The sequence below is a fragment of the Ursus arctos genome, unplaced genomic scaffold (genome assembly GCF_023065955.2).
Source record: "Ursus arctos isolate Adak ecotype North America unplaced genomic scaffold, UrsArc2.0 scaffold_9, whole genome shotgun sequence".
NCBI classification, from domain to species: domain Eukaryota; kingdom Metazoa; phylum Chordata; class Mammalia; order Carnivora; family Ursidae; genus Ursus; species Ursus arctos.
In genome coordinates, this window is record NW_026623111.1 from 80,997,992 (window position 1) to 81,555,027 (window position 557,036).

The 557,036-nt window shown below is 38.9% G+C and overlaps 7 protein-coding genes, 1 long non-coding RNA gene and 1 pseudogene across 58 annotated transcripts; 3 read left to right on the forward strand and 6 right to left on the reverse strand.

Annotated features, from left to right (window-relative positions):
* The first annotated feature begins 22,314 nt into the window (after nt 1-22,314).
* Nucleotides 22,315-133,436, forward strand: NFKB1 (nuclear factor kappa B subunit 1). Of its 8 annotated transcripts, none has more exons than XM_026509645.4 (24): nt 22,322-23,033; nt 45,087-45,132; nt 49,865-49,940; nt 53,766-53,806; nt 57,849-57,947; nt 85,818-85,966; nt 96,248-96,411; nt 98,246-98,404; nt 99,870-99,974; nt 101,985-102,076; nt 103,916-104,054; nt 111,008-111,151; nt 112,516-112,605; nt 114,049-114,234; nt 115,400-115,541; nt 118,857-118,971; nt 123,811-124,012; nt 124,482-124,651; nt 124,991-125,093; nt 127,365-127,489; nt 128,887-128,953; nt 129,273-129,445; nt 130,125-130,305; nt 132,590-133,436. In XM_026509645.4, the coding sequence occupies exons 2-24, from the start codon at nt 45,094-45,096 to the stop codon at nt 132,745-132,747; spliced, it is 2,919 nt and encodes a 972-aa protein (XP_026365430.1). In that variant the 5' UTR covers nt 22,322-23,033; nt 45,087-45,093; the 3' UTR covers nt 132,748-133,436. The 8 variants fall into 8 exon arrangements, with proteins under 8 accessions (XP_057165500.1, XP_057165501.1, XP_026365430.1 ...); XM_026509646.4 differs by having other exon boundaries at nt 22,323-23,033; nt 53,769-53,806; XM_057309517.1 differs by having other exon boundaries at nt 22,315-23,033; nt 130,125-133,436.
* A 15,945-nt stretch (nt 133,437-149,381) lies between these two features.
* MANBA (mannosidase beta) lies at nt 149,382-267,586 on the reverse strand. Of its 4 annotated transcripts, XM_057309604.1 has the most exons (19): nt 267,319-267,405; nt 263,809-263,983; nt 254,012-254,229; nt 252,673-252,767; nt 249,148-249,253; nt 248,157-248,327; nt 242,186-242,309; nt 221,588-221,763; nt 220,568-220,678; nt 196,395-196,546; nt 193,934-194,051; nt 192,335-192,421; nt 189,021-189,188; nt 179,032-179,250; nt 172,015-172,179; nt 158,233-158,377; nt 154,506-154,648; nt 153,386-153,643; nt 149,382-151,060 (listed from the first exon to the last, which is right to left on the reverse strand). In XM_057309604.1, exons 5-19 carry the CDS (start codon nt 249,238-249,240, stop codon nt 150,836-150,838), a joined length of 2,355 nt encoding a protein of 784 aa, XP_057165587.1. In that variant the 5' UTR covers nt 249,241-249,253; nt 252,673-252,767; nt 254,012-254,229; nt 263,809-263,983; nt 267,319-267,405; the 3' UTR covers nt 149,382-150,835. The 4 variants fall into 4 exon arrangements, with proteins under 4 accessions (XP_057165587.1, XP_026365427.1, XP_026365428.1 ...); XM_026509642.3 differs by lacking the exons at nt 254,012-254,229; nt 263,809-263,983 and having other exon boundaries at nt 267,319-267,580; XM_026509643.4 differs by lacking the exons at nt 263,809-263,983; nt 267,319-267,405 and having other exon boundaries at nt 254,012-254,313.
* Nucleotides 267,587-292,069: 24,483 nt separating this feature from the next.
* On the reverse strand, nt 292,070-320,586 carry UBE2D3 (ubiquitin conjugating enzyme E2 D3). Of its 26 annotated transcripts, none has more exons than XM_057309608.1 (10): nt 320,460-320,562; nt 319,009-319,163; nt 306,157-306,220; nt 306,035-306,087; nt 305,458-305,550; nt 299,137-299,214; nt 297,869-297,974; nt 295,573-295,666; nt 295,088-295,137; nt 292,070-293,554 (listed from the first exon to the last, which is right to left on the reverse strand). In XM_057309608.1, the coding sequence occupies exons 2-9, from the start codon at nt 319,030-319,032 to the stop codon at nt 295,089-295,091; spliced, it is 561 nt and encodes a 186-aa protein (XP_057165591.1). In that variant the 5' UTR covers nt 319,033-319,163; nt 320,460-320,562; the 3' UTR covers nt 292,070-293,554; nt 295,088. The 26 variants fall into 26 exon arrangements, with proteins under 26 accessions (XP_057165591.1, XP_057165593.1, XP_057165590.1 ...); XM_057309610.1 differs by lacking the exon at nt 320,460-320,562 and adding an exon at nt 320,250-320,329; XM_057309607.1 differs by lacking the exon at nt 320,460-320,562 and adding an exon at nt 320,188-320,287.
* A 45,912-nt stretch (nt 320,587-366,498) lies between these two features.
* On the forward strand, nt 366,499-385,196 carry CISD2 (CDGSH iron sulfur domain 2). The gene is made up of 3 exons (XM_026509637.4): nt 366,499-370,923; nt 382,397-382,611; nt 384,174-385,196. The coding sequence occupies exons 1-3, from the start codon at nt 370,821-370,823 to the stop codon at nt 384,261-384,263; spliced, it is 408 nt and encodes a 135-aa protein (XP_026365422.1). The 5' UTR covers nt 366,499-370,820; the 3' UTR covers nt 384,264-385,196.
* A 14,864-nt stretch (nt 385,197-400,060) lies between these two features.
* On the reverse strand, nt 400,061-462,761 carry SLC9B1 (solute carrier family 9 member B1). 2 transcript variants are annotated; one of them, XM_057309605.1, is made up of 12 exons: nt 462,615-462,761; nt 443,117-443,186; nt 441,264-441,402; nt 426,977-427,147; nt 425,365-425,507; nt 424,235-424,362; nt 408,189-408,364; nt 404,028-404,134; nt 403,004-403,153; nt 402,313-402,421; nt 401,723-401,859; nt 400,061-400,291 (listed from the first exon to the last, which is right to left on the reverse strand). In XM_057309605.1, exons 2-12 carry the CDS (start codon nt 443,183-443,185, stop codon nt 400,079-400,081), a joined length of 1,542 nt encoding a protein of 513 aa, XP_057165588.1. In that variant the 5' UTR covers nt 443,186; nt 462,615-462,761; the 3' UTR covers nt 400,061-400,078. The 2 variants fall into 2 exon arrangements, with proteins under 2 accessions (XP_057165588.1, XP_044243982.1); XM_044388047.3 differs by lacking the exon at nt 462,615-462,761 and adding an exon at nt 456,813-458,095.
* LOC113263094 (60S ribosomal protein L17-like) lies at nt 427,431-428,022 on the reverse strand (annotated as a pseudogene).
* Nucleotides 462,762-464,536: 1,775 nt separating the features above from the next.
* On the reverse strand, nt 464,537-523,811 carry SLC9B2 (solute carrier family 9 member B2). 12 transcript variants are annotated; one of them, XM_044388043.3, is made up of 15 exons: nt 523,516-523,811; nt 523,205-523,304; nt 518,895-519,099; nt 514,564-514,645; nt 510,596-510,730; nt 509,736-509,916; nt 504,872-505,042; nt 500,889-501,031; nt 499,885-500,012; nt 498,517-498,692; nt 488,989-489,095; nt 485,509-485,658; nt 475,274-475,382; nt 472,408-472,544; nt 464,537-470,129 (listed from the first exon to the last, which is right to left on the reverse strand). In XM_044388043.3, exons 5-15 carry the CDS (start codon nt 510,683-510,685, stop codon nt 469,908-469,910), a joined length of 1,614 nt encoding a protein of 537 aa, XP_044243978.1. In that variant the 5' UTR covers nt 510,686-510,730; nt 514,564-514,645; nt 518,895-519,099; nt 523,205-523,304; nt 523,516-523,811; the 3' UTR covers nt 464,537-469,907. The 12 variants fall into 12 exon arrangements, with proteins under 12 accessions (XP_044243978.1, XP_057165602.1, XP_044243977.1 ...); XM_057309619.1 differs by having other exon boundaries at nt 514,564-514,683; XM_044388042.3 differs by having other exon boundaries at nt 518,895-519,153.
* On the forward strand, nt 470,057-480,663 carry LOC130543219 (uncharacterized). Its single transcript, XR_008958387.1, has 3 exons — nt 470,057-470,145; nt 478,261-478,387; nt 480,501-480,663. It is a non-coding gene; the product is annotated as an uncharacterized LOC130543219 (long non-coding RNA).
* A 9,358-nt stretch (nt 523,812-533,169) lies between the features above and the next one.
* On the reverse strand, nt 533,170-553,860 carry BDH2 (3-hydroxybutyrate dehydrogenase 2). Of its 4 annotated transcripts, none has more exons than XM_048211946.2 (10): nt 553,743-553,860; nt 550,731-550,822; nt 549,761-549,839; nt 547,933-548,029; nt 546,273-546,381; nt 541,175-541,235; nt 540,118-540,231; nt 536,981-537,039; nt 536,336-536,428; nt 533,170-534,289 (listed from the first exon to the last, which is right to left on the reverse strand). In XM_048211946.2, the coding sequence occupies exons 2-10, from the start codon at nt 550,800-550,802 to the stop codon at nt 534,236-534,238; spliced, it is 738 nt and encodes a 245-aa protein (XP_048067903.1). In that variant the 5' UTR covers nt 550,803-550,822; nt 553,743-553,860; the 3' UTR covers nt 533,170-534,235. The 4 variants fall into 4 exon arrangements, with proteins under 4 accessions (XP_048067903.1, XP_048067902.1, XP_057165607.1 ...); XM_048211945.2 differs by having other exon boundaries at nt 550,731-550,871; XM_057309624.1 differs by having other exon boundaries at nt 533,170-536,428; nt 553,743-553,844.
* Nucleotides 553,861-557,036: the final 3,176 nt, after the last annotated feature.

Sequence of the window (557,036 nt, forward strand, 5' to 3'; positions counted from 1 at the left end):
AGTTTAAATAACCCTATAACTATTAACAAAATTGAATTCATAATTTTAACACTTCAAAAAAAGAAATATCCAAGCTCAGAGGATTTCTCCAGAGAATTCTACCAAAAATTGAGAGGAGAATTAACACCAATTCTACCCAATTTTTCCAGCAAACGGAAGAGAAAGGAAGGCTTCTTAACCTATTTTATGAAGTTAGTATTACCCTGATACCAGACAAAAACAGTACAAAAAAGAAAACTATGGATGAATACCTTTCATGAATATAGACATGAAAATTTTAACAAGTAGATTTGGCAATATCTAAAAAGAATTACATACCATTACAAAGTGGGATTTATGTCTGGAATCTAAGTCTGCTTTAATATTTAAAAATCAATCAATATAATCCACCATATAAAAAACTAAAGGAAAAAATCACATGATCATATCAAATGATGCAGCAAAAACTTTTGGCAAAATTCAACACCCGTTCATAATAAAAATAAAAAATAAGAAAAATGGAATGGAGAATTTTTTCCACTTCATAAGCAGCATCCATAAAAAGCCTACAACTACTATCATACTTTATGGTTGAAAATTGAATGCTTTCTTTCTCAGATGGGGAGCAAGAATCCCACTTTCATCACTTTTATTCAATGTAATGCTATAAGTTCTAGCTATTGCAGTAAAGCTAGAAAACAAATAAAAGGCATACAGTCCAAAAAGGAAGAAATAAAACTGTCTCTATTTGCAGGTAAGATTTTTTACATTCAGAATCACAAGGGCCCAAAAAAAGAACTCTGTAACTAATAAGAAAGTCCAGCAAGGTCACAGAATACAAAATATACTAAATAATCAATTGTATTTCTATATACCAGCAATGAATACATAGACACTGAAATTAAAAATATAATACAATTTACAATCACTCAAAAAAAATAAAATATTAGGTGTAAAATAGGTGCATGATGCTTAAAACGACCAACTGGCGATGAAAGAAATCAAAGAGCTAATAAGTAGACACGTTGTATTGGTGGACGGGAAAATTCAACATTGAGTAAAGACGTCAATTCTCCCCACATGAATATAGAACTTTAATATAATTTCTACCAAAATCCTAGCAAAACTTTTAGTACATACAGACAAAATTATTCTAAAATTAAATGGAAATACAAAGAAACTAGAAAAGCAAAAATGAAAGGACAAAATTACTCTAGAAATATATATATGAAAAGACAAAGGAATTGGAATAGTTAAAAGAATTTTGAAAAAAAATCAATTTTTTTTCAGTGGGAGGAACCAATCTACCCAATTTCAAGACATTGTAGAGCTAAATACTCAAGACTTTGAGAAGCTGGCAATGGGATAGACACACACACAGCAATGGAACAGAATAGAGAACCCAGAACTAAACTCAGAGAAATATGCCCCGCTGATCTTTTACAAAGCTGCACAGGCAATTCAAAGCGAAAAGATAGACTTTTCAAACTGTTGTGCTGAAACAATTAGACATCCATAGGCATAAACAAACAAACAAAAGCAAAAAATCTCCTCAGTTAAAAATTAACTCAAAAATGGATCATGAACTTTAAAGTAAAATGTAAAGCATAAAACTTTTTTTTTTTTAAACATAGAAGGAAATCTTTGGGATCCTGACTAGGCAAAGAAGTCCTAGACTTGACACCAAAAGCCTAACCTGTGAAGGAAAAAATGATACTCTGATCTTTATCAAAATTAAAAACATTTGTTCTACAAAGATGTGGTTAAGAGGATGACAAGTCAAGCTGCTGCCTGAGAGAATATGTTTGCAAACCACATGGGCAACAAAGGACAAAGTATCTAAAATATAAACAATCCAGTTAGAAAACAACTTAACTGAAGATGAACAGACAGCAAGTAAGTACATAAAAATATGTTTAAATGTATAAATTAAAACCACAATGAAGCATTATAACACACCCATGAGAATGGGTAAAATAAAAAATAGTGACAGCACTAAATGCAGGTCAGAGTGTGAAGAAACTGGAAGACTCTATTATCACTGGTTGAAATGTGAACTGGTACAGCCATTCCGGAGTGCCGTTAAGCAGTTCCTTAAAAAATTAAACATGTGGGGCGCCTGCTGGCTCAGTCCATAGAGCATGCTACTTTTTTTATAGAGAGAGTGTATGCACACTTGTGCATGTGAGCGGGGGGGAGGGGCAGAAGGAGAGGGAGAGAGAGACTCTCGAGCAGGCTCCACCCTCAGCGCAGAGCCCAACGAGGGGCTCCATCTTATGAACCTGAGATCATACTTGAGCCGAAGCCAGAGTTGGAGGCACAACTGACTAAGACACCCAGGAGCCCCAAACATGTGACTCTTGATCTCAGGGTTGTAAGTTCAAGCTCCACGTTAGGTGTGGAGATTACTTAAAAAGAAAATCTTAAAGAAAAATAAAATTAAAGTTAAAAAAAATTAAACATGCAACTGACATATGACCTAGTAATTACACTCCTGGGGTTTTATATCAGAGAAATGAACATTTACATTCACACAAATACCTACACAAGAATGTTTATAGGAACTTTATTTGCAACAACCAAAAGGTGCAAACAACCCACATGTCTTTCAATGGGTAAATAAGCTGAAGCCTCTATACCACAGAATACCACTCAGCAGTATAAAGGAATGAACTATGACACATATATCTACTCGTATGAATTTCCAGGGAGCTAGACTCCGTGAAAAAACATTTTTCAAGAGGTTACATACTTTATGATTCCATTTATGTAACATCTTTGATGTTACAAAACTACAGAAATTGAGAACAGATCAGTAGTTGCCAGGGGCTAAGAAGAAAGGTATGAAGGAAAGAAGTGGATATTAAAGAACAATAGGAGGGATCCTTTTGGTGATGGAAATGTTCTATTTCTTGACTGTATCAATGGTGACATCTTGGATGTAATATTGCAGTATAGTTTTGCAAGATATAACCATTGGGAAAAACTGGGTAAAAAGGTACACAGGATCTGTGTATTCTTTTTTTTTTTACAACGGCATGTGATTCTACAGTTATCCCAAAATAAAAAGTATAATTTTTTAAAGATTTTATTTGTTTATTTGACAGGGAGAGAGAGACAGCACAACCAGGGGGAGCAGCAGGCAGAGGGAGAAGGAGAGGCAGACTCCCTGCGCACAGCTTGATCCCAGGACCCTGGGATCATGACCTGAGCTGAAGGCAGACACTTAACCCACTGAGCCACCTAGGTGCCCCTAAAAGGTATAATTTTTTAAGATGGATAATAAAGAAATATTATAAACAACTTTATAACTATAAATTGAACAACTTAGATGAAATGGCAAATTCTTTGCAAGACATTAACAACTAAAGAGAAATAGATAACCTGAAGAGTCTCATACGTATTAAAGAAATGGAATTTGTAGGGGTGCCTGGGTGGCTCAGTTGGGTAAGTGTGATACTCTTGATTGTGGCTCAGGTCATGATCTCAAGGTCATGAGATCCAGCCCCATGTTGGGCTCTGCGCTGTGTGTGGAACCTGCTTGGGATTCTCTCTCTACCTCTCCCTCTGCCCCTCCCCCACTTGCTCATGTACACATGTGCTCTCTCTCTCTCAAAAACATAAAGTAAATAAATAGAAATTGAATTCACAGTTTAAACCCTTCTTACAAAGAAAAGTCCAGGTCCAGAAGGCTTCACTGGTAAAGTCTATGAAGCGTTTATGAGGAAAAAAATCAATTCCACACCAATACACAACAAACCAAAGAGGAGAGAACATTTTTCAACTCATTCTAAAGTGCTAACATTACCCTGAAGCCAAAACCAAAGACATTACAAGACAAGACTACTACAGATGGCTATCCATCATGAACATAGATGCCAAAATTCTACACAAAATTTTAGCAAATTGAATTTGATCATATACAAAAAGATGATAAATAATAACAAGTGAGATTCATGCCAGGAATGCATGATTCATTTAACATTCAAAAATCAATGTATTTCAATACATTAATAAACTAAAAAAGAAAAGCCATATGACCATCTCACTCGATGCAGAAGAAAGCATTTGATAAAGTCCAACATCTATATGTGATTAAAAAAAAACACCCTGCAAAGCTGGATTAAAGGGGAACTCCCTACATCTGATGTAGGACACCTATAAAACCTATAGCAAACATCATTTCCTTAAGCTCGAGAAGAAGACAATAATGTCTACTGTCACAACTTCTATTCAGCTATGTTTTCGTTTTTGTTTTTAAAGATTTATTTCTTTATTTGAGAGAGAGAGCGAGCATGAATGGGGTAAGGGGCAGAGGGAGGAGACTAGCAGACAAGCAGACTTGGTGCTGAGCACAGAACCCAACACAGGGCTCAGTGTGGGGCTGTACATGGACCTGGACATGGGTGCTTGATGCAGTGGCTTGGTGGGGGCTCAACCCCAGGACCCTGAGATCAGGACTTGAGCCAAAATCAAGAGTCGGACACTTAACCGACTGAACCACCCAGGTGCCTTTCTATTCGATGTTGTGCTGATGATTCTAGTCAGTACAATCAAGAAAAAAAGTAAATAAAAAGCAACTAGATTAAAAAAAGAAATAAAACTTTTTATTCACAGAGGATATAATCATCTATGTAGAAAATGCAATGAAATCTACCAAAAAAAGAAAAAGAAAAAGAAAAGAAAAGCCCCTACTAGAAGTAAAAAGTGCGTTTATCAAAGTGGTAGAATGCAAAACCAATAAACAAAAATCAATCAATTGTAGTTCTATATGCTGGTAATGAAAAATCGAAATTAAACATTAAGTATTTTAAGTACAGTTTAAATATCATTAAAAATATAAATACTTAGGGGGTGCACCTAGGTGGCTCAGTTGGTTAAGTGACTGACCCTTGATTCTGGCTCAGGTCATGATCTTGGGGACCTGGGACTGAGCCCCAAGTCAGGCTCTGTGCTCAGTGCAGGGTCTGTTTGAGTTTCTCTCTCTCTCTCTCTGTGCTTCTTCCCCCACTTGCACATGCGCGCTCTCTCTCTCTCTCTCAAATAAATAAATAAAATCTTTAAAATATGCACATATGTATATACTTAGGGATAAATCTGACAAAAAATGTGAAAGTTTAAAACACTGAAAACCACAAAACATTGCTGATAAAAAATTAAAGATTCTCTAAATAAATGGAGACATATACCTTATTTATGGGACAGAACACTCATTATTAACATACTGATATTCCCCAAATTGACCTGTAAATTTAATGGGATCCAAAAATCCTAGTATATTAATTGTAGAAAGTGACAAGCTGGTTCTAAAATTCATACAGAAATTCAAAGAACTTAAAAGAGCCAAATACCTTTGAAAAAGTAGAAGAAAGTTGGAAGGCTAGCACTACCTGATTTCAAGATGTATTATAAAGCTGTCGTAGTTAAAGTGTGATATTATCATAAAGACAGAAAAAAGATCAATAGAACAAAATAAAGACTCCAGAAATAGACGCACACATACAGAGACAATTGATTTTTGACAAGTTGTGAAGGCAATTCAGCGGAGAAAAAGTAGTCTTTTCAACAAATGATACTGGAGCAACTGGATACCCATACTTTAATAAAAGAAAAAAGGACTTCAATCCATATTTTGCACCACTATATCCAAAACTTAACTGAAAATGGATCATAGATCTAAATTTAAGCTTCAAATTACCAAAGTTCTAGAAGGAAGTATAGAAAATATTTATGATTTTGAATTAGGCAAAGAGTTCCTGGATACGATGCTGAAATCACAATGCAGTAAAGAAAACCTGATAAATTAGACTTTATCAAAATTTGAACCCTCTGCTCTTCAAAAGAGGAGGAAAACATAAGCTTCACAGACTGGAAGAAGATATTTGCAAATTATTTATTTGATAAAAGAGTTCTACCTAGAATATAAATCTCTCAAATTCAATAATAAGCAAACAAACGACGCACTAAAAATGGACAAAATATTTGAACATACATTTCATCAAATGGCAAATAAGCACATGAAAAGATGCTTGTCATCATTAGACATTAGGGTAATGCGAAGTAAATCACAGGGAGATACCACCATACATACCAGTTAGAGTGACCATCCATACCAAATGTAGCAAGGGTGTGATGGATCTAGAACTCTCATAAACTGCTGGTATGATTGTAAAGGAATATCTTCCTTGGGAGAACAGATTGCTGTTTCTTAAAAAATTATACATATGCTGACCATATGTGCCAGCCATTTCACTCCTGGGCATTTACCCATGAGAAAAGGAAGTTTATGTCTACACAAACATTTATACACAAATGTTTTAGCAACTTTATTTGTATAGCCCCAAACTGCAGACAACCCAAATGTTTATCAACAGACGAATGAATCAATAAGTTGTGGTATATCTATGTAACAGAATCCTACCCAACTCAAAAAGGAATGAACTGCTCATACACAGAACAACATGGATGCATTTCAAGATGATTATGCTGAAGGAAAGAAGCCCAATAAAGGAGAGTGCACACTGAATGATTCCATTTATATAAAACTCTAGGAAATGCCAACTAATCTATAGTGACAGAAAACAGATCAGTTAGGGATGGGGGAGTGAAAATGAGGGAGTACAGAAGGCCATGAAGAGACTTTCAGGCGTGATATATATCGGCATTATCTTGATTGTGGTGATGATTTCATGGTGCATACACATATCAAAACTTATCAAATTGTATGCTTAAAATACGTGTGGCTAATTGTATGTCAATTATAACTCAATAAAGCCATATAAAAAGAGTGTGTGCATGACTCAGTTCTGTCCAGTGAGAATCAAAGAAAAGGTTGCTGAAAGTTTTTGGGAAAATTCTTCTTTGATCTTAAAAAAGCCATAAGAACTCTCTCTCTCTCTTTCTTTCTCTCTCTCCCTCTCGCTGTCTCAGTGTGAAAAAGGGAATGTATGTTGACCATGGCATAGCAGGAAGAAGAAAGCCAGCAAGAAAAAATTGCTAACACGGAGACAGGAAAACAGAAACAAATGCCTCTAAGCGGAAAGGAGCCAAAGTCTCCCTTGGATTGCATTGGATCTGAAGTCGTCTTTATCTAAGGATATCAACTACACAATTTAATAATATTCCATAATTGCTGAATCATTTTGAGTCAGGATTCTATACCTTGTAATGAAAAACATCCTAACCAAGATAAGCATATTCTCATTTGAGAACCACATTAACAATTTACAATATGCATTCAGGATGGAATTTTATTCCTGGCATTTAACTAAATTACATTTTTTAAAAACTGTAGTCTATGTATATCTACTATGTGTTAGGTTTATAGGAGTTGCAATATAGGGAATATCAGATGTTTATACCCTCCCAACATCTCTTTTTCCTTCTTTTAATTATAGCCCTCCAATTTTCCCATAGTAAACAGCCTCTCTGGCACTATTAGTTCATGTCTTTCAGTCGAGAGTCTCTTTGTCACTAAGAGTGGACATACGATTCAAACGGCGTTGTAGGAAGATGGGCAACTGAGCCCAGAGCCCTGAAGCCCCCTCCAACAACCTCAAATACTTCTCCAAACAAGAAAAAAGTTGGAGCAGGTAAGCAGAGGCACCTGGATGGGGCACTTGAGGTCATAGATTCCATGGTCTTCTAAAGGAACGATACACCCTCAATCTCCTTTGTTTGGGGCATGCATAAAGCAAAGGACTGAATTTGAGGGTCCCAGTGAAAGCTAGTCCTTGGAAACATATTAACACCTTCAGGAAAGAGTTACACATGCTTATTTATGTGTTTGTTTGTTTGTTTGTTTGTTGTGGAAGTTGACCTAATGCAGACAGATAATATGGAGGAGATCTGCACTCATGAGAGGAGTTGCTCCTGGCCCCTGAGGCTAAGGAAGAGTCCTCCCTTGCACCCAGGGAGATCTGGAAGAAGAAAGACTTTCTTCCAAAGCCTCAGCTGGATGTTGACTGTTGCCAGTTGCTTCACCACCAGCCCACAACAGCAGAAACTTTCCCCCTTGCAGATTTGCCACTGTATAAGAGACCCTAACTACTTGACCCGTACTTATAGGTCAGTGTATACAAAGTCTGAGGTCTGAACAGGAAATGGAAAATAACTACTTGCCCTAGTAGTACCAACAAGCCAGAGAGGAAAACCAAGATAAACACTTCAAACAGGTGTTTCCCTGAAATAGAACTGTTGGCAGAGTCAGATGAAAACTTTTTTTAAAAGTAATAAAACTACTCAAGAAGATATAACTAAAATTTAAGATATTGACAGTTAAATCTGTGACAGATGCTGTAACTAGAGGGAAAAAACTATCATTTAAAAATATGTAATAGCTTCATGTGTTTCTCACAGTGTACACTTCTTTATTGAAGTAACTAAAATGAAATAATTAATAGAGTAACTGATTAAAATGCCACATTGCATGTTTTAAAAATTAATGCACTGTTGAGGTTTCATGACAGTCAGAAATTCATAGGTTCTCAAAGCTAAAAGCAGAAATGAACAGCTGAGAAATTGCCTGTCTAGGCCTTGTCACTGTGTAAAAAGGAAAAAATTCTCTCCTGGGAATCCATAACCACTCACTTTATATGTGGAAGACAAAAACACTTGAGTAGAGAGTTTAATGTAAAGTGCTCCCAAACTAGGGGCACCTGGGTGGCTCAGTAGATTAAGCGTCTGTCTTTGGCTCAGGTCATGATCCCAGGGTCCTGGGATAGAGGCTAGCATCTTGCTCTCTGCTCAGTGGGGAGTCTACTTCTTCCTTTCTCTCTGTCCCTCCCCCCACTCATTCATGCACATGTTGTCTCTCTCTCTCTCTCTCTCTCTCTCAAATAAATAAAATCTTCTAAAAATAGAAAAACATGTTTTAAAAAGTGTTCCCAAGCTAATAATATACCCAAAGTATAGGCAAGAAGAAACATAAATATTCTTTGGAGTATTCAGTTTCAATCTAAGCTTCAAAAAATTTCCAAAGATACAGTGTCAAGAAATGTAGACAATTTATTATTTTAAACCCAGTTGTTGTAGTAAATAGCAAATAAGATGTAGTTAAAGAGAGAATTGGTGAACTGGAAGATAGATCTAAAAAGAGAGTTAGTAAACTGGAAAATAAATGTGAAGAAATTATTCAGAATGTGCTAGAAACAAAGAGATGTTAAGAGATACTGAGACATAAAAATTACAGTAATAACTTTATAATGGTATTTATAATATTAATAATAGTCAATATGGGAAAACATAATAGACTAGGATTTTTCCAGAATTGTTTGGAGGTATTAAATTCTGATGTCCATAAAGCCCTTTTTAAAAAAAACAACAATAAAATTCAAGTAGGGCATTTAAAGTAGACCACATCTACATTCATCACAAGGAAATCAGAAAATGGAAATAAAAGAAAAAAATCAGAAAAGTAGCAATTAGGCTGATCCAGGCTGACTTTTCTAAAAGCAACAATGAAAATTAAAGAGACTACAATGAAATCTTTAATGTGTGAAGAGAAAGTAACTCCTAATCTAGATTACATTTTCAATGAAATAATTTCTTAAGTACAATGACAACCAAATGACACTAAAAGAAATTCCAAAATATTAAGATTTGCTGCTTAAATATAGCCAGATAACACTTTGAAAAGAAAAAAGTGACTCGAATTGACAGAGTTACTAACTTTGATATGATTATACCTCTATTCCAGAGACTGAAGGGCTGATGTTGCTCTCTTACAAAGTGACATTTGAGCAGAGACCGGAAGCAAGGGAGGGAGTGCACCATATGGAGCATCTCCAAGTGTTTCAAGCATGGAAGACAGCATATGTGTAAGGTCCTGGGGGCTGGGGAAAATGCTTGGTGTGTTCAAGGAGATGCAATGGCATCTTTCCTGGGACAGAGAGAATAACCAGTGGTGTAGTAGGAGATGAGAATCAGAGAACCATCAAACAACCAGATTATGAAGGATCTTTTTAGATCATTGTAAGGATTTGGTATTTGGTATAAGTGATTGAGGACGCCAATGGAAGATTTTGAACTGAGAAGTGACTTGATCTGACCAAGTGGATGAAAAGCTTTAGAAATGATTTAGGCTCAAATCACCCAAAATTATTATTCCATGAAGAGAATAGAGAACCCAGAAATGGACCCTCGGCTCTTTGGGCAACTAATTTTTGACAAAGCAGGAAAAAACATCCAGTGGAAAAAAGATAGTCTCTTCAGTAAATGGTGCTGGAAAAATTGGACAGCTATATGCAAAAGAATGAAACTTGACCACTCTCTCACACCATATGCAAAGATAAACTCTAAATGGATGAAAGACCTCAATGTGAGACAGGAATCCAACAAAATCCTAGAAGAGAGCATAGGCAGCAACCTCTACGACATAGGCCACAGCAACATTTTTCTTGACACATTTCCAAAGGCAAGAGAAACAAAAGATAAAATGAACTTGTGGGACTTCATCAAGATAAAAAGCTTCTGCACAGCCAAGGAAACAGTCAAAAAAACTAAGAGGCAGCCCACGGAATGGGAGAACATATTTGCAAATGATGCTACAGATAAAAGACTGGTATCCAAGATCTACAAAGAATTCTCAAACTCAATACACGAGAAACAAACAAATCATAAAATGGGCAGAAGATATGAACAGACACTTTTCTAATGAAGATATGCAAATGACTAACAGACACATGAAAAAATGTTCAAAATCATTAGCCATCAGGGAAATTCAAATCAAAACCACACTAAGATACCACCTTACGCCAGTTAGAATGGCAAAAATTGACAAGGCAAGAAACATCAATTGTTGGAGAGGATGTGGAGAAAGGGGATCCCTCCTACACTGTTGGTGGGAATGCAAGTTGGTACAGCCACTCTGGAAAACAGTGTGGAGGTCCCTTAAAAAGTTAAAAATTGAGCTACCCTGTGATCCAGCCATTGCACTACTTGGTATTTACCCCAAAGATACAGACGTAGTGAAGAGAAGGGCCATATGCACCCCAATGTTCATAGCAGCATTGTCCACAATAGCTAAATCATGGAAGGAGCTGAGATGCCCTTCAACAGATGACTGGATTAAGAAGTTGTGGTCCATAGATACAATGGAATATTACTCAGCTATCAAAAAGAACGATTTCTCAACATTTGCTGCAACATGGATGGCACTAGAGGAGATAATGCTAAGTGAAATAAGTCAAGCAGAGAAAGGCAATTATCATATGATTTCTCTCATCTATGGAACATAAGAACTAGGAAGATCGGTAGGAGAAGAAAGGGATAAAGAGAGGGGGTAATCAGAGGGGGGAGTGAAGCATGAGAGACTATGGACTCTGAGAAACAAACTGAGGGCTTCAGAGGGGAAGGGGGTGGGGGAATGGAATAGGCTGGTGATGGGTAGTAAGGAGGGCACGTATTGCATGGTGCACTGGGTGTTATACGCAACTAATGAATCATCGAACTTTACATCAAAAACCAGGGATGTACTGTATGGTGACTAATATAATATAATAAAAAATATTTTAAAAAATTATTATTCCATGGACCAATGTAATCTGGTCCTTAGGAGGCTTTTTGCTTCCCTAGTCTGTTGTAAGAATAGTTATTCTCCTCCCTATTCGTAATCTCCATCTAATGGGTTTGTAAAAGGAACTGGATTACTGAGTATTTAAGGTCACACTTGTATAATGGTATTTCTAGGCATTGTACTGTTCTATGCCCCACAAACACCCTTTGTCCCTGTCAGGATGAATTAACCATAGGAGTCTGTGTGCACCACTATAAACTGACCATTAAATTCTTTTTTTATAATAGTGACTTTGGATTTGCATTATGTTCTGTTTACTCTGCTTTTGCTCCTCCAGATCCACTCTCTCTCTCCACTTCTCTCCATCCTGCTTTGTGTCTCCGGCTTCCAATTTAAGTCATCTTAATGGGAAACACTGGAGATGTGTTGGGTAATATATTCTGTTGGCTCCCTCCCTGCCATGGGGTGAGCTGCCCGTGGCCAGTTTCTCAGTGAAGTGCCCAACTCCTTTCTAAAACTCTTCTACAGCTACAAGCTCTCTCTTGATTCTGGGCAACCATTCTCTCTCCTTGTCTTTAAAAGCCTAGGAATGGTAAAGTCTCCCTAGTCTTGTTATCCCTGGCATACTTTGCCATCACTTATTGGTCTCCCTTAACTTTGCCCCACCCCTGTCAATAATTCCTTCATTAAATTCTCCTTCATGACTCTGTTAAGGTACCATCTGCTTTCTGTCCACACTCAGACTGTTGCACAGAGCAAGTTCAACCAGTTGTATTTATCAACTTGGATTTTCTTTATACATTCTGTACTTTTTTATTTTTTGACATTAGGTTTGAAATTTTTACATTTTTTATGTTAAAAATGATAAATATGGACTCGATGATTTGTATGATATATATTATATATAATATATATAATAATATATATATTATAATAACATATAATATATATATATTATATGTATCATACAATTTAGTACAATACAATTCAATACAATGAGCTAAATTTAATGGCCCAGGTACTAGAGAAGCAAATAGGGAGGATCTTCGCCAACTTTGGTGGTTGGAAAAGACTTCACTGAGAGGTCCTCAGTAGGACTTGGCCATTTCACTGCCCATTTCAACTCAGGATCTGTGGGTCTCACTGCATGACAGCCTCGGGACCACTAGCGTTAGCTGCTCCCAGTGTCACTCCAAACTTTCTTCAGGGCTCCCCAGCTTCCACGGATCTAATGGCATCTACCTGCAACTGTGTGAGCACGTGCACACACACACACCACACTCACACACGCAGAAAAGGTTGGCTGGAAGGACTACGTAAGGGCTGTTAAAACAATTTATTTACATGAAATGACTGTAATTTTAAAGCATACTGAATTGAAAGTTTTAAAAAATTGTTGAAACAGTGAAATAGTCAATAGATAAACAGCTTTGTTTGAATTTGCACTTTAACAAGTCCTGATAATGTTTTCTATAGAAGTCTTGCTACCAATATGATGAATGGAGATCTATTATAATGGATATTATTCTTACAATGAGTTCTTATAGATTTCTATAAAAGCTTGTCAGGAGAAATATATAGACAAGGACATAATTATCCTATTAAAGATAAATATATAGAGAGAGAGAGATTATTAGATACATTAAAGATATATATATATATATATTTATATAGGCATCAGACCATCACTTATGAATACATTTGACAGCTAGATATGGAATCTTTCAGGAAATAGAAACCTCCTTTATAAAAACAAGTAATTGGCAGCTGTCTCAACGGGATGCCCATTAGCCAGTCTGATTTCACTCAAACCAGTTTTGTTGGGTTCATGTAGCCTGACCAATCACCCTGGGTTGCTGGGGACTGAGGTGTTCTAGACAAAGTCTTTCTGTACTAGAGCCACAATAGTCCCGGGCAAACTGGAATGAGTCGGTTTTCTAGCTCCGTGTCTTTATGCAAATCAACAGAGGATATCGCTGTTATAAGATGAGTTGTGTCCTGACCAAAATTCTTATGCTGAATTCTTAATCCCCAGTAGTTCAGAATGTGACTGTATTTGGAGATAGAGTTAAAATGAGGTTATTGGAGTCGTCCCTAATCCAATATGACTGGTGTCCTTGTAAGAAAGGGAGATTGGGACACAAACACACTGAGAGACCCGTGTGAAGACACAGGGAGAAGATAGTTATCAATGAACCAAGGAGAGAAACTTCAGAAAGAACCAACACAGGCAACACCTTGTTCATGGACTTATAGCCCCAGAATCATGAGAAAAATTAATTTCTATTGTTTAAGCCACCCAGCCTGTGGTATTTTGTTATGGCGGCCCTAATAAACTAATATACTCCTAATAGCTATTCTTGGTTTCAGTTTAGTGCATTTCAGCTGGTGATTAGAGTCTAATCTCCTCCTAAGCTTCTCTTCTCTTCGCTCTTCCTCTTCACTTCTCAGACAGGAAGACTTGTCCTCCCTAATCCCTTCACCTAGATTGTGACCTCCGCACGTCCCACTTCTCTTTTCTTCTGGCACCTTGCCCCTTCATTAATCCTCCCTCTCTTATGAACTCTACTAACTTATTAAACTATCTTTCAACCCTAACAAAATTCCTTTAACCCTGGCACTTCGTAAATGTCAGTTAAATAAACAAAGAATCACACTAACTTCTCTTTCCTTCCTTCTTCTCCCTCCAAACTCTGAGATTCTTTTGCATTTATTGCCTTCCCTTCTCCATTTTCCACTGACTTTTCAGCCCTCTACGTTCTGGTTCTTGGCTCTCATCATTATACTGAAACAATCCCATAAAGTAACCTAGGACCACAGCCACTGTTATCATCGCCATTTTGAGAATTAATAAAATTCTCTTTTCTTCCAAACAGAGTGAACAGGGTGAGCAGGGTATAGACTGGTTTTTTTCCTTAGCTGCACAACCATCCCCTATAGCCATACTCGGGATTTCATAACATCCAAATTCAACTGTTTTTTCTCATCCTAGCCTTTCAGGAACTGACTTTAGTGTTTGACACTGCCAAGCACTCTGATCCTGGAAACTCTCTCTTGTCTGGTTTTCTAGGCCTTCTTCCTGCCTTTGATGGCACCTCAGGAGTCTTTAAGCAACTCCTGTCCCCATCCCTCCCCCAGCTTGCCCTTGTGCTCCCTGTGCACTGTCTCTCTCTCTTTCTCTCTCTCTCTCTCACACACACACACACAACACACACACACACACACACACACACACACACACACACACACACAGCAATCCCAGCAATAATTATTCCTCAAATTTCAGTCTTTGGTCCTCTTCTCTTCCAACTCTCTTGGGTCACTCATATTGGGTCATGACAATCATCACATCTTCGCAGTTCTTTCTTGATTTAGAGCGCCAACCCTATATCTCTCTGAACATCGGGCTTGAATTTGAGCCATAGTCACTTTCACATGGAGATCTCATCAAGGTTATCATACTTAATATGTCTAAAACCGAGCATATCATATTCCCACAGATTCTTTCTCAGTTGTGATGTTACCATCCCAATCACCCAGACTAAAATCTCAGAGCTGCTTCTCACTCTTCCTCTTACTCATACTGCACATATAATCTATAAACGTGTCCTATTGGCCTTATCTTCTAAAACTCTCTTAAATTCTTCTCGTTTTCATTTCATTGGAAAGATAGTTTAGTGTAGTGGTTAAGAGCATGGATGCTAGAGGCAAATCAACTGGGGTCAAGTCTGGGTTCCCTTTCTACATCCTGGTTATGAAACCTTAGAACAACGATTTGACTTTTCATCCGTAAAAATGGGAGTAATAACAACCTATCTTACACAGTTGTTGGAGAATTAAATAAATTAATATGTGTGTAGCAATTATTAACCATATGTTCGCTCAACTTGTTTCCTCTTCCTAACTACCCAGCCAAACTGTAGTTCCTGGATCCATTGCCCCTAAGAGGGACCATGGAAGGTGAGCAGAAGTATTGTGTTACTTTCAATTAAAGACAGTTAAAAGAAGACTTACATTTCCTGTGCTCTCTCTTCCTTTTCTGAGGCAATATTGGAAGCAACACATAACAGCAGTGAAGTTAGATGATGGAAAGATTCTGAATCGTTGGAGAAGAGCTGCCCAGGGGAGCCAACCAACCACAAGCTTCCGCAGTGAATTTTGTGTGTAAAAGAGAAGTAAATTTTTAAACTTTTATTGTGTTAAATCACTGTTTTTTTTTAAATAGCCACTAGTATTATTTACTCTAAACATCATATAAATACACTAGAAACAATGTCACAAGTAATAAGTACTCAATAAATGATAGTGCTCACTATTTCTACTGCCACTATTTCAGGTTGAATCCAAAACATTTTTCACTTAGATTATGAAAGGATCACATAAAATATCAACTCTTTCTGGCCTGAGTAGTTCATTTATTTAGGATATATTTTGCTATAAAAGTCTTTGTAAAAGAAAGTAATTGTTTTGCCCACTTATATTGTTGATAAATTCCAGAATGACTATTACTTTGTAATCTCCATAAAGAGGAAAACAATAGATATTCCATTCCTTCTTTACTGCCTCAAAGAAAAGTGTAAATGATGCCAGGACTTCTATATGTTCACAAATTACAACTTCTTTCCTACCACCTGCATCTCAGCCTCTCACACGTAGATGTCAATTTGACTTAGATTCAAATCCTGGTTCTCCCACATCCTCTCCTTCCTGAGTCTCTCCATGTATAGGATATGCTTTTATGGCCAATTCTTTGGTGAAACAATATGTACTTCCCCTGTTTCCATCAGGCCCTTAGTTTACATTTTTTAAGAGAATAGTCTTTTTGAACATTTCATTATGATTTATGGGACATATTTTAAGTGCTTTAGAGAGGTGATAGACAAAAAATGTTAGCAGGTGGGTGTCTGGGATTAAATCTAGACCTTTTTTTTTAAGATTTCATTTATTCACTTGAGAGAAAGGGAGAGAGAGAGAGCATGAAGTAGGGTGGGGAGAGGGAGAAGCAGACTCCCGGCTGAGCAGGGAGCCCAACATGGTCCCAATTCCAGGACCCTGAGATCATGACCTAAGCCTAAGGCAGAAGCTTAACCGACTGAACCACACAGGTGCCCCTAAATCTAGATTTTTTTATATTCATTATTACAAATACAATTCTACTTTTAGGAAGTGGAAGTGGAAGTCTTTTTGTTATAAACTGTGTTTTAAAGCCAGACTTCATGACTTTAAGTCTCACCACCACATCCATCTGTTTTCTTTCTCCTCATCAATTCACTATCATATCTTTTTTAAAAAAATATTTACTTATTTATTTGAGAGAGAGAGCACAAGCAGGGGGAGCTGCAGAGGGAAAGGAAGAAGCAGACTCCCCGCTGAGCAGGAAGCCCCCTGCGGGGCTTGATCCCAAGAGCCTGAGATCAGGACCTGAGCCAAAGGCAGACGCTTAATGGACTGAGCCACCCAGGTGCCCCCAATTCACCATCATATCTTATCCACTATCCCAACATCCACTAAATGCTATTTAGTTTTTAGGTTTTTTCCTCTGAGAAACAACAGTATTGATAATAATAACCAACATAAATGTGAGTTTCCTGAGCATCTGGCCTGTATCTCATTTGACCCTTACTATACCAGTACGAGGCGGGTATAATAATCATCATGTCTTACAGGTAAGGAAAAGGAGGCTTAGAATAATGATGTTGCTTTTCCAGGGTCACACAGCGACACAGGGCAGAACAGAAGAGCACAATCAGATACAGCTTCAAATGTGAACTTGGCACCTGATTCCACAGCCCGAGAGCATGATAAGCACCCGGCAATACTGCAGGCATCGTGGGATCTCTCCCCACCTATGCCTGAGTATCTGATACACCTCTGTAAAAACAGTCACCATACTCTGCCTTAGATTATTGCTGCAAGCACTCCTTTGTGTTTTGTGACCTCTTTGAAGGTAGCAGTGGCAGAACATAAATATCCATTTGAACTGATAGAAAAGATGTTAGTATCTCTAAGATCAGTGACATTCTTCTTTTAATATTTTAATTTTTAATTTTATTATCTTTTTAGAATTATGACACTGTTTGTTGTTGTTGTTTTTGTTGTTGTTTTAAGTAAACTCTGTGCCCAGCATGAGGCTCCAACTCACTACTCAGAGATCGAGTCATACGTTCTACCCAATGAGCCAGCCAGGCGTCCTAGTGACATTCTTCTTTTAAATGTATTGTTGTCTCTATTTCAGGGTATCTTCATTGCCAAGGGAATAAAACTCTGGATTCTTTATATAATCTAAAGAGGAAGATGATTTCTTTGCCTTCTCAGATTGGTTTTACTCTTAGTGAAATGATCCATTGTACAATTACTTTTGTCCTGGCTATTCCAGAAGGGGTCATTCTTGTAGTAGAGATTGTATCTTCTTTCTCTTTTGTAACCACTTACACAGGCTAATTGAGTGTCCCTTCAATAAGACTTGCTAACTGTGCAAGCACAACACAGGCGATGGCAAGTTAATGGTGGTGAAACGAAATACTCCACTCTGGGTGTAGGCAGAGATGTTGCGAGAATGAGTGTATTACCCAGTGTATGTCAACGGTGCTGTAAGCCTGTGAGAAAATTAATTTCAAGTCTTTTTTCTTAGGATAAATGTTTACATTGTATAAGCCTTACATTCTTTACCTCCCCTTTTCCTTTACAGCTTTGCGAGCTAAGGTTGTTACATGTATGTTATGTTACATACATACATCTTGGTCGGCTAACTTGGGCAGCTGTAACAAAATACCACAAACTGGGAGGCTTATAAACAACAAAAATTTATATCTCTCGCTGCAGGAGGCTGAAAGTCCAGCACGGTCCGGTGGGGCCTTTTTCCAGGTTGCAGACTTTTCGTTGTGTCCTCACACGACAGAAGGGAGGAGCCAGGTCTCTGGAGTCTCTCTCTCTCTCTCTTTACCAACAGCATACGCACAAATTTAATAATCTCTTCAGTTGTTTGAATGTGATATTTTCTTTTACTACCCCTGGAACTGAAGGATAGGAAGTGGGGGATCTAGCCTTTGTGGTGCTAACGCTGCGTATTTGTAGCCGCTGGCCATTCTTCAGGAATTGGTCTATGTACGCCAAAAGATATGCTTGTAGCACAAAATGTTCCACAAATCATCATAATAACTTCCAAATAATTTGTTGATTTTTTTGACTGGTGTGTGTGTTGTCTGACACAGCTGTCCCAAGTCAAATGATACCCTTTTCGTGCCTCGTTGACATGGAGGAACATGTGAACTCCTCAATGACTTCCCCAACAAATCGATAGTCATTGGATGATGCATAGTCTCCATAGATGGAAGAATAGTCCATGGTGTTCAATTATTTCTGTGTCATTTGCCAGTGTATTAAAGGATATGATAAAGAATAAGAATCAACAGCCAGATGAAGAGATCCCTAGGGCAAGGCATGGGTGACGGGCACAGAGCTTCCATGCTCTTTTCAGACATGCCATTCTTCCCCCACCTCCACGTGTTCACCAACCTGGGAGCTCAGGGAGTCTCTTATAAGGGCACTAATCCAATCATGAGACCTATTCACCTCCCAAAGCCCTCATACTACCTTCACTTTGGGGGTTAGGATTTCAGCGTATGAACTTTCAAACATTCAGGTCATAGCAATACAACACATAAATGTAAGACATTATAGATAGCTATTTTACAGCAAAATGTGTAATATAAGCTATAATGTTATGCTTATTGTGCAAGTGAAGAAACTGAAGTTCATACAAACTATTACTTGGCAAATGTTACACAGATAATTCAAGGTAAAGCCAGGTTTCCACCTCAAGTCTGATTGCAAGTCTAGTGAACCCTTTCCATTTCATCTTCGCTCCCGTAGCCAAGACCTGTGACCAAGCATGTTGAGGTAGCTTCATGACCTGAAGCAAGTTGTACCCTTTACAGAAATACAACTCAGGCCTGTTGTATCACCAAGATGGGTCTTAGAGCTTGCAAAACTCAGACATATGGATCTGCATTTGTGAATCCCTTTCACACACGAAATCATTTCTCATTGTCGATATATGCACTATACAGATCTCGACCTCAAAATTCTCTGGACAGGGATGGCTGGGTGTCTCAGTTGGTTAAGCTTCTGCCTTCAGCTCAGGTCATGATCCCAGGGTCCTGAGATAGAGTCTTGCATGGGGTTCCTTGCTCAGCAGGGAGCCTGCTTCTCCCTCTGTCTGCTGCTCCCTCTGCTTGTGCTCTCTCTCTCTCTGACAAATAAGTAAATAAAATCTTTAAAAAAATATATATATATATATATATATATATATATATATATAGACAAAAAATTCTCTGGACACCATTTCCAATACCCAGCTTCAGGAGAAGGGAAATTTATGTGATTTCAAAGACTGATGAAAAACACAACACAACTTGCCCTTCCATGGTCTTGTTGTGTGAAATTCTACCTTTGGGCATTTTTTCCTCTGTAGTCTGATAATGGCAAATGCCCTTTGACACCTTAGGGTAGATGAATTCGTAAGAAACATTCCTTAAAGGAGGTATGTACAGGATGTAGAAAAACTGTTAGGAAACAAAGCAGGAATATAGGAAAATTAACTGGTGAACCAAAAAGAGCAGATGGGGAACTTTTACAGTTTTGCTTACTGTAAAGCACTGAACTGCGTCCCCCTAAAAGATAATGTTAAAGTCCTAACCCCAGGTCCTTATGAACATGACCTTATTTGGAAATAGGGTCTTTACAGATATACTCAAGTTAAGATGAAGTCATATTAGATTGGGGTGGGCTCTAAATTCAATGACTAGTGTCTTGATAAGAGAAAGGAGAGGGAGATGTGGATATAAAGACAGAGAGGAGACACAGAGCAGAAGGCCATGTGAAGGCAGAGGCAGATTGTGAGTGATGCAGCTAAAAGCCAGGGAATACTAAGGGTTGCGGGAGCCCCCGGAAGCTAGGAAGAGGCAAAGAAAGATTCTTCCCTAGAGCCTTCAATGGGAGCAGGCCAATAACTTGATTTCTGACTTCTGGCCTCCAGAACTGTGAGAGGATAATGTTCTGTTCCTTTAAACCACCTAGCTTTGGTCATTGTTATGGCAGCCTCAGGAAGCTAATTTACCTGCTTAACACCGCATCTTCAATTTTAAGTTTATTCTGTGTGATAATTTTGAATTTGAAATTTGATTTAATCCTTTTTACTAAATAACGCTCTTTAATTTTTGTTCCCAAAATATGTCATGCATATTTCTACTCTTCTAACAATCCTATCTCTCCATCCTTTCATCAATGGGCTACCCCACCCCCACTACCCCACACCCCACACCCCTCCACGAAGTCTGCACATGTTCACATCTGCCCCCTTAAAGAAGAAAACTACTCCCCTAACACTTTCTTGCTTCATGGAAGTTTGCACTCTTTATACTCATGTGAGTGGCAAAAATCATTTTATGTATACTCTATATTCATCTACTAAAATATAATATTGAAAATATTTCTAATAATGTCTCTTTTTAAATAGAAGTATTTTAAAAAGTTATTTATTTGAGAGAGAGATTGTGTATGCATGCGTCCACGCAGGACAGAGAGAAAGGGAGAAGCAGACTCCCCACTGAGCAGGGAGCCAGATGCTAGCCTCAATCCCAGGACCCTGGGATCATGCCCTGAGCTGAAGGCAGTCAGTCGCTTAACCCACCCAGCCACCCAGGCGCCCTTCTAATAATGTCTTATAAATAACGACATGGGGTTTCTAAAAAGTCATTGTCTTTAGTCTTTATAAAATTCCCTGGATTCCAGGTATACAAACAACCTCTGGGGTTAAATGAAATTGCTTTAAGGTAGATTGTTGCTTGATCCCAAAGCCATTGCAGAGACTCACCCCAAACCCAGTCAAATGGATCTCTATTCCTCTGCCAAACACTCCTCTGAGAACCTTGTCATAGCCTTGGGGAGAGGAGGGAAGGAGGAAAGGGGGCTGGGAGAGGGCGTGAAAACAATGGCCAACTTGCTAGGGCAATCAAATGCCATAGCAACACTGCCTGGTGACTGCGTGATTATTAGGGTTTTAAAGTTTAATTTACGCAGTTGTCACGGAACCCAGCTTTACAATGTCTATTTCATCTCAAGGTTTCTTATTCTGGGAGCTATTCTATCCTAAGGTATCCTCAGCCCTTGCCTAGCACCGTGCCTGGCACGTAAAGAAACCCAAAAGCTAGTGAATGGTGGTCACTAGGAGACCTGTCTGCGGGTTCTAATAGTGGTCTCTCCAGAAAAAAAAAAAAAAAAAAAAAAAAAAAAAAAAAGGAACTCCCTTCCTCTGGATCAGAATTCCCTCTATGAGCTGTGGAACAAAACTATTGCTACCACCATCGCTATAATTCTATCCACGGTAATTATCATAAAGGCCTGACAACACCCTACAGATGAAAGTTCTGAATAACTGTCATAACCAGGAGATTTAAGACCTCGCCAAAAACCAGTAGATGTTCAGAATCCACTGGACAGAAATCAGTTATGCTATAGCAATCGCACTTTAATCTGTGGCGAGATTTCCGTGTAAACGAGACAAATTAACGGGAATATACAGATGAGATTTCTTTTTATACACAGCAAGCTTGGCTCCAGGCCGCCCCATCATCCCCTTCAGATGCTTGGGCCTGTCCGTAGGGCTCTGGACCGCCAGACTCCTACAGCCGCTCAGCCTCCGCCTCCGCGCCGCCTGCCTCCCGGGACAATTCGGCCCCGCAGGCGCTTCCAGGGGGGCGTCCCCGTCCGCTCCAGCCCCTGGGGCTTCGGGAGCGCCGGCTGGGAAGCGGGAGCTCCGCAGAGCACCCGGGCGTCCGGGCCGCCGAACGCGCGCCCCTAGCCGTGGGTCCCGTAGCGGCCCCGAGGGGCGGGAGCCGAGCTGGGCGGCGAGGCCGGGCCGGGGGCGCACGGCGCCCCCAGAAGCGCGGGCTTCCCCCACCCCCGGAGGCGACCCCACCTCCCGCCCCCGCTGCGTGCGCGCGGGTGTCCGTCTGTCTGTCTTCTCTCTCGACGTCAGTGGGAATTTCCAGCCAGGAAGTGAGAGAGTGAGCGAGAGAGAAAGAGAGAGAAGTGCACCAGCGAGCCGGGGCAGGAAGAGGAGGTTTCGCCACCGGAGCGGCCCGGCGACGCGCTGACAGCTTCCCCTGCCCTTCCCGTCGATCCGGCCTCTCGCCGCCGCCGCCGCCGCCGCCCTCGGCCTGCGCCCCGCCGCCGGCCCCGCTCCGAGAGCCCAGCGCAGCCCAGGCCGGAGCCGCCGCGGCCGGGAAGGCGGCACTGCCGCGGCCCGGCCACCGCGCGCCCTGCGCTTCCCTCCGCCCGCGCTGCGGACATGGCGCGGCGCTGACTGGCCCGGCTCGGCGAGACCGCGCGCCCGCTCGCCCGGACCCGACCCGACCCGCACCGGACCCGCTCCGGCCCAGGCCGGCCGCTGCTCCTTCCTTCGCCGGCCCGCAGGCCCGCGCCGCCCGGGAGGGGAGCCCACAGGCGCAGGGAGGCCGAGCGCGGACTCGCCGCCAGGGTAAGCCGAACTCGGGCAAGTGGGGGCCACGCCGGGGACGTGTGGCCCGAGTCCCGCCACCTACCCGCCCCGCACCCCCTCTAGCCCAGCTCGGACTTCCTCATTCCTGCGCTAACCGCTGGGCTAGTGCGGACGGAGGACCAGGTTGACAGTAGTTGAGAGGCACATGGGCTCGGAGAGAGGGGCGAAAGGCACATCTGGACTTCGCGGGGGCCGCTTGGCCAGAGGGCCGTGGCTGCCCGGGCCGTCCTTTCTCCTCGCGTCCCAGCGCCAGGCGGGAATGGGGACCAGTGGGGGAACTCTCCCAAACTTTTCTTTTTTTTTAATGTTCACCCCCACCCCCACCCCCTCCTGGCGTGGCTTGAGGGTTGAGGTGCGCTTCGGAGAGGGGAAGGTGGTTGGTGCAGTGCTGAACCAGATTTCACCTAAGGGCGTTCCATGAAATGAAAGCAGAAGTGTATGTCAGTCCTCTTGACTGGGAAAGCCCTCCCCAGCTCCCCCAGACTGAGTAGAACAGCCTCATTCCTTCATCTCCTACTTCAAAAAGAAGCCCCCACTTCTCTCTCTCTCTCTCTCTCTCTCTCACACACACACACACACACACACACACACACACACACACACACACACACACACTGACCAGCCAGGACGTAATATATTCACCTACTATAGGATCCGTATCTTCGTTTTCAAAAAACAAGGAGGGCCTGGTACTGATTCTACAGAGCCTGGCATTTGAGAAAAGAAATTACCTACTTAGAGCACTTTTTAGATACTGATTATGTAAAACATTTGGACAACAGCACCGTGTATCATGCATGACCTCTAAAACAAAAATAATGATATAAACAAAGCCTGTCCTAAATACAAGTTTTCTTATGGTCTATAAAAATAGATACCAATGGAGATGTTTGCCCTGATTTACTGGTCTGTTCTGAAACCTAAATGGGACTTGATGATACAGTACTTGATTATCAAGATTTAAGACCTTTTCGTGGACTTCGTTAAGTACAGTTTTTCAGCATCGCAGCTTATTAAATAACTGTATTTAACTTAAAGATTTTGTTATAAAGCCCATAATCTGAGAAAATGACCATGGTATTACTAAAACATTTAATAACTCCGGTATACAAATGTTCTATACACTGGTGATCTTTGGTAAACACTGACGCTTGGCATCAAGATGTCTAGCGCTTATTTTTCTAGCAAAACATTTCAATAGAATATTCCTGAGTAGTTTAAATTGCATAGTGTTTGTTAAAACGAAAACGGACTCTTGATGTAAATAAAGTTCTTAGCTGAAGTATGTCGTTTTCCTGATTTTAATATTGTGCTTTCTAGAGATGAATCCTTTTACTGTTTGATGCACTAAAGAAATGTAAATAATTCAAAGTAAAGTATTTTTTGAGCTTCTGCGCTTGGGAAGACAGGAAATACAAAGATTTGTTTCCTGTAGCATTTTACATTTATCATGCAATTAAGTTGCTAAGAGGAGTTGAACTTATATCTTAAATGGAAACATGAAATCTCCTGAAATTATTCATCGATATTGATATACCTGCAAGTCCTCAATGCCTTCTGGAGCTCGTTCAGATAAAATGTCTTCCTGGGCCACAGCCTACTGGACAAATGTGAACACAAAGAAAGGCTCATTATGTGTAGATTTCATGCTGGCACAGAAATACTGCTTGCTGTGAATAGTACATCACTTCTAACCTGTTTGAAAGACTTTTTAAAGGAAATACTATAATCCAATTAGGTGTTGGTGGGTTTGACAATTAGGGTTTGAAAATCTATTATCTTTTTTTTTTCAGATTTCAGTTTGATCTTGTGTTCTGCAGCTGGCATTCAGATGGGCTGAGTAAACACCCTGTTTTTCAAACCTAGTTAGTAAATACTAGAGTATGCATACAAAAATAGTTGTTCCCCTTTGTAAGTACTACTTTGATCTTTGCACTTCCTTCTTACTTCTACCTCTTCAACAAGTTCATCTGTGATGACTGTTGCCCTTGGTAAAGGTTTAGTCGGAAATAACTAGAATGTTAGATTTAGTGATCATATTCCTCGTATTTCTCTTGTCATGTTCCTTGGAACAAACTGAAGCTAGTTTAAGAAACTAATATTTAGGCAGGTTTTTTACTACTGCTTTCAGACTTCCAGATAATTGATGAAGTAAGTTACTACGTTCACTTTCAGGGATTGCTCATTGTGGTAGATAGAAGGTCCAGATAAAGACTTGGCGGCTGCAGGAATCTTGGACTATCATTCAATCAGCAAGATTTTTTTTTTTTTTTACCTAATTTATGAGAGGTATTCCCCTGTTCAGAAGAGGTGAAAGTTCTGGCTTCTGGGGGGAAGTGGTTACTTCATAGCCTTCAATTAGTTTGAACTTGGGAGAAGTAAGAACAGTATTGACATTTTAAAATAATAAGTTACAAAAATATGAGTTTCCATATGGATTTTTGATAAAGTACTGAAAATATCTTTTTTTTTCTTCTTCTTCAGAACTTGTTAGTAGATGTGGTCTTCAGAGCATGGAGATGATTACAATAGAAAGTGTATCTGGAAATGCAGACTAGTTTAACCAATAGAGTAAATACTCAGATTATGCTCTTCCAGTCTACAGATTGAACAGGAATCACATTTAGCCGGAATGGATGCATAAGAATTAATGGCTATGCAAATGAGCAGGGCGATTGTTGGTTTTATTGGTTTTCTGTTTATACTATGAATCATCTAAGGTGGCAAGATTGTTACATATTGTAAGAACAGAAAAAGGAAGAGAAGGAAAAAAAGAATTTTAGTGTCATAGGATACTTTAAATATTCTACTCTTACATCTACATTTATGTCTGATTAGAGTTCATTGACAACTGCTTCTTGGTGACCAGTAAACCACATTGAAACAATTTGTGCTGCTTCCTGGGAATTAATTCTCATTTGCACTCTTGCACCTCCCACAAATACTGAACTCCCCTGTAGTGTTCTTAGAGGTGAGCAGGTAAGCCACCAGAAGCATATATACCCCTGTGAGTTGACCCTGTCACTCCTTAGGAGACCTTGAGGATTTTCAAGAACTGGAGGCATTCTAGTTCTGGGAAGGAATGTTTGGACTTGTGGTCCTACAAGTTAGTTTGGCTCCTTGACCTTTTTTTTTTTTTTTTTGAAACAATAAAGATTAATATTTGAAACCACATAATTTGGTAAAGTTAGTAGAGTAACCTAACCGAGACTCTTATCTTTGTAATATTTCATTAATGAGTATCTAGTGCCTCACTGTTAGAAAAAAAATAGCATTGTTTTCATGATGACAAACATGCTTTGTACCTTTGGTCTCTGCTATATTAGAGAAGGTGTTCCTGAGTGCAAATTAATGTGCTGTCTTTCATATTGCGGGTGAGGTTGATAGACCTACCCTTGAAAATCAATTTGTAGTTTAGAAAATAAGTTGTGAAATAATATTCTATTGCCTCACTGCAAATAATTTAAAGCCTAACAGTTTTACATTAAAGTAGGATAAGATGTCATTTGTTAAAAATTACAGAAGTCTCAAGAGTAGATTACAAATGAAAATATTTAATCATAAAAATTATCATTGTATTTTAAATTTTAAAAAGAAATCAATCAGTTATTATTCTCTCCTTAATTTCCTATAGTAACTAATAGACTTAATTGTCAGTAGTACAAGTTTCATCTGCTTTAATTTGTTGCCTATTTTTGAAATTAAAATAATGAAGTGGAGGCTTAATTCCCCATTACAAATTGGATTATTACTTTTTATTTATATTTCACCATTAGGCCAAAATCTTATAACCAGCTTTTATTCTGACCCATACTTTCAATAGGTATTAATGAATTTAAGCTATAGACTCAATTTCTTTTAATGGTGAGAAAAGATTCTTACTGATGGAGCTTTAAATAATATAAAGATTCTATATGGCTCATTCTTTAAAAGCCTAATTATTTTTAAAAATAATAGAAAGGAGAGGGAAAGAGCTATCTGAAAAATCAAAATCCTGTAGTTCCAACTAAAAAGAAATCATGTCAAATTTATACTGACAAAGGCATATCTAACATTCAGCGTTGTGCTTGTTGGTACATAGTGGGTCATCAGTAACTATTTCTTGAGTGAAGGAATGGCATAAGTTTTCTTTTGTTTGTTCAAAAATAGGGCAGCTGTTTTCTGCAAGGAACAAAAATTACACTATTTTGCCTTGCCTTCTGGGAAGAAAGAAACCAAAAACTAGTTCTTGCTTCCTAGATATTATATTCATATCTAAAGAGCACATGAAGTTTACTAGAACAAGGAATTTATTAAAAAGTATCCAGTGCCTTTCAAAAGGAAAGTGTTTCATTCTGAAAGATGAGTTTATGAACTGGAAAAAAAATGGCTTTTAGTTTCCAGTTTTAGAGGCATTTATGAAGCAAGGTAATAAAATAATTGAAATGATAAAAGGTGCTTATGCAAGTAAAAAAATGTCACTTTTTGGCTACGCTACAATTTCTCTGAGCTCCACTGAAACTGTAATTTCAATATTAGTATCTCCAAAAAAGGAAACAATGCTCCAGGCATTGCTTTGTAATCCAAAGTTTGTCAAAGCCTATCTAAATTAAGCAATTAAAAAGTAAAAACAAAATACGTTAAGCCATCCAGAATTAAATACTTATCACCTATAAAAAACGAGGGGAAAAGTTACTAGCTGGTAAACCTCAGGAACAAGCAGGCAGGTAGTAAGGATACTGTATTTTCCACTTTCCTAGTTTAATGATTTTGCAATATCCAGGACCTCATGTCAGAGTTTCGTTGATTATTTTTCACTTGTAGCATTTTCAGAAAACTGTCCTTGAAACTCTAAATTTAACCATGTCTTCTATGTGGACACAATTTATAAAATCTACCATCCAGACTAGAAAAGAACACAATGCAGGCACTCCTAGGCTTTGTGTCCTGACCCCCAGGAGAGTTAGAAGCGTTTTATTGGAAATTGTTGATTTCAATCCACTCTGCTTTGCTGCCCACTTAATTCTGGTTCTGACAGTGACCTCTTTCATACATTCAGGTTTTAAAAATGAATTTTAAAAATTGTTTACAAATATTTCTATGTATAATCATTTCTATTGTTGCCAACAAACTGTGGAAGAAACTAAATGTTTACTTATATAACAAGTACACTGTAATGCTGTCACAGCAGTGTTTGTTAGTTAAAATAATGAGATATAATCCAAGTACTTTGGTAGCTTCCCTGCGAGAAGTCTTAGAGAAGGATAAATTCTGTGTTCCGTTACATAATCAGCTCAGTCTACAGCTTCTAGGCATGAAGAGAAGCATAAACAAAAACACAAAACTATAATGTTATCCTTATCTTTACTGTATTAGGCAAAAATCTATGGACAATTCATACATTCCATACTGGAAAATAAAGCTATGGATTTTTCTTAGTTTTAAGGCTTTTGCTACATGAGTATTTGTTGGTGAGATTTTCTTTTTTCTAACTTGAACTAAAAAAATACAAAACACGCATAAAGTTAAGCACACCTCTATAGAAAGCATTTAACATTAAAAAAATTCAATTGCTATAATGAATTTTGTCAAAGTAGCAGCCATTTAAAAAATTATTTGTTATTATTGTTTATCATGTGATTTGGACTGAACATATTACACTGTTTCAATGTCAGGACATACCTTTCCCTTCCCATACCTTTTTATCTCCAGAAATCAATTCTAACAAAAATCAGGCATGAAAGAAGAAGAATTAAAAGTGATGACAGACTCCCTAATCAGTCTACCTGTTTATTGGTCCTGTGCCCACGCCTGCAATTCATTCAAATAGTGAGAATAAATTACTTGATTGTCTTAGAAGATATGCCTCCTGAGGCAAGAGTTTTAGGAATGGAGAGAATGACTATTTTTTGAGTGTTTTAACATGAATTCTTCATGTTCTGTTGATATTTGAAGAACTTCTTTGTCTGCTAGGTCTTAGGTATTGGTTTATTTTTTAGGATTTAAGTATTTATTGGCATTTGATCATTAAGACTTGGTTTATAAACTTCAGTGTTTTTTTTTCTTTTAAACAGGGGCTGGGTATGGTGGTGAGGTCAAAGGAAAAGAATCCCTTACAATTTATAACATTTTGTATTATGCTCTGTGCATAATACAAGCATCTTTATGATTTATAAAGTTAAAATAGAGATGATACAGAAGGATGGAAGGAGTATGAATGGCTGTTTATATAGAAGAAATTCAAAGTAGAAAGAAACATGAAGAAGGTAAAGAATAAAAATTAAATTAAACTTATTTTTAGTTTTGTTGGGTGTTCAGGAAAGTACTTAAAGGAATACACAAAACCGTTAGTTTATAAAAATTAAAATTGAATATAAAATCTAGGCAGTAGAAAAGATTATTTATTTTTTTAATAGAAGGAGTGGGGGGCAGAGGGGCAAAGGGAGAGGGAAAGAGAATGTGAAGCAGGCTCCATGCCCAGCACAGAGCCCATCATGGGGCTACACCTCACGACCCTGAAATCATGACCTGAGCCAAAATCAAGAGTCAGACGCTTAACCAACTGAGCCACCCAGGTGACCAGAAAAGATTATTTTATAAAATGTATTCACACTGCTAATTTCAAGCCAGCCAGGAAGACTGGGAAAATGCTTTTTGTTGGGATTGATTACGATGAATCAAACACATACCTATTCCCATTTCCCATGCCACATTCATATGATTCACTCATTTATTACGCACTTAACATAGAGTAAGGTGTGTGGTGTGTGTGTGTGTGTGTGTGTGTGTGTGTGTGTGTGTGTGTGTGTGTTAAACCTACGAGCCTTAAAAGTTTGGTCAAAATCAAGGATAATAAAAGCATAGGTAAGGACTTAGTGGGAGTGTTCTCTATAAAATTAGATCTTGAACTTTATTACTAATGTGAATATGAACAAGAAAAATAATCTAGAAAGTGAATCAGAATTCCAAAGAATAAATTCTATGTATCATGGATGACAAGGAAAGTGTCATGAGGAAAAGCGAGAGAGAGATTGAAAAGAACATTTTTATAGGTATTTCACTGTGGATTATACTGTTTTTGATTAATTGAAAACAATGGTTATTTCCCCCTCATTCTGAAAACATTATAGAAGTCAGTTGTGATTAAGCAAACCTTAATACACCTGGAAAATTAAAATCAAAAGCATGGTATTTGACAATTAAATGTATTTGCTTGCTCTCATGCCATAACATTGCATTCGTTTGAGAAAATAGCTTTATGGCTTCTTTTCATGTCTTTACCCAATTTCCCATTTTAGGCATTTAACTAAATTTAATAAGCACACATTAGAACATTTTAATATTTCCTGACTATTTTAAGATTTTATTTATTTGAGAGACAGAGAGCACAAGCAGGGGGAGATGAAGAAGAAGCAGACTCCCCACTGAGGAGGGAGCCTGATGCGGGGCCTGATGCGGGCTCGATCCCAGGCCCCTGGAATCGTGACCTGAGCCGAAGGCAGACACTTAACTGACTGACCCACCCAGGCACCCCTGACTATTTTAAAACATTACCTTAGCAGTCATTTATCCTCAAGTTCTTTTTTATGATGGTCAGGAAAGTATCCCATTTCTCTTAGAAAGTGTGCTGTAACAGCCAAATAGGAATTAGTCCAAGTTGTTTACAAAGGTAGTTCAATCCTGTGTTGAAATAGATGGATGATTCGGGGGGCAGTTGTGCTATATTTACTAAATATTTGTTAAACTGAAGGGATCCAGTCATTCAAGGCAAGCCACAAAAAATAGTAATTTTATTGCCAAGCTGCTGAAGTATCTTCACATCGATATCCCCATCAGTATGCCAGTATCAAATTTATGATCATCCTCATTCACCAAATTGCAATCCTTCCCCCACCCCCCATGCACATTAAGAAATGCAGTTGTTAGCCCACTATGATCCGTTTGGTAGGTTCCCCATGCCAGAAATCTAGGAGCCCATTCTTCATGCATACTCACTTATCTCATCCAGTTACCAAGCTCTGTCAATTCAGCCTCCTCCTCGTCTCCAGAATCCATCCCTTCCTCATTGAATTTCTAGCTTTCATTTTTGCATTGTCTCCTGATTCATTATCTCCTTCTACTCCACCTTTCATTCCAGCATAAAGGTCAGCTTTCTAAAGTGCAAGTCTGATCAAGTCACAATCTTTATATTTCTGAAATGAATCTCTGTTGTCTTCACAAGCTGATTCCTGTACAGCTCACCTCCCACCCTTGCTCCTCACCCATCCCCTATTTCTCAAGTCGTCCACATCAATTTTTGGTTCCTTATCCTCTGTGTTTTCTCACTTTGAATGCCTCTGCATATGCGCTCCCTGTGTGAAGAGTGTCCTTTCCTTCCTAGCCAACTACTCAGCCTTCAGGGGTGGTTCGGGCATCGTCCTTTCTCTCTCTCTCTCCTCTATCCATTCTCCCTGACCTCTCTGTGAAGTTATGTGCTTGCATTCCGTGTTCTCTTGACTTCTTATGTTTTCTAGACAGAAAATATCTTGAGGGTGGGGATTTTATCTTACTTTCTCTTTGCATAGTGCCTGGTAAGTTTGCTAAATGAGTAAGTAAAGAACTAGACAGAATGTCAGCAGATATTGACTAGGTAGCTATTGATTAAGGTTTGTGGCTCCGGGCAAATTAACTTCTCTGGGTTTCATTTTCTCGATGTATAAAAATTAGAAGTTAGACTAGATGACCATTTACATCTAAAATTACTTGTTTTGTTGATGTGATAGTATTATTTGGAAGACTTCAGATTTTCTTGCTGTATTGAGCAAGATCACCGTAAGGGAAATGCATGTGAGAAGGTACAAAGATAATTCTTGACTGTCATTATGATAATATGAGGAACTGTTCATTTTTGGATTATGAGTTATCATTTATGGTCTTAGTCTAGTTTCTTTCTGGCATCAGGTGTTTCTGGGGTTGCATCTTTTTGTTATTAATCAATCTCTACCATAAACTTAAATTCATATTTCTCCAAAGAAATTGAAGACATGCTTGATACAGAAATTGCATATAAAATTCAATATTTTAACTCTAAATGGGCTCAAGTTCTCATTAATTATAACTATAGTTGGAGGAGGAAAAAAGGGAAGTGGTAGTAATGTAAACTCAGTCCTCATGTGTAGAACAAGAGCATAATGTCTAAAATCGACAAATTAAGAAAAAAAGATATAAACATAGTGTTTGCAGATATGAAGAGAACCCCCAGGAAAACTAAAAAGAGAAAATGAGGAGTAGACGAAAGTCAGTCACTCTGAAAAGCAGGATTGGAGATGAGGAGAGGTGGGGTAGGGGAATCTTTACTGTTTTATAGCAGCTCTTCTACCTTTGCATAGTAGGATATGTTTTTTAACCATTAATTCATTTGAATATACATCGGATCCTTTCCATGTGCCAGGTTCTAGGAACTGGGAATACTGAACAAGACAGAAATCCATAATTTCATGGAGCTTAGATCATGTAACGTTTTCACTTTTAAAAATTTTCTCTTTTCATTAGCCTTTTTTAAAATTGAAGAATCACATAAGTAAAAGATCGTATTAATCATGAGAGTACAGCTTTAATGATTTACCTCAAAGTGAATACACTTAGGTGGGGCTCTAGAAAGAACATTACCAGCATCCTGAAAGTCCTATTTCTGACCCTTTATAGTCAGGACCCCTACCCTTCACTCTCATTTAAAAGGTGTCACTAATGACTTCTGGATTATATGCATGTTGACTCCAGGAGCCCACATATAAATTCATCCACATACAATTGAGAATTGACTGAATGAATTCATTACTCCAAGGTGCTAATAATGAGCCTCACACAAGTACGAACCGTGCTATGGTTAAAAGCCCTAAGGTCAGTTCATTTGAGACTTTAATCACTAAACTACGTTTGTAAAAATAGAAAACAAATCACATTTCCATATTAATTTGTCATTTATGAGTTTGAGTATTTAGTTTCTTGCCCAGCATTCAATGTCACTGACAAAGAGACATGGGAGAAAAAAGCATTCACATCAGACCTTATCAGACATGGAAGCGAATGTAGTTCACTTCTTTCTTCCTTTATACATCGACATCTGCATAAATTGAAGGATTTATCCATGTGAGTGGTCAGTGTGGAAATGCCTTCCTAACTAGATTTAAGGACGGGAAGTTCCCTGTATAAGGCCTGATTTTGATGCTTGCAAGTCATCATTTGTGTGTTTGTGTAATTGGAAGATCGCGGTTTTTCTTATTTCTTCAAGGAAACCCTTTTCTCCCTCCAGAGCAATTGTCACTATATCCATAGAACCAATAAGTATTGCTTGTTCATATGATTAATCCTTTTCATTTAAAACATAAAGGATATACTTTTATAGATATGTGAGGATAAGTAAAAATGAAAATCCAAACTGAAGTTGTCATACTCAAATATAAGAGAACTTGTTTTCTCTATATCTGATCAAAGTAATATTAATCTCTAATTCATAATTCTTGAGGTCTACTTCCTCTTCAGTCTCCTCCAAAATGGTGCTCAAGACAAAGCCCAGACATGAAATTAAAATTTGGTTGTACTCCATTTTTTTAATTAAGTCTTAATTTTTTTAGAGCAGTTTCAGGTTCACAACAAAATTGAGGGTAAGGTACAAAGATTTCCCATACACCCCTACCCCTGTGTATGCCTTATTTCCCCACTATCAGCAGCTCCCATCAGAGTGGTACATTTGTGACAGTTGTTGAACCTACATTGACACATTGTAAGCACCCAAAGTCCATACATAGTTTGTGTATGGTTCATTCTTGGTGTTGTGCGTTCTTTCGGTTTGGACAAATGTACAATGACGTGTATCCATCATTATGGTATCATACAAGAGTATTTTCACGGCCCTAAAAGTCCTCTGTGTTCCACCCATTCATCCTTCACCCCCTACCCCCACCATCATACTCTATTTTTAGAGAAGAAATCTATAGTAAATCAAATCCCTTTCTGATACCACCTGAATGAAAGACCTCAAACTTTGTGTGAATGTATTGAATTAGTTTTTATGTGGAAATGGAAGGCAACAATATCTCAGGAATGACTTCAGTTATAACATGTAAGGTTTTATCTAATTTACTGTAATCTTCAGAGAACTTCTCTAGCTATATAAATTTAGATTCACCATACTTCATCTGACTATACTATCAACAAAAATAAATTTTACTTAGAATGGCATCTGCCATTTAATATATATGACACTTGATTATAACATGATTAGAAAATGTCCAGAACATCTTTTTGACCCTATAAATTTCAGTCATTTATGATTAAGAAAACAGGCATAGGCAAAGATTGATACTTATGGAACATATTAGAATGTATTCTGCTCTTTCTAAGAAAATCCCTGTCCTCCATGGGTACAGTGGACATGATACAGCAAGAATTTATGTGCTTCTCTCACACAGGAAAAGAAGTTATATTTACTCTGTTTTATTGATTCTAAGAGGTACTTCTCCCCCCTCCCAGGATTCTCTGGGTATCTTTCTGTTATTGGTTTCTAATTTAATTTTATTGTGTTTAGATAACCTATCTGTATGCTTTCACTTCTTTGAAATTTATTGAGACTTGTTTTATGGTCCAACGTACGGTCTGTCTTGGTGAATGTTCCATGTGCACTTGAAAAGAATGTGTCTTCCACAGTCATTGGAGTGTTCAATACATGCACTTAGTTTTATTAATGACATTGTTCCTACATTTTCTATATCTTTACTGATGTTCTATTGATTTGCTTTCATCAATTACTGAGAAAGGAGGGCTAAAAATGTTGACTATAATTGTAGATATGTTTCTTTAGTTTTGCCACTTTTGCTTCTTGTATTTTGAAGTTCTGTTAATACGCGCATATGCATTAAAATCGTTATTTCTCTGTGATGAATTGACTCTTTTGTTCTTAAGAAATATTTCTCTTTGCCTCTGGTAGTATTTCTTCTCTTGAAGTCTATTGTATCTGATATGTTAGTATAATCTGCTTTTTTATATTTAGTACTTCCATGGTATAACTGTCCTGACTTCCCATCCTGATACTTCTAAACTATATGAATCTTTAATATTAAAGTGCAATTTCTATGAAAAGCATATACTTGGATCTCGCTTTTTTTGTCCAGTCTGACCATCTCTACTTTCTTTTGGTCTGTTTTGTCCATTTCCATTGAATATAATTATTGATATGGTTGGGCTCAAGTTACCATCTTGGCAATTATTATCTACTTGTGCCATCTGTTCTCTATTGGTTTTTTTCCACCTTTCCTGCCATCTTTTGAATAAATTTATTTTTTAAATTCCATTTCATCTCCTTCATTGGCTATATTTTAAACTGTTTACTGAGGGACTGCAATAGGAATCCTTGACTCTACCACAAATTGATACTATAACATTTCATATATAATATAAGAACTTGAGAGTGGTATACTTCCACTTGTCCTTTTCCCTTCCTCTGTGCTATTTTTGTTACAAATTTTACTTCTGCATACGTTATAAACCCCAAAATATATTGTGCTTTTTTAATAGCACACAAGAAAAAAGTCTTATATTTACCCACGTTCTCATCATCTTTGGCATTTTTCATTCTTTCATGTAGATCCAGATTTCTATCTGGCATCATTTCCCTTCAGCATGAAGAACTCTCCTTAACAGGCTGCAGGCCTGCTCAGGATGAATTCTCTCAGCTGTTGTTTATTTGAAAAATATCAATTTCACTTCAATTTTTAAAGGTTATTTTTGCTGAGTATAGAACTGTACACTAATCTTTTTTTTTCCTTTCAGTATTTTCATCATTGTTTCTGATAAGTCAGCCATCATACTTATCATTATCCCCCCCTTGTCCCTGGATGTTTTTAGGATTGTTCTCTTTAGCATTAATTTTTATCAGTTTGGTTGTGATGTGACTAAACATGGTTTTGTCTTTATCCAACATGGGGATCTTTGAGATTCTTGGATCTATGGGTTGATTTTTTTTTTAAACCAAATTTGGAAAAATCTTACCCATTATTTCTTCAAATATTTTTTCTTCTCTCTCCAGGGCTCTAAATGACGCATATATAAGACCACCTGATATCGTCTCATAGGTCACTAAAGGTGTCTTAATTTCTTTCTGCCTTTTTTCTTCAGTTTAGATAGATTTTATTGACTAATATTTAAGTTTATCGATCCTTTCTTCTCGTGTTTAATATGTTGATCAGGTCACCTAATAAAATCCCATTTTGATTTAGAATTTTCCATTAGTTCTTTTTCTTTTTTATTTCCATTTCTCTTGCAAGATTCCCTATCCATTTATTATGTTCATCTCCTCCTTTATATTCTTGGACATATTGCTATTAACAGTTTTAAAGTCATTGGTTGCTAAATCCATAATTTGTGTCATTATTTTCTCTTGAGTCATATTTTCCTACTTTGCATGTCTTGTCCTTTTTATTGTACATTGTGGGTACTACATTGTGGAGAGTACATATTTTTGTCTTCCTTTAAAGAGTGTTAAGTTTTGTTGTAATAGGCAATAAATTTACTGGTGAATCACCTGGTTTTATAAAGTTGAGCTTAGAGTAGCCTTTATTCTAGGGTATTTCCCTTATTCCAGTAGCATGGTCTTTCTGGGGTCACAGCTGAACACTCAGATTGTTCGGTGATGTCTCTTCACCCTGGGTGATTGGAACTTCAATGTTTCTCATAGGGTCCCAAAACTTCTGGAATCTCCATTCAGCTCTTAGATCCCCAGCAGCCATTTTTCTAGTAGGCTTTACAGAATCTTTTCCTGCACTAGTACAGCTTAGTATGTATTCATTAACCAGAGGTGACCCTTATGAAGATTTCTGAGCCTTTTTGTCTGTGTAAATTCCTCATTTCTGATATCCTGCCCAGTGAGATTTCTGTTCTCTGTTTGGACTCTACTTCCTTGTGTCACGGTTTGGAACACAGTCTCAGTCAAAAAGTGAATTTAGAGCTCACCTCAAGTGTTTCCATGTCCAGTGTCTTCCATTATTGCTTCAAATATCTTGTATAGTTTTACAGTTCAGTTGGGCAAGTTCAATAATCATTACTCTGTCATGACTGAAAGTAGGAGTCCACATTTTGACAAATCTGAAATTGCAGTGTTTCCTACTATTAATATAATATCAATTTTTAAAAAGTACTTAGTATTTACTAATTTGGTGATACAAAGAAGCGAAGCTCTTGTATCTACTTTTTAGGCATTTATATCAACTTAAGAAGATGGTAAATATATAAAGTTAAATTGTCGTAGGCCAGTATGTTGCAAAGTGTAAAATCACCAGTGCACCTAAGTGGTATAGCCTTTGTGTGGACTGCATAGCTGTAGGTTACAGAGGAAATACAGGGTTTCTGGGCAGAGGTCAGATTTGAGTAGAGGCTTGAGGTGATATGTAAGTAAGAAAGATGGCATTTCAGGATGCAAGGCTACCATGAACAAAACACAAGGTGGAAATGAGCAAGGCATTTTTGAATGATCAGTCTGTCTATGATAAAAGGTTTTGGTTAGGACGCAGTAATAGATGATGTTTATAATATGATTTAATGTAATAATATAATAAGCTGAGTGGTTGAAGGCTTTTGACCTTATAAAGGAGAATAGTAGGGAGGCTACTACTGACATTCAGAACCAAGGCAGTGAAAGTTCAACTAGGGTACAACAGTGGGAATGGAAAGGGGGAGGCAGATACAATAAATAATACAAGAAAGAAATCAGCAGAAATTGGTTATTGACTGAAAATGTGTGAGATAAGGAGAGGGAAAGGAGAAAAAGGTGACTGAATTTTTGACCCTGAGTACCTGAGACAATGATATACAGGCAGAAATTGGGCAGTCAAGAACAGAGCCATTGCTGCAGGAATGATTAATTTGATTTTAGATATTAGAGAGTTGAAGATATTAAAAGCTTTATAATTTTTTAATGGTATCAGTGCTTAAAGCTAATAACAATGTATTAATACTTACATTTTGAAGTCTTTATAGTACTAATTTTATTCTGTTTACATTATAGCATTTTTGGCTAATGTACTTGTTTTCCTTTGTTTTATTAGGAACTGGATAAGCAAATACAGTAAAAATGAGTACAAAGTGGGTATGGGAGTGGGTTCTGAATAGGACCCTAACAAAGAAAATGTAATAACTGAATTACCAAGATAACTAACCCATACCCTATACACCCTCCATTTCCTGTGACACCTACCATGTTGCATTGCTTTTGCCTGTTTGTCTTCCTACTTACTAAACGGTTGCATTAGTTAGCTTTTGCTTTGTAAAAAATTACCACAAAGCTAATTAAAACACAAACATTTGTTATTTTTCTCACTTTGATGGGCTCTCTAGGTCATCTGGTCTGGACTGGCTCTGCTGATCTCTGAAGTCTTTTGGTTGCTCATCTGATGCTGTTTGGTTTGGGGGGGGGGGGCGTCCAGTAGGACCTCTCTGCTCCACACGATCTCTCATTCTCCAGTGGGCTAGCTCAGGCTTGTTCACATGGCAGCAGTATTCCAAGAGAGCAACAATGGCTGTTGCAAGGCCTCTTGAAGCTGGTGTTTAAAACTCACACTTCTATCTCATGCTATTGGTCAGAGTAAGTTACAGGCCTGCCAAGAGTCAAGGGATGGAGGAGAAATACATTTTACCTTTTGTTGGGTGGAGTTGCAAAGAATGTTTGGTCATTGCATTCAATCTATCACAACTGTGGGCCCTGGGAGTACACTCTCGTATCCTTTGCTGTCTTTGGTAACTAACACATAGGAAGTCTAAATATTTTTTTAATGAATGACTAAATTAATGAAGGGACGAACCCATTCAGGGACTATTTCAATATACCTTAAAGATATACACACTTTTATTGCGCCATTAGTGAGTATGGTGTTTTCTATGGACATATTTTAGAAAGAGAGTCTCTTGATTCTCCTTCTAGCCTTTGTAATTGAACAAAGGAGATACTTAAAACAAAACAAAATGAAAAGCAACTATTGCTGGAGCTACTGTTGTTTGGTATTTTCACCTTCATATTTGGCTGTCCCAAGAAGAACTCGTTTGGGTGCGTTGTCACAGTCCTGTTTGGCTTTTCAGGCTATGCTCTGGGTAGACTAGCTCCAACCTGAACATACAGGAGACCTGGAGCAAAGATACTGGATTAACATGAATAAAATTGTAAGTCAAGGAAAAAAATCACATCTGCCACTTGGGTAAATGAGCAAACCATGGTGTGTGGAGTCAGATTAGCTGGCATTACTCTGTCAACCTCAGCAAAGGACTTACTCTCTGTAAACCTCAGTTTTCTCCTCCGGGACCACATTTCTCAGGAATATTGTGAAAATTAAATGAAATAAGTGAAGCACTATCTATAATTCCTGATTCATGGGAAGTAATCAGTGAACTTTAGTTCTTTGTACGTGTGAACCAAACTACTGTCATAGGATGGCATTCTCAGGGTTTCTCTTTCCTGGCGTTATTGACATGTGGGGTCAGATATTTCTTCGTCGTAACGAGTTGTCCTGTGCGTTATAGGCTGTTTAGCAGCATCTCTGACCGCTACACACTGGATGCCAGTAGGACCATCCACCAGTGTGACAGCTAACAATGTCTCCAGATATTGCCAAATGTCCCTAGTGGCAAAATATGCAGACATTTCATCCAGCAGTAATAAGGATAGAGATAAAGAGGGAATGTGGCAGTGTACCCATGCATGTTGGATAGGGAAAAAAAGTACTTGATTCTTCTCAGAATGCCTCAAACCCTTACTGTCTCTATTACTTTTCCCAAAATCTAACATAAACAGAGTGATTATGCTCTAACAAAATGCTTAACATTTACTCCGTGCCACTGACTATGCTAATAAGCTTTTCATGAGTTACCAATTGAATGTTGCCTATGGATCTGCCGTCTCTATTAGATTGGCATTCCATCGTGAGCAGGGACCTTGTCCCAGCTCCAACCACGATGTAGTTGTGCTTATGAGGGAGCTATTTTCTAGGTTGGTCACATTGGTAGTGTTGCACCCCGATAATGCATTAAGGAGCTGAAAATGGATAGAGCTGTGGAAAACATGGAAAATGAGTTTATACAAATCTAGATGTAGATTACAAATATTGATTTTCTTTCAAAAACTTTTAAAAAACAGCTATTTTGAGAAGAGTAAATCCACCATTAATGTTTCTTTCATCATCACTAACCCGATATATCAGAAGAAAGATAAAAATAAATAGCCCCTTTAAAGTTAAATTTTTTTTATTATATTTTTTTGAAGAGGATTCCAGTAGTGCTTAGAAATTGTTCACCCATTCTGATTTTCTCTTTTTTTCTTTTTTTTTTTTAAAGATTTTATTTATTTATTCGACAGAGATAGAGACAGCCAGCGAGAGAGGGAACACAAGCAGGGGGAGTGGGAGAGGAAGAAGCAGGCTCATAGCAGAAGAGCCTAATGTGGGGCTCGATCCCATAACACCGGGATCACGCCCTGAGCCAAAGGCAGACACTTAACCGCTGTGCCACCCAGGCGCCCCTGATTTTCTCTTTTTTTCTTAAAAATGTGTACTTCTAATTACATAAATGAGTTAGAAAATTAAAACATAGGAATGTATAGCTTAGGGAGTAATAATCTCCATGTCACTATATATGGATCCGAACTATTGTTTTTAACAACTATGTAATATAAAAGGTATAAGTATAACATAATTATAATTAAGTGATCTGCTATCAAAGGACATCTAGATTTTTTCCAGTTTTTTGAGGCAATGCATATCCTTGTATTAATTTTTTTGCATATGTGATCATATTTTAGTACAAATTTCTGAAAGTGGAATTGCAGAGTCAAAAGATAACCTCAGTTGAATGTTTCCCATTGTATGTAGTACACACATGTATATACCTTACATGACACTTCTCCAAAAAGTTCCTCTATCTAGATAAATAGCCTTTATCTATGTCAATTTATTATTTAATAGAGAAATGGTGAAAAGTCACTCTCTTTCCTATAATTTCATCCTCATTGCTATCCAGGATGAGGTATTAAAATTACACCCAAGTGATATCTGCTATAGCTGAATATAGTCTTGAAAATAGAGACACTTCATCTCTCTGATTCTCAACTGCATCCTCTGAATGGCACCTAAAACTGTTTTTTCAAACTGCAGATTGTCACCCATTAGGGGGTCATGAAATCAATGGGTTTGAAAAGGTTGTTGTTTTTCTTTTTAATGAAATCTAATAGAACAAAAAGATCATGTTTCCTTACAGTGGGCCCTGCTCAAAAAATGTGAATATATCTGATCCTAGAAAATTCCTCCACTTTCAAGGAGGGAAGTGGCCTTGGTCTTGCTGCCTTCACTAAGAACTCTCTGTGCTGGCCTTTGATGTCAGTGGTGAGACTGTCACAGGTGTGCAGAAAGTAATCCATTAGGCATTTCAGGTAGAACTCGTCACATATTTAGAACTTAGCCAGTTATAACATTATGCCTCTCATGTGAGAAACACAAACAATTCGCTGGAGAAGCTATTTTTAGTGCTAGCTAGCTACATTTTCTATTTCTCTTTCCACGGTGTGAACATTTTCCTGAAAACCTCACCATTGGGGGAGAGAGATGCAGAGTTTAGGCCCATCTTCTCACTAGTCAACCCAGTATCTTCCTTTCTGTTTCAAGGTCCTTCCTCAAAAGCACAGAACTGTGCGAAGGGAAAGTGAGAGGAAGGGCTCAGGGAGCAGGGGGGCAGGAGGGGCTTTCCCTGGTCTTTCCTAATCTTTCAGTTCCAAAGGCTGAGTTGCTATTTCAGAATTTTGAAATAAAACTTGCTTTTAAAATTAATGCAAATATTACTCAGTGATTCATCCCTTCCAAAGAATTCTTGGTTTCTTTTGACATTTTATTTTTAAATTATGAGTTAACATTGACATCACTCTGAGGGTTACTGTTACCTCAGCTCTTCACGGTGAATTTAACTGCCTCACAAAGCCTGTAAAGTCAGATTTTAATCACCACCTGGGCATCTCTTGGGCCGCTGTTGGGCTTTTAAAACGCTGATCTTTTGGCACACATTTGTGCAGAAAGCACGGGGAGGATGTTGGCAGGAGGACTGTGTTTAATTGGATAGTTTGTCCAGTGCCTATAGTTAGAGATCTTCATTAAAGTTTTAACTACAATAAAGATCATGATAAGAACCCTGTGGCAGTTCTAATAGAGTAATTTTAGTTGAGTTTTAAAAATCAAAGTGAGGGCCACTTTATATTAAATCCAGACATTCAAAGGTCAGGAAACCATCAACAGCTGTATGTACACGTAGCACGCATAGATATTCAAAGTAACAGTGGATTCTGTCAGCTTAAGGAGTCAATGGTCTCCCCTCTGCTTTTGAAGACCCTGGGCTAGGATTATTTGAGAGGACTCAGGTGGTCAGCCCACATTAATGGAAAGCCTAAAGGCAAAAAATTTTTTAAAATGGTCTTAATATCTTTCTTGGAAGTTTGGACTCCTGTGGTGTTCTAAGAATAAGGATTTTCCACATGGAATATTGTAACTGGCATTAGCAAGGCATTTCAGTGTAACACTATTTTACTAGTATTCTTCAAATAATTGAAATTTATGATAATAACTCTTTAATATAGATGTATACCTAAGTACATATAAAAATGCAACTTTACAAAAAGAGTTGTGATTTGTTCTTTGAATAAGCATTTATTAGTCCACTAACCTACTCTAAGCTCAGCAAAATCCTGTTTTCAGGCGTTGATCCCATCAAAACCTCTCGTTTTACAGATGAGGAAACAGAGGCCGTAGTGAGTGTCGTTGTATATCCAGAGTCACACACCCAGCAGTGGAAGAACTCCGGAATGTTTCTGGGCAATTTTCCTTTTTTTTTTTTTTTTTTAGCTACTTCTCTTAATTGATTACAGTTATTTGCCAATCTTCAGTTTTACATTTTAGACTAATATTTCTTTCAAATCTGCAGGGAGTTCTTATTTACAGGACGCACCTTTTTCCCTTCTGCTGAAGTTGGACACTGCTCTGTATCCCACTAGCAATCCTCACGAGGCTCGCTCACTCCTCATCAGGCACAGAGGACTCTGGGAGGAGAGGATTTCATTGGAAACCAGGGTCCTCTTTGGAGGATTTTGTCCTTATTGGAGATGTATTCATTAGGGTAAAAGATAGACTATTTTAATAGAGACACCCAGCAATACGCTAGGTCAAAGAACAAAGAAATTTCTTTCCTTCTCACATCACCACCAGTATTAGCTGCCATTCATCAGTGTCCATGTGGCAGAAGCTAGGTCTTCTTCGTGTCTAGGCTTTATCCAGCAGGGAAGAGGAAAAAAACCCAAAAACGTGGAGGACGTTTGTCAAGGGCCTTAAGCCCAGACCTGGAAGTGGCACACAAATAGTTTTGACGTTCTCCTGGTGAGCATTTTGTCAAGTGGCCATCCCTAATTCTAAGGAAGTGTGGAGTATACTCGAGCTGAGCAATCAGACTTGCAGCTACAGATACGACCGCACAAAAGGAGTGAACAGATCTTGGCGTACAGTTAACATTCTCAGCCCGAGCCCCAAGTGCTTTACAGACTTCATGAAAAAAAAACCAAAAGAAACTTGTCTCAGGAATGTTGTATACCTGAAACTAATGGAAAATCATGTGTCACCTGTATTTCAGTAAAAAATAAAAGAAAAATTTATTTCAGGAAGTAATATTTGCTTTCAGCCTTTTTTGTCCTTTAATCTTTCATGTAAATAGGTATAAAATTTGATCTAGGTAAATTTAAATAAAATCAGCCTATATTTAAAGTAATGATAAGGATATTTCTTAAGTAAGTAAATCCAAAATGGTATGTGATTTTTAGATACTATTTTTATCTGGCCATGTGGTTTCTCACTTTTCTCAGGGGTTCTGGGTAATAGAAGATTGCTAGGGCCTGAAATACATTAATATCTGGCTAGGGTAGATTAAATGTGAGACTATAGCCTTGATAATAAGGGCTCTTACAGTCTTTCTCTACCATTTTTTTTTTAAAGATTTATTTATTTATTTGAGAGAGAGAGCACCTGCATACATGCAAGTGAGGAGAAGGGCAGAGGCAGAGGGAGAAAGAGAATCTCAAGCAGATTCCACTGTGAGCAGAGCCCGATGTAGGGCTCGAGCTCAGGACCCCCAGATCATGACCTGAGCCGAAATCAAGAGTCAGACACTTAACCGACTGAGCCACCCAGGCGCCCTTCTGCACCACTTGGACAAGGGTAGGAAATGGCTTACTGCAGGGGCATGCACTAGAGGGCAGAGCACGGCACATGGGAGCTGTCCTCCCTTAGTGCTGTGCAAAGCACTGACCAGGCCCCTCTGACAGCAGGAGGCCCCTCTCTGAGCTTCTCAACTCAAGCCGTGGGTAGAAAGCTTGAACACAGTTCTAGGACCATCACAGAATTCACAAAAGGTTGGAAAATAATCTACACGAAGAGCTAAGACTAAATCCTTGTAGTCTAGATGGTGACAAATAGAAATGACCGCTAAGAATTCAAGTATGTATGATTTTTGTACAGACGCTGAAGATTGGTTGCACCAAATTCCAGGACACTGTTGTGAGCTTGCCACGGTTTTGGATTGCACATACGTAGTAATTCCTTGATTGTGCAATTTTTCGCCTGGTAGATTTCAATTCCAAAAAGGAACTACTCTTCTAAGGTTGATGTCCCCCCTTCTAAGATCTTTTTTTTTTTTTAAAGATTTTATTTATTTATTCGACAGGATAGAGACAGCCAGCGAGAGAGGGAACACAAGCAGGGGGAGTGGGAGAGGAAGAAGCAGGCTCCTAGCGGAGGAGCCTGACGTGGGGCTCGATCCCAGAACGCCGGGATCACGCCCTGAGCCAAAGGCAGACGCTTAACTGCTGTGCCACCCAGGCGCCCCCCCTTCTAAGATCTTTTAAAAAGGATTATGTTTGGTCTTAGTGGAATAATACAGTTTACTCCTGTATGATGGAATTCTTAAGTGTCATTCCATTCTTATAGTTTTGTTTTGTTTTGTTTTGATACACAGCTCCAGAATGGCAGAAGACGATACGTATTTGGGAGGGCATGAACAAGTAAGTATTATAATCTCACTGATAATTTTTTGTAAATGTATTCATATTTTTAAATATACAGAGGCAGCAGTAGTCGTTGTCAGGAAAACTCTAAAATCGGTAAAACTTTATTTACAATTGTTCTTGAGGTTTCCCTCTCCCTCCATGTGAGGTCAGAGAGGACATGTCATATAAAATGAGGAACTTTATCACACATACTATTGCATAAAAATTATATATGCTGCAGTCAAATGATAACTACCATATTAGTTTCCTAGGGCTACTGTAACCAATGATCACAAACCAGATGGCATAAAAAATCAGAAATATACGCGGCGCCTGGATGGCTCAGTCAGTTAAGCATCCGACTCTTGGTTTTGGCTCAGGTCATGATCTCGGGGTTGTAGGATCAAGCCTATGTCAGGCTCTGTGCTGGGTGTGGAGCCTCTTTGGGATTCTCTCTCTCTCTCCCACTACACCCTCTCGCTCTCTAAAAACAAAGCAAAACAAAAAACAGAAACGGAAATATATTGTCTCACAGTTCTGGAAGCTAGAAATATCAAAACCCAAAATCAAGATGAGGCAGGGCGGGTGACTTCTGGAAGTTCTGAAGGAGAATCCGTCCCCGGCCTCTCTGCGGGCCTGCCGGTGGTTGCCCGCAATCCTCCGTGCCGCTTGGCTTGTAGCCGCATCGCTCCTGCAGACCCGTCTCTTCCCTGGGTGTCTCTCCCGTGTCTCTGTATCCAAATCTCCCTCTCTTTTCTCTCACGAAGTCCCCAGTCATTGGATATAGGGTCTGCCATTCAGTATGACCTCATCTTGACCTGATTACATCTGTGAAGACCTTATTTCTAAGTAAAGTTACGGACACAGGCACTGGGGGGAAACACAAAATATTTACTTAAAACTCATCTAGTGAGGAGGCAAATTAGTGTAGTGAAAAGACCTCTGGCCTTAGAATTCAGATATCTTTATGTGGGTGCCGGCTGCTACTGATCGGCTCTTAAAACTTGAGGAATCCCTTAGCCCCCCACCATCCCGCTTTTCTCATTTGCAAAATAGGAATGCTAGCCGCACACTCACAAGGGTGTTGAAAAGACTGGATGAGCAGTGAATGTGTTTTGGGAACATATAACTGTTCGTTATAATTTTATTTTCGGTTATGAAGGAATACCAGTGTCTCTTTTCCCTTTCTCGCCCAACTTTTTACTTTGAAAAATTTCAGGCCCATAGAAATATTAAATAGTCCAACAGATCTTTGTTGATTATTAATATTTTGCTTCCTCCCCATCCCTCCCTCTCTCTCCCTCTGGCCTTTCCCCTCCCTCTGTGTGTGTGTGTATGTATATATACACACATGCATAATACATGTTTTATATATTTTATATTAGCTGTATATTAAATGAACCGTTTGAAAGTAATTATTAGACCCTAGGGTAATTATAATAACAATATTAAATTTTTAACGTAATGATTTTTAAGAAGTATTTAAAGTACTGAGATTTATTCATTCATCAGCTATTTATTGAGGCATGACTATGTACCAGAACATTGGCTAAGACGGACTACAAAGTGAGTGATACAGCTGCCATTAAAATAGGAGGGACAGAAACATAGTTTCTATTTGGTGATGCATGCTATTGTAGTCGTTTGCACAGAATGAGCCAGAAATGGTGACAGGGGTCGCTCTACTACCTGGAGGGAAGAACAGGTTATGAAGGACTCTGCAGAGAAAGTCAGTGTCAGCTGCAATTTGGAAAATGTAGTTTGCTAGGCTAGACAGGGAGAGGGAACACTACATACCAGGACACCCTGGCCCAAGATTCATAATCAAATCATATTAAAACTTTAGTGGCAACCACCTAAAAAATGGATTTTCCAAATTTACGCATGCAAACAGTCAGGAAAATAAAACCAAAAGTGAAATACTTTTTAAGGGATCTGGTATCACTTCTTCAAATAAAATAGACTTGTGTAGAATTCCCTATTCTTGATAATGTTCTGATTTATTTAGACAGAATGAGTATGCATTGCTCTTCACAGTAAGATGTCCTTTTGAATTTTAGTGTACAAATGGTGATGTGGGATAAATCTAGGAACATTTTCTTTGATTACAGCAGAAAAGATATTTGGCTACTCATATTATCAAAACCCATGTTTTACCTTTCACTTTTAATATGCAATGTCTAACATTTGAGGGCAAACTCTAACCAGCATTAGGGTTGTTCTGCTTGGTTTTAGACCATGCTTTCCTGTCTATACACAGGAAATCTTATCAACAAGAGATGGTCCTTTATGCCACACAAAAGTAAAACCTGCTGAAAACATTCATTTCGAGAGTTTTTCTTATGTGGGCACTTTTGTGATCAGCAGCAACAGGGGTGGGGTAGATCTGATATTTCCATTTTTGAGGCGAGAGGTCCTTGAAGTAGGAGGGTTTTTTTTTTCCTGGTCTCAAGCTTAACGGTATGTATTTCCTGAAGCATACATGTCTTCCGTGAAATATCCCCAGTGTTTTGATGTAGTCCGGAGTTTGCTCTCCAGCTGCGAGTTAATACACAATGCAAGCTGCAGTGCACAACGCGGCTTCTGTCTTCCTCGTCTGAAGTGGAGTGTGTGCCCCGCTCCCAAGACCGGTGCTCTGCCCTCTGCTCAGTTACCTTAGCCACCCGCAGGACCACAGGGACGACATTTTTTTGCTAGGTCATCTCTTCTGTTCTGAGACGGGCGAATACTCTCTGTAAGGTGGGGCCCGTTTTTTTACAATAGCATGTTTTTTGATTCCTATATTTCCTTTCCAGGGAACAATGAATAGCATAGATGAACTTTACTCTTAAGCATTGAAGTGGAGCAGATTTACTGTTCCTCAGTTGAAAATTTGCATACCTCACAACTGGATCTGAAATGTTCTTTATTTAAACACTGTGTTTCTTACTCTTGATTTAACTAGGCATACTAGGCTTGTAGGTTCTAGGAACCTACAATAATATACTAATAAAAAAAGAAGAAGGAGGGGCGCCTGGGTGGCTCAGTCAGTTAAGTGTCTGCCTTCGGCTCAGGCTGTGATCCCAGCATCCTGGGATCGAGTCCAGCATCGGGCTCCCTGCTCAGTGAGGAGTTTACTTCTCCCTCTTCCTCTGCCCTTACCCCCAGCTTGTGCGCTCTTTCTCTAGCTCGCTCTCTCTCAAATAAAAACATTTTTAAAAGAAGGAGTAAATTGTAATGCTGGTTTTTCTTTTTGTTTAATACCAGCTTACTAACCAGCATATCATAAAAAATGGAATAGGGTTGGTTTCTGTGCAGTCCACAGACCTTTCAAACAGATGACTTATTTGGGTTGAAACAAATACTAAGCTCAGAAATATGAATTTCAAGTCCTGAATGAACTAAATGGAAAGGAAATTTTCTCTTGGGATAGGTAATTATAAATAACTTATCAAGATAGACTATAGAATTCAATCAACACATATTGCTTGCCCACTGCGTTAGTTCTCTGTTGCTACTGTAACAAATTACCACGCATTTAGTGACGTAAAACGACACAAATTTATTCTCTTACAGTCTGAAGGTCAGAAGTCTAAACTCCAGGTGTTCGCAGGGCTGCATTCCTTCTGGAGGCTTTCTTTTCCTTGCTTCTTTCTTTCCTTGCTTCTAGAGGTGGCCTGCATTCCTTGGCTTGTGACCCCTTCATCACATCAACAACTTCTTTCCAGTGTCATACCTCCTACCATTCAGTTTAATCTCCTCTATCCCTCTTACTGGGCCCACTTGGATAATTCAGGATTGTCTATGTCCATATGAGACACACAGAGAGAGAGAGAGAGAGACAAAGCACGAGAGAAAGAGAGAGCACAAGTGAGGGGAGCAGCAGGCAGAGGGAGAGGAACAAGCAGACTCCCCACTGAGCAGGGAGGCCAATGCAGGGCTTAATCCCAGGACCCTGAGTTCATGACCTGAGCCGAAATCAGACACTCAACCAGCTTCAACCAGCTGAGCCACCCAGGTGCCCCTCTGTGTCCATATTCTTAATTTAATAACATCTGCAAAATCCTTTCTGCTATATGACATAGCATTTACAGCTTCTGGGGATTAGGATGTAGTTGTCTTTGGGGGGCCATTATCCAACCTATCACACCCACTAAATTCCGGGTATTTTGCATTGTGCTATGTAAGTAAAGGTGAAAAAAAAAAGTGAGGGAGCTCTCTGCTCAGTTATATCTGCTGCTTAGACTGTAAGTTATATTTTTAGTTTATCTGTAAATTGCACCAGGGCTATTGCCTAATTCTTATAGGCCTTGAAGTTGCATGGCTAGAGTAGGAGTTTCTTTATCATCATCAAAGAAATATTTCTAGGATTTCCAAGACTGTATTCTTATGCTCATATTTTTGAGAGTACAGCTTTAAATCATTCATTAAAGAATATTAAGTATCCACTTTGTGATAAATATACACTGGGCCCTAAAGATATACTAATAAGCAAGCTACACCGGTTGTTGGCCTCTGTGGATGTTATAGTTAGGCCACTCTTCTCAGATCCCTTTGTCACATAAACATGGCCCAAACGTGTAAAGTAGACATGAGAATTTCACTAGGTCTCATGAAAATGTTTTTAAAATCCTGATTTGAAATATTTTCGGATTTTTTTTTTGCTTTGGTTTTTGTTCCAATAATTGTTTTAGGTGTTTCAACTTTAAATATTTAATAGAATGTTGGAAAAATAAGGATTGAATTATTCCAATTTTCTTTTTTACAGATGTTTCATTTGGATCCTTTGACTCATACAATATTTAATCCAGAATTATTTCAACCAGAAATGGCACTACCTACAGGTAAGAAAACTCCTCATCCCTGTTGCCCTGTCATTTATTTTGCTTTTGCTTTTTTTTTAAATTCAAGATTTGCTAATAGCATCTTTTAGAAAGTCAGTAGTATGCCTAAAAAGGAAATGGTGATACATGTTTTAAAAACCAACTTTCACTAGACTTGTTGGAACTATATTTGCCTAAACGTGTTCCACCCCACTTACCCACTGTCTGACTTAAACAATTGTTAGTGATATCCTTGAGGATGGCTTGAAAGGAATTTGTTTCTGGTAGCATTTTCCTTTTCGCCGGATCTTATTAGCTATGGGTTCTTTGTAAGTCCTGTTTCCTTTATCCCAGATGCACATGAGGTATTCTCCACTTCTCAGGTCTACTCCCCAGACATTAATTTGAGTGTCTGTTGTGTGCCATCCAGTATGCCAGGCACTGGGGATGCAAAGTTTACAAAAGTTTACAAAAATCATAAAAATCATGTCCCTGGAAAAATCATCTTTTAAAAAAGTTTTTGGCTTCACATTCTGACCAGTTGGATAAAACGTATGATATAATCCTTCCTTCTAACATGACTGTATTGACAAATTGTTGAATCTCATATGAATGATTTAAAAAAGCAGCTCATTTAGTCTCTTTTTATTGATTGATTTGTATGTAAACTTTGTGTGATGGCTGTTTTTATGTGCTCCTCGTATCACCAGTGGGACTTACCATATGCTCCGAGGCAGCGTGAGTAAATTGTGGAAGTTGCGTATAGAACAGAGAGTTCTGTAATTGGGGCACCTGGCTGGCTCAGTCAGTAGAGCATGAGACTCTTGATCTTGGGGTTGTGAGTTCGAGCCCCATGTTGGGTGTAGAGATTGCTTAAAACAAACAAACAGAAAACAACCCAGAGACTTTTGTAATCACCGAAGTGGACATCAGCTATTCTATTTACCATGGACTTGCTTGTCCTCATTGGGAGATTTCATCCAGTTTGTATCATTCTCCCCTAAATTGTTATTGTTACTACGGTACCCACTTTTCATTTTTTAAATCAAAATGTTCTGTGTTTTTTATCTCCATTATGTAGATCTAGGACTTCTTGGGAAGGAAAGAATAAATCTGCTCTATGTTCACCTTCCCTAGCAGAAGCTGTATCGCTGAGGCCTTTCTCTCTTTACGCCACAAAACACATTTTGTAGGCTGCCGTGTGTGAGGTCTTGGGAGTGCTGTCCAATCTGAGCTGTCGGTCAGCTTCCTGTGAACAAGTAAAGATCTTGGTAGCTTCTGTGTTTCCTGTGAACGTTTTATTCTGGGGTTCAAAGTTCTTTCTTAGTATCAGTGCTTTATTGAAAGCTTAAGAACTTGGTTCTGCCCTCAGAAAACATAAACATTTCCATTTAATGTCTTGTAAATGCCAAACAGTACCCTGAGTAGATTCTTTCTTAATGTTTTTACTTCATCAAATTTATGGAGGTTGAAATAAGATTATCCAAAGAAACATCTCAGTAAATATTATGTGGTCAGAGCTTCATGTCGTAGAAATTATTTTGCCATAGGATTAGAAAAACTCTTAAAATCATACCTCAACATCTCATATCCCAGTTATTACCTCATCATTTTTATTGTTACGTTTTTCCCTCTTTGTTGTAGTGGCATAGTCCAATTTTTATGATTCAAGATGTATGGATGTTTTATTCACATCTTAAAGGGGTAGAGAGGTTATATAAAACAATATTACTTGTAATTCTCATACAGACTGTTTTATCTTCTTGAAATCTGAAACTATTAGTTCTACTACTTGTTGAAAACTCTATGTGATATGGTACCACTTTTAGGTCTATAATGTTGTATATACTGTAAGTTAAATTTCTCTACAGAGTGGGCTGTTACTTCAAGGCATAGAAATATGGCCAAAAGAAAATTGGCATTAAAATGAATACATGCATATCAAATCTAATTTTCTAGTTGACTTAACTTTTGAGTGTGTTCCCTAAAAGACAAAAATGGCCCTGTTTCACTAATAAAATTCCCAAACCTTAGAATTTCACATATTTAAAGGAAATTAAGCCATACAGCAAAAATAATAGCAAACCTTCAAGTATTTTTAGAAGAGTTAATAAGTGAGAGACTCGAAGTTTAATGTAAACGTGATCTAACTCTTCTGTATTTTCCATGACATACGAAATTTGCTTTTTTAGAGGCCTCTCTTCTTGATCTAGCATTCTAGAAGGAATGTTTTTATGAGTAGAACTGTTACATTATCACACAAGGTGTATTAGTAGCATGAAAATATTTCTATTTCTAGGCAGTTTTATTTCCTTATCAAAAATTAAATTCTAGCCATTTGGGGGGAATTTTTAGATTGCAGTTTTTTTCCTAAAAGTATTTTAAGGTATCCAGGATAAATTTCATACAGACAAGAGAAGATAATTTTCTTAAAGTAATACTGCATTGGCCAGTCACTACCCATTTTTCCTTTCTTGTGTATGTTTTGCTTCAAATTCAGTCATTTTTCAACGGACTTCCTTATAAATTTCTTGCATAATAACAGGAAATAATTATACCTTTGTTTCCTCCAGTTCTCTAGCCTTATCCTGATTCATCATAACACTGAGAAGATAAAAATAAATTCTCTCTTAAGTTATAGTTTATTTTTTAATTTCAACATGAAGGTTTATATCCTCTCCATAAACTTATTTATCTAAAATAAGATGAACTTATGTTATCTAAAAGAATGACCTTCTGGCTAAGAGACTGTGAAGACTGAAATGAACACAAAAGCATTCCGCTAGAATTTTGTTAGTATCAAACATCTTAATTTACAATCAAATGAGTGAGAAACACCCTGTGTCTCTATTGCAGAGCTGTGGATTATTATACTATTGACATAAAAACCAGCTGGGGAGTGTAGGGACATTCTCCTATTGAACAGCTCGGTTTTATACTAGCAGAGGTTCTGATTTGCCTTTGAATCTTCCCCCAAAGTCAGATATAGTCAGGGTATGGATTAAGCTTCTAGTCTTCTTTATGTTTTATAATAATTGATTGGAATGTAGCTGCTTTAACTAAGTTTTTTTCAGGATTCTATAAAATGCCTGTGCTGTTTTAAAAGAGTTGATATGATAATAGTCAGTATTCGGAAATTGTATACAAACATCAAAAGCTATAAATTAGCAAGAAAAGTCCACCAGACTTTTGGTCTGATAAACCAGATGAAATTTGGGAGGGCAGGGGAAACAGCCTAGCCGGCTGGGGTATGAAGGCAGTACTTGGGGATTCAAATAAGGGAAAAGAACCGAACACTTGGTTCAGGAAAGGCAGGTAGCCTGAGATCACTATCTGTGTGTTTCACACATGTGGCCGCCAGCTCAGTCTCTTCTACTTTCACACTAAGCACATTCTCTTTGAGGAATGGAAGTCAGTGTCTAATGATGTGAAGGCAAAAGGAAATGCCATGGTGCCCAGGAAATGGTTGCTGCTTTTAATTGGTATTTGTGTCATTTTAAAAACGCGTTGCTAGTAGTCAGGATTGTGGAGGCTGTTGACGTCCTCATCCTTGCCAGACGGACATCGCACCTTTTCTCGGATTGTGCAATGTACTATCACCATTCAGCCAATGTTTATTTATCGTGGTTCTCTAAAGGCATAAAACTGTTGTTAAAAATAAATTTACTAGTCAAATGAGGAAGGTAGATTATATCAGTATGGAATTTTAGCTAAAAAAATGAATTTGAAACCTCTATTTAAAACATAATTTCAGGGTTTTTTTTTTTTTACTTGCTTTATATTTTGTAGCAAATTTAAGAAGCCTCACAGTTTCTTTTGCTTTCTGTTTGTTGTTTTTGCTTTTAGCAGATGGTCCATACCTTCAAATATTAGAGCAACCTAAACAGGTAAGAGGCTTAAAGGGATGGGACTTCCTCTTTAAATGTGAGATCCGTAAGTCTCATATTCATATCTCGAGCACTGGATAAAATAATGAGTGAATTTTACGAAGGAAGTAGCTTATCTAGGAGTTCAGCAGCCTGCCACATTATCTGACAATTTCATTTGTCTACTCCATATTTCTCTTGGTCATCTTCCAAATGTCCTGAGCCTCAGTAGTAGTTCTGTAAAACCTAGATGATTATAGATCCTTGCTCTCTCAGTATCTCCACCATCTCTGCTTAGCAGCCACTCCTAGGAAAGGCATAGATCTTTCCATTCCTTTTCGTTTATAAGGAAACAGCCGTACATGCAGATCATATACACTGACTTACACCCATCAATCCTGTCCCTGCACTGGCAGGACTTCTTAGCCTTCCTCCTTTAAAAGGAGGAAGAGGCTTTAGAAGCTCCAGCCTTTTCTGTTTTTTCTTTGGACCATGTGACCTAAGCTATTACAAGTACCAGTGGGGTGTAGGTAACGTTTTAGAATGCACAACTGAGTCCTCTTCCCTCTGGTGTTAGCCTGAGACTCAGCCCCGTTGGAGACAGGAGAGGAGCAGTTTATTTTATCAGGTTCTCCCTCTTACCACTAGATTTTGTTGGGGATGCCTGGGAATTGAAGTGGCTTCCTCTCCATGCCCCGACTCTGTGAATAAATATGTATTGGAAATTGGATGGGACCACTGCTATGAAAGAGGAGGAAAGAGAATCTTCATGCTTTTCTTATAGGGTATAGGGGAGAGCTCAATTATTACAGGATATTTAGAATAGTATAAGTCCCCCACAGAATGAGGGCAAAGTAAGTAAATCTCTGGATGGATATGCTTACCACATTTGTGTGAGACTGGAGATGCGCGTACCTGCTGTCTTGCAGTTATTACCCAAGACCTTTCTTAATGTTTTCAGTAGCTCAGCGGAGTGAGTGTAACACTTCTGCATTGTGTAATATTTAATAAATGCTAACTAGGTCAAGAACTTAAATACAGCATCCATTGTGGTTACTGTAATTGTGACATGTGTTTAGATTTCGGTTAGAATTTAAAGGATAGAGCCATCTTAACGATCATTATAAGGCTGAACTGAGATAAAAGTTTTTGATGTGGAGACAGAATGCCATGTGAGACTTCGGACATTGGTTTGGTAGCTTGCAGTGGCAGACCGACTCCATGAGCTTCCAGCATGACTTGTCTTTGCTTTACCTCCATGTCCAATTCTTTAGCGGTGACTTCTTACAAGAGGTAGCCAGTTTTCTCAAAGACACCCCCCCCCACCGAAGTCTGTGCAGTGGTCTGGCCTCCTGGAAAATTTCCAGGCTTCCAAAATCTGCATTAGCTCATGAAAGCGAGAAATGAAACTAAAGTCTGTGTCTCTGCATACCAGGCAAAGCATGTTTTTCAAATATCTATTTTCATAAGCATAAATAATAAGAATTTTTAAATGCTGTTCCTTATTATGGGTCCAACAGTCATAAGGAAAAATGGACACTTATGATTTAGCTAAAAGGTTATGTAGTTCCAAAATTCAAAATTTAATTCACCATGCGTAGGTGTCTGAAAGCTCACCTGAGTAAAACAATGTGTTTGTTTACCAAGCTGATGTTATTTTGATGTCTGACTCCAGTGAAAGTAAAAAGACGGTATTTAATTCAGGCTTTCTGACCGGATGGATGTAGCCCTTGCCTTTGAGGTTGATGACTCATCGTAAGCAAATGGAGTTACTAAAATGAATGGCTGTGGGTCGACAAACCTCTAATCTCAAAAATTTAGAACCAACCAGAAACACATTCAGACTATACATGTGAAGACATCTTATCTTCCTGAAAAAAAAAAGTCATAAATTTCCATCCTCAGGTTAAAAATTCCTTTGCACAGAAGTTTAGATACTCTTATGCAACCATGAATACTCTCTATTGTTTTACAAACTGTTAGCAAGCTATTAAGACATGTCTCTTGACTCATATTCTATTTGACACGATTCCCAGTAAGATATAAAAGTATATGTGTATATATACTTCCACCTGCCTAAGGGAATTTTGTGATTAAAGATAATGAATTACTGTATTAAAATTTTTAATTAAAAAATTTTTAAATAAAAGTTAGCAAAAGGTTTTTTCTTTGCCACAATTTCCCCCGCCCTGACAGAGATGAGTCATAGCACAGACTACTGATCTTTAGAATATCCAGTTCTGTCGCGTATTATGCAGTGCTAATTATCTAACGCTTTTTAAAAACTGAGGTTGTGTTTAAGTAGATTAGCAGGCAGTAAATCTCTATCTTTATGGTTAGTCAATTCTGGGGGCTCGTGTCACACATGCTGCTGCTTTTTCATGCTTTTAGAAATGTCATTCAATTATTAAAAGTAAGCCAATAGCCTTTGTCTTTAAAAGGTAGAGGGCTGAATTTGTAACTTATTTTTTGGTTTGAATTTGGCGAGAAACAAAACAGAGGACTTGCTCCTAATGACTGACCTCATCTCAGAAGGTTTCCCAGGTATTGGGTTTGAAATCTCCTGAGGAGTCGTATGCAAAAGTTGTTTTGAGTCCCGGTGTACTGAGTTGATCATACACTCTAGATCCCTGTGTGACTGAGGAACTTTCCCACACTAGGGAATTTACTTTGGGCCTTACTCATCCCATGAAATATGCTTTCAGACTGATCCTTTGGAAATCAGAAAGTTCTCAGAAAATATAGGGACAGTTCCAGATTCTTACCAGAGATTTAAATTAGTTCAGGGCCCCAGACCGCTCGGACTATTTTGCAAGACCCTATGATGCATAATGAAATTTAGGGCAATCTAAGGAGGGCAAGAAATTTTACGCTGGCACATGAGCTCCAAGCTGTTAAGACCTTTGCATTTGCCAGGCTTTACAATTGTTAAGAGTCTGCGAGGTAGAAAGCCCCACCAGCAGGTAGTCGTGCACAGAGCTCCTGATGGCCTAGCGCTCTAGCACTGTTGATATGAAATCAGTCCCACTGTAAAAATAAATGAAAGATGAGGATGTTCCTTAAAGTATATAAAGATATTTGAAAAGGATTTGAAAAAAGAAAAGCTGCCTGGTTAAATTTAAACTATAACACTAATACATTTGACTGACAGCTTTATAAAGTTGAGTCTTTCAGGAAAAACATTGAAAGCTCCCTTAATATGAAGCTTCCTTAATATCAGACCCATCTTTATAATATTTCTTGGTTTATTCTTGGTATACAAATATGTACAATTATCACTGTCAGCTTTGTAAATCCTAAAATACTAGAATTGGAACAGGCCTTACAGATGGTCTTGTCTAAGCTTCTCATTTGTATAGATTCAAACAACAACAGCATGGAACTTCGGTGTTTCTCAGCCCACAGGAGTTCGTTCACGTGGTTAAAGGCTTCCAGCTAAGTCTTCACTGACTTACTACAGCTGTGGAATTCGTGGGTTAATAATACTGAAAGGGATTATCTGGTTTGGGATTATTCGGGTTAGTTAATGTATTAAGCTTGAGCTTGATGATATCAATAATCATAAAACCCAGAATCTTCTGAACTGTTCCATAGAGTGTGATCTAAATATATTTAACGGGACATTTCTATATTCCCTCCTGAACCAACCGTAATCAGAGTAGATAAAGGAATTCCTTTAAGTAAGAGTCAAAGAAGCATAGTCGGTAAGTAATATGGCCAAGTTCGGAGCTTGGCAGCAGCAATTCGAGATGAGGAAGCTCTGACTCAAACAAGCTCCAGCACGTCCAGCCGCAGCTCACTCTCCGCATCTGCACAGCAGGAGAGGTCCTGCAGGGTTAGGGACCTGGCTTTGAAGCCACAGCTCAGTACACAGGTATCAATTAACATCTATGTTTATACTAAGATTATGGGAAAAGTGGTTCTCGTTGGCAGTCCTCTTTCACAGTGTATGTTTTTCCTCTCTCACCTAATATCCACAAGAATTAAACATTTGTATATAACTTTGTATATAATTTTCAGTAAGTATTTCTCAAACTTGTTGGCTCTGTATTCACCTTTGCAGAGAGGATTTCGTTTCCGTTATGTATGTGAAGGCCCGTCCCATGGTGGACTCCCCGGTGCATCTAGTGAAAAGAACAAGAAGTCCTACCCTCAGGTCAAAGTAAGTTTGTGGTGTTCTCCTATATGATTCTGGAAGATCTGATTTCCTAAGAGCAAAAGAGAGGAAGCTTTAAGTGAATACCAGCTGCCTTTGCTCCTAAGCTGTTTACATGATTATTATGATTTTTAAGTAGAAATTGTCTCTTAGCAATAGAAGTGACACATTTTAAGATTCTATTAATATTTCCATGTAGTAGAAAGTATTTCAACATTAACCAATTTTTAGTATTTCTCGATCATCTTCAAGTGGTTTTTAGTTGTAGACTTCCTGAAATTTTAATAAGGCTTCCAAAGAGGTGCTTGATTTCAGCCCATCGGGGATCTAGTGCGGAACAGACGACTGGGCGTGTGGATTGTGTGGCATGGTATTAAGAGCAGGAAGTCAGACCCAGGCGCTGGGCGTACCTGTGTGCCTTTGACTAGGTCGCCCAACACTTCTAAGCCTCAGGACCCTGGCGTGTACAATGCAGAAATGTTAATGGTCTGTACCACATAGAGTCTTGTAGAGATGGAATGAGAAAAGGGATATTAGTGTCCCCAGAGAGCCTGCAAGTGCTGGAGGGCCTGTCCTTGAACAACTGTACGGTAACGACACGCTCCGGTCCTCGGAACCTACTGCTTCCTGACGTGCCTGGAGTGCGCTTGGCTGAGCCTTTTACACATCGCCAGGTTCTTTTCCCGTCTGGTAGTTTAATGGAGAATATCGTTCCCGGAGTTAGTTTGAGTTTTTTATTTTCATGACGTGACGCCGTGTTGCATGGGCTGAGTGCTAAGCGTTTTGCAGATAAGCCAGTCGATAATTACAATTTCGCTCTTTGTAAAAGTTTTGTTTGTTCAGTAATTCCAGACGTTGGCAAAAGTTTATCAGCTCAGTTCCCACTAAGGGGTGAGTGCCCCTCAGGGTAGAACACACTTATAGCTGTGGTTGCTGGTTTGTTTTGGGGACTAGGGGAAGGGCAACAGGACAGACCCTCCGTAAAACTGTGATGTGAAGATTTGTCTCTCTTGTTGCCAGCCTTGTGTCAGCCTCCCTCTCCTCCTTCTCCGCTTCTAGCTCCAGGCCTCTCTCATTTCTTATCCCTGTTCCAAGACAGAAGACAAAACACTGTGATGTTATCCTTTAGCTTTTGAGTGAAACTCACCCATGTTATCAGCCCTACCTGCCCTATTTGCATTGGACGTCTCCTAGCGAGGGGCTGTGTGGGATGGGAGATGTTTTTCCCATTCGGGGTCATCAGGTGGGGTAAATACGTGTTTAACTCACAGAAGGAAACCACAGTCTTAAGGTCTCAAGTCCTTTAGAATCTGGGTGTGGAAAGAGGAGCCGCAATTCAACAAGGGAATTAGCATTTATTAAGCACCAAAGAGTTGCCAAGCGCTTTACATTCATAATCTCTTCTAATCCTCATCACAACCTTGGTAGGTAAAAAGTGTAACGTCTATGAGGAGACTGAGGCTCAGACATAGGAAGTCAGTGGCCTTTCTCAAGGATTGCCGGCTCTTCTTCCCACCGCAGACCGTTGCTTGGTGAACTCTCACTTGGAGTGTGTGCGTGCGGGGTGCTGGAGGCAGGGACCTAGGGAACAGGACATGGGAGGACAAGGGTAAAATAAGGAGCAGAGAACTGCAACTCTGAAAAACGAGAGGGAGAGAGGTTCAGGGGGCAAACGGTACTCAGATGTGAGGGAGTCAGATCCAGAACTTTTTTCTTTTCTTCTCTTTTCCTTTTTCTTTTCTTTCTTTCCTTCTTTCCTTCCTTCCTTCTTTCCTCCTTCCTTCCTTCCTTCCTTCCTTCCTTCCTTCCTTCCTTCCTTTCTTTCTTTTCTTTTTTCATTCTTTCTTTCTTTCTTTCTTTCTTACTTTTTTTTTTAGAGAGAGAGAAAGAGAGTGCACGCATGCAAAAAATGAGAGGGAGGGAGAGGGAGAGAGAGAATCCTGGGTAGACTCCATACCCAGCACAGAGCCCCATGTGGGGCTTGATCTCGAGATCCAAGATCATGACCTGAGCTGAAATGAAAAGTCAGACACTCAACCAGCTGAGCCACCCAGGTCCCCTCCAGTGCTTATCTTTTTAACATATGCATCTGTGTATCATATATATAAATATTTTATCTGTTTATGTGTGTGTGTTTACAATAAGGATAATTGGAAGATATGTGTTACCAGCTTTGGTATTGGTTATAATTACTGAAGAAATAACATTAAGAGAAAAACTGGGTATTTTGTCTGGACTGGCTCTATACAAAAAATGTAAATTATGGTGTTTTCATGAACTATTTAGTTGCATTGCTCCAGTCTTTTGTGGCTAAGTAACAATTTTTGATACTAACAAATACATAGCATTACTTTGTTGTAAATTTATTACCTAATAAAAAAACTTTATCCATTTATGCTCAGTCTTCATACATCCTTCTCATATAGGGGCTGCTGCCTCACATTTACAAAATGATTTAGAAATGAAACAGCCTAATGGAGACATTAGATGTTCTTGTCAAATCATAGTTTCTGTATCAAGGAGTTTAATGCTTAGTGGGAAATACAGGTATATAAACAACGAAAAATAAAGAAAGTCAAAATAGAAATGTGTAAGACTGCTCATTATTACACTTGAGCTATGATGTCATTATTTCACCCAAGCCTTTATTCTTTATTCACTAATTCAACATACACTTATTAAGCATTTAATCCAGTTGTAAGAAAAGGAAGAAGAGTTTAGAGAATCTGTTACACACTCTCATTGTCCTTCTAGCCTGTCATTGTTCACTGAGAGTTTAAATGCCTCTGCTGTTCATAGCAGTTAAAGGAAGTCACTTTATTTATCTTGAAAGCTCTTAAATCAGGAGGATGGAGAGGAGGGAGTGAAAGACACAGCCATGAGCTATTTGTCCCAGAGCTCTTCTCCCAATCTCATTTTTAATGGTGATAGTGAAAGGGGACCTTTCGGGTTACAAAGGGATTTTAAATCCCTACTCTCTGTAAAATCAGACAGAGGAAAGAGTTGCTCTCGGTATCTACCTCTTATCAGCAGAATCTGTACAATTGTACATGTCTTCTGTTGTAGTGAACTAAGCACCCGTTCTGGGTGAGCCTGCAAGGGAAGCAGTGGGCCAAATACAGCTATGTCAGGGTTTCTCAGACTCGACACTACTGACGTTTGGGGCCAGAAAACTCTTTGTCGTGGGGGGCTTTCCGGTGCATTGCAAGATATTCAGCGGCAGCCTGGCTTCTACCTGCGAGAAGCCAATAGCCTCTCTACCACCGTGACAACCAAAAATGTCTCTAGATATTGCCAGATGCCCCCTGGGGGGGGCGCAAAATTACCCTGCCTTAGAACCACTGATCTAGACGCAGGGTCGAAACAACCTTAACCTTTCTCCTATGCATACTTTTCTACCATAGAGCTGTAGCACATGGGTTATACGGCATTGCCTAAGTATATTCTTTTACAAACATACACAAGTTTCTCCATTATTAGCAGATACTTATTTTCAAGAGGATGATCACGGTGACTGTATAATTTCTTCTCAGATGTCTGAGCTAACGTATTGGATATTAAAAAGAAAGAAAAGAGAAGAAAAAAGACGTCTTCAGCATTCCATATTCTATGATAACTGCGTATCTAAAAGTTAACATAGGAGTTCTGTTGGCATTCGGTTATGAACTGTTGCAGAAGAGAAAGTGAAAGTGGAAACAGGCTCAGCCCAGGCAGTGAGCCTGCAGAGCAGCTGTGTGTGAGCAGTGGGAGCATCGAGGGAATGGGCCTCACCCTCCCTTCCAGTGTCCAGTGGAGGGAGGTACAACGGGGGGTGCCCCACACTTACCCCAGAATCCATTCCTGCAGGAGCTTCAGAGGGAGGGCCTTTAGATTTGCTGGGAAGAAATGCTATTTCTGAGGTCTACATGTGCTGCATTCTTATTTAAAGTACATGTGTTCAGCTTTAACAGTGAAATATTAGGGGCTCTGCCTTTTTCTCACGTCCAGTCTCTACGGTTCTCCCTCTCCCCTCGGATCTCACTCCCTCTCTTGCCATCACCCCTCTCTTTGAGCGCGTCATTCCCTTGAGAGGCCTCTGAAAGCCTGGTGGTTCCCCGTGCTCTCTCACACACAGGCAACAGCAAAGGGTCGGGGGCCACCCTGAAAGCTACTGGGGTTGACTGTGACTTGGGGGCTGCAGACCCCTAACTACATTTTACAGACTGCGTGAACGTTAAACCTGCTTGGCTTACTCTCTTGCTAATTGTCCAAATATGATACTCAAGTTAAATCATTTTAAAACAACTCTAGGGGGTCTGCCCACTCCTCCTTTTTCTACTGGAATTTTGTCTCATGCCTAAAACCCTGTTTCTCATAAGTTGGGTGTGGGCCAGGCTTAGACCCACTCTTCCCATGTGGAGATTATTTCTAGAACTCGGGCTGCGGGCTACGGGGCCATCTGGCGCTCTGCATGCTTCTTTCAAGTCAGAATCCCGTTCAGATTTCTAGAGCCTTGCTGTGTAAGCCTTCACATTCTTTAAAAAAAAAAAAAAAAAAAAAAAAAACAAAACAAAACCTGTTTTAATTACAAAATACTTCAAGCATACTTCAAGAACATTTAAAAATTGGTATAGCAGACACCAGGTACACCATCTAGATTTAATAGATCGTAACAGTCTACCATGTGCGCTTCTGATCTGTCTCTCTCGCTCTCAAATGAAAGGCAGTTACAGTGCAACCCCACCCATCTATCATTTTTTCCTTCTTCTTGGTAAGTAAACCACTATTCTGAACTTTTGTTCTCTGATATGCTTTAATACTTTTACTACCTAAGTATGCTTCCATAAATATTGGCATTTTCAAGAAAATTAATTTTTACTGGCTTCCACCTTAATTTTCTATTCCATATCGCGGCTCCTTTTCAGGACAAAGGAGAGTTAAAACGAGGCTCCGTTGAAGCGCAGCGTTCGCTTTGATCCTGCTGAATCCTCTTTACCAGCTCGATAAAATTTATTCATTTACAACAACAAAAAGTAACATTAAGAGAAAAACCTAGGGAAAGTAAATATGCAGACTAACCCTTATGTCTTGCCCCTTTTAAAGAAAAGATTTCCCGTCGTTAAACATTTACTCTTCTAGTATACTATCCAATAAAGTTTCTCTTTAAAGTTTCCTCAGTTCTGATTTCATCACGGAGCTCCTAATGGGAGAGGCTGGCAGAAAAGGACAAGTAGCTTCCTCGGGGCCAAGCTTGTCCCTGCCTGTTTTTGACTCAGCAAGGAGTGCCAAGGAAGGCTCCTTTCCCTCTTTTTCCGGAAAGTTATGCATCAGATTTTTTTTATTAATCAAACTGCTTTCCTCTTCACAGAGGTGGAAAGGTGCCAACAGGAGCAGCCCCATGGGGCTTCAGAAACTCAGTGATTCTCTTCCAGAGCGGCAGAAAGTCCCCATCCTCAGCTGCTAGGACAGCCTCCGGCCGACCCCACTCTATGCCAAACAGAAATCAGTGTCCGTGACCTTGCTTCTAAAATACAAATAGCTTACCAGTGGGTATTTTTATTTTCTCTTTAGTTATAAATATCAAATGCAATGGACTACAACTTGAAACACAGCTGATGGGAGCGTAACTATTTTTAATCAAATGTTTTCTGAAAGCTTGTTCTCACATATGTGTTCTTCCCTGAGTGTTTTATGTTGAACAGAAGGCATGTGTTGAAATATGTAGGTCAACAACAGCTTTTGTGTTGTCCCCCCTGCCCACTTGAATTTTTTTTTTTTTTTAAATCTCCACTCTTGGTGCCTCTCACTTAAAAATCCTTAATGTTGAGTTCTGTCAAGGTCAAATAAAGACTGGCTGATCTGCTGTGGCATTCAAGGCTATCACATATCCTTGCATAACCTTTCCTTTGTGTAGACTTGTCTGATCCAGGAGATTTGCCATTTTAAGTATCTAGTTTTAATACGAATTTTGAATAATTTAATCTGACTCAATTTCTAAAAACAACAGCGAGGAAAATCTCCAGTAATCAATTAGGCATGCATATAGAACCTAAGCTCATAGCACTTATTAAAATTTCCATCAACAGCCCTAAGCTGTTTCCTATTTGCATATGTTAATAGGGGACATAACGACATTTCCCTAGGTGCAGAGCCCTGTGCTCTGTATATTGGGGAGAGAGCTTTGTGACCTGGGTCCCTTTTGGTGGTTTCAGAGAACTTTTGGACTTCTGACTTTCTATGCAGAATTTTGTGTAAATGTATGTACCTTTTTTGAAGAAATACTTTTTGTCAGATTTTCAAAGGGAAGGACTCAAACATGGTTAACAATCAATGCTGTAGAGTACGTGTCTCTTTAGGTTTTGACAGCAGCTAATTAAAAGATTGGTGTATATGTATGTCTATAATGTCTTTGTAAATTTTTTCAGTTTTTATTTTTGTACTTTTTAATTTTATTGTTATGTTTTTGCATTTTTTTATCCATTTTAAGTGAGTTGAAATACTTCAGGTTGCCAACACAAAGCTCAGGGCACCCTCCCTTCCCTTTGGTTGGAGGGTGGAAAAGAAGGGAGACTTACTATCAACAGACAAAAAAGGTGACTAGGCTTCACTGCTTTTTCTCTCTTGTCTTTCCATATTGATGCTGATTCAGCATGAAGTTAACCATTAGTGATTGAAGTTAAAAGAGAGAAAATTCATTTGACAAATACTCATTGAGCCCTGTGTGTCCGGTCCTGCTCTAGGCAAGCAGACAAAACTCTCTCCCTTGTGTAACCACAATCTAGACTTCTAGATAATTTTTCTTTCGAGTAAGTTCAGAAGTTTCACATTTGGCCCCTAGAACAAAATATTACCCGGTAGAATATTTTTTAAAATAGCCCTTTAAATTCACTATATGTATTCATCATCTCTATTATGAGCTAGAGAGAGCTGCTTCTTAAGGAAACTTCTAGCAGAGATCATAGCTGTGGAGCTTAACCCTTAAGAGATTATCAGGTGAGGGGCGCCTGGGTGGCACAGCGGTTAAGCGTCTGGCTTTGGCTCAGGGCGTGATCCCGGCGTTCCAGGATGGAGCCCCACATCAGGCTCCTCCGCTGTGGGCCTGCTTCTTCCTCTCCCACTCCCCCTGCTTGTGTTCCCTGTCTCGCTGGCTGTCTTTATCTCTGTCGAATAAATAAATAAAATCTTAAAAAAAAAAAAGAGATTATCAGGTGAACCACACATTGTCTGAATTTTAAGTTTTGTGTTTGTCGGTCTTGGCTTCCTCTGCTGGCCATTCCCATTTTTCTTCCCTCTACTCTTCTTTAAATGCATGATTGTCCTGGGACCATTCTTCACTCTAAAGCAAATCTCTGATGGCTTCTGACCCCTGTGGGCAGAGTCTGAAGATTATATATAGTGTCTCTCTGTTCCAGTCAAGAATTTAGGTCTCATAAAGTCACATACTGGTAATTCTTCTTGATAAGATAAGAATATCTGAGAGTACTACAGCCCTCAAAATATGAAACATCTCCTCCTCCGCAGAGAAGCTGTTTGTCAGCCGGTCAGCAGGTCTAGAGGTGAGATGGTAGACTCCCCTGTAGTCTCAGCCTCCTCTCCTCACCTGCGGGGGGGTGTCCCAGATCAGAAGCCTCTGGCTTATACTTGCTTCCCTGAGGTCTCCTGAGGGTGGGCTGGAAGGTGCATGAAGACTCTCACGACAGTTCCTCTCACCTTGAGGTCCCCATCCACCCAACAGAATGATTGTAAGAATGGATTGTTGTGCTTACTTTCATCATCTCATGTAGGCATCACAACAATCCACTGAGGTAGGTTCTCTGATTCTCATTTGATAAATGAGAAAATCGAAGCCTAGGAAATTTAAGAAGCTTACCCTGAGTCTCACAGTCTTTCTGGAATGGAGTCCAAGATTTCTGTTCAGACAGTATAATTTTTTTTAAAGATTTTATGTATTTATTTGAGAGACAGAAAGAGCAGGAGCAGGGGAGCAGAGGGAGAGGGAGAAGCAGGCTCCCCGCAGAGCAGGGGGCCCGACACAGGGCTCGATCCCAGAACCCTGACATCATGACCTGAACCGAAGGCAGACTTAACTGACTGAGCCACCCAGGCGCCCCCAGACAGTATGATCTAAGAGTCTGCCCTCTTAACCATCATGGGATACTATTTGTTGTTGAAATATTAAGGGTCTGTCTACTCACGGGGGTCCTTTAAATCTATGGTTCTCAGTCATCAGAATCACCCAAGAGTATTCTAACTGCAGAGATGCCTGGGACCTGTTTCACACATGCTAAATCACAGTGGGTCATTTAGCCAATCTGGGATTCTGTAATTCTATGATAATTTCTAAGGACTTATGTCATAAAATGACAAGATATAACAACAGATGAATGAATAGATAAATCATGGTATAACTGAAGAATAAAATATTATGCCGCTGTTTTAAAAAAACAATATGAAGACTGTACAGCATGGAAAACTGCTTATGGGTTAATGTTAAGAAAAAAGCAGGATTCCAAATTAAAAATATAATCACTGAAATGATTTAACTCAGTGAATGGTTAAAATCAAGATTAGAGACAGTCGATTTCAATTATCAAATGGAAAAATAGATCTGAAATAATTTCCTGGAACGTAGCACAGAAAGAGGGAAAACTTGAAAGAAAGGGTGGGATAAAGGGTACAGGAGAGAGAGTAACAGGTGTCTGACTGAAGTCCTAGAAGGAGGTGATGAAGCCGCACGTTTCTGGTTCTACGTTTAGAGGTTCTAGGGCTAGGGTAAGGTCAGGTGTGGCTTATGGACCACAGCTTTAAGTTTTAAAGCATTAGGTCTGAAGTCAGCTAGTTCAGGGCTGGGCGTGATGCTGATTCCTAGTTTTGCCACTAACTAGCAGTGTCGCTCAATGTGGCCGAGCTTCAGTTTCTTCATCTGTAAAGTTGAGATAAATAATACCTACCCCGTAGGATATGCATATAAATTGAGTTATCCAGTGCATGGCACATAGTAAGCACTTAAAAATGATAGTTGCTTTTATTTTATTTTATTTTATTTATGAGAGAGAGAGCATGCATGAGCGGGGGTTCGGGGGAAAGGGGCAGAGGGAGAGAGAGGATCTCAGCACGCTCTACCCAGCACGGAGCCCGACATGGGGCTCGATCTCATGACCCTGAGATCATGACCTGGACCAAAATCAGGAGTCGGACGCTTAACGAATTGAGCCACTGAGGCGCCCCTTTGCTTTTATTTTTATATACCCACACTAATTTAAGTGTTGAGTGACAACTTTGCTGATTGGTTTATGGAATCATGGAGTTACACAAAAGCTTCACCAGTCCACTAATTTATTTTTAGCACAACCTCACTAATTAGTATTGCTTCCACTCTATTTACACCATGTCCTTCCTTCTATCTGGGGCTATTAAAGTAGGAGATTGAAAAGAGATCCTGTGCCAAAAGCTTGCTTGTAGATGTAACACGTGATTTCTTATGAAAATATAGGTAGTCGGAAGCCAGAAAGGAATGTATTAAACTTTTGTTAGGCTCCTTAACTGTGTTCTCGTAGGCACTATGCATGCACAAATGTCATTCTCATGAGTATTATAGTAGTTTCTTAGGGCTGCCATAGCAAATTACCACAAACTGGGTGGTTTAAAGCAACAGAAATTTATTCTCTCACAGTCCTAGAGGCAAGACGTCAAAAATCAAGTTGTCAGCAGGACCGTACTCCGTCTCAGGGCTCCAGGGAAGAATCCTCCCTCCCTCTTTCTAGGTTCTGGTGGTTGGGTGCTGGCTAGCCTTGACACTCCTTGGCTTGTTAGCTGCAGCACTCCACAGTTTCTGCCTTTGTCTTCACATGGCTATCTTCCTTTCGTGTCTGAATCTGCCTGTCCTTTCTCTTATAAAACATCAGTCATTGTGCTTCGGGCCCACCATCATCCAGTATGACCTCATCTTAATTAATTACATCTGCAAAGACCCCATTTCCAAATAAGGTCACATTCTGAAGTGCTGGGTGGACATGAATTTCAGGGGAATACTATTCAACTCATAGGCATATGTTCTGGCATTAAGCTTATAAACTAGTGGTCTTAAAGGATGGGATAAAGACCTTTTTTAGCCCCACTTTGCACTCGGAAAGACATTTACATGTATCCATTGTGTTCCCTTATATATCATTAATATATATTTAGGGAGTAGTAGAAAATCTTTCCAGTTAGAGAATTTTATCTGTATTTTGAATAATTCATTTAAGAAAGTAATTCCTGTGTTATTTCCCCCATTGAGTAGATGTTGGGCCTTCAGTACAGTTGTGTGCCAATAACTGTTTAATAACCAGCTCTCCAGGAGAACAAAGCAAAGCCCTGGTTGTAGTGTTTGTCAGTTTCCTGGATGTAAATACTCCCACCACGGTCAATTTCAAGCTATCAGTGTGAAGTACTGGCTTGCAAAATTTCTGAAAATTTAACCATTGACTCCTGCCTGTGAGCTGGTCAGACCAATTCATCTGTACCACTGCAGGATTTCATAAAGAGAAAGGTATGAAATCATATTCTAGATATTAACCCCAATGAACAATAGTCAGATCAACAGAAGATAATGAATTGCTTCATATAAGGTTCTTTATTTATGCTTTACATAATACCAGGGACTTTGCAGGATCTGAGTAAACCCATTAGTTGCTGAAGTGAAGACACATACAGCAGTTAAATGGAGTGGTGGTCTGGTGAGCAAAATATCATACCTGAAAGCAAAAGCTGGATCTTGCTCGAGATTGTGCCACTTACAGATTATGTGATCTTTTACAAGTCACTTAATCTCTTCAGGCTTTATTTTCCTCATTAATACGAAGACAATAAAAATACCTACTTTGCAAGAAGAGTATTAGGATTAAGTGAAGTAATTGACGTAAAAGCACCTGGCACATCTATAGCATTAAATGTTCACGCAGGACATGTTTTTTTTTTTTTTTTAAGGTTTTATTTATTTATTTGACAGAGAGACAGCCAGCGAGAGAGGGAACACAAGCAGGGGGAGTGGGAGAGGAAGAAGCAGGCTCCCAGTGGAGGAGCCTGATGTGGGGCTCAATCCCAGGATCCTAGGATCGCGCCCTGAGCCGAAGGCAGACGCTCAATGACTGAGCCACCCAGACGCCCCATTAATAAAAAAACGTCATGGAAATATCTGTAACATGATTGTTAGTTCCATGAGGGCAGGAGTTTCTCTTCTGTCTTGTTTACTGCTGTATCTCCAGCACCTGGAATAATACGTACTGGGTGACCAATAATTGTTTGGATAATGAACGAATCATCAACATGCAGGAAATGCTAGAATCAGACTTCCCAAAAGAAGTACTCGTACTATCATAATGTAGCTAGAGAAGAGACACTTAACATGATGTAATAATACTAGGTTTTTACTGAAAGCATCATGTCTTCGACCAGTCTTCAAGGCTTCACTCCAATTGCTCTCTGTCTCGTTCTTCCCATCTCATCAGCCTTCTCTTCCTTTTTCTCCCTCACTGCACCTGACCAAGAATCAGGTGATCCACGTCCTCGTCCCAGTGAGTTGGGATGCTGTAACTTAGACCTTAGCCAAGTCTCCCAACTTTTCTGAGTCAAGATGGGCTTCTTCTGCCTCAGACTCCTCAGTGGACTCCATCCATGGCAAATCTTCCCTACCGAACTAATATCTTCCCCTTCTTAGAAAATGGCAGTTCCGGCCTTCGACTTGCTCAGGCCAAAACCCTTGAGGTTATCCTGAACACCTCTCTTCTTACACCTCACATCTGATCCATCAGGCAGTCTTACTGGTTGTGCCTTCAAAACTTACCCAGGACCTAATCACTTGTCACACCCCGAGTGCTGCCTCCTTGGTACAAGCCACCGTCCTTGTCTTTTTCTTCCAGTGGTTTTAGCATATGGATGATTCTTTACTGAATTATTTATAATTAGCAATTGATGATAAACGTGATTTTCGACTTACATCATTCCTTTTACTTTCTGTTAGTTGAAATTCTGTTTAAAAAATAGAGGCTTTCTCAAAAAAAAAAGAAAAGAAAAGAAAAACAGAGCTTTCTCTCTTCATATTCTTTAAAAAAATTTTTTTTAATATCAGTATGTACTCATTGGTCATTTTGTTAGTCAATGTATTATAAGCCATTCCTGTCGTTTATTTTAATGCTTTAATTGGTCCCAGTCTTGGTCAGTGAGAGTTATTTGTAGATGGTCCTCTGTCCTTTTGATATGTCCCCACTCAATCTTCGAATACTTCCTTATTTCTGAAATAATAGACTGCACTAGGCTCACCTTATACTTTCCCTGTGCCAGCCCTGGAGTCATCCAAGTCTTCAAGAAGCCCTGGTTCCCTCTATTGGAGAAATTTCTTCTAGGCTTTCATTAGACAGAGCTAGAAAATTAACTTTAAAAAAAAATTTTGCGTTCATACTGATACTTCTAATTCCAGTCTAATGCTACAGGCTTCTTCCTTTCCTTCCCCCATTCCATATTTGTATCACCTTCTCCAATAATGAAAGCCCTAGCTGCCAGTGTTATCAGTATATGCACTCATTTTGCTCAGCCCCATAGTACATACAGAACAGCTTTTTTTTTTTTTTTAAGATTTTATTTATTTATTTGACAGAGATTGAGAGAGCGAGAGAGGGAACACAAGCAGGGGGAGTGGGAGAGGAAGAAGCAGGCTTCCTGCTGAGCAAGGGGCTGGATGCGGGGCTCAATGGGGGGCTCGATGGGGGGCTTGATCCCAGGGTCCTGGGATCATGACCTGAGCCGAAGGCAGACGCTTAACGACTGAGCCACCAGACACCCCTACAGAATAGCTTCTAAACTGCTATGCCAATATCAATACAAACTTACTAAACACAGTTCAGACTTTCTTTGCAGTTTTTTTTTTTTTTTGACCTTCAGATATATTCAGGAAAGGATATTCAAAGCAGTGTGTTCAAAAGTATTTTGGATTAAATTTTTATTCTTCTATGTAAGTACAGTATCATTGGGACACGTAGTCAACCTCTTTTGTTTTCAGTTTTAGGAATTTCCCATCCTTATTGATTTCATTTTACTTTTTGAATATCAGTATTATCAATCTCATTATCTATCATTTACATGAAGTTAACTAAGCTCTTTAGAAATCATGGTAAAGTCCAGTTGTTTTATTGTTTTTAAAAATAAGAATATAGGCACAAAAGGAATCAGTGAGAGCCTTGATGTAAGTTGTGTTCTGGATTATTAGTTAAAAACCGGAATCCATTAAACCTAGAACATTGCATGTGTAGGTTTCAAAGGCTGCTTGGCTGTCCCCCCTCCTACAGTCATGTAGCACATGTTTATGTGTCGTGTACCCCACATGCCAGGCAGGGTGCTGAGCTATGCGCCATGGTCACACACATGAATGGGATCATCTCTGCCCCCCAGGGCTACATGGAAACATATATACAGGATGATAATACGGATGTTACCCAGAGTTGCTGGAGAATGCGTCTTCAAGGGTGCTCTGCGGTGCGTGTGTGTAAGCGTGTGTCCTGGGGAAGCCTCAGGGAAAACACAGCCTTACACGAGATCACATTCTGGCTTCCACACTTCCAACCCACCCTCCATCCCCATTTGTGATAGAATCCTCTTGCATTTGATAGGTATATTTCCAAACCAGAGTCTGGCGGGCTGAATATCCATCTCAAGCACCTTGGTAAGAACAAACCACACCAAGTGTGACTCCGTGTCTTGTTTGACAGGTTTCTAGAGTGGCAGCATGGTGAGATCCTGGAGCTTCTGGTTTGGTACTTCAGGCGGTAACAGTATCTCTCATGTTGGTGCTGTCAGCGGAGGAATAGCTCCAGCCTTGGGGACCCTTCCCCAGCCACTTCAGTGTATTTTGTCAATGTCTTCAGTGGAGGCCTTATCACATTTGCAGAAACATGAAGTGATAACAAATAATTTGAGTTCAAATTAGTTTTGGAAAGCTGAGGCAAAGGGCTAAATTCTTTTTTTTTTTTTAAGATTTATTTATTTATTTGAGAGAGAGCGCGAGAGAGAGAGCATGATGGAGGGAGCAAAGGGAGGAGAGAGAAGCGGACTCCCCGCTGAACAGGGAGCAAAGGGCTAAATTCTTAAGCAGTGATATTTAAAGGAGATGAATGTATCCAGAAAACACATTACCACAAATACAGGGTGGGATATGCAGGCAAAGAGATCTAGAAGTTTTAGGTAACAGTGGACTTAACATCACAACAATGTGACGTGACCACCAAACAAGTAATTCCACATTAGGCTGCATTAACAGAAGTAGGGTGTATAAGACCAAGGAGGTGATGGTCTCGCTCCCACCCCTTGTTGAAAGGCCACACCAGGAATACTGTGTATACTGATAGCACCACATACGTAGACAAATAGAAACCAACTTGAGTGTGTTCCGGGCAGAATGGTGACAGAACTCAAACCTTGAAAAGGGAGTAGTCTTTGGACCTGAGATTATTTATAGCCTGGAGAGTTTGGTTGTCATCAAATATTTGAATGTCTGTCATGGGAAAGAAAAGATGAACTCTATCCTATCACAGGAGGATGAAATGAGGAACAGTGAATGGAAACCCCAGGGGAGAGAGGTTTCAGTTGTCAGAGTTGGAGCCGTGTGAGGGTGGAATGTAGAGCCTCAGAATGAATGAAGTCCGTCGTCACTGGACCGGCCCAGAAATAAACTGGAAGACTAGGGCCGGGAAGCTAACGTATGGAAGACCCTTTGCAGTCAGAAAATTTCCGTTTTATTTATGCCTTTTAAAAGATTTTTTGCTTAATAAATTAATAACTTTATAATAAGGGAAATCAGGATTTGGTTATAGGGCAGTTATAATTTTCTGGCAAATCCCTACAAATGGCAGAAATTAATAACTTGCAGAACATTTCATCCAAGCATCCGAGAGTATGATTCATTTTATATACTTTGTGTTTTAGTCATTTTATACTGAACTGAACAATATAAAGTTATCACATTGAAGGGTTTTTTTGCAGGTTTAAAGACCTGCCATTTTTCCAAATTCCTGGCTGACGTTATTTTAGAGCTTGTTAGAAATTTTGGTGTTTCCCCCTTCCTCCTCTTGCTTACATCATAGCATGTAGATGGTACAACATGTTGGTTAACCTCAGTCTGACACTTAGGTCGCGTTTTCTCTTTTGCTCCATCAGTGTCTGGGATGTAAATTAGCCAGTAAAGTGGCAACAAGAAATCAGACAAAGAAAATTTCCCAGTTCTACTCACTCATAGTTCTCCTAATTTAGTAGGGGTTTTCCGCAGGAAATCACGGAAGAAGAGTTGAAATGCTTTATCTTATGTACTTTCTTTCTGAAGAAAGGAACAGTTAATTGTCTTCTTCCCAGAGTGGTCCACATTCTTGTACAGGCAGCTGTATTTACTCTAGTACAAATGAAATTCTACATCAAATGATGTCTCTGAGTACTTTCAGTCCCTGAGAGCCAAATTATTTAATTACTTCTTTAACCAGTGGGTTTCAGTGAAAGTAATAGAATGGGTTTTGTAAGCAAGAAAAATATATCATGAGGATGATTTTATGCCTTTAAGAAGAATAAAATTGGTGATATCTAATCCCAACTAAATTTGAGTATCCAAGTCGGAAAATAATCTTAATTATCTCAAATCATGTTTGGTTCAAAAACAAGGTGTTAAGAGACTTTAAACTGTTTAAAAACAATGTTAGAAAGTTATATTAATAATTTCTTATTTTCAAAGAATAAATCAGAAACCTAAAATTTTTATTTTGGACATACTTCAGTAATACCTTATATGAGGTCTAATCCTTGTAATTCTTTTCATGTAGTTTGTATGGATTAAAAAAACAAAACTTTCGTAGACTAAAATTTCTCCTTCTGACTTTGTTTTGCTTGTCTGTTTTCCCCCCTCCCCCCACTTGTATAATTGACTCATTTCTGACATATCCCCAGAAAAGACCGATTTTTATTATCAGGACTGAACTACCCAGGGCAGGGCCCTCCTTGAATTAACTGAAAATAAACACTGTGGGTACTCAATTTCAGTTTAATGACAAAAGTTGGAATCTGTGCCTAACATAAAGGTTTTCTTTGTCTCTGAATTTTGATTTTCCATGCTATCAGAGGCCCCATTGCAACAGGTAATTTGAGTGTTGATTGTATGTTTTCTCGGTTTGTAATTGTGGTGACATGTTTTTAAAATGTTCACAGTTTTAACATGAAGTTTATCTATTAGGCTCCTTCCAACTCAGAAATTCTGTGATCTTAAACTTTTTTTTACTTCAGTTTGAAAATGTGATCTTTGGGTGTTGTCCTGTGTGTCCTATACCTATGAACAGGAATCATAGAATTTTAGAGCTGGAAGATGTATTAGTCACTGTGCAGTGATTCTACAAACGAAGGCTTCAGGGCCCCAAGACAACAGGTGGCTAATCAAGGATCGGAGCAGTACCTGTGGCTAGAGCTCTGGCTGCTCACGGAAGCACGAAAACTTAGCACTAGAAATTAACCCAGATGTTCTTATCTGAAAATTTGCAGACTTCAGGAGAGCATTCTTTCACACATTTAAGAATTTCGAGGCACAATTTATTCATACTCAACAAACTGTGCTATCGCTGTTGTTTTCTCCAAACCTGGGGTCACACTAGAAAATAAGTTACGGCCCTAGGTGGGTTAAAGATTCGTGAGTTTGCACTCCTGGGGTATTTTTCAGTGACTTAAAAATGTAAACTGCTACTGTGAAGTTCCCACGGAGTTCTTTCCAGGCGGGAGGGTGACAGCGCGCCCCTGGGATGCTGGTGGGGAAAGCCGTCTTGTCTGCAGCTGGGCTGGCAGAGTGTGGCAGGGATGGGGAATGCGAGGTCCACTTCCCTGATCACCCAGGGCCCGTGGCCAAGGCAGTGCTTCTCTCCTCCGGCTCCCACTTCTGTTTTACCTGGAACCAACCTTGATAATTGTTTTCCACCCATCCTACCACCTTGGCCAAGCCCCAGCACAATTGGGAAATTGTTTGTCAGGGTTAAATCCCGCCTGAGAACTCAATTTATAAAAATTAAAGAGATAGCATCTTTGCAGCAGTGTTTCAGTGTTTTTCTCAGGGGAAAAGCTGGGTAAAAGTGGAAAGGGAGCACAAGTGCATCAACAAAATAATCTCCTAAGAAACAAAAATACTGCCAGGGTTCCACTCTAATTTCAAGCCAAGGAGTTAGTAGAGTTAGTAGAATTTCACACCCCTTTTGTTAACACTTTTCAGAAACTCCTCCGGGGCAATCCCTTCTGATAATGTTCCTGAGACAAACCCTGTTACAGGACAGTGACCTCAGGGCAGGATAACCTGGTGGGCCCTGCCGTCAGCCCCCTCTCCGTACTGCTCACTGCTGCCCCACTTTGCTGCTCCTTCCTTCCTCCCTGCAGCCTGGAGCCAAATATTTATTCAGTCATTAGTTCTTTCATTTATTTACTTATTTATTTATTCATTCATTCATTCATTTATAATGAATGCTGAAACCTGAGCTCAAACCAGAGTCATTAATTCGTTTAAGAAGGATTGATTAAATCGGTTTTGTTTCTGTGCTGGGGGTTGGGGAAACGGAAAGAAGAATTAAATGGCGCCTTTGTCCTCAAGGATCAATCAGTTTAATAGAGGAACTAAAATATGCCCTAAAATAGCTGAAAGATGAAAATACTGTTTTTGTTTCGCTCACCACTACCTAATCAGCACCTTAGCTGCCGTGGAGGGATGGCTGAGTAAAGCTGTTTGGGTGTTTTGCTTTGTTTTGTTTTTTTGAATGGGAGAATGGATGGCCTCATGGCTCCACGACAGAGACAAACTTGGAAGAGCCAGCTAATTGGGGTGCTCATGGAAGAGTTGGAGGCAGAGGCTGCATTTTGGCCTGGGTCTTGAGGGAAAGGTAGACATTTGAAAGCAAACCTCTAACTGGAGAAAAGAGCACAAGCAGAAGAATCAGCAGCAAAGCCTCAAAAATAGAAATCCGAGGTTGGATGGGAATAGTGAACGATTCTGCTGGTGTGAAGAGTCCGTGAAAGAGAAAGGCAGGAATAAGGCTAGAGAGGTATGACAGGGCCACATTGTGTAAGGCTCAAGAATTTGGGGGGAAATGGGTGGATTATTATGTAAGTTGTAAGACAAGCATGAGGATCTATACTCAGCACTATAAACTATACTCAGTGCTGTAAATTTGGTAGCAACGTGCTGAGGGACTTTGGAGGGGAAAGGCACAGGGACACCAGGTAGAAGAACTGCACTGAGTCTTCATGAGTTAAACTCCGAGTTGAGGCTGAGATGGATAAAAACTAAGGCAATGAGAACAGAAGAGAGAGACAAATGCCAGAGATTTGAGGACAGTTGCTGAAATTTGGCAACTGATAGAATGGGGAAGACAGCGGAAGAGTCTAAGATGATAGGGAGGATTCCAGTGCAATTGTTTAGAAGGAAGTGGTTTCATCTAACAGTAGAGTAGGTTCCAGAACAAAGGCGATTAATTCGGTCATGGACAGTTCGAGTTATAAAGATGCTATGGCTGGGAAGATACTCTACAGATAGCTGGCAGTGTTACAGATGCTTAAAAGGAAGGTAAACACATGGGTTTTAAATTAAGGAGTTATCTGCTTGGTACTCCCAGACCATTAAATCTGGGAGACAAGATAAGAACATCAAGAGAGTGATCATGGTAAAGATTAGAAGTGGACCAAGGACTAAATCTCTGAAGAAACGTCTCTTTGGGGAGGAAGGAGAGCACCGTCACAGAAGTGCCCAAAAAGTGGGAGGGGAGAATTTCTAGGAGGGAATGGTAAGACAGCCCAGGTTTCTGAGAGGTTAAGTGGAATGAAGAATAAGAAATGGCTAGTGGGTTTGGAAACAGGGAGTCCGATCATGACCTGGAAGCACTTTTTCATTTGGGGGAGAGGGGATTTCTCATTTGCAAAAGGCTTCAGGTTAAGTACAGCATAGGTGATGAGAGCTCTGCCTGCACACTTGGTAAGGAGAAAGAGAACGGCCCTGAAGCCTGTGTGAGTACCTTTTAAGAACCTTCTTCACTGGGTTATTAGGGAAAAGAGGAAATGAAAGAATCATTCTATATTTCTGTATTTCTTGGTGTCGTGCCTGGCCCGTAGGTTTGAATAAATGCTAACCTTTACAGTTGTCATCATTATCAGGAAAGGGATTTTTCAGAATAAGAGAGAAGACTGTATATGTTTTGTGACTAAGAGGAGGGTCCTTATGAGAGGAAGGGAGGAGGGTAATTCAAGGAGGTCTGGAATAAGTAGGCACTAAGGGCAAAAACAGAGTGGTTAACTCTGGAAAAGGGAACAGACCTACCTTTCTCGGAATTAGGGGAGGATATGTGAAGTAACAGGGACATTTTGAGCCTGGGAAACAGTAAGGAGAAGGAGGTTAAACAGATTCGCATGCAATGGTTTCCACCTTCTCAACAAAGTGTGAGGGTATCTCAACTGCAGGTAATCTGCTTAAGGCACAAAGAGACAAGTGAGAATCACTGTCCTTTATTTTGTGCCTGCCATGTATGAGAACTACGCTAGACACTTTAAATGATCTTCCTTAATCCTTGTGAAAATTCAGAATTATGTATTTGCATTCACATTATACGCATGAGAAAGTAAGTCAAAAGAGCTAACTCTCTCCCAGGATCGCACAGCTAGTAATGGGAGGGGCCAGGATTCAGAGGCAGGACTGTCTGACTCCAGAGCCTGATCTCTTTATGGGAAGGGAGCCCAGGGGGAAAAAAAAGAAAAAGGAGCTCCAGTAGATTGAGATCTTGCAGGTGTAGCTGTGCTGTATCATGATGAAGTCCTGCAGGGTGGTTATTCCTGTCAGTCACCAGAGCGAACATCAAAGAAGAGCCCTCTCACATGGGGAGGAAGGGACTGTGGAATTGAGGTGGACCAGAAATGTGAAATCTGGGTCCCTGAGGGCAGTAACAAAGAAAAGAATAGAGATATTTTTGAGTCAGGGACTGAGACTCTTCAGTACTATGGAAGAATGCCTGATGGGCACCAGTTATGGCGGGGAGAGGGAAGGACATGGGGGGGGGGGGTCTTGAACTTTAAGAGGAGAGTTGCTACCTTGGTTTTCCAAGGGAGATGATTTAAGAGTGGGCTTTCCTTCCCTTTCCCACAGCTGCCAGAATTCCTACCACTCAGCAGTTAGAGTCCTCTTACCATTCTGGGGTTCCAGAGCCCCCACCCAGACACCCTTCCACCAACTTAGGCTAATGTCATGCTCTGATGTATTATAATCTTATTCTAATTTAAATAGCCTGTTGAGAGGTTACACCGGGTTGTAGCCTTGTTTTTCTTTTTGAAAAGATAATATAATAAGAGAAAGAATGTAGTTACCTTATTTCCACTTCCTACTTAACTCAGCTCTTTATATTTTAATAAATTGCCTTCCATGGATAACATTTTAATCATAGTTTAATTATTTAATTGTGCATTCACTAAACAATCAATTATCGAATACCCACAATATGACAAACATTATTGCAGCCACCGGGGATTTACCAGGAAAGGAATTTGTGTCCCTACTCTGATAAAGCCCCTATTCTAATCGGGAAGATAGGCAATAATCAATGCAAGTAAAGTGTGTTGTAAATTAAGTAGTAATTAGTAGAAAGAAAAATAAAGGAGGAGAAAGGAGCAAGGAATACAGGGACTGGAGTGGTCAAATTTCGGTAGGGGCAGGGTGAGCCGTGACACCCTCCGCCCCCCCCCCAAAAGAATGGGATTCTGCAAAGCCGGAAGGAAGGCAAGAGAACATGCAGGTATCCAGAGAAAAGAGTGTTCCAGCAGAGGACACAGCAAGTGCAGAAGCTCTCAGGCAGGAGTTGAGCTGGCCAGGTCAGGAACAGCAAGCAGGCTGATGTGACTGCTGGGCGGGGAGCAGTAGGAAACACAATCAAGGAGGAAATGGGAGTGGGGGTGTCAGATCGCCCAGGACTGTTAAGATGGAAGGGCATTGGAGGGTTTGGAGTTGTTTTTCTTTAACTTCTTATCGTGAATATCTTAATCATATATACTTGGAACAATATAACGAGTCCCCTTGTACTAATCATTCAGCTTCAACAGCTTTCACTTTGGGAGGACTTTGAGCAGAGGAGTGACAAGACTTGGCATGAGCTGACTGGAGCAGGATCACTCAGGAGAAAGGGCGGTGGGGAAGTGGGGCAGGCACAGGCAACACTGTTGGGAGACAGATCACCGCGGCTTTCAACCAGGGAGCAGCAGTGGCGGTGGCGAGAAGTGGTCAGAGCTGGGATATTTTTTGAAGGGCTGACTAGATACTATATGCTCTGTTCAAAAAAAAAATTTGAGAATGCATGTCGTGCGGGAAGGAAGGTAAGAGATATATCAGCTTCCCACTACCCTAGACCAAACCCCGATTCCAAAAAACTGGCTTATAAGTGAACACTTGTAACACGATTGATCCATGTTACATTTTGTGTCCTCCCCCTCTTTTCTTTTGCAACTATGGATGGTTGCGCCATACCAAGGGTAAGAATTTATTTGTAATTTACTAATGAGGCAATGATACCTTTTGAGTACAAGTCCCAATAATTCTTGAAGTTAAGAAAAGCGTGTCACTTATTTTCTGAAAGAATCATGATCTATAAGAAGCTATATTCATGTAATAAAATGGAAAATTAAAATTTTTAAATTAAAAACAGAAAAAGAAATGTTAGGTTAAAGTATGACAGAAAACTTGAAGTTTGAAAGCAGAGTTATAGGTAGACAGAGACTTTTCTTCCTCTCTCGGTGTAGGCGGTAACACCCTCTTAGCACACGTTGTTGTACTGATGGCAGAGTTCGCCGTTGTTATCCCGGCCCGACATCTGAGTCATATGTGCTGTTGGTCAGACAAGCAGGACAGTAAACAAGGTAAAGGAATGTGGCTGACTCGATGCGGCCAGGAGCGCTGTTGGAAAAGCAGCCGTGTCATCTGCGGTGAATGGCTCAAAGAGGATATTACTAAGAACACCTCATTTACTTAATTCTGAAGACACAGAATGAATTCCGGGGTCCTCCTTCTCTTGGCTGTCCGACCTGAGGTTATGTCACTTGTTAATCTGTCTGAACGTCTGTCTTCTTATCTACAAAATGCGGATGATAATGGCATCTCTGTCTACCCAAAAGGGTCACGGAGAGACCCAGGCGGAACCGGGCCCTTCATAAATAAAGAGAAGGAAAGAAACCGGTGCCTCCCTGGGACTGCCCATGTGCCTGGCACTGTGTAGTCCTTCAGCAGCCGTCTGAGGTCACATTACTGGCCCATTTTGTAGCTGTGGAGCATGAGGCTCAGAGAGGTTACCTAACATAGGTAAGGCCACAGAGCTAGAAGAAGAAAGAGTTGGCATTTGATCCCAGACTGGGTCAACTTTAAATCCCCTACCTTAAAAAGAAAGAACCCGCTTTACTGAGCGTCTTCCTACCCCGTGCCAGAAACTGTGTTGACATGGTTCTGTCCTATGTCATTTTATAAAGGTTATTCTGTACTTCCTGGGTGTTCAACAAAGAATAAAGAACAGTAAAACCTATTTGTCATCACCGAGAGAAGATATATAATGAAAACTATTATTTTCCTACTTTTTCCTGTTCTCCTCATCTTCCTTCTCCTTATTCTTCAACCCCCTCCCTGTGCCTCCTCCTCTCTTTCTTCTTTGTTTTATAATCTGACATGCAGACTAACAGAGAAGAATCAATGCGTAGTAGAATGGTGTCTGGGGCATGGCTCTTTTAATGAAGGAGACTTGCAAGAGGACAGGTGCACTTCTGCCTCCTCACTAGTAACTCTGAGACCTCCTTTCTCACAACATACACCAACAAAACCAAACAAACAGGTTATTCAGGAATAACTGTCATATCCCAGCCCCCTACTAGGCAAAGGAGAGCTGTACAAGACAGTTCCCTCTGCTGCGGAATGGGGTACCACTACTGACCCCACAGCGCTGACGTGAAGATTGGCTGGGTGAGCACGTTCCCTTCCCTTCCATAAGAACAGTGAGTTAGGAAGGATACATGTACATGCCCTGGGAGTTTAACAAGCAAGAGAGGTAAGCCAATAACCCCTTTAGTTGCCACTTGGTTTTACCATCTTCTTGTTGCAGTAAGTTGCATTTGCTTTTCCTGCCCCAGTCCACTCACATTCCCCCTAAAGGGGACAGTCATGGAGTTTTGTGGGCTAAAGTGGTGAGGAGAGTGCTATGGAAGATGCATATTTAGGTCTTACCTTTGAAGCATGAGTGGTTCTAAATAGGGAAGAGATGGGAGGGACACCCCTGGGGAGATTGGACCCACTTGCAGGGAACCCTGTGAAGCGGTGATGAGTATGGCTGGGGAGACAACGAGGAGGACTGTCACCACAGAGCCATTGAACGCACTGTTCTCAACCCGCTGTCTCCTACCCACCCTTCCCTTGTTACGCTCCTGCCCCTCTTTCAAAGCTCAGCTCTCATTGCTCCCGCAGGAACCTTTCTCTGGCTTCCTGACAGGTCAGAGCCCTATGACGTACATCTTTTGTAAGGGCTTCACAGTTAGGTGTTTATATTTCTCTGTGAGTCTCTTCGAGTACTGTCAGCCCCACTCTTTAATTCCAGTCAGAACAGAGGTTATGTCTGTTTTGCACTCACATTGTATTCCTCATTCCCCGACCTGCTGCAGAGCATGAAACATAGTAGGGGCCTAAGAAATACTCACTGAATAAATGGATATGTTTTGGTTTTCAGTGAAGTAATAGTCTAGATAGGAGAAAGAGTTTATATTTGAGATTGCTAATCCCATTAGGTGTAAGCACTGTAGTCACTCATTTAATCCTTACAAACAATTTGTGAAATCAAGTGCATTTCATTTCATTGTAAAGATGGAGAAATTGGTGTCCAGAGATGTTCACCATCTTTCCCTATTGACCCAGCTATATGATCAATGGCAGCAGAGAGATTTGACCTGGCAGCTTGACGTCAGAGCTCTTGGATTGAATCAGATCGCCCGCTGCTTTAACGGTAGAGGGACAAAGTTAGGTACGCAAGTAAAGTTAGGATAGATTTCTGTTTGAAAATTATGGATTTTTTTTCCCTCTTCCTTCTTGTCAATTATCATCATCATGGTTATCACTTCACAAGAAAAACTAAGCAGAAAAGAACTCCTTCGTGGGTCACGTCATACATTCATGTTGACTCTTCTTCTGCCAGAATGATTTGGTCAAATTTCCTCAGTAAGTAAATCAAAGGTTTCAGGTTCTGATTCCCACAAAATTTTAGACTACTTCTCTTAGTCACCTTTTAAGAACCAGTATGAACTTTGCTAGAGCATGATAGAATAACTTAAAAAAAAAAAAAAAAAAGGAGGTGATTTGACTAAGTTTGGTATTATCTGTGACTCTAGGTTTCTGTTTTTTACTCAAAAAGCAGATCTAGCCTGTGGTCGTCAGTGCTATTGCGTCATAAAGCTCCTGGAAGAAAGGCTTAATTTCATCAAGGAAGCTGAGAAGTCCTGAGCACCTCCAAGAATGATAGCTGTTCCTAGAATAACGTAATTATTACTAGAAAATTAACAAAGCCCAATAAAATATGGCACTCTGGGAAAAAAAACAAAAGCTTAACCCTAGGAATAAAAGTGGCTTTAATTGGTCATTTATTTCAGCCCCTGCCTTTAGACAGGATTTAGAAAAAAAATCATCTCAGGGCAGTTGTATCTCTGGGTAGGGGAGTGTGTTACAATAATCAGTAAGGTAATAGTTAACACTGTGCGTTGCTCTTATTTCCTGGGCAGCGGTCTAAAAACTTGAACATATTTCATCCTCATAACAAACCTGCAAGGCCCTACTTTTCTCCCTATTTTCCAGATGAGGACCCGAACACTGCCCAAGGTCACACAGCTAGTACATGGTGGAACTGTCTCCAAACCTAGCTAGTCCGCCCCTGGAGTCCATGCTCATACAGTGTCTCTCGGTGGCCGATCACTCCCATTTTCACCTTTGTCTCCCTGGCTTGCACTGAAAGCTTAACTCGTATTTTAAGCCCTTAGCATTTAAGAGCCTGCTATGTTCAGACTCTTTCAAAAATAACCCAGCCTTCCTGGCAGATACAGTTGCTTTCTGTAAACTTCATTTTCAAGGGAACCACACTATTCAAAGAAGGAGTGAGGCTGAATAAAAATAACCAAATTCTCTGTAGAACCAATGAATTTCTGGATCCGTAGCAAACAGCTCTCCGGCATGGTGGCACTCTCTGAAGTACGCCCTCCCTAAGTTAGAATTCCATTGTCTTCATCTGCCATACAACCTGAAAATAGTATCATTTTTTTTCCTGTCCCCACACTTCAGCTTTCTTCTTTCAGTCAGTATTTTGGAAAGTCCACAAAACCCAGGGGCGTCCCTGTCGTTGCCCTGTGGTCGATGTAAAAACCAGACGATGCCAGGCTGACCCGAAGCCTTTCAAATGGATCAAACTGCACATTAGTCACTGGCAAAGTTTTCTGGTCCCTTTACCTCAGAGACTACTCAGTTCCTCATTCTTGACACCCTCCGGTCCTGAAGCAATAGCAAGAAAAAGACGTGAGTACTTTCTTGAGGACACCTCCTACTCTTTCCTTCAGTGCTGGTGACTGATTCCTACATAGTGGTGACCTTGAAGGGTCCTGACATCCAAAGGGATTGGGCTTCTAATCGCTAGATCCCTTCTGGTGCTCCGCTTAAGTGAGAGCCTACCTGATTTCACCCAAGCGAAGCGTTTCATCATGCCTTACACTGGTGCATTCCTGTGCTCTGAGCACTTAGGACTGAAATTACATGGTCTATTTAGTGCTTTTCACCGTTCACTGACTGCTAAAGAAGTCCCTGTAGAATATGTCATCATAACAAAGGCTGATTTCACATGTTGACACCAAGGCCCGAAACTGGCATTGGCGATCCAGGGACGGTGCAGGCACAACAAGCAATTTTGGAGCAAACCCAGAACTTTTCATTCCCTGTCCTGCCCTGAAGGGCAAAGGCTTTCTTCTGCCTGTTTTAAAAGGGGAAGCACTAAGTTCGTAATTATTTTTATGCCCAGAAGGCTTTTTTAAGTGCTATACCTGTTCTAGAAATTATTTGTGCTTTGAGGTGGTGGTCAAAACCAATTTAACCCTCAGCGATCTTTGTGATGAGCTTGCTCTGCAAGGACAGGAGGCCACTTCGTGGGAAAGGCCTTCTCCTTGAGAAAGGGGTGTTAGAGGATTTGAAAGCAAACTTTGGTAGCAGCTCTGGGCCAAAGTTCAGGCAAAGACGCCCTAGGGTTTCCAGGGGAGCTATATTGTTGATTAGAAAGGATTCTGTCCTTTGCTCAGGGCAGGAAACCTCTCTCCCCCAAACCCTCTGCCAGACAATGCCAGCTCTAATCAGCTTCTCAACTCTTGCGGTGAGAGATTGGATTGGGAAAAAATCAGTACTGAAAAAAATCCTAACAAAACTCTGCCTCAGTGAAATATGAATCCATTTGATGATATTTATAGTAGAAGTAGACTGGTTGAAGGGGATTCTGTCTTTTTCCAAGAAATTTTATTGGCAAGTGTAGATTCTTCCTCAAATTAATGTCAGAAAGACTTCCATCAAAGATTCGTTGCTAGATGGGATTCCTGTCTACTTTCTTTTCCTTCTAAGCTATGGACTGCTTGTACAGATTAAAATATTTCTAATGATTGTATAGTTGGGAGATCCTGGATTTAGGTCACTCACTTCCTCAAAAAGAGACAAGATGAGCTAAGGAAATAGGATGACCGACTCTTCCCAGTGCTGGCCCCAAAAGCCCTGGAAACCCCCTCAGTCCCAGGCAAACCAGGATGGCTGGTTACCCTTTAAGGAAATGTAGTGTATTTTCAATAGTTTAGCTGAATTTATCACAGAATTCTGACTTATAGGATTCAGGAAAGTAAAAATACGGTCTATTCTGTTACTATGATTTTAGTGTTGGGGCTTTCTCAAGGGAGGAATCTGTGGTCTACTATAGGGGGCTGGAGGACCAACTAGAGGAGAAAGGGTGTCCATGCTGTCTTTGCTTTAAATGCCATTATCTCCATGCTACTTCCTTTTTATGGCTCCTGTCATCATTTTAAAGGTACAACAGTTAAGAAGATAAATTACATTAAATAGAAAAAAATTCAATTTTATAAAACAAGAGCTGAATAGGTGTCAGATCTAAGGATTTGCATGTAGGGAGTGCACTTACTTGAAGAAACTTACTATGACCTGGACATATGTAACTCAGTTATCAGAGCTCATAGCGGAGAGTGCTGCCGAAGGCCGCGGTGTCCTGACAGATCACCACAGGCCAAGTCCATGGGCTTGGGTATCCATGGCCAGCCAGGTCCCTGACAAGACTCTGTCTCCTGCCTAATCTCATGGCAGAGACTTGGGGTTACATTGCTTCTGCTCCCCTTTCTCCTTCCCTTGATTTCCATCAATCCATCAACCCTACTTCCCTTCTCGTGGATCTTTTACCCAGAATTCATTTGTGACTGAAAGTCGTGATGAGGGTACAGATGAAAACGTGTTCTCAGCTAGTAGGAAGGGGGAAGTCCCGTGGCTACACAGCATCCTCTAAGATGTACCGTTCCAACTTGAACAATACATACAACATTATAAGTGGCCTGCTTCCTGGAGTATATCCTCCATGCACAAAACAACCGGCATTAGCCTTTTACTTTATTTCCATCCCGTCATTTGTTCATCACGTATTTTTTAAAAATGGAGCTGTGGTCGTGTATGTACAGGTATGCCTACTTTTGTCTCATACTTTTTACACTTACTGCTTTGTCACAAGCGTTTTTCCGTGTTGTGGTATGGTCAGATGTACTAACTTTTTAAATGTGCTTCTTACATAGATCTGCAACTATGTGGGACCTGCAAAGGTCATTGTCCAGTTGGTCACAAATGGGAAAAACACCCACCTGCATGCACACAGCCTGGTGGGAAAACACTGTGAGGACGGGATCTGCACTGTAACTGCCGGACCCAAGGACATGGTGGTCGGGTAAGTGAGGGTGTGTGATACTGTGGCAGGCAGCAGCAGATTGCATGGCACCGGGATTTTGACTGAGTATGTCCTTTTCATTAGGAACCTTCCCAAGACTCTCAGAGGGCCTTAAAATGAAACTGTGAGCTCTCACTTGGACTCCAAGGAAAAAGATACCTACATGTCTGGGTTTTCTTGAGTTTGCACCATGATTCTGGCCTAATTATTTATAGCACCCCCTTTTAGTCTCAGAAGTGGCCCAATTTGGATGGTAAATTATATGGTCATTTAATCTATGAGGCATTTGTGCAATTTTTAACTGTATCTTCCTTCTGGAAATAAAGATAAGAACCAATTAGAAGAAATGGAATGACGGCAGAAATAAATACCTTATAGATGGGTTTATATTTTTGATGATTCTTTTAATGAACTATTAAGTCTGGATTTATAGGGTGAACATTTTGAGCATAAAAAAAGATAGATAAATATTGTTTTAGTTCTCTGCTATTTAGAAAGTATGCACAGATAAGAAGCCCAGGAATGCAAATTTGTTTTGGCATTCATTAGACTTGAAATGTAAATACAAAGGGACATATTCATTTAAAAGTTAGACAGAACAAGCAATTTTAAGTGAATGAAGTATAATAAAAGAAATTCAGCCCAAAAGGAGTAAGAAACTTTAAATTAATTTTGTTTAATTCTTAAAGAATATCCTTCTAGGGTTTCCTAATACTGGTTTAAACAGCTAATGATAAAATCCCAGTTAATCTGGACTAGTCACTCAAAAGAAAAGAGCTGTTTAAATCAGCTGTAATTAAGTTGATGGTAGCATTTCAGGCTTTGAATTCGATCACGTTTTAAGTTGGTGGTTATTGGGGAGGTTGAGCTTTCGTGTTCCTAGGTATTTCTTTGTTTGACTGTGAAAATATTCAAGTGTGAAAAACCTAGAGAGAGAGCTTTCTTTTAAGTCACTAAAACTGATTCTTTTGATGTTGAAAAAAAAAAGACTCTAGATTGGAGGAAGAAGCTTAAATTGATTTGAAAAATTCAGTTGTGCTTTATATGAACTTGTTTCAACATTCTCTTGAAAGACTGGCCTGTTTCCTGTTGAGTGTCACAGCTGGTTCATCGTCTGTTTTGGAATACTCTTACAGTTCCTGACTGACCCATGAGAGCTTTGAAATGCAGGGTAATTGTCAGAGTTTCAGACTAATTGATCACTTAGTGTTTCTGCGGATTTATCTCGGTAGGCTGCTATCAGTTTGAAGTGTTGGTCCTGTTTAATCTGTGTGATAATCATATCCTTTAGAGGAAATTATAGATGAATTTCCTTACTAATAATATCTGTTATTATAAAACTGCCAGTATGTTGTCTATAATTTGGTGTTTCTGTGGCTTGGCTTAGTAATCTTCTAGGATTTTAGAAGGAGCTAATGGTTATTGGGTTTGAAACCTACAGCGGGAAGAGAAGTTCCCTGTTTCTAACGAAAGGAAGGAAATCCTTTCCTCTCTTGCCTTGGAGCCCCGTAGTTGGGAGAACTCATTCATTCAACAAACATTTTGAGCATCTACACTCCTAAGTTTGATCATGAAGATGTCTCGTCATGGCGCTGTGGGATTTTTGTAACCCCATACAATTCCACTGAGAAATTTGGTCAAGAGGAGGCCACTGAAGAGTTACAACAGGCTCAGTAGACTTTCTTGTTCAGAATGTTCTATGAAACGCTAGTACTCCCTTTATAATTAACCTTTAATTGAGAAACTTTTGCCTACAGTGTTTTCTAAAATATAGTACTTCCTTCATGATTTGTCTCTCTTGTTTTTTGTTTTTTGTTTTTAAGTTTCCGATGTCAGAACCTGTTGCATTTTATTAGAGAGAATATGCTAGTAATCTGGAAACCAGAATTCTCTGGTCATTTCTGTCACTCTCAGCAGTAGGATCAGAGGCAATTTGTATGACTTCTTGAGAACCGTAATTCTTTCCTTTAGAAAATATGAATGTTGGGCTACAGAATTTATCTCCAGGCCCTTGCCTCTCAGAAATTCTAGACTGAGCTAACATTAGCTAATATTATGAAAGAACATGAGCTGACTTGCGATGTGTATATTTATGGAATGTCATCGATTACTATTACTTGGTTCTAACTTGTAGGTAAGAATAGCACCTAGAGAAATTAAGGAAGATAGCCAGAGTTATTCCTTAGACTTGCCAATACTAGAAATGGAACCAAGATAACCTGTCTTCAATAATACAGCTTAGAATAAGAGTATATATTCATGAGCAGGGCACCAATCCAACATATCGAAAAGAATAAAAAAAAAAAATAACTCAGGAGAGATAAATAACTTTTAAATTATCAAAGCCAGAGGGGAGCTGGGGGGGAGGGTGAAATAGGCAAAGGGGATTAAGAGTACACTTATCTTAATGAGCACTGAGTAATGTATGGAACTGTTGAATCACTATATTGTACACCAGAAACTAATACAAAGCTGTATGTTAACTATACTGGAATTAAAATTTAAAAAATAAAAGCAAATTAAAAAAAAAATAAATGAGCAAAACCAAAGAAATACTTCTCTTTGGAGTTCTCAATAAGATTTAGTTTCTATTTTCAAAGATATTTTGTTATCTAGATTAAAATATTCATGTTTTAGATAACATGAGTCACAGCTACAGGTTTGAGTGCCTACATTTGGGAGATTTTGCCTTTAAAATTTTTTTTTACTTAGCTATAATTTTTTACATTTTATTTCTTACTCATTTGTTTAGTTAGTTTTTAGTGCCTGTCCTCATAAAAATAATTTTAGTTCGGTATTTTATTTTTGACCTTGAATATAAACGGTTTGTTTCAACAACATTTTAGTTCTCTGAAATTTTCAATCAGTGGAAACTATCTGTTACTTGACTTTGCTTTAAGCCACCTTCCTCACCAATAATCACCACACCCTCTGTTTCCTGGCAGCCCTGATTTAGAGAGATCTGAAGTTGTTGGGTTTTTTTTAACTAATATTTATGGCATATACCAATTGGTAAGCACTAGAAGTGGATATATAAATACAAAGGAGAAACAAGGCCTCCTTCAATGAGCTAGTGCAAACCATATTAAATTGGTGTTTTTGTAGGTCCAAAAACAATTGATTATTGGCAGTTTCATCATGTTAACCCCGAATACACAAAAAAGATGCTGGCTGGAGAAAATGAACAAAGTATGGACTGAGATTGGAAGTGTCCAACTTCCAAATTTGGGTGTAGATTGTAAGTCAGGGTGCTTTTGAATCTTGTGCCGGCTATAAAGTCAGTGTTTGAGTCCTGAGAGGAAGAAAGGCCAGATAGAGAGGCCCCTTTAGAATCCCAACCTAATGGCATGGGGGTTTGAACCTACCCAGAGGACAGCGGTAGTTCCCAGATGATGATGATAATGATGGAAACATCTGGCACAGTACAGAGGATTTCAAACCTGAATGCTAGTTAAAGTCACCTTTGGTCACTTTATAAAAATACTGAGCCAGGCCTCCTCTCAAAGTTTCTGATCTCATTACTCTTACATAGCATAGAGCAGTGGTTCTCAAATTTTAGGTGCATTGGAACCTCCTGGAGGATTTGCTGAAATACAAACTGCCAAGCCGCACCGTCAGAGTTTCTGATTCAGTAGGTTTGGGATAGGGTTTCAAAATTTGCATTTTAATAAGTTCTCAGGAATCACTGATGCTGCTGATCTGGAGACTACACTTTGCAAACCACTGGTATAGAATATGGCATTTTGAGTAAGACACAAGATTGTAGTCCCAGTCTTATTATTAACTGTGATAGCCATCTTTTTTAAAAAAAATTTTGTCAGGTTTTACTGAAGCAAAGTATAATTTAAATACTGTAATATTTATCCTTTAAAGTGTACAGTTCTATGAGTTTTGGCAAATACTGGAATAAGCACCACAATGCAGGTGTAGAATAGTTCTGTTGCCCCCAGAATCCTGTGTGCCCCTTTGGAGGCAACTCCACCTCCCACTCCAGGCCCCGGCAATTCCTGATCTGTTTTCTACCCCTATAGTTTTGCCTATAGAATGACTTAGAAATGGACTCACGCAACATGTAGCCTTTCTGAGTCTGGCTTCACTCACTTAGCATAACGCATCTGCGATTCGTCCAGCTCGTTCCGAGTATCACCAGCTTACTCCTTTTCATCGCAAAGTCGTGTCGCATTGCGCTGATGCACGTCACGGCGTGTCAGTCCGCCTGCTGAAGAACGTTTAGTTTATTTCCCGTTGTTGATGACAGAACCACTGTTTGTGTGAACTTAGGTTTTCATTTCTTTTGGTCTTAGGTAAATACTGAGGAGTGGAACTGAAGGGATGGATCCTAAGGGTCTATTTGTTTTGAAAAGAGACTCTGCCAAGTTGTTTTCCAAAGTGGCTGTACCAGCTTGCATTCCCGCGTATTAACATTTACGATCCTCAGGCTTTTCAGTTGCGTGCTATTAGTAATATGCCTGCTCTTGTTTTCTTTTACATTTTATTCCAGAAATTTTCAAATATACACAAAAGTAGAAAGAAGACCACAATGAGACCTCACTGTACCCAACACCCGGCTTGACAATTAATTATTACATCTTGATTTAAATATACCCCCTGCCTAGGTATCATTCATTTATTGATATCTGATCGAGTTCCATTCTGTTAAGAGAATACTTGGTATGATTTCAATCCTCTTAAATTTATTGAGACTTGTTTGATGGATCAGAATATGGTGTGCTTGGTAAATGTTCTTTGTGCACTTAGAAAGAATGATTAGTCAGATTGAATGCATGTTCTGTAAATGTCAGTTAGGTCAATTTGTTTGATAGTGTTGTTCAAGTCTTCAATATCCTTACTGACTTTCTCCCTACTTGGTCTGTCAGTTCTTGAGAGAGAGGTGCTGAAATCTCTGAAGGTATTTATAGATACCTAGTTCTTCTCCCAGTTTATGAGATTCTGCTTCTTGTATCGTGAAGCTCTTTTATCAGGCACATAAACATTCAAGATTCTTATGTCTGCTTAATGAATTGATCCCTTTGTCATTATGAGATGACCCTCTTTTATCCCTGGTAATATTTTTTGCTCAAAAATCTACCTCGACTGATACTAATATATAGCTATTTCAGATTTTTTTTAAGAAAAAAAAAAGATTTTATTTATCTATGCAAGAGAGAGAAAGCAAACAGGAGGGGGGTGCGCAAAGGAAGAGGGAGAAGCAGACTCCCCACTGAGCAGGGAGCTCACCCCGGGGCTCGATCCCTGGACCCTGGGATCATGACCTAAGCCAAAGACAGACACTTAACCAACTGAGCCACCCAGGCATCCCCCCAGCATTCTGCTCATTAATGTTAGCGTGGAACATTTTTTTGCCGGTCCTCTTAGTTTTAACCTATTTGTGTCTTTATAGTCAGAGTAAATATGCACTGCAAATAGTTGGGTCTTATTTTTTTTATTCAATTTGACACTCTCTGCCTCTTAATTGAGGTCTTTAAATAATCTATATTTAATCTGATTACTGATAGGGCTGCGTTTCGCTCTACCATCTTGCTATTTGTTTTCTGCTTATCGCATCTGATTTTTGTTCCCCTTTTCCTCTTCTTGCTGTCTTCTTTTAGATTACTTATTTGATATTACTTTATCTTCTTTTTAGTTTATACCTCTTTCTAGTTTTCAGAAACTGTTTTACAGCTTGCTATACTACACACCTTTAATTTGTCACAGTCTACCTTTACGTAGCATTATACTTCCTCGTATATAGTTAATATGAACAGTACCTCCATTTCCCCTGTCTCCGCCCCTGTGCTATTGTGTGCCCTAGTTTACATCCACAGATGGGATAAGTTCCACAATATACTGTTTCTTAAATTTTTGCTTTAAGTGCTCAATTATTTTTTTATTAGTTTCATAGGTAGAATTCAGTGATTCATCAGTTGCATATAACACCCAGTGCTCATTACTTCAAGTGCCCTCCTTAATACCCATCACCCAACTACCCCCCCCAACCCCCCTCGCTTCCAGCAACCCTCAGTTCTCTATAGTTCAGCATCTCTTATGGTTTGCCTCCCTCTCAATTTTTGTCTTATTTTATTTTTCCTTCCCTTTCCCCTATTCATCTGTTTTGTTTCTTAAATTACACATATGAGAGAAATCATATGGTATTTGTCTTTGACTGATTATTTCACTTAGCATAATACCTTTTAGTTCCATCCACATTGCAAACAGTAAGATTTCATTTTTTGATGCCTGAGTAATATTCCATTGTATATATATATACATACCACATCTTCTTTATCCCTTCATCTGTCGATGGATATCTGGGCTCTTTCCCTATTTTGGCTATTGTGGACATGGCTGCTATAAACATTGGGGTGCAGGTGCCCCTTCAAATCACTAAGTTTGTATCCTTTGGGTAAATACCTAGTAGTGCAGTTGCTGGGTCATAGGGTTGTTCCATTTTTAACTTTTCAAGGAAACTCCACACTGTTTTCCAGAGTGGCTGCATGCTCGATTATCTTTTAAAAGAAATTTTAAATAAGGAAAAAAGCATTTATATTTAACCACATATTTATCATTGGCAGTGCTCTTCATTCTGTTTCATAGGTCAAGATTTCTGTCTGGCAGCATTTTCTTCTGCCTGAAGCCCTTCCTTCCCTTTTTCTTCTACTGCTGGTCTGCTGCTAATAAATTCTTCAGTTGTCATACATATTTAAACTCTTTATATTGTCTCTGTGTTAGAAAGATAGTTTTGAAGACTATAGAATTCCAGGTTGACAATGTTCTTTTTTCACATTCTCCAAATGTGCTGCCCCAGGGTCTTTGGCTTGCCTTGTGCCAGCAAGAGACCTGCCGTCATTCTCGTATTTTGTGCCTCTTCACATAGTGTGTCACTTTTTTCTCTGTCAGCTTTTCAAATTTTCTCTTCATTAATTTTAATTTCTCTTTGCTAGTTTGATGCAATTTTATTATGGGCATTAGCATAGGTTTATTCATTTTTTTGTGCTTTGGGGTTCACTAAGATTTTTAGATCTCTGGGTTTAGAATTTTTTATTAAATTTTAAAACATGTCGGCATTATTTTTTCAAAATATTTTTTCCATCCACTCCTCTTTTTCCTCTTCTTCTGAAACACCAATTTCTTGTATGTTTGGCTGTTTGAAATTGTCCCGTATCTCACTGGTGATCTGTTATTTTTAAAACTTGTTCTTTTTCCTGTGTTTCATTTTGAATAGTTCCATTACTGTGTCCTCAAGTTCACTAATCCTTTGGTTTATAGTGTCTAACATACTCCTAATTCCATCTAGTTATTTTTCTTTTCAGCTGTTGCCGTTTTCGTCTCTGTAGGTTTGTTTGGCATCTCTTTTATTTCTTGCATGTACTCCTTAACGTATTAAACCTTTTACCCTCTTAACCATATGGAACATATCTATAATAACTATTTCAATGTATGTGTCTACAAATTTTGTGTTCTGTCTCATTTCTGGATCTGTTTCTATTGATTGGTTTCTATCCCCATTATAAGCTGTATTTTCCTACGTCTTTGTATGCCTGGCAATTTTTGATTGAATGGTGGACATTTTGAATTTTGGATTGTTGCATGCTGGCTTTTTTTTTTTTTTTTTTTTTTGGTATGCCTTTAAATATTTTTGAACATTGGGATAAAATTAAATTTGGGAACAGTCTGATCCTTTTTAGACTTACTTCTTAGCTAAGGAAACCAAAGCAACCTTTAGTCTAGGGTTAATTTGACACTATTACTAAGCCAATAACTTTCTGAATATTCATCCTGATGATTCATGTATTACAAGATTTCTTGAACTATTCCAGCCCCATGTGTGCTCCAAGGAATGTTTTGTCTGCTTATTTCTGGTGTTTTGTTTTTTTTTTTCCCCAGTCTCAGGTTGTTTCCTTACACACATGCTCTGATCAGTACTTAGCTGAAGTCTCAAGGCAGGGCCACTGTACATCTCTGATTATCTCTCTGTGTGTGTTTCTTTCTTCTCTGGTTCTCTGACTGTGAATTCTAGCCTCTTCAGCCTCCCCAAATTTTTAACTCTGTCGCCAAAACTCAGGGAGATTGCCAGGTTCTGTTTAGGTCTCCTTTCTTATGCTGCAGCCTGGAAAGTCTAGGCATTAAACAAGCATTATTGTAGGATTCAACTTAGTTGTTTTTCTTAAGGATCACTGTCCTGTGCTGCCTGTTGTTCAGTGTTGGAAAACCATTTTTTCATGTGTTTTATGTTACTCAAGGTGCAAGGTTCAATCTGGTCCCTGTTACTCCCATGATTATCTGAAATAGAAGATTTGTTTCTGTATTGTTTCATTTATTACCAGAGTAAATAAGTTATTCACATAAGGATGATGCCCTTTTCACAGGGATTAGTTAAAGAATATACATGAAAATTGCTTTCTATATGGCAAAGTGTAAGGTGTTACATAGGTGTTTGTCACTGTCACTGCCTTTATACGGGTAGCTGTGGATGATTTCGTAGGAGTATAGCCTGAAAGGCCAAAAGATGAAGGTGTTGTTTCTAAAAACTGCCTATGCTTCCATGCATATCAGTGTGTCATGTTGCATATTTTTCTGTGCTGTATTAACTCATGCATTCGTTTATTGAACAGACATTTATTAGACACCCGTATTATTAGACACCCATACGTCAAGCACTGTTCTAGGCACTGCAGATCTTTGCCCTCAGGAGCTTACATTCTGTTGGTCTATTTTCTTCTCCATGTGTCTCAGCTCTCCTGCTTTTCTTTTTGAGCGTAGTTGACACACAATGTTACATTAGTTTCAGGTGCACAATATAGTGATTGGACAGATTCATGCATCGTGCTAGTTCATGTCCTACGTTTTCTGTCTCTGTCTGGACATGTTTCTCATTGTGTCTCTGGGCCTCTGTCTAAGAGCTCATCTCGTTCTGCCTTCACCTCCTATATTTTCTTCCTCTAGTTCATCTAATCTTCCCACATTATCTTATTCTTTGTTTCATCCAGTCCAGTTGTCATAATATTTGTCTTCCGTTACTAATTTTTCTTTTTTCTTTCTGGGTAAAAGCCAGAGCAAAAGAAGAGTCTTTGTAAAAGCTGACAAGGCCTTAAAGGATCTGTGAGCCCACTTATCTCTCTGAACTTTTCACTTACTACTCACCTCTTGTTGATTTTCCTCCAGCAACTTTGGCCTCCTTGCCACTGTTGTCTTTTTGAAAACACCAGTTATGGTCCTACCTCGGGGTCTTGGCACTTGCTGTTCCTTCTGCCTTGAATGCTGTTCTTCCATATATCCACATCTTTTCCCTCACTTTCTTCGAGTCTTTGCTCACTTGTCACCTTTTCAATGAGGCCTTTTCTGGCCTCTCCCTATTTTAAAACATCATGTCTTCTACTACTACCTTTCCTTTTCTCCATTCCTACCTCATTTTTCTTGGTAACACTTATTACCTTCTAAATTATACTGTAAAATCTCTTCTTTGGTTACACTAGCATATAAATTCTGCGGAGGGAGGCATTCCCTGGGTGCTGACAAAAGGACCTGGGACAGTGCCTCGCACAAATAAGGAGCTGAACACATACTTGTTGAACAAATGGGTCTCCTCGGTAAAGTCCTTTTTTGTTTGTTGTATTATGTTTCTTGAATATGCTTATTTGTTTCATGTACTTTAAAAAATGAATGACTGGAATAATTTATGTTTTTTCTTAAAATCCCTTAACTTGTTTTATTTAGCTTATTAACGTATTTTCTGAGGAGATGGGACTCCACTGTAGACTTTAAATCCCATCCAGAAACCCATGGATGATCCAAAAGAAAAAAAATCCTTCCAAATATAATATTCCTCTTATTCTTTAAAAAAATTAAATAAGTTAGTACTATATTCAGAATTTTTTAAAAAATCTTTAACAGCTCTCCTAGAAAATACTTCAAAATGAGTCTAGGTAAAACTTCCTTACTAAGACATATATGTGTGTGTACCCCACTCCCTTAATTGTCATTTGAAAGTCTAATAAACCCTGAAAACCAAAAGATTCTGCTGAGTTTGCCACAGACTCATGTGGTGGCAAAACCGAATCCGACCTGATGTGCAGTGGTTTGTAGTCTTTATTATTCCATTTGTGAGTCTACTTTATATGTTTCACTGCAGACATAGTAACGGGTTTGATTATAGTGTGGGCCCCAGCAATTGAGGGCCCCTAGATTCTTTTTAAAAGCCACTTTGCTAAAGTAAAACCAGGCTCTCGTCATTGACAGCCTAACTTTTGGTGGTGGTTGTCACTGTTACTGCTTTTTCTCCAGCTTTGCAAACTTGGGTATACTTCATGTGACAAAGAAAAAAGTATTTGAAACACTGGAAGCACGGATGACAGAGGCATGTACGAAGGGCTACAATCCCGGACTTTTGGTGCACCCTGATCTGGCTTACTTGCAAGCGGAAGGCGGAGGAGACCGGCAGCTCACAGGTGAGCGTCATGCCCTCAGCCTGGGCCTTTGAGATCGGGACCTCCTTTACTTGTGGTGGGTACACTAGATTCTCATCTGTCTGCCCCAGGTTTCTCCTCCTCCCAGACTGGACCTCAAGCTGCTGACACACTTTCCCTGCTCAGAAACCTTTGATGGCATCCTGCTATCTTCTAGAATAAAATCTGTGCCTCCACAGCCTGGTATACAAAGCCCTCAGTCTGGCCCCAGCTACCTTTCCAGCTTTATCTCCAACCCTGCCATGTACCCGCTTCTCCCCATCACTGCCCCTGAACACCTGACGCAGATTCCTACCTTTGTATGTGTCTTCCTCGACCTCAAACACTGCACCCTGCCCTCTTCAGCCTGTCAAAACCAATGCGTGAGTCAACACTTAGTTCCTCTGGTTTAGTTTCCTCCGTTTTACCTGCCCGGCTCACTTTATTAGAAGGAATCCCTTCTGGCTCTTCTGGCACATCGTAAACTACTCCGTTTCTCATAAAAATGCTGTGATTTTATGTTTCCCTACTTTTACTTCTATTTTTTCTTTCAACCCCAATCCCTGTGCTACCACACGTGCCATTTCTGCTTTCACACGTTGGCCATTAGTCTGGTCATCCTGTCATCATCTGATACTCAGGAGACCCAAAACAGATCACTGTTTTTCCACTAACCACATTCTCATGTCCAGACTCGAAACCTTCATGTCACCTTTGAGTGAATCTTCCTTCTTGCTTCCAAAACCTGTGGCCCCACTCCCCTGTGCTCTTTCTTGCGCTCCACTCCTCCCTCCATTTTCCTTGCTCTGCTTCTCTCCGTCCCCACCTCTGAGCCAGTTTACACCCTGGGGCCAGATGGATCTTGCAAAAGCCTATGCTCACCACTACTCAGTATCTCCCTGCTGCCTACAAAATCCAAATTCGTAAGCTGGCCTTTTAGGCCTTTCAAAAGCTTGCCCCTGTCTGCATTTCCAAGGCTCTTTCCCACGACACCCCTTCATGTCAAACTGGATTATTCCATAGAAACACCACAATTTCTCACTTCCTCTCCTTGGCACATTCGTTCTATTCTTGCTGTTCCCTCTTCCTGGAATGCCTTTATTTACTTTCTTCGTATGTTCAAGTTGTACCATCCTTTCGAGACTGAAAACATATGTCTCTTCTGCTCCAAAGCCTCTGGATTCTCCCCTCCTTTGAAATTCCCTGTCTCTTACCTGTGGCGCTTTTACAGTACTCTCCACTTGAATTATCACCTTTGATGATACTATAACTTAAATACAAGCAGCTCCACCAGCACGAAGCTGCATCAGGAGGCGAGGAGGGAGTCAGATGCCCTGGAGTCATTCAGTTTCTCCAGAAAAATTGTTTGAGTACTCCCTATGTGCCAGGCACTGTGCTAGGTGCTGTGGCATGAACATGGTCCCTGTGCACAGGGAGCTTTTGGAAGCCTTAATTTTCACATTTCACAATACAACTGATGCATAATCAGCTTATTGCATTCTATGGCCACACATCTTTTGGGCCCTTAACTGTAACTGTAGGGAGAAAAAGGAGAAGTCAGGGGAACGTAAGAAAGGACAGAGGCAGTCTGATACACGGAGGAGAGTTTTCAGTATCATCCAGAGAAAATGCAGGTCTTCTTTTGATGCCTTTAATTTGGATGACATAAATGAGACACTTTAAATAATTTTATTAGCAATACAAACAGTTTCAAAAGAAAAAGATTTTTGTTTTCAATTCATGTTTTTGTATTTGGGCTTTATAAAGTCATCTTATCTAAAGTGTTCTGGCTTCACTCTTTCCCTGGCCATGAATGCGCTGTGCTGTATGGTCGTAGATCGGGAAAAGGAGATCATCCGCCAGGCAGCTCTTCAGCAGACGAAGGAGATGGACCTCAGCGTGGTGCGGCTCATGTTTACAGCTTTTCTTCCAGACAGCACCGGCAGCTTCACGAGGCGCCTGGAGCCCGTGGTGTCAGACGCCATCTACGACAGCAGTGAGTCCTTGACTTCTAACAGGAGGCAGCTTGATACAGTGTCACGTTGAGACTTTTAACCCAGCCCTGGCAGTTACTTACTAGCTCAGAGTCCCAGGGCAAGCAACTTAGTCACTTGGAGGCTCACATTTATCATCTGCAAAATGGGAATACTAAAATCCTGCTTGAAAGATGTCTAGATTAAAAGCGAATGTTACGAGTCATGCAATAAATATGGTTCTCTTTTCTCCAATGTGCATGCTAGACTTTTATGTGCCATTTGAGGATGGCAGATCTCTTATTATTTATGAATTTATGAATACCAACCATTGTTGGTGCTCCTGGAAAAATACCTCATTATTTTCTGTTGAGGTTCTAAACAGATGTGAATAAAAACAACTGTTATTCTTATCCGTCTTCTTTCTTGCATGTTCTAGCTTTTTTCAAAGTAAGAACTTCAAGTTAACTGAATGAGTGGTCTAGACAGTATATGACTTCAAAATTCTATTTCAGTCTGTAGTTCCTCATACTTTTTAAAAGAGTTTTACAGTGGTCTTCAGCTTTACCCTGCAGATTTCTTGTTTGGTGTGCATGGGATTTATTAAATCAAAGAAGGCTGCAAGCGTGGTTCTTAGGCTCACTGCAAGTTTATAGAGTTCGGTCTAAGGAGGAAACTCCGTGCCCCACGTACAACAACTGACCGATTTCTCTAATTTAAACAAGTTGGAAGGGAAGTGAAAGAGTTATAAAATGATGTATACTTGTATACTAAAGATCACCTTAAAATGCAGCTGTGGGAGCAAAAAAAAAAAAAAAAAAAAAAAAAGGAAGCTTTATACTATTACCACAAGAAACTTTTGCCCCTAACCACACAGAATTCTAATTTAGTCTGGGGAAAAGAACTATAACCTCTCCATTTTTTTCTCTCAGTAAAATAAGAATTTATAAGCAGTTTAAGAAAATTGGGTGCTTTTTCTAAATCTTTAGGACTCTTGTAAACAGTATATCAGTATCTTGGAAATAATTGAAGGTCTTGACCTACATGAAATTCCACAAATCCATTGGCTTGGTACTTCCTGAAACATCAGAAAAGCTCTTTCTCTTTCTGTATGAATCTTTCTTATCGTGTTAGTGGGAGAAATAAATATTGCTCCTTTCTGCCTCATGTGTTTAGGTAGTAATGAAAGATCCATGCTCAAGAAGTGAGGACTTCTGAAAGCTTTTTTATTTGTATCCTTGTTAAAGCAATATAAGCAAAAGCATCTATTTATTTTTTAATTCAAGTATAATTAACATAACAGTATTATATTACTTTCACACATACAACGTATCGATTAAACAATTTTATACGTTGCTTAATGCTCACCACAATAAACTATTTGAACTTTGTTTTGGTTATTGTGCTAAGGGCAGGGTTCCCCATAAAAGATTAGCTTATAAAACTGAGGATAAAGCATGACGTTTGTTGTTTTTCTCCTGTGGACAGAAGCCCCCAATGCGTCCAACTTGAAAATTGTAAGAATGGACAGGACAGCTGGATGCGTAACCGGAGGGGAAGAGATTTATCTTCTCTGTGACAAGGTTCAGAAAGGTAAATATATGCTCTGGTCTCAGAATGTGAAATGTAATTCTGAGTGAGTCTGTCAGTCCCTTTTTAGCAGTAAAGCCAGTAATATGCCTTTTCTGCCATAGAACTATTTAGAAAATTTATACATTTCACCTCTTCCAAATATGTCTGTGGTTTTTTTTTTTAACCCACCTAATTCATTTTAAAACTTTCAATAGAAGTGAAGAGAAATTAAAAAAGTAATGATCAGGCAGTGACATTTCAGTGTTTCTGTACTTTAAACTCTGGTATCTGAACTTAAACTAAAATAAATGAGTAATAGCCCATGCTTCACACACACACACACACACACACACACACACACACACACGTGCCCATGCATACAGAGTAAATAATGTTTTATATAGTGTAAAATTGTTAATTTAGTTTCTCTTATAAGGCTTCGTTGCAACACTGAGAGAGCTTCTCCAAAACTTCCATGTGACACTCTGATGTCGATTATGAAAAAGAGAATAAGGACTATAGGGAAATTCTCACAGCATATTTGTCATAATTTTCACTTTCAGAAAAGGTTCTTGGCATTTACCTTTCATTAGTAATGGTACAAGATTTATAAATTAGCAAAGGTGAAGGAGATTGTGCTGTTTTCTCAAACAACTCGTTTTTAAACTACAGCGATCGTGTGGCATAATAAAGATCTACTCACTACAAAGTGACAAGCATTTTCAAAGTGAGGGTGCCTAACTAAAATTCTAGCTCCTAAATAAAAGAATGATGGCTTTAAAAAAAGAAAGCTCTCATTTATTTGAGGCCAATGGCCTGAGATTTAAAAGTCAGAAAAAAATACAATCCAATTTTAAGGTAAAGGTGTATATATCTTTATCCAAAAAAAGTTTACTCTTTCTCTGCATATCCTGATATTGGCCTTCTTTTAACCCATTCTATCCAGGTAATATGTGTGCATTCAATGAGTAAACACAATCTGAGTACCTTTATTTATAAATGTAATTCTTAATCATTATCATTACACTGGAATGGCTTATTAAGAGAAGTCTTGTACCTGGCTTAAAGAGTCTGAATAACCAGGTCCACTTTAAACCTACCTGAAGGCAAAGGAATTGACCAGAAGATAATGAGATGTTTTATCCAACCCTAATATTTCTAAAATTCTATTTAATTAGAAATATGAACTTAGTTTTCATAAGTCAATAGTGCAGTCCTATAGGAAGGGAAGTGAAGTGAAGCCAGGGAGATGCCAATCTGAGTTATATTGTCATATTTCTGCAGAACTAGAATCCATGACACAAGTGTGAAATTAGGCATTCTTATTCATATTCTTATTTCATCCAAAGGGACTTGGCTGATACAATATTTTTAACAACTTTTCAGTATGGACTGATAAAGTATTATAGGGAAGCAGCATAGTAGAATGTTTATGAGCCTGGAGTCTGTGTTCAACTTCTCCATTTACTAGCTTTTCAACCTTGGATAAGTCACTTAACCTCTCTGGACTCCATTTTCTCTTCTGCAAAATGAGGATATTAAAGTACACCTGCATCACAGAGTTATTGGGAGGATGAAATCAGTTAATGTATACATATAAATCACTTAACATAGTGTCTGCCATAGAGTGTACTTTATATAAGTTAAATATTATTATATAGATCTATATGGAGTTTGAACCACGTTTTCGGATTCTGAATTCCTCAATATCCTTCATGTTCCTCAGGAATGAATCGGGTTAGTGATGGAGAAGTGGGAAGGTCAAAGACTGATTAAGAGAAAAGTCAGATCAAATAGGTAAATCTAGTATTCTCTCAATGTAAATGAAACTCGGGGTCCATTACTGTGGTAACTAGTAAAACGGTAATTTGTGAAAATTTTTAAATGATTCAAAAGTCTATGTCATATTAATTACTTTTTAAAAGTTTAAGTACATACTAGGTAGAAACTTGAACCAGCTGCATTTTTCAGTGTGCTTATAAATATTATTACTCTATGTGAAATTATACGTCTGAATGTGACTGTTTGCAGATGACATCCAGATTCGATTTTACGAAGAGGAGGAAAATGGTGGGATCTGGGAAGGATTTGGAGATTTTTCCCCCACAGATGTTCATAGACAAGTAAGTGGATGATGATGGTGGTGATGACGATTTTACATTTTCTGTCTTGTTGAAATTCAGTACTTGATCTCCATGTATGAAAAAGGAAAAAAATCATAAACACTTATTTAACTTTCATAAAAGAGTACTATTTTTAAGACTTGCAGGTCTTCCAGAAAAGTTTTCTACCACAGAATTATGAGCAAGGCCTTAGACCACTGGCTCTGAGGTCTTGTCATGACATTTCATTCGGGTGTCTCGTCACCTACCCATTAAGGCAATGGCCATCGGGTCCTTTTGTGGAAATATTTTAAGTATTTGTATTAGTCTGTTCAGACTGCCATAACAAAATACCATCAACAGGGTGTATTTAGCAACAGAAATTTATTTCATCACAGTTCTGGAGGCTAAAAGTCCCAGATCAAAGCCTGACAGAGTTGGTTCCTGGTGAGAGCTCTCTCCTCCTGGCCTGCAGACAGCCACCTTCTGGCTGGGTCCTCACAGGGCAGAGAGAGAGCTCTCTGATGTCTCTTCCTATAAGAGTACTAATCCTATCCAGTCGCAACCGTACCCTCATGACCTCATGTAAACTTAATTACTTAAAAGCCCTTTCGCCAAATATAGCCACACTAGGGGTTAGGGCTTCAACATGTGAATTTTGAGGGGACACAGTCAGTCGGTTACAATGCTCTACTGGAGTAATTATGGTGAGACCTGTTAAAGAGATATTCTAATGAAAAGCATTGAAAGGAAGAGTCTTCTACTTGAGGCTGATATTATCATGATAAATCAAGAGTTCCCAGTGACAACTGAGTATATGACTAAGAGATGAAAATGCTGTTTCGCATCCTAATCACTCTGAGTGATTGAGAAATACTATTTTCACCCCCCAAAATTGGAAACAATCCAAATGTCCATCACTAAGTGGCCAGTTAAATGAATTATGGTGAATCTGTGTGAGGAAATATTATGCAGTTATTAAAGAGAATGAGTAATTGATGAACCAATATGGAAGAATCTCACAAGTACAACATTAAAATTTTTTTAAAGATACAAAAGAAAGTGCATTAAAAAAAAGATTGAGTGTTCGTGTTTGTGTAGGCATAAAGAAACTCTGGAAGAATACAAAAGGAATGAATAACGTCACCATGTTTCCCTCTGGGAACAGGCTCACAGTGGGAACTGCCGGATTGGCGTGCCAGGAGAGGTGTATGCAGGTGTATGCATATAGTATATGCCACTGTGTACCTTTCTATATTTTACAAACTCTCGAATATATTACATAGTCAAAAAATCAAACAAGAAACTGTAAAAACATCAGACTGTTGTGGCACTACCAGAAATTAATGAGCAGGCTAGCTTAGAGGTATTACAGAATGCCCTCGATGCCTAGAGCGTTGGCCACCCTCACTTGAAAATACATGTCTCCCTTGCAGGATTTAGCTTCCTCTCCTCGTCAGCTGACCTGCAGGCTGATTGTAGTGCTATATTCTTCACTTTCATTCCACAACCAGTGTTTCTGATGTTGCTGTAAATAATTTTGGAGCATTTTAGGGCTGATTTAGAAGAGAAGAAGGAGTATGCAATGTATTTTACTCACAGAGTTATTTCTAACTGGAAGATACTTGAAATATTAGACAAATTTGCAAAACATTAGCAGAGTCTTCTATTCAATTTCACAGTGGCAGTTTAATCACAATGTATGGCTACAGAATTCTGAGTTTGTAACTTTCTCTAGGATGCTGTATTTTTTAGGATACTGTGTCTAAACATTGGGCATAAAGAATATGTTTAATGAGTTAGCATTGCTGGAAAAAAGATATAGGCCCACCCCAACATTTGGATCTTTGTATCCTGCAGTTCGCCATCGTCTTCAAAACTCCAAAGTATAAAGATGTCAACATCACAAAACCAGCTTCCGTGTTTGTCCAGCTTCGGAGGAAATCTGATCTGGAAACCAGCGAACCCAAACCTTTTCTCTACTACCCTGAAATCAAAGGTAACTCAGTTGTTTACATTCTTGTGCTTATTCCCATAAAAGGACAAAGCTGATTAGAAAAGATCAGTTGATCCTTTGAACCACTTCCTAGGAATTGGTCCCCAGACCCATTGTCCTTATTTTTAGAGAAGAGAGAAGTAACATGCTATTTTGGGGATCATGGAATTAAGTCCAGCCTTTCAAAATAGTGTTATTTTTACCAAGCTTATATGCAATTTAGACATTTGAGAATTGGTCTTTGAATTTGAGAATCAATCATTTGTTGGGGTTCGGGCAGGTGAGATGGAACGATAGGCTTGCTGTTCAGGAGAATTAGTCGCTCCATCAACTGGCCTCCAGCAACAGAATGGGAGACCCAGCCACCATGCAATGCGGAACCATAAAAATGAATAAAGCACCATTCTTTTCCTCACAAAAGACACCCCAAGAAGGGGAGAGAATAGTCTCCTTACATACTTATAATGCGAATTATGATCTCGATAAGCTCCCAAAGGGAAGGATCCATAAACACATACGAGAATGCCAAGAACCCTTGATTTGAAAGAAGCCACCAAGAAGTGAGCATCTTCAAGGTTCTTCAGCCTGGGGTTGTATTTCAGTAGTTGGGTGAGAAACAGGGAAGGAAAGGGTTTCCTAAGCTTAAGACACTTGAGGAGCTGAACGATTAGTGTTTGTTCAGAAAGAAGTGAGCCTTCTGAGCACCAAGGTGGACCACTGAAGACCAAGGCAGTTAAGGAAGGCCAGGGCCAGGCTCAGAAGTGCTGTGATTGGCAGCTGAAGAATTCTGATCGATTCTGGAGAGGGGATTGACCAGGCCTGTTTGGATGTGGAATGATGGCTCTACTTCCTTATGTGAACACTGAGGAGACTATCTGAGCAGCAGACAAGGAGTCCAAAGAGTAGTGCAAGAGTCCAAGTGAGAAAAGGTGAGGTTCATAAAAATAGTGCGAAGAAGGAAAGAAGAAGGTGATGTCGAGAAGACCCAGATGCCGGTTGGGGTAGGAGGTGAAGGAAAATTCAGGAGTCCTAGATGGTTCTAGGAATCCCAGCCTAGGAAGGCTGTTACATGGTTGAGTTGGTGAAAGAATCAAGGAAGCAAAAGTAGCTTTGAGTGGGCAAAGAGGGAGCTTAGTTTAAAACATGTCGTATTTTAGTTACCTCTGGCAAATTTCTAATAAGCTGATCAAAAGGCAGGACTGGAACTCCAGAGGGCAGGGTGGGAAATTCAGCATTGAGAATCCTCTCAGAATGAGCATGATAGGCCCCTCAGTGGGGTAATTGTTAAAAGGTATTTCTTAACCTAGAGTCCACTGTCCCCCAAAGGGTCCAAGGATAGAATGGACTTTAACATAATTAGTTTTTTTTTATAAGCCTATTTTGTATTTTATGTATTGATAACAATGATTCTAAGAAGAGAGCCATAGACTTCACAAGACTGAAAACAGGGTCATGGCACAAACAAAATCAGAAACCCCTGGGTTAGAGGGAAGTGAGACCATAGGGGGAGGTTAATGAAATGATCGTCACGGGGCACGTCCTGACCATCTGAAGCCACAAAGGTGCCATAGTGATGATGCACATGGGTGTTGGATCCTGTGATAGCAACATGTGATGCGGGATTCTTGAAGGGGGCTTCTTTTCCTAGAATTCATGTTGTGGCAGGAGCATTTAGAAGATGATTCCATGCATTCTTATTTCTTTTCAGAGGTTGTGACCAGTCTACCAATGGGTCCAATTTGTAGTGCATTCTGTTACTGTGGTATGAAAACATTGCCAACAGAAGAGCCTTTTTTCCCCTCCACCTAAAATTTCATGCAAAATCCCAGTAGGTACACCTGACGGGCTCTGGTTAAAGTAGAAGTGGGGAGCCGACCCACTCGGCCTTCCCTAGAAGCCCCTTTTCCCTTATTTCTCCACACAGCGAGAGCCTGAGGTCTTCCAAATGCTTCAGTCTGCAGAAAGATGAAAATCACTGCTTTGGACTAAACACTCTTCTTTAATAGACACAGGAGAGAAATATGGCTAATTTGGGGGGACTTTCTGAGGGAAAAAATAGATTTCTTCTCCTAAAATATGCCTTCACATAATGTCAGTTCTTTTCAACACAGAGAATTATGTTTAAAAAGGATGCCCAGATTACCTATACATGTATGTGCCTAGAAACATTCAAAGCTGAACTTAGTTTCTAGGCCACCTGTCTACCTTTTCCAGTGGTATCTATTCATCAGGAGTAAGATTCAGCAGCGGCATGTTCATTCATTCATTCATAATAGGATTTATCAGATTCTGGGGTTAGAGAATAGGGTCTCCTAAAAGTTCAAAATCCCCACCTGGATGCTTCAAGTACTTCCAGACTCTCATTGACTGAAAGCTCCATGTACTACAAACAAATAAGAAGAACCATCTGGAAAAATAAGAGAGGTTGAGCTCCACAGAAAGAATGGCCAACATACATTGTGATTAAGTCATGTGAGATTAGAACTATTTTATTGAAGGTAACAAATTACCTTCTTGATTACAAAATCCCAAGATGAAACAATCGCAAGGAGCAGTCATCACACCAGACATATGACTGGTCCGAAAAGTAGCAGGCCATTAATATAAGAGTAAGTGTGTGAAAATGAATCCAAACTATACAACCTGGGAATCATTGTACATTTCTCAGAAGTCACTGAACACACCTTCCATTGCCCCAGCCCCTGCAGCCATTCCTTGTGTCGTTGCCTAATTTTTATTGTTATTTTTATCAATTATCTATTAATTATGTCTTATCTATTAATTTATGTCTGTTGTCTTCTTCCATCTCCAATAGGAAAAATATTCTTCAGGTCATTGATTTGGTCTTTCATGTTCATTGCTACATTTCCAATATCTAGAACAGTATACGTCATATATTTCATTCAAGCCCCCACGTGGGGCTTGAATTCATGACCCTGAGTTCAAGAGTTGCATGCTCTACTGACTGAACCAGCCAGGCCCCCTTAGTATATGTCATATAGTAGGTGCTGAGATATATCTGAAAGCTGACTTATTTTTTTTATGTTTTTATTTTAGTTGCAGTTAGTTAACATACAGTGTTACGTTAGTTTCCGGCGTACAGTATAGTGATTCAACGTGTCCATGCGTACACCGCCCAGTGCTCATGACAGCAAGTGCCTTCCTTAATCCTCATCACCTGTTTCACCCATCCCCCCCACCTCCCTCTGGTAACCTATCAATTTGTTCTCTATAGTTAAGGGTCTATTTCTTGATTTATCTCTTTCTCTCTTTTTTTTCTCTTTGCTTGTTTGTTCTGTTTCTTAAATTCCACATGAGTGAAATTGTATGATCTCTTTCTCTGACTGACTTGTTTCACTTTGCATAATACTCTCTAGCTCCATCCATGTCATTGCCGATGGCAAGATTTCATTCTCTTTTATGGCTGAGTAATATTCCATATTATATATGATATATAAACACACACGTACACATATATATTATATATGCTATATGCATTATAAGTTAATGCTATATACATTATATAATGTACATACACACACACCGTGCACCTTCTTTATCCAGTCATCAACCGATGGACACTTGGGCTGCTTCCACATCCTGGCTCTTCTAAATATGAAAGCTGACTTATTGATTGACTAACCAAGTTGCCATCCTCATCCAAAAGGCTAGTAATTTGTTGGGTGCCATCAAAAAGTACATCAGACAAAGAAACGTAGCACATATTCCTTTCATTGCATAGAATCATCCAGCCCAGAATTCTGCAGCCTGTACGGTTATTGACATTGTACCTCATAAAAACCTCATGGAGATGGTTAGGGTCAGGGAAGACAGTTAATAACAGAGGGATGATTGAAAATGGAAGAAGATAGTTGAGGAACTGCTGTATGAAAGCAAAAAAAAAAAGACCATGTGATTTTTCAGTCTGAAAAGAGAGAGGTTCAGAACAGACTGAATCATAATCTTTAAATTATGAAAGGAATGCAGACATCTTTACTTAAACACTAGAACCCGAAAAATGAGAATGAGGTACTTTTAAGGCATACAGACAGCAAAAAAGGGTAGAGACTAAAAGTTTACATTTGTGAACTAAACTATTATCATAATCATCGATTATTAGAAGAAACAAAGGGCACCTTGGGGGCTCAGTGGGTTAAACGTCTGACTCTTCATTTCGGCTCAGGTCATGATCTTGAGGTCATGGGATCCAGCCCTGCGTGGGGGTGCACTGCGCTCACCACGGAGTCTGCTTCTGATTCTCTCTCCCTCCCCCTCCTGCTCACTCTCTCTCTGTCTCAAGTAAATGAATAAAATCTTGGGGGAAAAAAAGGAAGCAGCGATATTTTGGAGTGTTTCCCCAAAAATGGCAGCCTAACATAATGGAAAGCTCACTAGACTTTGGAACTGACCCTCACTCTGCCCTGACCTCTGACAAGTCCCTTAATCATCCTAGCTTCTGTTTCCTCCTCTGTAGAAAGAGGGCTGGTAGTGAGTGACCACGCAGGTCCCTTCTAGAACAGGTTGATGTTTCATAGTATAATCAGTGGTGCTGCTGTCAAAGGCAGACCACAAAGATAAATGAGCACAATGGAAAAATCTCCATGTTCGTTTCTGGGGAAATTTAGACTGCAGGTTCTTTTATTTAAAAACCTGTCATAATGAAATTTTACTTATCAGTTTCTTGTTATTGAAATCTTAATGGATATAGAATAGTTAATATTTTTTAAATTGACTCAGAAATTCCCATTTTACAGTGAAATATAACCATTGAACATCTCTGTTTTCTAAGACAAAAGAAGTACAGAGCAAATACCAAATGATCTCTTTGATAGAAAGCATGTCAATAGATAACATTTTTCCCTGAAGATGAATGAGTGGTCTGCTTTCCTCTTGTGTTTCATGTTTCTAATGAACAAACTTCTATGTGACATCAACAGTATATAGGATGAGTAATAAGTATGACTATTACTTGGTTATAGTACAACTGACAGAAAAATTTTATAAATCTGTCCAAAACCTTTGATAAGGACATTTGTAAAGTTTTTCCACTTTGAGACCAACCATTCTTTTCAAGTTGACCCACATTGGCTTTCTTCTTCCTAAGAAGTCTGGATATGATCAGTTTTTAAATGATTATTTTTTTTAAAAGATTTTATTTATTTATCCGACAGAGATAGAGACAGCCAGCGAGAGAGGGAACACAGGCAGGGGGAGTGGGAGAGGAAGAAGCAGGCTCCCAGCGGAGGAGCCTGATGTGGGGCTCGATCCCATAACGCCGGGATCACGCCCTGAGCCGAGGGCAGACGCTTAACCGCTGTGCCACCCTGGCGCCCCTTAAATGATTATTTTTAAGGGTACTTTGCTGTATCCTATTCCACGCTTTAGTCTTCCAGCTGCACTGAGGTGACCGTGAGGTAATCAGTAAGAGCATTCTTTCAAGCCCTGAGATGCCTGGAAAACCACAGAATTAGAAATAAGCGGAGCACTTTCTGAACATGAACACCGACCAAAACTGACATTGAGGAATCAGAAATAGGACAGTTGTTGAGTGTCAGGCTGCTGATTGAAAAAAAGAATACCACACTGGCTGTTTACTTAAACAAAAACCTTCCATCACCTTTTTAGCCTAAAAGAAAGAAGGGAGAAAAAATATATATGGTTGGAAGGCCAGAGAAGAGAAAGAAACAGAAACAGAAAGAAGAAACAAGGACACAATATGGACCACAAAGGCAGTGGGGCTGGTGAGAACAACAGAGAGTGAAAAGCAAAAGAAAAACAACTACACAGGGGATGAGGGAAGACGGTCTAACTAGTGTCTGGACCTGGAGAGTCAACAATCTCAGCGGGCATCACTGTATTGTAGTCAAGTTGTGCTCTTAGACTGTCAGCCTCCCCTTTCTCATCAGTCACCACTGACTACCGATCCTTCTTTCATTGTATTTCTGGGATTCGCCCACTTGCATTATCATGGTGCCCACTAAGGAGCAGCCCCCATCTCCTTCTGTCTGCACTGTCTCTGCCTCTCACTTTGACTCTTCATTTCGTCCTACGCACCAGTGACACAGGTATTTTATGCCGCCCCGTGCACATCATCCCCCAGTTCAGAAACATGCAGTGACTCTCCTGCTGGAAAACCCCTTTAGGTTCACAATCCAGAAGCTCTACAGGGTGGTCCCGATCAGCCTCATTTCTCAAGAATTTCTCATGCTCAGCGTTCACGTCAGCTAAACTGAACCACTGCCGCTCTCAGAAGCACACAGCGTAAATTCTTTCCTTCATTCACTTTCCCTCTGTATCCCATCTCCTGAACAGCCTCTTAATATAAAGTTGATTCTGGGAAGCCTTTCCTGAATTTTCTGGAACAGGAACTTCCTAGAAGTGCCTCCTTGAACTCCTGGAACACTGGTGTGCACCGTAAGTTTAACGTATATAGCAATAGGATGCTCTCTCTCCAGGTCTCCACCCCACCCCCCGCAACCTTAAAATTATAGTGGAGGGTTCTTGACAGCAAAGGCATTATTCATACTTCTCTTTCTCCCTAGCACTTAGCTCGTAGTAGAGGCATTATAAATGGTAGTTGGTTAGTAATCGTTGTTTGTGAATGACCAAATGAAAATGCTCGATATTGGTTTTCTCATTCTGTGTTTTCAGTCTCTTAACCTCCGATGCAAAATCAAGTCTTCCACTAATTTGAATGATGCTGAGGACTTAAAAAACTGTTGTAGAGGGGATTTGGGCGTGTACTGCTCTGTGGTCTCTCTCAGGCTGGTTCTCAGTCTTCGGATCCATTGGAATAAATATAATGCTTCTTGAAATTTGGCGTCTCTTCCTCCTTGGGTGATTTCTGTTTCCCTTTAAGATGTTTAAAAATACCATCAGAATCAATATTCTTTCTGTGGCTAGTAGTGGAATTGAATCAGTCTTTTCTCCTCTGGTTTCTCTTCCCTTAAATACAGATAAAGAGGAAGTGCAGAGGAAACGGCAGAAGCTCATGCCTAATTTCTCAGATAGTTTCGGCGGCGGGAGCGGAGCTGGAGCTGGAGGCGGAGGCATGTTTGGCAGTGGCGGTGGAGGAGGGGGTGCTGGAGGTACGGGGCCAGGTACGCGCTAAGTCTACTCTTTCTAAAGCTTTTCACATGGGAGTGGGTTGAATTTTCCTTTCCTAGATTTCCCAGATTATCTGTGGGTCAAATGGCTGTGACATTATTGACTGCGACATATTAAATTAATTAAAATTTCCCAACAAATTTAATTTTTCAAAGAAATATATGTTCATTTTGCAATATTTAGGTAACACCAAAAACGGTAAGAAGAAAAAAGTCACCCAAGGCCAGTTATCTGAAGAATGTGTCTATTAACGTTTTAGTATATTTCCTTTCTTTCTTTCTTCCTTCCTCCCTCCCTCTCTCCTTTTCTTCCTTCCCTCCCATCCCTCCCTTCCATACTGTCTTGGTTTTCTTTGGAAACACTGGAAAGTTTTCATATTATGTATACTACACTGTAGAAAATCTTAAGATACATAAAATCCTGCCATTGAAGTTTAAGTTCAAATTTTTTTTTCTGTGCAAACGTTATACTGTGTATTTTTTGCATTTTCATGAGTACAGCTGCAGTCCTTATAATCCACAGTATTTAATCTATTTACCTGTATTATTTGTTATCAACACATCATGATTGTATATATGGAGTCATATATGCTGCTTTTCCCTAATGGGTTAAGTAACATAAGCATTTCCCCCGTGGCAATATAAATTTTATGTAAGTATAATGTTTTAAGCATCAGTTTAATGACTCGTAGTATTTCATCAAGTAAATACACCATAGTATTACTTACTTGAATGTGTTTCTTGTTTTTTATTGTTTTTTACTGAATTCCTTTGTCCACATTGCTTTTCTTTTATTCCAGATTGTTTTTGTAAGTTAGATTCTTTGAAGTAAAATTACAGTGTCAGAGACTATGACATCTAATACCAGCTGCTTCCCCCAAAGAGTTCTACATACGAGTTTATGCTTCCACAAAAATGCCTGAGAATGAACAGTGTGGTCATGTTTCCTTTGAGGAGTCAGGATTTTTTCTGTGTTTTGTTGGGTTCAGTTTTTCCCGCCAGAGGTTATTTCAAGGTCCTCCGTGTCAGCAAGTCGGAGTTTGGTTGGTGACCACTCACCATTGGCCTCTCCTCTCCACACAGGAGTGGGTGCCTTTCTCCAGCATGAGCTCCTCCATGCTGCCCCAAGCCTGGGCATTGCCTGCGTTGCCAAAATGTAAACTTGATCAGAGTGGAATTCCGATCATCCCATGATTCCCAACAATGTGTCTTGCTAACTCTCAATGGAAGCACCATGTCGGGCACACTGCCCTCCCACACCAAAGCCTATGCTCACATTAGGGAAGGACACCAAGTTTGCTGAGTCTTTGTAAAGAAAAAAAATCATGAGGTTTCACTTGTTTTGCTTGCCATTTCAGGGTATGGCTTCCCTCACTACGGATTTCCTACATATGGTGGAATTACTTTCCATCCTGGAACCACTAAATCTAATGCCGGGATGAAACATGGTAAGTAATATAGGTTTTTTTAATAGTGAGAAAAGAATAAAAAAAATTAATGTCAAAAAGTTTCTTATCATTACCTATCACAACATTGTCATCTTGAAAAAAAATTGATAAATGCAAATAAACTAAAAAGGTACTTTTCCAAAAAAAAATATTTTTCCCTGTGCTGGGTTTATACTGACATATTGACTTTGTAAGTGGCATGACCAGGGGAAGAAAAGAACATTAAAAAGGGACATATACAGAGACTCGACTATTCAAACATAAAAAAGTCACCAAACCTACCTTTTCTTTCTCTTTTTTTTTTTCCTGAGATACTATACTTTTGCAGACATTTTGAATTTTATAGGGATGGCCTTTCCCTTCAAATGCATCCCCTAATTTGCAGTTGTCACACCCTGGGTTCACAGTTTGTATTGCACGTCCATTCTAGAATACCCACTGAAGAAATAATACAGTGAAGCCTTCCCATGTATGGAATGCCTGGTTTATGTCAGGGGCTGCTACATATTTTAACTGTAATCTTCGTGATTGTTAGGAAAATAGTAGTGTCTCCATTTTACAGACAGAGGACGCCCAGGTTCAGAAGTGTTCATTCCCTCACTGAAGGCACATATCTGTTATCAGCAGAACCAGGGTTTGAGCCAGTTGTGCTCATAAAACCTAGGTGTTCTCAGAGCACCTGTCAGATGGCATGGTCAGACCTGAAAGAGCACAGAAATGGCGCCCCAAGTAGCTCCCACACTAAAGAATGTGACTTGATATCACATCTTAACAACTTGCTTCGTTCATTAGCATCAGGAAAAAAAATAATTCCTCTGCTTTTATTTGAACTTGAAAAATTCCACTTCCCTGGGGCGCCTGGGTGGCTCAGTTGGTTAAGCATCCGACTCTTGATTTCAGCTCAGGTCTTGATCTCAGGGCCGTAAGTTCAAGCCCCATACTGGGCATGGAGCCCAGTTAAAAAAAAAAAAATTCCACTTCCCTGCAATTCACAGAAGAGTTGTATTTCTTTTTCTCTTTTACAAATAAACAGAATGAAATTTAAGTTTTTAGAAGTGTAAATAAAATTTTTTTAAGACCTTTAAAGTTCCTCATCACAAGAAAAAAATTTTATGACTGTGTGCTAATGTTAACTAGAATTATTGTGGTGATCATTTGACATCTAATACAAATATCGAATCATTATACTGTACACCTGAAACTAATGTAATGTCATATGTCAGTTATACCTCAGTAAAAATGTGTCTTTTAGAAGTGAGCATTTAAAATAGCTCCAAAACAAGTTACTTATGATGTGACTATTTTAAAAGGAATTTTAAATTACTGTTTTTCTTTTCTCTTCGCAGTAAACTTGCCTCCCATCTTTATCTGACAATTGAAACAGTAAATTATAACTTAATAGATCTTACTGAGAAAAACCTGATATTTGTGCTTTTATCTTAGGAACCATAAACACCCTATCTAAAAATGATTCTGAAGGTTGTGGCAAGAGTGTGGACAGAGAGGCAGTGAACCTCTCTGGGAAAGTAACTGAACCCACAGAACGAGATAAGGAGTCCAGCTCTGGGGATGATGAGATTACTCTGACGTACACAGTGGGAGTAAAGGAAGAGAATTCTAGGTTTCACGGTAAGTGAGCACACACGTGATTACGTTGATTTGATTGGTGAGGAGATCGGCTGGTTCGAGGGTGGAAACTATTGCCAGAAGACACGTTTGTTTTCTGTTAATCTAAAAATGATACATCAATATGTAGTTCAATGTGCTTTTCAGAGTCCTTTGTGCCTTTTGAAAAACATGTGTCTGATCATTTTATTCACACTGAGATTTCCATTTTCCCCGTGTTGTCTCTGAATATTAAGTGCTGAAGTTAACATATGCGTTCTCCAGTCGTAACTATGTAGTTTTAGGGTATCGTGAGAGATCATCTAATTCCTTTCTATCATCATCTAATTCATTTCTATCACAGGGAATACAGAAAAGTTGCCATAACTTTAATAGTCTCTTCTCAAGACTGTAGCTTGACTGTCATACTGAAGTAGAACTTTGCATGGAAACTAGGCTGTTTCCTTTTACCCCGATGCCCTCTTTGAACATTGGGATTAAGAGGGCCGGTGCACTTCTGGGTGTATTTTGAACCAGTACTCATTAGAGAAAAGGGAAAGGAAAGAAGGCAAATATTTCGACTTTTTGGCCACTTATGATCTCTATCACATATTCTTTTTTTTTTTTTTTTAACACCACTTTAAAAATGCACAAAGCATGGTTAGGTGGGGGATCGTATAAAAACAGGCCACCCATGGTTTTGGCCTACAGGTCTCAATTTGCCTTCCCCTGACCTTCAGGAAGCAAACTTCACAAGAACACCGATGGCCTATGGAGAGTCTGTCTGTCTGTGTTTTTTGACACTGTGTTTAACGGGACAGTTGTTTAAGACTCCAGTGAAGGATTATTTCATCAAGAGATGGATTATTTACAATATAGTAAATCGAATCAACATTATTTAGAGATCGAGTGTCCCCCCCCCCCAAGAAAACAGACATTTCCCAATTTCTTTCCCCTCACAGACCACAGACAGATTTTTCAGGTCAGCCTCTCTATTTGTTAGTAAGCCAATGTCCAGTTGGGCTTTATCTAGTGAACACAATGCAGAAGAACTGAAAGGAGCGTTTGCAGCTACCACGATGTGTGTCGAGGTACCAGAACCCTGCGTTGATGGCTTTGCCCTCACGCCTGCCATGCCTGTAGGGCGAGTGGGGGAGACTCCGCCGTGACTGTGCTCATTGCCTTGCAGATAACCTCTTTCTCCAGAAGGCTATGCAGCTTGCCAAGCGGCATGCCAACGCCCTTTTTGACTACGCGGTGACAGGGGATGTGAAGATGCTGCTGGCTGTCCAACGCCACCTCACTGCAGTGCAGGATGAGAATGGGGACAGGTAAGTCAGGGCTTCTGCAAACAAAAGTTGTTGTACGTACGGAAGAGAGAAAATCACTGTCTGCTTCCTGGCTGGAGATTAAAAGAGTGGTTTAAAGGTATTGGGTGCTGTCACTCGAAGGCTTTCGTGGACAATAATGTGTCAATAAGGTGGAATCCATGATTTGCTCCTCCTGTCCTGTGGCCTCACCTGTTGGGCCCTCGCATACCTCGAGTCCTCAGCTAAGAGTACATCGTGCTGGGCAAGAAATGAAGATGTGTGGGGAACGGTACTTTTTCAAAAACCTTGCTTTATGTATTGGGATAACATGTAGAGTAAAATTTAATAAACAAATATTTCTTTATTGGATCAATAACCTTTGCTTTATTTCCTGAAATGGCATAATAATAAAAGTCGGTCCAACCAAATCCCTCAAGCGCTTGCTCACCGGCTGCACATTTGTGATGGTCACGTACTCAAGAAAAAGCCCAATAAAGACAGCACAGCGACAACAACCAAACAAGAGGCGACTGTCATTCTTTCCCAGTTACTGGTTCCTTGCCTCCTGCCTCTGGTACTGGCTCCCAGTCTGCGACTGAATGAGGCTCCTGTGACTGCTGTAACTCACGCCGTGTGGGAGGCCAGCATTCCAATCACCGTGCGTCCATTTCTGCAGCTATGGAGCTTATATTGGCAAAGCCCCTGGCTTCTTTCTAAAACAGTTCTCTCAGGCCTTTCATTGAGACTTCTAAAATGATCTCAAAAGCCTGTGAGAATAACAGGAGACAACAGCCCTCAGATTCAAGTCAAGTGCCTTATCTAAAACCTTCCTAAAATAGTGTCAACCCTGAGAAATCCTTTTCTGTAGAGGAGTTCTTGAGTGCTGCGTTTTTAAACCTCGGTTTAAAAACTGAATCAAACGCTTTAGGAAAGTGCCAACCTCAGGGTTTCAAACAGAGACCTTTGTTCTCCTTCCTTGCAGCGTAACCAAGGATGTGGTATAACCACTGGCCTTGTTATACAGTACGAGAGGAACCGGTGCAGCCTCCTTTGTGTAATGCTGTGAACAGCAGAATGTTTTTACAGGGGTAGAGAATCCAGTTAGCTTTCAGTAGCGTAGAACCACAAGAGAAAGCAGCCAGTTAAGCAAGACAGAGCAACAGTGTTTCAAGTGACATTTTTACGGACCTACAGAATTGATGAGCTTAAGAAAGAGGAGCACGTGGAAGCTAGCGAGGGACTGCCGGTCTATGAAGGGAGGATTGTGGAGAAGATCCAAGGCGCGTGCATTCGACGGGCGCATGGAGGGGAAGGTGCGGGCATGTGTAAGGATACAAACGGAGGGACCCAGGAGGTGGTCTTCCCTGCCCAAGTGGAACATGAATCCTTAGGGTCCCCTCCTGGGACCCCAAACGTACTCCTGGCACAGGCTCTCAGGGTTTGCCGCAGCTGGAAGGCAGAGAGGGGAGACCCAAGAGGAACCCTCGTGAGAGTGTAGACAAGGGAAAGCTCTTGGTCCTCACACCCCAGGGCTCTTCTTTTCGTTGAACTTGTCACGCTCAGCTAATAATCTGAATCCTGGAGCCATTAGTCATCACAGAAAATACAACAAAGAAAAGAAAAGAACTTCTGGTGTTGGGGAAATTCCCACGAGGGTGTGAGGATTTATGGGGGAGGGGGAATGTACTTCTGCGATGAAATGCTGAGCTGCGCATGGAAATTTTTAGGCAGTTTTGAAATATGACCTTTTTCTTGGTATATGTGCATCATGTCTGCATCAGACTTTGGGCCCTTTTTAGAAGTCTTCTTCCAGCCTCACATTTCAAGAGACAGTAGTGAAACCTCGACATCATTCATTTGCTCTCTTAAGTCATGAAGTCACAAGTTCGTTTTTTAGGCCCCCTTGTGCCAACGTTAGTCCCTCGTAAAATGCACTTGCTCTTGCTAAGAAAGAGGCCTGAGAACAGGACACTTCAGCTGTTTCCACTGCAGAAAATCTAGCCTGTGCCTCAAATCCCAGATGTCCTGCTGCCGTACGATACTTCGGAGTATGTTCTGTATCGCGATCGTCCGTACTGTGGCGTACTCCTTCCCTGAGGGGTTCCTCCGCAGCCCTCCAGAGCACTGTCCATGTGCCCCTTCAGCAGGACAGCTGAGGGGATGCAGAGGGCGCTTTGGAGCCAGATGGACCCGGGCTGCGCTCCCAGCTTCACCGCTAACTAGTTATGTGACGTGGGTTGGGTTCTGTTATACCTGCGAGCCCCAGTTTCATCATCTGAAAAATGAAGATAATGTTACCTGCCTCGTAGGGCTTCTTGTTATGATAAATAAGGTCATATATGTCAACTACTTAGCATGGCCTGGGAAATAGAAGCTCTAAAACCATACTAGCCGCTTTTATTGTTGTTAGTGTTGAGTCATTTCAAAATAATTTCAGTAGTAAGTTTTTTTAACAATTAAAAAATCGTGTCTCTAGGACTGATGCTCGGCACCTGCCAATATTTTTGACCTCATTAGCATAAGCCCTGAGGCTCCTTCTGTCACCCTTATTTTAGTGCCTAAATTGCGTGCCAGGGCTGTAAGGCTGACCCAGGGAGGACCAGGCCTGAGATCACAGGCCGGAGAGCGGGAGAAAGAGAGCTAGAAAACCACAGTTGCGTAACCAAGCAGCAAACTTGAGGGGAGACCATGGGCTCTGCTCAGGAAGTTTGGAGAGGAGGTAGGGTCTGAGCTGGAATATGGAGGATGGAGTAGGCACTGTCCAGGCAGAGAAGAGGAGCAAAGAGGGAATATTTGCAAGGGGGACATGAAATCACGTTGTTCCTTCAGAAGTTTACCTCAAGAGTGTTTTCCCAATAGTTCAAAGCCTGACCCCATTCTCCCCTCTTGGGATCGAGGAAGATCTTTCAGAAGCCACCACACTGTATTTTGGAGGAGGCTGGAAGGCTAGGAGAGGACATTTACGTACATCATCTATACGTCAACGGAAGCTAGGAGAAAGCTAGAGGAGAAAATGCCCAGAAGTGTCGTGCAGAGGCAGAGTCGGGATTTGAGCTTAGGTCTCTCTGCCTCAAGGCCCAGGTGCTTTTGCACCTCAAGGGGTCAAACCAGAATGCCCCCAGAGGCCAGGCAGGCATGGTAAATGGGTGTAGCTGCCTAACTGGGCAATAGAACAATCCCGCCTCAGATTCAAGACACTTGAGAGTCAAGACACTTGGGGGCCAAATAAAGGGGAGTATGAGAACCAGGTTCAGTCTGTAAGTCTGAATTCCTTTCTTGGGAATCTTTTTTTTCACTAACACTTTAGTTGATCCTTGCCACTCTGTTCTGTTCCAGTGTCTTACACTTAGCAATCATCCATCTTCATGCCCAGCTTGTGAGGGATCTACTGGAAGTCACGTCTGGTTTGATTTCTGATGACATCATCAATATGAGAAATGATCTCTACCAGGTAAGCAGAGACGCCAACTGAAGAAAACTCCAGTTTGTGCATGCCTGCATGTGCGAGTGTGCGTGTGTGTCCGTGTTATCTCTAAGAATGTTAACAGTAGCAAAAATACAGTGCTTTGTTTTGTGGCTTATATCCTAAAAGGCTATTACTTGGGAATATTATTTATGATTTAGGATCCTTTAACCTGTGAGTATAATAGAAATCACTCCACAGTGAAATTCAGCATCCTGCTGGGGGAAGGCAAAGTTTAAACTTTAGAAATCTGTCAAAGAGTTGATCCATTTTCTTTTTTTTTCTTTTTCAAATTTATTTATTCTTTTCATTATAATAAGGGTACTCTTTAATCCCATCCCCTATCTCACCCATCCACTCACCCACCTCGCCCCTGGTAGCCACCAGTTTGTTCTCTGTAGTTAAGGGTCTGTTTCTTGGTTTGTCCCTCTTTTTTTTCCCTTTGCTTGTTTGTTTTGTTTCTTAAATTCCACCTAAGAGTGAAATCATATGGTGTTTGTCTTTCTCTGACTTATTTCACTTAGAATTATACTCTCTAGCTCCATCCATGTTGTTGTAATGGCGAGATTTCATTCTTTCTTATGGTTGAATATTATTCCACTGTGTGTGTGTGTGTGTGACTTCTTCTTTGTCCGTTTATCTGTGGATGGACACTTGGGGGGCTTCCATAGTTTGGCTATTGCACATAATGCTGCTAGAAATATAAGGGTACATGTATCCCTTTGAATTCGTGTTTTTGTATTTTGGGGGTAGATACACAGTAGTGGGATTACTGGGTTGTAGGGTAGTTCTAATTTTAATTTTTTGAGGAACCCTCACACTGTTTTCCACAGTGGCTATACCAGTTTGCATTTCCACGAACAGTGCAAGAGGATTCCTTTTTCTCCACATCCTCGTCAACACTTGTTTCTTGTGGTTTTGATTTTAGCCGAATATATCTGACAGGTGTGAGGTGGTATCTCATCGTGGTTTTGATTTGCATTTCCCCGATGATGAGTGATGTTGAGCATCTTTTTTCTTTTTTAAATTGAAATATAATTGACATATGATATTGTGTTAGTTTAAGGACACAGTAATTCGGTATTTGTATATATCACAAAATGATCACCAAAATAAGTGACTTGTCATCCCTCGCCACCTGTAGTTACCAATTTTTTTTCTTGTGATAAGAACTTTTAGATCTACTTTTAGCAACTTTCCAATATGCAGTACAGGAGAACCGAGGGTAAATATGTCACTTCCGTGAAGATGAATACAATCGAAAGAAGTACGTTTGGAAAGCCAGTAAAGTGTAAGAATGTTGAAGTCGGCTGAAGCACAGTTTGACAACACCTAGATTACGTGTATATCAAACAAAAGGTGCTGAAATCCGAACACGGTTGGTTGGGGAGAAAGCGTCTTTCGAAAACAGAAAGACAGCTCAAATCGAGGAGAACAGGGAACGCCAGAGTTTTGCCCGGATTGGGTCTGAACAGGAATTCAGCGGGTTCAAAAGCAACTCTAGAAACCCTGGCACAGAGGTCCTCAGACACGGCAGAGAGAAGGTAGCTGGGACCCGGTGAGGTGCCTGCTGGGCCCGTGCACACTTCAGGTGAGGGAAGGAGATTGGAACTGCCGCTTGGCGGAACCAAAGCCCGGAGGCTGGTGTTGGGAGCCTGAGACCCGGCCCAGCCACTCTGGCCGAGGGGCGCTCTCGCTCCCAGCCGCCTTCGCCCCCCCCCCCCCCCCCCCCCCGCCCTACCCGGCTTAGGCGCCGGTCTCCTGGCCTCGCGCCTTGTCAGCTTTGCCGTTTTCTCCTTCCCTTCCCTCCACCCAAAGTGACTTCCCAGGCGTCCTTGGACGGTGTGCTCACATGCCTGGGCTGAGCAAACCTGTCACTCTAAAAATACGGACCACAATCACATGCAGTTAATTGCACAGTAAAGGTGCCTGTTCCAGTTCTCAGTTGTTAGAGTGGGTGCTGTGAATCATTTTTATCTCCTCGAAGCAAAAGAAGGAAAATATTTACACGTAGCTCTCAGTAGATTTTTATGTGTGAATAGGTGTTTCCTGATAAGGGAAATAGTTGCCCCCTTGATGGAAGGCTTTCGGCTCCTTCCCTGGCCTGGCGGTACTGCTTACTGTCAACGGAAGAACGGAGCTGGGGATTCTTCACTGACTCATAATGTAAAGTAATGAGGGCAAAGTCTAATTTTAGGTAGACATTTAAAGAATGTCTTCAAATTTTCATACCACCTCGGGGGGTGCTGGTATTTGGAGAGTCATCTGGCCCTTAAAGCTTGATTCTCTCAGGCTTTAGGACTGATCGTTCCTCCCAGCCGTCACGAGCGTACAAATAAAACCGGGAACGAACGGGACGCTGTCGCTTCTCGGTCCTCCTTTCAAAGACTGCTTCGCTTCACCACCCGTAGGTCAGATTCAAGGAATTACTTGTTTTTCTGTTTATAAATAGGCCCTGCAAAGGACACCGCACAGCAGGATCAGCCGTGATTTACTGCGTGCTGACCTCCTCACAGTATCATTTGGTTACATGTACAGAGACTCTCTCTGGTGGGCCAGACACAAAAATCCTGAAACCACCACCTTTGACACTTCTTGCCTTTGATGTGGGGACTCTTGGGAGAACACAGGTCCATTTTCCCCAAACTTAGCACCGCCCTCATTCATGGACAAGGATTCCAGGATCCCCTGGTAATGCCTCCTAGGTCTCAAACATGCACCCAGTGGCAACTTCGATTTGAGAGCTAGAAAAGGCTAAAATTTGGACTCATTTATCTCTGTAAAGAGTCTCTGTTAACTATTCTCGATGGAAAGATTATACAGTTCTCAAGTTATTTGGATTATTTGGCAATTGTCTTAGACAACCTCCCAAAATACCATTCACTAATCTTAGTACATTTCTCTGACCATCTGTCATGATCACATCTCTCTCCCCACCCACTCTCTAGAGATACACTCAAAATAATCCCAGTGCATAGAGTTAGGATTCTTCTGAAAATAGTTCTGAAATCTATTGCCTTCCAAGCCCTCTCCTTTTCTTCTCCCCCCACCCTAGATCACCCCTCCAGTGTGTTTGATATGAATTGTTTTATCTGCATACCTTCCTACATAACATTAATGAGGGATTTTGTGCATCTGGGTTTTTTGTTCTTTGTTTTTAATTTTTATAAATATATGTTCATAGTTCTTTAAATTGTACATAAGGAAATACACTGGAAAATCAAAAGTTGCCCTCCCTGGCAGTATGCAAATCCCCCAACCCTACTTCCAAATATAACTATTGCATTTGTAAGTATTTTTCCAGATACGGGCTACATAAACATATACACTTGAAATATGTACAGGTATTTTACCGTACTCTCATACACTGTCCACACTATATTATATAATCTTGGGGTTAAAGGTCTAAAGCCTGAAATCTCATAGAAAACCTTTGGTGGGACGATGTTTAAAAAAAAAAAAAAAAAAAAAGCTTCCCTTACTCATAGTAACAGAATTTGTATAACATGTAAAAAATCATATTAAAACTAGAGATAATTACCGATTTCTGAATGGTATAATATTTTATCATTTCAGATCTTCTTTTTTACAATCTCACTCGCTCTCAGACTTTTTCGTCTCCCCAAATAGCATTTCATCTTAATAAATGCACTTTTTTTTTTAACATATTTCGTTTTTGACAAGAAGGCTTTTGGCTACAGTATCTAAAGTTTTGAGGACATCATTTTATTTCAAGCTGGGGTATAAAAGATGAAAAAAATAAGAGAGAATGGAAATTTGGCCCAAAAGCCTGTCTTGCTTGTGCTGTATGCAGTTATCAGTGGAAGCAAGCCGAAGCCGCAGGAGCACTGCGCGGCCCCTGGGCTGTGGTCGTCCTGCACCAGCCCGGTGGCTTACCCTGTGGCCGCTGCGGTGGCCAGGAATCGCGTACCGAGAGAAAGTTTAGGCAAATTGTCACTAGACAGAATGGATTTCACAGACTCCTGTGAAATAGACTGATTTGTATAAAAATATATCGCTCTTCTGCCAGTGGCCTCAGTTCTTTGAAAGATGCTTTCGCGATTGTGTTTGCCTTGCTCATTTTGAAAACACTCAGTTTGCAAAACAGCTCATTTGCATACGCCGAGGCACTGCTTTGCGGGCAGAGTGACAGATGGACTAGGGGTGCACCTCTTAGGTGTCAGCAGTTCAGCTTGCTTGTTCATCGGAGCCCTCTTACTGAGCCCTCTTACTTATGTCCTGCTTATGACATTTAGAATCCTTTGACACCTGTTCTAAAATGGGGGTGCCCGAGTTCTATGGATTGGTGTCATCAAGGAGCCAGACCACGGAAAAAATATTTTTTATTTCAGCAAACTCATTTTCTCCATCAATACAGAACGACAGCACCTTTGTGAATTGGTTTCTATTGAGTAGTTAGTTCATTTCGACTTCTTCAGTAAAACTATAGCCTTGCTTTGGTTTTGTTAATATGCAGAATTATCAGCTGAAGATAGAGTCCTGCTTGAAATTCAAGGAAACAAAATTTATTAATAGAAGAATTAACGTATCAGCAGTCAGCAGGCTGTAATGAGAAACAAGAAAGTGATTAAGAATTGTAAATATAAAAATAATTATCACGTGGCTCAGTAGCAGTCAGGCATATGTTCTTCATTAGCACAGGACATGGAACAGGGAGTGAGGCATCAATCTGGCGAAGGGAAATGGCTTCGAGGCATGACGCCACCTATTGCCGTGGCCGTGACCAAGCCTGTAGGTTCAAGCCCAGGGGGGTGTCAAGTGTTTGCCACTGACCCGTGCATCTCCTGATGCTTCTCCACTTCCCAGACGCCCTTGCACCTGGCGGTGATCACCAAGCAGGAAGCTGTGGTGGACGACTTGCTGAGGGCCGGGGCCGACCTGAGCCTTCTGGACCGCGCGGGTAACTCTGTGCTGCACCTAGCCGCCAAAGAAGGACAAGATAAGATCCTCAGTATTTTACTCAAGCACAAAAAGGCAGCGCCACTGATGGACCACCCCAATGGGGAAGGTAAGAGCTAACCAGATGTAGTAGATAACCTTCTCCTTCTGCATTCTAAATGACTGGTAGCTACTTGATAAATGTGCATTCTTGGATTTGCACCTAGAAATGCTTCCCTTAGTCACCTGGAGTTTGTCATCTCTCGTGAGAATTTCTGTTGCTCGCCATGACTAATTTCTTTAAAGATGATTTGGAAGTGTTAGTAGGTGGAAAAAGCAGAGGCCTGAACAAACACTGGTCTTGAGGTGTAGAAAGCATCATTTATCCAAAGAATGTTGATTTGCGCTGTCTCCTGAGAACATACGAGGCGACCGTGGGTTCCCATGCAGGACAACACACTTGCAGCACCTTTCCAGGCCCTCTGGAGGAAAGACACTGGATGAGCTGAGACTCGACAGCATTCCCTCCCTAGGGTCCAGTTTTGCTGTCTTGTGAGCAGCCTTCCAGCTCCATGACCGTCCCTGTGCTTGGGCCGCAGGTCTAAACGCCATTCACCTAGCTGTGATGAGCGACAGCATGCCGTGTCTGCTGCTGCTGGTGGCCGCGGGCGCCGACGTCAACGCCCAGGAGCGGAAGTCCGGGCGCACGGCGCTGCACCTGGCAGTGGAGCGTGACAACATCTCCCTGGCTGGCTGCCTGCTCCTGGAGGTGACCAGCGCGTGGATTTGCCTTTGCGTTAGATTCCCAAGGGGGTGTTAGGACCATCTTTTCAAGAACTGATGTCAGTAACAGCATTTCCCCCTACAGTCACTTCTATTTATTCCGTAGCTACTCAAGGCTTTGGGGTGGTCAGCTCTGGGCAGTCCTGACACCATTGGCCCCTTCTCCTAATTGGGGATTTCTGAAGTGGCAGAGCCTGCCCCAAATAGCAACTGGGCTAGTACTAAGACCTTTTATATGACCTAGGGGTCATGCTGACAGGAGAAGTTGGGGACTAAAGGATGAGAGAAGCTTCCACTAACACTTTCCTGTGTGGGCTGGTTTTAGGGTGATGCCCATGTAGACAGTACGACCTATGATGGAACTACAGCCCTGCACATAGCAGCCGGGAGAGGGTCCACCAGGCTGGCGGCTCTTCTCAAGGCAGCAGGTAAGGCAGCCTGGCGGGTAGGGCTGGGAAGTGCTATCAGGAATGCAAACCAACTCTGCGCGAACAGCCCTGTCTCCTTCTTCAAGCCGCAGAGCTACTGCTGAAAGGGACGAGTAAATAAAAATCACACTTGCACGGCCGGAATGGCGCTGTTGGGACTTGTAATCCTGGGCTCCAACCCGATGGTCATGTCAGCCTTGGCTCTCTAATTCATCGGTTTGTTTGGGGTGTTGGTTGTTTAGGCTGACTCCCGTGACAGGAGATGTTCTTAAAGTTGAATTTGATCCCTTAAAGAACTCTGAACAGTACCAGCCTCTGATCATGTCAGTCAGAAGTCTCCAGGAAAAAAAGTTGATTGGTAGAAGACATAATTTTAAAATTTCCTTCAGTGAGAGAGGTCCCTTAGAAGTTGAAATCATAGGAAAAAAAAACAAATGGGCTGTGAATTGAGTACTACCATATGCGAGGAACTAAAAATTGCTAGCATTTGTTGACCTTACTATGTGTCAGGCACTGTGCTAGGCCTGTCAGGCATACTGTCTCATTTCATCTGCAGTAACCCTTAGAGATAAGTATCATTATTATTTTTCTCATCTCACAGCCGAAGAAACAGACTGGAAAGACCTGTGGGACCCAGTCCCGGGGTCCTAGTAAGGGCATAGCTATGAATCACACCTTGTCTATCTGAGCTTCCAGACTCTGTACTCTTTCTGTCCCCCGCTTTGCTCAAGGCTCTGCAGGTGTTACTCCATTTAACTCTCTAGTCCTGTGCAGTACAGAAAATTATTCCTGCTCGCCCTTGGGTCTCTTGCCTTGTATACTTAGAACGCCAACAGATGTTCGATTGAGGGAAGTCTCTCAGACTTTGAGCCATCTGATTCACTTTAGAGAGTATTAAAACTTCCTTAGAAAGTAAATGCTTCATAAAGCCAAGAAAACAGAAGGAGTTAAATACATCTTTAAAAACTGAGTCCAGGAAGATGTACAAACTTTTTCTTTGGGAGCCCCACATACTTCTAAGTGAATAAAATCATATCCAAATAAACAATAGCCTTTTCTTAGTCTCGGTCAAGTCAAACTTTCTTTTGAACAAGAGACTCTGATTATAGTATGAATAGTTTGGGAAGTCACTGGTTATAATTAAGAAATGCCTTCAGACAAGAAGCTACAACCCTTTCAAAAATGCTTTCTCTTGAATTCTTAATACCCCATGAAAGAAGTAGCAAGTAACGGTTTCTCCATGACAAAAGGAAGGCACTCGGATGACAAACGTAGTCCTGAGCTCCCAGTCATGAGGAAGGTCACCTCAGAAACAAACAGCTCAGCTCCTCCAGCATTTTCCAGCCCATAAACCGTTCCTCGTAGTTTCTCTTCCGTTTCCACGGTCAGATGGCACTCACTGCCTTCTAGATCAGGTCAGGGCTGGAAGGTTGAAATAAGAAACAGCATGAAGATCCTTCTCTGACTCTCATTAGGCCCTCTCCTATTATTGAAGTTGGCACAAAGCAAATGATCTCCCAGCAAGATAAAAACAAGTTCTTCCCAGAAGGGTATACTGAACTGACTGCTGTTCGTTAGACATCAGACTAAACACTCTCATAAAAATAGTCTCTAAGCCTCGGAGAGGTAACTCTAGCTCTAATCTCTGAGTTACTTTTGGTGTTTTCTTGCTGCACATTAAGAAACAGACTAGATATTTCCAAGATCAGCCCTAAAATTTTCAATAACTGTATATCGTGGGAGAAGGTTTTTGCGGTGTTTGTTTCAGGATCGGGACCCTGGCAGTGCTGTCTGTACGCAGGAGTAAAAGTGAGCATGTTGTCCCTAGACAGAGAACTTTGCTCTTTTGAGCAAGTGGGAGAAGAGCCTGAGAAATGTGCAGTGGCGAGCACGAACTTGAACATTAAGTTAGGTCCTGAGTCCTGAGGGTGCAGCCCAGCCCCCGTAAATTGCTGCCATTCCTCAGATTAAAGATGCGTCATTCGGTTGAAAACTGAGAGTTAAATGTGAGGGTTGGGGTACTTCCAAGTCTTTTGTCTTTGAAAATGTTCTTGGCTATATAGTGTATCATCAGACCTCTTTACAGTCAAAATAAATTAGAATTTAAAAGAAGTTCTCTGACTCTTTCAGTCATATTATGTTTCACGTAATACAAATTATCTAGGTAATTGCCTCGGGTAGCTGTTGGGCTTTGCCTTTGGGAATCTGACCTCTGCAGGCAGTTGAGAGTCGACGGGACCGGGGTTTACCTAATGCTGTGTGACTTAACAGGCGCAGATCCCCTGGTGGAGAACTTTGAGCCTCTCTATGAGCTGGATGACTCTTGGGACAAAGATGGAGAGGATGAAGGAGTCGTGCCTGGAACCACACCTCTAGATATGGCCACCAACTGGCAGGTGAGTGTGGCTCCCGTCTGTTTGACGGCAGCTCTGGAGGGAGCTAACGAATCAGGAATGTAAGAACAGATGGTCTTCTTGAGTCTCTATTTCCCAAAGCCTTTTCTTGTTGAGAAAGTCTGCTTACCAAGAGACATATTTCTCTTGAAAAGCCTATCCATGAAAGATCTAGGTCAACGGAGTTATGAGTGTGAAAGTGTATGCCTAATCAGATCACAGTTCAGTTGTGAGAGAGGGTTCCGCAAGAGAAAACACAAAATTCACGCGAGAGTTTCCCGTTCTGAGCTCACACCAGAAGGGTTCCTGTCTCCATTTCTGAAGCTAGGAGAAATGTTATGGTTTGCTTAGAACTTTGCAAAGTGATTTCTTTACGTGAAAAGAACCCAGGAGTCTTCTGAGGACTTTAATAACTGTAAACATAGTAAATAGACTTAAACTCTTCCCCCAAACTCAAGTGACCTGAGATCTGAAGATGAAAAGCAGTGAAAAGCTCTTTATGGCCCAGGGAGAAGAGTCAGAGGGAGGACACGGGCAAGCAGACAGATCTCCAGCACAACAAAATCTACTTTCTTAGCGGCAAGCGCTGCTCCATATCCAAAAGCTGCTTGTTTTCCTCTTTGAGGCCCGTGGTATTGAGCTGAATGATCCCGGCAGAGACGACACGGTTCCCCTTTAATGCTGAGCACCTGGCTTTCCCAGAAGCCTCACCACAGAACACACAGAGATAACCCACTTCAGTGACCCCATGTTGTCCTCACCTAAGTCAGCGAGCTCAGAGTGACTGCAGAGCACACAGAAAGGTCTCCACAGCTGTGGAATTTTGTTTTTCCTTTTAACCTCTAAGGCTTTTCTGTCCCCCAAGTTTAAAATGTAGCTGGTGCTGGAAAGAGAACATCAAGCCTTGTGAGCATTACTATACCTCAGTTTGAGCACATTTTTAGATTTCGTTCTCGGAAGCCTTTTCCCAGGGAGGAGGGGGCAGTGAGAGGCACAGCTTGCAGGTTTGCATAAGCTCAGTCCTCACCGGGGCTCTCAGGGACACATAACGTGCCAACGACTCTGGACCAACACATGGCCCATCTGGTGGCCTGGACTGTCTTTGTCCTTCAGAACGACGGTGGCCTGCTCTCTGCAAGGTTAGCTTGGGTCTTCCTACCCACCTCAGAAGCCCCTGTGGAGAACCGCCTCCTGGCCCAGAGCCCTGAGGGCTTTTCTTTCCCCAAAGGTCATTGTCATGATGACTTTGTGGGTCATGGTACTGACTCCTTCCTGTTCCTCCATCTTTGGGGTACTAGGCCCTCCTCAGGAGGACACGATGAGTTCTTATTACAAAGAAACTGATTCCCCTCCTGGCCCCTTTAATGTATAATGTTTCTCCACGGTTTTCTCCCCAACAGGTATTTGATATATTAAATGGGAAGCCATACGAGCCAGAGTTTACATCTGATGATTTATTGGCGCAAGGTGAGCTCTAAAACAGTGTTCCCTCCACACTGTCATTTAAAGGGCTGAGGGAGAAGCAGCATTATCCAGGCTGTACCGTGAAAGGCTCGGTGGCTTATTCCAGAATCGAAAGATCCTGGACGTACGCGAGGGGGGAATATCCATTGTAATCTGCTGGACCACGCGTCGTGCTGTTGGTCAGCGGGGCTGCTGCCGACTCCAAGTAAAGGAGCTTCGGTGCTCCCGCTGGGAGCCAGAGGGCCGCGGCGTGGCCGTCCTCAGTCCCTCCAGAGTGTCCCTGGTCGCTTAGGACAGCTGTGTTTCTTCTTTGTTCCTTCAGGAGACATGAAACAGCTGACTGAGGAGGCAAAGCTGCAGCTCTACAAGTTGCTAGAAATCCCTGATCCAGACAAAAACTGGGCTACTCTGGCACAGAAATTAGGTCTGGGGATACTAAATAATGCCTTCCGGCTGAGTCCTGCTCCTTCTAAAACTCTTATGGACAACTACGAGGTAACCCATCACCTCACATTCGTACTTGACTCTCGTCCGTTAACGTCGCTGACCTGGGCATGGCCCCCTCCCCCCGCCCTTAACTCTGAGGAGGAGAATCAGTCCACGTCCTGGGAGGGTGACCCAGGCCAGGATGGAAACCTGCCTTCGGAAGAAGGTGGTTTTCCGGGCCCTAAGGTGTTCCCTGTTTTCAAATATCTTGAGATTTCCTGCAGAAATTCTAGGTAGAGGGTCAGGGTTGTCACAGAACTTTGACCCCCTGAACCAGCATGGTAGACTGTGATCCCTGCACATTATCCTCCCGTCCCGTGTCAGGACATGGGGTCAGCTTTCTGTGAGGTGAAATCATTGTCTGCGGAAACTTTCCTCGTTAGCTCTGGTTTCTGGGTGGTTCTCAGAGCTTCAGCCTCAGCAGGGATACTGCATGACCTTCACGGCAGGTAGAGTTCCACTCGGCACTTCTCTCCCCCCTGTGCTCTGTGCTTACTGGAAGCCGCTTCTCTGATTTCCTGAGTGGTCTCTGAGCTGACACGGGAAGCTCGGTGCAAAGGCCTATGTCTCTGCAGCCGCTCTTCGCTCTGAGCCCTCCTGGTGGCCACGGTCTCAGGGCGCGTGTCCCTGCGACAGCCTGCCTGCTTACTCCGGGCACGGGCACACATGCTTCCTGTCTTTCTCGCAGGTCTCCGGGGGCACGATAAGAGAGCTGGTGGAGGCCCTAAGACAAATGGGCTATACCGAAGCCATCGAAGTGATCCAGGCGGCCTTCTGCACCCCGGGATCTGTGGCCCCCGGCCCCGGGAAGGCCATACCTCAGACCCTCTCGCTGCCCCTCTCACCTGCCTCCACGAGGTCACCACTAGGTAAGGGAAAAACAGAACAGGCGGCCGGCATAATCTCCTGCTCCCCAGGCTGTGTCTGCAGTGTCTTGGGCTGTGGCTGTCCTCCCCGCCATCGTCCCGTGAGCACCCTGTCCCGCGTGGCTGTCACCCCCTCAGCTCACATGTTCTACCCTCTTTCCTCACCTGACACTGCCGGTCAGTGGGGTGCTGTCCCCAGGAGCAGTCACATTGGCCCATGAGTCACTCGGATTCGTAGTAAGCACTGAAAACAACATGCTGTGGCTGGTTAAGGCCAGTAGTGTTCCTCTCACTTCTTAAATGTGAAAGAGAGAAAGAAACTCACAGTGCAAGGCGTATAGAGCCAGGACTGGCCCCAGACTCTGGATGACACCGCAGTTCCCACCACAGCGCCCTCAGCTCCTCACCTCCGGCCCAGAAGTGGCTTCACCTTCTCCCTGCACCTCCTGCCAGGGTCACTCAGCTGGACAACACGGTGCCCCCAGCACCGACCCTCACCAGCGCCTCTGTCACGCACCTGAAACACGCCACAGAACAGACTCCCAACAGCCCAGTAACCCCTTGTTTCCCTGCAAATGTATTCTCGCACTCTCGCAACAACCACTCGCGCTTTCTCCACCCGGACCCTCCCTCTCTCAGTCCCCACCGAACACACAGCAGCAGCTAGAATTCCCTCGTCCTTGAAAGACCAACAGTTGGCCTTGTTGGGCAGAAGCTCTGCCATCCTCCGGGGGGTTAAGACAGAAGTCCAAGTCTAGCCCATGGACACTTGCTGCTCACAGCTGACACACACGTGGCCGCCAGTCCTTCCTCTGGGACAGCCTCCCTTGTCCATCCACCTTCACTTCTTGCCTCAGGTCCTGCAGCAGCTCCTGGTCAGTCTCCCCGCTTCCGGTCGGCCCCCCTCCCTTCAGTCCACTCTTGACACAACAGGCAATGAGATGCTTTTTCAAAAGCAGTGCTCTGCCGGTACCTGCTGTATACGTCCCGGTTCACTTACCCACTCACCACATCAGTACTGAGCACAGCCCGTGTGCCTAGCACTGTTCGAGGCTTGAAGATGGAGCAGGAAGCAATAAAGGCAACGTTCCTTTCTCCACGCCCTCTCGAAAATCCCTTCCATATGCCTTTCCTCCCGCCCCACTTCCCTGCACCCCCTGTCCCCCAAGCCCTCCGCTCACAAGTCTGATCCCGTCGTAGGACCGAACCTTCTCTTCCCCTTCCCTGCAGAGATCCTCACCTGGTGGCTCCTTGCCCTTCAGTTTCAGCCAAGTGTCACCTTGTCAGGGGCCTTTCTAGGAGAGTCAGGACAGATGTTGCACACTTTGGAAAGGAGTAATGTGTCCACGAGCAAAACAGCCCTCATCTCCTATCTCGTGACCTGATGCTCCTTCCACACAAAGAAATAGGAAAATACTTTTATCTTTAAAATTTGATTTGATCTCTGACTTGTACTTATTTTTAAAATACCTCCTACACATAATAGAAACCCAGTGAATATGGGTGACTGAATGAAGCAAATCAATCAATAAGTCAACCAAATCAGTAACAAGACAATAGCGTGTCACTGCCAGTAAGGTCTTGATATTTTAATATTGGAACTTAATATACAGGAAGATGGCATTTTGATTTGTGTATGTGAGACTTTGTTTCTCTGATCACTTCCTCCGTATAGGAAATAACTCAGCATTGTTCGGGTCTCTAACGACTCTCCTCAGCAAGGAGCATGTGCCCTAATTGTTCATCGCAGACCCTTTCATCATAATCACCTTATCTTTTTTCTGCTACCGGAATGTTTTTGAGGCAATGTATAGCCTTTAATAGCACGTGAGGCCCAGAGAGATATCTCATTTTTAGTTCCACCTTTGGTCACGCATTTATTTTGCCTGGGTTCAGCAATTTCCCCAGCTAGAAAATAGGTAATACAGCGGTTGGAAAAATACACCTGATTTCTAAGAAAAAATGGCCCACTATGAGTTAGGAGAATTCAGAAAGGATTCTGATAAACATGATAGTAAGAAAGAGATGTGAAAACATGTGCCTATTTTGATGTCTTCACAGTGTTCCTGCTGCTCGGGGCTCTCCCTCCCTCCCTCAGCCACCGAGCAGAAGCGACAGGCGGGTGGCCCGGGTGGGGTGCAGTGGCCTGTGGGAGCTGGTCACCAAGAGCTGCCCACGAGCCTTTTAGATCCAGACCCTGAGCCTGGCTGGAGTAGAAGGCGTACGAGAGCCAAGGCTCTGCCTTTTCCCCAGTTGTGCCCCAGTCAACCTGTGCTTCTTCCCCCAGACGAGGTCCGAGACGACAGCATCTGCGACAGCGGCGTGGAGACGTCCTTCCGCAAACTCAGCTTTACAGAGTCTCTGACCAGTGGCAGCTCCTTGCTGACTCTTAACAAAGTGCCCCACGAGTACGGGCAGGAAGGACCCATAGAGGGCAAAATCTAGCCCGCTGGCAGTGTCCCCACACCGTGTAAACCAAAGCTCTGAAATTCCACCATTGTCCGAAAGAAGGAAGGCGAAGTGCATCCGCAGGTGCTCAGAGGAAAACCAGCCTGCCGGACTCTCGGAATTTCATTCAAGGCCTTTTGAAGTTGGCTTCCTTTCTCAGTTCTCACAGGAATGTTACTAGTCCGGGCCACGAACACACAGCCCCGAGCCGTCACCGTGCCGGCCTGCCGCCTCCCCATGGGCAGGCTCGCTTAGTGAGCTTTCCCAGCCGCTTCCCGTTGTCACTGCTGCTGTCCCCTGCTGCGCACCCGCTGGCATTAAAAGGTGGCCCCGTCCCCACCTGGTCTTCTTCCTGGCCGTCCACAGCACTGTCGTGCATTCAGATTAAGGATTAAGAAAAGGGATATTTTTAAATGAAAGTTACATGGTGTACAATTTTTTTAAAAAAGGCTTTATTGCTTTTTCTAATGTGGTTATCTATGTGATTTGAAAAAAGAACATGTAATGTCAATATGTAAACATGGTTACCATCAGTGCTGAAAATGGTCTCTTCCCCCCTTTTCTGCATTTTGCTATTGTAAATATGTTTTTTAGATCAAATACTTTAAAGGAAAAGATGTTGGATTTATAAATGCTATTTTTTATTTTACTTTTATAATAAAAGGAAAAGCAAATTGATGACCTCATTTTGTTTGATCTCCAGAAATACTTTTCTAAGATGACTCCTTGTCATCATGGGATCATTCCAAGCCCAGTTATCACATTCACATTCCCCTTTAGAGTCCAGCTTTTGACCCAGAAATGAACCAAAAAAAGTGATCAAAAGAGCAGTGTTTTAAGCTGAGATGAAAGCTTTGGGTTTGTCGAATCCTCCCTTGGCTCATTTCATTCAGGCTGTACCACCTCACCTCCCAGAGCCACCTCACGCGACACCGGTCCTCCCCACCCCTCAGGGAGCTCTCAGGGCCCTGGCCAAGCACCCAGTCCTGAGGTCTCAGCACACCAGGGGCCTGTGGCCAGCAGCCTTCCAGCAGGAAGCTTGGCTGACTGCTCTTCTCTCAGAGGCTTGAAACAAGGGAAAGGAGACATGAAAAGTGATAGGGCGCCTGGGTAGCGCAGTCGTTAAGCATCTGCCTTCAGCTCAGGGCGTGATCCCGGCATTCTGGGATCGAGCCCCACATCAGGCTCCTCTGCTGGGAGCCTGCTTCTTCCTCTCCCACTCCCCCTGCTGTGTTCCCTCTCTCGCTGGCTGTCTCTCTCTGTCAAATAAATAAATAAAATCTTAAAAAAAAAAAAAATACTAGAAACCATGGATGAATAACCTTGAAATAGAGGAGGCCTTTTTAAGTAAGACTTTTGTTTTCTGATGTAAACAGTTTGGGTTCTTCATTTCACAGTGTGTCCCAAATGAATGAAATATATTTTTTTAATTCTACTTCTATTTTTTATTACATTGCCATTTCTCCACATGCTCCAATCCGTTCTTCCAGTTTTTGAAAGTTGTATCTTTAAAAAAAAACAAAAACAAAAAACCCCACCTTCCTTAATTTTCCAGCAACAAGCCCATGCCAGTGTCCCTCCAGCCGCGCCTCTCTGTGGCAGATGGTCATTTTCCAGCTGGTCTCAACGAGGTCTCCGTCTACAAGATGAACACCCGCCCCCTCCCGCGGGGGAGGGGCCTGTGCTCCTCCCTCGTCAGTGTAGGCCTATGACAAGGGTAGAGTGATGGTAACTGGCTTCCAAGGTTAGGCAGGAAAATACAATGCAGCTTCTCCCCCGGGCCCCGGGTCACTCCTTCTTGGAACCCGGCTACCACGCTCTGGGGCAGCCGAGTGGATACATGGAGAAGCCACGTGTAGGTGTTCGGCCAACAGCTTTCACTGAGGTCACAGCCAGCGCCAGCCCCCCCAGCAGATGTGTGAGGGAGGGAACCCTCGAGGTGATTTTCGTCACTAGCCCTTGAGTCGCACCTGTCTAACCTTGACACTGCTTTGGCGGATGCTGCCCACCTAGGGACGAGCTGTTCAGCCGAGCCCTGCACACATGGCAGATTCACGAGGAAAACCACGGTTGATGGTACGAGTCCTACGTGCAGAGTGTAACCGCTCTCCCGGTCTCTAACCTGACATATCACACCAGAAAGCCACCTGAAAGAGAAGCTGACTCCAGGAGGAACTTCTAAGCCACTCATGCTGAGACTAAAAATAACATTCCCCTTCTTCAGTAGGAAGCCCTGCTTCTCTTCTGTTCCAAAAACTTCCTCTTTCTCCTCCCAGATCTCCATGTGGCCTGAGCCTCTGCATGGTGCTTGAGCAAAAAAGCTATCTGTCTGTGCCTCTGAGGAAGGAGTGTCTTTCATATTGGACCAGCAGATGGGGAGAAGTACCAGGAGAAATGCAGGAGATCAGGTGGAAAGCTACAATGGGCCGGAAATAAACATTCCCAGAAAGCTGGTCTCTCAGCAGGAAGCCATTTAAAAATAGCTTTCTCAGAACTTTGTCATCTTTATTCTGCAGGCATAACCTAGACTTTTTGCAGGATGGGCAGTCTCTGTTGGCAGAAGGAGGCCCTCATCACCCACCTGAGGCCCCTGCAGTAGTCCCACGGGCCAGGGATGTTCCTAGTAACAACATGGAGTGCAGCCTCCCAAGCCAGACCCTCTGTGCCTTAGCAAGAGAAGGAAAAGGAAGGAGCCAGGCAATTTGCACGCAATCCCTTTGCGTTAATTTCTAAATGATAATTGTCAGGACATCCCTTGAGGTACATATTTAACCCCAATTTTACAGTGAGGAATCAGATAATCTGAATATTAACTGATTCACCCCAGATTTAAATCCATGTCTATCAGATCCCACAGGTTACTCTTTAACCGTGTCTGAAGACCTTTGAAGGAAAGAGGTTGTGTTTAAAAGACAAAGAAAACAAATCCATACAATTCTGTACAAGGATGATGGAGTCCTAATGTACCCCAACAAAATACAGAAAGAACCCAGAGTATCACTAACAGGATCTGTTGCTTAAATGTTAACCTGACTTGATTTTCCTTCTAAAACCAGGCTAAAATGCTTAAGTATGAATTATTTGTGGACTGGAGGTTACCAGGGGCATCTCTTTCTCCTTATTGTGCTTTCGGGGGGAATTTTCTTTCTGATTTGTGCCTCCCCAGGTAATGGGCTTGGGGAGACACAGGAGTCAAGAGAAGGTGAAGCCCGAATGCTGTCTATTTTGGGGACCTGGCTGGCTCAGTCAGTAGAGCATGTGACTCTTGATATCAGGGCTGTGAGTTTGAGCCCCACGTTGGACGTAGAGATTACTTCTTTAAAGCTGTTGCTTATTTTCGTAAGCATCACCGAACTTAGAGCCGGGCAGTACCCTGAAGATCACCTAAGTAAATAATCCAGGTTCTCATCTCTTTAAACACCTATAATAGGAAGCATCTGGTCTCTATAAACCTCACAATAGCCTGCTGCTTCATTTAAACACCAATCCCAGAGACTATAAATTCTTGTCCATTGGTTGGGGGAGGCACTAAAGAAGGGCTTGAAATTAAATGGATTCTCTCATTCTCCATTATTGTGGATTCCATTATGTCTACAGTGGCCTGCTTCCATTACCCTGGACAAAAGATGAGTTCTACATACGGCTCAAGCTTCTTAGAATGAGAGGGAGGAAGGGGCTGAACTGCGGTTTTTTCACTTCCATGAACTAGCTTTTCCATCTTGATCTCTCTCTTTCCAAAATGATCATTTCATTGAAATATCACAACAGTCCTCCAGGAATGAAGAGATGTATTCAGTCAGGATTTTTCTGAGCATCTGTTGCGTGCCAGGTGCTACAATAGGAGGTCATCATTCACTAACTCATATTACTTGTTTGAAAACCCTGTGAAGAAAAATTTGTCCCTATTTTACAGATGAGTAAACTAAGGCACACATAAAGCATTTAACCGCAGCATCTCCTGATTACAGTGAGGTGGTTTCGTAAGCCACACTTGCAGCAGGGACAGGGGTGGGTGGGTAGGGTATATCTCTTCCACTTAGTCATGAAAGGATGCTGGCTGACAGTCTCTTCCTCCCACCCGCGGCTCCCAGGGTCCTAGTCAGCTGAGAGGGGAAAGGAGCATGGAGGAGTACGTGTGGGAGTTTTGAACAGGTCACTTCCTCTCACACTGCACTGGAGAAATACTTCAGTCCCATGGCCATGGGACTAAGAGCAGGGAGGCCGTAGGGGTGATTAACTTTTCTTTCCAATATTAGGAGGGGAGGGGTTGACTTTGGTGAACATATCCCAGGCTCTGACACAGATCAAAATTCTTTACCTAACTGAAGGAAGAGCTTGAACCTGAAAGTTCTTTCTAATTCCAACTTGTATGCAAACATTCACTCATGCTGAAAGCCCCCTGCAGCCGTGGTAAATGGCCATTACCAAAAGCAAAACCATTTCCCGGGGCTAAGAATGAAAGATGCACTGTAAGTACAGTCACAGCTCCTCTTCAGGAAATCCTCAGAAATAATCCAGGCTATTAGACCAGGTAGGATGGGGGAGAATTACAGCAAGGGCTTGTCGCCCCTGCACTGACTCAAGGAGGACCCCTGCTCTCCAGCCCCTGGGGTCTATAATTCCTTAAATGCCATACAATAGACCTTAGGCTTGTTGATGCCAAGATTAAGAGTTTTCAAGGGGCCATGGCCCTTGGGATCCCACCCAAAGGAGAAGGGCAAGCAAGTTCACCTTCCTTGTGATCCGCAGAGAACTGGCAGGACCTCGATTCCCAATTCTCGGATGAATGGGAAAGGAGCAGAAGGGGCTTCTTAGGGAAATAATATTCCCCCCAGGCCAGAAGAATAGCAAATGAAACAGAGGGTTCTTCCCCTGGGGTTCTTTCTTAGGACCCAGGAAGCAGGGTTGGTGCTGAGGATGGTCCGATGAAAGCTCTGGGTACACGAAGGGAGCATGTAGGATCAGAGGAGGTTAGGAGTTGATGCTGGCTACTAGACAACCAGGTTGCTGGGACCATTCTCTGGCAATAAAAGATTTTTTTTTTTCATTTCAAAACTGTTGTGCTGTTTCCCCCTCCCTTTCATAAGGCAAGAATCAACAACAAATTATTTTGCTTAGAAATTCAAATGATACTTCTAGTTATGGGTGGTTTTTTTTTTTTTCTTTTACAGGACAGTTTTTTTTCACTTTGTTCAAATGTAGAGGTTCTCTATTGCTCTTGAAATAAATTTCCTTTTGTAGTTTTGGGGAAAAAATCCAAAACCAAAATCATAAACTTTCACCTACACAATATTTTCAAATGTTTACTCTCATAACAATCTGAGAAGTAAAGAGGGAGGGGTTTTAATTCCCTCCATTTTTCACAAAATGGCAAAGCCTCCGACGTCCCTGGAGGTTCCTGGTCTAGTGGAAACAGTGAGGGCTGGACTCGGCCTTCAGTGCTCTTGCTGCCCTCCTCGGCCTGGCGCTGCAGCCCATCCCAGAGCGCATGGCTGCTCCGAAGGGGAAGGTCCCACCGACAGGCCGGGGAGAGGGAAGGGAACGCGGCCAAGTGCAGGCACCGAAGGCTGCCCGAGCCCCGGGGAAGGAGCAACGGACCCCGCGCACGCGTCAGCACGTGGCCCTGGGCACCTGTCCCCGCGAGCAGCACCCCCGCACCCACCACCAGGGGCGGCAGAATCGCGCCGGCTGCCCTCGTCCTACCCCCTGCCCTTCCTTCGGGCCCCCCTCGCCTCCTTTGCTTTAGGGCTCTCAGGAGCTGCTTCTCAGCACTCTGCCCGGTTCTGCGTTTCCTTCCCTCTCCCCTTCCCCAACAATCCCGCCGGGGCCTCCAAACTCTCCCGAGGGCCCCCAAGTTAAGGTGGGATCCCGCCCCCCAGCGGAAGTGCGGCCTGGCCCAGAGAGGGCAAAGGGCCAGCAATCACAGCCCGGGAAGCCTCACCGCAGCTCCTCCCCCAAGTCCCTGCACCCCTCCCGCCCCCACCTGAGACCACCACCCCGCAAGGGACCTGCCCCTCCCCCGCAGGGGCCCGGGCCGCCCGGGCAGTGCTCGCCGGCTCCTGGACCCCAGCAGTCCCCAGGGTGATCTGGGAAGGAAGCCGCCCTTGGGCCCTGACTGCCTCCCTCCCTCGCCCAGGGCACCTCTTGAGTGATGAGCGACATGTGCACGCTTGCATGAGCCAGGGACCGTTTTAGTTCGGAAAGGCAAAGAGACTCCAGATTTCAAGCTTCAAGGAAGAATGTGTGGGCAGTGAGTCACCCACACGCCCACGCGGCCGCCTCCCTCTCCGTCACCAGCAGGTCCTGCCTTTCTTCAGAGGACGCCTTCCCTCGGGTTTCTGTCCCTTCCCACGGCTCCCGGTTCCTGCGCCTTGTAAGAGCTCATCTGACTTCTCACTCACCCATCACCTCTTCTGGAGGCTTTGTGCCAAGTTTTCATGACCCGTAGTGATTAAATTTGGGGTTAAAAATCATAATCCGGGGGCGCCTGGGTAGCACAGCGGTTAAGCGTCTGCCTTCGGTTCAGGGCGTGATCCCGGCGTTCTGGGATCGAGCCCCACGTCAGGCTCCTCCGCTAGGAGTCTGTTTCTTCCTCTCCCACTCCCCCTGCTTGTGTTCCCTCTCTCGCTGGCTGTCTCTATCTCTGTCGAATAAATAAATAAAATCTTTTTAAAAAAATCATAATCCCTCCACCCTCCCTCCCGCCTCCCTGCCTCCCTTCCTCCTTCCACTCTTCCTCCCTCCCTCCCTTCCTTCTCTGTCTGCCTGTCTTCCTCCTCTCACCCCTTCTCTCTCCTTCCTCTTTCTTTTCCTTTCTCTTTCTCTCTCTCTCCCTTTCTTTCTTCCTTTTTCTTTCTCTGACCTCCTTTCTCCCCCCATCCTCCGCAACCCCATCCACTTTCTCTTTCTTTCTTTCCTTGAAGAAAGACATACTTTCTGTGGCACTGGCCTCCACCTCTCTGAGGCAGGGAGGGGTTGGGGGTGCGGGTGGACACCCTGCAGGCTCTCCCCCAGAGTGTCCTCTGCACCCTTCCTCAGGGGAAGCCTCCTGAAAGCCAGGTCCCCTCCGCTGCCACCAGCCCCGTTTCCTGTGCACAGGAGGCCTCTGCTGGAAGAAGCAGAATTTTGCACAATCATGCAACAGCTGGTCTGCCTCTTGCTACTCAACTTTTTTTACTTGAACAAAATTGGAAAGAGGCTTACAAGAAAAGGGAATTAGAAACTTCTTGGGCTTTCTGCCTGAATGTTTTTCCTTCAATTCAGGTCACAGAAGTCTAATGATTATCTTCCCTTAGCACAGAAGACTTAAACTGTTTTTTCTTTTGGCAAGAAAAATGTAAACTCCCCTAGGCCTGATCATTCCAGCCAGGGCGACCTTACTGTGAGAGGAAGAAGCCTCTACGCCAGCATTTTCTGCTCGCCCATCCTAGGCATTGGACATCCTGCCTCTTAATTAATCCTCACAATCCTGTGAGATCCTAATTACTATGAACCCCATCTTAAAGATAAGGAAACAGAGTTGGGGAGCTTAAGTGATTTGTCCAAGTACCATTTGGAGCCAAATTTGCATATTGTTCCAGATTAGAGCCTGAGCTCACAGCCACTGCACCACACCGGGCCTTCCTGTGTGTACACACTCACACACACACACTCACACACACACACACACACACACACACACTCACACAGAGTCTGGATCTTTAACAAGGGAAAATCTAGTCCATTGTATCTGCAGGTTCGATGAGCTAAAAATCTTGTCGCTCAAGCACCAAAAACGTGGATAGGGAAGCACTCCAATCACCCAGCTTGGGCTGGCTTCCTGTGATAAAGCAGCAGGGTTCTTCCTTCACCCTCCTGGGCAAGTCAGGTCTCCACCACCGTCCTTACTAGAGACATCCACATGCAGGCAAGGCCCACCAGGAGGCGCTCGGCTGAGAGAAAACCCAGGCGCCCACACTACCCTCTCCAAGGCCCAGCTCTGTCTGACCTCCAAGCCCATGCCTGCATCTGCTCCAAAGCTCCTGATTTCCATGTAAGAACACCTGCCTATGAATGGGTTAGACAAAGAATGGCTTTCTTTTTTCTTTTCTTTTTTTTTTTTTTAATTTTTTTCTATTATATTCTGTTAGTCACCATACAGTACATCCCTGGTTTCTGATGTAAAGTTCGATGATTCATTAGTTGCGTATAACACCCAGTGCACCATGCAATATGTGCCCTCCTTACTACCCATCACCAGCCTATCCCATTCCCCCATCCCCCTCCCCTCTGAGGCCCTCTGTTTGTTTCTCAGAGTCCATAGTCTCTCATGCTTCATTCCCCCTTCTGATTACCCCCCTTTCTTTAACCCTTTCTTCCCCTACTGATCTTCCTAGTTCTTATGTTCCATAGATGAGAGAAATCATATGAGAAATCAATTGTCTTTCTCTGCTTGACTTATTTCACTTAGCATTATCTCCTCCAGTGCCGTCCATGTTGCAGCAAATGTTGAGAACTCGTTCTTTCTGATAGCTGAGTAATATTCCATTGTATCTATGGACACAACTTCTTAATCGAGTCATCTGTTGAAGGGCATCTCGGTTCCTTTCACGATTTAGCTATTGTGGACAGAGCTGCTATGAACAATGGGGTGCATATGGCCCTTCTCTTCGCTACGTCTGTATCTTTGGGGTAAATACCAAGTAGTGCAATGGCTGGGTCATAGGGTAGATCAATTTTTAACTTTTTAAAGGACCTCCACACTGTTTTCCAGAGTGGCTGTACCAACTTGCATTCCCACCAACAATGTAGGAGGGATCCCCTTTCTCCACATCCTCTCCAACAATTGTTGTTTCTTGCCTTGTCAATTTTTGCCATTCTAACTGGCGTAAGGTGGTATCTCAGTGTGGTTTTGATTTGAATTTCCCTGATGGCTAATGATTTTGAACATTTTTTCATGTGTCTGTTAGCCATTTGTATGTCTTCATTGGAAAAGTGTCTGTTCATATCTTCTGCCCATTTTTTGATTTGTTTCTTTGTTTCTCGCGTATTGAGTTTGAGAAGTTCTTTGTAGATCTTGGATACCAGTCTTTTATCTGTAGTATCATTTGCAAATATATTCTCCCATTCCGTGGGCTGCCTCTTAGTTTTTTTGACTGTTTCCTTGGCTGTGCAGAAGCTTTTTATCTTGATGAAGTCCCACAAATTCATTTTATCTTTTGTTTCTCTTGCCTTTGGAGATGTGTCATGAAAAAGGTTGCTTTGGCCGATGTCGTAGAGGTTGCTGCCTATGTTCTCCTCTAGGATTTTGATGGATTCCTGTCTCACATCGAGGTCTTCATCCATTTGGAGTTTATCTTTGTGTATGGTGTGAGAGAGTGGTCAAGTTTCATTCTTTTGCATGTAGCTGTCCAATTTTCCCAGCACCATTTATTGAAGAGACTGTCTTTTTTCCACGGGATGTTTTTTCCTGCTTTATCAAAGATTAGTTGCCCAAAGAGCCGAGGGTCCATTTCTGGGTTCTCTATTCTGTTCCATTGGCCTATGTGTTTGTTTTTGTGCCAGTACCATGCTGTCTTTGTGATCACAGCTTTGTAGTACAGCTCGAAATCCGGCATTGTGATGCCCCCAGCTTTGTTTTTCCTTTTCAACAGTTCCTTGGTGATTCGGGGCCTTTTCTGGTTCCATACAAATTTAAGGACTGTTTGTTCCAGTTCTTTGAAAAATGTCCTTGGTATTTTGATCGGGATAGCATTGAAAGTGTAGATTGCTCTGGGTAGCATGGACATTTTAACTATGTTAATTCTTCTGATCCATGAGCATGGAATATTTTTCCATCTTTTTGTGTCTTCTTCAATGTCTTTCAAGAGTGATTTATAGTTTCTAGAATATAGGTCCTTTACGTCTCTGGTTAAGTTAATTCCAAGGTAATGTATGGTTTTTGGTGCTATTGTAAATGGGATGGATTCCCTAATTTCTCTTTCTTCAGTCTCGTTATTCGTGTATAGAAATGCAACTGATTTCTGAGCATTGATTTTGTATCCCGCCACATTACTGAATTGCTCTATAACTTCTAATAGTTTGGGAGTGGATTCTTTTGGGTTTTCCATATACAGTATCATGTCATCTGCGAAGAGAGACAGTTTGACTTCTTCTTTGCCGATTTGGATACCTTTTATCCCTTTTTGTTGTCTGATTGCTGTTGCAAGGACTTCTAGTAATATGTTGAATAATAATGGCGAGAGTGGGCATCCTTGTCGTGTTCCTGGTCTTAAAGGAAAGGCTTCCAGCTTTTCCCCATTGAGAATGATATTTGCTGTAGGCTTTTCATAGATGGTTTTTATGAGATTGAGGAATGTACCCTCTATCCCTACACTCTGAAGGGTTTTAATCAGGAAAGGATGCTGTATTTTGTCAAATGCTTTTTCTGCATCTATTGAGAGAATCATATGATTTCTGAATGTTTCCTTCTGGATAAAATCTATGACACTGATTGATTTGTGAATGTTGAACCACGCTTGCATCCCAGGTATGAATCCCACTTGGTCATGATGGATAATACTTTTAATGTACTGTTTGATTCCATTAGCCAGGATCTTGTTAAGGATTTTGGCGTCCATGTTCATTAGGGAAATTGGTCTGTAATTCTCCTTTTTGATGGGGTCTTTGCCTGGTTTGGGGATCAAGGTAATATTGGCCTCATAGAATGAGTTTGGTAGCTTTCCTTCTGTTTCTATTTTTTGAAATAGCTTTAGGAGAATAGGCATTATTTCTTCTTTTAATGTTTGTTAGAATTCCCAGTTTCGGGCCTGGAGTTTTGTTATTTGGAAGGCTGTTTATCACTGACTCCATCTCTTCATAATTAACTGGCCTGTTTAAAAAATCAATTTCTTCCTGTTTCAGTCTTGGTAGTTTATAGGTTTCCAGGAAGGCCTCCATCTCTTCCAGATTGCTTAATTTATTGGCATAAAGCTGTTGATAAAAGTGTCTAATAATCCTTCCAATTTCATTGGTGTTGGTCATGACCTCTCCTTTTTCATTCATAATTTTATTAATTTGGGTCCTTTCTCTATTCTTTTGGATAAGCCTTGCCACTGGTCTGTCAATGTTATTGATTCTCTCAAAGAACCAGCTTCTAGTCCTGTTGATCTGCTCTACTGTACTCCTGGTTTCTAATTCATTGATTTCTGCTCTAATCTTGATCAACTGCTTCCTCATGCGTGGATTAGGACTGTCCCTCTGTTGCTGTTCCAGCTTCTTGAGGTGAGAATATAAAAACCGCATTTTATATTTTTCTATTTTGAGTGAGGCTTGGATGGCTCTGTATTTTCCCCTGAGGACTGCCTTTGCAGTATCCCATAGGTTTTGGACCATTGTGTTTTCATTCTCGTTGGTCTCCATAAATTGTTTAAACTGATTTTTGATTTCCTGGTTTATCGAGTCATTCCTGAGCAGGATGGTTCTTAGTCTCCAAGAAGAGTGGCTTTCTTAATCATTACACGATCAGAGGTAGATCCAGATTTCACATGGAATGTTCCCTTTTTTAAATGTTAACAAGTAATTCAACTTTTCAAATCATTATTTGTGCCAACAAAATTATCTGCTGGCCAAATATGACCTGTGTGACTTGACCCACACTTTCTACAATTGTGCCTTCAGGATGACCAAGTAGGGTGATGAGCTGAAGGCTTTGGGAAGGAATCAAGGTCTGTAGCTCTCCACTTCAGGTGCCACTGCTGGCCCCTCACTCCCAGGGGCAACCCGGGCTGATCCCGTTCCCAAGCACTGCCCAGTGCCTCAGCAAGTTCCTGCTCTGCCCACCAGCCTAGGCTTCCTTTGATGACTGAACACAGAGGAAATGATAATTAGAATAGCTAACATTTGTAGAACAATTATTGCATGCTATCAATATCTAGGCATCATCTAATTCAGTCTTCACTGGTTTTATTATTTTATTACTCCCATTTTTGTGTTTTAAAAGCTTTTATTTATTTATTTATTTATTTACAGAGCATACAAGCAGGTGGCGGGGGGGGGGGGGCGCAGAGGGAAAAGGAGAGAGACAATCCCAAGCAGACTCCACACTGAGTGGGGAGCCCGATGCAGGGCTTGGTCCCACAACCTCAAGATCACTGCCAGATCTGAAACTAAGAGTAGGACACTTGACCAACAGAGACGCCAAGGCGCCCCATATTACTCCCATTTTTTAAAAAAGGATTTTATTTATTTATTTGAGAGAGAGGAGGAGAGAACGAGAGAGAGCACAGGGAAGGGGGAGGGGCAGAGGGAGAGGGAGAAGCAGACTCCCCAGTAAGCAGGGAGCCTGATATGCGGCTGGATCCCAGGACCCTGGGATCACGACCTGAGCCAAAGGCAGATGCTTAACTAACTGAGCTACCCAGGCGCCCCTCCCATTTTTAAAGATAAAGAAATAAAGGCACAGAAAGACTCAGTAAAGTATACGCGATGTCAAACAGCCTACTACAGTGGGTCTGGAACTCAAACTAAGTCTGTCTGATGTCAAAGCCCACACCCTTAACTGCTCTATCAATTAGGATAGTTTTGGTTGTAAAATCAGAACACTGACTACAACTGGATTAAACAAATAGGGCCTTATTTTTCATAAGAAGACCAGAGTTAGATGCCTGCAAGGTTAGCTCAGCAGCTCAACATCTCTGACATCCCCCGGTATCAACAATGTCTCCTCACGCTCACAAAAAGGCTGTGACAGCTCCAAGTATCGGGTCCTCTCACAGCAACTTCTCGACTCCACCCAACAGCAGAGTTCCTCCTCAGGTCTCTTTCTTGACAGGCAGGAAAACCTTCCCACCCCAAACGTTAAGTGTTAACTTGTGTTTCATTCCCCAGAATTAGGTCACATGCCTCACCCTAGACCAATCATTGGCAAAGAATAGAATTAGTACAACCAATTACAATTCAGTCCCTGGGGCTGGACACGAAGTTGCCTCTATTAGCAGAGAAGAGGCTGTATATCCATGGCTGTAGCATGGCCAGCCTGTAATGTCTGCCCCAATCATCGGGAATATGTGAATTGTCTCTCAGGATCCAGTACATTTTACAAAAGCCTAAATAAGTAACAATAACAGAATAAGAACAAGAGGGCTGTTTTCACATGGAAGATGAGCCAGGAAATGAGTACTAGTACTCAACCAGAAATTTCCATGAACCGACATCCCGTTTCCCAGGAACTCGAGGTCACGTCGGTGTTACTGCCCTCCTTTGTACAGCTCGTACTTTGTACTATGCTCATAGCATAAAGTGCCACGAGCTGTTGCTCAATAAATCCTGTGTAAACGCGGACATCTGACTATGGACTAAGCTGCATTAGTGTTGCAAACGTTTTTCTCATGGCAGGAGTCACTCACGCATGTCAGCGGTAGAGGAGAGTGTGATCAAACCTGACACAGCGATGCGGGACCCTTATTTCTGCAAAGTGCATTCACGATTTGGCCCCTATTCAAGGGCTCAGAGATGTCTGGGCAGGTTGCCCAGCCTCAGCTTAACAAGCACCAGCTCAGAGTCCAGCCTAGCTAACTCCCCGGTCTTGTGCTTTTCTTTCCTTATGCCGTAATTACACTGAATGGCTTTTCTCAAAAAAAGACTCTTCTCTCAACTGAAAAACATTTTTTTCATTGGTATTTTATCACAAACTTTCAAAACAACTTTCCTAAAATGTTGAACAAGATGGCCTTAGCTAACATTGCTCACCCCTATCACAAGTCCCTACAGGACTCGTCACCAGCTGAAATGGCCTTATTTGTCTACTTGCTTGTTGTCTGTCTCCCCCCGACACCGCTTAAAAGCATCGAGTTGAACAGAAATCAAAATGGCTGCATTAGGGCTTCAGCAGAACTCGATTTTAAAGTAACCTTTTCCGGGGGGCCTGGGTGGCTCCGTCCGCCGGGCATCCGACTCCTGATGTCAACTCGGGTCATGATCGGCCTGGTGCATAAGCCCCGCATCAGGCTCTGTGCTCTGCATGGAGTCTGCTTGAGATTCTCTCTCCCTCATCCTCTGCCCCTCCCCCTTGCTCACTCGCTCTAAATAAATAAATAAATAAATTCTTTAAATAAAATAAAAATGAAGTCACCTATTTCCTGTCTTCCACAGAACTCTCCTCCTCCCTTCTTAGCCTTTTGTCTCAGGAACGTAGCCCCACCCTGAGAAGGACTAACAAGACTAACAAGGCTGGCAGCACGCACAATTCCTGTTGAAACCAGCTAGATCCAGTATGTCCATATAACCCCCCCGCCCCGGCCCTTCCTGGGGGTGGCGTGGGGGGTGCTTACAGCTTCTGAACCTCGTCGTCTGCTGCAGCCTTCTTTGCCCAGCAAAGCAATAGAACTCTTGTCCCTCTTTATCCCAAACTCTGTCTTTGAGTTGTCTTTTGGCCCTGAAGCACAGAGGTCGGTTTCTGACAACACCCCTACAATGGACAGTCCGTGAGAGCAGAGAGTTGTCTGCCGTTTTTCACTGCAATACCCCAGTGACAAGGACAGTGACTGCTGCTCAGAATGTCCCTCAATAAATGCTTGGTAAATGAACGAATAAATTCTGAAGTGAAACAGCCTTTAGAGTCAGAACACAGATGTGTCTTAATACTGGTTTTGTCGTGACTTTTGGCATCTTGTCCACAATTACTGTGGTTGATACCCTCTGATAAGTCTGTTAGAAAACAAGAATTCTGGGCAGATTTTGAAATGTTTTGAATTTCATGCACAAATAATGCCTACTTGTTTTTCTCCCTAAATCTTACCAAGTTGGGGAATAAGTTTCATATCTGAGAGTCCAAGAGACCATTCTTTCTGTCTCAGGTCCCCGTCACTTTGGGAATGCATGGGAAACTCAGCTTTATTTCTCCTGTGCTCCAGTTCACTTCCATTCCGACAGAGAAAACAATCTTCCTATTTATTTTCCAAGGGACTTCCCATGGTTTGAAAACCTCTCACAATGAAAAGTCAAGTAAGAAAAAAAAAATAAGAGTTACAGTGAATGTGAATGAGAAAATTACCATTTTTATTGTCCTCTTGGTTCTCAAATGAGAAGATGGACTCCTGTGAGCTGACCTCTCTTCATCTCACACTCTCTGGAATGTGCTTTGCCTCCAGCATGGCAGAAGGACCCCATCCTGCTCCTTCCATTCTATTAATGTTCACATAACTACTAGCAGAAAAGTCTTCTCAGAAATCCAAAGCCAAGAGTAAGTACATCAGACTCTAACCCAGTACGTTTGGCAAAATAAACTCTGTTAAAATGGTAGAGATGACGAAACACAGCGACACACAGGAGCTGTGGAGACCGTTTCCAACGTCAGCATTCTCTTACCGAAATCAGGTGTATACGGCACATTTCTCTCCTGGTACCAGTGTTGTCAGCATACATTTGTCTGTTAATTTATTCTTTCTTTACAAATTCATTCTTTTCTGATATCTTTTTCTCCTCTTAAAAATATGTCTGGAGGGGTGCCTGGGCGGCTCAGTTGGTTAAGCAACCAACTCTTGATATCAGCTCAGGTCTTAATCTCAGGGTTGTGAGTTCAAGCCCTGCGCTGGGCTGACTGGGCATGGAGCCCACTTAAAAAAAAAAATGTCTGGAAGACATTTGCCTTTAAATTCACTTTATTTTTTATTCTTACCACAAGTATTAATTGAGCAATGATTATGATGTTAAAAAAGTACAACCGCCATTTACTTAGCATTTATTTTGTTCCAGTTCAGTCGTCACAACTATCTTTGAAGGTTAGAAATTATTACCTCCATTTTACCAATGAGAAAACTAAAGTCCAGCTCAAGCAGTCCCCCAAACTCACAATAACCAAGAAGCCTCAGAACCTGGATTCCAATCCATGTCAGTGTGGCTAGAAGCCCAGCCCTCTCTGGGACAGGAGGGTCACCTCCCAGGATGGTGCTTCCATTTACAGAGCCCTCTGTGTGTGTCAGCACTGGGTCTAGCCCTCTAGCTAAATTTTAAATTTATTCTTCAAGATGAACTTACAAGGACAGTGTATTTATTCCCATTTCACCATAAGAAAACTGAATACAGAAGTGAAATAACTTGATTAAGAGCTAGTAAGGGCAGAATTGTGATATAAATTCTGGTCCATCAATTTCAAACCCCACCTCACAGGGTACCTGGCCTAGAAAATTCTCTAGTTTAATGGAGACAGAATTTTCAACATTGACAAGAAAATTATATATTTATCAAGAAAGAATCTGAGTTGCATCCCCAAGCCCCAAGCTTTCATAAGACTTTTATATATATATTGAAATAACTGAACACATAAGATGAGGAAACGCTTAGATATTGAAGGAAAAGCCTGGATTGCCTGCATTTATTGTCTTTTTAGTCACTGAACCATGGCCTAAAACTTCTCAGGTTTAAAACCAAATCTATATCTAATTAGTCTTGATTTTTAAAGCCAAACTCTCATTGCCATTCCATTCCATAACCAATTACATGATTCTTCCCAGAGAAAACCACTCAAATATCTTAATCTAGATTCTTCAAACTCTCCCAGTCTATCAAGTAGAATAAAAAGTTGGCCCGAGCTAAAGGGAAATTAATGCCCAGCACACTAAAGGACACAACTGAATGTTTATGTAATGATTAAATAAGCCACAGATGAAACATTGTCAATGCAACTTATATAACTTTTATTTTTTTGATACAGTTTTACACTTATGGAAAGGTCGCAAAAGCAGTACGAAAGAATTCCTACGCACCTCCACCCATTAACGTTTTGCCCCATTTGCTTCATTATGAATTTATAAACATGATCATGCATAATAAAATAATTTTATAGTAATTTATAATTAATCAATATTAATAAAAATGGTTTATTTTAAAAATATTTATTTGTCAGAGAGAGAGCACAAGCAGGGGGAGCAGCAGGCAGAGGGAGAAGCAGGCTCCCCACTGAGCAAGGAGTCTGATGCAGGACTAGATCCCAGGACCCTGGGACCATGACCTGAGCTACAGGCAGACACTGACTGAGCCACGCAGGCATCCCAATATAAATGATTAAAACCCAAGCTAAAGGAAATATCACTTTGCTGCCAGGGTCAACAAATATAAATCTAATTCATAGCTTTTGAATTGGAAAGTTCATTGGATTTTGCCCCATCTACAACCCACACAGAATTATGGGTGACAACCTATGTTAGGACACCCAAAAATTTCCAGAGTGACCACAGTGATGTCCATTTCAATGTGAGCTTATTTTTCACTCTAAATGGCCTTTGAAAAAAGAAGCTGTTCTTGTCAAAACAATATTTTTTTGATATTATCCAGGTGTGGGGAGGGCAGAGGGAGAAGGAGAGAGAGAATCCTAAGCAGGCTCCACACCCAGTGCAGAGCCTGACTCAGGGCTTGATCTCATGACCTGAGCCGAAATCAAGAGTCAGATGCTTAACCGACTACGTCACCCAGGTGAATCAGTCGAAACGGTATTTTATGACAAAACCCACACATGAAAAAAAAATCCTACCCAAAAAAGTAATCAAATGGCAACAATCAACGCCCCAAAGTTTCCAACAACAACCAATATGGCTACTATCCAGAAATCTCTTTCTATTGTGACAGCTGAACTTCCATTTCCTCAGAGAATAATAACAAAGCAGCTTCACTTTGATTATTCATTCTTTCTCAAGGCTAACTATGAGAGTCCTACACGAACCTCACAGCCTTCCCCATTGGGCTCCACAGACACTGCAATCGTCATGTTCCTGTGATTCCCCGACAGGACTTTATGAGCGGAGCTCCTTTTCTGGGTAGGCAGAGGTGGTCGGGTTATAACTGGGCCATATGGCACCAGAGCTGGGGGTGGGGGGTGGGGAGGCTAAAGTCACAGGCCTGGCACAGGCTGAAGATCCGGTGCACAGCCCTGCTGGAGGCTATAGCCTGAGTCAACAACCTTCCCCGACGGAAGGCACTGCACAAACTCCTCACGGAGGGGTGGATCAGACGTGGGGCAGCGGGCAGACACATTTCCTAGCTTCTTCATCTTGTCTCTGGTTGTCTTCAGCTCCAGCAGGAGCCTTAGAAAGGTTTTATTCCAGTGTCCGCTGAAAATACAACCTGCAGTCCCTCAGTAAACATCCATCAGGGAAGTCACACGGAAACACTGCTCCAATTCACTCTTGCTGGTGGGTTTCCAAGGGTAAAATAATACAGTCCGCGTCTTTTCAGTCATGAGGAAACCATTGTCACTGAATCTCCCGGGGATGCTTCCTACATCTAACCAAACAAAGGGAGCGACAGCAGAGGTTTCCAGATCAAAAGCAAATGTGTCACCTTGCTGAGAGATGATGGCCTGAAAGAAAAAGATAGATTAAGTGAACGATGAGGGGAGACCTATCTCTTCCAGCCACAGTGCCCATAGAGCATTAACGTGGGCCAACAAGGAGGCAGCTCCTACGGCTTTGGCTCTGCCCCTGCCAAAGTCTTACATGCCACGCACTGCGTCAGATACTAAAACATACATGGAAATTTATTTAAGGCTATGGGAAATTACCAAATTGTAGTTTCCAGCCAAGTATACAAATATGTCGTCTCCAATTATTAAGGAGAATATTTCACAAGAAGCTCAGAGCTTTATATCTTTTACAGTTTTTCTCAGGGGACTGGGAGAGGACCATCTTGGCATAAGGGCTGGGAAGTTTCAATGACTTTCTCAGGATACATGTGGAGCTAGCACCGCCATGGAGCTTGTCTTCTGGAAAGATCCAGCAATCTAGACAGCCACCTGCCAGGCATTTACAAAAGCTCTACCGTTAGAACTTTCTCTCTTTTGTCGCAGAGTACCACAAGGTCACATTATTAGCACTTTTAACACGTGCAAATCGCACACAATAACAGCAAAGGAAAGTGCAATTTAAGCCCTGTCATTCACTAGCTGACTAGCACACGCGAAAGCGAGACGAGCCTGGGCTGTGCCCCAGACGGTAGGGGTTTGTGAGGGTCTCTCGGTGTGAGCCTGCCGCTGAGAGTGATCTGGTATTTAGAGCTGTGCCTTTGACATGAAACGTGCCCACTCGACATGCACACGCGCCACACCGTAGCTCTGACGTTGGACGTGGGGTGGGGCATAAAGAATTTCAAGGCGCAATTTTGACTCTCTGTGATTTTGGCCTTACACATCATGCAGGGTTTGGAGTTATAAACAAGAAAACAGACTTTGGAGGAAACAGCAAAGAAACTTAATAAAACGTCTTAGGTATGTCTGGGAGTTTCAGAGATTCAGGTCTGAAGCTAGATGTTACATGCTCAAATCCTGCCGCCCGGCTGTTCGGTGAAGACCCTGGGCGTGCGCTTCACAGGCTGGCCCCAGCCGGCCTGCAAGGCTGCCAGGGAGGCTGCAGCTACCGTTGCTCCAAGGCCAAAGCTGGAAGGACACTGGTGCCTGCTCCCCCTTGTTGCCTTCTTCCGATCTGAAGTCTCATCTCTATATATGACCGCAGACCCCAGGGTCAAGCCTGTAGCCTGGCTTCAGGGAGGTATGGCAGCACTCCCGGCATCCCACCGGGGAGTGCACACCCACGTGCCTGGCCTATGGTAAGCCTGCAGTAAATGTTAACTATTATTACTATTATTATATCCTTTCAGAAGGGCAAGTCTCACTGAAATCCAAACTTGTCCCAAGGTCATGAAGGCCTGGTTTAGCAAAGAGAAGAAGATTTCAAAATCCTAAGTCTGGAGACTGTAAATGTATCTGCTGCATAGTTTTTTGGTTTTATTGTTGTTGTTTTTCTGGAAAGAAGCTGTGTGAACGTACGCCGCTCCCGTCACAGCTGCTCCGCGTCAGTTGCCACGGATGACTTACATTTCATTATGTGAATATTTCACTATTAATTAGAAAGTTATGTTTTCATTTCAAGGACTGAGTTTTAATATGATTATTTCTAAGTAATTGCAAAAAAAAAAAAAAAAAAAAACCAAAAAACCAAAACCCTGTCACTTAAGCATTTTCAATGAAGTACAAGCCTAAAACAAATTTAACCTTCACTAAACATAGAGAATAAAGCTTTCTAGAGAAACATCCAATCACCATGTGTAGGGGAAAGGGTAGGAAGGGTTTTCAATCAACTAGACAGATTCCACGTTCTCCAGCTGTACAATTTTTACAACACATTCTGGTCATCCCATTTTTTCCTTGGCAATTATAGATTTGGTGATTAAACTACTTTGAAACAATAAACCAAAGAGAATAAAGGGAAAATTTTTAAAATGCATCAACTGTCCTTAACCCTCCAGCTTCCGCCGGGGCTTGCTGGTCACCCCTCTACACAGGTCTGCTCGCTTGCCAGGACAGCACATGACACTTCAGGGATGAAGCAGGAAAGCCCAGGGACAGAGCCCAGAAGGCGCTGCGGGAGCAGTCAGTGGTGACGGCTCCAGCCCACTATGGAGGGCTCAAGGGGTAGCAGGAGTGGCAGGAACCCTAAACTCTGACAAACGCTGAATTAGAAAAAAAAAATCATTTGGTCTTTGCTTCTAGTGGGAAGAGACTAACATTCCCCAGGTCCCAGGTCAACTCAGGACCAAGGAGAAATTCTGCAAAATGCAGGATGCCATGTGCTTGCCCCAGAAGCAGGGCAGCTCTGCAAGGCCACGGGGGCCCCAGGCCCCTGGTACTCACCGTGACGTGTGCCTTGTGGAGCCCCACGCTCTCACTCAGGGAAGACAGGAAGTGATAGTTGGCTGGGCTCACAAGTTGGCTGTCAGTTGAAAGGTAAAAGGAAACCACACAGCTTTGCCGCGTACAATTCCCACAATTCTTCAACAACACAGGCACCGACTCCTTATAGAGGAGAACGGCCGTCCCTGCTTTCAGGACAAAACGCTCGGTCTCAGAGGAGCACTGGGGCTCCAGGGAACTCCACGTGTGGACTCTCACCTGGGGGAAACAAGACAGAGCAAAAACAAACATTCTTGGTCCCTTTTTTTTTGGAGAATAATAGATGAAAGTCAGAGTAGCAGAACTAGTTAAGAGCCTATGAACCCTGGGTTGAACCGCAGCCCCACTAAGTACTAGAGCTTGTAACAGAGCAAGTTACTCCACTCTTCAAAGACTCTGTTTCTTCACATGTAAAATGAGGGTAAGAACTTCACTGGCTGATGTGAGAATTAAATAAAATCATCAATGGAAGACACAGGACCGGGTACAGTGTCATTATTCCATAACCGTGACCTATTTGCAGTGTCCTCCAACCTCAGCCACCAGAGACTCTGTGAGTTTCTACCCTCTCTTTTTGCCTAGCATCGTTTTAAATGCACGTGTATTCTTCCATATACATTCGGAATGCTTTTACAGATTTTCACTTTAACAAACCATTTTTAAGGATTTCTTTCCGTCAAGTTTAGGCTATTTCCAGATTCTTGTGAGGATATAACTTTATATTGTAGTGGCACTTTGCAGTTTATAATTTGTTTTTATCTAATTATTTTATTCACTGCCCACTGAAATCCTTCAAGACAGGCTGATGAGTGAAGACATGATATTCACAGATGAGGAAACTGAATCACCAAGGCCTTAAGCCTTAAGGTCGCGGGATAAATGACAGAGTTTAACCCTGAAGGTACAGGTGTTCTGAGTCCAAGGACAGCCCATTTTCTGCGACAGGCACTAGACACATTTCAATACAAATTAACTTCTCTTTTCTTTTCCCAGAAGGAATATAACCAATAACTAAAGAAATGATCAAAAACGCTCCCCTCTGTCTTAGAGAGAAAAAAAAAAAAAACTCCAAGCAACTTACAGTGAGCTTCACCTCACAGTCAGAGCGAAGGTCTGACACACCATAGATGAAAAACACGTCTTGATCCTCGAAACCCACCGGCAACAGCGGAGCGAAGAAATGCCGAGCAAAGTAATGAAGCATTTTCCACTTTCCTCCATACTCTAAAAATAGGCAAGTTATGAGATGGGCAGGGTCAAGCAGTCAGGGTCACCTCGCCCATGGTCTAGCTATGTCCGACTTGTCATGATTCTAGTGACCGAGCGCAGCAGGGAGATTCAAGGGGGCACGAACCCACGTACGCTGAGGCCTCGCGGCATTCCGGTCTCTACCTCGTGGCGTCCTCACCTCTGGGTGAGGCGGGCATTCACATCCACTTGACAACGAGGCAAGGGAGGCTCGGGCAGTAAATCAAACATGCCACAGGCAGTACGCTGAGCCCACACCTGACTCCTAGGCAGCACTTTCTCAACATAATTCCGCCTTCTGGAGCTCAATGTACCACTACTCCTTTTGACTACATACACATGAAGAAGGACATCGGTAGCACGGCGGTAAAAATGTTACATACATTAGTAACTATAAGAAAATATTACAATTGTATAAGATATTATAAATATTCGTTTATAAGGGTTGGAGGGGCGCCTGGGTGGCTCAATCGGTTAAGTAACTGGCTCTTGATTTCAGCCAAGGTCATGATCTCGGGGTCGTAAGATTAGCCCCGTGTCTCCATGCTCAGCAGCTCAGTGCAGAATCTGCTGGAGATTCTCTCCTTCTCTTTCCCTCTGCCCCTCCCCCCTGTTCACATGCACTCTCTCAAATAAATAAATAAAATCTTTCAAAAATTAAAAAAAACAAGACTTATGGGGAAGATAGTCAATAATATTGTAATAACTTTGTATGGTGACAGATGGTAACTACACTTATTATGGTGAGCATTTTGCAACGTACAGAAATGTTGAATCACTGTATGGTACACCTAAAAGATACATAAACAAAACACTTGGGGGAAAAAAACAATTTAAAAAGTGACAGAGTTATTTAGAACTCAAAGTCTCCTTCATATTACCATAAGCACAAAAGCCTCTGAGCGAAATAAAACAACCATTATCACAAATGCTGCTGGCAAGTGCAGACTCGAGGAGAACATCCAAACAGATGACGATTAATGACAGTTGCTCAGATACAATTAGAAGCTTTTGGGAACCTATGAATTCTGTGCCCTGTTGGCATGTCTAGTATGCTAAACCCCCAAACTAAAAAACATGTCAACGTGTCTCTATTTCAAAAAGCTCTTTCCCACAAAGCACTGCATCACTGAAGAACTTCCAGAGAGATGGTGGGAAGGGGGAGAGGGGGCAGGTGGGGGCCGGGGGTGTGGTGGTGGGGGGTGTCATGTCCAGAATCCACAGTGCAAGCCGCTCGGATGGAGAAATGTGAAGTTCAGACAGAACCAATTTCTTCAGGGTTTCCAAAATTTGAACTCTCAGCAGTTCAACTGCAACTCTTTATATTTCCCCTTAAAAACAACAAGCAGGGAGGGGTGGAGAGACCTTCCATATTAGATCTACAAAATGAACTTGAACTTACAAAGTTGACCTTGAACAACATGGGGTTAGGGCACCAAGCCCTGCGGAGTCAAAAACCCACATGTAACTTTTGACTCCCCCAGAACTTAATTACTAATAGCTTAGTGTTGACCGAGCCTTACCGATAACATAGTGGTCAATGAACACATATTCTGTATGTTATATGTATTATACACTGTATCCCTACAATAAAGCAAGCTGAGGAGAGAAAATGTTACTAAATCAGAAGAAAGACAAAATACATTTACAGTACTGTACTGTCTTTACCCAAAAAATCTGCATCTTCGAGGACCTGCACAGTTCAACCTCCTATTGTTCCAACATCAACTGTATTTGGAAAGTTTTCTCATAAATGGAAGGGGGCTCAGACGTAAGGTGACTTACAGACTCTCCCGTGTGATATCCATTACAGAAGAGACTTCACATGCACGGTTCCAGCTTCACGGCCACACACAGAACACAGGAGGACAGCAATTGAAGCACAAGGTCTCACTGGGACACACACTAGTTACTCATCAGTGACAAAGTATGGCTACCAACAGAACAGCCTGCCTAGCCAGCTAAAGATGCGATGTGATTTCTGGCTTTTCCATTAGCTCTGTACCTGTCCAAGTTTATAAGCCAAGCAAAATAAAATGCTCAGGTGGATTTCTGTATTTGCAAAATAACTAAAAATGAGACTAATTTTCTAAAGGAAATATATAAGAATCTAGGTTCCAAGCAGCTATGATCCCTTTGAAGGATCGCCATTTCAGATGATAAGAGGTGACACCTACCTTCTCCCAACCCCACTGGCACACACTAAAAGCACCAGATTCATTAAACCAACGAAGCAGAGTTAAACAGAGGCTATGAGGCTGCCCAGAGCAGGAGCAGACAGACATAGCATACCTTATCACACCTCCTCCCTGGCACCTGTCTTCTGTAACAGGTGCAAGAAGATGGCAACCCTCTCCACGGAGGCATCATCCTGCAAGACTTTAAAAAACGAATTCTTGCTCTGCCATCATACTCCTGTTCCTGGGTTAACTCACCCTTTCTAAAGAACTCATTAAAATAATCTGCAATACAATCATTTAAGGGAAAATTAACTAAGACTGGGCTCTCCCAGTTCTCGAACCAAATGCTGCTTCGGGAGTCCACGACCTCATCCACACATAAGAAGGCAGGGGCAGGGTCCAAGTGTCTCTGAACAATATCTCTTTGTCCAGTTTTAAGCATCCCAGAAAGGCTACTCTCCCCAGTCTATCCCTGGTTCTCACCCAATACTCGTTACTCTGGTTGGTGTTGATAAAGAGTTTGGTGGGAGAAACTTGGTCGAAACGCCAATTTACCGCAAGAGGTGATTCAGAGCACTAAGCAAAGCGCGCGGGTAATGGGCTCCTTTGGATTTGCTTTCACAGCTAGTTTAAGAACCTCACCAGCAAAGTGGCTTTTTTACTGTACGGCCTTGCCTCATTTTCAGCCCCAAATCCTTGTGTACATTATTAACTGAACTTTGCTTCAAACTACCACTAGTGAACACCAAAGATTATTACTCTTTAATTTTTAAAAATAGAATAATTCAAACTGTGGGCACCATGTCAGTCATCTACCTGTTGTCAGCCTAACAGGTGCAACTGATAAGCCTTCCTACGTGGATTTCTGACTCCACCAGGTATCCCCCAAGAGACAAGTATGGCAAGAATAAAGATGACCTTATGGACCTAGAGGGGAATCCGGGGAAAAGGACATGTTAACACAGTTGGGTCCGGCTTCCACTAGGTTGAATTCTTCTAAATAGTGGAAGAGAGGCTTAAGTAATTGCTTCTTTTAACCTGGACCAAATTCCTCCTAATTAAATTCGAAATTTTAAGCGATAATTATAAGACACGTGGCTGAGATCTTCATGCATAAACCTACCCCCTTCATTAGCCGGCTTTTGTGGCTCTGCACAGCCCAGAAGCCAGACAAGGCTGCCTGGAAGGCTCCCAGAGAGACCAGGAAGGTGGGCGGGGCGGCCGCAGTCCACAGGCTGCGGGAGGAGCCGCCCCTGCACTGCGGTGGGTGGGGGGGCTCTACTCAGACTCATCTGACCCCTCAGGAGCCGGGCTTTCTCCGTGCCTCTCGGCACAGGAGTTGCTTTCTCTCACAGATATGAGGAATGCTCCGGCACTTACCTAGAGACGCCCAGGAGGGAGCCTGCCAGATGTCATTCAGCTGCCAATAAAGCGCGCCCATGGTGTAGCCTTGCCCATCCACTATCTCACTACGGCTGCGGCGGTAGAATTCGGTCTCTGTTTTGACACACTGGGCCTGCATCACCTGATTCAGGGGAAAACATCGAAGCACAAGTATTATTGTTCGGCGTAAGTGTCTAGATCTGAGAAAACTGCAGGCTCGAGGGTGTTTTCTTGAAGCAGGTTGAATAAATGAGGGAATCTGATTAGCATTATGTCTACCATTATTATACTAGCTCTGTAACTAGCCCCTCAGTAGGACAGAAGGGTTGTCTATAACAGCTGATTGGTTTGGGAGTCTTAGTGTCCCGTTTATTATAACAACGGGTGATGGAGGAAATGGGATGGTATGAAAGGTTCCTTGCTAATGATAGTGTAGGCAATGATGGAAAACAGACTATTATTCCAGAGTAAATGGTATATGTAGTCAAATGCTAAACTTTTTTGCAGTGATGGATTTTACAAATATATTCATAGCTACTAAAGAAAAAAGTTTTATTAGAAAAAAATTCTACAGGAAAAATAACTTCATTATGAGTCTGATACTGTCCAAACCCTAACCCCTTTTTTCTGTTCAAACAATTGTTCTTATATCATGACTTTTGATAATGTAAAATTTCTTATGAATGTAATTCCTTTATTATAGCAGAACAGATGGTAAATTGCAGCAACGAGACATGTGAATTTAGTTCCTGTTGAAGAGGCACTAAAGAACTTCACGCAGGGCTCTTAATTATTGGCAACATCATTGAAAAATCACCCCTTTCATTGCTGCTGTTATCACATACTTTCTTAAAAGACTTTATTTTATTTTATTTATTTATTTATTTATTTTTAAAGATTTTATTTATTTATGTGACAGAGAGACAGCCAGCAAGAGAGGGAACAGAGCAGGCGAGTGAGAGAGGAAGAAGCAGGCTCCCAGCAAAGGAGCCCGATGTGGGACTCGATCCCGGAACGCCAGGATCACGCCCTGAGCTGAAGGCAGACGCTTTAACGACTGCGCCACCCAGGCGCCCCAAAAGACTTTATTTTATTTTAGAGAGTGCGAGCCAGAGGGAGGGGCAGAGGGAGGGAGAGAGTCCCAAGCAGACTCTGCACTGAGTGCAGAGCCCGACGCAGAGCTCGATCCCAGCACCCTGAGATCAGGACCCGAGCTGAAACCAAGAGTGGGAAGCCCAACGAACTACACCACCCAGGCTCCCCTGCTATCCCATGCTTTTAACTTAGAGGTTTAGCAGGAGAGGCTCATGAGTCAGAGGTTCTCAGGCTCATTTGGAGAGGTCACCAAGGAGAACCTGCAGAGATGGTCAGAGCTGTAAGGACTCCTCCTTAGAGCGGAGCCTGGATTTTCACAGAGGAAAGAAAAGAAGGATGCAGGTAAGGTTTTCTAGAAGACAAAGCCCAGATGCTTTTCTAAAAGCTGGAAGAGCTCACATAAAGGGAAAACCTTGAAACAGAGTTAAGCTGGCTAGTGAGAAAGTCATAGGTGAAGGTACGACTTACATGAGGCAGTGTCATAAAATTCCAAAAGGGTGAAGCAAGAAAAAATCATGGTCATTCAATAAAGATTTAATAAGCACCTACAGTATGTGTGACATGCTGGTAATGGTCCACCCCTCTCCCAGCAAAAAAGATACAAACCCACCCTCATGGAGCTTATTGGCTTGTGTAGAAGACAGGACTTAATCAAAGAATCACGAAAATAAATGTAAACTTTAAACAGTAATAAGTGCTAAGAAGGAGAGGTGAGCAATGTTAGGAGTGCGGATAGTAGAGGAAATAGGCCTAGCTGAGGAACAGTGATGGGCCTCAAAGAAGAGGAAAGAGAAAAACAGAGAGGGCAGAACCCGGCACTTGGAGAGGACATGTGTGTTAAGCAGAGAATGCACAGGCAAAGAACTGAGAGGCCAAGGCGGCCTGAACACAGAGAGCCAGGAGCAAAGGGAGGGAGGCCAGTGAGATGCAGGGACCAGACCTGGGAAGGTTTTGGTGTGTATCCTAGAGGCAACTGGAAGTCACAGAAAGCTTTTAAGCTCAACAGGTGAAGGGACCAGATTTGCATTCCCAAAGAAGATGCTGCTGACCAAAAGGAGAAACGGAGGCTCTGGGGTGGGGGTGGGGGCTACAGTGGGTTCAGGACGACCATTCAGAAAGCTATGAAAACCATGCCAGCAAGAGATGATATCAGCTGTGAGCAGATAAAGAAATGTCCTCATTCAGGAACCAGACCACAGGGACTGCAGCGATGAGAGCAGCGAATACACTCTAAAGAAAGTACAGATCTCGCAGACGGAGTGGCAGTGGTGCCAACTGAAAATGACCACAGGATACAATCTGCACGTGTTAGTCCAACACTACGTGAGAGGAGATGAAATAGAAAAACAGACCTATGAAATTTGATCTGTCAGTCAAGCCAATCTGCAATTATACTCAGAAATCTCCAGCCAAGTTCCTTGTAAAAAAAACCAATCTTGTCCAAACTAAAAAAAGAGAGAGAGAGAGAGAGAGAGAGAGAGAGATTTATCTACTTCTAGGCCTGGATAGGCAGGCACAGAGAAATTCAGTCCCTTTGTAAGCTTCACATATGTTGAGTTATGGTACAAAATCAGTGTTGTGGAACAACGTCTTGAAAATTCAGTGAGGATGACGCAGCCCCAAAGTGGAAATCTCAGCGGACACAGATTCGAGGGCAGCATCATCCATGCCCACTAGAGATCTTTACCTTTCTCAGCATGGAGAGTAGCCTTCATAGTTGTTTAAAAGAGCTGATCTCTGAACTCACTCGTATCGCCCTGGGCCTCCATATAATACCCCATCAACCAAGCTAAACTTGGCCTATGGGCACAAGATCAAGCCAGCCAGTCTCTGCCGCCACATCACAAACACCCAAGACCCTGAACAAGAAGAAATCTCAGTTCTCATCCAGAGATTCCTGAAAAGCAGCCATTGCTTTACAGACTGTGTGTGGAGTGATCATGAGAGGAGAAGCTGAGGCAGTCCTCATCAGACTGGTGAGTAACAACAGGAGGAGAGGGATCCTAGTCACCAGACAGTCCAGAAGCTGCTGGTCCAGCCCTGACAGGCCAAGCACGGGCATCGAACAGCAACCACCACGGACAATCCATGTGGGGGTGCCAGCCCACAATTCGGGAACTCCCAGTACCTGAAGTACCCCCGAGGTCTGGGCCATTCCTGACATACCAAAGAAGCCAAAGAACCTGCACCATCCTGTTATTACCCCCAGAGACTTGGTTCACTGTCAGCTCATGAGTGGTATGGAAGGAGGGGTGTCATTCGTGAAGTTTTGGACAGGAAGCACTTTCCTTGGGTCCACATTTATAAAGTAGGGTAAACAGAAAAAAAGTAAAAACAGAATTCTGAGGTGGGAACAAAATATCGGTGTATACCAGAGTAGGAAATTCAGTATCTCTTTCAGGCAAAAATGAAAACTTCTAGGACAAAGCCATAACCTATTAAATAGCCATGCTTGTGCTTAGCTGGCTCTAATCCAGAGGACAACCAGATATTTTACTGATGGCCTTGATAGAGGTGACCTGCATTTTCTTTTTCTTCATGTAAGCTTCTTTTCAGGGAAAAAAAAAAAATCTCATAAGCATCGAATTATTTACATTGCTCCAAATTCTTTTCCAATCTGTGTGAACATGCTTTGTAGCATATACGTTTAGTGTTCTGTTCTCACTGAGTTTTCACGTGTACATCCCCATGCCCTGGCACTTGCTAGCATCTCTGTGCTTTAAATGGTTATACAGTTATACCACAGTGTGATTCCTCATTCTCCACTTATTAGGCATTTGAATGGTTTCCAGTTTTTTCTTTCAACGCAAGAGCTAAGAACATTTTATGTTCTTGTGTTGCTTCTTTTGGGAATAATAGATGACAAATGTTAAACTCCTTGCTGCATATTGCTATATTAGGCTCCAGTCAAGAGGCTGCTATCCACTGGTGGCCTCCAGGCTGAACGTTGCCCCACACAGATTTTAACTGGCCCACAGAGATGGGTGGTTTTTTGTTTCTTGGGTTTTTTTTGAGGTGGGTGTTTTTTTGTTTCTTGTTTGGATATTGTTTAATTCTTAAGTCCCGGCCTACATGTTCCGTTTTGTCACAATTCTCAATAATCATCCTCCTATCCATTTAAATTACCCTTCCTAGCCCCCACAAACCTTTGCGTTTTCAATCTGTATTTCAGTTTTGAGAACTACTTGCAAGATATCTTTATTTTTGTATATCTATTCTAACAATCTCTGTAATTTATATCTTTTCTGGTTTAATAGATAAATATTAATAATCTTTTAGAATTTTTAAAACTTAATTTTTTTTCTTTTACATGCATGCAGGATTCCTACCCCTTGCTAGAAATGAAAGGAAAAGGACACTAGGCAAGCCCTAACTAGTAGCCTATCACAGCTGAACTTGTGAAGGAGGATAATCAAGACTCTTGAGCGCTCCGGGCTCTAGAACAGTGCAGCACACTCCACGGACAGATGGTGCCATGCCAATACCATGGACCTGGGTTTACCCAAACCAGTGGGTGCCAGTTAGGGCTAATGAATGACGCCTTTGTTCATAAAAATGCAGAAGGCCACTGCCCACTTTAATTCTTAAAGGGATGTTGTACAATCCCACTTCCACTGGAAAATCTCTGGAACTGCCTCTTTCCCTTTAAAAATCATACCTGTATTTATACACTCATGCATCCTTCCCTAAAGAGGACAATCTTTACATATAAGAAGGATAAATGCTTAGTCATTTCCTAGGCTACTCAGTCCCACTGTTAGCAGACAAATCTTATTTTAGTTTCAAAAAAGTCTATTTTCAGCAGCTTGCTTGATTACACTTATGAAATCAGTCTCCTTGGAGAAACAGATGGTAGGGTAAAAAGAAATTGAACCAGGACACCAAGACCTAGGCTCCAATTCCAGCTTTGCCACTGTGATGGAGATTGCTAGCTGTTTACAAAAGCCCATTATCCCTGTCCTCCAGAGTGACAGAGCTATGGGTGGGCTCCATTCTCCGGAATCATATCCCTTACCCTTGGAACTAGGGGTAGCCATGTGACTAAGCCTTCCAGACAGAATGTAATTTTAATTCTTCATTTACTTAAAATTATCCTGGTGATAAGAATCTTCCAATAAAGCTATGTTTCAACTGATACAATTCATACCATACAATTCACCCTCGTAGCTTCCAATTCGTTGGCTTTTAGTATAATCACAGGTGGTGCACTCTCACTACTACCTAATTCCAGATTGTTATCACCCCAAAAGGAAACACCATATTGTACTGGTTAATAGCAACTCCTTGTTCTCCCCTCTCCTCTGCATCTGGAAACCACTTATCTACTTTCTGTCTCTTTGGATTTGCCTATTGTGGACATTTCCTGTAAGTGGAATGATACAATATATGGCCTTTGTTACTGGCTTCCTTTACTTAGCATAGTTTTCAAGGTGCATTCACGTTGTGGTGTGTATTCATATTCCATTCCTTTTTATTGCTAAATAGTATTTCATTGTATAGATATGCCACATTTTGTTTATCCATTCATGAGCTGATAAACATTTGGATTATTTTAACTTATTGGCTATGAAAAATGCTATGAACATTTGTGCACAAGTTTTTGTGTGAACACATGTTTTCAATATTCTCAGATATATATCTAAAAGTAGAATTTTGGGGTTCTATGGTAACTCTACATTTAACCTTTTGAGAAACTGACTCTTCTACAGCAGTTGCACCATTTTACGTTCCCACTGGCAAGATACGAGGGTTCCAATTTCTCTACATCCTTACTGTGATGGTTAACTTTATGTGTGAACTTGATGGGGCTAAGGGATGCCCAAATGGCTGGTAAAATTATTTCTGAGTGTGTCTGTCAGGATGTTTCTGGTGATTCAGCAGACTAAGTAAAGAAGATCCACCCTCATCAGTGTAGGTGGTCATTATCCAATCAGTTGAGGGCTTGAATAGAACAAAAAGGAAGAGGAAGGCAATTTCTCTCTCTCTTCTTGAGCTGGGACACCCATCTTCTCCTGCCCTCAGACAATGGAGCTCCTAGTTCTAAGGCCTTTGGACTCCCGGACTTACACCAGTGGCCCGTCAGTTCTCAGGCCTTTAAAATCAAATTGTTTTACACCACTGGCTCTTCTGGTTTTCCATCATGTAGATGGTAGATTATAGGACTTCTCAGGCTCCATAACCATGTGAACCAATTCCTATAATAAATCTCATATGTATCTGTATATATAGCCTATTGGTTCTGTTTCTCTGGAGAACTCTGACCAATACACTTATCAATACTTCTTTTCTTCTCTTTTATTCTAGATATTCCAGTAGGTGTAGGTAGTATCTCTTTGTGGGTTTTGATCGCATTTCCCTAATGACTAATGATGTTAAGGATATTTGCATGGTACTTACTGGTCATTTTCTTTGGAGAAATGTTTATTCAAATCTTTGGGCTGTTTTTTAATTGGGGTGTCTTTTTCATTATTGAATTGTAAGAGTTTTAAAATATATTATGGATGTTAGATCCTTATATATACGACTCAAAAATTCCCCCCCATTCTGTGGATTATCTTTTCACTTTTGTGATATATTGGCCTCTGACACACAAAGTTTCTAATTTTGATGAAATTCAATTTATGTATTTTTTCATTGGTTGCTTGTGCATTAGGTGTCATATCTAAGGAACTGTTGCCAAATCAAAATTCACAAAGTTTACACCTATGTTTTCTCCTAAGAGTTTTATGACTTAAGCACTTACATTTAGATCTTTGATTCATTTTAAGTTAATTCTTGTATACAGTGTGAGGTAAGAGTCCAAATTCATTTTTTTTAAACATGTGGATATCCATTTGTTCCAGCACCATTTGTTCAAAACACTTTTCCCATTTTATTGTCTTGGCACCCTTGTAGAAAATCAGTTGACCATAGACTTATGTGTTTATTTCTGGACTCCCAATTCTATTCAATCAATCTATATGTTGGGTCTTAGGTCAAACCACACTATCTTGTACTTAAGTTTTTGAAAGTAGGATGTGTGACATTTCCAAATTTGTTTTCTCCAGATATTTTGACTATTCTGGGTGCCTTGCATTTCTGTATGAATTTTAGGGTCATTTTTGCCATTTCTCTGAAAATTTTAGTAGGAATTTTGATAGGGATTATGTTGAATTTGTGAATCACTTTGGGGAGTCCTGCCATCTTAACAATATTCAGTCTTCCAATCCATGTCTTTCCATTTAATAGCCCCAATAATATTTTGTAATTTTCACAGTACAAGTCCTGCATTTCTTTGGTTAAATATATTCCAAAATATTTTATTCTTGTTGATACTACTATAAATGTTATTATTTAGTTTCATTTTCAAATTGTTCATGCTAAGAATATAGCTGATATTTGTATATTGATTTTATATCCTGCAAAGTTGCTGAATTAACTTATTAGCTCTCACAGATTTTTTAGGTGGATTTTTAAAGTTTTTCTATATATAAGATCACGTCATCTGCAGACAGAGATAGTGTTATTTCTTCCTTTCCAATCTGGATGCCTTTTATTTGATTTCCTTGCCTGTTTTCACTAGAATCTCCAGTACAATGCTGAATAGAAGTGGTAAGAACAGGCATCCTTGTCTTGTTCCTGATCTTAGGGAGAAAACTTTCTGTCTTTCACTATTCAATGTGATATTAGCTATAGGTTCTTCATAGGTGCTCTTATCAGATTGATGAAGTCCCTTTTGTCCTAGCTTGTTGAAATTTTTTTTCACAAAAGGGTATTGTATTTTGTCTAATGTTTTTCCTTCATCTATTGAAATGATGATGTAGTTATTTTCCCTTTATTCTATTAATATGGTGTATTACATTGATTGACTTTCATATGGTTGAACCAATCTTAAATCCTGGGATAAATCCCACTTGATTATAGTTTATAAACCTTTTTATATGCTGCTGGGTTTGGACTGTTAGTATTTTGTTGAAGATTTCTTTCTGTCTATATTCATAGAAGATATTAGTCCTGGTGTGCTTTTCTTACGTGTCTTTGTCTGGTTTTAGAATCAGAATAAAAATGGTTTCACAGAATGAGTTAGGAAGTGTTTTCCCCTCTTCTGTTTTTTGAGAAGAATTTGTGAAAGATGGTGTTAATTCTTCTTTAAAATATTTTTTAGAATTCAATAGTGAAGCCGTCTTTGTAGAAGACAATTCTTTGATTAGTAACTCAATCTCTTTAGTTGTGATAGATCTACTTAGATTTTCTATTTCTTCTTGAGTCAATTTACATTGTCTGTGTCTTTCTATGAATTTGCCATTTCATCTAGGTTAAATGACTTACAGTCATATAATTACTTACAGTATTCTCTAATCACCCTTTTTATTTATTTAAGGTCAACAGTAGTGTTCCCTCTTTCATTCCTGATTTAGTAATTGGAATCTTCTCTCTCTCTTTTTCTTTTCTTGGCCAGTCTAGCTACAGTTTTTTCAATTTTGTTGATCATTTCAAAGAACTAACTTTTTGGTTTTGTTGGTTTTCTCCATTATTCCAATAAGGCCTCTTTTATGTGTCAAATTTCTGATGTCTGCTTTACTGAAGTGCTGCAAATTGATGTTAAAATTCAACCAAACACCTCAGTAGTTATAGAATTTCCCTTATCTCAATTGCGAAAGGATATAATATTGTAGTTTAAAAGGCAGAAATTTGCTCCATTCATTTCCTGAGAACTTGGGAAAAATACTTAACCTTTCTGAGCCTGTTTACTCAAATATAAAATGAAAACAGTAACAGATGTCTGGAGATGTTGTTAGAATTACATGAGAAGATATAAAACACATCTCATGGCTCAGGGCCAGGCATCTGGTAGACACCCAAAGAATGCTGTCTGCTTGACTGCTAAATTATATGTTGCATATAAATATAATATATTAGTAATGTAATGTACTCTATTAAGCATTCCCCTCCTTTACTCATCCCATTCACCTTAAAAGCTCAGCATAGCCTGGATCTTCTATCAAATCTCAGTGCTGCTTACCAAACAAATAACCATTCCAAGGTAGCAAGTATCATGAACACCTGAGTCTACAACATAGTCTGTGGGTTTTTTTGTTCTTGTGATCAAGTTACATGCAACACAGGAAGATGAAATGGACTCCTAAAGAATATGAATCTCTTAAGGACATCCCTAAGCATCTAGCCCTCATTACATGCTTAATAAATATGTGAAGAATAAATGAAGGCACTAGAGGGAGCTATAAGCTAAGGGGTTAGTAAAGGCTGTCAATAGCCCAGCTACCTCTCTAAGCGGCTAGTAAAGAGCCCATACTGGCAGAGCAAATTGATCAAGTTTAGATTATCAAGTTCAGACAGTCCTCAAACTAAGCAGTGAGCCTGTGCAACATGGCTTAAGAGAGTGTGCCTAGCTAAGTAGGCTATTTGGAATACAATATAACAGGATAAGGTAGGAAAATGAAAGGTGAGGCAAGATTACTTTGGAATATTAGAATAATTAAAGTTTTGGGTTTTTTTTTTTTAAGATTTTTATTTATTTATTTATTTATTTATTTATTTGTCAGAAAGAGAGACAGCCAGTGAGAGAGGGAACACAAGCAGGGGGAGTGGGAGAGGAAGAAACAGGCTCCCAGCGGAACAAGGAGCCTGATGCGGGGCTCGATCCCATAAAGCTGGGATCACACCCTGAGCCGGAGGCAGACGCTTAACGACTGAGCCACCCAGGCGCCCCTGGAATATTAGAATAATTAAAGAAGTAAAAACCAAGAAGGATCCTTTTGCTGCTGTAAGATAGGGAGAAGACAGGAAAAGATATAAATGTGAAGAAACATACTGCACAGGTTTCTCAGCCAAGATTTTTCTGAAAGTTGCAAAAAATTGCTTTATAGAACGTCTTAAAAAGTAGTACACATGCAGGTACTCTGTTCTTCAGAATAGTATGACAGACGATGAGAAAAAGAAGAGACAGTGGAAGCAGGAACAGAAAAAAATGGACCAAAGAAAGGTTTTTCTTTCTAATGCACATGTCAAAGATGATTGTTCCAAAATCAAAGTAGCAAGGGGGAAAAGAATGTTTTACTCTAACATTTCCTGTCTATTTCAGTCAAGAAAATTCAACCCTAAAAACAAACAAAACAAATCATAATTCTGATTTTCTTTCCATCTCAGATCCCATCTAGCACGTCAGAAAGTTCTAAGGTAGAACTAACACAAGCCAATTCCAAGCCAATGCCTGATAAGACACCGGTGCTAAATTATCAGGTGAAAGCCATCACCAACAAAAACCAGCAACAAATAAGTCCACTTGTACATCCAACTCCTGACTATGTTACTGATAATGCTAACGAGTTCAGTAATTATTTTTTTCAGTTCTCTGAATGTGGTTTTGAGGAAATAGAATAAAGTAACAGTAATAAAATGAACAGCTGGGAGGAAGGCAGCAAGCATGAAAAACAACAGCTGAAAAGTTTCCTGCGTGTGCACACACACGAATAAGGATCATCCTATTTCATATATCAAAACTGAGACCCTTTTATAGAATATTGGCTATGAGAAGCTAATAATGATGAACTTCAACACTTTAAAAGGGACAGATCTCAACTTTTTATCTTTCAACTTGTGTTCTGTGAGGTAAGTTCATAAACTACACATCACACTGGCAACACTTCCCTAACTGATAAGCTTATGGTTAAAACATTAAAATTTTCTTTATTAGTTTATCGCCTTCTAAAAAAGAGTATTCTTTTGGCTTACAGTTTTCTGCCAGCTTCCATCCAGATTTTCTGTTTTTATATAGGAGAAAACTGATGAGAGTAGGCATGAGTTTAGATTGAAATTGGTATATTTTTAGGTGCTGAGATGTAAAAATTAAAATGGGATCATGTTTAACAAAAACTTCGAGTCTATTTCAGATCAACTCATATGATTGGGATTAGGCTCCTGCCTTCTCTCTCTGAACTTGAAACAAGGGTGGCAAAAACATCAGATAAATAAGCGGTGGCTTTAATATAGTCTTAGGCATGTATGTAGTTCACAGGTTCATGAAATAAAATTGGCAAATAAAGAGAGTAAATGGAAAAATTAAGAAGAAAATATTACCTAAAATTCAGCTTGATAGTTTCTTACAAAGTTAAACATAAATTTACCATTTACCTCAGCAATTTCACGCACGTATTTCAACTCAAAGGAAAGGAAGGTATGTGTACAAAGATTTGTATGCTAAAATTCATAGTATTATTCATAACAGTCAAAAATTGGTAATGATCCAAATGTGCACCAACAGATGAATGGATATATAAAATACGGTATATCCATTACAACAGAATACTATTTAGTAAGAAAGAGGAATGAAGTACAGATATATGCTACAACATGGAAGAACCTCAAAACCCTGATGCTAGGTGAAAGAAGCCAGATGCCAAACATCACACATGGTAGGAGTCCAGTTATATGAAATGCTGAGAAAAGTAAAATCTATACGGACAGAAAGCAGATTAATGTTTACCTGGGGCTGAAGGTGAGAAAGCAGAGTAACTACAAACAGGTGCACGGGATCTTTTGGGGATGTCAGAAACATTCTAAAATTGGATTATGATCACGATTGCATGATTCAATAAATATTCTAAGAACCACTTAATTGTGCACTTAAAATGAGTGAATTTTATGGTATGTCAATTATATCTCAATAGAGCTGTTTTTAAAATAATCCAGGTGCACTTGGGTGGCTTGGATGGTTAAGCATCTGCCTTTGGCTCAGGTCATGATCTCCGGGTCCTGGGATAGAGCTCCATGTTGGGCTCCCAGCTCAGCGGGGAGCCTGCTTTTCCCTCTCTCTACGCCTCTCCCTTTGCTTGTGCTCTCTCTGTCTCTCTCAAATGAATAAATAAAACCTTAAAAAAAATAATCCAGTAAGGTGCATAAGGTAACACGGAGAGATCTTCAATGTACACCTCAGTGAATTTTATCATTTGTATACACCCATGTAACCAGCACCCATATCAAGATATAAAGCTTTTTTAGCACTCCAGAGAGTTTCCTTATACCCATTTCTTTTTTTTTTTTTTTAAGATTTTATTTATTTATTTGACAGAGATAGAGACAGCCAGAGAGAGAGGGAACACAGGCAGGGGGAGTGGGAGAGGAAGAAGCAGGCTCATAGTGGAGAAGCCTGATGTGGGGCTCGATCCCATAATGCCGGGATCACTCCCTGAGCCGAAGGCAGACGCTTAACCGCTATGCCACCCAGGCGCCCCCTTTATACCCATTTCTAACCATAATTCACTATCCCCTCCACAAGAGTGGTTACCACTAATTTGCTCTCCATCATCTTGATTCATTTTGTCTATAACTAAAACTTCAATGTTTCTTTTACTCAACATAATGTTTGTGAGATTTATCCAAGGTGATGCTGATATCAGTAGTTCATTCTTTTGTATTGCTATGGAATATTCCATTACATAAATATACCACAGCTTATAAATTCTACTGTTAAAGAACAACTAGGCTGTTTCCAGTTTGGGGCTATAATGAATAAAGCTGGTATGAACATTATTTTAGATGTCTGTTGGCAGACATATGCACTCATTTTTCCTGGGTACATAACTTGGAGTAGAAATGCTGATTCAAAGAGGAAGCAAATGTTTAGCTTGGATAGAAACTGCCATAAGATTTTCCAAAGTGGTTAAACAAATTTCTATTCCTACTAACAATGTCTACAAGTTCCAGCTGTCGCACATCCTCACCAACAGTTGGCACTGTCAATCTATGTAATTTTAGCCATTGTGCTAAAATGACATTGTGTACCTTGTAGTGTAGGGGTACGATTTTAGTATGATTTTAATTTGCGTTTCCTTAATTGAAAATGAAATTGAACACATTTTCACATATTTACTGAACACTGCATATCTTCTTTGCTGAAGTGCCTGTTCAAGGTTTTTGTCCATTTTTTAATAGGTTATATCCTTTTCTTATTACTTTATAGAAGTTCTTTATTTTGAATACAAATCTTTTATCAGATATATGTATTGCAGATACTGTTGCCCAATGTGTGGCTTGTCTTTTCTCTCTCTTAATGGTGTCTTAATTTACAAAAGTCCATAATTTTAATGAAGTCCAATTTATCATTATTTTCTTTCATAGTTTGTGTTTTTTTATGTCCTGTTTAAGAAATCTTTGCCAAGGTTATGAAAATGTTACCTTTCACAGTTGATTCCTTGATCACTGATCAAATTAATTTTTGTATATGGAGTCAAAGTTCATTCATTTTCCTATAAAGATACTGTCCATTGGTAAAACTATCCTTTCCCACAGGATTGCAGTGGCATCATGGTCATCAATCAAGTGACTATATTATACATAAGGCTGTTTTTGGACTCTATTGTGTTCCATTGTTCCATTTTATCCTTGGGAAAGCTCTTGTCTTAATTACTGACACTTCATAGAGATCATGAGCTAGGGAACATTTTAATGCACAATTTGTTGTAGAACATTGTGAGATGTTTGTTCTTTGTAAGAGGGACAAATGGCAAAAATGAACTATTTCAAGTATTACCTGTCATCATTTATCTATTTTGAAGAAGATAAACTCCTCAGTCAGTGAAATAAAAACCTGAATATTTTTTCACTACATAAGGTTTATTACAAAGTCTCCATGATCCCTCATGTCAACTGCGGAACCTCCTGAGCTTCAGAATGAGAATGCCTTACCTGAGTAAGGTAAATGGTATCTTTGAATGTCTGTAATGGATCTGTGCTTTCCGGGAATTTGAAGTGAAATCCAATCTGATGCAGCATTTCATTATTACCATTTGCATGATGTTGTCGATGAAGTGAAAATTTGCTGTTGTAAGACCAGTCCTCTTGAGATGAAACCTTTCGAGTAAAGAATAAGAGGTACAAATTGGGGAGTCAGGAGTGAAACTACTTTTCCACACACTTCTGACAAGCTCAAAAAGTACTCTGCATACGGGAAAGAGCTCAAGGTTTGCTCTGCGACTCTAATTTTGCAGATGGTAGATGTTTTTGCCATCATACTTGTTATTGGTGAAAAAGTAGCCCTGTGCAAAGTTGAATCACAAAACCAGGATTTGGCAACTATCCCTTCCCTTTCTCACACCTAGAAAGTTACACTTTGGCATTTCTATCAAAAGTCTTATCTTCTTAAAACATTATTCCTGTTTTTAGAGAGCATTCATCGTGCTTATTTTTAAATGTCATTTTATCTATTCAAGTAAATAAACTGTCAAAAAAGGATAATGGACTGAAATCAGTATTCTGTTAAAACTGTAAATTCTTTAACAGGAATAAAATATGACTATTAAGACAGTAAATGCTTAGCACTTGCTCATTTGTTTCTCAATTACTACTAAATATATTTGATACATACAGATATTTAATTTTGACATAGTTGAAGACACAAACCAAACAATGATACTCCTTTCCCTAATAGTAACTTTTTTTAAAGCCAGGCACAATTTATGCGATCTTTCTGTCATCTCTTTGAGAAGCTATCATCAGGTTAAAGCAAAAAAAAAAAAAAACAAATACAAATACACACATACGTTAGTAGTGTACCTTTTACAGAAAAATAGACGATTCTGGCTTCCAGGCCTATGATTTAATGCCCTGCTAGCATTTGAGAAAGATATAAGACACCTGCTGTCTATACCTGAAAACACCAGTTTAATCCAGGTTATAAAAAGACTTTGAAACACAGTCTACCCAACCCTCAAAAATCCCTGAAAATTAAAAATATTATTCCCTGTTCATAAGACATGACTTATAACTCCCTATACTCATGCAATGCACAGAGCAATCACCTTAAAAGGAAAAAATTATTCTTCAGGAATTTATTTATACTAACACGTAAGTAGTGTACATTACCCATGTTTGATGTGGAAGTTTTTCCACATTATATGTATGTATTTTCCAAAACTGTTATCACCAGACAGTTTAGAGAACACTAATTACTTCAATTACTTATTTAAAAGAGGTCTTAGTATTTACAGTCGTTTTGTACACACTGCAGATGTACACACCTTAACTAACAGGCTTCCCTTCCTTCAACGCTTCTTCCTTTTTAAAGCCTGAAACACATCTTTAGGCTTCTCAGCCCTGATCGGTAATGATATGAATGCATCCCATAACTGGTAAAACCTGCCCTTCTGTTCTGCGGAAAGCTTTCTAACTTCTGATAGCCATGGTTTGAGAGTCTTATAAATTTCAGCTGTAACAATGTTATCAGAAGGAATCCAGATAAGGCCCTAATTGTTTTAAGAATATTACACCTCACTTAATCCTCAGGACAACTCTACCAGTCGGTATTATTACCACTCTATTTTAGAGACGAGGCACAGAAAGATTCAGTAATTTGTCCAGGATCCTAAGCTAGTTGGCACAGTCTAGCTCCAGCCTCTAGTTCTTTAAACCTAGATGCCTCTGAAGAAAATAAAACTTTCATACAAATCCTATGGCTAGAATGGACTGTATTAACAATAATAATAGCTTACATTTTATTGCATTTTATTGTCGCTATGCGTCAAGAACTGTGCTAAGTGCTTCAGTGTGTAAATTAACTTAATCTTTACACACCACATGCACACATGCGTATCTGCATGTGCACACACACACACACACACACACACACTCTTTCTCTCCATCTCTCTCTCCCTCCCCACCCCAGAGGTATTTTACTCCTACCAAACCCAATCTACAGATGAGGACCAAAATTCAAAAAGATTAAATAATTTGTCCAAGGCAATAGAGTTAGTGTATGGCAGTTCTAGCATTAAAATCCAGATCTGTTTATTCCATAGCCCAAGCTTTTAATTACTGGGCAATATTGATAATGGACTATTGCAAATATGATTATTTTATAAAGAAGTAATGCATCCCAAACTAGAAAGGGACATTTTAATATTTTTTGTTAAATACATGAAAAAAAAACACTCTAACTAAAAACCTAAGTTTTATGTAAAGTTATTCTTTTGGTTTCTTTTATTTTCCCGATTACCTAGTTCAAATCCTCAACTAAGCAATGTAGCTCAAAAAAGAGGTAATGGTTAAATCAAGGTTCATAATGAACAGAACTTAGAGAACTTAGCTTCACCTTCCCCTATTTTAAAACACAGTGTTTGGTATCTTTGAACATCATCAGGCATTTCACAAAAACATGGCAACTGCATTATTGTCAGAAGGTAAACAGAAATGCTAATGGATTTAAGAAAAAGGTTTAGCAATTTGTTAACACCCACCCTCCAGAAATGTAGTGAAATGAAAATGGTTCAGCTTCTGGTGTTAGATAATAAGTTTGAATCCAGATATGCTACTTGCTATCTGGGGTAATGATGGAACTCTCACTCTCTAGTACCTTGATTTCCTTCCAGACTTCAGTCAAAGGGTTGGGGGAGGGAGTAGATTATTGTTAAATGAAACAATGGGTCTCTGGTAAAGAGCATCTGCTCAGTAAATATTTTTGCTTCTTTCATTCCTTCCCTCCCATTCTAACACCTGTTCCCACCTGAGTCAGGATACTCAATTCCATCCTCCTCCATTCTGAAACAATAGTATTCCTAAAAAAATCACCTCATAACATGGGAGTAATAAAAAAAAAAAGGAGGGGGGCTAGATCTAAGGTTATGACATTACTTATTAAAATTAAAAATACAGGGGCGCCTGGGTGGCTCAGTGGTTAAGCATCTGCCTTTGGCTCAGGTCGAGTCCCATGTCAGGCTCCCTGCTCAACAGGGAGTCTGCTTCTCCCTTTCCCTCTGACCCTGCTCATGCTCTCTCTCTCTCACTCTCCCAAAACTAAAAATACAATATAACTGCATTGTGTGGAAGCAAATATAGTTTGGTTCAGGTGGTAAAATTGAGGAAGATTTTGAAATTGTCTTAAAATTTTTTTGTGGTTACTTTACACAAGTAATAGGGGAGGAAACAAAAACTACAAGTACATGATTATCTTTTGTAACTTTTTTTAAAGTTCTTATTTATTTAAGAGAGAGAGTGCACGCACATATGAGTGGGGTAGGGGAAGAGGGAGACAGAGAGAGAATTTCAAGCAGACTCTGTGCTGAGCGCAGAGCCCAATGCAGGGCTTGGGCCCACGACCTGAGATCATGACCTGAGATCATGACCTGAGCCGGAATCAAGAGTTGGACACTTAACTGACTGAGCCACGCAGGGCCCCCCAGGTACATGATTATTTCAGTAGATGCAGAAAAAGAGCATCTGACAAAATCCAACACCCTTTTATGATATAGCACTCAACCAACTAGGAATAAAAGGGAATTTCCTCAACCTGATAAAAGGCATCTATGAAAACCCTACAGTTAACATCTTACTAAAGAATAAAAGACTAAAGGCTTTCTCCCTAAGTAAAGCAATGAAACAAAGACGTCTGTTCTCACCATTTCTATTCTACATTGTACTGGAGGTTCTAGCCAGGGCAATTAGCCAAGAAAAGTTAATAGAAGGCATCCACATTGAAAAGGAAGAGGTAGAACCAATTCTATCTGCAGATGACATGCTCTTAAATATAGAAAAATAGAAAGGATTCACAAAAACTATTAAAGCTAATAAATAAGTTCTGCAAGGTTGCAGAATATATGTTCGATCTGCAAAAATCAACTGTCTCTTTATGTACTAGTAAGGAACAATGTGAAAATAAATTAAGAAAGTAATTCCATTTACAAAAAGACTTAGGAATAAATTTAACCAAAGAAGTATGAACTTCATACAATGAAACTACAAAATCGTGAAAGAAGACGTCACATGTTCATGGATCAGGACACTCTGTATTGTTAAGATGGCAATACTTTGCAAACTAATCTGATTCAACACAATCCCTATCAAAATCCAAGTGGACTTCTTTGCAGAAACTGGCAAGGTGATCCTAAAATTGATATGTAAACAGAAGGCACCCAGAACCGTCAAAACAATCTCGAAAAGAAGAACAAAGTTGGTGGACTCACACTTCCTGCTTTCGAAACTAACTACAAAGCTAAAGTAATGATGACCGTGCATACTGGCATAAAATAGAAGGGAGATCAATGGAAACAAACTGAGAATGCAGAAATAAACCCTAACATTTATGGTTAATTGATTTTTACAAAGGGGTCAAGAGAATCAATGGGAGAAAGAATAATGTTTTCAATAAATTATGTTTGGATAACTAGATATCCACATGCAAAAATATGAACCTGGACACCTACCTCACACCACACAGAGTAATTCACTCAAAACAGATCCCAGATCTAAATGTAAGACTGAAACTAGAAGACAACACAGAAGTAAAACTTTGTGAGCTTAGGTTAGAAAATGGTTTCCTAGATACAATAGCAAAAGCACAAGAGATAAAAGAGAAGATTGATAAGGATTTCATCAAAATTTTAAACTTTTGGGGTGCCTGGGCAGCTCAGTCTGTGCCTGCCTCAGGTCCTGATCCCAGGCTCCTTGCTCGAGGGAGCCTGCTTCACCCTCTCCAACTTCCCCTCTCCCTGCTTGTGCTCTCTCTTGCTCTAATGAATAAATACAAAATCTTTTAAAAAATTTAAAACTTTTGTGCTTTAAATGACACCAACAACTAAGTAAAAAGAAAACCTACAAATTAGGAGAAAATATTTGCAAAACATATATCTGATAAAAAACATATCCAGAATATATATATAACTCTTAAAACATTTTTTTAATTTAAATTCAATTTAGTTAACATGTAGTGTATTATTAATTTCAGGGGTAGAATTTATTGATTCATCAGTTGCATATGTATGGAGCCAGTGCTCATTACATCAAGTGCCCTCCTTAATGCCCATCCATCACTCAGTTACCCCATCCCCCCCACCTCCCCTCCAGCAACCTGTTTGTTCCCTATAGTTAAGAGTCCCTTACGGTTTGCCTCCCTCTCTCTTTTTATCTTATTTTATTTTTCTTTCCCTTCACCTATGTTCATCTGTTTTGTTTTTTAAATTTCACATGAGTGAAATCATATGGTATTTGTCTTTCTCTGACTGACATTTCGATAGCATAATATAGTCTAGTTCCATCCATGTCATTGCAAATGCCAAGATTTCATTCTTTTTGATGGCTGAGTAATATTCCATTGTCTGCCTCTGTGTGTGTGTGTGTGTGTGTGTGTGTGTGTGTGTGTATACCCCATCTTCTTTATCCATCTGTTGATGGACATCTGGGTTCTTTCCATATTTTGGCTACTGTAGACACTGCTGCTATAAACATTAGCACAATTCAATAACAAAAAGACAAATAACCCAATTAAAAAAAATAGACATTTCTCTAAGGAAAACATACAAATGGCCAAAAAGCACATGAAAAGCAGCTCAACATCATTAGCCATGAAGGAAATGCAAATTGCCTATAAAGGGAAATTTCCAGGGAACTGTTAAAAAAAAAAAAACTAAAAGGGAATATTTGTGTTGACAAAGATGTAGAGAAATTGGAACCCTCATACATTTCCTGGTGGGAATGTAAAATGGTGCAGTGACCGCAAACTATGGGAAACAGTTTGGCAGTTCCTCGGAATATTAAACATACAGTTACCATACGACCCAGCAATTTTACTCCGAAGTGTATACTTAATAGAACTGAAAACAGACGTTCACCAAAAAAATGTATACAAATGTTCACATCAGCTATTATTATTCACAAGAGCCAAGAAGTGGGAATAACACAACAGACATCAACTGATGAATGGATACACACACGCGGGACATCCGTACGGTGGAATACTACTCCGCAATAACAAGGAATGACAAACTAATACATGACACAACATGGATGAACCTTGAAAACTTTATGCTGAGTGAAAGAAGCCAGCCTAAAAAGATCACATATTTTATGATTCCAATAAATGAAATGTGCAGAAAAGGCAAATATATAGACATACAAAGCAGATTAGTGGTACCTAGAGCTGGGGTGGGAGGGACTGAGAGAGTAGGGAATAATTTGGGTACAGAGTTTCTTTGGGGTGAAGAAAATGCTCTAAAATTAGGTCATGGTGATGGCTGCACAACTCTGTGAATATACTGAAAACCAGTAGAGTGTACATTTTAAATGGGTGGATTGTATGGTCAGTGAATTGTATCTCAAAAAGGCTGTTTAAAAAAGAACACATACAACTCTGAAATTGAATCCATCTCTGAAACTGAATCTGTAAGAAAAAGGAAAGTGAAATGTCAGAGTGAAAATCAAATACACCAACATGAAAGGAAAAAGGAGAAGGAAGGAGGGGAGGAAATAGAAGAGGAAGGAGAGGAGACAAAAGAAAAGAAATAATATGACCTGACAACATTAGATAAAACTTCACTTATCACATTCATTTCTCTTACTGTAGTAAACCACCCAATTCTGAATATCTGTAAATGATAAAACAGTTGTTGGATATACAGAAAGTAGCAAGTGAGAATTACTTTCATGCATGTTAAGAAGTCAGGCTTAAGCAACCACTGGTTCCCATTTAATTTTTAAATGTTAATGAAGGAACATAATTAAAAGCAATATTAAAAAGTTATAATCCTCAAAATGATGACTACAAGAAATTTAGCTCCCCAAACTTTAAAGAAAAAAAGTTCTCTTCTATGACCTTCCTAAATTTTCATTTAAATAATAAACACATTTCATTTGACTTTCTGAACCGCTGTTGAGCAAGTGACATACGTCCATCACCTACCATTCTGAATCACTGGGAAATCAAAATGGCTTGCTTACCTTTTCTAATGTACTGAAGGAAGGCCAGGACTGATATCCATATTCAGACACAAATCGAGCTTTTGGGAAAACTTTCCAATTCCAGCAATCACTGATATAATCATAAAAATGTACATCACCAAAATTATTGTCATATGGGTTGAGAGAGAGCCAGCCTTCTTTAATAGATTCGGCCCCATTTGTAGGGCTGGATATGATAAAAGGACGAGTCTTGTCTTCCTGAGGTCGGAAATAAAAAGATTTAAAAGATATTTTCACCGAGTAAAGTACAAATCATTTACTTTTTTATTAAGTTTTTGTTTTAATTGCAGTATAGCTGACATACAGTGTTAGTTTCAGGTGTACAATATAGTGATTCAACACGTCCATACATCACCCAGTGCTCATCACGACAAGTATCTTCCTTAATCCCCAACACCTCTTTCACCCATCCCCCTTACACACCCCCTACTGGTAATCATCACTTTGTTCTCTATAGTTAAGAGTCATTTCTTGGTTTCTCTCTCTCTCTCTCTTTCTCCTTTTTTTTCCTTCACTCATTTTTTTGTTTCTTAAATTCCACATGAGTGAGATCATATGTGGAGATCATATGGTATTTGTCTTTCTCTGATTGACTTGTATCACTTAGCATTATACTGTCTAGCTCCATCCATATTGGTGCAAATGGCAAGATTCCATTCTTTTTACATCTACGGAACATAAGAACTAGGAAGATCGGTAGGAGAAGAAAGGGATAAAGAAAGGGGGGTAATCAGAAGAGGGAGTGAAGCATGAGAGACTGTGGACTCTGAGAAACCATTATATATACCATATATACCATACATAAACCACACCCACCACAACATCTTTACCCATCTATCACTGGACATGTGGGCTGCTTCCATAATTTGGCTATTGTAAATAATGCTGCTATAAACATAGGGTTGCATATATGCCTTTGAATTAGTGTTTTTATATTTCGGGGGTAGATACCCAGTAGGGTGATTACTGGATAGTAGGGCAGATCTGTTTTTAATCTTCTGAGGAACCTCCATACTGTTCTCCAAAGCAGCTGCACCAGTTTGCATCCCACCAACAGTGCACAAGGGTTCCCTTTTCTCTATATCCTCGCCAACACTTGTTGCTTCTTGTGTTTTTTATTTTAGCCATTCTGACAGGTGTGAGGTGACATCTCACTGTAGTTTTGATCTGCATTTTCCTGATGATGAGTGATGATGAGCATCTTTTCATATGTGTATTGGCCATCTGTGTGTCTTCTTTGGAGAAATGTCTGTTTATGTCAGATCATTTACTTTTAAAAAAAAGAAAAACACTGTCAAGTTTCAGAAATGCCAAGTGGCTCACAGAAAAATAATAGAACCATTAACCTGCATTCAACAAGCACCAGCACCTGCTATTCACCAATCCTTTATATCCTTTTGTAATTAACACTTAGCTTATTCCTCAATACCTGCTCCTAATCTTTTTCAATCATGTCGTGCCTCTACATTACCTTCTACCAACATGGGTAGTGTACAGTCGACTGCAGAACTTATCATCCTCGGCACTACTGACATTTTGAGCTTGATCAATTTTGTGTGTTGGTGACCAGGGAAAGGGAGCGAGGGGAGAGGGAATGTTTAGCAGCATCCTTGGCCTCTACCCCCTAGATGCCAGTAGTACCCACACACACACCAAAAACATGTCTACAGACATTGCCAAATGTGCCCCTGTCTGTTGGGGGACAAAATAGCTTCCACTTAAACACAGGTCCAGCACTTAAGAATTAGTGGCTAAGGTGCAGGATACAAAATTAATATCCAGAAATTGGTAGTATTTCTATACACTAATAACAGAATAGCAGAAAGAGAAATTTTAAAACAACACCATTTACAAATACACCAAAAAGAATAAAATACCTAGGTATAAACTAAACCAAAGAGGTGAAAGACCTCTACTCTGAAAACTATAAAAACACTGATGAAAGAAACTAAAGATGACTCAAAACAAATGGAAAGATATTCTATGTTTGTGGACTGGAAAAATCAATATTGTTTAAATATCCATACTACTCAAAGTAATCCACAGATTCAATGCAATCCCTATCAAAATACCAACAGTATTTTTTACAAAACTAGAACAAATAATACTAAAATTTGTATGGAGCCACAGAAGGCCCCAAATAGCCAAAGCAATCTTGAAAAAGAAAAAAAAAAAAAAAGCTTGGAAATGTCAAAATTCCAGATTTCAAGATATACTACAAAGCGGTAGTAATCAAAATAGTATGGTACTGGCATAAAAATAGATACATAGATCAGTGGAATAGAATAGAGAGCCCAAAAATAAACCACTGATCATATGGTCAGTTAATCTATGACAAAGGAGGCAAGAATATACAATGGGAAAAGACAGTCTCCTCAATGAATGGTGCTGGGAGAACTGGACAGCTACATGCAAAAGAATGAAACTGTATCACTCTCTAACATCATAAACAAAAATAAACTCAAAATGGATTAAAGACCTAAATGTGAGATCCGAAATCATAAAAATCCTAAAAACCATAAAAAAACACAGGCAGTAATTTCTCTGATATCGGCCATAGGATCATTTTTCTTGATATGTCTCTTCACGTAAGAAAAACAAAAGCAAAAATAAACTATTTGGATAACATCAAAGTAAAAAGCTTTTGCACAGCGAAGGAAACCACCAACACACACACAAATGTTATCCAAAATATATAAAGAATATGTACAACTCAACACCAAACAAACCCCAAATAATTCAATTAAAAAATGGGCAGAGGACTTGAACAGACATTTTTCCAAAAAAGACATAAAGATAGCCAATGGACACATGAAAAGATCCTCAACATCACTCATCATCAGGAAAATGCAACTCAAAACTAAAATAAAGTATCATTTTATACCTATGAATGGCTAAAACCAAAAAGACAAGAAACAAGTATTGGTGAGGATATGGAAAAAAGGGAACCCTTGTGCACTGTTACTAGGAATGTAAATTGGTGCAGCCACAGTGGAAAACAGTATGGAAGTGCTTTGAAAAACCAAAAATAGAAATACCATATAATCCAATAATTCTACTACTGGGTATTTACCCAAAGAAAATGAACACACTAATTCAAACAGATATGTGCACTTCTGTGTTTATTGCAACGTTATTTACAACAACCAATATATTGAAGCAATCTAAGTGTCCATCAATAGACAAATGGAAAAGGAAGATGTGGTATATATATAATGGAGTATAGCACAGCCATATATAGATGAGATTGTGTCATCTGAGATGGACCTAGAGAGTACTACGGATGGATGGACCTAGAGGATATTATGGTAAGTGAAATAAGTCAGACTGAGAAACACAAATACTGTATGATTTTACTCACAAGTGGAATCGAAAATAGAAACAAATGAATAAACAAACAAAAAGCAGAATCAGACCTATAAATACACAGAATAAACTGATGGTTGTCAGAGGGGGATGGGTCAGCAGTTGGGCAAAATAGGCAAAGGGGAGTGGGAGATACAGAGTACCAGTTATGGAATAAACAGTTCATGGGAATAAAAGGCAAAGCAGGAGAAAAAAAAGAAAATAATAGAGGTTATTGAGTCAGAATGACTTGAGTTTAAATATCAAATCAGAATCTTATTATTTTTGGACAGGTCTAAGCCTCAATAGTCTCATCTGTAAAATGGGGAAAATAACATCACCTCCTTCATAGGACTACAGTAAATAGTAAAGAACTCATTTATGGAAGACATGGCTAAATGTCCACCAAAATTCATGTTCCCATTTCCATAATACAGAGCTGTTTCTAGGAAGTGACTTTCTAACCTCTTTGCATCACTGTGGGGCCATGTGCCTCATTCTCATCCTCCTGGAATCATAAGCTCTTAACCACTGAGCTGTGAAATGAAAATCCTCAAATATTAAAATCCATTTCTTAAATCCATCAGAGATATGAAAAATGTAATACCAAAAAAAAAGAAAAATGTAATACCAACACTATGAGTAAAAAGATTATAAAATAAATGTTTTATAAATATTAATTAAAGCTTATACCATCACAGGTTGTGTATAGAAAAATTCTTTATGACACATGACTAAGCATATTAGATAAGCTAAAAATCTGAGCCTAGGTTTTTCTTGAATTCTCACTGAAGTTTCTTAACATAAATGAATAGTGCCATGAACTGAACATATTTGGGTGCCAAAATCACATACTATTCTTTTAAATATATCCCTTTTCAAACTGCTTCAGGATATACCCAAATATTTAAAATATCTAATTACAGGTAAAAATTATAAGGACAATCATTATTAAATAAATCACATACTAAACACTAAAGTTTTTTAAAAGTTATATCCTTTGAAGGCATTACTGCAAAAACAAAATAAATGCTGCTTCCTCTCCTGCAAAAAAAGCTAACTTATATTATTATATAATGTGTGTATAATAAATACAAGTATAATATGCCTATTAAAAAAGTAGTGATGAAAGAGAATCACCATAAAGGAAGGGCTCTATGGTGGAGTTGGGAACAAGCTCTTTCCTTTCCCTTTCTCCTTATTTCACATATCAACATATTCGTATATATCAAGTTCTGCTTTTAGCATTTATAATTACAGAATTTTAAATGACACATTAGACCAAATGGACTTAACAGAGATACACAGTACATACCATCCAAAAGCAACAGAATACACATTGTTCTCAGGTGCACATGGAACATTCTCCAAAATAGATCATCTGTTAGGCCATATGTCAAGTCTTAAACATTTTAAGAAGACTGAAATCATTCAAGCATATTTTTGGACCCCACAGGTATGGAACTAGAAATCAATTATAAGAAGAAGGCTGGAAAATTCACAAAAGATGAAGATTAAAGAATATGCTACCGAACAACCAATGGATCAACAAAGAAATCAAAAGAGAAATTGAAAAATACCTTGAGACAAATGAAAATGGAAATACAACACACCAAAATTTATGAGATGCAGCCAAAGCAGTTTAAGAGAAAAGATCATAGAGATAAATGACTATTTCAAGAAATAGGGAAAATGTCAAATAAGAACCCAACTTTTCATCTTAATAAATTAGAAAAAGAAGATGAGCATGGCCCCAAGTTAGTAGAAGGAAGGAAATAACAAACATCAGAGCAGAAATAAATGGAATAGAGACTAAAAAGACAATAGAAAAGATCAATGAAACAAAGAGCTGGTTCTTTAAAATAAATAAAAAATAGGGGTGCCTGGGTGGCACAGTGGTTAAGCGTCTGCCTTCGGCTCAGGGCGTGATCCCGGCATTATGGGATCGAGCCCCACATCAGGCTCCTCCGCTATGAGCCTGCTTCTTCCTCTCCCACTCCCCCTGCTTGTGTTCCCTCTCTCTCTGGCTGTCTCTATCTCTGTCAAATAAATAAATAAAATATTTTTTAAAAATAAAATAAAATAAATAAATTGATAAACCTTTAGCTAGACTTGCCTAGAAAAAAGAAAAAGAGAGAGAGGGACTCAAACAAAATCAGAAGTGAAAAAGATGTTACAACTGATATCTCAGAAATACAAAGAATTGTAAGCAACTATTACGAACAACTATACACCAACAAATTAGACAACCTAGAAGAAATGGATAAATTCTTAAAAACATACAACCTTCCAAGATTGAATAATGAATAAATAGAAAACATGAACAGACCAATTAACTAGTAAGGAGACTGAATCAATAATCAAAAATCTCCCAACAAACAAAAATCCAAGACCAAACATCTTCACTGGTGAATTCTGCCAAACACTCAAAGAAGAATTAATACCAATTCTTCTCAAACTCTTGCAAAGAATAGAAGAGGATGGAAAACTTCCAAGTTCATTTTAAAAGACAGGCATTACCCTGATACCAAAACCAAATAGAGTCACCACAAGAAAATTACAGGCCAGTATCCTTGCTGAACATAGGTGCAAAAATTCCCAACAAAATATTAACAAACTAAACTCTTATAAGCAAAAAAAAAATCACATATCATGATCAAGTGGAATTTATTCCAGGGATGTAAGGCAGGTTCAACACCTATAAACCAATCAACATGATACACCACATTAATAAAATGAAGTATAAAAATCATATGCTCATGTCAATAAATGCAGAAAAAGCATCTGACAAAATTCAGTATCCATTTATTATAAAAACTCTCAACAAAGTGGTTACAGAGGGAACATACCTCAACATAATAAAGGCCATATATGACAAGGCCAGAGCTAACATCATACTCAATGGTGAAAAACTCAAAACTTCTCCTCTAAGATCAGGAACAAGACCAGGATGCCTACTTTCACCACTTTTATTCAACATAGCATTGGAAGTCCTAGTAGAGCAATTAGACAACAGAAAGAAAGAAAAGGCATACAAATTGGAAAGAAAGAAGTAAAGCTGTCACTATTTACAGATGACATGATTATTATATGGAGAAAACTCTAAGGACTTCATAAAAACCTGGTAGCATAAACAAATTCAGTGAAATTGCAGGATACAAAATCAATATACAGAAATCTGTTGCACTTCTATGTACTAATAATTAACTACTAGCAAGAGAAATTAAGAAAACAATCTTATTTACAGCTGCATCAAAAAGAATAAAATATCTAGGAATAAGTTTAACCACGGAAGTGAAAGACTGACATTATTATTGAAAATTATAAGACGCTGAAAATTGTAAGACACTGTTAAAGACACTGAAGAAGACATAAATAAATGAAAAGATATTCTGTACTCATGGTTTGAAAGAATTAATATTGCTAAAATGTCCATACTATTCAAAGCAATCTATGGATTCAGTGCAATCCCTATCAAAACCACAATGCATTTTTCACAAAATAGAATGAATAATCCAAAAATTTTTATGGAGCCACAAAAGACCCTGAATGGTCAAAGCAATATTGAGAAAGAAGAACAAAGCTAGAGGCATCATGCTTTCTGACTTTAAAATATATAACAAAACAAAAGTAATTAAAACATTATGGTATGGCATAAAAACAGACATATAGATCAACAGAATAGAATAGAGACCAAGAAATAAATTCATGTATGTATGGCCAATTAATTTATGACAAAGGAGACAAGAATATACAATGAGGAAAGGACAGTCTCTTCAGTAAATGGCGTTGGAAAAACTGTGGACAGTCACACACTAGGGAATGAAACTAAATAACTACCTTCAACCATGCACAAAAAAGTTAATGCAAAATGGATTAAAGACTTGAATGTAAGATCTGAAACCATAAAACTCCAAAAGAAAACATAGGTAGTAAGCTCCTTGACATTGGTCTTGGCTTGATTTTTTTGGATTTGACACCAAAAACAAAGGCAACAAAAATAAACAAGTGGGACTACATCAAACTAAAAAGGTTCTGCACAGCAAAATAAAAAGGCAACATACTGAATGCGAAGAAATATTTGCAAATCATATGCCTGCTAAGGGGTTAATCTCCAAAATATATAAAGAACTTGTCCAACTCAACAGCAAAAAACAAACAATCCAATTAAGAAATGAGCCAGGGATCTAAACAGACATTTTTTCAAAGAAGACATACAGATAGCCAATAAGTACATGAAAAGGTGCTCAACTAATTATCAGGGAAATGCAAATCAAAACCACAATGAGGTATCACCTGACACCTGTTAGGATGGCTATTATCAAAAAGATAAGAGATAACAAGTGTTGGCAAGGATGTGGAGAAAAGGGAACCCTTGTACATTGTTGATGGGAGTGTAAGTTGGTGTAGTCACTAGGGAAAAAATATGGAGGTTACCTAAAAAATTAAATGTAGAACTACCATATGATCCAGCAATTCCACTTATGGATATTTATCTGAAAAAAATAAAAACACTAACTTAAAGAGATATATGTACCCCCATGTTCACTGCAGCATTATTTATAATAACCAAGATACTGTAATAATCGAAATGTTCACTGGTGATAAATGGATAAAGAAAATGTAGCACACACACACACACACACACACACACACACACAGGAATATGACTCAGCCATAAAAAAATAAAATAAAATCTTGGAGCACCTGGGTGGCTCAATCAGCTGAGCATCCAACTCTTGATTTCGGCTCAGGTCATGATCTCAGGGTCATGGGATCAAGCTCTGCACTGGGCTCTGTGCTGGGCATGGAGCCCCCTTGGAATGCTCTCTCTCCCTCTCCCTCTGCTCCTCCCCACTTGTGATCACTTTCTCTCTCTCTAACAAAAGGGGGGGCATGAAGTCTTGCCATTTGTGACAACACAGATGGACTTTGAGGGCTTTATGCTAAGTGAAGTAAGTCAGAGAAAAGCAAATACTGTATGATCTCACTTATATATGAATCTAAAAACAACAAGAACAAGCTCAGGGAAAGAGAGAACAGACTGGTGGTTGCCAGAGCTGTGAGGTGGGAGGTGGGTGAAATGGGTGAAGGTAGTAAAAAAAAAAAAAGTAAAAGAGTCTCTATGCCTCTTACAAGGAAGGAAGGAAGGAAGGAAGGAAGGAAGGAAGGAAGGAAGGAAGGAAGGAAGGAAGGAAGGAAGGAGGGAGGGAGGGAGGGAAGGAAGGAAGGAAGGAAAAAAGAGAGAAAGAGAGAAAGAAAGAGATAAAGGAGAGAGGGTCGGTGGGAGGGATGGAGGGAGGAGGGAAAATAGGAAGAAAGAAAAACAGAAAAGAAAAGAAATGTCCATAGAACAGTTGAGCCAGCTCTGTGTCTTCTTCTCCCTGTCTATGGAAATCTGGCTGGGGTATTTGCTTCCAGAGGTAATTCCAGACATCCACAATGGACACACACACGCACACACACACACACACACACACAAGAACGGGAGCAACTTCCGCATTCAAACATTATCTGCACTGACAATCCTGGAGTCTCTCAGCCTGCACAACTTCTCTACTTACAGCCTGCTCTACAAAGCATGTCTACTTACACAGAAATCTTTTAAGTTCTATGTGAAATGTTGTGTTCCTAGGAAACATAAACATCCATTGTTCCAGAAGTTGTAAACCCAAATTGGATAATAACTATAGGAGAAATGAAATATATGAAGGAGGAGATAATTTTTGCCCCCACAAAGGCTCTGGGACCAGACTGTTTTATGGGTGAGTTTGTCCCAATAAAACTGATAATCTCTATTTTATTTAAATTGTTCTGAGACATTAAAAACAACAAAAAAAGACTCCTAACTCATTCTGTGCAGTGAGCACAAACACATACACATATACCAAGTGCCACAAGCTGGGTTCTCTGGGCTAAATCTGTCTCACAAATAGTTTTGTTTAGATAGCATTTTTTAAAATACTGAATATAAATGAGACCCAGCAACCACATCCTATTACCACAGTCCCCTCTTCTCTCTTTATGAGACTCATCGACTCTACTTAATCTCTTAAAAAACAAATATGGCTCCTCTAGGCATCTGAGTTTACAATTCTTACCATAGACTGAGTTCACCTGTGAATATAAATTTTGAAATTCTAACCAAAATATTAGGAAATCAAATCTATCACAGAACAAAGCATTATAGCTAAATAGAGTTTATACTAGAACTAGTTTGTCATTAGAAAATTAATTCACAAAATTCAGTATATTAATATATTGAGGAACAAAAAGAAAGAAAGAAAGAAAGAAGTCGCATATCGATAAATCATCTAAAGTAGAAACTCTCAACCTTTGGGGTTCCATAGATGGGCTCCAGAAAGAGTCCATGATAATCTTCAGTTGTAAACAAAATATCGGTGTATGTGTGTGGGGTCCACAGATAAGTTAATTCTCAAAGAAGCTCATAACCCATAAATCCATTCACATCCTGCAGCATTACAATGGACAGTTCTGTATTAAAATGATATTGTTGAAGGCTCCTCCAAACAAGGGCACAAAAATATACTATACCAATATTCAAACTGATCCATATTTAAAACAGGTTCTTAAATTCTGTTGCACGAAAAATCACTACTTACTGCCAAGACAATCTTTCGAATATTTTTCACATACAGCACCACATAGTCTTTGATATAAGTATGCAGTTCCCTGGGGGGTATATTATACCAATTCATCATCAGCGCTGCTTCATTTTCATTATTTCCACCCCATACAATGATGGAGGGATGATATTTCAGTCTCCTGACCTAAAATTTCAGAAAACATAAAACAAGTTTTAAATGGTCAACAAGAAAAAAAAAGCCTCAGAGCTACAATTATTCATAAAATGATAGCCATTGCATTTCTGCACATAAATTCTTATGTACCAGAAAACTCATTAGAAAATGAGGTAACATTACCTGTGGGAATACATTTTAAGAAATCTCTGATTCTTTTTATAAACACTAGATTTGATGAACACTAAGATAAGTGTTTATGAGATAAGGTAAGATAAGGTTCTTCTTCTGTACTGTATAAAACCTGAAGAAAACATAATCCCTTTTATTAAAAAAGAAAAATAAATCAGCCTCATTATTATCTCACTTGCCACAAAAAGGCTCTAAGAAATACAAAAGGCAGGAGACATTACATTACAGAGGAGTTTTTCAAGAACAAGTTGGAGTTTTGTGTGAAGAAACTAATGAGGTAGAACGACCACTTCTGCTGAAAGAGGGACTGAGGTTGTCACGGTGTCCCCTGAGATCGGAAAACCGCAAGGACAACTAGAGGGGGTTTTACAAAGCAAGTGAGTTCCCAGAGATACTCTGTTAAGTCAAAGACAAATACATGGAATATTCTAAAGGAAGAAGGATTAGGGCATCAAGAGGATGTCTCCCGAAGTAACTATCCGTGTCATGTCCTAAGAAATTAACTAAGGTTAAGTAAGTTTCTGAATATATCTGAACATAGAAGAAGAAATTAGAGGATCTGTCTGAAAATCCTGCCAGCCTTAAGAACTGAGCTTGCATAAACTGGGCTCTCTGTGGGCCAGCCCTACATAAAGGTGGAAGGACCCAGTTCCTCTGACACACTGGGAGATGTACTCCAGCAGAAGAGGGCAATTAAATCTCTTGAGAACACAGTGAGTCAATGGTCAAGAGAAACTCCTTTGCAACACATTTTAGCAAAATAACCTTATTGGTACTTATAGGTTCTCTTCCATGTAATGCATGGTTACAGTGATGAATCCCAGCTGATGTTCTCACTGTGGCCTCCAGTCAAGATGCTAAGTATCCCCTACATGAACCAGAGATGCATTAAGAAGGCATTAAAGGGATTCATCTCATTCTTAAAAATTACAGTCTTGTGTTTTCCAAACCGGCCTTATGAATACTATTTCCTTTATTTGCCTCTGTGCGTGCCTAGGTGAGTGAGGGCTGCTACCAACTGGGACTGGCATGTTTACGGTGCCACTGAAAACACAAACACTGAAGAGGCAAAAAGATCCAGTGACTCTGTGCTACACATACCCTTCAAACGGACCTAGACTTTTTGACAAGCTTTACTTTAAAATTTTAACAAAGTCTGCATAAAAAGCTTTCTTCTTTAATAATACATAAAAGAATTGAAGGCACATAGATACCATATTTTATTTATTTGTATGAGAAAAATTTTTTAAAAACTGAAATGTTTGCAACCTACATAACTATAATTAATATTTTTAAGCTCATCCATCCATCCATCCATCCATCCATCCATCCATCTATCCTCCTGATGAATAACCCAGCCAAGTAGCGGGGATACAGAGAGGAACAAGCCCCTAGGCTGCAGGGAGATTACAAACTTGCAGGGGAAACAGAACATTGAACAAGTATTCAAAGTGTGGTATAGGTCACAAAGGGCAAATAATATGATCTAGACTTGCAAATATAGAAAGGTCTTTTTCCCAGAAAAATTCATGCTCAAGGTAAGAGGTGCCAGAAGAATATGAGAGAGGTGGTCCATAGGAGGGGTGAGAGGGAAAGTGTTCAGGGCATAGATGGCACAGGAAGACGGTGCTTGATGGGGCCAGGGAGGCCAGCAAAGACAGCATAGTGCATGGTATCTTTATCTGGAGGGCTCTGAGCAAGAGATGATTCATTTGTACTTCTTAAACCTTTTTTCTTTTAATAAAACAAAGATATAAAAAACAAATTGTGAAATAGTAAATTACTGTAACCCAATCACCCTTGTAACCACCACCTAGATCAAGAAAGGGAACCCCAGACTATGGACTCTGGGAAACAAACTGAGGGCTTCAGAGGGGAGAGGGGTGGGGGAATGGGATAGGCCAGTGATGGGTATTAAGGAGGGCACGTATTGCATGGAGCACTGGGTATTATATGCAAACAATGAATCATGGAACACTACATCCAAAACTAATGATGTACTGTATGGTGATTAACATAACATAATAAAAAATTTAAAAAAAGAAAGGGAACCCCAGAAGCCCTCATGCACCCCTTTCTAATTGCAGTCCTTCCTGCTTCCAACAGTAACCACTATCTTGAGTATTATAGCAATCACTTCCTTGCATTTCTTTTGGTTTTCCATGCAAATGTACTCAGACATTATTATAAGTATGAGATCACAGATTTTAACATGCTTGATGGATTTCAATCCACTGACATTCTTACCCTTATTGAATCTCAAATTGTCCCACTTTTGGTTGGTGAGAGTTTCATCTAAGTCCATTTAACATATCTTTGATAGTTTCCCTGTTATCTGTATGTCAAAATATTCCAGGATCATCTATTATACTTCCTGTCCCAGACCTGGAATCAGCCATTTCTCTAAGAAGCCCTTCTCTTAATGGGAAAAGTTATTTCAATAGAAGGATACACAATACATTAGGTCGTTCTAGTCCTTTGTGGTGGACAGAGCCAGGTTATGATCACTTCCTTGCACTTAGAGAATTATGAATATAAGTGTGTACATATGGAGTACAAGAGAAATCAAGGAGTCAAGAATCACTTTAAATTTTTGATCTGAGCAACGTGAAGACTGGCTTTGCCATTTACAGAGTTGGAGAAACTGCAGGAAAAGCAGGTTCAGAGAAGGCGGTGCAAGTCTGGTTCAGACATGTTACATTTGAGAGGACTACGAAACCTCGGAGCAGGGCATCAAGCAGGCAGCTGGACCAGGGATTCAGCAGAGAAGTCAGACCTGGGGGTAAATCTGAAAGTCGTCAGCATACAGGTGGTGGTAAAGCCATGAGACTGGGTGGGATCACCCAGGAAGTTAATTATCCGACTGTGATTCTCGTGGGATTTAGTAAAGAGAAGAAGAACAACAACAACAAAGAGGAGAGGTTAAAAAAAAGGCAAAATGAAACATAAACATTTTCCTCCTTCTTGGAACGGTAATGACGTACCTGGTGAGCAACTTCTGCTCTCACTGAGTTCATGAAGTCCCGATCAGTTGGATAAAGGGCACAGGCAAACATAAAATCCTGCCACACCTATCAAACCAATAAAACGCAATGAAGTACTTCCACAGGCTTTACTACACAGAACGAAACTCTTCTTGCTGAACTTTGGGAATTATCTTTCAGGCAAATGAAAAAACAAGTTAGCCTGACGAGTGTGATCATTTGAGCACTACTGCGACTGAAGCAGAGGGACAGGCTCTCGCACAGACCTCACAACGTTCCAGAACTGCACAGAACTGCAGGGGAACCCGAGAGGAGAAAATGTTCAGTAGGGAGAAAAGAAAGAGAAGGAAAGGGAATTCAAATAAGGAAACAGTGAGTGTATTGAGGGGAATGTGAAATTCGAAAAGAACCCTCCCCCAGCCCCTCCTCACTGGCAATACTTTAATTTTCACTGGGAATTTGCTATTGAGAGATGGGGTCAGATTGTTTATAAAAGAATTAACTTTTCATGGGCAAAACGATCACTACATGGACATTTTCGTAATGAAACCACATTAAGTTCGTTCTTTCTTTCTTTCTTTCTTTCTTTCTTCCTTCCTTCCTTCCTTTCTCTTTCTTTCTTTTCTTTCTCTCTCTCTCTTTCTTTCTTTCAAGAGACAGAGAGTGTGTGCACGAGCTGGGGGGGCGGATGCAGAGGGAGAGAGAGAATTCCAAGCAGGCTCTGCACGACACAGGGCTCAGTCTCACGACCCTGAGATCATGACCTGAGCCAAAACCAAGAGTCACACACTTAAGTGACTGAGACACCCAGGTGCCCCACGTAAGTTCATTTCTAGAGAGACCGTTATGATGCAGTGGTTAGGAGTACGGGTTCCAAATCAGTCGACCTGAGTCAGAACCTTGGTTCTACCACATACCCACCGTGTGGGTTTGGGCAGGTTATGTCACCTCTCTTCCACGTGTCAGTTTCCTTATTGGTAAAATGGGGATGGAGAACAGCAGTAACTACTTCATAGGATGGGCATGAAGATGAAATAAAATAACAGATGCAGAGCACTGAGAACAATGCCTGGTCCTCAATAAATATTATAGAATATTGTCACATTATCATGACCATCAGCATTATCAATATTATAACTACTCTTCTTCTACAGACTGCTTTATATTTTAGAACTGTAATACCAGAACTAAAAGATTGTATTTTCTGTGCTTAACCCTCACCAATGCAAAACATGCTTGGAGTACTTAATAACAATACTAAGCATAACTTTTCTTCATTGAATTTTATTATTTTTCTTCTCTCTAGGTCTTCTTAGATCTCTTTAAAGTTAAAATTTTAAAATATGTTTATGCATACCCTCATATCGAAAAGAAATTACAAATACAGAATGTCTACCAGTTAAAAATAATTAAATAATTATGATATTCACCATCAACTATGGTTTTGGGTTTGCAAGATGCCATTTATTCCTTTGCAAGAAACGGAACATCAGTCCTGGCTCTGAGAAAAGAAGGAACGAGCCATGACACAGACTCAGAACACAGGAGCTCAAAGTGAGGATATAGTAACATATCAGTAAAATGCTGCCGACTACCCACCATTATTCCTAGTTCATCACAGAGTCTATAGAATTCCTCCTGCTCATATATTCCTCCTCCCCAAACCCGCAGAGTGTTCATGTTAGCATCCACAGCAGACTGCAGAAGGAGCCGTAACCTATAGAAGAAATTTAAAAAACAAATGTTAATTTGAAAATCTGGGGATGTTTGAAAAAAGATTTAAAGAACACATGGTGGGGGCACCGGGGTGGCTCAGTTGGTTACGCGTCTGCCTTTGGCTCAGGTCATGACCTCAGGGTCCTGGGATTGAGTCCCGCATCGGGCTCCCTGCTCAGTGGGGAGTCTGCTTCTCCCTCTGCCTGCCACTCCCCCTGCTTGTGTTCTCTTTCTCTGTCAAATAAATAAAATCTTAAAAAACAAACAAACAAAAAAACCTACACATTGGTTGATAAATACGTTTCAAATCTATGTTAGAAAAACATGTTCTAAAATTATGATGGTTTGGACATAACGCTAGGCGAAGAAAGTGAGACAAAATTATATACACGTTAACTGTAACCACATAAACAAACCTAGAAAAATTGTGGGTTCTATCTTTTCTCTGCCTTCTAAATTCACACCGTTATTATACAGTTTTTGAAAGTAAATTTTTTTTTAAGATTTTGTTTATTTATTTGACAGAGATAGAGACAGCCAGCGAGAGAGGGAACACAAGCAGGGGGAGTGGGAGAGGAAGACGCACGCTCCCAGTGGAGGAGCCTGATGTGGGGCTCGATCCCGGAACGCCAGGATCACTCCCTGAGCCGAAGGCAGACGTTTAACAACTGAGCCACCCAGGCGCCCCTGAAAGTAAATTCTTTTCTTTGTTCTTCTTATAGAAAAAAAAATTTGTAGACCTCAGAAAGTATGAGCTAATTTTATACAGCCATTTCAAATGATAAGACAAAAATCAAAGTTTGCATATTAGTACCTGGCTTACTCTTATCTCCTTTTTTCAATTCCTCCAGTCCAGTACGGACTTTCCTCAATTTACAATGGGATTATATCCCAAGTAGCCCATCGTAAGTTGAAAATATTGTAAGTCGAAAATGCATTTAATACACCTAAGCTGCCGAACCGCCTAGCTTAGCCTTTCCCCGGACTTCGATGTGCTCAGAACACTTACACTAGCCTACAGTTAGGCAAAACCATCTAACACGTAGTCCACTTTACAGTGAAGTATGGATATCTCATGTGATTGATTGACTACCATATTGAAAGTGAAACACAGAACGGGTGTATGGGTATAGAACGGTTGTGAGTGTATCGGCTGTTGCTCGGTACGGTGTGGCTGACTGGGACGCAGCTGCTTCTGCCTCTGCCCAACATCACAACAGATCACTGTACTGCATATCGCTGGCCCAGGAAAAGAGCAACACTCAAAATTCGAAGTATACTTTCTACTGAATGTGTATCATTTTTACACCATGATAATGTCAGAAAAGCATGTCAAACCATCATAAGCAGGCCACCGGCTATGCTTCTTTCTCCAGTAAATTAAGTTTCCTTTCTGATTTTTCCCATTCCTAGTCACATCACCCACAGGAAAATCCAGAAATTTACAGCTACTCTACCCTGCATTTCCAGATCAGAGCCCAGAGAAGAACTGGCCCCGCTGCACTGAACAGTCACTGCCCAAACTGGCCAGATGACAGGAGCAGGAGATGGAAAGGAAAAGAGGCAGCAAATTATCTGTGTCCATGTCTGCAGAATAATTTCACATTCATATGAAATCCAAGACAATATACACAGTTTAAAGTAAAAGCAAATTACTACAACTTCTGGCAAATTCTAAACACCAAATAATATACTACAATGCATATTTATACATACGTAAATAAGTTAAATCTGTTTATTTTCTCTTCACAAAGTTTATTTTTACTATCACAAAGACAGTTTATAATCGCAATCAGGAAATATTATTTTCTTGTAAAGTGCTATTCTCAAAGCTTCAGATAAACACTGTAAATTTTCTTCTAGATTTAAACTGTAAAGCTTTTTTAGTTCCTTTTACTAAGGTAAAAGTAAAAGAATGTACAAATAGCTTAGAGTGAAGAAGGAAATATGAGTTTCCATTTTTTAAAAACAATGCACAGAAATATTTAAGGTATTCTTTGAAAAATTGAAAAAAAACAAGTTTAATCATTTTTTTCAGGGACTAACTATCCAAAATGTGCATTAGTCATTTTCTTGTTCTTCCAGAGGAAATATATAATATTTTTCTAAAAATTGGATGGTTTCAGCAGTCTTAAGTCATTTAGCTGTTAAGACTATCTATAGCTCATGAAAACGGAATATATGATTAAAAATCCTTTCCATTCTAAAGTTTTCATCATCCTAGAATTCTGTCTTACCTCTCAGTTCCTTCCACTGAAACCAAAGAAAGTAAAAATGAGTAACTCTTTAGCTTTGTTGGACTGTTAATAAAAAGAAAAACAAGAAACAAAAAATGATAACTTACAAATCAGAGGTTACTCGATCCTGGAATGAATCTGCTGGTATCCAGTTCGAGCCTTTCAGAAATATGGGCAATCCATTAATTTTGAAGTAGAAACTCAGACCTTGAGATCCTTCAATGGGCTCTTCTATAAGTTCCACTGTCCTAAAATAAACCTATTATGAACAAAATTAAATACTGAATATCCAATTTAAAACATAAACAAAAGAGATTTTTTTAAAGAGGAAAGCAAACTTTTGAGCAATTTACACGAACATAATTTAATGGTAATTTCCTATTTGCTATGAGGCACTTAATGTGGAAGTACACATTTCAGGAAAAAATATATAATAAATTATTGCCAGATTCTTTCATTTTTATTTTTTTTAAAAGATTTTATTTATTTATTCGACAGAGATAGAGACAGCCAGTGAGAGAGGGAACACAAGCAGGGGGAGTGGGAGAGGAAGAAGCAGGCTCATAGCGGAGGAGCCTGATGTGGGGCTCGATCCCGGAACGCCGGGATCACGCCCTGAGCCGAAGGCAGACGCTTAACTGCTGTGCCACCCAGGCGCCCCTGCCAGATTCTTTTAATAGATAAATATAGAAACTATTAAAGAAGAAATATATTCTAGTCTTCCTCATAAAATAGGCATTTGTAATTCCATCAAAAGAAATATATTTGAAGGGCACCTGGGTGGTTCAGTTGGTTAAACATCTGACTCTTGGGTTCCAGTTCAGGTCATGATCTCAGGTTTCTGAGATCAAGCCTCAGGTCAGGCTCAGCATGGAGTCTGCTTGGGATTCTCTTTCCCTCTCCCACTGCCCCTCTCTATCTCAAATAAATAAATAAATAAATAAATAAATAAATAAATCTCTTTTTTTTTTAAAGAAATATATTTGAAGATAACATTTCAAGATTAAAACAAAAACTTATACTGTTTTACAAAAACAGGGGAGAAATCCCACCAGTTAAACTGATGTATCTTGCATAGAAAAACACACTCTCATTTCAGTGTTGTTAACATGTGCCAAAATGTGCATCTTAGAATCAAAGACATATAGCAGAAGGCATTTCACAATTTAACAACTTTCCAATCTTAATAGTACATTAGTGTAAAATCATTTTGTTTAATGGGCAATTTAATCCCAACTACTCATCACATTAAACTCCATGTTTGAGCTCTAGAGATGTGAGTGGTGTTCCAACTGGAAGATGGAATAAGAGTGTATACTCCAATGTTATAATTGCTGGATGAGAAGAAGCTGAGAGCTTTGTCCCTGTGACACTCTAGCCAGGTTTTCCCACAGTTAAGTGGGAGCAGCATGACTCCAGATAGAGAAGATTGATGTTCTTATCCAAATCTTCATTCCTTCCAGCCATAAACTGGCTGTTTCTCATCAAGGAATGAGGAACATGGTTCTACACCAACAAAGCCTAGCCTTGAACCAAGATTATGCTTTTTTTCTCTAATTAAAATAAATAAATGAATTAATCAACTTATTTCATGAAATAAAAGTGCCCACCATTCTTCTACTTTCTCACCTTGCCCTTATTACTCTGACATGACAAAAAGATATGAATTAACTTGATAAGAAGACATAGAATAAGGCTTGGTTGAGGAGGATCCTTGCAAAATGTAAAAAATGTAAAGTGATTTTCACAGATAACTTTGAAAACACCTTCATGGGTAGATTCAAATATCTAGAACAGAAGTTCTTTAAGTATGGCCAGGGACTTCAAGGAATCCCTTGGAATCCTGCAGGAGGTCCTTGTGTTCAAAACTATTTTCGTAGTAAAGCTAAAACATCATTTGCCTTTTTCACTCTCACGCTCTTTTGAATGTGCAGTGGGACTGTCCAGAAGCTACATGACGTGTGATAACGTCAGCACCTTGCTGGCTAACGGAATGCGTGCTTGCACATTCTGCTGTGTTCTACTTCTACGGTAAAGGGTTAGTGTTTAAAGAGGTGTGTTTTTATAGATTAACTCAGTTTGTTCTCAACTTCTACTGTGTTCTTAGTAGTGATGTCTGGTTATTCCTGCTATAATGTCTGTAACCTCACTGTTGTTCAATAAATTCTCCTTTTGAATCTCAAAGTTTCCCTTGCAACCTACACAGAAACACAAAAGCAGGGGCTCCTGGGTGGCTCAGATGGTCAGGCATCTGCCTTCAGCTCAGGTCATGATCTCCAGATCCTGGGATCGATCTCCAGATCCTGGGATCGAGCCCCATGTTCAGCTCCCAGTTCAGCAGGGAGTCTACTTCTCCCTCTGCCTTTTCCCCTGCTTGTGCTCTCTCTGTCCTCTCTCAAATGAATAAATAAAATCTTTATTAAAAAAAAGAGAGAGACATGAAAGGATTAGGTACGTTTTGTTAACTTGTTTCACAGTGGTATTTTTAAGTTTTCAAATGAAAACAAATTTTAATTTTAATTGAAACTCATTTTAGAGTTCAATATTTTATTCTTAAAAATTATTTATAATATGCTTTTTCTTAAGGATCAGTTGCAACTAGAAGACTAACATTTTCAACCTACAACTATACATACTGTCTCCATCTAAAAAATGCTGGGAAAAAATGAAATTGACATATCAGAGTTTTTTTTCTTTTTCTTTTTTTTAAAGTACTCTCCACACCCAACGTGGAGCCCAATGCAGGGCTTGAACTCACAACCCTGAGATCAATACCTAAGCTGACGTCAAGAGTTGAACGCTTAACTGACTGAGGCACCCAAGTGCTGGACATTATCAGAGTTTCTGACTCATGGAAGGGAAAAACCTATACCAAAGAAACTGGGTAAAATTACAAATAAGAAATGAAATTATGATGAAATCCGTATTTCCCTCAACTTTATAACTGTTATAATTTATCTTACTGTGTCTTATGCAATGTAACATTTTAAAAACAATATTTATGTTGTCAGTTAAGTTGTAGTATCATTTTGAGACCAATCATTTTAAGTACAAAGAAAAAAGAACTGAAGATTTTAAACTTAGACAAGATAAGCTCTTTAAAAGGCACATTGTTTATCATGCTGTAATATATTATTTTATATTATAATGCTTTCAAACTAGAAATGAAAAAGCCACTGGAGCATCATACAGAACTGGTTATCATGTTACGCAGCTGGAGAAGCACAAGCACTTTTTTTTTTATGTTCGGTTAGCCTACGTATAGTAAGTACATCATTAGTTTTTGATGTAGTGTTCAACGATTCATTATGAAAAGCACACGTATTAGCTGAGAGAGTTTTACAGCTGACACTGCTGAATGCCTACTGGATAAAAAGTCAGAAAATGAAATCACAGTTGTCACTTTGCAATGATCCAGTAAGTCGTCCAATTAAAGATTTAGCTGCAGCAGGATACTGAGCTGATCTCTCATCTGAAGTATCACAGTTTGCCTGAGAAATGGATGAATCTCCAGAATGGTGGACTTGCTGTTTGCTTATATTTGTCTGTTCATCAGCACAATGAATCATCAAAGATCTCTTTTATGTGACTCTTTGGCAACAAAATACAAGAGATGCTGAACTATTCAAAGTATTGAATAGTTTCTTTGAATCTCCAGGTTAGCAACAACTGTGCTAACATTGGCCTTGATGTTACAGAGGCAGTAGTGGATAACACTCCTGGTGCCTCAGCAAAAATCGAGGCAGTCGATTCGAATGATCTGCACTGTGTTGTCACCGTATCCTTCACCTTCACGCATCAGCAGGGGAAAAAACATCAGTTTCACTTAAGAATGTCCTTGATATCTAACCTGAGTAGACATTATTATAATAGTTTGTGTGATGAAATGATAGAATGGGAAAAACGGATAAAGCCCCACACAATGGATTTCTTGAGGAAAAGCATCTGGGCCACTGCTTGAGTTGTAAACGGAATTAGTCATCTGGTTCTTGAAACTTCATTTTAACTGGAAAACTATGGTTATTCAGACTTGGCTATTTGGCAGACATTTTCTCGGAAATGAATGAAGTGAGCCTTGTCACTTCAAGGAATGTAAGTAAAAGCACTGTGGACAAGGATTAAACTCAACCTTACAGGTAAAAATTAGGATTTAGGAAAACTTGTATCTACTACCATGAGCTTGAGCGCTTCCTAATACTTAAAAGACTTTTCAGATAACGACAGTGTGATATTAACAGATGTGAATGTGATATTATATAATGGAATGTTCCAGTGTTTGGAAACTTTTAGAAATTTCAAGACACCAATATGTTTCAAATAACCAATGCATTATGTTATGATATCACATACAAATAAAAGACCCATTAAGAATGAGTAAATCATGGTAATAAAAGGTACAGCATAGAGCACACAGTCAGTGTTGTTGTAATAACATTGGATGGCGACAGGTGGGAGCAGCACTTGTGGTGGGCATAGCATAAGGTACAGAGTTGTCAAATCACTATGCTGTACACATGAAACTAATGAAACACTGTCAACTGTGTCTCAAAAAAAATAAACAATTTAAAAGATCCACTAAAGATCTTTTAGATCTTAAGATATGCCAACAGATTTTAATGTGAAAGAGTACAAACAGTTCATTAAAATGGCTTCAGATTCCACACTGCAACTAACCTTTAAGAAACTACCACTACTTAAGTTCTTGTGTGGTACCAAAGAATAGCCTCGATTATTTGAAAAGGCTATTAAAGTACTTCTCTCTTTTCCAACTACATATCTATGTCAGATCATTTTTTCTTCATATGATTCAATGAAAACAACATGTTGCAAAGCAGACTGAGTGCAGACGAGAATGCAGAAGCAGACGAGAATCCAGCTGTCTTTCATTAAGCAACACATTAAAGAGATTTGCAAACATGTAAAACAATGTCATTATTCTCACTACATTTTCTGTTTTGTAAATACATCTATTCTTCATAAAATAACTCATATAGTAACATGTCATGGATTTGGTACTGTGATTTGAAATGAGTAAATATGTAGTTCTCAGTTTTAAAATTTACTCACACAAACAAAGGTACACTGGGGTTCTCAATCATTTTTATGAATGTAAAGTCACTGTAAGTCCAAAAAATTTGATAATCACTAATCTAGAAAATAGAACTCATCTATTTCTTTAGACCGGTTAATGCTACAGATAATATTAATGATAAAACTCACCTTTCCCAATTTTTTCTTTTCTGTTCAAATTTTCTTGTGAAAAGACCACTATCCCCATCTTCCACTCTTGAAATAACAATTTTACGGCCCAGGTCAAAGTAAACCCTAAAGCACCCGACAGTCCTCAGAGGTGAAGCAGGAATTACTAGCCGCCTTTCCCTCTGGACATTCTTTGACAGGTTAAAGGCTGGGGGGGTCTATGATTAGTGTCAGTAATTCTCCATGTCCTCTGGGAGTCCTGAGAGGTAACAAACAAGCCTTCTTCTACAACACGTATTTTACTTCAGAGGAAATAATAGGCTTTGAAAGAGGTTTTTTGAAAAGACCCCTGAGTAACACATATTTACATCCAGAGTGAATTATAAGATCAAAACTATTTTAAACAACCCAACAAAATAAATTATTGTCTAAAAGTAGAAAAAATACCTAAGAACCTAAATGTGTAAGCCAAGCAGTTTGAATTTAAAATTTTTTAAATTTCCAAACTTGCCTATAAATTGTTGAAGATTCTATTAGCAACTCAGTAGGTAAATTTTTAAATTAGCTTTATGATTACATTTTTTAAATAGAAGGATTAACTTTCGAAGTACAGAATAGCTGAACACATTTTTTAGACGAGAGTTAGAAATATCTTAACTAAAGGACAGAAGAGGTGTGTGACTGATAATACTGTACTTCTCAAATTTCTTTCTCTGGCAGACCAGATGATGATGTAATGAATCATAGATTCATAAACTGCGTATCACTTCTCAGCTGTTTGTAATCAAATACTAACAAAGCTGTCATAGTTGGGGCGCCTGGGTGGCTCAGTTGGTTGAGCGTCTGACTCTTGGTTTCAGGTCAGGTTATGACCTCATGGTGGTGAGATCGAGCCCCTGGTCAGTCAGTCAGGCTTTGTGCTCAGTGGGGAGTCCACATCTCCCCTTCACCCTCTCCTTCTGCCCTGCTCATGCTCTCTCTCTCAAATAAATATATCTTAAAAAAAAAAAAAAGCTGTCATAGTATCACTAGATACTGGTAATTTTCTTCTTAAAGAGAAAAAAAAAGCCTTATTTCCAAATATTGACAAATGTAACCTGAAATATTTTTCAAATAATTTTCATGGATTTCCAAAATACACCTAAAATCATTTCACCTACATTATGTATTTTTAGAGACAAGCAAACACATTTCTGTCTGCTCTGAAAGTGCTTTAACATGCATAAGCACTGAACACGGGCTGGGTTTCCACAAAGAGCTGTCCTCACGCAGGCCTGTGCAGGATGACACAGGAGAGCCTCTCTGTGGAGCCCTAGAAATGTGCAGGGAGCACAACCAGAAGTTAGCAGACTCAAGTCACCCCAGCAGTTACCTGATGTCTTTGCAGCCAGAGGTGTATTCAGTGTATCTGACAGAATCACTTTTAAACAACCTTCCTCTTCTCTATGACAAAATTATTTTCAGTAATAATAATGAAATGAAATGAATAGTGATAATATCCAGAAAAGAAACGGCAGTCACTTTCCTTTATTTAGCTTTATATGAACAATCACATCATTTTTAAGTAAGATAGAGTAGAAAAAAATACATTAGAGTAGAAAAAAAGGAAAACTAATGGATTTATGTATTTAATTATATTAATGGTTTTGAAAAAAGTAAATAACATTTCCATATATTGGTCATTATGGAAATGAATAATATTTGTTACTTGGAGCCTTAACTTCTAACAACGTCAAGAACTTTGTCAAAATTGATCTTCCTTGTACAGAGAATATTGCCAGATTTGTCAATCTATCCTTGCAGAGTTGATAGAGGAACACCTTTTATTAATTTTAACTTAGAAATGTTTTTTTCAAACGAAGCCCAAAATATATAAGTATTTTGGGAAAGTATTAGACACAAAGGTAAGTCTGATAGAGATTCGTAAAAATCCCATTTCTCATTAAATTCCAAAAAATGCAGTAGTATCCATGCCTTTGTTTCTTTGAGAACCATTCAAAGTGTTTACAAATGCCTCTGGGGTAAAAAATATCCACTTCTCAAGTATCCCTTCTGAAAGAAGCAAAATTAGAGAAAATGGCTGTTAGTGAACACAGACATTATTTGTCCCATTGCTTTAGAACAAGTATCCAGCTCTTGGTGAAAATGACTGGGGTATTCAACACTGCTGTTTTGATTTCTCTGGGCCATGTGAGATTAGCATCTTTTATCATTCCTCCGGACACTCTTCTTCAGAATTTGATTCTTTTTTTCTATGTAAATGTTCATTTCCTTACATTTTGTTGATGCACAGTAAATAGCCTTCACCCAAATTTCTGTGTGTTTATCTTCAAAGAAAAGTTTGAAAGCTTGGTATTTCACTATATATTGTTCAAGGCAGATTCTGGCTATTTGAGAATAAGTTTGTATCTGATTAACTTCAACTAAAATTCTACACCAGGAAAAAAAAAAAGATAATTCAAAAGAGAAAAACTGGAGTACAAAGGACAAAATCTGAGCTGACTCTCATGCATCCACATTCCTTCGGATCACAAAGTACTTCAAAGTGGAGATTAGCTTTTCAAAATTTACTGCGTCCTCGCCTCATAATGAGCATTCCTTCTTGTCTAGGAAAGACTTTCTGTAGCTTTTTCCAACAATGAGGTGAGATTTAAAAGAATGAATAAAATTTTTCCGAAGTTCCAGAAAACATCACACATGAAGAAATGTTTCCCAAAAAGAAAATTCCACAAGGTTCAAAGAATGATTTCCAGAAGACAGAAATAAAATTTGAGATTAATCTCTTCGATTTCTGTATGAACTCTACCGTGAATATTGGCCACATATGTAGCACTCTCCTGTCGCTGACCACAACAGAGGTTTACGAAACAAGCATCCAGTTGTTTCAGGATATCCTCTGTGAGTTCAGCTGCAGTCTTTCCAGAAACATAAGAATGACTTCTTTATATCAACTCTTACTACCTTTTATAATGACAAATCTAACTCGAACATTTGATCTCTACGAAGCATCTGAAGTGCTATCAAAAACAATTCCAAGGTAATTTTTTTATATCTGCCACCACTAAAGCATACATTGGTGTCATGTTTCACTTTCATTCTTTCTTTAGTTTTAGTTTTAAAACAATTAACAATTCCCACAACTACACGGTCAACTAATCTTTGACAAAGCAGGAAAGAACATCCAATGGAAACAAGACAGTCTCTTCAACAAATGGTGCTGGGAAAACTGGACAGCCACATGCAGAAGAATGAAACTGGACCATTTCCCTACACCATACACAAAAATAGACTCAAAATGGATGAAAGACCTAAATGTGAGACAGGAATCCATCAAAATCCTAGAGGAGAACACAGGCAGCAACCTCTCTGACTTCAGCCATAGCAACTTCTTACCAGACATGTTGCTGGGGGCAAGGGAAACAAAAGCAAAAATTAACTGGGATAAAGAAAGGGGGGGGTAAACAGAAGGGGGAATGAAACATGAGAGACTATGGACTCTGAGAAACAAACTGAGGGCCTCAGAGGGGAGGGGGGTGGGGGAATGGGATAGACCGGTGATGGGTAGTAAGGAGGGCACGTATTGCATGGTGCACTGGGTGTTATACACAACTAATGAATCATCGAGCCTTACATCGGAAACTGGGGATGTACTGTATGGTGACTAACATAATGTAATAAAAAATCATTATAAAAAAAATTAACTACTGGGACTTCATCAAGATAAAAAGCTTCTGCACAGCAAAGGAAACAGTCAACAAAACTAAAAGGCAGCCTATGGAATGGGAGAAGATATCTGCAAATGACACATCTGATAAAGGGTTAGTATCCAAAATCTATAAAGAACATTTCAAACTCAACATCCAAAAAACAAATAATCCAGTTAAGAAATAGACAGAAGAGGGGGTGCCTGGGTGGCTCAGTCATTAAGCATCTGCCTTCGGCTCAGGCGTGATCCCAGAGTCCTGGGATTGAGCCCCGCATCGGGCTCCCTGCTCTGCTAGGAGCCTGCTTCTTCCTCTCTCACTCCCCCTGCTTGTGTTCCCTCTCTCAATGGCTGTCTCTCTCTGTGTCAAATAAATAAATAAAATCTTAAAAAAAAAAAAAGAAAGAAAGAAATGGACAGAAGACATAAATAGACGTTTTTCCAAAGAAGACATTCAGATGGCTAACAGACACAGAGAAGATGCTCCACATCACTGGGCATCAGGAAAACACAAATCAAAATCACAATGAGATAACACCTCACAGCAGTCAGAACGGCTAAAAAGAACAACTCGGGAACCAACAGGTGTTGGCAAGGATGTGGAGAAAGGGAAACCCTCTTACACTGTTGGTGGGAATGCAAACTGGTACAGCCACTCTGGAAAACAGTATGGAGGTTCTCAGAAAGTTAAAAATAGAGCTACCCTACAATCCAGCAATTGTACTACTAGGTATTTACCCAGAGGATAAAAAAATGCAGATTTGAAGGGGCATGTGCACCCCAATGTTTATAGCACTATAAACAATAGCCAAATTATGGAAAGAGCCAAAGTGTTCATTGACTGATGAACCGATAAAGAAGATGTGGGGTGTGTGTATATATATATATACCATGAAAAACTACTCAGCCATCAAAAAGAATGAAATTTTGGGGCACCTGGGTGGCTCAGTCGGCTGAGTGTCCAACTCCTATCTTCAGCTCAGGTCATGATCTCAGGGTTGTGGGATCGAGCCCCATGTTGGGCTCTGCACTCTCCTTCTCTCCCTCTCCCTCTGCCCCTCCCCCTGCTTGCATGCTCTGTCTCTCTCTCTCTCTTTCTAAAATAAATAAATAAATCTTTAAAAAAAAAAAGATAAAAGGAAAATTTACTGGATTACAGTGTCCCTCAAAATTCATGTCACTTAGAAAGTCAGAATGTGACATTACCTGGAAATAGGGTCCTTACAATGTAATTAATTATTAAAATGAGGTTTTACTGGATTAGGATGGGCCCTAATCCAAAGGCTGGCATCCTTATAAGAAAAGCAGAGACACACATGGAGAGAGAGGCAGAGATTGGAGTAACCCATCTCTAAGCCAAGAAATGCCAAGGATCAGCCATAACCCAACCACCAGAGGCTGGAAGAGGCAAGGAAGGATCCATCCTGGAGCCTTTAGAAGGAACGTGGCCTGCCAACACCTTGATTTTGGACTTTGAGCCTCCAGGACTATGAGAAAGTAAATTCTTTTTGTTCTAAGCTACTCCGTTAGTTATGGCTGTCCTAAGAAACCTGGGACACACAGAGGGAGACGTACTTCACAATCTCTGTGACCTCTCAGTATTGATCAGAAGTACAGAGTGGTCAGAAATGCACCTTGATTATTCTGAACTCCATATTTTTTGGCTCTGTACTTTTAAGGTCTTTAAAGAGCCAAGAGCAGCACTTACAAAGAAAAAGAAAACAATCTCACTGGCATTGTGCTCTCTTTGTGCCCTGTAGGTACTGCAAAGATAAAGCTGGGAACTTAAGAAATAAAGAACAAAGCAAAATTTGAAAAAAGAAAAAAAGAAGAACAAATCTCCATTATTGTTCTAATTGTAATAGCTAGGGGCAATTTTTTACCTCTTCTGGCTTAGGAACTGTGAAAAATAATTTCTAATTGTGGAATACAAATTATTACATTATTTTGTCTATTTCCCTTCAATAATTTAATTGAAGAATCTTGATGCTAAGTCAAATACAAACAACTACCTTCTGTTGCTTTTAGCAAGATTTACCTTACATAGGGAATGCACGGGAGGGTCTTACAAAATAAGCCGTGCTAAAGAGAAATATCAACTAATTGATTTCCTATTTTTCTAGAAAGGTAAACTATAATGGTCCTTCAAACATACTTATTATATGTCTTTGACACATATTAGGTAGGAATTCAGTATAATCAATTAGTAGGATAAAAATATTCAATTAACCTGGGCAGAAGATGGCAAAACAATGATTAGGAAGGTTTTTTTATCCCATTTACCCAGAGTAGCCTCTCCCACTAAACTTATACACAAAACTTCCTTTTTAAAAGAAAGCGGACTCTACAGGACTTGCATTCTAGGGTCCCTGTGAAATGACCTGTTGGACAGAATTTATAATATCCCAATGCCTATCTTTTATTTTTTCAATTTATTTTTAAATTTCCTATATTTTCTTCATATGACCTCCCTTCAACTTTCAGTATGTGCCTCAAAGATCTCTTTCAACAATAAAAAAATTTTTCAGTCATCAAGATATTCTTCCCTGTTCACAAAGAAATGTAGTCAGCCCTTTCCCTCCTACTAGACCCGGTACATCTCTGCTGCACGGGCTGCATCCAAAATTTGTAACTTCCCCGAGGCCTTTTGTCTGAGTTAACTGTGCTGCTGTCTTGAGGCATAGTAAACAAAGAATAAAAATGCGTATGTCTGGGACGCCTGGGTGGCTCCCTCGGTTAAGCATCTGCCTTTGGCTCAGGTCATGATCTCAGGGTCCTGGGATCGAGTCCTGCATCGGGCTCCTTTCTCAATAGGGAGCCTGCTTCTCCCTCTGCCTGCTGCTGCCCCGCTTGTGGCCACGCTCTCTCAAAAAAATAGATAAAATATTTTTTAAAAATGCGTATGTCTAATATGAACATATGGAAGAGTGGCATGAAAGATATAAAACTGAAGCAAGATGGATTTCAATAAGATAGTTTAAAAATAGGAACAGTTTTACATAGAGCAAGCCCAAGATAACAACAGAACCATCAGGATATGAGAGCAATTGAGGTGAGATAAGGAGGTGCCCGTGACGAGAACCAGAGTCCTGCCACAACAGCTAGTGCGGGGGCCATGTGAGCGTGTGGAGTGAAAGTGAAATACAAGCACTCTGGAAGGCAGGTTAGCATGCTCTCTCAAAGCTGACCTGCATGTGCCCTATGATCCAGTGATTCCATCCCAGCAGAAATGCTGAGCTCCGACTAATCATCAAGAATGTTCATAGTAGCATTACTCAGAATGGCCAAAACTGGAAACTCCCGGGGCGCCTGGGTGGCGCAGTCGTTAAGCGTCTGCCTTCGGCTCAGGGCGTGATCCCGGCGTTCTGGGATCGAGCCCCATGTCAGGCTCCTCCGCTGGGAGCCTGCTTCTTCCTCTCCCGCTCCCCCTGCTTGTGTTCCCTCTCTCGCTGGCTGTCTCTATGTCTGTCAAATAAATAAATAAAATCTTAAAAAAAAAAAAACTGGAAACTACCTAAATTTCAACAGCAGAACGTATAATACATTGAAATATCACACAACAATATAAATAAACAAACCATGCTTATATATGACCACATATTGAAATGCCACAAATATGATGTTGAGACAAGTTAACCGGACACAAAAGGATACAGGCCATGTGGTTCCACGTACATAAAGGTTGAAAGCAGCAAAAGTAAACGATAGTGTTAGAAGGCGGGACAGTGGATCCCTGGGAAGGAGGGAGGCGCAGTGATTGGAGAGGCTCACAAAGGGCAGGGGGAGCTTCTGAGGCGCTAGCAATGCTCTATTTCTCAATCAGGATGACTGTTACATAAATGTCCTTTTTCTAATCATTCATTAAGCATTTCACATATGTTCTGTGTATTTTGCTGTATGTGTGTTATACTTCACAAGAAACGGAAAATAAAAAGAAATTCTAATCTGACAACATGGATGGACCTAGAGGGTATTATGTTAATGGAAATAAATCAGAGAAAGACAAATACCATATGATTTCACTTACGTGTGGTATCTAAAAACCAAACAGACGAATACACAAACAAGAGCAGAAACAGACCCAATTTCTGTTTCAACAAATTGATGGTTGACAGACAGGAAGGGGTGTGAGGATGGGTAAAATGGGTGAAGAGGAGTGGGAGGTATAGGCTTTCCGTTATGGAATAAATAAGCCACGGACATAAAAGGCACAGCAAAGGGAATATAGTGAATGGTACTGTAATAGTGTCGTATGGTGGCAGGAGGTAGCCACACTCATTAGCATAGCATATTAAACAGAGTTGTCCAATTACTATATTGTACACCTGAAACTAATGTAACATTGTGCGTCAACTACACTTCAATTTAAAAAGAGAAAAGAAATCCCAATCTGACACATTTCCACCAAAGAAATAAGACTGGGAGACTCCTGCCAAGACACAGATAAGAATGGCAAATAGTCAAATTCCGTGCTTGCTAAAACACTGGCAAGTCTGAAACCATCTGAAAACATGAAGAAATTTAGAGCTGGCAAGATACTGAATTCCCTGTAAGAACCATCCTGGAAACACAGGTGAATTAGGTATTATCTCTCACTTACAAAATGTGAAATTAATCTATACTTTTAATCTAAATGTCAAAGGCAAATACTGATTCCTGAAACTTGCAGAGAGCTCAGATTTTTACTTCATTCTGGTTTCCTCTTTGGAGCAATCAGAATTGTGGGAGGCACAAGAGATCATCCGATCCAGCCTCTGCCACCCCAGTCTAATGGAGAAATGGAAATAAATTCTCTTCAAAGTTCCCACCGCACATGCATGCTGAGGTGTTCCTCAGGGGCCATCCCAGCGTGCACAACCTTGACTACTACACAGCTGCTCCCTTGGTCTCACATGCTCCACTCTAAGTTCATTTCCTCCTCCACCTCTATCCAATTACAGATGAATGAAAAATTTCATGAATAACAAGTTAAAGCATTAGCAAACGTGTCCTCAGCTCTCTGAGGTAAATTACCTTATTCCTTTATCCTCTTTTTCCTTCAATCACCTTCATGGCTGTCTTCTGAGCCTTCTAATGAGCAGTATACAAAAGTAATTTAAATGTTATAATAAGGTTTTAACAGGCTAACTAAAATAGTACCTTAAGACTCCTACATGACATAGAACTACTGTTCCTATAACATTCTAGAAATAAGAAGACAATTTCAAAAGCCATAGCGGGGAAAGAGACCTAGTTTTGGACCCAAGCCTCACCTCAAAGTTCAAAGTGTTCCTCAAATACAAGGGATTTCATTAGCATGCGTACAAGCAGGGTAAGTGGAGGGTCCAGAAAATAATTTCAAACCACACCACACACCAAGACACCTTGTAAAACAGCACCAAACCACCCTAACATGGCATGATCAGAAATCAGTAGTTTATCCAAAGTGAAGGTATTCCGACACTCAGGTAAAGAGATTCAGTTTTCCACCTCAACTGGGCCCTCGATGCTGCCCCAGAATCCTGTCATTTGCCTTAGCCCCTTCTAGCCTTTTCTCTATAGTAGCTATTTTAAGACTTCACTTTCTCAAATTTCTAACTTGCCCCCCATTCCTCTCAACAAGACATTACATCCTACTGCCAAGGACAGAAAAAAGTTACCTAACCAGAACTCCTTAAACTTTCTTGCTCAGATCCACTTTTTCCTCTTTAGACTCTGCTGAAAAAAGAGCCTGCAATTCCCATAGAAAGAAACTATATCTTATGTAGTCCTAGATATCTTCAAAATTACTTCCATCCTCAAGCTCCATCCGTTCCTCTACGTGCTATCTTTAACCCCTATGACAACAAAAACAGAGCCCCTCGCCCCCACTGCATCCATTCACTAGGGTGGTGATGTCATCCTCCCGACCTTCCCAGAGACTCTGCCCTCTCCAGCACCTCTTCCGTTTTGAACTGTTTTCAGTCTTGCCCTGTCTACTGGCTGCTTCCCATCAGGGTTTTGCTGTAATTGCTCTTCATTCTCCTAATGCTGTTCTTTCTTATGTTGCAACATTTGAACTTCTAGAATAGTTGCAAAGACAGTACGAAGAACTGAATACCCTTCACCCAGAGACCCCAACGAGTTTTGTCAGTTGCCCCAATGACATTGTTTATAGCAGAAAAGATCCGGCACTGCACCGAGCTGTGACATCTCTCTAGTTCCTCAGTCCTTCCTTGACACTTTTTAAGTTACGTAGATTGAAGCACGTTTGAAGGGTTTACCTAATGGAGCTCAATTTGAGATTGCCTGATGCTTCTCCAAGATTAGATCCAGGTTATCTGCTTTGGCAGGACTATCACAGCCGTATTCTTGTTGCAGCTTTTTGGGGGGACACCATGTCACCTTGTCATGTTGGTGGGGATAACCTTAATCACTTAATCAAGACAGTGTCTGCTAGATTTCCCCACTGTATTTTTCCCCCATTATAATTATAAATACTTTGTTGAGAGATGCTTTGAGGCTATATACATATTATTTCATGCCACTTTTACCCTCAGTTTTAGCATCCATTCATATTTCTTCCCTGAATTACTTATAACTACCTATCAAATGATTATTTTTAGTTCCATTATTCCTTCTACATTTATTACTTGATATTCCACTTTAATGAATCACTCTCTTTTCTTTCGTTTACTTGTTAAATGGATTATAACCCTTTACTATCACTCTTTATTTTAATGCTCCAATTTTCTCAGATTTGGCCAGTGGGGGCACATTAAACTGGTTCTAGTGTCCTTTCAACTTATCCCATCATTCTTTTTTTTTTTTTTTAATTTTATTTATTTGACAGAGAGACAGCATGCACACATGAGCGGGGGAAAGGAAGAAAGAGAAAGGAAAAGAGAATCTTAAGGAGACTCTCCGCTGAGCACAGAGCCTGACATGGGGCTTGATCTCACAACCCTGAGATCATGATCTGAGCTGAAATCAAGAGTCCGGCGCTTAGGTGGCACAGTGGTTAAGCGTCTGCCTTCGGCTCAGGGCGTGATCCCGGCGTTCTGGGATCGAGCCCCACATCAGGCTCCTCCACTGGGAGCCTCCTTCTTCCTCTCCCACTCCCCCTGCTTGTGTTCCCTCTCTCGCTGGCTGTCTCTGTCGAATAAATAAATAAAATCTTAAAAAAAAAAAAAAAGAGTCCAGCGCTTAACTAACTGAGCCACCTAGGTCCCCCAACTTATCTGATCATTCTGGAGTACTTTCTTACTTTCTAGTGCAGCAAGATATTCTAAGCTCCAGCCCCAGCATTCAACATTTCTCCAAAGAGCCCTGCTCCCTTTAAGTAGACAGTGTTATTTAAAGACCAAGATCTGGGGCGCCTGGGTGGCTCAGTCATTAAGCGTCTGCCTTCGGCTCAGGGTGTAATCCCAGAGTTCTGGGAGCGAGCCCCGCATCAGGCTCTGCCGCTGGGAGCCTGCTTCTTCCTCTCCCACTCACCCTTCTTGTGTTCCCTCTCTCGCTGGCTGTCTCTCTGTCACATAAATAAATAAAATCTCTAAAAAAAAAATAAAGACCAAGATCTGAACACTAGCTCTGTTCATTGTTACTAGAGTGCCACTATTCTCAGGACCTGTGGGAAAGCCTGGGAAGAGCTAGAAAGTGTGTGTGTGTGTGTGTGTGTGTGTGTGTGTGTGTAAATACACACATGCATTTACATCTGTACAGTTCTATTTTTATCTACATAAGCTGAAAATCATGAGTTCATACTATTAACTCCAATTCCAATCCATTCTAGTTTTCTCTTTTCTTTTTTTTTTAATATTTTATTTATTTATTTATTTATTTGAAAGAGAGAGAGAACATGCTGGGGAGAGGAGGAGAGGGAGAGGAAGAAGCAGACTCCCTGCTGAGCAGGAAGCCCAACATGGGGCTCAATCTGGGACTCTGGGATCAGGACCTGGGCTGAGGGGACGCTCAACTGACTGAGCCCCGCAGGTGCCCCAGTTTTTCTCTTTTCTATATGTAAACCACTTTCCTCCATCCATAAAAAAGCTAGATCTCTCCATCCCACTTACAATAGCACCAAAAACCATACGTTACTTTGTAATTAACTTAACCAGAGACGTAAAGGATCTATATTCTAGAAACTATAAATCACTCTTGAAAGACATTGAAGAAGACACAAAAAGATGGAAAAATATTCCATGCTCATGGATCGGAAGAATTAACATAGTTAAAATGTCCATGCTACCCAGAGCAATCTACACTTTCAATGCTATCCCAATCAAAATACCGAGGACATTTTTCAAAGAACTGGAACAAACAGTCCTTAAATTTGTATGGAACCACAAAAGGCCCCGCATCACCAAGGAACTGTTGAAAAGGAAAAACAAAGCTGGGGGCATCACAATGCCAGATTTCGAGCTGTACTACAAAGCTGTGATTACAAAGACAGCATGGTACTGGCACAAAAACAGACACATAGGCCAATGGAACAGAATAGAGAACCCAGAAATGGACCCTCGGCTCTTTGGGCAACTAATCTTTGATAAAGCAGGAAAAAACATCCCGTGGAAAAAAGACAGTCTCTTCAATAAATGGTGCTGGGAAAATTGGACAGCTACATGCAAAAGAATGAAACTTGACCACTCTCTCACACCATACACAAAGATAAACTCCAAATGGACGAAAGACCTCGATGTGAGACAGGAATCCATCCAAATCCTAGAGGAGAACATAGGCAGCAACCTCTATGACATCGGCCAAAGCAACCTTTTTCATGACACATCTCCAAAGGCAAGAGAAACAAAAGATAAAATGAACTTGTGGGACTTCATCAAGATAAAAAGCTTCTGCACAGCCAAGGAAACAGTCAAAAAAACTAAGAGGCAGCCCACGGAATGGGAGAATATATTTGCAAATGATGCTACAGATAAAAGACTGGTATCCAAGATTTACAAAGAACTTCTCAAACTCAATACGCGAGAAACAAATAAACAAATCATAAAATGGGCAGAAGATATGAACAGACACTTTTCCAATGAAGACATACAAATGGCTAACAGACACATGAAAAAATGTTCAAAATCATTAGCCATCAGGGAAGTTCAAATCAAAACCACACTAAGATACCACCTTACGCAAGTTAGAACAGCAAAAATTGACAAGGCAAGAAACAACAATTGCTGGAGAGGATGTGCAGAAAGGGGATCCCTCCTACATTGTTGGTGGGAATGCAAGTTGGTACAGCCACTCTGGAAAACCGTGTGGAGGTCCCTTAAAAAGTTAAAAATTGAGCTACCCTATGACCCAGCCATTGCACTACTGGGTATTTACCCCAAAGAGACAGACGTAGTGAAGAGAAGGGCCATATGCACCCCAATGTTCATAGCAGCATTGTCCACAATAGCTAAATCGTGGAAGGAGCCGAGATGCCCTTCAACAGATGACTGGATTAAGAGTTGTGGTCCATATATACAATGGAATATTATTCAGCTATCAAAAAGAACGAGTTCTCAACATTTGCTGCAACATGGACGGCACTGGAGGAGATAATGCTAAGTGAAATAAGTCAAGCAGAGAAAGACAACTATCATATGATTTCTCTCATCTATGGAACATAAGAACTAGGATGATCGGTAGGGGAAGAAAGGGATAAAGAAAGGGGGGGTAATCAGAAGGGGGAATGAAGCATGAGAGACTATGGACTCTGAGAAACAAACTGAGGACTTCAGAGGGGAGGGGGTGGGGGAATGGGATAGACCGGTGATGGGTAGTAAGGAGGGCACGTATTGCATGGTGCACTGGGTGTTATATGCAACTAATGAATCATCGAACTTTACATCAGAAACCGGGGATGTACTGTATGGTGACTAACATAATATAATTTAAAAAATTTAAAAAAAAAAAGCTAGATCTCAGTAGTTCAATATATTTACTTATTTGCACAGTCCCCTGCACGAAAGCCAGTCTTCTGACCCCAACTAGCTGTCATTCCCACGTGGCTCAGGGGTGGTTCCCATCAAACATTTCTCGGAGTCATCTATTCTCACTGTCTTCACTTCCTCAACTTTAGCCACTTTTCCACCTAGCGCAGTCTGACTTCCATTCTGGCGGAGTCCGGCAGTCACCCCCTTGTTACCAAATCTAGAAGATCTTTCTCATTCCTTTTCCAACCTGAGTTCCTTGCAGCATCGGACACTCTTTGAACATCCTCTGCTTCTTAAAATACTCTATTCCTCTGGCGTCTGTGACTCCCCAGTCAACTGGTTTTGCCTCTACCTCTTTGGTCATTTATTCTTCAATTCCTCTATGGGCTTTTTTCCTCTCCTTGCTTAATTATTATGCTGCCGGGTTTTGTCCTAGCGCTTCTCTCCATGCAGTCCCTGAGGTAGTTCATCCCCTCCCATGACTACAATTAACTTACTCTTTTGATTTCCACTTCTAATCTTTAATCTAGATCTAATTCCCAAGCTCCAGACCTATATAATGAAATGCCCATCAAATATCATTCCTTAGGTATCTCTTAATCACTCCATACAAAACACATTCAACACAGAAATCATTTCCACCCCATCCTGTCCCTCAAACCTGCTCTTCTTTCTGAGGAATTGAGTTCAAAGAACAGAAATGTAACCTGTTCAGTGGCCCAAACTCAAGCAATTTAAGAACCATTGTTAACCCACCCTACATCGACAAGTATTAACTCCCAAATCTCTCTCAAATCTATTTCCTCAGCAATTCCATAGACTGAGCAATCATCATCTTGTGCCTGGATCACCACCACAGTCTTCTAACTGGCCTCTCATTCTTGTCATTCTTCCACTCTGATCTGCACGATCCTTATAAAACAAATATGATCATGGTTCTCTCCTTAAAACCCTTCATAGACTTCCCACTGCCTTCAGGCAGTCCAGTTCCTTCACATGGCTTACCAGACTCTGCATGAGCTTGCCCCAGCCTACCTTTACGAAACCATCCCTTGTTCTACTTCAAACTCAAACTCAGCCACATTGAAATGACTTTCACCTCCACAGTCACACAATATTCCTTCGAGTCCCTCTGCCTCTTGACTGCATTGCTTGGTCAAATTCTACTTATCCCTTAAAACACAGATATCATCTTGTCTGGTAATCTTCCCAGAATGCTCCTGCTCTGATCCTTCTACAGTACTCTTTATTTCTCTAGAATGCTTACTACACTTTATTGCAATTGCTTGTTTAATCATTTAATTTCCCAACCAAATTGTTAGCCCTACTAAGACCTCAGGAGAAACGGAAACAATGACTTATCCACTGCTCTATCACCAGAGCATAGCAAAGTGGCTGAAACCCAACAGATGTTCCCTAAGTACTTAGTGAATAAAAGAGTCTCAAAAATAATAAACCCCATAGTTGCCACAGACAAAGTGTACACTACACAGATACACATTAACACAAGGCTTGGGAAAATAGAGCTTCTTTCACTCCTCGCCAATTTGAAAAATGGCATCTTTAAATGTAATAAACAATAATGCAACCATACTAGCCTGAATGAAAAGAATTATTTCCCACAAATAGAAAAACACAGAAGTTCTTCTTCCTTTCATGAAAATAACAGACACAACTCAACATGTGAGAGAGCAGACATCTTGTACCAAGAGAGTTAGAATAAGAGTGAATGTTTTGGCCCTTCAGACAAGCTCTAGGATATTCTCCCTATATACACTGTGGACACATACATACACACACACATTCACACACACTCACAATGTCTCAGAAAATACAGAGCATGATTAAACAAAGAAAAAATAGATAATGAGCTTCTAAAGGTATATTTCCATATTTAGCATGGTGTCTGGCCCAAAGGACAGGTAACCCCAAATGTGAGAGACGACACCAGAGTATAACCCCAGCCAACCACAAACACCAAAGGTTGATATTGGGGGAAGGAGGAGACCTATGAAGGGGATTAAGATTGCCACTACTTACTGTACACTATTATAAGCCAGATCCAGGTGACGTCATCTTTACTGTCCCATTTTACATATAAGGAAAGGACACTTGAAGGACTAAATACGTAACCTACAGCTAATGAATACCAAACCATAGTTCTCTCCAATCCTGGGTGCTACACCCCAAACCAGGCAGGACCTAGTCATTGCTTTAGACTAAAGACAAATCTTCCCTTCAATATCCTCTAGCTAAGGTTACCATAAGGTTTATTCACAGATTTAGAGACAAAACAGATGGTTATACCTTCAGGAGGAAACATTTTTATTGTATTTTTTATTTTTTTAGTTTTAGTTTTTTAAAGAATTCTTGTTAATCTAGATGGGTGTGATAAATGTATCATGGTTAATTTTTTCAAAGATTTTATTCATTTATTCATGAGAGACAGACAGAGAGAGGTAGAGGGAGAAGTAGGCTCCCCGCGGGTCAGGGAGTTTGATACGGGACTCAGTGCCAGGACCCTGGGATTATGACCTGGGCCAAAGGCAGAAACTTAACCGACTGAGCCACCCAGGCACCCTGTATCTTTTTTTTTTTTTTTTTGTAATGGTCCCTGACAGATGGAGGAGGGGGGCGAGATTTTTCTAGAGGTACTTTGAGAGCAATACTTTTGAGTACAGGGACTATTTTTCCCCATTGTCCTCTCTAGATAGCTCCAGTTTCAATCTTGACTCAATTTTAGAACTTTTAAAGTGACATGAAAAGGCAGTTTTATGTATAATGACCTATATAAGATGTTTTAATTCTAAAAGCAGGACTCAAGTACACTGCTTTGGAAAAGGGACCCTGAGGCTCACCTATTATTTTGCCTTTCAGAATCAGAGAGGCTTGAGGATACAAGGCATACTGTGAGAGGGGGAACAGATGAAACTGTAAGCTCCATGTCAGAACCTTAGTCCTCTTCTGCCACTAGACTCCCTGAATGATAACAACCAGTCTTATATTCCCCAGGCAGGAGAGTGGAGAATGTCCTCATGGGCAAAGCTAAATACACACACACACACACACACACACACACACACACGATCTCTAGCTACTGACATGTGGGCATCACACCATGATAAAGCTGGGTTTCCACCTGAATAATGAATATTGAAGCTCATATAGGACTTCAAATCTGCATTTTTGTGAGTCAATATTCAGAATGGACACCAAGGATCACCAGACAGTCAAGGAAGATCTCTAATGGGAAAGACAGAGATCAAAACAAATAGAAGAAGTAAAGAAATATGGAAAACAAAACAATGCAGAGAAAACTTCAAAAATACTTACAGTAATAATTAACATTCTCAGAGAAATGAGAAGATACTATAATTATAAAATACAAAAAGGATGCAATTTAAAAATAAAAACCTTTTGGAGAGCCTGGCTGGCTCACTCAGTAGAGCTTACAACTCTTGATCTTGGGGTTGTGAGTTCAAGCCCCACACTGAGTGTGGAGAGTACTTAAAAAAAAAAAAAGGGGGTGCCTGAGTAGCTCAGTTGGTTAGGGGTCTGCCTTCGACTCAGGTTATGATGTCAGGGTCCTGGGATTGAAACCCACGTCAGGCTCCCTGCTCAGCAGGCAGTCTGCTTCTGCCTCTCCTGCCCACCCCTGCTTATACTCTCTTGCATGAGCACTCTCTCTCTCTCAAATAAAATCTTTTTTAAAAAATGTTTAAATTAAATCTTTAAAAACTTAATAAAGTTATAAAAAATAAAAAACTTTTAAGAAACTTTTTAGTTACAACAAAAATAAACTATCTAATTTTAAAAACTGAAGATAAAATCAAGTAAATTTCCCAGAAGACAGAATAAAAAGACAAGATAGAATACAGAAAGGAAAATCTAAGAATATTGCTCAGTCCAGGAGGCCCAATATCTAATCAACAGTTGTACCAAAAAAACAAAACAAAGATAATAAATGAAAAATTATAAAAGATATAATACAAGAAAATTTCCAGATTGAGTTCTAGATTGGAAGAGCCCACAAGGATACCTGGCACAAGAACAACAACCACCAAATCCACTCATTTTCCAATTTTTAAATTTAGATTATCAGAGATAAAGAAATCCTACAAGCTTCCAGAAGCCAACAAAAATATTCCTATACAAGAAAACAAAAATTAGAATATAACTATATTTCAAAACAGAAATACTAAAAGCTAAAAGATAATGAAGGAATGTCTTCAAGATTCTGAAGGAAAATTATTTCCAACCTAGACTTCCATACCCAGCCAAACTATCAAGTAACTGAAGACGGACTTTATGTATTTACACGTCTACAAGTTCTCAAAAGTGCTATCTCCTACACACCCATTCTCAGGAATCTATAGTGTATCAGCAAATGTGGAAAGTCAGATTAAAAAAAAAAAAAGAAGAAGAAACATGGGTCCAAAGAAACAGGGTTCCATGTTTAATCCAGAAGAAAGATGAAGGGAATACCTAGAATTCCTAGAAGAAAAATAAATAAAATTCCAAGAATAATAATAAAAGGAAGTTCCAGGACAACAGTTAAGTAGAAGGTCTAGACAGTAACCAAGCAAAATCAGGGAGATGAAGAAGAGAGAAGTTTTGAGAGATAACAAAAATTAAAAGAATAATAATAGCAACAATACACAATGGAGAGACCACCTAGTGAGTGTGACTAAATTTAAAAGGTATTTCAAGTATGTCAGAGAGTTTGTACTTGATTTAGAGGAAGATAAAAGAAAAACAAAGCAACTGGTAACATGAGGCAATTATTAACTCTAAGGAAAAGAGAAAGTTGCAAAAGAAAGGAAATATGATTTTAGTATACCATGTAATTCAGCTTTGAATAGTATATTCATAATATAATAATGTAAACACTGAGTACTAAGTTAACAAAAATGGCCATTGGACCACATTGGAAGGGCAGAGGGAGGCAAAATATGTATGCTGGGGGCCAAGATGGGTCAACAGAGAGAATCACGCAAGACAGCTATATCCTCATCCTCTAGGTTTGAAGTCAATAGATAATACATCAAACTGAAAAATTAGAAAACAGCAGTAGAAGCAGGTTATTTGGGAAAATGAAGATAAACAGGAGAAATAACTAAAAGTTAAAAATGATTGATCCTGAGGAATAGAAAATAGGAACAGGAAGCATTGGGCTAGATACCTTATTACCTTCTAGTAATATCTGAGCTTTAAAATTATACATACGTACTACTTTGATATAACGTACAATTTAAGAACACAGTAGGAGAATATTTATAAATAAAATAATATGTAAAGTCTGATCCATTTATAAATATAAATACACACAGAGAGCAGCTCTGGAATGCATGTAACTGTTACTAGTGACTGTCTCTGTGTGATGAGGTTACAGGAGTTTTGCTGGTTTCTTCTTTTCCTACAAAGATCTGTTTTGCTATTTTAACAAGAAATATACTTTTTCTTCACGAAGTATTTTAAAGTATTTGCTTACCTTAGCTGATTTTTTAATACTTAAGCCTCCATCCAGTTTAAAAAGAATTGTCATGTTGTATCCAGTCTGGTTTCCATGTCCATGAGGCCACCAAGTTTCTACGGTAACATTCTTTGAAGAAATAATGTAAGTTATTCTAAGTAATCTGTGGCATATCTTCCACAAAATTATACAGTGATTAAGAGCATTATATCAATGCCTCATAGAGTCAAGCACAGAAATTCTAGGTTCCATATTATGCCAAATTATACCAACCCATAGATAATATTTAAAAATCAACATGATAGGTGTTTAGCATGGATTAATATACAAAAAGAGAAAGAACAGAATAACATGGGTTTTCAGAAAAGCAATTATTTCCGTTTTTAACACTGAAATTTACATTTATTCTGTGTTCTTAACATTTAGAATTGGACTTTGAGGTTGACTCTTCTCCCAAGCCCAGAACCAGAAATTGTTTGGGGTCCTCACTTTATCCAAATAGTCACAATGTTGCTTTACTCCATCCTGTTCAGTTCACAATGATCAATTACAGGAATAAAAAAAGAAAAAGAAAAGGGAAAATACAGCCCACTTTTACCCATGAAGGATCATGAGCTTAGAATTAGATTTTTGCATATAAAATAAGCACCAATATTCAAAATAATTTACTGTATTTAATAATCAGTGAAATCAGAAATAATCAGAAATTATACAGAAATAATCACTGTATTTAAATGCAATGCTTAGAATGTATTTGGATTTAGGATACTGCAACAGTGCAAAAAAAATTCGGGTAAAACACACCTGACTTCCTGGGAGAAAAGGAGGCCAAATCACATATTCTCCATTTCCTTATTCTTAAAACTTGGGAATATCATTCCTTAGTTCGTAACACACACAAAACATATGAGAGGTTAAAAGTGAAGGAGAAAATGGAAAAGTACATTTTTCTTTCATTCTCAGTCCCTTCTTTCCAGCCATTTCTTTTGAATAGTATTGCTTTTCATCTAGTGGCTCTAAGGAAGTATCATTATTCACCTTATTAATTTTCACAAATAGCTCAACAGTCCTTTCCCCAGGTTGAAGTTCAATGCTGTGTGTCTGCTGTGTTTGCAGTTTAGGGATGGCTACGATCACTTGGCCAGAAACCGGCTTTGAGCTGACAACATCAAAAGAAGACTCTATTTCAAGACTCCACTCCTGGGTATGGTTATCTAAGGCATAGAGAAAAATAAAAGAAAAGAAACACATATATACATACATATATATGAAATATGCCAAGCATTATTGCTGTACTCCTTAGGATTCATTGAAGAAAAAACTGAAGCAGCTTCTAAACTAATAAGCACTCCACAGATCCTGTCATGACAAAAAGTCCAGCGGAAATTCTCATTTAATCTTTAGAGTTTAATCATTCACTTTGGTTTTTTGTGTTTTTTTAAATCATTCATTGTGAAGAAGAATAACCAAAAGTATATATTTTATATACTTTTGTTACAATCATAAGTCATAAAAACTTTATAAATAGGGCATGAATAGAATATCACAAATGAAAATATAACATAAATTTTCTAAGATTGATACATGCTTGTTCCTTTTTATAAAGCAAAGTAAAAATACAGAGTTTCTAAGCCATTTAATAAGGTATAAACTTAGATGTAGTAGAATTAATCGTGTGAAAAAGCAGAGATATACAGTTGACCCTTGAACAACATGGGTTTGAACTACATGGGTCCATTTATGTGATTTTTTTCAAAAAATATATTGGAAAGTCTTTGGGAGATTTGTGACAATTTGAAAAACTTCATAGTAGAACTACAAAGCTTAGAAATACCAAAGAAAATATAAGAAAAATTCAGGTATTATTGTAAGAGTACAATATATAATACATATACAAAATATGTGTTAGTCAACTCTATGTGTTATTTGTAAGGCTTCTGGTCAACAGCAGTCTGTATTAGTAGTGAAGTTTTGGGGGAGTCAATAGGGCACCTGGCTGGCTCAGTTGGTAGAGCCTGTGACTCTTGATCTTGGGATTGTAAATTCACATCCCACATGGGTGTAGAGATTAACTTAAAAAAAGTTACATGTGAATTTTCAACTGCACAGGGAGTTAGTGCCCCTAATCCCCATGTTGCTCAATGGTCAACCATTTTATTTTAAATGTAGATTATGTAACCAATACATATTTACTGAGAACATTCTGTGTGCCATGTAGTTTGCTAAGTGATGGGAATTACATGGTGACCACGATAAACATGGCCCCTGACCGCATGAGTTAAGAGGCTAACAGGATATAGACCAATACAAAAGTGAAATAATACCGCAATGGGAGAAATATGAGGTTGTCCTGAGAAAACACTCATAGGAAGGAAGGTCACTTAACTTACAGACAGTGAGGGAAGGCCTTTATGACAAAGCAGTATCTAGCTGAGCCCAGAAGAATGCTTTCGCTAAGTTCAAAGGCAGATGAGAAGTATTCTAGGCAGGATGAAAAGCAAAGGTGAAGAGCCGTGAGTGAGGAGAGCAATGCTTTTAACAAAAACTTGAGCAATAATGAAACTGGTAAAGGAGATAAACGTGACGGAGTAAGTAAGCAGGTCCAGCTCATCCTGGCTCGTGTGAGGAGTTTGACAACTTTACCCTAGATCAATGAGGAGCTGCTGGAGATTTTTCATCAAAAAGGAAAACACACGGTGCCTGGGTGGGTAAGCCTCTACTTTCGGCTCAGGTCAAGATTCGGGAGTCCCAGGATCCAGCCCCACGCTGGGCTCCCTACTCAGCAGGGAGTCTGCTGAGGGAGGCTGACCCTCCCCTTTCTCGTGCTCTCTCTCTCTCATTCTCACTGTCTCTCTCAAATAAATAAATCTTTAAAAAAAAAAAAAAAGGAAAACACAATCAGATCTGTGTTTAAAAAAAATTACAAAGGAACCCATCACAATGATAAAGCAGGATAAGAACAGAAGAAGCAGAGAGACATGAAATTTCTATCTGTGCAAAAGGGATAGAAGGTGCCACTTGGAAAATCTTGGAATGGAGAGGAAGAAAAGAAAAAGAAAAGGGAGCATGGCTGAAGAGGAAAGTCACGGGGAGAAAAGAAAGATGAGACAGTTGCCTAAGGAATAACACTTTGGGAATGGAGTCTGTGAATGGGGTAGAATGTTGCAAGAGGGATCTGAAGCAGTGTTTTATATTACGTGTAATATAACCCCTGACTCCATCATCCATTAAACTTAAATCATTTAGTCTCCAGAATAGAATCTGTGTTTGGTTTTGGTTTTAAAATAAGACAGTATGCCAAAGGAGGCTTTGGGCAAGAGCAGAGTGGAAAAGCTGACTCCTATTTTTTAAGTTACACGGGAGAAACCAGGGATGGAGTACCCAAAACGGCTGCCTAGGCAGGATGTCAGGGCCACCAACAAAAGTTCTCTTTCTTTACTGCCACAGGAAGGACACTGCCTGGTGCAGATGTACTTAGCTTTGTATGATCTAGGGCAAGAAACAGGAATTTCCTGCTGAGTGGCTTCTATTTTTCTTTGTGAAAAAGAGATGGGAGAAGGTTATCAGCTGACAAATCTTAGAGACCCTTTTCCTACAAATAAGGAGGGGACTAATAATCATAGCTCTGCTGCAAATGAAGGAAAAGTATATATGCTGATCAATGAGCAAACACTTTAGAACCGGCATTCCTTACAAATGCAGAGCCACAACCAGGACTACGGTACAGACGATCATAGCACGTCTCACTATCTGCGTCCCACATCAACCGAAAGCAGAGACGGATTGGATGCACATGGAAGTAAAACTAATCCTGACTTAAGAACTATTTTATTTTTTAAATGATCCATTCTTTTTTTTAAAGATTTTATTTATGTATCTGAGAGAGAGAGAGAGCACAAGCTTGGGGAAGGGAGGGGCAAAGGGAGAAGCAGATGCCCCGCGAAGCAGGGAGCTGGCCGCAGGACTCAATCCCAGACCCCGAGATCATGACCTGAGCCAAAGGCAGATGCTTAACCGACTGAGCCCCCAGGCACCCCTGAAATGATCCATTCTTCAGAACACTAGCCGATGAGCCTTGAATTAATTTGTTCTGATCCAGCCAATTCTCGAGTTTACCCACCCATAGCCTCCAGTTTTTCTAAGATAAAGTATATCAAGACAACCACACTTTGTTAAAGATAATTTCCTCCTACCGAGTATATACTAATTCTCTCAATTTTTCCTTTACAGAATTTTTATTGTTTTTAAACAGAAGCACACACTATAATCTGATCCAAAGGTATTTATTTTCTAAAATATCCCTAAATCTTTGGCACCTACTTGACCTTTAGCTCCTTATCATATTCCCGCTGGCTTCCTTTACTATCTCTTATTTCAAGGAATAGTAATGGATGACGTTTACCAAGAACTTCCTGTGAGTCAGGCACTGTGTTAGCTTATTTAAGCATCACAACCTTTCGATAAGGTAAATACTATTATCATCGTCCTTGTCTAGATAAGAAAACTGAAATACAGAGGAATTAAGTAGCTTGTACAAGGCCACAGGCTAGTAGTTGTGGAGCTTGGACATGCACCATGACAGTCTGAAACTAGAGGCTGTACACTTAACCTCTAAGTTATGCCAATCGTAATCAAATACTTTCCCCCAGAACCATGTCTTATTGGTGCTCAGAATTTTTACAGCAGAGACGGCATAATGATATAGGGCAGCATTTATTTTAATGATATCAAGTGATGACAGACATCAAATACATCCTTTGGCTGAGTCTTTAATCACAACAGCACAGAGTCATAAAACTTTTGAACTAGCTGTTGACAGATCATCTAGTCTACTTTCCAATAAGTGTTTAATTTCCCCTAGACCACAGGCTGACGAACAATTGGTCTTTGGGCCAAATCTGACCTGCCTCCTGTTTTTTTTATAAATAAAACTTTATTGGAATGCAGCTGCTACGGACTGAATTGTGTTCCCCCCACCTCTGCGAAATTCATATGTGGAAGCCCTAACTCCGCAGTATGATTGTTATCTGGAGGTTAAGTACTTCAGGAGGTAATTAAGTTAAGTGAGGTCGTAAGGGTGAGGCCCTCATCTGATAGGTCTGTGGTCTCACCAGAGGGAGAGATCTACCTCCTTCTTTCCCTCCCTCCCTTCATCTCTTTCTCTCTTTTTTTCTGTCTGCCTTTCTGTCTGTCTGTTTTTCTTTCTTTCCCTCCACCACCCCAAACATGTGAGGACACAGCAAGCAACAGCTATCTGCAAGCCGGGAAGAGAGCAGTCACTACAAACCCATCACCCTGCACCTCGATCTGAGCCTTCCCAGCTTCCAGAACTGTAAGAAATCACTGTCTGTCGTTGAAGCCACCCAGCCTACGGTATTTTTACGGCAGCCCAGCAGGCTACAAAAACAAACACGCTCATCTGTGTATGTGCTGTCTTCAGTTGCCTTTGTGCTACAATGGCTGAGTTGAATAGTTGCAACAAAGGCCATATGGTCCAAAAAGCCTAAAATCTTTACTCTCTGACCCTTTACAGAAAATATTTACTGATCCCCACCCTAAAAAATCTCTCTAATATCTGTAATGAAAAAAACCCTGCCTCACAAAATAGCCGCCTCTTTTTGCTAGTTTTGACTAAAATCTCCTTTTCTTTAATTTCTATGTAAGGATTTTAGTTCTGCCCTACTAATAACCCAAGTTCAAGCTGACCCCTTGGGTGTTTCCTATCACTTCCTCTTCAGTGGAAAATCAGCTGCTTGTAAGAGCCTCTGGCAGGAAGACAATGCAGTTCCCAAAGCTTACTGGCAGTGTCTACTGCTTCTAACAGGGGAAGTTCTAAAGTAAATCAGCAGTCCTCTAGGGCTCATCCAGTCAATCCTTGGGTGCTGCTAACTGAAAAAACTAAGGCTGCAGAATTCAAAAACCAAATACGAACACTTGCAAGTCTATCGTGTCATCAGCAGAGACACTATACCGATATATTTTGTCCTTTCCTCTTCTTCCAAATGGAATACAACCCTTCCTTCCAGAAGTCATGGAGAATTTAAGTAATTTAGTTTCCAAAAGCACACATAGAGTCTTAAATCATCAATAATTTTCCTGGTATTAGCTGGTCACATCTTTTTACTTTTTAAACATATAATCCTGTTTCTAGTTAAGGAGAGCTCCCTCTTATAAATTAAGACCCATTTCTAGAATACAGCTTCCTGCCATACCTCTCCTAGCATTGACAAATTACCCTTTCGTAAAGAATTCTTTCGAAAAGAAAGTAAAGAAAAAATGGGTATTCTTTTTCCAAAACTGGCTTTTCCCAAACCTGGCTACCGTGAACAGCCAAAGTGATCTTGAGAAAGAACAAAGCTGGAGGTATCACAATTCCAGATTTCAAGATACACTACAAAACAATATGACACCGGCACAAAAATAGACACATAGATCAACGGAACAGAAATAAACCCGTGATTATATGGCCAATTAATTTATGACAAAGGAGGCAAGAATACACAATGGGGAAAAGACAGCCTCCTCAATAAATGGTGCTAGGAAAACTGGACAGCTACATGCAGAAGAATGAAACTAGACCATTTCCTTATACTATACTCAAAAATTAAGTCAAAATGGACTAAAGACCTAAATGTGAGACATGAAACGATAAAATTCCTAGAAGAAAACATAGGGGGTAATTTCTGACATCAGCCTAAGCAACATTCTTCTAGATATGTCTCCTAAGGCAAGGGAAATAAAAGCAAAAATGAACAAGTAGGACTATATCAAACTAAAAAGCTGTTGAGCAGCAAAGAAAACCATCAACAAACTAAAACGGCAAGCAACTGAATTCAGGAAGATAGTCACAAATGATACGCCCTATAAGGGGTTAATATCCAAAATACACAAAGAAGATGTACAACTCAACACCAAAAAAAATAATAATAATCCAATTAGAAAATAGGAAGAGGATCTGAACAGACATTTTTCCCAAACAGCAATACAGTTGGCCAACAGACACATGAAAAGTGCTCAGCATCACTCATCGTCAGGGAAACGCAAACCAAAACCACAGTGAGATCCACCTCACATCAGTCAGAACGGCTAGTATCAAAAAGACAAGAAATACCGAGTGTTGGAGAGGATGTGGAGAAAAAGGAACCCTTATGCACTGTCAATGGGAATGTAAACTGGTGAAGTCACTGTGGAAAACCATACGGAAGTTCCTCGAACAGTCGAAAATAGTAATACCATATGATCCAGTAATTCCACTACTGGGTATTTACCCAAAGAAAACAAAAACACTAATTTGAAAAGATAAATGCATTTTTTTACTGCATTTTTACTCCGTGCAGCAGTATTTACAACAGCCAAGATATGGAAGCAACCTAAGTGTCCACTAATGGATAAATGGATAAAGAGGACATAGTGTGTATGTGTGTATGACGGAATTCTATTCAGTCACAAAATACAATGGATCTAGAGGTTTGGGGTTTTTTTGTTTTTAGATTTATTTATTTAATTTTTAGAGAGAGAGAAAGAGAGAGAGAGAGAGAGAGAGCACAAGCTGGGGGAGGGGTAGAGAGAGAAGCAGACTCCTTGCTGAGCAGGGAGCCCCGTGCTGTGGGGTTTGGCCCCAAGATCATGACCTGAGCTGAAACCAAAAGTCAACGCTTAACTGACTGAGCCACCCAGGAACCCCTGGACCTAGAGGTTTTTATGCTAAGTGAAGTATGTCAGACAAGAAAAACAAATACTGTATGACTTCATTTACATGTAAAATCTAAAAAATAAAACAAACGAAAGACAAAAACAGATACATAAATAAACAAACTGATAGTTGCCAGAAGGGCAGTGGTTTGGGGGGAAGGAGGGGTGGGCAAATGGATAAAAGAGAGCAGGAGATACAGGCTTCCTATTATAAAATGAATAAGTCACAGGAGAAAAGGTACAGCATAGAAAATACAGTCAGTGGTACTGTAATAGTGTGGTACAGTGACTAATGGTAGCTCCACTTGTGGTGAGCACAGCCTAACATACAGACTTGTTGAATCACCTGAAACTAATGTAACATTATGTGTCAACTACACTCCAATAAAAAAAATAAGAAATAAAACAAATAAAAATAAATAAAAGATGTAGATTTAAAAAATAACAAATATCTATCACTCCCAGCTCTCCTGCAGTGGAATGCAAATAATTCCAAAAACGGATAAAGTACTGGGGATAGGGATAGCTGAGAAGAAAAATTATTAAATGACTCAAAATCCCCTCCCAGGTCTCCTTCCCAATTATACCAAACTTACATCCTCTCCTCACTCTGACTAATCAACCCCGAGCCCAAACAACACAGGAATTCTATCAAAGCAGGGTAGACAGGCAAGGCTGACCTGCTCTCTCTACAACTTGAGGCCTTCCCTGGCCCAGAGACTCAGGGATGCCCTCGCTGATGGCCTGCTCCCTAGAAGAGACCACGGTCTATAGTTTGTTCCATATTAACCTCAATCAGGCAGGCAACCCAGAGAACGGCAGAGAATGTGGTTCTGGCTACTGACTCATTTTCAGGTTTTTCCAAAACTGATACGGTGAGGTCATTTTAAAAACTAACCCACCAACCGACCACCATGAATCTGACTTGGTTGGAAATTTGTATAAAGAGTACGCAACTGTATAACCAGACTAATGTGTGCTGCTTCCTCATCCAAACAATCTTCAAGATCGTTTCAATTTGTGTAGATGTGGCCAATACATTAACCTTTAAAATCCTCTAAGATATGTCAGTTTGCTCCTTTTATATTCCCATAAGGTCTACTTCTTTGTCAAGATGTGGTCAGGAAAAAAAAAAGAAGAAAGAAAGAAAAGAAAACAGCTTGGGGCACCTGGCTGGCTCAGCTGGTAGAGCATGTGACTCTTGATCTTGGGGTTGTGAGTTCACGCCCCATGTTGCATATAGAGATTACTTAAAAGTAAAGTCTTTAAAAAAAGAAAATAGCTTTATTCAGTTGTCTAAGAGAAAAGTGTAAAAAGACATAGAAGTAGAAAAATAAGAGATGACTGAGTTACTTGAATTCAAATGTGTCCATAACTACCAGAAAGACTCTCAAACTATATCCTAACCCTTGCTTTAACTGATTATAATTAAGCCGCAAGTATCAATGTCTTTATCAGTCAGGTGTCTAGCTTCAAGAAAAACTGAATTCTTCTATAAGTAGAATGTCTTCTACTTACACCCTCGCTAGGTTAAAATGACTGCTATAACTTACAACACAGAAAAAGAACTACGGAATGCTAAAGGCAGAAGAAACTTGGCAATCTCCGCACCACTTTGTAGATGAGGCTCCTGAGGCCCCAGCGACAGAACCTCGCTCGAAAGCTCCTGAGCCAAAGGACAAGTGCCTCGGTTTCCTGACTCTAAGTGTTCACTTGGCATGCATCTCTCACAGAAGCACCTCTCAAAGAGAAAGCCACTGGCAGGCACACACTGAAACTGGTGTATAAACACTGAAGAAAACCTAAAGCAAAGATACTTTTAGGATCCAGGAATCACATTACTGGGTATTTACCCAAAAAATACAAAAACACAAATTCAAAGGGATACATGCATCCCGATGTTTACAGCAGCATTATTGACAACTGCCAACTATGAGAGCAGCCCAAGTGTCCATCAATAGATGAATGAGTAGAGGTGGTATATATACACAATAGAATATTACTCAGCCATAAAAAGAATGAAATCTTGCCATTTGCAACGATGTGATGGAGCTAGAGAGTATAATGCTGAGTGAAATAAGTCAATCAGAGAAAGACAAATACTACATGATTTCACTCATATGTGGAATTTCAGAAACAAACAAATGAGCAAAGGAAAAAAAAGAGAGACAAACCAAGAAACAGAGTGATAGTTACCAGAGGGGAGGTGGGGGGGGGGATAGGGGAAATAGGTGATGGGGATTAAAAAGTACACTTACCATAATGAAAAAAATAAAATAAAATGATAAAAGCAAAGGTACTTTTTGCTTTTCATCCTAAGTCCAAATATCAAATACATTCAACGTGAAACAAAGCACTTGGGGGAAGGGGTGGAATGTAACAATAAAATGTTAGCCTCTTAATGAAAGGGTCTGTGAAAAAGAATGCTGAAATCTACAAATGTAAGGGATGTGTCTGACCCTCTACTAAGTGCATAATTATATGTTGCCACAGTTCCTCCGTTTGTCAAAATACCATCTTTGTAACCTAGACTATCTCACAAGAGCCGGTCAACAGTTATGGGAACATCAAAGAGTACAAATATGTTTCTTGAATAATTACTGTCTGTAAACCTTGACAGACACTATAAATTATATCCCAACCCAAAAAAGCAAGATGTTGAATCTACTTAGAGAAACAAAATATACCCAAAGTTCACAGTTAAGAATACAGGAGGGCTTCAGAGGGGAGAGGGGTGGGGGAATGGGATAGACCGGTGATGGGTAGTAAGGAGGGCACGTATTGCATGGTGCACTGGGTGTTATACACAACTAATGAATCATCGAACTTTACATCAGAAACCAGGGATGTACCGTACGGTGACTAACAGAATATAATAAAAAAAATTAAAAAAAATACTGGGCCACTTGGAATAAGTTAAAATAAATTAATAAAATTACAAAAAAAAAAAAAAAAGAATACAGGATGGTATCCGGGGGGTTAAGAATTAACACGGAGAGGAGGAGTTAAGATGGCGGAGGAGTAGGAGACACCTTTTTCAGCTGGTCCCCTGAGTCGAGCTGGATAGGTACCAGACCAGCCTAAACAACCACGGAACCAGCCTGAGACGCAGGAAGACGCATCTGGATCTCTACAAATGAACATCTCCAGCGCTGAGTATTGAGGTACGAAGCGGGGAGCCATGAAACTGTGCACAGATATCGGAAGATAAACGGAAGGGGGAGGGAGCCGCCGCGTTCGGGCGCCGGGAAGCGGTAGCCACTTGCACGGGGGAGCGGGCGTGGCTCGTGGTCGGCACCCGCAAAACAGCAGACTGAGACCGTGAGCCGGGTGCGCGCGCCACCAGGCATCTCGCGGAACCCCGGAATCCTGGTGCGCTCACTGGATCTAGACTGAGACCGGGAGATCCGGGAGCGCGCGGGGGCGGCTGGCGGCTGGCGGCATTAGAAACACAAAGGACAGAGACGCGCCGGCCCTGGAAGTGAGGGCTGGGACCCCGGGTGTGGGGCGCACATCCCGGGACGCTGCAGGGTTGAGCAGCACCAACAGAAACAGAGTTAAAGTGGCCAGAACATTAGTAGAGAACGGGCCGCAATCCCTCTGTTCTGTGACAGAGGCTGAAATTCGGCCGCTGCTGCTCTGACTCTCAGAAGAGGCACAGCAAACCGCCAGGGAAAGCCGCCAGAGAACAAAAGCCTGGAAATACCGGCTCAGAGAGTGCCCATCCCCATCCCCCCTCGCAGGGGACACTGAGACTCTACCCAAACAGGGCTGCCTGAGTATCGGCGCGGCAGGCCCCTCCCCCAGAACACAGAAGGCAGGCTGAAAAATCAAGAAGCCCACAACCCGAGGCGCCGGGGTGGCACAGTCATTGAGCGCCTGCCTTCGGCTTAGGGCGTGATCCCAGCGTTCCGGAAAGGAGTCCCTCATCGGGCTCCTCCGCTGGGAGCCTGCTTCTTCCTCTCCCACTCCCCTGCTTCTGTTCCCTCTCTCGCTGGTTGGCTGCCACATAAATAAATAAATAAAATCTTTAAAGAAGAAGCCCACATCCCTAAGATCCCTATAAAACAAGGGGCACGGCCTGGGACCCAATCAATAATTTGGGCTCTGGACAACCCCGCAACCTCTCCTCATCAGAATGACAAGAAGGAGAAGCCCCCCCCAGCAAAGAAAAGACAGTGAGACTGTGGCCTCTGCCACAGAAATAATGGATATGGATGTAACCAAATTATCAGAAATGGAATTCAGAGTAACGATGGTCAAAATGATGAGTAGAATTGAAAAAAGTATAAACGAAAAGGTTACTGAGAATATAGAATCCCTAAGGACAGAAATGAGAGCGAATCTGACAGAAATTAAAAATTCTATGGGCCAAATGCAGGCAAAACTAGAGGCTCTGACAGCCAGGGTCGCAGAAGCAGAGGAAAGGGTTAGTGAATTGGAGGATGGGTTAATAGAGGAAAAAATGAAAATAGAAGATGGTCTTAAAAAAATCCACGCCCACGAATGTAGGTTACGGGAGATTACTGACTCAATGAAACGATCCAATGTTAGAATCATCGGCATCCCCGAGGGGGTGGAGAAAAACAGAGGTCTAGAAGAGATATTTGAACAAATTGTAGCTGAAAACTTCCCTAATCTAGCAAGGGAAACAAACATTCGTGTCCAAGAAGCAGAGAGGACCCCTCCCAAGCTCAACCACGACAAACCTACGCCACGTCACTTCATAGTGCATTTCGCAAATATTAGATGCAAGGATACAGTATTGAAAGCGGCCAGGGCAAAGAAATTTCTCACGTACCAAGGCAAAAGCATCAGCATTACGTCAGACCTGTCTACACAGACCTGGAATGAGAGAAAGGGTTGGGGGAGCATATTTAAAGCTCTTTCAGAGAAAAACATGCAGCCAAGGATCCTTTATCCAGCAAGGCTGTCATTCAGAATTGATGGAGAAATAAAGACATTTCAGAATCGCCAGTCACTAACCAATTTTGAAACTACGAAACCAGCCCTACAGGAGATATTACGGGGGGTTCTATAAAAGTAAAAAGGCCCCAAGAGTGATACAGAACAGAAAGTCACAGCCAATACAAACAAAGACTTTACTGGCAACATGGCAACATTAAAATCATATCTCTCAGTAATCAGTCTTAATGTAAATGGTTTGAACCATCCCATAAAACGCCACAGGGTTGCAGATTGGATAAAAAGAAATGACCCATCCATTTGCTGTCTACAAGAGACTCATTTCGAACCCAAAGATGCATTCAGACTGAGAGTAAGGGGATGGAGTACCATCTTTCACGCAAATGGTCCTCAAAAGAAAGCTGGGGTAGCAATTCTCATATCAGATAAATTGGATTTTAAACTACAGACTATAGTTAGAGACGCAGAAGGGCACTATATTATTCTTAAGGGAAGTATTCAACAAGTGGATATGACAATTATAAATATATATGCCCCCAACAGGGGAGCAGCAAGATACACAAGCCAACTCTTATCCAGAATAAAGAGACATATAAATGAAAATACATTAATAGTAGGGGACCTCAACACTCCACTCTCAGAAATAGACAGAACACCCTGGCAAAAACTAAGCAAAGAATCAAAGGCTTTGAATGCCATACTCGACGAGTTGGACCTCATAGATATATATAGAACACTACACCCCAGAACCAAAGAATACTCATTCTATTCTAATGCCCATGGAACATTCTCAAGAATAGACCATGTTCTGGGACACAAAACAGGTCTCAACCGATACCAAAAGATTGAAATTATCCCCTGCATATTCTCAGACCACAACGCTCTGAAATTGGAACTCAACCACAAGGAAAAATTTGGAAGAAACTCAAACACTTGGAGACTAAGAACCATCCTGCTCAGGAATGACTCGATAAACCAGGAAATCAAAAATCAAATTAAACAATTTATGGAGACCAATGAGAATGAAAATACAACAGTCCAAAACCTATGGGATACTGCAAAGGCAGTCCTAAGGGGGAAATACATAGCCATCCAAGCCTCACTCAAAAGAATAGAAAAATCTAAAATACAGTTTTTATATTCTCACCTCAAGAAGCTGGAACAGCAACAGAGGGACAGGCCTAATCCACGCACGAGGAAGCAGTTGACCAAAATTAGAGCTGAAATCAATCAAGCAGAAACCAGAAGTACAGTAGAGCAGATCAACAGGACTAGAAGCTGGTTCTTTGAGAGAATCAATAAAATTGACAGACCACTGGCAAGACTTATCCAAAAGAAAAGAGAAAGGACCCAGATTATTAAAATTATGAATGAAAAAGGAGAGGTCACGACGAGCACCATTGAAATTGGAAGGATTATTAGAAATTTTTATCAACAGCTATATGCCAATAAACTAAGCAATCTGGAAGAGATGGAATCCTTCCTGGAAACCTATAAACTACCAAGATTGAAACCGGAAGAAATTGATTCCTTAAACAGGCCAATTAATTATGAAGAAATTGAGTCAGTGATAAACAACCTTCCAAATAACAAAACTCCAGGCCCGGACGGTTTTCCTGGGGAATTCTACCAAACATTCAAGGAAGAAATAATACCTATTCTCCTAAAGCTATTTCAAAAAATAGAAACAGAAGGAAAGCTACCAAACTCATTCTATGAGGCCAATATTACCTTGATCCCCAAACCAGGCAAAGACCCCCTCAAAAAGGAGAATTACAGACCGATTTCCCTAATGAATATGGACGCCAAAATCCTCAACAAGATACTTGCTAATAGAATCCAACAGTACATTAAAAGGATTATCCATCACGATCAAGTGGGATTCATACCTGGGATGCAAGCGTGGTTCAATATTCGCAAATCAATCAGTGTGATACATCATATCAACAAGAAAAGACTCAGGAACCATATGATCCTCTCAATCGATGCTGAAAAAGCATTTGACAAAATACAGCATCCTTTCCTGATTAAAACCCTTCAGAGTGTAGGAATAGAAGGTACATTTCTCAATCTCATAAAAGCCATGTATGAAAAGCCTACTGCAAATATTATTCTCAATGGAGAAAAGCTGGAAGCCTTTCCCTTAAGATCAGGAACTCGACAAGGATGCCCACTCTCGCCACTATTATTCAACATAGTACTAGAAGTCCTTGCAACAGCAATCAGACAACAAAAAGGGATCAAAGGTATTCAAATTGGCAAAGAAGAAGTCAAAATGTCTCTCTTTGCAGATGACATGATACTCTATATGGAAAACCCAAAAGAAGCCACTCCCAAATTATTAGAAGTTATAGAGCAATTCAGTAACGTGGCAGGATACAAAATAAATGCTCAGAAATCAGTTGCATTTCTATACACGAATAACGAGACCGAAGAGAGAGAAATTAGGGTATCCATCCCATTTACAATAGCACCAAAAACCATACGTTACCTTGGAATTAACCTAACCAGAGACGTAAAGGACCTATATTCTAGAAACTATAAATCACTCTTGAAAGACATTGAGGAAGACATAAAAAGATGGAAAGATATTCCATGCTCATGGATCGGAAGAATTAACATAGTTAAAATGTCCATGCTACCCAGAGCAATCTACACTTTCAATGCTATCCCGATCAAAATACCAAGGACATTTTTCAAAGAACTGGAACAAACAGTCCTTAAATTTGTATGGAAACAGAAAAGGCCCCGAATCTCCAAGGAACTGTTGAAAAGGAAAAACAAAGCTGGGGGCATCACAATGCCGGATTTCGAGCTGTACTACAAAGCTGTGATCACAAAGACAGCATGGTACTGGCACAAAAACAGATACAAAGACCAATGGAACAGAATAGAGAACCCAGAAATGGACCCTCGGCTCTTTGGGCAACTAATCTTTGATAAAGCAGGAAAAAACATCCGGTGGGAAAAAGACAGTCTCTTCAATAAATGGTGCTGGGAAAATTGGACAGCTACATGCAAAAGAATGAAACTTGACCACTATCTCACACCATACACAAAAATAAACTCCAAATGGATGAAAGACCTCAATGTGAGACAGGAATCTATCAAAATTCTAGAGGAGAACATAGGCAACAACCTCTACGACATCGGCCAAAGCAACCTTTTTCATGACACATCCCCAAAGGCAAGAGAAACAAAAGATAAAATGAATTTATGGGACTTCATCAAGATTAAAAGTTTCTGCACAGCCAAGGAAACAGTCAGAAAAACTAAGAGGCAGCCCACGGAATGGGAGAATATATTTGCAAATGACACTACAGATAAAGGACTGGTATCCAAGATCTACAAAGAACTTCTCAAACTCAATACACGAGAAACAAATAAACAAATCAAAAAATGGGCAGAAGATATGAACAGACACTTTTCCAATGAAGACATACAAATGGCTAACAGACACATGAAAAAATGTTCAAAATCATTAGCCATCAAGGAAATTCAAATCAAAACCACACTGAGATACCACCTTACGCCAGTTAGAATGGCAAAAATAGACAAGGCAAGAAACAACAATTGTTGGAGAGGATGTGGAGAAAGGGGATCCCTCCTACATTGTTGGTGGGAATGCAAGTTGGTACAACCACTCTGGAAAACAGTGTGGAGGTCCCTTGAAAAGTTAAAAATTGAGCTACCCTATGATCCAGCCATTGCACTACTGGGTGTTTACCCCAAAGATACAGACGTAGTGAAGAGAAGGGCCATATGCACCCCAATGTTCATAGCAGCAATGTCCACAATAGCTAAATCGTGGAAGGAGCCGAGATGCCCTTCAACAGATGACTGGATTAAGAAGTTGTGGTCCATATATACAATGGAATATTACTCAGCTATCAGAAAGAACGAGTTCTCAACATTTGCTACAACATGGACAGCACTGGAGGAGATAATGCTAAGTGAAATAAGTCAAGCAGAGAAAGACAACTATCATATGATTTCTCTCATCTATGGAACATGAGAACTAGGATGATCAGTAGGGGAAGAAAGGGATAAAGAAAGGGGGGGGTAATCAGAAGGGGGAATGAAACATGAGAGACTATGGACTATGAGAAACAAACTGAGGACTTCAGAGGGGAGGGGGGTGGGGGAATGGGATAGACCGGTGATGGGTAGTAAGGAGGGCACGTATTGCATGGTGCACTGGGTGTTATACACAACTAATGAATCATCGAGCCTTACATCGGAAACCGGGGATGTACTGTATGGTGACTAACATAATATAATTAAAAAATCATTAAAAAAAAAAAAAAAAAGAATTAACACGGAGATGGAAGAACATTGAAGTCAGCATGGCAAGGATCTGCAAAGGATGGCAGGTTGCTTACGTAAGATGAAAAACGATGCTTCATCTCATTGGGGGGGAGCTATTCAAAGAGAGCTGCCTTGATAAACTTCACCCTGCTGAGCAGCTAACAGCTCCTCCGTTTGCTGGCTTGCTTCTTGCGTCTTAATAGGTGAAGGAAAGCTGCAGTGAAGAGGTAGTCCTGTGCACGTGAAGAAACAGCCATGACAACAAGCTGAAATGACCAAGCCACAGAACGTTTCAATTCAAACACAGGATATTTTCCTGTGCTCCTGCTAGAATTACAGGACAGCCTTCAGCAGCTGGTTTTCAAAGAGCTCACAGCTTGCATTAGCCAGAGAGGCAGGCTCACAGTTACAACAGCTGTTTCCCCCTTCTTTACGAGCAGCAAGATCTCCTTGCTTACTCAGCAGGACAAAACCCTCAAAGATGAAACTAAGGCAAAACAGACGCAAAGCAAAATTTCCCCCAACAAAGATAAATTGGTAAATTCCAGAGAAAAAAAAATCTATTCAGGCAACAAGGCAGCTAATCACGGGAGAGATTAGCCAAGCAACGCACCTACCCATTAAAGACATTTTCAAGGGTGAATACTGGTATTTTATGGGTAAAGTAATTCAAAGATGAAAGAAAAAGTGAGTCAAAATGAGTGCATTCAAAAAATGCATCAAACAAGGCATTAAGCAAGATGGACGAATCTTGGGGTGCCTGGGTGGCTCAGTCGTTAAGCGTCTGCCTTTGGCTCAGGGCGTGATCCTGCCCTTCTGGGATCGAGCCCCACATCAGGCTCCTCCGCTGTGAGCCTGCTTCTTCCTCTCCCACTCCCCCTGCTTGTGTTCCCTCTCTTGCTGGCTGTCTCTCTGTCAAATTAATAAATAAAATCTTAAAAAAAAACAAAGATTGACAAATCTTTGCTATATTACAATATTATATTCCCTATAGGCAAAGGGCAGCAATGACCTTCAATACAGGCTTCTGTAGGGCAGGCCAGGGTCTAGCTGAGAACTAAACTAACTCCTCCAACTCAAAGGCTAGGTCTTTGAGAATGAAGGAGGGGGCACTTTAGGCTGAGGCAGCAAGTACATGTGGATAGGCTAGGGGAAGGGAGCATCTCTGGGGTGGTGGGAGTGCCCGAGCACAGGTCAAAGATCCACAGTTCACCTCAGCTCAAGAGGAAGATGCACATACTGAAAAACTTACCTATACTATTTTTTTCGGACTGTAGTAACACAAGACTAAACAATGTAGCATTTCATCGGAACATACTTATCATATATTTGGACTTACTGTGTTTATGGAAGCATATGAGAAGCTCGTAAAACTATGTGATCACCCTTCCCTAATCAATTTTAGGGCATAATGTGAACAATTCACATCAGATTACCAATATGAAAGACCTAGCACGGAGAAGACGATCAATAAATGAATATATGTCTCTCTCTGTCTCTCACACACACATAGCACCACCACCACCGCCACACAGGGCCTGCGGTTTGGGCCAGATGATTTGCTTATAAATGTCTTCATCTTTGGAATCAGAGCATTCACTCCTACCAGCTATCTTCTCCCATCTCTCTTCCCCACATACCTCGGAAACCCAAGTCCAGACAGACTTTCCGCTCCGCTCCCCCGGCAGATGGGGTCATTCTTCCAGCCCCTTCCCAAGAGAAAAGGACAGGAGAATCTTCCTGGGTTTCTACACCCAGTAAAAAGCCTCTGAGCTTCCCTTTTCAATACCAGGGTCAATCTTTCACTGTTCAAAACACTGAAAATGTGGGTTCCCTAGAACAGCTACTGCTATTTATTTTTTATTTATTTATTTAAAGATTTTATTTATTTATTTGACAGAGAGAGCAGGAGAGGGAACACAAGCAAAGGGAGCGTGAGAGGGAGAAGCAGGCTTCCCACCAAGCAGGGAGCCCGATGTGGGGCTCGATCCCAGGACCCTGGGATCATGACCTGAGCCAAAGGAAGACGCTTAACGGCTTAGCCACCCAGGCGTCCCAAGCTACTGCTATTGAAAACCCGATTCGAATATTTCAGTGCTAAGGAGGAATTATTCAAACAGATATTTTCTAACAAGGTTTTAAAGAAAGTCATGTCAATGAATTGGTATCTCTTAATACCTAGATAAACGACAAGAGCCTAAGAGATAACAGGAGTAATTCTTGTTTTCCTTTGACCTCAGTATTTTTTTCAAATATAAACTGGCTTTTATTATCTTAAACATTAAGAATAGGTGAAAATCATTGAGAAAGCTGAGTTTAGGGCAAAATCAAACAAATGACCACAGGATACTGAAAAATAAAAAAGTTTAGAAACCACCATTATAAGGACAGAGAATGTAGAAAACGAAATATCTATCTATATATATGAATTAATATAAATATATATTTGATATATTAAATATAAATTTGATATATTAAATATAAATATATAAGTACATGTGTGAATCTGTACATGTATTACACAGATATATAAAGTAAACTAATTCTTAAGAATTTCAAGTTAATTTTTAAAAAGTCAAAGAGACTTTTTTCTGGCCTACTGCTCACAATTAAATTGGGGAGTTATAGTCAGTCATTTGATCTTCAGTGGTAAACTTACTAATTTTAAATTCAGAAATAAATTGAACATTTGGAAAAGCAATAAGGTTATCTTCTTCTAGCCTCAATGGGGAGAACACAGAAAGTGTCACACATCATATTAAGAATTACTGCTTGATATGCATAGGGCATATCTTCTAAACAGGAAGCATATTTTTCTCTATGTTAAATACAACATATATTGCAGTCACAAAATATCAAAAATGTAGCTGATATGGGGAATTGATTACACTGAATCTAAATTAAATTTTTTGTTTGTTCTTTTGTTTAAGATTTTATTTATTTATTTGAGAGAGAGAGAGCATGAGCAGGGCAGAGAGGGGCAGAGAGGAGCGGAGGGAGAGGGAGAAGCAGGCTTCCCGCTGAGCAAGGAGCCTGATGTGGGGCTCAATCCCAGGACCCTGGGATCATGACCTGAGCCAAAAGCAGACGCTTAACAGACTGAGCCACCCAGGCACCCCTTAATTAAATTTTAAGTATCATTTAAATTGATTTAATTCCAATAAAATTCACATAGTCACTAATGACTAATAAACTGAACTTTATTTTTTTTTATAATGATTTTTTATTATATTATGTTATTCACCATACAGTACATCCCCGGTTTTCGATGTAAGGCTCGATGATTCATTAGTTGAATAAACTGAACTTTAATGACTCATATTCAGGAAGAAATGTTTAGTCTCATTTTCAAAATTTTAAATTAAACTAGAACAGTGTTATTCAAATATTTTCAGGTATCAGGGTATCTAGAATCCATAGCACTTTTTGCAAACTACCTAAAACACTGATAAAACTTCAAAATCAGACCCCTCCATTCCCTAGACTTTATTATACCTGAGGAAAAAATATCGGTGGGAATGGGGAAGAATGAACAATTCTTTGAATTTAGTAGCAAAACTCAGTTCCAGTTACACCTCTGAATAGTTCAGAAGCACTACAGGGCTATGAACAGCCACATTTACACATGCAATTTAAATTGCAACTTTTCATGCCCTTTCCACGCTTAAAAATGCCAGCAGTGCTTAATAACCTCAATTACCAACCAGCTCTGATTTGCTTTTGTCTTCTGCCTTTAGAAAACAGATTTGGCTTGATGGAATAGCACTCTTGGGTCACTAGGGCCTTTAAGATAACAGAACCCTTGTACCTACACACCACATTCTTGCTGATTCCATCCAGTTAGGCCTGCCTGTAACCGGACTGAGCACCGTGAGGTATCATTCAAGATCCCCCTTCACTTGGTTTCTCTCACTTCGCAAATCCTCCCTGATCTTTGGTTTTCGGAACTACTGGGGCTCCCATCCCACAAGCCTATTACAGTCTTGTTTGGTGCGGTAAATTGTTCACATCTCCCATCCCCACCCCAACCAATGTGCAGGCGAGAGTATACATACTCTAGGTCCTTCCTACGCTAAACACACACAGTGTCAGGCAAACAACGCAACAAATATCTGACGGGCTTTTCACTGACTTGTTGACATCAGTGAGATGTCTGAAGCTTTATTCAATGCTCCTTTCTTGTGAATAGCTCCTTTGGCTGACAAAGTAGTATTCTTTACCTTACAAAACTTTCTCTACGCCTTGTTTGCATTCCAGTTTATTTTCAACTCTTACCAAGGCCAGTATGTCACAGCCTTCAGAGGCGTAAACTGTGCAATGATAGAGTCAGCCCAGCGATGTGAGCGAATCAAGAACTCAGCATAGTTGGAGTTCTGAAAGTGAGAACAGAGGCTGCGAAGAGGAGTACAAGGCAGCAGGCCCAATTCTTTTAGAAGGAACACTTAGCTCAGAGAAACCTAGAGCTGCTCTTGCTTTCTTTCTTTTTCTTTTCAAAATATGTTTAAAATTATCTATCTCCTTCCTATTTTATATTGTAAATTTTCATGACAAATCACACTTTGTGTATATTTTTCATGCTGACAAATTTAATGTGCCATAAAATCTTTTAAATGAGTCTCTGAAAAGTTTATATATTCAAATTATAAACCAATTTTATTACATAGAGGAGGCTCAAAAAAGAAAAACAAGAAATCACATCTCTTAGCTTACCATATACAGGGGAAAACATGAAGTAGTTCAGATGGCAAATGTTATAGGCTTCAATTCTGACATCTTTCCAGATGCCCTGGGTAGGAAAGGATGGCCCCCAGTCCCAACTAAAGGAACTCTGCTCCTGTAATTTCAAGAGGAAAAAAGAAGACAGATCCCAATTACCATGAAATTTAAACACTATGAAAAACCTGTTCTTTTAAAATATTACATACATGTATATTAGTTTGCTAAGTCTGTAATAACAAAATACTACAGACTATGTGGCATAAACAACAGAAATTCATTGTCTCACAGTTCTAGAGGCTGGCAAGTCTAAGATCCAGGTGTTGGGAGGTCTGGTTTCCTCTGAAGCCTCCTTCCTGGTCTTATAGCCACCTTCTCACTGGGCCTTCACATAGTCTTTTCTGTGCACACACACACAGACACACATTTCCTCTTCTTATAAGGACATCATTCATACTTGACTATCTCCCACCCTAAAGGTCTCGTTTTAAGCACCTCTTTAAAGACCTTATCTCCAAACAACGTTACATTTTTAGCTCCTGAGGATCAGGATTTCAACATAAAAATTCAGGGGGACACAAAACCCAGTCTATAATAGTGTTCGTGTATATGTGTATGTCCCAAATAGAGCATCTAAAATGGCCTACAGCGACCCCCTCCTGGTACGCACACCCTGTGCAATCCACTCTCCTCGAGTATGGATTAGACCTAATGAATCACTTCTAACCAAGAGAATACAGGAGAGGTGATATCATTTCCAAAATTAAGTTATAAAAAACTGCACCTTCGGTTCTGGGTGCTCTCTCCCACTCTCTCCTGGCCGTTTTGTGGAAGCCAGCTGCCATGTTGTGAGGCCGCTCTGTGGAGAGGCCACGTGAGTAGGTGGGCTTGAACGTCAATCTGAGGCCTACCGATAACCGTGTGAGTGAGCTTAGACACAGACACTTCAGGCCTAGTAGAGCCATGAGATTACCGCAGCCCTGGTCCATACTTGACTGTAACCTCACAACTGGCCTTGAGCCAGGGGCACCTGCCTACACCACACTCAGACTTCTGACTGGCAGAAACTAGGGTAATAAATGTTATTTTAAGCTAGTAAGTTTTGGCATACTTTGTTATACAGCAATACATGAACCTATGCAACATAGTTAAGTCTGGCAGAAATGTTTTAAAAACATAAAATCTGATTATGTACATTGATTCTTCAAAAGCATATGACATTGAAACAACTCAAGGGTCACGCTTTAAACTTCTCCAAAATATCTCTGAACCTACTGTGGTATTTAAATGTAATAACTATAAAGGACATTCTATTTAAGTGTAGTAACTATAAAGAACGAGGAACCATTTAAAAATACAGATAATTAACACGTTGAGGCTATGAGCTCAGCTTTTAAAAAGGAGTAAGCACCACAGGAAGTACTAAGATCCTTCTGAATGGAACATTTGTAGAACAGAGCCTGAGGAATCGGCCAAACTGTTCTCATTTAAGTATTATTTCCGAAGATCTGTATTTATCTGAGATAGAGATAAATTAGTTTCCATTACAGAGAAAAACAAAGAATTAAAACCACTTGAGAGCATTCACATTTGTCTGAATTCACCACTTCAGTATCAGATTCTCATGTGTGGAATGAAAACCATCTTGAGGCTATTTATTAAAGAGTTTGTAAGTTCAGATGTGCAATTCCTTTATTGGAGACAGGGGTTAGGAGGAGGGCGAAAATATTCAGTATCTGATAAGGCAGACTATTTTCCCCACTCTTATTCATACAACTTCTTCAGATAAAAGTTTTTACTTACTCAAAAGAGATTTGTGAAGTGCTTTTTATATTTCAGGCTGGGAGACATCAATGTACAAAATAGACAGTCCTTCCATTTATAGTGCTCACAATATGGCAAGAAATTCAGGTACTGAACAAATCATCACAAATGCACAAGACGTCGACAGGGAACAATATAATGGAGGAGAGGAGGGAGAGGTGTCAAGACAGGTTTCTCTGAATAAAAGTGACTTTTATACGGAGATATGAAGGGGAAGCACCACTTGTCCAGTGTGTTTAGGGGATAAGGAAGTAAAAGCATCCCTTTCAGAAGGAACAGCATATGCAAAGGCCTTGAGGTGCAACAGACTATGACACATTCCAAGAGATGAAGAGGGAACAATGGGAAGAGATGGGGAGAAGACAGGAGAAGTGGGCATGAGCCAGACCAAACTAAGACCTGTTACTTTAGCCTAAAGGCAATGAGAAACTGCTGAAGAGTTTTAAGAAGAGTGCTACAATAATTTTTGTCTGAAAAGAACATCCTGGCTGCTCTATGTTAAATTAACTGGAGGAAGGCAAATAAGGTTGTAGGTTGCAGTTAGGTGGCCAGGGTAATATTTCATGCAAGAAATAATGACAGATTGAACTCAAGCATGATAGTAGAAATAGAGCATGGGAAGATTAAAGAACTATTGAAGAGGTAATGTTCACATGATCAAAATGACTTAGGGATGGATTGGAGCAGGGAAAAGAAAGAAAGGGAGTTATCAAAAATAACTCTTAGGTTTCTGGTTTAAGCAACTATTCCAGATGGCATTCCACTCATTGAGACAGGGAACCCTAGGGGGAAGGTTTAGATCCAAGTGTTGGACATGCTGAGCTTTAGGTCCCTGTGAATCAGGCAAGTGAAGACGCCAAGCAGGCAATGCGGTATAAGGTCTGGAATTGAGGAGAGATCTGGACTGAAGACATAATATTAGAAGTCATTAGAAATTCGACTGGTTATTGAAGAAGTGAAGCTAAATGAGATAGCCTAGAGAAGGTATAAAATGAGAGGAGGAAAGTGTCCGGAACAGAGCAAAGCATGAATAATACAACTTCTAAGAGGGGTAGGTTGATCTGGATAAGGCAACTTAGAAGGAACAGCCAGAGATGTAGGTAGAAAACAAGGGGGATGGTAAAGAAGATTGCTAGGAGGGTAGCTGAAGTGATGTGCCCCACCAACCAGGCTGGACAGAGAAGGAAGCAGAGACAAGTGGGGACTTGTGTTGATAACTCTATGGCACTGACTTCATATAATCAGTTACACACTTAGAAGTCTGTAACTACAGAAATAAGTCTCCAAAATAAATAACACCTCCCTACATTTTGAATCGCTGTACAGCACTTTATAGTATGCAAAATGCATTTACATTATTATTTCACTATATGCTCCTATCAACATAGTCAAGAAGGGAAGGGATTAGCTCCACACATAAATGATGGACTTGCTTAAGATCGTTCTGGTCATAAAGCCAGAATTCAGATCTAAGATTCCTGACTTGCTCTCCAATTCAGGTCTCTTTCTACTGGACCATGTCGGTCTAGCGAGAAATATCAAGATGCAATTCATTGCTCTGGTAAGTTTGCCCCAGGGTTAGTGTTCCACAGACCCTGAGAGCAGAATCTTGGGTCTGATTCCTGATTTCGGTGATGAGGGTTTTGTTCTATCTAGATAACCTGAAAGTGTGTTTTATTTTTTTAAGACTTTTTATTTATTCATTAGAGAGAAAGAGAGAAAGAAAGCGAGCCCAAGCAGGGAGGAGGGTCAGAGGGAGAGGGAGAAGCAGGCTGGATCCCAGAACCCCAGGATCATGACTCAAGCCGAATGCAGACACTTAACCAACTGAGCCACCCAGGTGCCCTGAAAGCGTGTTTTATATGCCACAAACTGAATGGTGGGGTAGAGGAAAACTACTACATGGATATATGCATAACATATATATACTTTTATTGACGACCTGAAAAGTAACATTAGGATCCAGGAAGTCCTCATTTTGATAGAAGATTAAAGATAGAAGAAGAGAGAGGAAAAAGTGCAAACTCTAGTATTCAAACCACTGTGCCATTTGAAGCCACAGGCCAAAAACAAAAGATGAATTTTAAACAGAAGTGTAAGTACACAGTATTCCACAGAACACCTGACTGCTCAGCTACAGACCGTTCCTTTTGGTACTATGAACAAATGGTTACACTGAGACACTGACCCAAATTTAGGTACAACACAAGAGGAGGCATAATTTTGACCTTAGCACTTATATTAAAGAAACATAATTTAATGATAAATCCCTCCAGCCTGAAGAGAGCCACTTAGTTGAAATAATAAGAATTTATCAAACGAGGCTTTAGCTAACAAGTACTGGGAAAATATTCTTAGTATTTTCACAATGAAACCAATGATTACATTTGTTGTTAAAATTAAATGCTGATTTCTAAAAAAACTTAAAATAGAATTACCATATGCTCCAGTATCCCACTTCTTGGTATATATGCGAAAGAGACGAAAGCAGGCTCTCAACGAGATATTGGTATATCCATACGTAGCAACATTATTCACAACAGCCAAAAGGCGGAAGCAACCCAAATGTCTACTGACAGGTGAATGGATAAACAAAATGTGGCAGGTACGTACAATGGAATATTATTCAGACTTAAAAAGGAAGGGAAAGTCAGACACACGCTTACAACATGAAGAACATTGTGCTAAGTGAAATAAGCCAGGCACGACGAGACAAATATGCAGGATTCCACTTATCTGAGGTATCTAGGGTAGCCAAACTCATAGAAACAGAAATAATGGTGGTTTCCAGGGGCTGGGAGGAGGGGAAAATAGGGAGTTGTTTTTTATTTATTTGTTTATTTTTTAACACCTTTATTTGTTCGTGAGAGAGAGAGCGCACAAGCAGAGGGAGAGGCAGGCAGAGGGAGAAGCAGGCTCCCTGCTGAATAGGGAGTCCAATGTGGGGCTCAACCCCAGGATCCAGGGATTGTGACCTGAGCCAAAAGCAGAAACCAACTGAGCCACCCAGATGACCCTGGGAGTTGTTTTATAATGGGTATGCAGTTTCAGTTTTGCAACATGAAAAAGTTCTTGAGATTGGATTCACAACAATGTGAATATACTTAATACTAGTGAACCACACACTTAAAAATGGTAGAGAGAGCAAATTTGGTGCTATGTATGTTTTACCACAATTAAAAATTTTTTAAATAAAAATAAAATAAAAAAATTAATGCCACATAGAATACTAATCTAACCACGTATTGGAATAAACTCAAGTTATTTAGACTCAGATGAAACTCAAAGAAAAATAATCCCCTTGCGGATTTTGTCATTTTTGTTAGATTTTAAGGGAAACTAGCAGTAAAATATAAGAACACATCAGCAAATATACTAATATTTGCAGAAGGCTTCTTAGTAACAAGAATCACTAATACATATAAACCTTACACTCTGGTGAAAAGTTTGATAAACCTAAATGTTAAAAAAACAATACACAGGTGTCTGACTTTGGCTCAGGTTGTGATCTCAGGGTCCTGGGATCGAGCCCCACGTTGGGCTCCCCACTCAGCGAGAAGTTGGCTTGACCCTCTGCCCCTTCCCCGGCTCATGCTCTCCCCTTTCCCTCTCTCAAATAAATAAATAAAATCTTAAAAAAATAATTTGTAAAATTACATTAGCAGTCACCTGTTTTTCTTCCTTTTCTGTTGTTACCTAAGTTCTTTTTTTTTTTTTTTAAGATTTTATTTATTTATTTGACAGAGATAGAGACAGCCAGTGAGAGAGGGAACACAAGCAGGGGGAGTGGAAGAGGAAGAAGCAGGCTCATAGCAGAGGAGCCCGATGTGGGACTCAATCCCAGAATGCCGGGATCACGCCCTGAGCTGAAGGCAAACGCTTAACGACTGAGCCACCCTGGCGCCCCTGTTGTTACCTAAGTTCTAAAGCACGCTTCAGGAAAGAAATCTAGGAAGACAAAGATTCTTCACAAAAATCCATATAATCTTTTGGTTCTGATTTCAGGTTTCTAATCCCATGAAGCAGGCAGGAAAGAGATGCCCAACTTCTGAAATACTATGGGTGTCTTCCAACAAGCATTTCACATGCCAGCATATCCCATCCTCAAGGCTAAAGCCCCCACCCCTTGCAAGACCGTTACCTTTCGAATGAAGTTGACATGGCACTGGCCCCTCTGCACAGGCGGAGGGCAGTCTGGAGGCACGGAGTAGCTCGTGTGAGCTTTGCTCCGCTGGGCAGCATACAACACTGGTGACTGGAAACGCAGCTCAAGGGAGTTCACATCTCTAACCACACTGGTAATATCAAAGCTCTGCATTAAAGGAAAGAACAGATGTGGAAGTAGACTCGTGTGTAAAATTTTAGAGAGAGATATATAAAAACATAGGAAAGATGCATAAAATAATTGAAATCTTTAAGGTTAGCCTTTTTGGGGTAGAAAGCACTTCATTGAAATAGTATAACCTAGCTGCCTGCTTACAGGCACAAGTGAACACATTCTCCTACCCAAAAGCAGACTTCCAGGTTTCCCCTTCCATATGCACTGACAGATGATGGTCCTAGGCAAAGAGAGCAAGTAGAAAATATCTCTAGCCCTGGAATGTCTGCTCTGGCTATTTACATGTGGCCTTGAACTGCCAAGGAATTTCCTAGATGCTTCGTGACAGCCTGACTCTCTGGTATGAACAGCATGTATTTCTAAGTCATAAGTTATTTTTGTTTTGAAAAGTCTACCCTTGAATGGAGATCAGGATGTGATACCTTAATGTAATTATTCCAGAAAGAAAAGGACATTTTCTGTTTTAGTAGTTTGTCAATTGGTGTTTTGCATGAAACTCTGGATCACCAAACAACAGAGAAGGGAATAGCACTTGCTGAACACTCCTCGTGTGCCAAGAACTGTGTCAAACATTTTCTATAATTAGCTTATTAAGGAGTCACAGCAACTCCATAGGGTCTGTGGTGTTTTCATCATTCTACAGTGAGGCAACTGAGAAAGAAAGTGACTTACCCAGTGCAAACAGCTTGTACCCGCCTACATGGACCATTATGCCCTTACCGTTCTTTACTCAGAACAATTAACACACAAACACATACATGTAGGTTTTAATCTGATGTCCCTGTATACTTACATATCTTTTGAACATGTTGCCTGTTCTCCCAATAGGAACACTATTTAGCAGGACTTTTGCAACTGTATCGACGCCCTCAAAAATCAAATTCATTTTTTGCCATTTGCTTAAAAAAGAAAAGATTTTTAAAACAAGATGTATAAAACATTAACTTAGATAAATCTTTTTTTATTAGTTAAAAACGAAAGGAATAAATATTTCATGGAAAATACACTCTTAAAAGGCAGTTTCCAATGAAATTTTCCTAAGTATTTGTTTAATACATTTTTAAAATTTAAATTCAATTAATGAGCATAGAGTGTATTATTAGTCTCGGAGGTAGAGTTCAGTGATTCATAGCTGCACCCAGTGCTCATTACATCACGTGCCCTCCTTAATGCCTGTCACCCAATCACCCCATCCCCTCACCCTCCTCCCCTCCAGCAACTCTCTGTTTGTTTTTGTTTAGAGTCTCTTATGGTTTGTCTCCCTCTCAGGTTTCATCTTGTTTCATTTTCTCCTCTCTTCCCCTATTCTGCCTTGTTTCTTAAATTCTGCATATCAGTGAGATCATATGATAATTGTCTTTCTCTGATTGACTTATTTTGCTTAGAATAATACCCTTGCTATGCTGAGTGATCTAGCTTACCTTTCTTCTTGTATTTCAATTGCCATAAAATCAAGAGCACAGCTTGTAATTTCCAAATGTACTGACTTTTTTCTAGGACTTAACAAAATTCTTATGATAATTAAATAGTAAATATAAAGCATTTTCAGAAAATACTGCATTTACTGACACTATCTAAGAGAACACATTAACTAAGAAGTATCTATGCATTTAATGAATATTATGTGCCCAGCAGTCTGCTAAGCCCTACGAGGAACTAAAACACTCTGAATTTAAGGAATCTGCAATCTAGTTGCCATTCAAGCCTAAAACACAGGAATAAAGAGAAAACTTTCAATCTCTTCTACTTTATAGTATAGTCTTGTTGGACAGACTACAAGTGTTATCAGAGCTTATGTCACAAGGAAAGACCTCAAGAAAGAAACAAGAATCTAAAGATGAATAGAATAAATAAAATGTGGTATACCCATGCAATAAAATATTATTTAGCAATAAAAAGAAATGAAGTACTGGTGAATGTGACAACATGGATGAACTCTGAAAACATTACTATGCTAAGTGAAAGAAGCCAGTCACAAAGGACCACATGTTGTATGGTTCCATTTATGTGAGATTCCCAGAAGAGATAAATCCATAGAAAATGAATCAGTGGTTGCCTAGTGCCGGGATAGGGATGAGAGAATGGGGACTTTGAGAATGGGAAATGACTGCTAATGGGTATGGCTTTCTCTCTGAGGTGCGGATAGTGATGGTGACACAACTCTTTGAATACACTAAAAACTACTGAATTGTGTACTTTAAAAGGGTGAATTGTATGGTTTGTGAATTAGGTCTCAATAGTTTTTTGTTGTTGTTTTAATGAGTAGAAATGTCTAGGTAGGGGTGCCAGTTAAGCGTCTGCCTTCGTTTCAGGTCATAATGTCAGGGTTCTGGGACCAAGCTCCGCATCAGGCTCCCTGCTCAACAGGGGTCTGCTTCTCCCTCTCCCCTTGTTCCTCCCCTGTGCTCATGCTCTCCCTCTTTCTGTCAAATAAATAAATAAAATCTTAAAAAAAAAAAAAAAGATAACAGACTAGTTTCAGGTGTGGAGGTTGTGCTAAAGAGCTGAAGGGAAGAATCTGGTCAAGTCCGCAGGGCAGGAGGGGACACAGGAAGTGGGACAGGAATAAGCAAGATTAAGGAGTATTTTCACAGACAGGCAGAGAAAATTAAACTGGTTTTGTCAATTAAAAGGAAGACACTGTCAGGGAGCCTGGGTGGCTCAGCTGGCTAAGCATCCAACTCTTGATTTTGGCTCAAGTGATGATCTCAGGGTTGTAGGACTGAGGCCTCCCCACACCCACCCCCACCCCGTGGAGCCAGCCTGGGGCTCCTATTGGGCAGGGAGTGTGTCTGAGAGTCTATCCCTCTCCCTTAGCCCCTCCCCCAACTCAAGCTCTCTCTCACGCATGCTCTCTCTCTCCCTAAAATAAGTAAATAAACCTTAAAAAAAAAAGGAAGACGCTGTCATTCTTCTTCTTTTTTAAGATTTTATTTGTTTATTTACTCGTGAGAGAGAGGGAGAATCTCGAGCAGACTCCCCCACTGAGTGTGGAGCAAGAGGCAATGTGGGGCTCAATCTCAAGACCCAGAGATCATGACTTGAGCTGAAACCAAGAGTCAGATGCTTAACCAACTGCAGGTGCCCCGACACTGTCATTCTTTTTTTTTTAATTTTTTATTATGTTATGTTAGTCACCATACAGTACATCATTAGTTTTTGATGTAAAGTTCCATGATTCATTGTTTGCATATAACACCCAGTGCTCCATGCAATACGTGCCCTCCTTAATACCCATCACCACCAACACTGTCATTCTTGAGCAAGAACATCATGGTGAAACCAATATTTTGGAAGATGAATCTAATGTTTGAGGAAGATGAGTCTAATGTTGCCATATACAAGACCAGAGAATAAAAAGACAAAGCAAGAAATTTAGTGATGCGGCTTTGGCCTAATTGCAGACACTCATTAACAACAGCCTAGGCAAATATGGAAACTGGGAAATGAGGAGAAAGGGGCTGAATCAAGAAAAATGATAGGCAGAAATTAACAGGACTCAGAAACAGACCACATAAAGAGATGAAGAAAAGACAGTATAAGCCAAAACACCTTAGGCACAGAAGATCAGCACAATGGTGCTGCACTAAGAGAAACAATAAGGCTGTGAAAATACAAAGTTTAAGTGGGAAAGTCAATTGTTTAAATTTTGGATATGCTGAGTTGAAGATGAAAGAGGATCCCTTACAGAGATATTTTAAGTATTATCTGGAAATAAGAGCCTGAGCACCACAGTCTGGATTTATTTCTCTTTTAAGAGGCTCGTAAATAATTACCCAAAAAAAAGTCATACAAAAGGGACAGAAGATTTTTTTTATATAGCAATAATGGTGGTAGATATAACTGGGTTACTTTCTGCTACATGAAACATACTGAACTGTACTATGCTTTTCCTCGTGGCTTCAGGACATATATAAGGCCAATGCCATGGCCTCGATGGCTGATTAACACCAAACGGAACGAATGCTCTCTCTCTGATCCTACTTGACAAATTATAAATACACACACTCTGTTGATTATTATGGGGTGGGGGGCAGAGAGAAGGAAATGGAAATGAAAGAACTGACTAGGTGTAGGTGACTCCATTATAACCACTGGAAGAATGACTGAGTAAGACATAATTTCATGACCGATGGTCACTGGCACCATTCTTATGTACAAATCAAAACACAAATCAGATGTTCACTTTTATAGGACAAGGCTTTAGTCTCACAACTCTCTGACATGCAACCTAAACAAAAGATTATTGCAGAGAAAGAAAAAGATCAATAATAACAGCTTAATAGAGATGTAGATGTACTTATATACACACACGTACCTAATGTTAAAGGGGATTTTAAATTTCTTGCTGTAAGTCCAGTTATCCAAGGAGATCCATCTGTAGCCAAGGTCATTAAATCTATAGTAAGGATCCTGTTGATAAAAATTACGGTAGATGATTATGTAAAAATAAATAAATTAAATAAACATGACATAAATTATTAACAACAGCTCTTTGTCACCTAAAAATTAGTGAACTCTTGGCCTAGGAGTGTAAGCATTTTACATGCTCACACATCCCATCCATTTAACTTCCAACGAAGTTAACATAGCATTCAGGTAACTAAAAACCACTAAAAAATGTTTTTTTAAAAAGTCCAACAAAATTCCTCAATGAAAGAGCTTTGAGATAGAAATAACATAGTTTCATTATCAATGAGAACATGTATGGAGATTAAGATTACCTGCCCTTGTTAAAACCAAACACAGAACCTCCGAGGTATTAGCAGAGATTAAAAGTCAGAATTTCTGGTGTGTAGCCGTCAGTCTGTTCTTTTTTTTTTTTTTTTTTAAGATTATTTATTTATTTATTTATTTAACAGAGAGAGAGAGCATGCAATGCAGCACGAGCAGGGGGAGCAGCAGAGGGAGAGGGAGAAACAGGCTCCCCACTGAGCAGGGAGCCCACAGGAGCCCCATCCCAGGACCCTGAGATTATGACCTGAGCCAAAGGCAGACACTTAAAAGGATTGAGTCACCCAAGCGCCCTGGCCTTCACTCTCCTATAGCCCTTTTATTCTCATCGTGCTTATTGCTGCCACTATCCCAGCTGGCCTCAAGGCAATGGTTTTCCTCTACTACCCAACCATCAGCAAAACTCCCACCCTTGGATTCACCTAGCACTTCCAAAGTTATTTTTCACCAAGCTTACTAAGTGAGCACAAAAAGGACCTCTACAGAGACTACACAGGAAGCAGAGATACCATCAAACTGACAAACTTCAGGTTGCCCATATTACCCTACCCAGGTTAGCAAACTACAATCCATGGGCCAAATGCAGCTCACTGCCTGTCTCTGTGTGGTCAGTGAGCTAAGAATGGATACGTGTCAATAAATAAAGCTTTACTGGAACACAACCATGCCCATTCCTTTACAAATCATATATGGCAGTTTTCATGCTACAATAGCAGAGCTGAGTAGGTATGACAGAGGCCATATGACCCATGATGCCTAAAATCGTGTCCAGGCCTTTACTGAAAACGGTTGCCAATCTCTGCCCCAGGCAACAGGACTGCTGGGTGTTCACAGATGCTGTTCTCACTGAGTGCCCAGCCCCAGGTCCTTCCTTTCATAATACTTAGAGCTCTTTCTTCTCCTACCCATTTTCCATGCTTTACCTTCCAGATGAGGACACAGTGGTAAGTGAAGCTTTTTGGTCCATCTTTCCGTGAACAACATCACAGCTACAATGAAGGAAACGGTGCAGTCTTCTCCAACTGGGACAGGGCCAAGGATGATTTCCTCAGAGACTGCATCTCCAGATGGAGAAAGAAAAGCCAACTTTGTCTAACTTCCACAGATGACCAAGTTAGGTTGGCAAGGGCCAGCTGGGCACCTGCTCGGAGCACAAGTCAGTAAGAGGCACTGCAGCACGGCTGGGTGTGTATCAACATGGAAAGAATCTATCTGCCAGAAATTGGTCCCAACTAGAAGAAATATTTTATTTTATTTTTTTTTAAGATTTTATTTATTTATTTATTTAACAGAGATAGAGACAGCCAGCGAGAGAGGGAACACAGCAGGGGGAGTGGGAGAGGAAGAAGCAGGCTCACAGTGGAGGAGCCTGATGTGGGGCTCGATCCCATAACGCCAGGATCACGCCCTGAGCCGAAGGCAGACGCTTAACCACTGTGCCACCCAGGCGCCCCAGAAATATTTTATTTTTAAGATTTTATTTATTTTTAGGTAATCTCTACACCCAATGTGGGGCTCGAACTCACAACCCCAAGATCAAGAGTCACATGCTCTATTTACTACGCCAGCCAGGCGCCCCTGGAAGAAGTATTTTAATAAGCTACTAGGGAAGGGTATAGTTAATGAGATTTAGTAACAACTGATAATCACCAAACTGACTTTTAACAGCTGATTAACAGTGAGATTTTATTCTGCTAAGTGGGGTGTGCCAGGCCCAGCCAACTGGTTTCCTTTCCTGCTCTACACACACACACACACACACACACACACACACACACACACACCTCAGCCTCTCTGATGAATAAGCATAGAATAAATATTTAAGGACACAGGTTTAAAGAAGTACCTAATTATTAGACTGTCCATGTGTCTCCACCCAGCCTTATTTATAACTCTATACTGTGGACTTAGTCCAATACAGTTAAAAATAACATGAGAAGGAAGGTGTGAAGGCTGACGCAGTTGCAACAGGTCATCCTGCTAAGCCGTGGGCTGGCTGATGCTCTGGCTTGTGGGGCACAAGTCCCCTTCCCGTCTCCCAGCCCCTTGAAGGAAGCTGCTTGTTGAGTTCAGGAGGGCAAGCTTTGCAGATATATTTTTTCTAGACCAATAGAATTTAGAGGTTAAAATTTTTCTTTTACTTGAAAGAAACCAATCTGAAAAGGCTACATACTACATGACTCCAACTACATGATGCTCTGGAGAAGGCAAAACCATGTTAATAGTAAAAAGGTCAGTGGTTGCAGGGCACCTGGTGGCTCAGTTGGTTGACCATCTGACTCTTGGTTTCAGCTCAGGTCATGATCTCAGGGTTGTGAGATCGAGCCCCACACTGGGCTCTATCTCAGTGGGGGTTCTGCTTGAGAGTCTCTTTTTCCCTCTCCCTCTGCCCACCCCCACTCTCTCTCTCTAATAAATAAGTAAATCTTAAAAAAAAAAAAAAAAGATGAGTGGTTGCCAGGGATTAAGGTAAAGAGGGGTGAATAGGCAGAACACAGAAGATTTTGAAGTCAGTGGAACTCCTCTAAATGATACTTTAATGGTGAATACATGTCACAATAAATTTGTCAAAACCCACAGAATATACAACACCAGGAGTGAACTCTAATATAAATTATATACATACGGTGATAATGATGTGTCAGTGTAGGTTCACTGATGATAACAAATGTACCACTCTGGTGGAGGGATGCTGATAATGGGGGTGCTGTGCATGTGTGTGGAGGGGGGTATATATGGAAACGTCTGTATTTCTCACTCAATTTTGCTGTGGACCCAAAATTACTCCAAAAGATAGAGTCTACAAAAAAATTTCCTCGAAGGGAAAATATCTTACCCTCCCTAAAATAAAGATTGCAGAAGCTTAGATTACATTTATAATAACTATTCCAAATGCTAAGCAACCAACGTAATTTAATTCCAGAGTGGTCTGACCCCCTTTGCTCATATTAAAATTCTGAGTCCTATTTAAAGCTAACAGCCCAGTCTCTCTGCTCCTCGAAGAAAGCTGTTCTTCTGGTCCTTCTGCTTAATTTGTGGTACTCAAACTCACCACCATGTCTTCTGAAGAAGGGAAGATTTTTGTGGGAGGGCTCAACTTCAACCCCAATAAGCAGGCTCTGGAAGACCACTTGAGCAGCTCTGGCCCTATTTCTGAGGTGGTTGTTGTCAAGGGCTTGTGAGACTCAACAATCCTGGGGTTTTAGTTTCATCACCTTCACCAAACCAGAGTGTGTCTCAGATGCCAAGCGAGCCATAAATGGAGAGTCTCTGGATGGTCACCAGATCCACACGGATCACTCTGGCAAGTCGGCCAGGGGAACTGGAGGGGGTGCCTTTGGGGCCCCGGGGCAAGGTTGCAGCCACTCTAGAGGTGGTGGGGACCAGGGCTTTGGGGGTGGCAGATATGAAGACCCAGAGGATATGGATATGGGAGGCCAGAGTGTTTACGACCGCTACACTGGAGGAAGTGACAGAGGCAATTATGACAACGGACATGAGGCATGTGCGTCTACTGCAGCTACGCAGGAATAAAACTTGTGACCCAGGCCAGCCTTCCACACGGTTGTCCCTACGAAGATTTGTAAGGCTACACTGAAACATCTGTTTTAGTGCATCAACTTCCATTTTTGAACCGAACTCCCAAGGTAGCTTGTTAAAGACGATTTAGAAAGCTCCATGTGTTTTTTAAAATTTTTCTCCATTTAAAGACAAATCCTGGGACATTTGTAGAGCCTAGGATTTTTCCTTTTACCACTTTTTTAGTTTGGGCTCTCAGAATTATCGGTTCTGGCAAAAAAAAAAAAAAAAAAAAAGGCCAGAGTGCTTTAAAAAAAATAATAATAATAATGTGCATGTAGGGACATTTTAGAAGCCTGTATACAATGTTTATTAGGAGTGGGAAGCCATTTCCAAATGCAATTATAAGAAATCAAGAACGTGATTAGAGGTTCTTTTTTTTTTTTTTATTCAGGGTCACCACCCTGATCACATAGAAGTTTCTTTAAAATATATGTGAATGTCATTTTTTTTTAATACTGAAAGAAAAGAATATTCTGTTGTGTCTCATTTTGCATTTAGGATGTCCTTCACAGCACTGATTAAAAAGTTGAAAACCGAAAACAAATAAAAAATAAATAAAATGAAGCTTACAGAAGTTCAGTGTTACACCTGATGACTAAGAAGCCATTAAGTCACTGAGTTGTTAAGCAAACCCATGAGCCCTAAAAAACAACAGAAGTATCATCTGTTGTCCAGGATAGGTACTCACATACTCTTATCTTCATAACAAACACATGTGGTAAATACCGTTTACAGAGGAAGAAACGAAAGCTCCAAAAGACTCCACTCCCGAGGTCCCACAGCTCAGCAGGACATCCAGGAACTAAATCAACTCAGTCTAACACAAGGTCTATCCTACAGGGCCTCATTCCACATACACTTACACTTTCATACCAGATGATCACCTGACCCAAGGGGAGAGGTATTATCATTTCCATTTATCAACAAAGAGTCCAAGGCTGGAGCACTGATTCAGACCCAGGGCGTCTGGCTCCAGAGTCCACACACTCCATCATTACCTAATACTGCCATCAATGTCACAAATGCCACCAACAGTTACAATGTCAGTGCTACCTACCAAGCAGGAACCAGGAGATAAACATGCTATATAAAGTCTGTGCTACTTATTTATAATTGGCATTTACCATGCTTGCTGTATCTCAACAAACTATGTGGCATCACACCATACAAACAACATTATCAGTCTCATTTTCTCTGTAAGCTTCTGAACTTCATCTGTTATGATTGCTTACACATACATAAATTCCTTAACCAGGTATAGCTGCCACTCCCCAGTTCTGCTTCAATCCAATGCCTGATTTTATCCCAGACATAATTACTTCAAATAGAGTTAAATAAAGAAAAGGAAGTCTTTGCAGCTGTTTCATACATAGATATTTTCTTGGACACTTAGGCAAAAAAAATACAGTTTAAGAAAACATTTATTCAAAAATGAGCAAAAGTAAACAATATGTTGAGTAAACAATATATTAAGATACACAGATATTTGGTAAAACCTTAATTTGTAAAAAGCAAGAAAATCGGTAATTCAGGATAGTGGTTACCTTAGGGGGAGGCAGGTGATGGGACTGAAATAGGCAAGGTAATTGCAACAATGTTAGCTATGCGCAGGCTCATAAACTTGATGGTAGGTGCATAGGTATTCATTTAATTATTAGACTTTAAAAATCACAAACACACTTGGGCCTATAACTTTCCATGTATCGGATACTATATAATAAAAAGAAAAGAAAAAAATGTTCACGGGAAGCTAAGCTACTCTAACCTACATTGGGGTATTTATGTGTTCCACTCCGAAGAAGCTACTCTCTCCAAACCTCAGTTTGCCCATCGCCAAAAGGAGCCTGAGCTACAATTCTTACTTCAGAAGACGCACAGGTGCATGAGATTCAAGTTCATGAGTCAAAACATTTTGGTTGGCCTTAACATCATTTCTGCCTAAAGTCCTTACACTAGTAAATACTGCTTCATGTCTACCACAGCTCTAGGTAAAGATGGGAACTCCTTGTCTTCTGGCCAAAGAGAATTTAAAAGGGGAATTTAGAAGGAGAAACAAGGTGCTGTTCTTAGCTCACTCCACAGTGCCAGGCTAGAACTCAGGGAAGATCAGCATAAATGACAGGAGAGAGATCCTTGACTAACGTGAAGGGTTACAGGGGCCACAGCTCACACTTGCTCAGGGAGCAAGGTTGGGCAGTTGAACAGATCCACAACCATAGTTCCTGCCTCTGAGACGAAGCTGGGGGAGAGGGGAGCTGACAGGTAAGAGCAGCAGTGGGGAGCAAACTTGTTCAAGTCCCAGCTCGGCCCTAATACCTATGGAGTCCTGTGAAGCTCATACAACACCACTATACTTCTGTTTTCTCAGTTCTAGAACAGGGATAATAATAGTACCTCCCAGGATCAGTATGAAAATCGCAAGAGGTAACAACATGTGGAAAGTGCTTAGAACCATTCACTGCATATAGCAAGCACTCAACAAATGATAGCTGTCGTTACTGTTACAGCTACTGATCTGAGATGACTTCTAGGATATGTCAAGTTAAAGAAAAAAGTCATTACCAAACAATATGCACAGAATATGATCATCTGTGGAGAGAAATGTAGATAAATCTATATGTATATAGACATGTATCACAAGATACACGAATATACACAAGAATCTGGTTGACAGTGTTGTTTCTGTGGAAGGGAACTAGAAAACTAGGAAAGGGGAAGGAAGAGACTTGCTTTCATTATGTGCCACACTTTAAAATTTTTTTTATCATTACAGTTAACAATATGGTCCTCCCAAACCCCACGCAGTCAAAAATCTGCTAATTAACTTTTGACTCTTCAAAATTAACTACTAATAGCCTACTATTGACCAGAAACCTTACCAATAATATAAACAGTCAATTAACATGTTTTGTGTATGTATTATATACTGTATTCCTACAATAAAGTAAGCTAGAAAAAAGAAAATGTTACTAAAGAAATCAGAAGGAAGAGAAAACACATTTATAGTACTGAAAAAAATCTGAGTGTAAGTGGACCCGCACAGCTCAAGGACCAATTGTATATCCTTTACCTATTTCTAAAAGTCATTAAAAGTAGTTGAGCTCTTTTTAAAGAGGAAAACAATAAGCTAGGTTGATAGCAGTACCAAGGACTAGGCGGGGATGGTTATAAGATGCTGTAGGCTAGCCCTACAAGATCCAACAGGAAGCAACATATGTGAGAAGAAACAAGAATGGCATCAATATTCCAGACCTCATTCACTGAGAAAATATTGGTGGTTTTATTAGAAATGGATAAAAGAAGAGAAACTAAAGATTAGGAGAATTGAGAGGAGAGGCATTAGGATATATTGAGTTTCAATACTCCATGAAGACATTCAGGTAGAAGAGTGGAGCAAAATTTCCAGCCACAAATCATGAGGACAGGGTTAAAAATCAAGGTACTGGAGCAGCTCTGGCCCCCAGAGCCACACAGATCTGGCACAGATGGCCGAAACTAAAAGATTTCCAAAAGACAGAGAACAGAGAAGAAGGGACGTGTGGACTGACCCTCAGGAATTGCTTGCGTTTATCAAGAACTTTGAGCAAATGCGATGCTTTTGGTGGTACATTTTGAACAGTCACTGTTTTCACTGGACATCTTTAAATTAAAACAGTAATTTTTCTCTTTGCTTACTATTTATTCTTGCCAACAGGCAATATGGACGTGAAAAGATGTGTGTTGAATCCCTGTCCCATCATTTAATAGATGCAATGATCCTAGGCCATAACCTCTCTGAGCCTCAGTTAGTGTAAGTAACGATAACCTTCTTCACAGGGTTGTGAGGGCAATTATATGACCAGCTGCACCTGAGAGGGTCAAGGAGAGTGCACTGCACATGGAAGACATGAAATCATTATTATACAAAGATGAATTTCATAGTCTAGGTTGACTATGTATACTTACATGTGATAAAGACCAACCAGCTCTTATCTAAAGATTCAACTGTCAGATGTTCCTTTGATTCCCAGTGTTGGGCCATGACAAGCAAACCCTTTTATGCCCTAAACACACCCCACAAGGCATCAAACGGAGGAGGAGGAGGAGGAGGAGGAGGAGGAGGGGGAGGAGGGGGAGGAGGGGGAGGAGGGGGAGGGGGAGGAGGGGGAGGAGGGGGAGGAGGGGGAGGAGGGGGAGGAGGGGGAGGAGGGGGAGGAGGGGGAGGAGGGGGAGGGGGAGGAGGGGGAGGGGGAGGAGGAGGGGGAGGAGGAGGAGGAGGAGGAGGGGAAGGGGGGGAGAAGGGGGAGGAGGAGGGGAAGGGGGGGGAGAAGGGGGAGAAGAAGGGGGAGAAGAAGGCAGTGGTGGCTTAAAAACCTCATGGTTCTCTCTTCCCCAAAACTGAATGACTATTTCTGCTCAAATTTAAACTTCAAATACAGAGTCCTAAGCTAATTTATCTCCTTAATGTCACTCATCGTTTAAGCAAACTACAGATCTTTCAATGATTCCTTTTCTAGAAGCTTTTGAGATCATTTCGCATCATAAAATTATCAAATAAAATCAAATATTCCATTTTTAAGTCTTTTGTAGTAGGTGAGTACAGACACCAGAAAAAGTACCTTCTATTTACGGATAAATTTATATTTGGTCATTTTGGACCATATCATGAGACTTCCCCCTCTGAAACACAACAAAAATATTCATATGGGTGAAAATGGTATTATACTTAGAGATCGATAGTGAAATATGTGAGGATGAAATGATGTGATGTCTAAATAAGGGGAGGCATAGTGAATGGAGGAAGAAACAAAATGAACTGTGTTGAAGCCAGGGTAATGGGTAAACGGGAGTTCATTTCGCTACTCTTTTTTGTGTTTGTTTGAAATTTACCATAACAAAAAGGTCTTAAAAGTATATTTACATGGCAATTGTCTCTTGGCTACTTCAAGAGTACAAAAATATACATTTATCCACACTGGTGCACATATTTTATTAGAATTTATTTATGAGTGATCATCAGCAGATTAGGGCCTCCATGGACAGACTTATGGCTCTTAGGACAGAATGACAGCTCCTAGGACAGAATGATTAAGACTAATTCATCAATCACAGGTAGAGTTACCATGATATAATCTTAACATTTATATTTTACAAATTTACATATCTAAAAAATCTTCTCTGATCATCTGTCCCAATTATATAAGAAGGATATAAGATAGTCATAAAATTTAGAGAAAAAGTCCTAAGAATTTGGTGCCTACCATTTTTTAGTATATGCGTATATTCATATATATATATGTAATATATTTTCTTCCACTTTTAAGTGATTTCAAATATGTGCACATCTTCATAATGGAGTCTATGCAGTTATTAAAAATTATTCTAGACCTATACTTATAGACACAGATACAGAAAGATGTTCACCATATATTTTAAATAAAGAAGTACTTACAATACCATGTCAGGAATTGATTTCATTTTTATATTATTGTATTTGTATATACTTAAAAAATATGGAAAGATACACATAAAAAATTTTACAGTGGTTACTTCTGCTTTGTAGTATGCCCTTGTTCTTTATATTTTATATTTTTGTGCATCAATTTTTTTGTTCAAGAAGCATTAAACATTTATAATTCTTTAAAAAATAATTTTAAGAGGGGGAATAAGAAAATTGTCAGTATGCGAGAATTTCATACATGAAAAAATAATGTTTTATGTCAGTGAACAAAAGAGAAATTGTTAAATTATGGGATATAAAAAACTAACCATCTGAAAAACTCAAATGGATCAATATTTTAAATATGTAAAGGAATTATGAAGATACTTATAAAAGGAAATAACTGTAAATTATTTAATAGGGGAGAAAGGAATTACTTTTAAAGTATAATATCGAAGACAAAAACAATCATTAAAAGAAAAAACCTTACAAGATTTCAATATGTAAAACTTTAAAACAGCTATAAGACAAAATACATCATTAACAAAAGAGACATTTTTTGAAAATACATAACGAGGTCTAACAAATCTGTACTTTAAGATGACTAGCCAACAGAAAAATAAAGAACACAAGCAAGTAACCCCAAATCACCAATAAACATGACATAAACATAAGAAAGATGTTCAGGGGCGCCTGGGTGGCACAGCGGTTAAGCGTCTGCGTTCGGCTCAGGGCGTGATCCCGGCGTTATGGGATCGAGCCCCACATCAGGCTCCTCCACTATGAGCCTGCTTCTTCCTCTCCCACTCCCCCTGCTTGTGTTCCCTCTCTCGCTGGTTGTCTCTCTCTCTGTCAAATAAATAAATAAAATCTTAAAAAAAAAAAAAAAAGAAAGATGTTCAATCTTACTATAAATTGTGTTTGGTTTTGCTTTTTAAAACAATGTCCAAATGGGGCACCTAGGTGGCTCAGTCAGTTGAGCGTCCCACTCTTGATTTTGCCTCAGGTCATGATCTCAGGGTTGTGGGATTGAGCCACCCCCTCCACCAGGCTCCCTGCTCAGCAGGGAGTCTGCTTGAGATTCTCTCTCTCCTTCTCCCTCTGCCACTCCCTCTGCTCACATGTGACTGCACTCTTTCTCTAAAATAAATAAATAAATCTTTTAAATAAATAAATAAATAATGTCCAAATCTAGCACCTAAAATGAGCACTCTGATAAAATGATAACGGGAGTGTAAACTGTTACAGTTTTCATTGAGAAAAACTTAGAACTACATATTAAAAGACTGAAAAAGTGCATACCCTATGAATCAGCAATTGCACTTCTAAGAATTGTCTAAGAAAATCAGGATATACACTAAAATCTAGTTAAAAGGATCTTCATCAAAGAATAGAAAACACTGAGTCAGATAACTATCCAACAGTAAGTGATTGATTATAAATGGTAGCAAATATACACAATGAAATCAAAAAGAGCACTTAAACATGGTTTGTAGAAATACGTTTATCATATGTAAAACTATAAAAAATATTCTTTATAAAAGAGTTGTTAGACTCTATATTTAAATAGTTATCAAAAATGTGTAGAGACAGAAAAGTTCTGAATGGATATAGTATATTTTTAAATTTTAATAGTAGTTATCTCTGAAAGCCAGGTTTCCGAGTTTTCTTCTTCTCACCTATATTTTCTAATTTTGGCACACTGAGAATATCTCTTACCTAAAAAAAAAGAAAAATGTGAGACACTTGGGTGGCTCAGCCAGTTGGGTATCTGCCTCCAGCTCAGGTCATGATCCCAGGGTTCTGGGATCAAGTCCGGCATCCACCTCCAAGCTTGGCGGGGAGCCTGCTTCTCCCTCTGCCTGCCGTTCCCCTGCTTGTGCTCTCTCTCTCTCTGATAAATAAACAAACAAACAAATAAATAAATAAAATCTTTTTAAAATTTTTTTAAAAAGCTTTTCAAACTTACAGCACTGAGGAATTGCACAGGAAAGCTGAGAACATTCTTAACGAGTCCCCTTATCTAAGCACTTAGTGTATCATATGGTGATAGTTAGGTTTTCTGCCTCACAAGAGTGTGACCTCTCACAAGATAGAAACTGAGTCTTACTCATTTTTTTTTGTAATGCATACCTTAGTGTGTGGTATAATAGGCTGAATGAATGAATGAATGATCACCTTTATCAGGGAGCCCAAAGGCTCTCGAAGACACCTCAGATTTAGATTCTGTATGGGAAACACAGTCACCCATGAAACACCCAAGGCTGGCCAGAGGAGCCTCTCAGGAAAGACGAATTCTATTTCACTAACGGCTCAGACCAAAAAATCCTCAAGTTTTCTTTGACCCCTCTTTCTTTCACACCTCACACCCAATCGTCTGACAAATCCAACTGAACAAATCCTGTTAGTTCTACATTTAAAATGTATTCTCAAAAGATTTCTCACCATTTCACCACTACCACCTTGGTCCAAGCAGGAAGTCATCTCCTAACCATTTGAGGGCAACAGTCCTCTACTTAGTGCCCATGCTACCATTCTGTTGCACTGTGGTCTTCACACAGCCAAAATGACCTTCTAACAGGCAGATCCATTTACGCAACTTTATGCTCCAAAGTCCCAATAGCATCCCCACTACATGTAGAATGAAATACAAGGTGTTTCCCATGGCTTACAAACCCCGCACAATCTACCTTAGGGGCCATTCCCCGATGGCTCACAGAGCTCCAGCCACACTGGCCAGCTTACTATTTCTAGAACTTGTCAAACACATTCCCACCTCAAGGGCTCTCCCCTCTCCATTCTTGTCTTTTTTCCCTCGTTGCTGGGAATCCACTTCTTAAAACTGACCTTATCAAAAAGATCTCTGCTTAAAAGTCACTTTATCAAAATGTCTATCTTTAACCACTTTATCCTAATCGCAGTCCTTCCCAACTAGCCTTCTACCCTTGCTTCCTTTAATTGGCTTTATTTCTTTTCCTCTCACCACCTGCCATTATATTATCTATTAATTTGTTTATTGTCTATCTCCTCTGCTAGAATGCCTATAGGGACAAAGAGTTTGTTTTCTTCACCACTCAATTTCAAGCACTCTCCATAGTGCCTGCTATGTTGGAAGTACTGAATAAATACTTACAAGATAATTAGGTGAATGAGTAAGTAAATAACTTTGGCAAGACGTATTTCAAGTTCTCGTGTAAACACGGTATTGGGGCCAGTATCTGCTCTAAACGATAGAATGTTTCCTGAGGCCAACACCAAAAAGGGAAGTTGTGATGAAGCAGGTGGAATAACAGCAGCATAGTACTGAATATTACTGATGTTGCTGATGATAAGCCACAGTTCCCCAACCCCCCAAAGCCTCCCCAACCTCTCATCCCACTACCATTTAAAAACCACATCTACCTTATTGAACTTAGTTTTTCTAGGAATTTCTGAACATATTTAACAAACATTGTAAATTATTTCCATGAGGAAAAGTCACTTTTTTCATGCTCTGAGCAACCCCCTTCTCATTAGCTAGTAACCAAACACTGTTTCTTAATATGTAGCCTTATAACATGGAATGATCATCTGATTTGCTAAAGTCACTAATTATTTCTCATTGCCCTTAATTTTTCAGTAAAATGAGGCAAGGAGAGACCCTGCAAAATAAACACAGGCATTCTCAAAGCATGCGAGAGGGAAGCCACCGGGTACCGAGGTCAGGTGTAGCCTCTGTCACAAGTACTTTGCTAACTTAAAGTAGTTTAAGTACCTAAATTTGAGAATCAGTTATTTTTAAAAATAAACTGGACTATGGTCAGTGTCATTTACAAGATTCACTTCCTTTCTGATAAATATCTCTTGAAAAAAAAGCTAATGCGTACCAGATCAGAAATTTGGCATAACCTTACTGGATGATCCTGTCATTTAACTAAACTGTGAATGATACTCTTCATAGTCAAACACAAGAATATTATAATTTTTCAAAACACCAGCATAAAGGTAGTAAAGTTGAGAACCCAGGTTATGGAATGGAGACAGGCCAGCCTGGGCTAGAGCTCCACTTCTGCCACTTAGTTGCCCTGTGATCTAAATTCTCTAACTTCTGGGGCGCCTGGGTGGCACAGTCGTTAAGCGTCTGCCTTCGGCTCAAGGCGTGATCCCAACGTTCTGGGATTGAGCCCCACATCAGGCTCCTCCGCTAGGAGCCTGCTTCTTCCTCTCCCACTCCCCCTGCTTGTGTTCCCTCTCTCGCTGGCTGTCTCTCTCTCTGTCAAATAAATAAATAAAATCTTTTATAAATAAATAAATAAATTCTCTAACTTCTCTGGGCTCCATAACTCCATATCATCCATAAAACGCGGGTAAGATCTACTCTTGTAGAGATGTTATCAGGGCTGGGACAATGTATTAAGTACATCTTGTCCCAGGCAAGAATGACTAAAGAATGGGGAAGCCACATGCAGCTGGTGGAACAGTGCACAAAAACAGTGGAAGGTGGAAAAGTCTGTTTGCAAACCTCTGCACACAGGCAACCAAATAGGAAACCGTCCTCCACAAGGAGTCTATAAATTGGAGTATCTGTTAAGACACACACACACACACACACACACACACACACACACACACATCACGTGCCCTGAGAGGAAACAGCATCCGTCTTCATATCCTAATCAGCCTTAAAAATTATTTAGCCTTTACGCTAGTCCTAATAATCCTAACCTTACACTCGTATGTCTCATTCTCCTCACCCCAGGAGGGTGGCATCAATCTGACTCCCTGAGGTCTACAAGCGAAAGAGAAAAACTAAGGCATTACTGAATATAGCTAACACTTCGCACAACTATTGTCCCCTGAAGTGTCCATATAGTAAAACAGCAAGCCCTGCCTTATGCTCTGTCGGTGAGAAGTCCTTCTGCACACTCTTCAGCGGAGAACTGTAGCAACAGGAAAACCGCCAGCAGAAGTACTGCGCGCCCCGCACGAACTTCCGCTTGCCAGGATTAGTGATGTCCCAGACGGGGCTGGTCCGTCTCCAGCAAGCCCGGACCCCAGAAGTGCTCTCCGCCAGCAGCAGATGAGCTGCCTCAGCACTGCCCCGCCCCAGACCACAAGACGCAAAGGGAAAGTGAGGGCCAAACCCAGGAACACAGCCTAAGGCTTAGGGGCTGCCAAGCTGTTCCCGGGCGCCTCTCACCACGAGGGGCACGCGGCTGCAGGTTCCGGCGGGCCGGCCGCACACAGTACCTGGATGAGGCCCCGCTTCAACAGGGCGCTGTGCACGCAACCGGGGACCCTCCCCGGCAGCTCCAGCGAGCCATTCCCGCTGTGGATCCTCCAGCTTCCCCGCAGGCTGAGGCTGCGCCCCGAGGCCGCGGGGCCCGCTCGGCACAGGGCTAGCAGGAGAAGCAGGCGGAGGCGCATAGCGAAAGCGGCTGCTGCGCCACGGAGACCAGCGGCCGCGGAAGCACGGGTGCCTCCGCAGAAGCCGGGGCTCTAGCTCTCCGGGTCCGGGCCCCGCCCCCACCCCGCCCCCAGGTCAGCTGAGAGGCTGGGACCGCCCCGGCTCCCCCGCGGCGGCGGGCTGGCGGCGAACGCGGAGCTCTGGGGGACCGGCAGACTTCGGTCCCGGGCCGGCGCCTCTGCGGTCTGGGCGCTTCTCAGCGCTGCGTCCTGCGGCTCCGGTGTCGGAACAGGAGGCGGGAACTGTGCGGGGCGATGGGGACGCACAGATCCCTGGGCAAAGGGGCGCGCAAAGCCTCGGGGAGCTCAAGCACAGACGGTAGGATGACAAGACAGCTAGAGAGGCCCCTAACTGCTTCAGAGAACCGAAACACCGAAACACTCGCCGCCCTCGACTGCCCCAAATTCCCCAGACCCTCATCCACACTGCGGGGGCCTGCCTGGCGGCGGTAACGCTCCCTTCCTGCAGCTCCACAGGTTGGTCTCAGAGCATACTCCCACCCTTCAAAGAGAAAACAGTGACTCATTACCTAATTCGTGGGGTCATTTCGAGGGCTGAGAAAGTCCGTGTACAGCGTGCTGCGTAGGGCCAGGCCCAGAGAAAAACGGCACGTTAGTTTATGTTAGTGGACTAAGACCCTCTGTTTTAAAAAGCCTCATAGAGAAAGCTTCCTGAGATTCCAGAAATTTGCACTAAATACGCAGGCAAATTTAAAATCCTCTGCCGCTCAGTAAGTGAGACTTGAAATGCAAAGTTTCCTGAATGAAAAATGTAGACAGTACACTTTCTTCAGGTTGTTAAAAGCATAAAATGAGTTAACGTATATGGCTGTCCTAACAGCGCAGCGGTACCCAAGAAACAGCGCAGGCTTATTTCAGATTTCATTGTCACGTGGTCTCCTTAAGTCCCATTTTGCAATAGGATGTAACAGTGATCCTAGGAAGGTGACACGGAATTTTACATTGCATAAAATAGATTTATTCCTGTGCTGATGTTATCTCCCTTGTTTCCATATTTAGGAGGAAGCCTGTGAAGAGTTCTCCCCTCATCAAATCCGAGCTTTGTTTTGGCTATTTATAATGACCCGGGAATTGCCTGAATCTGTAGACACAGAACAGTATTTTACTTTTACAGAACCATTATTTTTCACAAGCCTAGCGTCTTGGCTTTAGGGACATTATGGATTATCTAGTCCAAGCCTCTGGTTTTACAGAGTCCAAAGAGGTCAGGTGACCTGCCTGTCATACACTGGCAGACAGGACCAAAATTCTCCAACTCTGGCTTGGTCTCCTTGTGGTAGAGCCTATTGGTATTGAGAAGGCTCTGGATGGCTCAAAACCTTCCTTACTTCAGCAGCATTCTTACTTTTGATAGGAACAAAGCTCTCAATTCAAATAATACGCCATAACTCAATGCATGAAATAGTCGGCCCTGGTCTGTTCAAAACAAATTACAAGACATGACAGCAAGAGTACCAAAGGAATTTTTTCATAAATCTCAGAGATTCCATTAAGCCAAGTCAAAGGAAAACTCATCCCAGCAAGTATATTTGGATTTCTGTGAAGAAATAGTTTAACGGGGTGCCTGGATGGCTCAGTTAAGTGTCTGCCTTCAGCTCAGGTCATGATTTCAGGGTTCTGGGATCAAGTCCCAAATCTGGCTTCTGCTCAGCGGGGATCCTGCTTCTCCCTCTCCAACCCTCTCACCCTCCGCCCCTGCTCATGCACACGATTGCTCGCTCTCTCTCAAATAAATAAATAAATAAATAAATAAAATCCTAAAAAAAAAAAAAGAAAGAAAAGAAAAGAAAGAAAAAGAAATAGTTTAAGGAATCTGTTTTAAGAAAAAAATGAGAATTTTTCACTTATCATTTCTCCTTTCATTCCAGGACACAAACGTGGCATGACTTGGATTGCTTCACCCTGAAATCAGAGAACTTTGAGAAAATCAAACCCCTAGTAAGTATTCTGCCTAAAGTTTGGATTAGCACAGGTAAGTAACATGATGAATTTTCATTTTGTTATAGGATAATTTTTTGTCCATTATTTCCAGGAAGAATAAATCTTATTTTTAGCCATAAAAATTTTTAACTTAAGTAATTTGGTGTCACAATATGAAACACAATTTTAAAAATAGTCACAAGCCCTTAAACTGTATAAATGGATTCTATTTTGATCATCTCATTTGATGTTTTCCAAAATTCAGATTGTTTAGATCAAATGATAGTTTCCTCGTTTAAAAAGACAAAGCTTATAGAAGTTAAATGACATGCAGGGTCAGCATCCTGCTACAGAAGACCACTGAAGCTTTTTGGCTCACATGACAATGCTTCCATCATCTCTAAATATATGAAGTCGGTAAACTGATTAAATTAGGACACCAAGGTATACCCAGGCAAAGGATGTTCCAATCCCATAAGATAATTACATAAATTATAATGAGGGGAAGAAAATTGACTCAGAGTGTCTGCTTAATTATCAAAGCTGGGGACAATAGGCCAGAAGTATCTCCCTAGAAAGTTATACAAAGAACTGTTAAACTCAACAATAAGTTCACAAATAACCTGGCTAAAAAATGTACCAGAGACCTTAGCAGACAAGTCACCTAAGAAGATATACAGATGCAAATAAACTTATGAAAAGATGTTCCACATCATATATCATCAAGGAAATGCAAATTAAAACAACGAGATACTACTACACACCTATTAGAATGACCAAAATCCAAAACACTGACAACACCAAATGTTGACAAGGATGTGGAGCAACAGGAACTCTCATTCATTGTTGATGTGAAGGCAGAATGGTAAGATCACTTTGGAAGATACTTTGGTGGTTTGTTACAGAATTAAATATGCACTTACCTTATGACCCAGCAATCCCAATGTTTGATATTTACCCAAAGGAGTTGAAAACTTAAGTCCATATAAAAATATGCAGTAGTGGGGCACCTGGGTGGCACAGTCGTTAAGTGTCTGCCTTCAGCTCAGGGTCCCCCACATCAGGCTTCTCTGCTGGGAGCCTGCTTCTTCCTCTCCCACTCCCCCTGCTTGTGTTCCCTCTCTCGCTGGCTGTCTCTCTCTCTGTCAAATAAATAAATAAAATCTAAATATATATATATATGCAGGAGCACCTGGGTGACTCAGTCCATTAAGCATCTGGCTCTTCATTTCAGCTCAGGTCATTATCTCAGGGTCATGAGATCAAGGCTGGGCATGGAGCCTGCTTAAGATTCTCTCTCTTTCTCTGCCCCTCCACCCGCTCCCACCGCTTGTGTGTACATGCGTGCATGCTTGCTCTCTGTAAAAAAAAAAAAAATTAAAAAAAAAAATGCATGTGGATGTCTATAGTGGTTTAGTTTTATTTGTAACTGTTAAAACCTGGAAGCAACCAAGATTTCCTTCAGTAAGTGAATGGATAAATAAACTGTGGTATATTTGGATAATGGAGTATTATTCAGTGCTAAAAAGAAACGAACTATGAGCACTGGGTGTTATATGCAACTAATGAATTTTTGAACACTACATCAAAAACTGATGATGTACTATATGTTGGCTAACTGAACATTAAAAAAAAGAAAATAATTTTGGAGACAAGTGAGTCAGAAAAATCTTATGATCAACTAAGATATCATATAACAGTGTATTACTACTTATTATATATAAAATTATGACACAAAAATGGTGTTTGTTATTTTGGTCACATTTCAAAACTAATAAATTAACCTGAAAAATGAAACAAAAAGACCAAAAAACAAAACAAACAAACAAAATGAACTATCAAGCCATGAGAAGACAGGGAGGATACTTAAATGCATATTACGAAGTGAAAGTCGAAGCCAATCTGAAAAGGCTATATAAAATATGATTCCAACTATATGACACTCTGGAAAAAGTAGAACTATGGAGACAGCAAAAAAGACGAGTAGTAAAAAGATGCCAGGGGTTAGGAAGGGATGACTATATGGAGCACAAGGACTTTTAGGGCAGTGAAACTTCTCTCTATAACCATAATGGTGGATATATATCACTATACATTTGTCAAAACCCATAGAATGTACCACACCGTGAGTGAACTGCAATGTCAACTATAGACTTTGGGTGATAACGTAGGTTCATCAGTGGTAACAAATGTACCACTCTAGTGGGGTATGTGATAATGGGGTGGGGGTGTATGTTTAGGAGCAGAGAATGTATGGGAAGTCTCTGTATTTTTCATTCAATTATGCTGTTAACTTAAAATTGCTCTAAAAATAGTCTATTACAAACTGAGGGCTTCAGAGGGGAGGGGGGTGGGGGAATGGGATAGGCTGGTGATGGATAGTATGGAGAGCACGTATTGCATGGTGCACTGGGTGTTATACGCAACTAATGAATCATCGAACTTTACATCAGAAACAAGGGATGTACTGTATGGTGACTAACATAATATAATAAAAAAATAAATAAATAAAAAATAAAAATAAAAATAGGCTATTAAAATATGTATTTCTAGAAATTCCATGGGTCAAAAAGATAAGACTTCCAGTTAATAATTTGTCATGTAAAGATCTTGAAAGTCATCACTGCATCTTAAAAATAAGTAAAAAGCTGAGCTGAAAATCACTAACTCTTCTTAGATCCATCAGAGAACTCAGGTGATGGCAAACAACTACCCCCAAAACTGGAGAGATAGGTCGGTGCAGAGAATCACAGCTTACCAAAGCAGAAACCCATGAGCAGAAAGCTCCTCAGGAACCAGTACTAGGGTAGGAAAACCTAAACTCTAAACAATGAATTGCTGGAGACTGAGAATTAAAAACTCTATAGAGGCCCCATCTTAGGGGGTCACCCATGCTTTTGTGAGTTTTGCTTTCTGGAGCTCAACCAAGTCCTCACACTGAAGATTAGAGAATAATTCCTTGATACTTCAGCAGGAGGAGGGGAAAAGGAACCATTTTGAAATACATCAGACCATTCTGTTCTTTTTAACAAGACCTGTCATCAAGAGAAACTGTTTAAACAACAACCCCTAACCCTTCAGGGTTTTATCAGTGTCTAACCAACCTGGAAGAAGGGAAATACCAACTCGAGCCCTCTCTAGCTATCCTGCCCACCTAAGGAAGTGAAAAAAAATGAGAAGCTCTCATGAAGTTCACAGCTCAGGGCATAAGCTCACTAAAAAACTAAGCCTAATCATAGGACCATAGAAAGCTTCCCCTCTCTTGGGGCACCTGGGTGGCTCAGTCAGTTAAGTGTCTGACTCCTGATTTCAGCCCAGGGTCATGGGATTGAGCCCCATGTCGAGTCCCACAGGGGATCTGCACTCAGCATGGATTCTGCTTGTCTCTCTCCCTCTGCTCCTCCCCCCATCTCTAAAATAAATAAATAAAACCTTTAAAAAAGGAAAGAAAAAAAAAGAAAGCTTCCCCTCTCCCCACATCCTCCTATCATATCACTAAAGGCCTATTTACCACAGTTCCTTTCACCCAGCACACCATGTATGGCTTTCAACAAAAAATTACAATGCAAAAAAACACAATTTAAAGAGGCAGAGCGAGTACTAGAACCAGACTCAGATATGGCAGGGATGTAGGATTATCAGGCCAGGAATTTAAAATAACTGACTATGATTAATATGCTAAGGGTTTTAATGGTTAAATAGCATGATAGAACAAATGGGGAATGTAAGCACAGAGAGTCTAAGAAAGAAATTCTAAGGAAGACTCAAAAAGAAATACTAGAAACCAGAAATATGTAGAAAAATGAAGAATGTCTTAGATGGGCTCATTAATTGACTGGAGATGGTAGTGGAGAAAATCTCTGAACTTGATATGTCAACAGAAACGTCCCAAATCAAAAAGTGAAGAACAAAGACTGCGGGAAAAAATGGAATAGAATATTCAAGGACTGTGGAAGAACTTAAAAAGGTGAAACAAACAGTGTGAATACGAGGAGGAGGACAGAAGCAATATTTGAAGCAATAATGACTGAGAATCTCCCCCAGATTAATATCAGAGGATGAATTACAGATCCAGGAAAGTTAGAGAACACCAATCAGAATAAATGACAGAAACAAAACAAAGAAATATAACTAGGCATATCATATTCAAACTTTAGAAAACCAAAGATAAAGAAAAAATCTTGAAAAAAGCAAGAGGGGGAAAAACATCCTACATTTGGAGGAATAAAAATAAGATTACATCTAATTTCTTTTCAAAAACCATGCAAGCAAGAAGACAGTAGAGTGAAATGTATAGTGTTGAGGGAAAAAAAATCACCATACTGAATCCTGTACCCTGCTAAATTATCCTTCAGAAGTGAAGGAGAAATAAAGATTTCCTTAGACAAACAGAAAACGAGGGAATATGTTGTCAATATAATTGCCTTGCAAGAAATGTAAAAGAAGTTCATCAGAGCAAATGATATCGGTTCAAAAACTTAGATCTACATAAAGAAAGGAAGAGCATTAGAGAAGGAATAAGTGAAGATAAAATTAAAACTTTTATTTTTCTTATTATTAATTGATCTAACAGTAACAGTTCATTCAAAATAGTAACAGTGGGGCGCCTGGGTGGCACAGCGGTTAAGCGTCTGCCTTCGGCTCAGGGCGTGATCCTGGCGTTATGGGATCGAGCCCCACATCAGGCTCTTCTTCTATGAGCCTGCTTCTTCCTCTCCCACTCCCCCTGCTTGTGTTCCCTCTCTCGCTGGCTGTCTCTATCTCTGTCAAATAAATAAATAAAATCTTAAAAAAAAAAAAATAGTAACAGTGACAATGTATTTGATGATTATAGCTTGAATATAAGTAAAAAGATTGACAGTTATGACCCAAGAGACTGGGAGGGAGGAACTAGGAATACTGTGTCATTATAAAGCACTTGCACTACCCATGAAGCAGTATGATGTGTTTTGAACGTGGACTTTGACACTGGAGTTGTAAAAGATATATTGCAAGCCCTAGGGCAACCATTAAAAAAAAGTTTAAAAATAGTAATTCATATGCTAATTCAATAAGGAAAGAAAAGGAAGTAAATAGTGTACAGAATGCGAAGGAAGATATAAAACTATCTTTGTTTACAGATGATATGATTGTCTATGTAGAAAATCTGAAAGAACAACAAAAACCTCTGGGACTAATATGCAATTTTTAGCAAAGTTGCAAGATACAAGGCTAATATACAAAATCTATTATTTTCCTACTTATCAGCTATGAACAATTGGAATTTGAAATAAAAAACACAACACTATTTACATTAACACAACAAAAATGAAACAATAAATATAAATTAACAAAAATTTATAAGATCTATATGGAAATCTACAAAATTCTGATGAAAGCAATCAAAGAAGAACTAAATAAATGGAGAGATACTCTATGTTCATAGATAAGAAGACTCAATATTGTTAAGAAGTCAGTTCTTCCCAACATGATTTATAGATTCAATGGAATCCCAATTAAAATCCCAGCTAGCTATTTTGTGGATTTTGACAAACCGATTCTCAAGCAAAAGGCCCAGAATAGCTAAGACAATATTGAAGAAGGCAAACAAAATTGAACACTGCCTGATCAGGAGCTCAGCTGAGTTGGGAGAGAGCTGAGCGGCCAGGTGTTGAAACAGCCAAGCAAACTTCAACAAGGAGCTAAAATGAAAATAACAGTGAAGACTTTAATCACTTACCGTGATAGTATAAGCCAAAGGCTGAAATAAAGAAGATGCCAAGCCCCCCCCCCCCCGCCCGCTTCATTTCCCCCATAAAACAGCATACCAGTCAAGGGTCAGGCAGATCAGCAGAGAACGTGAGCATTGTCTCACTGTTGAGGGAACCGTGAACAAAAGGCTCTGGCTTCTTTATGGACCCTAGAGGGAGGGAGGAGAGGAAAGGCTAGGAGTAGAAAATTACTGGTTACTGAGGTTTCCCACTTGTGCTGCCCAATAAGGAGATATCAGCAGAGTCAGTTGAACAAGACCTCTGCCCAAGACCTCAGATAAAGAGACCTAGGAATGAAGTTACCGAGGCTGAGAATGTAAATACATGAAGAGCATGAACAGCCAGAGGGACATCAGTCCTTCACAGCAACTCTCTTTAGAGATTATAACACTTGGCTGTATGCCATGTCTGGTATGAGGGGATGACTTTCTCCCACGAGGCCTGTCAGGTAAAGCCTTTGTAATTGCCTATGTTCAGGCCTGAAAGATTACACTTACATCATGAGATCCAATAAATCTGATAGTGCCGGAGATTTATCCATGGAGGATATATAGAGTTTGGGGCAAGCTTCAATAGAAGAGTCATGGTGCAGATCCTTATATTCTAGAACAAAGCTGTGCACTTCACCATAAAGAACTACTCTGAAAAATATGTCCTAGTATGCTACTGGGTCTTAGCAAAGACCAAACATCTGACCATGGTACATTAAAGGCCTATGCAGCATGAACTGAAGATTATCAAATCAACCAAGTCATAAATTGGGGCAGAAGCATCAATGTCCCATTGTATGTAGGAAGTGATATATTCAGACTCAAGCAAAGCACAAAGGACTCAAGTAAACTACATGAATAGGTGGTCTAGCCTTCCATGTCACTTATCTCTGCTGCACTGATGACCTCATGAGGGCTTCCTTATGACCAACTAACAAAGGCCTGATTCACATATAGGCTGGTGCAATGTATACTGGAACTAGCCATAAAAGGAAGGATAGCTGTCAGCCACATTACAGCCCCATTCAGGAATGGCCCTGCATGACATTGGTGAAAGGAAATATTCTCATTACACAGAGTTGTGAGACCTATGTTTGATTTTTCACTTCATGTGAAAGGAGAGGTAGCCTGAGCTACAGTTATATATTGAACATCTGAGCAGAGCCAAAAGTCTTGTTTGGTTGGGGCCTTAAAAATGGGAGTGCCTGGGTTGGCTCAGTTGGTTGAGTGTCCACAATGCTTGATTTCGGCTCATGTCATGACCTCAGGGTTGTAAGATGGAGCCCCATGTTGAGCTTCACGCTCAGCAGGGAGTCTGCTTCTCTCCCTTGTCTTCTGCCCTTCCCCTTGCTTGTGCTCTATCTATCTAAAATAAATAAATAAAGCTCTCTCTTTTTTTTAAAGGGAACCTAAAAGAAATGAGGGTGGAAAATGGGTGACATGGAGGTCTGGGTAGATAATATGTGGATGGACACTGTAGGAGTGGGCACAACACACACAGCTTTGTTGTATCTCACATTAATGCTCGCAAGAGAACATGTACCACAGAGCAGGGTCTTGAAAATCAAGGGCACAGAAATTCCAGTCCTATGGACTTTAGCCAGTCTCTGTGCACCACTCCAGTACTTGACATTGAGTACATGAAGAAAGTGAGCATAGGAGCAAAGATGAAAGCCAAGCACAGACCCAACAACATGGGATTTCTCTCACCAAAGACGATCGTACTTACTGCCTTTGCTGGTTGCCCAACCAGCCAGAAGCAGAGACTGGTGCTGAGTTCTAGATAATGGTACCAGCCAAGCACCTATTGGCAGATTGATTACATTCGACCCCTTCCTCCTTGTTGGAGCCATCAAATTGATTTACTGGAGTTAATACATGTTCTGAAAATGCTCTGCCTTCCCTGACTGCAGTGTCTCCATAGCACCATCCTAAAGTTATAGAGTTCTTTCTTTTGGAATGGTATCCCTATGACATTGCCTTAGAAAATAGACCCACTCAATGTCAAAGGAAATGTGAAGATGGGCTCATGAACTTAAGAATCACTGAGTTTACCAAGTACCCTATCACCCAGGAGCAGCCATCCAAAAAAAAAAATAAAATAAAAATAAAAAAATAAACAGCAAAACAGTGGAAATTTCAGCTTAGGTGTCAGCTAGAGGACAGTATCTTGCAAGGTTGGAGCCCTTTCCTTCAGAATGCAGTATATACACTGATCTCTGGCAGATATATGGTGCTGTGTGTCCCAGAACTAGAAAACTCAGGTATAAGAACCAAGATGCAGAAGTAGCTATTGCCTCTCTCATCATCATTATCAGTGACTCAACGAATGAAATTTGTGTTTCCTATTCCTGAAACTGTTGACTCTGTTGGGTCAGAAGTCTTGATTCCAGGGCTGGGAAAGGTACAGGGTTCCACCCAACTGGAAGTTGTGACTAATATTTTGGAGTCACTTTGGATTCCTCATACTATTGGACAAACAGGTTAAAAAAATAGAGTTAATGTACTGGCTGGGGTAATGAATTCTGATTACAGGTGAACCTAGAGTTGCTACAGCCTAATGAATGCAGGGAGGATTATGTTCGGAACCTTGGGGCGTCAGTGAACATCTCTTACCACTTCCATGCCCAGTGTTAACTGTCAATGGGAAATTACAATAACCGTAACCCAATAGACTCAACCCAGCATGCAACCCACATGGGCCTCAGAAGCCCCAGGACCCAGCCCTAAATCAGTCCCATGGTTATTCTGGCTCCTGTCATCACTTTAAATCTCAGATGAAGCACTATGCCACAGAAGCTAGAATCAGACTTTCCCAGCAGCTGCCCAAAGGTGCTTTCCTACTTTCTCTGACTCACTTCCCTTTTCCTACACTCTCACTATTCTGGGATTGTACCTCCCAAAAAAAAACATTAACAATTAAACTTAGCCTCCATCTCTGTTTGCTAGGAAACTCCAACAAAGACAATCTTCTCTCTCAATTTCTATTCATTAGCTTACTCAATCATTCTAGCTGTCCAATAAAAATTAGACATCCAGAGCTGTTCAATGGAAATATAATGTATGACTGATAAGTAATTTTACAATATCTAGTAATCCCATTTTTAAAAAGTAAAAAGAAGGGCACCTGGCTGGCTCAGTCAGAAGAGCATGTAACTCTTGATCTCTGGGTCATGAGTTCCAGCCCTACATGGGGCGTAGAGATTCCTTAAAAAAAAAAAAGGAAAAGGAAAAGGAAATAGGTGAAATTAACTTTAATACTTTTTATCAAAACCAATATATAAAAAATATCATTTTAACATGTGCAGTATAATTATTGAGATATTTGACATTCTTTTTTAAATATAAGGTTTCAAAATCTGTTGTGAATTTTATACTTACAGCACATCTCAATCTGAATGCTAATTTTTGATCTGTATTCAATATCATACCTTTTACAGTGAAAAAGATTTACATACCCAATTTGTTCTGAAATATCAGGGGACAATTCTCCATGGATATCATATTTCTGAACATCTTGTGAGCAGAGGCACTGGGTACTTTTGTTCTGGGCTATCTTGTAAAGGATGTTTGTATTTCAAACAGCCTTGGAAGAAGAACACCCACCCATGTTTTAGTTTAGGTAGTCAGGCAGACAGCAAATTCTCCCTTGCAATGCCTTTTTGTTCTGTTTAGGCTCTCAGTGGATTAGATGATGCTGAGTCACATCAGGGAGGACAATCTGATTTACATAGCCTACTGATTCAAATGTTAATCTCTTCTGGAAACATCTTCACGGACACACCCAGAAATAATGTTTAACCAGTTATCTGGGCATCTTGTGTCCTAGTCAAGCTGACACAGAAAAGTCAACCATCACAGTGCACAGTTCAGTGAGTTTGGCAAATGTATGTACTTGTGTAATCACTACTCCCATTAAGATACAGCACATTTAATCCTAGGAAGTTTCCTTGTGCTTCTTCCTAATCAACCCCCCCATCCCAGGTAACCACTTTCTGATTTCTATCACCATAGTTTAATTTTGACTCTCTTTAAATGTCATGCAAATGGAATCGTACACTATGTTTTTTTTACTTCTCTTGTTCAATATAATGTTCTTCACATTTATCCATGTCATTCATCCTTATTCCTGAAAAATCTTTTTCTTGGTATAGTATTCTAGGGTGATAGTTATTTTTCCTCAGTGCATTGAAGATAATATTCCACTATCTTCTGTTTCCAAGATGTATTGAGAAATCTTTCATTTTTGCTCTTGAGTCAGTCTACTTATTGTTTCTTTGCAGGTAATCTATTTTACTTGCAGAAGGAGTGGCAACCCTATGTGGATGCCTGGACTGCAGGTGGGATGCACACAGGCTGTGCAGAGGCTTGTAGAAATGGGTTCTGGTGTATGACATTCAAGCTGTGTGTAGGCCATTCAGGATCATTGGTTTCCATGTCAAGGGGGTTGCAAAAAGATTATCACCTTGCCAAGGCTGCAAAGTCACATATGAATTGTGTTCTAGGCCTGTGGACATTTACTGAATGTCTTCGGACCCATACCAGCCAACCACCAATCCACACCAGGAACTGCTAGAGAGCCTTGTTTTCCCCCTGCAATATCCCTCCAATACCCTCTACTGAGAAAGCTTAACATTATGTTCATCTGAAAGGAGAAATGCTTAAAGGAATTCAGGTGTTTATCACAGAGGATACAGGCATACCTCAGAGATATTGTTGATTCGGTTCCAGATCGCCACAAAAAGTTAGTATTGCAATAAAGTGAGTCAGGTTAATTTTCCGGTTTCCCAGTGCGTATAAAAGTTGTGTTTACAGTATGCTGTAGTCTATTAAGTGTGCAACACTGTTATGTCTAAAAAAGCCATGTATATACCTAAATTTAAAAATACTTTATTACTAAAAAATAACCATGATCTGAGCTTTCAGCAAGTCATCATCACTGATCACAGATCACCATAACAAATATAATAATCATGAAAAAAATTGAAATATTGCAAGAACTACCAAACTGTGACACAGAGATACAAAGTAAGCAAATGCTGTTGGAAAAAATGGAACTGATAGACTGGCTCGATGCAAAGTTGCCACAAACTTCAATTTGTAAAAAATACAATATCTGTGAAGCGATAAAATGAGGTATGCTTATATGTTGAAAAGTGCATTTGGAACCTAGAAGCAATAAATTGAACTCAGGCTCCAATTAGAAGAAGTAGACTTACTCATGTTTCTTTCTATATTTCTTAGACTCTTTCTTATTTTACATCCCTCTGTGCTACATTCAGAATTTCTTCATATTTTCCACTGCTCTAGTTCTTTCTTCAGCTGTGTGTACTGGGTATTATACCTATTCTAAGAGTTGAAATTTCAATTACTCTATTTTTTTTCCTGAAAATACTGCTTCCGATTATTTTTCAAATCTGACTTGTCATTTTTATAGTCTCTTGCTCTTTGTATTTCAAACTTCTTTTATTTCTGGCATAATGTTTAAGAGGTAAGGCTCTGGAATTTGATTACCTGGACCTAAATCCCAACATCTGTTATTAGCTGAGTAACCTTGGGTAAATCATTGAGCTTCTTTGTCACTTAGCTTCCTCATCTATACAGCAGAGATAATATAAATATATTAGTTTGTAAATAAGTATATAAATTTGTTGATAATAATGTAGGTATATAAATAATGAATATATGTTTGCTGTGAAAATTAAGAATATATATAAAGAATTCAGAATAGGGATTGGCACCAAAAAAGTATTACATAAGTCTTGGCTACTCTCTATTCTTTATATATAATACATATATATAATTGAGGTAAAATTCACATAACATAAAATAAACCATTTCAAAATGTATAATTCAGTAGCATTTAGTGCATTTACAATGTTGTGCATCGTCACCTCTATCTAGTTCCAATTTATTTATTTTTAAAACATGTTATTTATTTGACAGAGACAGTGAGAGAGGGAACACAGGCAGGGGGAGTGGCAGAGGGAGAAGCAGGCCTCCTGCTGAGCAGGGAGCCCTATGTGGGGCTCGATCCCAGGAGCCTGGGATCATGACCTGAGCTGAAGGCAGACGCCCAACAACTGAGCCACCCAGGCGCCCCTCCAATTTATTTTTATTACTCACAAGAAAAACTCCATAGCCATTAAGCAGTTACTCCCCATTCTCCACCCCTAACCCCCACAACCCTGGCACACGTCAGTCTGGTTTTTGTCTCTATAGATTTAACTATTCTGGATATTCATATAAGTGGAATCATACAATATGTGATTTGTTTGTTTCCCCAAATGTTTATTTTTAAAAACTTTCATTCCACTATAGTTAATGTACGTAGTGTTAAATTAGTTTCAGGTATACAATATAGTGATCCAACGATTCTATACTCAGTACTCATCATGATAAGTGTGCTCTTAATCCCCTTCACCTATTTCACCCATCCCCCCATCCACCTCCCCTCTGGGAACCATCAGTTTGCTCTCCATGGTAAAGAGTCAGCTTTTTGGTTTGTCTCTTTATGGTTGTTGTTTCTTTGTTTTGTTTCTTAAATTCCTTATATGAGTGAAATAATATGGTATTTCTCTTTCTCTGACTAACTTATTTCACCTAGCATTATACTCTTCAGATCCATCCATGTTGTTGCAAATGGCAAGATTTCATGCTCTTTTATTACTGAGTAACGTTCCATTGTATATATACACCACTTCTTTATCCATTCATCAATTGATGGGCACTTAGGCTGTTTCCATACTTCGGCTATTGTAAATAATGCTGCAATAAACATAGAGGTGCATATATCTTTTCAAATTAATGTTTTCATATTCTTTGGGTAAATACCCAGTAGCACAACTGCAGGGTGATAGGGTAGCTCTATTTTTAATTTTTTGAAGAACCTCCAGACTGTCTTCCACAGTGGCTGTACCAGTTTGCATTACTACCAACAGTGCACAGGGTTCCCTTTTCTCCACATCCTTGCCAATAATTATTGTTTCTTTGTTTTTGATTTTAGCCATTCTGAGAGGTGTGAGGTGATATCTCATTGTAGTGTTGCTTTTCATTTTCTTGATGATTAGTGATGTTGAGCATCTTTTCATGTGTCTGTTGGCTATCTATCATCTATCTATCTATCTATCTATCTATCTATCTATCTATCTATCATCTATCTATCTATCATCTATCATCTATCTATCTATGTCTTCTTTGGATAAATGTCTGTTCATGACATCTGCTCATTTTTAAATTCAATTATTTGCTTTTTGGTGTTGAGTTGTATCAGTTCTTTATATATTTTGGACACTAACCCTTTATCAGATATGTCATTTGCAAATGTTTTCTCCCATTCAGTAGGTTGTCTTTTAGTTTTGATTGTGTCCTTCACTATGTAGAGCTTTTTATTTATTTATTTATTTTTTTATTTGGGGGAGAGAGAGGGCAGGGGAGGGACAGAGGGAAAGGAGAGAGAGGGAGAGAATTCCAAGCAGACTCTGTGCTGAGTGCAGAGCCCGAAGTGGGGCTCAGTCCCAGGACCCATGAGATCATGACCAAAGCCAAAATCAAGAGTTGGTCCCTTAACTGACTAAGCCACCCAGGGGCCTAGAAGCTTTTAATTTTGATGTAGTTTCCGAAAGTCTTTTTTTTTTCCCTTGTCTCAGAAGACATATCTAGAAAAATGTTGCTATGGCCCGTATCAGAGAAATTACTGCCTGTGCTCTCTTCTAGGATTTTTATGGTTTCCAGACTCACATTTAGGTCTTTAATCCATTTTGAGTTTATTTTTGTGTATGGTGTAAGAAAGTGGTCCATTGTCATTCTTTGGCATGCAGTTTTCCAGTTTTCCCAACACCATTTATTGAAGATACTGTCTTTTTCCATTGCATATTCTTGCCTCCTTTGTCAAAGATTAATTTACCATTTAATTGTGGGTTTATTTTTGGACTCTCTATTCTGTTCTATTGATCTATTTGTCTGCTTTTGTGCCAGTACCATACTGTTTTGATTAGTACAGCTTTGTAATATAACTTGAAATCTGGAATTGTGATACCTCCACTTTTATCCATCCTCTCTCAAGATTGCTTTGACTATATGTGTTTCCATACAAATTTTAGGATTGTTTGTTTTAGTTCTCTGAAAAATGTTGTTGCTATTTTGATAGGGATTGCATTAAATCTGTGGATTGCTTTGGATAGTATGGGCATTTTAAAAGTATCTGTTCTTCCAATCCATGAGCATGGACTATCTTTCCATTCAATTTCTTTCATCAGTGTTTTATAATTTTTTAGAGTATATGTCTTTCACTTCCTTGATTAAGTTTATTCTAGGTACTTTATTATTTTTGGTGCGATTTAAAATGGGATTGTTTTCTTAATTTCTCTTTCTGCTACTTCATTATTAGTGTATAGAAATGCAACACATTTCTGCATATTGATTTTTGTATCCCATGACCTTACTGAAATCATTTATCAGTTCTAGTAGCTTTTTGGTGGAGTCTTTAGGGTTTTCTATATATAGTATCATGTCATTTGCAAATAGTGAAAGTTTTGCTTCTTCCTTTCCAATAGGGATGCCTTGTATTCCTTTTTCTTGTCTGACTGCTATGGCTAGGACTTATAGTACTATATTAAATAAAAGTGGTAAAAGTGGACATGCTTGTCTTGTTCATGATCTTAGTTGAAAAGCTTTCAGTTTTTCACCATTGAGGATGATGTTAGCTGTGGGTTTTTCATATATGGTCTTTATTATGTTGAAGTATGATCCATTTAAACCTTGTTGAGGATTTTTAGCATAAATGGATGTTGTAGTTTTTCAAATGCTTTTTGTGCATCTACTGAAATGATTATATGGTTTTTATCCTTTCTTTTATTGATGTAATGTATCACATTGATTGATTTGCAAATATTGAACCACCCTTGCATCCCAGGAATAAATCCCACTTGATTGTGGTGAATGATTTTTTTAAATGTATTATTGGATTTTGTTGATGATTTTTGCATCTATGTTTATCAGAGATATTGGCCTATGGTTACTTTTTTTTTTTTTTTTTTTTTTTTTGGTAGTATCTTCATCTGGTTTTGGTGTCAGGGTAATGCTGGCCTCATAGAATGAATTTGGCTGCTTTCTTTCCTCTTCTACTTTTTGGAATAGTTTGAGAAAAATAGATATTAACTCTTTTTTCAATGTTTGGTAGAATTTGACTATGAAGCCATCTGGTCCTGTACTTTCAATTGTTAGAAGTTTTTTGATTATCGATTCAATTTCATTGCTGGTAATCGGTCTGTTCAAATTTTCTATTTCTTCTTGCTTCCGTTTTGGTAGGTTATGTGTTTCTAGGAATTTATCCATTTCTCCTAGGTTGTCCAATTTGTTGGCATATAATTTTTCATAATATTCTCTTATAATTCTTTGTATATCACTCTTTTCTGCCCTGCAAAATTCTGCTGAAAAATCCACTATTAGTCTTATAGGGTTTCCCTTGTATGTAACTATTTTCTTTTTTTCTTGCTGATTTTAAAATTCTCTCAAAAATAGAATAAAATAAAATTCTCTATCATTGCTTTTTGCTATTTATTTACTATGTGTCTTGATGTGGCCCTCCTTGGGTTGATTTTTTGGGGGGCTCTCTGTGCCTCCTGGATCTGGATTCTGTTTCCTTCCCCAGATTCAGTAAGTTTTCAGCTAATATTTCTTCAAATAAATTTTCTTTCCCCTTTTCTCTCTCTCTTCTCCTTCTGGGATCCATGTAATATGGATATTATTAGGCTTGATGATATTGCTAAGTTCCCTCTCTTTTCTTTTCTTTTTCTCTCATGTTCAGCTTGATTGCTTTCCATTACACTTTCCTTCAGGTCACTAGTTCATTCTTCTTCCTCCTCTAGTCCACTATTTATTCCATCTAGTGTATTTTAAATTTCATTTATTGAGTTATTCATCTCTGGTTGATTCTTTTTTTTAATGTTTTCTATCTCTAATGCTGCTATGAACATACATGTACAAACATTTGTTTGAATTTCTGTTTTCCATTATTTGGAGTGTGTAGCTAGGAATGGAATTGCTGGGTCATGTGGTAATTCTGTGTTTAACTTTTTAAGGAAATGCCAACCCGCTTTCCATAGAAGCTACATCATCTTATGTTCCTACCAGCAACGTAAAATGGTTCCAATTTATCCAAATCCTCACAAACACTGATTTTCCATTAAAAAAAAAAAAAAATATATATATATATATATATATATATATATATATATATAGCCATCCTAGTGGATACAAAGTGGTGTCTTATTGTGGTTTTGATTTGCATTTCTCTAATAACTAATGGTGTTGAGCATCTTTTTCATATGTTTGCTGGCCATTTGTAGATCTTTTTCAGAGAAATATTCAAATCCTTTGCCCATTTTTAAATTGGGTTACTTGTCTTTTTGTTGAGTTTGAAAGATTCTTGATATATTCTGCAAACTAGACCCTTGTCAGGTATATGATTTGAAAATATTTTCTCCCATTCTGTAGGTTGTCTTTTCACTTTGATACTGCCTTTGGACATACAGAACTTTACAATATTGGTAAGTCCAACTTATCTATTTTTTATTTCATTGCTTTTGCTTTCGGTATCATTTCTAAGAATTTATTGCCAAATCCAGAGTCATGAAATTTACTCCTCCCAAGAGTTTTATGGCTGTAGATCTTACATTTAGGACTTTGATTCATTTTGAGTTAATTTTTACATGTGATGTGAGGTAGAGGTCCAAATTCATTTTTTTTTTTTTTTTGGCATGTGAATATCCAGTTGTCTAGAACTAATTGTTGAATTAGTTCTATTCTTTCCACATTGAAAGATCTTAGCACCCTTGTTGAAAACCAATTGACCGCAGATGTGTATGGGTTTATTTTTGTATTCTGTGTTCTTTTTCACTGGTCTATATGTTTATCTGTATGCTAGTACCATACTCTTAATTACTGTAACTTTGCAGTATATTTTGAAACAGGAAGTATGAGTCCTCAAATTTTGTTCTTCTTTTTCAAGATTGTTTGGTTCTTTGTGCTCTTTTGCAATTCTCTATGAATTTTAAAATCTTCCATTTCTGCAAAAACAGTCATTAGGATTTTGATAGGGATGGCACTGAATGTGTAGCTGCTTTGAGGGTCATTGCCATCTTCACAATAATAAATCTAATCCACAGACACAAGATGTCTTTCCATGTTAGGACTCCTTTCTTTCAGAAATGTTTTGTAGTTTTCAGTGTGTAAGTTTTATGCTTCCTTGGTTAAATCTATTTCCATTTTATTCTTTTTGATGTTATTGTAAATGGAATTTTTAAAAATTACATTTTCAGATTGTTCATTGCTACATTGTTATAGAACTACAGCCAATTGATTTTTGTGCTTTTTGTACCCTGCAATTATGCTGAATTCCATTTTTAGGTCTAATAATTTTTTAAATTTTTATTCCTTAGGAAGGACTTTCTATATCATGTCATCTGTGAATATAGTTTTACTTCTTTCCAATTTCTGATGACCTGTATTTTTAATATCTGAAATTTTTGCAGGTCACATGGCTCCCACTCATGGTGCTATGTTCCTTTGTATGTATTTTTTTCTGATATGTAACTGTGAGCTATTACTGAGTCCCTGCAGAGTGTTTCTTTCTGCCAGTACTTAGCTGCTCTGATTTGGAACTTTTTAAAAAATTAAATCTTCTAAAAAAATTAAATCTTTTGCTTGATTTTTCTGGGATCACCTATGTAGTAAGATTTGGGGCTGCAAATCTTCAAAAAGGCCAAACTATTACTACAGATTCTGAGAAAATACTCTCCTGCCGCAGAGCACTAAAGTTCAAGATATGCACACTCCTCCCTGTACTTACTAGGGAGGGGCTGCTCTCACTTGACACCGCTCTTTGGGTGCATTCTGGGCTTGGCCAGGGTCACAAAAATTACAGTTCACTTGGTTTTTCAAGTGTTTTTAAGGTGAAAGTTGGGTTTCTGGTTATATTCTGCTTTTTTGGGGCTCCTGGCTTCAATTTGTTTTTGGCTTATGAATATCCTTTCTTGACTGGTTATAGACACATTAAAAAAAAAAGTTTTTCCCAGGACCTTTAGTTGGTTTTTTTACAGGAGAGTTGGTCAGGATAGTCATCCATACCAGTGGAAACTGAACTGTCCATCTGACTGTGATGCTGTTTTTCTTACAGTAGTCAGAGAGCAAAGAAGGTTCCATTCATTACATCAGTCCCCCTTATCTGTGGAGGATACGTTACAAGACCTCCAGTGGATGCCTCAAACTGCTGAAAGTATTGAACCCTCTATATACTATTTATTTTCTTATGCATACATACCTGTGATAGTTTAATTTATAAATTAGGTACAGTAAGATTAACAAAAAGAAACTTTAACAATTTTAACAATATACAGTTGTAAGAGTATAAGAAAAGTTACATGAATGGGTCTTTCTCTCAAAATATCTTATTGTACTGTGCTCACCCTTCTTGTGATAGGAGAGGATAAAATGCCTGCATGATGGGATTAAGTGAGGTAAATGTCAGGTACTTAGGCTACTACTGACCTGACAATTTAACAGGAGGATGATTTGATTCTGGACTACAGTTGACCACAAGTAACTAAGACTGTGGGCGAGGGAAAACTACTGCATTTTTCTATAGTATAGTTTTGTGGGTTTTTTGTACTTCTGGCGTTAAAAATAGAGCAAGGAATATTTTTGGTAAAGTCTACCATTTAGCTCATAATCCTCTTTTATTTTTTTTTTTTAAGATTTTATTTACTTATTTGACAGAGACAGCCAGCGAGAGAGGGAACACAGCAGGGGGAGTGGGAGAGGAAGAAGCAGGCTCCCAGCAGAGGAGCCCGACGTGGGGCTCGATCCCAGAATGCCGGGATCACGCCCTGAGCCAAAGGCAGACGCTTAACGACTGAGCCACCCAGGCGCCCCTCATAATCCTCTTTTAAATATTTGGCCACCTAACAATGTGCCAGGCAGTCATCTAGTCATAGAGGAATATAGTAGAACAAAACAGACAAAATCACTGTTCTAACAGAGCTTACATTCTGGGATAGGGTTGAAGAAGAAACAAACAATAAATATTACATGCAAGGTAGATAACAGTGAATAGGCCATGGCACACTCTACAATGGCAGGGCTGTTGGTATTTCATGAATAGTTGAGAAAAACCACTCTAATTAAAGTTTGACATTTGAACGCTTATAGGGAAGAGGGAGCCATATGGCATCTGAGATAATTCTGGGCAAAGAGAAGAACAAGGGCAGACATCTTAAGGTGAGAAAAGTCCTGCACGTTCAAGTCTCACCAGACGCCTGTGTGACTGAGCTGAGAGAGCTGGAGAGCGGTGGAGCAGAGTATACTCGAGAAGCAGAGATGGTGGGAAAAGTCTACAGCTTCTAGTTCACCTTAGGATTTCAGCTTTTACTCTGAAGGAGATGGAAACGTTTAGGTGTGCAGCGATGACATGATGTGATGGGGTTTATAAGGATTATCCTGGATTATTGTGTGTGGGACAGACTGCTGCAAAGTAAAACGCAGGGAGGACCACTGAGGAGCCTATTGCAATAATCCAAGAGGAGATGGAGCTTTATACTACGGTGGCAGCAGTAAATACAGGGAACACGTAGATTAAGCAAAAATTAAAAGAACTGAAAGGACTGCTGTTCAATTTGGAAGTGAAGTGTGGGAAATCAAGGCTAATGCCGAGGCTTCGGGTCAGTGCAACTCAAAGGAATGTTTCCATTTACTTAGGCCAAGAAGAGGAAGGGGTGTGTGCATCTGTATAGAAATCAAGTAGGTTTTAGACACTTTGAAGGTAGCTTTTAAGTAGCCAGGTGGAAAAATGAGTAAGGAGCTATACAGTTGAGGATAGCTAGGAAGTCAGCAAATGATAATGGTTAACTTCATTCTCTTCAGCAACCAGGGCATGAAACTCCAGTAGTTTGGTCTTACTTGACACTATTCAAATTTAATATGCCAAACAAGGTACTGAGTCAGGAGGCTCACAATAGTATGCACAATGAAAATGAATTATTTCATAAAACCATCCCCAGTACAGGAAAACTTTGAGGGTTCTTAAAAATTTTTAAATTTTATCCAGAAATAGTGTACAATTTGGTTAGCTAACGGACAATGGGATCTAACTAAAATTCCATGTAAAACAGCAATTACTAGACATAGTGTGCCAGAATTAAAAATCATAAAAAATTGTTCAAAATGAGGCAAGAAAGGATCAAATAGTTATAGGATAGCAGGAAAGAATGCAAAATTGTAATTACTGTGGAAACCTAAAGGAAACAATCTTCCTAGTCTTTCTAGAGAACAGCAGTTCTGATCTTTTACAGTTCTTTCGTAACACTCTTTTTGGGGCGTTGGGGGTGCAGAGGTGGTCATGCTTTTAAATACTGTTTCCAAATACCTTTACAATTTATATTACATTGGGGCTGTTGAAAGCTTTAATACCTACTTTTGAGTATGTTCAATATATGCTAAATCCAGTGAACACTGCAAACACCCTAAACAGATTTTACCTTTTCACTCAAAAAACAACAAAACCCCCCCCAAAAAAACCAACTAAGCAATTTGAACGCCACAGAATGAGACCAGTGCTCAAATCCTTGCTCAGCTTTTCAACCAACACTTAGCTGACTTTTGTACCTGGTTACTCTTTAAATACTACTTGGCCATTGGTTGAATTATACATACACAAAGTTAAATTTCATTTGAAGGTCACTGGGTTAGACAAATTAATTGTAGGATGTTAATATGTTAAATGTGTAAAACCACCTACATTATTTGTAATTCAAAGTGCTATCAATGTCATATAAGATTGAAATGTATTTGGGCATTCAACAGAAGTTCTTTTATCCCTATGAAATAGCAAGAGGTGTCAAATAAGTAGCTATATAGGGCTCAAGGACTGTTGCTCTGGGCTCTTAGGTCTAGGAGCAGACTTCAGAATCACCTGGATGGCTTTTTAAAACAGACTACTGGGTTTCTCAAGTTTTCTCAATCAGTAGACCTGGAGTGTGGTCTGGTAATTTCCATTTTAAAGAACTTCCCAAATGATACTGATTTTTACTGGTCTTGGAACCACACTTTGAGAACCAGTCTTAATTCTTTATAGACCATAGTTTTGTAACTATTTTAAGAGGTTCAAAATAGAGCTCACACACAGTATTAAAGTGTGGATTTCATGTTAGCTGGAATTACTGAGACCAAAGTGTCTTTAAGCACAGACTTTAATGGTAACAATTCCTTTAAGCTCAATTAACCTTAGCTATTACAAGTGTTATGCAGATGTCACTATTTAAGACAATATTTAGTGACTTATACTGGTTTCCTCATAAAATAGAAGACAAATTCACTTAAAAGTGTTATCAACAATCATTTAACAGTTTTGTTATGCCAACACAAAACACGGCTAATTTGAGTCACCTCCAAAATCACTAACACAGCATGATCAGTAACGGAAGCATATTTTAACTAAGCCATTAAAAAAAAAAAAAAAAGTGAGTGTTTCACTACCCCTGAGACCACTAGTTAACTGTGGTTCATACTTTAAAAAATTGTGAGTACACCCACACAAGAAAGCAAACTAACAAGCTTTTTAAAAAAATATGGTATCACATTGCAAACTTGCCCAGGAAAAATGAGTCACTTAAAATATAATTTACCATTAACAGGTCGGCTGGACTATAATTCTCATAGATCGAGAAACTCAGTATTAAAAATTTGACTTTACGCATGAAAAGATCTAGGAAATATATAAGAACCAAAATCAGTTTTTAATCCTCTAATATGCATCCAGTCCTACACATGGCATTAGTTATGTGTATGGGGGAAAAGGGCAAATTCTTGGATTCTTTGAAGGTTTCATTGGAGATGATCTCAAGTCCAGTGTCCATACATTCAAAAATGTTGGTTTTCCAGGTACTTTACTGTTCTTTTAAACCTGGAGAAGCCTTTATGGCTTATTCCCTTAGAAGTGACATAAGAAATGTTGTAGAAAGCATCAAATCAAAGATACAGAGAACTGGACACATCTAGTAACTAGTACGACAATCAATGGTTTAAGTCAGCTCTATGAATACGTAAAGGTTGTCTATGGCTTAAAAAAAAAAAAAGATCAACTTGAAAGTCAAATAGGAATTCAGAAGCTCTGACAAACTGTTTATTCACAGCTGGCTTTCAGTGATATGCCTACTAAAGCTATTATTTTGAGAGTATAGAATCAGAACTAATTAGTTTGAAAATAGAGCAACGGAACAGTATTTCTTACCTTATGGAGTGGTAGGCTACTAATTTCTCATTTGTAGTTTGAATTCAAAATAGATTAATAGTATGACATCTATGTTAAGGATTTTTTTAAGTAAAAGATGAAATGAAAAAAATCACTCATTGGAAAATTGTATAGCTGGGTTGGTATTTCTCAATGAAATGCTTAAATTACAGAATTAACAAAGCCAGAACATCTTCGGAAGGCATGCATTTCACTTGCAGTTTAGAGAAAAACTTTAAGTCAATAAACCATGTCCAAACTACGTATTAAAATGTTTATAAAAAAAATCAAGCTTTAACATTTATTTTATATCTAGCTTTCCACATCTGTGTGCAGACAAGGAGTAAGACTGCACATAACTGTAAGCAGTGCAAAGAATGTGAAGTGGAGAAAAGTCACAGATGTGCTAGAAATCAAATACAAGATTTTAAGAAAGCAATGGACAAATAAAAATAACTAGGAAAAAAGTAAAACTATAGGGTCAGGATTAGGAAGGGTGAAGAATGATAATGCCCTTGTTACTACAGAAGTTAAATTAGTGGCACAGATAGCACTTGTCAAACAAAAAATAATCCAATAGCATTGACTTTTATTCATTCATGTTAAGTCACCTGAAATGATATCTGTTGCATTTAAATGCTCATTAATGTAAATGGCTGAACAAATCCATTTCAATGGATATTCAATATCCCACATAGTTAAGTCACTTCAACACAGCCTCATGACAACTCCCACACCAAAACAGTACTTTATTTTGTAAATTTTGACCCATTATTACTCCCATGTTATGGTTTTTTCAGCTGTCAAGTGTACATGGTGAAGAAAAAAATTTAGTTAGATGGGGGTTGCACCTGGAAAATAAATTTCTTAAACTCCATATACATGTTTCAAAACTGCTGGGTCCCAAGTCCATCTATGAACTCCAGGGCTGCCAGTATTATGTGCAGCATACTAAAGCTACACTATCCGAATAGCTTATTAATTCTGCATAAATCAGGTCAATCAATGTGTCAACCTGTAACAGACTGTGCACTTTTAACTGAACATGGCAAAATATTCACTCTTTTGAACTTTACATCATCATTTGATGTCAAACAATGAAGCAAATCCCAACAGTATATACAAAAACAGCTTTGCATTTACAAAAGATTGTTTCCCATACTGATTAATTCAGGCAGCTAACTCATTGGTTTATGCAACTTTATTGAAGAAAAATAAATCAATTACTAGCAGAGCTATTAGTTGATCACTCATCCATTGACAACTTGCATCATTTATTCAGTGCTATATTAAACAGTGTATTGGAAGATAGATTAACTAATAGCTCCAAGCCTCCTAACAATTTAAATGAGAATTACAAAATGTTTGAGACCCTATTTTGGAATACAAAGGGTGTTTGACTTCCAATTTCCATTCTCTGTAGAACAAGAACAGGTCATTCCTTTATTGACATGCATAAAATACATCACATTTTCTGTTCTGCTGATGCTATAAATTCAATACCAATTCTCCAGCCACATCAGTTATGAGCATAAAGTATATCATGTAACCTCAAATCTCTAACAGTGGAAGGCTTAAAAAAAAAACACTGGACGCTAGAATAATGCTGCTTCCTTTGATGCGACAACTGAGCATCCATCTCCCTCCCCCTCAGATGATTTCTTCAGCATGTTAGAGCAGTGAGGAACGGGTTTAGTCTCATAACCAAGTTAGAGTGAAGACATTGGCCACATAATACACATGCTCCATTTTTAAAAAAATTCTGAATCTTGGGCAACTGTTCTCTTGTAACTACTTTACAGTTTCTAAAAGCAGTTATTGTCCAAAGCTGGAAGAACTTAAGTCTTCTCAGATGAGCATGTGAATGAATGGAGGGAGGTAAACAAAAAATAAAATTAAAAAAGATGAGGTCTGATAGGGGAGCAGCCGGATAAGAAAATCAAAAAAGGAACAGTAATTTAAAGTTTATTCCAGCTATAATGCAGGTTATTCTGACTTTAAGGTAGCATCACATGGCATACTTCTGAGTCCATTCCCGAGATATTCTGTTGTACCTGTAAATAAAGAAGATGTTATTTAAAAAGTTAAAGAATTCTTAATACTTAAAAGAAAGATTTCTATTTTACCTCCAGACTCATCATGGAGTCATCTCCCATGGTTATGATTAGAATTAAGCCAATGGGGAGAAAAAGCACTGGTACTCAAAGCAATGTGGGAATGGAAACCTTACGCTTCCAATACAATGTTCCAATACACTGAAAGTATTTTAATAAACACAAGAAGGTGGCACTGAGACTGGGGAGACTAGCAAAAATCAAAGACCTTTTCTCTCCCCTACCAGAGAGTTAAATTTTCTATTAGAAATTCTGTAATTAATATCCATTCCAACAAATTTTAACATTAAAAAAAAATTTTACAGTTCATCATGGACTTATGTCAGAGTATAACATAGATTCTAACATCTACAGAAATTTCCATCAAAGCCAAAATCAAATCTGAATCCTAGACCTTGAGAAATTACTAGAGCTTAGCTAATACCAGAAAATACCTTTGAGATTTAAGCACAAGTAGAAGATTAGACACTGGGGAGGGTGAAAAAAGCAATTTTCAAGAGGGAGGTGGGTGGGACTGGTATGTATGTGTTAATTAGAACACTTATGTGTTACTTTTAGAAAGGGCGGTGATTGGAGCTAACAAGCCCCACTTGAGACCTAAGAAATGGTAACCTCTACTAGGAGTACACTTTAGGGCATCTGTTTAAAAGATCAACAGATAATTCACACACAAGCAAGGTTATTTATTACTGAGGAACATCACTAATATTCACAAATGCTATCAATTTCTCCCTGTATTACATCCATGCCATAGGCTACTTACCAAAAATTATACTGATAACTTTAAGAAATGAATATACATCAAAGGGCACAAGAGAACTTTAGATTTGTATTTCCAGTTAATACTCTGTAAAATATTAACTAGCTTCATTTCAAACCAAGAACTAAACTTGGTTCAACCATTTTTTCTAAACTTTGGCATATAGAAGTTTCTTTCTACCATTCATGGTTACCTCATTTAAGGACACCCTCTCAAAAAGCCAGCACTTTAAAACAAAGGTTTCATTTAGCATACAAGGAGCCACAAAGTATAGCTGATATTAATGCATGCTTGTCAGTAATGAACGTTTAGATGCTTGGAGGCTTTATTAAAATAGTGTTTTCCCCTTACATTATTATTTCTTGGCCAGATTTGAATTAAATCACCACATTCCATATAGTACTGGTATAAAGGTTAAAATAACTACCAAATTTAAAATGTAAATACCATGGTAGTTTGAAAAAAATTCTACTTAAATTTTTAATTTCTTACTAGTGCTATATGTAACTGTTGTGCCATGCAAAAATACTCTCAAGCAATAATGACTACTGGGTATACTTTCACGCTGAACAGAGATCAAGCAGTTAACTGTACAGTTTCAAAAAACTGTCACGTGTTACCTTTTGTTAGTTAATACAGTGCCTTAAAACATGCAGCACTCAAGTGCTGGCAGTACCATGAATAAGCGCACCATAGAGTGCAGATCCTCTTACCCTACAACATAGCGTATTTCTCTGTCCACTCTCTTGCTAACCTATTGTACCTAATTGAACAAGTATACTTAGCATTAATTATAACATACAACAAAGTTATAATGGTGAAGTTGTACATAAAGATAATTCAAGTATTTGAGAAATTTAGACCAAATTTTTGTAACAGTACCAGTATTTGTTTCAAAAACATAATTGGGGTAAAAAAAACTTTGCTTTCTTCCCAAAAACTTAGTGACAAAGCATTTGAACATGTTAGAAAAATAGAACATTTTAGAGGGGCTCTTCACTGTCACATAAACTGAACACTATTAAAAAAAAAAAAAAATCCCATTTCAAAAACTACCTTTCTGTACATTTTAACTATTATCTTACCAGAAATAAATCATCAAGTCTTCTTGGCATTTCCACAACATAAAACAGAGTGTAAGCCTAGCTCATTAAGATAAATCACTCTTTAGAATATTTCCTTAAACCACTATACTTACTTATCTCTGTCTGTTTTATAGATCCGTGCAATCTCTGGCACTAGGGGGTCATCTGGGTTTGGATCACATAGCAGTGAACAAATGGATAAAAGAACTGCAAATAAAAACAAAAAAAAAAGAAAGAAAAAGAAAGAAAAGTCTGTTACCCAGCACTGGGAATTTGGATAAATCAAAGTATATTTAAAAACATGTATTAAAAACCTCAATCCTCAAAAGATTTTTAGTTTGTACCTTAATGTCAATGAGACAAGTCCGTATAGATTTTGCTTCATAGAAGACAAACTCCTAGTAAATAAGGAATGCTAGAAATAGAGATTTGTTGGGATCATAGTTTAGTACTGACTTACTATAAAAAAAACAAGACTGACCAACTCAGGAGTTCTGAGATGTCCAAATGAATCTATATTAGTTCATTAATATCATCTTTAAAAAGTGGCATTAGGATTTAACTGGAGTTTCTTAGTACTTTGGTGGGGGGGGATCTAGCAAAGAATATGCAGAGAACACCTGTGCAGTATTATCCTCAGCTGTTAGGCATGATGAAAAAATCCATTCTTGGGGAGCCAGCTGGCTCAGTCGGGAAAGTGTGTGACTCCTGATCTTGGGGGCTGTGGGTTCAAGCCCCATGTTGAGAGTAGCAATTACTTAAATATTTACAAAGAAAAATCCATTCTCTGCCCAACCCTCGGGTGAGTTTCACAAAAACTCCAACTGCTCTACGGTGTTTTGTCTCCTTGAATTTATAAACTAATAGTACTGGTTAAATAATGTGGAGATCTAGCTTTATTACTAAGTGAGCCTTCTCAACTCTAGTTCTTACCCTGACCTGTTCAGTGTATGAATTTGGAAGATACCAAACATCACAGAACATGTATCTAATTCATTTTGTATGTGTGTTAATGTGCCAGACACTGGAAAGTGTTATAAAATTTTAACATACAAAAGCTTCGAGGGGTTATTAAAATCTTCAAAGATAACATTACCATAAAAGATAGTACTAATGTAATATATTACAGCAAATATAATTTTAAACCCAAAAGGCAGGAGGGCACATATAAAAACTCAACCCACATTTACAGAAACACAGTGTTGAGTTTTATTCCCAACTTGGAACCTAGTACAAGATATTCTTGGTACTGTATCTGTATAGTATCTGTACTGTATCTGGTGTTAAGGGAGCTTGATTTGCAAGGCAACTGGAATGTATCCCAAGAAGGTGAAAAACATCTAAAATTACGTCACACTTGAAGTTACAGCAGCATTCACCAAAACTGATTTTTTTCTTCTGTAAAAGACTGATTTCAAATTCATCGTACAAACATGTATCTGAAACACTGTCTTAATTAACAACGTTAAAAAGCCTCATTTTTTGTACCTAAGGAATGCTACCAAAAACCAAAATTTACTGGAAGGCAAACTTCCTTCCCATTATGTAGTTTTGTGGTAGGTCATTTTCTGGTTGGGGGGGGTGACAAAAGCCACCACAGTCATTCAAAATGGAGAAAGAAGGAGGCACTCCATCTCTATCTGGGATATTCATGTGGACACTGACAACCTATTAGAGATACCCCATAATTGACCCTTATTAGAAGTAGAAGACCAGAATTAATCTAGAGACATTTCCAAGACTATAGTAATTTTAGCCTATTACTAGGTAGGACCAACCTATTAAACACAACACCTAACTAAATTATTTTAAAAGGAAAAAAAAAACTAATAAACACAAGAAAGCAAAATCAGAATCTTCCTATAATGGAAACCAAGATTTAAAAGCTCCATTAAACTTCAGATCTACCATTTTATAAAACGCAGAAGCGAGTTGAGACGTGAGTGGCCTAGGGTTGAAAAATACTACAGAAATCTATTTAAGAAACTTTATTATCTGCAAAAATAATGCCTATACCTTAATTTTGACTTTTTCCCACAAAATCTTTAATCAATACCGCTAAAAGCACAAAATAAAAACTTTTTTTCCCTTCCCCACTTCTTACCAAAACATTGGCATAATATGGAAGTAGGCCCCCAAATGAAACTCCTTTATTTTTTTCAAAGATTTTATTCATTTATCTGACAGCAAGTGAGCACAAGCACACAAGCAGGGGGAGCAGCAGAGGGAGAGAGAAGCAGGCTCTCCACCAAGCAAGAACCCCAAGGGGGGCTCGATTCCAGGACCCCGGGACCATAACCCGAGCCCAAGGCAGACACCCAACAAACTGAGCCACCTAGGCACCCCAATGAAACTCCTTTAATTAGAAAATCAGAGTAGCTCAAGACACTTTCTCTAAAAGTACTTTACCTTTAGAAATAGTTAAAGCAGGAGACCACTGTGATCTTAGAATATCGAGACAAATGCTGCCATTACTGTTAATATTTGGATGATAAATTCTTGTTGTAAATGCAACCTAAAATAAATAAATAAAAACTTTCAGGTATTTTTCCCAGTAAAAATAAGCATCCTAATCTGAAATAGAAGACTTTTAATCAAGGCTTACAATACTGTGTGTCACACACACACACTCTCTCAATAAATGGCTGAAACCTATTTATACACATAAAAGGACTAAAAAATTCCAGAAAATGGTTTGTATATTCTGATCAACATCTTTCAAGGGCTCCCTCTCTTTAATTAAAATGGAAAATGTAAACTTTGGGGCAAAAATTTTACTATCAATGATATGATAGGATATTCTGAAGGTTAACTTTGGCTCTACAACGTCATGAGTATCAAAAAGAGCACTGTGAATGGTAATCGACATTCATTAAAAAAATAAAGGAACTTCAGAACGTAAACCAAATTTATAGACCAGCTCATTTAAGGTATCAAGTTACAAAGGTATGTGTTTTAGTCTGCACTTCCACTGTAATAAAATACAAATCTGAATGATCGACAAAGTGTTTCATCTAAAGTAACTATTATACTACACCTGTAACAGGACTGCAAAGATGGCTGAAGTGCCAATGTTCTGTTCTTTTCTACTGTTATTCATATAGGTTGGCTTTACGTTAATTGCTCTCAAGAGTCAAGGACCCAATGCTTTTAATAACTGTAAACCAGTCACCTCAGTGCATTAAGCAACTCTTAAGTTTTGATAGATTTATTGTTATATATGCAAACACAAACCCCTGAAAGACAGCCCACGTGAACCCCAACAAACATAGCATAGACTGCAACAATATGGGCAAATGCACAGAGAGCTAAATACTTGAAGCCCACTATTACAAAGGTTAATATTACACACCTGTATGAGCATAATAAACGGTGGAAAAAGCTTCCACATAATGTATCAGAGTGTTGCAACATTAAGGATAAGTCAGTTCTTATCTCCATTTACAAAGTCCAAATTCAAGTCTAACTGCTCTCTCAACTAAAGGCTAAAAGTCAGCAAGCATTCTGTATTGGTGACTCAATACATATATATTTAGCCTTAATTATTCTTATTCATAATATATGTACACCCCAATTTAGCCTTACTTATGCAGAACCTTGATTTCTAAGGATATTCTACTCCTCTGAAATAATGCACAGATCTTATACACTAATGGATTTTAGCGGTAAATACTTGCCTTAGGTGGTTTGAAGGGGTAGTCTGTAGGAAAATGAATTGTCAAAAAGAATACACCACCTTGATATGGGCTGTCATTCTGTGAAAAGAAAAATTTGCTTAACTCTGATATTTAAAATATTACTGCTAAATAATCCATGTAACATTTCTATTTTCTAAGCATATCTTTAACATGAACCAAGATTACCTGTTTACGCTGCAATGAAGAGTCAAAATTATTCCACAGTTCAGTTCATATTACTGAAAACTTCACAATCAAAATTTACTACAGGACAATGAACCCTTATTTACTTAGATCCCATTTTATGTAAGTCACCAAAGAACTGAAAAAAATTTACCAGAAACCAAATGTTCTAGATCCTGATTTTTCACAAAGGAAAAGTTTACTTAGCAATAAAGTCTATATACAGTATTATATATCAAACCTGAATTTGAAAATAAGGTCTTATATTTATTTTTTCTAATGCTAGCCATATACACACATATGGGCTTTGTATCTCAACACACCACTCTGGTCACTTGGCAAACCAGAATGTTGGCTACTGCAGGTTAACCTGTAACTACCTTCAACAGGAGAAGCAAAACAAAAACAAAATAGGTTTTTTAACAAAAGTTTAATTCCCAATTGGCTCCTCAAAATTTTCATTTTTTAAAATGTTTATTTAAGTAATCTCTACACCCAACATGGCACTCAAACTCTCAATCCTGAGATCAAAAGTCACATACTCTTCCAAATGAATCAGCCAGGCACGCTTCAAAATTCTCATTTAAAACCATGAAGGTTTTTTTTTTTTTAATTTGAGAGAGAGTACGTGCGCCTCTGCACACGAGCGCGGGAGGGAGGGGCAGAGAATCTTAAGCAGACTCTGCTGAGCGTGGAGCCTGACTTGGGGCTTGATCCCAAAACCCTGAGATCACTATCTGAGCTGAAACCAAGAGCTGGACACTCAACCTACTGTGTCACCCAGATGCCCCAAAACCATGGAAGACTTTTTCCAAAAGCACACTGAATTCTCCACAGCAAATCAATACACAGGATTACTAGATTTGGAAAACAATGTGGAACATTTACTCTTCCACTTCAACAGAAAACAAATTTTCAAAGTTATAACATCACTCTTCTTCCTTTGTTGTTTTGCTTATTATAATCTGAGTAGGAAGAACTCTCTTAATAAATATTATACAATGTTAGTATAACATTTGGGAAACACTACTTGCTAGAATTTTACATTTAATTTAACCAATACCAGGAAAAAGATATCATTGTGTTCCCATTTTATGGATAAATAAAAATGGGACTTGAAGAAATAATTTAGGTATACAAGTGGTGTTAAGAACCAAGACTGAAACCCAGGTCTTATGAAGATCACAGGTCAACATGGACCAGAGAGTGATGACAAAAGACAGTGACCTCATTAAAAACTTCACGGTAAAAGATGAAAACATGAAAACTACTTCTGAATATGCAAAGAGGCCACCTGGCGAGGTCTTTGAAAATTTATAGTAATCCAGTTATTACCAACATCCATTCCTCTCCATTAGAGAGAGTATGTACACAGTGCTAATTTTAAGCCTTTTAATATGCCCATTCTGGATGTCAGAAAAGTAAAAACTTTTCCAGATCTGACACTTTAATACAGCTCATTTAATTCCCAGCCCTCCGTGAAATAGTTAAACAATAGCTGAATTAATCTAACTCAGTTCTTGGGATGCCTGGGTGGCTCAGTCTGTTAAGCATCTGCCTTCGGCTCAGATCATGATCCTGGAGTCCTGGGATAGTGCCCCATGTCAGGCTCCCTGTTCATTGGAGCGCCTGCTTCTCCCTCTGCCCCTTATCACCCTGCTCGTGCTCACTCTAACAGATAAATAAAATCTTAAAAAAAACCAAAAATCTAACTCTGTTCTACAGATCAGGTGTAGGGGACACAGAAAACCATTTATCCTGATGGGCTAACGTTTTGGTGAAGAGACATGCAATGAAATGTTGCAAATATGAAAAATGAACAGGGCATACCTGCAACTTGAAGGAAAAATGTCAATTTACTGATGAAGAACGAAGTTCAAAGAAACTAGTATAATGAAAGAGCTACAATTGGAGTCATTACTCCAAAGTCCTTTTCATATTGTCTACAAAATTTTAATTAAAAAACTAAGATTGCAAAGCAGCATATAAACAACATAGGAAAAAAAATATCAAAGCACAGAACTTGATCTGAATGTATTAAATAACATACCTTTGTTAACAGCTACTTTAACTGGGAATAGCTGTTTCAAATGGCATACTTTTACAAAATAGACTAATACGGAAAATGTTTATACAGTGTATAATGAACCATTTACGGTACTCCTGAACAGAAGTTTTTATAAAACCAAATTACCAAAGTTCTAAGTTTTCATTCCAAGTTTCATACAATCACAAGTACTGTATCTGACTGCTTCTGAGTAAAGGCAATCTAATGAAGATTTAGACAAAGCCAAATTTCATTTCACTTACTCAAAAAAAAAAAAAAAAAACCCAAAGAATTTAGGGATGAAAATATTTCAGTGCTACAATCTAACACCACAGTTCCATCAACTCGAAGAGGAAAAACTGGTAAAACGACCACAAGATCCAGAGGTAACCAAACCAAAGTATGCTATCTAAAAAACTGAAGCTCTGTGTATCAAATTTACTATAAATTGAAAGCAAACAGAAAACAACAAGAGAAAAACAACGAATACTTTTATCAGTAAACTGACTCAAGACTTAGAAATCCAGAATTTATACTGGATCTCTTTAGACACATTCTAACACCCTGGTTTTAACTCCAATCAGTGCAAGTCGCTCCTTCTCAGTGTCTGTACTCCTCCCCTAGGGCAACCATAAAGTGTTGGTATTCCCCCAGATCTATCTTCTGACCCATACTTATTTTGGTAACTCTTGAATTTTTCTCTAGTATAGTTATTAATTCCAGGACATGTATATTCAAATGCCTGTAAATATTTATCTTTGGATGTCTCATGTATCCAAAAACTCAAACCACAAACCAGGAACTCGTAACTGATCAACGTAGTTATTAAAGGTCCTTAAAATCTCTGAAACTGGCTTCTTCTCCTTTATGCTCACTCCACTACCCCCTTCGTTCACGATCTTACCATCTTTTGTTTATATTATGGCAATGGCTTACTTCTGGTATTCCTCCCTGCCTTCACTGGTTCTTCTTCTAATTTATCCCTTACCCTAACGCTGAAGTTGTCCTAAAACACAAGTTACATCTCTGCTTGAAATCTAGCACAGCTTTCAAGATAAAAGTGCAAATTCCTAAGCACACAAGGTGCTTTATGATCTCCTTCCCACCAATATAGCTGGTCTCATCTTCCACCTCTTCTCCTGAATATGCTCTCCTTACTGCACTTAAAATATTTCACATCTCCTTTTTCTCCGGTTATTTATTTCTTCCACTTGAAATATTCTTATCTGTATCTTTATCTTCTTCATCTCTAGGACCATACCTACACTGTAGGGCCCATCTCAAACTTAAATGTCCTTAAAAAGATAATACAGCTTTCCCTTTATTCAGTTCAATATGCTTGCTGCCCTTCTTTTATACCTTTCTATACAACACAATTATTACCCAACATACTTATATAACTTACTTATATTTTCCTCTTCCTCTAGACTACAAAGTTCCTTAAAAAGGTACCGAAGGGAAGAGTTTTCATGCATCATTAACCTTTGCAGGAACTGACATTAATATACTTAAAATAAGTTGACAAATAACCCCTATGGACCAATAAGACAATACCTATGAACCAATTATTTGACCAGATGGTTTCTGCAGCTGATTCTGCTCAGGCTGCCAAAGGTTACGTTATATTATCCAAAAATGGTACTTTTTTCCATGGCTGTATCAGAGATTAGATGGAAGTCAGTGTGGTTCTCTAAATAACTTCAAAATATCTTTCTGCCAGCTACATTTCCAATTAAAGGAAAATCAAGTGTATAAATATCAGATAAGGAGTTAATTTCTCCTAACTGCATCAATTGTTAATGGGAACTGCCCTTAATACAAAAAAAACAGAAACATAAAATCCACCAAAGTTTAAAAACCACATAGCCAGTTTTTATTAGTATTTGTGCTTCCAAAGTATTCTACCTTCAGAAAGCATAAGCCAGTTCAAACACTTATTAGGAAGAAGCATTTTACCTCATAAATTTAATGATCATTTCCAGACTACAGAATGCTAAAATTCAATTCTGTATTAACTCTGTATTAAAACTTAAATTAGAGGCTCCATTCCTTAGTCAGGAACGTATAGTTAACGTGGCACTGCCAATCACTTTTACTGACCTAAGAAGTACTCCAAAGCAAAAGTACTTTTGTCACCATTTATTCTTTCAGCAAATCTGCATATACATGGATTATTGTACCACCAATGGCCCTATGTTTTAGCTCAATCTGCATGTCACATATTAACAAAATTAAGCAATTATTTATCTAATCAAACTGTGATGTTTTATCACAAAAATGCAATCAAAAGCCAAAATAAGAATGAGTTATTTCATTGATGACTCTACAAGTAAGAGTGACTATTAACTATTAGCAAAGTGGCATCTACACAAGTGCTTACTTAAATATAGTTTTTGCTTTTGTTAATCAGGGAATATTCTGATAATCAAGTATTTGTTTTTAAAAGCAGAACTGTCATTAATATACATTAAAAGGCTGCTGAAAAAAATTTACAGGGAATACCCGTAATCTGAAATAGGTATAAAACAAGTGAAAAATGTTTTTTGAAGATAAAAGCAAATCAAGTGAACAACTATAAAAAGGTCAGGCTAAGCAATCTTCTTTTATTCTCTGAAAAATTACTAGTATAAACTACTCACACTTCACTTTCATTTACTCTTAAGTATATTCCTTACCTTTTGGAAAGACAGTTCAACAAACAGTGAAGTCTCAAAGTCCAGGAGAAAAACACACTGGTTGCAAAGAGCTGGTTTATTATGCACACCATCCAATTAGAAGTCTTGATTACCAACTCTTTATAGTGCTTTATTAATACGGACAACTAATTTTTATAAGGAGGTCATCTTAAAAGCATCGTCTGGATCAAAGATGAGCTTTTATTTGGCAGAAATGTTAAGGTATTTTATTGAGTACTCTGCTTTGACAATTGGTGATCTATAATGAGAAAATTCTAGAAATTACAAATGCAAGTGCCTACAGAATCGAGGTAGGCAAAATGAAGTGGACAGGAATAGTGTGAGACACAAACTCCATATAAAAAAGGGAGGTAGCTGCTACTCTATCTCAAGCCATTACTGCTGTGGAATGAAGGTCTAGTCTGGTTTTTTATGCAGATTGTCAACTTTTAAAATGTTCTGTGGACCAAACTGGGTAAAAGTCACACTAAGTTAACTATGTGCATTTAAAATAAATAAATCTCAATTTTGTTACCAAACAAAAGGAAGCATTTTTAAAGCAAAATAAAATTTACAATAGTAAAAACAGTCCTTGTAATTGGAAGTGAACAATTCTTACTTTGAATAGTTTCTTAAATTAGGATAATAAAGACATTTCAAATTAAGAACCTAAATATCCCCCCCACCATCACCAAGTTTAAGTTGATTCACAATCACCTTACCATTAGACCCTAACATTTCATAACTACTCTTAATCATCCCTGCTATGTTTTTCCATAGAATTTCTCCCACTAAGCACTTTATTTACATATCCCAGCTTATCACACTTGTTTTAATTCCCTGTCTCTCCCAGATTTTCAGTTCCCCAAAGAATGAGGGGGACCATGTCTATTGTTTTTTTTTTTTTTTTTAAAGATTTTTATTTATTCATTCGACAGAGAGACAGCCAGCAAGAGAGGGAACACAAGCAAGGGGAGTGGGAGAGGAAAAGCAGGCTCCCAGCGGAGGAGCCCGATGTGGGGCTCGATCCCACAATGCCGGGATCACTCCCTGAGCCAAAGGCAGACGCTCAACGACTAAGCCACCCAGGCGCCCCGACCATGTCTATTCTTAATGGCTGGCACATAGTGTGGAATCATATTGATTGAGATATTAAAAAAAAGATTACAATTATCAAAATAAGAACTATGGAATAAAAATTTACTAACTTTTCCATGAGCCTTTCTCCTTTTAGAATGTCAGACATCTAGCTATTGACTGTTATCTCACCAAGTACATTACTAACACTTATGTTCAGATTAAACCAAAAAAGGGGGGGGGGGTGCAGATTAAGACATACATGTAACTTAGAATAGAAATCCTCAAGTGCCTTCCAAATCAAAAAAATATTAAGTATTGTGCAAGATACAGTCTTACCCAGGTTGTTTTATTGCGCTCTAATTCTGTGAAATTCTTAGATGGTATCCATAATTCTGAATATTCAATTATCCAGCATATACAGTTTCTTATCTACCCAGGATAGAAAGGAATTTTGCTGTATTCAAAATATCACTTTCTACCTAAAAATATTCAAATTTTGTAAAAAACTAAGGTTCTACAAAGAATCAAATAAAACAATACAACAAAAACTTAGACTTTCGGCAGCAACAGGAGTAAGATCTTTGAGTAACACCATGGTAGAGCCAGTAAATTAATTGGCTCTGTATGTAAAGGGAAGCTCTGTGACAATGCTTTTATATTACTATGAAAGACAACAAGGATAAAGTGGAAAAATATTTGATAGGTCAGAGATGCTATATTCTAGGACAGACACATAGCACATATAACAATGACTAATTCATTAAACTGTTATGTCTTTAAAAAACAGTACAACCATGGCAATTCCAAAACAATACTACAATGTAATAAAATAAATGTAAGACTAAGTTAAATTCAACTAGGTCAACGCTGAATTTTTAATTAAAAGCAAAATGTTTTAATTCTTAATACTTACAGGTCCCATAATTGTGGCTTGCCAATGAAACACTACAGAAAAACAAAACAAAACTGTTGTTATCTAAAAATGCACAAGCTTTTTTGAAATTAGCCATTAAAAGCAACTTGAGAGTTACTTACTATCATCCCCAACTGGACCTGCAGAACATTGTGCTGGAGGGTCACGGGCCAAATCGCTAAGTTCCTACACCAAAACAGAAAATGATGGGTTGGTCATGTAACCATAATAAAAAAACATAAGCAAGGAAACAAAGTCAACTGTTTATTTTCACACCATTCTTTAAGGAACATACAATCACAGTTCACAATAATACATTCGAGTAAAAGAGAGAAAGCATAAGTGACCATAGTCCAGATCCAGGGACATAGTAGGCATAGATAGGAAAATTTGTTACACCAACAAAAGCTATCCAAACCAAAAAAGTTATCAGATACTTTCATGGCTTGAGAAGTTAGACAAAGCAGTTCTCAATATTCATGCTGTTTGCTAAACTTTCTGGACATCTCAGAGGCCCCCGTTTCTACTATCTTAAATCCTGTTATTTCTGAACCACACTATCCACAGACCTCATTTTCCACTTGAAAAATCTCTCATGGGGCTAGGTAGGTATCCTTTTTGGTTTGATCTTATTCCTGCAACTCAACCATGTCTTTCATACAATGTTGAGTAAAATTACAACTCTGGAAGAACCTGAAGTTTGCTCATAGTAAAACACGCAGTTTCCAAAATTCCACCTGACCTTGTATTTACAAATATGTACTTAGCTCTTCCATGGCTTGAACGTAACAAATATGGATAATGTAGTAAGAAAATACAGTTGTTTCTTTACTGTTTTTATTTAAGATGATATAACTTTACCTATATATACCTATAAATAAATTTCTATAGGGATTTATAGACCCATGAGATAAAAGTAGGCTTCAAGAAAAAGACAGGGAATACACAAGAAGATAACTAGAGCAAATATTTGCCTCTATGATATGGTCAAAATGCACTTTAGGAAACAGCCAATTGTTCAGGGAGTCATCAATATAGGTTCATCCCATTAAAAAAAAAAAAAAAACCAATGTAGAAGAAATGTCCTTGTGGTAATCATGTCACAAAATATCAGAACATTATGTTGTACATCTAAAACTAAAAACGTTACAGATCAATTGTATTTCAATAAAACTGGGGTGGGGGGTTGCTCTAATACACTCTGCTAACTTGCTTCTGAAAACTCACACCACCTCTGCTTTTAAGATTATCAGAACAGCCAGAGATCCCGGGTCAGTCTTAGGATAATGGAAGATCAGATCATTTCTGCTTGCCTTTGTAAATATACCTTCATATGTTCAGCATATTTAAAAACAGGAGAAAATTCATTCCAACCACTTTTGATCCTGATCAGTAGGAATTACAGAAACTCTTAACTGGAAGTTAAACAAATGGTTAAAAGAAACTATGGCTTTAGCTTAAAAATAAAAACAAACACCCTTACAAAATATCAAATGATTTTGAACCAATTAAGTTTTTGAAAACTATACTTTTTTGAATAAAAATAAGAAATGTACCTGCAACTTGAATTGACTATCCGTCATCAAGCAAATTACTTTTTCATAGGCCAGATTTTTTCATATGGTATTTACATCCCATAATCAGCCACTTTTGTTATAATGGGAATCTACTTTAACTTCATCTCAAGGCATAAAAATTTTAACTGTAGAGAAGAATCAAGTAGTCTAGTCTAACTGATATGAACAGAGAATTCTCCGATGTTCCAGAGCTTATATACCAAGTTCCTTTGTTTAGCCCACCAAAAAAAAGATACTAAAAGTTAACTTACACAGTCGAATTCCCTCTTCCTTCAGGAACACAAGGGTTCAAAAAAACCCAAAACCAAAAAAAACCCACCAAAAAAAAACCCAAACCCCCACAACCCTCCCCACCAAAACACAACTTACCAGTTCTAAACCATGCCCTCTTTTTCCACAAAGATTTACCCCCTAGTTTCTTACAGTGATCTATCCCAAATTATGTACTTATTAGTTTAAATGCCTGAAAAAAGGATCTAGCAGTTATTTTAAAATAAAAACCAACCTAATGATGGTTGATCTAACAAAATACCCAAGTAACCTTGAAGCAACTTCATTATAAATACAATTGCAGGAATCTGTAAAGTTGATCTAGAATACATCAACATCCATTTGAAAATTACATACATTTTAATTACGAAGAACATAAAAGAATATTTCTTATAGAAGAAACAAGTTTTTAGGCACAATATTTATGTATCATTAAGCCTTTATATGCTGGCATTATTACTGTAGAGTGAAGGTCTAACTTCAGCTTTTCCCTCCCATAATTTCAGGATCTTATTCTCAAATATTTTTTTTTAAAGATTTTATTTATTTATTTGACAGAGACAGCAAGAGAGGGAACACAAGCAAGGGGAGTGTGAGAGGGAGAAGCAGGCTTCCCACCGACCAGGGAGCCCGATGCAGGGCTTGATCCCAGGACCCTGGGACCATGACCTGAGCTGAGGGCAGACGCTTAACGGCTGAACCACCCAGGCGCTCCTCAAATAATTTCTAAATGCCTTATTTTCCAAGTTCTCCATGACCAAGACACCTCTGAAGTAATAATCAAAGATCTAAAATTAGGCCAATTACCTTACGTACTAAAATCTACTTTAAATGCAACACTGAAAAAAATGACCTAAGTTATTTTAAGGATCCTTTTAAATCATGTACCAGCACTCACCTCTAAGATAACAAGTAATTCTCATGACATTATTATGCCCATAGCATAAGCAAATGAGATTACAGAATAATATCTCAGCAAGGGAAAAATATGAGAAAGAACACTGACAAGTCATCTTAGATGCTCTTATCCCACCTTTCATGAAAATGTTTTTCCCTTACTCCAAACACATGATTGTAGTGTTTGGTTAAGGGTGGGTGACAATCACCCATTACTCAGACAGGGCTAATCACAGAATTTTGTTTCTTCAACCTGTGATTAGCTCAAAGGGTTGGAAAGTAACCTAAGCCAGGACCTGACCTAATCAAGTCCATCCATCTCTGCCTGGTTTTTCAAACTGAAGCTGAAACACTTCTTCCTTCTCTAAATCAGGAGCTGTAAGGATGTGACCTAGTGCTGTTGGCAGGCATGTGCCCTGAAATTACATGGTGAATACAAAGAAAAAGAGACCATATTGAGCAGCAGAGATAATAAGAGCTGACTTGGCATATACACATGCAATTTTAGTCCCTGAGGTTGTAGCTTGCTCTGGGTTCCTATAGCTATTTTCCTTTGATCGTTAACCACTCTGGTTTCCTTCTAATAAATCCAAGGGGGGGGAAAACCCCAAGAGTGAGGAGACCCATTCTAAGTAGAGAGCTGCTGGGACCCATATAGACTTTATCCCACTGAAGCACAATGGAATGCTCACATTTTGTTTTTTGAAAAACACATAAGAAATGAATCTAAATGAAGCAGTCTTAAAATTAAGCTAGAGGGAGCAGTTATGTCCTGTCTAGCAACTTTTAATCTAATCACAGAAACCAGAGGTTAATTTAAACCCATTTCTAAAATGAAAAGTGCAATAGCTGCTATTAAAATTTCAGCATCAAAACATTTATTCACTTACAGGGAAGACTGCATTTTTGGTATCCTGCAGGTTAGGTTTGAATGATACCAAGATAAAACATGAACGCCTTTCCCAACAGACTGAGCTAATATAAAGTAGGCACAATGCAAAAACAAAAAAATATATTTCAACAACGTAAGTGCTTAAAATAAAGGCATTCAAATGCTTTGTGAATCCTAAAAAGGTAACCACTGACCTTGCCTGGGTTTAAAAACAGTGACAACTGAGCTAGGTCTTGATGGAGATGGATAGGCATTTCAAACAGAGAAACTCACTCAAAGTTTAGGGTATGAAAGAACACAGGCTGTAAAAATTTGCTTGTAGTCCGGCATACCAGAAACACAACAGAAACAGGTAAGGAAGTTGTGCACGTGGCCAGAAAGGTTAACCACGGCTGGATCTTTCATGAGCTTTGAATATGTCCAAGACTATCCCAACGGCAATGGGAACCATGGATAATATATATTTTTTTAAAGTTTTACTTACTTGTTTGAGAGAGCAAGTGGGGGGAGGGGCACAGAGAGGGAACCCTAAATGGGGCTCAATCTCACAACCCATGAGATCATGATCTGAGCTGAAACCAAGAGTCAGATGCTCAACTGAGCCACCGAGGTGCCCTAAACCATGGATGGTTTTTAACCAGGACTAAAACAAATTTGGTTTTTACTATTTTTAAAAACATCCTGGCAAACAGTACACTAGAAGGGATTCTTTTAATTTTTTCACTTACAAGTCATATCCTGAAAGGACCCATGAAATCTGTGTACCCAGCCTGTTAAGTAAAGCTTAACATTTTTACTACATTTATTTAAAAAAAAAAATTGTTGCAGATATAATTGAAGATCCCTCACATACTCCTCAAATTCCATTCCCTTTCCAACAGGAGATAACAGATTATCCCAAATTTAGCCTCCACTATTTCTCCACATTTTTATACATGACTAGATATGTACCTTTTCACATATAGTATTGTTCTGCAGGTCTTCGAACTTCAAGAGATAAAAACTATGAATCTATACATAGACCTATATCTACATCTCTCTTGTTCAGAACATCAGCTCTTACCATTATAACAAGTAAACTGATTACTGACCTTCTATCCCCAAAATACACATATGCCTGCACAAAAATTTTAATTTGTGGGGTTATCCAGACTCATCCCCATAGTGTAGGAATCCCTAATACAATGGACAGAGAAGTAAATAACTACATTAGGAAGCTATAGTAATAATTCAGGTGAGAGAAGAACATGAGAACTAAGTCACTGAGGATGATAAAAGATCTTAAATAATGAACATTTTATCCTTACAGCAATCTTATGGAAATAAGCCTTATTTCTACTTTACATCAGAACCCCTTACAGGGGAAAAATTGCATCAAGTGTAGGACATACTGAACTTTAGTGTATCTACTAGACACTTGAAAATTAGAGGTCTAGGGATAGATGTCAAATGGCTTTTTCAAAAGGGCGTCCTTACATCAAAGATATATTTAAAAAATCTGATATGGCATTTGGCAAACTGAAGAAAAAATGTCAACTGTACCAACCCAACTCTATTCTACTCAAGGTGTATTTTATTTACTGGACTTAAGATCAATTTTCAATGAAGCGCCTATTCAAAGAATTTTCAGAAGTAGTTTCGTCTTTGGTTTTAACCTTATGAAAGGACTTTAAACCCTAAATTTTCAAAGGCTTTAGAGACAAAAACAATTTGTAAAATTATATGAAGAACGAAACTGTTAGCTCTTTGCTTCCCAGTAGAGAGGAAAAGTGGCAAGGACCAAAGAGAATGGCTCATATATAGCACCTGTAAAGTCTTAATACTGCTGACCGTCCCTTTCCCCAAGAACAGCATTTTCTAAAATAGCAAAGAGGTTGGCAGGGAGACTGGCACACACTAGAAGTTGCTAACGGTTCCACTCCAGGTGAAGGCACACGAAAATGGACCAAGGGCATACAAGGACATAAAAAAATATAACCTCACCAAAGTTAGACATCTCTTTGCCATGGTGTGTTCTTCTGGAAGGAATTTTCTTTTTGGATCATCTTCCTCTGAACTGCTTCTCCTGAAACCTTCCTGCACACCTGGCTAGCATGAGAATCCAGGCCTCTTCTGACTTAGAAATATGCTTCTCCTTTCCATTTAAAAGCCTAAACAGACTCATAGGATAAGGAGTCAAGCAGATCTCTCTAAAAGGCAAAAGGTACAGCTTAAGCCACTGAATGTTCTCATCTGGAGGTATACAATTAAACAGTAAGGAGTCTGACCATTCCTTTTCTGGGACTCCTAAGAGAAAGCCTACAGTTTATCTTGAGAAAGATCTGTGCTTTGATCATTATAGCACAGGATCTCTTTGACAGTTGACTGTTAGAAGTAAATCATAAAGGGTGCCCAGGTGGCTCAGTCTGTTGGGCATCTGCCTTCAGCTTGGGTTGTGATCCCAGGGTCCTGCGATGGAGCCCCACCTCAGGCTCCCTGCTCAGCGGGAAGTCTGCTTCTCCCTCTGCCCCTCCCTCTGCTCGTGCTTCCCCCCCCCCCCCCCCCGCCAATAAATGAATAAATAAAATCTTTAAAAAAAAAAGTAGATCATGAAAAGGCTGAGATACTGGCTTAGAAGTCTAAACATACTGCTAATTATTTGCTTCTTGCTTCTCTCACTACATCTTACTCATTTCAAAGAAGTGAAATGACTAACCATAGACAATGAAGAACAGGAAGCCAAGGTATTAAACACAAAGGTATACAGAAATGATAGGGAAGTATAAAAAATGGTCTCTGCCTTTAAAGAACTTATAAACTGGAAATATAAGAACTATTTATGAATAATGGAGCTACACAGCAGCTATGTCAGATCAGTGTACGGTAAGATTTAATGCCTCTAGGAATTACCACTTAAGCATTCTGCTAAACGTATTCTTAATGTGTTAGATTAACATAACCAAAGTCAGCATTTATGAAAACAAAGATGATTACTAAGGTAACGTCAAGTTCACCAGTTCCATCCCTGAGTATGGTAATTATCACCACCATGTTCACGATTGTTTGTTATCTCATATTCCACCATTCATCTTGCACATTATCACACAAAGGTCGTAATTGACAGTAGAAGCATAGATACAATTCCCATATTAACTTTTGGGAAAACATAGGAGTTCATGCCATTACTGAAAGGTAATTTCTTGTATTCTATCACAGAGTCCATTTCTTTAAAAACTTTTGACTTAATGATCTGTATAACTATGTGAATCAGCACTATAAAGGCAGCCCTTGCCTCTTAAAACCTATACTGAGCAACAGAAACTACCACCTTGGGGGCTGGAGGAGATGAGGCCATGAGGTGGGAGGCAAGAAGAGTGCCTTTACAAGAAATTCTGAGGTAAGAATCACCCTCAAGGAACCTTTACAACGGAGCAAAACAGAAAGGTACATATTCAGACCAATGACAGGACAAAATGCAGTACAATTATTTGCCTAATTAGGCCGATGAGAACTGCTCTAATTGTTCTTATAAAGATCAGGTTTACTATGAAGTAAAAAAATTTTCTTATTACATTTAATGTTGTGAAATTTTTATATACCATGTGTAGACACAAATGGTAAGGAAGGAAACAGCAAACATTTCAGAGATGTAACCTTACCGTAAGTTATTTCAGAAAAAGGAAGCCTGGCAAAAATATTTTGGGATCTGAACAATTTTATAGATCTATAGACTTAAGAGAGAAGGAATAGTCGCTTTAAAATCATTTTAGTTTGGAATTTATAATTTCTGAGAAATCCTGAAAGTTTCTTTTACCTTAAGGATTAACAGGCAGGTAGGTGCTACAAACCATGTCTCATTGTATCACTGACAATATATTAATTTCCAGTTTAGTTGTAATTACAGGTGAGACAGTGTGCTTGTTCATCTAGACAAGATACAAAGAATGGGTTGAACGAATAATACTACAATTTTCTTTCTTTAGATCACTACTGAAGTCACTTAAAATTATTCAAAGCTATTCTTTTCTAGGCACTATCTAAATGAGCAAAAACAGAAAGCCAAATTTAGGTTCTCAGATTTGATACATACAAGCATACGAGACATTTCATAGATAGAAAAAAACAAAATTAACAGCAGTCCAGTGGTGGAAAACATCCAATTATACATTAACTTGGAAATGATAATGCTAGGATGAATGTGAACAAGTACTCCATCCTAAAAATGAACAAGTAACCAAGTAGTGATTCACAACTGAAACCTCCAAGGCCAAATATGAAGAACCCAGCTATGAAAAGTTGAAAGTCTGAATGATACAAGATTACGTTGAAAGTATTGTTGGAGATAAACATCAGATGTTTAAGGGAAAGTATAAAACACTTAACTGAATTTTTTCCTTCCCCAAACAAGGCAGAGGGTAGTTTTGAGAATCTACCAAGGTTAACTTGTCTAGTAAGTTATTCACTAAATGCATCTGTTCTTAATTATACTGTTCAATTTTCAAATAAGATCACTGCTGTTGTAGCAAAACCAAATCAAGAACACAAAATTTTCCAGTTAAAGAATGAAAATCCTGTACCTTTGCTAATTTCAAAAGTTTGTTTTGACACTGAGAATTAAGTATAAATAGAAAAACCACCCTAAGATGACAAAATATAGTACAGGTAAAATATTTAGATAAACTATCTTTAATAATAATAACGGGTAAATCTGATACATGAATAAAGGTTACCTTTAATTTCTTTTCAATAGGTGTTTCCCATACTTGATTTCAATTCTTGAAAGGTAAATTGTACAAGGTGATAAACACCTATTCATGTGTTTATATGCTTGTTTCTTCCACTCAAAGCAGAGATTCTCATGGGTAATGACAAGGCTTCCTCATTTTTTATCTCCTGGGACTAGAATACTGTGCTGAACAGAGTAAAACCTCAGTTAAGTATTGATTAAATGATTATCCCTAGGTCTATGGATCTCAGAATTACCTAGGGAACACTTCAAAATGATGCTTGTTCCCAGAGAAAATGATTCCATGAATCTGCTAAGATCCCATATACTATATTAAGATCTCTGCTCAATATCCTGATATATAAATACAACTCATGTCAAAACCCACAAACCATAACATATTCCATAGAATGCAAAAGCCAACCTAAGACTTGAGATTTTAATCTGAAAACTTTTATGTCAGTAGTAGGAACCTAGTATCTTCTTTACTAGAAAGGGATCATTATAGTCAAGAGTCTGGAAAATCTTCAAGAATTGACTGTTATCTTAGACTAACAAGGGGTACTGAATCCTTGAGTTAAACAACATACAACCTAACAGATACCTTATAAGAAGTAGTTTGTCTCCTAGTGCAAGTAAGAGTATTCAATTTTATGTTTGTAGGAATAACGAAAACTAGAATACTGCAGATGAACAGGATGATGACAGCAATGTCAGTCACTCAATAAAATTAAACACCAAGGTCACCATGACCAGCATCCATGAGTCACACAACCGTCCCACAAATTTAGTTGGCTACAGAAGCACCATGAGGATCTTAAAGAAACACCTACAAAACCACGTATCCAGCCTACAGGCTCTTTGGGGACAAGTGTATCTTAAGATACCCCTAGCAATTGGTTGGCACATGGTAGTTCCCACAGTCCTTGAAGAGACTAATCAAAAAGATAATCTGCTTTCAAAACTTAAGGTAGTGAACAGCTTAGTTCACAAATTACCTGTGAGGGAGTAAGAGTAAAGTCAAATCACAGTTATGTAAATGTGAACTGGGAGAGGAGAGCAACAGCTTATTTCAGGTAGTAAGACCAAAATGACATTCATTCACCTGATTAAACAGAAATTGAAATCCTTGGAAATAGTACAACAGCATGGAGTTTAAGAGCTTTAACTCTTGAGGCAGACTATCTCATCTGAATCTCAGTCACTTAACTAGCTGTGTGACTAGATAAGGAATTTAACCTCTCTATGTTTCCTTATGTGTAATATTGAATGATAATGAGCATCTATCTCAAGAGAATTGTGAGGAGTAAATGAGTTGATTCTTATAAAGGGCTTAGAACAGTGCTTGGTACATAATAAATTTTAAGTCCTAGCTATTATTAGCAGTACAGTAATGCAAAAGAAAACCTTTTTGATTACCAAAAACCTAAAGGATGATATAACCGTTAAGACACATTATGGAGCAAGAGTGTCCATGTTCTAACCCCAATTCTGCCATGGTAGGACTCTGGGTGTTTGTTTTTTTTTACCTTTCTGTGCCTCAGGTTTGTAATCTCGAAATGGGGTAACAATTTAATTGTACCTACTTCCTTCAGTTGCTGTAATATTAAATGAGTTAATACAGGTGTCTCAAATAGTTCTGACACACTGCAACGACTCAAAACATTACTCTTCTAGGCTCGGCTCACATATTTTATGTAAAGTTCTTTTTAAACTTCCCAAAAATACAAGCACTGTAGTTATTTTGTTTAATAGGAGTGGTAAAACTGTCTATGGTCCTCAAACACCACTAATCAACTTGGGAGTTCCCATTTTTGATTCCTGTTGTTTAATAAATATCCCTATAAAACCATACTACAGCTTATTAAATAAATAATACAGCAGAAAACCAAGTAAGATTGTTTGATAAGGCTGCCTGGTCTAAGAAATACTCAAAATATTTTAACGCAGCTTTAGGGGAAAAAAAAAAATCCAAAGGCTTGATCAAATGAACTACTAATGGCCAAAAATATCCCAACGATAAGCATTTCAATAGTTATCAACAAGCAATATGGATATCTTAATAATTGGAATTTGGGAGCTTCAGACAGTAAATTCAAAACAAACAGGTATATGACACAAGAAATACCGTACTAACAATAATGCCTACTTGACCTCATATTTCTAGAACAGAGGTCCCTAAAAGAGCCATCTCCCGTTAACTACTCACTAAAATTCTGTTTGGATCTTGGATTTTTTTCCGTTTCATCACGAGATTCTGACATTAACAGCTAAGTACCAAGCCACATGCCTTTCAAAAACTTTCTATAGGTTGAATTAACAGTCCCACATAAACAGTTTCTTCCAATTTGGAAAGTATTATGTCCAGTTTCTGTATTACGCATACCTTCAAAATATTTACAATAGAAGACAATCTGGTATTAATGAAAAGTACTGAACCACGGAAGTTCTTCAATTAAAGTTTCTGAATATTAAAAATAGTGATATTAAATAGCAGTAATAATAATCTGAGTGCCATGCGCCAGGGGCCTGTTCAAAGCCACACATTAACCTCTTTAATCCTAAAATAAACGAACAATATCTAGAAACCTAAATTTGTTTTGCTCACTGCTGCATCCCCGGTGTCTAGAACATACTAGGCACTCAACTATTGCTCACGCATACAAAGTATTCATTTTATAGAGGCATACAAATAACTTGCCCACTCCCAGAACTCTAACTGGAGCATTTCTACCCCAAAGTTCACATTCTTAACTATTATATTGCCTCTCTAGAGCTTTTAAATCATTAAGTGGTGTCACAGCAGCTGGGTATCACCTGTAAAAGAAAAAGAATCAATGAGACCTTCCTTTAAAATGTTCTGTTCCACATGCATAAAAAGCTACGGATTTGAAATTATTCCACATCTTAGTAACCTGAATTCTCATATATAAAAGGTTTTGATTTATACTGAATACTATATTCTTTGTATTAACTATGCTGTAAAATAGGACTATGCTTCTCCAATGTATTACTGGCCTTAGAAGTGGTCAGAGATGCTTAATCCTTTTTAGTTTAAATCGTTAACTCCCAAAAATTTTTTCCTCTCCTTTCCCATTCTCTCAAAAACAAAGATTTAAGTTTATATTTCACATAAACGCACAATGACAATGCAATGATGGACTAAATCAAAATTCAAGATTTCAGCCTCAATACATTGCGCAAAGATCTGAACCATCATCTTTCATAATACCAGTTTGGTCTAATCAACTCCAAAGTTACACGTATTAAATAAAATCAGGCAGCATCAGGTCTACTTAGTAAAGCCAAGTCCTTGCCATTCCTTCCACGTAGAACCCCCTTAAAAAAAAAAGTAACCCATCCGAAGTTTCTAACCGAAGTTTCTAACCCACAACCTCCTCTGTCTCCTAGTTTTAGTAAGGCTGAATTTATTCCATGACATTTTTTTCAAGTTAGCTGTAAATACTCCACCCTCCTCGATTGTGCAAGAACCAAACACACCACACATACACAAGTTACAAAAAAGGGAAATACAGTCTCAGAGTTTGAACATAAAGTCTTGAGCAGGACGTCTTAAGAGCTGTGCACAATCTGATGTGAAAGTTAACATTTAACAAAGAATATTATTTCATATTATTACGAAAAGAGATGCCGGAAAAAGCCTGAACCAGTTAAAGCAGCCGCCATCTTAAAATGCGGGATAGAAGTTAGAGCAAGAAAATGAGACTAAACCACCGGAGGTGGAGGTTCCACTCACCCCCCCACCCGAGCCTCGAAAAATCCTATTTTTTCAACTTCTATCCATAGTTTAGTATCAAACCACATTTTAAGTAGCGAAACAATCTTCTCCGAGAGCGTTATTAAATGAGCTGAGGCAAAAATAGGTACACTGAACCTTCCCTTACTGCCATCACACCCCTATAGTCACCCCTTCCCCCAAAAGAAGGGAGCTTCCAGAAGCCTTTTACATCAGTTCCCAGTGTCCCTCTGATAAATAGCTTCGGGTGAGAAGTCTCAACTACAGAATATAGGAAGTGGTAACACAGTGTCAGCCCATCTCCTCCCAACCCCACGTATTCTTCTATAACCTGCCCAGAGTCGATGAAGTTTGACTAGGCTCATTCACTACCTTCAGCCACCAAGAGACTTCTACACCGACCCCCAATTAAGTTCGGGACCCGCCAGATTCCAACGATCTTCTCCCCTATGAGTTTATGATTCTTCCCCCCTAGAAAACCCAAGAGCCTTGCTCTTACAACTGAAGTTTTTAAGCACCGAGAATAGGGAGCGCCATGACATCTGCTGGAGCGTCTCTCGGCAATTCCGATTCTCAAACAAGACTAACTCTTCTTTAAGAAGCAGAACCGAAGCGCCTGAAATCACTCTCCCCCACCCCTAATTTGCGCCGATTCCACTGAAAGATACTCAACATAACACCTCATTCGCCACAAGTGTTGTTTCTAGCTTTAAGCCTCATTTCTTTAAAGTACATCTGCGTTTCCCATCCCCCAAGAGAAGTGACCCAAGGAGAGACGTTTTCATAATTTTACTTCCTCCCCACCCCCACGCTTTCCTCCGAGACTGAGTCTTCCTTTCCTCCCACGACCCCATTCCCTTCAGCCCCACGGATTACCTTATTAATCCGTTTCAGCGCCATAGTCTGTGCTTTTCGCCTGGCTCCTCACTCTCTCGGTGTGTGCTCAAAGGTCCGGCCAAAACTCTTGATTATCCGGGCGGCAGGGAAGGATTGTCTCTTCGTCTCACACCGGCTCTGCCAGACACAGGCGCCTTTTGCAAAAACGGAGCAGATCAGCACTCGCACAGGCCCCGGAGAGACCCTGATGAATCCAGGTCCCTTAAAACGGTCGCGATCCGGGGTGGGTGGGGTGGCGTGGCAGAGCCACCAACAGCCTCTGTGCCGCGCTTCGGCCCGAAGAGGAGGCGAGGGTGACGGGAAGAGCAGAGGGGCGGCTACAAGTTTGACTTCCCGGCCTCTCGAAAGGAAGAGACCCGGGTGGGAGAGGAAGAGGCGTAGGAGAAAGGGGTGGGTGCGGGGCAGGGTCCGGAGCCCAGCAGAGGAGGAGCCGGGGCCTAGTCGGCGCTATGCCGGCGTCACTAGGGCAAAGAAAGGCTAGGGGGAGGGGGAAACAGGAGACTCCGGACTGACGCCGGGCTTCCTTCGTTTCTGCTCAAAGGTGCGGCCAGGGAGGGAAAGGAAATAATAGAGGAGAGACTTGATGTGTGTTGCTGTTCCCGCAGCTAGAGCTATTCTGTGTCGGCCCCTGACGCCACCGTACACTCCGCCTTCCAGCGCGCTCCCGCACGCGCCCGCCCAGCCACCGCCACCACGCGCCTGTGCTGCCCCTGAGGCTCCGGCTCAGGCGCGAGGACGCGCCCATTCCCCCACCCCCTTAAACAGGAGAGGCCCTGGCCTCCCCAGCCTTCCCACCCTACCCCACCCAACAGGCTGGTCACTCAAGCCACCCCAGGCCTGTATTTCCCCCTCTTACCCGGCCGGCCCACTGGCCGGCCTCCCTTCCCCTAGCCGTCCACACCCACGCGTACAGAGGGGCCGGGGCCTCCCTCAAGCTGCGGCCTCGGCCTCCTCCCCGCGCGGCAGCTGGTGCCTCCCCGGCCCTACGGGGCTCACGCGCACGACACAGCCACAAGATGTCCGCTCTGACGGAACTACTGCCAGCTGCCACGCTCCGCCCCTCCCCCCTCCTCCTGCCTCTTCACCGCCGCGTATCAGTCCGCCAACGCCGCTGTCGCGAGCACAGGACGAATCTAAGGGTGAAGGGGAACGGTTTACTTCCTATATGCAGGGCAGAGTTTATCTGTGCTATCCCCTTTTCCTCCTTTTCGGAACAGCACCTTCTTACTAAACAGATCGGAGATTGGACTGGGAGGGCGGGGGCCGGAGGCGGGTCATGGGCTGGGGGGAAGGGTGGACGAGCGGCGGAAACCCTCAGACTCAGAGAAGCATCGAGAACCGGAAGGAGACCATGGCAGGAAGGTAATGGAAGCGGCAGCTGCGCGGTCGAGACCCACGCCCCTCCCAGCAGCGTCCCCCAATTTCCTCACTTGGTATTGAGGCGGCGGATCTCGCGAGAACCTCGTGGCTGGCTAACAGGAGCTATAGCGCTGCAATGACTTAAGGGCAGTTTTGTGCGCTCTTCCTGATGGGGGCCCGCCCCCAAACCCTCAAATTCTCGCGAGATGCAATAGGCACCGGCTCGAGTTGGGGCGGGCCGTCTCCTGGAAGCACCGCCCCTGAATGCTTATGCCTGTGGGAGGGAGAGGAAATGGAATTCCCCGGAGTGGTTAGAGCGCGCGCCGACACATCCGTCTTTCACGCGCCCAATCAGGAATGTGCGGTGGGAGGTACCACGGTTTAATTACTAGATACCTTTAGTCCTGGTTGATCCGGGCTTTTGAAGTTTTCGGTGAAGCAGGTGAGCGGTATTTACTCTCCTGCTCGTTTGGGCTGGTTAACCAGTGGGAGGAGGCACCCTTCAGAATGGGAACAGTCATTTTAAATAGAGCCGGCGGGCCGCTGCTCTGCGCTCACGTGCGGAAATATAGTGTGTGTGGGTTTTTTTTTTAAAGATTTTATTTATTTACTTGACACAGAGAGAGACAGCCATTGAGAGAGGGAACACAAGCAGGGGGAGTGGGAGAGGAAGAAGCAGGCTCCCAGCGGAGCAGGGAGCCCGATCTGGGGTTCGATCCCAGGACCCTGGGATCAGGCCCTGAGCCGAAGGCAGCCTATAGCGTATTTCTGACCTAAAGGATCAGTACTGAGAAGAGTGGGCCCATATAGCCTTTCCCAGAATTACAGCAGCCTAGAAATCAAATTCAAGTATGAATAAACATGGAGGATGGGAAGTTAGGGACGGGCTATTTATTTGCCTCTCACCCTACGCCAAGATGGAGGTACTGGAATAGGTTTAAAAACTTTTTCTGCCTCTTGCTCTGTTTCGATTTCTAGATTCACAAAGTTGCAAAACTCAAGAGATCAGAGTTTTGGGTCAGAAAAACTTACCACTTAACTGAAATATCGACGGGGTGCAGAAATAGAAGGATAGAATTGGCCTGTTTTAATGTGCCGGGTGTAAAATATGGAGAGGGTGGTTTTGCTCTCTAGTGTATCCTTCAGGCAAAGGGTAGTACAACATTAATTTTTGAAAGGAATAAAGATAACAGCTGACTTGTTTAAAGTTTTCTAGGATTCCTTTCTAACTTAACGAAGTAGATATTTTAAAGAATTAAATAGAAATATAAACTTGTGTTTAAAATATACTTAAAAAGGGGCGCCTGGGTGGCACAGCGGTTAAGCGTCTGCCTTCGGCTCAGGGCGTGATCCCAGCGTTATGGGATCGAGCCCCACATCAGGCTCCTCCGCTATGAGCCTGCTTCTTCCTCTCCCACTCCCCCTGCTTGTGTTCCCTCTCTCGCTGGCTGTCTCTATCTGTGTTAAATAAATAAAATCTTTTAAAAATATATATATATATACTTAAAAAAAAAGAAAAGCAGCAAGTTCTCTCATGTTATGATAAAGTATTACCTAATGACTAAAATAGGTCTGTGATGAATGGGCTAATGTATACTGTTTATGTGACCAGAGTGTGTGTCATAGAGCAGTTAGTGAAACAGTGCTTCTCAAACTAGTATCCATGTGAATCACCTAAGGATTTTGTTCAGAATGCAGTTTTGATTAGTAGGCCTTGGTGGAACATGAGATTTTTACAGTTTTAACAAACTCCCAAGTAATGCAGATTATTCTGGTCAGAAGACAACCCTGTGAGTAGCAGAGCACTAAAGTGCTCATCACATAGCCTATTTTTGTTCTACCAAAATAATCTTTGTTCTCTGTTTAACTGGTCTAATAGAGTAGAAACACAGAATTAGGCAGTTGGGATGGAGGGTGAAATCCAGGTTTGAGTTCTTGGTCTGTTCTCATTTGTGTGATACTGTGTGGTTACTTACCATCTTAGTTTCTTCCAAACTGAACTATACATAATAATTGCTTGCCTTTTTCACAGGATTATGGTATGGTTCAGATGTCATAATGTACGTGAAAGGGTACTGTAGACTACAGTGCTGTGTAAACATAAGATATTAATGTAACCAATCAGACATTAACTGGCCATAATGTGAAACATGTGTAAGAATAATCATAAATATAGGTAATGTTTATTCAACACTTGTCATGTGTCAGGTACGGTACTTATTAACCTCCTTTTACAAATAAAAAAACTGATGCAGAGAGAGATTAAGTTACTATTCCCAGGGTCACAAAGCTAATAAATGGCAGAAGTAGAATTTGAACCCATGCAGTTAACTTCAGGGTATTTAACAAGCGGAGTTACATATTGTCTTTTAACTTAGAAAAAAAAGGAGAGTAGGATGTTTTATATTTCTACTTTCAGTGTCCTCTGAATCTAATTTTGTTTGACTTATTTCTCCCTCTGTTTTGTTCTTTCAGAAGTCAAGGTTACAAGAGTGGTAGAAAACATTCCTACCTACCCAAAGGGAACTCACTATATGCAGAAAGTCCGTAAAGAAAAGTCCCAGATAAGCCAATTTGTATTACCCTAATCTAAACAAGATTCAGTATGAAGGTATAATGGAACATGTTAATGCTCTTAATCAACAAAGCACAGCAGACTGGGACCAATTTGAGGTCAGAGTTCTTAACTTTCGTGCTACAGACCACTTTGGCAGTCTGGTGAAGCCATGAACTCTTCTAAGAATAATGTTTCTAAATGTGTAAAATACAATTCATGGGAACAGTTATAATGTGATAGAAAGTATCTCCTCCCTAGCGGTGATACAGACATAGGTAGAGCTCTTTGTTGCTTACATTCAAAATTGAAGGAAATGCTAAATTTCAGTTAGAGATTAGTGAAAATAAAGATGCTTTTTTTTCCCCCCATCCAAGTTCACATACTCCCTGGATTCTGTCCATGAACTTCATGATAAAAAATTTTGGGTAAAGTCTAGTGGGCTTATTCCTCTTGGTAAGCCTTGAGGGGATTGTGAAATTTTAACATACAGTTATAATTTATATTCATAACAGTACTGATTCATTAAAAAAAAAAGTTTAATTACTACCAGTATACTCTCATTCAGAATGCATGGAATTACACGATAGGTTTAGGAAATAGTTTTATCCCATTCGTTGATCTTTTTTTTTTTTTTTTTTAACTATACCTGTAAACATACCCTATGGAAAACTTACCTATGCAGATGACTCATTCCCCAAGCATTCTGGTAACTTAGGTTTTACTATATCATTCTTATTTATTACATGCAAATAAGATGTGGCAGAAGAACTGCAAGATGAAAATAATAGCCAAAGATGAAATTAAAATACCATATAAAATTTTTAATAAGTTTTAATAATTATTATTTGAAGTACTATGTGTGGGGTCTTTTATTTCATTATCTTATCAAATCTCCATTATATAGATGAAACACTCAAGGTCTTAAAACTACTAACTAGTAGAGTCACGATTTAAACCTAGGCAGTCTTACCTCAAAGCTCACACTCAGCCAGCAAGCTGTTTGATTATTTTTTAGTCCTTTGACTATTAGCCAATATTAATTTGCCTAATAGTACAACAAGTACATATTTGCTGCCTCAATTATTTATGCATTTCTTAGTATTGCATGTAAAATTCCACCCAGTGACTGAAAGGAAATTTCTAAATTCTTCCTTTGCAGCAATATTGGATAAAGTATCCAACATCACCTTTAAATAAGTGGGCGACCATTTGGGGCTAGAAAATTGTTTTGCAGAGATTTTTGTTGCAGTGGAGTTTTGCTTAGAAGATGAAGAAATCTTAGAGGTAAAATTAAAAGGAACATGGCCTAAAAGCATTTTGATGCTTTAGGGCAGTTTAGGATTAGCTGAAAATTTAAAACACTACTTACATATCTAGTGTTAGAACTCACTTTACAGTTGCAAATAAGGTTAAAACTTTCATTCATTTGACTATTTGAATTACAGTGGTTGAAATGGCTATCTGATAAAAAGAAAAGACATGTTTTTTATATTACAGTCTTATAATGGGTTAAAAAGCTTTTATATATAAAAGAAACATTGTCATTCAAAAATTAATACAGATACAAAAATGTTGAAAAGATGAGCTTTAAAAAATCCTTCTTAGTGAATATTGAAGTCTCAGAAACTTTCTAATTATGGTAGATCAGATGTTGCGTGAATTGATGTAAAACACAAGAAAAATACAAAGGATCAAGAAAATTAGTATAAAAGTGGCAATGAAATAAGTAATAACTAATGAAAGTGTGTCAAAGTCCTAATGTTATGTGAATGTATCAGTGAAGCCACTTAATTATAAAAATCCGAGTACCAGGGTTAATTAAAATGTACTTGTGAATGAATAAATATAGTTAACATAGACCGATACATATACTTAGGTTTATTGAGTCTGTATTTTCAGATCTTTGTAACTTTGTCGTGGAATTTTATAACTTGCTAAGGATACTGGTTCTAACACACTGTATTAGTTTAATTAAATTTATTAGTTTAATTAAATTGTAAATGCTGTGGTCCAGATTTTATATTCAGAATCTATGCTTACATTTGCTGCTTGGAATAGGTAATTTAGAACTCAGGTCAACCAAATGTTATTTCATTTTGTTTGCATAAAAGTTAAATTATTCCTTCTGTATACTTTACCAGTTCAGAATCTCATTTTATGATCAAGACAAAATAATGTGGTTTAGGGAACTGTACTTTATTTATGCTAAGAACATCATTTTGACCTTAAATTAAGATGGTTTTTGGTACATAATGAACCATACAGAAATGTTCGAGCTAAAAATAAATTTGAGCATTTTCACATAAAAACATGTATACATGAATGTTCAGAGTAACATTATTCATAATAGCTAAAAGGTGGAAAGAAACAAATGTCCATCAGCTGAAAAATAGATAAATAAAATGTGGTATATCCATATGATGGAATAGCATTAGTTAATAATAAAATACTGACACGTGGATCTTGAAGCTTGAAAATATTCTAAGTGAAAAAACCGAGACATAAAAGCCACATGTTTTATTCCATTTATAGGAAATGGCTAGGAGAGGCAAATCCAGAGAGACAGAAAGGAGATCACTGACTGCCAGGGACTAGGGACAGGGAGAGTGGGGAGTGATTGCTAAATGAGTATGAGGTCTTTTGGGGGGAGTTGATGAAATGTGCTAAAATTAGATAACGATGATGGTTGCAGGACTCTACAGGTACACTAAAACCCCCTGAGTTGTTCACTTGGAAAGAATTTTATGGTATGTGAATTACCTCAGAGTTTAAAAAAAAGCTAATTAGAACCAAATGTGAAATCAACCTGAAGCTTATGACTAAATATTTTCAGTATCTCAACATTCTCAGGTTACTGATGATAAATAAATATGGCATCCTTATAAAATGTGAAAAATTTACAGCCAGCAGTAGGTTTTTCCTTCAATACAAACAGTATAATCCAGATTCGATTTTAATACAATAAGCCTTTGCTATCAGTTTTAATTTGGGGGTATTTTCACCAATCTTATTTAATGAATAAAACATACTGATGAAAGTCAATTTTAAATAGCACTGTATTTCCTTGAAAATAAGAGTTCATAATTATGGCCAGAAATAGAATACATCCAATTACAAATAGTCTATTTTAAATAGATAAAAACTTTTCTTTAAAACTTCGGATGAATTCAAGTTAGGTTGAGAATCATGGATAAATCATCTAGATAAGGATTTTGAGGATTAGGTAGTGTCAAATAAGAAAATAAACAATTTAGTAACAAGTTTGATGTGCTTTATTGAAGGGAAACAATCCATGAATTGGGGGAGCATACTACCTAACAAACAGTAGAACACTCTCAGGGGATTTTGGACAGGAAACAGTTGTACAGAGCATTAGAAGCAGTACGATGGTAGCAGCATGACTGCCTAGGAGGTCCTGTTTTCTAGGGTAAGGTGAACTAGCTACAGCTGAGTTAAACGACTGTGATTGGTGTATGCTAGGTTTCCCCGGCAGATGTTTTCCGTAAGCTCTGCCTGATTTATGTTGAGATTTGTGACCACGTGGGCCAGGCTTCTGAGGTGGCCTCCGTTTTGTGGATCCCAATATACAAATTAACTTTATCAGTACTTAACTAAAAAATAAGTACTTTGAATTAATATTACTTTCCAATAATAAATACAATCTTTGTTGCTTCAATAACAATATAAAAAAATCCAAAGGAAACAGATACTGTAATTTAGACCAGAAATGGATCATTGTTCTACCAATACTGGGTTTGATTATTTAAATATATCTATGTGAGAATTCTTTAGTAAGTTAATAAATTCTTTCATTAAAGAATTGTTAAGAGTGATGGGAATGCTGTACATAGTGGTTCTGAAGGATCTGATCTGTGTAGTATCTAAGTAATTTAATGGAGGCATTAGTTTTGTTTTAATATTTATTTATTAGAGCGTGCACGCGCACAGGGGGCAGAGGGAAAGAAAGAGTTTTAAGGAGACTCCATGCTGATTGCAGAGCCCATGTGGGGCTTAACCCCAGGACCCTGAGATCACGACCTGAGCCGAAACCAAGACTCAGATGCCTCACTCACTGCGCCAGTTTTTAATAACACGCTATTTGGTACCTGTTGATTTTTTTCATTGCACAAAAGCAGTGATTTTAACACATGGCACTAAAGAATGAACGTAAGAAACATTTCACTATGTCTAAAAAAACCTTAACGAATTTGGCTTACTTGGTGTTGAAGAAATGTGACAGTTTCAGAGATGTCCCATTTTCAAAGCATGTTAAATCCCTAAAGTTAACAATTAAATAATAATGAGATTGGTCTTTACCATATATAAACTTGGTAAGAGAACAGTATGATGCAGGTTCTCCATCTTACAAACAGACTCATAAAAAATGGAGAATCTTGGGTACTACAATACTTGAAATTCAACAAAACCCCCTAAGATTTAAGATGTAATTAGTCACAGATTTTTGTGAATTTAGCTTTTCCTTATTTTCCTTCTTTCTATTCTGCAATAATGGAGAGAAGTGGGTTACTCTGGAGCATTTTAGGTATAAGGTTAAATGCCTACTCCTGGTTTGGCTAGGGCTATAATTAGGGACAAAAGATAAGGACATTGGAGACTACATAGAGAGGTGTGCAGAAGTGGGAAGAAAAATGTCAAAGGCAGAACTGTTCTTAAGGAAACAAGGAATAAGGAGGATTTTTTTTTTTTCTTCCTCCACTTGCTCAAGCACTAGAAGATCTACCCTCAGGCATAGAATTCAGGCCATCACCATTATGGTGGTTCAGTTTTACACAACTTGATTGCCATTTTTGTACTTGCTAACTTGAAATTTAGTCACTACAACATTGTTCACGTATGATAGTGCATTCTGCCTTCCAAAACACCTCCTCATTTATGGCTTTTAAAAACATCCATTTATAATATGGGACTGCTTTTAATGTAGGTTGAGGCAAAACCAAGAGACTCATACAGTTTGTCTGTCAACCATATTTGGGTCTAACTAGGCCAAGTGGAAGTTTCTCCCTAAGTGAAGGTTTAGACTGAAGAATGTTAATGTAATAGAGACCTATTGATACAATTACTCCCATCTTCCTAAAAAAATATATTGAATGCCTATTATATGCAAGGCATTGAGCCAGATCCTGAAGATAAATAGATGAAAGACCCAGGTGTCACCTTTAAGAAAGTCTTTTAATTGGGGAGACCATTAAGGATCAGAGTCACCGTAATGTGATGAGGGTAAGTGCATGCATAGAGTAACATTAAGGTAGTAATTTAGCTGGGGCTGCTCAGGGCAAGTTTCTATATGGAAGAGTTGTCTTTAAAGAAATGAAAGAAAGGCATAGCTGGGGGGCAAAAAAAAATAATAAAAGGAGGAAGCTTCCTAGGCAGAGGGAACAACGCAAAGTCTCAGATAACTTGACCTGGTAAGTTTTGGAAACTACAAGTTTGGCAAGTACTTTTGCTGCATTTGGGGAGTGGGGGAGGGCAGAGGGAAGAATGAATGAGAAGAGACAAAACAGTTGAAAGACAAGGCTGGATATATGGAGGGCCTTAACATACCATGGTAGTGAGTTCAGATTTTATTCTGAAGGGTATAGGATGGGAGAGTTGAATTTTAACGTTAAGTTGTGATCAGATTTTAATCACAAGAAGATAACTATGATAGCAGTATGGAAGATGTAACTGAAGTGTGTGTTAGGGTGGAGACTAGAGGCAAAGAGACCACTTGGGATGCTATTGAAATAATCTAGATGAGATGTCATTGTGAGAAAGACCTAAAATAGTTGCAGTATTTGCACTCAGGATCCATAGTACAGTTAGTGTATTGGCTGGGTAGCGTTTACATTAAGGGGAAAAAAAGGGGTTTTGAATCTCCTCCAGTTATTTTTATTAGAATATTATAATAAAATCATATATAAAAAACATTACAATAAGCTATAGCATTGTAATAAAAATAGGTTAAGACCTAACACTTGGTATGAACTCTATACTCTTACCTCTTAAAGAACCTTGAAACTAAAGTTTATAAAATGTAGACAAATATAAACTAATAAAATTAATATCTGTGTGTAATCTATGTGCTACCTAAGTTTTTTTACTTTTCACAAATTTCCTCTTGAAACGTAAATACAGAACTGCCACAATTTAGGTTCTTCTAAATTTGGCATGTCTGTACTAACTGTTATGTTCCATATATGATGACCAGTTTTCTCTACTAGACCTTTAAGAGACCTTTGTTCATTCTTTCACTGATATCATTTGGCTTTCACGTGGCCAGAAAGAAGTGTTTGTTTTTTATTTATTATTTCTGTTCTCATTTGCCTAAGACAGAGTGCTATTACACAGTACCAACAAGATCATAAACCTAAGCACAACACAGGCTCTGGAATCACATGGCAGTGTTTAGTAATAAGTGGCAGTTATGGTGATTTTGACTATGTATTAGAGATTAATGAAATAAATCACGAAATGGGAAAAATCTGGTAAGGAATTCAAAGATTCTAGTTTGAGAAACACTGATGTAGAGGTTACAAAAACCCCTTTGTCACATACCTAAAGTCATATTTGTCTGTATTTGTGACTCTGAGTAGAGTCAAGAAATGCTAGGTAGGTAGGAAAGATAAGTAACTTGATGCTAAAGTGAAAGTAAAGGGGCAGGGAAGGGCTTAGATGCATTTTAAGGTTCATTCCTGTCCTGGAGCTAGGAACATAATATCTAATAGGAAAGTAATTCTGTCTCCAGGTCAACCCACAAAGGGCTATTCTCTAAATCCAACCTCTGTGTTTCATGTTACTATGAGAAAATAGTAACTATGAGAAACTCTGCAGAGTTTCCAGTTGATATAGCAGGAATGATCTCTGTCCATCAGAATGAGGCATCCTACCTTTCTGTTTTGTTAGCGAGAAATTCTCCTACCTTCAAGTAACAGGAATTTATTACTTCCTATAACTTAGGGCAAGAACTCAAGCAGAGCAGGATAATTGAACTGAGGGTAAAATCTTATTGAGTGGTCAGATGAAAGCTTTCGAAAGTTGGAGATTGGTGGCCATGAAATCTGTATATTTAACCTTAGGTGTCACTCACTGTATGGTTTAGGTTGTCTCTGGGACCCCCTTCTTTTCTTTTTTAGTGCCAGATTGGTTTACTCACGTTCCTCTCCCCTGCCATTATCAATTGCTCCCTAACAGAAACCAACAATTTTTTTCTCTCCTGCTAACTAGGCAAGAATATAATCTCTCAGAATACAAAAGAAGAATACAATTCTTTTTTTCCTTGTATTTTTGTTCCTAAGGCAAGTATGTACCCTGTTAAGTTTTCATAAGGGTTTTAATTTCTGGTAATAGGATGTTAGTATTTATATATGATTATAAGCAAGCTGCTGATAGTACAAAGGTCAGCAAGAGAGTAGTTGCAGTGATATAGTGAAAGAACTGTCATTTGATCCTGGTTTCCTTCCTGTCATCACTTCCAAGCCTCCACTCAACAGATCAGACTTCATAGAAAAAAAAAAAAATCACAAGATTCAACCGTACTTTAAAGGAAAATTAGAAATGGTTATTGCAATACTCTTGATAAATTAGTATAAATTCAGTGGCTTAAAACAATAGCTATCTTAGATATTTGGAGGTTGGAAGTCTGAAATGGGTCCTACTGGGTAAAATCAAGGTATAAGCAGGATTGGTTCCTTTCTGGAGGTTCTGGGACAGAATCTCTTTTCTTGCCCTTTCCAGCTTTTAGAGGCTGCTAGCACCGTGGCTGGTGATCCCCTTCCATCTTCAAAGCCAGAAATGGCCGGTTGAGTCTGTCTCACATCACGTCACTCTGACACACTTGCCTGCCTCCTTTCATTTATGAGGATCTTTGTGGTTATATTGGGCCTGCATGGATAATCCAGGAAAATCTACCCATGTGAAGGCCAGATGATTAGTTACCTTAATTCCATCCACAACCTTAATTCCCCCCTGCTATGTAACAATATATTCACAGACTCCCATTCCAGGGAATGGGATGTAGACATCTTTGGTGGGGGTGGAAGATCAGGGGGAGACATTATTCTGGCTACTACAGCTATTTATAATTCCATGGGTACTCTTGAGTCAAGAGCCACTTCTTCCCTTCCCTCCATCAGTTATCATTTTATTCATTCAAAATGTATTTGACTACTCAAAATATCAAGTGTGAAATGGTATAGAAAGTTAAATATATTATGGATTAGAAACTTGTCAACTAAATTTTGTCACTGATGACTCAATTTTACTGAGGTAGTGTTGACAGAATTAAAATTTTAGCACATTGGGGAGTGAATGGAAAGTGAAAAAATGCAGAGCTTGGTCATGATAGGAAGTTTGAAGATAGGGAATTAGCTTAGAGTAACTAAGGAGGGTATTTTTTTTTAGAATGGGAGAGATTCGAGTATATTTATAGTCTAGAGGAAATCGTGAGAGATGAGATACAGAATAGAGATGAATAGATGGAGTCATTTCCTTCACAAGATCTGACTAGGTAAAAAATTGAGTATTTGATTTTGAATAATGGGGAAACATCAGACACTAGAGGGAAGAAGATTAGAAGGGGTAAAAATGGGGGCGCCTGGGTGGCTCAGTCGTTAAGTGTCTGCCTTTGGCTCAGGTCATGATCCCAGGGTCCTGGGATCTAGCCCTGCGTTGGGCTCCCTGCTCGGTGGGAAGCCTGCTTCTCCCTCTCCCACTCCCCCTGTTTGTGTTCCCTCTCTCGCTGCATCTCTCTCTGTCAAATAAATAAAATCTTTTTAAAAAATGGGTAAAAGTGAAGATAACTTTAAGTAGGAAGAGGCAGGAAGTTGACTATTAATACTCAGTTTTTTCAACTTAATTGGAAATCTATTCATCTGTTGATGAATACTCAGGTTGCTTCCATATCTTGGCTATTGTAAATAATGCTACAATAAACAGAGTTGCATAATCTTTTAAAATTAGTGTTTTCATTTTCTTGGGTAAATACCCAGAAGTGGAATTACTGGGTCATATGGTATTTCTGTTTTTAATTCTTGGAGAAATCTCCATACTGTTTTCCATAGTTGTTAACATCAGTTTACATTCCCACCAAGAAAGCATGAGGGTTACGTTTTTTCCACGTCTTTGTCAATGCTTATTATTTCTTGTCTTTTGATACAAGCCATTCTGACCGGTATGAAGTGATAGCTCATTGTGGTTTTGATTTGCATTTCCCTGATGATGAGTGATGTTGAGCATCTTTTCATGTGTCTGTTGGCCATCTGTATGTCTTCTTTGGAAAAATGTCTATTCAGGTCCTCTATTTTTAAATTGTATTATTATTATTATTGTTGTTGTTGTTAGTACTATTATTCTGGTGTTAAGTTATATGAGTTTTTTTTATATGTTTTGGATATTAGCCCCTTAGCAGATATATCATTTATAAATGTCTTCTCCCATTCTATAGGTTGCCTTTTTTGTTGTGTTGGTAGTTTCCTTTGCTGTACAAAAGCTTTTTAGTTTGATGGTAGTACAAATTATTTATTTTTGCTTTTGTTTCCCTTGCCTGAGGAGACATATCCAGGAAAATATTGCTTAAGTACAAGAGTTTACTGCCGATGGTTTCTTTTAGGAGTTTTGTGATTTCAGGTGTTACATTTAGGTGTTTAATCCATTTTGCATTTATTTGTATAGTGTAAGAAAGTGGTCCAGTTGCATTCTTTTGCATTGAGCTATCCAGTTTTCCCAACACCATTAATTGAAGAAACTGTCTTTTCCCCAGTGTATATTCTTGCCTTCTTTGTTGTAGATAATTGGCCATAAAAGTGTAAATTTATTTCTGGGCTGTTCTGCTCTATTGATCTCTGTGTATGTTTTTGTGTCAGTACCATACTGTTTTGATTACTGTATCTTTATAGTACAGTTTGAAATCTGAGATTGTCATACCCCCAGCTTTGTTCTTTCTCAAGATTGATTTGGCTATTTGAGGTCTTTTATCATTACACTCAAATTTAAGAATTATTTGTTCTAGTTCTGTTAAAAGTACTGTTGGTATTTTGATAGGGATTGCATTGAATCTATAGGTTGCTTTGGGTAGTATGGACGTTTTAACAATATTAATTCTTCCAGTCCATAACCACAGAACATCTTTCATTTGTGTCTTCTCCAATTTCTCTCACTGATGTCTTATAGTTTGTAGAGTACAGTTCTTTCACCTCCTTGGTTACATTTATTCCCAGGTAATTCTTTTTTGATGCAGTTGTCAGTGGGATTGTTTTCTTAATTTCTCTTTCTTGTAATTTGTTCTTTGTGTATAGAAATGCAACAGATTTCTGTATATTGGTTCTGTATTTAGCAGATTTACTGAATCCATTCATTAGTTCTAATAGTTCTTGGTGGAGTCTTTAGGGTTTCCCATATATGGTATCATATCTGCAAATAGTCAAATTTCTACTTCTTCCTTACCAGTTGGGATGTCTTTTATTTCTTTTTCTTGTCTGATTGCTGTGGCTAAGATTTCTAGTACTATGTTGAATAAATGTGGTGAGAGTGGAAATCCTTGTCTTAGTTCTGATTTTAGAGGAATGCTTTTATTGTTTCACTACTGAGTATGATGTTAGCTGTGGATTTGTCCTATATGGCCTTTATTATGTTGAAGTACAGTCTTTCTAAGCCCACTTTGCAGAGAGGTTTTATTATGAACAGGTGTTGAGTTTTGTCCAAGGCTTTTTCTGCGTTTTGATCAGATGATTTTTATCCTTCATTTTGTTAATGTGGTGTATCATGTTGGTTGATTTGAAGGTGTTCAACCATCCTTGCATCCCCAAAATAAATCCCATTTGATTGTAGTGAATGATCCTTTTAACATGTTGTTAAATTTGATTTGCTGAATTTTGTTGAGGATTTTTGCATCTATGTTCGTCAGGGATATTGGTCTGTAATTTTCTTTTATTGTAGTGTCTTTGGTTTTGATATCAGGATATCCTGGCTTCACAGAATAAATTTGGAAGCATTCCTTCCTCATCTATTTTTTGGAATAGTTTGAGAAGGGTAGGTATCAGTTCTTTAAATGTTTGGTAGAAGTCACCTGTGAAGCTGTCTGGTCCCATACTCTCGTTTGTTGAGAGTTTTTTATTACTGATTCCATTTTGTTAATAGTAATCCGTCTGTTCAGATCTGATTCCTCTTGATTCAGTCTCTGGAGATTGTATGTTTCTAGGAATTTATCTGTTCTAGGCTGTCCAATTTGTTGGCATGTAATTTTTCACAGTAGTCTCATGATCCTTTATATTTCTGTGGTGTCAGTTGTTAACATCTCCTTTGTTTCTGATATTTTTTTAGAGGGATAGGGGAAGGGCAGAGGGAAGGGGAGAGAGAGAATCTTAAGCAGGCTCCACACCCAGCACAGAGCTGGATGTGGAGCTCAATCATACAACCCTGAGATATGACCTGAGCCAAAATCAAGAGTTGGACACTTAACTGACTGAGCCATCCAAGCTCAATTCTTTCTCTTTTTTACTTGATGAGTCTGGCTAAAGGTTTATCGATTTTATTTTTTCAAAAAACCAGCTCTTTTTTTTATAAGTAATTGATCTATTACCATTACTATATGTTTGCTTTTGCAAGTGGAATTTTTTCCTTTTATAATTTTCTTCTTGTTGTGGCCTTTCCATTTTTGCTTATGGAATTCCCTTTAATATTTCTTGTAAGGCTGGTTTGGTGGTGCTGAACTTTAACTTTTGTTTATCTGGGAAACTCTTTATCTCTCCTTCAATTCTGAATGATAACCTTGCCCAGTATTCTTGGTTGTAGATTTTTTCATTTGAGCACTTTGAATATATCATGCCACTCCCTTCTGGCTTGTAAACTTTCTGTTGACAAATTAGGTGATAGCCTTATAGGGTTTTCCTTGTATGTAACTATTTGCTCTTCTCTAGCCACTTTTAAGATTCTTTATATTTAGTTTTGGATGTTTTATTTATTATATGTCTTGGTGTGGACTGCCTTGGGCTCACTTATTTGGGGCTCTCTGTGTAGCCTAGACCAGGATGTCTATTTTCATTCCCTTAAACTTATGGAGGTTTTTAGCTATTTTCTTAAATAAGTTTTCTGCCCTTTTCTCTTCTCCTTCTGGGACCCCTATAATATGAATGTTAGTATGCTTGATGTTATCCCAGAAGTCCCTTAACCTATTCTTTTTCTTTTTTTTTTTAATTTGTTTTTACTGTTTGGCTTTGGTCCTTTCCATTACCCTGTCTTCCAGATCACTGCTCCATTCTTCTGCATTCTCTAATCTATTGATTTTCTAGTGTATTTTTTTTTAAAAATTTTATTTATTTATTTGACAGAGATAGAGACAGCCAGCAAGAGAGGGAACACAAGCAGGGGGAGTGGGAGAGGAAGAAGCAGGCTCCCAGCGGAGGAGCCTGATGTGGGGCTCGATCCCAGAACGCTGGGATCACGCCCTGAGCCGAAGGCAGATGCTTAAGGACTGAGCCACCCAGGTGCCCCTCTAGTGTATTTTTCATTTCAGCTATTGTGTTCTTCAGCTCTGATTCTTATTTATATTTGCTGTCTTTTTGTTGAAGTTCTCACTGAGCTGTATGCTTCTCTCAAATCTGATTAACATCTTAATGACCATTACCTTGTACTCTTTATCAGATAGATTCCTTATCTCTTTTCATAGTTTTTTTTCTGAGGTTTTGTCTTGTTCTTTTGTTTGGAACATATTCTTCTGTCTCCTGATTTTGTCTGACTCTGTGTTGTTTCTGTATATTAGGTAGGTCAGCTATGTCTCCTAATGTTGAAAGTAATGGCCTTATGTAGAAGGTGTCCCATGGGGCGCAGTAGCACAGTCCTTTGTGGTCATCAGAACCAGGTACTTTCCACAATATCCCATCTGGGCTGCATGCACCTTCCTGTTGTGACTGGGCATGACTGCTGCAGGCATACTGGTGGGCAGATCTGGCCTCCAGCCTAGCTGGCTGCAATGATTAGCCATGACTACTGTGGGCATACTGGTGGGCAGGGCTGGACCCCTGTACTAGCTAAGAGATATGACTGTAGTGGGTGTGATGGTGGATGGCGTCAGTTCCCAGTGTAGCTGGCTGAGTCTTAGCCACAACTGCTGTGGGCATGCTGGTGTGAGGCTAGCACCCCTACCCCCACCCCTGCCCAGGGCAGGAATTGCTCTGGAGGTGCACTGGCCTGGGCCAGGGCTGCCCACCATGTGTGGTGGGGTGAAGGTTGTTTTGGGTAAACACTGGTCAAAACTGAGCCATCCCAGCTGGCTCAGTCGGAGCATGTGACTCTCGATCTTGGGGTTGTGAGTTCCAGCCTCATGTTGGGTATAGAGATTACCCCAATAAAATCTTCAAAACAAAACAGGGTGTTTGCCAGGTGTGGTGCCACTTGGGCTGGACAGGTCTGCAGGGGAATGCCGGGGTAGGGCAAGTGGTATTATCAGGACAGACGGAGAGTATCAGAACTGGCTCCCACAAGTATCTGGCCAGCTAAGCTGAAAGAAGGCAAGAAAAATGGTGCCCACCAGCATTTCCCTGACCCTTCAGCATATACCCTAAAATTAGTAAATTTCCTTCATGTATAACCCAGGTGCTTTTCAAACTGCTGCCTCTGTGTTGGATCTCAGACCGAGTGATATAGTGCTCTGATCCTTTGAGTGGAGTCTTGGTTTCTTATAGCCTTCTGGCTCTCTTGGGGTTAAGGTAAGCCCTGCTGACTTTCAGAGGCAGTTTTATGTGGGTTTATTTCCTTTGTGCAGGTCCCCAGAGCCAGAGGTGCCTGATGTGGGGCTTGATTCTTGCTCCGTAGAGAGGACCTCCATTCCTGTGATATCCCTCCTGCTTGTGGGTTGCTGTGCCAGGGGTTTGGTTCCTGAGTCTCTGCCCTTCCTACCTTCTGAATGTGGGTTTTTCTTTATATCTCTAGCTGTGGAAAAGCTGTTCTGCTAGTCTTCAGGTTGTTTTCAGAGTGACTTGCATTAAATGTAGTTGCAGCCTTGGTGTGTCCCTTGAGGGTTGGTGAGCTCAGAAGCTTTCTACTCTTCCATCTTCCTTGCAATTGGTACCTTTTGTAGTGTCAAATCAAGAGCTTTCCTCAAAAATTAATACTCCCATCTCAAGAAACTCAAATGGCAGAATAAAAGTTTATATGCGACATGGGAGGGAGTACAGAAAGAAGTGAGAGTGGCATTTTAAATTTAATCAAGAGTCATTCAGCAGGTATTTATTGAGCAACTACTATGCATTAGCCTCTGAGCATGGCTTGTGGAAAACGTAGATGATTTTCATACTTTTTCCCCAAGAGTCCTTAGGTCTACAAAACAGGCTGCCTGAGTTAGAGGCTGAAGCCTTGCCCGTTCGGAATCTTTATCACTTTCCTTCTATCTCCAGTCCCATACCCACTCAGGATACCTCAGATGGTTCTGTGAGTATCCCTAGTGTTCACTGAACAGAGTCTGAAAAACCAATGGTCTAATGAATATTAATACCAAAGCCTTATTATAATAGTCATGTTAGGAACAAATAATATGAAATATATTAGAGAGAAGTATAAAGATAGACACTCAGATGAAGAGAATCTGGCCTAACAGAAGACATGTGGTAAAGACATGAGAATTGCAGTTGCTTGACATCTCAATATAAACCAGCAAGTGCTTAGGGCTGCCCAAAGAACCTGCATAGTTTTACTCTGAAAGATGGCAATATGCGGGCCAGAACAAAGCAGTTGCTTTTTCCACATCTCCATTGGTCAGACCACAGTTTTAAAAGTTTCTTTATAGCTTTATTGAAGTACAACTGACATATAATACATTGCATGTATTTAAAATGTACAGTTTGGTAATTTGACATATGTATATACCCTTGAAACAATCACCAAAATCAAGATAATAAACATATGCATCACTACAAGTGTCTGTGTACTCCTTTGTAAACCCTTTCTGTTGTTCCCTCAACCCCTCTCCCCTATATCCACAGGAAGCCACTGATCAGTTTCCTGTCCTATAGACTAGTTTGCATTTTCTACAGTTTTAAATAGAATCAAACAGTATGCCCACTGTGACCTTTTTTACTCAGCATAATTATTTTGAGATTTACCGATGTTGTATCACTCAATAGTTCATTACTTTTTGATTGTTGAGTAGTAGTCTTTATGGGTATGCCACAATTTCCATATCCATTTACCCATCAGTGGACATTCTGGTTGTTTCCAGTTTTTGTCTATAACAAATATTCTTTTTTTTTTTAAGACCCTATTTATTTATTTGACAGAGAGTGAAAGAACACAAGCAAGGGGAACAGCAGAGGGAGAGGGAGAAGCAGGCTCCCCACTGAGCAGGGAGCCCAACTCAGGGCTCAATCCCAGGACCCTGGGATCATGACCTGAGCCGAAGGCAGACACTCAGCTGACTGAGCCACCCAGGCGTCCCTATAACAAATACTCTTGTACAAGTGTTTGTATGGTCATAGGTTTTCATTTCTTTTAGGTAAATAGCTAGGAGTGGAATAGCTGGATTCTTTGATAGATACATGCTTAACATTTTATGAAACTGCCAAGCTGTTTTCCAAGTGGTTGTACCATTTTACATTCTCCCCAGCTGTGTATGAGAATTCCAATTTCTCCTGACTTGCTATGACTTTTCAATCAGCCATTCTAATAGGTATATAGTGGTATATCTCATTGTCATTTTAATTTGCATTTACCTAGTAACTAAAGATATTCAGCATGTTTTCATGTACTGCTTTGCTATCTATATTTCTTCCTTGAAGAAAGGTCTCTATATTTTTCCCATTGTTTATCGAGTTCCTTTTGTTTGTATTTATGTACAGGTGATACAAATTAAACATTTACAGCAGGCTTAGAAGATTTTGAAAAAGTAAAGTCCTAACAAGGTAACATATACATGGAGGAATATGAAAAAGGCACGAGGGACTCAACACATATTGGCTAGTGCCTAAGTTACTTCCAAAACTAAGTGTGCAGGCAGTAATCTGCTAGAGTTGGCTTATGCTGCCTTGTGAGTGCCAATTTAAAAAGTTCTAGAAATTTTGCAGGCTGTTAAACACAGCCGTTATTAAAAATTAATTAAATAAGCTGACAATTATGTTAAAATCCAATATATAAGACTTAATACTACTCAAAATTTACTTCCTCATTTTTACTATTTTTCATGTTTTTGTGGTTATATCTGTTATATCCATATGGTAGAAATACCGTATTATAGTTTATGATAATTAAACATCTCCTCTAGTTCTGTGTTCTGTGATGTCCTGTGGTAGCTTGAAATGAGGGACAGTAGGAGTATTTACCCCCCAGAAGTTACAAACACCACAATCAAAGGCTTTTTTTTTTCTTCCTGGTGAGCTAGTTGTCAAACATTTATCAGCTCACCAGTAATGACAAGGACCTTCAAACTGCACTGACTTACTGTCCATGATGAATAATCGAAGCATTAGTCACATGGAGAACTCACCTTTGTGAAACACTTAATTCCTCAAGAACAGATCGATATTTTTGCTGCAGAATAAAGTTACAAAACCTATTTTCCTTGCTGCTCAGGTTTTGTTTTTTTTTTTTTTTTTTCTCACTTCCAAGTACCCTGGGGTGGACAATGCCAAAGTCTACTGGGTAAGGGAGGATGCCAATACATTATTTCTGTGGTCCCATGTAAAAAATACAAAATGTTTTTTTGAAGTAGAACTAGAAGGGCTGTTAAGTATTGAAAATTGTAATGGGCGAAAAAAAAAAATAGGAAAGGCAAACAGCTCTGTATAACCAAAATTCTATCCATGTAAGAGTAGGGGAAACTAGACTAAAATGAGAGGGAGCAAATGATGATATAAGAGGAATGTTTAGTCTAAACACCCAATCAGCTTTCTAAAGGTGGACGAAGCATTTTTTTTTTTAAGTCTAAACTTACTAAAGATGCTGGATGTTATTAGAAATGTTAAGTTACAGATTCAGTAACATACTACAGCAGTCCAGAGATAATCAAACTACAGGGGACAAGTTCTTAGTGCAAAAGATAGAGCTACTGCTATGGTTGAGTGTACATTACAATTTAATTTTAAAAACAATTAGGAGAAACTAAGCATTTCAAAAGGAAAAGAAACCATCTTAAAGTTCACAGTCCAAATTAAAGGCATATACATTTAAAATATAAAACAAATATACCATGCATATGATTTTCTTTTTCCATTTTTTTTTTTTTAAGATTTGAGAGAGAGAGCATGTGAGTGGGGGGGAGGGCAGAAGGAGAAGGAGAGAGGGAATCCCAAGCAGGCTCCCCCCTGAGCACAGAGCCTGACGAGGGGATCGATCTCAAGACCCTGAGATCATGACCTGAGCTGAAACCAAGAGTTGAATGCTGAACCTACTGAGCCACCCAGGTTCCCTGATCATGCATATGACTTTCAGTAAGATACCTATTATGTCTCACATGAAATTCAAATAGAAGTTAAAGAAAATGTTTGCCTGATTTAGTAAGGTACTAGTAACCTAAAGTATTAATAGTGATAACTGTTTAGAGTGTCACATACTGAAGAATATCAGTTTGGTATTAAATTAGAGGGAACAAATAATCCTTAAACCAGTCAATGCTCATGTAATCACTTTACTAATAAACTGGACACAATTGATGGAACTTTTATCAAATTAGCAGGTATAGGCTTTATTTTTAAAATTAAAAATGAGGAGGAAATACATATTCCCAAAGAGATACCTTCTTTCTCTCAAAACTTAAAATTTTATAAAGGAGACTGAATCATCTCACATGAAAATATCTAAGAATATATGAAACTAATAGATGTAACACAGAACTGCCTGCTGAACATTTCCACAATTAAAAGGAAATAAATCACTGTTTTCTCCCTAACCTTTGTCCTAATCTCCCAAATCAGTTCCTCTCCTGACTGATTTAAGTGACTCTATTTTCTAGTCACCAGGATTCATTTTTTTCTTTCACCCTCCTCATTCCTTACCAGTCTCCGTTTTTACTTCTTTGGATCTTCAAATGCATATTACACCTTAAATTTTATAATATACATTTAAAAAGATTCTTGTCATCATCATATTTGTATAACCACTCTGTGAGTTAAGCAAAAGTTATTAGTGTTTCATCATTCTGCTAAAGGCCTCTAAGGTGATGGGCATGTAAATAAGCAGAATCAGACAGGTTAAATGACTTGCCCAAGTTGACAGGACCAGTAATTACAAGTCCCATGATTCTAATGTCAACGTTCTTTTCATTACACTATGATGCCTGTCATCAACGACTCATATTTGGTCCATTACTATAGATTCCCAGTGGGTTTCTCTGCCTCTATTCCTACTTCTTCAGTCTATTTTGCATGTCACTATCAGATTAAACACAGCTTTTATTAAAAGATACTACAATGAAGAAATTTCCAATGGCTTCCTATTATATAGAGAATACAAATCAGAACTCTATCTCTGCTTTTATACATGAAATCTCTAATCAAACTGGGCTCCTCATGTTCCTTCAAATATACTTGTGGGGCACCTGGCTGGCTCAGTTGGTTAAGTGTCCGTGCTTGGCTCAAGTATTATCTCCAGATCCTGGGGTCGAGCCCCATGTCGGGCTCCCCACTCAAGGGGGAGTCTGCTTCTCCTTCCCCCTCTGCCCCTCCCTACAGCTCATGCTCTGTCTAATAAGTAAATTTTTAAAGTATCTTTTAAATATATCACAACTTTCCTGAGACTATGCCTTTACTTCTAGCAGTGTTTCCTTTCCTGGAGTTACAAATCCCTGAGTAACAGTTATTGTAGGCAACTTGGACATAAATAATGTGTGTGTGTGTGTGTATATGTCTATATATGTGTGTCTATATATGTATGTATATATACACACACATACACACAATTATGTTTATTACATATTTATAGTTTATATGCTAAACATGTACAACTACCTTGTGTGTTTTGATAAGAGGGGGCAGGGGCATCAAGTAAAATTTTTAACATTAAAAATGAGTCTTCGGGTGCTGGGCTGACTCAGTTGGTGGAGCATATAACTCTTTTGATCTCGGGGTTGTGAGTTCAAGCCCCACATTGGGTGTAGAGATTACTTAAAAAATAAAAAAAAATTTTTTTAAATGAGTCCTCTGCAGTTCCAATTCTGGTAATGAAGAACTCGGTGAGTTTTGATCATGCTTTAGCTGAGAACAACGAGAAAAGTGGACCAAGAAAAAGAAAACCACGTTTCTTTAAAGGCACTGAAAAGCTGCCAAGTTGGTGAAGATTATAGGACCAAGATCTAGGAAAGGGAGACATGTTGGAGAGATGCTTGCATATCTGGGGCCCCCTTTCTGCTGGAGGCATCGGTCCCTTCCAAAAGCAACTGAGAAGGTAAACATTTTTTTTGCAAGCTCACAGGCCTAGGAGAGGGGGCAGGGAGGTTGAAAAACTGGAGTTTAGGGGCTCACCAAGGAAGAGATAAACATCTCAGCCTTTCAGTTGAGATCCTGAAGGGCTGCTGCCTCGGAGTCAAAGTGAACTGAAAATAGATCAGAACTGGAAGGGACTGAATCATCTCTGGCCCTAACTGGAGTATAGTGATCTGAGTCTACTAATAGCCCCAGTTGAGCTGCCTAACGGAAGCAAAAGAAATCCTCTCTAGAGGAAAGGAATGCTATCCAGAGCTCCAAAATACTTCTGCAGTATTTTGTATATAATATCCAGCACACACACAAAATAATCAGGTATATGAGAAGGTATGACAAAACCAGAGAAGCAACAGATCATAGAAACAAAATCCACAGGGGTTATGAAACAAAGATTTTAAAATGCTGTTTAAAATGCTCAGGAACTTAAAATATAAGAATAAGAATGTGTGTAAAGAATGGAAACACAAACAAATGGAAATTCTATTGTTGAAAGACCTCCAACAAATTAAAAACCCAGTGGATGGACTTAATAGTCAATTATATAGAGCTGTAGACAAAATTAGGGAACTGGATGAAATTCAGAACAAAATACTCAGATTTACAGAGATTTTAATTTTAACTTTTAATTTTAAAAGTGAAAGAGACGGTATAGAATTTAAAAAATAGTTTAATATAGTTATAATTAAGACCCAGAAGGAGAGGAATGAGAGAATATAACAAAGTGATACCTGAAGAGATGTCTAAAGTAAGTAGAAGGCATCATACCTTGGATTGAAGAAACATTATAAACCTTAAGCAAGAAAAAGGCAAAGAAAACCACACCTAAGCACATCAGAGGAAAACTGCTGAAAACCAAAGAGAAAAATTTTAAACATGCACAGGAAAAGACAGATCCTTTAAATGAATGACATTATGCATGTTATTCAAATGAATGACAGTAAGACCACTGCTTTGAACCCAATGATGCTATCTTTAGCGTACCAAAGGAAAATGGCAACGTAGAATTGACGTTCAAATAATATGACTTTCAAATATTGAGGCAAAATAAAGACATTTTCAAACAAATAGAATTTGTCACCAGCATTTCTGCCTCACAAGAAAGAGTGGACCTTGGATGGAGAGAAATGATCTCAGATGGACGCTCTCAGATTCTGGAAGAGATGAAGAGCAGTGACAAGGAAACATATGTAGGTAAATCTCAATAAATAGTAACTTTACAAAACAATGCTAATATACTGTGATGTTAAAAACACACAGATTTAAAAACATAACAACACAGTAATTGCGAAGAGAAGGTAAATAGACTTACAGTGGTCCAAGGTGTTCCCATTGTCCAGGAAGTGGATAAAGTACTAATATATATTAGGCTTTTAAAAGTCAAGGATATACATTCTAATTTCTAGAGGAATTAAGAATATTAAAAGAACATAAAACCAAAAAGCTAATCAAAAGAAAACAATGAAATTAACAACAACAACAACTTGAACAATCCCCAAGAAAGTAGAGAAAAAAGAATGAGGAACAGGTGAGACAAAAACAGCAGGACGACAGCTTTAAAGCCAATATTATCAGTAATTACATTAAATGCAAACTGATTATCCCAATTCAAAGACAAAGACTTTCTTGGATTTATAAAGGTACACGTTTAACCTGTTTCAAGAGACAAATCTTAAGTAGTAGAATGCAGAAAAGCTTAAAGTAAAAAGATACATCACGCAAAAACTAACAAAGATGGTGTGATTATGCTAAACCCAAGTAGATTTTAAGCAAGAAGCAATGCAAGAGATGAAAAGTTCACCACGGGCACCTGGCCAGGTTGGTTGGTTGGTAGAGCATGGGACTCCTGATGTCAGGGTCATGAGTTCAAGCCCCTTGTTGGGCATGGGAAAAAAAAAGTTCATGTATCCAAGAGTCCTAACAGGAAACAAATGATACACTCAGGATCTTAAAGGTTTACTTACAAAGAGACTAATTACAAATTGTGTGTAGGGTATAAGAGAATTACAAGGATAGGCTCTAAGAGACAGAAAAGGAAAACACTATTCAGAACCAGGAAGGAGAGAGAATTGTGAAGAGTTCACTTTGACAGAGGCAATGACCTCAGGTCAAGGTATACATCCACTTCCAGGTAACCTCTACTGGAGGGAGCCAGAGGGAATAAATATGCTTACCTCACTTTTTTCCTCTATGCAGTCTCCACCTATCACTACAAAATCATCATGGGGTGGTGTCACTCAGTCCTGAAACCATAAACATTAGTCACCCTAGAAGTCTTCATATATGGTATGGGTGAAAAGAAGTTCCAAAGCAGTGTCATAAAACCTGCTCTTTAGCTGCTCGTGAGGCCTAGATTCATAAACATAGTTTCTCTTTCACCATCCATTCTTGGTTTCTCTCACTTTTTGCTTGTACCTCACCTGAATAGGGTTCTTTTTTTTTTTTTTTTTAAGATTTTATTTATTTATTTGAGAGAGAGGGAAGAGGAGCAAGAGAGATAGTGGGGAGAGGAGCAGAGAGAAAGGAAGAGAAAGACTCCTAAGCTGACTCCACGCCGAGCGTGGAGCCTGAGGCAGGACCCAGTCTCACAACCCTGAGATCATGACCTGAGCTGAAATCAAGAGTCAGACACCTAACAGACTAAGCCATCCAGGTGCACCCTGAATAGGATTCTTCACCAGGTGGGGCGCTCCAACATTCATTCTTATGAGTCCTAGTAGAGGTCCTTTTTGGGTTACCCTAGTTTTTTATTGGATTACTGGCTAAAAGAATACAAACAAGCATCTCAGAGAATACCCTTACATTCCGTATATAGTAATATTTATTCCATCGTATAGCAGCCATGCAATTTCCCCATTAAAAGGGATCCCAGAGCACCTGAGTGGTGCAGTCAGTTAAGCGTCTGACTCTTGGTTTTGGCTCAGGTCATGATCTCAGGGTTGTGGGATCGAGCCCCCAGTTAGGCTCCAAGTTCAGTGTGGAGTCTGCTTAGGTTTCTCTCTCCCTCTCTCCCCATCCCCGCTCGTTCACTCTCTTAAATAAATAAATCTTACCAAAAACATAAAGATAAAAGGGATCTCTCAGCCCGCCAGTAGAGTGATCCCCTTCTCTCTTCGTTGGTTAGTGATAGATAAAGCCCAAACCTGCCAGTGACCAGTGTCTGCTTCTAATTCATTGAAACCACTTTCCTAGGAAACATTCATTTCTTCGGTACTAAGCCCTCCAAAACCACTAAGTCCAAAGTTTCAGGGACCAAAAATTCTGTAAGTGCATTATTAGGTGTAATAGAGAACCGAACAAAAGTGCATACATGTGTACAGCACAAGATGTACGCAGGAATGTTCATAGTACGGTCCTTACAACAGCTCCGAATGGAAACATCTCCAGTGGCTATCGACCATGGGTAACGGATAAATCTGGTATATTCATTAAGTGTGGTATCTTGAATGTGGGGCATATTAGTGTGGAAGCTATTAAGTGGCTGCTGATTACAAGTTATTTTCACTTTATGGTAAGTCATGATAAATATATTTGTGTACTTTTCTATATATGTGTTATGCTTCAATTAAAAAGCTTTAAAATAAATGCATGTAATAGCCTTCTTGTGTGTAATATATTCAGTACTTGTACTGAATGCTTTTAAGATATTTTCCTTTGTCTTAGTTTTATCAGTTTGACTCTAACGCGCATTGGTGTGATTTTCATTGTAATTTTCCTACTTGTGGTTCACTAAGCTGTGGGGATCTGTAATTTCATGCTTTCATCAAATTCAGAAAACATGCTGCCAGTATTTTTTAAAAATTAGACATGTATAAAATAAAGGGTCCACTCTCATCTCCACTATGTGTACTTTCTGGGAAAGCTGGCGCTGTCTGTTGGTTACTGGCGTTAAGCATATACTTCATTCTCTAGGTCAGCATCCTAAATTTGCCAGTTATTGTCTCCAGGCTGGCCCCATAAACTGAATCAGTTTTCCAGTTTGTTCTAAGTTCTTGTCCAGCCCGTCAACTCATAAGCCACGAACAATGAACCAGTGTATACCCTTACCTCAGGCCATTGTCTCTTGAAGTTCTTCTCAATGAAAGGATTTCCCTTTACTATTGTGTTTCAGGGCAACTAATGGTGATGGTGTTGTAGAGTGACCACTCGCACCCAGTACTGCCAGTTCACCGTAGATCCTTTTGTGAATTAACAAGACTGGGTGGCTCAGTTGGTTAAGCAGCTGCCTGACTCAGGTCATGATCCCAGGGTCATGGGATAGAGCCCTGCATCAGGCTCTCTGCTCCACAGGGAGCCTGCCTCTCCCTCTGCCTCTCTCTCCCTCTCTTTCTCTGATGAATAAATAAATAAATAAATAAAACTCTTAAAAACAAAACAAAATAAGACTGACATGTTTTTCTCTTTCATTAATTGGCCAGAGGAACTCTTTTGAAGGCAGTTTATCTGGATTGCGGGAGAAGTGCTGAAGGATTAGGGGCCGGTACTACTTGTAGTCTGAGTCACCTGCTCATTCCGTTCAGTTGTGACAGTGTTCCCAGTCTTGTAGGGAGTGGACTGCTGTCGTGCCATCCAGTTGTATGGTTTGGTGAATCACATAACACCAGTTCATGACGGGTAGTTTGATTACTCATGCAGTCCCTTGATGTCCCGTGGTCAGGTGTTCCATCTCTACCAGGTATCACCAGCGAATCAGGAGCTACTTTTCAACAAAAACAAAACAAAACATTGGTGGAGGAAGATAGATCTTTACTCAAAAACCAAGGAATCTGCGTTGTAATTCTCCTATTGGCACTTAGCAGAGGCTTCCTATAACATCTCTACCCCAGGAACTCCCAGTACCACTGGGTCTGCCCCATTATAAGGCTCAATTGGCAAGACAGTTTGCTCTGGGCTCCACCGAAAACTACAGTTACCCAGAAAATAGGTTAGGGGAGGCCACCCAAATGTTCTGTTTTGTTGTCTCCAGAACCCAAAAAGGCCTGCCACACATTTTGCCTTTTTCTTTACTGTGGTGGTGAAAAACACAATAAACTGTCACTTGAATGGATAACCTAACATGTCTCAGGCCATCAGACCCCTAGAAACTTGTGGCAGGTCCTGGAAGTTTTACAGGGTTTTTCTTGCACCTTCTGGCATGCATAGGTCCTACCAAAACATGTAGAGTGCTTACTACTTCCTGCTCATTGGGTTCATTTAACATTCATTCCCAGAATGGACCAGCGCAATTCTACACCACAGTAGGATGAGCAAGGTCCCGTCACACCACAGAGCAGAAAGTTGATACGGCCCTGCGACAAGACAGTAAGGGCTCACTGTTGTCCCTGCGGTTACGTGTGATCTCTTTCTGACTTCCCTTACTAGGGGGCACTTCCAGACCAAAACCTATAGATCATGTCACAGTCTATATTAATTTCCTCCAGTGAAGATCCCACACCTAGAGTAGCGACTCAGTCGGCGTCTCCGCCTGATCAAACTCTGCAGTGACCTGGTCACTCTCTACTACCCATCTGGTGTTTACACTGTCACTCCCTGTGACCCATCTGGTGACCACAAAGGGAATTTCAGTGGCAATGTGATATGAATCGCTATTCCAGCATGGCGGCGCTGATTTCTACGAGTCCCCAGGATGTGGTACGTTTCGTATGTGGTGAGAATGGTAGCAAGCAGTTCTGAACTTCTATGTAGTCCTTCCGACCATAATAGCACCCACTCCATCGGTCAGGAAACCAAAATGAAGATTGCTTCACTTATTAAAATATATCTATTCTTCCTACGTACATCTAGGACTGGAGAAATAACCACAATATGGGTCTCTCTGGACTCACTGTTACCCAGACTCAGGGCAAGACTACATCCATCACTTGACTTTCATAGGCCCCCTATTTTACCCAGTTGTCCAGGACGGGGTTTGGGGTCTCTAAGTATCAGTAGATATTAACAGGCGGTATCTAATAAACCTCAGGAGGACTGGTATTTTCCTTTCTTCAGTAAATGGCCACTAGAGTAGGATTAGGGCAGTGATCCCCTAACTTTTCACAGGATTTACCAGGGGAGCTTTAAAAAATATCAATGCCTGGATCTCACTCCCTGAAATTATGATTTAATTGGTCTGGAGTGTGTTCTTTAGATGTCAGGTGTTCTAAAATACAGACAGGTTTGGGAACCACTGGATTAGGGGAAGGTTCATGGTTATACAACTGTGGCTGCATTGCTGGGTTCGTCTTCAAAGGGACGCAGTCTCTCTCCATCATCAAGGAGTTAGGTCTGTGAACTGGATGGGAGGTTTCAAATTTCACTATGACAACACAAGTTAGTTTGGAATTTTCCCACCTATGTATGTCAAGCAGCACCTTCATGGGCTACTTAAGCCATTTCATTTCTAGGGACTGTGTTATCATTCGGTCATTATCCCCCTTTCCTGCAGGTCAAAACAACCTGATTAACTTCTCTTCTTTGACTTATTATGGTAATTGTGCCCACCATGTCTCTGGTGGTTATATGCCATCCTGTGGCTTCTGCCACTTTGGGATGGTATTATTCTCTTTGAGATCAGGAAACAATTCTACCACAGCATTCATCACCATTGTTCTGACAGAGGACAGCCACTTCCAAGCTCTTTGGGAATGCTGGCGCTCCTATCACCAAAGCATTTCTTAATGACTCGGTGAAAATTGAGAATGTCTACGGAGCCTTTGTATTCCCTCCTCTACAGCATGCCAGGGTATTTCTGGCGTTGTGAAATTGTTATTTCAAATTTCCTTTGTAGGCCACTTATTATTTGTAACCTGTTATTGTGCCCATGCCTCATCCCAGCAAACTATTAATGCCGATAAAGTACATGTTGATTCTCAGGTGGGTACAGTAAGTGTGCCATGACGGAACCTTGTGCTATTCCCCCTTGCTGTAATATCCTTAGAACCCACTCCTGCGTATACTCCTCAGCTTCCTGCTGATCAGACGGCAAGGTCTTCCACTTCTGCGTCGCTCATCTCTTGCCAGAGCAGGCCACGTGCTTCTGTGACGAGGCTGTCTTGAGGTTTAACGGGGAAAACTGCGAAGCGGTGAAGGTAACTTCTGAGAACAGGTCTCAGCTTGGAGCGAGCTGTCCCAAGTGCCATCACTGAAAGCCTCTACGCAGGGAGCTAGTTTCCTCAGAGAGCAAAGGAGGTTCGGAGGATATGCAGCTTCATTCTTGTCTGTCCAAAAGTCCGCCTTCTATGCCTGGGCCCCGCATCTTCCTCACCAACGCTCTACCCTGACAGTAAGAAACCTGGAAGAGCTGAGCATTTAATTGGTACTACGAATCTACCTTATTTGCCTGCTGATTTCAGGAGATGAAGTACTTCTTCAGAGCTGCTGTGGAGGGGTTTTGACTCTCTCCACACATCCTTACTTGTCATAGTTTTTACCTTTTTCTTTTCCTGTGTACATCCTGTTTAGGATCATAAGAGAAGCCTGGTGGAGCCACAGTTTTAAATTACTATGGTCATCACAGTGACACTTTCTCCTCACCTTCATGCTATCCCATGCTATTACAATGGTAATTAGAACAGTACTGTAAGCCATGGATCTCCTGTGGTCCCTTTGTCTACAGCAACGAGGTTATCCCTGTGATTGATTTCACATGTGCGTGTGTACGTGTGTGTATTTAATTCAGTCTCAAAGGGTCCACTTCCTATAACAACTCTGGCACCAATTACTCTATCAGGATTATAAAAAGAAATTGAAGGCACACTCAAAATAATTTAAGAATGAAAAAGATCGGTGAAATATGTTACATTAAAATCAAGAATTTTGTTTTTTCAAAAGAAGCCATGGAGAAAATGAAATGACGAACCATGCTATGGGAAAGGATATTTGGTCAAGAACTCGCATCCAGAATATACAAAGAAGTCCTAAAAATCATTAAGAAAATGACCAACAACCCAACAGATATATGAGCCAGTGATCTGAACAAGCACTTCAAAAAAGAGGCTCTCCAAAGGGCAAATAACATAAAATGGTGCTCAACCTCAGTAATCACCAGGAACATGCAAATTAATGCCCAAATGAAATGCCACTACGCACCCATCAGAATGGCTAATGTTAAAGAGAGTGACGATAGCAAGTGTTGCCCAGGGTGTGGAGAATATGAAACTTTCATATACTGTTGGTGGTCGTGTAAATAACATAAACTTTGGAAAACTGTCATTCTTTATAAAAATGTGCACATGCCTTATGATCAAGGAATTTTAATCCTAAGTATTCTCTCAAAAGAAATGTCTTCCCATGCATACCAAGAGACACATAAGAGAATGTTCATGGCATCATTATGGGTTAATAGCGCCAATGTAGAAACAACCCAAGCATCAACAATAGAATGGCTGTATTTGGTTCATTCATATAATGGAATATAGCAATGAGTATGAACTACTTCTACAAACAATACAGATGAATCTCACATATATATAAAAGATACACTTAATCTCATTTATGGAAGATCGAAAACCAGGCAACATTGGTCTATGGTTAGAAGCTGGGAGAGTGATTACGCTGGGGAGGGGGGGCAGGATAGGCATTGACAGGTTGCCGAAGAGGGTCTCTACGTAAGGGGCAATACTCTCTTTTCTGGGTGGTAGATATCATGGCCTGTTTACGTCATGATAGATACTTCAGGTATTTCTGTAGTACACCATACGTCCTTGCCCCTCTCCATTAACTCAAATACTTCTTCCTCAAGGTCCAGTTCCAATTCCCTATCTTACATGAAGGCAAACCACTCCAGACAGAAGTAATTTATCTTTCTACATGGTTTTTATGTCTCCTGGGAGGTAGTATAACATAGTAGAAATAGTATGGGCTAAAGTGTTTGGGCTTGAATCTGTGAGGCAATCTAAAGTAGGAGAGTGACCTGGTCATATCTGTATCTGTCCACCATCATAAACTTGTTTAACTAATTTTACTTATTTTTAAAAAAATATTTATTTATTGGGGGGGAGGGGCAGAGAGGGAGGGAGAATCCCAAGCAGACTCCCACTGAATGCAGAGCCCAATGTGGGGCTCAATCCCATGGCTCATGAGATCATGACCTGAACTGAGACCAAGAGTCAGATGCTCAACCGAGCCACCCGCACACCCAATTTTACTTATATTCTTTAAATATGTGAGCAAACAGAAAACTTCACATATACATATATCATATGACTGTTACTAAGATTAAACATTTTCACTTTTCAGTCTCAAATCCAAAAGTTTGGTCACATACTCTAATGACAATGCTATACATTCTCAACTGTTCTTTATACAACACCTATGGAGGGAAATTTGGCAGTATCATCCAAATTACAAAAGAAATAACAAATGCTGGTGTGAATGTGGAGAAAAGATAACTTTTATGCACTGTCGGTGGGAATATAAATAGGTACAGCCACTATGGCAAACAGTATGGAGGTTCCCCAAACACTTAAAAATAGAACTACCATATGACCCAGCAATTAAACTTCTGGGTATTTATTCAAAGAAAATGAAAATGCTCCAAAAAATATATGCACCCCCATGTTCACTGCAGCATTATTTACAATAGCCAAGATATGGAAACAACCTAAGCGCACACTGAAAGGTGAATGGATAAGGGAAATGTAGTGTATACGGAATGAATAAGTCATGGAAATTAAAGCCACAGCATAGGAATATAGTCAGTGATATTGTAATAGCATGCTTTGGTGACATCACACTTGTGTGAGCATAGCATAATTTACAAACTTGTCCAATTCTTATGTTGTACACCTGAAACTAATGTAACATTGTGTGTCAACTATACTCAAAAATAGTGAAAAAAAAGAAAAGAGAAATATGCAAAAAAAAAATAAATGATTGAAATTTAGAGGGAAAAAAAGAAAGAAAATGTAGTACACATGAGTATCGTTCAACCATAAGAAAGAATGAAATCTCGCCATCTGCAACAACATAGAGGGACCTCAAGGGCACTATGTTACATGAAATAAGTAAGATTGATAAGGACAAATACCACATGATTTCACTTATATGTGAATGTAAAAACCACCAACCAACCAGCCAAGCTCAGAGATACAGAGAACAAATTGGTGATTGCCAGAGGTAGGGTGGGCAAAATGGGTGAAGGGGGTCAAAAGGTACAAACTTTCAGTTACAAAATAAACAAGTCATGGGGATGGAACGTACAGCATGGTCACTACAATTCATACTACTGTTCATACTACTGTGTTGCATATTTGACAGTTGCGAAGGGAGTAAATCTTTAAAAAAAGTTCTCATCACAAGAAAAAATATTCTGTAACTACACATGGTAACTACACTTGTGGTGATCATTTTGCAATATATACAAATATCAACTCATCATGCTTTACACCTGAAACGAATATAAGGTTTTGTCAATTATAACTCAATTAAAAAAAGAAAAGAACACCACGACAAGTACAGAGAGACTGCAGAAGGGGAAAAGAGAAAAAGAAAAAGAAGAAGAAAAAGAATCTCTAGGAAGATACACAAGAAAATTGTAAGAGTAGTTGTGGGATTGATGGCATTGGCATGGGAAATGGTGGATGGAATATACATGTGGGAAACTTCAACTCAAAACATAAATCTCGATCTATCTATCTAGATACACACACACACCCCCATTTGAATGGATTACCTCCTCAAAAAGAAAGTATTTCCCATAGAGTGAATTGCCTAGTTTCCCGTATGTGATTTTTGCCCACTCAATTGACCTGCCTGAAGCTTTCTCCAACGGTAAAACAGGGCCAGGGTGCACTGCGCAGTACTTGGTGAGCACTTCTATTGGCTGTGTGCCTAGCTCAGTGCCAGTCACACAATCAGCGTTTGATGACGGGTAGTTAAATCAAGAAAACGGTTTGCAAGTCTGTTAAGCCTAATTGGTATCTACTATTTTAATCTGCATGTCCCTGATTTCTCCTGATTCTGAGCATCTTTTCACACTTGGATTTACTCTTTGCTGAGTTCATAGTCTTTGCCCATCCATTTTTCTGTTGAATTGCATGTTTCCTTAATGTGAATTTCTAAGAGCACTTTGTATATTATAGATGTTAAACCTCCTTACGAATATTTTTCTAAATTTATTGCATATCTATTAACCTTAATTATAACTTTTCTATGCAGACTATTTTTTTTATATTGACAATGTCTATCTTTTTTGAGAAGAATGTGTATTCTGCTGTTTTGGGGTGAAGTAGTCTATAAAAGTCAATTAGATCCAGTTGACTGATGGTAATACAAAGTTCAAATATATCCTCACTGATTTTCTGCCTGCTAGATCTATCAATTACTGAAAGAAGGTTTTTGAGATCTCCAACCGTAATAGATTTGTCTATTTTTCTTTGTGGCTCTATCCATTTTTACTTTAGCTAACTATTTTAATGCTTTGCTGTTACATGCACCATTAAAAGTTGTATCTTTTTGGAGAATTGACACCTTTATCAATATGTAATGCTCCTCTCTATCCCTGGTAATTTTTCTTGTTCTGAAGTCTGTTTTGCCTGAAGATAGCAACTATAGCTTTCTTTTGATTAGTATTAGCTAGGTGGGTATTTCTCCATTCTTTTACTGTTAACCTATCTGTATCTTTATATTTAAAGTTGGTTTCTCATGTATGATTCCTGAAACAATGGAGCATTAGTAAGGACTGTGAGCTTTCTCCCTCCAAATCAATCCTGGGTAACTACAGATATAAGGAAGCAAGGACTTGAGAAATAAGATAAGAAACTGAGAAAACCCCAGGAAGGGTTAGGAGTAAGTTTCTACGTGTTGCTCCAGCACTTCCCTCCACTGCTTTGAGTCAGTCAGTGCCTGACAATGATGGCAGCTACAGCTTCCCAGTATAGAATGATACAGAGGGTCTGCTGAAAGGAGTTGCCGATGAAAACGAGTGTGGGGAGGACCAGATACTCTAGAGAATTGAGACATTCACTCCCCTACTCCTTCCCCAAACCTCTAGGGTTTTGGTTGATGATAAGGGCCTTCTCCTAGACTATACACTTTAAGGTAAATCCTCACCAGAGAAGCTGTCAACAATAGCAACAGCTATCTCGCTCCTCTGTGGTACCTGGCGCTCTCTGCTCTCTGATCCTTAAACTTGTGGGAAGGGATAAAAACTAGGGTCTGTCCTTTTTCTCTTCCTCCATATCCGTGATCAGGAAGGGTAGTAGAGGGGTGCCTGGGTGGCTCAGTTTGTTAAGTGTCTGCCTTCGGCTCAGGTCATGATCTCAGGGTCCTGGGATGGAGCCCTGCATCAGGCTCCCTGCTTCTCCCTCTGCCCCTACCCTCCCCTCTACCCCTCCCACCCCTGCTTGGGCTCTAGAGCACTCTCTCTCTCTCAAAAAAAAAAAAATGAAATCTTAAAAAAAGAAAAAAGAAGGGGGTAGTAGAGAACACTAGCTTGTGAACCAAATATCTAGACACCTGAGGAGTATAATCACTATGTAATGCAACAAATTACATAACATACCAACTGAAGCAGAATTACAGGCATACAGATATTTAATTTTAAAAATTGTTTTAGTTTTAGAATTTAAAAAATTTTCAATTAATCATTCAGCAAAATTTTACTGAGCACCTACTAGTGTCAGGCACTGAGGATTCATCAGTGAACAACACAGACAAAAATCTTTATTCTTGTGTATTTTATTTTCTAGTGGTAGGAAATGGCAGGAGGGACAGAGACAAAAACATCAAACAACTATTACCTAAGGAATAAGCCATTTTAGAAAGTAATACTTGCTATAAAGTAGGATAAAGCCAATTGGGATTGCTGAAAAGGGTCACAATTTTAAAATGAAATATTTTAAGCCTAAAATAGGAATCAAGAGGATGCTGAGTGGGAGGTTAGAAATATATAAAGAAGGAAGAAAAAATCATTAAAAAGCCATGGGAGAATATTAGGTATGGAAATGTGAGTTTAAAGAACATCACAGATAAAATAAAATAAAATTTTAAAAAAGAACATAATAGATGGATAAATAGCAGGGTTGATCAGATCTTATGATGCCTTTGAGGTACAGAATGTCTTTATGTAGCTAAAATTTCTAGATTTGTCCCCTTGTGGTTCCTAGTGCTTTCATGTTTGAAAAACATGACATTTAAAACATTTTAAATTACAAAATGATATTTGCACGTGGTAAGACATTCAAACAAAAGAAAAGTAGAAAGTAAAAGACCTCATCAACACTCCCCCATTATCCTTTACACTGAGGTAGTCATTTTTCTATGTATAATCAAATATGTATATATACATGGTTTAAGAAATTTATAAATAGAATACATATTTTCTGCAGCCTGCATTTTCTTTTCCCACATTTGGATCTACTCCAGAGATTGAGGTTTTAAATGACAGTAAGAATTTCTTTTAGGAGGCAGAATTATAGAGATAATGAAAAGATCAGTGGTTAAAAAAAAAAAAAATCAGTGGTTGCCAGGGGCTGGGGAAGAGTAGGGATGAACAATGGAGGAGCACAGGGCATTTTTAGGGCAGCGAAACTATTCTCTATGATCCTATAATGCTGGATACATGACATTATGCATTTGTCAAATCCTATAGAACTGTACAAAACAGAGTGAACCCTAATGTAAACCCTGGACTTTAGTTAATACTAATGTATCAATATTGGTTTATCAATGGTAACAAATATACCACACTAATACAAGATATTAATAATAGGAGAAAATATGTGTGTGTGTGTGTGTGAGAGAGAGAGAGATGTGGGAACTCTGTATTTTCTGCCCAATTTTTCTGCACACATAGAGCTGCTCCAAAAAAAGAAAAAAAAAGCCTATTAAAAAATTTTCATTTAGAAAAACTATTTTGTAAACTATTTTTGTAAAGCTTTGTGTAGGATATTTTAGAGCTGGAAGCTAGAGGTCAAATATTAGGTGGGTTGTTGCTATGGTCCAAGCATAAATTGATTAGTTCTAAGGTACCAAATTAAATCAGTTTGAAAAGATTTGTAATACTGCACCTAAGGAGTCTTAAATGGAATTTACTGTGTTCTTTTGTTTGTTTGAAGTAGGCTCCATGCCCAGCATAGAACCCAACATGGGGCTTGAACTCATAACCCTCAGATGAAAACCTGAGCTGAGATCAAAAGTCGGATGCTTAACTGGCTGAGCCACCCAGGTGCCTTTAGTGGAATTTAAAGTTTGTGATTTAAAGTAGTCTGTCAGAAATACTGTTAATCAGGAGTAGCAAAAAAAAAACCCAAAAACAAACAAAAACCCCAGTATGTTTTTCTTTTTAAAGATTTTATTTATTTGAGAGAGAGAGAGAGAGTGCATGTGCGCAAGAACAGAAGGGGGTAGGGGCAGAGAGAGAGGGAGAAGCAGGGTCCCCGCTGAGCAGGGAGCCCTATATGGGGCTCGATCCCAGAACCCTGGGATCACAACCTGAGCCAAAGGCAGACGCTTAACTGACTGAGCCACCCAGGCATTCCCCCCCGCCCCCCCAAAACCCAATATGCTTAAGAATTATGAGAACAGAAAAGAAATATGGCTGAAAAGATGTGAATAGCCATAACTGACATGTTGAATATTTTTTAAGTTAACAGGGCATGGAGGAATCAGAAAATTATTCATCTACTATACTTGGTGTTGCTTATATTCTTAAATCATTTATCTCCAAGTTTTTGTAACCTAGATATGTCCTTAACAAATCAGTCCTTAACAAGGTGCTTTTAAATAGCATGATTCCATACAAAATTCAGCTATCTCAAATTTATTCTATGTATGACAGTATTATCACAAAGCATTAGTTTCCTGTTTTCTTTACTGCCTAATTCATCACACTTGAAGTAGGCTAGTTCCATAAACTTGGGGTAAATAAGAATCAGTTCTATTATTTTAATGGTATGAAGATTACAGTAAATATAGAATTTCTATGGCAAAAAAGGTGGCTTCCAAAAAAGGAAAAGAAACTTCAAAGGTCTACAGAATCAAGCTTTTTATTATGTATGTATGCATATATCTATGTTTGTATTTACTTAACTGCAATCTTTTTTTAGTCAATGACTGCAAAAGTGGCATCTCAGTATAGTCACTTACCATGGTTTGAGTCACAATTTTTCAACTTTATAATGATGCAAAAGCAATGTGCATTCAGCCAAAACTGTACTTCAAATTTTGAATTAGGATTTTCTTCTGGGCTAGTGGTACGTGATTAGGATACTCCCCTCTAGTGATGCTGGGCAGTCGCAGCAGCCACAGCTCCCAGCCAGCCACGAAATCACCAGCATCAACCACCAATACATGTACAGCTATTCTGCACCAATACAACTAGGCTGTTTTTCACCTTCAATACAGTATTCAATAAACAGGTGACATATTTGTTATGAACTAGCCTTTGTGTTAGATGATCTTGCCCATCTGTAGGCTAATGTAAGTGTTCTAAGCACGTTTAAGGCAGGCTAGACTAAGCTATGATGTTCGTTAGTAGACGTATTAAATATGTTTGCAACTTACAATATTTTCACCTTATGATGGGTTTGTTGGGGCATAACCCCATCGTAAATTGAGGAAGAACTGTATACACTCCTAGAATTATAGAGTAGAAAGGCTTTTTCAAAGCTCACTCTACTCCACCACATGTCTCTAGGAATTTCCTACTAGGCAATTCTACATACTGCTTGTTTTTAGTACCAGGAAGTATTATGGAAAATAAATTTTAAAAGTTTACCATATGTTATTAATTTACCAATACCAGTTTTGTTTCTCTAACTTTGCCTTTATTTCCAGTTTGCTGCATTTCCTCTTAGAACTGTGGGTAAGGCAAGGCAGTTAAAATGTGGTTCCTCATGAAGAAAGGGGAAGTATAATGTGACACCAAACACCAAAATCAAAATCTTTTTACTAAGTTTTGTTTATCCCTTTAAAAATGTCTGAATATCGGGAGGAGTTAAGATGGCGGAGGAGTAGGAGACACCTTTTTCAGCTGGTCCCCCGAGTCGAGCAGGATAGGTACCAGACCAGCCTAAATAACCACGGAACCAGCCTGAGACGCAGGAAGACGCATCTGGATCTCTACAAATGAACATCTCCAGCGCTGAGTATTGAGGTACGAAGCGGGGAGCCATGAAACTGTGCACAGATATCGGAAGATAAACGGAAGGGGTAGGGAGCCGCCATGTTCGGGCGCCGGGAAGCGATAGCCACTTGCACGGGGGAGCGGGCGGGGCTCGTGGACGGCACCCACAAAACAGCAGACTGAGACCGTGAGCCGGGTGTGCGCGCCACCAGGCATCTCGCGGAACACCGGAATCCCGGTGCGCTCACTGGATCCAGACTGAGACCGGGAGATCTGGGAGCGCGCACGGGGCGGCTGGCGGCTGGCGGCATTAGAAACACAAAGGACAGAGATGCGCCGGCCCTGGAAGTGAGGGCTGGGACGCCGGGTGTGGGGCGCACATCCCGGGACGCTGCAGGGTTGAGCAGCACCAACAGTAACAGAGTTAAAGTGGCCAGAACATTAGTAGAGAACGGGCCGCAATCCCTCTGTTCTGTGACAGAGGCTGAAATTCGGCCGGCTGCTCTGACTCTCAGAAGAGGTACAGCAAACCGCCAGGGAAAGCCGCCAGAGAACAAAAGCCTGGAAATACGGGCTCAGGGAGTGCCCATTCCCATCCCCCTCGCAGGGAACACGGAGACTCTACCCAAACAGGGTTGCCTGAGTATCGGCGCGGCAGGCCCCTCCCCCAGAAGGCAGGCTGAAAAATCAAGAAGCCCACAACCCGGGCACCTGGGTGGCGCAGTCATTGAGCGCCTGTCTCCGGCTTAGGGCGTGATCCCGGCGTTCTGGAAAGGAGTCCCTCATCAGGCTCCTCCGCTGGGAGCCTGCTTCTTCCTCTCCCACTCCCCTGCTTCTGTTCCCTCTCTCGCTGGTTGGCTGCCACATAAATAAATAAATAAAATCTTCAAAGAAGAAGCCCACATCCCTAAGATCCCTATAAAACAAGGGGCACGGCCTGGGACCCAGTCAATAATTTGGGCTCTGGAAACCCCGCAACCTCTCTCCATCAGAATGACAAGAAGGAGAAGCCCCCCCCAGCAAAGAAAAGACAGTGAGTCTGTGGCCTCTGCCACAGAAATAATGGATATGGATGTAACCAAATTATCAGAAATGGAATTCAGAGTAACGATGGTCAAAATGATGAGTAGAATTGAAAAAACTATTAACGAAAAGGTTACTGAGAATATAGAATCCCTAAGGACAGAAATGAGAGCGAATCTGACAGAAATTAAAAATTCTATGAGCCAAATGCAGGCAAAACTAGAGGCTCTGACGGCCAGGGTCGCAGAAGCAGAGGAACGGATTAGTGAATTGGAGGATGGGTTAATAGAGGAAAAAATGAAAATAGAAGATGGTCTTAAAAAAATCCACGCCCACGAATGTAGGTTACGGGAGATTACTGACTCAACGAAACGATCCAATGTTAGAATCATCGGCATCCCCGAGGGGGTGGAGAAAAACAGAGGTCTAGAAGAGATATTTGAACAAAGTGTAGCTGAAAACTTCCCTAATCTAGCAAGGGAAACAAACATTCGTGTCCAAGAGGCAGAGAGGACCCCTCCCAAGCTCAACCAGGACAAACCTACGCCACGTCACGTCATAGTGCATTTCGCAAATATTAGATCCAAGGATACAGTATTGAAAGCGGCCAGGGCAAAGACATTTCTCACGTACCAAGGCAAAAGTATCAGAATTACGTCAGACCTGTCTACACAGACCTGGAATGAGAGAAAGGGTTGGGGGAGCATATTTAAAGCTCTTTCAGAGAAAAACATGCAGCCAAGGATCCTTTATCCAGCAAGGCTGTCATTCAGAATTGATGGAGAAATAAAGACATTTCAGAATCGCCAGTCACTAACCAATTTTGTAACCACGAAACCAGCCCTACAGGAGATATTACGGGGGGTTCTATAAAAGTAAAAAGGCCCCAAGAGTGATACAGAACAGAAAGTCACAGCCAATACAAAGACTTTACTGGCAACATGGCAACATTAAAATCATATCTCTCAGTAATCAGTCTTAATGTAAATGGTTTGAACCATCCCATAAAACGCCACAGGGTTGCAGATTGGATAAAAAGAAATGACTCATCCATTTGCTGTCTACAAGAGACTCATTTCAAACCCAAAGATGCATTCAGACTGAGAGTAAGGGGATGGAGTACCATCTTTCACGCAAATGGACCTCAAAAGAAAGCTGGGGTAGCAATTCTCATATCAGATAAATTGGATTTTAAACTACAGACTATAGTTAGAGATGCAGAAGGGCACTATATTATTCTTAAGGGAAGTATTCAACAAGTGGATATGACAATTATAAATATATATGCCCCCAACAGGGGAGCAGCAAGATACACAAGCCAACTCTTAACCAGAATAAAGAGACATATAAATAAAAATACATTAATAGTAGGGGACCTCAACACTCCACTCTCAGAAATAGACAGAACACCCTGGCAAAAACTAAGCAAAGAATCAAAGGCTTTGAATGCCATACTCGACGAGTTGGACCTCATAGATATATATAGAACACTACACCCCAGAACCAAAGAATACTCATTCTATTCTAATGCCCATGGAACATTCTCAAGAATAGACCATATTCTGGGACACAAAACAGGTCTCAACCGATACCAAAAGATTGAAATGATCCCCTGCATATTCTCAGACCACAACGCTCTGAAATTGGAACTCAACCACAAGGAAAAATTTGGAAGAAACTCAAACACTTGGAGACTAAGAACCATCCTGCTCAGGAATGACTCGATAAACCAGGAAATCAAAAATCAAATTAATTTATGGAGACCAATGAGAATGAAAACACAACAGTCCAAAACCTATGGGATACTGCAAAGGCAGTCCTAAGGGGGAAATACATAGCCATCCAAGCCTCACTCAAAAGAATAGAAAAATCTAAAATGCAGTTTTTATATTCTCACCTCAAGAAGCTGGAACACCAACAGAGGGACAGGCCTAATCCACGCACGAGGAAGCAGTTGACCAAAATTAGAGCTGAAATCAATCAAGCAGAAACCAGAAGTACAGTAGAGCAGATCAACAGGACTAGAAGCTGGTTCTTGGAGAGAATCAATAAAGTTGACAGACCACTGGCAAGACTTATCCAAAAGAATAGAGAAAGGACCCAGATTATTAAAATTATGAATGAAAAAGGAGAGGTCACGACGAGCACCATTGAAATTGGAAGGATTATTAGAAATTTTTATCAACAGCTATATGCCAATAAACTAAGGAATCTGGAAGAGATGGAATCCTTCCTGGAAAACTATAAACTACCAAGATTGAAACCGGAAGAAATTGATTTTTTAAACAGGCCAGTTAATTATGAAGAGATGGAGTCAGTGATAAACAGCCTTCCAAATAACAAAACTCCAGGCCCAGACGGTTTTCCTGGGAATTCTAACAAACATTAAAAGAAGAAATAATGCCTATTCTCCTAAAGCTATTTCAAAAAATAGAAACAGAAGGAAAGCTACCAAACTCATTCTATGAGGCCAATATTACCTTGATCCCCAAACCAGGCAAAGACCCCATCAAAAAGGAGAATTACAGACTGATTTCCCTAATGAATATGGACGCCAAAATCCTCAACAAGATACTTGCTAATAGAATCCAACAGTACATTAAAAGGATTATCCATCACGGTCAAGTGGGATTCATACCTGGGATGCAAGCGTGGTTCAATATTCGCAAATCAATCAGCGTGATACATCATATCAACAAGAAAAGACTCAGGAACCTTATGATCCTCTCAATCGATGCCGAAAAAGCATTTGACAAAATACAGCATCCTTTCCTGATTAAAACCCTTCAGAGTGTAGGAATAGAAGGTACATTTCTCAATCTCATAAAAGCCACCTATGAAAAGCCTACTGCAAATATTATTCTCAATGGGGAAAAGCTGGAAGCCTTTCCCTTAAGATCAGGAACTCGACAAGGATGCCCACTCTCGCCACTATTATTCAACATAGTACTAGAAGTCCTTGCAACAGCAATCAGACGACAAAAAGGGATCAAAGGTATTCAAATTGGCAAAGAAGAAGTCAAAATGTCTCTCTTCGCAGATGACATGGTACTCTATATGGAAAACCCAAAAGAAGCCACTCCCAAACTATTAGAAGTTATAGAGCAATTCAGTAACGTGGCGGGATACAAAATAAATGCTCAGAAATCAGTTGCATTTCTATACACGAATAACGAGACCGAAGAAAGAGAAATTAGGGAATCCATCCCATTTACAATAGCACCAAAAACCGTACGTTACCTTGGAATTAACTTAACCAGAGACGTAAAGGACCTATATTCTAGAAACTATAAATCACTCTTGAAAGACATTGAGGAAGACATAAAAAGATGGAAAGATATTCCATGCTCATGGATCGGAAGAATTAACATAGTTAAAATGTCCATGCTACCCAGAGCAATCTACACTTTCAATGCTATCCCGATCAAAATACCAAGGACATTTTTCAAAGAACTGGAACAAACAGTCCTTAAATTTGTATGGAAACAGAAAAGGTCCCGAATCTCCAAGGAACTGTTGAAAAGGAAAAACAAAGCTGGGGGCATCACAATGCCGGATTTCGAGCTGTACTACAAAGCTGTGATCACAAAGACAGCATGGTACTGGCACAAAAACAGACACATAGACCAATGGAACAGAATAGAGAGCCCAGAAATGGACCCTCGGCTCTTGGGGCAACTAATCTTTGATAAAGCAGGAAAAAACTTCCGGTGGGAAAAAGACAGTCTCTTCAATAAATGGTGCTGGGAAAATTGGACAGCTACATGCAAGAGAATGAAACTTGACCACTCTCTCACACCATACACAAAGATAAACTCCAAATGGATGAAAGACCTCGATGTGAGACAGGAATCCATCAAAATTCTAGAGGAGAACATAGGCAACAACCTCTACAACATCGGCCAAAGCAACCTTTTTCATGACACATCTCCAAAGGCAAGAGAAACAAAAGATAAAATGAATTTATGGGACTTCATCAAGATTAAAAGTTTCTGCACAGCCAAGGAAACAGTCAGAAAAACTAAGAGGCAGCCCACGGAATGGGAGAATATATTTGCAAATGACACTACAGATAAAGGACTGGTATCCAAGATCTACAAAGAACTTCTCAAACTCAATACACGAGAAACAAATAAACAAATCAAAAAATGGGCAGAAGATATGAACAGACACTTTTCCAATGAAGACATACAAATGGCTAACAGACACATGAAAAAATGTTCAAAATCATTAGCCATCAAGGAAATTCAAATCAAAACCACACTGAGATACCACCTTACGCCAGTTAGAATGGCAAAAATAGACAAGGCAAGAAACAACAATTGTTGGAGAGGATGTGGAGAAAGGGGATCCCTCCTACATTGTTGGTGGGAATGCAAGTTGGTACAGCCACTCTGGAAAACAGTGTGGAGGTCCCTTAAAAAGTTAAAAATTGAGCTACCCTATGATCCAGCCATTGCATTACTGGGTATTTACCCCAAAGATACAGACGTAGTGAAGAGAAGGGCCATATGCACCCCAATGTTCATAGCAGCAATGTCCACAATAGCTAAATTGTGGAAGGAGCCGAGATGCCCTTCAACAGATGACTGGATTAAGAAGTTGTGGTCCATATATACAATGGAATATTACTCAGCTATCAGAAAGAACGAGTTCTCAACATTTGCTACAACATGGACAGCACTGGAGGAGATAATGCTAAGTGAAATAAGTCAAGCAGAGAAAGAGAACTATCATATGATTTCTCTCATCTATGGAACATAAGAACTAGGATGATCGGTAGGGGAAGAAAGGGATAAAGAAAGGGGGGGTAATCAGAAGGGGGAATGAAACATGAGAGACTATGGACTATGAGAAACAAACTGAGGACTTCAGAGGGGAGGGGGGTGGAGGAATGGGATAGACCGGTGATGGGTAGTAAGGAGGGCACGTATTGCATGGTGCACTGGGTGTTATACACAACTAATGAATCATCGAGCCTTACATCGGAAACCAGGGATGTACTGTATGGTGACTAACATAATATAATAAAAAATCATTAAAAAAAAAAAAGAAATATAAGTATCTTTTATTATAAATATGTATGGTACTTAGGAAAATAAAAATAAAAAATAAAAATGTCTGAATAAACTGATATATTTAAGAAAAAATCTTTTTAAAAATTTGCTTAGTTTCTGATGTAATAATCATTCATTTAACCCCAAACTACAGTCCAGGAGGGTAAGCCTGCAAATAATTTGTTCAGACATACAGGCATACCTAAGAGATATTGTGGGTTCAGTTCCAAACCACCATAATAAAGCAGATATCTCAATAAAGTGAGTCAAATAAGTTTTTTGGCTTCCCAGTGAATATAAATCATGTTTACACTATACTGTAGTCTACTAAACATGCAATAGCATTACGTCTAAAAAAAAAACATTGTACACACCTTAGTTAAAAATCCTTTATTACTGGGGCGCCTGGGTGGCACAGCGGTTAAGCATTTGCTTTCGGCTCAGGGCGTGATTCCGGCGTTCTGGGATCGAGCCCCACATCAGGCTCCTCTGCTATGAGCCTGCTTCTTCCTCTCCCACTCCCCCTGCTTGTGTTCCCTCTCTCGCTGGCTGTCTCTATCCTGTCGAATAAATAAATAAAATCTTTAAAAAAAAAACCCTTTATTACTAAAAATGCTAACCATCATCTGAGCTTTCAGTGAGTTATAATCACTGATTACAGATCACCAAGACAAATAATTAAGTTTGAAAGATCATAAAAATTACCAAAATGTGACAGAGACACAAAGTGAGCAAACGCAGTTGGAAAAATGGTGCCGACAGACTTGCTCTACGCGGGGTTTCCACACCCCTTCAGTGTGTAAAAACGCAGTATCTGTGAAGTGCGGTAAAGCGAAGCACAGTAAGAAAGCCATGCTTGTGTGGGGTGTCCCGGTCATTTCATCTTACTGTTCCAGTCCACCAGTCTGCTATTCCTTTACCTCTCTCATTTGGGGATTCGTATTTCCTTACATGCCCTACTTTTTCTTGATTGAATCCTCATTTAGGTGGTACACATTCTTCATTCGCTTCTTGAGAAACGATGTATGGAGTGTGTATTTTCTGAGACCTTTTAGGTTTGAAAATAACTTTATTCTAGCCTCATAACTGATTAATAGGTTGGCTTCTGTAGAATTCTATGTTAGAATTCATTTTCCCTCAGAATTTTGAAGCACTGCTCTATTATCCTTTTGTTTCCAGAGTTGCTGCTGAGAAGTCCAAAATGTTTACCTCTGTGTGCATCATATGAAACCGGTTTTATTTTCTTGCTATAAACTCTTACAATCTACTCTTCGTCTCTCTACTTGCTATCTTTGTAGAGCGGAGCAAGGGAAGAAGGAGATACACAGACCAAGTCCAGAAATCTGTATGGGGCCCCCTTAACAAGGTCCCCAAGAGCCCCAAGTGATTAGCACTGACACACCGCACTATCATCCCACTGACCACGCAGCCCTACAGCAAGCGCTGTAAGAAACCGAGTGCGGCTACCAGGAACAACATGTGCTAACAGTGAGGTAAAAAAGTAATTACGACAATGAGAGAAGATAACACAACTGTGCACGTGTATGTGCCAGGTAGGGTTAGCTGCTTCGTATGTATTAATCCACTGAATTAGTATAAACAAGACAACCTCAAGAGGTACGTATTATCTCTATTTTTATAGGTCACATAGTTTATTTTGGCAGAGGCAGAATTCTCTTAAGTCTAACCAGTGTATCTCCAAAGTCTATGGTCTTAACTATGATGTTATACTACCATGTAGTAGTAGTTTCTTGTTGTTATATTGCTTTTAAATACCTTTTCTTGATGAAATAAAAAGTTGGCAAACCTATGCTGATTATCTCAATTAAAAAACTTATTGGTTACATCTAAAAACCTGGAGATCACCAGTTTGTGGGGCCAGTAGAGAGCAAAAAATTTGAGAAGATAACTGATGAAGCATGGTCTTGGAGGTATGAGCTCTAGAACACAGGATGCAGAAGACTTGGAGAGCAGGGCAGACGCTAATTATAGGAAGAATTACAGCCACGTTTAGAGATGCTGGTGAGGAGAGCTTATCTGTCAACTAAAATGCAGGGTCATCAAAGCTCAAAAGAAGCCTGGCAGTGACAATCAGAAGGCTTAATAAATAAGTAATATAAAATAGTGAAGATTTAAAGGAATAAAAAAGTAAATAAGTAAATAAAAAGTAAATAAATAAAGTAAATAAATCTAGGAATGGACAGACTAGAAAAAGAGATGGTTTCAACACTAAATATCCTGATAAAGTCAAAGAATAAGTTTGGTAGGAGTAAGGGAATGGAAGACGTATGAACAGATATACAAGGTTGTAGTCAGAAGGTAGTATTTCTGGGGGCGCCTGGGTGCCTCAGTCGTTAAACGTCTGCCTTCGGCTCAGGGCGTGATCCCGGCGTTATGGGATCGAGCCCCACATCAGGCTCTTCCGCTATGAGCCTGCTTCTTTCTCTCCCACTCCCCCTGCTTGTGTTCCCTCTCTCACTGGCTGTCTCTCTCTCTGTCAAATAAATAAAATAAAATCCTTATTTAAAAAAAAAAAAAAAAGGTAGTATTTCTGAATTTAAGATCTCAAAGCCAGAGTAAAGGCTTATTCATTGATGAGGATGATGATACTGATGATAGGAACCATTCATTAAGCACATGAAAACAATTAATTATATCTAGTCATAACAACCATTAACGTCAGCATATGACAGAGGAGAAACTGAGGCCCTAACAAATTTTCAATAAAACTCTTAAGTTTTTTCAATAGATCTTAACAAGATAACTCTAAAATTCATACAGAGTTATCTATAACTGGCATTTCCAAGATAATTTTGAAGAAAATATGTAGATATTAATTGTTGTTAATATCCTTCTGGGTATTAACACTATAAAGCTGTAGCAATTTTAATAATGTGGTAATGTCACGGAAGTCAAACAAACTGACAGAAAAGAATAAACTATCCACAGAGGTGTGGAAATCTGATTTGAGATCAGTGACATAAAAGAAGTTAAAACTATTCAATAAATGCTTCTAGAACAATTGTACCTATATAAATAAAACAAAATTAGATCTATACCTCATGCACAAAAATACCTTGATTAAAATCCTAAATATGATGAATAAGAATTTTAAACTTTTAGTAAAAAGACAGATAAAAATCTTTGTTATTTTGAGGTAGGAAAGGATATCTTAAACAAAATCTCCAGAGTGCAAAATATAATTGAAAAGATAAAAAATCTGACATTAAAACTACATTTCAGTATAAGAAAAGACACCATAAACCAAAGTCAAAAGAAAAGGCTTAGAATGGAAGAAGACAGGCAACCAAAATAACCAACAAGGTATTATTTTCCAGAAAACACAAATCAATGGAATAGATGAGCAAAGCATCAGCAAAATGGGTAAAGATGCACGGAGATGTCCAGGAGGCATTTGGGATTTGCAGTACAAGAGAAATCTGGGCTGGAAATAGAGATCTGGGCTACATGGACTTATTGATCACATTTGAATTCATGGGACTAGACGAGCTTATAGAAGGAAGCCTGTAAAGAAATTAGAGACTTGGGTCGAGCTAGGACACAAAGTAGGCAGAGGATTACTGATCCTCATTCAAATTCTTAACACCAAATAATGATTCCTTAGCTTTATTCACACACCTTGGCCTTTTCTAACCATAAAATATCTTTATGTCTTTTAAAGATGGTGTCTAAATATAAGAAATAAACACTAATAAAACCATGTTTTGTTGGATACCACAACAGAAAGTGGTTAGATAAGCCTATCACTTCTGTGTAGAATATTATTTTCAGCCCCTCTGTTTCATGTACTGCCAAGAAGGCAGGGTTGTGGAAATGAAATGCAAATTTAAAAATATGAATGAAACATTTAAATTTTAAAGTAAAAGAAATCTAAGAAAATATTCCCTATAATACACAGTAAGGATTTTATTGATGGGGTTAGGAACTAACAAATTTTATACATTAATGTAGTTCGTGTAATGCAACTTCTCTAAATTTTAAGAAAGAAAAGAAAAGATATGTGGATAAGACTTCCACTCACTACATTTCTTCTACTTGGAAATAGCAAACCAGCTATCCACATAAACTGCTCAGGAAAGCCATTCACAAAAGAACTACATACTGGGACGCCTGGGTGGCTCAGTCGTTAAGAGTCTGCCTTCCGCTCAGATCATGATCTTGGGGGTAATGATCCCGGGGTCCTGGGATGGAGCTGCACATCGGGCTCCCTGCTCAGCATGAAGCCTGTGTCTCCCTCTCCCACTCCCCCTGCTTGTGGTCCCTTTCTTGCTGTCTCTGTCAAATAAATAAATAAAATCTTAAAAAAAAAAAAAAAAAGAACTACATACTGTATAATTCCTTTTATATGAAGTCCAAGAACATGCAAAGCAAGACCGAATAGTAGTGGTGGTGTTGGTGGCAGGGGGACATGGCTGGAAAGGGCACAAAGAAGCTCTCCGGGTGTTGGATATATATATATCTATATATCTATATATCTATATTTACCTGTGCAGTGGTCACATCAAATTGTACCTCTGGCACTTGAACATTTTATTATGATGTATCTCTTAACTGAAGTATTTATTTTTTAATTCCTTTACAGAGAAACCTTAGAAGCCTGAAGAATCTCACTCAACACAGCTTATTTTGCCCTTGTCAAGACTACAAAGCCTTTCTAACTAAGAAACAAGTATTTAGGGACTATCTCCAAGCCTTTCTTCCCCTGATTTGCTTCACTCCCAACCCACCCCTAGGTCAATCATCTCCCCAAGGGTACTTCCGCGTCTGATCAACAGAGATTAAAGATAACCCCTAAAAGAACAATCCAGAGGACAAGGATATCTTAGAATATCATATTCATAATAAACAAGCTTCAGGGTCCTATTTTCACCAAACCAAAAGTAAGCTCCCAAAAGGAAACTGAAAAGAAATCCTAATGTAAACAACCTTTTGATCATCACTTTGTATATAACCTTCTACATTGCTCTGGTCCATGAACCTGTATCTAAACATTTTCTTCGAATTCCCATTGTAATTTTATTTTGAACAGGGTAAAATGATTTTTAAAAAATGGGTTTATCTAGACTTCAACTAACTCTTACTGACGGTTATTACTATTTTTTTTTAGTGAAAACCCATCACATATAGAGTCCAGAGAACAAAAAGTTACTTTAAAAAAAATGTTTTCCCTTTCTGACTTTAAAATGAAAATACCAGGGGAAAAATAAGGAGGAAAACGTATTTATTACAACTGGCAGTTATATCAAGTCACACAAAATGAAAGATTGCACCATGAGCAGCTCGTTGGTATTGTGTATTACTGGTCAGGTGGATCTCAGAACGGTAAGGAGGCGCCCGTACTGAGACAGCACACCACATACACAACATGAAATCAGCAAGTGCGTTACTTCGGATGTTTCACTTCAGTAAAAATAGGAAGCAAAGTCATGGAAACGTCAAGGAAAGCGCGGTATGGAAGTAAGGCTGTCTCCTTCAATTTTTAAAAAGATACTAATACACATAATTAAATTTAAAGATATTCACGGATACTTTAGCTTGTAGCAGAAATCCTGCAACATAAAAGTCACTTGAAAGGTTTATATTCTTTTACCACTTTCCTAGTTTTGGTTAGCTGAAAAAAAAAAAGATCTGCAGAAAGAACTGAAAGTATCTAAAGAAGGACTACCACGGGTCCCGTCTAAGGAGCAAAACCCCTCGGGGTTGCACCGAACTGCTAGCTTTCAGCAGTTCGTCGTTCGGGTATTTTAACTGTTTTAACACCTGGCTTGTAGGGGTGAGGGAACGGAGTCAGGCGCCGCGGGGCAGCCAAGGAGGGTGCTCTCGGGGAGTATGCGGTCCTAAGGCCAGGGCACCCGGCGATTCCGCGCAGAAGGGCCCGGACGAGAGGCCGAAGGAAACGGCGACGCCCGGAGAGACTCACTTGGAAAGGCGCGCTCCGGTTACAGAGCACTCTCGCGTGCTTTATCTCATCAGGCGCAGCACCCCGTCTCGTGGCCTCCGGCGTCTACAGACGCAAACGGCCCAACGGGACAGCAGCCCCCTTCGGCACCGAGACCCCGCCGAGGCCCTCGCTCACTCCCGCACTCCCGCCGCTCCGCACCTCGCGGCCGCGCGCATCCCCTCGGCGTCCGCGGGGCGCGCACGTCACTCGCCCGCTGCCAATCGGCGCCCAGCGGGTCAACCTCTCCGCCGAGGGCCCCCGGCACCGCCCTCTGCTGCCCGCCGCGGGACCCAGGCCGCGACGCCCGCGGGCCGCTTCCGCTCTCGGCGCAGGCGCGACAGCTCGGCCGGAGAGCGGCGCGGACTGGAGGGAGCGGACGGTGCCGGTGAGGATGGTGCTGGAGAGCGTGGCCCGCATCGTGAAGGTGCAGCTCCCGGCGTATCTGAAGCGGCTCCCAGTCCCCGAGAGCATCGCCGGGTTCGCCCGGCTCACAGGTAATCCCCGCCTTCAGCCAGTCCCCGTCTTTGCAAGTTTCCCCAGGTGGGAGTGGGGGGGGGGGGGTGGTCGAAACCTCCCGGGGCCAAGGGGCGGAGCGGGGCGGGGCTTGGCGAGTGGCGCCTTACCCCGTGACCGTGTGCGCAGAGGGCGGGGGCGCGGACCGGCGCAGCCGCTCTGGAGCGCGAGTGATGCCGGCGCTCGTCCTTGTCCTCGTGGCTCTTCTGCGTCCTTTCGTGATAGGAGACCAGGTTTTTGCAGAGAAAGTGCAAATTGGGTAGCGGGCCCGTATCTTCCATCTCTCATTGCTCACTGCAGTGTGCTTGTTTATGTTAAAGTAAGATCAGTCATCGTTATCTAGGGCGCCGTGAATCAGGCTTTCCCAGCACTCAGCGGGGCTTAACCACCGTGTGTGAGTGTGTGGCGCGGGGAGGGGGGGGCGGGGAGAAACACAGCTGTACACGCAATACGTATACGGCAGTTTACTCGGTAACAACGTTGGAGAATAACCTCACTCCCATAGGGAAGACTTGAACTCCCCCGGGGGTATTTGAGGTCAACTCCGTTACTAAGGGCCTGGAGGTTGTAAAGGTAACTTGAGGAAAGTAAGTTAGCCAGAAGGTATTCAAAAGCTTGTGAGATGGACCAAATGTTACATAATGAAATTTAATGAATATATGTAACATTGTTTTTAAGATCGTTTCTTTACCGAAAAAACAAAAACCCACAATTCAGGATTTCACAGCTAAAGGGCGAAAATTTCCATAATGCAGTCGACACTTGGAAGATTTTGTTGAGTTTTGGGTGTAAGAGTGTAAGTGGGGTATTTGTAAACCAGACTGAGACTGATTAGGATGGTGGGGGTGGGGAACCATATTGATTCGGCAAACTTTGAACTCAGATTCTGAATGTCAGGTAATGAAACATGAATTAAGATAATTTTGAGATAAATAGTGCTGTTTAGCCTGGAGCAGTCTGGAGTTCTATGGTAGCTGACATGAAACATAGCATTTGGAAGGCTTACTGGTGGAAGAAGAATGAGATTTATTCTGTATAGACGAAAAGATAGAACTAGGACCAAATTAGTGAAAATTATTTGTAGATGGGTTTCAGCCCCAACACATAGAAGGCTTCTGTTTGGTTGCTTTTTGTTTTTTTAAGAGACTACTATCCCTAGAAAAGGGATAGTATTAAAAAAAAAAAAAAAGGCAGAGTTAGGTAGTAGGCAGATTAACTAGATGACATTCCAAATCTAGAGATTCTTTGAATTATGGCTTGGTAGGAGGCATGTAATTGAATAGAAAGCATGGTAACTGAATAACATTAAAAGAAACATCTAAACAGCGTAAAAGTAACAAAATGAAAAAATGTTTCAAGTCATGTATTTATAAACACCAAAGTCTTTTGATCCTATTATTCTGATAGATTTTCTGCAGTTATATAAAATTTTGACTTTTTTTCCCCTTTATCATTGCTTTTACTTTAGTACTTTACATATTTTAATATATTCCTCATCTTTTTCTAACAACTGTATAATCCTATTTTAGATTAACATCACAGTAGGCCTAACCATTCCCCTGCAGTTGGAAATTTGGAATGTTTGTGCGTATATATATTTTATTCATAATGTTCTGGTAAGTAGCCCTAGACCAATTATTAGGGTTTTTTTTTTCTCCTTTGAATTGTACCCTTAAATGTATTCACCAGAATGGCAATACCAGGTCAGAAGAATATGATTGTTTTGTGACATTATTTCCCAGTTGCCAACTTTTATTAATAATTTGCCCAAATTAACTGCCAAGTTTTTAACAGGAAAGAAAGAAGCCCCTTACTCCCACCCCAGTTCGTGTAAATGAATTATGTGTGTTCATTCCAGTGGTGTGTGGTTTTATATTAGTTTCAATTTTCTGTAAATAGAGTGTAGTTGGAATGGATAGAAAGTATGTAATTTGATTGAGTAGCTACATTTTAGAAGCATGTTTTTTTCTTTTCTTAAAGATCTCCACTGTCAACAAATATTTAATTCCTATTAAAGGCATTAAGGAAACTCAGCTTAAACCTTTTCTCCCTTAAATCAATAATATATAGTAACTTCCTCTTCAGAGCTGCTAAATATTTAAAGTGAGGACTGATTCTCAGAAATAGTGACAACTCTGATAAATATTTTTAAAACATGTATTTAAGTTCCATTACAATGTATCTATAGTTCTCATTGTGTTGCTTATTTGTTAGGAAACATGTTTGTAATAACTGCTTTATGAAAAAACTGAGATCTCTTTCATACTGGACAATGACAACTTAGCAGTTGAAGAATTTGTTCTGGAGTACTTTGGAAGAGAGCTCCCGCTGACCAGTCTCCTTCAGAGTACACTGTAATAGCCAATTACATTCATCTGTCTTGACTGAGCTATTTTTAGAATCTATACTTAGGCTTTTGTTGAAACAACCTGGAAGATCACTTTTCAGCAAATGTTTAAAATGTCTAGGAGACCAAAAGTGTTTTCATTTTCTATCTGTGAAAATTAGAACAGAGTTACAGCTTACATTATTATTGCCTGTTTTTTCTTCCCTATTTATGTCTAGCGGGTTTTTTTGAAGCAGTTGGCTCTCTCATGATGACTCTGCATTCTTAGTAAACACTTGGAGATCCTTAATCACCATACAGTATTTACAGACAGCCCTTATCTATCAGAAACAACATATCTGTTTTTGTTTAGGTCACATGTGTAACAGTGAGTCTTTTAAGATAAATTTGTATGATTCTGCCTTTTGGAAGTATAGTCTATTCTGATACTCTGACCTTTAAAAAAAGCTTTCCCTGTTATATAAACTTTTAAAATAGAACAACAAAATCTTCCAATTCAAAAGTCAGAAACAGTTTACTTCTCAACTTAAAAGCTTGCTGTGAAACTTTGAATATAGTAGCTCTTCCCTCCTTGACCCTTTTTGCTTCTTTGAAACATAACGGTTTTGTTCCTAAAGATAAAGCAGTGAATCCCAAGAAAGTCGGTATTTTTTTCGGAGTAACACAAACATGTCAGAGCTCACAGCTTTAAAGGCATTAGCTCTGTGTATCCAGAAAGGGCCAATTTTGAATGAAGAATTAATTTAGAAGTGGAAAAGTGTTGAAAACCTATATCCATAAGAAGACTTCTACAGGCATGTTTATAGCAGCCTTATTTATAATAGCCCCAAACTGGAAGCAACCAAAATATCTACCAACACGAGAGGGGATAAGCAAATTATAGTATATTCAGAGTGAAATATTGGTTAGCAATAAAAGGGAATGAATTACTGATCCACTGGATGGATCTCAAAAACTTTATGTTGAGTGAAAGAGCTTTGGTTGTAGATATCAGTGGTGCGAGGATAGACTAGAAAGGGACAGGACAATCCTTTCTTGGGTGATGCGGTATTTTGCATGTTTTTACATTTTCAGTGGAGGCTACCAGGGTATTTTTAATTGTCACAGCTCAGAGCTAAACACTTAAGATCTGTTTATTTTATTGTGTGTAAAATGTACCACAATTTTTTTTTAAGGACATGGAACTAAAGGTGAGTTTTCTCAGTAGGAATATGTAAGAAATTACTAAGTTCAAACTAGAAAGTTGCATTTATTGATATGTAAATAATAGAGATAATTTCTGAAAGATCAAAGAATTTTCTCTTAGACGGTTTTTGAGAATTTGGGAAAATAGTTACATAGTTCCTATAAGTTATAAAAGTTTTTTCCTCCTCCTAGTTAGACCAACTATATTTAAGTCAGTGTAATTAAAGAATTAAAGATTACACTAGCCTTTGTGGAGAACAATTTCAGTCTCATTAAAACATTTTCTGCCATCTAACTACTTTGCAGTACAAAATTTCTCAAGTCATCAGGTATTTATTGAGTAGTTCGTCCAGGAAATGTTCTAGACACCAAAACACTGTTCCATTCATAATAATGAATGGAAAAAAGGTTTTCAAAGTGATCATTAATTTCATTTTATTGGCCTTTGGTCCTGAACAGTCTGTATTAGATTTTAAGTGGTAATAGTAAAACTATCCCTTGAAAATATTTTACTTTCCTCTTTTTACAATTCAGAAATAGAAATCATTTCTTTGTCTTACCTGACAAGAAAATACGTTATTAAATTATCAGCAACCATGTTCCAAACACTATTTTAATAGTATCAGTAAATGCCACCTTTTGAGAAGGCAAAAGTCTGTCCTAATTTCTTAGAATGTAATTCCTCATTGAAATCCATGTGTCTATGTGTGCTTTTACAGATGCTTTTATTGTAGTATTGGTTTATATATTTTGATCAGGAGTGATAGGTAGCCTGTCTTTATAAAAGTTTGAATCTGCCCTGTCTTAAACCGAATTCTGTTTCTCTGAGGAGATACTTTCTTTTAACAGTGTCTAAACTTTCAAAAAAATTTGTTAAAATTGCTTGTTACTCAGGTTGCTTTGAAATGTTCTTTTCTGTGTAGATTTTGTTTCTCTAATGGTACTGGTTCTTTCACTCTACCTTCTTAGTCTGTTGTTTATCTTAGTAGTGGGAAGTAGAATATTACAATACGCATTTAGAGCCCTGCTTGGTATTTTAGTACTAGTGTGATCCGATTTTTTTTTTTTTTAACTTAGGAACAGGTGTTTAAAAAAAACTGGAAACAGGAAAACTTCACTGGTGGAGGAAGAAGGTCTTCCTGAAGTGAAAAATTTGAAATAAAGGGAAAAATTTAAGGAAGTTTAAGCCTTTTACATTCAAATGAGTAAAAGCAAAATGTTGCCTGAGGACCTTTTTAGTGGATTGAATGTTGAGGTCAGCCAGTTCCATGTACTTGACTTAATTATAGCCAAAAATACCTACACCCCACCCTCTCCAGCCCTTGATCTGTCACACTGTTATCTTCTACTCCTGGCTTGTCTACTTCATTGTTTTTCATAGACGCACGGTCTTGCCCTAAATGAAACAGAGCTCTCCCGAGGAGGTCACTTCCCCTGCCTGTAGCTATCTCAGTGCTGTCTTTATCTTTCCTTGTCTTTCTGGGATGAGGGGACGGAGAGAGTTGGCATCTTTTAGGCTCTGCAGAGCAATTTCCACACTGGACTGTTTCACTGTCAAATCCCTAATGTTTTGCTGCTAACTATTGACCTTTAGTCTCCCCCTTATATTCTTTAAGGTTGTTAACACCTTGTGTTTTCCCCTTTCTTTTGCAATGCTACACTGGTCTTTTCCTGCTTAAAATTGCTCTTTTTATGTTCTGTTCTGTTTTGTTTTGTTTTTAAATTAGAGACTAGTATCTCCATCCATCCAGGTAGTGAAACCAGAAGTCTGGGAATCATGAAGGAGCCTCTCTTCCTCCATATTTGATCACTCACCCGATCCTACTGATTTTACTTCCTGAGTTAGTGGTTGTTAAGTTTCAAGGCAAGTGAAGATTGATCACAGACATATTCTATGTTCCCAATGAAAGCATTGGACTATCTCCTCAAAAAATGTGTGCACGCATACAATGATCAGGCAGTTTTAGGGGATCCATTTGTCCACTTTAATGGCCACTGCCTTAATTTAAGTTTGCATGATTTTTTTTCAGGATTATTTCAGTAGATTTCTAACAGATTGTCTTGTCCTCACACTACCCGCCCTCTCTGCTCTTAACTCTGTCTCTCTACCAGTCCATTTACCGTCTGATACCATTATTCCATCTGATTTCATAAATGAATAGCTTTCCATTTACATTAATATTCAGATATATCAATGTTCCCTTTTATGTACAGAGTAGATTATTACCTGCCTGTTGATTTTTTTTTTTTTTTAAGATTTTATTTATTCATTTGACACAGAATGAGAGAGAAAGCACAAGCAGGGGGAGGTGCAGTCAGAGGGAGATGGAAAGGGAGAAGCAGGCTCCCCGTAGGGCAGGGAGCCTGACATGAGGCTTGATCCCAGGACCTGGGATCATGACCTAAGCCGAAGGAAGACGCTTAACCGACTGAGCCACCCACGCTCCCCTCCTTTTGATTTTTATGATCTGGCACCTCATCACCTGTATAGTCCCCCTCCTATTTCATCATCTTCCAGCAGTATTTTGGCACTTACTTTTCATGCACCTCATATCTCTGTGCCTTTGCCTCTGCTCTTTCTTCTGTGTGAAATGTAGCCCCTCCTCCTCTAAGCCTGTGGACTCCTATACTCTTACTCATCTTTCAGAAACCTGGTTAGGTGCCAGATCCTCTCTGTAAAGTCTGCTCATCCCTGCAGAGTTAATCATGTCTTCTGTATTGCTTATTTATAATTGCACATACTATATAGCACTGTAATCCTTTTTGTAGGTCTGTATCCCATACTAGATGAAAAGCTTCTTTGGGGTAGGGATTGTGTCTTGTAATTTTTGTATCTTCACCTGTCATATCACTTAATCTGTCTGTGAGGTTTTATATTTCTTGAGGGTGCTTAATGTTTTTTTCTTAAATATCTTAAATAGAATTTTATCTTTTAACTTAAACTGTTACTATTCATAAACCTTGAACAAAGGCAAACAAGTGCATACCTAATGGGAGTTACCTTAAATACCAGTTTAATGGAGTACAGACTCAATTCAGTTAAAAGTCATTGAAGTCTTGGCTTATGTTAGAGGGTAGGAGTGAGTGAGGAGACCGATATTTCCGTAACTATAGTTTTAGGACAGAGTGCATTAGTAGCTTTCTTTTGCATAGTGCCTGGTAGTTTTTACAGAGGGATTTCCAACTTCATTCATTCATTCCTCCCAACGGTTCTTTGAAGTTGGAAGTTTCTTTACATGTACTCTTCCTTGTGCCTTGAAAGTTTTTTACTTGTTTTTGAGCCCCCAGCTTTTCCTTTAGGTCTTCGCTTGAAGACCTTTTTTCCCTTCCTGTCTCCCTTACCTAAAGTTGAAGTCAGCCTACTGCTTTGCCTGTAGGATAGTCTCTTTCTTTCTTATATCATCCTGTTTGTTTCCTTCATAGCTCTTATTATAGTCTAAAATTGTCTTGCTTACTTATTTGTTTGTTTGTGGTTATCTCCCCCTCTAAAATGTGTACCCTATGAGAGCAGGGACCTTTTTCATCAGCCTGGATCCCCAGCACCTAATGCAATATTTGGGATGTGGTGCGTACTTGCATTATTGAACAAATGAATGAATGATGTTGTTCCGTTTTATAGACAAAAGAAACCTGATTCCGAGTATATGAAAATCTGGATTTATACAACAGATAAACTGAATTCGTTATGTATTGAAATCCTGCTCTTGTGCCAGGCACCGTACTGAGCACTGGATACATAGAGACAAATAAGAAAGCTGCTACCCTTGTATTAGCACATTGTCTCCAAGTCATGGGTACTTTATTATATAGTAAAAAACTAAAAAGGAATTATTTAAGAATAGCAAAGAGATCAGATTTCTTAATCCAGTAATATCTAGTAAGTACTTAAATTGGTGAGAGAACTCAGAAAGAGAGGATTGTACAAGAGCAGACTTTTTAAAGTGATGGAAATAACCTGTATTTTGCTTTAGGTGGTGTTTATAGGTCTATATAGTTGTAAAAATCCATCAAATTTAACACTTAAAGCTCAACAGGCTACACTATAAATTATGACTCAATATAAAATCAAATAAATTGAAACAAGCATTATTTAGGCACTGAGGATACAGTGGTGACCTAGACAAATAAGGTGTGTGCTTTTGTAGATCTTACATTCTGATTGGGGGAGACGATGATGGATGTAGCCATTAAAATGCATGTTTCCAAATGATGCTAAGAAATTGGGAAATTTTCCTGATATAAAGTGAAAAAAGTAAATATGGACTGTATATACAACATGGTCTCAGTTTTAGTTTTTAAGTATTTAAAACATATATTTACAGAGCAAAAAAATTGTGAAATGTTATCAACTCTTGACCAATAGGATTAAAAGTTATTTTTTATACTTTTCTAAATTTTGTAAAATAAATGCTTTTTTTGATAATCCTGAACAATAAAAATAAAAAATAAAATGTACAAAATATACATTATACTCAACAATTAGGAGGTAATAGTTTTCCCCTCAGAATATCTAAAATATCTGCAGTAGCTCAACATATATCAAGCAGGTTCATAGGAAATAGCTATTGTTAAATTTTTTTTAATTTCTTGTTTGATTTTTCTGTATTTCATATTTGCTAAAAAATCAACCTTAATAAATATATTTAAATTGATTTAATTAAGCTGCATAGGCTGTATTATTTTTCTTTATAAAACTTTTCTATAGTTAAATTGAAGTTTATCAAAACTTCAAAAACTTACTTCAAAAAGTAGATTGCACTCAGACTGTTGTATTAATTATTACTTTGTTGTAGGAGATAATAGTACTTTTTATTACCATATTACCACAGAGTAATGTTTTACTGAGGAGTTAAGAGAACAACATATTTTGAAGTAGATTTTTAAAAGTATTGATGCCTTTTATTCTCTGACATTTGTGGACTAGGACAGGAAATGCTAAACTTAGGAATCTAAGTCAAGGTTTTCATCTTTAAATTCCTATTTATTTACTTTTTGACTTTGATTTAACCTCGCATGACTTTTTAATTTTGCAATATACAGAATAATACCTAAAGTTACTCTACATTTAATAGACATTTACTGAATAGCTACTACTTCAGCATATTTTCCTGGGTGTTGGGGTCGATAGTAATGTCAGACATTCATTTTCAAGACCTAGAAGATAAGTGTAAATAAATAATTACAGTACTATGTGGTGAGTGAGAAGGGGACTGACATTTATGCTCTGCATTCAATCATTTAAGTCATTCATAAGACACCTGTGAGGTATCTACTTTGTGCCAGGGAGAGTGGTAGGGACATATGAGTCAGCTTTATAAGCAGATGACAGTGGTGTGATAAAAGAAACATGAAGAAAAAGGGCTTGGAAGTACAGGAGGAAGTGATTGATTTTGCTTTGTGAAATCAAGGAAGACTTTTGGAGAAGGTGGTATTTGACCCTAATCTTAAGGGGTCTACACAAATTTGTCCAGTAGACTAGAAGTAGAAAGACAGAAGGAGTTCCTTATGCAAAGAACACAGGAGGGCAGCTACTAGGTAATAGGTTTGGGTGGCTTCAAGTATGTGAGAGATGGGAGCTGAAGCTGTCAAAGCAGCCATGCCAAGCTGTAGAGCTTTTACTTTATTAAATCAATGATCTCTAGCAGTGCCATCCGAAAAACATGATGGAAATGTTCTCTGGGCTGTCAGCTATAGTAGCCGCTAGTACCATGTCATGGTTGATCTGGTGATACAGAACTAGTTTGTCTTAGAAACTGAATTTTGAATTTTACTTAATTTAAATTTAAAGTTAATAGCTGTATGTGTGTATTAATCATGTTTTTTATTTTCTATATTTATGACGCTTTGACATCTTGGGGGCCAAGAAGAACCTACACCTTCCCAGGAGTAGCTAATTCCTAGAGAGTAACCACCTGCCTGTGACCACACTTTTCATATGCAAACCACCTTTATCTCCTTTATCTCACTCTCACAGACAACGCCAGTATTTCTCCTGCGCTAATCACCCAGGGCTAAGTACTAGACAACTAGGGACTGACTACCCCAGTAGCCCAGAGCCCACAGAAATTATTCCTCCACCTTTTCCAGGAAACCACAGTAAAGATTTGTGCCGGTGCTTTCCTTTTGGCTTCCTCCTGACCAAACCTGGTACTTCCATATGTGGCCCTGTGTGGCGCGGCGTACCCCCTCTTGGGAATTACAAACAATAAACTTTTCTTTCAAGGCAATTGTCTCCTTGTCTGTCATCTTACCATACCTGGTTAAAATAAAATCCCAGGTACAAATCAAAGCAGTGTGGCTAGTGGCTACCCTCTTCAACAACAACTGATCTATAGATGGACCCCTTCTCCCCAGAAACAGTTCTTTTCATTTCCAGAACTTTAATTCATTCAGAGAATCTATATGGGGTGTCTCCACTTTGGTTATGAGAGTAGAACAGCCAACATAACAAGCAAGGTTCTTTTCCTTACAGAGCTTCATTCTGGCGACTAAAAGATTATATCCCCGAAGATTTCACCTATATACTGTTAGCTATAGAAATGTTACTTCAGCAAGTTGAGTTCGCAATATTTTTTCAAAGGAGTTGCTACCAGTCTCCATAATCTATTAATAAAAGTTATTTTATTACATATCTTCCCTGTGCTAGGCACTGTTACAGCTTCTATACATAAAATGTATAAATAGGTCGTCTCACTTAGAGCTCATAACAAACCTTTGGCATGGTGTTGTATCAAAAGTAGTTTCATTTTGGAAGAATTTGTATTAAGCCAGTCTTTTCTTTTAATACTTGAATAGTAAGAACAATTATGTCTGGGAGTAGTTTTACCAAAAGAAGAACAGATAAAATTTAAATGTATTGGATTTGATTCATGGTGACTGACAACAGGTTTTGGATTTATTGTCCCGTGCTAAACCTTATTAAACTGTAGTTTACCCACCTGAAAAATGGGAATAATAATGATACCTACCAAATACAGCTGTTTAACACAGCTTAACAGAGCTAAATAAGATAATATATTTGTACTCTTAGAATAGTCTGTTAACATTCATTAGCATGCCTTGGCACATAATCTTTAGTTTTTCTCTTTTTCTTGACTAAGTTATTTCTACATAGTGCTTAACAAGATACCAGGTGAGCACTCAGTGAAGATTGTCAAAGGATAACATTTTAAGAACAGAAAGGATTCTCTGCAGAGGCTTGGCACTAAGCAACATTTGATGAACGCATGCTGAAATGTTTATCTTGGTTTCCTTATGTGTTTGTCTTCATAGACATAGTGACCATTTTATTTATTCACTTATATTCCCTAAACCCCCCCAAGACAGTACTTTGTAGTCCCGAAGGCATTTAATGAACACTTAGGGAATAAGATGTATCTAATAATGAGAACATTCAGTGTATGATAATTTTAGTTCTTTAAAATAGTAGTTTTTAGACAACATTTCTTAAGTAATCACTATGTCTTCCCAAAAATGTAAGCATTGAAGACATGTTCTGTCTGAAATCCTAAATCAAGAGTAAAATATTCATTTTTGGGTATTCTGTTGTATGATTTTAGACATGGAGGAAATGTTTTCTAAACCTATAAAATATATCACTTTTGTTTGTAATTATGGTGATCATTACTCCTGAAAAACAACCAAAGATAAACGCAAATATACTTAGTGTGAGGATAATGAAATAGGATATTTGACACAGGATCTATTTTTCAAAGTTTTGTGTTCCACTTTTACAGATAAAACAAGGTGGTCTCAGGTAGAGGTGGCTTGATTCTGCTATTTATATGTAGTGTTAGAGATAAGTTCGTTTGGAGATGCACATGAGAAGTAAAGGACAGGTAAAGGGTAAGCTCACGGACGCCCGCGCTGTTGGAGCTCTGTTAACGAGAGGGCCGCACGCTGTTAAATCTGTGCATGTTCAGTTTCAGAATGGCTTCGGTTACTGCCTTTCCTCGGTGTACTTGCTCTCCTTGGCTACCTTGCAATTCGTCCATTCCTCCCGAAGAAAAAACAACAGAAGGATAGCTTGATTAATCTTAAAATACAAAAGGAGAATCCCAAAGTGGTGAATGAAATAAACATTGAAGATCTGTGTCTCACTAAAGCAGCTTACTGTAGGTGTTGGCGTTCTAAGACGGTAAGACGTGCGCTCACACATACTCCAAAACCGTGCAGTTCAAGTTGCTCTGCTTCTGAAATCATCAGTTTCGAGGTTCTGGGAGATGAACGATTTTTCCACAGGGCTCAGTACTGAGCATCTATATTCCTAAATTAAAGTTTGCGTTTTATGATGGATATTGCCTTACATTAGAAAAGTGATGGCCTCAAGGAAGGATAGAAATCTGATGCTTCAAAGCTGATGTCTGCCACTGATAGTTTGACTTTGGTTGGGCAGGTTACTTAATCTTTAGTCTCTGATGTTCACGATTTTTTTTTCCTGATAATATGTCAACATCATAGACATTTTTTAGGACTTAGTGAGATGCTGTATGTACAGTACCTTATATAGAGATGAGCTAATAAATGGCACCTATAATTAAGGATGACTTTTGATGTGGAAATAATGAGTATGGAGTGATAAGTATTATAAGTAGCTGGTGAGATTTGTTTTCTTCTAGTCTATGATCATAGGTTATTTGAAGTTTTAAGTACAGTAGTGTTCATCGCAACATTTTTTGTAATAGCAAGGTTTTGGAAATAATCTAGGTATCTGATAATGGGAATGATTAAAGTATGGTATAATACAAATTATGGGATATTAGGAAGCTATTACAAATCATGTTTTTAAAGACTATTTTAATGACATGAGAGCGTGATGTAATTAATAGGAAAAGCATAGTACAGTATGATCCCAGTTTTGTTTTCTAAAAAAGGAATACACGTAGTAAATGCAGAGGAAAAAGTATATCAAAATCTTGGTATTGTAACTTAGTGAATTTTTTAAGATGCATTTTTAAATTTTTTTCAAAAATTTTATAGTGTGTATGAGTTTTATAATTAGAAAACATGAAATAATGTATTTTGAATTTAAATTGCAATTGACCCTTGAACAACATGGAGGTTGGGGCAACCACCCCCTGCAGAGTCAAATCTGGGTATAATTTTTGACTCCCCCAAAACTTAATAGCCTACTGTTGACTAGAAACCCTACTGATGACATAAACAGTCAGTTAACACATACTTTGTATGTTAGATGTATTAGTACTTTAATCTTACAATGAAGCAAGCTAGAGAAAAAATGTTAGAAAACCATAAGGAAGAAAAAATTCATTTACAGTACTGTACTGTGTATATTGAAAAAAAAATCCATGGTTAAGGGGAGCCACACAGTTCACACCTGTGTTGTTCAAGGGTCAACTGTACATTCTTTTCAAATTTAAATAAATGAAGAGGTGAGCTCTAATTTGGAGTTCCACAGAGAACAAGAGCTTATTCTGATCCCTCTTTAAACGTGTTTGATTGACTCTTGGAATAATTCAAAGCTTTTTATTTAAAAATCTATATCAAGTAAAATATTATTTAAAATTGTTAGATTTGCTGTGATAGTGGAAAGTAGTTTGGTTAGATGTAGAATACACATTACTCAGGAAAGCTGATGATTTTTTTTCACAGTTATATACTTTATAAGAGTATTTCACAAATATTCCTACTTATTAAATCATTTTTAAAGTAACATTTGTAATTCTTTTTCCTTTCTAGTTTCCTGCCTGTGATGGTTCACATAATAAACACAATGAATTGACAGGAGATAATGTGGGTCCACTAATACTGAAGAAGAAAGAAGTATAATAGTAATGAATTAGGATTGAATTTAGTTGTGTGCTGTAAAATCTTATAACAATATTTTTTCATTCTTTGTGTATAGAAGATCTTTATGGTGGTCTTAATTATTGCTACTGGTTGAGTATTTCTGCCAATTTATTTTCTTGCTACACTATTGTTTATATTTGATACTTTGGATATTCAAACAATCATTTGTATAGAAATTAAATTGTACAACCCTTTCCTTCTTACTTCAAAGACTTAGTGTATCTTCCTAAGTAAAACCAACACTCTTGGTTTTAACTGACTGATAAAATTCTGTTTTTGGCAGTGGGTCCAAAGCTCTTCCTTTGAATATCAATATTTTCTATTGAATCTACACTTAAAGTTTTTTCCCTGCATACAATATTAAATATATTCTTTTTCAGTCCCCTTCTGTTTTGATCGTTTGAAGTGATTTTTCCTCTTGGCCTTCCGCACTTCGTTCTTTTCAGATCAGTAAGAAAAATATTGCTCTCAAGAATTACTGGAGTTTTTAAAGAGATAAATGCTTTGCTTTATAAAGACTGTGTCTAGTAAGTGTGACTGTCCCAATTTCAGAAAAGACATGAACTGGATATAGAAAGTTCCAAAAAGGAACAGTTATTTACATTATAAAAAATTCATTTACTTTACAAAAGGCTTGTTTGTGTTTGTTTATGTGTGTGTTTTATAAAAGAATCTTTGAACTGTGACTCAGTGACAGGGTGGGATGGGGTGGCAAGGGTACTTATACTAAACTCCAGAGCTGCTGCAATTTGAAGGCTAATTAGAAATAAACATAAAATATATCTGAATTCATATTAAAATGATAAATCAGTGTTCAAAATTGTATACATTTTTCTCTTTATAACAGTGTAAGCCAATAAAACATAAAATACAAAAATGTTGCAAAATAAACTTACTGGAGAATCTTTAAAACTTTTGTAAATTTTTAGCCCAAGTCTATTTAGTTTTATTGTATATTATTGTTCTTATATTAATAGCTATCCTTAAGTCTGTCTGTTAAAGGTACAATCCTGTCAGTTTACTGTGTCTTTTTTATATGAAAAGAAGGTACGGGAGGCAGACATATTTAATTCTCCCAATAATAATTGAAGCTAATAGCAAGTGTACGTACGAGACCCTGCACTAAGTCCAGTACCTACATTTGTAATTTATTACATGTAATGTCAATAGGTTCTATTGTGTGATCTTTGATCTTGACTCTTGTGACCAACAGCAGGAATTTTAAAGTTAGAGTTAGAAATGTAGTTGCGATTTTGAGAAGTTTTACAAGTTGTATGTACAAACTAGTTAATCTTTCCTCACGTGCGAAGAGGGAGAAATATTACCACCACTGTCACTACGGCTCTGGGTGTTCTTTCTTACAACCTTCCCTTCAATGCTCTTAAGAGGCTTCACAGTCGGATGAAGCAATTATTTTTCCATTGTTGATCACAAGACTTTGGGGAAGATCTTCCTTACCAAAAGTTTGAATATCCATGGTCTGTGGTCATGAAATGCTTTTCTTTAAAATTATTTACTGCAGCACAACAACATATATATTCTAGTGGTTCCCATATTTAAATTTCACAAGAGAAGGTAAAATTTCCTAAAAATATGGAGACTAAAATGAAATTATCAACTTTAAATTTTGTCAACTAAACATATAAAGAATTGAAAACTAATTATCTCATAAAAGATAACTTCAATACCCCAAAAGTATAAGGGCTATACTCTCAGAATCGTTTTTGTTCCCCACATTTTCAATTTTTAAAATATGTTAAAGAGCTGTGTCCAAATATTTTCCTACCTGTGCAGATTTTTCAGAAGCCTGGGGCTGGTAGCAAGCTGTTATTTTAATGACTCCCTTTACGTAAGCATTATTACCAGTTGCTGTCACTTCCTCTTGTAAATTGACAGAATTCTACCATGCCTGCTTTAAAAAATGGGTATCTAATAACTGCTTCTGAATTGTTACAACAGAAGATAATAGCTCTTGAAATACATATCTTGGGTTTCTGGAACCTTTAAGAAACAACTCTATCACTGTCATGTGATTGTTTTGAGGCCTGCTTCTCCTTACCCAGGGAAGTGCTCCTTGCCTTACTCAGCAAATGAGCACCACCATTGCATAAATATCAGCTATCCAAAACTGTTGAGCAGGCTTGAGGTATTAATGACTCATTCGTATGGGTAATTAAGCAAGTTGTATTATGAAAACACCTTACATTTCAGCTTTGAGTTCAATGCCTCATATGATGATTCATTGAATTGCTTTTGTATTTTGTAACCTAATTTGTTAATAAGTTTATGGGAAGCTACTTAAGCCAGTTGCTGATCATAGAGTTCTACCTTCCTTATTGTGATTCCTATAGTTTTCCAATGGAAACATGCTGTCAGACCCTCCTGCAAAGAGTGTTTTAAAACTCTGCTGTTCAATAGGGTTCTTAAATTATGGTGGATGTTTTATTAACTAAGTACCAGAAACATCTAAGAATTGAGTGCCTCAGGTCCCCATCTTCAGAGTCTTCTTATTTTTACTTCACAACTAATTCTGATAAATTTGGTTATCTGGTTTCTGCTCCTAAAAAAAAAAAAGAAAGAAAAGAAAAAAAGAAAAGTCAAAAGAATGGACAGGGTCTTGCCAGTGGCAGGTAAGCAATAAAATGTAACAGCTGATAGCAGGGGAGGGAACCAAACAATAAATTTAATTGAACATTAAAAGTGTCACAGCTTGAGAATTTAACGTAGGAGCCTGCACACCACAGTCCCTGAGCATCTCTGTGATGAGATTACCCAAGTGATGTTTCATTAGGTAGTATATAGTATTTAAGAAGGTAGGCTATGTGTTGTGTTTGGTGATACCAGTTTCCACTGCAAATAGTGATAAGTTTAGCACTTAAAGTGGTATATCCAGGTGGGAAATTTACGCAGAAAATATCTTGACTCATTCTTAAATATTTGGAGGGTTATAAGAAGTTCTTCTATTTAATTGAAACATTTTTCAAGTTTAATGACAGTAATTCATACATAATTTAATTTTTTAAAGTATGAGGAAAACTAAAGGAACAGTGATGTAAGCCACACAAATCATGTTAGAGGACCTCCACCTTTGGGAGGATAAAATATGCTTGTTTGAAAACCACTCAGCGGCAGTTGCGTGACTGCCTGGATTGCTGGCCATGGCGTCCCTTTGCAGCAGAGGCTGGACGGCAGAGGGCTCCCATAACTGTTCTGTTTTGTTCTGTTTTAGCTATGCCGCATCATCTGAAGTTGTGTTTTAGTTCGTCACGGTCGTCTTTTCCTGGAAGCTCGCTTTATTATTATCATGTTCGGATAGTGAATACTTTTATGTTCTGCAGAAATCCAGTTTAGTGGAGTCATGTTATAGCAAGAATTATTTTAATATAAGAAGTAGACAGTCCATATTAATTATTAGCGATTGTATTATGTCATATTAGTTACGGTCTTGAAGGACATTGAAAATCTGTTCAGGGAAGCATATTTATGTTGTTACTCAGAGATGACATCACCCTCTAATTGTCCTTTGGTTTAAATATTTGATTCTTTATTACTCAGCCATCAGAAAGAACGATTACCCAACATTTGCAGCCACATGGACGGGACTGGAGGAGATCATGCTAAGTGAAATAAGTCAAGCAGAGAAAGACAATTATCATATGGTTTCACTCATTTATGGAACATAAGAAATAGCAGGGAGATCTGTAGGAGAAGGAAGGGAAGAATGAAGGGGGAGTAAACAGAAGGGGGAATGAACCACGAGAGACTGGACTCTGGGAAACAAACAGAGGGCTTCAGAGGGGAGGGGGGTGGGGGACTGGGATAAACTGGTGATGGGTGTTGAGGGTACGTATTACATGGAGCACTGGGTGTTGTACTCAAACAATGAATCATGGAATTTACATCAAAAACTAGGGATGTACTGTATGGTGACTAACATAACATAATAAAAAATTAAAAAATACACATTTGATTCTTTGCTTATAAAGAGAGTATATCTGTGACTATTCTCTGGTGTCAAGTTCAATATTTACGGTTGTCAAATAGATCAGCCACGGTGTTAATAAATTCCTGATCTCTCTTAGACGGTTGAAATTTTCCAAAAAGGGGGAAAGGGTAGTAAATTGCGTAATTACAGAGGTGAACCCTGTACTAGTGAGACAATAAAAAATGTCAAGAAATAATTCACTAAATTTTCAAATTTCCTGTAATTTTCCATTAGTATCCGTCATACATTCCTCTGCCTTATCACACTGAAGATAGGAATCCATAACACCCATTCAACAAATTTAATAAGCTCAAAACTCAGAAGTACAGTTTTCGGCTATGTCGAATGATGCCAAGAAGTGAAATAAGATGACGATAGAATGATGTTCATTTTAAAATGCTACATACAACTGTATATGTAACACATTGGAAAACCTAAAGGAAATGGATAATTTCCTAGAAAAACAAATGACTGGAAGTGACCCAAGATGAAATTTAAAATGTTAGTAGATTAATTATCAAATGAGAACATAAAAGTTTTTAAATCCATAATTTAAAAAGTATTTGGGGCGCCTAAGTGGCACAGTCTGTTAAGTGTCCAACTCTTGGTTTTGGCTCAGGTCCTGAGCTCAGAGCCACGAGATCGAGCCCCGAGTGTGGTTCTGTGCTTGGTGTGGAGTCTGTTTGTGATTCTCTGTCCCTACCCCCCATGCGTTGCATATTCTTTCTCTCTCTAAAACAAATAAATCTTAAAAAATAAAAAGTACTAAGACTGCAAGAAAAATTACCCCTAATTTTTTAAATAGGAAAAACTTCCCAACTCATTTCATATAGTTATAGAACACTATGAAAAGCTGATAAACAAACACAAACTCAAAGCAATCTCACTTATACATATCAGTGAAAATTCTAAAAAATGCAGCACAGTTAAAAAAAAAGTTAATATACTGTGGCAAAGAGAATTTTATTCCAAGAATTAAAGAGTATTTTGATGAGTAAATCTAACAATCAAGTACATAAGTGAATTAAAAAATAAAAGATGATCATATCAATAGATCCTGAAAGAACTATTGCTAAGATTCAATACCCATACCTAATCAAGATTCTTCAATAAAATAGAAATTGAAGGAAACTATTTAAATACAATGAAGGTTATTTATGAAAAGCCTTCAAGTATTTAAAATCAAACTCTTTCATTTAAAATCAGGAACTAGCAGGAATGAATGCCTACTGTCGTTATATAATATTAAAAATTATCTTGGAGGATCCAGGGAATGTGACAAGATTAAAAAGTGAAATAATCAGTACAAATATAGGAAAATAGAAAACTCTGTTGATGTAATTATATACCTAGGAAACCACAGAGATTAGGAAAAACAGAATTAGAGAGTTTGTAAGATATTTGGAAACAAGATGAATCTACCGAATTTAATAGCAATAAGCACCTTGAAATGCTAATGGGAAAAATATTTCATTCACAATAGTGAAAAAAATTAATAAAGATAAAATAAGTTTACCAAGAAAGGTAAAAGACCACGGGGGGGGGGAGGGGCGGGCGGGGAACCTATGAATATGTTACTAAAAGCAATTGAATGATATTTTAAACACATGAAAAAAAACTTGCTAGTGTAAAAAATATAAATCTTTTAAAATTAATATATATGGTCACCTGGGTGGGTCAGTTAAGTGTCCAACTCTTGATCTCAGCTTGGGTCTTGATCTCAGGGTTGTGAGTTCAGGTTCCACGTGGGGCTCCACGCTATGCATGGAGCCTACTTAAAAAAATAAAAATAAAATAATACATAAATTTAATAAAATTAACATTAGAATCCCAAGAGTATTTAAAAATTGCATTATCTTAACATTCATATAGAATAGTCAGAAAATTCTACCCAAAAAAAAGACTATTGAGAGGAAATTTGCTCACCAACTACCAGCATATACTATAGACCCATCAGAATCAAGTTAGTTAATATAAGAAAAGCAATTGCATTAAACAAGATTGATAGAAAAGAATTGAGACTCCAGGTATATATGAACATTTAATATATGACAAATGTGTTTCAATTCAAAGAAAACAAAATTGGATTCCCAATTTATGCTAAAGGTTTTGATGTGACACATAAAATGTTTAAAATCATTTAAAGGTAGAGAGTGGGAGCCTGGGGGAGAGGGAGAGAAAATAGACTAATGAGAGGGAAAACCTATGTAGCAAAATTAACTTTTTGTGATAAGGGATAAAGTCAAATATTAATAATATAAATATGGAGAAAATTGCAATGTGGGTTACAAAGAGTTAACATCTATACTAACATGTATTATATAATATATAGTGATAATATGTAATATACCATGAGCACTTACAGGAAAACTGAACACAAAAATATGGGTAAATAATATAAAGACATAACCATAGAAAAGTAAATCCAAATGACCAAAATGTATAAAATTATGTTCAAGGTCACTAGTGATCAAAGAAATGCAAATAAAGCATTAGAGGATTGTCATTTTGTACCCCATTAGATGGCCACATATCAAGAAGAAGAATATCCACTGTTGGTGAGGATTTTGGAGTAGAGGAGCAAGTACCCTTATACATTGCTGATAAGAAATATGGATTGCTACAGATTTTTTGGAAAATAACTTGCTAACTTTTGAGAAAAAATGTCACAGAAATCCTACAAAAATAAAATCAGTATGTATGGAGACGTGTGTATGTTTTTTATTGCAACATTGATTTTTGTGGAAAATACAAATCAGAAGTATATTAATTGATTCAGCATTTCTATGTGGTAGCGATAAAAAGCAAGATGAAGTATGGCATGTTTAATCCCCAAATCCCTTTATATGATAATAAATTTCTGTGTATATACATACACACTTGTATGGATATATACACTCTCAGTTTGGGTCATGTGTGTATATGTATACATATTTGCATATGATTTTATGAGTGTGGAGAAAAATGGGAATGAAATCTTCTAATGAGGATGACATTATTTGTCTGGAGAGGGTTGGTGAATTAAAGATGGGAATTTGGGAAAAAGAGAAAAAAGTACTAAATTCCATGTATGATATCCCATTTTGAATTACATATATTAAACGTGTGTATACACTGTAAGAAAATGTAAGCCAATAATTGGTGCTGATAACATGAAGGTCACTGATGACCTTACCCAGAGCAGTTTTAGTTAAGTGGGACAAAGAATGAAGTAAAATTCCTATTACAGTAGTTTTAATAAGTGGTAAGACACTACAATAAACTGTTTACCAAAATAATGCTAATAAAAATAAACCCAAAAAACGAGTAAAGAAAAGTGATAAAGTAGGGCGCCTGGGTGGCTCAGTTGGTTGAGCGCCTCTTTCAGCTCAGGTCATGATCCTGGAGTCCCCCATCGAGTCTGCTCCGCGGGGGGTCTGCTTCTCCCTCTGGCCCTCCCGCTCTCGTGCTCTCTCGCTCTCTCTCTCATACTCTCTCAAATAAATAATAAAATCTTTTAAAAAAAAGTGATAAAGAGAGTCACCACATGTTACGGCTATGAATGAGGCAAATTGGCCCCTGGGTTGTTTATTCGCTCAAAAGCCCACTGGCACCATATCAAAATTTTATACGTCCGTTTGTTTTAAACATAGCTTAATCAGAGTTTCAGCTATTTAGAGCTTTACTGCTTTACATACCCTATGAAACTATGTCTAAAATCTGCTTGCCACGGATAAAATAAGTCTTGGGTTATAAAGTCCCTAACCTGCTGCTGCTCTTTAGAATTCTCTGACCCAGAGACTCCCGGCCAAGTGCTAGACACGTAAGCCCTCTTTCTGATGCCTTTGTCCCCCAGGAGTTCCCTTGCCGTCCTCCCCTTCTGAATGATGGCCTCCTTGTCTTAAGCCTCTGGATGGTCTGGTGGTGTTGGGGCCTTCCCCAGTAGCAACCTTCAGAGTATCACCCAAATAAAGCTTGTATGTTCTGCTGCCACCTCATGGCCATATTTTCCCTCTGTGATCGGCCTTGAAATGCTCAAACTCACCCCCCTTTCACTAGATAATAATAAAAGTAAAAATTCACAAGGAAGATATACCAATTCTAAAAGTGTAGATACCTAATAATATATCTTCAAAGTAAATAAGGCCAAAATTAATAGAATTATACAGAGTAATTAATAAATTCACAAATATGCAGATTTTAATGCATCATTTTTAGTAATTGACTAAATGGACTTAAACTTAATAAGGCTATATAGATGACCTAGAGCTGTAATCAACAATTAAATAATCCCTATTCTTTTCAAGTAAACTTGAAATATTTACAAAACTTTACTAGATACTAGGCCTAAAGATATCACATTTTAAAATTCATGTATAGACAACAAAGCACTAGTTTTAGAAATCAATAACAAAAGGTTATCCAGGGGTACCTGGGTGGCTCCATCAGTTAAATGAGAGCCTTTGGCTCAGGTCATGATCCCAGGGTCCTGGGATGGAGTCCTGCTTGGGGCTCCCCAGTCAGCAGGGAGCCTGCTTCCCCCTCTCCCTCTGCCCCTTCTCTCTGTCTCTCATAAATTTAAAAATAGATAAATAGATGATACATAGATAGATAGATAGATAGATAGATAGATAGTCCAAAAGAGATACGTAAGTTTTAGAAATTACACAATTCCAAATAATTTATGGAACTAAGAAGTAATTATACTAAAATTAGAACATATTTATATATTTAAAATTGGATGAAGATGAAAAGATTATAGACCAACAAGTGTGCAATATACCTGAATATACTTTAAGGAAAATTTACTAGAAGCAATTCACATTCCTGAGAAGAACAACAACATACCCTATGAAACAAGACTATAGTCTTGTCCAAAGTCTATGTTAGCTTTGCTACCCGCTGTCATAATACAGTCCAAAGGGACCTGGACTGTCTGGACATTCTGTACAATATCACATTTGTTCGTTATATGGATCAGTTAAAACAGACTGGGTGAATAAGAAGTGGCAAGTATGTTTGACATCTGGGACACACGCATCCCTGAGAGTAAGAGAAAACCCTCTGAAGATTAAGGGACCTACCACATGAATAGAGATTTTAAGGGTCCAGTGGTCTGCGGTAGGTTTAAAACAAAGGACAAACGATTGCTTCTTGTATTCCTACTTCCTACCATGAAGAAGGAAGCACAGTGTCTCACAGGCCTCTTGGGGTTCTGGCGGTAGCATAGTCCAAACTCAGGAATACTGCTCTGACACATTTGCTGAGGGACCCAGAAAGCTGCCAGCTTTGACAGGAGCTTAGAGTAAGAAAGAGCTCTGCAGTAGGTCCAAGCCACAGTACAATCAGCCCTACCACTTGGGCCTTACAATCCAGCAGACTCAATCCAGACATTAAAGATACACGCAGTGGGAAAGACATTATGCAGAGTGTAGGGCAAACTGTAATAGAAGGAATTTCAACATAGTCCTATGGGGTTCTCTAGCAAGGCCATGCTATCTGCTGGTAATTATATATCATATTGTATAGTATAATCATACACCTTAATAATACTGGATTCAACTGGCAATGGGTATCGAGTGACCATGTGACTAGAACTTCTCATAATGAGCTTGGTTTTGTTAGACCTACTGAGTCATAAGGATAACTTGGCCCCATAGTAACCCATCATGAGATGGAAGTAGCATGTCAAGGATCAGGCATGAGAAGTACTACAGGGCACACAAGTAAACAGTGTGAGCAGGTGGCCCAGGTTCCCACGTCATCAAAAACCATTTCACCAGCTTCTCTCCCTCACCTTGTCATTCATTTTGCATGCATAGAGAGGTGGCCCAAAGTAAGAATGTACTCATCTATTCCTAGTCAAATGGCTTGCTGATAGGTCAGGGGTTGGAAGGAGAAAGTTTGGAAAATTGAAGACAAATCTGGGAAAGAGGCATATGGATGAAACTGTGGAAATAGACAAGATATGAAGATCTTTGTATCGTATATTAACTCTTGCAGAGGGTATCTGCCACCAACCAAGGCAACAAAGTGATTCAGTCAATTGATGTCAGCCAGCTTCTTTCATTGGCCACCTAAGTGCTGGCACAATTGTGCATAAATGTAGTGGCAGGGAGGAAAGCTATAAAGAAGCCCGAACAGCAGAAGTTCCTTCTGACCAAGGCTGGTGTGGCTATTGCTGCTGCAGAATGTCCCACCTGCCCATTACAGAGAACAACACTGAGGCCTCAATATGGCACCATCCATCAAGGAGACCGTATAGCCACATAGTGGCAAGTTGAGTACATTGAATCCCTCCCATTTAGGGAAGAGAGAAATTATCTTGACTGGAACTGAGACTTATTCTGAGTATGGACTTGCTTTCCCGCTCATAGGGCCTCAAACAGTACCACTATCCAAGGACTAACAGAATGTTTGATCCACAAACATGGGATCCTGGTCATCGGTGCATTGGACCAAGGAAGACACTTTATAGCACAGTAGTTGCAACAGTGGACTCATGACAATGTGAATCAGTGATCCATCAAAAATCATAAAATCATTACAACCAGAACGTGCCAAACTGATAGAGTGATAGAAAAACCTTTGGAAGCCCTTTGAAGTCACAAGGATGGGGCACAGCATACACTCTACATTGATGACCATTATATGGTCCCATGTCTCCAGCAGACAGAGGATCAAGGGTAGAAGAAAGAGTGGCACATTTACCATCATTCACAGTGACTCGCTTGGGAAATTTTTGCTTCTTATCTCTCTCAATGCTGTTCATATATTCACAAATATAAATTCATATATTCAGCTGTATAAACAGAAAAATATTTTGCTTAACAAAAGAAGCACAACTAGCAAAATTAAAAGACAAAAGACAAACTGAAGAAAGTATTTGTAAATTATATCACAGACAATTGACTACTCTCTTCTATGTAAAGTCTTTTTAAAATAGAAAAGAGAAATATCAAAGTCACAGACAAAGGACATGAGCAGATAGTTTACAGAAGAAGAAAGGCAAATGACTTTTAAACCAATGAAAAAGATGCCCACTCACTCAAAGTCAAAGACATATAAAATTTCACTGCAATACTATCTCTCATTTATCAGACTGGAAAAACCCCACAGTTTGAAAATATATGCTTTTGGTGTGACCTAGAAAAGACTCTGCCCAAGCACATACACCTGCCACACACACACACTCGAATAAACACACACGAAATATAAACACGTGTTCATTCATCGTGGAATTCTTTATAGCATCAGAAGATTGGAAGGCACTTTCCTCAGCAGAGGTCTGCTCAAAGTAATGGGACATGGCCAGAATGTAGTACTATTCAGTAGAAAACAGGAACAGGACAATTTCTACATACTGACATGGGACAGAAAAGTGCACATAATATGCTCCATTTGTACAATTGGAGATAATTTTCACCGATAAATATCTATTTGCTTATATTTACTAATATATAAAAAAGAGCAGAAAACAGAAATTAAATAAAAAAGGAAAGTGGGCTAGAATTGTTAAGGGACAGGAAAAGAAGCAAGAGTTTCCAAAAATACCTTTTCATATAGTTTTGACTTTGAAACTACATAAATGTTTTACATATCCAAAATCATACATAAATCTTGTTTAAGTAATAATATTGGTATTACTATTTTGAAATTTTTGAATTTTATAAATTAAAACTAATAAATACTATGTTAATAATATTAGGAACCAAGATATTCAGTGTAAGAGAAAAAAGATAAAGGTAAAAGCCCTATAATGTTACCTTTGAATTAGAAATAGCAACTTGATCTCATGTTTTTCATAGTTTTATTTTTTAAATGATTCAAAAACTATGATAACTTAGGAAACTTTAAAATATTTAGTTATCTTATAGAATTTATGTCCTATAATTGCATTGTTTTATATAACATTTACTTTTTCTCCTCAATCAGCACTGAAGGGATTTTGAGTACATATAATCTGTGCTATGAATTATATTCTGAAATCACCAATAATAGTAATAGTAAAAACAACACTGTTTATATTTTAAAACATGTATTTTATGATTTCTAAAACTTGTACTTTTTAGCAATGTTTACTGACAAGATCTAGATGCGATGATTCTCCAGCCATAGTGAGCATTCCTAACCTTCAGATTTTGGTTTTAACATACCCATTTTCATGGAATGATACCAGTCTTTTGGAGACTAGCTGATTCCAGGTCTGGCGTGGGGAAAATGCATATGAACCTGGGACAGCTTTTTATGCCTGAAAGGAAGAAAGCATTCAAACACTATGGCATCATGTCCAAAGAGTACAGACTCAGTTGTGAAATGTACCCAAGGGCCATATTTGGGACAATTTGAGAATCAAAAAATAAATCGTGCTGGGCTGAAACACACTGCATATTTTAAAAAATCATAAGTTGACATAAAAAGAATACAGGGGAGTCTGGCTCTGGTGATGATATAACAGCTAGTATTAAACTTAATCACCAGCCAGAAACAACTACAATACCTGGATGCACCTCCTTCAGCTTACTATCCCCGCAGCTAGCTATCCTGTAGACTCAGCACCATGTTGCATACTATCCTCCTCACCGAATTGCTCAACTAACACCAAGTCCTTGCTGCACTGTCCAGGGTCCCAGACCTCATCTGTTCCAAAATATGCCTGGTGCTATCTGCCTAGCTGCCCCTAGACTACCATGTAATAGTGAGTTCAGCTTCTTTATAGCTTTCACAAGTCATGTCAACGGTGTGTTGCTAACACAACACAGGCGGTGGGTCCCCCACTGCAGCAGCTGCTGTGGTAGCTCTTCCTGCCGTCAGTGTTCTTCCACAGTATAAATATGCTGTGGGAGTTTGCAATCCTCAACAATGTCTTAATGTAAAGCCACAGATTACCATGCAGCAGCCTGCTGTTAATTGTACAAGGTCAGGAGCCTTTGACTACTTCCTCCTCAAGTACAAAACCAAATTTGGGTAAATGACTGCTTCTTTTTATTCAAGCCGTGCACCCTACTGTTGGTGGTAAAAATCACCCATGTGTTGTGGGAGACATAATTCAGAACCTCTTCATAGGCTCGAATCTCCAGAGTCTCTCTGATCTGAGGTTGCTGAAACCTTGGTGTATTACAAGCCCACCAAGCCAAAAAGGCTGCCCAGGAAGCAATTAACAATGTCCTTGGAGTTCTGTTTAAAATTGATCAGGGACCAATATATACAATGGAATATTACTCAGCTATCAGAAAGAACGAGTTCTCAACATTTGCTACAACATGGACGGGACTGGAGGAGATAATGCTAAGTGAAATAAGTCAAGCAGAGAAAGACAACTATCATATGATTTCTCTCATCTATGGTGTTCATCCTTTCTGATAGCTGAGTAATATTCCATTGTATATATAAACCACATCTTTATCCATTCATTTGTTGAAGGGCATCTTGGCTCCTTCCACACTTTGGCTATTGTGGACATTGCTGCTATGAACATTGGGGTGCATGTGCCCCTAATGAAAGTAATTTTTATAAAAAGTTTTTATATAGAAAATTTTAAATTCAAATTATTTGAATGCCTGCAGCACTACTTAATTTTAAAAGGTAGAGTGTTTTGGTCTAATGAATATATAAATATTAAATACTTAAGAAAAAAATCTATTAATCACAAAAAATGACAATTCCCCCCCCTTTTTTTTTTAAGATTTTATTTATTTATTTGACAGAGATAGAGACAGCCAGCAAGAGAGGGAACACAAGCAGGGGGAGTGGGAGAGGAAGAAGCAGGCTCATAGCGGAGGAGGCTGATGTAGGGCTCGATCCCATCACGCTGGGATCACGCCCTGAGCTGAAGGCAGACGCTTAACCGCCGTGCCACCCAGGCGCCCCAATTTTCCCCTTAATTAAAAAGACATAGTTCCTCATTCTGAAGTGATTTATTGTACCTTTATCTTTTTTTTTTTTTTTAAAGATTTTATTTATTTATTCGACAGAGATAGAGACAGCCAGCGAGAGAGGGAACACAAGCAGGGGGAGTGGGAGAGGAAGAAGCAGGCTCATAGCGGAAGAGCCTGATATGGGGCTCGATCCCATAATGCCGGGATCACGCCCTGAGCCGAAGACAGACGCTTAACCACTGTGCCACCCAGGTGCCCCCTGTACCTTTATCTTTTATTAAGATCAACTTTCTATTTTAAAATCTAATTCTCTTGTAAATGTAAAATACTATTTTGTGAATGTAAATATATTTTCATTTACTTATTAGTATGCACTCATGATTTAAACATTAGTCAAAACACTGGGGCAGTTTAGAATTTGAAATTTTTAGAATTTTAGTACTAGAATTAAAATAGTTGAAAATAGGGGCGCCTGGGTAGCGCAGTGGTTAAGCATCTGCCTTCGGCTCAGGGCGTGATCCCGGCATTCTGGGATCGAGCCCCACATCAGGCTCCTCCACTAAGAGCCTGCTTCTTCCTCTCCCACTCCCCCTGCTTGTGTTCCCTCTCTCGCTGGCTGTCTCTCTCTATCAAATAAATAAATAAAATCTTTAAAAAAAATAGTTGAAAATAAGGCAGAGGATCTATGCTGAGTTGTAAAAATGTAGAAGAAAATGCTACTAGAACAGCAGCTCTTTTATCTCCTCCCAGAGTTATGCAGGTGTGTGTGAACTTTTGACAGTTTTAGTGTTATATTTTGTGAAAGGTCCCAATCTTAACAGGAATATATATATAGTTTTGGTTTCCTTAAATTATAGTTGCTTCACTTTGCAAATTTATGTGTAAACCTTCACATTCTGTGCTGTTTTAGTATTTTACTTATACATAGAAGAGGGAAGAGAGAAACCAAGTAATGTCTAGTTCCTGCATTTGGCTTTTGCTAAAGTCTGAATGATTTCTAAGAAGCCATCCACTAAGGCTTCCAACTTTAAAATAAAGAATCTTCGATGATCGAACTTGACATCGGAAACCGGGGATGTACTGTATGGTGACTAACATAATATAATAAAAAACATTTAAAAAAATAAAATAAAATAAAGAATCTTGACATAAACTGAAACTGCATTTTACTTGTGATTGGTTCTATATAAGCATAGCAGATTTCATCAGCCAGAATTGGAAGGAGATTCTGTGACTAAAGAAAAGAAAAGCTCACATGGACAAGTCTATTAATCATTCATTTCTGCAGGCTGACTTTAATTCTTTATTTTTACTCATTGAAAAATCATGGTTTATTTCCATTTGTGATTTAATTTTATATCTATAAATAAATATTACACACAATGTTTCATTTAAAAACTATTAAACTTGTCATTTTAAGGGTACTGCAGAAGTCAGTCAGTCTAATTTTGGTTCTTCTATTTAACATACCATCCATTCAGAGAGTCACTAAACACAGAATTGAAATCCATTCTGCTGACCCACTTATTCCTGGCATTTTTTACTTTTTCTGATGATCTTTTTAACTGAATCACTAAATTGATGGTGAGTTCTACTTCTCCGGTCTGGAGGCTTAGACTATCTTACCTTTCTGTCATTGGGTTCATTTAATTTTTTATTATACCGAGTATGTAATATGAAAGCAGATTCAGCCTGATGGATTTCTTTAAACTTCCCTAGAGTATGTACAGATGTGTTCTTAAAATACATAAATACTATTGTGCATTCTATTTACATTGTTTTTAGTAACTTAACCTTGGAATAAAAAATCATAGGAAAGCTCTGTAATGAAATCACATATTTATTAAATCCTTAGTTTTATGTACAATCTCCACGTATTTGTATGTTTTAATTTTTCTCTCATGTAAGATAATTTATTAAAAGAAGCAGGCAGGTGATGGCAAATAAACTTTTTAATGAAGTTCTAATTTTGTCAATTCCACATTGATTTTGTTTGGATCATGGCGTGTAAGTACTTTGGGCCCCAGTATGCCAATAATTAGAGCTCCATTTGGAGCTGTGATCAAGATGGCTAAAAATGCTACCGTCATCACATCCTTCGAATATGGTTCCAAGTGGGGTGCGCTGATTCTTGCTGTTTCTAGAGCCAGAGGACCTAATACAGCCTGAATTTAGGGGGTAAAAAGATGAGGCATAAAGAAAAATGTTAAATAGTTGTTAATACATGAGAAAAGTTAATGGCCATGCTAAAACAAACAAAACCTAGCAGTAGGCCATCAGAAAAGAGACAAGCCTTAAAGTGCTGAGGAATTTTCATGAATCACTCATCAATTCTATGTTCTCCCTAGCAAATATATCTGGATGAAAAGTGAAATAGTGACAAATCATCGTGTATGCATTTTGGGGCCAATTTTGTATTTTTATCATCTCCGCTTTCTCCTGTTTAAATGTCTTTTTGGCGTGCTCATATTACTCTCAAAATCTCAGGAGTTCTAGCCAAAGCATGATTTAGCTTATTTACCTTTACCAGGGACTATAAGGTTCTTGGCCGTAATAAGACAACACAGAATACTACGGTTTCTTGTGGTTCTCTAGGGTTTTGTTGCTTATCTTCTCCTAGTTCCTCCTTCTTGGGAGGCAGTGTGTCCAGTAAACTGACAAGAGGTCTGGAATCTATAAAGTGGACATGAGAGATCACGAAGTAACTTGCCTAATGTTATAGGCAAGTAACATGGTATTCAAAACACCTAGGCTGGTCCCATGGACCTGCTTTTCTAACCATAACACATAGAGAATTTTGTTGCGCAAGAACTCACAAACTTCTGTTTTGGAATAACAATGGGAAAAAGAATCTCTGGAAATCAAGACATTATGCTGCCAAGTTAAAAAGTCTAACAATAAGTAGTAATACCTCTTTGTAGGAGCAGAATATCATTGAATCAGAGGGTAAAACTACAAAGTCTCCTCATTCATTCATTCATTCATTCATTCATCATTCATTCTTGTAGGTATGCGATGCTTACTTATTGTGTACCTCCCGCATGCCAGGCACTGTATTAAGTACTAGGGGAAAAATAATGACAGAAGCGGACACTGTTCCTCTCTTTCCCAGATAGTCTGGTGAGGAGATTAAGTCATTACTTAAAATCATGTAAATTAAATGCATAATTAAAAATAATATATGTGTATTCATGTATGGTGGAGTGGGTGACAAGAGTAGGAAAGATATATTTTTAAAAGAATTAATGTGTCTATACTTTAAAAATCATTACATTTATCCCTATAATATTCAGCAAAATGTAAACATTCCAGTATCCAGATATATTCTTCTTTTATATTTTGGGAAAACAGAAAAAAATGTCTCAGAATTTTAGGAAGTACTTGTCATTAAAAATATACTTTTTAACTTCAGAAATTTGCTTTTTTAAAACTGAGATTTTAAAAGATTACATCATTTTCAATGAGCAGTTATGATCAATCGAGTATTTTAAAAGTAAGGCTAATAGCTTACATTTTGTAATTAAAGTAACATTCATTTGGAATTTTAAAAAATCATCAAAATTAAAAATTATTAAAATGACTTAATATGTTCTCACCTGGACTGTAGCTTTGGGCATCCACGATAAAGCAATAAATATTTTCTCCTTAAAACTAAAGCCAGCAAAACACATCAATACAAATGTAAAAGAAATTCGAATTAATAATGCCAAACTCATGGTAGCAACACAAATGCCTACAACAGATAAAAACAAACATAAACAACAAAATATTTGGGAAGTGGTTCTAAATTTATCCCTAGAAAAAGTGCAAGAGAATATCTGATGGTGGAGGTACCATGAAGATAAGGTAGATTACACTTATTTAATTCTGAGCTAATAGACTTTGAACTTTCACTATAAATGAAAGTATTCAAAAGGTGCTCATCGAATGTAATATTTTCTGTCAGAAAAGAATTCCAATCTGCTTTTCCTCAGATCACTCAGGCAAGGTATTCAGGGCTGTCTTTGGTAACAAAGAACATACGCGGTAACAGAAGAGCAAATGTATGTTATTAACTGTAGCAACATGAGTTTCTGAAGAAGATTCTTGTAGCATTCAAGACACATTGTAAACAAAATAAAAATTATTCATAGTTTTCTTAAATATTTCCAAATCTTATATTTTTTGTGCCTGTAATTATTCTTACCAATAGCATTTGATTTAAGAGTTGCAACAGATACTTCTGATCCAACCAAACCAAAAAGAAGGGGTTGAAAAATACACCATGTAGTTTTAATAATTCTTTGGACTCTAACCTATAGAGAAGAATAATATATTTTTAGTTATTGGGTTTATTTGTTGTGACACATAAAAATAATTGCATTTTAGAAATTAAAGTCTCTCAACATTTAATGAACTTATGATATTTTATTTATAGAAGAAATGTTAAAACTTAAAAATTGAGTAGGTTAATTCTTTTACTCAAACACTTAAGTAGAATTTGATTTAAAAAATCTACAAAGCTTATAGCAGAATTATTTACAATAGCCAAGACATGGAAGCAGCCCACGTGTCCATTGACTGATGAATGGATAAAGAACATGTGATGTGTGTGTGTGTATACAAAATATGTGCACACACACACATATGCACACAATGGAATATTATTCAACCATAAAAAAGAATGAAATCTTGTCATTTGCAACAACATAGATGGGGGCAGAGAGTACAGTGCTAAGTGAAATAAATCAAAGAAGGACAAATTTATACACATCCTTGAAGATACAAATTTCTGGAACATCTTCCAACTAGAACAAGAGATTTCCTAAATGTCTATTATAGATGTAAAAAAAATACAGTTATTTTATCTTAAAAAATGATGTATTAAAAATATTCACCTTTTCTGTGGACCAATTTATCCCTGCAACAAAAGTTAACGCTAGTGTGCATAATCCTCCAGCTGCATGTAAACCAATATGATGGCTGCCCAAGACAGCAGTAACACACATACTCAAAATAAGGAAAGCTCTCTTCGCTGGAAGTTTTGTCTAGAATTAGATATTCAGAAATTAATTTACATTTAATATATAATACAATATTTATATCTTTTACCATTTATTATTGACCCTTTGGTATCATGTCTCTATATGTTATATTAAATAATGTCTAAAATTTTTACTTTCTTCCTCACCAAATATTTTAGCAGACTTGGTACCGAGTGAAAAAATTTGTAATTATTAAATTTTATCTTCTGCCACATCTCTGATACTAATGTCAGTAAAATGGCTATAGTACTTTAGCTATAAGTGAAGAAGGAAGAAAAGAGACCCATATAAATTGTAGTTCCTGTAACATAGCCAGTGAATTCTTTAAAAATAAAGTTTTGAATATCTCTTTAGCTGAGACAGCTGTTACAGAGAAATTAAGATGGAAGTTACAGAAATACAAGAGTAATGGCATATCCTTTAGGGGAGGAAAAGGGCTGCGTTTAATAGTGTTGCCTCAGTCAAAGGCAGTGGGAGTACATTTAAGTCAGAAAACATGCAGAGACGAATGGCAATCTATTTCCCAAAAATGTTCAAGGGAAAATTTGAGGGAACAAAGATTAGGGAAAATTGTCAGTGGTCAATAGGCAATTTAATGAATAAAGGGCTGGGTGTGATGGAGAAGGTACTCTGGGTTAAGTACACTTTTCTGATATTCTTATTTGCCAAATCAGGAAGCACAGATTTCAGTCAAGGCCATTGACCTGTATCAATCACAACTGTGCTCCATTTTAAGCAGAGAGTAGCACTAGGGGCTATTTTGGGGAAAGAGAATTAAATATTACACTTAATAGTTCATGGATCTTCCAGAAGTTCAAATTTTTGAAAGAAATGTCTAATACCATACTTCTAAAAAACAGATTAACTTTTTATTTACCTGATCTCCACTTGGAAAATATTGAACAAAAATTCCCAAAACAGCTCCTGCCAGCGCACCAATAAGTATGTCCCGAAAAGAGGCAAGGACATTGTTAAGTACACTCCCTGTAAGGGCACACAGTAAGGGAAACATCTCATACAGCAATAGTTTCACATACCTAACATAGCAGAAGATCAATTCTAGGTGGTTCATAGAGAAAAGCACATATCTTCTACAAAAATATACAAAAATGAGCCTTTAATATTCATATACTTGAAAACATAATGATCTATTTGATAAATTATGTACTCTCAAATAATTTAATAAATACACACAATTCAGAAATGTTCATTGAAAATGTAGGCCAAAAAACAAGGAAGTAATAAGACACAGTGTGCTCCCTTATAAACACAACCTAAAAGACCAGGTGAGGTGGAAGAATGGACAGAGGTCGGAAAAAGGAGCACCTCTGGCATCTTGCACATGTCTGGTAATGTTTCTTCTCTGATATACTGTTATGACAAAGAAACAAATGACTTAAACATAAAATGAAAAATTTAACAACAGAAAAAAAAAAAGATTTACTCCAGGGTCAACCCTAGAAATATTTGAGTCAGCAGTCAACTGAGTTTCCAATATATTTTATGTACCCATATCTGTTGTTTAGAGTAAAAAAATTTTTAAAAAGATCCTACATCACAAAAAAAGTTGTTATGCTATAGGTATTTTAGCTCAATGAGTTGCGTAAATATATATATTTTAGAAATGTTTTTCCATAAAAAAATAATAGAAATGCAGGTTGATAACAGCAAGATGTAGAATGGGAAGCCCCAGAAACTTGATCCCCCAAAGTTGTTAACTTAACAACAATATACAGTCCAAAAGCCTTAATGGAACTCCACAAACCAATTAAGAAGTTGCAGCAAGAGAAAAATGACTCATCATGTACAAGGAAGCTCCTATAAAACTGTCAGAGGATTTCAGAGCAGAAACCTTACAGAGCAGAAGGGGGTATAGGGTATATTCAAAGTGTTGAAAGGGAAAAAACTGCCAATGAAGAATATTATTCTAGAAGATTATCTTTCAAAATGAACGAAAAATTAAGACTTACTCAGATAAACAAAAGCTGAAGGAGTTCATTACCACTGCACCTGCCTTACAAGAAACGTTAAAGGGAGTTCTTCAAGCAGAAGTAAAATGATGTTAGCAACACAAAAGCACAAAATATAAATCTTTGGTAAAGGTAAATACATAGATGAATTCAGAATCCTATAATACTGTAACGGTGGTGAATAAATCACTTTCAATTCTGCTATAGCATTTAAGATAAAGACATAAAAATAACCGTAAGACTGTATTAATAGGGACACCTTGGTGGCTCAGTCAGTTAAGCACCTGCCTTCAGTTCAGGTCATGATTCCAGGTTCCTGGGATCGAGGCCCACATTAGACTCCCTGCTTAGCAGGGAGTCTTCTTCTCCCTCTCCCTCTGCCTGCCGCTCCCCCTGCTTTGTGCTCTGTCTCTTTCTGACAAATAAGTAAATAAAATCTTTTTAAAAAGACCATATTAATAGATATACAACATAAAAAGATATAATTTGTGACATGGATAACAAAGGGAAGAGGGCAAGATGTAAAGGATTAGAATTTTTATATGTGATTGAGATTAAATTATCACTTTAAATTTTTATAACTATAGGGATGGAAAAAGATATTCCATTCAAATGATAACCAAAAGACAGCAGGGTGGTCATACTTATATCAGACAAAATAGAATTTAAGTCAAATACAAATAAGTCACAATAAAGAAGGACATTATATAAGGATAAAAAGGCCAACAGACCCGGAAGATAGGGTTAGGTCTCCTTATCCACCATATTCTAAAATATAGATGTATTGAAGATCTAATATAAAAAATAAAACCTTAAAAGTCCTTAACATTTAAAAAGTATTTTATTTATTTATTTGAGAGTGAGAGAGAGAGAGAGAGAGCATGAGAGGGGGGAGGGGCAGAGGGAGAACCAGACTTCCTGCTGAGTGGGGGTTGGGGGAGGGCTCAACTCCAGGACCCTGGGATCTTGACCTGAGCTAAAGGCAGACGCTTAACTGACTGAGCCACCCAGGCGCCCCAAAAGTCCTCAACATTTTAAGTGACCGTTTACCTAGTCATGAGTCAAGACGATTTTCTATGAATGTGGCTGCTTTCAGTTTTTTACTTTTTCTGTCCTCCACAAATTAGGTTTGATCTCCTGTAGCATGTTCCATAGTACCCTATACTATGTACTATACATCACATTTTGTAAAAATTCCCTGAGAACATGAGCCACATGGTCTTCTCTGCTGTGTAAACAGTATAGAACAGCACTTAAAAGTGTGGATATGGGGTCAGATTGCCAGAGTGCATCTTGGCTTCCCTATTTTTTGGATCTGTGACTTTGAGCAAGTTACTGACCCTCTGTTCCTTGGTTTCCTATTCTGTAAAATGAGTATGGTACTGTTATGTGACTATTAAATGAATGGAAATAGCTATGGAACTTGGAGCAAGTACCAAGCAATTACTCAATAAAAGCTAATATTGTCATTCACTGTTTATCCTCAGTGTTTGGCACAGTTGTTGGCACAATGGAAGAGGGACACAAAAATATTTTTTAAAAGAATTACTGATACTAGTTATGAAGGAAAAGATTGTCAGATTTGACAAGAAAAAATTTGAAAAATCTGAATTGCAAAAAAAAGATAAAGTTAAAAGAAAAATTATAAATGTGGAAAACTATAAGACATAAAACAAAAGGTTATCATTCCTAATTTTACTCAGAATCTTGACAAAAAGAACAAAAGATGAACACACCTATAAGATGAAAGCAAAAGATTTCAAGAAAAGCAATTTATAAAACATTCCAGGATGCCAATGGTCAATAAACACAAACATTTTAAAATACCACTAGTATTCAAAGTACTTCATCTAGAGAGGCCTCATGTTTCACCTATAAAATTAACAAAGATATAAAAGACTAGTAATACCAAGTTTTGAAGAAAGTAAAGAAGTGGCAAGCTTTTACACCTGGTAGGACATGACATTGTGGTAATATATCTGAAAAAACTTATAACTTTTATACTTTCATCTCAACAATTAAACTTTTGAGACTATGAAAATATTAAGATTAAGTACAACTATTTAGCTATAAGACGTTCAACCAAGAATTACTTTAATAGTGAATATTGGAGTAAACTTCAATTTTCAACAGGTTCCATACATAAGTATGGCACAGGCAATAGAAAACTATACAACCATTAGAAATGTCATGGAAAATGTATTTACTGAAAAGAAACATGTTGGTGGTATAGAATTAAGTACAAAACAACTCAGTTTACAAGAAAGGATGGCCAATTCTTATAATTTTATAAGAAAATTGGGAGGAAAGCCAGAGAGAATGGGCGAGAGAGAGGGGGAGAAGAAGTCTGGATTTATATCAACAGTCAGTTATTATTCTTGAGGGCATGTTGCAGTTTATTTTTATCTTTTCCTTTTTTTCCTTCTTATTTATGTCTTATGATTTTAAGAGAAACTATACATACTACTTTTCAACTTAAGAAATATTTTGGTGCTTCAATAATACAGAAGACGGAATTTCAAACATTGCAGATAATTAAAGCATTACAAAATGTGGAAACATTTACTATCACAATTTCTTAGACATTCAAGATCAAATATACCTAGGGATTAAGAATTGCTGCAGATCTTGTCCCACCACAACAAAAAAGGCACATAGTTGTCCACACTCTATATATTTAGGTTGTCTTAATAACAGAGCAACCAGTTATTTATTCTAAAAAGGCACATTTTAGGAATATATATTAAATAACAGTACTAATAATATTGCTGCTTAAAATTTTCTGTTGAAAACTGTGATAAAATTCCAAAGCAACATGAACAGAAAAATGATAATAATATGGGTTACCAGATTAATTACAATATATGGTTATGAAAATAAAATCATGGATGTTAAATAGTGGTTTCTCAATTCATTGAAACTTCTTTCCTGCTCTAGAATGAGGTTTCTATGAAGAATGAAAAGGTGTTACATGTAAAAATTAATGTTAATAAAGAAGCAAAGTCAGAAACCTTGTTTAAAGAACCAGAAAAAAGCTGTGAATACGCCAGTTGCTGTATTTTGTTTACCTGAGGAGAAGACTATACTCAAGCATGTATTGAATCCAGTGATTGCTATGATGTCATCCAAACTGCTAGCGGCTATTAGTAAGGTTGGGATGCCTTTTTTAATGCCATATCCGCTTTCTTGCAAAAGGAGCATGGAAGGGACAACCACAGCAGGCGAGACAGCACCTAGTACAAAACTATTAGAAAGACTTTGAAAACCAATTTTAAAACATCCTTTTAACAAAGTAGTGCTCTATATTAAATTTTACAACAAATACATTAACCTTTACAGATTTACAATAACTTCAAAAGTAAAATTGCTGAGTCAATGTCATTTAATGGTGGTAAAATTTTTCACACATTTTTTACTGTTGGCTAAAAGTTTATAGAGATTTCATTCAAGATGTTGGTTTGGGCACAAATTGCCTCTCCCTTCATCCCTAAATCCTTTGAGATGACGATAAAAAAATAATACAAAACCATAACCTAACTAGGAAAAAAAAAAAAAAAGGAGAATCCTCAATGGATAAGAAACCAAGTATATCCCAGGAAGATTGAAGGAAATTTAAGATTGAAGGAAATCATAAACCAAGTGTGTGTGAATAAACATTGCTACAAAAGATATGGTATACTTCTAAAAAATGCTCCAAGCCCAGGAAGGGTAGATGCTGGGAGCAGGGGAAATCTGAGGAAATCCAATGGGTGACTATTTGGAGCACCGCTGTTAAGAATGGCCGACAAATGTACTCCCCACTCCATTTCTAACTCTTGAACAAGTCAGTAAGGAACAGATGTCCGCCCCAAAGAAGGAACAATGAGTGTGGCCACCTAAGTTACAAAGGCAACTGAGAAAATTCCTGGGGTGGATGATGACACCCATGAGGAATGAGGACATTCCTCTCAGAATGTCTTTTGTTGGTATATCCCATTCAGTACCTTACCTCACCTCTTCCACATTCACTTTATAAAGGCGGAAGTACATATCTTGTGTAGAGATGTTCTCCCACCAGAACCCGTTTACCAGATGAGCCCACACATCCCCCAGATGCTGCTTGTTGGTGCTAACCCCTGACACCTGCAGCTTTCTAACAGTCTTACCCTGCTGAGAAGAGCTTACTTGGGGAAGCTAAGGAGGTTTTCCTCCTACTCCTCCTGCTTCCAGACAGCTCCTGCGAATTACTGACTGATATACAGGGTCTGATAGTTTAGCACCTTTGCCTCTCTGGCTGTATAAACTCTCTGATACAGTTTTTTTCTCAAAATTTCCCTGTGGACTCAAGAAGAACCTAGAATTCTCTGAAAATACTTATTTGCCTAGTCCGATTGTTTCTGAACTTCACAGCACATTGGATTCATCTGGTATATAATTTTCGGTAGCTGCTTCACAAATTATTCCCAAATTTTTACAACAAAGCTTTGTACAGCTTTGTTGCTTTAAACAACAAACACATATTATCACACAATTTTTGGGGGTCAGGAATCTGCGTGTGGCTTAGCTGTATGCTCTGAATCAAGGTCTCTCACAAGGTGGTAGAAGATCTGCTTTAATCACATAGCTGTTGGCAGGCTTTCAATATTTTGCCCAGGGGATTTCTCAACAGGGCTACTCATAATATGGCATCTGGCTTCCCCCAAGACAAATAATCAAAGAAAATGCAAGAGCGTACACACAAGATAGAAGCCATGGTCTCCTCACGACATAAAATGTCTCATGACATTCTATCATTTCTATCCTATTCTGTTCATTAGAAGTAAATCAACAATCCAGCCCATATTCAAGAAGAGGGCATTACACAGAGGTGGAAATATCAGAAAGCAGGGATCACTGGGAGTGATCTTAGAGGCTACCTCGTACTTGGGGACCTTTCAAAATACTGATGCCTGGCTCCCATTCTACGATATACTGATCTGATTTAAGATGCAATTTGACCTGAGTACTGGGATTTTAAACAATTTTTTAAATTGTGGCAAGGAATACATAATATAAACTTTATCCTCTTAGCTGTTTTAAAGTGCACAGTTCAGTAGTGTTAACTATATTCACATTGTTGTATAACAGATTTCTAGAACTTTTTTGTCTTACAAAACTAAAACTCTATATCCATCAAACAACTGCCCTTTCTCCCTCACCCAAGACCCTGGCAACCATCATTCTACTTTCTATTACTATGGTTTTGACTACGTTGGATATATCAATGGAATCATGTAGTATTAGTCCTCGCTTATTTATCCCAGCATAATGTCCTCAAGATTCATCTATGTTATAGAATGTGACAGGATTTCTTTCTTTCTTTCTTCCCTCCCCTCTTCCTCTCCCCCTCCCCCTCCCACTTCTTCTTCTTCTCCTTCTCCTCCTCTTCTCCTTCTCCTCCTCCTCCTCCTCTTCCTTCTTCTTCTTCCTCTTCTTCCTCCTCTTCTCCTCCACCGCCTCCTCCTCCTCCTCCTTCTTCTTCCTCTTCTTCTTCTTCTTTTTTTACAGGTGAATAATATTCCATCCTAAGTATATACCACATTTTCTTCATCCATTCATCTGTTAATGTGGGCTGCTTCCACTTCTTGGCTATTGCAAATAATGTTCCAATAAACATGGATGTGCAAATATTTCTTTTAAATCTTTTGTTCTCGATGTGCCTCAGGTATCCAAAGTGTGCCACTCTTTTTCTGCCAACATTCTGAGTCAGGTGAGACAGAAACCAGTCTCTTGGGTCAAAAAGCCATAATGTAGGACACATGCTCCAGCTTTTTCCTTTCCCTCCTGATGGAGAAGCCGGGAGTTGGGAGTTTTCTCCTGGTTACCCCTTGCTGTGCAGGGAGGGGATGGGGTATGGTGGTTTAATGCGATGGCCTTGCACTTGGATGGGATGCTATAACCTCTCAAGTGGTTTCTGGAGTTCTCACAAAGGTAATCTGTTTCTTATGTTTTTAAGTTAGTGCTGTGAGAGAAGGAGAGCCTGGGGCTTCCTATTCTGCCATCTTGCTGACATTACTCTTCTGATTGTTGGGATTTTTGAAAGCTCCCCAGGTGATTTTAAGGTATAGCAAAGTTTGGGAACCACTGATTTTCCCCATAGTCTATCTAGCTTCCTTCACTCAGAGGTTTCTAATGAGACCTCCCTCAATACATTACTTGCATCAGAATCTTAATCTCAGCCTGAGCTTCTAAGATACCTTGCTTGGTAACATGATTGGACTATTCCCTGCAGGAAGACAAAAGCCACTAGATAAAGTAATCACAAGTTAATGGGAAGATTAAAATACAAAAATGAGCCCCCGTTAAAGTATTGCAAAATATTTAGGGAAATCTATCACTTTGAGGCACCAAGTGGAAAAAATTTATACCTGAGAAAAGAGATATACTAGGAAGAAAGCCACTAAAACATGACTTCAGAATAACTATAAATATCCTCTGAATCATGAAAGTTTACCGCATCTATCCATAACATTTTAATGATAGTTCCAGAAATTAACAATAAATTACCCAAATTTAAAAAAAATGGGTGATATAAACATAGCTAAAGAGTGATTTAATAAGCTAGAGAACTATGCAGAGAAAATTTTTCAGTGTGTACCACAAAAAGGTAAGCACATAGAAAGTATAAAGAAAACGTAATAGGTATGGAGGAGGGAGTTACAAAAGGACATAATTGAAGAGAACTTCGGAGAGGTAAAAGATATAATCAAGACCTGGAAAAAAATACACAATCCTCTGATTGAAACATCACACCAAATATTGAGTAGAACAAATTTTAAAAAGACTCACCTAATGATATTAAGGAGTTGTTGTTAATTTAGTAAGAAAAATGCTGTTACCTTTTAGAAATGCATACTGTAGGATATAGGGGTAAAATACCATCGTGTGTGTAATTTACTTTAGGAATCATTAGGGACTATTAAGTTTAAAATAACGATATTTGGTGTTTGTTATTTTGTTATTATTCCTTTTTAATTTTTTTAAAAAGATTTTGTTTATTTATTCGACAGAGAGAGAGACAGTCAGTGAGAGAGGGAACACAAGCAGGGGCAGTGGGAGAGGAAGAAGCAGGCTCCCAGCAGAGGAGCATGATGCGGGGCTCGATCCCAGAATGCCAGGATCATGCCCTGAGCCGAAGGCAGACGCTCAACAACTGAGCCACCCAGGCACCCCTGTTATTATTCTCTCTACTCTTGTACATGTTTGAAAAATTTCACTAAATAAAAAGACCTATTTGAGACTGCTCTTTTCAAACTTTAATATGAAAATGAATTACATGAGAATCTCATTGAAATACAGATTCGATTTCAAAAGGTCTGGAATGGAGCCCAAGAGTCTGCATTTCTAACTTTTAGGTGATACTAATGTTGCTGTCCAAGGAACAAACTTATAGTAAGAAATTTTTAATTGGAAAAATTCAGAAAACCTAGCTTCTAAAGAGAGAGAGAAAAAAAGATTGGATTAGCCTACCTAGAAAAGGAATTAAAAATTAGTTTGATAAGAGATTCCTCATGGGCAAAACTAATGCAAAGATATAACACTGATACCCTTAAAGTATTGAGGTAAGAATTTTGAATCTAGAATTCAATACCAAGTCACATAGAAGTCATGTTCAGATATTTAAGGATGCAGTTTATTATCCACTGATCAGTTTTAAAAGAACTAGAAGATCAACTCATCAGGAAGAATATTTAGTACAAAAGAAAAGAGTTAAAAAAAAAATAAAAGGGCATAGGCAGCATAATGTAGACATTAAGAATGAAGGCTCTAGCCATAGCCAAAGTTCTGGATATATCTATTTAGTTGTTTGATGTTAGGAAAACCATGTAACATCGTTTTGTCTCCGTTTGTATGCAAAAAAATGGGAATAATAATAGTATCTACTTCACAGAACTTTGTGAGGATTAAATAAATTATCAAGTACTTCACAAAGTGCCTGACACATGGTAAGCACTATACAAATGTATGCTACTACTATAATTATTATGATTATCATCACAACAAATAATGATGAGCCGTGAAAGTCATTGCTAAATCTATAGAAGTTTTCATTGTAAAGAAAACTTAAAAATAATTTCGGAGTAAAATTCTAGGTTATATCAATTGGTAGGGGAATATATGAGGGAGTGAAGGAAAGTGAAAACATGCTATGTATTTAAGTATGCTTTTTCCAAAATTATATGTAATTACTAAGAGAATGAGTTTGTAATTTCTAAATATTAAAGGAATAAACAAAAGAGGAACAAAAAAATGCTGTTAATCCAACAAAAGGTAAGAAAAGTGAAAAAAGAATGAAATTCACATGAATGTATAATATTTTAAAAAGTGAAATAAAAGCAAGGTTAAGTCAAAATTGACCTACAAGGAATTGGTTGGATGGACCTGTTAAGAAAGAGCCTCTTTGAATCTTAAAACTTTAGCTCTGAATTGTTAGTAAGATATACATCTAAGACAAAATGGTACAGAGAAGTTGAAAATTATAAGTATGATAAATAAATTGAATCCATTTCGTAAATGAAAGTTTGGTTTACATTAGAAAATTAATCAACATAATTCACTATAATAAAGGAGAAAATTTGTATCATCTCAATAGAAGCAAAACAAGTATTTAATAAACTTCTACACTCATTTGTAATAAAAACTTAGCAAACTAAGAAAGGAGGTAAATTTCCTTAATCTAATTAAGGGCAGCTACAAAAAACTTATGACAAATATAGAATCAAGACAAAGATGCCTACTATCACCACTTCTAATTAACATTATATTTAAGGGCTTAGTCAGTCCCACAAAGAAAGAAAAACAGATGGTATACTTATTGGAAAGAAAGAAGTAAAGCTGTCATTATCCACAGATGACATAGCTGTACATGTAGAAAAACCAAAGCAACCTACAGATAAATTCGAATTAATGAGCCCAGCAAGGTTGCTGGAGACAAAAGCAATATAGGAAATATTTAAATAATATTTCTAAATACCAGCTACAAATAATAAAAACATAAGCATATATAAGTACTTTCAATAATTACATCAAAACTATTAAATGCCTAGGAATGAATCTAATTAAATATACACAGGCACGCTATGTAAGAAATAAAAACTCCTTGATTAAGAACAATTAGAGAATACCTACATAAATGAGGGCAGGCCATGGGTATGAATTGAATAACTCAGTATTATAAATGTACCAATCATCTCCTAATTGATAAATTCAGTATAATTTCAATCAAAATTTTGGTAAAAATTAACAAAATGATTCTAAATTTTTATGGAAATACAAAGGGTTATGAATAGTGAAGACAATTCAGATATTATAAAAGTTTTGTTCTATAAGATATCAATAATTATAAAGCTGTGGTAATTAACACAGAAGATAAACCAATGGACCACTGGCTAAGAATAAAGAATCCAGAAACAGACCCATACTTATATGGACAGATTATTTATGACAAAGAATACATTACAGAGCAATGGGACTGGAAGAAGTTGTCCTTTAAATCAATGGGACAGGGTCAATTGATATTGAGGGCAGAGAAGAGGGGAGAAAAGAAAACTTGGCCCTATCTCATGCCAAACATAAAAAATCAATTTAAGGTAGATTATGGATTTAAATGTGAAAGGTAAAACAGTAAAATTACTAGACAATATTATAGAGAATATCTTTATGACTTTGGTTAAGGAATGACTTCTTAAACAAAAAGTACCAATAATGAAGAAAAAGAATGACAGACTGGACTACATTAAAATGAAAAATTTCTGCCATTATGGAGTAAAAAGGGTAGTTGTTAAATGGAAAAAGGTATTTGTAACACATTTAACAAAGGTATCCAGAATATGTTAAGAACTCCTACCAATAAATCAGAAAAAAACAACAGTAACCAAAAGCCCATTAGAAATATGGGAAAGAAATTTAACAGGCTCTCTTCAGCCTTATTATAAATCAGGGTAATAGAAATAAAAATTCCAATGAGATACCACAACATACCCATATGAATGGTTCAAATTAAAAAGACTGATGATTCCAAGTGTTGGCAGGAATTGCAATAACAGGAACTCCTACATACTACTGGTGGAAATGTAAATTAGGAATTCTGAAAAATAATTTGACATAATCCAAACTTTTAAACATATAGTTTACCTTATGAACCAACAATTCAACTCCTAGTTATGTACCTATAGAAAACCGTGTACCAAGAGTTATTTACAAGAATGTTTGTAAGAGCATTGGTAACAACAACCCCCAGCTAGGAACAATGCAAGTTCCCACTGACAACAGATTGCACAAATTGGATATTCATACAATGATATATTATGCAAAAAAGAAAGGGAACTATGTTCACACAATAATATGGGTGAATCTCAGATATAATGTTGAGTTTAAGAGCTACACACAAAAGAATATATACTATATGATTTCATTTATATAAAGTACAACTACATGCAAGCTAAATTTTAGTGTTAGAAGTTAGTATAGTGGTTACTTGTGGAGAGGAGGGAGAGAAGTTATTAGGAGAGAGCACAAGGGCACTTCTGGGGTACTGGCAGTGTTTTACTTCTTTATTTGGGTGATGGTTACATGAATATTCACTTTTTAATTATTCAAGGAACTGTACATTCATATACTTTACACTTCTCTGAATGTGAGTTATGCTTTAATGAAAAGTTTAACAATTCAAGGATGGAAAAATTCATTCCAAATAGGTACTCACAACAAAGCAGGAAGAGAAATACTAATATCGGACAAAGTAGAATTCAAGATAGGCAAGGATTAAAATGAGTGAGAAGGATATGTTGGGTGTAGAAATTACTTAAAAATAAAATCTTAAGGGGTGCCTGGGTGGTTCAGTCATTAACTGTCTGCCTTCAGCTCAGGTCATGATCCCAGGGTCCTGGGATCGAGCCCTGTGTCAGGCTCCCTGCTCAGCCGGGAGTCTGCTTCTCCCTCTCCCTGTGCCTGCTGCTCCCCCTGCTGTGTTCTCTCTCTCTCTCTCTCTCTCTCTCTCTCTCTCTCTGTGTTAAATAAATAAATAAAATCTTTAAAAAATCTTAAAAAAGAATAGTAGTAGATGTGCTATTATCTAGATGATAAGAGTACCAGAGGGGTGCCTGGGTGACTCATTCGGTTAAATGGCAGGCTTTCGGCTCAGGTCATGATCTCAGTGGCCTAGGATCCAGCTGTGTAGGGATCTGTGCTCAGTGGGGCGTTTGCTTCAGGATTCTTTCTCCCTCTGCCCCTTCCCCTACTTGGTCACTCTCTCTCTCTAAAATAAATAAATAAATCTTAAAAAAAAAAAAAAAAGAAGAGTGCCACTAGGTGTCATATGCAAACAATGAATCATGGAACACTACATCAAAAACTAATGATGTACTGTATGGTGAATAACATAAAAAAAAAAAATAGTGCCAGAAAGATAAACATATTAAATTAGAGAAGATGGTATATGCAAAGAAACAATGAAAAGTAAATTTCCCTTAATTAAAAACAAAATACCTTAAATCTAAATAAAGGGTCACACAGACAATGGAATAACCCATATCTAAATAATTTACAGTAATATTTAGGAAAATCAAAGACAGAAAAGTCTAAAAACATCCAGACAGAAGGGTTATCTACAAAAGAATAAGAATTAGATTGACATCAGACTTTTCAATAGCAAGGAGATGAAAGGAAAACACAGAACAGTTTTAAAAAGTTTAAGGAAAATAATTGTGGACATTTTCCTTCCTTCTTTCCTTCTTTCTTTCTTCCTAAAATTTTAATTTGTTTTATTTTTTTTAAGTAATCTCTATGCCCAGCATGGGGCTTGAACTCACAACACCAAGATCAAGAGTCACATGTTTTAACAACTGAGCCAGCCAGGTGCTCCCATTTTGGATATTTTAAAATCAGCCCAATAGTCATTCACATATGAAGGTGTCATAATACTGTGAAAATATTCACAAGCATAGAAGGCTTTAAAAGATTTGTCACACAAAGACCCACATTAACAATAATTTTGGTGAGGGGCACCTAGGTGGCGCAGTCGGTTCAGCATCTGTCTTCGGCTCGCTTAGGGCATGATCCCAGGGTCCTGGGATTGAGCTCTGCGTCAGGCTCCCTGTTCAGTGGGGCATCTGCTTCTCTCTCTCCCTCTGCAGTTTCCCCTGCTTGTGCTCTCTCTCTCTTTCTCTCTCTCTCTATGTCAAATAAATAAATAAAATCTTTAAACAAACAAACAATAATTTTGGTGAAAGTACTCAAATGGGAGGAAAATGAATCTAGGAGTTGCTGCAACAGAAATAGAAATTAAGGATAATAAAAAATCTTAGTGACTTCTATACTTACCTTTATTTTAAAAGGAAAGAAAGAAAGAAAACTAAGATAGAAGAAAAGAAAATTTATATCAATTATTTAACTTGCATTAAAATGCTAGATGATATCATCATGAAGGGGTTTCAGGCAGTCATAGCAAAATAATAACATGATATTAAATAAGGCAAAGATAGGTGGGGGTTGGGTGAAGAAAAAATTAAAATAAAATAAGGCAAAGATAGCATAAGAAAATAAGCCACAGTTCAATTTCATTTATGATCCTAAATATGAGCAAATGGAATATATCAGTTTGTTAAAAGAATAAAAATGCTGACCAAGTAGATGAATGCATGGATGGTTCTGCATTAGGACACTGTGTCAGTATAATTCATAACACTATCAGATTGAAAGGGAAAAAAAATGATCATTTTTTTTTTATTAAGAGGCAAACTCTTGACAAACAAGAAATATAGGAAACTTTCCTTAACCTAATAAAGAACATCTACTACCATCCTATAGTAAACATCATATTAACAACAAAGTATTTGAAGAATTCTCATTAAAATTATTTAAAAAATAGAAACATCTCTTTTTTTCATTACTAATATTCACATTGATGTGATATTCAATTGAACACAATAAAATGGAAATAACAGCACAAACGCTGGTAAAGGAAGTGACAGAAGTTTAATTATTTGAAGACAGGATGTTCGTATAAAAATAATAAAGGTATTGATATAAACATTCATCAAGGTGGTCATATACAAAATCAACCTTTAAAAATCAGAAGTAAAACATCCCCTTACTGCTGTAAAAGAATATATGTTCTGCAATTACCCTCCTACTGACAGGACCTAGAAAACCAGACAAAAAATAACAAAAAACTATTTTCAGACATTGGACAACAGACAGTACAAGACTGTTACAAATGAGAAAAGGGAAACAAATTAAACCTCACTAATGTCCAGGTTTTCTGCTTGGGAGCAATTTCAAGGCTGTGGTGGAGGAAAACCAAATAAAGCCCAACAAGCTTGCTGAGTTGAGGAGAAAAGAGTCTAGGAAAGCCAAGGCAGCCCACAAATTTGGACAAGTATAACACCTAAAGAAAGATTACTGAGAAGCAATAAGATAAATAATTTCCAGAGCTCACAGAAGGCTGGGAAAACCTTTGGATTCCCACCAACTAGAGTGGAGATACCTCATCAAACACGTAAGGCATTCATTAGAAACTCAGAAGGGCCACACTTTAGAAGGGAACTAAATTATCCCTACAGTAAAGCTACTCTAGATAATCCTGCCTTCTGGGACAAAGTCTAACATTCTAAAGAAAAATAACAAAATCCAGATTTCAACAATGTAAAACTTACAAAATCTGGCATCTGATCACTAGACATATGAAGGGGCAGGACTGGGGGAAAAATCAGTTAATAGAACACAGATCCACAATTGACAGCAATGAGGGAAACGATAGATCAATATGTTAACACAGCTGTTATAAATATGTTACATACAGAACACATAAATATGTTCCTTAAAAATCTCAAGGAAAACATGAACATAATGGGGAAAAAAGTGGAAGACAGAATAAAGAACCAAGAGAACTTTTGGAAATAAAAAATGGCAGTATCTGGGGCGCCTGGGTAGCGCAGTCGTTAAGCATCTGCCTTTGGCTCAGGGCATAATCCCGGTGTTATGGGATCAAGCCCCACATCAGGCTCCTCCGTTGGGAGCCTGCTTCTTCCTCTCCCACTCCCCCTGCCTGTGTTCCCGCTCTCGCTGGCTGTCTCTGTCAAATAAATAAATAAAATCTTAAAAAAAAAAAGGCAGTATCTGATGGAAACAACCTAAGTATCTGCCAGTGGATGAGTAGATAAAGAAGTTGTGGTATATGTGTTTGGTGTGTGTGTGTGTGTGTGTGTGCGTGTGCATGCGCGCGCACACACACACACACGTATGCAATAGAATATTATTCAACCATAAGAAAGAAATGCTGCCATTTGCAACAACACAGGTGGACCTTGACAGGATTATGCTAAGTGAAATAAGTCAGACAGAGAAAGGCAAATACTGTATGATCTCATTTACATTTGGAATCTAAAAAAGCTGAACTCATAGAAATAAAGTCAAATGGTGGTTACTAGGGTCTGGGGGGTGGGAGAAATGGGGAAATGTTAGTCAATAGAGTATAAACTTCCAATTATAAGATGAGTAAGTTTTGGAGCTGTAATGTACAGCATGGTGATTATAGTTAATGGTACTGTATTATATACTTGAAAGTTGCTAAGGGAGATGGTCTTAAATGTTCTCACCACACACACACACACACACACACACACACACACACACAAAGGTAATTATGTGACAAGATGGAGGCGTTAACCAATGCTATGTTGGTAATCATTTTGCAATATATAAGTGTATCAAATCAACACGTTGTATATCTTAAGCTTACAAAATGTTATATGTGAATTGTATCTCAATGAAGTTGAAAAGAAATGTATGATGGCTTTTGACAAAAAAATGCAATATCTGAATTTTAAAAAATTCAGTAGATAGGATTGAGAGAAGGTTGAACATTGCAGAAGAAAAGATCAATGAACTTGAAGACGTAGCAATAAAATATGTCCAAAATGAAGTGCAAGCAGTATAGATGTCCATCAATAGTTGAATGGATAAAGAAGATGTGGGGTGTGTGTGAGTGTGTGTGTGTGTATATATATATATATATATATATAAGAGAGAGAGAGTTTATATACATATATATACCTCATCGTCTTTATCCATTCATCAGTTGATGGACATCTGGGCTCTTTCCATAATTTGGCTATTGTTGACAATGCTGCTATAAACATTGTGGTGCATGTATTCCTTTGAATTAGTATTTTTTTAATCCTTTGGGTAAATATCTAGTAGTGCAACTGCTGGGTTGTTGGCAGTTCTATTTTTAACTTTTTGAGGAACCTCCATACCGTTTTCCAGAGTGGCTGTACCAGTTTGCATTCCCACCCACAGTGTAAGAGGGTTCCCCTTTCTCTGCATCTTCACCAACATCTGCTGCTTCCTGTGTTGTTAATTTTAGCCATTCTGACAGGTGGGAGGTGATATCTCATTGTGTTTTTTTTTTTTTTAAGATTTTATTTATTTATTCGACAGAGAGAGAGACAGCCAGCGAGAGAGGGAACACAAGCAGGGGGAGTGGGAGAGGAAGAAGCAGACTCATAGCGGAGGAGCCTGATGTGGGGCTCGATCCCATAACGCCAGGATCACGCCCTGAGCCGAAGGCAGACGCTTAACCGCTGTGCCACCCAGGCACCCCTCATTGTGGTTTTGATTTGCATGTCCCTCATGATAAGTGATGTTAAGCATTTTTCATGTGTCTGTTAGCCATCTGTATGTCTTCTTCGGAAAAATGTCTATTCATGTCTTCTGCCCATTTTTTAACTGGATTAGTTGTTTTTTGGGGTGTTGAGTTTTATGAGTTCTTTATATATTTTGGATATCAATCCTTTATCAGATATGTCATTTACAAGTATCTTCTCCCATTCCAAAGGTTGCCTTTTAGTTTTGTTGATTGTTTCCTTTGCTGTGCAGAAGCTTTTTATCTTGATGAAGTCCCAATAGTTTACTTTTGCTTTTGTTTCCCTTGCCTAAAGCTACAACTTTATACCACTACAAATCCACTAAAAAATGATAAAATTGAGTAGACAGACACTTCCAAGTATTGGAGAGGATGTGGATGGCCTACAATTTTATATATTGTTGGTGGGAATATACTATAATACTTTGGAAAACCGTTTGGCACTATGTATGTATGTATGTATGTATGTATGTATGTATTCATATTTACTTATTCTTTTAAAGATTTTATTTTACGTAATCTCTACATGGGCCTTGAACTCACAACCATGAAATCAAGAGTTGCATGCTCTACTGACTGAGCCAGCCAGGCACCCCATTTTTTAAATAAAATTAAACATTATCTTACCATATGATCCAGGAAATCTACTCTTACGTATTTCCCTAAGAAATGAAAACAAATGTCTACGCAAAGATTTGAACGCAAAAGTTCATAGCAGTTTTATTTGTAATGGCTGAACTGGAAACAATCTAAATATCCATCAACAAATGAATAAAGTTGGTGGTATATTCATACAATGAAATACTACTCTGCAATATAATGGAGTGAATAATATAGATGCATCTCAAAAACAACTTGCTGACCAAATGTTAAGCCAGAAACAAAAGAGTACATATAATTGCTTTATTTAAAACTCTAAAAAAATTGAATCTATTGTGACAGACAATAGATTGTGGGTTGCCTGGGGCCCCTGTGGAATTGACTGAGGGGGATTGTCAAGGGAATTTTTGGAAAGGTAATTAAAATATTTGACATCTCAATTGTGCTGGTGGTTACATGGGTATATAAATTTGTCAAAACTCATTGAAATGTTCACTAAAAATGGGTGCTCATTCTATTGTATGTGAACTGTACCACAATCAAATTTATTTTTTAAAAATCAGTAGCTTTCTTATATGTCTGCAAAAACTAATTAGAAAATGTTATGAAAAAATCTATTAATAACATCAATAAAAAACACAAAATACCTAAGAAAAAAACTATGAATTTAACTTAGATCTTTCTAAAAATGATAAACACTGTACAACTTAAGATAACGCCTAAATAATTGGGGAGATGTCTCAATATTATAAAGGTTTCACCTCTCCTCCAAAATAATTTATTAAAATGTTGCTATGCCAATTAAAATATTCTCAGGAGTTTTCACTGAAATTGACAAGCTGATTCTAAAATTCATTTGGGAGAATAAGAGCTTAGAATGAAAAACCAAGTAAATGTAAAAAAGAAGATATTGTTTTTGTAAACGCAAAATGGTTCAAACCTTAGAATAGTGACACAGAAATAGACAAAACAGATTGGAAGAAAACAGAACACAAAGTATAAAAACAAATCTATGGGATTTGTTACATGATAAAACCAACATTTCAGATCAATGGGGACAAGAAAGAAATTTTCTATAAATGGTGTTGAAACAACTACCTATTCATGTGGAAAAGAATGTAGCCAGATCCTCACATGTAATAAGCTCTAACTATTTTAAAAGAATTTTAAAAAATTAACTTTAAAGTAATGAGAATAAAATATAAAAGAATATATTTGTGATCATAAGTTAAAAAGGACCTTTTGAATGACACATAGAAAGGCATTAAACAGAAACAGAAATATTGATAAATTTGATTACATTAAAAACCCTTTGTATAGCAAAAGCAGTTACACTCTGCTTCCCCATGCCCTCATTTTTCTTTTAGATTTTCAAGGTCAAGGAATGGTTTTATGTATTTGCTCTTCTATCTGTTGGAAATAATAAAATACCCTTTTTAGAGAAAAAGAAAGTCACCATAAGCAAAGTTAAATATCTAGTTGTGTACTAGGACAAGATATTTGCAATACCTGTAACAAAACACTGAAATAATCAATAAGAAAGAAAAGAATAACTCAACAGAAAAAAAGAAAAACGGTATGAAGAGGCTAGTATAAAAATACTCAAGCACATTAGTAAATGCATATTCAACAACAATGAAATATCATTTTTCATCACCAGATTGGAAGAAATCATAAAAGTTTGGTAATATCAAGAATTTGCAAGGATGTGAAAGGATAACAATTATTTTCATACCCTGCAGGTGATAGGGCAAATTGGTATGTGTTGAAGGCATTTTGATAGTATCCATCAAAACTAAAAATGCACATAACCTAGGTAACTATCCTAGAAGAACTCACATTTGTGCAAAATGAGACAAATAAAATGTATTTGTTGTAACACTGTAAATAAAATCTGGTCTTATCATACAATGTAACACTATACAACAATTAAACAAATGAACTACATTTTTAAATATGTATAATCTCAAGAATACTGTTGAGTAAAAAAGAGAAAATTGCAAAGAAAGTGATACATTCTTTGATATGATTTATACAATATATATGTACACAGTAGATATATCCCTGGAAAACAGAGTATTATTTTATGTATTTTCATATAAATCATATGGACTGTTAATTTTATAGGTCTAGAATGATAACATAAAACTCATAAAAGTTGTTACTTTGGGTAGGGGTATAGGCACTACGATTTGAAGGCATGTTAAAAGGCTTTTTACTTTTGTATGTAAAGTTCTAATTTTTCAAAAGTAAAATGCATTTGGGTATTACTTTTATAATAAAAATTAATTTTAAAGAATCCACTGAACTTTACTATATATTCAGATGGATAAGTAGAGGCAAAAGGTAAATGCACTGAAAAATGAAAATGAGTTTAGGATCTAGAGAGAGTTATTATAGACTATTATTCTGAGGAATTGGGACATGAAGGGAAATGAACAGTGGGTAAAAATAGATGGGACATTGGATATAGAGAGTGTTTTTGTTATAATATCTATATCTATATAAAGTCTCTCTCACGTATGTATATGATATATACATACAATGTATAAGGAACCATTGGATGGGTTAAAAAGTAGAAATAGATCATAGTATAGGAGCGAAGGAATAAACTGATGAAGTGAATTATCTTGCCCTAAACATTTAGGGACTATGTATGCATGTTTGTTAAGGATATGGTAGATTTAGGACATGGCTCTGCTTCTGACCAACCAATTTTCAAGGTTTTCTACCACTGTGAAAAGAATTTTAATGAGAAATTTGTCTATATAATATTCTGATTATTTTGATAATTTTAAACCAAGCATTCCTAACTGGATATTTTTGTAAAGAAAAATGAGAAAAAGTTACCCCAACAGAAATCCCCATTGCCAGGGAAAATTCATAAGGAAGTGGGAAATAACAGCAGTTGAACATGCCTCCATGAGGCATGGACCAATAGCCAACCTGAAACAAACTCTCTTCAAATGTTTCAAAGCCTGGAATATAAAAATAATCACATTTAGACAAGCTTATAATGGCCAACAAGAAAATTATTTTAAGTATGTCAGATTGGATCATAAACTATTTCACATTTTATAAAATGTTGTATCTAAATTATTTTAAAAGATCCATTTGTCTGTAATTAAATAACTATTTCTACCTTCCTTAATCTTTCTTGTAAATAGTATAATGAAAGTAATCTATAGATTTCCATCAGTTAACTTTTAGAAATGACCTGCTTGATTAATTTAATAATTATAATAGAAAATATCAATGTGCCAAAAGAGAAAATCACGTAAAGAGAGCATAACTCACTAAAAGGGAGAACTTTAAAATTTTTTTCATTGGTTCGATTTTTCTACTGGAGCATACAATAAATTATCACTGCTTTTATGTTCTTTTTTTTTTTAAGATTTATTTATTTATTTGACAGAGAGAGAGAGAGAGAGTGCAGAAGCAGGGGGAGCTGCAGAGGGAGAGGGAGAAGCAGGCTTCCTGATGCAGGGGGCTCCATCCCAGGACCTTGGGATCATGACCTGAGCGGAGGGCAGATGCTCAACCGACTGAGCCACCCAGATGCCCCTGTCTTCATGCTCTTGAGATGTTTCCACTAAACTCATATATTTGCTGTTTGACTACTATTATACTCATGAATAGTCATCTTTTTAAAGCCCAAATAGATTTATGATTCCTAGATATTAATGTTTTAAGAAATATTTTTAAAAGATTAGCTTCTACAATAATGCAAAGGTAATCAGGCACATACTTCTGTGGTGGGGGGAGTCATGAAACAAAAATATTACCAAAATTCTTAACCCTTCTGAGAAACAAAACAAAAGAAAAGCAAAAACAGTTTAGGAGTGGACCTTATCCTTTAACTTAAAAGTAAACAGTTCTCCATAGAAAAGCTGCAGCTCCCAAATACAAATGCCGTACAAGCATTTCTACCAGCCTCTAATATTTAAAATATTTTTTTCAAGATATAATTAGAAATCTACCTGTGGATCGAGTCCAAGCCCAGCTTGTATTAGGATAATGGTAAGGGCAGTGTTTCTTAAAGTTGAAGACCACATGTTATTAACACGGATGTAATTACTGAGGAATGGAACATTCCTGACAGTAAAACCAGCCAGTAACATCCCTTAAAAGAAAGAAAATAAAGCATGTCGGATTCAGTTCATTTTTCTAAGTTAGTAAAGAGAAATGTTTAATTTCTCTTCTTCAAATACACTACGTCTCATTGCTTTGGTGAATGGCAGCTTATATACAAATAGAGGAGGCAGCGTAAGTCAAGGAATGGAGATAAGAACTGACATATCTCAAAAGGCTACAACAAGTAATTCAGTGTTGTTGGAACATAAAGGGCAAGGATGGGAGTGGGAGAATGGGCAGGAAAGGCCAGATAATATAAAGCTACCCCCCTGCAGCCTCCATTCCCACTGCTTTGGTAGAGTAACGCACCATAGGAAAGTTTTAGGAGGAAGTGACATAATGAGTCTTGTATTCTCTATGTGATGGTCTTGATGAATTAGATAGACAAAACTGGAGGAGAGAACAATTAGAAGGCTCTGTCATGCGGTAGGAGAAGAAAGGGAAGAATGAAGGGAGAGGGTAAACAGAAGTGGGAATGAACCACGAGAGACTATGGACTCTGAGAAACAAACTGAGGGTTTCAGAGGGGAAGGGGGGTGGGGGATTGGGCTAGGCTGGTGGTGGGTATTAAGGAGGGCATGTATTGCATGGAGCACTGGGTGTTACACGCAAACAATGAATCATGGAACACTACATCAAAAACTAATGATGTACTGTATGGTGACTAACATAACATAATAAAAAAAAAAAGAAAAGAAAGAAAAGAAGGCTCTGTCATAGTCCACTGAAGAGCTGGGAAACAAATAGCCTAAACTAGGACAAGAGTGGGTTTTGGAGAAAAAAAATTCAATAAATACTTAGCAGGTGCTGAAAGGGTATCGTGGACATAGAAAGGGTCTTAGAAATAGGATGGAGTGATTATCTTTAATGACAGTGTACTGAATATTTGGGTGTATTGAATACTTAGAAGATATGAGACACTGCTAATAGAAGTTCTTCCACTAATTTTCCTCTGTCCAGATGGAGAGTTACATAATGATGGTAATGAAGAAATAGGATATAATACTAGTTAGGCAGATGATGCACCCATGAATGTACATAGTGGAGATACCCAAATAGCTTACTCAAAAACCGTAAAACCTCCTTATGCCCTAATCACTACAGTATTTGAATCTTAAATTGTATTTGAGTTAGGTTATCCACAGAAAAATTCAGTCTTCCCAAATATTTCTTTTTCTACAATATATTTAAAATTTTAAAAAGTCCTATAAAACAATAAAGAAACAGGAATCATATATTGAATATATTTAAATTATTTCAAAAATATATTTCAGAAAAAAATCTCTGTGCTCATGTGTAGAAATAGTTTTATAAATGAGCTATATGCACACATATAAATATATACATAAAGATCATATTACATTGAAATATTTCTAAATTATATCTATTCTGACTAGAGTATGTTCATAATTTACATATAGTTAATAACAAAGAAATAAGAGCTAACTGTACACTTACCAAGAAGAGGTGGAAGGTGAGGCACTGAAGGTATTCTAATGAGTTCCAAAAGTTTCCCCCCAATAATGGCACTATAAAAGATAATTAATAGTCCAAATAAATTTCCACCAGGGAGAACTTCAGGGCCTGAGAATGACCACGCTGCGCACCATACCATAAAAAATGCAACTCCTGAAATATAAAAAAAGCATATATCCATATATCTACATAGACATAGATACATACGTACAAGAGATGAATTCTATTTTATCAAATATCGTATTAATAGTCCTATATAACGAATGATACATAGCATAGACTAATGTTGATTGCTAGCATAATTAAAGAAATATCTGTTTAACATATATTCTAAAGTCTCTATCAATTTATGGGACAAGTTTTTAACAAAGTATTATTATTATTTTTCTGAGAATACTTCAAATATGCTTAATAATACAAGACAACCAATATTCTCTTTTTATTTTTATTTGCATTTATTCTGTGCAGAATTTACTCCCAGGCCATAAGTTTTTGTTTCTTCAGTTTCTTCTGGGATATCTTTTTCTTCTGTGCAACCTCCTCTTCTGGTTTAGGAACAATCAGCTCTTTTTCAGTAAGGATCACCCTGATGTGTCAAGGAGAGCTCAGGTAGGGGTTAATCCGACCATGAGTCCTATAAATTCTGTGCTGCATCTTGGGGGCTTTGTTCACCCAGATGTGCTCAATGACCAGACAATCGACATCTAAGCCCTTAAGTTCAGCATTACTCTCTGAATTTTTACACATGTGCAGTAAAAATTCAGCACTCTTCTTGGGCCACCAACCCTGTGTCCAGCCCCACTGTTTGGCCTGGGCACACCTACCAACTCTATCATGGTAATGAAGGAATGGCACACACTGCTTCCACAAAGTGACGTCTTTCAGATACTTGGTGACTTTTCAAATATGCATACCCTTGATGGCCTGGGGAGCTTCACATGTGTTCTTAAAGTGAATACACAGATTTGAACCTCTTGATTTGCATGATTTTGTAGGGTTTTCTGGGTCAAGTGAATAGTGGACCATTTTCAGAGGTCACCTCAGGCCACTTAGGGGAAGAGCCAAAGTATTATTACTTTAAAAAAATATTTTAAAAGTATATGTGAGTACTTTAAAGTACTAAACTGTTCTCATAATATATGATATTTAAAAAATGTTATGGTAATATTATAAGCTTTACTTCATTTTATATCTTAGAGTAGCTTTTGTTTCTTACATTCCACATGAGTGAAATCATATGGTATTTGTCTTTCTCTGACTGATTTATTTTGCTTAGCATAATACACTCTGGCTCCATCCATGTCATTGCAAATGGCAAGATTTCATTATTTTTGATGGCTGAGTAATATTCAATTATATATCTGTATCTATATATCTATATCTATATATATCACATCTTCCTTATCCATTCATCAGTTGATGGACATTGGGCTCTCTCCATAGTTTGGCTATCATTGATAATGCTGCTGTAAACATCAGGGTGCATGTACCCCTTCAAATCTGTATTTTTGTATGCTTTGGGTAAATATCTAGTAGTGCAATTGCTGGATTTTAGGATAGTTTTATTTTTAACTTTTTGAGGAACCTCCATACTGTTTTCCAGAGTGGCTGCACCAGTTTGCATTCCCATGAACTGTGCAAGAGGGTTCTCTTTTTTCTTCATCCTTGTCAACACCTGTTGTTTCTTGTGTTGTTAATTTTAGCCATTCTGACAGGTGTGAGGTAGTATCTCATTGTGGTTTTGATTTGTACTTCCCTGAGAGGAGCATTTATTTAAAAAAAAAAAAAAGCCAGGGTTTTGTGTAGGACTGGTGAAAGTCTGAGGCCTTCCTGCCTGGGATCACTATCACTCCTTCCCTCATTTTCCCTCACTTACTTCATTTGGGAAAAACTTTAGTTTTACCAGCATGGTGCTAGATTAAAAATCAGCTGCTTTGTTGCCAGAGGAGGTGGAGAAGATTTGATATGGAATGGAGGGAGAAAACCCGTGACTTTGCTGGCTAAAAATGGCAGATTGGTTTCAGAACTGGCAGAAAAAAACATGCAGTGGTGGTAGTTTGAGGTTGCAGTTCAAGTTGATATGAGTAGCAGACAAGCTAAAAATTTAACTAGGAGATCTTAAAGGTTGAGGTAAGTTCTCCACATATCTATGGCTGATTGGGAAAGTATGCAAGTGCAGAGAAGACTCAGACAGTATGGCAAAAAGTAAAAAATAAATAATAATAATAATAATAATAATAATAATAATAATAATAATGTGAGACTTGATTACCAGCAGCAATTTTGAATGCCTTCTTCAACCCACCTACAGATCACTTGGCAGAGGTTGGAAGCCTTATTGGCTTGAACACAATGTCTCCCCTAAATCATTAGGTGACTATTAAGCTGTGCAGACAAAAGAGAAACTCCTAGGAAGACAGGCTAAAAACAAATAAACAAAAACTAAGAGACGTCAGCTGCTGCAAACCATGGGGCAGAATGATTCCACCAATATAAGTACATGCAAATTACCCAAACCACCACCACTGCCACCACCACCACCACCACCTTAAGAAAATAAAACTGAATTCAAAGTTGCTGTAATGTGTAACTAAAATGTTTCATTTTCAACCTCAACTTACTAGACATGCAAAGAAATGGGAAAATATGACCCATATTCAGAAGAAAAAAAGCAGTCAATAGACAATGAGTAAATGAATCCAGGTGTTGGATTTACAAAGTTTTCAAAACAGCCATTTAAAAAATTTTCAAATAATGAAAATGTAACATTTCATTTAATAAAGAATATCAGTAAAGAGATAAAATTTATTTAAAAATGGAAATCTGGAATTGAAATGTACAATTGAAATGAAAAGTTGACAAGAGAGGCTCAACAGCATTTTTAAGCTTGTGAAAGAAAATATCAGTGAACTTGAATATAGATCAACAGAGATTAATTAATCAATCTGAAAAACTAAAGGAAAAATGGAATAAAGAAAAATGAACAGAGCCTCAGACACCTATGGGATACTATCAAGAGTACTAATACCTGCATAACAGAAGCCCCAGGAGGAGAAGGGAAAGATACAAAGGGGCTGAAATATATTTGAAAATATAATGTCTGAAAACCTCCCAAAGTTAATAAAAAAAAAAAACATTAACTTACAGATGTAAGAAGCTCAACAAATCCCAAGTAGAATAAGCACAGGAGATCCACACCTAGAGATATCATCATTATCAAATTGTTAACAACAAAAGACAGAAGGAAAATCTTGGAAGTGGCAAGAAAATGACTCATCATGTACAGGGGAACACTAATGCAATTAAGAGCAGCATTTTCATCAGAAAAAACAAAAGCCAAAAGGCAGTGATATTTCAAAAGTGCAGAAAAAGGGGAACCTGGGTGGCTCAGTCAGTTGAGCATCAGACTCTTGATCTCAGCTCAGGTCTTGATCTCAGGATTGTGAGTTCAATTCCTCCACCCAGTGTGAAGCCTACTTAAAAAAAAAAAAGTGCAGAAAAAAACCTGTCAATCAAGAATTCAATATCTAGTAAGACTATTCTTCAAAGTGAAACTGAAATAAAGATATTCCCAGACAAACAAAAATAGAAAAAATTCACCCCCACTAATGAAATACTAAAGAAAATGTTGTAAGTTGAAAGGAAATGACAAAAGATGGTGATTTGGATCAATAAGAAGCAATAAAGGGCACTGGAAATGGTAAATAAATATCTAAGTATAGATGATTGTGTGTATGTATACATATACATATATATGTATATTTTTTTAAAAAGTTAAGATTATTAAAAGCAATAAGTATAACAAAATAAATAAGTATAAAAGATTGTGTGTGTATATATATGTATATATATATATACACATTCATTTTAAAAAAGCTAAGATTATTAAGAGCAATAAGCATAACAAAATATTGTTGAGTTTACAGCATATAGAGGTCTATTGGCTCAAAGCTGCTATACAACACAGGAATTAAATCAATATTAAACTGAAGTAGATCATGAAAAGTGAAGAAAATTATTATAATCCACGAGAAATCACTAAAACTAAAACCTCTAAAATATAGCTAAAAAATCAACAGGGAAATTGAAATAGTGCACTAACAATATTTGGTTAGCACAAAAGAAGGAGTAAAGAATGAACAGAAAAAACAAAAGACATGACACTTACAGAAAACAAGTAACAAAATGGTAGACATAAGTCCAACTATATGAGTAATTATGTTAAATATGAATGGTCTAAATTCAAAAGGCAAAAATTATCTTACTGGATTTAAAAAAAATAGTAAGATCCAAATACTTGGTGTCTACAAGAAACATACTTTGGATGAAACAGGCTGAATGTAAAAAGAAGAAAAAGACATATTATGCAAACAGTACTCATGTGTCAAAGAAGTAAACATAAGGGGAATTACAACATATCTTAAAGTGAATAAAAATGAAAACACAGCATATCAATATTAGTGGGATGTGATGGGCACACATGGAAATGTATAGCTTTAAAATATTAGAAAGAAAGAATTATCTAAAATTGGCAATAAAAACTTCCACCTTAACAACTTACAAAAAGAGAAGTAAATCAAACCAAAAGTAAGTAGAATGTATGAAATAAAAAAGATTGAAGTGGAAAATAAATAGAAAACAAAAACATTAGAGAAAAACAATGAAATAAAAATTAATTATTTGAGGTCAATAAAATAGATGTCTCTGGCTAGACTGACAAAGGAAAAAGAAGGTACAAATGAAGAAAATCAGGAATTAAAGAGGAAAAATCACCATAGGCTTTAGAGAAATTAAAATAATGCAAAGGAAATATTGTAAACAACTTCAAGCTAAAAATTAGATAACTAGATAAAATAGACAAATTCTGAGAAAGATATAAATTACCAAAACTGATTCAACAAGAAAGGAAAATAGAAATATACGATTAAACAATTCTGCTTCTAAGTATTTATCCAAAGAAAATAAAACCAGTAAGTCAAAAAAATATACGCACCCTCCTCATGTTCACCGCAGCATTATTTACAATAGCCAAGATAGGAAAACAACGTAAGGGAAAACAACGTTAAGTATACATTTAAGGGTGAATGGATAAATTGTGGTATATATAATGGAACATTTTTCAATCATAAAAAAGAAAAAACTTGGGGTGCCTGGCTGGCTCAATTGGTGGAGCATGCGACTCTTGATCTCTTGGAGTTGTGAGTTTGAGCCCCATTCTGGGTGTAGAGATTACTTAAAAATGAAATCTTAAAAAAAAAAGAAAAGAAAAGAAAGGAAAGGAAAAAAAACAAAACAAAAAACTTTTGCCATTTGAGACAACATGGATGGACCTTGAAAGTATTATGCTAAGTGAAGTAAGTCAGACAAAGTAAGACAAATACTGCATGCTCACTTATATATGGAATCTAAAAATCAAGCTTATAGATACAGAGAACAAACTGGTGGTTGCCAGAGGCATGGTTGAGGGGTTGGCAAGATGGGTGAAGGGGGTCAGAAGTTACAAACTTCCAGTTATAAAATAAATAAGTTATTGGGGTGTAATGTACAGCATGGTGACTATAGATACTGTATTATATATTTGAAAGTTGCTAAGAGAGTAGAACTTAAAATTTATCATTACAAGAAAAAAAGGTTTCTATGTATGATGATGGATGTTTACTAGACTTATTGTGGTGATCATTTTGTAATATATACAAACATAGAATCATTATAGTGTGCACCTAAAACTAATATAAGGTTATATGTCAATTATACCTCAATTTAGAAAATTAAAAAAAAAGCCAAATTGAGACATTTTCAGACAAAAGCTGAAAGAATGCTAGAAGACTTATACTACAAAGAACATTACAAGAAGTTCTTTAGACTGAAGGGGAAGAATTCCACATGAAAATTCAGATTGCCAGAAAGAAATGGAGAGAACCAGAGAATGTAAATATGTGGACAAATATGAGACTTTTTTTTAACTTAAAAAAAAGACTTTTGGCTTTTTAAAAGCAAATGTAGAAGTAAGAATATATATATAAATGTAGAAGTAAAAATAAGAATGTAGAAGTAAAAATATATATAAATCTTGCACAGAGGGCCTAGGAGGGATAAATAAAGTCACATTGCTGTAAGGCTCCTTTTTGATGTGAGTGATGACCACAGGATATTTAGGCTTATAGTAAGTCTTATAGTTGGGTAGTGTTAGTTCTCTAGCTTTTAATTTTTCTCCTTTGATACTGCGTTGGCCCTTCTTGGTCTTTTGCCTCTCTATATAAACCTCAGAATGAGTTTGTGGGCATCCACAAAGTAACTTGTTGGGATTTTGATTGGGGTTGTGTTGAATCTATGGATCAAGTTGGAAAGAACTGACATCTTGACAATATTGAGTCTTCCATGAACAAGGAAAATCTGTGCATTGATTTAGTTCTTCTTTTAATTCTGTCACTCGAGTTTTGCAGTTTTCCTCATGTAGATCTTGTACATATTTTGTTAGATTTCTACCTAGGATTTTATTTTTAGGGATACTATCGTAAATAGTGATGTATTTTTAATTTCAAATTCCATTTGTTCGTTGTTGGTTGGTACATATGAATAACTGACTTTTGTATATTAACTTTTTATCCTGCAATCTTGTTATGCTTGCTTATTTGTCCCTGGAGTTTTCTTCTTGATTCTCTTAATTTTCTACACAATCATGTCATTTGTAAACAAGGGCAGCTTTATTTCTTCCTTCCCAATCTGATACGGTTTGTTTTTGCTTTTCTTATTCTATTAGCTAGGACTTATAGTACAATATTGAAAAGGAGTGGTGAGAGAGGGCATCCTTGTCTTATTCCTGATGTTAGGGGGAAAGCTTCTAGTTTCTCACCATTTACTATGATGGTGGCTATAGATTTTTAGTTGATTTATTTTTTTTTTATCGAGTTGAGGAAGTTTCCTTCTGTCTGTAAATTATGATGGATGTTGGATTTTATCACACGTTTTTCCTGCACCTATTATCATTATATGATTTTTCTTCTTTAGCCTGTTCATGTTATGGATTACAATCATTCATTTTCAAATATGAACCAAATTTGCATAACTAGAATAAATCTCCTATGGTTGTAGGATATACAATTCTTTTTATATATTGTTAAGTTTGATTTATTAATATTTTGTTGCAGATTTCTGCTTCTGTGTTTATCAGGGATATTGGTCTGTAGTTTTCTTTTTTGTAATGTCTTTGATTTGGGTATGAGGCTAATGCTGACCTCATAAAATGATTTGGGAACTATCCCTCTGCTTCTATCTTTGGGAAGAGATTGTAGAGAAGCATAATTTCTTTCCTAAATGTTTGGTAAGATTCATCAGTGAAGCCATTTAGGTCTGGTGCTTTTTGTTTTGGGAGGTTATTAATTATTGATTCAATTTATGTAATAGATATATATATACATTTTTTTAAAGATTTTATTTATTTATTCAACAGAGATAGAGACAGCCAGCGAGAGAGGGAACACAAGCGGGGGGAGTGGGAGAGGAAGAAGCAGGCTCATAGCAGAGGAGCCCGATGTGGGGCTCGATCCCATAACGCCGGGATCACGCCCTGAGCCGAAGGTAGACGCTTAACCGCTGTGCCACCCAGGCGCCCCAATAGATATATTTCTATTCAGATTGTCTATTTCTTCTTCTGTATATTTTGGCAGATTGTGTTTTTCAAGGAATTGGTCCATTTCTTCTCGATTATCAAATTTGTGGGCTAAGAGATGTTCACACTATTCCTTTATTATCTTTTTAAGGTCCATGGGATCTGTAGTGATGTCCCCTCTTTAATTTCTGATATTAGTGGATTATGTCTTCTTTGTGTTTTTCTTACCCTAGCTAGAGGCTTACTGAGGGTATCAGTCTTAGGAAAGAACCAGCTTTTGGTTTCATTGATTTTTTGCTATTGTTTTAAATTTCAATGACATCTGCTCTAGTTTTTGCTATTTCTTTTCTTCTGTTTACTTTGGGTTTCATCTGCTCCTTTTTCAGTTTCCTAATGTGGAAGCTTAGAAGATTGATTTTAGATCTTTATTCTTTTCTAAAATGTGCATTCAATGTTATAAATTTTCCTCTAACACTGCTTTCATCACAAATTTTCATAAGTTGTATTTTCATTTTCATTTAGTTCCAAATATTTTAAAATATCACTTGAGGTTTCCATGTATTATTTAGAAATGTATTGTTTAATCTCCAAGTATTCTAGGATTTTCCAGCTGCCTTTCTTTTGAATTTTAGTTTAAATCCTTTATGGTCTGAGGGTATACACTGTATGATTTTTATTCTTTTAGATTTATTTAGGTGTTTTGTCTGTGTATGACAGAATGTGGTCTATCTTAGTGAATGTTCCCTGTGAGCTTGAGAATAATGCATATTATGCTATTGTTAGATGAAGTAGTCTATAAGTGTTCATTATATTCTGTTGATTGATGGTGTTGTTGAGTTCAACTATGTCCTTACTGATTTTCTGCCTGTTGGATCTGTCCTTCTCTGAGAGACCATTGAAGTCTCTAACTATAATTGTGGATTCATATATTTCTTCTTGTAGTTCTTTCAGTTTTTGCTTCATGTGAATTGACACATGGGAACATGTCTGTTGTCAGACACATATACACATTAAGGATTATCATGTCTTCTTGGGAATTGACTCCTTTATCATTATGTAATACCCTCTTTATCCCTGATAATATTCCTTACTCTGAAGTCTGCTGTCTGAAATCAATATTTCATCTTTCTTTTACTAAGTGTTTACATGGTATATCTTTCTTCATCCCTTTACTTGTATGTGTCTTTATATTAAAAGTGGTTTCTTATAGACAACATATAGCTGGATCTAGGGTTTTTAAAAAAATATTTTATTTTTAGGATTAAAAAAATTATTACATTCGATTAGTCAGCATATAGTACATCATTAGTTTTTGACATAGTGTTCAATGATTCATTAGTTGCGTATAACACCCAGTGCTCATCACAACACGTGCCCTACTCATCACCCAGTTACCCCATCCCCTGACCCCCCTCCCTTCTGTAACCCTCAATTTGGTTCCTGGAGTCTAGAGTCTCTCACGGTTTGTCTATGTTTTTTGATACACTGACAATTGGTCTTTACTGGTATATTTAGACCATTGACATTTAAAACTATTATTAATAAAGTTAGATTAATATCCACCATGTTTGTTACTGTTTGCTATTTATTGCCCCTATTCTTTGTTTCTATTTTTTGTCTTTTTACCTTCTGTGGCAATTAACTGATCATTTTATATACTTATATTTTCTCTCCATTCTTAGCATATCAATTATACTTATTTTTTCATTTTCTTTTAGGGGTTGTCCTACAGTTTATAATATACATCTACAACTAATCGAAGTCCACTTTCAAATAACACTACCACTTCATGGGTAGTACAAGTACCTTATAAAAACAAAATATTCTATTCCTAATTCCTTCTTCCTGTTTCTTGTATCACTGCTTTCATTCATTTTACTTATGCATTAGCTATAATCAGTGAATATATTTTTGCTATTATTGTGAACTGTTCTCTGTTCAATTAAAGAATATTAAAAAATGCTTTTGTCTTACCTTCACTTATTCCTTCTCTGATGCTCTTCCTTCTTTATGTAAATCTGGATTTCTGACTTAATTTTTTTCTCTCTGAAGAATTTCTTTTAACATTTTGCAAGGCAGATTTACTGGTTTGATTTTTTTTTTTTAATTTGAGAAAATCTTTATTTCTCTTTCACTTTTTTTTTTTTTTTTTTTTTAATTTGGGGGTGAGGGACAGAGGAAGAAAGAGAGAGAGAATCTTAGGCAGGCTCCATGCCCAGCACAGAGCCTGATGTGAGGCTCAATCTCACAACCCTGAGATCATGACCTCAGATAAAAAATCAGACGCTTAACTGACTGAGCCACCCGGAGCCCCTCTCCTTCATTTTTGAATGATAATTTTGTAGCATACAGAATTTTAGGTTAGTGTGTTTTTGTCTCAACACTTTAAATACTTCATTTCACTCTCTTTTTGCTTACATTGTTTCTGCAGATAAGTCAGATCTAATTTTTACCTTTGCTACCCTATCAGTAAAGTATTTTTCCCCCCTCTGGCTTCTTTCAAGACTTTTAAAAATCTTTGATTTCCTCTAGGTTGAATATGATATACCCAGGTGTAGTATTTTTGTTTGTTTATTTGTTTGTTTTTTGGTATTTATCCTGCTTGGAATTCTCTGAGCTTCCTGGATCTGTGTTTTTTCTATCTGACATTAATTTGGGGGAAGTTCTCAGCAATTATTGCTTCAAATAGTTCTTCTGCTGCTTTTTCTCTTCTGCTACTCCCATTATGTTTTGTAGTTGTCCCACAGTTCTTGTATATTCTGTTCCTTTTTTTCAATCTTTTTTTCCTCTTTACTTTTCAGCATTGGAAGTTTCTATTGACAGATCCACAAGCTCAGAGATTCTTTTGTGAGCTGTATACAGTTTATTAATGAATGCATCAAAGACATTTGTTTCCATTAGTGTTTTTGATTTCTAGCATTTCTTTTTAGTTCTTTCTTAGAACTTCTATCTCTCTGCTTACATTACCCTTCCATTCTTATATGTTTACTTTTCCATTGGAGCCCTTAGTATATTAGTCATAGTTGTTTTAAATTTATAGTCTGATAATTCCAACATACCTGCAATATCTGGGTCTAGTGATGCTTTGTCTCTTCAAACTATTTTTTTGCTTTTTAATACATCTTACATATTTTTGCTTAAAAGTGAATATATCATCCTGGGTAAAAAGACCTTTGGTAATATAGTGGTAAGCTGTGAAGGAAGGGGAAGACTTTCTATAGAGTTCTGAACCAGTCTTTACTGAGCCTGTGCTCCTGGGCTGTGAACCTCACAAGTGCCTTTCAGTTGTTTTTGTTTTTTTTTCCCCTACCCCATTAGGTTTTATAGGATGGCTAGTGGGGGTTATATAGAGGGGGCAAATTTGGGTTATTTCTCTTTTCCCAGGTCAGTTGGTTCCAATAAAATCCCCATACGTTAGGTTCTGATAAAACAGTTTCTCTTGAGGGAAGGTATTTTTAAGAAGAGCAGAAAGCTCTGGTATACTGCATATGATACCTTCTCCCTCCCCCTGCCAGATGGCTCCTGGAGGTAAAACTCACAAAAATGTGTTTCCCACACCATGAGTGGCCTACCGCCCTCAGACTTGTCCACACTAAGTCTCTAGCCAATTTGTCAATTACGGTTTAGGTTTACCTACCCTAGTTCTGGTTCCCACAGAGGTTTTTGCTCTGGTAATTTATGATTCTCTGCATCCACATGCTGTCTCCAATTCTGGGGGCAGTTATTTGCCCTCTACCCTTATTTCTTTGGTGTAACTAAGAAGAGTTGTTAATTTTTCAGTTTGTTTAGCTTTTTATATGTTAAGGTGGAGTGATTATGCTGGACCAGAAATTGGAAGTGTCTGGGATATTTTTTTTGAGCTCTAAAGTTTCAAGACTGCTTACTTCATAACACTGATGATAAGATTTTAATGGAGAAATTCTGGCCCAAAGATTATTTGAAAATCATAGCTGGATGTATAATAAAGCTTTCCTTTAATTTATTTAAAGGAAAAACAACTTTATGAAAATAGTTATAAAGTAACTTTTATTGAAAATAAAGTATCTTTATTGAAAGTAAACTTAAACAAAAAAGGAATAATAGCCTAAAACCTACACCTATTCCCCTAGAATATCCATTTCTTTGGAACTAGGCAAGCTACCACCCGAGTAAAAGACATAAATAGTGTGATTAAAAGTGATGAGACTGATTCCTACATGTAGTTGAGAGTTTAGATTCCCTACTAAATTAATTTATATGCACTATGGGATTGGTGAACTAAATATGATTTATAGAGAAACTGAAGCTGTATCTCCATTATCTAGAATATATGCTATTATCTAGAAAATATGTTTTAAGAGTTTCTTTAGTGCATGTAGAGTGTATGGGTGTGTGTGTGAGAGACAGAGATAAGACACAGACAGACAGATGAATATGGCGACAGAGAGACAGAGACAGAAAAAGAGAATACAAGAATATACACCCCTCCAAGATAGAAACATGGAAGATCCTTTTCCTATAAATTTCTCTAAACTTGAAAAATCAAAAATAACAAAAACAAAGGGGAAAACCAGTTAGGGACCCAAGTATGTTTGTAGTTTCAATACTGGTGTTATAAACTCCTAAATTATTTCCTGAGCAAACTGTAGTTCTCAATCTCAGTGGATAATCTTTGGTGACCAATATATTTTCCTCTCTTCACGGGCCCTGACCCTACTCCTAACAACTGCTGTATAGATAATGCCCACTAAAGACAGTATAGGGCCATGGGAATGTGCATGTAGAATCTATGTGCAGAAATTATATTTACAAAGGAGTTCAATCACCTTACACTGTCAGATGTTCAAGTTCAGCTTTAGAACCTTAAAAATATTGATGTTAATTAAAAAGCAACTTTTACTAAAGGAAAAATCAATTAATAAAATTTGGTTTCAAAAGTTTAAAGTTAGCAAGCAGCAAATAAAGTAAAATTTTAGGGGCGCCTGAGAGCTCAGTCAGATACAAGTGTCCGACTCTTGGTTTCTGCTTAGGTCGTGATCTCAGGGTCACGAGATCAAGTCCCACGTCAGCCTTGGCACTGGGTGCAGAGTCAGCTTGAGATTTTCTCTCCCTTTCCCTCTTCCCCTCCCCCAACTTGTGCATGTGCATGCTCTCTCCCTCTCAATAAATAAAATCTAAAAAAAAAAAGAAAATAAAGTTTTAAAACTTCAGTTACTTATCCTTCATGATACTTTAAACTAATTTTTGTTCTCTATAGGCTCTATACTTCTGGAGGCCAAAATCTCTCTAACTTAAATCGTATAGAATATCTAGGAAAAAATCAAGAAAATCTTTTATTAATATCAGGAGACAACTTATAAATATATGACAATGAGATGCTTTAAAATTTTAATGGTAAAGCAAATTTTATACAATTCTTTACAAGGCAGCAGCTTTTTAAAAATTTGGGTCCTAATTTTATTAAGAACCTTAATATTGTCAGGAGTATAATGTTCTTTCCAGCTGATTTAAAACTAAATATCAGGGGTGCCTGGGTGGCTCAGTTGGGTTCTATCCAACTGATGATTTTGGCTCAGGTCATGAGCTCATGGGTTGTGAGACTGAGCCCCACACTGGGCTCTGGGCTCTGTGGGAAGTCTGCTTGAGATTCTCTCCCTCTGCTCCTCCCTCAACTCACACTCACACTCACTCTTTCTCTCTCTCTCAAAATAAATCTTTAAAAAACTAAATATCAAAAGTAGGCTTTAAATAAAAATCTTTAATCAATGCCCATTCTTTCTCTCTCCCTCCCTCCCTCTCTTCCTTTTTCTTTTCTTTTCCCTTTCTTTTCTTTTTTCTTTCCTTCCTTCCTTCTTTCTTTCCCTTTCTTCATCTCTCCCTCCCTCCCTCCCTTTCTTCTTCTCTCCCTTCCTTCCTTCTTCCCTCCCTTCCTCCTTTCCCTTCCCTTTCCTCCATTCTTTCCCTTCCCTTCCTTCCTTTCCCTTTCCTTCCTTTCCTTTCCCTTCCTTTCCCTCCCTCCCTCCCTTCCTTCCTTCCTTCCTTCCTTCCTTCCTTCCTTCCTCCCTTCCTCCCTCCCTCCCTCCCACCCTCCTGCCCTGCCCTGCCCGGCCTTGCCTTGCCTTGCCTTTCAAGGAGGCTCCACACCCAATGTGGGGCTTGAACTCACAACCCTGAGATCAAGAGTTGGATGCTGTACTGACTGAGTCAGCCAGGCGCTCCTTAATCAATGCTGTTTCTAATCCCCAAGATTTAATGTAAGAAGTCATGAAAAATATTAAAATATGTTAAGCAATCATTATTAGTTTTTGACAGAGTTAAGGAAATATTTCCTCTTTGTCCACATATTGTTTGTAATAAGAGCTGAAGTATACAGCAAATCTACAGATTTAGCAGTGGCTCTGTTGGGTTTGTGTTTCAATATTTATCAAATATAGGAGTGCCTGGGTGGCTCAGTTGGTTAAGCATCTGCCTTTGGCTCTGGTCATGATCCCAGGTCCTAGGATCGCGCCCTGCATTGGGCTTTTTGCTTAGCGGGGAGCCTGCTTTTCCCTCTCCCTCTGCTGCTCCCCCTGCTTGTGCTCTCTCTGTGTCAAATAAATAAATAAATAAAAGCTTTAAAAATATAAATTTATTAAATATATCTCTCATTTTCTCTCCATTTACATTTCTTATTTCACATACCATTTGTAATAAGTTTATTCAATTTTCCTTGTGGAGGACAAGAACACTTCTTTTCCATCTGTGGTTTTGTTTCCTCTGTTTGTGACAAGACAGTTTCCTTAGTTTCTTCATGTTCACTAATACTACTGTCTTTGAGGATCTAAAGTAAAGCAAGGAAATCTTTTAAGAAATATACTTTTCATACAATTTTATGAACGTACGAAACCACCAAATCTCATCATTAAATTCATATTATTACTGTCACCATGGAGAATTACACATATAAAAGAATATTCATGCACTATATCATTAGGTATTTTAGGATGTCACAGGCGTGCACTTTGTGTACTCTTTAAGACTTGAGTCCCTGCTATTTTCATTTGTGATTTATGCATACTGAATAAATGAGCCTATAGTGTAGGCAGAATAATTAAAAGTGTTCCTCTTCAGTCTTACTTCCAAAGATTATTCGATAAAACTTTTTTTAGAATGAAAATACAACTAAGTTGGAAAGGAGGTGAAATATAATTTTACTTGGACTCATTTCATTTGAAAAATTATATAACTGGAAAAAATGAGAAAAACAGATCAAGCTTTCAGAAATTTAAGGTTCATGCTCCCACTATTAATTACAGATAATATCCTTAGGTAGTTCATGGGTTTAGCTACATCTTCTAGGCTTTTAATAGTAGTTAGTCTAATTATGAAACTGCTGATTTAGAAAAAAAAAAAAGACATCTTAGTTGGTGAGAATATTGAGAGGTTTCTCCCGATGTAAACAAAACAAGCCAAAAAATAAAAAAACAAAACAGAGTAGGGTTAACCCTTAAACAGAAATCTTCAAATTTGCCTTATTGTCACCATGGTGTGTGTGTGTGCATGTGCACATGTATGTATGTGTACACGCAGGCCAATACTTTGAGTGCACTGATAATATTTTGAGTGCAGTGGAGAGAGAACACTGCATTGTCACAAGAAATGGTAACAAAGGCTATAGGCACGGACAGATTAAGGAAGTGAAGAGGAAACATTTAATGACTAGAGAGGCAAAGGCACCACAGCAGCTAATGTAAATGAATTATGTAGCTCTTTTAATATCAAACTTCTTTAAATCTGATGATGATTAATTTGTTGGAGTTCTGGTATAGAGAATTTTATGGGAAGTCTGTCACTATACAAAAGGGCCAAGGTAAAGACACAAAGATGAATTTTGATTAGTGTGGATAACAGGTCATATGAGGTAAGACCATATTATTTTATATTTTATTATTTCAGAATTTATAATAAATTGACATAGACTAGGATGAAGTTTTTACAGACAAATAATTTGAATCAATGGTGAATATTTTAAATATTCAAAAGAAGAACTTTTGGGCCCTTAAGAACTATAGAAACCTCTATTTAAAAAAGTAAACAATTTTTTAAAAAGTTACTTTAAAAAGTAAACAATTTATAATTCCAATTATGAGCGATTATTATGCAGTAAAACTAGACCAACAGAAGGTCTATGACATACTCTGTACACTTGGAAAAACAAAAACTTGGTTCTTTTCCAATATATAGCACAACATTTTAATTAATTTCTCTTTACCTCTTGTAGTCTAAATTACTGAGTTTTTCCTAGACATGGCCATATTTCCATTACTCCTGAAATCTGCCCTCTTTACTCCAAAATAATCTTTAGTCACCCCTTTCAATCTTTTCATTCCTTTTGCTCATTTCTTAGGACTTATTTAAATTAGTTATTTTTACATGACCACTTCTCATTTTTTAACCAGACATATAATAGAAACCTAATAAGTAAACTTGAAAAATAAATTTTAAGATCAGATTGATTTTTATGTCATATATACAGAATAGTTTTAGATTTTTACCTGAGGAGTTGTAGATGATGGGGTGTTTTTATCCTCCAGATGTTCATTTTGTGATTCTGTGGTGTACATGCTAATATTTAAAAGAAAAATAACTGGAATAAAATAGTACTATAAATCCATCTGAAATAAACATGGTTAAGTGGGGTTAATTTTTTAATGATTTTTTTATCATAAAGTTGTATCACAGTCAAGTCAGATATCTTTATAGTTAAGATAGCTCCAAATATTCATTGTTAAGTTATGAGGCAAAATCAAGTGCATACGTTTTAAAAACCATTATCACGCAGAATTTAATACTTCTCAGTAGTTCATAATGGTGGGTCATATCTTACAAGTATGTATCAGAAAACTCAGTTCTTTATTTTATGCACTGAAATAATTTCCACCATTGATTTATTCTATCTTCAGTCATATTCCTGTCAGAAGAGAGTCCAAAAATTTTTTGAATTAAATATGATCAACTACATTAATACCTACATCTGTAAGTTACTGATACATACTGTCTTTATATGTGGTCCATTTGAAAGATCCATAGGTCCAACATTTAAACAAAATAAAATAAGTCTTATTTTGAATAAGAATGAACTAGAAAAAAAAAGAACGAAATAGGACCACATCAGAAGAATTAGGTCTGGAAACTTATTTTAAAATATCTATAGTTTCAACCTTCTCTGTGATTTTTGCTGCCTTTGAGTGTAGGATGGGTACCTGCCATAAAAATACCCTTCAATTCTTGAGTTACTATTGAGGACAAAATTAAAAACTTTTAAGTCTGAATTTTTAGGTACTTGATAAGACCAAACCCCACAGTATTTCAAGTATCTATACTTTTTTAAAAAGGCAAGAATATTAATAATGAAAATTTTGAATGAAAAGGATCATTAACATTTGAGTTACCTACCACATATGCTAGGTGCTTTACATATATTGCCTCATTTTAATGAAGTAAAATATTAATGTGCAAAATCCTATAAGGGATCATAACTAATTTGTCATTATAACAGAAAATAACATTTATTTTTAAAATGTGATTAAAAAAATAGATCCCTAAGTCCCTTTAAAGTAAAATTCCATTTTACTGAAAGGGAATATAAAAACTATCTGGTCATTAGAATGACAACCTGTCATTAACTGTTAGACTAGAAGTTAAAAGTGAGTAAGCTCTGTGAACAAGGAGGGTGGGTGAAATCACCTAAGCTGTGTCACGTTCTGAAAGGATAGGCTGAGGGCTAAAACCATTAAAAAATTTGAGCTGTAGTGCATAAGAGCTGTGAGGTCAGGACACAAGTCCATCCACACAATAATTATTGAATGTCTATTCTTCTGGGCTCTGAAGATAAAGCAGAAAACAAACGTAGGTTTCTGCTCTCATGGAGCTTATATTCTTGTTGGGAGGAAGAGGAAGACAGTAAACAGTATTTTCTTTTTTTTTTTTTTTTTTTTAAGATTTTATTTATTTATTTTATCAGAGTAACAGTATGTTCAGATTGTGATTAAGTACTGGAGAAAATAAACCCGGAAGATGTTACATTGATCAAGGTGACATTGAGCTGTGATCTAACTAAAGAGAAACTGTAAGTCATAATTAGGCAGATAGACAAGAACAGGCAAACAAAACACCAAGAATCATACAAGAAACCAGGCAGCGTATTTTAAAATCTACAGCTATGTTGGGGCACCTGGGTGACTCAGTCGGTTGAACCTCCAACTCTTGGTTTTGGCTCAGGTTGTGATCTCAGGGTTGCGAAACTAAGCCCTGAGTTGGGCTCTTGCTCAGTAGAGTCTGCTTAAGATTGTCTCTCCCTCTCCCTCTGCTCCTTCCCCTGCTCCCACTCTATCCCTCTTTCTCTAAAAATCAATGAATAAACTAAAAAAATAAAAATCTACAGCTAGATCATAGTTAGGATAGCAGGACTTGGAATCCAGGCAAGCAGACCATGCAATAGAACTTCAGAACCTAGATAAGGAGTCTGAACAATAAATGTACATGTTTAAGAGAAGTTTGATACTGTGTCAAGTAATATTCATGGCAGCTACTCGATACTCTCTTTGCATATCTGCCAAGAGAGGAATTGGTAGATAGTATGCATGGTAACTAAAAGTAAGGACTATGGAGCTGAGATAGAAATGTATTTTACTCTCCCCTTTATCTTTTAATAACTTTGAGAAGTGATTTATCTCCATAGGCCTCAATTTCCTTACATGTAATGATATAATATTGCTAAATTTATTGGTTATTGTGAGGATTAAATGATATAACAGCTGATACAACTTGGATTATATGAAGTATTTAACATGAATCATTTCCACAACACTATGAGTTATTTGTTATTCTCATTTTACAGATGTTGAAACTGAGACCCACGAAGGATAAGTGGTTTTCCCAAAGCCACACAGCTAGCAAGTGGCATAGCTGGAATTTGAACCAAATACTCTTTAACACTATTTAAATCCTTGTTAAACTTGGTATCATCTTATTCTGGAGATGTTGCATTGTGGATTTAAGTTGCATTTTCATGAAGACTAACATTATTTTCACATATTTATTGGCCATTTGAATATTTTCTTTAGTAAAGTGTTCAAATCTCTTCCCCATTTAAAAAAGTGTATTGGCAGACTTCTATTGATTTTTTTGAGTTCTTTATGGATTCCAGAATCAAATCTTTTATTAGAAATATAGCCAATATTGTCTCCTACTCTGTGGCTTGCCTTTTCACACTGATGATGTCTTTGAATGAACAGAAATTTTTATTTTAATTTAGTCTAATTTATTTTTTCTTTATAATTAGAGCTTTATTGTTTTATACGTCTTTGACAACCCTGAAATCATAAGATATTCTCCTATATATTTTTCTAGAAGCATTAATGTTTTGCCTTTCACACTTAAGTCTATGATCCATCTGGAATTGATTTTTATGTATAGTGTGAGAAGAGATAACAATTCATTTTTTCTCATATCAATATCAAATTGATTCAGCATCATTTATTAAAAAGATCATCCTTGGGGTGCCTGCATGGCTCAGTTGTTAAGCATCTGCCTTCAGCTCAGGTCATGATCCCAGAATCCTGTCGAACCCCAAGTCAGGCTCCCTGCTCCGCGGGGAGCCTGCTTCTCCCTCTCCCACTCCCCCTGCTGTGTTCCCTCTCTCGCTCTCTCTCTGTCAAATAAATAAATAAAATCTTAAAAAAAAAAAAAAGTTCATCCTTTACCCATTGCATTCCAGTGTCACTTTTGTTGTAAGTCAGGTGGCCACATATATGTGAATTTATTTTTGGATTTTCTTCTGTTCCACTGGCCTATTTGTCTATCCTTTGCCAACACTCCACTAGTAGTACTTGTATAATAGGAATTGTTACCTAGTGTTGTAAGTTCTTCAGTTTTGCTCTCCTTAAGAGTAGGATTAACTCTTTGTCTCTTTGTATTTCCACATAAATTTTAGAAAGAGGTTGTCATTCATACACACACTCTCTCTCACTTTCTCTCTCTGGTGGAGTTTTGACTGATATTGCATTGAATCTGCAGGTCAATTTGGGGAGAACTGACATCTTAACAGTATTGAGTCTTAATCTCTGAACATTGTATGTATATCTTCATGTACTTAGATTTTCTTTAGTTTATCTTAGTAATATTTATAGTTTTACTGTGTAGAGGTCTCACATATCTTTCATTAGACTTATTTCTAGGTATTGATGTTTTTTGGGATGTACCAAACAGTACCATTAAAAAAAATTATTATTGTTTTTTTTGCTGGTATACAGAAATACAAGTAATTTTTATTTATTTATTTTATATCTAGGCCTTGATAAATTCACTTTATTCTAATGATTCTTTTGGATTTTCTAAGTACACAAGCACATAGTCAGCAAATATGTTTTATTTCTTCCTTTGTAAATTTAATATATTTTATCTTTTTCTTTCTTTATTGCACTAGTTATAACCTATTTTTACAGTTGTTTTATATTCTTGCTGACCTTGTTATTGTCTGTCCTAGTATTTGTTTTAATATAGATCTGTTGGCAATAAATTCCTTCATTATTTGTTTGCCTTAAATGTCTTTGAAAGGGATTCTCATTGAATACAGAATTCCATATTAGAAGTTATTTTCTTTAAGAATTTTAAAGATATTCCTGGGGCGCCTGGGTGGCACAGCGGTTAGGCGTCTGCCTTCGGCTCAGGGCGTGATCCTGGCGATCTGGGATCGAGCCCCACGTCAGGCTCTTCTGCTGTGAGCCTGCTTCTTCCTCTCCCACTCCCCCTGCTTGTGTTCCCTCTCTCGATGCCTGTCTCTATCTCTGTCAAATAAATAAATAAAAAATCTTTAAAAAAAAAAAAAAAAGAATTTTAAAGATATTCCACTGTATTCTGGCTCCCATAATTTCTGTTGAGACTTTAACTGTCATTCTTACCATGGCTCCTTTGAAGATAATATGTCTCTGGCTGATATTAATCATCATCATTAAAAAATTTTTTTTCACTGTGGTAAAATATATATTATATAACAAAAAAACTTACCATTTTAAAGTATACAGTTCACTGGTATCAAGTATATTCATATTATTAAGCAAGCATCACTGCTGTCATTTCCAGAACTTTATTATCCCAAAGTGAAACTCTGTATTCAATTCCCCATTAAACAACTACCCATTCTCTCTTCTCCTAACTCCCTGGCAACCACATTCTACTTTCCATTTTTATGAATTAAAGTACCCTAAGATACAGGGGAATCATACAGTATTTGTCCTTTTGCATCTGGTTTATTTCACTTAGTATAATTTCTTCAAAATTCATTCATGTTATAACATGTATCAGAATTTCCTTCCCCTTTATGGATAAATAACATCCCATTGTATGTATATACCTCATTTTGTTTATCCATTCATTCATTGATGGATATTTGCGTTTTTTCCACTTTTTGTCTATTATGAATAATGCTGCTAAGAACATGGATGTACAGATACCTGTTTAAGTATCCGCCTTCTATTATTTTGGGTATATACACAGAAGGAAAGCTTCTGGATCATATGGTAATTGTTTCATTTTTAGGGGAACTGTCATACTGTTTTCCACAGTGACTATGGCTATACCATCTTATATTCATACCAGCAATGCACAAGGGTTCCTATTTCTCTACATACTTATCAGCACCTGTTACTTTGTTTTTCATAATAGCCAACCTAATGGGTATGAAATGGTATCTCATTGTGGTTTTCATTTCCATTTTCCTAATGATTATTGAGCATCTTTGAGCCCTTATTGGCAATTTGTATATGTTCTTTAGAAAAATGTCTATTTTAGTCCTTTGCCCAGTTTTTTTTATTTTATTTTATTTACTTATTTGAGAGAGAGTGAGAGCACAGAGGGAGAGGGGGAGAAGCAGACTCACTGCTGAGAAGAGAGCCTGATGCGGGGCTCCACCCCAAGGACCCTGAGATCATAAACCCAGCCGAAGGCAGACACTTAACTGATTGAGCCACCCAGGCGCCCCTTTGCCCAGTTTTTAATTGGGTTATTTATTTTTTGTTTTCAAGTTGTAAGAGTTCTTTATATATTCTGGATATTAATCACTTACCTGATATATTATTTGCAAATATTTTCTCATTCTGTGGTTTGCCTTCTTTCTCTGTCAGTGTTTTTCAACACACAAACGTTTTTAATTTTGATGTAGTCCAATATATCTATTTCTCTTATTGCCTGTGCTTTGGCTATCTAATCAAAGAAATCATTGCCAAATCTAATATTATGAAGCTTTCCCCAATATTTTCTTCTAAGAGTTTCATAGTTTTAGTTCTTACAGTCATAGTCATTTTAACATCTTTGCTAACTGCTAACTAAAAATTCTGGGGCACCTTTGAGTCTGTTCCTATTTTCAATTTTCTATCTTGGCTTGTAGTCATATAATATTGTCTAATAGCTAGCATGGCTAATAATTTTTATTGAAACCCTGACATTGTGTATAAAAATTTATAGTCTCTAGACGAGATCTTCCTCCAGAGAGAAATATTGGACTGGTGGCGGGGGGGGGGGGGGGGGAGTGTTAATTGTTAAGCAAATCAGAGACCAAGCTTGGTTGAGACAGCTTTACAACACTCATTTTACCTCAATTTTCCCCAACTCCTAGCGAATAGTTTTCTAAGAATTTTGCCTTGGATGATATCCTCCCCCCCAAATTAGGCAAATTATGGTGGCCTCACTTGTTTTTCACAGATCAGGATACCTTACCACTTCCCCTTGATTCACTTCTTTTGTCCAGGCTTTACTATCCTAGCATAGCTGAATTAACTTCTCCACGTGACATAGCTATAAATACAGGAGTTGGGTGGGGCCAGAATCAAGCAGTCTGGCTCCAGAGCCTACACTCTTAAAACTCAAGGGCCTATAATATGCCAGACACTGCACCACACATACACTAAATCTTTCACAAGGGTTTAGATTTAGGAAATGGCCATAATAAGTCTATTTTGAAAAAGAAAGAAGAAAAATCTACCACATATTGAACTTTTCAGCTCTTCCATTTTAGAAAAGAAACTATTAAAAATAAGGGCCTTAGAACTTCAAAGTAAAGTATAAATAATGAGGGGCACCTGGGTCGCTCAGTTGGTTAAGCATCTGACTCTTGATTTCAGCTCGGGTCTGGATCTCAGGGTCCTGGCATCAGCCATGTGTCGGGTTCTGCACTCAGTGTGGAGTTCGCTTGAGGATTCTCTTTCTCTCTCTCCCTGCCCCTCCCCCTCTTTGTACTCTCTCTTTAAAATAAGTAAATCTTAAAAAAAATAAAGTACAAATAATAAGTAAGTTATAGAAGGCTAACATCATTTAGAAATAGCTCATTGGAAGTCAACTATAAAAGTGTTAAGATCCCTAGCCATCATTTCATTGCCTGTGATCCAGCCTTCTACATGCCCCTCACCTCCCAACCCCTTTCACTGCGTACTCTGGAACTTCTGCTAGACTATTATCAAACTCTCAGCCTCTTACATTCTCCACCTATTTTCAGAGCATTCTCTCAAATTCTGTGTTCTATCTGAAACCAAGCCCTTCCCTAAAGGACACCATTTCCCCTATAGCTCTTACATACTAGCTGTTTATTTGCTAGCGCTCCTTCTGACACCCTACTGCTATTTCTAAACATTATTTTCCTTGCTTCTTTGAGCTTGTATAACTTGACAATACCACCTCCTACCTCTTCTAGTCACTGTCATTTACTGACCTCATCTTGGTCCCTTTCCATTATTCACCAAAGCCATGATGAGCACCTGACCCCAGATTTGTAATGCTTGTGAGCCTTAAACATAAACTTGGATAACTCATCTACTACCTCAGTTCCTTGGTTCTTTACTTCCTTTCCAATAAAGGAAAGGCCATGCTAGACCCTTCCATCATCTGAAATGTTCTATAATCAACGATTAATTCAAACATCTACTTTTAAAAATACTACTTTATCTTCCTTCAGTTTGCTAGTTCAATTACATTTGCTTCATCCCTTCCATTCTTCAGCCTCATAAGGATGTATAGTGGAATGATACCTTTAGCTCAAGCCTTTAGCCCTTTCCCTCATAACTTCCTTTTGTATTTAATGTGTGATCTATCATCTCCAAAATATTACCAATATCCTATACTTACTTGATATATGGTTATTGTTGTTGCACCTTTCTAGAAAAATCCTGATCCTGCACCAACCCTATTATCCCATTTTTTCATTCACTTTACTGAGCAACTGAATACTGCCATAGAAAGCTACACTAGAGTAACCTGGCATCACTATAAATTCATAACCAACAGCCTCCAGTGGGCCTTTAAAATGTACCAATCCTAACAAATACATTCTCTGTCAATTCACTTTCCCCAAAAACTATCCCAACCCTTTTACACTCTTCTTAAACTGCAGATCCTCCACATATTCCCCTTCATTCTCAGTAGATAACCTTCTCTCCCTTTTCCACATACAAATCTATCTTCCTCTCTTTCTTCTCTCTTCTTACATTAAAGGAAGTGTCCTTCCTTCTATTTAAGGCAATCAGAGCACTTGTATTTTGGAATATATTCGTTCCTATATTCTCAAGAATGTTATACTATAAATGATCCTTCTCTGCCTGTACCAACTACTTCTCCCTTCACACTTCCTTTTAACTAGATCCTTCCCAATGACTTTTAAATGATTCATCTTAAAAGTTTCCCAGAAATCCACATGCCCATTCAGTTTTTGCCCTATCTGTCTCTGTTCCTTTACCAATAACTGTTCCAGAGAGTTGGCAATTCTCAGTCTCTTTTTTCCCATAAACTATTCACCCCTCATTGTTCTCTACTTGAAGATTCTACTTCTTTCACTCCAAAAAATAGTTCTAGCAAAGGTCATAAGTAATCTCCAAGTGATCATATGGCATGATGAAACATCTTTCTTTTGGTGCTTGTTAAACCACTCTCTCATACGCAACCCGCCCCTCATTTTTCTTCTTATTCCTCCCCTGTCTCCTTTACAGGCTCAAACTTATCAATTGCTAAATGCTGGGTATCCTGAAGTTTCCACCATTTCACTGGTTGAGTGCCCTAATAATCCTCACTGGCTTTAGGATAAAGACAAAAATATTTAACACGATTGTCTTAGTTCAGATTACCATTACAAAGTATCACAGACTAGGTGGCTTATACACAGAATTCCTCACAATTTGGAGGTTGCACATCCAAAATCAGGGTCCCAGCAAGTAGGGTTGAAAATCTTCTTCTGGGTTACAGACTGCCAAGTTCTTGTTGTATCCTCACATGGCAAAAAGAGAGGTAGAGAACTCTCTGGGATTGCTTTTATAAGGGTACTAATCCCTTTATAGGGGACCTAACCTCATGGAACTTTCAAAGGTCCCACCTCCTAATACCATCACACTGGGGGTTAAAATTTCAATATATGAATTTTGGGGGGTGGGCACATTCAGTCCATTGCAATGACGTACAGGATTCTGCATGATGTGGTCCCTGGCTCCCTCTCTAGCCTAATTTCATACCATTCCCCAACCATTTTTCCCCCACTCTTAGTCACTCTGATGTTCTTTTAGTTCCTTGAAGTTGCCAGGTTACTTCTGCAGGGCTTAATACTTGCTTTTCTCTCTAATTTGAAACACTCTCCACCACCATTCTCCCCTATATTTGGTTAACTCCTTTTCATCCCTCAGCTCAAGGGCCATATCCTCAGAGAAATATTTATGAAACCACCTCTGTCCCTAGGCTAAGTCAGGTCTAGTTTTTATATGCAGTTATAGAATCTTGATCATTTTCTTCAAGAACATTTATCTCAGTGTGTATCCATTAGAGTGATTGTTCTATGCTCTGAATTAGGCAGTAGACTCCATAATAGCGTCCTACAGGTTCTTGAGGCTATGTTCATTTTATTTTTCAATTTTTTCATTCTGTTCTTCATATCAGACAATTTCTATTTATCAAGTTCACTGATTCTTTCCTCATTCATTTCCATTCTGCTGTTGAGTCTATCCAGTGAATTTTTATTTCAGATATTGTATTTTTTTAGTTCAAAATCTTTTACTTGCTTCTTTACTGTTTCTATTTTTCTGCTGTGAATGTGTATCTTCCCATTCATTATACTTCTCTTTACCACATGAAGCAGTTATAATAGCTCCTTTAATATCGTTGTTTGCTATTCCAATAGCTATGCCATTTTAGGTTAGCATCTATTGATTTTCTTTTCTTATAAGATATTCATTTCCTGGTTCTTTATATGTCAAGTACTTTTGGAGTATTTTCTTGACATTTTGTTGTTTAGACTCTGGGTCTTGTTAAAATCCTCTGAAGAATATTTAAATTTTTGTTTATTTCAGTAGGTAATCAACTTGGTTAGGTGCAGAGCATAAGCTCTCTCTTTCCTTCTGAGGGCCCTGGTTCCAATTCCGTTGTTTTCAAAGCATTTGCTATGCTGTCTTTGGTCTGTCTCATGCATGAACCACTTGGGGGTTAGTCTGTGATTTGGGCAGTGTTTTTCCCCCCATTTAATTAAAACAATTTTTATCTTACTTTAGTTCTTCAAGCCATTGCTATGCTGCTTTAGGCCTGTCTCATGCATGCACAGTTGGAGATGACCCAGGACACTTAGATGGGTTCATATGCAGAACTAAGGAACCTCATTCTCCAGTGTTTTTCCTCTCCTAAATCTGTACCGAGCTTTATCTCTCAAGGTCTTTTTTCCTGGTTTCTCTGGTCAGAAGATGGGGTTTTTCTCTGAGTTGTAGTTGCCCATAATGTCATTAATAGGATTTGCCCTTGGGGAAAAACCACAAAAGGAAAACAACAACGATAACAAGGATTCCTCATGCTCTCTTTAAACTGTAGAGTCCATTTTCCACATCTTCAAGCCATAAAAATAGGGCTTCTATTGCAGTTTTGGCCTCCTGTGCTGTCCTTGCATGGTTTTCTGACTGGAGTCTGTGTACAGGTCAAAGCTGCAAAAGAAATTCAGTCTTGTAGTTTTGACTCTCCTTCACAATCCAATTGCTTTTGTTTACTTTTCAATCTTCAGGTAGTTGCACTTCAAATCTGCCTAGAGTTTTTGATTACGAGCAGTAAAAAAGAGGTCGTAGTGGACTTATTACATCTTGGAGGAAACTGGAAGGCTGTGTGCTCCACGAGAGGAGGGACAATAATCCAGTTTTACACTTGATCTACATGTGGTAGGCACTCAATAAATATTTGTGAAATAAATATGGAGTGAACCGAGAATTTTAAAATGCCAGATACTCAAGATGACAACAAAAACAAAAACATTTCTGCATGTGAACAAGAAAGGGATCTTTTGTAGAAGAGTAAAATATCCCAACACCAAGAATAGGCTTTACAAATACATTAAGAAAAAGGAAGTAAGTTATAGAATGAATAAGGTCCTTAATGATTATGCTGCAAAGACAAACAAGAAATCAACAGTACAAATTAGAAAAAGATTCTGTTTCTATAGAAAAAAATTAAAGAGTGAAAGGTTTGAAGAACTAGGACCCTGGCTAAGGTAAGAGTTCACGATTTTTTAAGATTTTTAAAAAGATTTTTGGTAGAAAAATGGAGGAAGGTATAGAGGGAAATCCAGATACCTGAGTAATGTAGGGATCAGAAGCAGGCTAGGCAGGATATATGAGCCTTAACTCTTTCCCCATTGCCCCCTTCTTTCTTTTTTAATACTATGCCCATCTGCTTTCCTCTTTGCTCTAGATAGCTCCTTCTATTTTCCTCTGGACTTCTCACTTCCCCTGGAGATTGTCTTTTTCTTATATAATCAATTTTTCAAATGCTGATTTCCTTAATACAAATTTTGTAATTTAAAATGCAGATAAACTCATAAAATTTATCTGTCTTTTAATACATTTTTAGGAGTCAATTTCTTGACAGAATAAATCTTGTCAACAGCTCTGTGCAATTATTTAAATAAATTTGATATAAACAAAAGCCTACCTGTATAAGAATTGTGGTAATTCAGGTGTCTAAGGGTTACAGTAACTGTATCCTGTTAGGAGTCCTCTCATTATATATCTGGATAGCTGGTATAATGGAAAGGATGAGGGCTTTGTACTAGTTGCATGATCTTGGGGAAATTATAGTATCTGGTCATCTTTTAATGAGCATAATACTATCTACTTTTCTTACTTTGTGCTCACAGCTAGAGAAAGCAGAACAAAATTTGAGACTAGCTGATCAAATTTGATTTTACTAGACATTAGGGCATGATTTTCATATACTAACAAAAAGAAGACTTTATAGTGGTTTATATTCTAGTATCTTTTATGATCACTTCAGTTTCATTTTTAATTTTATGATATAATTATTTCAATAAGCTTCTTTTAAAAACATATTTATTTATTTGAGAGAGACAGAAAGCAAGTTGGGGGGGAGGGGCAGAGAATCCCAAGCAGACTCCATGCTGAGTGCAGAGCACTATGAGGGGCTCAATCTCACAACCCTGAGGTCATGACCTGAACCCAAACCAAGAGTGGGATGCTTAACGGACTGTGCCATCCAGGTGCCCCTCAATAAACTTCTTAAAAATCCTTTTTGGAATAAGACAGAAATAAATAAATACGTACTACATATCTTGCTATTATGGGGATAAAGTAAGATGTTTGTATGGTTCATAGCAAAAGCTATGGTATTCAACTGATAATTTTATTAGAAATGGGGGATGTTATATTGTTAAACTTTGCTTTTAAAGTAGTGGAAATTTTTGATGGATTTAACAGGTTCTGGTTTTATTAGAATGTCTCTTTGATTGTAAATGTTAATGGACACAGTATGGAATCATAAAGAGTTGGGAAATCTAAGCTTTCTGCTTTTAATCTGCTACATAGTATTGAGTAAATTTCTTGTCACTTCACCTCCCTGTACTTCAGTTCCAAACTTCTAAAATGAGGTAGAAAGGGAGGAGGTTAGATGATCTAAGGTTTTTATCAGTTTTAAGTCTATGCTTCTTTCTATTTACTTATGGACCTACTAAGAAACAGCGTGAGAGAATAGCAACAAATGTTGCTTGGGAACTACCTACACATCTTATATAAATATGTATATATGTATGTATATCACATAATAGAAACAACTTCTTGTCTTTCCTTGGTGTGTGTTCTTGTACTATATACTGTACTTTGGGTTTCTCACTTTGAAGCAATGTTGTGCAACGGCAACATCTAGTGATATCTATCTATCTATCTATCTATCTATCTATCTATCTATCTATCTATCTATCTCACCATCTGGTGATGTAAGTATAAACTATTCTAAGTGAGATTGCAACTTTTTCCTTCCATTGAAAGCAGAACTGGGACTTGAATTCAGGTGTGTTTCAATATGTAGTCCGTGCCCAGAGCCACTATGCATTACTGACGCATAATGCTCATTTGACATATATTTATTAAATGAATGTTAGGTAAAGCATATGCATCACTATCTACGTGTATTGCTTTAGGATCTTTGGAGCCATTGTTATCTTTCAAACAAGGAAGTCTTTTTTGGTGTACATCAAAGATCATCAAGTAAAAACTACAGTATAATCCTTTCTGAACAAATGAATTTGAGAGCTAAATCTACAAAGAGAATATTCTTTATACAGAGCATTCAAATTAGAACAGGACTTTTTGTTTTGTTTTTGTTTTTAAAATAATGACTAGCTGGCATTATTGTTTAATCAGGACAATACAAATCTGGGCTAAACTAGTCTTCCAATTCAAATTGACTTTGCCACTGTTAAAATTCCTACAGTATTTGGTGTTTGTTCTCATTAATCAGATATTATCTTGAATTTTTATTCTTTTCAGGTGCCTAGATCTTATTTCCACAATAAAATGGTAAGGTATTCCAGGGTTCAGAGCATGTTTTATATCTTTCTTGTCTTTCCCTTAGCCCCAGCCACAATGGTTTTTCTCACCAAATAATAAAGTTACCAACAACTTACCCAGAATCCATGGTTTTCCACGAGGCATCAAACTATCATGGCATTCTCTCTAGTGCTCTTGATTCTACATTTCAGTCACATTAAACTGTTAATTATTCTCTCATGCATTTTTGTTTTCTTTGTTTGTAATATTTTACTACTGCCATCTCTTCTTTGTAAATGAAATGTATTGCTTAAGGGTCATTCCAATAGAACTTCCTATAAGGCATAGCACAAAACTAGAAGTCGTCTTTCCTTTTTGAATTCTCACATCACTTTATAACTTGTCCTACCTTTGTTCTAGCTCTCTGGTTGTCCTTTCTTGGTCTTCTTTTTCTCTATCCATCCTTTGAATGTTGGGGTTCCTCAGCATTCTTCCCTATGCCCTCTTCTCTTCTTACTCTATATACATTTAAGAAATTTATTTTATTCTAATGGCTTCAATTATGACCAATATGCTGATGAGTCTGGCTAGAGAATCTCTGTTGAGTTTCTAAGTAGTGTATTTAAGTATTTATTGGATATCTCTACTTCATTGTCTTTACAAAATCTTAAGCTCAATATATGCACAACTGAACTCAAAACCTTCCCCCACTAAATCTATTCTTTCTTCAGTGAATTTCCTATTTCAGAGAATGAAGCCACCATCTACTCTATTGCTGAAATTAGAAACCAAGGAGTCATTCCTTCTTCATTGTTGATATCCAGTGAGTTACTAAATCATGTTAATACAAGTACATAAATAATTGAAAATTTGGTCCACTTCTCTCATTATAAATTGCCACTGCCCAGTCCAGGCCATAAGCACCTTTTCCCATTAGCTCTGTAATGACCTTCCAAGTGTTCTCCCTACCTCCAGTCTTGGGCCTCCACTTGTAATGTCCACAATGCAGCATAATCTAAAATGTAGCATGATTATGGCAACTTCCTGCCTAATATTCCTCAATGGCTTCCCATAGAAAAAAATGTCCAAACTCAAACTCAGCTTACAGAACTCGTTTTAGTAAGGACTAACCTTGTCCCTGCTCATCTCATTTTATACTTGGCTTTTTAAACTTCAGCTGTATTTTAGTTCTTTAAACTTGCCAAGCCTCATATCTCTGAGACTTTATACATTCTGTATACTGTCTTCCAACCCTACACCCCTGTTTTTGCACAACTAGCTCTATATCAGTTTAGAGGTCCTTCCTTTAGAAGTTCCCTTTAGGATGTGTCCTTATCATAGCATCCATCCCTTATCATAGCATTCATGTCACTATTACAATTGCTTGCTTAACTATCATCATTCTGTTATTTGACAAATACTCAATGAGAGCCCACTGTGTAAATGGTACTGTATTCATTCTCCTTTGTACATAGAGTTTAGTCAATACAGGGTATTGTGGAAGCACATATAGTATGTGCTTGGGGGAGGGCCCAAGAACTATTTAGTGACTTGCATTTCTCTAGTAGATTAAATCAGTGGTGATTTCATAATCATTCTGAGTTCTTTGAATTACCTAACACAGTAGATGGTAGGTAATTATCTAATTTCATTAACTGTTGAGTTTTAAACATATAAAAAAAAGTTTTTGAATTGTAAAAGGCCTCTAGCTAGCCATTACTTTCTACCTACCAGTTTTTCTTTGATATCATTTTGGATATAATATAGTATAAAAAGCAAAGAGACAAACTACTATAGTAAAAAAAAAACATGGGACTTATTGTCAGAACACTGTGGTTAATAATTCTGCCACTTACTAGGTATGTGTCCTTGGTCAAGACCCTTAACCTCTCTGAGCCTCAGTTTCCTCATCTGAAAAAGGTAGTTATAAAATCAAATGAGATAAGAGAAAATAAAAGCATAGCACAAAATGTAAAAGGCTACCCTAATGCTGTCTATTATCATTATATATTATTATTATTATCATTATTATTATTATTAGAGTAAATACAGATCAGGTCTCCCTATTACTGGTCATCCCAGCTCTACAGGCAACAGAATTTCCAAATTTCATCCTTCATTTCCACTTTACAAGAGTTAGGGTTTTGCAATTTAATAAACACATATTGATGGAAGTGGTAAAAAAAAAAAAAAAGCCCCCCTGCCCAACACAAAAACAAACCTAAAATTCGACAAGTAAATATTAAGGGGATAAGAGAGAAAAAAACAGCAGCCTATGAAAATCTAGTATTTGGATATATGGATCAAAAAAAAAAAAATCAAGCCACATTTTTTTTTTAATGTTAACTGAAAGGGTAGGTGGCATAAAAGAGTAGTGCTGTGAGCCATTTATCAGTAAATGAGAATATACTGAGCTGGGAAGTCAGGGTATCTGAGTTCAAGAACTCGCCCAGTAACTTACCAGTAAGAACCAGGTAGCCAATCCTCCCAACAGTCTGGTCTTATGACTCCTTGGCTACTATGATCTTTTCCTCCACCCTATCTCAGCTACCCACTCACAAGGTCACGAATCTCAAATGGGCACTTGATCCTGCCCAGCTATGCTACTGTGCTTCTCTAGTACTGCTATAGATTGAATATTTATGTCCCCTCAAAATTCATGTTGAAATCCTAACCCCAAATGTGATGGCATCATGAGGTGGGGGTCTTTGGTATATGAGAGGTCATGAGGACAGAACCCTCAAGAATGGGATTAGTGCCCTTAATAAGAGTTCCTGAGAGCTCCCTAATCCCTTTTGGCTATCTGTGAACCAGGGCTCTCACCAGACACTGAATCTGCCAGCACCTTGGTCCTAGACTTCCCAGCCTCTAGAACTATGAGAAATAAAATTGTTTATAAGCTACCTAGTCTATGCTATTTTGTTAGAGCAGCAGCCTAAACAGACCAAGTCAAGTATGACTACCTTCTGTCCTCTAAAATGACTATTTTATGGCGCATCTGGGTGGCTCAGTCGGTTAGGCGTCTGCCTTCAGCTCAGGTCATGATCCTAGGGTCCTGGGATCGAGCCCCGCATCAGGCTCCTTGCTCCGGGAAGCCTGCTTCTCCCTCTCCCTCTGCCTGCTGCTCCCCCTGCTTGTGTTTTCTTTCTCTCTGTCAAATAAAATAAAAGCTTTAAAAAAATAAAATAATAAAATAAAATGACTATTTTATGCCTTCTTTTCACCCCTTAAGCCTCCTACCCAAACATTCTTCCTTCTCTCTCCTTACTGATCTAGCCTCTGACCTTCTACTTTCTTGAGCAAAAGAGAATCAGTTTCAGGCAGAAACTCTCTCTTGAGATCACTGAATCTATTCATCTATCTGCATCTCTACCTATAGTCACTGCCTTTCTTCCTATTACTATAAATTTTATGTTCATGTTTCTGAGCCAACACTTCTACCTATTCCCTGGATCCCATTCCCTCTTGTTTTCTCAAAGACTTCACTCTTAAAATATACTCATTCTCTCTTATAATTTTTTCTCCTCTACTGTATAATTCCCATTAGCCTAGAAACACACTTCAGTATTTCCATCTTTGAGAATTCTACTTTGACCCCACATATTCCTCTATTACCTATATTTCTTAGCTCTTCTTCATGACATATCTTGCGATATCTATAGTGCTGTGCCTATTTCTTCACATTACATTTTCTCTTTATTGTGCTTGTCAAGGCACGTAACTACTACATGTTGCCAAAATGCAATGGTCAGATCTCTTTATTTTATTTGATTTTTCAGCATGTTTCAATAATACTGGCCATGCTTTGTGTCTTGGCTTAAGTCACCGCATTTTTTGGGTTTTCTTCCTACTTCACTGGCTACTCCTTCTCCATCTCCTTTGCTTGCTTCTTTTCCTCTGCTTTACCTCTAATCATTAGAATGCTCTCTATGAATACACTTTCTCCAGGTAGTTTTTTCTACATGTTGATGATTCTCAACTTTCTGTCTTTGGTTCCTTACATAGAACTCAAGACACAGAACTTACTTTAGATTTCTAATATGAATATCAAACAAGGTGAGTAAAATAAAAACAACCCTCCAACACACATCGCACACACACACACAAACACACACATTTTCTTCTTTAGCCTTTTTCATTTGGTAAATGGCACAACCATCCACTCAAATTCAAGAGAAAAGCCTAGGAGCTTCTCTTTTATTCTCACCCCTATATTTATAACATCACCAAGTCGTAGGTTCTGCCTCCAAATATATCTCATATCCATCCACTTCTTATACCACTCTACCCCAAACTACTCTCATTCCTTCCTGGATCACAACTATCTTCTGCTACTGATCTTCTCTCCCAATCCCTATGATCCATTAACCACATAATAGGCAGAACACATCTTTTTTTCAATGTAAATCAGATTATATTACTCCCTTCCAGAAGAACTCCCTGCTGGTTTATCATCACACTTTAAATGAATTCCAAACTTATTCCATGGGTAGATCCCCACAACCTATTAAAAGCCCTATATGATTTGACTTCTACCTATCTCTTCAAGGTCATATTATACTACTTTATCCATATTCCAGCTACAGCAGTCTTATGGTGTTCCTTGGAAGAGCCAAGCTCTTTCTATTGTAGGATTTTTACAATTGGAGTTTTCTTTAACTGCAATGCTCTGATCCTAAATATTTCTGTAGCTGGCTTTTTTAGATCACTGAGGTCTCAGCACAAATGTTAGCTCTTCAGAGAGCCTTCCTTAACCAATCAATCTAAAGCAACTTCTTCCCCAGTATCTTTCTCACTCATACTGTTTTATTTCTTCACGTCACTTAACATTATCCAAAATTTCCTTGTTCATATCTTGTTTCTTTTTTCACCAAATTTTAAGTTCCATGAGAACAGGAATCTTGCAAGTCTTTCTTACCATTGTATTCAGAATAATGACAAAATAGTAGTTCCCTAGAGATATTTAATGAATGCCTGTTCCTGAGTGGGTCACTTGACCTCTCTCACATTTGCGAACTTAACTAGTGCTAGACTTAGCTCTGGGTCCAGGGGATACAAAGGCGAATAAGGCATGGCTCCTTGAGGATCTCATCCATTCATCCCTTCAACAAATATTTACTGAATGTATATATTATACTAAGTTTCAGGTATTGTTTAATCTGTGTTTAGTTCCCTCCTCAGTAAAATGGAGTTTTGTTAACCAACTCGATCTCACAGAAATGTATAAATGGGATGAATATAAAAATAATGTACAAAATGAGATGTAGCATAAACATGTTATTTATATAGTGCTATTACTGCACTTGCCTCTTTCCTTTTGTCTGGTAATGGGCAGGAGCTCCTGACAAGAGACAGCCGACTGATAAAAACAGCTATATAAATTTTGGTACTCACAGAAGGCAATAAATATGAATGCCCTTTTCATAGGCACATAGTAACTAAACTACCTGGGGTCATGAATTCTTTAGTTGTGATAGTAACAAGTGTTAATTTTCCACAGTGCTGTTGCACAAATAACAATTCTATTTACCCTTATGGAAAATTAGGGAGTACCCAGGTTAATTGCTCCTCTCCTTCGCACCACCTAATTTTTCCTAGGCTCTAGGACACACATAGAGGGGTGTCAGGGACCTGGCACGGGCCTGCAGAGCTCTCACGACTCCTGAATGATGTACTGGACACCTGGTACGTATGCAACTGTCCTTAATCCTTCAAAAGCACTAATCTCAAGGGCTTGTCCACAGAAATAGGCTGGGGACGGGGGAACTGAGAGGAGGGTAAATTAGGGAGGAAAGCTTTCCCGGGATAAGCAACCAATCCTGGAACACACCACCAGTCACAGGAGCATGTTAAGGTTGATTTGCAGATAGTCACCCTTTGTACAACAGTCTGCCCTTAATTAAATTAATTTTGTAGTCAGTCTTGACTGACCTCTTTTTTCTTACTTGTGATTTACCTGTAAGATGAGAGAAACAGAGGAGGAAGGGTAGGAATAAAAAGAGATGTGGGATGAGGGAGTAAAGACGCGTCAGGGGGAGGAGAGAAAAGGGTCTGAGGCTGCTTCCCCAGCTCTGACAAAGGAGCCATGTCCTCCTGAAGCGGGAGAACAAGCGTTCCTCGGGTCCACAGGAAGGGAAAGACCGCGCGAGACGAGGGACCAGTAGTGCCCAAGGGCCTGGAAAGGAAGGGACTTGAGAAAAATGGACCGTACCTACAATTCCTTCAGCATCCCTCGCTACCCCGGGAGCGGCCCTGGCGCCCAGCAACCGCCGCGTACACCACGCGCCGCCCCGGCCGGGAAAGCAGCCAGGACCCGACCTCCGCGCGGGCCGCTGGGGCCAGGCTAATGGCGGCTGGCTCAGCTGACGGTGGCGGGGCGGGGTCTGGGCGGGGCTGGCGGTGGCGGGGCGGGGCTGGCGGCGTCTGGGCGGGGCTGGCGGCGTCTGGGCGGGGCTGGCGGTGACGGGGCGGGGCGGAGCTGGCGGTGACGGGGCGGGGCTGGCGGTGACGGGGCGGGGCTGGTGGCGGCTGCACCTTCAAGCGGCGTAGTGGGCGCTCTGGCCTGCGGAGGTGAGGGTTTTGGGGTTTGCCGGGACCGCCTGGTGTGCTTTCAGTCTATTCGACCCGTTCCTTTCCCCGTCTTTTGTGAATATTGACCTATTGGGTTGTCAAAGTCCAGGGACAGAGTTGACATCACAGGGCCCTTCAGCCAAAAAGCCGCGCCAGGGGGCTGGCTGCACGTGCCAGGAGTGACTTGTCACAACTCATATCATGTTTCGTCTTAAGTCAGCTTAAATATAGTGCAATTGTAAAAGAGAATAGTGTCTGGGGTTAAGACTGGGCTCAAATTTCAGCACTGCCACTCTATAGCTATGGAACGACAGACAAATTACATAGCCTCCCTGAGCTTCCGTTTTCTCTTCTGTAAAGGACGTGGTTGGTGGTGATATGAGACAAATGAATTGTTACATGACAAGTGTCTGGAACGGGGCTTGGTACAAAGTAAACACTCAATGTCCTGTTATTAGTATAAAACCTTTTTCTTTTCACATGAAATCTTATGCGGAGACCTTCATATGAAAGGAAAGCAGAGCTACCCTAGTTGAGTGTGGGCCCCGAGAAGCTTTGGGTTCTTAGACCTAAGGCTCCTCTTATGGAATCTCTATGATTCCTAAAAGAGGAAAAACAATTGTTATTGGATTAAGTCCAAACTTTTTATAAAGACAAACTGCCCTTTTCTAACTTCGCTCCTGATACTCCAAACAACTGCAACTCCTGCACACGTTATATCCCTATGTGTTTTTGCCTATGTGTTTTTTTTTAAGTTTTTATTTATTTATTTATTTATTCATTTATTTATTTATTTATTTATTTATTTTAAGAAAGAGAGAGTGTACGCCCAGGCGTGGGGGGTGCGGGGGTGGCGTTGGGGCAGAGGGAGAAGGAGAGAGAATCCCAGGCAGGCTCCAGGCCCAGCCCAGAGCCCTAGGAGGGACTCCATCCTATGACCCTGAGATCATGACCTCAGCAGAAATCAAGAGTAGGGCGTTCAACGGACTCAGCTACCAGGTGCCCCTAAGGTATTCTATCAAGAGTGTTCTCTTTCCCCTTTTCTTAGTTATCCTTTAAAATCTGACTTAAATTACAACTCTTTCTTGGGTGATCAAATAAAAAAATTCTCCTTCATCTTTAGCATTGTGGAGACATCTCAGCAAGGATTGAAAGTTATTTTCTCCCTTTTTTTAGGAGAGTAGACAAGATTTTTTGTGATTATAGGGTTAGGGAAATGCTTGTTCTCCTGGCAGGCAAGGAGAAAGCAGGGTCTTGGTGGCAGTATGCATGGTAGAGCTGGGAAGGTAGGTTTTTGAGAGGAGTCTGACAGCCTCCAAGACGCTGCTCTGTGCTCCAGATGCAATGAACTACTGGAAAGTTTAGTGCTTTCGGGTCCAGCCAAGGAGGACAGAGGACACACCAACAAGTGGGGTTTTGGAATTCTCATCAGAACAGAGGGCTCAAGCAAGATTTAATTTGGGTTCAGCAACTAAAACCTGTGTTACTTGCTCCTAAAATGGCACAAAACAATTCCCACTGGGTACAAAGAACTACATAAATTATTAATCTAGAAATATGTTCTGAAACATTTCAAAAATAATGTCCATTTATTTAAAGATAACATAAAAATTTAATAATGCTTTAAAAACCATCTAAAAAACATCGATTCCTTTTTTTTCTTTTTCTTTTTTTTTTAAAGATTTTATTTATTTGACAGAGAGACAACCAGCGAGAGAGGGAACACAAGCAGGGGCAGTGGGAGAGGAAGAAACAGGCTTCCCACGGAGGAGCCTGATGCAGGGCTCGATCCCAGAACACCGGGATCACACCCTGAGCCAAAGGCAGACGGTTAACGACTGAGCCACCCAGGCGCCCCCATTGATTCCTTTTCTTGTAAAAACTCAATAGTAACTTAAAAATAATTAAGTTGATTACATTTGCAACCATGTCATTGAAAGGAAAACACTTTTGAGGAACAAGGAGAACCTTATTAATGACAGCATTTTTCACTAAGTTTGACATGAAAATAGCTTAAAAATATTTTCTATATAAATGGTTCTGTACATTGGGAAGCAATAAATTGAAAGGTGCTCAAGTAATGAAAATAGAAACGTGGTCAATGATCTACTTGGTACAATTTAACTGCCAATTTTCGTTTCCAGTCTTACCTGTCACTAATTCTCTTTATCAACCTTAAGTGCCAATTATTTACTATATTCCGGGTTTTACTATTTCAAACTTTTCTAATATGCCCACCCTTGACCCATTTGTTTTCTTCCTCACCTTACTCTCTAATATTAATACATCAATTCAAACTGAAGGTCCAACTGAAGTTTTTCCTCCTTTAAGAAATGTTCCTCATTTAGAACACTTTTGAATTATTCATTTGGATTACAGCTATTTGTACATATCTTATTTCCTTGTAAGATTCTTGAAGGCAAGTATCATGTCTTATTCATATTTGTATTCTCCACAGTGTCAGTTTCCCACTAGAATTGAAGTTCCATTAAGCAGAGCCCTTGAACATCTTGGTCATTGCTGTATTCCTTAGTATTTAGCATAATGCCTCACATAGCAGCATACTAAAAGTGCATTTTGAGTGAGTGGATTTTGAATGAGTCGATTTTAAAACAAGCTCCATGAAGGTAAGGATTTGTCTGTTTTATTCATTGTAAGATGAATATTTGAATATTACCGAGTGAATGAATATTTGGAAGGCTCACTATTCATTATATACAACAAAAGTTCTTCAGTCTGTATATCTTCACAGAAATCAAAGTATTTATGTTGCCTTTCACCTAATTCAGTGGATGATGTGTCTTTCTGAAAATAAGACATCCTCTAGAACTGCAGGAGTAAAATGTAAAAGAATCAAAATAAAATGGATGTTTACATTAAGAGTAGTTTCAGTTTTGTTCCTTGTACTTTTCTGTGTTCTAAATTTTTTTTTAAAGATTTATTTATTTGACAGAGATAGAGACAGCCAGCGAGAGAGGGAACACAAGCAGGGGGAGTGGGAGAGGAAGAAGCAGGCTCATAGCGGAGGAGCCTGATGTGGGGCTCGATCCCATAACGCCAGGATCACGCCCTGAGCTGAAGGCAGACGCTTAACCGCTGTGCCACCCAGGCACCCCTGTGTTCTAAATTTTCTGCAATGAAAATGTCTTATTTTGCAATCAGGAAAAAATAATACTATTTTTAAAGAGTGTTAAGGATGAGATCATTTGCAAAGTGTGGCTGAGGAAATTTTAAGGACACCCAAGTCCAATCAAGGTTATCTGGAGTTAATACCAGAGAGAAAAATATTGGAATGTGAAAATAATTTAGAGCTGAAACCTAATCAGCCTGCTTAAAAAAACCAAAAAACAAAAAAAAAAACCCCAAAACAAAAAACCTCTCAGAGGAGATATGGATGGCACTGACTCTAGGAGAAAAGAACATGGTAGAACAAGTACTTATAGTGATTATTTTAGCAGTGTCCTTGAAGTATGACACCCTCGTGGTGGACTGTTTTCCTCCAAATTCATACGCTGAAGCCCTAATCCCCAATGTGATGTTATGGGGAGATGGGGACTTTGGAGATAATTAGGATTAGATGAGGTCATGAGGGTGGGGTCCTCATGGTGGGATTAGTGTGCTTGTAAGAAAAGATGCAGAGAGCTTACATACTCCCCCTCCCCCACTCATCTCTTTCCCTACCATGTGCGGACACAGCAAGAAGGAGGCCATAAGCAAGCTAGGAAGAGAGCCCTCATCAGAACCTGATCATGCTAGCACCCTCATGTTGGACTTTCATCCTTCAGAACTATGAGAAAATAAATGTCTGTTGTTTAAGTCCCTCTGTCTCTGGTACTTTTCATAGCAGCCCAAGCAGGCTAGACAGAGCAAGGAGACTAAGCTCTGAACTGTTACGTGGCAAGTGGTTTTCTGTACTGGAAGAGGATCCCCTCAGTGATTCAGTCGATAAATATTTATTAAATGCCTACTGTGTTTCATGCCCTGTGCAAAGTACCGAGTATCCAAAGATGACCAAGACAAGGCTCTCATCCCTAAGGAGCTTATTTCATAGGAGACAAGCTTGTGGCTTCTAAGTGCTCTGACAGAAGTATGTGTGGGATACATACATCCCTTTTCCAGGGACTCAGCGGTTAGAGTAATTGTTTCTATCTGTGGTTGGGGTGGGGTAGCTTTGGTTGGCCTGAGTCAACATTCTGTATCAAGTTAACTCTGAGTTCACCAACCAACAGGACAGCTGTGACTCACAATGTGGTGATAAACCTGAGACTTCAACGGTGAGCTCTGCACAGGCCCATACCGGACAGTTACAGAGATTTAGATGGTGGCTGCCCACCGAGGAGAGGGAGGACAGAACTCGCTGCATGTTCTCCAAAATGGAACAGGCTATTGGCAGTGGCTGAATGGCCTCTTCCACCATTTCTACACTGTGAATTTCTACTTCTCATTCTTCTTTGGGGCCTTGACTATTTATAACAACATTCTCATTTACTTATACTAACTGTATTTTGTATAAGTTAACAAGCATTCGGAGCCTGTTACTCAGACAAAAACTACTGGAGAATGCGGGACCTAGTGCTAACTGCAGCACCCCTCTGGGTCACATGACTTTTGCTGTCTAAGTCCTAACCATTCCCCACATCCTAGCCAAGATCCTACTTTCTCTGGAAGTTGTGCTAAACTGCACCACCCCTGGATGAGGTGGGTGCTGCTGTTATGAGCCTCCTGGACTCCCATATTTCCTGCATCATAGCACTTATCATACTCTTTTGAAATCTCTTATTTAGTTGTCTCCTCCATCAGACAGTCATATCCTTAAGGACAGGAATAATAAAAGTTTTGATGATGTGCCCAGGTCATCAAAAGCTTCCACTGAGTATTTGTTGAATGAATCTGGTTTCAGAGCCTGTCAAAGGAGAGGATGAGATGAGCTTTGGGTTTATGTTGCTACCACAAAGGTGCACCTAACCAATTAAGTTCAGTTTGAAATATCTACCTGAATTTTGGTGTAAATTAATCCAATCCAAATACAGAGTATAAACTAGAAGAAAACACAGTCCACAGAGTAATCAAAGTCAGGCTGATGTAAAAATGAAGCTGTTATGGCTTCATATTATGTTAGCTTAATAAAAATTAAGCTGGTTTTGAACAGAGGTGAAAGTCATGGAGAAAGGGCCTGGAACAGTAGTCTAAGGACAAGAGAGGAAAGGATAGGCTTTATGCAGATCAGCTTGGTAGGATCAGATTATTTATAATCTATTCATTTAACACATATTTAATATCTACTTCAAGATTAGACTGAACTTTGGATTCTGGGCTAAAGAGTTTAGATGGGATATGACAAGTAAGTGATAAATGCTTCAGGTATACATACACCATGAGAAAAGCTGTGAACTATATTCAAACATGATTATTCTAGCAACTAGGCAAGAGTTGACCTAGAGTCAAGAAGAACTTAAAGGTGCTACACAAAAGCAGAGATGGTCTGTTGAATATGTGGGATAAAATGCGACATATATAGATAAGCCTTTCTTCTACTATCTTATCCGCAGGCATGCCGCAATGTCTGAAATGCTTGCTACAGAAATCACTCTTTCAGTTTAAGGTACTATCTTTAGAAAGCCTGTCAACATGCAAGATTATGCTACTAAGTGATGGTAGCACTCGATACAATAGTACCTCTGTCTCCCAAATCTGATCTTTCCTTCCTCCTATGAATCTCACTAAAGAAAGCTTAGTGGGAAGCAATACTATCAGACCTCCTCAGAGCTGGGTGTGGCCATCACAGTAGAATGTAAGAGGAGATATGCGGCCAAATTCCACATCACTTAGTCAAAAATAAATTGCTTGCCTTGGATTCACCTCCTTCACTTCTTCCTGAAGTCTAGAAAGGAGACATGGGAGAGATTCATCTTTAACCTATGTCTTAAGCTAGGGCTTAAGACACGTCAGAGCCTCCAGATAGAAGGACATGGGTCTCTGAGCAAACCCATGAACTGAGTAATCATGTCAGCATCAACCAGTCAGCCGGTTTCATGAAAGGGAAATAAATTTCTATTTTAAGTACTATATTTTTTGTTTCTTCATTATAGCAGTTTACCTTACTCTAATTAATATTACATTCATGAGGTTAGCATAGATTTGACAGTTAGCTATCTTTCACCTAGAGAAAAGGAAGAGTCTGAAAATGTGGGTCACAAGAAACAAATAAGAAAGGCCTGAATCTGGACATTCCTTAGGGGAAGGCAAACTCAGATGGGCTGCTAAAATGGGAGACTGTGTTGCCATCTGGGAGGAAGGAGAGGTCTTTTGACATTAGATAGGTGCAAGAGGAAGAACCAATGAAGACACTTCACATACTTGAAAATTGTGGCGGGACCAATCGGTTACAATAATTCACAGAAAGGTAGCAAGAGAGGTATAAATGGAGAAGAGGCAGACTGGCACAGAAAGTGGGGGTAGAAACTGATGAGGGATTGCATTATGGTATTTAAAAATAAAAAAGAAAAGAGGAGCCCAAAACATTTCAAGGCATGAGTGGTCAGGTGACTATGAATCATGAAACTATGACAGTAATAGTAAGTTAGAACAAGTTGTTGGCTAGTAGAACAGGATACTGAACTTGATCTTTTCCATGTTAAATTGTGGTAAGTACATTTTACCAAACAATTTCAGATACATGATGAAGAGGTATTTGAAAAAAAAAAAAGGTCAAGAGATTAGGTTGGAGATGTAGAATATTACCACCCACATGGAAAGAATAATGGCTAAAAATGCTCTTTAAAGAAATAACCACACTTTTGGTTCTATTACATTTAAAGTTTGAACACTACATATCTCAATATGCATCTAGGTAACATAGCTTCTGCTAGTTGGTAAAAGAAGTTTCTGGCAGCGGCTTTCTAATCATTATAATCAGTATTGTCTCTTTTCACCTCTAAACTTGTACAGAGGTCTCTTCCTGAACTTCTTCACCCTTATTTTGATGTTCAGCTTTCTGGAGAAGCCTGGGACCCAGCAAACCAATGAGTAGACTTCCAATTGGGGCTGTGATGATGATGGACAAAAATGCCACTGTCAACACATCCATTCCGTATTCTTCTAACTGTTTCTCTCCATGAGATCTTGCTGTGTCCAAAGCCACAGATCCTATGGCAGCCTACAAAAGTTTAAAGGTAACAATGGAAACATATGACAAGTGCATAGAGAAAAGGTGAATTAGTTCATCATTTGTAAAAACAAATTGCTTGTTCTTTTACTCAGCTAAAAAAGCTCCATAAATCTTCTTTCAAAGTATACTGCAATGAGTTTTGGTTGTCTGAAAACTCTCCCTGCCTGGGGAAAGAATAATAATTCATATGTGCCTATTTGCATAAGGTAGGGCTACAAAAATATCAGTAAAATATATCTCAAAGCACAAGGCAAATTCAGAGTCACGATATTAATTAATTAGAACATGATCCCATATACTAAAGTCCCCCTGAGTAAGGATGAAAGTTACTGGTTATCTCATTCTTTTATCTTTAGTAATTTCAAAGTCAGAAAAAACAAGATGAAAAAATGCAGTGATATTGGAAGATGGTGGAGTTTTAAATGAAAAAAAAAAACATAGGAATATGTACTGCTTTTAAAGCTGAACTAATTGTTAAACATCATGAAACTTGGAAATTCGAGGCACCTTCAAAACTTGAAGTTAATCTTATTAAGTATTTGGTTAATTTTTGCCTCAGGAGTTGGTAAAATACTTTATTTAAGATTTATCTTTTGGAAAGTTTCATGAAAATTTTTGTTTTCTTTTACAGGCAAAATGCAACATTAATGCACATGGGAAAATAGTTAAACAATCTGGTTACTCCCTTATTCCACAGAACACAACAACATTAGCCTCCAGGACAATGAAACAGAAGAGAAAATATCAGTGTGCATGAGACACATGGCAGAGACTACTGATTGCCCACAAATATCTGCATATACTCTTCTATTATAGAACTCTTGAGTTTCAGCTGGTCACATTACTGCACAAATAGAGAGTTTTGCAGCCTTCTTTACAACTAAATGAACATACATTATTCAACATATTCTTGATAATGTTTCCTTATTTTAAATTGGCTTTGATAGCAGGAGAGTGCCATCTTTCAAATTTTAATGTTTAGGAACACATCCTTCATACCAAAGTTACTAGAGTGATTATTTTGCTATTTACCCACTAAAGTTACCAGAGGTAGTGAGGAAACTGAAGACATTCCGAGGGAGAAACTATTCTACTTATTGTACTACATCTCATATTCTTATCATTATGTCTTAGACTTCTTTGAAAGTCTGATGGAAATAAAATTTCTCTGGAATAATGTCGAAGCCCACAGCCACACAAAATCTGGCATATAGTTATACAGCATACATATCCCCCAAAGCTTCCTAAATTTAGAACATCTAATTTTGGGGGTGCCTGGGTGGCTTAGTTGGTTAAGAATCCAATTCTTGATTTTGGCTCAGATCATGATCTCAGGGTCGTGAGATTGAGCGCCAAGTAAGATTCCCTCTTCCCCTGCCCCACTTGCATGCACTCTCTCTCTCAAATAAATAAATCTAAAAAAAAAAAAAAAAAAAAAAGAACATCTGAAACAAATATGTCCATGTTTAAACAATTGCAAAATAATCAGAGACAGTTTAACCTTGTTTGCTATAATTAGTTTTAAAATAAATAAATAATCAGAAATATATTACATTTGCAACAAATAATAATCTATACAGTTCTAATTTAATCAGTAATTAAATTCTACCAAATACATGGTTAATACTTTCAAGCACCTTATCTGTTCATGCCTTATTCATTACAGTGCACAATTTCTGGGTCATGTGATTGATACATTTGACAGAAGGTTCAGCTAGTTTACAAAATTTACCAGCAACCAATAATTTAGGAAATCAGTAAAGCATTTTGTCAGTTGTTTTTCAATAATTTTTCTCCTTTATACATAAAGACTGTGGTCGAGCATAACTGATCATCAATCATATTGACACTGAAGTACTTCCAAATACTAAGATGGGCCATGCTATTTCTTTTTCACTCTCTTCTTGGAAGATATTGAAATGAAAAGAGTTAACAACTATCTCTCTGGGTGATTTAGAGGGCTCTGACTGATAAAAATTCAAACTCTTTCTTCTTGTGACTACTGCTTTGTAGTTAGTGTAGGGATTTACTGGATTTTTAGTTAAATAAAGCTGGTGATCTAGATAAATTTAAATGAGCTATCATATTTAGGAAATCAATATACCCAAAACAAAACTTTTAAAGAATAGATTAGTATAAACCCTTTTCATAAATCAAACTTCGATTACATTTTTTCACCAAATTTGAATAAGCTATCTTATATAAAATTTCATGGTGTCATATAGAAATAGGAGTTAAAATGCTAAGCCAACCTATCCATCATTACCTGGACTGTGGCCTTTGGAAGCCAGGCAAAAGAAATAAATATCTTTTCCTTGATGTTAAAACCAGCAAAACACACCATCAGAAATGTAGTCAAAATTCTTATCAATACTGCAATGCCCAGGATGGCAACACAAAGGCCTGTAAGAAATACTTAATTTTTAGACATAATAAAGCACTTGGGGAGCAACTGAGTCTCATGTTTATTGATTCAAAATACTATCAACTGCAATTATCTAAATATATTAAAAAATTAAGAAAACAAGAATGGTTAGGCATAATTTATCAAAACATCAATAACAAGGATCAAACCATTTGTTTAAAAGAAGGTATTTTTCCTAGATTAAACCAAGAATTAATTAAACATATTTGATATCTATTATAAAGGAGATATGAATGTTCTCTTATGTTTTATAGCAAGAATCAAACTTTCTTCCATATGTTTATTCAACATAATTATTAAATGATAAGTATGCATGACAGGATTTGGACTAGGTACTGGGTGTACAAAAATGTATAATGTGCAGACTTTGCCTCTATGAACTTCAAAGTCAGAGGGAAACAGAAACATTAACACTGAATTAATATACTATAAGGTAAGTGCAGTATAAACATACTGGTAAGAGGTCATAGAAGAGGAAAAAGTTAATATTTTCATCAAAATGATTGAGAATTGTTTACAGAGTATAAACCAAAGGTGGTATTAAAAATATTTACTAGCCAGTATGGAAGCAAATCAGCCAATCAGAACAGAGCTGGCTGGTCACTGACCAATCAGAATACATTGGTAGTCTATACCTGTTTCACCATATTGGTGTATACACTGACTGCCCATTAGCTCGGGTTGACATGTACAGCTACTTCATTCCATCCTTTAGAATCTTTTGCCGATAAAGATCAGTTCACCTTGATTTGTACAATAGGGAGTGTGACTAGGGTACTGAACCTGAGAAAGGCACAGCTAAAGTGACTGCTATGTAATAGGGTGATTTTCTAAAAAGTAACATTTGTTAAGTGTTTACTGTGCACAAGCTTTAAGTGCATTCGTTATCTAATCCTTACAATCCGTGGGGTAATTTTCCTTATTTTACAGTTGAAAAAAATGAAGTTTAAAAAGGATAAATGACTTTCTCAAGTTTAAAACTCTAGTAAAACACCAGTTAGACATCACCAGAGGATTTACTGTGAGTCTGCAATATGGCTTCTTTACAGAAAGCTGTTGTGGCTTTTTATTGAAGGGTATTGCTCCCAGATTGGTAGGTTTTCAAAAGTACTTGTTTCCTGAAGTACAAGAAACAAAAGAGATGATACCATTCCCAGGAGGGAGCATTGAAGGTTTGGGGAGAAGAAGATTTAGAAGTTTTGAACATATCGAGTTTGAAGTTTTGTGAGGTTTACAAGTGGTGATGTCCAATCAGCAATTAGATACATTGATTTAGAGATAAAATTTTAGAATTATGTAGTTTATAATCAAAGCTACTGAATGTAGATGAGCTCAGAAAACTGACATTGAGTGAGAAGCGTAGACGTCTTTGGAAGCACTTTGATGAAGAGCAGCATTTAAGACGCACGTAGTTTCTAAGTGAGGACTCAGAGTGCACTGAAAAATATGAAGTTTCAGAATTCAACGTACAATGTGTTTTAAAGAGGTCAGTAGCATCAAAGGCTGCTGAGTGATCAAGTAAAAAAAAAAAAAGACTGTTAAGTATTCAGTGTCTTTAGCAATATAATCTTGGTGAGAGCAGGGTCGGTTGTGTGGTGATGGGCAGAAGCTGGGCTGAAATGTATTGAAGAGAGTGAGAGTGGAAATGGAAAAGGGAGATATAATTACCTCTTTGGAAAAGTTCAAAAAGGGGAGTAAAGACGAAGTGTGGTAGGTGAGGGGCAAGTTAAGTGGAAAAAGGAGATTTTATATATATAAATTGTGGTAAAATACACATAACAAAATTTACCATCTTAACCATTTTTAAGTGTGCAGTTGAGTACCATTAAGTTGAACACTCACATTTTTGTGCAACTAATCTCCAGGATTTTTTCCTCTTGCAAAAATGACCCATTAAACCACACTTCACTTCCCCTCCCCAAGTCCCTGGCAACCACCATTCTACTTTCTGTTTCTATGATTTGACTACCTGGATACCTCATATAGGTGGAATCACACAGTATTTGTCTTTTGGTGACAAATGTCCTCCAGGTTCATCCACGTTGTAGCATGTATTGGAATGGAAAGACATTATTTTAAGACAGGAGAGATTAGAATTTATTTAAATTCTGAAGAGGAGAAAACTGTGACACAGATATCTGAAGATACATAAGAACAGGGGAAGAATCTATGTGTGAGGTCCAGAAGGAGACAGCGGGAGATGGGATTCCCAGTAAAGATGGAGGAATATGAAATGAGTGGAATGGAAGAAATAACCAGTATATGTGCACAAATAAATGTTTAAGTGCAGTGTTATGAAATCAAAAGTTTTAGCTTTTGAACGTATGAATAAATAAATGAATGAATGAATGAACAAACGAACATTTATGTTCCATGGGTGTATATTATAGAACTGACGAGTTATCTTTACAATTCTGGCCCTTGATCAGAACAAGTCTAATTGAACATTTTTGTCCTTGGAAAAAAAATTTAAGACCTGCATCTTCTGGATAGTAGTTAGCAGTGTTACTTTTCTTCACAAGGAATAATCTTAAAGGTATAAAATTTATGTCTGAGATTGACAAATATTATTTTCTGGCCAACTACTCTAAGAGACTTAGATTATTATTAACTTTTTATATAATTGTGACAATAACTATACCTACTAAAGGTATTTCACTGAATAGAAAAGTTGATTTTAGCAAGTGTACTACTCTGAAATTCTTACCTACAGTTTCTGGTCTGAGAGATGCAATAGATACTTCTGCTCCAATCAGTCCAAAGAGAAGGGGCTGAAAGATGTACCAGGCACCTGCAATAATTTTTTCAACCTCCGCCTAAAAGAAACACACACACACACCCCACACACAGATTTTTATTATATGAAGTTACAAGTACTAAGAATTTTACTAATTTGAAATTTGAGTCAATTTGACTTTATTAGTCAATTAGGCTTTATTTCTCTGACATCTATAAATATGAGGTTAGCTAAAATAGAACAAAAAATTACATAAAGATATTTCTAACACAGTTATTATATGAGGTGCTTTAGAGTTGGTTTGCAAATAGATGTTAATCATAAAGAATCTAATAAAATAATCTTAGGAGGACTTCTACTTCTGAATATATGATATATGTGTGTATATATGTAATACTTAGTATTATCTTATAGTTTAAAATTTTATGTTAATTTTTGTTTAGCAGTATCACTCAGAGATCTTATAATAGTAGTAAATATATCTAGATATACATCTAATTATTGCTATATAGTCATCTGTGGTATGGAATTATCTGTTTATTCAATCATTTCTTTATTGATGGCCCTTTAAGTTGTTTCCAATTTTATCTTTATAAAAAACAGTTTAAGATGACCTCAAATCATGCACAAAAATATAATTCAGGTATAGTAAAGTGCTGTGCTTATTAATTTATTACCCCTTGGCTCCAAATCCACATTTCATTGTTGCTCATCAGAAAATGAACCTGAGCCCTTTAAATATTTCTTCTTTGCTACCTGGCATCACTTGAAATTTTGTCAGTAGAGGGTGCTGAAGAGGTATTACAAGGAAGATGCTCTTCCTGATTTCCTGGACTCCCCCCAGCAGGATCTTATAGCACCCTTGGGTTTTTTTAGTACACGGGTGGCTTCTACAGTGCTGGGCTCCTATAGTGCATGGCAGCCAGCAGCACCCAGTGGCCAGCAGCTGCCCCTAGCTTACTGCAAAGGAGTTTCATAGCCAACTCCCTTGGGCAAAATACCTCCTCATGGACCCTAGAGGGTGAATTTCCTGCAAATGTGAAGTACAGATTTCCAGCAAATTGTCCAAACAGGGCACCATGGGTGTCTTCTCTACCATCCAGTGAACAAAGGTTCTCTACCAAGATCTGGATTCTGAGGCTTGAGGGTGGGAGTAGGTGGGGTGGAGTGGGGTGATATAAGCGGATGGCTCAGTCTCAGCCCTAGTTGTTTACAGCTGCTATTCCTATATTCGTCAGGGGTCTTCTACCTCTCAGAAGCCAATCCCTTGTTATCTGATCCCCTGGTATGGTTAATAATAAGCTTTCCCTCCTTCAATTACTATGTGATTTCCCTTTCCTGATAAGATCCTAACTGATATAAGTACTAACTTTATAACACATTTAGCAAAAAACGTAGAAAAAGATGGATACAATTGACTATAGCAAAAATAGAACATTGTGTGGCAAAAGAAACCATAATCAAACAAAGAACAGCAAGATGACAAACCAGGAGAAAATATCTGCACTGTGTATAACAGAATAAGGAGCAATATCCAAGCAATAAGAAAAAGACAGAACCTAATAGAAAAATGGTAAATGCATACATACAAGTAATTGACAACAGAAGAAACACAAATGGCCAAAAAATATGAGATGCTAAAATTCAGTAATCAGTGAAACACAAATTAAAGTGATATGCCACATTTGCGGGTGCACCATATTAGAAAAATACTAAAAAGTTTATAATGTCAAGTATCTGCGATGTAAGGAAAACTCTCACTAATTGGTAGAACAAATTGATAGTGCTTTTTTTAGAGGGTAACTTAGCAGTGCATGTATTACACTTTTAGACACCATTACAGTATGTAAAAATTTATACTGAACAGATTTTTCCAATCAACTAATAAGAATCTATATTTTTGGACAACACTTTTGCCCTTATAATTACACATCTTTGAGGATCTGGTTTTCCATATCTATTTTCAGCAATTTAACAAAGGAGGATTATATTTTGTCTCTGTTTTCTGTATTTACTTTTATTAACTCTGGTATGTTTATTAGAGTAAAGGTTCTGTTTCTTCTTGGCTTAAAAATGTTGAAAGGCAGAGTGCATATGTGAGGGGGTTGTTCTATTCCTATATCATGCAAAGAGTTACGTTTTCATATCATAAGGAATCAGATAATGACTTGGGTTCAAATTCTGCCATCTGCTAAATGCAAGCCACTTATCTCTCAACATCTTATTTTTTTCTTATCTGTAAAATGAGAGGTGTATATTAAATAACATCCAAGATCCTTTATCATTTAGTGACAATGACTCGTACTACCAAAACTGGGGTCCAGTGACCACCTTTCCATATATCTTCAAATTCTTTTTAATTTAGTTTTTTAGAGTTTACCATAGGTAAGCTCAGACTTTAGTTGGTATCCACAATAGCGAAGAACACAAATTGACCCTATTAATCTTAGATTACTAAGCCTTTATGACTAATTAGTTAAGGGATGGCCTCAAAAATATTTCACATACTCAGAACTCCAATGAAAGCAGATGGCTTAAAAAGTTTTCCCTATCAAATTGTTTTTATTTCTAAACTGTAGACAAAGGCCACCGTTTGTTTTATGATTGTAACACTTTAGTTGAATATCAGACATGGGCATATATACTATAAAACTTAAAAATGGGAGAAGAGTCAAAATGTATCTTCTTAATGCTTTTTCATAACTTCAAAAGTAAAATGAAATGCTTATAAAGAAAATGGAGTCATTGAATAGGCTAAGTGTAAAACAGACCAGGGGAATAAAGATGATGTTGTCCACACTGAATGTTAAGGCTACTTTACACATCCGTTTGCACTAGTAGTAAGAATCTTCAAAAACATAAATCACTTTCAAGGATAGACAAAAGGAGAAAATTAGCAGGAACTGAGGTTCCATCATGACTTCAATATCTATTGAAACTGATACTTCCCTTCTCAGAGAGAAGAGCATTACAAGAGTCAGAAGATTCAAAATATGTCAGAAAAACCATCCCACAACTACAAAGGTCATCAGAAGCAGCACTGGATTTGAAAATGGGGAAAAAAATGACAGAGGCTTTCAAAAAGTGAGTGTATTTGAGGTAAATGTGAAAAAAGATGTTCCTAGTTCTTTCACTGGGTTGTGGGATTACATTGACCTACATAATCCGCTGGGCTGCAGACAATCCTGGCAAAATTATGACAACTGCAGATGAACAGACATTGTGTTTTGGTTTATAACAATCTTTTCTTTATAACCCATATTACAGTTTTAGGAAGAGTAATGTGACTGGAGCTCATCAAAGTTTCCCTTTCCCTGATTTGTCTTTCTGTGCCCATAGCCGATGAGCACTCGCCATAGGCATTAGTCTCCCCCTTGATTTCCCTGTTGCTAAAAGTACTCTTTTATGCCCTACCCCAAATGCTATGGCTCCTTTTCATTATTTATTTTTTTATCCTAACATTTATGAATTTAGAGACTTAATTTAAGTTGCAAAGTGTAGCAATATGTTTTTAATACACTGGGTACGTGTTATTCAAATATGTGTCAAAATACAAAAATGTGCCTTGCACAATAACGCTACAGTTGTATTACAGAGTAGTACACTCTGGAGTCAGGTAAACCTGAGCTTAAATCCCAGTGCCACTTTCTAATTTTGTGACCTTGGATATGTTATTTATGCCTTTCTGATTTATAGTCTGTATAACATGGAAATGGAAATACTTTTTAAATTTTGTGTGTGTGTTTGAAATAAATGAAATAATCCACTTAGTGCCTGCCATAGAACCATACAGACTGGCAATAAAAATTTATTAAAAAATGGGCAGAAGACATGAACAGACATTTTTCTAAAGAAGACATTCAGATGGCCAACAGACACATGAGAAGACGCTCAATGTCACTCAGCATCAGGAAAATACAAATCAAAACTACAATGAGATATCACCTCACACCTGTCAGAACGGCTAAAATTAACAATACAACAGGTGTTGGCAAGGATGTGGAGAAAGGGGAATCCTCTTGCATTGTTGGTGGGAATGCAAACTGGTGCAGCCACTCTGGAGAACAGTTTGAAGGTTCCTCAAAATGTTAAAAATAGAACTACCCTATGACCCAGTAATTGTACTGCTGAATGTTTACCTAAAGGATACAAAAATACTGATTTGAAGGGGCACATGCACCCCAACGTTTATAGCAGCATTATCTAGAATAGCCAAAATTATGGAAGCAGCCCAGATGTCCATTGACTGATGAATGGAAAAGAAGAGGTGGTATATATAAATACAATGGAATATTGCTCAGTTATCAGAAAGAATGGAATCTTGCCATTTGCAATGACCTGGATGGAGCTAGGGGTATCATGCTGAGCTAGATAGAGAAAATAACACATGATTTCACTCATGTGTGGAATTTAAGAAACAAAACACATGAACAAAAGGGAAAATAAAAAGAGAGAGGCAAACCAAGAAACAGACTGTTAACTATAAAGGACAAACTAATAGTTAGTAGACAGAAGAGGGTTTGGGGGATGCTGATGAGGATTAAGAACTGTACTTGTGATGAGCACCAGGTGATATATGGAAGTGCTGAATCACTATATTGTATACCTGAAACTAATATTATGCTGTATGTTAACTAACTGGAATTTAAATAAAATCTTTAAAAATCTAATTACTAGGGGCGCCTGGGTGGCACAGCAGTTAAGCGTCTGCCTTCGGCTCAGGGCGTGATCCCGGCGTTATGGGATTGAGCCCCACGTCAGGCTCCTCCGCTATGAGCCTGCTTCTTCCTCTCCCACTCCCCCTGCTTGTGTTCCCTCTCTCGCTGGCTGTCTCCATCTCTGTCAAATAAATAAATAAAAAATCTTTAAAAAAAAATTAAAATTTCTAATTACCAAATTAAGATTAGATAAAGAAAGATGAAAAAAAGCTATTATTTCCCTTCTCTCTTTTTACCCATTACAGTATAAAATAATGAGTTGATTGTGATTTTTGAGGATTGTAAAAGAGGTAATAACAGAAAAACATTTACCCATAAAGTTCAATTTGAAAAAGCTTACTAATAAGCATTTTTGAGTTTTTTCTGTTGAATAAATGAGAGGAAATAAACTAAAATATTTAGTTTACAGAGCTGTTGGTTTTAGGTGGAGGAATTGCAAATGATTTCTTTCCTTTTTTTTTTTTTTTTTTTCCAAGTAGGCTCCACACCCAGCATGGAGCCCAATGTGGGGTTTGAACTCACCATCCCAAGATCAAGACCCGAGCTAAGATCAAGAGTCAGATGCTCAACCTACTGAACCACCCAGGCTCCCCTCTATCCTTTCCTTCCAGACTTTTTCCCCTTCAAAGTTTAAAAATGATCGTATATCACCTTCATACTCAAAAATAAAATTAGTTTTATTTTACAACTTCCTATCTTTGATAATTTACTCTTCTCATGCTAAAAAAGGTTACCATTAAGAAGTGAATGGACAATTTGCAAAATGCCAATGCCAGGCAAACTTCCCATGTGTTGGACAAGGGGTCACAACTTGAATGTAGCCGCATCCTTCACTAAGGTGAAACGGTGAACTTGGTGTTGGGGCAGACAATAGATCAGAGTGCTTCAAAGAGCAGGGCACAGTTGTCAGCAGCCCAGGAGAGGACCGAAGACAGATAGCAGTGAGTCCACAGAAGGAAGCGAAGGAGGCAGCACAGCCCTTAAGTCCAGAGCTGAGATTAGACAGAAGACTGACCAGAGATAGGTGATAACTCTGCTTCAGCCCCCAAGTAAAGCAAAGCCATAGAAACACAAATATTTTGATAAAAGCAAATGCCTATCTCCCTCGGTCTGCTCTTCCTGCCGCTCCCCCTGCTTGCGCTCTCTCTGTCTCTCTCTGACCGATAAATAAATAATAATTAAGAATCTTCAAAAAAAAAAAAAAAAAGCAAATGCTTACAAGAGAAGAGGGCTGATAAGAGTACCCAATTTATATAGGACGTTTGTTGACTCTATAGCTCTGCTCTTGTCAAATGTTAGGTTATCTGAAATCAAAAAGTAGAATTGAATCATATAGGTGTGGCTAGGAAAGAAAAAGTAGACCTGAAATAAACCTTATAGGCAAACCTCTTGCAAGGCAGCAAACCCAGGTGTACATCTAATGCAAGGAGCAGGTTTCAGAGGGACTTTCTCCTTTCCTTCGAAGCCCAATCCTTCTACACTCACTTTGCCATGGCCTCAATACCCTTCTCTAGACAATGCTCCAGGCAGCCCCCACCATCCCCCTCTCCTCTGAAGCAAGATGATTCAGTTATACTTGTCCTAATTTCCATAATCTATACCAAGAAATAAATAATCTTAATAATCTTGAAAATCAGTAAGAAAAAAACCAAAATAGTCTTTTAAAAATGGACACAAACTTTTGAAAAAACTGGTTAGTAAGCATAGGAAAAGACGATTAGCTTCCCTCATAAGGAAATGCAAATCTGATCAATAGTGAGATACATTTTTCACCTATCAGGTTAGCAAAATATCTGATTTTTAATGATTTCTTCAGAAAAACAGATCCCCGGGAGATAGGAGGAAGATGGTGGTGGAGTAGGAAATCTTAGTTTTGTCTGGTCCCAGGACTTCAGCTAGATAGCTCTCAAATCATCCTGAACACCTGTGAACTCAGAGATCTAAGAAAAGAATTGCTGGAACTCTACAAATAGAAAAGTGACCACTTTCTGCAAGGTAGGAGATGCAGAGAAGTGAATCAGAGGTGATATATCAGAAGATAAACTCCAGGAGGAGGGACCTTCCCAAGGTGGCTACAGGAAAATGATACAGCACGGAGCAGAAACCAGAACTTTTAGAAGCGTGTTGCGGTGAGGGATGTCCCCACCTAAAAGGTGCTCAGGTGGTGAAGTGGGGTGGAATTCTAGGTGGGACAGTCTCAGGATCTCTAGGGTCACAGAAAGAACCACGACCAAGTATGATTTATTCCTGGGCTGCAAGGGTGGTTCAAAGTCCACAAATCAATCAATGTGATATACTACATTAATAAAAGAAAGGACAAGAACCATATGATCCAATCCATAGATCCAGAAAAAAGCATTTGACAAAGTACAGCATTCTTTCTTGATTAAAACTCTCCACAGTGCGGGCGCCTGGGTGGCGCAGTCGTTAAGCGTCTGCCTTCTGCTCATGGCGTGATCCCGGTGTTCTGGGATCGAGCCCCACATCAGGCTCCTCCGCTATGAGCCTGCTTCTTCCTCTTCCACTCCCCCTACTTGTGTTCCCTCTCTCACTGGCTGTCTCTCTGTCAAATAAATAAATAAAATCTTTAAAAAAAAAATCTCCACAGTGTAGGGATAGAGGGAACATACCTCAATATCATAAAAGTCAACTGTGAAAAGCCCACAGCAAATATCATGCTCAAAGGGGAAAAACTGAGAACTTTTCCTCTAAGGTCAGGAACACGTCAGGGATGTCCACTATCACCACTGTTGTTCAACATAGTACTAGAAGTTCTAGCCTCAGCAATCAGACAACAAAAAGAAATAAGAGGTATCCAAATTGGCAAAGAAGAAGTCAAACTCTCAGTCTTTGCAGATGACATGATACTCTATGCAGAAAACACAAAAGACTCCACCCCCAAATAGCTAGAACTCTTATAGGAATTAGGGAAAGTGGCTGGATATGAGATCATTGCACAGAAATCAGAAAGAGAAATTAAGGAGTCGATCCCATTTACAATTGCACCCCAAACCATAAGATACCTAGGAATAAACCTAACCAAAGAAGCAAAGGATCTGTACTCTGAACACTACAGAACACTCACGAAAGAAATTGAGGAAGATACAAAGAAATGGAAAAACGTTCCATGCTCACGGATCGGAAGAACAACTATTGTTAAAATGTCTATGCTATCTAGCAATCTACATATTCAATGCAATCTCTATCAAAATACCATCAACTTTTTTTTCACAGAGCTGGAACAAATAATCCTAAAATTTTTGTGGAATCAGAAAAGACCCCAAACAGCCAAAGGAATGCTGAAAAAGAAAACCAAAACTGGTGGCATCACAATTCTGGACTTCAAGCTGTATTACAAAGCTGTAATCAAGACAGTATGGTACTGACACAAAAACAGACACATAGTCAGTCGAACAGAATCCAGAAATGGACCCTCAACTCTATGGTCAACTAATCTTCAACAAAGCAGGAAAGAATATACAATGGAAAAAAGACAGCCTCTTCAGCAAATAGTGTTGGGAAAATTGGACTGCCACATGCAGAAGATGAAACTGGACCATTTTCTTATACCATATACAAAAATAGACTCAAAATGGATGAAAGAGCTGAGACAAATCCATCAAAATCCTAGAGGAGAACACAGGCAGCTACCTCTGTGACCTCGGCCACAGCAACTTCTTGCTAGACATGTCTCCAAAGGCAAGGGAAACAAAGGCAAAAATGAACTATTGGGACTTCATCAAGATAAAAAGTTTTTGCACAGCAAAGAAACAGTCAACAAAACCAAAAGACAGCTGACAGAATGGGAGAAAATATTTGCAAATCACATATCAGATAAAGGGTTAGTATCCAAAATCTATAAAGAATTTATCAAACTCAACACCCAAAGAACAAATAATCCAATCAAGAAATGGGCAGAAGACATGAACAGACATTTCTCCACAGAAGACATACAAACAGCCAAGAGACACTTGAAAAAATGCACAATATCACTTGGCATCAGGGAAATACTAATCAAAACTACAATGAGATATCACACAGTGATCAGAATGGCTAAAATTAACAAATCAGGAAATGACAAATGTTGGTGAGGATGCAGAGAAAGGGGAGCCCTCTTACACTGTTGGTGGGAATGCAAGCTGGTACAGCCACTCTGGAGAACAGTATGGAGGTTCCTCAAAAAGTTGAAAATAGAACTACCCTACGACCCAGCAATTGCACTACTGGGTATTTACCCTAAGATAGAAATGTAGTGATAAGAAGGGACACCTACATCCCAATGTTTATAGCAGCAATGTCCACAATAGCCAAACTATGGAAAGAACTCAGATGTCCACTGACAGATAAATGGATAAAGAAGATGTAGTATATATACAAAATGGAATATTACACAGCCATCAAAAAGAATGAAATCTTGCCATCTACAATGACATCGATGGAAGTAGAGGGTATTACGCTAAGCAAACTAAGGCAATTAGAGAAAGAATATTATCATATGATCCCACTCATATGTGGAATTTAAGAAAGAAAACAGAAGATCATAGGGTAAGGGAGGGAAAATTAAAACAAGAAGAAATTGGAGAAGGAGACAAACCATAAGAGACTCTTAACCATAGGGAACAAACTGAGAGTTGCTGGAGGGGAGGAGGTGGGGGGATGGGGTAACTGGGTGATGGACAGTAAGCAGGGCATGTGATGTAATGAGCACTGGATATTATACAACACTGATGAATCACTGAACTCTACCTCTGAAATTAATAATATACTGTATGTTAATTAACTGAATTTAAATAAAAAAATTTAAAAAAAAAGAAAAACAGATCACCTTCATGTACTGTTGGTGAAAATATAAATTGGTGCAGTCTTTTAAAAGGGTAAACTGATACTATCAAAAGTATCAATGTGAAATATTCTTTAGTTGGGAATTGTATTTCTAGAAATTTATCATATAGATAAGCTCAAAGTATATTCTATTTTATTGATTTTTTCCCCATTTTCTCACTTCTGAAATTTGGATATCATATCATAATTTAATTGGCAGCATTGTATTTCGTTCTTGGTGGCATGTGAAATAATGATGCTTCTTAGACTTGATAATGTCTTAGAGTTTATAAAATATGGCATATATAGGATATTTTATTGAAATGGTTTTTGTCTTAGCAGAAAACCAGAAATAATCCAAATATTTGTTAGTAGGAAACTGGTTAAATACAGTACAGCATACAATGCAATACTCTGCAGCCCTTACAAAGAATAAGGAAGGCAGCGTGGAAATACGACCATGATATATCTTAAGACATCAAATTATAGATTGGCATATAAGGGGGAAGAGGATGCATGTGTATACACTTGGGCATATATTTACAAATACACAGAAATTAGCTTTTATGATTAAATTATTAATTTGATATTAAGAAAGTATCTGGAAAGAAAAAATTTATCTGATCAGAAAGAACTTAAATGAGAAGAACTTAGAATGAAATTCACCTTTTCGCCGGCCCATCTCAAGCCTGCAAGGAAGGACATGACCAATGTGCACAGACCTCCTGACCCAGGGAAACCAAAATACACGCTGCTGAACACAGCTAGCACGGACAGCCCCAAAACAAGGAATGCTCTCTTCCACACGAGTTTGTCCTTGAGGAGAGAAAAAAGGTTGATTAGATCAATTATTTCATGTAACTGAGTTTTTAATGACTGATTTTTCTATATTCAGAACTCTGTGGGACATAAAAATGTCTGTCTGTGCCCATAAATACACACCGTAACATTTACTTTCTTTTACTTAATAAAAGTAGAGTCAGCACATGTACAGATGCCGGTTCCTCTTTCAGGAACTCTAGTTACCTTCTTCTGCAGTTATCAAAGCAGAATTTCACAAACTGACTTTCATAGCAGCAGAAAAAAGTGCACGGGCTTTGGAGCCAGACAGACCAGAATTAGAATTCCAGGTCTTTTACACTGCCAGCGTGTGGAATGCTCCCATTCCTTAGCTTCTTGAGGCTTTGTTTTCTCCTCCCCGAAAGTTATGTTACAGGGTTTTTGTGAAGGTTAAAGATGTGATATCTCTATTACTTTTAGTCTCTTGACTCTTTAATGTGATGCTTTCTATAGATTTCTATAGACTATAGATTGAGAGTAGTTTTTTGTTGTTTTTAAAGTCTAAGAAATGTGCACCCCTCTCACTTTACTTTTCCCTCATCAGCCTTTTAAACTTCTTAATCACTTTTTTTAAAATTTAAAATTATTTTTGATTTTTTTGATTATAGCTGACACACAATGTTACATTAGTTTCAGGTGTACAACACAGTGATTCACTTCTCTATACGTTAGCCTATGCTTCTGACCAGTGTAGCTACCAGCTGTCACTGTACAATGTTATTACAGCATCACTGACTATATTCCCAGTGCTGTGCCTTTTATTCCCATGACTTATTCCATAACTGAGGGCATGTACCTCTTATTCCTCTTCACCCATTTTGCCCATGCCCCCTCCCCCTCTCCTCTGGCAACCATCATTTTGTTCTCTGTATTTATAGTTCTGATTTTGCTTTTTGTTTATTTATTCATTGGTTTTGTTTTTAGATTCCGCATGTGAGTGAAATCATATGCTATTTGTCTTTCTCAGTCTGACTTATTTCACTTAGCATAGTACCTTCTAGATCCATCCATGTTGTTGCAAATGGCAAGACCTTATCCTTTTTCATGGCCGCTCAGTATTCCATTGTATATATGCCACACCTTCCTTATCCATTTATCTATCAGTGCACACTTACATTGCCTCCATATCTTGGCTATTGTAAATAATGCTGTAGTAAGCATAGGGGTGCATAGTCTTTTCAAATTAATGTTTTCTTTGAGTAAATACCTAGTAGTGGAATTACTGGGTCATTAATTTTTTGAGGAACCTCTATACTCCATAAATACTGCACCAATTTACATTCCCACTATCAGTGCACAAGTGTTCCTTTTTCTCTACATCCTCGCCAACACTTGTTATTTCTCACCTTTTTTATTCTAGCCATTCTGACCGGTGTAAGGTAATGTTTCACTGTGGTTTTCATTTGCATTTCCCTGATGATAAGTAATAATGAGATCTTTTCATGTGTCTATTGTCCATGTGTATGTCTTCTTTGGAAAATATCTATTCAGGTACTCTGCCTGTTTTAAATTGGATTATTTGTTTTTTTTGGTGTTGAGTTGTATAAGTTTTTTATATATTTTGGATATTAAGCCCTATTGGATATATCATTTGCAAATATCTTCACTCATTCAGTAGGTTGTCTTTCAGTTTTGTTGATGGTTTTCTTCATTGTGCAAAAGCTTTTTATTTTGATACAGTTCCAATAGCTTATTTTTGCATTTGTTTCCCTTGCCTTAGGAAACATATGTAGAAAAATGTTGTCATGGTCTAAGCTTCTTGATCACTTTAGAAGTGCTTGCAGGTCTTTAGCTGTGCTTGATTTGGTGGCATGCAGGCTCTGGTGGTGGATTACCAGAGTTCATTCCCAGCTCTGCTGCTTTCCAGCTATGTGAACTTGTTCAACTTCTCCCTAAATTTCAATTTCCTCATCAGTAAAAAGATCATATTAATGGTACTCGCTTCATGAGTCTTATGCGGTTTACAGTAGATTGCATGGATTTATATGATTACACTAGATCAGTGCTTTCCAAAAGAACATTCAGTGATGATGGACATTTCTCTATATGCACCACTGAAATGTTCTCTATCTGCTACAGCCACAGGTAGCTAGCTAGTGGCTGCCATATTGAACGGAGTGGCACTTTACTGTACTTACCACATCATTTTATATAGAGTAAGCAACAAAATGTAAGTCATTGTTTTTCTTTTTATTTTGTTGTATAATTAGAAAATGCCATAGTTTTATACATTCATAAAATCTTTTACAATTTTAGCTGGAGTTCTTCCAAGCACAGTAAAAATTCAAATCAACATACCTTCTAATAATGGAAATATTAATTTTCTTCAAGTTCTACTTTAGTTAAGTTTCTAATTCCATTGAAAATGCCCTGAAATCTCAAAATAATGCCAGTTCTTATAGAAAAAAAAAAAAAAGATTTTCATATGTTTATCTATCCCAAGAGACTTAGGAGAGTAAAAAAAACAAAATAAAAAAAACTCTGTGAATATTAAGAAATCATTGTGTATAATAAAGAACTCTGATCTCCTTGGTAAGAAATATTGGATGATATTATAATGAGATGTTAAGGTATGTATTTGATAGTATTAGAATCTAGGGTATGCTGATACTAAAAAAAAGGGACTCAAAAGCCATTTTATATCTTGATAACCTGAACATTATAAATAATAGTAAAATAAAAAATAAAACAATAGAAAAGGCTTACATATTTGGAATTGATGTTATTTATTTTTAGTGAAATTTAAAGTTTACAAAATATAAACTAGAGAAAAAAATTCTACAGTTGTATTTAAATCTTAAACAGTTGACCCTTAACAACACAGGTTTGAGCTGCATGGGTTCACTTACATGCAAATTTTTTTGATAAATACAGTACTGTAAATGTATTTTCCTTATGATTTTCTTAATAACATTTTCTTTTCTCTAGCTTACTTTATTGTAAGAAAACAGTGTATAACACATACAACATGCAAAATATGTGTTAATCAACTATTTACGTTATCAGAAAGGCTTTCAGTCAACCGTGGGCTATTAGTAGTTGAGTTTTTGGAGAGTCAAAAGTTATACACGGATTTTTGACCATGTAGCGCGTCTGTGCCCCTAATCCCTACATTGTTCAAGGGCCAACTGTATACCTAGGCCTCTTCATAAATCTCATGGATAGCACTGATATGGCAATAAGCAGTTTTAGAGTGAAGAGCCATTTCTAAATTATGTTCTTCACATTGGCTTTCAGGGGACTGTTCCAGAATGTTTTTCTAATTACATTTTAAAGAATGACTTTCCCATAGATTATTTCTTTTACCTGGTCACTGCTTGGAAAGTACTGAATAAAAAATCCAAGAAGAGATCCAACTGCCACACCAATTACCACTTCTAAGACTCCTCTGAGAACATTAAGAACCGTGGAGCCTTAAAAACATATAAAAAGAAAAACTTCAGACAGAACTCTAAATCCATAAATACTTAGACTTCACTTTAGTAATCAATATAAAACATCTAATTACATAGAAGGAAAAGTATACAGATATTTCCTGCTCTCCACATTCTTAAATATATGTGACTTAAAATGTCTTATAAAATGGGCCTATAAGAAAGCTATGCATACTATTGTAGATAAATTTCAAGACAGGCATAAACTACGATTTGTGTACTTTTTTGTTCATTTACTTCAATAAAAGTTTACTTAAAGGGCCTAAGAAATTATGAAAGATAAAATTCATGAATCAGTTAATTTGTTCTACTATACAAGAGGCAAAGGCTGGGTGAGAAGACAGATCTAGTTTTCAAATTGCCATTTAAGAGCCTGATTTTTTTACTAATAATGTATATTGATTTTAGTAGCTCTGATATGTATAGAATACAGTAACTTAAAAATCTGGCAATTAAAATCAAGAATCTTTTTTTTTTTAAAGATTGATTGATTGATTAGCAATTTCTACACTCAACGTAGGGCTCGAACTCACAACCCCAAGATCAGCAGTCACATGCTCTTCCAGCTAAGCCAGTCAGGAGCCCCAAAATCTTTTCTTACTACAATGAGTGTAGGGGACTTATTCTTTCTCAAAAGTTATTTCTTTTTTTTCTTTTTAAAGATTTTATTTATTTGAGATAGAAAGAGAGAGCATAAGCACGAGCAGGGGGTAGGGGGAGAGGGAGAAGCAGGCTCTCTGTTGAGCAGGGAGCCCAATGACGCAGGGGCTCCATCCCAGGACCCTGAGATCATGACCTGAGCCAAAGGCAGATGCTTAACCGACTGAGCCACTCAGGCGTCCCTCAAAAGTTACTTCTAAAAGTAAATCTGAAAACAAATTATGTTTGAAATTGCCCCCAGAAGAGTCTTTGTTTCATAGCTTCTTTAAATATCATAATATAACTCATTGATAATAATATAATAATAGTAAGGGACTTTAACCCCCCACTTACATCAATGGACAGATCATCAAAGCAGAAAATCGACAAGGAAGCAATGACTTTGAATGACACGCTGGATTGGATAGACTAAACAGATATATTCAGAACATCTCATTCTAAAGCAGCAGAATACAGTCTTTTCAAGTGCACATGGGACATCCTCCAGGTCACAAATCAGACCTCAAAAAGTACAAAAAGACTAAGATAATACCATGCATATTTTCTGACCACAACACTGCGAAACTTGAAGTCAACCACAAGAAAAAATTTGGAAAAACCACAAATACATGGAGGGTAAAGAACATCCTAGTAGGGACACCTGGGTGGCTCAGTCGGTTAAGTGTCTGACTCTTGATTTCAGCTCAGGTGATGATCTCAGGGTTGTGAAACTGAGCCCTGTTTTGGCTCCACGCTCAGCATGTAGTCTGCTTGAGATTCTGTATCTCCCTCTCCCTTTGCCCCTCCCCCCTGCTCACTCTCTAAATAAATAAACAAATAAATAAATAAATAAATTTTTTTTAAGATTTTATTTATTTATTCGACAGAGATAGAGACAGCCAGCAAGAGAGGGAACACAAGCAGGGGAGAGGAAGAAGCAGGCTCGTAGCGGAGGAGCCTGATGTGGGGCTCGATCCCATAACGCCGGGATCACGCCCTGAGCCGAAGGCAGACGCTTAACCACTGTGCTACCCAGGCGCCCCTATAAATAAAATATTTTTAAAAAATCCTACTAAGGAGTGAATGGGTCAACCAGGAAATTAAAGAAAAAAATTAAAAAAAATACATGGGAACAAATGGTAATGAAAACACAACACTCCTGGGGCACCTGAGTGGCTCAGTCGTTAAGCGTCTGCCTTTGGCTCAGGGCGTGATCCTGGAGTCCTGGGATCTAGTCCCACATCAGGCTCCTCCGCTGGGAGCCTGCTTCTTCCTCTCCCACTCCCCCTGCCTGTGTTCCCTCTCTTGCTGGTTGTCTCTCTGTCAAATAAATAAAATCTTTAACAAAAAAACAAAACAACAAAAACAACAACAACAAAAACACAACACTCCAAAACCTTGAGGATGCAGCAAAAACATTCATTAAGAGGGGAGTATATTGTAGTACAGGTCTACCTAGAGAAGCAAGAAAAATCTGAAATACACAACCTAATCTTTCACCTAAAGGAGCTAGAAAAAGAACGACAAATGAAGCCTAAAGCCAGAAGAAGGGAAATAATATAGATTAAAGCAGAAATAAATGATATAGAAACAAACAAACAAACAAAAAACCTGGCTCAATGAAAGCAGGAGCTGGTTTTTTGAAAAAATTAATAAAACTGATAAACTCCTAGCCAGACTTATCAACAAAAAAAGAGAAAGGACCCAAATAAATAAAATCACAAATGAGAGAGGGGAGATCACAACCAGCATCACAGAAATACAAATAATTATAAAAGAATATCATGAAAAATTATATACCAAAAATTGGGCAATCTGGAAGAAATGGATAAATTCCTAGAGACATATAAACTACCAAAACTGAAAAAGGAAGAAATAGAAAACTTGAACAGATCAATAACCAGAAAAGAAATTGAATCAGGAATAAAAAATCTCCCAACGAACAAGAGTCCAGGGCCAGATGGCTTCCCAGGGGAATTATAACAGACATTTAAAGAAGACTTAATATGTATTCTTCTCAGACTGGTCCAAAAAGTAGAAATGGAAGGAAAACTTCCAAACTCCTTCTACGAGACCAGCATTACATTGACCCCAAAACCAGACACAGACCACACTAAAAAAAGAGAATTACAGGCCAATATCCCTGATGCAAAATTTCTTAACAAGGTACTAGCAAATTGAATGTAATAGTACATTAAAGGAATCATTCACCACAATTCAGTGGGACTTATTCCTGAGTTGCAAGGGTGGTTCAATATTTGCAAATCAATCAACATGATACACTGCATTAAGAAAAAAAAAGGGTAAGAACCATATGATCCTCTCAATAGATGCAGAAAAAGCATTTGACAAAACACAGCATCTATTCTCGACAAAATGTTCAACAAAATAGGGATAGAAGTAACATACCTCAACATCATAAAGGCCCTGCACAAAAGATCCACAACTAATATCCTCAATGGGAAAAACTGAGAGCTTTTCCTTTACAGGAACAAGACAGGCATGTCCACTCCCAGCACTCATATTTAACATAGTTCTTGCCTCAGCACTCAGAAACCAAAAAGAAGTAAAAGGCATCCACATCAGCAAGGAAGAGGTCCAACTTTCATTATTTGCAGACGACATGATACTCTACGTAGAAAACCCGAAAGACAACCAAAAAATTGTTAGAAGTGATACACACATGCAGTAAAGTTGCAGGATACTAAATCAGTGCACAGAAATCTGTTGCATTTCTACACTCCAAAAATTAAGCAGCAGAAAGAGAAATCAAGGAATCAATCCCATTTACAATTGCACCAAAAACCATAAGATGCTTAGGAATAAGCCTAAGCAAAGAGGTAAAAGATCTGTACTCTGAAAATTATAGAACACTTACGAAAGAAATTGAAGAAGACACAAAGAAATGGAAAAACATTCCAAACTCATGGGTTGGAAGAACAAATATTGTTAAAATATCTATAATACCCAAAGCAATCTACACATTTAATGCAATCCCTATGAAAATACCACCAGCATTTTTCACAGAGCTAGAACAAACAATCCTAAAATTTGTGTGGAACCACTAAAGACCCTGAATAGCCAAAGCAATCCCAAAAAAGCAAAGCAAAGCTAGAGGCATTACAATTCTGGACTTCAGGCTCTATTACAAAGCTATAGTCATCAAAACAGTATGGTACTGGCACAAAAACAGACACAGATCAATGGAACAGAACAGAAAATCCAGAAATTGACCCACAACTATATGGTCAACTAATCTTCGACAAAGCAGGAAAGAATATCTAATGGAAAAAAGACAGTCTCTTCAATAAATGGTGTTGGGAAAACTTGACCACTTTCTTAGACCATACACAAACATAAATTTAAAATGGATGAAGGACCTAAATGTGAGACAAGAAACCATCAGAATCCTAGAAGGCAGCAACCTCTTTAACACTGGCCATAGCAACTTCTTACTAGATATGTCTTCTGAGGCAAGGGAAACAAAAGCAAAAATGAACTATTGGGACTTCATCAAGATAAAAAGCTTCTGCACAGTGAAGCAAATAATCAACAAAACTACAAGGCAATCTTCAGAATGGGAGATAATATTAGCAAATGACATAGCTAATAAAGAGTTAGTATCCAAAATTTATAAAGAACTTATAAAACTTAACAACCCCCCAGTTAAGAAATGCACAGGGGCGCCTGGGTGGTGCAGTCGTTAAGCGTCTGCCTTCGGCTCAGGGCGTGATCCCGGCGTTCCGGGATCGAGCCCCACATCAGGCTCCTCCACTAGGAGCCTGCTTCTTCCTCTCCCACCCCCCCTGCTTGTGTTCCCTCTCTCGCTGGCTGTTTCTAAGAAAGAAATAAATAAATCTTAAAAAAAAAAAAAAAAAAGAAATGCACAGAAGACGTGAATAGACACTTTTCCAAAGAAGACATTCAGATGGCCAACAGACACAGAGAAGATGCTCAATGTCACTCATCATCAGGAAAATACAAATCAAAACTACAAGGAGATATCACCTCACACCTGTCAGAACGGCTCAAATTAACAATACAGCAGGTGTTGGCAAGGATGTGGGGAAAGGGGAACCCTCTTACACTGTTGGTGGGAATGCAAACTGGTGCAGTCACTCTGGAGAACAGTATGGAGGGTCCTCAAAGAGCTAAAAATAAAACTACCATATGACCTAGCAATTGCACTACTGAGTGTTTACCCCAAGGATACAAAAATACTGATTTGAAGGGATACATGCACCCCAATGTTTATAGCAGCATTATCAATAATAGCCAAATCACATACACAGTGGAATATTACCCAGCCATCAAAATGAATGGAATCTTGCCGTCTGCAATGACCTGGATGGAGCTGGAGAGTATCATGCTGAGCTAGATAGTCAGAGACAAATACCACATGATTTCACTCATGTGGAATAAGAAATGAAACACAGGAACATAGGGGTAAAAATGAGAGAGACAAACAAACAGGCTCTAAACTATAGAGAACAAACTGAGGGTTTCTGGAGGGGAGGTGGGCTAGGGATGGGCTAAATGGGTGGTGGGTATTATGGAGGGCACTTGTCATGAACACTGGGTGTTGTATACTAAGTGATGAATCACTAAATTCTACTCCTGAAACTAATATTACACTGCACATTAACATAAAAACTTGACATAAAAAAATCAAGCAAACAAAAAAAGGAAAAAAACAAAACAACAAATATATAGGTAAGCAGAACCTCTATTTTCTTCCATAGCAAACAGAATTTAGAATACTTTAATTAAAAAAACCTGTTAGCACATTGTACGGAAAATTATAATAAATTGTTCAAACACATAAAACCCTTTCTCCCACACTGTTCTAAGAAAAAATGGACTAACTAGTTATGTGGTTTCTTGTTATTGTAGTTTAGGGCAACAGAACATGCCACCCCAAGGTATGCCACTTTGGCATACAGATTATTTTGAGCAGAAGGTAACTGAAAAGAAACAGAATTAAGAAGAGGTGTCTATCTTCCCCTATTTACCTAAAAGGAAGACAAAAATTTTTGAAGTATCTTTCTCCCCTCTACCAGGAAGGGCAGAAGTTAACCACTGAGACAATTTCAGACTCTTTTTTTTAATAATAATATTTTTTTATTATATTATGTTAGACACCATACAGTACATCCCTGGTTTTTGATGTAAAGTTTGGTGATTCATTAGTTGCGTATAACACCCAGTGCACCATGCAATTACTATCCATCACCAGCCTATCCCATTCCCCCATCCCCCTCCCCTCTGAAGCCCTCAGTTTGTTTCTCAGAGTCCATAGTCTCTCATGCTTCATTCCCCCTTCTGATTACCCCCCCTTTCTTTATCCCTTTCTTCTCCTACCGATCTTCCTAGTTCTTATGTTCCATAGATGAGAGAAACCATATGATAATTGTCTTTCTCTGCCTGACTTATTTCACTTAGCATTATCTCCTCCAGTGCCATCCATGTTGCAGCAAATGTTGAGAAATAATTCTTTTTGATAGCTGAGTAATATTCCATTGTATATATGGACCACATCTTCTTAATCAAGTCATCTGTTGAAGGGTATCTCAGCTCCTTCCACGATTTAGCTATTGTGAACAATGCTGCTATGAACATTGGGGTGCATATGGCCCTTCTCTCACACCATACACAGAGATAAACTCTAAATGGATGAAAGACCTCGATGTGAGACAGGAATCCATCAAAATCCCAGAGGAGAGCATAGGCAGCAACCTCTACGACTTCGGCCAAAGCAACCTTTTTCATGACACATCCCCAAAGGCAAGAGAAACAAAAGATAAAATGAACTTGTGGGACTTCATCAAGATAAAAAGCTTCTGCACAGCCAAGGAAACATTCAAAACAACTAAGAGGCAGCCCAAGGAATGGGAGAATATATTTGCAAATGACACTACAGATAAAAGACTGGTATCCAAGATCTACAAAGAACTTCTCAAACTCAGTACACGAGAAACAAATAAATAAATTAAAAAATGGGCAGAAGATATGAACAGACAATTTCAGACTCTTATCAGCCCAAAGACAGCACCAGAGGAATCCGTGTAACAAACTTTGCTAAAAGCAGTCCTAGCTACCATTAGTTTCTCTATTTGCCTTTCCACAATTTGCTGCTTTCAAAAGCTCAAAGTTCTTTTCCTTTGTCTTGAACTTCTTTACAAAATTATTGTTCTTTACCAGGATGCTATGTATATAAGCCCAAATTCTAACCACCCCTTTGAGTCAGTCATCACTGACTTCTCTCCTCTGCAAGCTTGGTGCACAGGCTAACACACTGCTTTTCTCTTGTTAATTTGTCTTTTGTCAGTCTGATTAACAGGGGCCCAGCCAATGGACCTACGGTGGGTAGAGGGGCAACAGTTTTTCCTTCCTGATAGTTTCAGTCATCTCTCTTATTTAAAAAAAATAACTACCTCTGTAGTAATTTTATTTAGCTAGGGCAGCTCTATGTTAGGTAATGGTGCAACTGTCAGAAGCAGCTAGTTGTGATAGTAGCATATGTCTCAAGCAATTACAGTAAATAATTTACTATAAATGTGTAGAAAGCAGCTAATTAGTTTTAGTCTCTGGTATGTAAAGTGGCTTAAGAGAGAAAAAAGACTTCTTGGACCCACCTCTAAAATTTCTGATTCAGTAAGAATGGCAGGGGTTGGGATCCACATTTTAAAGCGGTTCCAGATAGTTCCCACTCAAAACGTCTAAGGACCACACTTAATGGAGCAGGGCAGAGGGAACATAGCATTGTTGGCTAGAAAAATTCTTTTTTTTTTTTTTTTTAAAGATTTTATTTATTTATTCGACAGAGATAGAGACAGCCAGCGAGAGAGGGAACACAAGCAAGGGGAGTGGGAGAGGTAGAAGCAGGCTCATAGCGGAGGAGCCTGATGTGGGGCTCGATCCCAGAACGCCGGGATCACGCCTTGAGCCGAAGGCAGACGCTTAACCGCTGTGCCACCCAGGCGCCCCTGACTAGAAAAATTCTTAAACTATTCATAGCCCATACTCTCCAGATTATGAAAATCCCAGTAAGCCCTCCCTCCACATCCCCCATTTCTCTCCTTCTCCCTTGTGGTTCCAACGCAAACTCTTGTTCTACTGCCTGGTTTCCATTCCCAAAGGCTCTAACTCGAGTTAATTGGTCTGAGGTAGTGCCCACAGGTGAGTATTTTTTAAAAAGCTCCCCAGGTAATTCTACTGTGCAGCTGAGGTTGAGAACCACTGTTTTAAAGATGCAAACAAACAGAAAGTTGAACTCAAACACAGAGTAGGAAAGTGGCTGCCAGGGGCTAGGAGGTAGAGGAAACAGGGAGAGGCTGGTAAAGGGTACAAACTTTCAAGATAAGATGAATGAAGTCTGAGGATCTAATGTTTAACATGGTAACTGCAGTTGACAACACTATATTGGATAATTGAAATTTACTAAGAAAGTAGAACTTAAATGTTCTCAACAACAACAACAAAAGATAAATATGTGAGGTGATGGAAGTGTTACTTAATTCGACAGGAGGATCATTTTGCAATAAAAAAATAAAATAAATAAAGAAGCATACCAGGAAATCAGTGAGAACATAAGTTTGGATAGGTACAGTAGAATGAAAATAAAGACAAGAGTGTAGATTTGACCTAATAGGTAACAGGGAATCCTCATTGGTTCTTGTACCAAAAAGTAACACTATGAGAACCATGTTTTGCTAAGATTAATTTAGTGACTGCATGTAAGGCAACTTCAGGGCAATGGAGAAAAGGTGAGGTTCTAGGTAATCAGCATAAATTGTAAAATGGGAAGACAGCTACAGGGTTACAGAGACTGAGGACACATGACTTTCCAAGAGGATGTGTTCCCACAATAATTGGAAGCTAAATTTAGGCTACAATTACATTTTGTCAATAATATGGAATTGCAAATCTTATCTCTCAATCTTGGACATGGATTAAAAAGAAACTTGTGCTGTACCAAAGGAGAGTAAAAGTGTTGATAGGGGCGCCTGGGTGGCACAGCGGTTAAGCGTCTGCCTTCGGCTCAGGGCGTGATCCTGGCGTTATGGGATCGAGCCCCACATCAGGCTCCTCCGCTATGAGCCTGCTTCTTCCTCTCCCACTCCCCCTGCTTGTGTTCCCTCTCTCGCTGGCTGTCTCTATCTCTGTCGAATAAATACATAATAATCTTAAAAAAAAAAAAAGTGTTGATAATAGTGAGACAAAAGTGCCTTACGCCCTTCTTTTATTACTACTTAACACAAAATAACATCCATATCAGACACTTAGTAAGTACTAATAAGATAGCCATTAAAATCATTGTGGTTATTGTCTATAAAATGTTAAAGAGAAGAAAGCAGAAACCATTCCTGTTTTAGAAGAATGCTGTTCCTTCCGCTTGGACGGCTCTCTAGTCTTTTGTGCTCTTTGAAAAACCTACTCATCTATGTGTAAAGTCTGCAAGACTTAACTTTCCCAGAAGGCTCCATGCAAAAGCTATTCGAATCCTTCCTTAAACTTTGCTCCTCTGGGATCCCCCACTAACGTACTTACCAGACCACTGGAACGGTCCATATCCAGGGGGTGAAGGGAGGAATATAGGAAGCTACCGGTCCCTCCTTAGGTATAGAACTAACTCTTGGAGCTGCTTTCTCTATTTCAGTCTGCCTTATTCAATTATCAAGCAAGTATGCCTCGCTTGTAACATCACAATCTATGTCTTTAGGGCACAAGAGAAGAGCTCATTGTGAACTGACCAGTTTACCTGTGGAAAAGGCCATGCCCAAGCATGTGTTGAAGCCAGTGATAGCCAGAATGTCATCGAAGCTGCCAGCAGCCATGAGTAAGGTCGGGATGCCTTTTTCAACCCCATAGCCTCCTTCCTGCAAAAGGAGCATTGAGGGCACCACGACGGCTGGAGATACAGCACCTAAAACAAAACTAAGTAGGCAGCACTTTCAACAGTTGATAGCAGCTTACTCATTATTATTATTGTTGTGGTAAGTCTAGTAAACTCTACTCTTTTAGAGCTTACGCTTTAGACATCCACTTCTTTCAAATGGCAGTGAAGCACTAAACCAGAAACACACACACACAAGTTCTACAAGCACTTTTCCAAGTGTGGCAACAGACAACCTGTACTGGAACTACTTAGGTTGCCCGAAAATATGTAAGTATGGGTGCTACAGAAGGCCTCATGGCGTTAAGTTCCAGGAATCTGCCTTAAAAACCAACAAACAAAATCAACACATTCATGGTATGAGGGTTGAAAAACACGGCGTGGACTTTTTCAATTGGAACTGACTGATGTTAGCCCTTCTGTCGGGACTTGGTATGTAAAACAGACAACAGATTAGGAGAAGGCCATAACGGCAGTGACCAGTGACAGCGATTGTAACCGCAGAAAATGTTACCTGGTGCTTACTGGGTGCCAAACACTATTTTAAGTCCTTTACATATATTAACTCACATAATCCTCACAACAGTCCTAGAAGGTGGCTACAATCACTACCTTCATTCTGCAAATCAGGAGTTGGAGATGCAGAGAGATTCATAAACTTGCCAAAGGTCACATACTAGACGGTCATGGGCCTGGGATTGGAATTCAGGCAGTACAGCTCCACAGTCTCAACCACGAGAAGTAAGAATTTCTTGCTTCTTGCCTACTTATTAGGACTAAGGTCTTACTAAGTACTTTCACATTTATTTACTTCTCATGGCTCTTAACTATTCGAAGAACTGGCAGCGGGGGGAAGAGATAGCAGAACCACCTGATCATAATTATCTGGTGTCAGAAGGAGAAAAACAGCATTAGGGGTTGATTACTGTTGATGCATTTATTACCCTTTGCACAGACTTTGAGGTGAGCTATGGCATTTCTCTCACAAGCATGGAATCAGGTGTAGGTAAAAGACCATTACTTTTTCAGTAGTTTAAATCATAATCGCTGTAGAAGTTAGACATATACTATATATAGTATATTTTTTAAGCTATAATATTTAGATGATGCTGGAATATCTATGTTGTAATTCTGATATCCTTAAGAAGATCTGTTATGCCTTCTCTTGCATGGAATCAGAGAATGACTTCAACATCCCTGCATTATTTTCATATGACAAAGAAAAATCATTACCCCAGTATAAATCCCCATTGCCATGGTAAACCCATTAGGAAGTGGGCAAGAAGAGCAGACGTGCACGCCTCCACCAGACAAGGACCCATGGATAATCTTACACAAACACCCTTCAACTTCTTCAGGGCCTGAAATATACAAATAGAGATACTAAAATAATCCTATAAAGACAGGAAGAGATTATGACATTAAATACTTTTTCTTCAATATTCAGACCATGTCTGGATTATCATGAATTTTCTAGGTAATGAGTTTTATTTAACAAACATTTCAGTGCTCTAAGTGTTTTGGAGATAGCTTATTTAGTCCTCATAGCAACCTTATAATATAGGTGATATTATTATCCCCATTATTTTTAGATGTCCTCATCTAAAAAGGCACAAGCTAAAGTTGTTTGTCCAAGATCATGAAATTGGTAAATTATGCAGCTAGGTTTGAACTCAGGCAGGGTGTTCTAGAGTCTGTACTCAATAATCCCCAAACTGAGATTGAACACTCTCAGCATTAGCTTTTTAAAAATAATTTGTGGCCCCATAAAGAGGCCAGGGTGAAAATCTTCATCCCCAAGAACATTCATTCCCTCATTCAAAAACGTACATTAGTAATTGCAAGCATACTTGTTAAAGCATACTAGTTAAAGCAAGCATACTTGAGACTCATCCTAGCATCAGTTTCTTGAGCTGGTGTAGTTAGCCTTAAACACCTGCATAAGACTTTGCACACCAAAAATGAAATATTTTCTCTTATGACCATTATTTACAAGGATGACCTATATCTCTGTCAGAGAAAAGCAGAGCCTTTATTCTTAGTGCTGTCCCCTAATTCCACCTCACTCTAAGAAAGAATGCGGGGCATGTTCTGGGAATAGTCAGTCCTGTATGAAATAAACTTCATTCTCTTCTTGAGACCATCACACAAAGTGTCGAAAGCTCAGTGATTCCCAATAGTTGCAGTATTGGAGGAATACAATTGCTGGTCCACAGTGAGAAATTTACACTTCATACCTTTGAGTCAAGTCCGAGGCCCGCGCGGACCAATATGACAGACAGCGCTATGCTTCTCAAAGCGGAAGACCATTTGTGCTTGATCTGTATGTTATCACTGATGACAGGGATATTTCTGAGAAGAAAGCCAGCAAGCAGCATGCCTAGAATGGAGAAGTCAACAACGCTTTAGTTACTATACATATACAGAAAATATTGTTGGCACTTTATTTATTTTTTAGTTCATGTCTCTTTAATATTCTTTTTTTAGAGTTTTTATTTAAATTTCAGTTAGTTAACCTACAGGTGTACGGTATAGTGATTCAACACTTCCATACATCACCTGGTGTCCATTACAAGTGCCCTCCTAATCCCCATCACCCATTTCACCCATCCACCACCCACCTCCCGTCCAGTACCCATCAGTTTGTTCTCTACAGTTAAGAGTTTGTTTTCCTCCATAAGAGACTCTTAATCATAGGAAACAAACCGAAGGTTGCTGAAGGGGAGAGGGGTGCAGGGGTGGGGTAACTGGGTGATGGACACTGCGGAAGGTATGTGATGTAATGAGCACTGGGTGTTATATAAGACTGATGAATCACAGACCCGTACCTCTGAAACCAATAATACATTATAAGTTAATTAATTGAATTTAAATAAAAAAGTCTGTTTTCTGATTTGCCTTCCCCCCATGTTCATCTGTTATGTTTCTTAAATTCCACATAGGAGTGAAATCATATGGTATTTGTCTTTCTCTGACTTACTTCACTTTGCATAATACTCTGTAGCTCTATCCATGTCTTTGTAAATGGCAAGATTTCATTCTTTTTATGGCTGAATAATATTTCATTATTCACACACACACACACACACACATCACATCTTCCTCATCCATTCTTCAGTTTATGGACATTTGGGCTGTTTCCATAATTTGCCTATTGTTGATAGTACTGCTATAATAAACATTGGGATGTATGTATCTCTTCGAATTAGTATTTTTGTATTCTTTGGGTAAATACCTAGTAGTGTAATTTCTGAGTTGTAGGGTAGTTCTATTTTTAGCTTTCTGAGAACCTCCATACTGTTTTCCAGAGTGGCTGTACCAGTTTGCATTCCCACCAACAGTGTAAGAGAGTTTCCTTTTCTCTACATCCTCGGCAACACTTGTTTCTTGTGTTGTTTATTTTAGCCATTCTGACAGGTATTTTTTGGCACGTTAGGTGTGAAAGAGACTACTCTATAATCCCAGGAACCACATCCTTTATGCTTAGTCCCTAGATGAAATAAGGTTAAACTTTTGATAAAAAAATTAAAGTAATATATTAGAGGAGCTTAAAAAAAGGCTTTAATATGCAGATAAAAATGATTAGAATCAGGGGCACTGGGGTGGCTCAGTCAGTTGAACATCTGGCTCTTGGTTTCAGCTCAGGTCATGATCTCAAGGGTTGTGGGATAGAGCCCCGTGTCAGGCTCCACGTTCAGTGGGAGTCAGCTTGAAGATTCTCTCCCTCTGCCCCTACACCCCCACTCTTTCTCTATGATGAATAAATAAATCTTTAAAAAATGATTAGAATCATTAATAATTCCTAAATAACAGGATGCAGTATTTGGATAGAAATGTGGCCAAATGCTAACCATAAAATGTTTTAATACAATGCCCAACTCAGTCACTCTTTTGTGTGCAAATAGCAAACAGCTCCTGAAATTATTTGTTATGTCAGATTACCTGAATTATCAAAAAATACCTGTATGGGTTCTATTTTATCTTCAAGCCAGATAACTTTATACAAAATACATAACTTGCTTTAGAAAGGCTTATAGGTGAGTTATGATGAAATAGACTTTGCTCTGTCACATCAGCTGCTGACTCTCCTTTTATTCAGCCATTCAACATTAACCAAATGCTTTCAGTATTTTATTTTTATTTTCTAAATTTTTAAAAAGATTTTGTTTATTTATTTGAGAGAGAGAGAGCGAGAGAGCATGAGCAAGATGGACGGGCAGAGGGAGAGGGAGAAGCAGGATCCCTGCTTTGTGGGGCTGAATACCAGGACCCGGGATCATGACCTGAGCTGAAGGCAGACGCTTAACCGACCGAGGCACCCAGGTGCCCTGCCTTCGGTATTTTAGACACTATAGTAGGTATTAGAAATATAACAGTGAATAAAAACTTGGTACTTCACATCGACAAGCTTTCGGCCTCTAGGGGAGCAAGTTAAACTGACAACCTTAATGTTATGGAAGCATAAGGAAGTATTGTATGAGCTCAGACTGGAGGAGTGAGTCAGGGACTCAAAGAAGGGAAGAAGGGGCTGGGGAGTTGAGAAGTTTCTGGATGGGTTAATAGCTTCTTCCAAGGTGTGAAGATGAAGTGTGACACAATCTGGGAAGTGTAGGTAGTTGACAGGGACTGAGGGAGTTGAGGAGTTTGTGAGAGAATCGTGCCCTCGCTGATACCACATGCCCCCACAACAGGAAATACTTCTCCGTCAGACACTGTGAGGCTTCCAGCCTCTGTCCTTCCCCAGCAGTATCCTCTTTTCAGCATGTCCTTACAAGCGCTACAAATGAAATGATTAAACAACTTTGCTAATGTTGCAATGTTCTGTATGTAAGCTATGGGAATAGTGGCTAATTACAAGCATAGCTTTTGTGACTTGCTCCAGATACCATTAGGCCAGGAAGCATCACTGCCAGGCATCTCTCATCACTGCCATTTAATCTAGAAGGTCTTTTAAATTCTGAATTCTGCAGTTAGGGCCTTTCCAGAATTTTCTGAAAGTATGAACTAGCCTACAACAGTTCTTTTTAAAAGAATAATAAGGATAGCCCACGCTCATGGTAAATTAAAACACTGCGGACAAGTATAAAGTGACAAGTACATACCTACCCCAACTGCAAACTTCAACCTTCATGCACCAAAGGTTTTCACTCTTAAGGGTTTTCTGTGCCTTTCCAGAAAGTTAATATACCGATTAAAGCATGCTTCTGTACGTGTGTGTGCCTCATTTTTTAATAGTTGCAATAGAATCAGGGTACCTGGGTGGCTTAGTCAGTTGAGCATCTGACTCTTAGTTTTGGCTCGGGTTGTGATTCCAGGGTCGTGGGATCGTGCCCTGAGCCAGGCGTCATGCTCAGGAGGGAGTGTGTTGAGATTCTCTCCCTCTCCCTCTGCCCCTGGCACCACCACCCCCCTTTCTTTCACATAAATGAGTTTCTTAAAAAATAATTGCAATAGTATCTCACTGTTTGGAAGTACTGTAATTTTGGACCAATTAATGGACTTTAAGGAACTTCTCAGATTTTTCATTACAAATAGTGCTGAAATGAGCACAGTTCAAAAGAAATAATAATCTAACAAGAGCTCAAAAATATGTTAAGAGTTTCTTTTGGAGTTTTGTTGGGGGTCATGAGGAAGCATGTTTTTATTCTCCAAATGAATGTGAAAACAACTTCCCTGGGACACTGTTTCCTCTGCCGACGGTCTCGTTGACACGGCCACCTGATATTGTTTGGCAGATGACCCCTCACTCCTTTGTCAATGATATGAGTGACTCACAGTATATTGAGCCCTGTTTTGTAGCATTTGCTGATTTCTGTCTTATAGTTATTTCTACCATGGTTGATGTTAAACTACCAGTGTGATGTCAACGAATGTGCAATTGGGAAGAGCTAGCCAGTGGCACACCATTATATATTAATTCCATAATTTCAAGAGCATTGATAAGGGGAAAATGCAGTAAAATAATTAGGAAGTGATCAATTTTGAGTATCTATTGGTCTTGTTTTTAATTCAAATTATTTAATTGTAAATTTAAATTAAAATTGTAAATTTAATTGAAGTTTTAAAAATTGCTGTGTTTAACTCAAAATTTAACAATTGGCTTTTGGCGCCAGCACAGCAAATACAGAAATATTTTATATGTATTTCCAAAAGCTTTCCAAACTACAATTTTTAAAATACGATTTACTCTTGAAGAAAACGGAAAGTGTTTAGCACTTACCTAGAAGACGAGGCAGTGGAGGCAATGTAGGTAACTTAATAAGCCCCAAAAGTTTACCTCCAATGATGGCACAATAGAATAGGATTATAATTCCAAATAGGTTTCCTCCAGGAAGACATTCAATGCCAGTAATCGACCAAACTACAGCCCAGAGAAGAACCACCATGGTAACTGAAATAAACCAAGAAAACAAATTTCTACCAATAACTTCTCATATGCAGAGTTTAATACAATGTAAAAATTTTTTAAATGTTGAATATACATATAAACATTTATAACCATGTGTAAATTTTAAAAAAACATCATTAATATGAACAACTGGGTAATTTCCAACCATCTTAAAAAATAGGCTATTACCATTGACAGCCTGTCAATAGGCTATTACTATGCCTTTGGATTCACCTTTGGCCCCTCCTAATCCCATCCCCAATCTCCTTTCACACTGCCAGAAGGAACTACTATCTTGATTTTTTTTTTTTTACCATTCCCCTATTTTTCTTTATAATTTTACCATAAATGTTCACTAGTTAATAAAAACAGTAACACTGGCAATCTTTACACTCTTCATAGGAACAGGAGAATACTTGAACAATTACATTCCAGTATTTTTAGTTCTGTCTCGAATTAAACACTGCTGTTTCTTTTCTATAGTCAATGTTTGTTTAGAATTACCCACATACTCAACTATTTTCTATTTTGATCATTATTTCTTATGGCAACTCAACCCTTTTATCTGGGACAATTATTTTGTTGCCTGAAAAATTTCCTTTATTAGAGGCATTTCTATTAGAATGTGAAATATATTTCCTTGTTTGAAAAGCCTGGGTTGTACTAAATTGTACACTGAAAAGACTCCTAGGAAAACGGTTGGGCAGACCACTCAAAACTCAGAACTTGTGACCAAAGTACTGACAAAAACAGTAAGAATCCTAATAAAAGTACCAGCATAGTTAAATCTCCACTGACATTTGCATCTCACAGTCTCTTTTTTTGTGGACTAAATCTTCGGAACCACACTGAACTACTTCAAGAAGAATAGAATCCTGAAAGCATTTGCTTTCAATAGAAAGCAGTTCCATCTACACCTGAGCCAGATTATAGTTTTCTCATCAATCAAATATTTGTTGTTGTTTTAACTGAGGGAAAAGTGTTGGCAGCTACTTTATCTCTACTGTCGGCTTCTTCCACATCCACGTGCGGTTTCATTAGATAGTTTAATGGTGTAGAAAGTTGGAAAGTCTTTGAAGCCCCTAAGCCAGCGACTAACTGCCTGGAGGAGTTCAGCTTCTTAAAAATCCTCATTTTAGTAAGGTTTTATCTTCAACTCTAAGAAACCATATACCTGATCTTTCTTTGTCTCTTTTCATTTTTCAATGCATTTTGCACTCACTTGCTATTGCTTGATGATGCAAAATACACACGTGGCAGGAAAAATTATGTACAAATGCAAATTTTCCTATTCCACTGACACAATTCCTTATTTACCATCATATATAAACTAATATATTTATTAGTTTATATATTTCTCACACGATATTTCTCATGAAGATCTGTGGGTAGTAAATTCTTAGTTTTATTTATCTGGAATTACCTTTATTCTCATTCTTAAAAGATAGTTTTCCAGAGTATACACTTCTATGCTGAGAGTTACCTTCTCCCAGCTGCTCGAAAATACTATTCCTTGGCTTTCTAGCTGTCATTATTGTTTTTAAGTCTCTTTTAGGGAAAACTTCTTCTTTGGCTGTTTTTAAGATCTCTACTTTTTCTTTGGTTTTCTGCAATTTCAGTGTGATATTTTCAATACTTATGCTTAATTTCAGTATGGCTTCCTTTTAGTTTGCTTAGGATTTAAATTTTCCATCAATTCTGGAACATCCTGCCTTTATTTCTTCAAATATTTCCTCTTCGCCCTTCTTCCTGTTCTCTTTTGCTGGAACTGTGATTAAATAAACAGTCACAGTCCTGTCTCCATTTGCCTAACCCCAGTTTTCATATTGTCCATATTTTTTCCATGTGTACTGCCTTGTAGTCTCTTCAGATCTATTTCCTAGATTATTAATCTTCCAATCTTCTTTTCACTTAATCTGCTGCCTAATCTACTGAGTTTTAAATTTCAATTACTGTATTATGTCTTTCTTTTCTAGAAGTTCAATTTGGTACTTATTAAAACCTATTCATATTATAAAGAGTTACTTGTTTTATATTTCCTACTTCCTCTTTAACTTCAGAGATATTGAATATATCTTCTATTTTATTTTCTGATAATGAAAGTTTTGTTCATATTTATAAACAGTTACTTGTTTATTTCCTACCTCTTTAACTTCATAGATATTGAGAATACTTTATTTTATTTTCTGATAATGCAAATTTTTGAAATCTGTTTCCTTGTGTGTGTTGTGATTTTTGTGTTTGTTTGTTTGGTTTTGTTTTTTTGGCAACAGTGAACTCTTCCCTGAAACTTTATCTTTGGGAATTGTTGGAGGTGAATGTGAGTTTTCTCAGATAGGATCGGAATTTGCTCCTGCCACGTGCTTAGAATCTTAACAGTCCGGGACACATTTTTAGAGGAGACCCTTTCTTCCTCCAGGAACACTACAGAACAGACAGATCCGGTTTTGTTGCAGGCTCCCTCTGCAGGGCAGGTTGACCTCAAATTCACCATCACATTGGGCTCGAGCTTCCCCATGTAGGTGAGGGAGGATGATGTCCCCTATGAAACTTCTCCCAAGCTGAGCAGACTCAAGCACAGCCTCCTATACCCTCACGGTTCTCAAAATGAATCTCAAGTTCATGGGTGTTTTGCAGAAGCCTCCAGAGTGAAAGCCAGCTTGAGTGCTTATTTATCTCTCTTAGTCATACTGTTTTTGGTATCTGTCAAGTTCCTGTCTTCTTGACAGATAGCAGGTACATTTAAAAAGACTTAAAATATTGTTTTCAGATGTTTTCATTGACATAAATGATAGGATTGTTCATTGAGTCTCATCTACCATACTGCTGGAGATCAAATCCAATGTCCCATATTTTAACCCTCACAGAATTATTACAGATTTTGTAGGCTATGATGTTATTACAATGAAATAACTAAAGAGCCTTCTGTATTTTCCAGTTGGGTATAGGAACAGAAATTTCTATGTGGTATGGGAGGTGCAATAGGAAAGCAGGAATTGCCAGCTACTAAATTTTACCTTACCATAGCATAAAACCAGTTTTGTACTAAATTCAGAAGGTAGAATTAGTTATTCCACTTCAAGACCACTTTTCTTTTAAACCTCTAATGTTTCTTTCCTTTCTCATATTCAAAATGCAGTTCTAAATACATAGTAAATGTACATTTATAAGGTTTCTCTAAATCACATTTAATTCAGTTAGTAATTTACTTCTCATTTATGATTTTGAAAAATCATATTTTCAGATGTAAGATCAACTTCTTAAGAAAAATACTTTAGTACACTGATGGGACACAGGAAGGAGTACAGGGAAAAAAGAGCAGTCTTGTAAGTCTCAGAAACAGAGGCACACGAAAACAAGTGGAGATGTGTTTATATATCATGACTTCCCATTTCTCAGGCAGCTTTATAGACAATGATCATAGAATTAAAAAAAAATGAGTCTTCAAATCACGTCATTCATTTATACCCTTTCCTTAACGCAATCCCTATCTGTTTTTACTATAAACATTTTCACTAGATATGTGTCATGATTTGAATGGTGAAAGTTTAAAAAAAAAACAATAAAAAGGACAGAATAGGTATTAAATTATCTGTTGCCTTATCAACTGGTATATATTTTGGAACTTACCTAATTTCATTAAAAACATATGTGGAGCCTAGAACATAACATATTACACTTGGCTTCCATTGTCCCAGCTGAGAATGGCGAAAATGTCTTTCAGAGCTCATAAACGAAGTATAACAATAAAGAAGTGAGTCTGATTTTTTAGTAAACACAGCTTTTAGATCAAATGTGTTATATTCTTCAACGGATTTATTTGGGAAGCTATATATATGCTCCAGTGGTGCCATTCCTCAACATAATTTTTGAAATTGTCTTTAAATTTGCCTTTATAGACAATTTTCAAACGCCTTCTCCTTTTCCCTGCTAAACTACATATCCTCCAATGTACAAAATTAATACACTCACACACACACACACACACACACACACACACATTTCCTTTTTGAACAAACAACAGCATTACTGAAACTGAACACCCATCTGTTCACCAAACTGATATTATAATTATGTTTGGCTGCCTCCAAAAACCAAATCCATTCCACAAAGACAATATTTGAATTAGTGTTGAGGTAACCTCCCAAAGAAAAATCCCCCAAATATTTTAGGTAATTGTAGTTGTACTGGGATAAGTTGAATTGGAAACCAGGAGCCTTACTTATAAAATGATGGATTCATTTAAAAGTATGAATTGAGCTGTGTTTGTTCAAACATTTAGTTGCATTATTTATTAATAATTAAAACCAATATTCGTGCAGTGCTTTTCTATCTACAAGTGATTTCTAGTCATTTTTCTCATTGGATTCCTAATGTAATCCTGTGACATTACTGAGATACAAAAAAGGAAAATGTCCTTGATCTCTGCTCTTTTCCTCTTCCTGCTAGCTGGAAAAGAAACTTCCCAACACCGTGGGAAGCCTTGTGTTGAAGATGGTGGAACCTGTCAGATTGGGCCCCTCCATGACTTGAAGAGCAGAATTCACTACCAAGTGAATTGTTGACCCAGTAGTTTTTATGTGTAAGGGAAGTAAACTTCTTTCTGTCCTTTAAACCATATTATTTTGGAATCTCTCATTATAACAATTTTATCTTTTACCCTCTCTTTCTGAATTAATTTTTACCATTTACATACCATTTGTTATTCCTCTATCCAGTAAACCATGTGGAGGACAAGAAAATGTTCGTCTTAGTCTTTGCAAATTATTTGATTCAGCTGGTATTTTTTGTAGCTTTCTTTCACTGCTATTCAGGAGGTTACTTCCTTCTGTTGGTTCTTTGGCATCTGTTGCTTTGGAGCTCATGACTGTTTCCTCCTGTATTTAAAGCAATTTAAGAATCCTTAAAACTGTGTATTTGCTGTACATTTTTATAGTTACTGAGCCATCACATCACAGATCAAATTTCCATTGCTAGAATCAAGGCTAACATTTTATAGTGGAAATGCACAGCTATATTAATAGCTAATGAGTAAATGCTTGGAAACAAGAACCATGTTAGGAGTATTTACCACTGAGTCCCTATTGGTAACATTGTAAATGCTTGAGTCACATAGTACTCCATTTTGTTTTGTAGTACTGGGTTTAAAATTAGCCTATTTAAGATATTATTCAAGGCAATAGTTGGTAAATATATCAAAGTGGTCCAGAAAAAGAGAACTATCTGTGGTGAAAACAAATTCAAATTCATTCATCTACTTGAATTAAGCAATAAAGAGAGAGGGGAGAAACCAGAACCATTCCAGGGTTAGGCTGGGAACACAAAGCATTTCGCAGGCTCTCTATTTGTCCAGCCTCCTATGAGTCACTAGCCACTACTGACTGCCAGGAAAACTGGTAGTCACAACTACTCTACGATTTGGGGGATTAAGAATGGGGAGAATTGTTAACTGAGAGATGGAGAATGAAGAGAACACAATGGTATCATACATCGGAAATATGGTGTCCCTTCCTTAAGGAAATGGTTAGAATGTTCTACATTTGATCATAGCTTTACCTGTGTATCTTGATATGTAGAAGCTGTGTGATCCATTCCTGCAGATGGTTCCAAATCTTCACGTTCAATTACTTTATCTTCATCCCCCATGATTTATAATTAGAAATAAGATGACACAGGGAAGAGGAATGGGATCTGTTTTGAAGGAGAAATAGTATAGATATAGAACAAGTTGGAGATTTACATGAATGAATTAAGCAGCAATTTGAGCAATTTAAATGAATGAATTGCACTTATATTTTCCCTTAGAACTCTGAATGTCTAAAACACTTTAAATTGGGCTATTCTTAACTTTCTTTTTTTCACTTCCTTTTTTAAAAATTTTTATTTATTTATCTGTCAGAGAGAGAGAGAGAGAAAGCACAAGCAGGGGGAGCAGCAGGCAGAGGGCGAAGCAGGCTCTCTGCTGGATATGGGACTCGCCCAGGACCCTGGGTTCATGACCTGAGCCGAAGGCAGACGTTCAACTGACTGGGCCACCCAGGAGTCCCTATTCTTAATTTTCAATTGCTAACCTTTTCTTTGATTACAATATATTATATTAATTCTTATTTACCTTTATCTGTCTTGAAAAAGGACTTGTTAATATTTTTTTATGATTTGTTTCCCACCCTGGTTTCTGAGTCATTCTTCAAATATTCCAAGCAATATTTCTATTAAATTGTTCTCTCTAATGGGCCAACTTGGTGAAACAGGAAAGCTCCAGGCAAATTTTCAATGTTGAAATGAGTCACCGAAAAGAAATTAATGGATTCCATCATTTTCAGAGACACTGGAATCACTAATTCCTGCCTGGTTCATATTTCTAAATTAAAGTGAAAATAATACAACATTGATTGAATAGCCACAATGTCTCAGACACCTCCTTTCTTGAGAGTCATTGTGGGTAATTTGAAGATTATTAAAACATATTTTTTGTTCTCTATAGGCTCACAATATTCCAGGAAAAATAAACTTACATAAAGCAGCAAAAAAACCTGTAGGACAGACCTATAGGCTGACTCCATAAATAACTACTTCTATCTCTTTGCCCTTGGCTTCCCACGCTAGAGGCTAAAAAGCCAAAAACTCCATTTCTTATTCATTTTGGCAGCTCTAGGTGGCCATGTGTCACAGTTCTGTGCAATGAGATATAAGTGAGAGTCCCTGGGGAGGGCTTTCATTCCCAGACAATAAGGCAAGGCTTTTTGAGGATCATACTGTTTACTCTTTGTCCTCTAACATTGCTCTTTCTCCTCCCTAGAATGTAGATATACCATCTGGAAGGTCAGTGGCCATTTCTCAACCATGAGAATAAAAAGCCCTACACTAAGGGGGATAAGTAAGATAGGAGGAGCTGGTTCCTTGATCATATCCTTGATTGCTCCATCAATCTTGGATGCCAAGCTTTGAAGTAATAGTTGAAACGACTGTTAGTCAAGAGTTCTTTTTACTAGTAATCAAACTTACTCCTAATGCAACAAGTATGATGATATTTTAATGGAGGTATGAACTATAAACCCTGGTAGGAGCAAAGAGAAAATTATGTGGGAGAAGGGATAATCTAATTCAACACATTTGCATACCTAATATGTGCCACACACTATACTAGGCCATAAACACAAGGATTAATTAGACAGGACCCTAGCCTCAAGGAATCATTTTCTGTTTAACAAAGTGCCAAGATGTTTGCATTTAATATTCCAAAGAAAATTATATCCTTTCCATTATTACCACCATCATTATCACCACCACCGCTATTTTTCTTCCTTATAAAATTCAATGTTGGCCACAGTGGCATCTCAAAACACCTTCAGTTTGGTTTTCATTATGTATTATATATAACAAATTCATGTACATATAATGATATATGTGTGTATATATGTAGATATGATTTTTAAAATTTATAAACTCATTCCAAAATTTAGACTCATGATGAGAAAGAATGGCATTTTGACAGGAAAAATGTTGGGTTCAGAGAGCTCTTCTCTTAAAATGTATGGAGGTATGGATGCCAGTGGGATAATAAGGGGAAATTTTGCTAGAGCATGGGGTGGGAGGCTGAGAGCAATGGGAAATGAGGCTGGAGGATTAGGATGTCATATCCCAAACCATGGCACTTGGCCTTCACCCCGTGTAGAGAATGACCCTCTCATATAGTAAGTGATGATGTCTGCTGGGTCTGGAGTTGAACAAAGCTGCGTCTGTAGTCTAGTTCCACACATACAAAAGTTCTTAGCCTCCTTGTAACTAATTCCTTACCTATAAAATGGAGATAAGAGTAGTTCCAACCATGCACATAGTAAACATTCAGTAGTGCTGGTTGAGTCACTCAAATCCTTCTCCCTAATATAAATCTCTAAGGTTCTTTTTGCTTTCCTTATAAAGCAGGACAAGATCCCGCCCCCCTCCCCATCCTGAAGAATTTACAACTTAATCCCATTGATTTTCTTTGATGATGCCTTTTACCTCTTTCTTTCAAGGCTGACCTCTTGATAAGGTGGATGTAACACTCATCATTGTCATTTCACCTGTCTCATTACCAGAATTATATAGAAACTCTTGGGCAGTGTCACTAGGATCACCTCCTTTATCCAATTTTCAAAATGAGCCAATTCTGCCATTTATGAAGAAATTTTTAAATAGCCAACAAGTATAAATGATTATTTCTAATAAACTATTGGCTTAAATGAAGCCTTGAGAATTTATTTTATTAGTTATTCTAGTCTCTTTTAATGTAAACAATCAAAATTTGGTATGTTGCCCAGTATATGCTATTTGTGAAAATTTATATAGATTTTTGCATTCCAAAAAAATTCCCTGTTCTCCAATAATCTCCACCATGGATGCCAAAGTACTTATTTGAGATCAGAGAGTTACTGCAGAGAGAAAAGGTAAAATATTTAGTAAACTCAGGAAAACAATTTACAACTGGACAGTTCCGACTGTTCATTCTCTGCTATATTTCCATTCTTAAAAGAACACTTGTATCACCTGTCTCACTTTAGAAACCCACTTAAGTTTAGGAAAATGAAAAAAATGTAACCTTTATTTTAAAGGTTTAAACCACATTCATGACACTTACTGTTCATAGTCATTGAGTCTTGAAATGACAATAGTGTATCCCCTACCAAGAAGACAGTTTTGGCAAAGAAATCAGAAAATATGCAAAAATGACCTTTTAAGGAGTCTAAGATATGTCATGAAATCCATTAAAAAGCAGAAAGTTTATACTCCTTACTTATAGAGAAGCTCTCAAGTACTCACTCAGAGCCCACTAACTCTTACTTTGAAAACAATTCAAATGACTGCTCATCTGGTTTCCAAACCCTCAGAAGATAAGATGTTGTAAGTTAAAAATGTAGGAAGAGATTGTGATAGAGGGAAATTGAGAGCAGCATGAGTGATAGCTGAGAGGAAGGAGATGGAAAGATAGAAATTTAAGGCTATAAAATGTGGGGATAAATATCTTTCCCATATTTGCAGTTTTGGCCCACCAAGCATCTTTCTCTGACTTTTTTGGTACCAGCATACTAATTTTCTTTTGTCTAATCCACATCTCCTCTGTTCTCCATCCATGTAGTTCATGTGAGATTCATGTCCTCCTCACCTTCCCAATCCCCATGCTCTACCAATGCTCTGGAGATGAGGACAGGCCTGACCAATGAGGGAACTTCTTTCCCAGTCACATTGATTGTTTCAGGCATGAGCATGTGATCCATACCTGACCAATGAGAGTCAGCTTTAAGGTATTCGCTGCAACCATTGAGAAAGAGCTTTCTTTCTTTTGGGATTGCTAAGCTCAGATTCACCATTAACAATCCTTGCGACCTACAGAAAAGCCTTCCAAAGGATGAAGTGACCACAGAGCAAAGCAGATGTTTAATATGGAAGACGAGAAAGGGACAGCCTCAAATTAATAACCACATTGTTGATATACCTGGAAGCAGCTCCTTTGCAGTTATAGGTAAGCCAAATAAATTCCTTACCAGTCTGAGTTGGATTTCTGTCACTTGCCACCAAATGAATCCTCAGTAAGAACCTTCATTCATGAATTGCCCTGAAGGATCCCTGTATGATAACAGATGTTTAGGGAGGTGATTTTACATCTTTAAGAAAATGAAAAGAAAAAAAAAAAGATATGCTAATATTTTCTGTTTTAAGAGTCATTAAAGTATATAGAAAGGCTTAGAAATGTAAACAGAATGTTTTAAAAAAATGTGGTATTCAGGGGCGCCTGGGTGGCACAGCGGTTAAGCATCTGCCTTCGGCTCAGGGCGTGATCCCGGCGATCCGGGATCGAGCCCCACATCAGGCTCTTCCACTATGAGCCTGCTTCTTCCTCTCCCACTCCCCCTGCTTGTGTTCCCTCTCTCGCTGGCTGTCTCTATCTCTGTCGAATAAATAAATAAATAAAATCTTTAAAAAAAAAAAATGTGGTATTCAATAAAATAGGTGTTAGTTATCCAGAAGGTTGATTTAAATGAAATGCTTCATTTTCAACAATGCTATTTAAATGAGACAATTGTTTTTTCATTGTGTTTATGAAAGTCTTTTCAAATCTTTCACCGCAGTGAAGCTTCAAGAAAGCTGTTAAACTGAGATGCTTGGGTGTCTTGAATGGAAAAATTAAAAAGTGGGGAAATATGGAGAAACTGGATGGTTTTTAAGATTAGCATTTAGTATTTAAGAATTAGTAACTAAGAATCACAGTTTCACGGAATAATAAATGTTGGAAAAGCCTTTAGAAATTACATGGTTCAGGGGTGCCTGGGTGGCACAGCGGTTAAGCGTCTGCCTTCGGCTCAGGGCGTGATCCCGGCGTTATGGGATCGAGCCCCACATCAGGCTCTTCTGCTATGAGCCTGCTTCTTCCTCTCCCACTCCCCCTGCTTGTGTTCCCTCTCTCGCTGGCTGTCTCTATCTCTGTCGAATAAATAAATAAAATCTTTAAAACAAAAAAAAAGAAATTACGTGGTTCAATCTCTGTAATATTCACATGAGAAAACTAAAGTGTGGAGAAGCTAAAAAACTATTTTCAATTAACACAGCCAGTATCAGCCAAGTCTCATAGTAAAACTGTAAAAATTTGTGAAATGAGAGAATTCTTTAATCTATATCTTTGATTTCATGTCGTTTCTACCAAATCACTGCATTATATTTTTATATTTTTTGCTGTAATATTTTGTTTAAAATCCCACTCATATGTAACCATAATTAATTCTAAGTTTGAAAACACATTCCATAAGAAGTTTGAAAAAACATCCTATAAGAAAATATTTTTATTTTCTAGCTTGTATTATCTTCAGCTTTACTCTCTCCCATTGTTATGACTGTTACAGTTTATTATAAACAAAAAAAAATTTACTAATCCATTTAGGTTATGCAACATTGGTGACAAAATAAATGAAACAAGAACTTTTAATCTGTTCTAATGACAAATATTATTTACATATTCTGAATTATTAATTAATTGGCTAAGTGACAACTTGCCATTTAAATATGCCTTAAGATTCTAAAGATTAGGGGCGCCTGGGTGGCACAGCGGTTAAGCGTCTGCCTTCGGCTCAGGGCGTGATCCCGGCGTTCTGGGATCGAGCCCCACATCAGGCTCCTCCGCTATGAGCCTGCTTCTTCCTCTCCCACTCCCCCTGCTTGTGTTCCCTCTCTCGCTGGCTGTCTCTCTCTGTCAAATAAATAAATAAAATCTTAAAAAAAAAAAAAAGATTCTAAAGATTAAGGAGCTCTCTCTTAATAAAAATTCAGTTAAACTAAAATGCTTTGAGATTTTTGTATATAAAAAATGATACTGAGAAGTAGGAAGGCAAAGCACATTTTAGATAAATACTAAAATGCCTAGAAACAGAAGGAAGTTTTTTTCTGCTTCTCAATCAAGATGTTGCATTATTCAGACCGATACACAACAGTAAAACATATTAGAAAAAATTTATCTCACGTTAAATAGAGGAATTTTATAGATTTCGTAATATAATAAATCATGTTAATTTAATCAAAGTTCTGTGACTCAAATATAGATTTCAGTAGAAGAATGTGGTTTGACCTAAGCCAAAGGATGTGGCTGTTATGGCTGTTGTGATTGCCCACTTGCTAGAAGGTGAGTAGCTCAAGGGTTTTCTAAAAACATATGCAAAGGTTGTTGGCCATTCGTGCCTCTCTTTAACATTCCCAGGATACAGAATTTCCTACAGAACTGATCTACATGCTTAGAAACCATATTGGCTTAATTTGAGCTTCATGTTGCAATACTAGGGACATATGCCACCAAAATCATAGAGCTGTGGACTTGAAAAGAACAGTCTCCTAAATCCTTCCTTTAAACTTGAGAGAAAATTGTAGATCAAGAATATGAGTGATTATGTATATGCATGTGTATGTAAATAAATTAAAAAAGTCTGTTAATAGTAGCTGTCTTTGGGGAAGGAAATGGCATTAGAGTGGCTGGAATTTCATTTTTATTCTCTATACTTTTGCATTGTTAGGATTTTTACAATAAGAAGATTTTCTCATGCAAAATTCATTTTGTATAAGAATACATTTTAAAATACATTTTTAAAAAGTTATATAATTTTTAAAGCTTTAGAGAAAAAATTATACAGCTTTCCTCAGTAATAATATTTTTCAGAGATAAAATCTGGTAATTTTATTTTAGGTAACTTAATCCCACTGCTACAATTTAAGGTATTTTTTTGGTTTTTTGTTTTTGTGTTTTTCAAAGAAGGTGGGGAAGTGCCTAACATCTTCTACAGCAGATTTCAAATATTTTTTAAGCCCAACGAAATCGTTCATCAAATAAAACCCTATCCTGAAATCCAACGCATGGGACCAATAAAGACGGAGCTGCCGGAGCCCTGTCTACTGACCCTATTCCTCCTGGCAAGTAAAGCACATTTTGAAAACCACATATATTAATATGCTTTCATATACAGAAATATGTGTTAAATCAGCCTTCTCCTTTTCAGATTATTTTATTAATCTGAATGCTTAAAAGTTATTTCTGTAATATTCCAGAGGAAATAAAAGAACACTCAATTTGTGAATGTCCATAGGCTCTTGGTCAAGTAAAATATGCTTACTGCTATCAGCTAAACTACTGTTAAAGCATCATTACACAGGTAAAGTCTGGTAATTCTTGTTATTTTCTGTCTGAGCTGGGGACAGACCAACACGTAATGGGATAATCTCAATGAGAACTTACACACATGGCTGGAGTACTGTATGTGCTATATTCATACATTTGAAAGAACATCTCCACGACTGTTTATTAAGTACTCTGCAATGGTGACAATAAAAACTCCGACCTTTGGTGTTTATCCACTCATGTGTTGAAGGTTCTCAGTCTGAAATAATATGTCTATGTAGAACATATAGAAACCTTCCAGTTTCTGGATTCTGTTAATCAACTCTGATCTAATGTTCATTCCCCAACAGGATACCTACCCAGCAGTGAGAAATTCAGGTCAAGTGAAGGGTGGAACTTAAATTTTCCTCGTATTAATTACTAAAATGACTAAGAATGCTTTCCCTGAACAAAATGACCTTATCTGAAAGAGTTACATGTGCCGACCACACGAGACCAAGTAATCAAAAGAAAACAACTGCTACTCAATTTGGTTAACTGATACAGTGATTTGGTTGAATCATCGTGAAGTAAAACACTATGTAATGAGATATGAATACAAGGAAATTACTCCTAGGTAAGAAAGGACCCAATACTTGCTTCTCTCCTTTCTAATTTCTCTCCCTACCAAGGACAATGCATTTAACTGAAAGTTTGAAATATTACCTCTAGGCCTATTGAAATCAGAATTTCCAGAGATTTTAATCTCCGCAAGTGTGGCAACACAACCTATTACATACTAAGAGCCATTACTCAGGTATGCCAGTGTGTACCTTCCCCACCCCTAGGGATAAGTCATGCTTGGGCTAAAGCAATCTCTGTAACACCATTCCTTTATGCCAGCTGTTGGTTTAGGACTGAACATGATTCACTTCTTGCCAATGAAATCTGTGGGCAAGACTGTTGGGCACCACTAGATATGATTTTCCTTCCTCCAAAAAAAAGAGGCAAGAAACTTCTCCTTTTTAAAACACTTAATTTTAATTAATTTATTTATTTATTTCTTTATCCCTCTTCTCTGTCTTTAAATGGTGTATATGTGTGTGTGGGAGGCTGAGGATGGGGACTGTGTTTCTTGGAACTTGAGCAGCCATGAAGAAAAAGTCAAGATTAATTAGCTCATGGAAAGCAACCTAAACCTTGATATCATCGGGCTACTGAACAAACCCTGGATACACTTACCTCCAGACATCTTGTGTGAGAAAAGCAAACTTGTATTTTCGAAGACAATTTTGGCAGAATATCATGTCACATGCCGCCAAGAGTATCCCAAACAATACAACAGGTGATTTTGATGCAGTCAGCTCAGAGAAGCTCTGATGAGCAGTAGTGGGGAACCTTTGGCTTATAGTGCTTCCCTAGCTTCTTGACATGGTGCAAAATCTTCCTGGAGGATGAACAATTAGAACACTGCCTCTGTATTGATATTTCTCAAAGATATCTGGAAAATAATATTTTAGTAGCTAAAAACTCAATGCCAAGGTTTTTAGTGCCATTCTTTTAGTCAATAGAGATTATATAGATTGTAAGTTTATATATTTTTCCTTCCCTAGCCTTGAAGTTCAGTTGTAATATTTGAATACTGAATAAAAACAAAGTTGGGCTTATAAACATTTGACTGTTTTCTGTTTGTTCATGAAGCAAGTAAAACCACAACAAAACAGTACTACTATCACTGCCTGGGGTTTCATTTTTTGCTTTCTCTACTTGGTAAAATTCTACTACTCATTTAAGATCTAACTCAAATGTCACTTTCTCAATTAGTATTTCCTAACTTTATGTAGACTAACTCTGTCCCTCTTTTTTCTCTCTCAGGACTCATTTATTCTTGCATTCATTCAACAAACATCTATTAAGCTCTTGCCAGATTTTAGCCCTTGGTCTGGGGATTCAAGAATGAACAGTCTGAGGGAGGAAAGGTACAGCATAGGGAATACAGTCAATGGCATTGCAATGATGTTGTATGATGACAGATGGTAGTGACAGATGATATTTGTGGGTGAGCAGAGCATAACATATAGACTTGTTGAATCACTCTGTGGCACACCTGAAACTAATGTAGCATTGTGTGTCAACTATTCTTCGATTAAAAAAAAAACAGCCCTTGGGGCGCCTGGGTGGCACAGCGGTTAAGCATCTGCCTTCGGCTCAGGGCGTGATCCTGGCATTATGGGATCAAGTCCCACATCAGGCTCTTCCGCTATGAGCCTGCTTCTTCCTCTCCCACTCCCCCTGCTTGTGTTCCCTCTCTCACTGGCTGTCTCTATCTCTGTCAAATAAATAAATAAAATCTTTAAAAAAAAAACAGCCCTAAAAAAAGTGAACAGTCTGACATGGTTCCCACACTCAAAGGTTGCAACCTAGTCAGAGAACAATATAGATCGCTCTTTAAACAACCATAATAAAGTATGATAAGTTTTGATACTAGGCGCATCCCTTCACAGTTATTGAAGTTTATTAGACTTTTATGGATTTTCTGTGGTGTGTAAAGCACAAGAGATATGACGATTACTGAGATGTAGTCTCTGTTCTTTAGGGAGGGAAGGAGACTGGTATGTTTCATCAAACCAGTTTCCTGCACTGCCTGGGCACACTGTAGACATTTCCCAGCCTCCCTTACATGTCAATGTGGCAAGTCACTGAGGTGCGGCCAAGGGGATGTGAGCATAAGTCATGCATGCTACTTCCATTCCTTACCTATAAGAAACCTCCGTGCAATGCACCACATAATCTCTCTTTTCCTGTCCAATGCCTGGAAACTAAGAACTTTTAAGGTCTTAGTGCATGACAAAGCCATAACATAAAAAGAATTTGGGTTCCTCAATCACTGAGTAGAATGCCATCAGCTGAACACCTGCTTGGACTTTACATAAGTAGAAATAAGCTTCTACTATGTTAGTTACTGAGATTTTGGAGTTTATTATAAAAGTTAGTATTACCTTAAAGTAATTTCATTATGATGTGAGAAGTGCAGACACAGGGTTGAAAAGGGAGAGAAGGTATTGCCCAGTGTGGCTGGGGGTCAAGTGATACTTGAATCAAGTTTTGAAAGATGACTTAGCCTTGTAAAACAATGACCATTACATGCAGAGGAACCACATGATTAAAGGATGAGGAGAGAAAAGGAAAGGGCATGTAGGGAATCCTATGCACATTTATGTTAATTAGAGTATAATAAGTATAATGGTGCAAAATGTGGAGCGGTCAGAGGAAAATGGAGATGAAAACCCTGAATGTAAATCCTTGTGTCACTGCCTCCTAGTTGCGCCATTTTGGGCAAGTTACTTAGCCTGTCCGGATATGTTTTTTCCAACTGTAAAGTGGTGATACTGCCTATGCTACAGAAAATCTTAATATAGTATTAAGTACATCATAGAGTCCCAATAAATTACCGCCCCCCATGATTTATCTTCCTAAGATTTTCCTTGAGAAAAAAGCATACAGATACTGTACTGAAAAGCACAGGTAAGGGACACTGCCATATTCAAGACTTTTAGTCCTTCATATAAACTGCAGAAAAATAAATTAGATTTCTAAAAAAGGTAAAGAGCTTTTATTATATGGACAAGAGATACTCGATGACTTTAGAAGGCTCTTAAAAACTGTTTAAAACTTATCATAATTGTACTCTTCTTAACATGTATGACATGTGACTACAAAATGCTGAGAACACTCCCTCGTTACACAAGCGCATGGAAAGGTAGCTCCATTTTCCCACATACAGTGTTCCTAGCCTTTGTGTGGAAAAAAGATATAAATCCTTTTCTCCCAGAGGAGGGATCTGTTCTGTCATTGGTGTTTTTGTGCTGACCAAGAGTCACTGGCCTACCAGTCATCAACGGGGCTAGTAAAGAGTCAGTCATGAACCAGATATTCCACAATCCTTTGTTACAGAACATATTCTGTAAATGTTTTAAATGAAGACATATTTGATGTTACATTTGTGGAGCAAGAGAATTTGGAAATAATGTAGTCAATGGGTAACAAACTCAAATACCTTCAGGGGCCAAACTCAAATGTGGGGGGGTCTGTGGAGCTGCAGAGGGTGGAACCCAAGTGAAGGCATTCACATCACTGCAAGCTCCCGAATCTAATCTCACGGTTTCATTTCCCATCTACAGAAATGGAAGAGATTCAGCTTAGGTGACGGAGGCCACATAGCAAACATCTTAGTCAATATAGAACACTGAAACCACCTCAGGTATTTTAAACAGGAAGAGGTTTTACACAGGGAATTGAGGGAGTTGTTGAAAGGGCTAGAAGTGCAGGTTCTAGACTGGGCCTCCAGGAGCGACATCTAGAACGCTAGCAAATGATCCACTGAAGAGTGTATTATTTTTGCTACAATCAGAAGGCCCTGCAAGGACGATGGAGTTCAAGGACATCACTATAGCTGTGACCCCGAGAAGCTGGGATCTGAAAGCCGCCTGCACAAGGAACACAACATACTCACCACTTCCCTCCATTGCTTCTTGACAGCCACAGAGCTGGAGATACAACACGTCAGTGCTGAGTCTGGCTGTCACCACTGCTGTTAAATCCCTCCCACACCCACGGTTCTGAAGACGAGGACTGACACCTCCGGCCTTCTCTGTCAGCAGCAAACAGCCAAAAATAGCAGGGAGAGGGCCTGTGTCTCACCTCTGTGTTTGAAATCTCAGACAAGTTCATCTACTTGCCAGACCCTGATTTTACATTTAGAACTCTAGCTGGAATGGAGTCTAGGAAGCGTTTTTAGCTTTCCAGTTTGTTCTGTCCATGAAGGCCTACTAGAAGCAGGTAGGAACGGATGTGAATGCCAACCTTCTATATCCAGCACAGCAAATTTTGGAGTAGGTTTCAAGACAGACCTACATCACTGACTTTTACCCACTTCTGTGGAAAACCTTAAAAAAAATAATAAAAAATAAAGCAAAAATCTTGTCAATAGGGTTATATTCCTAAAGAACTTAATATTCTAGAAAATATATTATGTGAATCAACCACTTAGCTCACATCAATAGTATGGCACAAATCACACTACCTCATTACTTAAGTATATTCTTATTCACTGGATTTTGAGGTACTGAATGGCATAAACTGTATTTAATTCATATTTATATTTCTTGTCCCCATGCCTGCTTGGCCCAGAGAAGGCACACAGGTATTTGCTAAAGTGAAATGTTTCAGGGGCGCCTGGGTGGTCGGCTAAGCGCCCATGATCTCTGGGTCCTGGATCAAGCCCCGTATGGGGCTCCCTGCTCAGCAGAGAGTCTGCTTCTCCCTCTCCTTCTGCCTGCTGCTGTGCCCGCTTGTGCTCTGTCAAATAAATAAATAAAATCTTAAAAAAAAAAATAAAGTGACATGTTTCATTGTTAGCTTAGAGAGAAACAGACCAGAATTTTATCACAGCAGTTTGTAGCAGCAATAATGTTAGGTGGAGGCCCCCTTATAGAGTGGAGGAGTGCGGTGTCAGTCTTTCAACAAGAACAGAGGTTGACCTAAGTAGGTACCTGCCGTCTCTCTGCCCACTGGTGTCCGTTTCTCGACAGGAGGCTAAAGCGGATGGTGGCTTTCTGATATTAATCTTGTAGGGCAACAGATCACCAGAGTCTAGGATGAGAGAACAAGCCGACAGCTGGTAAGTAAGAAAAGCCGCAGACAGCGTGCACTTGGAGCAGGCAGTCAGGAAGGTCTGGCGCTCTCAGCACCTTCGCGGTGCTCACGTCGCCCACAGAAGCAACACCCTCTGGCTGACTGAGAACCGAAACACGCACAGGAACAACACGCTCTGGGCCCTTAGTGTCCTCTGAGGGCTACTCACGTCGCGGTCTCCGGCGCAGGAAGCGTGGGAAACAGAGCGAAATGTCCGCGGGAGCCTGGTGCAGCCAAGCGCGGGGCCTCCGGGCAGCGCATCTCCGCAGGCGGAGCCGGAGACTGCGAAATATGCAGATACGGAGGCGCGGGGCGCGTCGCGGTCGCCGAGGCTCCGCCTGCCCCGCACGCGGGAGGTCTCGCCCCCCGAGGTCCGGCCGGGCCGCGCGGAGTGATTTTCCGAGCAAGCTCCGCGGCAGCCCCCCGCGCCCTCCGCCGGGTGGGGCTCTGGCGGCGCGTGGCCTTCTCGGGCGGGGCGGGGCGGGGCGCGGCCGCCCACGGGCCGCTTCCCGAGACCTGGGCGCCGCCCCGCGGTGTTTCAGTGCTGTGTTGTGGCCGGGCTGCCGGCCCCTGGTGCCGGAACCGGCCCCCGGACACTCGCGGGAAAGGTCGCCCAGCGAGCGCGGAGCCCACAAGGCCCTGGTGCGCTGGCGCGCGCTGGCTCTCCTGGAGCACCCCGGGCGGGCTTAACGCTCCCTGCGCCAGCTTCTACATTTTGGGTTTTAACTCCACCTTCGTTTTAGCCGTGTCGTGTCAGATGCGGTGGGAAGACGGGACTCTGTCCGGGTGAACAGTTAGGTGGGACGGAAGGCTTGTCCTTCCCCTGCTTCTTTATTGTGTCTTTTAAAAAAAAAATTTTTTTTTATTATATTGTTAGTCACCATACGGTACATCCCTGGTTTCAGATGTAAAGTTCAAATAAATCATAAAATGGGCAGAAGATACGAACACTTTTCCAATGATGACATACAAATGGCTAACAGACACATGAAAAAATGTTCAAAATCTTTATTGCGTCTTTCACACGAGCCCTTCTTACCGCATCATTTTAGATTGTAACCTTCCCATCAGCAGTTTCTTTTTTTCCTTTAAAACTCCCTGCTTTTCCTGTGTCTTCCTTTGTGTCTTTCCGCCCTCCAAGTGACTGTGTGTATGTGCGCGTGCCCCTTTCGGGGTAATTTTCATTTCCTTAGGGAATAAAAATGGTCTTACCTGTTTTTCACGCCTTGGGCCAGTTTTAATCACCGCTTTTCAAGCAAGAGGGACAACATCAAGGAAGTGTCTCCAGCAGATAGAAACCACTCACTCTTGTCTCTCGGGTCCTCCTTTGTGAGTAGTATGGATGACCCTACATCCATCCAAAAATCTTCAGGGCATCTAAAGTGATCAGTGTGTTTTCCCTAAATTGCTCTTCCTCTCCTAAAGCCTGCAGAAATTTCCAGTGGTATCCAGCTTCCTCTTACCCCAGGAATGAAATATATTTTTCCTTTTCTTTCAGTCGTATGACCTTCATTGACACATCACACGATTTGATTAAAATGACTTGGGAGAACATTGGACTTTTTGGTTAGGTTTTACCTCTACTTTTATTGTTTATAATGTTTTATCGTTCATAGTTAGCTGAGAGAACTGACTCTGAGGAAGCCTTTGTTAATGTTAGAATTCATTTTGCAGAATTCATTCTGTGTTTATTTAGAATTCCTTTCTCACAGCTATACATACACACGTATACTCACTCACGGCATAAAGTACTTCATAACATACTTATAAGCGTCAGTGTTCCATCATTTCACTTGATGAGAAGTTACAGCATTTTGTTTTTTTTTTATTTTTTATTTTTTAATGATTTTTTTCTTATATTATGTTAGTTACCATACAGTACATCCCCGGTTTCCGATGTAAGGCTCGATGATTCATTAGTTGTGTATAACACCCAGTGCACCATGCAATACATGCCCTCCTTACCACCCATCACCGGCCTATCCAATTCCCCCACCCCCCTCCCTTCTGAGGCCCTCAGTTTTTTTCTCATAGTCCATAGTCTTTCATGTTTCATTCCCCCTTCTGATTACCCTCCCTTTCTTTATCCCTTTCTTCCCCTACCGATCATCCTAGTTCTTATGTTCCATAGATGAGAGAAATCATGATAGTTGTCTTTCTCTGTTTGACTTATTTCAATTAGCATTATCTCCTCCAGTGCAGTCCGTGTTGCAGCAAATGTTGAGAACTTGTTCTTTCTGATAGCTGAGTAATATTCCATTGTATATATGGACCACAACTTCTTAATCCAGTCATCTGTTGAAGGGCATCTCGGCTCCTTCCACGATTTAGCTATTGTGGACATTGCTGCTATGAACATTGGGGTGCATATGGCCCTTCTCTTCACTACGTCTGTATCTATGGGGTAAATACCCAGTAGTGCAATGGCTGGATCATAGGGTAGCTCAATTTTTAACTTTTCAAGGGACCTCCACACTGTTTTCCAGAGTGGTTGTACCAACTTGCATTCCCACCAACAATGTAGGAGGGATCCCCTTTCTCCACATCCTCTCCAACAATTGTTGTCTCTTGCCTTGTCTATTTTTGCCATTCTAACTGGCATTAGGTGGTATCTCGGTGTGGTTTTGATTTGAATTTCCTTGATGGCTAATGATTTTGAACATTTTTTCATGTGTCTGTTAGCCATTTGTATCTCTTCATTGGAAAAGTGTCTGCTCATATCTTCTGCCCATTTTTTGATTTGTTTATTTGTTTCTCGTGTATTGAGTTTGAGAAGTTCTTTGTAGATCTTGGATACCAGTCCTTTATCTGTAGTGTCATTTGCAAATATATTCTCCCATTCCGTGGGCTGCCTCTTAGTTTTTCTGACTGTTTCCTTGGCTGTGCAGAAACTTTTAATCTTGATGAAGTCCCATAAATTCATTTTATCTTTTGTTTCTCTTGCCTTTGGAGATGTGTCATGAAAAAGGTTGCTTTGGCCGATGTCGTAGAGGTTGCTGCCTATGTTCTCCTCTAGAATTTTGATGGATTCCTGTCTCACATCGAGGTCTTTCATCCATTTGGAGTTTATTTTTGTGTATGGTGTGAGATAGTGGTCAAGTTTCATTCTTTTGCATGTAGCTGTCCAATTTTCCCAGCACCATTTATTGAAGAGACTGTCTTTTTCCCACCGGATGTTTTTTCCTGCTTTATCAAATATTAGTTGCCCAAAGAGCCGAGGGTCCATTTCTGGGCTCTCTATTCTGTTCCATTGGTCTATGTGTCTGTTTTTGTGCCAGTACCATGCTGTCTTTGTGATCACAGCTTTGTAGTACAGCTCGAAATCCGGCATTGTGATGCCCCCAGCTTTGTTTTTCCTTTTCAACAGTTCCTTGGAGATTCGGGGCCTTTTCTGTTTCCATACAAATTTAAGGACTATTTGTTCCAGTTCTTTGAAAAATGTCCTCGGTATTTTGATTGGGATAGCATTGAAAGTGTAGATTGCTCTGGGTAGCATGGACATTTTAACTATGTTAATTCTTCCGATCCATGAGCATGGAATATCTTTCCATCTTTTTATGTCTTCCTCAATGTCTTTCAAGAGTGATTTATAGTTTCTAGAATATAGGTCCTTTACGTCTCTGGTTAAGTTAATTCCAAGGTAACGTATGGTTTTTGGTGCTATTGTAAATGGGATGGATTCCCTAATTTCTCTTTCTTTGGTCTCGTTATTCGTGTAGAGAAATGCAACTGATTTCTGAGCATTGATTTTGTATCCCGCCACGTTACTGAATTGCTCTATAACTTCTAATAGTTTGGGAGTGGCTTCTTTTGGGTTTTCCATATAGAGTACCATGTCATCTGCGAAGAGAGACATTTTGACTTCTTTTTTGCCTATTTGAATACCTTTGATCCCTTTTTGTCGTCTGATTGCTGTTGCAAGGACTTCTAGTACTATGTTGAATAATAGTGGCGAGAGTGGGCATCCTTGTCGAGTTCCTGATCTTAAGGGAAAGGCTTCCAGCTTTTCCCCATTGAGAATAATATTTGCAGTAGGCTTTTCATAGATGGCTTTTATGAGATTGAGAAATGTACCTTCTATTCCTACACTCTGAAGGGTTTTAATCAGGAAAGGATGCTGTATTTTGTCAAATGCTTTTTCGGCATCGATTGAGAGGATCATATGGTTCCTGAGTCTTTTCTTGTTGATATGATGTATCACGCTGATTGATTTGCGAATATTGAACCACGCTTGCATCCCAGGTATGAATCCCACTTGATTGTGATGGATAATCCTTTTAATGTACTGTTGGATTCTATTAGCAAGTATCTTGTTGAGGATTTTGGCATCCATATTCATTAGGGAGATCTGTCTGTAATTCTCCTTTTTGAGGGGGTCTTTGCCTGGTTTGGGGATCAAGGTAATATTGGCCTCATAGAATGAGTTTGGTAGCTTTCCTTCTGTTTCTATTTTTTCAAATAGCTTTAAGAGAATAGGTATTATTTCTTCTTTGAATGTTTGCTAGAATTCCCCAGGAAAACCGTCCGGGCCTGGCGTTTTGTTTTTTGGAAGGTTGTTTATCACTGACTCAATTTCTTCATAATTAATTGGCCTGTTTAAAAAATCAATTTCTTCCGGTTTCAATCTTGGTAGTTTATAGGTTTCCAGGAAGGATTCCATCTCTTCCAGATTGCTTAGTTTATTGGCATATAGCTGTTGATAAAAATTTCTAATAATCCTTCCAATTTCATTGGTGTTCGTCGTGACCTCTCCTTTTTCATTCATAATTTTAATAATCTGGGTCCTTTCTCTTCTTTTGGATAAGTCTTGCCAGTGGTCTGTCAATTTTATTGATTCTCTCTAAGAACCAGCTTCTAGTCCTGTTGATCTGCTCTACTGTACTTCTGGTTTCTGCTTGATTGATTTCAGCTCTAATTTTGGTCAACTGCTTCCTCGTGCGTGGATTAGGCCTGTCCCTATGTTGCTGTTCCAGCTTCTTGAGGTGAGAATATAAAAACTGCATTTTAGATTTTTCTATTCTTTTGAGTGAGGCTTGGATGGCTATGTATTTCCCCCTTAGGACTGCCTTTGCAGTATCCCATAGGTTTTGGACTGTTGTATTTTCATTCTCATTGGTCTCCATAAATTGTTTAATTTGATTTTTGATTTCCTGGTTTATCGAGTCATTCCTGAGCAGGATGGTTCTTAGTCTCCAAGTGTTTGAGTTTCTTCCAAATTTTTCCTTGTGGTTGAGTTCCAATTTCAGAGCATTGTGGTCTGAGAATATGCAGGGGATCATTTCAATCTTTTGGTATCGGTTGAGACCTGTTTTGTGTCCCAGAACATGGTCTATTCTTGAGAATGTTCCATGGGCATTAGAATAGAATGAGTATTCTTTGGTTCTGGGGTGTAGTGTTCTATATATATCTATGAGGTCCAACTCATCGAGTATGGCATTCAAAGCCTTTGATTCTTTGCTTAGTTTTTGCCAGGGTGTTCTGTCTATTTCTGAGAGTGGAGTGTTGAGGTCCCCTACTATTAATGTATTTTTATTTATATGTCTCTTTATTCTGGTTAAGAGTTGGCTTGTGTATCTTGCTGCTCCCCTGTTGGGGGCATATATATTTATAATTGTCATATCCACTTGTTGAATACTTCCCTTAAGAATAATATAGTGCCCTTCTGCATCTCTAACTATAGTCTGTAGTTTAAAATCCAATTTATCTGATATGAGAATTGCTACCCCAGCTTTCTTTTGAGGTCCATTTGCGTGAAAGATGGTACTCCATCCCCTTACTCTCAGTCTGAATGCATCTTTGGGTTCGAAATGAGTCTCTCGTAGACAGCAAATGGATGGGTCATTTCTTTTTATCCAATCTGCAACCCTGTGGTGTTTTATGGGAGCATTTAAGCCATTAACATTAAGACTGAGTACTGAGAGATATGATTTTAATGATGCCATGTTGCCAGTAAAGTCTTTGTTTGTATTGGCTGTGACTTTCTGTTCTGTATCACTCTTGGGGCCTTTTTACTTTTATAGAACCCCCCGTAATATCTCCTGTAGGGCTGGTTTCGTGGTTACGAAATTGGTTAGTGACTGGCGATTCTGAAATGTCTTTATTTCTCCATCAATTCTGAATGACAGCCTTGCTGGATAAAGGATCCTTGGCTGCATGTTTTTCTCTGAAAGAGCTCTAAATATGCTCCCCCAACCCTTTCTCTCATTCCAGGTCTGTGTAGACAGGTCTGACGTAATTCTGATGCCTTTGCCTTGGTACGTGAGAAATTTCTTTGCCCTGGCCGCTTTCAATACTGTATCCTTGGATCTAATATTTGCGAATTGCACTAGGACGTGACGTGGCGTAGGTTTGTCCTGGTTGAGCTTGGGAGGGGTCCTCTCTGCCTCCTGGACACGAATGTTTGTTTCCCTTGCTAGATTAGGGAAGTTTTCAGCTACAATTTGTTCAAATATCTCTTCTAGACCTCTGTTTTTCTCCACCCCCTCGGGGATGCTGATGATTCTGACATTGGATCGTTTCATTGAGTCAGTAATCTCCCGTAACCTACATTCGTGGGCTTGGATTTTTTTAAGAGCAGCTTCTATTTTGGTTTTTTCCTCTATTAACCCATCCTCCAATTCACTAACCCGTTCCTCTGCTTCGGTGACCCTGGCCATCAGAGCCTCTAGTTTTGCCTGCATTTGGCTCATAGAATTTTTAATTTCTGTCAGGTTTGCTCTCATTTCTGTCCTTAGGGATTCTATATTCTCAGTAACCTTTTCGTTAATAGTTTTTTCAATTCTACTCATCATTTTGACCATCGTTACTCTGAATTCCATTTCTGATACTTTGGTTACATCCATATCTATTATTTCTGTGGCAGAGGCCACAGACTCACTGTCTTTTCTTTGCTGGGGGGGGCTTCTCCTTCTTGTCCTTCTGATGAGAGGTTGCGGGGTTGTCCAGAGCCCAAATTATTGACTGGGTCCCAGGCCGGGCCCCTTGTTTTATAGGAATCTTAGAGATGTGGGCTTCTTCTTTAAAGATTTTATTTATTTATTTATGTGGCAGCCAACCAGTGAGAGAGGGAACAGAAGCAGGGGAGTGGGAGAGGAAGAAGCAGGCTCCCAGCGGAGGAGCCCGAGGAGGGACTCCTTTCCAGAACGCCGGGATCACGCCCTAAGCCGAAGACAGGCGCTCAATGACTGAGCCACCCAGGCGCCCGGGTTGTGGGCTTCTTGATTTTTCAGCCTGCCTTCTGTGTTCTGGGGGAGGGGCCTGCCGCGCCGATACTCAGGCAACCCTGTTTGGGTAGAATCTCGGCGTCCCCTGCGAGGGGGAATGGGGATGGACACTCCCTGAGCCGTTATTTCCAGGCTTTTGTTCTCTGGCGGCTTTCCCTGGCGGTCTGCTGTGCCTCTTCTGAGAGTCAGAGCAGCAGCGGCCGAATTTCAGCCTCTGTCACGGAACAGAAGGATTGCGGCCCATTCTCCACTGATGTTCTGGCCACTTTAACTCTGTTTCTGTTGGTGCTGCTCAACCCTGCAGCGTCCTGGGATGTGCGCCCCACACCCGGCGTCCCAGCCCTCACTTCCAGGGCCGGCGCGTCTCTGTCCTTTGTGTTTCTAACGCCGCCAGCCGCCAGCCGCCCCGCGCGCACTCTGGAAGCTCCCGGTCTCAGTCTGGATCCAGTGAGCGCACCGGGATTCCGGTGTTCCGTGAGATGCCTGGTGGAGCGCACACCCGGCTCACGGTCTCAGTCTGCTGTTTTGTGGGTGCCGTCCGCGAGCCCCGCCCGCTCCCCCGTGCGGGTGGCTATCGCTTCCCGGCGCCCGAACGCGGTGGCTCCCTCCCCCTTCCGTTTATCTTCTGATATCTGTGCGCGGTTTCATGGCTCCCCGCTTCGTACCTCAATACTCAGCGCTGGAGATGTTCATTTGTAGAGATCCAGATGCGTCTTCCTGCGTCTCAGGCTGGTTCCGTGGTTGTTTAGGCTGGTCTGGTACCTATCCTGCTCGACTCGGGGGACCAGCTGAAAAAGGTGTCTCCTACTCCTCCGCCATCTTAACTCCTCCTCCAAGTTAAAGCATTTTGATTATGATACACCAAAAAAACCCCAAGTCATTTGGCCCAACACCCTAATTTCATAAATCAGAAAAGTAAAATCCAAGGTAAATTGGGTGACTTGGTCTAGGTCACAAACCAAGCTATTTGTGATGCAGTTGTGGAATACCTGGCCCACAACCCCAAAGCAAATCTTATAATCAATGGACTCTTTGGGAATGCTGGTCAGTATAGCCTTTGCTGTCAATTTTAACTCTTTAACTCTTTTTCATCAACCACGTAAAATGGTTCCTCACACATAAAATGTTATCCTTTCATTGTCCATTTCAAAATTTTCCTTGTTAATATGAATTTATATTATTAAGGTTCTAAAAGGAAAGACTAAGTGCTCATTTATTATCTATATGTGCATCATACCGTTTGGTCTTTTGAGGTAGCAACAAATAAAAAACAAACATAAAACCCTAAGACTAGAAGAACAAGAAAAAACTTCTTCCTAATAATCTCTTACACAATTATCATCCACGAATTTGCTTAAGCTTTTTCTTTCTTTTTCTTTTTTTTTTCTTGTTTTTTAATAATTTTTTATTATGTCAGTCACCATACAGTACATCCTTAGTTTTTGATGTAGTGTTCCAGGATTCATTATTTGTGTATAACACCCACTGCTCCGTGTCTTTTTTTTTCTTTCATATATTTTTATATTGATGCTAAGTACTGAAAGAAGCAACCATATTACAAACAGAAAGGCTTCCAGAGTGGTTTTTAAAAATATCTCCCTAAAATTAGGTGCAAAAGTGTACAGCAGTTAACCCAAGTATAAAGTAATCCTTGAAATTAAAAGAGGCTAGACTCTGGTATCTTGACCACATAAATCTTTAATGAGGTATAATTACATTAACAGTTGAGGTAATAACTTGCATAGGTATTTAAATGAATGGTTTTAAACTTTAGCCATTTAATACTCAAGCTGTATTTTTGGCATAAATGATTTGTCTGCTCACAGATAAGTTCTCATTGCACTTCATGATCAGCTGCCCCAATGACTTGCTCTCTTCTGGTGTTTACTTCAGACTGGCATTACCTCCTTTTTATTTTGATGTCTTAATTGGCTCAGATCATGAATTTGTGCAATCTTTTACTGAAGTTCAGGTGGCATCATTTTATACATTTATCTTTTACAGGCATTTTCCATACAAATTCTTATTAGATGAAAAATTAGATACTTTCTTAACTAATAGTCATACCCAAAAAATTTCTTTCAGGCCATTTGTATACTGAAGTTATCTTTGCCCCTTGAAGGGAGTTAAACTACTACATTCATTGTGAAAGATCAAGGTATCACCTAAATACTCATCAAGCATACTAATTGATATTCCTGAGGCTTTGCTTGTTCAGGGCTCAGAATAGACATCACTTTGGTTAATGGAACTTCCATTTTTCCAAAAATGTATTAAGTTTTAATAATTGTTCTTTATTCGGCATAGTCCATCTTTATACAAATGACAACGACAGCTTTATAAATAGTGTATTTAAATTACTTCAGTACTGTGCACATCTTTTTTTAAAAAAAAGATTTTATTTATTTATTGACAGAGAGAGAGAGAGCATAAGCAGCGGGAGCAGCAGAGGGAGAGGGAGAAGCAGACTCCCGCTGAGCAGGGAGCCTGATGCAGGGCTCCATCCCAGGACCCCGGGATCATGACCAGAGTTGAAGGCAGATGCTTAACTGACTGCCCGCTTAAGCTTTTTCTTGGGGGGGAAAAAAAAGCCAAAACCCTTTGTAATCATTTTTTTAATTGAATTATAATTAACATACAATGCTGTATTGAGTTCAGGGGTACAACATATTGATTCTATAATTCTATACATTATTCAATGCTCACCATGGTAAGTGTGGTCACCATGCAGTGTTATTACAATACAATACTATTAACTATATTCCCTATGCTGTACTTTTCATCCCTATGACTTATTTATTTTACAACTGGAAGTTTGTATTCCTTAATTTTCTTTATCTATTTCTACCCATCCCTTGAAATTTTTATTTTCTTAAATTTTGTTTCCTATTATATGATTCACTTATATTTATCCAGAGACTGATTCTAAATTTCATGTCCTCTTACTATTAACCCGGAATTTGGTGAAAAAACCTACACTTAACCTAAAAAAAAAAATCACTCAAATTGACAATACTGCTAGTTCGTTACAAGTTTCTTAGGCCCATGCCAAATATCATTGCTTATTTTAAGAAAGATTTTTTTACTTAAACTAAGAAAACAGTACTTAATTTTGAGTGATAACACCATTAAATATGAACACTTGATGATTATTATTCTTTTATATAACAGATCAATAGTATAGTTCTGAATCTAAACTCCTTCTAATGTAAGTTACTGAAGCTAATTTCCTTTCTATCTCTTGTGTTCATTTATAATGGTGTAAAATTTTAAAATTAGTATCCACGTACAGACCAATGCAGAATTGTACACAATAGTTGAATAATTTGAAATAGAAGTAAAATACAAAGTAATACCTTTTTCTTAAAAGCCTTCCATTTTTCATATTCACATTTTAATTTTATATGCTTGCAAATTGTGGTTTATTTTAAAACTATTCATTTACAGTGAGTTCATTATCTTTTATGTCATCTCCCACAATGATTTCAGAAGAGGTTAGAGATTGATATATTTAAAGAATCTGACTCTTGTGAACAATGACATCATTAAAAAGGGCTTGTTTTCATTAATATGTCATTAATAAGAAAGACATGATGGGTGAATTTTCTTCATAACCAGGTTCACTGTAGACAGGAAGGGTCTGCCTTCCCAGTAAGGAGATTGAAATCACAAGGTCCAGCCTCCATCAATGATGACAGGATTACCTGTTATGTAGGCAGACTGCAGTGATAAACACAAGGAGACAGAACAATTAACCAGGTTTAACACAGGTTGTGTTTCTTCAATTTTCCCATGACTGATATAGCTAAACAATGTATTCATGGTAATAGGAACACTCACCTAACAAACATTTTAGGAAAATCTGAATTAAATTTTGGATGATTTGAAACTGCTGCATAGTCTTGTGACCTGGAGTTAACTGGCTTCCGGCTAGTGTTTTAGTACATGTCACATTCTAAGCAGGTATTTGGTCTCAGAATCAGAAAATTAAGTTTAGTGATATGTAGCCAGTCCCTAAATTAGTATAAAGCATAGGCTAAAATAGTACACTTTCATTTTGAAATTCAGAACTATTCTAAAGTAGCTGAGTTTTATGCCATTAATAAATTTTTGAACATCATCAAGTGTCAGTCATAAAGTAATCATGTCAATTACCAAACAGAATTTTTTATATAAGATATTGTATATTTAGTTGATCGAAATACATAGGTATTTTCAGGAGCTGAAGCACACTAAATGTGTTTTTAAAATTTATATGAATAATAATTACTACATCTACTAAACTATGAAAAAATATTCTGCACTAGTTTCAGATATCCAAATCTGTCAAAACTAAGGGAATTTTAAAAAATTACCTTTTTTCCATAGAATTTTTCATTTTTCAAAGAAATAAAGCTGAAATAATCCTTGTGGTCAGGGTTTAAAAATCTTTTAACTTAAGCATGAATATTAAATTTGTGTTCTTCTAAATTTATTTGAAGCCTGAGACAATGGAGAGGTGGAAGGAAAGACATCATAGTATGAGAACAGAAATTTTTAAACTTCAATCTATGAAAACTGATCAAACATTGTAGATAAACTAGGGGGTTATCAGTCACTTTACCAAGAAATGACTGCAACTCCTCAAAGTTTTGTTTTTTTTTTTGAAAAGCAAGCCTTCAGTTATACATATGGACTCTTCTGGGTTCCTCTAAAAGTCCAAAGGTCTTTTTATTGCTCATTTCAAGGCAGAACATTTCCAAATATTTGGCAACCTAAGCTCTGGCTAAACAAGGGCAATTTAGCTTATCAGCAGTACCCCCAAATCAGATGAGCTCTTTTGTAGATAAAGATTCAGAGAGACCACCACCAAGGCCAATGAATTTGTTCCGTTAGTAATTTGTTTAGCAATTCCCGCAGCTACTAAAAACTGTTGTCAACAGTCCTGAGAAGTGGTAATTTCTGTCACTAAAACATTTCAACCACTGTATTTGTCACATTCACCAACCGCCTGCTGTGTACCAAGTTACTGTAAAGAAGAGCTAACCCATCAGTAACACACCTCCTCACTCCTGCCTGTGTCCCTTTCTTCTCTCGTCTCGTACGCTGCCGTTCCCTGGCCATGTAGTATGCAAACCCATAAAACGGGGACGTTCCTGTGCTCTATACCTCAGAAACGTAGTTTCTGCTTTCATAGTTGTATGCCATTTAAGAATATATACAATGGCCATTAAGGAAGAAACTGGTTACTAAACAGATGCAAAGTGGAAAGAAGTAGAAGTAGGAATTCCCATATGTGACGACAAACAAGAATTCATAGAAAAAAAGAGCCACCAGGATTCCCCTAAACCAGTTACCAGTAAAACTAAAAACACCAGATGCCAATTCCGTGTCTTCTAGAGATGATTACGTCTGTTTAACTCTCTGCACATTTCACCTGAAGCTCTCATAAGTTTGGAGGTTTATTACTTGACTTACATTTAATCAGGCTTTCCCCAATTATAATATTTGAAAGTAATTGTCTCTCAGAAAATAGAGCAATTTAATTTTTTCAATCCTCCATGTCATTTACTACAAGATTTCGTGACGTGTGGCGTTGAATGAGGAAGAGTTGGCGGCTCAGATCACGTGGTCTTTCTTTGAGCAAATTAAACCACAACTTATCCCTATCTTCTAAGGGCAACCTCCAGGCATGTGTATGCTGCAACTCTGTAACATGACATTATTTCGATAAGCAAATCCTGGCCAAATGAGGATAATGAACTCCCTGGGAAGAATAGTGCTTACTTCATCAGAAGCCAAATACACACACAGCAGGGCTATTTCTTCTGCAGTAGCAAATCTTCCAGTCTTCTGTCTCTTCAGGAAATAGGCCCGTGCCTGAGACCAGAAACCATCCCAGATATCAGTCATGTGAGGTGAAGTGTGAACTCCTCCTCAGGAGGTCAAAGGCAAGAGGAGTCTATAGAGGTACCAGGGGCGTGCTGCCTTGATAATCATGTATGATACATGAGAATATCATTAATATCGGTAATTGTGGACCAAGCAGGACTATGGTGATTTCTAAGCTACTCAAACTATGTGTTATGCTAAAACCTACAGACACTGGATCAGACCAGTTAAAGAGGAGGGCTTTTTTTAAAAAAATTCGAAACTGTGGTAAAATACACATACGACGTTATTTACCATCGTAACCGTAAGTGTACAGCCCAGCAGTGTTAAGTACATTCACATTGCTGTGCAACAGATCTGTAGAACTCTTTTCATCTTGCAAAACTGAAACTCTACACCCATTAACCAATAATTCCCTGTTCTCTCCTCCCCCAACTCCTGGCAGCCACCCTTCTGTCTCTATGAATTTGTCTACTCTAGGTAAGGAAGAGGACACGTTTCAACTAGAAGATTTAAACACATTTAGAATAGTAGATGTACCTCTTCGGGATTTGGTCTGGCTTGTATTCTTTCTTGCAGAGATGGGGTATCAACCGTTCCTAAATCAAAGGGGGACATTCAGCTTGGTTAATTACTCAAACTGAAAAAGACACTGACAAACTTTAAACTTCTTTTCCATATGAGACAGCAATCAGTGAAATCCTTCTCTGATTTTGAATGATAATTTCACCTCCATTTTCTATGATTCTTAAAAACACAGATCATAATTCTTTGTGACATGAGGCAAGGACTCTGGGTGAATCGCCCAGCATTCCCATGATATATTTTAGTCACAGTACATTGACATGACACTTTGTTGATTTTAAGCACTTTTACATGTATTATCTTAGCTACTCCCCAGAACAACCCTGAGAGGCCCAGACATCCATATAAGTACTTCACCAGTACAAGAACCCAGGGTGCCTTAATGATCTCAAAACCATTCTTTGCTGGGTTCACTCTCGGGATCCTCAGGGACAGTGCCATGCCTGTCATGGTCCCCAGTAATTTAGATGGTTCTACATTTTCCTCATTATCTTGCCTATTTATATTGGTTTCGAATTCCTATATTTAGCCACAGTTTCATGTTTTTCATAAAAAATATAATTTGAAATTATTTCACTTTAAAAAAAGTAAGAATGACACTAAAATTTTTAAAATCCGGCTTGGTTCAAGCTCCCACAGAGCAAGTGGCCCTGATTTTTTATTAATTTATGTAATCTGTAAATTCTCTTTAGAAGGCCTTTTTTGTGGGGGGCTGACAGTCCCCTGGGCAACCATATGATACTTAAGGTCATAACAAATTATTTTACAGTCATATCCTCTGGTCCTGAGAGTGCCATCAGGTTGTTTACCAGGAAACCATTTCTTAATTATAGCATCATTTGTCATTTCTCTGGAGAAGGTGGGAAACTTCAGTCAGAAGTTCCAGCTCCTTTCTTTAGGTTACCTGTCTCCTCTCACATTTCACGGTCAGCGGGCAGCCCTTTTGACACTCAGGGTAGAAAACGGCCGTAACTAGATCACCTGGTTCATTAGGAACATTTTCTACCTTCCACATTACTGCAGGCAATAGTGTTGATAAACTTTCTGGAACCACATAACAAAGATTCCCTTGTACCCAGCTTCCAGTAATATTTTCCTCATTTCTCTCATCCACAGCCTCCTAGCAGTCCAAGATCCTACAAGAGTATGCTTAAGACACCTTAAGCTTTCACTTACCAATACCCTCATATCCAGTTAAATTACAACTTTGATATCTTCCTACCACTTAGACAAGTGAGCGTCATCTCTTTCATATGGCTGGTATTAATGGCTATTAAATGAAACTACAGAGCAAGCCTACGCTTCCTACTTAATTCCATTGTCTGGACTCTACTGTGACCACGGCACAGACTGACATGGTATGCCCCAGTCTACACAACCTGGTGTTGAAAAGTTGTGACCATACTGCCATCAGCGCCATCCCAGACACACTCATTCCTTGTCAGGTTTTGTTTTGTGACTGGCTCTTGAGTCACAGCTAGTTCCTCGTTCCAGACAGTTTGAGAATATATTTTCCAATCTTCTGAGAAGTCCAGCTGCTAAAAACAACCACATTTTCCAAATCATTTTGCCACTTGTTCCACTGGGCAAACGGCACCAAAAATAGCTAGAGTCAAGTGTCACCAGTGGGTATGTTAAAACCCAGTGAAACTGTCTCGCCTATATCCTCCTTTTTCTTAGTGTTACCTATGTTTCCTTTCTAGTCCAAGAAAAATGAGAACACCTCAATCGTGGAAATTCTGCCGCTTGAAAGGTGTTTTGTATTCCTCTTTTAAACTAGTAAGTCAGTGGTTTTTAACCTGAGAGGAGACCATGGTGGAATATATAAAAATCTTGTGTGGAACTTTCCAAACGACATACGATATCCCCCAACTCTTTCCCCAAATTCTGGCATGCACTTTAGGTTTCAAAAACTTCCACAGGTAACTGTGAAACGCTTCCTCTCCCCAACCCCACAATACCAGTTGTGAACCTCTGAGAGCCACCTTGATTCTCGAAATGTGATATTTAATTCCTTTTCAGAGAAGAGGTTAATCATTCTTTTTAGGCTCCCTGTATTCATTTTGGGTCAGTGGAACCAGTGGAAGGGCATTTCTACTTCCTAGACATACCCACAGTTATTAAGAAAATGAGAAGTCATTCCTATGAAATAAGTTATAGAATGCTTTTGTTTGGACAGATCAAATGTTCTGTCTAGTAAGTTCTGCTTTTCTTCTTTCCTTTCTAGGAGAGGTCAGCATACATTTTGGTAAAATGTCAGATAGGGAATATTTTTCGCTTTGAGAACCGTTTGGTCTGTTACAACTGCTCACCTCTGCTTTGTAGCAGGAGTGCGGGTACAGCCAATATGTGTATGCGAACCAGGTGTGGATATGTCCAACCAGGACTGGGTGTACTAAGCGGGTGGTGGGCCAGGTGTCTCCCACAGGCCAGCGTGTGCTGATCCTCATTGACAGCGTCAAGGAAGGTGTCAACCCTTCCTTTTTATTTACGGCTCACCCCAGGGGATTGATAAGACTCAGTAGCTCCCTGTGTTCTGGGAGGCTGCTCTTACTTTCTTCCTGTGGTCCTGTGAGCATGGTCCGCTTCTCATCTTTCCCCTAACAAGGTCATCTCTGGTCTGCTTCCCAAACGCCAAGCTGCGGCCCGTTATAGGTCTTGGCCACGAGATTTGGAATTGTTCCACACACATGAATACTTAAACCCTCTGCACCCATGGTTCATTCCTAATGACTAAGAATCTCGTTCCCAACCTACCGTTGGACTGTTAAATATATTTTTAAAGATTTTAGTTTATCTATTTGAGAGAGAGAGAGCGAGCGAGCATGACAGGGGGGAGGGGCAGAGGGAGAAGCAGACTCCCCGCTGATCAGGGGGCCAGATGCCAGGGTTGATCCTGGGGCTCTGGGATCATGACTTGAGCCGAAGGCAGAGGCTTAACCAACTGAACTACCCAGCTGCCCCTGTTGGACTGTTATCTTAAAAAGCCCAGACCAATATAACGTGGCAAACAGGCTTCCGTGGATAGGTTTCACAGTGGCAGCCAGGATGTCAGAAAAGACAGGTGCACAGCCCTGTAGTGCCCACCTCACCTGGACACACGCAGTTGCACCTGATCCCCTGCTGGATGAAATCTGCAGCCACGGACTTTGTGAGGCCAATCACTGCCGCCTTGGTTGCACTGTACACACATCTGTTCAGAACTCCTGGGGGTGAAAGGAAGGCTCAACATCAAAGGAACAAACAACAGCCTCCTTGAGAAAGGGAACAGAAGTAACCGTCCCCAGTAACCATCGTCACTCTTCCTCCCATCCCACCCTTTGGAAAATGTGGTATCGGGTTTTCTCCCTTAAGAGGGCCGGTTTCTGAATGTGGGAAAATAATATTCCTGGCACAACTCAGTCGAGACTGAGGTGTTGAGAACCCGCACTTAAGCGACCACAGTGGTTTTAGGTTTTCATGGGTGGGCAGAACCCTTGGGCAGATTCCAAAAGAGGACCAGGAAAGAACAACAGGACAAAAACCAGACCAAAAAATCAAGAGGCCTGCGCCCTTCTTTGCCTTCCTGTCTCGGGCAGGCTCACGTGTGCTCTTGCGGAGGGAAGGGACCCCACCTCAGCGTGGCTCTTTCATTTGAAACTCGCAAATGCACCCGCCAGACTGTGACGTCATCTCCATTTGGCTCTGCAGTCCTGGCTCTCGGACTTGACTTGTTTGGGGCCCAGATCAACTGACTCTGTGAAGCACTCCCCCCGATCGTGCCAGCGCTTTGCACAAACCCGTGTGGTGATACTATCACGCTGCAGAAGACATGCGTTTGCATGACTCCCCCCTTTCGGACTATGAGGGGCACGTATTCAGTACATCTTTTTTGGTTAATTAAATGGATAAATATTTCCTTCTTCTGGCTTGATTTTTCATTTCCATATCCATGAGAAGGAATACAAGGAAGGGCAAATGAAAATGTTTATTTTTTACGACTGGTTGACAATGAAGGCAAAAAGGACAGTAGGAACTTAATATCAATTTTTTAAAAAGTGGTTTTGAAATTATGTGTGAGCTTTATAATCTCTGCTATGCTTGTTGCGAAAACCCACAGTTCGTGAAGGTATGGGAGTCTATGTGATTCCCAGGGGAAGACAGACCTACCTTTGACGCTGGAAGCCACAGATGACATGTTGATAATGTTGCCAGATTTCTGTGCAAGCATCTGCCAACACAAACAAACACAACAACAACCACAACATGCCACTCTGCAAGACAAAAATACGACCTCTTTAAAAGATTTGCATTTACTTATGGTTTGCAGAAGCATCTTATTAGCTATTAACATGAATTGTGAGGCAGTCTTAACAGCCTCACGCAGTCATTGTTGGGAATGCATGGCATGGTTATGCACTCACTGGCAGGAACACTTCCCAGGGGGATTACCACCTTCCTTTGGCACAAGAGCATCACCAAGACCAAGAAGGAACTCTGAGCTAAATGGAAAGGTAATGAACATTAATTGTTACTTTGTATTCCTGATGTTGGAAAACTCTTACTTTATTTGACGCATATTTGTTGAAGACCTACTATGATCAGATACATGCTAGGTCCAGACACTCCCTGCCTATAGAGAGCTGCCAGTGGATTGGAGGGGCTGACATAACCAGCACCCAGCCACAGACAGCAGAGACCTCCACAGAGGGGGATGGGGCGGTGGGAAGGGACCAATCCAGGTTTCAGGACACTCAGAAGAGGGTTCCTAAGGAGGAAAGAGATGGGCTGATTTTTGAAAACTAGAGTATTAGTCAGAAAAATAAAAGAAAGGTGTTTTAAGGAGCAAGAACCACATGTATAAAGGCTGTATCATGGAACAGGTAGGAAGGGATGGCTCTGGTTGGAAGGCCAGGTGTGGGAGGAATGCAGCTGCAGAGGCCAACGGGGCTAAGTTTAGGAACCTGGGCATCACCCTGCAGGCAGTGTGGTGGTGACAATGCGGGGTCGAATGAAGAGCAGCGGCACGACTAGATTTGGGGACTACGAAGATTACTGTGGCACCATGTCGGGGAGACCCACTGGAAGCTGATGGAGTGACTTCAGAAAAGACTGATGAAAGCAGAGATGCAGAGATGTCTGTGGGCAACAGGGGTGGAGACAGTTGAGGTAGTAAGTGCAGGACGTGGTAATGGGTACATGTAGTGAGGCCTGCCTCCCCCACGGAAGAAGTGTTTCCTAACAGCACCTCCCTCAGAATCCCCCCAAAGTGTGAAGGTCTGAAGAGGAGGGTCTGTGGCTGTTTTGTCCTCCTAGACACGGTACATAGTAGGTGGTCCATACACTGTGATGAATCAAAATCTCTTGAGGTGCTAGTTTTTTAATTAATTAATTAATTTAGAGAGAGCGTGAGTGGGCAGAGGCAGAGGGAGAGAATCTCAAGCAGACTCCCTGCTGAGCACAGAGCCCTACATAGAACTCGATCCCACAACCCTGAGATCATGACCCGAGCTGAAATCAAGAGTCAGATGTTTAACTGACTGCACCACCCAGGCACCCTGAGATGCTGGTTTAAAGTGCAGACTGCTGGGCCCTGCCCCAGACCCAAAGGAATAATACAATGAATGAAAAAGCTGCTATGAATTAAGAATGTTTTCAGATGAACTTACACTTAAGCATAACACGTATGTGTGTTTTCCAGGGCATGTAGGTCCAGGGGCATGGGGACCCGTGAATGCTCAGGGGAAAGAAGCAACAGCTGGACAGCATTCCTGCCCGATGGGCACTACCTTCTCATTGAAATCAGAGGCTCGGGGGATGACCATAAAGAAGGAGGGGACAGTGCACACGGAGAGTGGTAAAGAGTTAAAACAACTGCTGAGAGGAAGTGGAAGACCACCACCAGAGAACAGAGGAAGGAAAAGCAGGACGTGCTGTGCCATGAAAGTCAAGTAAAAAGTTTCCAGAAAGGAAGTGTCTCAACAGTCAGTGTAGAGAGAGAAGTCACTTCTGCTGGGGTGAGTTGCTCCAGCAGCTTTCAGACAGAGAGGTGCAGGAATGGTGGTGAGTGACTTCCAGGGATGAGGCCGCCAAGATGATAGGTCTCCCTATAGAATTCCCCTCCTTTCTGTTTTGATACTTAGTTACTATCTGCACCCAAGAGCAGAGAGTCTAAAACAACCTAAGGCATTGTGTTGGATGGATTAAAGGGTGCAAGGGGAGGCTGAGGCGACCCAACCAAGTCAAGGACAGCAGCAGGGGTGAAAATATTGAACCCAACTTGTTTGTCTATGCGATAAAGAGGACAGTAATGAAATGGGTCCTCGTGAAAAAGACCAGGAAACTTAGTCAAGGCTTGAAAACAAAGCCTTAACATTTTTCCTTCCTATCTAACTTTGCAAATAACCCATTTTTACTTATTTTTTCCATTTTTATTGAGCTATCATTGTCACATGTAACCCATTTTTAATACCCATAGAATACATTTACCCCAACTGAATGTATAAAGATGAACTAGGAAGTAAGCGCAGTCTCTGATCTTCTGAAACGCAGCAATTCCGCAGACAAAACTTTAGAATATAGTCACCTCGGAGATGCTAGTGCTGCCCCCTAACACTCGTGCCGTGCATTCAACCAGGTCTGTCTGCTGGTTCTAGAGCCCCGTCCTCGCCTCCCTCCACGCGGTCTCCTCAACGCCAGCTCAGTGCCTGCTGGTAGAGTGTGCAGGCTCTGCCTGGCTCGCCATGCAACAGGCCTCTCTGGCAAATACGACTTCGCGAGTATAAAGTGAAGTGCCTCGTACATAGTGTTCCTCTGTAGGGTCCCAGAAACTCAGGCAGAGGCTGGAAAGAGCTCTGAAAATTCCCTCGGGCTGTATATCTAGTTAGTCCTACCCTTACCCAGCTCTTCTGTCCCCACTGAGCTCAGCTCCTAAATTGGCAGACCTCGGTTTCTTGGGTCTTTGGTGATTCCATGTTTGACCTCTATCTGGACTGACAACCTAGACTGATTTATTCATTCAACAAATACTTGCCAAAGCACCTGTATGTGCTAGAGAATCTTCGAAGGTACAGCAAAGGGGGGAAACCTCCACATAGCCGAGACTTCCCTGACTTTGGATTTTGCACTGACCTCTTCTTACAGTATCTTCAGCTTGTTCTTTGCCTCTTGACTCATATTCCAGTTTTGGAATGGTTTTCAGTATGTCTACCCATGAACAAAAATTTCCATAAGTGTTTCTGTGTTCTGACCACCTGACTTTTCAGATCTGCCTGGACTCCAAATCCTGGTTTCCCCTGGAAAGTTCTAAACTGGAAATGTGCATCATAATTAATGAACCCAGAGGATCCCAGACAATTAGGGCTGGAAGGGATTGTGTAATTTCTCACCTTTGTTTTAAATAGAGTAGAGTGCAAGTGCCATCTTCCACGGTACACGGTGAAGGAGGGCCAGAGTTCAGGCTGTGATGCCACAGTCCGAAATCTGGGGTCAGGCTGGTTACTGTCACTTTCATAAGCGGCATCAACTCCTTCTGACTGCCCATCCCAGTCATTAATATCGCTCGGGATTTTTTACAAATGGGTGTTACTGGCTCACGTGGATTGTTGTTAAGATGCTTTAAATCATAGGTAAACTCTCTAATTTGCAAATTAGTGTTCGATATTTCAAAAGTTAATACTTACTGACAAGTTTAAATTTCAGCTGCACTGGACCATACCCCACCCCTGCTGCCTTCACTCATATCTGTAAAGCATTCCAGACATGAAGTAGGCTGGTTATGCATGTGTGATAGCTTACCCGCTGTGACCTAAGCTTTCCCCTTTTACCATAGCCTCTGCTTCTCTCCCATACCCTAGGATCAGTCTTCAAAAAATAATCCAAGTTCCAAATAACATAGATTCTCATGAACTCCAAATAAGCAGAAAAAAATGCAATTTATATTAAAAAAATTTGCTAGTTCAACATGGAATTTGCAAGTTCTCCCATGGACCCACTGAGAGATCCTTTGTAGGTGCTAAATAAGCAGATTAAAACAAATTCCTTTGTTTCTAAGTTAGTTTTTCCTAATTTTCCTTTTAATGTTCATCTGGATCCTTCCTGACATTAGATTGAATGTTCAGAGCAAAGCATCAGCCCTGCCTTGCCATTAAAAAGCTCTTCTCTGTGCTGGGTTGGCAGCATTCGGATTGTCTGTCATCTAATCCAGCTGGGATGGAAGAGAAGAATGGCTCCTCCGGATTTCACTAGGGTTCAGCTGTCAACCTTGGCCTGAGCTGGTTCTGTACTCAGTCAACCCCTTTCATTGTCTGAGCTTGTGCTGTCTGCTTACTATTGGCTTGTAAGTTCATTTGAACTCAATGTTTTTCATGTTTACACTCCCCTCCCCCCAGAACACCTAGTGTGCACTTTATATCAAAAGGCATTTAAAGCTTGTTTGTAAAATAAAATGAAAAACATTGATGAGGTGTGTGAAAGCTGTGGAATTCAAGGCTAGCAGACTCAGGAGGAATGCTCTCTCTTTAGCATACACTGTCTCTCACCTCCCTGGTACCTCTGTGGCTCAGCTGAACACAGGGAGGATACTCAGGGAACAGAAAAGTAATGGGGGTACGTCCATCTTGACAGCATGTGCCTAGACACTGAAATTCAAGAAGGGGCCCAACTTCCAGGGTTCAGATCCTGCTCTAACCACCTGCTAGTTATGTGGCCTTGGGCAAGTTATTTCACCTCCCAGTTTTACCCTCTGTATGGTGGATGTGATAAACATCACATTCTTCTGGCCCTGCATGCCTCCTTGCTGTCCTTTTCTCTGGGACCCTCATCCTTAGATACCGGAATGGCAAGCTCCCTGCTTTCACTTGGAGCTCTATGAAAATTCCAGCTTCTCAGTGAGGCCCTCCTGGACTTTACTGATATCCCAGTTTCTTTGTCTTCATAGTACTTCTAATCACTCCCCAAGTTATATGTCTCATTACCCATTATCTTGTCTCACTCCTCAAAAATGGGATCTCTCTTATAGAAGGGACTTTGTTTAGTGTTCTGTGTCTTCTGCACCTAGAATGGAGACCTGCAAATAGAAAGTGCTTCATATTTCTTGACTATTTCTTAACTGGAAGGTTAAATGAGTTAATTTATATTAAATGCCTTGATATAAATGTTCAGCACAGGTTAGTCATTATGTTAGCTACTGTCACTCTTTGGCACACGTGAGGACCCTTTTTGGATGCCCGGTGTGGAGCCCTACTTATCCAGTGGAGGTGGTCCTTACTTTAGGAAGAAATGCCTTGATCATCAAGTACATGCTGCGGACGTTGAGATTCATGGAGAAGTCCCAGTCTTTCTCCTCGCAGTCCAGGATGGTTCCGTGATGGACAAAACTGGAAGAGCGAATGATCAGTGGGGAAAAATGATCATTCAAGATCTGTATTCCATTTCCTTACCATTTTTTATTGTCATACATTGACTTAGACCACTGACCCTTTCCTTACAAAGATCTTAACAATTTGTAATACTAGTACATGAGGTTAAAATGTAAGCTAAATAAATTTATTTGAAAACAACATCCCTCTTTTAAAAAAGAAAGGTAAAGGTTTGGGGCGACAGCCACTGCGCAGGACACAGCACAAACACGTGAGGCTCGGATGCCCGCCCTCACACCCATTGCAGGAGCAACAGTGCCCTCTAGTGGCACAGAGTTAGTGTTTCCAAAGGGAAATAAGGTCAAAGGGCAAGGAAACCAGTCTCCACATCTCAGGGTAGCAAAGAGGTGTCGCTGTCATGCAGGTCTATGCATGTGAGTACTGTGAGTATTACTATGTGAGCAAAGGAAGCACAACAAAAGAAAACTCTTCAAGCAACCTTCACTCCTTGTTAAGTCACACTCGTAAGTAAGCTGCTCGCCCTTCATGTGGCAGGAAGGACCACATGCTCTACGCTGATGTTCAAAAACTGATCTTCCTAACTGATTTTTTTTTTTTTTTTTTTTGGTCATGGCTCTCAGTATATTCTCATATAAGGGAGGAGCAGTTTATAAAATAGCTTGTCATAAATCGTTGCTTTAATTTAATTTCCACACAACGTAACATACGACAAACTACAGACAGACTTTGTGTGTCTGCTGGGACATGAGTAGGAAGAAGAACAAACAGGTACTAGAAGGCTCTGGAATTTCTCTATCAGTGCAGCAGTACAAGTATAATGCTACATAGGAAAGTGGAGTGTCACGCACTTCCTGTGTAAACGCCCGTTTGCTCACCTCCCCTGCTACACCTGCGCAGGGAAAGCGCCAGCCCTGCCTGTCCTCTGCGTGGCTGCTCCACTTCCAGCCTCTCCTCATGCACACGTGGTTCGGCTGTTCCGTACCCACCCTCACAAGGTCAGTTAAGCCATTCTCTTGGCGCTCTGTGCAGAAGTGCAACACGGAAACTCCTTTTGCTGGGTGGGGCTCACGGTCCCAGTAAGAAACCCTGAGCTTGGGAGGGGTAGAGGACAGGGTAGAGTGTTGTGCCAAAGAACTGGGAACACCTGCATTTCAACAGGCCGAGTACTTGGTTTCTGGTAAATAGACTTTGTTTGAAAGACATCTACTGGAAAATGGTTTTTCATTTTATTTTATAAGTCTTAGTGGGGCATCCATACCAGTCCGTTGGTGTGAGCCGTTACCAGCCTTAAGAAGATAAACCGGTTTGGATTAATACCAGATCTCTTGAGGAGACCATAATTCCCCTTAGGACTCAAGCCCATGTCTACTTCTGTGGCTTTCTCACTTGCTGAATCTTGGAATAAAAATTCTGTCTAAACTCTAGCTGTATTTCCTGAGAAATATATTTTGGTTCATGATGAGTAATTTGTCATATTATCAAAAGTTATTAAATAAAAGTCATAGAAAACTTTCTGTAAGGACAGTGAAATTAAAAAGTATAAATTACCCAGCAACATTGAAGAGAACATCAAGTCTCTCAATTTCACTGGCAAACTGGTCAATTTGTTTCTTCTTTGTGACATCAAGGGTCCGAATTTGAATACCTGAGAAATAAAACAAAGGACACGATTTACCCTACTCATAAAAAATGTTTAGCCTTGAAGATTTAGTTGTTCTGAAGTGTGAAGATTGTAATATTTGTCCACTTAGGCTTCATAGGATGGTTGGCCATTAGTAGGGTCTTAGGAATCTCAAGAATCTCATTAGTAAAAATCTTAAAGTCCTCCCCATCTCGAGCTCTGTCTCAGCTGCCTCTCAGTAAGCCGGCAGTAATACCTGCAAGTGGGTCCATTCCAGCCCTTCCTCTCCCCAGAGGTTGAATCACTGTGAATTCTGTCTGAGGGGGAAGGGCAGGGGCAGTGGGATAAGAGATTGTTTCTATTTGTGCCCTTTACTTTTATGCCAATTCTTTTATTTACTTGTTGGTCACGGGTACCATCCCTTATTTCTGGACTAAATTGCAAAAAGAAACGAGAGGCCGGAAGAAGAGATGAAAACACTAACCATGAGAGATCTAGCGTGGGGTCTGAGAAAGACACACTGTACTAGCTACTGAAATAAAACCCAAAAAACAAAAAAACCCCAAGAAACCCTAAACCAACAAATACGCTTTAATGAAAGAAACACTCATTTTTATGATTTTTAAAAACATATGGTTTATTTTATTCTTCCCTTTTGAATACAGAAAAGAAAGATTATAAATGAAGAAGGGGAAGACTAAAATTGAGTTTCAGAAGAATTTCCTTTGCTTTGTGCTTTTCTAGGAGAGCAGCTTCCCTTCGACTTGTTGAAATGATAACTCAACAAGGTCTAATTCTGCCGTAAACTAGCTCAGTGAACTGAGTTGTGTTTGATCATGAAACAGTTCTTTTTTGCCAAAACAGTTAACTTTCAAATGAGTTCTATGTCCTGATTTCTTTCTGAGTAATGCCAATGGAAGCCCTCTGATGTTGGAATTAGGTTCGGTGTGGTGCAGTGAGGGGCAGTATGCACCCAAACAAGTTAATCTCTTACAGTTTCTGATCATGACATGTGATTTTAAGGCTGAGCTGTCTCCAATATGGTAGCCACTAGCCACATGTGGCTACTGAGCATTTGAAATGCAGCTAGTCTGAGCTGAAATGTGCTGTAAGTATAAAATACACATGCGTTTCAAAGATTTGGCATAAAAAATGTAAAATATTCCATTAGTAATTTTTTATACTGTGTATGTTAAAATTATAATATTTTAGATATACTGAATTAAGTAAATATATTATCAAAATTAATGTCACCTGTGTCCTTTTACTTTTTAAAGGCAGCCACTAAAAAAGTGACAATTACACATGTGACTCACATCACGTTTCTACTGGACAGTGTTTCCCTCACAGAGAGGCACTCAAGGGGAAAGTCATCTTTAAAAGGTAACTGTAAGAGGGGTACTTGACTGGCTCAGCTGGAGAGCTTGCAACTCTTGACCTTGGGATCCTGAGTTCAAGCTCCATGTTGGGCTAGAGCTTACTTAAAAACAAAAAGTTAACAACTGTTAAATTTCCACATGTAATTTTGTAACTGAGTATTGAATCCTTGAACATGTTGCATAAATAAAATATTTTAGGTATCCATCTTAAAATGTTGTTTATACATTTAAATATATAGATTTTTGTCTGTAGGTTTGCACAATATAGATTTGCTATCAGAGAATCAGGCTCTAAAGAGAAGGCCAGTGGAACTGAGCAGCTAAGGAATTTTCTTTCAGCACCTGAATCTCAAGTTCACACTGCCGACCTGCTTACCAGGGTACTCTTCCAGTTCCTGAAGTTTGGACTCATTGATATCTGTGGCGATGACTTTGGCACCTTCTCTTGCAAAAGCCTGGGAGACACAATGTATAAGTAAATCCTTTGTTTATTTGATTTGATTCCATTCTCATGAGTGGAAAGTCAGTTAGCCTTTCCCCCTTTATCTTATTTTCATTGTCTTCCCTAGAAAACAGGTGGAATTTCAAGCTTTCTACTCTCACTTCACCTTTCCCGTGGTTATTATTTTTATCATTAATTAAAACAACATGACATACATTGTGCTTGTCATTTGACTTTGTCCCCTTAAGCATTATCAGATAAAATCATGTTTTTAAAACCTAGGACTCTGTTACTGGCACCTCTCAAAATACTATTCTGTGATGTGATAGCCTGTGTTTCATTTCTGAGCAAGTTCTTATTATTTTCCATTTCTTATTATATTCCAAATAATAAGAGGAAATGGGTTATTCCAACACTTTTTCCCCTAAGTATATTACTGTTTTCATAAATGTCAAACCATATCCTACTACTATGCTTTAAGTGCATTAATTAGCTCAGGTGGGGGTTATAATGTGCAAGAAGTTGATATAAATTAGAAGGTAAAGGTAACCTGATAGTCTTGTAACTCTAGAGTCCTATGCCTGAACTGATGTAATTTCAGAAAGCTATGCATTCCTGTAGGGCCCCTGCAGTAAATATAGTGCAGAGAAACTGAGGCAGAGAAGTCGGTCTCTCAGAGTCAGAGGTTATCAGTAATGTCATATAATAAACATGTGAGGTGTTCATTCCTTCATCTGCCCAGGGTGAGGGATAGCGACTTTTCTTTTTGTAACTTAAGACAACAGAAGCACAAAATTAAAAAAAGGAAAAAAAAGGTAGAACAGAATTAAATAACCATGGGATCTGTCCACATAATTCAATACCTCAAAAGTTAGTAAGCAAACAACAACAGATAATAACTTACCAAGGCAGCTGCCTGGCCAATCCCCTGAGCAGCAGCTGTCAGGACGATGACCTTCCCATCAAGTCGACCCATAATGGAACCTGCAGTTCAAGCTAGACACGTGTGTTTAATGGCTTAGCACATGGTCCTGGGCAGTGGCATCTAGAACGAATGGTTCAAGTACTCTTTAAGAACTTAATGACAGCATTTCTGTACAAATAGTCCCATCATCTGAATTCTCCAAGAATGCTGACTCTAGATACCTAGCTTAGTATATCAAAAACATTTAGCATAACCCACTGAAGTGGTAACAGATATTGGACTTTAATCCATCATTTGGTTTCTTGAATACATAGAAAAGACAGCCTCTGATACTGATAAAGCAGGGTCTGGAGTCCTTCCCCTCACTACCACCACCATTGTCCCCACCATCCCTATACAAACTGCTGTGGCATTGTAAGTGTCTTTACTAGTGGGGGCTGCTTCTTGATTTCTCTGCTGTAAACTTTTGTTGGGGTTTGCACTATTAATTGTCTATGGCTTTTCCTTGTCACTGTTAAGATCTCATGGTTGGCCTCAGAAAGTCATTGAACAAAACAGCTGGAAAATCAAATCATGTCCAGTACTCCCATTTTATAGATGAGAACCCTTATTTGACTCGCTCAAGGTCACAGACCCAGTTAATGACAGAGCCAGAACTAAGCGCAGGCCTCCTGACCCTTTTGCTATGTGAGATTTCACCCCACAACGCTGCTGACCCTCTCCTGAAGTTGAAGCATGCAGTATTTCAACAGATATCAGCAGTAACTTTCAGAATGGAGGACTGAGGAATTCTAGGGAAAATAAGATATGCATAAGATATTTGGTTCTTGGGACGCCTGGATGGCTCAGTGGGTTAGGGTTAAGTGTCTGCCTTTGACTCAGGTCATGATCCCAGGGTCCGGATCAAGCCCCACGTAGGGGCTCCCTGCTCAGGGGGAGCCTGCTTCTCCCTCTCTCTCTGCCTGCTGCTCTCCCTGCTTGTGCTCTCTTGTGCTCTCTCTCTGTCAAATAAATAAATAAAATCTTAAGAAAAGAAAAAAGATATTTGGTTCTTGGACGGTAGATTGCAGGATGAGAGGAATGGCTAATGATGGGGTTGGGAGTACTTGAGAGTCAAATGATGATCCACAGAGTCAAATGATGATCCACTGCGGCCCGTCTTCAAGGAACTGAGTACGTTTTCTCACCCCTTAATGGGTTCCTTTGATCTCACAACAAGTCACACAATGGCTGCTTTGTCCCAAGGCATCACATCCCCATTCCGGGCAAAACAAACAAAAAAAGGTGTTTGGGGGCGGGTGGTGGTGGGAAATAAAAGCATAAGCCTTCCAGAGTGTCCTCACTTTCTATTCAAGAAGGACGCCCTCCTCGGAAATTTCAGCCTTCATTTCGCAGGCCAGCTCTAGCCACAGAAGCTAGGAATTTGAGAGTTTTGTTTTCCAGCCTCTATAAAGAGAAAAGCTGGGAGCCCACTTAAATGGTAGCTGTACAGATACCTTACGCAACCACCCTGCTCAGTTACCTGCCTGATAAGGTACCGGTGGCTAGCTGCTCTTGCCTGGAGAACTCACATGACCTAGTCCTTTCTGTTTGAGCCTATCTCTGTTCTTCCCGGCCAACCTTGGCTCTTTGCCGTCACCAAGCCTCCGCGCTTTATCTAAGCTCGGAATGCTGAGGGCCAGCTTACTCCCGTGGGCAGCAGTGGGCACTGTGGACAGCGTGTGACACAAGCAGGCACGTGTTGTAGAAGGACCACTGCGGAGCCGACCCGAGGGGCGGGCGGCTTCCTTGGGAGAGCGTGTGGGGCCTGAAGAGCCTGCGGTGAAACAGAGGGAGGGGATGGGAGACGGGGCCGGACGACAGCAGCGTTTCAGACGGGGGACTGGGCCTGGTCAGGGTGCGCCACCTCCGGAGGGTTATGCGGGCTGCGCCGGGCTTGGAGCCTCCTCCGGATCGCAGGTCCGAGAGAAGACCGCGGGGGTCTCCGCACGCCCGCTGGCGCCCCCTAGGGTCCGCACGCGGCCGCGCGGGCTGTGCGCGGAGGCCAGGGAGGGAGCGCGCGGACCCCCGTCTGCTGGACCCTCCCGCCGCTGCACGCCCGCCCAGCCCGCGGCCCTAGCTCCCGGCCCCGCGGTGGGTGGGCCTCCCTGGGGGTCCGACGGCCGCTCATTTTCTCCCACACCCGCATCTCCCCTAGTAACGCGCACGCTTCCCTCCGCTCGCAGTTCTGCTTCCCAGAGGGCTGGACGAAACCGGCTCCAGGGAACCCGCTTCCAGCTTCGTTCAAGCTCTCGGACGAAGTCTGCATTCGTTACGCGCCCAGGCGGCCGAGCTTTTACGTGCTTGACCTACTCGATGCCGGGGACTTTCACGGCTTTGTTTTCCCTTTATTCTCACACGAGTGATACATTTTCACTTTAAACACGTAAAGAGCTGAGAGATATACTCATACATGCTTTAGAAAGGAAGCGACTCCACTATGCCCCCCTCCCCCAGTCCTGGGCATGGTGTATGAGGAAGCTCTTGTTTTGCACCTGTCGCTGCCGGCTTTAGGCTCATGGCACTTAAGGCGGTACCAGTCTCCCCAGGAACCTCTGGCACCCCGACAGGCGTTAGCTGAACCACTGCTGAAGCGCAGAGCTGCCGCTTCGCTCACTCTGGAATCTCTCCCTCGCGGGCCTTGTCTTTCTGGAACCAAATTTTGGGGCCAAAGCCTACTGTTCCCATAAACTACACTATCAGACTAAAATGAATTTATTTGGGCAAATGAGTTGCAAAAGTGACCTGAAATGGTAAAATGAGGTAACTCTCAATAAAACCACATTGAGAAACTTACATATACCAGAGTATCAAACTTGTGAAAAACACACCCTTATCCTGATCTAACTGCTAAGATTAATCTTGAAATAGGTAACTTGCAAAACAAAACAAAATCGAAACCTCCCCCTTCCCAGTCTGAAGTGTCATTTAAAAAATATTAGGAAATCTTACTTTAGAGCAGCAAGGGCAAGTCCTCCTTCGGATTCCTGGGCGAGCAACAAACTTGAGACCTTTGTACCGAAGCAAGTCAGGCGCTTAATAGTGCATGTCGGGATTTGTAGTTTCCTTCAGTTTCAAGACGAGGAGGCGCACATTTATATACTATACTTTTGCGTGCTGCCATCTAGTGGACCTCAGGTAGAACGGCTAACTCCAAGGAGAAGGTGAAAAATGGAAAAGCACCTTACAGCTTACTTAGCATATGGAAGTCATTCCCTTCACTTTAATCCAAGTCTTTGTTATTTGTTCGTGCCTGCTCTGTGCTGTTCTAGGATATTAAAAATTTAATGAGTCAGAAATATCATATGGAAGAGAGCAGGGCAATAAAATAGAAGGACCCTAGGTCATTTAAGATAGTCATTAAGATAGGGCCTTCCAGGCCCTTCACTAAGATTGTTTTGAGGGACAGAAATAAGAATTCTCTTGTGTTTAAGGTATAGTTATGGTTGCTTTGTCACACTCTGTCTCTCCTAACACTTGTCCATATTTAGTGGCACAGTGCAGGCACCCTGAGTACACTGAGGGGCAGGGTCCAGGTAGCACTCTGAGCTTCACAGCGCAGACGCTTGAAAGGGACCATGTTGGGGAAGAGCAACAAATGAAGTCTGGCTGAAGAGAGCAGAGACAGTGAGATCGAAAAGGACGAGGTCATGTGTGCTAGGCTTAGTAAGTCACACCGCAGCAGGTGCATACTTGAGCAGAGTGCTTGTGTAGCTTGTTTTGTGCATGTACTATCTACATTGGTTCACTCAACATCCACCCACCTCACTTTCCCCTGCCTTTTATTTTATAAAGGCCAGAAAACAAAACGCTCACATTCCTAGCCTCCTTTGCTGCTAGAGCTGGCCAATGAAATGCAAGTTGAGGAGGATTTCATTTTGGATAGAAAGGCAAGGCCACTCTGAAAGGCTTTCCCTTCTTTTTGCCTGGAATGTGCATCTGCTTTGGGACATGGCAACCATTGTGTGACTTGGTATGAAGTCAGAGGCACCCATCAAGGACAGAGCAGGGTAAGGAAAGGAACCTGATTCCTTGAAGGCAGCCTCTATGCCACAGCCTTAGACTAACTCCTCTGAGATTTTTTTTTTTTTTTGTAAAGATTTTATTTATTTGAGAGAGAGCACGAGCAGGGGGAGGGGGTACAGAGGGGCACATAAAATCTCTGGTAAAACTGTCCCTCATTGCCCTCAGTAGCTTCTAACGGAGTCTAATGATCTCTAATCACACCCAGCTGTGCTCCTTGCTTTAGTAACAATGCTTTTAACTTTTGAGGATTTTAGAATAAACTTTTTGTGGATATGAGAATTCTCTAATCAAGGCCAAGTCTAACACTTCTTTCTTCATGCAAGTTTCTTCAGCTTCCCTTTGTCTCAATTTCCAACAACAATGCTGACTCTGTGACAGACTAAGTAATGCGGTGTTGCAAAAATTTGGTTACCCATCTATATTTTCCATGGACTAAATTTCTTCAAGGCTAGGGACCATATCTTTTTTACTCTTATAGTGCAGTCAGCACATATTGCGAGATGTTTGTTTTCCAACTAAACACGGATTTCACAAAGGCAGTAATTTTTGGTGCCTAGATCAGTGATTGGCACACAGTAAACAGACATTAAATATTTGCTGAGTATGAATGGTAGGCTCTCAATACGTTTCCTGGATGTAATCTTGCCAGGCTCTCCAGAAAATGTTTCCTATGAACAATAATCTATTTGTCTTCTTTGGTCTTTACTTTTCAGATCATTTTAGAATTGTCTGACCATATTACTGCTTTTTAACATTTTTGCATGTTTCATTGTTGACTTTCATCATGGTCCCTTCACAGCCATTTATCACAATACTGAAATCCAGATCATACGAGTTAAGCAACATTCTGAGGGAGATGTCCACAACACGGAAGACTAGAAAGCCCTACCTTTCTTCCTCCCACAGAGACACCAGTTTAAAACAATATACAGACCCAAATAGCTTTATGAGAGCTTTAGTCGATTAAGAAGTCAGAGTACCCTAGGTAAGGGGAGAGCTGAGGACAGCTGCATTGTAATGGGCAAGAAGAGTCATTTCCCTTTACCTGGGGCTCCACCCACCCCACCCCTTGCCCAAGCCATCACAGCTCAGCCTCTGGTTCCTGGTTTCCTCAGGGGATTAGGGGGAAAGAGAAGAGTGGAAAACTAACCCAAAGTTCTGGCTTTTTCTATGGCAGCCCAAAGCACTGATTTCTGCCTTGCCTGACTTGGGAGTGCTGATAGAAATGGCAATAGTTGGCCGAGATGGAGGCTGGAGTGGTTCAGCACAGTTGGGAGAGAGGAGAAGAGTGGAGTATGTGCTTGGTATTCCAACTTTTTGGAGGGCTGTCCAAGACTGATACTTGTCTTGCCTACCTGGGGTGCTAATGGGGAGCTGATATACTTTGGATGCCTGGGGGCCAATGAGAACAAAGGAGAGCAGTGTGGCTTCTTAAGGCAAGAATATGCTATACTGCAGAAAGACACCAGAGGGAGCAAGAGGTCCAGCTCCTAGAAAAGAATCTGGTAAACTTCTCTAATTGGCAAATTAGACCTATAGCCCAGAGGTCACCTCCCCCTAAAAAGGTTTCAGAGAGCCCCAGAATCTCTAACCAGGCTGACAGGTGGAAGTCTTCCTCCGTATGAAGCAGTCCGTAGACTAGAAGAGGTGGCAGCTTTTTCAAATGCATAAACCTCAGCAAAAAATCAGAAGACACACACACACACACACACACACACACACACACACACACGAAACATGACCCAAAGATCCCTTTAAGAATATGATAAAAGTATGGATCCAAGTATCCTAGAAAAATGACAAAGTTATCAAATTAACATAAAATTTCAGAAGTTTTACAGACTGCACGAAGCCCATCCATAGATGCCTTGCGTATCTGTGGGGACTCTGGGTTTAGAAGACTTTTCTACTTTGAGAGAAACTCTGGTGCTATTTCCTCATGTTTGAAATAAAGGGGTAGAATAAATGATTCACGGGGTTCTTCCAGCTGGGAGTAAAATGCAGTAGAGTACAAGTCTGATACCAAACCAACCATTTAGAGTGCTGTCTAGGGGGCTGGTGGGCAACAGAGAAGCGAGAGAGAAAGTCTGATACCAAACCAACCATTTAGAGCGCTGTCTAGGGGGCTGGTGGGTAACAGAGAAGCGAGAGAGAATTTTTGTATTTATTATAACAAAAGAAAGATGAGCCTAGAAAACAAAGAGGTCATAGCACTTTGCT

Bases quoted from the DNA above. Each gene is read 5' to 3' on its own strand.
- MANBA (XM_026509642.3), bottom strand. From the start codon at position 267,495: ATGCGCCTCCGCCTGCTTCTCCTGCTAGCCCTGTGCCGAGCGGGCCCC. The intron at 153,644-154,505 runs GTAAGTTGCTTG...TGTTTCCCCCAG, and splicing joins ACTGTGAGGTGAAGCTCACT to GTGAGAGTCCACACGTGGAG. The intron at 151,061-153,385 runs GTGAGTACCAGG...TTTTTCTTTCAG, and splicing joins TCCACAAGGCACACGTCACG to GCCATCATCTCTCAGCAAGG.
- SLC9B1 (XM_044388047.3), bottom strand. From the start codon at position 456,892: ATGCTGAGGAACCCCAACATTCAAAGGATGGATAGAGAAAAAGAAGAC. The intron at 427,148-441,263 runs GTATGTGAAATA...TTTATATTTCAG, and splicing joins GAATAAACTTATTACAAATG to GAGTTGCATTTTTTATGGTA. The intron at 403,154-404,027 runs GTAAATAAAAAG...ATCTAATTCTAG, and splicing joins ATTTTCCAAGTGGAGATCAG to ACAAAACTTCCAGCGAAGAG.
- NFKB1 (XM_057309517.1), top strand. From the start codon at position 45,094: ATGGCAGAAGACGATACGTATTTGGGAGGGCATGAACAA. The intron at 85,967-96,247 runs GTAAGTGAGGGT...CTTTTTCTCCAG, and splicing joins CCCAAGGACATGGTGGTCGG to CTTTGCAAACTTGGGTATAC. The intron at 124,013-124,481 runs GTAAGAGCTAAC...CTTGGGCCGCAG, and splicing joins GGACCACCCCAATGGGGAAG to GTCTAAACGCCATTCACCTA.
- CISD2 (XM_026509637.4), top strand. From the start codon at position 370,821: ATGGTGCTGGAGAGCGTGGCCCGCATCGTGAAGGTGCAGCTCCCGGCG. The intron at 370,924-382,396 runs GTAATCCCCGCC...GTGCATGTTCAG, and splicing joins CGGGTTCGCCCGGCTCACAG to TTTCAGAATGGCTTCGGTTA. The intron at 382,612-384,173 runs GTAAGACGTGCG...TTTCCTTTCTAG, and splicing joins GGTGTTGGCGTTCTAAGACG to TTTCCTGCCTGTGATGGTTC.
- SLC9B2 (XM_057309621.1), bottom strand. From the start codon at position 510,685: ATGGGGGATGAAGATAAAGTAATTGAACGTGAAGATTTGGAACCATCT. The intron at 505,043-509,735 runs GTATGTAAATGG...GGTTTATTTCAG, and splicing joins GGATAGAGGAATAACAAATG to TTACCATGGTGGTTCTTCTC. The intron at 501,032-504,871 runs GTAAGTGCTAAA...TCTCCATTCTAG, and splicing joins TCCACTGCCTCGTCTTCTAG to GCATGCTGCTTGCTGGCTTT.
- UBE2D3 (XM_057309608.1), bottom strand. From the start codon at position 319,032: ATGGCGCTGAAACGGATTAATAAG. The intron at 305,551-306,034 runs GTAAGTATTAAG...TATCCTGGGTAG, and splicing joins AAGCCACAATTATGGGACCT to ATAAGAAACTGTATATGCTG. The intron at 297,975-299,136 runs GCAAGTATTTAC...TATTTATTTTAG, and splicing joins ACCCCTTCAAACCACCTAAG to GTTGCATTTACAACAAGAAT.
- BDH2 (XM_057309624.1), bottom strand. From the start codon at position 550,802: ATGGGTCGACTTGATGGGAAGGTCATCGTCCTGACAGCTGCTGCTCAG. The intron at 546,382-547,932 runs GTAATTTATACT...TCGCTCTTCCAG, and splicing joins GTTCTCTTCAATGTTGCTGG to TTTTGTCCATCACGGAACCA. The intron at 541,236-546,272 runs GTAAGGACCACC...TTGTGTTGGCAG, and splicing joins TCAAGGCATTTCTTCCTAAA to ATGCTTGCACAGAAATCTGG.